At 37.7% G+C, this 477,262-nt stretch overlaps 34 protein-coding genes, 7 long non-coding RNA genes and 11 other non-coding genes across 76 annotated transcripts; 26 read left to right on the forward strand and 26 right to left on the reverse strand.

The window, feature by feature from the left end:
• Positions 1-698: 698 nt before the first annotated feature.
• Positions 699-5,114, reverse strand: LOC147759394 (uncharacterized). Its single transcript, XM_086997660.1, has 2 exons — positions 4,465-5,114; positions 699-4,135 (listed from the first exon to the last, which is right to left on the reverse strand). The coding sequence occupies exons 1-2, from the start codon at positions 4,595-4,597 to the stop codon at positions 1,326-1,328; spliced, it is 2,943 nt and encodes a 980-aa protein (XP_086853786.1). The 5' UTR covers positions 4,598-5,114; the 3' UTR covers positions 699-1,325.
• Positions 5,115-5,775: 661 nt separating this feature from the next.
• On the forward strand, positions 5,776-13,889 carry LOC106158120 (S-formylglutathione hydrolase-like). The gene is made up of 10 exons (XM_086997661.1): positions 5,776-5,911; positions 6,671-6,747; positions 6,897-6,985; positions 7,646-7,744; positions 8,282-8,406; positions 9,212-9,273; positions 9,787-9,940; positions 10,391-10,459; positions 10,902-11,003; positions 13,033-13,889. Exons 2-10 carry the CDS (start codon positions 6,680-6,682, stop codon positions 13,111-13,113), a joined length of 849 nt encoding a protein of 282 aa, XP_086853787.1. The 5' UTR covers positions 5,776-5,911; positions 6,671-6,679; the 3' UTR covers positions 13,114-13,889.
• Positions 13,890-16,554: 2,665 nt separating this feature from the next.
• On the forward strand, positions 16,555-20,935 carry LOC147759395 (uncharacterized). The gene has a single exon (XM_086997436.1). It carries the CDS (start codon positions 16,955-16,957, stop codon positions 20,933-20,935), a length of 3,981 nt encoding a protein of 1,326 aa, XP_086853562.1. The 5' UTR covers positions 16,555-16,954.
• Positions 20,936-21,125: 190 nt separating this feature from the next.
• LOC147759396 (uncharacterized) lies at positions 21,126-22,103 on the forward strand. Its single transcript, XM_086997437.1, has one exon. The coding sequence runs from the start codon at positions 21,126-21,128 to the stop codon at positions 22,101-22,103; it is 978 nt and encodes a 325-aa protein (XP_086853563.1).
• A 609-nt stretch (positions 22,104-22,712) lies between these two features.
• Positions 22,713-29,079, reverse strand: LOC106170062 (protein FAM43A). Of its 6 annotated transcripts, none has more exons than XM_013549788.2 (3): positions 28,989-29,079; positions 25,266-25,337; positions 22,713-24,832 (listed from the first exon to the last, which is right to left on the reverse strand). In XM_013549788.2, exon 3 carries the CDS (start codon positions 24,799-24,801, stop codon positions 24,082-24,084), a length of 720 nt encoding a protein of 239 aa, XP_013405242.1. In that variant the 5' UTR covers positions 24,802-24,832; positions 25,266-25,337; positions 28,989-29,079; the 3' UTR covers positions 22,713-24,081. The 6 variants fall into 6 exon arrangements, with proteins under 6 accessions (XP_013405242.1, XP_013405239.1, XP_086853473.1 ...); XM_013549785.2 differs by having other exon boundaries at positions 22,713-24,835; XM_086997347.1 differs by lacking the exon at positions 28,989-29,079 and adding an exon at positions 26,827-27,491.
• Positions 29,080-29,536: 457 nt separating this feature from the next.
• Positions 29,537-59,549, forward strand: LOC106170074 (F-box-like/WD repeat-containing protein TBL1XR1). Its single transcript, XM_086997209.1, has 15 exons — positions 29,537-29,799; positions 38,658-38,776; positions 41,879-42,024; positions 48,279-48,429; positions 50,820-50,952; positions 51,574-51,712; positions 52,254-52,317; positions 53,464-53,561; positions 53,840-53,900; positions 54,523-54,644; positions 55,048-55,122; positions 55,541-55,668; positions 55,963-56,128; positions 56,616-56,717; positions 56,956-59,549. Exons 2-15 carry the CDS (start codon positions 38,719-38,721, stop codon positions 56,980-56,982), a joined length of 1,470 nt encoding a protein of 489 aa, XP_086853335.1. The 5' UTR covers positions 29,537-29,799; positions 38,658-38,718; the 3' UTR covers positions 56,983-59,549.
• A 1,211-nt stretch (positions 59,550-60,760) lies between these two features.
• LOC106170137 (uncharacterized) lies at positions 60,761-63,253 on the forward strand. Its single transcript, XM_013549879.2, has 2 exons — positions 60,761-62,074; positions 62,659-63,253. The coding sequence occupies exons 1-2, from the start codon at positions 61,234-61,236 to the stop codon at positions 62,859-62,861; spliced, it is 1,044 nt and encodes a 347-aa protein (XP_013405333.2). The 5' UTR covers positions 60,761-61,233; the 3' UTR covers positions 62,862-63,253.
• A 1,577-nt stretch (positions 63,254-64,830) lies between these two features.
• On the forward strand, positions 64,831-121,019 carry LOC106170066 (uncharacterized). Of its 7 annotated transcripts, none has more exons than XM_086997160.1 (18): positions 64,831-64,988; positions 93,498-93,550; positions 110,751-110,810; positions 111,515-111,643; positions 112,160-112,213; positions 112,526-112,597; positions 112,812-112,925; positions 113,167-113,262; positions 113,710-113,838; positions 114,098-114,244; positions 114,526-114,588; positions 114,817-114,908; positions 115,126-115,231; positions 116,184-116,210; positions 117,682-117,859; positions 118,097-118,164; positions 118,559-118,680; positions 119,082-121,019. In XM_086997160.1, exons 3-18 carry the CDS (start codon positions 110,757-110,759, stop codon positions 120,061-120,063), a joined length of 2,433 nt encoding a protein of 810 aa, XP_086853286.1. In that variant the 5' UTR covers positions 64,831-64,988; positions 93,498-93,550; positions 110,751-110,756; the 3' UTR covers positions 120,064-121,019. The 7 variants fall into 7 exon arrangements, with proteins under 7 accessions (XP_086853286.1, XP_013405245.2, XP_086853287.1 ...); XM_013549791.2 differs by lacking the exon at positions 64,831-64,988 and adding an exon at positions 80,805-81,510; XM_086997161.1 differs by lacking the exons at positions 64,831-64,988; positions 93,498-93,550 and adding an exon at positions 98,218-98,403.
• Positions 67,922-68,009, reverse strand: Trnay-gua (transfer RNA tyrosine (anticodon GUA)). Its single transcript is given in 2 exon segments — positions 67,922-67,957; positions 67,973-68,009. It is a non-coding gene; the product is annotated as a tRNA-Tyr (tRNA).
• Positions 69,044-69,131, reverse strand: Trnay-gua (transfer RNA tyrosine (anticodon GUA)). The gene is given in 2 exon segments: positions 69,044-69,079; positions 69,095-69,131. It is a non-coding gene; the product is annotated as a tRNA-Tyr (tRNA).
• Trnay-gua (transfer RNA tyrosine (anticodon GUA)) lies at positions 69,947-70,034 on the reverse strand. The gene is given in 2 exon segments: positions 69,947-69,982; positions 69,998-70,034. It is a non-coding gene; the product is annotated as a tRNA-Tyr (tRNA).
• Trnay-gua (transfer RNA tyrosine (anticodon GUA)) lies at positions 70,914-71,001 on the forward strand. Its single transcript is given in 2 exon segments — positions 70,914-70,950; positions 70,966-71,001. It is a non-coding gene; the product is annotated as a tRNA-Tyr (tRNA).
• Trnay-gua (transfer RNA tyrosine (anticodon GUA)) lies at positions 71,870-71,957 on the forward strand. The gene is given in 2 exon segments: positions 71,870-71,906; positions 71,922-71,957. It is a non-coding gene; the product is annotated as a tRNA-Tyr (tRNA).
• On the forward strand, positions 72,800-72,887 carry Trnay-gua (transfer RNA tyrosine (anticodon GUA)). The gene is given in 2 exon segments: positions 72,800-72,836; positions 72,852-72,887. It is a non-coding gene; the product is annotated as a tRNA-Tyr (tRNA).
• On the forward strand, positions 73,381-73,468 carry Trnay-gua (transfer RNA tyrosine (anticodon GUA)). Its single transcript is given in 2 exon segments — positions 73,381-73,417; positions 73,433-73,468. It is a non-coding gene; the product is annotated as a tRNA-Tyr (tRNA).
• On the reverse strand, positions 74,205-74,292 carry Trnay-gua (transfer RNA tyrosine (anticodon GUA)). Its single transcript is given in 2 exon segments — positions 74,205-74,240; positions 74,256-74,292. It is a non-coding gene; the product is annotated as a tRNA-Tyr (tRNA).
• LOC147759397 (uncharacterized) lies at positions 85,006-101,559 on the reverse strand. The gene is made up of 2 exons (XR_015331347.1): positions 100,429-101,559; positions 85,006-85,891 (listed from the first exon to the last, which is right to left on the reverse strand). It is a non-coding gene; the product is annotated as an uncharacterized LOC147759397 (long non-coding RNA).
• A 23,553-nt stretch (positions 121,020-144,572) lies between the features above and the next one.
• LOC106170116 (low-density lipoprotein receptor-related protein 2-like) lies at positions 144,573-178,360 on the forward strand. The gene is made up of 26 exons (XM_013549860.2): positions 144,573-144,856; positions 158,012-158,305; positions 158,654-158,855; positions 159,258-159,510; positions 160,018-160,171; positions 160,797-160,904; positions 161,574-161,864; positions 162,239-162,389; positions 162,640-162,780; positions 163,047-163,164; positions 163,575-163,743; positions 164,135-164,254; positions 164,569-164,689; positions 164,934-165,046; positions 165,402-165,570; positions 166,162-166,289; positions 166,724-166,880; positions 167,489-167,607; positions 167,843-167,965; positions 168,435-168,623; positions 170,456-170,635; positions 172,812-173,051; positions 173,492-173,713; positions 174,409-174,489; positions 174,729-174,825; positions 175,791-178,360. Exons 1-26 carry the CDS (start codon positions 144,763-144,765, stop codon positions 176,080-176,082), a joined length of 4,326 nt encoding a protein of 1,441 aa, XP_013405314.2. The 5' UTR covers positions 144,573-144,762; the 3' UTR covers positions 176,083-178,360.
• On the forward strand, positions 170,642-172,805 carry LOC147759398 (sushi, von Willebrand factor type A, EGF and pentraxin domain-containing protein 1-like). The gene is made up of 3 exons (XM_086997211.1): positions 170,642-171,594; positions 172,070-172,249; positions 172,518-172,805. Exons 1-3 carry the CDS (start codon positions 171,420-171,422, stop codon positions 172,586-172,588), a joined length of 426 nt encoding a protein of 141 aa, XP_086853337.1. The 5' UTR covers positions 170,642-171,419; the 3' UTR covers positions 172,589-172,805.
• Positions 178,361-179,393: 1,033 nt separating the features above from the next.
• LOC106170118 (low-density lipoprotein receptor-related protein 6-like) lies at positions 179,394-195,431 on the forward strand. 3 transcript variants are annotated; one of them, XM_086997426.1, is made up of 23 exons: positions 179,471-180,355; positions 183,005-183,446; positions 184,017-184,269; positions 185,136-185,280; positions 185,440-185,553; positions 185,836-186,111; positions 186,378-186,531; positions 187,010-187,144; positions 187,638-187,755; positions 188,084-188,237; positions 188,583-188,702; positions 188,868-188,969; positions 189,160-189,294; positions 189,790-189,958; positions 190,306-190,436; positions 190,824-190,980; positions 191,224-191,336; positions 191,735-191,860; positions 192,302-193,207; positions 193,602-193,679; positions 193,900-193,996; positions 194,214-194,359; positions 194,811-195,431. In XM_086997426.1, exons 1-23 carry the CDS (start codon positions 180,283-180,285, stop codon positions 194,963-194,965), a joined length of 4,299 nt encoding a protein of 1,432 aa, XP_086853552.1. In that variant the 5' UTR covers positions 179,471-180,282; the 3' UTR covers positions 194,966-195,431. The 3 variants fall into 3 exon arrangements, with proteins under 3 accessions (XP_086853553.1, XP_086853552.1, XP_086853554.1); XM_086997428.1 differs by having other exon boundaries at positions 179,609-180,355; positions 193,016-193,207; XM_086997427.1 differs by lacking the exon at positions 194,214-194,359 and having other exon boundaries at positions 179,394-180,355; positions 194,811-194,936.
• A 195-nt stretch (positions 195,432-195,626) lies between these two features.
• LOC106164793 (sucrase-isomaltase, intestinal) lies at positions 195,627-208,583 on the reverse strand. The gene is made up of 25 exons (XM_086997429.1): positions 208,316-208,583; positions 207,587-207,860; positions 207,186-207,285; positions 206,257-206,388; positions 205,574-205,737; positions 205,026-205,197; positions 204,513-204,609; positions 204,010-204,128; positions 203,608-203,733; positions 202,850-202,981; positions 202,342-202,476; positions 202,032-202,151; positions 201,716-201,803; positions 201,167-201,305; positions 200,472-200,608; positions 199,953-199,987; positions 199,436-199,570; positions 199,119-199,267; positions 198,546-198,630; positions 198,326-198,382; positions 197,973-198,097; positions 197,554-197,642; positions 197,114-197,160; positions 196,474-196,632; positions 195,627-196,080 (listed from the first exon to the last, which is right to left on the reverse strand). Exons 2-25 carry the CDS (start codon positions 207,775-207,777, stop codon positions 196,018-196,020), a joined length of 2,796 nt encoding a protein of 931 aa, XP_086853555.1. The 5' UTR covers positions 207,778-207,860; positions 208,316-208,583; the 3' UTR covers positions 195,627-196,017.
• LOC147759399 (uncharacterized) lies at positions 196,443-201,290 on the forward strand. Its single transcript, XR_015331371.1, has 3 exons — positions 196,443-196,672; positions 197,536-197,685; positions 201,157-201,290. It is a non-coding gene; the product is annotated as an uncharacterized LOC147759399 (long non-coding RNA).
• A 702-nt stretch (positions 208,584-209,285) lies between the features above and the next one.
• On the reverse strand, positions 209,286-213,882 carry LOC106170122 (uncharacterized). Its single transcript, XM_086998133.1, has 6 exons — positions 213,738-213,882; positions 213,153-213,242; positions 212,566-212,782; positions 211,955-212,105; positions 211,260-211,660; positions 209,286-210,964 (listed from the first exon to the last, which is right to left on the reverse strand). The coding sequence occupies exons 1-6, from the start codon at positions 213,831-213,833 to the stop codon at positions 210,840-210,842; spliced, it is 1,080 nt and encodes a 359-aa protein (XP_086854259.1). The 5' UTR covers positions 213,834-213,882; the 3' UTR covers positions 209,286-210,839.
• Positions 213,883-214,777: 895 nt separating this feature from the next.
• Positions 214,778-217,697, reverse strand: LOC147759400 (uncharacterized). The gene is made up of 5 exons (XM_086997438.1): positions 217,596-217,697; positions 216,552-216,650; positions 215,986-216,084; positions 215,396-215,494; positions 214,778-214,906 (listed from the first exon to the last, which is right to left on the reverse strand). Exons 1-5 carry the CDS (start codon positions 217,695-217,697, stop codon positions 214,793-214,795), a joined length of 513 nt encoding a protein of 170 aa, XP_086853564.1. The 3' UTR covers positions 214,778-214,792.
• A 2,164-nt stretch (positions 217,698-219,861) lies between these two features.
• LOC106150615 (uncharacterized) lies at positions 219,862-241,987 on the reverse strand. Its single transcript, XR_015331369.1, has 3 exons — positions 241,923-241,987; positions 241,193-241,508; positions 219,862-220,151 (listed from the first exon to the last, which is right to left on the reverse strand). It is a non-coding gene; the product is annotated as an uncharacterized LOC106150615 (long non-coding RNA).
• LOC106166991 (uncharacterized) lies at positions 223,843-232,771 on the reverse strand. Its single transcript, XM_086997776.1, has 10 exons — positions 232,228-232,771; positions 231,661-231,759; positions 231,072-231,170; positions 230,484-230,582; positions 228,847-228,948; positions 228,261-228,350; positions 227,675-227,891; positions 227,064-227,214; positions 226,365-226,765; positions 223,843-226,061 (listed from the first exon to the last, which is right to left on the reverse strand). Exons 1-10 carry the CDS (start codon positions 232,318-232,320, stop codon positions 225,937-225,939), a joined length of 1,476 nt encoding a protein of 491 aa, XP_086853902.1. The 5' UTR covers positions 232,321-232,771; the 3' UTR covers positions 223,843-225,936.
• Positions 233,333-237,103, reverse strand: LOC112042700 (26S proteasome non-ATPase regulatory subunit 10-like). Its single transcript, XM_086997777.1, has 4 exons — positions 237,074-237,103; positions 234,699-234,878; positions 234,284-234,382; positions 233,333-233,480 (listed from the first exon to the last, which is right to left on the reverse strand). The coding sequence occupies exons 2-4, from the start codon at positions 234,798-234,800 to the stop codon at positions 233,367-233,369; spliced, it is 315 nt and encodes a 104-aa protein (XP_086853903.1). The 5' UTR covers positions 234,801-234,878; positions 237,074-237,103; the 3' UTR covers positions 233,333-233,366.
• Positions 239,434-241,070, reverse strand: LOC147759401 (uncharacterized). The gene is made up of 2 exons (XR_015331370.1): positions 240,203-241,070; positions 239,434-239,700 (listed from the first exon to the last, which is right to left on the reverse strand). It is a non-coding gene; the product is annotated as an uncharacterized LOC147759401 (long non-coding RNA).
• A 5,853-nt stretch (positions 241,988-247,840) lies between the features above and the next one.
• On the forward strand, positions 247,841-258,737 carry LOC106150599 (uncharacterized). Of its 3 annotated transcripts, none has more exons than XM_013523496.3 (3): positions 247,841-248,130; positions 255,652-255,958; positions 256,312-258,737. In XM_013523496.3, exons 2-3 carry the CDS (start codon positions 255,661-255,663, stop codon positions 257,178-257,180), a joined length of 1,167 nt encoding a protein of 388 aa, XP_013378950.1. In that variant the 5' UTR covers positions 247,841-248,130; positions 255,652-255,660; the 3' UTR covers positions 257,181-258,737. The 3 variants fall into 3 exon arrangements, with proteins under 3 accessions (XP_013378950.1, XP_086853849.1, XP_013378951.1); XM_086997723.1 differs by having other exon boundaries at positions 247,841-248,002; XM_013523497.3 differs by lacking the exon at positions 247,841-248,130 and adding an exon at positions 255,514-255,537.
• A 673-nt stretch (positions 258,738-259,410) lies between these two features.
• Positions 259,411-259,483, reverse strand: Trnat-ugu (transfer RNA threonine (anticodon UGU)). The gene has a single exon. It is a non-coding gene; the product is annotated as a tRNA-Thr (tRNA).
• Positions 259,484-261,511: 2,028 nt separating this feature from the next.
• On the reverse strand, positions 261,512-261,583 carry Trnad-guc (transfer RNA aspartic acid (anticodon GUC)). The gene has a single exon. It is a non-coding gene; the product is annotated as a tRNA-Asp (tRNA).
• Positions 261,584-263,296: 1,713 nt separating this feature from the next.
• LOC106170933 (dehydrogenase/reductase SDR family member 11-like) lies at positions 263,297-310,183 on the reverse strand. Its single transcript, XM_086997473.1, has 8 exons — positions 310,123-310,183; positions 309,674-309,807; positions 291,610-291,813; positions 266,584-266,678; positions 265,944-266,073; positions 265,566-265,640; positions 264,857-264,922; positions 263,297-264,595 (listed from the first exon to the last, which is right to left on the reverse strand). Exons 2-8 carry the CDS (start codon positions 309,803-309,805, stop codon positions 264,554-264,556), a joined length of 744 nt encoding a protein of 247 aa, XP_086853599.1. The 5' UTR covers positions 309,806-309,807; positions 310,123-310,183; the 3' UTR covers positions 263,297-264,553.
• Positions 277,241-281,774, reverse strand: LOC147759402 (dehydrogenase/reductase SDR family member 11-like). Its single transcript, XM_086997474.1, has 8 exons — positions 281,669-281,774; positions 280,574-280,707; positions 279,875-280,078; positions 279,324-279,418; positions 278,888-279,017; positions 278,506-278,580; positions 278,029-278,094; positions 277,241-277,709 (listed from the first exon to the last, which is right to left on the reverse strand). Exons 2-8 carry the CDS (start codon positions 280,703-280,705, stop codon positions 277,668-277,670), a joined length of 744 nt encoding a protein of 247 aa, XP_086853600.1. The 5' UTR covers positions 280,706-280,707; positions 281,669-281,774; the 3' UTR covers positions 277,241-277,667.
• Positions 288,521-291,756, reverse strand: LOC106170936 (dehydrogenase/reductase SDR family member 11). Its single transcript, XM_086997475.1, has 6 exons — positions 291,617-291,756; positions 290,594-290,688; positions 290,079-290,208; positions 289,693-289,767; positions 289,122-289,187; positions 288,521-288,819 (listed from the first exon to the last, which is right to left on the reverse strand). The coding sequence occupies exons 2-6, from the start codon at positions 290,599-290,601 to the stop codon at positions 288,778-288,780; spliced, it is 321 nt and encodes a 106-aa protein (XP_086853601.1). The 5' UTR covers positions 290,602-290,688; positions 291,617-291,756; the 3' UTR covers positions 288,521-288,777.
• On the forward strand, positions 298,147-308,886 carry LOC147759403 (uncharacterized). Its single transcript, XM_086998131.1, has 2 exons — positions 298,147-298,278; positions 304,707-308,886. Exon 2 carries the CDS (start codon positions 304,720-304,722, stop codon positions 308,854-308,856), a length of 4,137 nt encoding a protein of 1,378 aa, XP_086854257.1. The 5' UTR covers positions 298,147-298,278; positions 304,707-304,719; the 3' UTR covers positions 308,857-308,886.
• Positions 310,184-311,185: 1,002 nt separating the features above from the next.
• On the forward strand, positions 311,186-318,027 carry LOC106170941 (steroid 17-alpha-hydroxylase/17,20 lyase). Of its 5 annotated transcripts, none has more exons than XM_086997471.1 (12): positions 311,190-311,566; positions 311,827-311,993; positions 312,184-312,264; positions 312,546-312,650; positions 312,911-313,004; positions 314,007-314,162; positions 315,095-315,306; positions 315,436-315,564; positions 315,846-315,947; positions 316,481-316,615; positions 316,950-317,173; positions 317,473-318,027. In XM_086997471.1, exons 2-12 carry the CDS (start codon positions 311,843-311,845, stop codon positions 317,596-317,598), a joined length of 1,515 nt encoding a protein of 504 aa, XP_086853597.1. In that variant the 5' UTR covers positions 311,190-311,566; positions 311,827-311,842; the 3' UTR covers positions 317,599-318,027. The 5 variants fall into 5 exon arrangements, with proteins under 5 accessions (XP_086853598.1, XP_086853597.1, XP_086853594.1 ...); XM_086997468.1 differs by having other exon boundaries at positions 311,191-311,589; positions 311,838-311,993; XM_086997469.1 differs by having other exon boundaries at positions 311,192-311,579; positions 311,838-311,993.
• A 6,400-nt stretch (positions 318,028-324,427) lies between these two features.
• Positions 324,428-336,135, reverse strand: LOC106170938 (leukocyte elastase inhibitor-like). Its single transcript, XM_013551004.2, has 2 exons — positions 335,947-336,135; positions 324,428-327,127 (listed from the first exon to the last, which is right to left on the reverse strand). Exons 1-2 carry the CDS (start codon positions 335,966-335,968, stop codon positions 325,860-325,862), a joined length of 1,290 nt encoding a protein of 429 aa, XP_013406458.2. The 5' UTR covers positions 335,969-336,135; the 3' UTR covers positions 324,428-325,859.
• A 3,386-nt stretch (positions 336,136-339,521) lies between these two features.
• Positions 339,522-342,579, forward strand: LOC147759404 (uncharacterized). The gene is made up of 5 exons (XM_086997439.1): positions 339,522-340,461; positions 340,586-340,740; positions 341,317-341,430; positions 341,644-341,834; positions 342,030-342,579. The coding sequence occupies exons 1-5, from the start codon at positions 339,522-339,524 to the stop codon at positions 342,577-342,579; spliced, it is 1,950 nt and encodes a 649-aa protein (XP_086853565.1).
• A 1,001-nt stretch (positions 342,580-343,580) lies between these two features.
• On the forward strand, positions 343,581-345,197 carry LOC147759405 (uncharacterized). The gene is made up of 3 exons (XR_015331523.1): positions 343,581-343,885; positions 344,222-344,307; positions 344,540-345,197. It is a non-coding gene; the product is annotated as an uncharacterized LOC147759405 (long non-coding RNA).
• On the reverse strand, positions 344,542-346,132 carry LOC147759406 (uncharacterized). The gene is made up of 3 exons (XR_015331524.1): positions 345,942-346,132; positions 345,332-345,432; positions 344,542-345,071 (listed from the first exon to the last, which is right to left on the reverse strand). It is a non-coding gene; the product is annotated as an uncharacterized LOC147759406 (long non-coding RNA).
• A 2,143-nt stretch (positions 346,133-348,275) lies between these two features.
• Positions 348,276-348,348, reverse strand: Trnat-cgu (transfer RNA threonine (anticodon CGU)). Its single transcript has one exon. It is a non-coding gene; the product is annotated as a tRNA-Thr (tRNA).
• A 418-nt stretch (positions 348,349-348,766) lies between these two features.
• On the forward strand, positions 348,767-362,056 carry LOC106153454 (NADPH oxidase 5). Its single transcript, XM_086997814.1, has 13 exons — positions 348,767-349,686; positions 353,084-353,234; positions 353,577-353,799; positions 354,385-354,635; positions 355,099-355,287; positions 355,725-355,897; positions 357,202-357,393; positions 357,622-357,754; positions 358,039-359,312; positions 359,720-359,929; positions 360,261-360,375; positions 360,895-361,043; positions 361,462-362,056. The coding sequence occupies exons 1-13, from the start codon at positions 349,582-349,584 to the stop codon at positions 361,591-361,593; spliced, it is 3,297 nt and encodes a 1,098-aa protein (XP_086853940.1). The 5' UTR covers positions 348,767-349,581; the 3' UTR covers positions 361,594-362,056.
• A 1,129-nt stretch (positions 362,057-363,185) lies between these two features.
• Positions 363,186-371,401, reverse strand: LOC106170952 (NADPH oxidase 5). 4 transcript variants are annotated; one of them, XM_086998090.1, is made up of 12 exons: positions 371,345-371,401; positions 369,779-370,097; positions 368,625-368,816; positions 367,878-368,056; positions 367,265-367,456; positions 366,554-366,686; positions 365,006-365,892; positions 364,516-364,640; positions 364,206-364,293; positions 363,922-364,042; positions 363,550-363,704; positions 363,186-363,355 (listed from the first exon to the last, which is right to left on the reverse strand). In XM_086998090.1, exons 1-12 carry the CDS (start codon positions 371,384-371,386, stop codon positions 363,221-363,223), a joined length of 2,568 nt encoding a protein of 855 aa, XP_086854216.1. In that variant the 5' UTR covers positions 371,387-371,401; the 3' UTR covers positions 363,186-363,220. The 4 variants fall into 4 exon arrangements, with proteins under 4 accessions (XP_086854216.1, XP_086854218.1, XP_086854219.1 ...); XM_086998092.1 differs by lacking the exon at positions 371,345-371,401 and adding an exon at positions 370,638-370,811; XM_086998093.1 differs by lacking the exon at positions 371,345-371,401 and adding an exon at positions 370,638-370,801 and having other exon boundaries at positions 369,779-370,094.
• A 7,326-nt stretch (positions 371,402-378,727) lies between these two features.
• On the reverse strand, positions 378,728-393,376 carry LOC106153493 (uncharacterized). Its single transcript, XM_013527456.2, has 4 exons — positions 393,212-393,376; positions 382,643-385,778; positions 380,997-381,164; positions 378,728-380,465 (listed from the first exon to the last, which is right to left on the reverse strand). The coding sequence occupies exons 2-4, from the start codon at positions 385,725-385,727 to the stop codon at positions 380,293-380,295; spliced, it is 3,426 nt and encodes a 1,141-aa protein (XP_013382910.2). The 5' UTR covers positions 385,728-385,778; positions 393,212-393,376; the 3' UTR covers positions 378,728-380,292.
• A 2,529-nt stretch (positions 393,377-395,905) lies between these two features.
• On the forward strand, positions 395,906-404,900 carry LOC106153456 (uncharacterized). 2 transcript variants are annotated; one of them, XM_086998060.1, is made up of 8 exons: positions 395,906-396,093; positions 398,863-398,961; positions 399,360-399,458; positions 399,877-399,975; positions 400,381-400,479; positions 401,902-401,991; positions 403,753-403,966; positions 404,847-404,900. In XM_086998060.1, exons 1-8 carry the CDS (start codon positions 395,974-395,976, stop codon positions 404,882-404,884), a joined length of 858 nt encoding a protein of 285 aa, XP_086854186.1. In that variant the 5' UTR covers positions 395,906-395,973; the 3' UTR covers positions 404,885-404,900. The 2 variants fall into 2 exon arrangements, with proteins under 2 accessions (XP_086854186.1, XP_086854187.1); XM_086998061.1 differs by lacking the exon at positions 399,360-399,458.
• Positions 404,901-413,992: 9,092 nt separating this feature from the next.
• LOC106153458 (uncharacterized) lies at positions 413,993-427,958 on the forward strand. Its single transcript, XM_086997629.1, has 8 exons — positions 413,993-415,867; positions 417,031-417,135; positions 417,470-417,568; positions 418,269-418,367; positions 419,554-419,652; positions 420,234-420,332; positions 420,859-420,957; positions 427,568-427,958. Exons 1-8 carry the CDS (start codon positions 415,718-415,720, stop codon positions 427,664-427,666), a joined length of 849 nt encoding a protein of 282 aa, XP_086853755.1. The 5' UTR covers positions 413,993-415,717; the 3' UTR covers positions 427,667-427,958.
• A 3,093-nt stretch (positions 427,959-431,051) lies between these two features.
• On the forward strand, positions 431,052-437,119 carry LOC106150873 (uncharacterized). Its single transcript, XM_086997719.1, has 5 exons — positions 431,052-431,379; positions 431,920-432,133; positions 432,494-432,647; positions 432,875-433,278; positions 436,120-437,119. Exons 2-5 carry the CDS (start codon positions 431,926-431,928, stop codon positions 436,290-436,292), a joined length of 939 nt encoding a protein of 312 aa, XP_086853845.1. The 5' UTR covers positions 431,052-431,379; positions 431,920-431,925; the 3' UTR covers positions 436,293-437,119.
• On the forward strand, positions 433,460-435,216 carry LOC147759407 (uncharacterized). The gene is made up of 2 exons (XR_015331519.1): positions 433,460-433,723; positions 434,362-435,216. It is a non-coding gene; the product is annotated as an uncharacterized LOC147759407 (long non-coding RNA).
• A 3,336-nt stretch (positions 437,120-440,455) lies between the features above and the next one.
• Positions 440,456-442,560, forward strand: LOC106153475 (uncharacterized). Its single transcript, XM_013527415.2, has 3 exons — positions 440,456-440,820; positions 441,817-441,927; positions 442,190-442,560. Exons 1-3 carry the CDS (start codon positions 440,691-440,693, stop codon positions 442,414-442,416), a joined length of 468 nt encoding a protein of 155 aa, XP_013382869.1. The 5' UTR covers positions 440,456-440,690; the 3' UTR covers positions 442,417-442,560.
• Positions 442,561-445,719: 3,159 nt separating this feature from the next.
• LOC106153474 (uncharacterized) lies at positions 445,720-447,926 on the forward strand. The gene is made up of 4 exons (XM_013527414.2): positions 445,720-445,875; positions 446,215-446,256; positions 447,056-447,166; positions 447,519-447,926. Exons 1-4 carry the CDS (start codon positions 445,782-445,784, stop codon positions 447,731-447,733), a joined length of 462 nt encoding a protein of 153 aa, XP_013382868.2. The 5' UTR covers positions 445,720-445,781; the 3' UTR covers positions 447,734-447,926.
• A 4,185-nt stretch (positions 447,927-452,111) lies between these two features.
• On the reverse strand, positions 452,112-460,397 carry LOC106153459 (beta-1,4-galactosyltransferase 4-like). Its single transcript, XM_013527398.2, has 8 exons — positions 459,925-460,397; positions 457,795-458,222; positions 456,521-456,629; positions 455,047-455,170; positions 454,534-454,721; positions 453,472-453,594; positions 452,954-453,049; positions 452,112-452,491 (listed from the first exon to the last, which is right to left on the reverse strand). Exons 5-8 carry the CDS (start codon positions 454,686-454,688, stop codon positions 452,371-452,373), a joined length of 495 nt encoding a protein of 164 aa, XP_013382852.2. The 5' UTR covers positions 454,689-454,721; positions 455,047-455,170; positions 456,521-456,629; positions 457,795-458,222; positions 459,925-460,397; the 3' UTR covers positions 452,112-452,370.
• Positions 460,398-465,161: 4,764 nt separating this feature from the next.
• On the reverse strand, positions 465,162-472,725 carry LOC106153460 (beta-1,4-galactosyltransferase 4-like). Of its 2 annotated transcripts, none has more exons than XM_013527399.2 (8): positions 471,841-472,725; positions 470,588-471,016; positions 469,411-469,519; positions 468,157-468,280; positions 467,273-467,460; positions 466,577-466,699; positions 466,134-466,229; positions 465,162-465,679 (listed from the first exon to the last, which is right to left on the reverse strand). In XM_013527399.2, exons 2-8 carry the CDS (start codon positions 470,862-470,864, stop codon positions 465,559-465,561), a joined length of 1,038 nt encoding a protein of 345 aa, XP_013382853.1. In that variant the 5' UTR covers positions 470,865-471,016; positions 471,841-472,725; the 3' UTR covers positions 465,162-465,558. The 2 variants fall into 2 exon arrangements, with proteins under 2 accessions (XP_013382853.1, XP_086854401.1); XM_086998275.1 differs by lacking the exon at positions 471,841-472,725 and adding an exon at positions 471,603-471,812.
• Between the last annotated feature and the right edge of the window lie 4,537 nt (positions 472,726-477,262).

Raw genomic sequence — 477,262 nt, forward strand, 5'->3', positions numbered from 1 at the left:
AGCGCGTATTTTTTCAATAATATCTATGTATTTAAAAAAAAGCTTGGCTAGATTTAATCTAATCTTTAGGTTGTGCAGAAGCAAAAAATGGATTTGATTAAACTTAAATGTATTAAATTTTACTATAAATTTTAAATGGCTGAAACTATACGTAGCACGCTGTTCAACGACAAAGTTACACGACAGTATGACAGCCTTGTAAGGCGAATTATCCGAGACAGTATATACGTTTTCATCTATTTTTCATCAAATCCTCAATAACAGAACACATTTCCATTGATTATTGATGGTTCAATGAACACGTTGAATCGATTTCCAAATTGTGAACGTTTCCCCACTTTCAGGTCAGTCTCATAGCAGCCAGACGTACTGGTCGTATCAGGGGTACCAAGCAAATTACCGGCAAGGAAAACAAGAAAGAATAATTGCTTAAAATGCAACATCAGAAACTGTGAAATTAATGCGTACATTATTACAGTGACAGAAGAGAATTTTGTCATATTAAAAAAGAAAAAAGAAAAATTAAATGGTTAATACAGGAGTCGATTGTTGTTGTTATTTGTGTGCCAGTCAGTTTAATTTAGGAAGTTAGAATACTGTTATACATACTTGGCATATATGGGAATCTGTTAATTTGGGAGGCTCTTGAAATAAGGAAAAGTGCACTCAATATTTTGTTTACTTGTGGTTGTCTTAAGTATTTTAAAGTTGCACAAAATTATAATCACAATTATGAGTTTTAACCACTCCACCGTTGTAAACCCGATATTTGAATTGCCCTCCATTATATACATGTGCCGTCATCCAAGCGTCCAGAAATTGACGGCTACTTCATCCTGCCCATCTCCCTAACCATCAGAAGTCACTAGAGACTAGCCCCAACATGATAATATGTGCAGGTCGCTGGAGTTTCCAAGAACGAGACATGCTGGTGATAAAGATAAGTTCTCAGAAATTTCATGCGCATATTTCACCCTTACACGCAAAAAATATAATATGATAAGTAACACAACATATGGGAAACCAACGTTTTGTGTTTTGGGCAATAGCCAAATGGGATGTTTTTCATCTACGTCATTGAAGCAGAAAGGGCAGAGTCCACTTCCGTGATCCTTTTTGGGTACAATCATTATGCTTGTGAATATTGTATTTACTTCTTTTAGAGAATTCCGTGGCATACCAAACGTGAACTGGAAATTATCTCTCTTATTCAAGCTATATGCCAGCATCATCAATATCTTTATTCTTGCATAATCCCATGCAGATTTTATATTACATGCCGTTATTTTGCCGTTGTCTTCTATAATGCAAGCATAACAGACAGATTAAACAAAATCCCCACAGAAAATGCAGAAATAGTTCAGAAGGTAACGGCAGAGCGTTCCAGGCTTTGTAGCGTCCCCATACGCTTTCGACAATCTGTTATATAGATGTACAGCAAATGACTCTTCGTTTACTGTGCCTTTATGAAGGAAACATTCTCGTGTAACGTTAGGCCACTCAAAAGGATAAAACGATTGCTGATACAAACGTCTGACTATGCACGACTCGTCTTTGGATACATCTTCATATCTGCTGACGTCACACAGCCACGTGCGATGTTTTCTCGCCACGCGGGTGAGAAGACTCGGTCCATTTGCCGCCCAATCGCTCTGATTATAGTGAACAAGGTAATTTTTAATACACTCACGGAGAAATGGATTGTGCTTATCGAATTTCAGAACAGCCCCATTTAAGAGGGAGTTTTCATTGTTTTCCCATGCAGTAACATTATTCAGAACTTTTAAACTCTTTACTAAAATGACGTCAGTGTCCATGTAAACGCCACCGTACTGATATAACAAGAGCAATCGTATCAAGTCAGTTTGGTGGCTATACCAATATGGTCCTTCTGAAATAACGGGCAATCTCTTCAAGAACGCTCTCGAGCAACCTCTAAAGGTGTGTGGTTCCAGATTTTCAATGCGCTTTAATAAGTTTTCAAGAGTATAGTTTTCGACTTCTACTTGAAAACCTGCTTCATTGAACTCAGAAAACGCGTTTTGTGTCAAAGCATTGCTCAGAATGCGCACTTTCGCATTTGGATGGTGGTAAAATATACTCTCCAGTGAACGGCGGTTCCGCTTTGTCTGATTCTTTGTTGCGTACACTTGAAAGAACACTGAATCAGTTGTTTCATTTTGATTAAATTGCCCGAATGTTTTAAAGGGTACGACCCCAAATGTAATCGCTGTTTCTCGTAATGCGCGGGATTTTCGTATCTCGTACCACAAAGTGGCTCGAAACCGCATGTATATTTCACGATTTGGATTCATTTCCGGTTTGTCCCAATTAAAGTTGTCCAGGCCTCTGTAGGTTTTCATCGTACGGTCCACAGTCACTGTGTGAAAAAGTTCTGTTAAGCCCTCAGTTCGACGCCCTCCACCTCCAGGTAAGACATCAGTTACCATAAAAACTACTGGAATTCCCATGGCAACGCATGGTAGCGCGCAATGGATACGCGAGGTTATAACTAATTTTGCGCGTGAGTATCTCTCCATCAAGCTTTGTGCTTCTTCGTAGCGTGTTAATCTATCAAATGTCATCCAACTGGGCAGATCGTGTTTGACGTATATTGCCGATTTTCGTATGTGATACGGAACAATTAATTCTAAAGCGCGTTTGTTTACATTAACGACAAATATGCCCTCTCTTTTAATGGTGGGATTGGGATTACGCATCAAAAGTGTCAAGCAGCCCGATTTATATACTGAAAAGTTTTGGGATTTTAGGAAATTAAAAGTGCCTTCATCACGAGCACCCACAGGGCCATGATGTCGAAGGTAATTTCTGCCCGGCTCAGTTAGTAGCTTCTTCCAAAATTTGGACCCAAAGTGCATCGATAAAATCAAAGGGTTTAGATTAACTTTTGGTGGCCATATCATGTTGCGGTCGTTATACCAACCATTAAGAAATATTGTGATTTCTTTTTTGAGATTATTGGTTTCGTTGGAAACAATGAATCCTTTTCTATGCTGATTTTTTGTATCGCTTGTTTTTGACATGTCATCACCGGCTGCATTTGGGTTTATGTACAAAGACCAATTTTTTGCCTTTCCATGACTTTCTCTTTTACTGTTTTCTTCCCAAAAATTTTCAGTATTCTCCGACTGGACAAATGTATTTACTACACTGGTGACGTTCCAAGTATCTCTGTCCACAAATAGGTCTACAAAGGGAAGAAATTGTAGCCCTGCCAGCGTTTGAATCTCATCCCCAACGTTGCCGACTCTCACCACATTCACCCGATGGTCAAAACTAAGAATCCCAAAGAGTTCATCTGACGAAATAGGTATTACAGAATCTCTACCGCTCTTTTCAATCTGTCTCTTATCTACCTGGTTTAGAACTTTTGATTTTAGTAAGATTGAAGCAGTGTCCCAATTTTGGATTTGACTGCGACTGCTGTAGGCCGACTGAATCTCGATCATAGCATTTTGGACGAACAACGATTGTCGTTCAAACCTGGATACGAAAAAGATGCCTTTGGTAGACATCCATTCCCCAGTGAAATATTCATCTGGTAAATTTGACGGCACTATTCTTCTTACATCTATGTAAAGTCCACCAAATGTCCACAGTGCAAGTAAAACACTTACTTCATGTACGACTGCCATAAATTTACGACCCATGAGCAATTTCAGAATGGCGGATTTAGAGACAAAATCGTCCAGTGGTGTGCCTTGAGTCAACTCAGATAACAGTAAACGAAGTACTGTTACGTGTTTCCATGACTTGGCGTCTATTTGATCTATACATCCACTGCTTCCACACAGAAATACAACGCGTTTCCCTGGATTTAACCGGACGACGGTCTCTATTTTATCCATAAGCGTTTGTGGAATTGCGGCATAATGCGACCAGACCATGACAAAGTGTTGTGGTGCTGCAGTTAACGCGTCCTCTTTATAAGATGTGGGTACAGGAGATTTGGAGCCACCGGTCATACCAGAAGTAGATGGCATGGCAGTCGCCAAAAACTGCTTTAACTGGGTATGAAGGCCTTTCCTGTTCTCCCGGTAGATGGTTTCTCCGGACTGCATCTTAGCCACCAAATTGCCACTTGTGGTAACTTTCGTCACTGCTGACGGCAGGGCTGAGTTGGAATAAAAAGATGTAATAATATAATAGTAATAAAATATAGGCCTATATGTAAAATGAGCACGTCAATACATGAACAATATTGGAACCTGAAATGTACTTTTTATATATAAAAGCATTTTCAAGTATGCCCATACCATAAACTGGCTGCAATATTGCAGGCGAATCTACCAGAAACGTTATTAAAACTACAAATTAAATTCTGATTAAGAAGCCGTAACTATCTCAATGGTCTTGCAATTGCGTATGCTGAACTTCCTGAATCTGATAGGCTTTCCTGTTCTAATAAATATAATGGCGAATAATGGAAGCCCTTTAGCTTACCTTCAAACCGGTTCATGAAGGTGTAAATCAATGTTCCAGTCACTAACAGCAGAAAAGGCAGAAGGGATGTCCGCCTGCAACGAAAACATCTACGAAGACTCATCACCCTAGGTCTCATCTTACCATACGCCATGGAGGCAGACGAAGTGATAAATCCGAGGGAAAAGATCCTCAAAATAAATGACGTATCACGTGCACGGAGCTGCTGGTGTTATGTGAATAATGCATAACGAGTGTTGAAAATCATTTATGATTCAACATAAGAAACACTTTGACACGGAGAATCATCGTAGTTCTTCTTCTAGCGCTAATCCTACCGTCATTAATGCCTTCGTCGCCTGCGCACTTGTTACTTACCTTACTTGGAGAGCAATATTTGGAAGCAATGTGGTGTAGCTGCGCAAAACAAGAAGACATACACAAACTACAAAAGCATGGCGGAAGAATCATTCTCGATATCCCAGGAAAGGAAGCCAAGAACCATCCATCAATCGAGCTAATTATAAAAGTGGACTGTCAAATAATTTATGAACGAATAAAATTTAAGAAAGCGACACTTGTTTTCACATCAGTAAATGACTTTCGAAAAAACGTATTAGGGACTTTCTCGATCGGTACTACAATAATTGACATTACGGGAAGAATCACCAGATCAAGTAATATAGTTAATTTTTATTTGCCGATTGGCATGAACATAAAGACATACTAAAGATGCAATATGGGTGGAAATATGGAACTGTATTAACTCTGAAATTAGGCCTAATAACTTCGGAGACTTGTACGTACATTTAAAAAATGTACGTAGACCCCGTATTTAAAAAATCAAAAATACTTTTTATGTTATGTAGCTTTTACGTTTTTTGACTAAATGTTTTTTATTTATAATTTAATTTTTTTTAATCATAGGCCTGAGTATATATAAGCCCGTGCCACCAAATTAGCCATAGGCCTACTATGATAGTATTAGCAATGGACCATATTGAAGCTCGATCTTTCCTTTTTTAAGAACCCTTTTTGTCCTTTACAAAACATTTCCTAATTAAAAATGTAACTATTATAACTGGAAATGAATTATGTAAATATGCAACAGCATGTGGATAACCATGATAATTAAAAAAGGAGAGTTTTAATTATTATTGTAAATATTTTGGGCACCAAAGGGTGCGTTTGGTCTTGTGTAAAGTGGTAAATTAACGTAGCCGTAACTTGGCAAAAATTACACAATTGCACAACCATAATAACTGACTAGTGTATTTCAGAAAGAAATATCAGCATCTGACACTTATATTTGAGGGTGTTCATCATTTAAAAACCTGTTGAGAGGGGATCTCGGAAAGATGAAGAGCTCTTGTCTTGGGTGAGTCACTTTTGTTCCTCCTATTACTGAAGAAACTCACGCTGCCGCAAATAGACTTCGAACTTTTGATAAATTCTGGCGAGTTTTAGGGTAAGCACTTAATGTTATACTGTATTTATTTGGCAGAACACTTAGAACAATGAACTCACTGTAGTGCATGATTATCAATTTTGCACACCGAAAATTAAGATAAATCTTGGTCCGGCTTTCCCTCTTGAATCGTTACGCCGCCAGCACATCTTCTCTGATATATACACATACTGTTGTGCTAACGCACAAAAGGCAAAGACTCAGCTTTGGAATGCCGACTAGCTTCTGCATCCAGCATGATGCTGGGGGCTCTCAAAGTTCCTCAATTCGCACATTTCTGTAAACCCAACCAGTTTCCCTACGGGTACACGCCACTCACCGACGAGTAAACAGCTACTCACTGTAACTGTAGTGTTAGCTTGAATGATAAACTAAAAATCAAGGTGTAATGGAGAGCATATGAACTCCAAACGACGCTTAAATTTCTAGCTTCGAGAGTTTGTAACACAGGGTATTATGATCGAGGCCTCATACCAGCTGTAAGACAGAAAAAAAACATGCCAATGATTTGTGGCTTATATTAATTCTATCATATATGCAGACGTTGATGCATAATGCAACACATTGCTCTTTAATGGGTCAGGGCAAATACCTGCATTTAAAGAAGCTGATAGTGAAAATAGTGATTTATAATGAAGTTAATAATAATAATAATAATAATAATAATAATAATAATAATAATAATAATAATAAATTTTGACTGTCAATATGGAATTATATCCTTCAGTATGTTAATTTTGTCATCTCTCTTTATATAAGGCACTCACCATGGCTCTGACAGAAGTTTCAAAGAACAAGAGTTTTGGAGGATGGCAGAAAGTCTTCAGTCATGATAGGCAAGATTGTATTCTGTTGTGTTTTATTGTATTGTAAAGTACACATTTATAAATTTCACAGTTTTGACTTAAAATAAAGAAATAACAAGTAATAGGATGCATGTTTAGTAGGTGATGATTTTTTTTCTAAACAGAATCTTTAATTTCAGCCAAGAACTGAAATGCAAGATGAATTTTGGAGTTTACCTTCCCCCACAAGCTGAGACTGGAAAAGTGTCTGTCCTTTACTGGCTGTCAGGTATCTCTCTCTCTCTCTCTCTCTCTCTCTCTCTCTCTCTCTCTCTCTCTCTCTTGCCCTTCCTCCCTCTCTCTCTCCCTCCATCCCTACCTCTCTCTCTTTCTCTCTCTCTCTCTCTCTTTTATTTTTTTATTTCTACCACTTTTGAGTGTTTGTTGCAATTATTTTTTCTTTGCAAATCAAAGAAAAAAACATATATGCATTAGTAAAAAAGACCATAAATTTTACAATCTACTGCCTGAGGCCATTTTCTCTGCAAAGAACTCAAAAATATACCTTGATACCCAAACTGAGAACAATCAGATCTTCAGAGAAGTCCATACCATGGGCATTGAATACTTTTAAAAAACTGACATAAGTTTTAGTGTGTTTTTAATTAATCTTAATCTCATTATTTTTTTCAATATCCGAAAGGTACCAAAGGTTTTATATGTTCTTAATAGTTTTAATTTTAACAATTTTATTAAACTCATTGATATTCTCATAAAGTGAATCAATCATTTTATGTTATTGTGCAATGATTATTCAACTATCTAAGTTGCAAATAAACACCATAATAATAATGATGATGATGATTATGTTGATTATTATTATTATTATTATTATTATATAAAGTAGTTATCTAATCATCTTTATTAACATCTTGATCTCTATGTCTAGGCCTCACTTGCACAGAGCAGAACTTTGTCACCAAGGCTGGGGCACAGAAGTATGCTGCAGAGCATGGGATTATGATTGTTGCACCAGACACCAGTCCTAGTAAGTTCACAGGGAGCAGGGTGAGGGGGGGGGGGGGGCGATAAGGGGCCTATTGTCTCTCCCACCTCAATGTAGATAATTGATTTTCTTCTGAATGGCTACCCCCTTCTTTCCCAATTGCATACACACACACACACACACATGCACTCACGTAACCCACGCACACACACACACTTCCTACATACCTGCATTAACTATTAAGAAGACTAACAATGATGGATGGGAGGATAACTATGACTGTGTCTCATTATTCAATAATATGGCTAATCCCATGCTGAGAACTCAGTCTACAGATTCCTTAAATCTTTGTTGACATATGTTGTACATTGTAAGCCCCTCTCTAAAATTTTCTTTCCACACAGATGTTTTTTACAATTCAGGGGGCTGTAACATTGAGGGAGAAGATGACAGCTATGACTTTGGTTGTAGCTGAGAACTCGGATAACAGATTTCTTTAGCTTTGTTGATATATATTTAACGTTGTTAGCCTCTCTTAGATTTGCTTTCCACACACACAGATGTTTTTTTCCAATTCAGGGGGCTGTAACATTGAGGGGGAAGATGACAGCTATGACTTTGGTTCCGGAGCAGGATTTTATTTGGATGCCTCTGAAGAGAAGTGGAAAACCAACTACAGGATGCATTCCTATATTACCAAAGAGGTAAAGTCCCTTTTATACTGGACGGCCCCTTTCTGTGTCCCGTAGTACAGCCCCCATTTGAGAGTAAAAAAAAAAAAAACTTTACATGCTGACAACTGGCCGATCATTGAGCATTCATTCTGCAACCAAAGCGATGCTTGAACAAAGGACGCAGGTTGAACAAAGGATGCAGAAAGGATGTCATCCAGTTTAAAGGGGGTTTAATTAAAATTTCATGCCGCTATCTTGAAAAACCATTAAGCTGTCAATTTAATATTTAGAAGTACCAAATCTGATGGTTTATTAAACTCCAGCTTTCATATTGTGGGAGATATTGGTTTTTATATTCTCCTTTTCATTAATAATGCATTGGTGAAGTTATGACCACTGAAGCAGATACGTTGAAAAGGAATTTAAAAATGAATAAAAATACCATGATGTACTTGACTTTATGATACTCAGATGTTCCAGTTTATGTTTCTAAGATTCACCAATTCTGATCAAACAATACGAAAGTTTTTATAAAAATAATTTTTATTCTTCTTGTATTCAGATTGAAATTCGCTTAATTGTAGTGTTGCTGTTTGTTTTCTTGAGGTATCAAGAAATATAGTGAATTCAGATCTACAGACTAACAGATCCCCAATTCAAATATGTCTGAAGCATTTGAATGCTTATTGCGTAATCCCCGCGGGAAATCTGTACAATGTCTAATCGGGAATTAAGCGACAAGCTTTTTAGTGGGTCGCCATATTTGATCCTCGGATCTGTTAGTCCGCTGTTCTGAATGCACTAATAGTCTATGAATATACAATTTGTATTCCAGCTGCAACAGTTAGTGAATGCCTCCTTCCCTGTCTCTGGGAAACAGTCAGTATTTGGACACAGGTGAGGGAAGGTGGGGTGGGGTTAGGATAGGGGTAGGGGTGGGGTTGGGTTGGGATAGGGGTGGGGTGAGTTTGGGGTGGGGGTGGGGGTTGGGTTGGGATGGGGGTAAGGGGCAGGGTGAAAGTTGGGTAGGGATGGGGATGGAGGTAAGCGCTTGTTGGGGTGGTTTGGGGGGGGGGAGAGGAACCAACAAAGAATGCTTACAGTGCAAATGCATTAAGAAATTTGTAAAAGCAGAAATTAGTTCTTTTTTTCTGGCATCTTGATCTGTTTTTTTTTCTGTTAAGTTGTTCTTAGTTACATTAGGTCATGAATTTAATTAATAGTGTTAGGTCAAGAGAATGACTTACTTTTAAATGACTGAAGTGAAACATAACAATTGATTTATTTTTGCTTATCAATATGCCATGATATGCATCACGTATGATTATTGTTTTTATTTTAATAGTTTTATTCCATGGAAATGAAGTTTATGAGATATCAGTATAAAAAAGATTCAATATCGCATTCCAGCATGGGAGGCCATGGTGCCCTGATATGCGCCCTGAAGAACCCTGGGATGTTCAGCTCTGTGTCAGCATTTTCTCCTATCTGTAACCCGTGTGAGTGTGCCTGGGGACAGAAGGCATTCACAGGGTACCTGGGCTCTGACAAGGAGGCCTGGAAGGTCTGCCATTGAAGCTCTCTCCCCTCCTTCTCTCTCTCTCTCTTTCTTTCTCTCTCTCTGGAAGGTCTGTCATTGAATCTCTCCCCTCCCCCTTCTCTCTCTCTCTCATATTATAGTTAAAACTGCTGTTTGCATGCAAAGGTGTGGAGTCTTAACACTAAGTCTCGAGTGGCTCCAAAATTCTACAGTATATCCATTAATGATACCTATATTATTCTGTTCCTTTTTCCTGTAAGCAAAATATAGAGGATACGTAGTCAATATTTTTAGTTGCAGTTGAAATTGATTAAAGAGTTGTAGAATTGTAAGTGCCATTTCCTTTATCAGTGGGAGAAAGGGAGTTCCATAACAACTACATGTGTGTTAAAATCATGAGAAAGGTATTTAGTAAATTTTGAAAGGTATACATGTACAATGAATTTTCTGTTAGTTTGATTTTCTAATCTACAGGCTCATGATGCTAGCTGCCTGGTGAAGAGCTACTCTGGACCCCCTCTTGGAGATATCCTCATCGACCAGGTGGGTTTAAAAATACATTATGCAAGGAAAGTGTTGAAGTATTTTGGAAAAATATTTCAAAAGTTTTCTTTATACATACATACATTCATACATACATGTCTAGCAGTGTCCTTTGGGTTAGGAACCAATTAGAGGGAAAAAAAGCACAACCAAAGAAAAAAAATATATATATATTGAAAATTTAGATCCACACAATTAATATGCAGAATCCTATTGACAGTTTTCGTTCAACAGGATATTGCTAATTTGCAGTGTTGTTGGAAGTCACTTTATTTCTTAGGAATTACAAGTATTAATAATAATATATATATATATATATATATATATATATATATATATATATATATAATAATATAATATAATAATAATATAATATATATGTATTTGAGAAAGTTGAAAATTAGTTTCTCACTTTTCCCTGACATATTGCCCAAAATTTCAGGGCAAAGATGACAACTTCCTGGGTCAAGGTCAACTGCTGCCAGACAATTTTGTCGCTGCCTGTGCTGAGGCTAAGGTTCCTGTGGTCCTCAGGATGCAAGAGGTATAGTTCTTTTTTATTTTTCAGAAATAAAAGTTGGATCAAAACTTCACTATAACTCAATGTTAATTTTACAGATATATTTTTATAAACCAGTTTCTAGGTTTCATTAGTACCACCAGCGTATACGCTGGCGGTACTCATGGTTTTAGTCCCGGCCCGTCTCGTACAGCTCCGCCGGCTCCTGCGGCTCCGCCGGCTCCTGCGGCTCCGCCGGCTCCGCCGGCTCCGCAGTCGGGCGCCGGAAACAAGTCATCGTTACCGCTTCTCCTCCTAGACCGCCAGGACCTGTGTCCCCATCTCTTGGATTTAGGTCACATATAATCTCAACTTGAACACCCTGGTTTTTTTGTCTCTGTCGGTGTATTGGCCTGGGCGTGACACTTGTTGAAATGCACCCTTGTCAAAATTTTTGAAAATTCAAGGCTAAATATCTCCCAAACCAAAGGAATTATGGGAAAAATTACTACAGAAGTCTGACCGAAAGTCATATGTGGAGATTCCAAATATGCCCTTGAATTTGACTTTTGACCTTTTTTTCAAGGTCAATCAAGCCAAAATTTTCTAAAAATGGGAATTTTCTTCAAAAAAATATTTGTTTGTGCTATTTATTGGAAACTACACAGATCTAAGCTCTCCTGTTATAGTGAGGGGTTACAATTGGGGACTCCTTTAATCTTTGGGAGTTTGGGGTCAATCGGTGCATTTTCACGGGAGAAGCAGCCATTAGATACCGAAACTGAAAACTTGCTTTTATTCTGGAATGGTAAATGCCAGAGACCTTTTGTTCATAGCATTTTGTAGAACTTGTCAAGTGCATTACTGGACGTGGTGTCCATTTTTTTGTTTTCGATATAGTTTAGGCATTGCGCTGTATCAAATATTACTACATTGCAATATTCAGTTGGGGAAATGTTAAATATTCCAAATTAGCAGAAATATGCCCAAAGTTACTATTGAACTTGAATAGGAATTCATATACTGGTAATCTAACTGTGACCTTGAAATTGACCTTTGACCTACTTTTCATGATGAACTGCACTTTGAAGTTTTCTGATCTTTATATCTCCAAAATTGGCAAAGATACGCCCAAAGTTACTGTTGAACTTTTATAGGAAGTTACATACTGGTAATCTAACTGTGACCTTTAAATTGACCTTTGACCTACTTTTCACCATGAACTGAACTTTGCAAATTTTCCAGCCCTTATATCTCCAAAACTGGCAGAGATACACCCATAGTTACTATTGAACTATAATAGGAAGTCATATACAAGCATTCTTATTGTGACCTTTAAATTGACCTTTGGCCTACTTTTCACCAGGAACTGAACTTTGCAAATTTTCTATCCTTTATATTTTGATAACTGGCAGAGATAGGTCCAAAGTTACTATTCAACTTGAATAGGAAGTCATATACTGGCAATCTTACTGTGACCTTGAAATTGACCTTTGATATTTTCTTGCCCTTCATATCTTCAAAACTAGCAGAAATCTGCCCAGTGTTGTCCCTAGGTTTTCTCTTTTGTCAGCACCGGTATATGCAATACTGATAATGCATTTCGAGGAAAACCCATAGGCCTATTGTCTAGAAAATCACAGGAGTGATCAGTGTTATGAAAATACAGGTCAATTTGAACATCTCTTTGATTGGACCATTTTAACTGTTTTTTTTTTTTTTTTTTTTTTGCATATTTTGAGAATTCTTGTTAATTGCATTTTATAGAGCTTGTCAAGCACAAGACTGGTGGTGGTGTCCATACGAATGCGCTTACTCCAGCTGGTGGTACAATATCCAGAGGCGGTATCGCCTCTCTGATCCTCTAGTTTGTTTTTGTATATAAGATTGCTTTTGCAATTGATGAAATAAATTTATTATTGCCAAACTGAATCAGTTTACATTCATTACAGTTTTTAAGTGGAAGTTGCCAGTTGAAAACTATTGTTTTTATCCATTCAAATTTTGTAAGTTGTGATAGTGTGTGAGACATACATTACGATAGTTTTAATATAAATTTTTATTTCAATTTTAGGGCTATGACCACAGCTATTTCTTCATCTCAACATTTATTGAGGATCACATAAAACACCATGCTAAATACTTGAATGCCTAAGTCAGGCATACAGCCACAGCCAAAAGTGACAGAGATCATAATTGGTGGGCAGAGATCACTCATTCTATCCAATCAAGCGCCTTGTTACAAGTGACCAAAAATGTGAAATTTAACATAATTCTCTTTACGATGCTAAGGTTGATCATGCACAAAGAGTTTATGAAATATGCATCGTGAACTCAAATTCTGCAAAGATACTATCGAATGTATTAAAATGTAAACATGCATAAAATAAGAGATCAAACATATCAATATCTGATTAGGAAGGTTAATTTGAATTATGTCAACTACCTTTACTTTTTTTTTTTAGAGAATTTGAGATTTATGCCAATATGCCAAATAACTAAATCACTGTCAGATGCATGAGTAGAGAACTCCTTGATGCTGACAGAAAAAATATATGAATTACATGTAGATATTTTTCATCAATCGGGTTACGTGAAAGAAACAACCAATCAGTTTTTGGGTAATATGCGATTGTTTATAAAAGTAACTGGCCAACTGATCTGTTGCATAAATATGATGTCTGGTTTCCAATGACTTGCTTCGAGACTGATGGAAGAAGAACCATCTTAGCTTACAGATTTGGAGAAAATTTGAGCTCTTGAGACATTTTCTCCAGGAGTCCCTTTTTTCTTTTACATGTACTGTATTTGTACTCAAGAACAGCATTTTGTTGTGATTTCTTTAATTAAATGATTTGATTATCAGCTGGAAATTAAGAGATAATTGTTCAGTTTAAGGGGCAGAACATTAAATTTTGATAGCATAAATAACTGAAAGTTTTATGTTTTGAATTCTATTCTGTAACTCAATAACCATATATTTATGAGTGCCTTTTGTTGAAAGCTGATGAAGAAAGAGTAATGATTCTGCATAAAAGGAAAATTGATTCAATTTATAAATTATATAATGGGAAACCGGAGATAGGAGGCTGTCTTCTATACACTTTGCTGCCTTACAAGACTAAACTTTCATTATTTTTGTAGCCACCCTTCTCCAAAACCCACAGAATATTGCTTGATTTTACACTTAATCATGACACATTAGGTTAACTCGATTAATCCCCATTGGGAGCATTCAGAACAAATCGCTCCATGGAGTAACATCCACGTGTTAAATATGGCCAACCCACTTAAAAACTTGCTGCATAATCCCCTAATAGACACTAAAATAAATTCCCTGCGGGTATTACACAGTAAGCTTTGAAGTGGGTTGGCCATATTTGATCCACGGACCTGTTAGTCTACACATCAACTTTCGTTGTGAATGTGGCCATTTTATTTAAATACTCCTATCCCTGTTTGCACTAGAAGTCCTGGCAATGGTAGGAGACTTCACCAATTTGAAATTATTGAAGAAAATGTAGTAGTGAAAAAATGATTAAGAGATAAACGACAAAGTGAACATCAACCATTTTATTCAATTTTATAGCAAAATACACAGCACAGCTGCCTATAAGTATATATTATTTATCTCTACATACATATGGCAACCTTTTAAGGAAACACCTGTTTCTAATCCTTAACAATAATAATGCTTCTATTTCTAACAATCACTACTCCTTACCCTCTACTGGGGCCACAATTATGAATATTTGGACATTCTAGCCGAGGTGAAGAGAATAACTGTTAATTTAACCACAGATATATTATCTGTGAATATCTCTTGAAAAATCAATCTGTGGCCCTGGTAGAGGGTAACGACTTCTTAGTTGTGGTAACCATAACCAACCATATGCTACATAATATCAAATGCAGATCTCTCACTTCAGTGCAATATGTAAAAAACGGCAAATCTAGCCTCAGAAAATACCTCAACATAACTAACACAATATCAAACAATTAGTAGCAAACAAAGACCATGGCTTAACTACATTGTGATGCAGCCCAGACAAAATAAAATTAACACAAATGGTTGAGAAAAGAAAAAATTGCCATACTATGTCTAAATGTTACTTTAAACAAATGTCTTTATATTAACTTGGAATGTGACTTTGTTACTATGGTGATCTCACCAAAGCTTTGACCATGTTACTTATAAATGCTTTAGTTCACAGGAAAACTGATGGGTAACTGACACACCAAAATACAAGTTACATTAAATCTTCTTTAAAACAGAAATGAGATTATACTACACCTAAATTAGATTATCCCCCCCCCCCCAAAAAAAAATTATAATAAATGAAAAAGACACCTTAGTGCTGTGATCCCCAGGCAATTGCATCTACAGAGATAAAATGGTCTTCCCATTTTGTCAATAATATATAACAAAATATATTGTAAACTCTATTCTGTAGCTACAACAGACTCTTTGTGAACACCTGCAGAACTGTTTTATGACATGGTATGTAGTATTGTGTTGCCTTCAAGGTGGAAAATGGCAATATCACTGCTAAATATCTTAAAACTGTGGCTAGTTTCATTACATAACTTCAGCCTGGTAATTGTTCTTCACTTTTAGAACAAAAATTTGATCCAGACTTCAATTCAAGTTTTACTGGTTCATTAATAATATATAAATTGCTGCTACAGCATTGCTTCTCTCAAAATATATTACAAAACATATTTGGTATGTTTGAAAAATAACAGTAACAAATGGATAATAAAATTCATATGTTTGCGCATCTAGAATGATTTTTGTGCTAAAATTGACTTTCTTGGAATTGTGCAGAAAAAAAAATACCACAGCTGTATAAAACTTTATACAGTGTTAATTTGTGCTTGGTAACTGCAAAAAAAAAAAAAATAAAAAAAAAAAATAAAAAAAAAAAACCTGGCATCTGTCCAGGATCAATCCTTGTAAAATGCTGCTAATCGGATTATCAACGGAAACGTGGATTAATTAAAAAGTGACAACACTTTGGATGTGAAAATTAAGGCTCGAATTCTGATAATGACACACAAATTATCACATCAAAATAACATAGTTACTGTGTAAAAATAAACATTTGTGCTTTGGTTTTAATTAACCCCACTCTTGATAATTTGGGGAGAATATAATTGTGCTTCACATTTATATAAGAATAGATGCTTATAAATAATGTAATATGTGAACCAAAAATTACCTTGTAAATTCATTTAGACATTAACACACCACACTTAAGTTTTAGAATACCTGTGGTAAAATATTCACAACATTGTATCCTCCATACTTTTTCTATCATTATTTTTGTAGGATCATACCAATTGTTCAGAAAAGAGGTTCTGATAAACAATTTTTTGCTTGTTTTCTCTTTTAGATTTTTACATAGTTTCACATGCTATGTGTACCTTACTAAAAGAGTATTTCACACGTTTATATTTTGCACTCAGTTCACTGATATATATGTAATACGTATAAATATAGAATTGCGACACTGACCTTAAGCTTTACAAGGACACCAATTGCGTAAATAATGACTCAGTCTAACATAAATGTCAAATACTAAAAATACATGTTACGGTTTGGCCCGTCTTAGCTGTTATGCACATCGGTGGAGATAGCGTTTTACTTTTTTGACTAGAGCACGCGCTTATCATAGTTATGTTCTGATCATTAAAAGTCACTAATTCCCGCAATGAGGTAAGACTTTATGAATCATTTAGTAATTTAAACAGTTAATAAGAACTTTATAAGTTGTAATTGTAACATAATTTAAGGATAATTTCTTAATTTGATGTATTTTGTTCATTTCAGTTTCTACGTGACAATTTCAATGACAAGCAAATAAAATAGATGTAAAAAAGACTAAAGAAGTTTGCTTATTCGTAACAGTAGAAACTCAGCGACGATTTAGTGAAAGATAGTAGAAACTGAGCGACGATTTAGTGAAAGACGATCAGCATAGTATTTAGAAAAGATGGCAACACAAGCAGAAATGATACTGCTGCAAGCAGAACTGAAAAGGGTAGAGTCGCATATAGATCAAACCATGTGTGAGTTGGAAAAGCATTTTAATTTCACAAAGTCAAATATAAAAAAGACATCTACGCCCAAAAATGCACTAACATCTTGTGCCCCACTCACTTTGTGTGAGCAAACTACGATAGCAAAGGAACTCAGTAAACCAAGAATTCAGATTCAAGTATTTGAAGGTGACCCGATCAAATATGTGCTGTTTAAGAGACAGTTCAAAAGTAGAATCATAGAAACATGCGACTCTGACGATGAAAAACTGAACTATCTACTGCAATACACCAGAGGTGAGCCTCATGAAATTACGCTAGGTTTCGCTCACTTAGATGCAACCATTGGTTTCAAGGCCGCATGGAAGGAATTTGAGAGAAGGTATGGGGACCAAGAACAGATTGCGACATCGTATATAAACCGTGCCTTACAGTGGCCAGTGATAAAGCATGATGATTATGTCGCATTAGACAAATACGGCATATTTTTAAGGGAATGTGAATATGCAGTAAAAGAAATAGATGCCATTCCAGTCCTCGAGTATCCCGATAACCTTAAGAGGCTAATGACGAAGCTGCCGCTCAAATTGCATGATAAATGGAGAAGCATAGTATATGAAAGGAAGGAAAGGGGACAGAAGATAACCTTTCAGGTTTTCGTCGATTTTGTGCAGAAAGAAGCACGAAAATTGGCTGACCCCATTTTTGGAAAGGTTCCACCGCCACCAGAGAGACCTATACCAGCACCAAGGAGAAGAGTTCCAACACAAACAGTACTGTCTAGTACCTCTGCATCCAGCAACGAAAGACACGTTCACAAGTGTATATTATGCAAGGAACAACATAAACTTCACCAATGCCCAGAAATGCAAGAAAAGACAATGGATGAAAGACTCAGCATTATAAAGAATAATGGTTTATGTTTTGGGTGCCTTGCATATGGTCACAGAAAACATGAATGCAGAAGTAAAATGAAATGCCAAAAATGTAACTCTTATCATCCAACAATTCTACACGATGACAATTACACTAGTAAAGTAGTGGGAGCAGCTGTATGCCATACCACCCACAGTTCTGAGAATGTGCATTCCATGATAGTGCCAGTTGTAGTGCACCACGAGGATAATCCAGACATTTATTCAGTGGTATATGCAGTACTAGACGAGCAGTCAGATGCCTGCTTTGTAAAGTCCTCGACCCTCAGTGAACTCGAATGTAAAGGGAAGCATGTAGACATCAGACTTTCAACCATACTTGGAGAAAAAACCGTCCCGAGCAGGAAAGTTAGAGGACTTGTTGTGAGAGGTCTGAACCAAGAGACATTGATTGAGCTCCCAGATACATACTCCAGAGACTCCATTCCAGTTAAGCGATCACAGATACCCAGACCAGAAACTGCTAAGAAATGGCCACACTTGCACTCAATTGCTGATAAGATTACTCCTTATCGCCCAGACATAGAGGTAGGACTGCTGTTGGGAGTAAACTGTATGAAAGCCATTAGAGGTCTGGAGTACATACATGGTAGAGGAGAGGAGCCATATGCATACAGATGTAACCTAGGTTGGGGTATAGTAGGGCCAGTGGACAAATCAAGACCCATAGATGAGAACAAGAGCTTTGGAACACATGCCTTTGCCTTTAGAACACAAGTGACAGAGATCAGCCCCGCTGAGGTTTGCAGTCTCTTTGACCAAGGTTTCGACCAACAGAAAGATGAGAAGTTAAGCCTTCAAGACCAGAAGTTCATGAAGATTATGGAGGAGGGCATACATTTCAACGAGGGTTTTTACGAGATGCCACTACCATTTAAAGATGGACATCCAGCATTGCCAAACAACAAACCAGCAGCTGAGATCAGGCTAGAGCAGCTAAGGAAAAGGCTAATCCACAACCCGAAGTATTATGAGCACTATAACAGTTTTATGCAGGACCTCATAGATAAATGCTATGCAGAAGAATCACCTCATGAAGATGGAGGTTGGTACTTACCACATCATGGTGTATATCACCCCAAGAAACGTGAGAAATTACGAGTGGTGTTTGATGCCAGTGCAAAACATGAAAATGTTGCGCTAAACGACTGCCTGTTGAAAAGACCTGATCAGAATAACTCGCTCATAGGTGTTTTATTGAGGTTTAGAGAGCAGCCAGTAGCAATCATGGGTGACATGGAGAACATGTTTCACAGGTTTAAAGTGAAAGAAGAGGATAGAAAGTTTTTACAGTTCCTATGGTGGAAAGACGGTGACCTCAGTAGTAATCCCATCACATACAGAATGACGTCTCATATATTTGGAGCGATAAGTTCACCAGCATGCGCATTGTATGGACTGAGGAAACTAGCAGAGGACTACCAAGATGAGTATTCACCAGACGTCATTGCCTTTCTTAAGAATGACTTTTATGTAGACGATGGACTCAAGAGCATTGAGTCAAGTGAAGAAGCTATACGTCTTGTTAGAGAAACAAGAGAGCTGCTGAACAAAGGTAACCTAAGACTTCACAAGCTAGTATCAAACAACCGTGAAGTGATGAATACAATCCCAATGTCAGAGAGAGCCAAAGAAATGAGAAACATTGACCTTAACAGAGACACATTGCCAATATGCCCAGCTTTAGGAGTACAGTGGTGTGTAGAAGCGGACAGTTTTCAGTTTAAGGTCCAGATCAATGATAAGCCATTAACAAGAAGGGGAATTCTCTCCACTGTAAGTTCCATATTTGACCCTTTAGGCCTTGTCTCACCATTCATCCTTGCCGGTAAGAAAATTCTCCAAGAGCTATGCAGAGACGGTGCAGAGTGGGATGATCAAGTGCCAGAGAGTATTAGATGCAGATGGGAAAGATGGCGCTCAGATTTGCTGAACTTAACCAAGTTGAATATACCACGGTGCTATAAGCCAAATGATTTTGGTGAAGTGACTACTGCAGAACTTCATCACTTCTCAGATGCCAGTGTAGAAGGCCTAGGTCAGTGTAGTTACTTGAGACTTAAAAGCAACACAGGAAGAATAGCAACCACATTAGTTATGGGCAAGTCCAAGGTAGCTCCCTCTAAACCAGTGACAGTCCCACGCCTAGAGTTGTCAGCAGCAGTGATGTCTATAAAGGTGGGGACCTTTCTTGCCAAGGAGTTAGAGTATGAGGACATCACCCATGTGTATTGGACTGACAGCAAAGTTGTTCTAGGGTATGTCAATAATGATGCTAAGAGATTTCATGTCTTTGTAGCAAATAGAATACAACAAATTAGAGAAGTCAGTCAGCCATCCCAATGGAGGCATGTTAAGTCCAGTGACAACCCAGCTGATATAGTCTCCAGGGGAACAGGTGTGACAGAGCTACTACAGAATGAACAGTGGTGGAGTGGGCCAGACTTTCTGCGCATTGATGAACCACTATCTACCACTGATACCCAATTCAGACTAGCACCAGATGACCCAGAAGTACGCAAATCTGAAGTCAATGTATTTGCTACTAAAGTAGAAACCAACCACGATCACTTGTCTGATGTATTGAAAAGGTTTTCTTCCTGGAACAGAGCAACACGAGTTGTTACGTGGTGTTTACGATTCATACAGAAGCTGAAACAAGCTAAGAACAGGAAATCTACACAGCAGAACACAGTTGAGACCAGCAATGAACCGTTGAATGTTCAAGAAATACAAGTGGCAGAAAAGATCATTCTCAAGTCAACACAGATTGCTACATTTGAGAAGGAAATTGCAATACTGAAAGCAATTAACAGAGAAGATAACAGTGAACACACAGAGAGAAAACAGGCAAGATATCGCAACGAACAAATCAAGAAAACCAGTTCACTATACCGCCTAGACCCATTTTTATGTGAAGATGGACTACTCAGAGTAGGTGGTCGTATAAAGAGGGCAAATCTACCCAGAGAGCTTACACACCCAGTGTATTCTGCCTAAGCATCATCACGTTACAAATCTCATAATTGACCACTATCATACACGATGCGGACATTCAGGAAGTGGCATTACTCTTAATGAAGTCCGAGCTAGTGGTTATTGGATAATTTCTGGCCGTGCCAAGATTGGATCATATATATGGAAATGTGTGACCTGTCGTAAGCTACGAGCAAACTCACAGAGTCAGAAAATGTCAGATCTTCCAGCTGACAGACTGGAACCAGCACCTCCATTCACCTACAGTGCAGTAGATTTCTTTGGACCATTCTATGTGAAGGAGGGAAGAAAGCAGATGAAGAGATATGGTGCTATGTTTACATGTTTAGCATCACGTGCTATTCATATAGAAGTTGCATATTCACTCAGCACAGATTCTTTCATTAACTGCTACAGACGCTTTGTATGCAGGCGTGGACCAGTACGTCTACTCAGAGCAGACCGTGGAACCAATTTCATTGGAGTTAAGGGAGAGCAAGAAACTGCCTTTATGGATATGGATCAGGACAAGATCAGGAGAGAACTTCTGAAAGACCACTGTGACTGGATTCAGTTTGAAATGAATGTTCCTCATGCTTCACATATGGGAGGCGTGTGGGAAAGGATGATCAGATCAGCCAGAAATGCTTTATCGGGACTTCTCACAGCTCACAGTGACCGTTTAGATGATGATTCCTTGTCCACATTGTTAACTGAGGCAGAAGCCATAGTTAACAGTAGACCTTTGACTTACATTGATACACAGTCACCAGATTCTCCAATGCCTTTGTCTCCAAATCAGCTCCTGACCCTGAAAACTAAGGTCGTGATGCCACCACCTGGGAATTTCATAAGGAAAGACACATACCTTCATCGAAGATGGCGACATGTTCAATATCTAGCCAATGAATTTTGGAACAGGTGGAGAAAGGAATTTCTTCCTACATTACAAGAGAGAAAAAAGTGGATCAAACAATGTAGAGATGTACAAGTTGGAGATATTGTTCTCATGATAGATGACAGTGCACCAAGAAATCAGTGGCCACTTGGTCGCATAACAGAAACCTTTCAAAGTGCAGATGGATATGTGCGTAAGGTCAAGTTGAAAGTTAGGGACTCTACATATGAGAGACCAGTGCACAAGTTAATTCTTTTATTGACCGGAGAAGACCCCGTCGAGGAGCCAAAATAACTGTTAACTGTGACAATAGTGTTAGTTTGTTATGATTCTATGCTACAGTTTGTGTAGATTTAATGAACACTTTTGTTTTCTAAAGACAGTTAAATGTTGGGCTATTTGTGTTTATGGGATTGCAAGGTATTTTATGTTTAAATACAGTAATTAACAGTAAGTTTTGATGTTCCTTAAAGGTGTTTAAGGTACGGTAATTCTTAATAATTTCCGAGCAAATATTTTTTATACGTAATGATAAGGTAAACAGTGTATATTGTATAAATTGCTTTCACAATTTAGGGGAGCCATGTTACGGTTTGGCCCGTCTTAGCTGTTATGCACATCGGTGGAGATAGCGTTTTACTTTTTTGACTAGAGCACGCGCTTATCATAGTTATGTTCTGATCATTAAAAGTCACTAATTCCCGCAATGAGGTAAGACTTTATGAATCATTTAGTAATTTAAACAGTTAATAAGAACTTTATAAGTTGTAATTGTAACATAATTTAAGGATAATTTTTTAATTTGATGTATTTTGTTCATTTCAGTTTCTACGTGACAATTTCAATGACAAGCAAATAAAATAGATGTAAAAAAGACTAAAGAAGTTTGCTTATTCGTAACAATACATTACACATGTAGATGAAATAAAACAGAATTAAAATATATAAATTTAACAATGACAAGAGAGGCTTTTGACTGGAGAAAGAGTAATAACAGAAATAATAAAATAAATTCACAACTATTCATATTAAGTCGAGTTATTATCATTGTCAGATCTCAACCAATATCACCTTAATGCACCAAATTTCAGATCCATTGTATAACTGCAGGCTTGATCTTTTAACATCTCCTTTTCCATACAGGCAAGCTTATTACCCAACAAGTGAAAGTGAAGAATCTGCATTGCCAATGTAGGATCTAAAACTGGGGCAAATTTAAGTGCTCACATAATTTTAGAAAACACATAAAACTGATGGGTAACTCATTTACAAAACTGAAGATTAATCACAGGAATAAGACTGCCATTTAGTGAAAAATCAAAAAAATATAGCTTTGGGTTCAGGGGGCTGCCTAGGCCAATATTTTTGGCTCATAAAACGTAGCAAATCTGTCAATAGTTGGAAAAATCTCACCCCTATAATTAGACACCCTGTTAAGACACGGTGATAGCAAGTGCATTTATATCCGGGGTTTAATGAAAGAAGTTTATGTATGCCATCAGTGCTATGCAACTACAGTCACCTCACACCTGTTAATTAGACTGTCTGATGCCTCAAGTGATAAACACTTGTTTGTAGGTGACAAAAACAATAAAAGAAGTTTCTTCATATCCAAAAAACAACAGCATCTTGTACTTAAAAAAAAAAAAAAGATATACCAAGTAGCCATCTTGGTACCTGTTCACACACGTTACCAACTTAAACTGGAATGTGACAAAGCCATGTCACTTTATATACTAGCTACAGTACCAGAAAACCTGTCGATGTCATGGCTGAAACTTTAAAATGGCACATAAGTTATCTTAACTTGATCTTGTCAACAGGCTAGTCAGAGGCTAGTTAATGGATTTTCAAAAATTTTTTTATTATCAGCATACTGAGGACAGAGGACAGTTAGAAAAAAAAAAAAAAAACTCAAAAAGTCAGGGTGTAACAGAGGTGTTAGCTTCCAGATCAAAACTCTCTGAAACTCACAGAGAAACAGCTGTAAGCTTCCAGAAACTCTCTGGTGTTCTCCGATTCCATTCCAAGATATTTTGTATCCTAGCTCTACCCAATTAAACATTTTGCCAAATGTTCGACTTAATTAAATTGTCTAAAGAAAAATATATATATTTACAAGCATACATGTAACTAATACAGCAATGTTTCTATTCAAAAAAAAAAAAAAAAAAAAATACAGCTATTTTAAAAAGAAGGTTCTATATCAAATGGGAGCATTTTTCTTAATTTGAAAATTATCATAAATGCTCTGGCACTATCAAATGGATCTCTATATGTTTCCATTGCCACTACCATCTCCATTCATTAGTGCTTGAACTGCTGGGTTACCTTCGGCGCGGGCTCTGAAAGAGGCGTCAAGTAACTCATTGCCATCATTAAACAAGGGATTCTGGGTAACAGGGAGACTAATGGTGGAAACGCCATTATTCGTGGCCATGTCCCCATCATAACTAACCCCAGAATCCACGCTGATTCTCGACTCGGCTCTTTTCTCCCCTTTTGAGATGGACTTCTTGGTTTTTGCCTCATCTTGGGAGAGAGAGCGTTGCCGTTGCACTTTGGCTGAGTTTGTCTTCCATTCCTTAAAAGCTACCTGAAATGCTCGCGATAAAACTAACGCCACAGCCTGCGCCTTTTCCTTGCTGCTGCATATCGCTGCGTGACAATACAACTTCTGCTTTTCTGGCAATTTATACACCCAGCAGACGATTCTATCATTGATGGCCCTGTCTGGTGCGCAGTAGGATAACTGTTCAATTCCAAACATAAACTCCTGTTTGGTCTCTGGATTGACCATGAGCATGCCCGTTTTGTTTATTCTCAGAGCAACGCGGCTCATGTTGCGCTCTTCTGTTGAGGAGTCCCATATCTTCTGCAACGGTGCATCCGTGCAGCCTTTCCCACTTGGCACGAAGGTTTCCGTGTTGCCAATGTAGCGCACAAAGAAAACAGGATCTTCCTCAGTGATGGGGACTTTTTTCTTGAACATTCCTCTTCAGTGGCACAAAAGACTTAAATGCCTGCTGAAAATGAAAAATGAAAAAAAAAAAAAATTATGTAATATGACAAAGTTTAATTTTTTAAAACCAAAACAGTAACATGTAGGCAATACATCAGGCATATTTACAAAACCTTTTTTGAAAACTATACATGTACATGTATAAAAAGCATTATCCATTTATATAATACAAAGTTGTTTATTGTAATCCATTTCTATTTTAGTATAATAATTTAGGTAGAAGTTAAACATTAATTAGGAGGTTTAGCAGGGGGCTGCCTAAGCCAGTGATATTCTTGGCTCCCTGAACAGTAGGAAATCTGCCGATAGTGGGAAAACCACGTCCCTGAACTAGTTGTGGCAGTGACAGGTGCCATTCTAAGTAAAATGGAGACATCTAACTCATTTCACAGTTATAAACTTACAAATGCAATTATGATACAGGTTTGACCTACCGTGCTCAAGTAATTCTTTATATTTTATATGCAGGCAAGTTACCATACATGCACCTTCAACTCCATTTGGCCCTGAAAGATAGAATATAAATTAATAAACAGCCAGAGACCTCATGTGATTGTGACGATATATCCTTTTTTCCCCCATTCTAATGGTGTTTTGAGGTGAAATGCAAGTACTTTCTATCAGAACAAATAAATAATACAATGCAATTAACCCACTTCAGGGGCTGATTGAGGCCATCATCTGGGTCCTCCTGACGACAGTCAGATTTTCAAGTTAACATTGATGGGTATCTATTTTTTTCTGTCAGAAGACGATCAAAAATGGAGGATGCATCAACAAAGATAATTTGGAAGACTGTCAGAAAATAACTCTGGATCCACCCCTGCTCTTGGAATATATTCCGTGAACATACACCTCTTGCTGGCGCTTAAGGTGTTCCTGCATATATATCACCTGGGGATTGCCTATTATCTTACACATATACCAAACAAGTTAACAATATAAATTCATATCACTCTAACTGTTGCCTGCAGCTCTATCAGCAGCATCATTCTGTACAAACCACACTACTGGCTGCATAAATATTCTATAAAGCATGGGGCAATGCTGGTGTGTCATACATTGCCAATAGCTATAAAAACAATACACTTTAATGACATATACATGTAGATTTCACATTTCAGTTCTTTAGGAGTTTGTCCTCAATTTTAAAACATGATCGATGCAGTTGCCACTAAAATTATGAATCCAAAGATAAAACCTTCTAGCATTCAAGGTAGAAATAGAGAAAAATAATTTATTTCACAGTTACGAACTCATGGCTGAAATTAATAAACCATTGTTTGTGAATGTGGCCTGATAAACCTACTGTATCATGCTGAAAAGAAATTAGTCTATAAAAACGGTTTTAAAACATGATAATTTTTGTTCTGTTATAAAGGAGACAAACTGACCAGTAACACTTGAAAAAAAATTAAAGACGCCGTTAAAAGAATAATAAAATTGTTAAAATAAATAAATTCCTATGTAAAGTTAAACCTGTCCATATATATTATAACCTAAAACAATCCTTCAATAAATAAATAAATAAAAACAGTAAAATTATAATGTTACTTTAAATAAAGTCTCATGCCAGTTTATGAAGATAATCATCTTCTCAAATTCACTAAGTTAACAATATTTGACCAATTTACTGAACATAAATAGCCACTCCATTGTGTGTCCATAAAGTACTTCTACCTGCTGATTAAATGGCCACACTGTTGGGCTGGTCCATAGAAACAGTTCTTACATCAGTAGCCAGTGAATACTAGTAAATCTTACCTTAATAGCTACAATCAATGAGCATAAAATTAGTCATAAAATCAGCAGTAACCTGTTTATAATTACCTCCCAGACTGACCAATCACTCGTACTACTGAAACTACCACTTCGCATGGATAGACATAATGTCATGTACTAGTACTGTACGTGTCAGCATTTTACCCATCAGCCTCAGCCTTAGGCGTAACATAACAGGAGTGGCCAAACCAGAAAAACGGTGTATACTAGTACCTTAACAAACCACCTTCACGGCCATTATACCCATGACGTTGATGAATTGAGAACTGTCTTTGATGTATCGCCAGCTTTTGTTAATCTGATACTAACAATGGATACAGAGACGTGATGAATCACTTTGGCTTGAAATAAGACCTCTTGTGTCAATATCACCTTGTATGTTTATGTATTATACAGTATATCATATTAATGCTACTGGTATATAGTAACGGATGGATCACTGCTTCTCTTTTTATATTTCTGGTTTGAATTTTTTCTCTGGTAAACTGCAGGTGATATTGCAAATCTACATTTGTCACTTCATATTTAAATCATATAATTTTTTGAAGCAGCAGATAAATATGAAATCACTGTCACCTGAATAACATATGCCTCTAAGATGACAGTGAAAACCTCCTCATTTCTCAAAATAAATAATAAAATATTATAAATAAACATACGATGAAATCTCTTTTCACCTGAATTGACTTTAGAACCACGTTTCCACTTTCAATTATCTCACCACAACCTATCTCTTTGTTATACTGGTTGTATTATATAATGAACAAAATTAAACATAGATGACCTGTGAGGTTTCTATTTCTACAAGGGAAAGTACATGAACATGTTTGACGTGTACATGTTGGAGTGATAACAAATACTAACAGCAGCCTCCTCATATAAATTTGCCTGTTATCATGAACTTTTTTTTTTTTTTTTAGGTCAGTCTACTGAACACCTATGATGGATTTTAGTCTTTCTATTATTCTATAATAATAATAATAATAATAATAATAATAATAATAATAATAAGACCCATTGTTTCAGAGAGATTCCTCTTCTTAATTGCTGAATATACAGGCCTGTTAATAAGGAAAATACCAGTAATAATTAATTATTGGTATAAGCATTATTATCATTATTATAATAACAGTCTTTACTTCATAATTCTTTTTATGTCACCATTTTTAATTTAAGTCTAAATGTATAATAACAGAATTATTTTATAAATCAATTAAAGTCTAAAATTTATAATTACAGAATTTGTGTAATTATATATTAGACTTAAATTATATGGATGCAATTTTTTCAATTATGAAGTCAACTCTGTCAGGAAAGAGGAACAGAAATATTATATAGTGAAAAAAGTTTGTCTTTCATAAATACACAGTCAATCACATCAATCAATAGGAAGATGAAGATATAAATTTTGTGCAAAAAAATTTTTTGTGGCCCCAACAAATGTTAATTTTTGAAAAAAAAATTTTTTTTACTGAGCTGCTGCTTCAGCAAGTCCCAGAAAATAGTATTTTGATACAAATTTTGTACTGTAATATATTCTATTTCGCCATTTGCCGAGTGAATGATCATGTAAAGCTGGTACGTACTTGCATTTTCACTTTGCATAATATGTATTATCTGCTTAAAAAATGAAGATCTGGTAAAATCATATCCACACTGCACATTCTGTTTCATTCAGTGTGTGTGTGTGTGTGTGTGTGTGTGTATGTGTATGTGTGCAAGTGTTTATACCCCCCAGTATGTGATCCTAGACCTGCCTGTAAACAGTTTACTTTCTTTCAAATAAGTTTTCAATTATTATTTCAAATTTATGCTTCCCTGAATTGAAATGGAAAGCAATGCATACATGTATATCCTTATCAAAGTCACTATTCAATTAATTTGTTAATAATTGCCAATTGAACTTAAATGTTTAATATTTCTTTATGTAGGAACTAATCTTCATAAGTATACCATTAAGTCAAACAAATAAGATTTCTAAAAATTTAGATTTTCCTTAATTAGAAATTAAACAACTAACTTTTTAAAGGTAGAAATGCCTCTCTTCAAAAGCTTTTCTAAATCTTATAAAAATAAAATAATATTCCCCTAACACAAACTGAAAAAAAAATATATAAAAATGACATCTTGAGCCCATCCTTTGTCCCCGTTGTAAAGGGGCAAATTTCCAAATACATTTTTTATTAATATTATTATTATAACTATTCGTATATCATATACTGAGTATGGGTTCAACTTCAAGCTGAAACCAAACTGCAAGTCAAAGTCACAGCGTGACCACAATTATCTAACTACACTTTAACTCAGGTCACATGTTGGACCGAGTGTGTTAGCGTAACCCCAACCCCGGTTATCTATGGAATAAAACACGTCACCTTTATAGCTGCCTTATCTATTCGGGGCAACTGCCATCGCAAAACAAATAAATCCAGGTGCAACATGTAATTCACCAGCTGCCGAAAGGTGGTGCTGATTCAAGACGAGATTGAAATGATGTGCTCTTCGAAAAAATATGATAGAAAACAGAAAAAAAAACAAAACATTATAAAAGACATTAACAGTGGAAAGATTGCATTTTAAAATATTTTTAAGGAGAGAATTGTTTGTTCCCCAAGTGTTTATTCTGGGTGATCGAAACACCTTTGAAAAGAGTGCAGGTGCCCGAAAATTAGGTCATGAGCTCATCAACCCAAAACGAGACTATGGCCAGCTTGGATTTTATTCCTACGCGACATTTTCACATTTTCAGTGCTTTCCCCCCATTCATAACTATTTTCTTTGTCTTTTATCATATGAAGACATTTACTATAACTTCATTCCAATTATTGATCTGAAAAATGATATGTTTAAGAAGGGGTCGCTATTAAATCAGCATATTAATAAAAGTCAAACTGATTTTGTAGAATCTGTTTTATCAGCGCAAGATATTAACTGTACCTCGGCTCTATCCGCCATAGTTGAGTTGAAAATCTGCAAAAATACAAAGGCCGTAGGAATAATTCTCTTAATTTGTCACCTTCACCTGCGCGTATTAAGCGGTATACACGTCTACAGGAGCGCAAGGGATTCTAGTTTATTCTGAAGAATTTTCAGCGAGATCGGGGTCGGATATTCCCTGTACCAGAGTTTATAATTGGAACGGCGAACAAAGTGAGCTTCCACATCGGCTCGGAAAATCAGCTTGGGGTGAGTGATTATAAAGCGTAATTTCACCGTTAACTTCAGATGCGCTGACGTTTGTCTGAATATATGAGCCAATAAGGATATTCGCCATGCTACAGACGTGCATTTACTATCACTCAGTCGATAGTATCACAGATATAGCGTGGCCTTTATTTGGCGTCATAAATTCCGGTTCGTCGATTCGCGGCTGGCGTACACGAGGTTGCAGCGCTGCCAAGGACTTAAACGCATCTCTCTTACTTGTAATAAACACCGAAGCTATATATCACATTCAGCATTGATTCTAGCTTAAATTATCCCTTCAAAATATATTTAAAGTACAGATTATCGGGCAGCAGGTGTTAATGACCTGTTTGAAATAATTACGAGAGGTTACATAATGTTATGCCAGTGTTCTTCATTTAGATCTTGTTGATAGCTTCTTGATACGGTTATGTTTTCTACAGCATCATAACGGTGTTTACTGCATGTAAGTTGTCATTTGTGTCTGATGAAGGTTCTTAGTAAGAGAGGAAATTGAAGTTGTGATTTTTAGATTGTAAAAAATCGCACACGAAGCAGGCGAAAAAAGAGGTAGACCACTGTGAGCAAGTGACCTTGAAGAAATATTGGGAATCGTACTCATTCAACTATGGAAGCAGTTACATCTGTGACACAAATACAGTCGCATAGTATTCTGCAGCCAATAAATGGAAAACAATCTGGTACAATGATGAAATGGTTAGAGACCTGCATTGCTATTATGATTGAGAGTCTGCCTTTGACAACCCAATAAACTATTTCAAAAATGTACTAGTGTTTGACAGACTTTCAAATCTGCCCCCCCCCCCCTCCCCAGCTATCATATCATGGCTTATGCACTGTTAATGTTGTGCTGTTTTTCTGTCATGTTTCATAACATTAAAATTTTTCCAAACAGGCTTACTTATGAACATTGAGGAAAAGAGAGGATTGTTTATGTAATGGGAATTTTATTGAGTGTCATTATATTTTGAGCACTTATCCCCCCCCCCCCTTTTCTATTTTTACCATTGGCTGTATACAGTTGTATCCCACAGGGTCTTTCCATGTATAATATATTAACAGCATCAGTTACAGCTACCATCTCGTAGTACTGCAGTCAAATGGAGACAATATATTCCCAAGTATAGTTCGATGAAATACAACAATGGTATTAAAAAGAAATGGATTGGTCTAATTACGTTGATGGAAAGAGTGAGAATTGATGGCTCTGTTTCCATTTTAACCTGGCATGTTTTACAGATCCATGACAGTGTTGTTGTGTAGAATTGTTTTATGGACCACATGGGAAAATCGATGACTGCAATGCTAATAGAATAGGTTGGCAAGAAGCCATAGTAGGCATTATCTTAGCTTAGCAGTATGTCTGTGAAAACAGGCTTGCTTTCTGTGCTTTTTATTTGAACTCAGTATAATGCTTTATCATTCTACTTTTTTTGCTGCAAATTTTCAAAGCTCATATTATGAAATTGTAGCTGTTTTTTTTATAAGCGCTTTTAACACGGTAGTACTTTGAAGAGGCTTTGTCTGTGAAGAGTTGTCTATTGCAGTTGTAGCTGAAATTTCTCTTTGAAAACACACAGTTACAGTACTAGGAGTTGTTCACAGATTTCCGATTATTGTATGTTTTTTAAAGATTTATCAGATTTATTATGCCCATGCATTTTCTCATTAGTGAAAAATTGAACCCTTGTTCCTGAATGCTTAAATAGCTTTTATTTATATGATAATTGCTTTAAAATTTCACCATTTTATAATATATTGGACATTTTTAGGATTTATCTTTTTCAGACACTCTATGTACTTTGTAACATGAACTTCATTGAAGCCAACAATAATTAAATTAACGTATAATAATTTTGCAAGTTCATTGAAAAAGCAAATATTATATGATATTGATAATTTGTTTTTTTTTTTGGGGGGGGGGATTACTTATCACAGTTGTTCAAATTAATTGAGTAATTACTATAGCATACTGTTATGGGAAAATAAAGATTATTTTGAGGTTTTATGAAAAATAACTACATAGCGAAATGCGGAGTGTGATTTATGCATGTATGATGCTGAAACATGTACTATTTTGACTCGGGCAGTCACCAATTACTTTTGCTGGTCATAAATTCTATTTAATTCTATTTACATGATGTAAAAGTTCATTTACAACCCCATAGCACACCACTGCCTTGCTATAAAAGAGTGTAATGACATTCAGAGCTACTAGTTTTCTCCAAGTTTTAGGCAATCTATTTTCCTTTATGAAAGGTAGGACATGTCTGATGGAAAGGTATGTATGTGGTAAATGAGGTCGGTTGAAAAAAAGAACGAGAAAAGTGGAACAGATTTTTATCTTGCAGCTAGAGTTTCGTTACTATGTGTTATATGTGTTATAGGAGGACAGGCTGTTCTTTTTTTAACTGGATTATGTATTTTGAATTGGTCTGATTTGTTATGTACGGTAGGGCAAATTGCATACTCCAGTGAAAATCATCAGATGAGAAATTTTGTTCATTGCATAAAAGAAGCATAGCACATTAGTTCTGAAAATTCTACTCAGGTTATTGCCCTTTATTTGCACTGCATTCCGACGCAAAAAGAACATTATTCAATCAACATAATATAGATAATGTATAAAACATGTTACAAATGAGAAATATATATAGAGTGAGAATTGCCAAAGAGGAAATGGGTAGAAATGAGGTCATTTCAAAGTTATCATTTCATCTTTGTTAGGCCAGCATAAACCTCAAGAGAAAATAGTTTTTTTTTTTTTTACTGAAGTGACTATGTGTTTCCTGGTATTTTGGTTAACATATGATGGTTTGTTATGAAGAATATATGCCACACTGTAATGGTACTGCAGTCATGTTAAATTACATTTGCAAGTGGGTGGATTGGAGCGATAATCGGATTACCTTTGATTGGCTGCAGGTGTCAACAAAATAATTATTTAAAGATTGTTGTTTACCAGAGGAAGGAGTAACATTTAACATGATTGTTGCAATGTTATGTATTGTCTGCCACATGTTGGTATCAGATTCTGTGTGATCACAGTTATAATAACTGCAACTAGACCCTTGTCCCCCCCCCCCCCCACCACAAAAAAAAAAAAAAAAAAAAAAAAAAAAAAATGATGGAAATTAGTGGCAATATGATGGTGTAATACACAGATATGTGGACCTGTGTTGATTATTGTTCCAATTTACAGCTGGGAAATATGTTGTAACAGTATTAAATGTAAGGATAAGTATGGAATGTTTTGGAGTCATGTTATTTTTTGGAAAAATTGACCTGGTTTAAGAAATGTGCTTTAGTATGTAATAGGGCGTGAAAGTACTATTCCCCAGGGAATATAAAGTTGGCCTTGGGGAAAACAGACAGTATGTCAGTAAGGATAACCTTCATTTTAAATTCTTGAAATTTTGAGGGAAATTGGCCTTTGTGGAAAAATGGAATTTTCCCAATATTATGATCCCATTTTTAGTGAGAGATGAGAGGGTAAATCTTGAAGACCAGTTATAAATAAGATACAAGTGTGAATTCTTCTTGTCTCTGTTTGAAGAGGGTAGAGCTGGAATGACTTTGGCTGTATATATTTATTTTTTCCATTAATTCTACAAGAGGGTAGAACTGGAATGACTATGACTGTATATGTGCTAATTATTTATAAAGCTGCCCTTTGGTAAGTTATATATGCAGCAGAGAGCTGGTTACAATATCATATTGTTAATAGTAATCATGAATACATTAATTTCATGTCAATCTTGAGATCATACAATTGAATAGAACAGTTATAATTATGACTGTGAATTTATCTTAACTGTCTGCTTGGGGACTAAAAAGAGAAAAGCTGGCAGTATGATATTGATAACCATATTTATATAGAGCTCGGCTTTCTGTTTGGAGACTTATAGAGCTGCAAGTCGTGCTGATATTTTTGCAGTAGCCTTATAAATGACTTGGGATCAATATATGGGATGATGGGGAAAATGTTTACGTGGGTGAAAGCAGTTTTTTTTACCATGGGTCAATATGAACTCTGTGTACCGCATTAAACAGATGACGAGCAGTAAATATTGGTGTTTAGATATTAATTGACTCAAAAATGTGGTTGATGAGAAAAAAAGAGGACTGAAATTACAGTCTGGCTGCATTTTTTTTCCTTTTGATTGAAAAGAAATGCAATCAGATTGGAGTTAATAAAAGGCAAGAAAAAGTGTTTAATTTTTATGTACAGACACAGATGTGTCTGTACATATTGCCATCACCTGCGTCTGTCGTCGCCGTCGTCGCCGATGCCGATGCCGATGCCGATGGCGTCGCCGTGCACTTTCACTGTAAACACGATAAGTGGAACACAGTTTTATTTTTTGGTTTTATATTTACAGAGCTGATGAATATTCATAAAACGCAGGTCAAGTTCGAAAATCAGCATGATCGGGCCATTATTGTAGAAGTTATGCTGTTTTTTCACTTTTCAGCATATATGCAACCCTGTAAACACATTTTAAGGAAAACCGTTAGGCCTGTTGTCATGAAACTCAGAGAAGTAATCAATCTTTTTAAAACGCAGGTCAAGTCCGAAAATGGGCATGATCGGGCCACTATTTTAGTAGTTATGCTGTTTTTTCCTTTTTTCAGCATATGTGCAACACTGTAAACACAATTTAAGAAAAACAGATGGGCCAATTGTCATTAAACTCACAGGAGTGGTCAATCTTACTAAAACGCAGGTTGAGTTCGAAAATCAGCATAATCGGGCCATTATTTTAGAAGTTATGCTGTTTTTTCACATTTCCTCAGATTCAATTCTTAGGCATGTTAACAGTCTTATTATTTTACTAATAAGATACATTAAAGTGTTTGTTTGACATTTCCTGCATCTTTACAACATTGTTAGTAGATTATGTAAAAATGATGGTAAACTTGTTATCGTGTATTGTGTAATAAAGTGTCAAAAATGGAAATAAACTCATATCATTGCAGTTTGTCAGATTCAAGAAAAACAGATGGGCCAATTGTCATTAAACTCACAGGAGTGGTCAATCTTACTAAAACGCAGGTTGAGTTCGAAAATCAGCATAATCGGGCCATTATTTTAGAAGTTATGCTGTTTTTTCACATTTCCTCAGATTCAATTCTTAGGCATGTTAACAGTCTTATTATTTAACTAATAAGACATGTAAAAGTGTTTGGTTGACATTTCCTGCATCTTTACAACATTATTAGTTGATTATGTAAAAATGATGGTAAACTTGTTATCTTGTATTGTGTAATAAAGTTTCAAAAATGGAAACAAACTCATATCATTGCAGTTTGTCAGATTTAATCATTCACTATGTTCAGAATCTCAGAATGGAGGAAATTGGACATTTAACACTGTTGTATTGATATTTTTCCCATCTCATCAATTTTCTTAGTTGATCGTATAAAAATGGCAGTAACCTGTTAATTTTGTTTTATGTTTAAAAAATTGTTAAAAATGGAAAAAAAAAAAAAACATTTCAGAACAGTGCTGTCTTGTTTACATTTTGGCATTTTCAAGTTGTGACTTTGAAGTTCCATGGGCCTGAAGACCTTTGCTAGTCACATTTTCTGAATATCCATGATACTAATATTTTATTATTAGAAATTGATGGTCATTATGCTGTTAAACATTATGTAATATTGCATCAAAATTTGAAAAAAATCTATTTTGGGCACTGCTCCCATGATGAGCATTTAAGAAAAACCATGTCACTTACTGTTCTCAAACAGTACAGTAAATATGTACAGATGTGTCTGTACATATTGCCATCACCTGCGTCTGTCGTCGCCGTCGTCACTCTCGCTGGTGCCGTGCACTTTCATTGTAAACACGATAAGTGGAAGGCAATTTTACTTTTTGACTGTATATTTACAGAGCTGATGAATATTCATAAAATGCAGATCAAGTTCGAAAATCAGCATGATCGGGCCACTATTTTAGTAGTTATGCTGTTTTTTCATTTTTCAGCATATATGCAACACTGTAAACACAATATAAGAAAAACAGGCCAATTGTCATTAAACTCACAGGAGTGGTCATTCCTGCTAAAACGCAGGTTGAGTTAAAAAAAACAGCATAATCGGGCCATTATTTTAAAAAAATGCCGTTTTTTCACATTTCCTCAGATTCAGTTCTTAGGCATGTTAACAGTTTCATTATTTAATTAATAAGATACGTAAAAGTGTTTGTTTGGCATTTCCTGCATCTTTACAACATTATTAGTTGATTATGTAAAAATGATGGTAAACTTGTTATCATGTATTGTGTAATAAAGTTTCAAAAATGGAAATAAACTCATATCATTGCAGTTTGTCAGATTCAATCATTCACTATGTTCAGAATCTCAGAATGGAAGAAATTGGACATTTAACACTGCTCTATTGATATTTTCCCCATCTCATCAATTTTCTTAGTTGATCATATAAAAACGGCAGTAAACTGTTAATTTTGTGTTATGTTAAAAATTATAAAAAATAAAAAAAAAACATTTCAGAACAGTGCTGTCTTGTTTACATTTTGGCATTTTCAAGTTGTGACTTGAAGTTCCATGGGCCTGAAGACCTTTGCTAGTCACATTTTCTGATTATCCATAATACTAATATTTTATTATTAAAATTGATGGTCATTATGCTGTTAAACATTATGTAATATTGCATCAAAATTTGAAAAAAAGTATTTTGGGCACTGCTGCCATGAGGACCATTATGGGAAAATCATGTTACTTATGATTGCCTTACTTTCAATAAAAGAAATACAGGACTTAAATGCAGCCTGAGTTGGAAAAGCAGTCTAATTGGCTTCTTTTTCTGGAAGTTATACATATACAAAGTGTGAACTTGTTACACATTTTACTTACATTGGTATTACCTGTTGAGCATAATTAAAATTTGATGTTGAATTTGCAGTTTAACATAATGTACTTTTGCATCAGAATTGACAGTAGCCTATTTTGTGCATAGTTATTTCCTGTTTTTTGTCTGTACATTTGACAGCTTTGCTGCCTTGTTGGTTTTACCATTTATGAAATTAAGTGTACTCTGACTCAAGATACATCAGTAAATGATGCGATTTTAAAGTGGAATACTGTGTCCGTTGTAAGAACAAGAAACACATAGTGTTAGAGAGATGAGACCAAAAAACTTTTTATTTTGGACCAGTTGTGAAAAAATAAGCCAATTTTGTGACAGAAGTGCATTTTGTGAAACCAGGCCCAGAATGTATGTCATCTAGCATTGATTTTGTATTTTCATATTGTGATAGTCATCATAGCTAAGCTCTGGTATGCCTTTCTCTGACTGTTGTTGTCTGACTTATTACTGTCTTGGAATATCGATTTTTTTCCTAATTACCCGAGGATTTCATTAGATATATAGAAGGAAGTAAGAGAAGGGAAGCTAGGGAGGAGGGGTGATATAAACAAATAATGAGATATTACATCAGTATTGATTGAGATGAGGCTAATTTCAGTCGTGGAATATTGATCTGTGAAATGCCATCAAGATTATAAATAAATTAATACCATTTGGTCCCTCACTAAGGATTTTAAGGAAAGATTGTCCTAAATTTATTTGAAAAGGAAGAAAAGGTCATGATGGCTTTGGGGGGGGGGGGGGGGGGTGAAATGCACTCATCAGATGTGGAATGCTTCAGCTAATTGCCGAGTGCTTGTTTCTGTATTCTGTATTATTCAGGAACCATATTACTCTGACTTAAATCAGTTTTGATATTTTTGCAGTATATTTTTATCAGGCAAATTTGTTGTCCTTGGTTTTAAGAATTTAAGTCATTGTTGTGCCACAGGATTGACCTTTGATTTATTACCTATTGTATTTTTAGACCCTCTCTCTCTCTCTCTCTCTCTCTCTCTCACACACACACACACACACTTATTTTCAGTGATATATTATTTCGTATTTATAAGCAAATATTAATTACTCTATTAGGCTGGTAAACTGTAGTACAAAATACTTTTCCTTCAAAACTCTGCCTCAGGAGCTGGCATCATGCCCAGTAAGGGGAGCTCAGGTGAACATATTGCATAATCTGACCTAGACAAACAGAAATCCTACACCAGGGACCAAAGGAGCTTTTTTTCTGGTTACAGTGGTCATTGGTCAGTGTTGGCCATTGGAATTTATTTGTAATATGGGCAGGTCTCCGTTGGTGTGGTTTAATAATAATAATAAAAATAATAATAAGTTATTGAACACAGAAATGTTTTTACATTAATCTATCTATCTATCTATCTATCTATCTATCTATCTATATATATATATATATATATATATATATATATATATATATATATATATATATATATATATATATATATATATATATGGAAAAATAGTAAATAAAATAAATTATATATAAGCAGATGCGGGTTAAGTACTGTTGAAGCCTATAAAATGTGTCAGGGCCTTAAGAGATTTTGACCTTGTTTTACTCAGCCATCTGTTGAATTTAAATTATTGAGATGAGTGTATAATATTACAAATGATGCAGATGTTGATGACATGTTTTGTGGTTGGTTTGTACTGCCCATCTGCTCAGTCTGGGGTAGGAGTTTCTTTTAGCTAAAAAGCTGGATGATTTGAGCCAAACAAAATAAATTGAACATATTCAGTGATACATTTGGCAAAATGAAAATAAAAGAAAAAAAAACTAAGATTTTTAAAAGCTTGATTAGAATATATATATCTAAATATACATTTCTGTTATGGATTGTTACTGTAATCTTTGTATGTTGGTACCACTGTGGCTTTTGCCATATTGTGACTGTTGTTGTAATAAGTGACTATTGTTGTTGTTGCAGGTTTCACTCATTCCGCCATCAGATGATTGTTGACGCCGTAAGCTGACATTGTCTGGTCACGATGAGCTTCAGCAGCGATGAAGTGAATTTTCTAGTGTACAGATATCTACAAGAATCAGGTAAGTTCACCTCTGGACTAACTTCAGCAGCGATGAAGTGAATTTTCTAGTGTACAGATATCTACAAGAATCAGGTAAATTGGCGTCTGGACTTGTGTTGTATTTTCGACCAAAGTTGATCCGCAGTCTAACAGATCCATTTTAATGCCTACTGCAAAATCCCCATTGGAAATCTTTTCAAGGTTTCAAGTGGGTCAGCCATTTTTGGTGCGTGAATCTGTTAGTTCATGGATCTACTTGTTTTGAATGTTTTCAAGGGCCTTGAAAATGATTTGGATTGACCTAGCTAGTGGATTCTTACACCCCATTCTCATAGATTAGATCGACCTACATTGGATCGACCTAACTCTCTGGGGGTTCACGCTAAATAGCTGTCAGCCGGGCGGACACGAAAGTTAATTACCCCTTAAAGCTTGTAGTAGGCGGGGACGGACACTTAAGGGGGATTATCTGACAGTAATCTAGTGAGACTCCCCGCGGTGATAGATCGATCTAAAAGTTGTGAGAACAGAGCCTTAGACCCCATTCCCAGAGATTAGATCGATCCAACTAGATCAACGTAACTCTCTGGGGTTTCACACTAAATGGCTGTCAGCCGAGCGGGCACGGAAGTTAATTACCCCCCAACAGCTTGTAGTAGGTGGTACGGACATTTAAGCCAGATTATCTGACAGTAATCTAGTGAGACTCCCCATGGGATAGATCGATCTAAAATCTATGGGAATGCACCCTTATTCTGTTGAGACTCTTGTTGAATGCAGTCAAATTAACAGACACACACCTCTGGCTGGCCCTGAGTAAAACCCAGAGAAGATATCAATCTGATGAATCTGATGGAAACAAAAAGGAGGCACCTGTTAATCTGATTGCATTCAGCCACTAGACACAATCTCAACAGCCCCTTAAACAAGTATCAGGTCTAGATCTAATCTCCCCCCCCCCCCCCCCCCCCCCAAATTGTTCATTTGCAAGAAGTCTGATTGAAAAGAAGAACTTTAAATCTAAAGACATGCTTGGCTTTGCTGCATGTTAAAAAAACGTCGTTTCATTTGTAAGTTTCCAAGAAGTAGGGTGATATGAATCTTATCGTAAATAATAGTAATTGTAAGTGATTTATGATGGCAAGATTGGTTTATCTATGTAGAAAGTGGCTGAATAGGTGAATAATCCATTTTGTTTGACTTTTGTGTTTTTTAGAAAAGTGATATGATGTTCCTAGCACACCCATTCTCCTCTAAAGGTTAAGATACCACTTTGTTACAATCCTTGCCATAAAAGAGATAAGATAACATCTTTTGTCCTTTTATTTTCAGTCTTCTGCCAGAATTTCAGATAAGAGTTGTTGTTTTTTTCTTCAGAACCTAGTTTGACGTTTTTTGGTTATCTTTTTGGCATTTGTTACTTCAGGGGAATGACCCAGTTACTAGTATCACCGCAGGAAAAAAAAAACAAGTAACTGAAAATAAATGGTTCTCATATTATCTTTAACTCGTCACCCTGACTAAGTTAAAGTATCAAGTATTTATTTATTTACTTTTGTTTTTGCTCAAAACTATTTTGATGTAAGAACAATAAAATAAGTGTAAGTGACAGCAGGTGGGATAGTATAAAAGGTAAGGGATGCAAATAATTTTGTCAAAATTGTCTAACGAAAAGAAAAAGTTTTCAATGACCTATTCAGTATTTTTCTTCATGCAATGCCAGCTTATGTATGTGTTCTCCTTAATGGTTGCTTCTTTTACCCTATCAAGGAGAAAGGGGGGGACAAAGGACCGTTGAAAAGAGATGGCAAAATTTAAGACGAAAAAATGGAGCCTTGCATGGGCATGATTGGCCATGGTGCTTGTTGGTGCCATATTGATTCTAGCTCAGAATAGATGTAAATAGTAAGAAGTTGCAGGATATTATGAAATTTGAAATAATTGTAGTGTTTCCGAGTTTCCTGGAAAAAAGGAGGAAACCACAAACTTTAGTTAAATTACAAAGTAAATTGGCTTGTCAAAATAATGCATTATATAAATTAAAAAGTCAGTAAAAGAAGACAAATTATAATTGTTCTTATAATAATTGTTTTAATGAAGATAAATAAGATAGGTAATTTAAAAGACAAATAAGGATTTATTACAAAACAAAGATGAAGCAAAGAAAAGAAAGAAGTCAAGTCACGGAGATGTTTTCAGTCTACTGCACGTTGAGTAAAGGGCACGCTTTCTTTTATTTCCTGACAAGCAACGCTTGACATTTAGGGAAAAATGTCTTTAAGTTTGTTTTTTTAAGTCTTTTAGGCATTTGAGTCAACCAATTTTGGATTGCAAGGATCTTAAATAAACCAAAATGGATTAGTGGAAAGATAAAATGAACATATTTACATCCTCTTTTGTAATAACCAGCTGTTATTGAAAAACAACTCCAGCAAAAAAGTTTTAACATTTGCTTTCTTCTGTTTTCTACATATTGTCTTTTGCTCTGAATCATATCCCTTTTCCCTTCTTTCTGTGAAGGCGTGTGCGTTGCATACCCGACGTGATCTTAGTATGAATTGATCTTAGAGATGACAGCAGTACCAGTTATAATTCAGTTGGTATCTATCCCCAATAATAACAATATAACAAGAATAATATGAAGAACAGATTGTGGCTGTAATAACGTGGGGAGTGTCAGTGTCTGTAAGCGCATTCAGAACAGCGCACTAAGGGCACATTCCTATAGATTTTAGATCGATCTATCCTTGTGGGGAGTCTCACTAGATTACTGTCAGATAATCCGGCTTAAATGTCCGTCCCACCTATTGTAAGCTGTAAGGGGGTAATTAACTTTCGTGCCCACTCGGCTGACAGCTATTTAGTGTGAACCCCCAGGGAGTTATGTCGATCTTGTTGGATGGATCTAATCTCTGGGAATGGGGTCTAACAGTTCCCAGGATCAAATATGGTCGACTCACTTGAGTGCTTATTGCATAATCTCCACAGGGCATCTATTCAGTGTCTAATCGTGGGTTTAGCAGCAAGCTATTAAGTGGGTCGCCATATTTGATCTGTGGATCTGTCAATCCACTGTTCTGAATGTGCTTTAATAGCCTTCTCCGTTCTTTTTCTCCTCCAGGATTTGCTCATTCAGCCTACACATTTGGAATCGAGAGCCATATCAGTCAGTCCAATATCAATGGTGCTTTAGTTCCCCCGGCCGCTCTTCTCAGTGTCATCCAGAAGGGACTCCAGTACACAGAGGCAGAGATTAGTATTGGAGAGGTAAGTGTGTTTTTATGGGTGTGTGTGCATGTGTGTATGTGTACGTACATTTGAAGTGCTCCAGTACACAGAGGCAGAGATTAGTATTGGAGAGGTAAGTATGTGCGTGCATGCATGCGTGTACGTGTACGTGTATGTACATTTGAAGGACTCCAGTACACAGAGGCAGTGTGTTTGTGTGTCTGCTCACATGTGTGCAAATGAAAGAGTGCATTCTAATAAATCTGCTGACTAGATATGGTCGATCCCACAAAAAAGGAAGTCCTGTTAATTCCTTGGTCTGTGTGTGTGTGTGTGTGTGTGTGTGTCAGTCATTCCATCCACCTTTTCTCCTAGTTGTTTTATTTATCACATTTTGGAACAGGCTTTTTGGTAGCAAAGTGCTCCCATCCAGCTGAATTGGGTTAAAGTGATAAAAATACAGCCCTTTAGGCCACACTTTTTTAATTTTATGGATGACATCCTGCGCGCGCACCGATTTTCGTCCGTTCTCCCAAAAAAAAAAAAAAAAAAAAAATCCCCGCTCCCCCCCCCCCCCCCCCCCCCCCCCCCCCCCCCGAGGAAGTTGGTTGTCGCAAACATCGTTATTGAATTTGCAGGAAAATGCAATCGGCAATTCTCGGCTAATTCCGCAAGCTCTTAAGAGATTTTAACAAAAAACCAAACTTTTTAGAAAAAAAACAGGGACTAACTTTGAATGTAAAAATGGATTCATAATCATTGGTAAGTATGGGAAAATTGTTGTTTACTCCAGGAAAATTCATTTTTTGGCCGAAACGAAGAGTTATTATTGCTTTAATTTCAAAATACACGACAATTAAAGTCATAAAGAGAACGGGGGCCGTCTTTTTGGATTGGTTTGCCATTGATATTGGACATGGAGATATCACCCTTTTACAATTATACGAAAGGCTGGCCGCGGCCAGCAATCATCGCCCGGAAAATTTCAGTGACATTCTGTCCAGAGCAGCACATACCAGTTTCTTTTTGGAGCAAAAAAAGGGTCGACAAGAGCGTCGTGGTATTTGGTGGACTGAAGGTCGGACAGGCCACCCGATAGTTGGCTGCTAGCGTTTGAGTCGAAGTAGACAAAATGGCATCGACCGAAATTACCTTAGTAGTAGGAAGCATAGGCCTATCTTTGCTTCATTTTTTTAACAATTCTGTGAAGTGTTTACAATGCTTTAATTTTCTGAGAGTACAAATTAAGACACGCTGTTTATTAGTACCACCAGCGTCTACGCTGGCGGTACTCATGGTTTTAGTCCCGACCCGTCTCGTACGGCTCCGCCGGCTCCGCCGGCTCCGCCGGCTCCGTTGGCTCCGCAGGGTGTCGTGGGATACAAGTCACTGTTACCGCTTCTCCTCCTAGTCTGCATGGGCCTGTGTGCCCATCTCTTGGATTTAAGTCACGTATAATCTCACCTTGAACCCCTGGGTATTTTTGTCTCAGTCGGTGCATTGCCCTTGGCATGACACTCGTCGAAAGGCACCCTTGTCAAAATTTTTGGAAATTCAATGCTAAATATCTCCCATACCGAAGGAATTATGGGAAAAATTTCTACAGATGGCTGACCGAAAGTCATATGTGGAGATTTCAAATTTGCCCTTGGATTTGACCTTTGACCTTTATTTCAAGGTCAAACAGGCCAAAATTTTCTAAAAATGGGAATTTTTTGCAAAAAATTTAATATTTTATGCCGATTTTCAGAAATTTTACAGATCTAACTTATGATATTATGGACAGGTGTTACCCTGAGGGTCTTCTTTCATCTTTGTGAGTTTGGGGTCAATTGGTGCATTTTCACGGGAGTAGCAGCCATTAGATGCCGACACTGAAAACTCTCTCCAATTCTGGAACTGTTAATGATAGAGACCTCTTGTTTTTTGCATTTTGTAGAGCTTGTCAAGCGCAACACTAGAGGTGGTGTCCGTGTTTTGTTTTCGATACAGCTTAGGCATTGCACTATATATAAAAGTTCAACATCCAATATTTAGTGGTGAAAATAAAATGTGAAATACTACAAATTTAGCAGAGATACGCCCATAGTTACTATTGAACTTGAATGGGAAGACATATACTTGTAATTTAACTGTGACCTTGAAATTGGCCTCTGACCTACTTTTCACCATGAACTAAAATTTCCAGCCCTTATATCTCTTAAACTGGCAAAGATACGCCATTAGTTACTATTGAACTTCAATAGGAAGTCATATACTGGCTATCTAACTGTGATCCTGAAATTGGCCTTTGACCTACTTTTTATGATGAACTGTACTTTGCATATTTTCTGGCCTATATATCTCCAAACTTGGCAAAGAAATGCCCATAGTTACTTTTGAACTTGAATAGGCAGTCATAAACTGTGACCTTGAAATTGACCTTTGACCTACTGTTCACCATGAACTGAACTTTGAATATTTTCTTGCCCCTCATATCTTCAAAACTAGCAGAGATATGCCCAGTGTTGCCCATAGGTTTCCTCTTTTGTCAGCATATATGCAACACTGATAACACATTTCAAGGAAAACCAATAGGCCTATTCTCTAGAAAATCACTACCCATCCGAATGTGCTTACTCCAGCTGGTGGTACAATATCCGGAGGCGGTATCGCCTCTCTGATCCTCTAGTTTGATATTTGTTTTATTGGATGCTATACCAACAGAATGCATGAAATAACCTTAAATAGATTTGGTATTATGCAGCATATATATTCATGACTTTTTACCTTTCTACGAAATAGGCCCTATTCACAAAGCTTTAATATTTTGAGAGCATGGATAAAGACATGTTGTTAGTTTGATACGTGTTTCTGTGGTAAATTAGTGTTTCCAGCTGTGTACTGAAAACATAACTTTTCTTAAGCAGTTTTTTTTTTTTGGACTGTTTTTTTTTTTTCGCCCGCTCGCACCGACTTTGGGGTCCCCAGAGGATGTCATCCATAAAAATAAAAAAGTGTGGCCTTAGTGCTGGTTTTGCTATCATTTCACCCACAGAGTAGGGGTGAGACTGGAGCAAAAATGAAACCCCTGCTGTTTTGTGTCTGGTTAAGTAATTTGTACCATGTGCACAGTCACTATTTATTCCCATAAAGTAGGGCCCTTTTTGGGCTTTCTTGTATGGATTTGGATGTGTGTAGAGTTCAGTGCTTTCTGGGCTATTAGATTCAGCTTAGTGGTGGCTAAAACTATTTTAAACTTATTAGAAAGACACAACTGGTAAAATCCTCTCAGTCTTGTATCCTTTCTTATTCCATGCAGTTGATGAAAAGTTTTATGTTTGGGTAAGGGATATTGGGGAAAGAAAATGGATAAATCATAATAAGATAAATAAAAATGTTAAATTATTCCTAAAATATTGTAGAAGAAATCAAGGATACCAAGAGAGTGGCTAGTTATCTGAAGGCAAGAGGACATTTTAACAAATGATCTTTTCCGCTAAATGGAGGCCAGAATTTGAACTGCTTAAATTTTAATGATACGGGAAGCAGGAAAGAGTCCCCTGGTGCAGCCTGTTCAGCCACAGACGCAGGCCTTGTCCGAGTACTTAGGTCATATTGACACACTGCCATATTCTCTGGTTGCAAGTGCTAATGGCAGTATTGGCTTAGAAAGAGAGTAGACCAAGGATGGCATAAAGGGGCCATGTTCTAAACCGCTGTATTTCAGGTATTTTAATCATTAGTTTTCATGGGAAGGAAGTTTCGGTCCATGTAAGATCCTGTCTGAACTGCCCCCTCCCCCCCTCAACACACACACACACACACACACACACACACACACACACACACACACACCAGTGCACATTCTTAACTGCATCAGGCCCTGTCTGCTCACATTTCAATAGAAATTTTTCCTGAAAAGAAGCACTCTGAGATGACTTGCCCACATTTTTAAAAGGAAAAAAAAAACGAACAAAATGCGTGCAGTGTTCCTGTATGAACCTAAACGCGTGGTTGTGGTTTCCGTCCCTGAGAGACTGCCACATTAGCTGTTAGATAAACCTCTAAACCTCGCTCAGTGTGCACCGACTGCTATATCAAATGCCGTACACCAGAACTAAATAACAAATGCCAGGCACATGGTATGTGAAATATCCCCTTGCCCTTTGCATTGGTTATCATCATATTGCCAAGATTTGGCTCTGAATGGGAACAGTTAATGACCTGCCGTCTTTTATCTAGGTCGCCTGTGTGACCTATAATTGAATTTAGGTCATCTTTGGTTCAGATTTCAATTTGGGCCATCTTGTGACCTAGTTTGAATGTAGCCCAACTGTGGTCAGGTTGATAGTTGTTTAAAAGACAATGACGGTCAGAACAAGTCTGGGGGAATAGTTTGATAATAGTCATAAATGTGTGTAACGGTATGTCATGGAAATGAACACAGTTACAAAATGATCTACCTTCAGAAATAGGTCACACGAGAAGATAGGGTATTTGAATAACAGGTCATAAAAAGCTGGTATACAATACCATCATATATGTTATTGGATTGTTAATAGTAATATGGCAGCTTCTTGTCCCATTTGGCAAATACCTGAAGGAGATTAAACTGGAGGGGAAATTGACTGTAAAGTAAGTTAGAATTAGTAAAAAATAAGTTTTGCCTCCTATTCCATTATAAAAATAGGCATTGGGTAGATTTAAGATAAAACCCAATAAAAAAACATTATGGTAATAACTTCAGTTTTCCAAACAACTAGCTTATTTAAATAGCTTTCACTAGCTTATTCAAGATAATAGTTTTTTAACATGCACAACATTGAACTTACTGACATAGAATGTTTCATAATTTCTGACCCAGCATTTTAAGATTTCATTTGCATTTTGGGGGGGGGGGGGGGGGGGGGTGTATTAATTCATGGCAAATTCAATGCAAGATAGCCCTGCACTCAAAACACTAAATCCTCAACCTTGTGCGTATTTCACCCTGGCACAGTGTTAAGTTAGCCAGAGAAACCTGACCTTGACCTAGTTTGTGGTCATTGACTGATGACCCAGATTTCTGCCTCCCAGCTGTCACTTAATAGCTCCTCCATGGATAGGTGAGTTGGCAGTAAGCACACAGACTGCTGGTCAAGTAGCCCTGAAGTAGTCATTTGCCTGCATGTACATGTATGTATGTATTTTAACAGCCTAATATTTGACTTGATTTTTGTCATTATCAGAATGCAGGTGAAGTTGGCCCACTTACCAATAAATACTGCCTCCATCTGCAGAATAAAGAGAGGAATGTCTGCTGGTTTTCTTCCTTAGGGTATCCAGATATTTTTTCTGGTGTATTTATGTCTGCTATGGGCCTTTGGTGCTTCATTTTCTGATAGGTAGTAAACTTTTACCTGGGTCATAGATGAAAGAGAGGGAAAAAAGTATATAGTTAACTAATATTGCATGAGTATGCAAAATAAAACTTAAAAAGTTTCCTAGAGTATAAAATATATTGACAATGCCCCAGTAGATTTCAAGATCCAGGCAGAATCTGCCACGAATTGACTATAAATTGGTCATCATCCCGTCTTCCTTTATCGACAAAAAACGACCCAGAATGCTAATGAGGTCATCGTGCTCTCATTCATCTTCTTAAATCAATAAAAACGGGATGTGCATGGAAATTAAGCCAGTCTGTGTAAGCATGCTATCTGCTCATTAGACTCCTCACTGGAATTTTGAATGTTTTGGGTGTTTACTAAAGTACAAGTCTGTGCTGTGTGTCGTCTGGGAGGTTAGTCAGAGCAATTAGTCCAAACTGTGGTATTCGGTGCAACCAGACAACCTGATGTTACTATGGTACGATAAGGGAGGCATAGAATCTTATAACCTTGCCATGTTTTGCTGATGTTTTGCTCATTTCTGTTCAAGCTAGGTCTGATGTGAATGCATTCTTTTTGTGCACCCTTGGGCCAACATGGATGGCATCAGCAAACCAATAGCTTCATTGTTCATGTAATGAAATAAACCCAGAAGTAGGCCAAACAGTCAACTAGGTTCAGGTTTTTGGTCCTCCTTATCATACTATCAATCTCTGTACTCTGTCCTAGGTTTGTATGTTCTGTCTCAATCCACTAGGTTCAGGTTTCAGTCCTGTAAGTTCTGGCTGTGAAATATTACAGTGTGCTTATGTGTGTAAGAATGTGCAGCTCTGTGAGCACGAGTGTGGCATGTTCAAATAACTCATGCCATAATGATTGACTGTAATTATTTTTCTGATTAATTTATTTCAAATTTAAAATTTCTGCCCTACTTCTTTCTAGGATGGCTCAGAACGGGTGATAGAATCGTTATCCCTGATAGACGCAGTGATGCCAGACGTCGTCGAGTCACGCAAACAGGCAGCAGCCAAAAGTCACCAAATTAAAAACGAAACAAGCAATACAAACGGGGACGACACTGCACATTCAATATGTGAGTACAATTTTCTCCTATTCACTGCATGTTCAGCATGTGAGTACTGTAACAGTCCATTTACAGGAGTATGTGTGACCATGGGACCCCTACAGCTTAGATTTTGTAGTATACTATCTGTAAAGCTAAACTAACAAAACAGTTGTACTCAAACTACTTCACAGATATGAGAGAGGAGGTTGTTTCATTTCCCTTGTTATTAGAAAGGCTGGGTACATATATTTTTCCCTTGAGAGAATTGTATAAAGCGAAGTCAAAGATAACATCCTCAATTTTGATTACATTTTTTTGCCAGAAGATTCACTGCTGATATTAATATATGATAATGTGAACAAATGGAATTCGCAGTAAAAGGAAATTTAAAGAAGGAAGTATATTTAATTTTAAAAAGAATAAAGTCCCCTGTAGCTTAGTTACTTGGTAAAAACATACCAGTACAGATGTATGACTGAGATGTTTAAAGACGGGTTCCCATACCTAGATTGATCTAACAAGATCAATCTATCTCCAAGGGGTTCCTCGCTAAATTGCTTTCAGCTTAAGCAGCTAAACAATAATTAATTACCCCATAGCAGCTTCAGTAGGCCTGACAGACATCTAATCTGCTTAAGTTGATTGCAATTTAGCGGGAATCCCCATGGAGATAGATTGATTCATAGTTAGTACGATAGGGTCTGGGAATGGTCCCTTAAGCTCAATGTGAAAAGGCCAGAAGTATCGTCTTCACTGTCATGGTGAAATCTGTGAGTGACATTTAATGATGAAACTGAAGACAGCCAGGAAAGTGTCAGTAAAATTCCTGGAAAATAATGAAAGCAGTAATCTGAGCAGAGACATGGTTTAAATGCAGGGTTTGGGTTAAATTCTCGGAAAATGATGAAAGCTTTGATCGTGACATGCGTCATGAAAATGTCATAAAAGAACAGGGATTGTTTTACATACATATCGATATATAGGGGCTCTTGTGTCTGACCTCGAATACAGAGCACATTTTTGAACCTGGTACAATAATGTCAAGTCTGTTTTTTTTTTTTTTTTTTTTTTTTTTTTTTTTTTCTCTCTCGTTATTTTACCTTTTTCTTACCCACTGCTCTCCACCCACACCTATCATATCACACACCTTTAAGGTAGACCCCCCCCCAGCCATAAAACCACTGGAAACAGAAAGGTTCCGTGCTCAGGTGTTTGTGGCTTCCTACCTGACATTAAAGAGATATGTATTCTTTTAACAACTTGCCCTCGCCCCCCTGTTCTTCCTTACAAAAGGTATGTATTGACTGAAATGCCCAGGGGCTCTGAAAAACAGTTTGTAGTTACTGAACGTAAGATGACTCCTGGCACTGTTGTGGTAAATTGGGAAGACCTGATTCCTAGAATTACTCCCGTGTATCTAGGCCAGCGCTCAGGATCACAATTCCTGGAAAACCCCATTTGCTACGTGCACTTTTGCACTTTATGGCGTGATTTTGTTGGAAGAATGTTGGATAACTTGATGTGGTTTTAAAAATAGAAACTTGTATTGTGTCTGGTGTGTGTTTTTACTTGAATTTCCTCTGACTATTGGTTTCTATTGTACTGCCAGGTTATGAGACACACTGAGAAAGGGTATTGGAAATAAAAAATTTCATTGAAAAGAAAGATGCCCCAGATGAGCTAAAACTGATTTCTCTCCCCCCCCCTCTCCCTTAACCAGTTCTGTAAAAAGGCATCTTATCCAGATTTACCCACCAAATTGAAAGAAAAATGAGCAGTTTTCTTCTTATTCAGCAATTGTTGCTCAACTTGTCCCTTCACTTATGTTTCATACAACTTCAAATTAAATAATTTATTTCTAAATGACTGCCCCATCTCACTGAGACCTCCATGTCTTCTAATCACCAAGACTTAAAAAAAGTTAAGCTGCATCAGGTGCTTTTATTTGAGGGGTTTTATTACTTTTACAATCTTGATTTGGAAAGATAACTAGCTTTGCAGAATATGTGGACATGGATTTGGCTTTAAGACAGTTTCAAAGTTGGATTGTATACCTTAAATTGATTGATTTTGTTCACTAGCCTTATTCATTTGTAACATTGATTTTCTTTATCATAGGCCGCATTCAGAACAGTGTACTAACTAGGCCGAGGGTCAAATATGGCAACAAACTAAAAAAAAAATGCCGTCTTACCGGCTAATAGACACTGAATAGATTCCCCGTGGGGAAGTACAAGTGTGTCGGCCATATTTGATCCTCAGACTAGTAAGTCCACTGTTCTGAATGTTGCCATTAATTCAAATGAAAAGCTCTTTACCTCCAAATGCAAGAAAAAAAGAGCAATAGGAAGAAGTCAATTAAATTTGGTTATTAACTAATTGTACCAGTTTTAACGATTGTCTCCTTCTTGTTCTAGCCAATCACAATGATGCAATGGAGATTGACGGTACGCTGGAAATCCCAGCCAGTAAAGCCACGGTATTACGGGGGCATGAGTCGGAGGTTTTCATCTGTGCATGGAATCCCTGCAATGATCTTTTAGCATCTGGGTAAGCTGAGATTCTTGTTGTGATTACAAAACTACCACAGAAAGGAGAGAATTGTCAATTTAAAATATAAAGAATGATGTTGTTGAACCACGTGTGTGAGAGTGGGGTGATGAAATATTATGAAAGATTTTTCAACATGTTTATGACAAGATTTCTTTTCTGCTTCAAGTGAACAACTCATTGCAAATATTAATAAGAAAATGTGATAAGTATGAAGAAAAAAAAATTTAATGGATTACTTTTAGACGTCATATGCTTTTATTGTCATGGAAACTTTTCCAATGCCTTTTAACTTGGTCCACAAAATGCAGGTGCTAGAATTGATATATATTCATACATTTGTTCCAAAATAAGAGTGGATTTTTAAATGAAGTCAGTAATAAAAACTTTTAATGTTGTAGTCACATTTAGGGCAAGTAAAAGAGCTAAAAGTCTAAATAACCTTTCTAGCTGTACTGTGCAATAACGAGCAAGGTTCTGTCTGTTGTTCATGCATTGAAGTAAATGCTTTATATCAATCTTCGATGAATTATTCTCAACTTCTGCAGAGGGGAAAGAAAAAGAAGGAATAGAAAGGGAGTCTGGAAGAGGGCAAATGAATTGTGTGATTTTGTTTTTCAGGTCCGGTGACTCAACAGCCAGGATATGGAACATGAATGACAGTAGTAACAGTGCCAACCAGTTAGTATTGAGACACTGTATACAGAAAGGTGGAACTGAAGTTCCCAGTAATAAGGATGTTACTTCTTTAGATTGGAATGTAAGTGGTCTGATCTTCCTTGCTCCCTCTCTTCTCCTTTTCTATCACTCCCATTGGATTTAGTTTCTGTTCATCTCTCTCTCTCTCTCTCTCTCTCTCTCTCTCTCTCTCTCTCTCTCTCTCTCTCTCTCTCTCTCTCAGTTTTCTGTTTATTCTCAATCTCGCCTTTTTTTTTTTTTTACAAGGAAAAAAGTTGATGTTAATTGTACTCCATGGCCCCTGTTCTTTAAAATCCTTTGAATTGTTGTTCAGAGGTCATGTTATGCATTATATATAAAATGGATATGAGGATATCAAGAAGACACTTATTGAGCTTCCATTTGTGGTTGCAGCTTTGTGTGGTGTACCTTTAATTCCACAGCATCGCACACTCCTAAAAGTCTGTCAGTTGAATTTGTAGACAGACTAGTTCTGTTCCTAATTAAAAAGTTATGTGAAATTAATCTTATTAGTGTAGTTAAGAAGGATGTGTGTGGGCCAAGTCATGTGGATGTAGACTGTGGTAAACGTGACTGTGAATTTTTTTCTGGTTTCGTTCCAGTGTGATGGGAAATTCTTAGCCACAGGTTCTTACGATGGCTTTGCCAGGATATGGAGCACAGACGGTAAGTCTGCTAACCAGTTCTAAGCCTGCTAATACATTAAAACTGTTATAGACGGTTAGACTGCTAACCAGTGCTAAGACTGTTAATACAATTATACTGTCGCAGATGGCAAGACTGCTAACCAGTGCTAATACAATATTGCCACAGTTACCAAATGTTTATATTCTAAGAAATCCGCAATTTTAACTAGTATTGGGAAAATATGAAAATAAAAGTTTATTGACTCACCCAGTTTGTTTTAAACTAAGTTGAAAATAGAATTATGGTCGAATCCCTACTGCTGGTGATGCATCTTCAGTTCTTGCCAAATGAGGCCTTGTGAGGAGTTAGGGTTGAAACTTAGCGACCACTATTTTAAATATAAGCCTCAGTATTTGATTAAATTTCCTTAAAGAGGGCATTTGGAACAGTGGACTAACAGAGCTGCAGATCAAATATGGCCAACCCACTTTAATGCTTGTTGCGTAATCCCCGCAGGGAATGTATTCGGTCTCTAATCAGAAATTAAGCCGCAAGCTTTTTAGTGGGTCGCCATATTTGATCTGCAGATCTGTTAGACCCTATTCCCAGAGACTAGATCGATCCAAACTAGATCGACTTAACTCCCTGGGGGTTCACGCTAAATAGCTGTCAGCCGAGCGGGCACGAAAGTTAATTACCCCCTTACAGCTTGTAGTAGGCTGGACGGACATTTAAGCCGGATTACCTGACAGTAATCTAGTGAGACTCCCCACGGGGATAGATCGATCTAAATGTCTGGGAATACGCCCTTAGTCTGCTGTTCTGAATGTGTTCTAAGACACCAAGGGTCCGCGTTGGGCAATCCCACTCTGCTGGGAGTGAGTGCAACAAGATGAATGGAATGACGCAACTCTTGTATTTCCAACCTACACGCATTATCACCAGCTTCTCTGTTGTCTATTTAAGGCTAGGAGGAGGCGTGTTAACCTGCTTATCTGATTGCACTGGGCAAGAAACCCTACAGAGTTGGGTTAGTCCATGTAAACCCATTATGGGAGTGTACCCTTGCATATTTGAATAAGATACATTTGATGTAGGTTTAATGATGCATCTTTACCCTTACATGTTCATATATTTAAGACATATTTGATGTAGGTTTAATGATGTGCACTTGTCTTCTTACAGGTCGACTAGTTAGCACACTAGGGCAACATAAAGGACCTATATTTGCATTAAAATGGAATAAAAAAGGAAACTATATCCTAAGTGCGGGTGTAGATAAAGTAAGTATATATTGCTGTTTATCTTAATTATAGATGGCCCCTATTTCTTATCACTGATGTCATTTTTTCAGTTAAATAATAAATGTTGCCACCAACTCGTATGGTTGGATCAATACAAAATACTAGTACTCAAGCTGAGAATAATTTGGAGTTTGCTTGAAAATGTACTGTAATATTTCTTTACTCTTCTTTCTATATCTTTAAGAAATGACAAATATTGACATTAAATTTAAGGTGCAAGTAAGTATTATTATTATTATTTTACTTATTTTTTTCAGACGACAATAATATGGGATGCTAGTTCAGGTCATTGTACGCAACAATTTGCTTTTCATTCTGGTAAGTTGAGGGAATTGCTCAAAATGTCAACCTTAGTTTGGTATCTGTTTCTCCGGTGAAGATTCACTGTAATAGTTTTAAAATAACATTATTATTATTATTATTATTATTATTATTATTATTATTATTATTATAAACGTGTAACACATTCCTAGAACTGTTCTTTCAGTGTTGTCTGATGCACACTGAGCTCAACACAATGAACTGTCACAACTAACACAATGAACTGTCACAACTAACACATTTCAAACAACCTCATTGTCACAAGAGCTCTCAATCTTTATGCCACATTGGCCAAATAAGGGTCTTGTTTCACAAGAAAAGTAAGGCCTGAAAATTTTTAGTCCAATTTGACCCAAGTAGTCCATTTAAATGAAACAGTGAGCCTGTTTTACAATAAGGGTTGGGACTGCTACACACATACACGCATGCACACACGCACACACACACACAAACTTTTGGTCTCAAAAGTTTAGACTATTTCTTTGTGCTCTAGTTATTTTGTGAACCATGCCCCAGGGACTGCAAATTCATTTTTCAGTGTTTCTTTACTTCCTGGATGAAATAAGTGTTGTCTGGGTTGATTTATATTTTAAAAAGAGATCATTGTTTTCCATTTCAGCCCCTGCGCTGGACGTAGACTGGCAGACCAACAATAGCTTTGCCTCCTGTTCAACAGACCAGTGTATTCATGTGTGTAAACTAGGGGTAGACAAGCCAATTAAAACATTCCAAGGCCACACAGTAAGTAGGCGAAATAATGATAATAATAAATAAATAAATCTAATAAAATAGATCATTGGAATGTAAATGAAAAGTTCGTGTTACAACTATAAAAATGATAAATAAATTCTTCACTGGAATGTTAGTTTTATGCCAGAACTTCCTGTTAGAAGTTCATTTGTGGCTGATGTCATATGGAGTTTTAAATACAGCACATAAAATTCAAAATTTTAATCTTAAATGTGAAAATGAAGACTATTTTTTTATTAAAGTTGCATTGCAGTAACTAACGTATATTTAAATGTTTATTTCTATTTTTGTATTATCGTTATGTGTGTTAACAAATACTAAACTCCAAAAGCATCACCAGAGCAGTTAAACTTTCATGAACATGGCTAAAATATGGTGTTTTCCCCCTTTCCAGAATGAAGTGAATGCCATCAAATGGGATCCACAGGGCAACTACCTGGCCTCCTGCTCTGATGATATGACCTTAAAAGTAAGTAGGGTGTTTGGGTTAATTTGGTGTTTGGTGACGTCTGTTGGTGTGACTGACAGTGTTGACATCTGGCAAAAAATAACTTTTTATATTTAATGACAGCTGTAGAATACTCAAAATTAGGTTTTATTGGAGCACCTGTTGAGTGAAATAGTTTGGGCAGTTTTGGCACTTTTTGTGCCTTCACTATCCAAACTGCTCTTGATAAAAGGAACAACAAAAAATGAAAAAATTAATGAAATATTACTCTCAAAAGGCCCTATTGGAAATTGCAGAAAATCATGATGTTGATGAAGAAATGAACAAATCTGTTCTAACATAATTTGTTAAGTAGGACCAGGAGTGAAAATGGAGGATGGTTCATTTTGCACAATTTAAAAAAAAACTGATTAGAATGTTTGCATTGTTTCTTTCTCAGATCTGGAATATGAAGCAGGATTCATGTGTTCATGATCTACAAGCACACAACAAAGAGATCTACACTATAAAATGGAGCCCCACAGGGCCAGGAACAAATAATCCGAATGCACAGTTAATATTAGCCAGGTGAGAGGTGTGACAATGTTTGTGGAAAAAGGAGAGAGAGAGAGAGAGATGGAGAGAGACAAAATAGAGGGAGAAAGGGCGATAGAGAGAGAGAGAGATGAGGAAGATATGGGATAGATGGAGAGAAATGGAAATATATATATAGAGAGAGAGAGAGAGAGAGAGAGAGAGAGAGAAGGGGAGTGGTGGATTGATCACATGCCTCACATGGTATGAACAAGTTTGATTTCTTCAAAAACAATTCACTTTTTTCACCTTCTTTACCTTAAAGACAATGAATTTCTGTTATTTCAGTGCATCATTTGATTCCACAGTGCGGTTATGGGATGTAGACCGAGGAATTTGTATACACACCCTGACGAAGCATCAAGAGCCAGTGTACAGCGTGGCTTTTAGTCCAGACGGGAAGTTTTTAGCGAGTGGGTCCTTTGATAAATGTGTCCATATATGGAATGTGCAGGTAAGGGGTGGATTTTGACACAGTTGTTTTGTAAATTTGAGCAGAATTGATGTAGTGTGTCAATCATATATGAATAATTTAGAATCTGATTTTATTTCTCATAAAATATTTGGGTATAAATGTGCAGAATTTGTGTGAAATTAAATACCATAAATACTCTATAACTTCAAACAGCTATGATAGATTGTATTTTTCTCAATGGTAAACCTTGAAAACTGTGCATGGGCTGCAATTTGTCTTCCATTTCAACAAAAACAGTGATAAGCCATACAGATCAATAACTTCTCTCCAGAGCAAAAGACTGCACCTGTATTAGAAATCCTTAGGTCTTGTATTTAAATTGTAATGCAGTTTGAAGTTTTTACTGCCCAGTTTATAGAAAAAAGCTGCAGTGCTGACATATTTGAAGATAACAATAAAAAAAGGATGTTTTATCAGTTCTTTAATAGCAATAAAGATAAAGGGACTTTGTATTAATTTTCTCCAGTCTGGAGCACTAATCAATAGTTACAGAGGCAGCGGAGGGATATTTGAAGTTTGTTGGAATCACAGAGGGGATAAAGTTGGTGCCAGCGCCTCAGACGGAACCGTATGTAGACAATAGTTAGATTTTATATCTAGTGGTTCTCACAGATTTCGGCATTTTAATGGAAGTGAGCCATATCTCTCCATTAAGCAGCTTCAGATAAAGAAGAAATGGCGTCTATAAAATGGCACTGTTTAGTTTAAACAATTATGTTTAAAGAAATAGTAAATCAGAGCAAAGGTGTAACTGCAGAGCACAGGGTTTTTGTTGCAAAATACTGATTGATTCTATTCAATTGCAGGTTGTAGTTTTAGATCTTCGGAAGTAGAGTGGCTGTTGGAGCAGCGTTGGCGTTGTTTTAGGGCGACTACCTCAGTTCTCGTGCCAGCAACTATCTCAGGGCACATCTCCATGTAGGCAGACAGGAATTTGAGGCACATCTCCATGTAAGCAGACGGGACACATCTCCCAAGACAAGCTGTTTGCAGGGGGGGGAGAAAAAAGCAAAGGGATTCCTTTGCTTTGTTTTTCATGTATTAAACATGGAAACTTGCCTTCTGGTGACAAGTTAAATCAGTTCGTCCAAACCAGATGGAAATCTCGCCTGCAGAGTGGTATCATCTTGGCTACTGCACTGCCATCTACTGGTGCCTCAGAGAGTGTGGATGCATGGTGTAAAGTGCTGCATGGTAATGTTATTGAAGGCATCGAGAAGTTGTTTGCCAATAGAAGTATACATTTATTCCTCCTGCCCTGGGAGGGAGGGACATGTATAGAAGGATGGAAGGTTAGAAGGAACTATTCCTCAGACAGGCAAGCCTCGTGTGGAAAAGAAATACATGGTTAGGGCCCCTTTGTGGAGGACTGCAGGTAGAATCAGGGATTTTTATAACAAACAAAGGATTCATACTTCGCAATAAGCACTACTGGCTGCCTACACAGAAAGGAACACATAAACACTACTTCAGTTTGAATCAGGTGGTAACATAGGAAAAGAAAAAGAGAGAGAAAGGACTGCCAACGGCAAAGGGTTGAAGTTCCTGTATGTAGGGCAACTTAAGTTGCTACATGTGGGTTGACTTTATAATCAGTTGATTTTGTCCATGTAAATTCACAATCTGGTAGGTCACTTAGGGGAAAAAATCCAGCTGTGTGTTTATGCTAATGACCAGAGCTTCACTTTTTAAAAATAAAGAAAAAGGTGAGAAAAGCCACGGGTCGTTAGAACCAGACACCTTGGACATTGATCTCAGCTTAAAGTGACCACGGGTCAATAAAAAATGGCCGACTACTGTTCTGACCATGTAGGGTCGTTTAGAAATTATATATAATGAAATAAAAAAGTGTGTTTATAATGTAGAGGCATAGAGAAGGCATGGAACCTGATAGCAGGCACACATGCCGAGCTAAGTTGATGTGTACAATGTTATTTTAAATGCTAGAGAACCACTTCCAAGGAAAGTGTGTATGGTTGATCTGCTCTTTTTTATATTGAATCATGAGTATTGAATTTATTCTGTGGGTCTGAGGGGGTGACCCAGTTGAAGGGGGAGGGGGCGGGGGATATTTGTTGGTTACAGGGTGTGTACAAAGTTCGTGCTCATTCAGTGGTGTGAATTTTGTTCTTTAAATCCAAGATGGCTAAAACGGAGTTTTCATGTACGTGAAGAGAGTTTTTGGTGACAGCAGGGCTGTGTTATAGGTTAGATTTTTAATTTTTTGGCAGTTAAAAATGTTTTGAATTCACTTTAAAAGGAGAACAAGGTGAAGGTGAAAAAATTGAGGATGAATATTTTTCTTATATTTGCCTGCACCACTGATGTTCATGCTCTTTGTGTTCACCCTGTATTTGGTTTGCGTTGAGATTGAAGTTTGCTTGTAAAATGTTAAAGTGTTACATATTATTGATATTTTTTTGTACAGTTTCGTGTACATAGTGAAACCTTGTGTAGTAGCACAGTGCAAAATGCCGAGTCATGCCCTATGCCGCCGCCATAGTGTGTGGCACGGTGCTGACATCTGGTGGTTTTGGCACTGGTCTAGTTCCCCTCCATCATTTTGTGTTGTATATAGATTATTACTCTCTGTCAAACTCCGTTTGTCAAAGTAGTGAGCTGTTTATATCAGTTAAAATGTGTCCACCTCCGTTGTTCGCCTATCACTCCCTCCAAGTTCACATGATTTGTAAGTGTAATACGTTTTATCATTGGACACTTAATAATTTGACTCTAGGTTGCAGTTAGGATTAATATGTATCAGCACGGTCGACCTTCACCTTGCAACAGGTGACCTTGGCACTTTTGACCTTGACCTTCATTCGGAAAAGATGTCGTTATAAGAAAGTGATTGGGATCCCGCCCCATAGATGTTTTGAATTTATGTTAGTTACGAAGTTAAGGTTTGATTCTGGATTTTAGAATGTAACCAAAAGTTTCAGCATTTTCCTTACCTTTTGATAGGCAAGTGTACACATTGAAATGTTTTTCTTGGATATTTGATGGTGTCAAAAAGATAATAGTAAACCAAAGATAATCTTCACACACTGTTGTTGCACATGCCTCCGTTGACTAACAAACACCGGTGTAGATGGCGCTAGTCATCAATATAACCTTTTTTTTTTCATTTTTATTATTTATATATAATTAATTTCTTTGCACAGTCTTTTGGAAATGTTAAAAAGGATAACAACCCATCCAACTTTTGTCATAATGACACCGTTATTGATTTTTTTTCTCTTTCACAAAATGTGTCTGGTGGTAAATTTTGCTCCTTAACCAGTTGTGTTGGCCGCACCTCCCCCCGTAGTGTCCGTGTACTATAGCCACACATATTAACGATGAATCAGTTATATTTGACATACTGGAAATAAATTGCTATATTTTGATATGACCTTAAGACGGCTTGATGTGTTGTTCTTTGCTCTTCTGGGAATGTTTAAACATGCAACCACTGGCAACGCGCGATTGAACTTCAAAGTGAAAAAATAATAATACATGTAAAAGTACATATAGCAAAAAGTAAAAATAATTTAAATGTAGTAATTAAGAAATATCCTGCAAATTGAAAAAAATATGTTCTTTCCCCTGAAATACATAAAATCACAATCTGAAAACTCATCAGAGGGCGCATTCAGAACACGTTGGTTTGCGGACTAACAGGTCCGCGGATCAAATATGGCGCCACCCGCGATTTAATTGCCTGCCCCCGCTGGGACGGCGCACGTGGGAGGCAGGAATCCATCGTCAGATTTCACATTTGGTCCGCGAACTAGTTACTCCACGAGTCAACTTTGTTGTGAATGCTCTGTATTAAAATCTACATAACCGCTAAAAAAAGAAGGAAACATGTTCAGACTGGCCAGAAATAAATAAATAACAAAATCAAATCAAAAAAAAAAAAAAAAACAGAATGTAAGTTCAGGGGTGGATCAAGTAATGATGCGTGAATAGGAGAACAACTGCTTTTTGCCAAAGAAAAAAACATTTTAGCGGGTAAATGCCGTATAGGGCGCCTTTCCATTTTGAGAATGTGTACGCTATTTTCTACATCATTCACAGCACTCGAATAAAGACCCACCTGAGTGCGTGAACTTCTTCCACCATAAACACAAATTTGTCATTAAACCTTAAATTATATAAAATCAGCCCTTTTGCGAAATTAGCAGTTTTTAAGTACGACCCAAGTCGAATTATAGTTGTCTAAAACAAACGAAATTGCCTGCGGTTAGATCATGCTGTTCTTTGCAACTTTTGAATTTAATTATAAAGGCATCTGTTGCCGCAAACAGCCTGTGTACTGACGTAACGAGACAGAGGCGTCCACATCAGTTTGACTTGTTAAACATGGATGTATGAAGACGAACTGACCACAGACTTGATGTAAACCTGCGCTGGCCACTTTTAGCGATATCTTGTATCGGTATAGCTGTATTTATATTTAAAAATTAAACTATATACACAAAGTGAGGTTCCTAACTCCCCCCACCCCACCCCCACCTTAAAAATCAACATAAATACACAAGTGCAGGATTTCTTACAAAATTAAATCGTTTGAATCATCGAGGAGCTGATAATGAGCAAACTATTTCAAGCATGATTCTGACAATTGGTCAGCGCTTCTGTCTATTTTGAATGACATCCCCCCTCCCTTTTCTTTGAAACATTCATAAAAAATCATTGGTGTGGCGCTCCGTTCCACAATTGCACCTGAAAAACTCTTAAACCATAATAGTGGCAATCAAATGATATTAAAAAAACTTCTTACGAGACGTCAGGTGAACTGGCCATTTTACTTCACAATTAATGCAAATTTCTAAAAAAAATTATCTTAAACGCATATGCCGCAGACTGCAGGCTGCTAACGGCTGTCAACTGTGGCGAAGATTCACCTTTATCACCCTGTGGATCGGCGTTCCAACAGATTAATACCTGCGTAAAACCAATGTATCATTTATAGATAAAAGTCCCTGCTGAAATTCGGGGTGTCTATTCGGGCAAGTGCGCATGCAGATGTAGGAGGAATAAAAAAACTACCAGGCACAACTGTTGTTCGATTATAACGTCACCGCCATCTGTGACCAATGTCACACGCATATGGCAACTCCCTGAGAAAGACGCCATATAAACGGCGCGTATTTTCTCAGTCACTTCTCAGCGACAAACACACGGGTAAGGAACATCTCTGTCTCTACTACTACTGTCTCTACTATTACTACAGAATGGTTTTCTCTACAGACTATATACCACTGCGTTGTAGGGTGGTTGTAATACTGCTGCTAGCCCTTGCCTCGCAGACCTTGTCACAGTATAGTTCGGGATACCAAGTCCAGACTGTTTCAGCTGGCCGAGATAACGGTTACAACCACAACCGCGGATATCCCGATCCGCAATATTTCGGGCCACACGAGGAAAGAGGGAGTTACGGCGGCGGCAGAAGTCAGTATATACCTTACGAGAGCTACAGCGCGCCAACCCAACGTTATGGAAGCCGCTACGAATACCAGTCACCATATTCCAGTCTGTATCACAAACTGTTCCAAGACTACGCCCACGTCAAGGTACCCACAGTGGCGCCACATAGCGGAGAGCACTCTCAAGATGGTACCCACGATCGCGCTGGGCAGTCGCAGTACAGTGGTGGCAGCGGTGGGGTAGGGCAGTACCACGAGGTCGGCTATGGTAGTAGCTATGGTGACAATAGTGGTAGCTATGGGGATACCAGTGGTAGCTATGGTGACACCAGCAGTAGCTATGGTGATACCAGTGGTAGCTATGGTGACAACAGTGGTAGCTATGGTGACAAAGGAAGATATCACGCCGACCAACACAGAGGAGAGAGACCCACCACTCACTGTCACCTGTACAGAGATGACAAGGAGCAATATGAGAAATGCCTGGGATGTACTGGTTCCGACAGGTTCTGTAAGTAAAGAATCATTCATTCTTCGACATTATCATCATCATCATCTTCTTCAGAATGTTTTCTGCTCTACAGAAGAAAACCTTCATGTGATGAATATTACGCTTTTTAGATTCTTAGGGTATGTAAAAACAAAACAGACAACAGCATAGCAATGTTTACCTTTGGTTTTGTCACATGTTGTAATACTATAAAAATCGTACAATGAAAAACAGATAAAGAAATGTAATACACGATAAATTACACCCATATGAACACACAAGATAAACGAACGCCTACTTTTTACCAAAGAAAGATTCAATTTTTCATGTGTGTTCAACTTCCATTTGGATCTCATGTATAGTATTTACCCAAACTTGACAACCAATCAACATAAAGATTAAAATTTTGGTCAATTTTTCATTCGATCAAGCCTCTTTGACGAAGATCCGAAGCGTCATGTTTCGACTCTTCATCAAAAGCCATTGGTAAAGACACGTTTAATCTCTTACTTATAAGAAACTATATACAATTTTTATCATCATTACACAATAGGCAATGAAAAACTAATGTCACCGAATCTATATGCATATCATCTTCTTTACAGTTGTATGTCCCGTAGCGGGAGTCTACAAGCCGGAGAGGGCATATGGCCCGAAAGAAGAGGTACACGAAGCCCCACGCCGCCATTTTGCCCATACAGACCCTCAGTGTTACTGGCAGTGTGATGAGTTCGGGCGCGCGTTTGGCCAGCCCTGCCCAAAAGGACTAACATTCAACACACATGCGCAAGTCTGCATCCGGCTTTAAACTGAGTTTGAACTACACGTGCACGGGTTTCCGAAGGTTGGCACCCAGAAGCCTCAAAGACTGGCGTTGTTTAAGACTGATGAAGATTTTATATAAAATGTGTTACTTTTGTGTTTTGGATCTAATGTGAAATCAAAGACATTACGTTATTGTAATTAGGTTGTTAACAAACAAATATCAGTTTTACGTGATAGGCCCATGAGCCTTTAGAAACGTATAAAAGAAAAAAAAAAGGAGTAAAAGGTTGTCACTTAGAACATTAAACTGACCACGACAACACCTTAATATATCTGTATATTTCCCTTTCGTTTTAATTCAGATTATGGTGTAGATAATTAATGATTTTGGTTGGCTTTGTAAAGCTGTAGAGTAATAAATAATCCTGACCAGAATCTCTCTCGTTCGCTTCTTATTAGTTAATTAATCACTACAAATATGCAGGAATGTTCTGAGTTATCATGAGGCCTTCAAGGCATGACTAGGCCGTTGTAGAAAGTGTTTTGACACACGGAACTGTCCATTCCTATTCATGAATACCAATTTAGCAAACAGAACTCACTGCAGCTAAGAAAACATTTTGAATATCTAGATACGCAAAACGTGGGGGGGGGGGGGGGGGGGGGGGAGGGAGGGGGGTTAAAACATTTTGGCCTTACATCGATCGCTGGACAAAAACAAACAAACAAACAAAGGACGAGAACCATATTAATTGGGTATATAGTGCACAGGAATGAGCTTTTGCTTTTGTCTAATTTTGCTCGTGCGAGCGCACGTGTGTGTTTCGCTTACCGAATAACCATATGACTTATTTTTATATGATACCATTGCACATTAAGACACAAATCAGTGTACTATCATGACAAACCCTCTCGTTTTTGTACGGTTTCATAGGACTATTTCTTTTTTTTAATTTCCAAGGTTAAAAGTACTCTAGCTTTGGTTTCGAGGGAAAGAACGACTTACAGGTACACGTAGGCCTAATTACAGAAAATCTATGTACAACACCGCGGCAGCAGATCAGTCTAAACTAATGGCTAATTAATAACCAATCCTAAACGCCCTCATTAATTTCTCCTTGCCACTCTCGCCCTCACCGGTTCTACCCCCGTGTACCTGAGCGGGTTTGTTTTTGGCACGCGACTGTGGTATAGACCTTGTTGTTGGCCGTAACAGATACCCCGTTGTACAGGGTAGACAGAATACTCAGAGGGGACCTTTTCTGGAAAAAAAGGGGGGGGGGGATCTTTCGAACCCCCCTGGCTACGGGACTGGGGTTAATGTTACACAGAAAAGACAGTAAAGATACAGGTAGGAAGTCAATAGATCTGGCACTGAGAGACTCCTCAAAACAAGTTCTCTGTAACATTAACAATATAATTTATGTTCAAGACCCCATTCCCAGAGATTAGATCGATCCAAACTAGATCGATCCAAACTAGATCGACCTAACTCCCTGGGGGTTCACGCTAAATAGCTGTCAGCCGAGCGGGCACGAAAGTTAATTACCCCCTTACAGCTTGTAGTAGGCGGGACGGACATTTAAGCCGGATTATCTGACAGTAATCTAGTGAGACCCCCCACGGGGATAGATCGATCTAAATGTCTGGGAATACGCCCTAAGACAAGTGGCGTAGAAAATTGGTCAGATTTGGCAATGGAAATTTCTTAAATTAATTTCTTATGAAATATGAAAATAACTATTTTACACGTATCAATATAGAACTTTAACTTTTCTGATCTTTTTGATGGCTAATTGTTAGAGTGACTGGAAAACTGCTTCACTATAAATGACCAATTCAACTATTTACCTAAAAACTAAATTAATAAATATCTGACGAAATAAATAAATAAACAGATAAATATGAATATACATAACAATAAAAAATAATGCTGGACAGAAACATTTCAATCTGAAACAGAAATCAATAAAAATATCAATCCTGTACATCGATTGTATAGCGCATTATCCACATCAAAGATTGAACGTTTGTGCAAGACAGTACCTACCCGAAGCAGAGGGCTCTTCCACAACATCTCAGAGCGCGCGATATCCACGGAACCAACAGGTGAACGTTGGCCGGTCGATCAAAGTACTCCTGGTTGTATAAACTGATCTGTCACCACAAGGTAAGATCCAGTTGTAGTTGTAATTTACACGTGCGTTTGTTTGGTATAACCCAATTAACGTTATACTTTTATTCAAAGGAGAAAGAATCTTCATCAATGAATCTGCTGTTCGAGAGTTTTACGTTACCTAAAACGGTAGTCTTTTTTTTTTCGGGGAGCAACGGCGTATAACGAACGGTTTTATATTTGTAACTTGTTGGTTTTGTGTTGGATATTAATTTTATTTAGGAACTTTGTTTGCTGTAAATTGGTAACTTATTTGTTATATACATTAGTGTCTTGTTAGTTAGCAATATGTTTTAAATATGCTGTTAGGTTTAAGTAGGTAAGAAGAGTTGTTGGGTAAATGTTTTTATATTGCTGGTGCGTTGATATCGTGTTTCTTATGTGTTGATGGCTTGTTGGAAAATCCCCTCAAAGGAATCTAAGAAGAAAGATACAACAGTTAGTGCTACATGTGCGTGTGCAAGCAGCACGAAATAGAGGGGTAATAATTGCCGTATCGCGCATGATGAGTAATGCATTGGCTTACAGGCATCGTGCATAGTTTTACAGATGCTAACCACAGTAGACTAGTGAATACTATAAAGGAATCTACACAGTCTCTTATTTGTGACCTCTGTTGTAATCATATTCTTTTCTGTTCTTGGTTTATTTTTATCTATATCTTGTGACTTAAAAAAGATGTTCAAAGTCAGAAGGCTGGGGACTTGTTTTTATATACGGACTTCCGCAATCCAAGTCAGAAAGCGGATAACTTGATTTTACGTGCAGACATCCATAATTATTACTTCAATTTTCATAAGACCTGTTTCTGCTTCCGATTTTTCGAACCGACTTTGAATAGATTAACAAGTGCACAAATTTCGATGTACAGGGGATTTGCTGGACAAAATATTTCATATACTTCTGAGATAATATATACTAAAGCTACGAGTCATACAGGTGCAAAACCCTTATTTCACACCTGTCCTGAATCTGAGCTCGGCGAAACCTTCCACTGTTTGCTTTGCTGAGATAATGGCGCTGGCTTAATGAAAATGGACGCGTAAAGCAGGTGCCAGCGCCGCGAAAAAAACTATTTTGGTTCATTAGATTATTTGTTTCACGCATCGTCCTGTTATTGTACTTCAAGTGTTGAAGATGTATGGTGCTGAGTTCTTAAGGTGATTGTTTCACATTCACATGTTTGCTTACACAGCTTGGGTCGTTTTTTAGGGACTATTCTTGTTTTGCAGGCCTTTTTTTTCGTAGGTGCTTCGTCAGTTATGATTTGGTTAATTCGCCTATCTCTCCTTTTCTCCGAAGGCTTTCCAAGTCACAAAAGAGATTAAACACCGCACTTGCCAGAACTTACCTTTCTGTTACATCAGACAGCCGGATAGAACGTCTCTCCTTTGCGTAATATGATTACGTTTCTAGCAAAACACGTTAATTCGGGGCAGAAATTGCAGATTTATCCGTGGGCGTGACGCCGATGGTTTTTTCCTTCCCCGTTGCCAAAACGCTCTCTTTTAAAGTAATGCTGACTTCTGTTTGCTATGAATGCTTTTGATTCTTCCACCTTTTTTGATTTTTTTTAAATCCACAGTGCGATATTTTTAAATAAAGGGAGCACAGACTTACTAACACCAACTTGATGTGCACGTCACTAGTTCATTTGTTGAACGCATAAGGCCAATCTATACCCAAACGTGTAGGGGAAAGATTTTTTTAATGCATTGAACCTTAATATCCCCTTATTCATCTTTTTTTAATAGTGTAAAGTACTTGAAAAATGTATTATTCAATTTTAGTCACTAATTTTCCATCACCGTTTTTCACATTTTTCGCTTTGTATTTCGTTTGGTTATGTCCTACATGTAGAAGATGATGATACAGACAAAACGGTGGCATTCTTGTGCCACTCTGCGTTATTGAAAGAAGCTGCAATATCGTGCAATCCATTAACGGTTATTTCTTTAAGCGCAACTCTTTAACGGAATGCACTTGATTCTGATTAGGCCCAACTTAACCTGGGAGCGTATTCTACGGAGAACACCTTGTTTTGGGGATGCATACCTTCAACCAATAATTCCAGAAGCTAACAAGTGTGATTTTTTCGTGATTTACCAAAAATCGTATCTTGATAGTGAGATGCAATTGATGTCCATTACCATACGTTATGATTGATACGCGTGTCATATTGTGACCAATTGAACATTTAATAGAGAGAGAAGTGTTCAACTCAGCAGTGCCTCTTCACCCCCGCCCAATACCAGCACCCTCTCCCAAACTTTCGAACAACTGTTCTATCAATAATCATGTATCTGTTAATCTATGCTTAAAAATGGTTACAAATAAGCAAAAACGGTCGTCTGATGATGTGTTTAAGAACGGAACCGGTTTAGGTTTATGTATGCACATTACATATATGCGCCCGAGAGAGAGAGAGAGAGAGAGAGAGAGAGAGAGAGATGAGCGAATACCGTTGTGAACCCTTATGCACTCAATCTCAGCTGAGTCTAATTTGGCGATATTTTCCCGAGGCATATTTTTCCACCTGCCGCCAAGAACAACTTGTGCTGCAACTGGCAATAGGAAGGTATTTAACGCTTTTGGTAGGAGTCTAGGAAGGTAGAAGCTGAACGACGCGCCCTCTCATGGTAAACTATGTATAGCCCTTTAGTAGGGGCAAGTCTCTCTCGTCCTTTCCCTCTCCCTTTGTCAATCTCTCTCTCTCTCTTCTGAATACCGTAGCCAAAATGAAGTTTTCACAATGGTTAGAACAAAGTTCGTTTGAGATGAAGTAAACATAAGAACTAATGTTTTACATATTGAAAAAGAAAACTTAAGCTGTTGACGGTTTAATCTTTTCCCTGCTCTCCTACTTGTATGAGGACAACAGTTAAAGGAACTAGTGAAATTAGAGAACAAATTGAAAAGAAAATAATTCTCGCGAGCCGGATTTGAACCAGCGACCTAAGGATGTCTTTTGTCGTCCACTACAGTCCTCCGCTCTACCAACTGAGCTATCGCGAGCTACGATTATCTCACCTGTCTGCACAGGTACGCTTTCTGAAGACCGTCTACAAATTATTTTTCCATATTCATGAAGTGTTATTGCGGTCTTGCATGCACTGTTATCATTGATTGTTGTCACTCTAGTTGTCGCTGTTAAACATGTCCTACAAGACCAGTGTACAAGGTGGAAGACAGACTTATGTCCTCCCTGAACATCATGTCTTATATTTTTGTAGCTCATGTCTTATGTTTTTTGTTGCAGCGTAAGCTTACCCTCTACCAGGGCCACAGGTTGATATTCTCAGATTCTTTGGTTAATTCATGGCACGTTTTTCCACGAGTTGGAGAAAAGTGCACATAATTTATTTGTGGCCCTGGTTGAGGGTAGCTTGTACACAAGTCTAGGAAATTGCTTTTATGAACAGGGAAAACTGAAATGAACGGCTTTTATCAAAGTGCTTTCACCTCCTCGCTTTTGCTCAGACAAAAACCCGAGGGCAAATAATATAAAACAATACCAAACGCATTTCTTCTCTATTTTATTGTGACTTTGTATTGCTTAAAAAGTACTTCACAAAGTTAAAGCATACAATGTTTGTGCATGCTTTTCATTACGTTTATCAGTCTCAGAGTCTATCAAACATATTATAGTATTACATCTATATACGATTCCCATAATGGGATAAAATATAAAGTGTACCGATGTATGTTATTCAACTGTACATTAGCCAGAGAAGACAGAAGTAAGGGGCATGCAGATTTTCTAACTCAACCTGTCTTCTTACCTATCAAAATCAATCAGTTAAGTTAAACGCAAGACAAATATTACCCTCTATCACGGCTGCAAATTAATCATGAATTAATCAGAGATATATCTGCGAAAAATTAATCTATGGCCCTGGTAGAGGGTAGGCAAAACTAAGGGCTGGGGTGAAAATATGTCTCTGAGGGCGACGGTACAGCGACTGCAACTGGGATGACAGCGCAGGAGGTCAGTACATTTGCAGACTTTCTGCAGTATATTCGGGGTCTTTTCATTAAGAAAAAATGTTTCTCGCGAGCCGGATTTGAACCAGCGACCTAAGGATATCTCTTATCGTCCACTACAGTCCTCCGCTCTACCAACTGAGCTATCGCGAGCTACGAATGTGTCAAAAATGTGCACAAGTCAGATTTCTGAAGACACGCCGTCCCTAATTTATAATTCCTTATTCATGAAGTGTTATTGGGGTCTTACACGCATGGTTATCATTGCTGTCACTCCAGGTGTCGATGTTTTAATATTCTACACGATCAGAGATTAAGCTTGAAGGCCGATTAATGTTCTCCCTGAAGCTTTGTCATTCATTTCCACTTTTTTTTTACCAACGATTGAACCTTTTACTAAAACAAAAAGGTGGGGAACTTTATGTAAAACAATACTAAATAATATTGTTTTATATTGGAGACCAGAGACTAAGTTAGAAGGCCGATTAATGTTCTACCTGAACCTCCCGTCATTTATTTCTAGTTTTTTTATTACCAAAGATTTTACAAAGACAAAAAGCTGGGACATTTAATGTAAAACAATACTATATCATTTTTTTATATATTGGATGGCATTGTATAAGAAATAATTTCAAAGTTGTGACATGAAATTTTGAAACAAGATTTAATAACGTCGTTTATTCAGTCTCGTGGGAATTTATTTGGTTCATAGAAATATTTCCAGAGATACTTTATATAATTGCTTTTCTGTCCACGTCAGGCGACAACTGAAGCGAAAACATTGATTTCTCTCTTTAAATCTATCTTCTCGCTTATCAGTATCTGCTAGAAAAGCTGAAAACAAGGCAAAACTAAGTTCTGGGGTGAACTAACGTTTGGGACGGCTACAGGACAGCGACAGCGACAACACGGCGCTGCTGGTCAGTATACTTGTAGATCCTTGCATCTTTTTATTAAAGGAAAAAAGTTCTCGCGAGCCGGATTTGAACCAGCGACCTAAGGATATCTTATACTACCCACTACAGTCCTCCGCTCTACCAACTGAGCTATCGCGAGATATGAGTCTATTAAATCTGAGCAAGAGAGATGTTTCTGAAGCTGCGCCGTCCATTATTTATTTATTTTTCCATATTCATGAAGTGTTATTGCGGTCTTGCATGCACTGTTATCATTGTCGTCACTCTAGCTGTCGCTGTTAGGCATGTCCTACAAGACCAGTGTACGAGGTGGACAGTCTTATGCTCCCCCCCCCAAAAAAAAAAAAAAAAAAAAACAAAAAAACAAATGATGCCATATTTGTTATGTCACACGTTGAGCATTTTTAACAGACATGTTAAAACAAAAACTTGAAGGCAATTTATGTGAAATGGTATCATCTTATTTTATTCCATATTGGAGTACATGCAGTGTATGAGTAATTACTTCAAAGTTGTCCCATGAAAAGTTCAGACATTTTTTCAAAGATGTTAATTCAGCTAATTATATATACATTTTATGTCATTATATATACAAGATATATAAGATGCATATTATTAAAATTCATTGCGCTCATAGGATAAAAACTGGAAACGTTTTATTTCTGTCAACGCCAGACAAGACAATTTTACCTACCTACTTATCAAAATCTCCTAGCACAGTTAGAGTAAAACAAACGGCTGAAGATTTACAACTTAAATGAGAATAGCAAATAATGACACGGAAAATTGCTATTCAGAAAAAAATAGTGAGGTATTTGCCCCCCCCCCCCCCTCCCCCCAAGCATCACTCACTTATGACTGACGAGACTGAAAAGTAGCCACTAAATGGCTTTCAAATTGTCTGTAATGAGAGATAAGCCTTTACGACCTCATTGACAAAACATGAATATGTTTAACTGATGAAGGAGATAAAATGACTTAGGGACAGTTAACGGGCATAAATATTGCATAGTCGTATCTCGCGATAGCTCAGTTGGTAGAGCGGAGGACTGTAGTGGACAGTACGGGATATCCTTAGGTCGCTGGTTCAAATCCGGCTCGCGAGAAACTATTTTTGGTCCTCTCTGCTGTATTTGTCCATTCCCAATCACCCTGAGTTTCACAGAATATTGGAATGAAAATTTATTTTATCAGCGCAACTCTGCCGCAAGCTGCTGATAGATATAAATTTACACTGACCCTAGAAAGACAGGCTGCTGCACAACTGACTTTTATATGGTTGATGTAATTATTCCAGCTCAAAATATGTTGTAGATTTGAAAAAAGAAAGAATTTTTGATAATAAACTTTTCAATACAAATCCAGATTCTGTTCACTGCCCATAGTTCTTGCGTATTTGATTGAATGCGCGCTGGACTTCTATAGCAACAGAATAGCAGCAGTTCTGGGAACTTTTTTCTTTGAAGTCAAGTTATACCGGTTCACTCTCCAAATGCGTTTAGAGCAGAACTATCTATAAATCCATTTTTGAGCTCTTTATTTCTAATTTCCAATTTCATGAATAAAATTCATGGTAATTTGACCTTGGCTACATTATGAGAGTGACTCAAACATTAAACATTTAGAACTCAAATTCTGTTTATACAATGTACAATGTAGATTGTAATTAGAAAGTTTTAGGACGTGGCATACCTTGAGAGAATATATATATATATATATATATATATATATATATATATATATATATATATATATATATATATATATATATATATATATATATATATATTTAATAGCCTGTCTATCATCGTATACCCTGTTCTCGTATAGCGTGCTTAACAGCGACGGTTTAAAGTGACAACAATGATGACCGTGCATGCAAGACCGCAGTAGCACTATGAATATGTAAAAATAAATTGTGGACTGCGCGTCATCAGAAACCATTCTTTTGCACATATAGAAAGACACTTATACCTCGCGATAGCTCAGTTGGTAGAGCGGAGGACTGTAGTGGATTGTATGAGATATCCTTAGGTCGCTGGTTCAAATCCGGCTCGCGAGAAATGTTTTTGGTCCTCTCTGCTGTATTATTCGCATTTGTCCGTTCTCCACCACCCTGAGTTTCAGAGAAGGTAACTTTTATTATCAACGTGGCTCTGCCGCATGCTGTTGATAGAGATGGAGATGATGCTGCACTGAGCCATGATATACAGGGTACCTGTGAAATGATTTTATATCGTTGATGTAATTCATTATTCAGACCCAAAATTTTTCTGGTGCATTTGAAGAAAAGGGATAAGTTGGTATTATGTTTCCATGCACTACCCATAGCCCCTGCGTCTACGTAAATTATGCGTATTTGAATGAATGCGCGCTGGACTTAATGGCAAAGAATAGCAGCAATAATTTCCCCGGGAAGCTTTCTTTATTGCAAGATATACCGATACGCTTTCCAAATACGTTGAAGACAGTTATATCTATAAACCCGTTTTTTGAGCTCTTTTATTTCTGATTTCTGTGATGACGAATGAAATTCAAGGTAATTTGTCCCCGTCACCATTACGAGAATGCCTCAAAGATTAAACAAATAGAACTTATAAACCTGTTTATAGATTGAAATTAGAAATCTTTAGGACGTGGAATACCTTGAGAGAAAATCTATCTATCTATCTATCTATCTATCTATATGGCAAAGAATATTCTCGCGAGCCGGATTTGAGATATATAATAGCCTGTCTATCACCTTGTACCTTGTTATAACGTGCTAAACAGCTGCAGTTTAAGTGACAGCAATGAAAACAGTGCATGCAAGACCGCAATAACACAACATGAATATGGAAAAATAAATTGTAGACGGTGCATCTTCATAAACCATTCTTTTGCACATAAAAACTGTACTTATACCTCGCGATAGCTCAGTTGGTAGAGCGGAGGACTGTAGTGGACAGTATGAGATATCCTTAGGTCGCTGGTTCAAATCCGGCTCGCGAGAAGACTTTTGTTTACTTTCCAGTGGTCTTTGAAACTCGGAGTGTTTCGCCTCAGACATGGATAAAAATATCTTTGGTGCTTGGCCTTCCTGTTCGAAAACATGTCGTATCTTTTGTAGACAACTATTTTTTGGAAAAAGATAAGCTGTCACCGAAATAATAGTATCTTTTTATGTATTTTCAGTCGATTGCCTCTGATCTGTTTGTCAAAATGAAGTTTTTTTTACATTTAAGGCAGACAATTCGTATTATTTTTTACACGGCAGAATAATGAAATTTCTTGGAAATTTCAGCAGATCACACTTTTTCACCATATCCGAAAACGTTGGGATTTATAATCCCGTTTTTGACCTCTACTAAACAGCGACAGCTAGAGTGACGGCAGTGATGGCCGTTCGTGCAAGACCGCAATAACACTTTATGAATATGGAAAAAAAATTATGAAAGGTGCATCTTCAGAAAGCGTACCTGTGCAGAAAATATATACATTCGTAGCTCGCGATAGCTCAGTTGGTAGAGCGGAGGACTGTAGTGGACGGAATGAGATATCCTTAGGTCGCTGGTTCAAATCCGGCTCGCGAGAAAACCTTTTTTTAAATTTGTTATTTGAACCTGATTTCATCTTATAAGCAGACACTAGTAAGTGTCTAGTGGAATAGTGATCCCGTCGCCGTAGTTATCGTCCAACAAACCTGTTAAATCTGTAACTGCTAGGGCATTTTTTGTTTTGATTTCAATTTCCTAGGTTTTTTTTATAAAACCAACAGAACAGTTTGAGTTTGAAGCCAACAGTTTGAGTTAAAAAAAATCAGCATTTCCTCCACCTCTTGCCCCACTGACTTGGACAGACATGCAGTATGCTTCGGCGTTATATTCTATGTGCAAATTAATTCTCGTTACGCATAAACATGGTAATTATAAACATGTCTTAACTTTTCATGTCACAGCTTCGAGGAGTTTACTGCCACTCAAAACAGAATGAAAATTTTGGTATTAATTTCCATTAGGTGAGACTTTTAAAATCATTTTAACAGACTTGATGCATGCAAGTGTCATGCGTCTGCTGTTCTTGACGTTGTTGTAGTCGTTTTAGCAGTACACCCTATGCGTCAACTTTGGGGCTGGGGTGCATTTGAGCTGGAACAAAGAATTACATCGATGACATTAACCCAGTCGGGAGGCACCGTGTATTTCTCGGCTCAGTGCGAAATCATCTCTACCAACAGGACATGCTGATAATATAGGATTCATTCCCTGAAGCTCAGGGTGGTGGAGAACGGACTAATTTGAAGAATACAGCAGAGAGGACCAAAAAGGTTTCTCGCGAGCCGGATTTGAACCAGCGACCTAAGGATGTCTCTCATCGTCCACTACAGTCCTCCGCTCTACCAACTGAGCTATCGCGAGCTACGGCGGCCTATTATTCATGCTCGGTCACTGTGCCTCAGTCGTATAATCTCCTTCATCAGTTTAATATATTCATGTATAGCCAACGAGGTCGTAAACGGTTGCCTATCATTAAAGACCATTTGAAAATAATTCAGTCTTGATAAAGATCACTTTTTGCTTTGTAGATCATGAAAGACATCAGGTAGATTGTAAGGGGAGCAATTTTTCATGTATTGGTGGTGGTGTGTATGTGTGTGTGTGTGTGTGGGGGGGGGGGCATAGATAAAAAATCGAAAAGCCGATTATAGGTAATAATCTATAATACGGGGTCCTTATAACTTATGCCACCAGAGAAGGTTATGCTTAATTTGACTGTTTGTGGACAAGATATCTCATAAAAGTACATGTACTTTGCAAATTTATATGAAATTTTCTGGATGGAGTGCGGGGAAAAAGTAATCGCAGTTTCAACTGAATCAACCGGAACTTTTAAAGAACCAGCCCTTTGAAATTGCTGCCTTCACTTAGCCCAGACGTTGATGGTTTCCAGACTTGTTTCTATTCCTTGCGGTTCACTGAATGGTTCACTATTCTAAAAACATCATCCTGGAACAAAGTTACTGAATGATATATTTGTCATGTGTACTTTTAGCACCTTGTGAACGGTAATTAATATCACACATGAATGCGAGATATGCACCTTGCAATCACCTGTAGCTGAGTTAACATCCGTCATTCAGACTAGAAATAGATGTATTTAGTGTCATCAGGCGATTACATTACATAGGGACCTTATTGCCTGTAGTGGGTTTGAAGCAGAGTTACTGTCTAACACATGTATGCTTTCAACAAAGCCAATTTTAGACCTATAAGTCTGCCACGTGAACCTTATCAGATGAAAGGATCCACGTTCTGTCTATCACTCATCATGCTTTCATTTAGAAAGTGCGACTGCTTGATTGCCATCAGCGTGTCTATGGCAATATCCTCTGCGTCACTGCGCTGGGTCAGTCTTATCTTTCGACAATAGATAAGATATCACAATTTGCTGTAATTATTGTAATTGTAGAGACACAATATACAGTGGATGTCATGTTGACCACAGGTAGAACAAAATTGTTACCCTTATCACTTTAGATTGTGTTGCGATAGAAATGACTTCTCTATCGCAATGTGAGGAAGCAATCATATTATATTCACCTTTTTTAGACAAAAGAACGTCCTACAAGGCTCAATAAGTACAAAAAAACGTGGATAGGAGAGCTAACAAGACTAAAAAGACAGGAAACTCGCTCTAGATTGATGTCATTTGACAATGGCACATAAAATCTAATGGTATGCACAAATAACTCGTGTTTTTATTAATGAGACCAAGGCTTCAAGTGCCTCGGGCTGGTTATCAACGTACCGGGCAATCCATCAGTAGCCGGAGAATCTACTCTGATGGCTGTAGTTCGCTGTGGATACAGTATTTTGCTATAGGCGGTAACACAAGAATAGAAATATTCTATTAAAAACAGGAAACGAAGACTATATCCTTCTTATACATGTACATGTATATATACATACACTGGGATAGAAAGAGGCTCAGCTTTGTCTCGTTCTGCTTATAAATATCGTTAGTTTCTCTCCGTGCATTTCTCTAACTCGAATCTTTCACAGAACACCTCATTTAATTGTTTCAAACGTATATTCTCTTACATATATAAATTAATCAAAATGTCGCATCAATTTCTCTTAAGATGTTTTCATTTCTTTCATTTCCGTCTTATTTTCTTAGATTTTTATTTCTTTTTTCAAATCCCATCTATTATCCCAAGCTGTCTAATTTAGTTTGAGTGATGGGTCGCCTTTAACAGTTGGTGTGACGACTTTCATCATGTCCCGCACTTGCGACTCCACACGCCGGCAATATATAAAAAACTCTGTCCATTTACCTGTTGCTGTGATCTCCAAAGATGTTCATCTAGATTCTAATCTTCTGTTCGTGTTCCTTCGTCCAAACAAAACTTTGTGTGTTTGGAATTTCTCTGAAGCTGACGCTGAAGTAAAGAATGAGAGGTCGAAATCTGGAATAGTCAGATTGTGGATCGGTATAAAAATCTTAAAAATGGATGTCCTCTTGGAGGAAAAATAAAAAAAAATCACCTCCCTAACCTGAGAGTAAGTTTAGGCCACAACATTCTAAGGGTTTTAAACCCAGGTGTTACTACTGAAATAAAATATCGCCGTGAACAAGATTATAATAATAACAAGATATAATGTCTAATATGTTTTTCTTAGAATTACCTTTTTTAGTATTATGCATGTACCATCTAACTTATGGTTGCAAATAAATATTACTATTACATATTTGGCTTGGATTCCACTGAGGATGACATGTCACCGTCAAAGGGTGGCAGTATCTCTGACAGTTGTCATAACTCAACTCAGGACCTGGCCTGTCTTGTCCTTAAATGGCGATATGTTTTCCACATTTTTGCACTCTGTCGGTTACTGAAGGTGCCCCATTAGACGCAAAATTTGAAGGTGACATGTTAACTGGATGACTGTTAAGATGTGAGAGCACGGCATTCAGATGACGTCGAATAAAGTTTTTTTTCATATTTTCATGTTGAAAGCCTCAACTCTATATTTTTATTATTTTTATGCTACCCTTTTGTCGCATAGTTGCCTGCGTGAATTCAGAAAACATTTGTGGAATTTCAAATAACAGACTTTTCTGGAATTCATTTAATTCTTTGTTGCTCACTCCACTACGTGACGGCAGGAATGCGACTTGGTCGACATCGCGCGATCAGAGTTACTGCAGTGCTTGTACTTATTATCTGAAATGAGCAAACAATTCAGTAATTATTTATGTAAAACAGATAGAAAGACAGACATACAAACACAAAGACGAGCAGACAAACAGACAGACAGTCAGACAGACAGACAAACAGACAGACAGACGGATAAAGTCTCCCACCAAAGAGCATGAGAGGCGGGAATTGAGAAATTTGCTATGACAACAACGCAACAAAATTTTTCTCTTCCCCTACGGTTGCAGATTTTCAATTGAATATCGTGTGAAAATCACCCCATGACCCCCGTAAGAACCGCCATCAAGAAAAAAAGTAGTCGTAAAACCTGCGTGTTTACAAATTATTGTTTAAAACGGTGTAAGTCGTTAGGTGATATTTTTTGTGTGCGAAGGCGTGACGTTTTGTTATAGCGGTGACAGGTATTTATTTCAGTTAGACAGCTGATATCCAACAGCTGGCTCACAGAAGATCTGTCAGACCCTGACTCTAAGGGACCATTCCCAGACCCTATCGTACTAACAATGGATCGATCTAACTCCCAATGGATTCTTGTTAAATTGCAATCAACTTAAGCGGCTTAGATGTCTGTCACGCCTACTGAAGCTGCTAGGGGGTAATTTTAAAATTATCGTTTAGCAGCTTCAGTAGGCGTGCCAGACATCTAAGCCGCTTAAGCTGAAAGCAATTTAGCGAGAAACCTCTCGGAGATGGATCGATCCTGTTAGGTCGATCTAGGTATGGGAACCCAGTCTAAAGTGTTCCTCCCGGTCACAGTGGTTCACCCTGAGGATGGGCGATAAGTACCCTGCGTTACAGAGGTCACTGAGAACTCGCCTCTGTCACCAGCATGCCTCTGACATTTCTAGTATCAGCACTGGTGACTTTAGTTCGAATCTGGATACTGGTTATAATAGAAATATATAGATGATGGAAGCGAGTTTATATTGACCCCTGACTCTCAGGGTAGGGTTAAAATATTTGATTGCCTGTTTAGCAACTCGACGCCGTGCCTGAGTTTTTTCTACTTTCTGTGCTGTCATAATTTGACAGATGAAGTGATGCGATATATTAATTAGATCCATCCTCTTACGTGTAAAAACACGAATTATGTTACCCCTGCTATAATCAATAACAGCCAGTCAATGATTCTTGTTCGCGAGTTCAAGTTACCACAGTTTGAATCGACAAGTATCAATGTTCTGTAGATATCTGATCGGTTCTTTTATTGATACTTTTTTAAAAAGATAAAAAGATGCTTCTTATTTATCGTTCACCCCTGGGGCTGTTTTTTATTGTTATTAGAACTGTTTTTGTTGTCACAGCAAGGAAAAAACCACAAGATGTCTTAATTATGAATCTAGTAGCTATAGTGTTGTTTGATCTGACAGGTTTTTGGGTTTGGGCGAAACAGGATACGTCGCACTCTTTTTTTCATGATCATAGAGCTGCATCGTTATAAAAATAGAGGCTGTTCTTTCACTGTCTTGTTTCCAGTAATCAACATTCATAATCTATGGAATGTTTTTGCGAACCAGGCACTGTCTTGTGTCTTGTGATAGAAGGTATTCACTAGACCGGTCCAATTCATCAGCATTCGTGTTGCACTAAATGGTTAATAATTGGACTATGCAACATGCGATGGATGCACCACCGGCTGAGTTATGATTTTGCTGTGTGTGTGTGTGTGTGTGTGTGTGTGTCGTGTGTGCATTTCTCTCTCTCTCTCTCTCTCTGTGTGTGTGTGTGTGTGTGTGTGTGTGTGGAGAGAGAGAGAGAGAGAGAGAGAGAGAGAGAGAGAGAGGTAAAATCCTCTGTTCCCTCCCCGTGAAGTTATGACTGTATGGGAGTAGAGTTTGACACACAACCCAGACTGATATATCGAACGGTTTTTTACAGCGTCTCTTACGTCTTTTTTTCTTGCAGATCTGAAACTATACATTAATTGAATATATATTCCATGTTTTTGGTAAATGGATATTATGATGTCTACCATTATGCGACCTCCGCTGTGTCTTGAAAACTTGAGATCATCGCTGTTATTGATCCGAGAATTCACTTAGAGCACGATGACAGAGAAAAAAGCGCAGGAAGATGGAGCAAAATGGAAAGCTTTTGAAAAAATAAATGCAAAAAATGGATTTCATGGACTGGTTGTGGAAGTGGGTTTAAATATGCAAAGATATTGCGGGCACATGCCCAAAAATGGTAAGCCAAAATAAATGAACCTACCTTTGTATGCATTTACACTTAGATGATAGCAAGCAGACGAAAGCAAAAGACAGTCAGCTAGTGACGGTGTACAGAACCGGTCTAGTCTTGCTGACGTCATTATAAAACCAATGATTGAAAATAGTGTGTGTGTGTGTGTGTGTGTGTGTGTGTGTGTATGTTGGGAGGGGGGTGGCGTGCGCGCGCGCGCGCGCGCGTGTGTGTGTGTGGGAGGAGGGAGGGGGTGGGGGGGGGGTGAGCCTCCCCTAGACCTTCAGCTCCTACGCCTGTTACACCATGCAGGATTTCATTTACAATTTGGAAGAAAGGTTCGGTTTTAGTTTGCCCAGATATGAACGATCCCCATCACCGCCCATATCAAGTATCAATTACACAGTGTTATGTTTGGTTGACGGGACATATGCGGAGGGACTGTCACCGACACCCCTTTCTTTGTGGCGTCTGTGGCAGGTATTATTATGGGGGATGTTGTGAAGTCAAAGAAATAGGTAGTAAGGGCTAAGGAGATATCTTTAAAGAATGAGCACGATGAAAAACTACGATGACTTGCACATGAAAAGATTCACGTTCAAGTGAGGGATATGCAATACTTTAATGCCAACGTAAATCTATATAATTCTTTCTCGTTATTCTTCCTTTTAGATATATTTATCAAGTTTGTGCGAGAAATCTGTGTATGCAGTTGCAATAGGCCTGTCTCAATGAAGCTATAAGTTATGATAAGGTCAAATTGGTCTAAAGTGATAGATCAATTATTTCAGACTAATTAGTTAGTCCCAATTAAATCAGTAGTAGTCTAATGTAAATAGATACTGCGGCTGTTTCATATCTAGAAAAACACGTTTAATATTTCAGACCAACATATATTTTCAATGAAATTCTATAGCCTTAAATGAAGTAGCGCGTATTTTTTCTGAAAGTTTATACCGGTGTACAAAGCTGTTCTCTCGACGCATATCCGTTACGCTAAGAACGTTTTAAAAGCAAATATTTGTGAAACGCCACCGAAACCTTGTCTTCTATGATAAGCAGCAGGTGCTCGAATATTATTGATTTCAAATAAAAGACGGAGAGGGAAGTACAGAGAAAAGAGGGGCGGAGTGAGATGTGTATAGAAATTCTCTCTCTATCAACAAATCACCTGATCTCGGAAATGGATACTACATTAATTGGGAAAAGGTTTATAAAAGAGGCAAATGGAAATGAAGAAGGAACACGACAAAGTCGGTTATACGATAGCCTTGGCTCTTCTCAAAATAGCTATGCTGTTACTGCCTGGTCTATTTGCAGAAACGTCTTAGAGTTATCGTCTACAGTCTAAGAAAAAGCTATAAAAGCGGGAGCAAGGTAGAGCGAGATTTAAACAATACGCAGCTCTCGACAAACAAGAGAGAGAGAGGTAGAGAGCACAAACGCTGCTGTCGCAGTAGCCGATGACGTGTCGGTGAGAGGCTCGCAGGTGACAAGAATGTCACTCGCCCGACTGTGACAAGGGCAGGACCTTACGTGCCGTAGTCGCTTTGAGTCGTAATCCACGTCACCAGTCAACCCGAACCCGTGTACTCTGAGGACGACGTACACTTGCCGCATGCAAATTAGGATAAAAAACATTCTATTTAAACTCGCTCGGTCAATTTTGATGCTGTTTATCATTGTATACAGCCTTGCAGCAGGTTTGGGAGCTCTAGTTTGTCCTGTGTCCACAGTTTTCGTGTACTTTAAAGGCGTTGTATTATACCTCCATGCAAATTGAGAAAAAGGATATTTTTTACTAGTTTTAGAGACTTCAGAAAGGGCTTTTTAGTGTGAGTTACATGGTATTTTGACATCAGGGAAAGCATTTTTGATTTCAGAGTTCACATTTTTGTCATCCGTTGGCAAACAAGAGGGAAGTATTTGTACAAATAACTGTAATAACAGTGTCAAGAACTTTGCGGATTAAAAATTCGGTAGCTGGAATAACATTTGTTTTGGGAGCTCATATTTTTACCAGCTGGGCTAGAGCGTGTAGCAGGCTTTACTAACATTCTGAAGCCAAGGAGGCAACAAAATCAGGGATTTTCGACATTCTTGGACGTCGAATAACTGTTGGGATTTTTGCGTGGCCTGGGAAACATTGTTTGAAGCAAGATGATCAAAGTGAAAGATTTGAAGCAAGTGAGGGATAAGACAGTGCAGATTGAATTCACCGTGGACAAATGTAGTAGGTGTTGAAATCTTCTTCTCTCTCTCTCTCTCTCTCTCTCTCTCTCCTTGGACATAATAAGAGATCCCTTTTATGTCCAAGCTCTCTCTTTCTCTCTCACACACACACTAACACCCCATTTCCATAGATTTTTAGATCGATCTATCCCTGTGGGGAGTCTCACTAGATTACTGTCAGCTTGGCCGGCTTAAGCGTCTGTCCCGCCTACTAAAAGCTGTAAGGAGGTAATTAACTATGGTGCCCGCTCGGCTGACTGCAATTTAGCGTGAACCCCCAGGGAGTTAGGTCGATCTAAAACTTAATCTTTAGATCGATCTAAATCTCTGGGAAAGCACTCTAAGTTACTCTCTCATTTCTCTCTCCCTCCCTCTTTCTTTTTTTGCCTCTTCTTTCTCTTTCTCTCGCGGACGCTGTATTAGCTACTTTACTATCATCGTCCTCAATTCGATTATACCTGCGGAATACAATAGACACTAATGTCCTGAAACTGATGTATTTCGCCTGCATTTCTTAATATATCGGTCTGATCAGGCAAGCGAATTCCACAGAGATCGTCTGCTTTTGTTTTCCTTAAACAGGAAATCGAAAAGGAGCATAATCGCTCACTATGTGTCAGACGGATGAGGACTGTCATGTAGGGCCCTCTTTCTCAATATTCTTATAATTGCGTTTTTGATATTTCCGTAGGATTTTGTTTGAGGGAGAGATATGCACGATTTAACTTGCAGAATATACAGTAGGAAGAACTGTAGGAAGAACATGGTAGCAAGAAGGCGATATTAGATTGACCTGTCTACTCGTAATCCGTTATGTCAATCAGGCAGTATTTCCATGCCTTTTTTGCTGCTAAAAGAGGTGGGGTTGGGGGTGGGGTATAATAGCATGCGTATATATATATAGATGAAGTACAAAAGATCAAACAGGAACCAGGGGTAGGAGGGGGGGGGGTAGGGGTGGGAGGAGGGGTAGGGGTAAAGGGGGTACCGTAACATAATTGCATTATATCAAGTCCGCTTTTCGTCGCACCCGGGGGGGGGGGGGGGGGGGGGGGGGGGGGGGGGGCTAAATAAGAGGACTGACAGACAGGCAGACAGACAGACAGATCTGTTAGTTGCAGAGTATGTAAAATCGGTATTTTGCACTATAATGAGGACATTTCTCTTTAAAAGCTTCAGTGTGTGGCGTCAAATGAGACCAACGCAGTACATTTTTTTACATTTCCCGAAAGCTCTGAATTCGTAATTTGTAGGTATCTTTTCCACGTATCAGATATACTTTTAGATATACTTTTACCTGGACAACTAAAAAGGGTCGGATTTTTCTTTGCTTTCGAGGCCAAAATAGAGAGAATTCGTTTTGATGTGTCCGTACGCATTTCGTGCCAGTCATCGCTCTGAAGTTTTACCAGCTCAGACAATGTACCGCGCATATTTTCGTGACACCGTCAAAGACAAGACGGCTCCCATCACAGCGACAGGACTGCAGCTATGGTAATCCTTGAGGAGGAATAAATTTCGTTGAAAAAAAAAAAAGAAAAAAAAAGAGAGGAAATGTCGCATGTGATCATTTTGATCTGTTTTTGTCCTGCCAGCAGCCTACCCAGTACGGTAGCCATTGGTGAGGACCTTAAAAGTAATCATGGCCTGACATCATCAGGGAAAAACGTCAAATGACCCCTTCTTCTCAACGCCATCTAAGGCTTGTTTTTTCTCAAAAAGGAGAGACAAAGAGAGGTGAAAATAGAAACAAAATTCAGGCATTAATTCCTTCGCTGACATCATGGCGAAACTATTTCCAATTACGACCCGGCTAACAGGGGCTCATTTCACACTAGAACTTAAATCCGAAAGTTGCGCTAAACTTTGAGACTAAATTTCCAGTCTAATTTGACCCAGGGGACATCAGGAGCAAACCACTCAACTAAGATTATTGCTGTCTGTTTTAAAACAAGACCAATAGATACTTTAGATCAGTAGACTACTACCAATTTATCATGAATTAAATTAGACCAAGATTTTGGTTTAAATTTGACGCACAACTTTCGGTCTTAATTTGTTTCTTGTAAAACGGCCGCTGGGCTGTTCAGGTCACGTCGATTCTAGTCATACGTCACCCAAGTTTACGTCTAAATATAAGGTCATCTACCTGGGCGTCGCCTGTACAGAACGTCACGTCGTAATGGTCAAAGCAAGACATGTTCACAAAAGAAGTAAATTAGGACCGGGAACAGACTAATTGACGTCATCCGAGGTAGAAAATTACGTAGGAACACCTATTGCGCCTTCTTTAATCCAATTCTAAGCACACTGGTTTTCTGATGAGGTTACTTAGTCAATTTCAGATCTAAATAAGGTTTGTTATGATTTGTTTTTAGTTGAAGGTGACACACACACGCACGCACACACACACACACACACACACACACACACACACACGGGTTAGGAATAGCAGTTTGAGATGCTGTCTTGTAACGAAATAACCAACATACACGTCTTATTTGCATCAATCTTGAGTTCAAGTAACAATAAATCCCGAGGATATCGATAATGCTCTTGAATTTGAACAAGTTACGGTCTGTCGAGGTAACGTTTAGTTAGATCTAGTTACACTTAAAATCAGACGACCTTCCCACGTAATAATCTGATATGTTGTGAAACGCAAAGGGCTTCTTTTATTTTCTTTTTTTTATTATTTCAATGCTTCATCAAGTGAGGGGCGTGTGACATCTTTCCCACGGTTATATCAGACTGGGATGTTTGTTTGATGACACAAATGCGGTCAATGACAATAGAATTGCTCGGGCAAAAATCTCAAGGACGACGGCTTGAGGTGCAGATTTGGAACACTGTACAAGTGGAAGGTGTAATGGAGACGAATTCGATTTCGCAGCAGGTGGAATAGGGATTCATGACGGGGAGAAGGACGGGAGGGGGAGGGGGCGTCTCCACCTCCAAAAAACTATGGAGATACGCTTTTTATCAATGAAGACGCACCAAACGAGATGTTTTGTTGTTTTTGTTTTTGTTTACAGTTAGCACCCTTTCTTCCTTTTCCTGTTTGGTATTTAAACTCTTGGTCAAGCAAGAAGGACATATAGGTCTTCATATTTTGTTTTGAGCAAACTTCAGCCAGAGAAAAACAATGGGGGAAGGGGTGAGTTTTCTTTATGCACCCTGAATTGAAAACGTGATTGCAAACACATTTTCATCATCAACATGCGTACAGAGTTGAATTTCCAGTGACCTCCGAGCTTCAGGGTGTGTGTGTGTGTGTGAGAGAGAGAGAGAGAGAGAGAGAGAGAGAGGGCGTCAAATATTCAGTGTTGACAGGTTTTTGCGGTATTCGTTAAACTTGATATCGCCACTGGGTGTAAAATAACATATCGGTTTCTTGACAACTGATCTGTCGCCGCGGGGTGGCACCCTCATGAGGGATGAAGATGGTAATTCAAGACAAGCTTAGGGCGGAGAATTAAAACATACTTCAAACGCCTTCAGAGTTTATTTTCTTTTATTCATACTTGCTTTAGTAGCGATATCTGTACTTTAAAGTAAAAATAACTACATGTAGTAAACCTCATTAAAACTGTTTAACTATCAAAATACTGTTCATTTCTTGTGGCCAAAATAATATGTCTTCTTCAAAACAGACTTATTTCTGCGACAGCCTCAGGCACGTTAGGGGTTTAAAATGTTCGTGTGAAGTGTTGACATCTCTTGAAAAACATGGATGCTCTTTTTTGTCACAAATAGTCGCCTTTTTGTTGGACAACAGAGATCAGATTGCTCAATTTTCAACTTCTGTCACTCTCAATTTTGGAAACTTGATAGCAAAATTATCCCCCTCAACCTATAAGGCGTGTTAACGATCTCTTCTAAGCTGGAAAGAGCGGGGGAGACATTTGCCGGGTTTACCCAAATTAATCAGACTGTTCACGGAACATAGTAATTCGAACCAAAATGGTACATAAATTGTGTATACGTTAATAAGCTATGCATTTGGAATGACGAGTAACTTTTAAAAAGTTTATTAAGAAGCCATTTGTCTCGCTATTTAAATTTTGTACATTTTCATCTTAACACGACGATATTAAAGTCACGAACCAAATCCAAGAAGATAAAGTACTTTGATTTTCTGCAATCCTGGTATGTAATCAGCGTGTCACTTCCGTGAGTGTAAACCTGCCTATGCATCCATCCCAATGTTTTTAATCAACATAAAAAATACAGGAACAGGAATTTTTGCCATTGCGATTCGTCTCGCCTGCCCTACCGTTGTGACTGCAGGTGACGAGGTCATGACCTCAGGTAAAATATGTCATCCAGAAGTTGTCACCTGTCCTACAAGTATGTCACCTCAGATTACGTCGGCACTTGTTCTGAAAATAAGAAGAGAGAAATTCCACAGAATATCGATTCGGTTGATTCCAATTAGCCCAAACTGAAAGCAATCACATTATTCAACCAACTCTTTCATCATATACATATGCCAGGAGCTGCTATTACCCTTCAAAATTGCTGGGGGTTATTCAGATTTAGGATACGCTTTATTTAAACATGCTAACCAAAATTTAAATTGTTAAAAAGATTGATCAGAATTTCAAATTAAGATTTTAGGTATATTGTGTTTAATTCTATATGCGGTCCGGACAGCCTAGATAATGTGAATGATGAAATTCCTCTTTCGTGTCTATTTTATGTTGGCACGCAAACGTTGAAAACTAGTACGAAATAAGTACGTGCTTCTTAATATCATAAAGGTATTATCAAATAGGAAATTCTGGGAAACGTTTGTTGTGCATGATGTATATGTATGCAGGTAGACTCGTTAGCTCATAAAGTGAACAATTTTATATGAAAGCAACATGTCCCAAGGGCATGCCACATTGCAAATAGAGCTTAGTGGCATTGTTACTGTCATTATAGTGACATTACAATTATGTTGCATTCAGCAGAATACTTGTTTTGTATCGATTACCAATTACCATCTTGTTTTTATTAGAAAAAAAAACCATGTGGCTGGACCGTTGCATTGTCGCTATAATAAACGTCAGTATAAAATCTCAACAAGATTTGGGAGGAAAAAATAATAGGCACGTGTGTGTGTTGGAATCAAACTGCTCGCCAATGCTGGAATTTTGAACTGGTACATTTTTGTGGATTAACAATTTTCAACTTGGAGTCGCCCCTAAATATGATGATTGATAATTCATTATATTCATTCATATCATTATCTCTGTATCACTACTTCTCTACAACTCTCTCTCTCTCTCTCTCTCTCTCTCTCTCTCTCTGCTTTGACACTGTACTACGAAGGGTAGCACAATATCATGTCGCTTAGTCCACAACGATCTATCTTCTTAACGGAAGACATCCCGACGTCTTCAAGATACACCCTTCGGCTAGACGATAAATGACAAAACTCTGAAGATGAATCGATGCAAACAAGGACACGAAGATGAATAGTTTCATGTTTCTTATTCTCACTCAACGTAAACTGTGTGAAGATAGATAAATTATAAAAAACGCGGCCTCTGTACGGACAAATATCATGCATACACAAAGCCTCTGCAAAAATATCCACAATAATGACAGCGTCCCTGGTAGAGGGTACTGATTTGTTCAGGTACATGTAAGCCCCGTCCTAGATTTTGACCCACTTACGTCACTTTAACCCAACCTGCAAGAATCTAATGACGGGCGGATTCGCTGTTACACAGGGTAGGTTCTCTGTTTTTTTGTTATTTTTCTACCGATTCCTACTGGAATATTGTTTGTTTATTCCTGTCGTTGGATCTGTGAACGAGAGCTACCCTCGGAGCTTGTGTGACATTACCTTTGTGGCATATATATGTAATCTGACGACACGAAGAGCAATTCTTTAAATATCATGTTGCAATACAAAACGATAAATCTTCTTCATTTTTCCCTTTTGGAATCTGTTTAAGTGTAAATAATATCGGAGGTAAGCTGATCACCCGCTATTTTTTATGGGGGGGGGGGGGGGGGGCGGAGTTTTTTAAGTGTAAATGATATAGGTTGTAGGCTGCTTCCCGCCTCGCCTCCCAAGGAAAAAAGTTTAACGAGGTGCATCATTAGTCACGCACAAAAATAGGCTAGAATAGACATTTATGGAAGGTGGATCTCCTGTCGGTCTCCCGCCATCGGTCGTCGAGGTATGTGCGAGCCTAGGCAAAAATCATTGGCTCCTGAACACGAGCGGGTCGGAAGTAAATCGGTCCAAAATTTGAGTTGTCTAAACGGGCCTCTGCCTTTCTGTGTAAATTTTCTTTTAAGGTTAAGAGAAGTCACTTCCGTAAGGAGGTTGCGTATTATGAAATGACAACACACTCAATATTGAAAAAGAATCGAGCTTTTGTTGATCAACTGTGTGTATTGCTTTCATTTTCCTTCCTCTTTTATGTCCAGCGAACACGGCGCGCTGTAAGCTGAGCTATCGGCATTGTGAGGTCACAATTAGCAGCACAACTCGTTTATCTCATTTGTGACGAAACAAAGTTAATTTTCATTGTACTGTTCTCATAACTGCACTTGCTCAGTCATTGTAAAACTCCCGGTTGAGGACTTCAGCTGGAGAAATATTATTTTTTGACATAGTTTTGATAAAAAAAATAAATCGCCAATAAGTCCTCCCCCATATTTCTAATTATGGGAAAATGTACAGCTTATAGCTCGATTTCAGCAAAAATCGGCTGATGTGTTTACTCTTTACCCATTGTGTCTAGCTTTAGATTGAGCTTTACACTAGAAATGTTTTTGTTTGCTAGTTTGTGTTTGTACATGTCCATTTTTCGGGTGCTGAGGTACTGGTATAAATTTTGTACCATGTGTGCCTAGCTTTAGGGGTGAATCCAGGCCCTCCCGAAATGTCCCCAAGACTACGAACTAGAGACCATAGTATGTTTTATGTAAAGAACAACAATCAGAGCGGGACCACATAAAAATGATGAAGATGTCAAAGTGGTGCATGCCTCAAATGTTTTATGAGGAGTAAAAAGGGAGACTTTGTGTGCGGTTCAGATCCAATTGCAGATATCATTTTATTACAGTGAGTTTTGAAAAATTATTTTTTGGTGAAAACATGATGGATGTGCGTTGAGGTAAAAGAGTTGGCTGTTTTCGACGTCGTCAAAAAGCACTTCTCTTGCCGGAGAAGATATTTTTGTATGCCATTAAAACTGTTGGTGTTATGGTTTATTTGGAAATGAATGAATGCCCTGTTTAAATTAAATGTTAGGAATTTGTGACATATTTCTTAGATCGGATGATAAATGAAATAAAAAATGAAATTTAAAGGTAGAAATTAAAGATTAGATGTAATTTAGTTTTGGCTAGTTTTAGGAGATTAAAATGGACATAAAGGGATCAACATTAGCCAGTCGTGGGAAATAGAGAAATTTTTTTTTTTTTTTTTTTTTTTTTTTTTTTTTTTTTTTTATTGAAAAATTTCAGTATAAGAAAGTACATATACCCAAGTATGGTAAATGCACACTGCACACTCACTCACTCTCTTACCCACACTCTCTCTCACACACACACGAATATAAGTTTATAATCTCATGAACAATAGGTGTAATAATAATAATAATAATAATAATAATAATAATAATAATAAAGATCGATACCACAATGTATTCATCCATAACTACAACATATTATTAAGCAAAAAGTGCAAAATATTATTTTGCTGAAGCTAATTAAATTCAAACATGTCTGACCAATTTTCCCATTTTTTTTCAAAGTTTGTTAAATTTAGCTTTTTTAATGCATTGAATTTTTCTATTATAAATTGATCCTTTATGTAATTTATGAGTGAAGAAAGACGCATACTTTCTTTCTTTTTGAAACTTTTGTAAATATAAAATTTCGTACAAAGAATAACAAAATTAATTGGGCTGTTTGGGTTTGTTGGATAGCCGAAAAGGATGCATTTTTCATTAAAGGTAATGTTTTTATTCGTTCTGTTAAAGATGTAAGCTTTCAGTTCTTCCCAAATTTTTTTACTATACGCGCATTGGAAGAAAGTATGCGAAATGTCTTCCCCTGCAACACCACAAAGAGAACAGACGTCATCGTTTTCAATCCCTATAGTTTTTAAATATGATTTAACAGGCAGGAGCCTATGTATTATGCGGTATTGGAACCACTGCAGTTTGGTGTTCTTTGTTGTTTCGAAACAGTTCTTATAGACATCTTTCCAATGTACATCAAAATTTGACTTTGCGTTCCATTTTTTTTCATTTGTCATTCGTGTAGCTGGCTTGTAGAGAGTTTGATAAAAGTCTCTACAGCCTTTACTATGTTTGATAAGAAGCTCTATTGCTTGAGGCAAAAAAGGGTGAGAGGTGATCTCAAGAACATCGTTATGCGTTTTATTCATAAGCCTGTGCTTAATAGAATTTCGTATACCATAAAATGTAAGCGCACAACAAAGGCTAGATTGTAGGCTAAATTTTTGTTCAAATTCTTCCTTTGTTAAAATTCTGTTACTTTCAAGAAAATCGCTAACAATTTTGACGCCTTTGTTAAACCATTTTCTTATAAACACAGGCTTGCCCCCAATCTTAAAATTATCATTATACCAAATCGGCTCCACAGATATTATACTTTTTCTTTCTAGTAAGCGTGTTAACACTAATTTCCAGGAAACCAGAACATCTTTCCAAAAACAGTTACTACAATCCTTAATAAGCTTGTCTAGATACGCATTCCCAAAAGTAAATATATAACTTATTACATCTCGATCAAAAATAGCTTGGAGAAGTGGAGCATATATGTTGTCTGTTTGATAAATTCTTCTAATCCAAGTACATTTAAGAGAAGCAATAAAGTCAAATAAATCTAGCATCTTAAGACCACCTTGTTCATAATTACCAGTTATTACACTCCTTTTCACTTTTTCCGTCTTTTTGCCCCATATAAATTGAAAGAACATTGTGTTTAGTAATTTCATGTATGTTTCATCTGGATTGGGAAGGGAAATGAATAGGTGGTTTAGCATGGGTACAACCAGGGTTTTCAGTACAGTGATTTTGCCAATGGGCGTCAAAGGTCTCCTTTCCCATTGTTGCAACATTCTTTTAATTTTTACGATGTATTGTTCAAAATTAGTTTTTATCATATCCTGCAAATTCAATGTAAATTCAATACCTAACAAATTAAAACTGTCATAAACCCAATTCATCTTCCATCTTACATGGTGAAACACCTCCTTGCTAAACTTTTTTGCGCCAATCCAAATTAGTTTGGTCTTACTCTTATTTATCGCCAAACCTGATATTTTTGAAAAGAAATCAAGTGTATTAAATGCTGCAAGAAATGAGAGTCTGCTGCCGTTGAGAATGAGGGTAGTGTCGTCAGCATATTGTGATATTCTAAATTCTGTATTCTCTATCTTTATACCAGTAATATCACTATTATTCTTGATCAGTAACGAAAGTATTTCAGCACATAAAATAAAAATGTACGGGGAGAGGGGGTCACCCTGACGGCATCCTCTCGAGATTCTGAAGTACTCGGATAAATGACCGCACTGACTAATGGAGGCGCTGCAGTCGAAATTTAATATCCCAAACCATTTTTTAATAGCGTCACCAAAATTAAAGAAGTCTAGTACATTAATTATAAAATCCCAGTCAACCGAATCGAAAGCCTTTTCAAAATCAATCAAAACAAGCAAGCCTGGAATATTTCGTTTTTCTGTGATGTGCATTAGGTCATAGAAATAGAGAAAAATTTGACCGGGAGGGTTCATTTCGATATTACTACTTCAGTACAGTTATGACCCACCATCAACCATACGTGTCATATCCTACACGCTTCACAATTCATATACAGATCATAAAACCAACCAGTACAATGAGAGGTCCAGGGAAGGGGGGGGGGGGTTGGACTCTGGGGGGCATTTGTCCGCCCTCTTCTCCGAACCTTCTCCCTCCCAGCAAAAGGTATTGGAAATGAATAGCGACGAAAGCAAGCATTTCTTTCCATCCATGTTTCCATCCTTTGTTGTTACAATTTAATAGTCCTCGTCTACTGTTTTGTATTTGATGAGGAAAAAAATAAAATAAAATAAAATAAAATAAAATAAGAAAAATAAAAAGATAAATAAATAAAATGAAATATCCTTTAGCTTCCCCTCCACACACACACACACACACACACACACACACACACACACACACAACAAAATCATAACTCAGCCGGTGGTGCATCCATCGTATGTTGCATAGTCTAATTATTAACCATTAAGTGCAACATTAGTTCCTGTAGGCTGTGAATTCTCATGACAGGAAATAATATCATATTGTTGTAATTATTCGAATACATACCTAACTGGTCACCCGTCTTTGATGCCACCATATTAAATATGAACTGGAAAGGCAGATAAACGACAAACCTTCTCAATTAATTACTTATCAAACACGATTCCCGCTGGGAGAATACATTTTAACAATTGTGAAACGCGTCCGGTTGCCTTCGGGTCATGCCATTGACGAGCAAAAGTGGCGTTTTGCCTGATGGTCGATGCAGGGTCACGATGACACTAGAAATGGTTTTGTTTGTTAGTTTGTGTTTGCACATGTACATTTTTCGGATGCTGAGGTACTGGTATAAGTTTTTACACCCAGTTACAATATTTTCTTGTGAGCACTTAGAACAAGTATTGTTCTTTTTACATTTTAAAAGATAAAATGTTATGATAATAATTTGTAAACTTAGGCATGCAGAAACAGAATCAGTGGAATTTTCTACTTATGCCATCGTCACCCCTTCTCTTTTTCTTTCTGCATAGATGGGTTCTTATTATATTGATAGGCTCAATTCTGTAACCAGTTCTGTAGCATAAATGTCATAGCTATAAATTATTTCAAATATATTCTACAACCAACCTATAGTTGAAAACGTGTATTCACTGCGTCACAATCAGACGCTCAGATATGCTTTTGTCGGACATTTTGGAAATGGGTCACGTGTGTGTGTGTGTGTCACTAGGTGCTGGTTCCATTTCTAAAAATGCTAGTACATTTATCTGTGTTTGAGCTTTATTTTTTACTATTACATCTTTACTACGCATGCAACATGGTTATTTTACACAGTGACACGTACGTGAGTACACAATGCCACTTTAGTTTGCACTTTTTGTCCTAGTATACATTTATTTCTTCATTTCTCGCGCTGTAAGTCTCTAATGTAAAAAAAGAAACATTAAGTGGCGCCCTTTTCTAAATCACCCGTTACCTTATTGAATAGAACACAGACAATGTGTTTTTAATGTTTTACAATGAGTTGACCACCAGTGATACTGTTGACACTGTGTCCAACGTTTCCTTCACTTCTGTGCGCCTTCTGATCTAGAGCGATCCGAACAGTACCTTGACACTCAGGGTACAGGACACTTTAACACAACCTGTATGGATATATATGTCTATTTAGTAGCAGGTACCCCAACTCTTTCTTTCTTCGGTTGTGTGCGCCTTCTGAACTACAGCACCCTGATACTCGGAGTTAGCTATCTATATTTAGTAGTACATTGTAGGTATCCTTGTAACCTCTCTAGCTTAACAGTCATTAACCCCTCAATGCCTGATATTGCTCATTTCTAATCATCTAAAAATATATTACATTCAATCAATGAAAGAATAAATGTATGATGTGCATAAAAAGTAAACGCACACGCACACAAACACACACGAAAAAGCTATGAAATCAGGGTGCTATCAAGGCCCTAATTTTTCCATTACAAGTAGCGTAGTACATTATCAAATAACATCAGTGAAGGTTCAATGAATGCAGTCAGGCCGGTTTTAGTCGCCGTATCCCCGCCTGGGGGCGCCTCAGACCGGTCTTGAATACGGAATTAACAGCCCGAAGTGGCTGAAGCCCTCCCTCTCGCCGCCTCTGTCTCTCTCAGTTTAACCGCACCTGGTTTTGTTAACAAATTTATTTTTTGTTGATTTGTAGAATCCGGCACCAGTCAGTCGTTCATACCGAGGACCCACTGTTCCACAAGAAGGGTAAGTACTGAAATTATTTTCTGTTCACAATTTCTGCAATATTGTCGCTTATTAAGTTTAGATTTCATAAAAGGTGTTGAGCTGTCAGACGTAAGATGAAGCGGATTGCACGTTTTATTATACCCACTCACGACAATATGTTCGCGGTAGGCTTTCTACAACCAACATAACCCTGTTTATAGAGTTTATGAAAAGGGAAGATATACATGTGCAATATTGAGTAACACGGTGCACTGAAGTCTCTAAGCGTGTTTGTGAATCATGTGTCGTGTTACTCGTTTAAAGCGAGGGGATCCCATTAAACTGACCCTGAAATTGCCACCAGTCGTCATTATAGAAATTCACAAATGCTAATAGGATATTTATCTAAGAGTCGAAATGATTCGGAATTGGTGTGTTTAGATGTTACTTTCAGTGAACATATGGACAGCAGTTCTTAATTCATTTTGTCCCAGGCAAGCATCTATCGGTCATGGCACATACGGCTATTTCTGCACCTCATCTTCCAATTATTTTAAAGGCCATTCACATATATCTATGACCGGTCATCAAAACGTTAATGTCCAGTCCTTCTTAATGTCTCTACCCTTTAGAGGGTTTAATGTCCTCTTCACCCGTCTGTGGCTTCGCACCTGTGCATTATTTTAAACTTTAATTAGTTTCCTATGAACCTTTTCAATTAGATGCCTCTATTTTCAAAATTATTCGAAAACAAAGATGTAAATTTAATAATATATAGTAGAAATATAGAAGTGGCGAGATTTTTTGCAGTGAATTTCGTATACTAACCCCCCCCCCCAAAAAAAAAAAAAAAAAAGCTGCCCATACTGAGACTGTCTGCCCCCGGGGAGACTTTTCAACAAAACCAGCTAGTTCAGTTTTTCTGTCTTACGGGTGTCATAAACTGTTGTTATCGTTTGTCTTTTTAAATGTAAGAATACAAAAATCTCCATTATCGATGTAAACTCCAGTTTAACGCCCCCGAGGTGAGGGCTGTTATGTCGGCACCTTTGATGTGTAAGGTGATTCATACATGGTGCAAGTTTTTACTTGTAAAAAAGATAACAGCGAACCTTGTTTCCATGAACTTTTACTCCTTCTGGGAAACGTGGGGATTTATGATTATTTTGTATCTATATACATTGCATTAAAAGCAGGTAAATCTATAGTAAATATAAGGTAATCTCCCAGAACCATTCCCTATTGAAGATTTCGGTTACTAAAGTCCGTCTCCGAAGCATCTTTATAGTGCACCACTACACGTACGTGTGTATGTAGATGTACTTATTATTACATGCAATTGGGACATGTGGCTGTGCACGAAAAATCTTGTTGCTTTATTAGGCCCTATACATAGTATTTGAGAAACAAAATCATATCGCGTGCAGTGACCTGACTTTTAAAGACAAGTCTTCATACATGTAGATTCCACTTTTGACTCCGAGTCTTGTGGAGGAGGAGTGAAGAGATGGATAGCGTGACAGGAGTGCAACTTGGGATGAATATATAATTATACAACCATGCTATATTACTACAGTTCCAAAATTGTTTTCAAGCTCTAGTTAACACGATCGGCTATCAGACCATAAATAACATAGCTTATCTAGGGTTGTGTGATATTGTACCCTGTTCGCTAACAATTAGGGACGTAGGCACAGAAATGAGATGTCTATTTATGTTATTATCGACACTTTGCTGAGAGAGAGAGAGAGAGGGAGAGAGAGAGAGAGAGAGAATGAGAGAGAGAGAGCGCAAACAGATGACAACATAGAATCAAAAATTCCCCAAATATAACTCTTTTCCTTACTCCACAATCTAGTGCAAATCAGGCCAAAGTAAGATTGAATACAATGTTACAGCACATTCCTTCCAGTCTCGCGCCTAGCCTTAGCAACAGCCCGTCACCTAGTAACCTTACAGGTGTAACGCGCGCATGCCAGAACTCATTGCATTTTCACCTCGGTCGACCTTACACGCGCTATAGAGTGGCACTGACCTTACTGGGTCTGACTGGAATTTCCTTGGTTAATTTCATTTCGTCACGGTACATGTGCATATGCAATTTATATATAAAACGCCTGGAAAAAGTGAACGAGAGAAAATTTGTCTGTTATTAAATTATTTGTACAAGGTATATATAATTGACTTTAATGGAATATTCGAATATCTTGGGCATTGAACTTTATATTAATAAAATCCTAGAAATTTTTAAAAAAGTAGAAAGGCATATTTTTGGTCAAATAAGCATATGCGAGCTCTGTAAGTTAACAGTATAGTTGTATGGCTCAGATACAGCCAATGGTGTGACTTAGATATTTCATGTTTTACAATTAAAACATTTTTAAGTTATATATATATATATATATATATATATATATATATATATATATATATATATATATATATATATATATATATATATATATAAACATCAAAGCAAACTTGCAGGCGGATGGCGGCGACTGAGCATGGACAATTTTTCGAAAACGCGTTTGTGAGCAGTTTTGGAAGAATGGAAAACGATTTTAAAAGCGGTCGTTGTTAATGAAGAGAAATATCTCGATAACGATGTCATGGTGCGTTTTTTATGCAATACTGCACACCTTTAGTTCTACATTCTTTAAGGTGATAAAATATCAATACTTTTAAGCAACAAAAGCCTACTGAAATACTTCAAATTAAAAACTTGTTAATATTTTGCTTGGAAGTCGTTGTACTGTGTAATGAAATTTTGTCTTTTAAGTGCAGTGATGGGACGTTAAGGAGGAGCCTAATATAGAAACGTCAGGTATAATATATTTGACTTAACACATAACATTTTGCAAAATAATGAGTCGTAATTTACCAAATATGATTCAGGCAGTATACGCACACAGTTAATAAAATACTTGGTAAATCGCCAGAATGCTTGCACCATATAATCAAAAGCAGCGATGTTTAATTCCCACTAAAGACCACCGGCATCTAATCCAGTTTCAACTTAATACATGAGATCTCTTTCACAAGATCATCTCGAGCGATAATTCAGTGTCACAAGTACCAGTATGGAACGTTCAAGTGGTATCGGTGCACCACTTACTCTCCATTGTCCTCAATCTTAAGAAGGATAATACTTAGGAGCTATGTCAAGGGGTAATGCAATACACCGACTGCTAGTCCCATCATTGTGATCCTTATCGTGAAAATTACTCTTCAGCTCTTTCTTTCATTTGGATCCTACGAGCGCACAAATTTGGCATCGGGGTCAGATGCAGTGTAACCACGTGCTCATTTGATCTGATTGATCACGTGTTTATGATATCAGATGTCACGTGATCAGTGTGACAAACTGCGCTGATCTTCTAATACATCAATAATTTAAGTTTTGTGAGATGAACTAGTAGTTCTATCTACTCTATAACTGTACTTTGATGCCGTTGAATGGTGTAAAAGATACAAGCATGTATTGTAAAGTAAAATGAAAATTCCAATCAGTACTGAATCGAAGAGTGAGGTTACAGGTGCAAATACAGCGGCACACTCGGATGGTAACAATACTCTCACCAAACGCATTTCCAAAACACAATAAACATAAGAACCTGCATGACAGTATGTTTGTGATGGAGTTGAAATAACAGCGGTGGCGGGGATATCTTTCACTAGCAAATCATCCTAAAAATTTCCATGATTTTCCATATACAAATGGCATACATGGCGTACGGCATGCTTGGTAGTAAAATCACTGGCCATGGATGATTTTTGCATGGACGATAGTAAGGAAGGCTCACTGAATATTTTCGTTTGAATTCATGCTCCATTAATCGAAAGTTAAACAGATTTGACTTGCATTTTAAAACTTTTTATGGAAAAGTTTATTTTAAAATGCATTTCAGGCGTTTTGGAGGGTGGGGTGGGGTGGGGGGGGGGAGGCAATTTTAATTATTACCATAGATGTCGTTTTTCGTAGATACCCCCTGCGTGTACAGTGTACGTGGAGCTAAGCAAGTATTTAAGACATAACAGCCACGGTCGAGGGAAGGGGGCGGGGGGGGGGGGGAGAGAGACTGCTGTAGGTCTTGGTGTTAACAGTAGACCATTGAGGAGGTCATTAGTTCGACGACAAGAGGTTGCTTAAAAGAGGAATTGCACTCCGCGTTTCTGCATTACATAGAAATACAGCGAAAAACAAATACATGCCGTTTTAAAATACTTAAAAGATTGCCGTGCAAAGTGTTTAGAGGACCCTTGGTTTGTTTGAATACTCTTCTGCAAAGGTTACTCGACGGTTCGACATTCATAGGCGTCCCAGCGAACACTGACAAACAAACAGCTTCGATCTTTTGCCTCCTTTTCTTCTACATTTCTACCCTTTCTTTCTTGAAGATAATTGATTATTTGGCAGCGAGGTCACACTTAGATCCATTGCGTGCTCTTTCCCAGGCGAAATAATATAGAAGGTGACAAATTCACACGATTTCACCCCTACACCCAACACGCCCAATAGTTCCCAAACACAATACCACGCCTTTATAAACCTACTAAAAGCTTTTACAACTCCAAAACCACGAGCAGGTAAATGACACAGACTTTGTTTAGAATATATCAAATAGTCTTTTGACCCGTTAAAGGGAAGGGGGGCAACGGTAAACGGTGGATTGGTGCTCATTGCGTAAGAGGATATGGAAAAAAGGGAAATCAACCGAGGCGGGGACGGGATAACGAGTGGACTGTGATTTGGTGACAGAGTGGAAGACATCGTGGTGTCAGCTGGCGTATATGGGGACAAATTAGCTGTCGCCTGTTCCCAATTATTTCAGGGGTTTGGTAATACGGTCTTCGCGTGAAAATCGATACTTTAAGAGGGGATATTAAAGGTGAGTTGTACGTGTGATTGATGAAAGTCTCGGTTAAGAATTTTCGATATGAGGGGAGGTATAACGAATATATACTTATTTACATATAATTTTTTTTTCTTTGGGGGGGGGGGGTGACTCAATGTTTCTATATTGTATAATTGCGGTTAACACGTTTTATTTTTCTGAAATATAAGTTAGAAGAGAACGATCTTTGTCCATGCATGTCTCAATTCATAGTTCAGAAGCCGAAATTAAGCACAGCATAAGCAAAGAAAGATCTCATGGGTACAGTAATAAAATCTTTCGTGTATACTTTGCAACAGAGACAACAGAGCAAGCAAAATTAAGTCGCTACAACAGTAGGGAAATACACTCCTAGATATTTCTAAAACTAAGCCTTGAATAGATTTTAATATCAAGAACACGAGCGATTCACATTGGAAATTCCAATTGGAAATGAAAACACCCCAGAAATCAAAACTCATTCCATTTCTGTTTGACCAGCCGTACTGTCTTAGCTCTATCCACACTAAATACTTAAGTCGTAATTTTTTGTCGATGTCTTCACATTTTTTTTACAAATATTAGGGCGGCTCGATCGAATAAAATGGATCAACTCCAGAAAGCCGTGCCTTTCACTTTGCTTTCTTAGCTGCAATGTTATCGTGACCTGACGTATTGACTGAATAAACCAAGTCTGACGAAGTCTTTACGCCACGCATGTTATAGAAATAAACCCGAAAACAATTGTACATATTACAGCGCAGTCTTCTTGTAGAAGGGAATGTTTTACGCTACAGTGAACTCGGATCGATAGTTTCGAAAATGAAGCTTGATCAACATGAATTGCCGGCGGAAATTTGGGTATGGTTTAAAGAATTAATTTTCAGCTCCACATTGTAGAGCGTATTAGGATAAGCTATTTGCTAGACGCACCTAAACAGTACAACAATGCCAGTTGATAGAGTTTTACAAAAATTACAAAAAAGACGGAGGCAGACTCGTTCATTGTGGAGATGTTTAATTTACTTATAAAAGGCATTCGGGTCATTATAAAAATATGCGTCTAAGGTGAGGGTTGGATTATCGGTTGAGGGGTGTGTACGTGTGTGTGTGTGTGTGTGTGTGCGTGTGTGCGTGTGTTTGTGGGAGGGAGGGGGAGGGGGCTGTGTGTGTGTGAGGGAGAGGGTGTGGCTGGGTGTAGAGGAGCAGGGGTAGATTACAGGAAATGTGTGACTCACAACAGGGGTATGGAGTCTCGTTGTGGGGGGGGGGGGCGAGGAGGGGGGGGGGGAGGATTTTTTTAAGTGCGACAGTGGAAACAAATTAGCCATCCCGTGACATGTAAAAAATTAAGGATTGTCACATACGCCCTTGTAAAATTACATTTTTTTCTTAACGCAACAAGCAGTTTTGTCCAGGGTGAAAATAAATGGTTTGTCAGATGACCACTGAATGTCCACCGGACCAACCCCCAAAATAATCGCGTGACAGAAAAGTAGTGTCCGAAATGGGGTCAACTCTCCACTGTAATTGGTAAACAGGAGTGGTGACCGGTCTTTTTTAACGATACGTATCATATATCACCCATTTAATGGCTCGATGAACATAAAAATTGAAGGAACATCAATAATGGCGGACTGGATGAACAGGGATAAGATATCAGCAACCTCCGCTCTCAAACTGTCAAATGGACGCTCACTCACTCACGCGATAATCATGCTCACACGTGTTTGAAACAAAACAAAAACGCACCCACTTAAGGGCAGCAGAGATAGACTGAAACACACGCAAGGTTGCTTGTTAAACAGCTACATAGACGAGTGAAATAAATAAATAAATAAATAAATAAATAAATAAATAAATAAATGGTAAGACAAATAAAGCAGTAAGGATAAAAAAAATGAATAAATAATTCGATAAATTTGACCATACACCTGATTTTTTGTATTGACACAACAAACTTGCATACTATCATGTACTTAATTTGACCTTACAGGGAAAAGTTAAAAAAGAAACGATTGTATCCTATGCGTGACTTACAATGCATGATGTACACTGTAGAGCGCATTGATGTTCCGAAGATTGATGTCTTCAGTTCGGGTCACTCCCGCGGTACAAGATGACACGTCTCCAGTAATGGAATTGACGTGTTTCACTACTTTCCTCGTGCCCCAGGCCCCCACCGCCTTGGTAATAATAAATTACTGTATTGATTCGCTTGAGAAAATGTAACAGATGCATCTTAGCTAGTGTATGAAGTTATGCTGGATTTGTATATTGAGCATACTACAAATTCTAGTCTTAGTAGATCGCTGAGAAATGAGTACTATGGGCTCATTCCCACAGACATCATCGGCGTACACAGATCGATCCAACTCCGCGGGGGCTGTCGCTGAATGCAATCAGTATAACAGATTTACAGTCTCCTCCTTGCGTTTAGTGGAATACAGAAAGCTGGTGATTTTAAGAGTACTTTGAAAATAAGAGGAGGCGTGTCATTCAGTTAAGCTGATTGCACTCGGCGAGAGTCTCCGCAGAGTTGGATCGAACTACGTAGATCGATGGTGGCTATGGGAATGGGGTCTAATATGCTGGTTGAGAACAGCCAATATTCTGCACGTAGATTCCTCACAAAGATACGACCTAATTTCCGTGTGAACTATCAAGGGTAGTATGCAAACTGAAGAGCAGAGGTCGGCCCGTGTGGGGTATGCAAGCAGTTGGCATACAGCTTTTTTTATGCATTCTGAGGCCACTCACAGCTGCCGTGTTTAGTTTTTTTATCATCCTCTCCGCTTCGTTTACACGTGCACGACCTCGGTCACTGTGTGGCGTTGTTTCCCGGAGAGTAGCGAATAGTGAACTCGAGATGACATCATTCTGTTAACGTATGGAGGTTAGTGGACGCTCAACACGTTTTTGTCACGGTTTGTAGGCATCTTGTGCTCGGGGTTGCACAGTGTAAGCTCGGGGACGTCCAGCTGTGTCGCGAAGACCGAGACGTAACTCCAACCCACAGTGAATAGAACAAATCTTTGGGCAGTGTCGTCAACGCTGATTGCGACACCAACAGGGGCGACGCCGTACATATTGTTAATGCCCGGAACTCGATTCAATTGAAATGCGACGTCAAGGATATAAACACAAAGAAAACTGCATTGCGTGATCAAACTTATGTCTCGTTGGATAAGTTTCTTAGCCAGAGTCTCTTAAAGTGACAGCGACTTCTAGGTAAGAGGGAGCGGTTTCACAATCAGGTAGTTATATACTGAGGTATCTCCATTAAGGGGTTAAAAGAGACCGGACGTGACTTCCGGGCTGTTGGGTAAAGCACTCAATGCCCCTTACTGTGCTCTTGATACAAAATCACAGACTTTGTAATTGAAATAGCTGAGGCACCAGAGTGTCTGCAACAATACACGTACCCTGTTGCTGTTAGGCTTGGCAGTTCTGAGAAAACATTGCCGAGGATAAAGCAATCGGTATAAACTTACTTCCGGGTTTCCGTGTTGCAAGACTTCCAGGTCGTCTACTTGCGCAACTCGGGTAGCTTATAAAGCTAGACGAGACAGTCAGCAGTTCAGGATATTAAAATAGAAACACTACGGTTCAAATTGTCATCTGGACGATTAAGTGTGACCAGTGTGAGATTAAGTTGTCAGGGAAATAATTGCGAAAGAATTCGAGATTTTTTGTCAGATTTTTCTATCCCGAATATCGTTACGACGCATTTGCCTGTTAGAAAAACAAATTGGTGCAAATTAAACGGCTTATAAGGACAGACACTACTCTGAACGTGACACTGCATTTGTGGAAAAGCAGACTCCACGGATTTACACATTATCTGAAGAAAAACAAAAAAAGCAACTTGATCGAGTAACAACATTCTGACAAAAGGAGACAAAAAAAACTCAGAAAAGACCATGGCTGAAGACATGATAGACCCTGGTGTGATACACGTTAACAACCTCGGTTCAGCACCGCCACGTGCCGTCGACCCTGACGTGTCAGATATTCCTCTTGTCAGCAGTTTAAACAGGTCTGTTGATCCCGGGGTGATCGTCATCTCAGAAGAGCTAGATCTCCCCCTCAAGGCAACACCGGATCAGGGGATTGATCCTGGTGTTATTGTGCCAACTGCGCATGCTCCACTCAGTGTAGATCCGGGTGTTATTATACCAACTACGCATGCTCCACTCAGTGTCGATCCGGGTGTTATTATACCAACTACGCATGCTCCAGTCAGTGTCGATCCGGGGGTTATTATACCAACTACGCATGCTCCACTCGGTATAGATCCGGGGGTTATTATACCAACTGCGCATGCCCCACTCAACATAGATCCTGGAGTTATTATTCCGATTGCTACAGCAACCTCGTATTCTGCCCCACCGGATTTGGACAGAACAGATTCTGACACTATTATACCAAAGACGAGCGGCTCTGCACTAACAGCATATCCCGAACCGGCAATTGATCCGGGCGTCATAATTCCAAATATGAATCCGCCGAATGTAGAAGCAAAATCGGATCCGAACAAGGAAGACGTAATCATACCAAAACTGCGTACTGCTCCTTTGCGAGCCTCGCCGGATTCAGAGAATATAGACCCCGGTGTTATTAATCCGAATATGTGAGAGACAACTGTGTAAAAGCGACACCGGATGATATCGGACTGATCCGGAGGGAAAAAACTATCGAGACCGTATGAGATTATGAAAAAAGGATAACGCCGGATCAGGGCATGGGCCTGGTGGTGGTGGCTGTGTTTAAGTTCCATTCGATTGAACGCACATTCGCCGTGCTGGAAGTTAAAACGTTGAAGCGGTGTTCCATGAAAAATGACATCACATCAGTATTAAAAGACTAGTACATGTACATGTATTTAGATTTTGTTCTCAGTACTTAGGACACATTTGATCTCGAAGAAGAGCACAAGTTACGTGATTATATACTCATCGACAGAGTCGAGAAGGGCGATTTAATCTGTGGTCATGATACTGGAACTAACCTATAATGATATTGAATAAAATCAGTGTGATCGAGCTTTACACAGGCGGTAAAATCTACAAGTAAGGACAATAGTGTCTAAACAGCGTGTTACCGAGGACTGGGACAGAAATGAAGAAATGAAATTAAGTCGACATTCCTGCGAACTTCGTCAAGAATCAGCATTAATATAAAGAATGTTTTGGTCAGGTATATGACATGAATGTAATCGTTACGAAATGACTCGAAACACTCTACGGAGCATTGTTGTACTCAATTATATATGTTACGTTTTTTCTTAAACGGTATATAATAAGAAAAGAGATCATTTTAAAACAATTTAGATATAGATTTGTAAATATAATACAATGTTAGATTGCAACACTTCCAACTCTAGTCATTTACGATCAAGTATTTATTTCATTTCTCGTGCAGCTTTAGTAGGCCTATTTATTACAGTATAATATATGTACACGAAAACGTTTTAGTTTTCAACTTTGATATAAAAAATATATTAGCTTTCCTACAGTAACACAAGTAGCAGCCTTTTCTAGGTTTATGTCCCTTTTGTGCTGTACTAAAAAAATGTGCGCGTTATGTATTTTGTTAACGTCAAATATCTGTTGCTCTTCAAAAAAATTGTAAATAGAACAAACTTTAACTTAAAAGCGGTGACGTTCATTTTACCAGAGTTTAATGTAAATAAACGTGAAATAAAACAACAATATAGTTAATGCAGTTTTGCACCGGTCACTGAACAGATTGTTGCAAAGGTACAGTCCTCATTAACTTCCTCTCTCTCTCTCTCTCTCTCTCTCTCTCTCAGTCCTGAACTTACAAGAATGACCCGAGGTTGTAGTGCCCGACTACCTTTTAACCGAACACGTGTGCGTTAATGAGGCCCGGATTTAAAAAAGCTGTTAAAACAAATGCCGGCATTGGTGAAAAAGTGACCTCGGCACCAATATTACCAGACTGTAACACTTCAATGCAAAATAATTACTTTAAGCTTAGTTATTTGAGGTCATACTCTAAGGAATAAAACAATTTGGTCCATGTATGGAAGGCAGGGGAGAGAGTACTTGACTGTATCCAAATTTCGTAGTTTCGTAAAAGGGCAAGAGACGTACAGTAGTTACTATTTTTTATGCTTTGCGAGGTAGACAGAAGTCGAACACCGGTGAAGATCAGCGGAAGGTGTAAGGAAATTTGACAGTGGAGCACGTGTCTCGATTCTGTAAATAACATGGTAGGATACTCGCCCCCAAATTGCTTCTGGGTGTGACTACGTTGTGTGCACTAACACATTCGCCCTATCAGTGCCTGGATTAAGATGGTTTGGGGGGGGGGGGGGTGTAAGAAGGGGAGGGGGAGAGGGTGTTAAAGGGGGATGGGATGTTGGACGGATTGGAGGTGGGGTGTGTTGGAGTTGCTGATGAAGGGTTTGGACTTGTACGTAAAATTGAGGATAACAACAAGATGGATGAGCTCTGCGGTTATCGTAATATATATGATATTCTGTCAGTTTTCTTTAATTCTTTTGAGTACAACAGTTGACCAAAGATATTTTGTTTTGGCTAAACTTGAAATTGAAGGCCTTTGCACTGAGATGTGCCACGTAAAATGAACACTTGTTGCTCTGGCTTATCAAAAGATTAAATTCTGATTTTAAAAAAGTTTAAGTTTAACTCTCTCTAACATTTCTTTATATCTTAAGACCTGGCATGGGGACCGCTTGGGGGGGGGGGGGGTAAGAAGTCGTCAGTAATACAGCGTAGCGTTTGTTTATCAACGAGATAGATCGGGTTACTTCAAACGCTCCACGTCCTATCACAATATCAAGTGTCCTGCTACCTCCCCTTATCATATGGTTATGCAGCGGCGACACAGAAACGTTGAATAACGAGAGATATATATTCATGATGATACTGATACACACACATGTACATAGCGGGCATTCTGTCTTAGAAGAGATGCCCCCCTGTTCATGAACACGTTGTCCTCGCGTTGATGCCATACGTGACACTTAAATTTTGACTTTGACTCCATTTAGACTCGCTCTGATGACTAGGATTTACGTGCAAAAATGTAGAAATCTTACAGGAGTACATCTACGACGACTGAGAGCTCGGGAATTAGGAGAGACAGCTGTTAGGATGGACGTTTTGGGAAAGTTTCGTGAACATGTAGGCGATGTTTCATCTTGAAAAGCGGACCTGTAATCTGCAAGTTACAGCGTTGTCATGACGACGGCTGGATGAAAACACAACGATGAGCATTCTCGGCTGATATTAATAATTCAGTTTTTAATTTCGCTGTTTAAATCTTTTTCGTCTGACACCAGCATTATGTTGCTTGCTATGGTGTACCTGTACATTTTCCTCAGGGATGTCTGGATAAGACTTTACGTAACCAGAGAAGACAAAAAGAGACTGTCACAGAAATTTCCCGAGAAGATACAAGGGCAATCCAACTCGGTAATCCGCTTGAGTCAGATTTACATAATCTGTTTAACGTTAAAATTTAGGTAGCGGTTGCAAGAGGTATGCAATAATTCAATAGTCGTGTAGGGAAGCAGACACCGTAGTATATTAACACCACGGGTTCACGCCATTTGGACTTTTAATAGATCTGGGACCTCCTGGTTCATATCAGTAGTGTGTGTGTGTGTGTGTGTGTGTGTGTGTGTGTGTGTGTGTGTGCGCGCGCACGCGCTCACATGGGACACGTATGTCGTAGCAAGATCAGCTTCTTTATCAGCGGATAGTGAAAAGGGGTGTATATATATTAAAGATGAAGTTTGATGTCGTACCACTCAACCAAAGATAACCTACCGCGCTTTTTTTATGCTGCATTATTTTCAACTCAGCATGAATACGGTATTTAAACATTTTTCTATGTGTTTTAATTCTGTAGCTTAATTTAATTTAAGATGAGCCTGCCTCCTAATTGATACAAGACTGCAATACCTCTTTACATATTCACCTTAGGTTAACCCAATATCTAATACATCACACAGTGTGGCACCTAGATGTTCAAGACCCTCTTGATTATGCAAATAATATACAGTAGAATTGATGCATTGTGGACGTGTACCATAACACACCTAGGGGGGGGGGGCATAGCGGGCACGTACACCCCCACCCCCGCCCGTAGTTTTTCAGGTGTTCTCCTCCTTTCTCTCTCTCTCTCTCTCTCTCTCTCTCTCTCTCTCTCCAAACAACAGTGTAACCAACTGAAAGAGATAAAAGCCAAGCAATCTCTCATCCGCGTGTCCTACATATTCTATTGAAATCGTCCTCGTCTATTATTGTGCCAGGCAGTTATTGTAATAGCTGTGGCCCCTCCCTCCTTCGCTTCGAAGCTAAATCTCGGCACCGTCAGTTAATTATACCCGTTATGGGACTTCTTAGAAATTTTGTACGATATGACTTGTGTGCTGATAAGTTTTTTGACATGTATATATAAGTGTGGGGACGGGAAACATTTAATGAAAGAGTTAGGTAAATGTGAAACGCTCATTTCATCAAAGTTTCAGGATTGGGACTGAACCCCGTTATTGAGCCTAAGTATTGATAACGATAAGTAATTATTTAATAACGATTTCGCAAAGATACCCTTTTTCATGCTTTCTGTGTATAGCTTTTGGGTAATCATTAACGGAAATGTGCTCAGAACCATTGTAGATAATATGATGTAGTTTCATTTTGTCTGTGCACCAAAGTGTGACTGAATAATATTAGGATATTGTTATCATATGCTACGTACACTGTATATTGGCGAGGGCCCCGTTAGGGGGATAGGGGGTGATCACAGTTCACGGGAAATCAAATCATCAATTCACAAATCTTAAAACTTTATTCAAACTAGGATCCAAAATAAAGGATCTTTATTTTGGATCCTAGATTCAAATACCACTGGTCACTTTCGAAAATCCTGAAAATGACGATTCCCCGGGCATAATGACTTCGTTTCACGAAGGCTAAAGAGAATAGTAGTCTTCACGGGTCAAGGTGTGCTCCACGGAAAAAAACGAACATATCACGCATTTGGATTATAAAGAAAGGCCTTCCCGGGTAATGAAAATACCCAAATGTGCCTCTCATAATTTCAAAACCTAGAAACTGCATTTTTCATGTGTGAGCAACATTCCGCTTTCTCGCAACTCATTTAAATGCATATCAGACACTAATTTTGGATTTCTTTTGTTTTGAAAGATTTTTCTATTTCAGTGTTTTCTGTCTGTTGTTATCCATGAATCAGACAAACGACCTGTCTGTCCTAATACTATAATATCCTGTTTATTATCATTTCATCATTGGACGGAATGCAATCGCGTGTGATTGATCAGAATTGTATAATTCCCACAGGGCTTTATGCTAAATGTTTTCTTTCTTACTGCTAGTCTCTAATTCCCGCTCACACAGGTTAAAATATAGCTTCGAGAGAGAGAGAGAGAGAGAGAGAGAGAGAGAGAGAGAGAGAGAGAGAGAGAGAGAGAGAGACCCGTCTAACGGTTTTAAGACGAAAGCAGTGATGAAATGGACACCACCTCAGCGGAAATTCACCTTAATGAATGAAGTGTGAACTGGGAAGGTGACCTGCTGCTGGACTGACGACTGTCTAGTTACTGCATGTACAGTCGATCGCTGGCGTCAATAGGAACGCGCCAGGACCAGTTTTGTTGATGCATGTGTGAACCGGTTCCGAGGAAAGGAAATTCCTAGAAATTATCCAGTCAACCCAACTGTCGATTACCGCTATTAGTCAGACGCTCATTAATGTCGCTCCTCACACGTCAGAGGAAATGAAAGATCCCTAGAGACGCGCTCTCAGTGCATCTTAGTGGGCTACTTGTGTCAGTCTCTCTCTCTCTCTCTCCCTCTCTCCAAAAATAAATAAATAAATAAATAAATAAATAAATAAATAAATAAATAAATAAATAAATAAATAAATAAATAAATAAAATGAATCTTTGACTGTCGTCTGGTAAATGTATCTCAAAACATGGCAATCTACTGCTCTTAAAAGTGACAACCTTCTAGGTAAAGTATTCGCCCATATGAAATTAGCTACATTAATAAGACCTGAGCTGAGACCAGGACAAACGAGAAAAAATTATTTTACTTTAGTCAAAAGGTTTTTCGAAGAAAAATAATGGTGGAATTATGTGTTCTTATGAATATACGCTGGCGGAACGAACCAGGACTTAACTTAAGATTTGGGGAGCTTAGGTGAAAATGGGTTTATAAAACAGTAGACGAGGAAAATTTTACCGCTATAATATGTGATGGACAGGGATGGAACAATTGCTTGGGCTTATGGCGTTTCGTTTGTTATCAAGTTTTTAGGGTTACAGGGGGAAGGAATAATGAAAAGACCTGCTATGCCCCCCCCCCCCCCCCCCCGATACACTAATACTGATCAGACAATTGTTTTTACATCAGTCGTATAAGGAATTTATGTAGGACACTCTCTGAAAGATTCACCCTCACATCTGAGAATTCCGGCAAAACAAACCACTTGCGGTGCAGCCTTTTAATCAAGGACTAAATAAAGTCCCAAATGTGAATAGTAGCCACAGGAAATTCCTCCGCGGTTAACCGCATCACCTCCCCACGCCCTCCTTTTTCGTGTCGGAGTGAAAAAAACATCATTTGTATTCAGTTGTCTGTTTTTGCTCTTCATTAGCTTCCAGCAGTTTGCACTGCGAGTATGAATGTAATCAAAGACCCAGTTTTATATACTGGGGTGGTTAATTCATCGTAAACTGTATGCCTCTTTGTGCAGGATGCAGGCCTACTAGTAGAAGGAATCGTTAACACGTAGATATATTCGAGAGTAGACAAGGTGTAAAAAAGAGGATATAGCCAGGAAAAATTGTGGTTGAATATTGATTAAGTTATTCACTGTTCAGGAGATAAGGTAAGGTTATCGCAACTTTTTTTCAATTAATATACCCATCACATTCATCATGATTCGTCAATTAATGCGTTCTCTGGTTTTCAATCTCTTCATGTTCGTAGTCGGTGAATTACACCTTAATGCTGTTTCTTTTGGATGAACCAAATGTCTAGAAATTTTCCACAGGCTTGTTGAATGCTTTCAAAGGAAAGACAGGTCTAAATTAATATTTTTCTTGGCATACTAGTGGATCTCTTAGAGTGAATGTGTTGTGATTTGCAGAAATAAACGTTATTTGCCAAAACTGCTGAATCTAATAGAAAAGTGATGTTTCTGATATTTTATGAAGATTAAATATCATACTACAATTAGTTAGCATGGAAATGACATACGAAATAGAATGTATGTTTAGTATCGTGGTAGCGGCAAATGAATAATACATAATATAAAAAGGGACGGAGGTCGGACTTAGTAAACTCATTAGTTGTCGGAAACGTTTATGACAGACATGATGATACATTGTAAACTTATTATTTGAAGATCAAATCTTTCTCCCTCCCCTTTTCATATTTCATTTCATTTCTCTTGCGTCTTTTCCCATCTCTCTCTCTCTCTCTCTCTCTCTCTCTCAGACACACACACACACACACACGGACGCAAATACGCACGCACACAAAGAGAGAGAGAGCGAGAGAGCATATACCAGCTTTGCATAAGTAATAAGGCACGTGTATAAATATAATTCAGTAGTTTCAAACCCGAACCATGTACGGTAAGGTTGTGCTTCTCTCAGATCAGCTCCCTGGACTTCAAAACACACTCAACATACAGTGTACATGATTCATTCCATGATAGTAAGTGAACGCAATCCTGTATAGTCAGTTGAAATGTCCCTGAGGCAGTCACGCTGTTGCACTTTTATTGACTCTCTCTACGTTTACAGACAGAATACTATTGAACATAAAGTAAAATAAACTTGGAATATAACTTAGTGTTTCTTTGAGGTTAAGGTTTGGGGGCAACCGTTCAAGCATGACGTTACTAGTAAGTTTTTGTAGGCATATATTGAGCTGTTAGTTATTTTTCATTAAATTTTGATCACAGCCCTATTAAAGACTTTGTCACAGTAAAGGTAACTTGTTTCAAAAGGGTTGCCTTATGTCATTGTTTGAACTTTTTTACTGTCATCTCGTCTAGAGAATTTCCTTTGACATCCAAACAAATCAAACTTGACACTAATGAAAAGACTTAGTAGATCTGTTCATGGGGATGTAGAACTTCAGAACTTGATCTTATTTGTATTGCGTTATGATGACAGATGTTGCATCAAGGTGAAAGAGGATCGGAGAAGCTATAATACACCGGGGTCGTTTCCATTGTGGAAATAAACAAACTGGTTACCATGTGACACCTGTGAAAAAGACGGCACCTTTGCTCGCGAACGTAATTCTTTATTTCTGTATTTTCAGTCTAGAATGCCGAGTCAACGCGGCGTCGACGGGTGTCTTCAATGGATTAAGGATGAGCGGGTGAGTAATTTCAATTACTTTTTATGCATAGTGGTACATGTGGGGGGGGGGGGGGGGAGGGGGGGTGGGAGGCCTTATGCTGAAGGAAAAGTTAGGGGCACGTGTCCTCTGTCACCTCCCTGGGGATCTGATCCACCATTAAGTTAACTTACACAGCATAATCAGCTAGCTTGTGGTCAGCGGGTGGTCAAAAGCAACTGTCAGACATTAAAAAAATCTCCTAGATACGCTACTTCCATCTAAACAAGAAAGTTATTAAATAAATCAACACTCTGGAGTCGAGTAAAGTGACATAACCACATCCTGTATTGATGCGGTGACTTGACACTGACAGATCTTTCATAAAAGAGCTCTGCCTTAAATAGCATATCATTAGAACGCGCGCCTTTAAAGGCACTGCTTAATTCGTGCTTGAGGTGAACACTGAGGACGCGCGATAAGAAAAAAGCTTACAAAGATAGAATGAAACCACAGGTAAATACAGTACACACAGCGAGGAGAAAAAAAAACTGTTGTCGTTAAGTACGTTTATCGAGACGGTCGTTATTTCTGAATACGTCTTTTACGCTGGAGGGACACATTTGTGAAGACTGCAGTGTTAAATCACAGACAATTATAAGGGCGATTTTTTTGTTTGTGAATATTACAGGTCTCCAGGTAAAATACAATAGTATAGTATTAAGTAATTGTGTATATTGTTTTAGGAGGTCCTGAGCGATGCTGATATGGGCAGTAATATGACCACTGTCCAACTGGCCATAGAGGACCAAGCCAAGAGAAATACGGCCATCAGACAATACAGGGAGCAGATCGGCAATGCTGTGGCGGAGAACGTGAGTTCTTCTTCTTCTTCTTCTTCTTCTTCTTCTTCTTCTCTCTCTCTCTCTCTCTCTCTCTCTCTCTCTCTCCCTTTCTCTCTCAAATATCACCTTTTTAGTCCTTAGTCTGGTTGAAACCAGTTTGATTAAAGGCTATCTCACGCTGAGACCACCCAAAAACTCGTTAAGGGTGAGCCAATAGAAACAGTGAAATCATTAAGTCAAGCCGCTAGTGCTTCTATCGCTTTCCATCCTCACAACTTTTTTCTCTCATCCCCTTATTGAATGCACAGTGGCGTATTTATGTCATGATGAAACCACCTAAGAAGGCGGTTTATTATGAGGGATTGTCCCAAAAATCGATGCGTTTTAATAGAGCAACTTATAGCTTTTTTTAAAATCTCGTTTTAATGCCCTGTGCGACTATTTAGAACGTCCTGTGACTATTCCGATCGTCTTGGGTGTTGTGAAGAAAAATAACATCTATCTATAAACTGCTTGATTGATTGCATCATTGTGTTGTTTTTCAAGGATGCCACTGAATCTGAATATGCAAAGCTTCATGCACAGTACGTTGCACTGACGGTAAGTAGCATTGTGGTAGTTGAGATTTGACGCAATTCGATGCTCATCTGTCTCACATGACACAATCCGTTTTGCTTCTAAATACTGTATAATTATTGCGACCATAATTTAATAAATGCACCTGAATGAACTTCCTCTCTGGGAGTAACCTTTGACATCATTACATCATGTAGAAATACTTTTTAACATAATCTGGCAACATATTTTTATATAAATTTGCAGTAAGTCTATAAATAATATTATGCGATACACACGTTAGAGTAGTACTCCTATTGTAAAATTTACCATATACATTTACGTATATATTTTTAGGCTACCGCAGACAAGAGAACCCACTGTCTAGAAACACTGTCAAAAGTTTCAAGTTTAGAAGAGTATTGTTCGGTAAGTTTATAAATTCACAGAAAATAAAAGTACCCAGAAAATTTTTGTTATGAATCTTATACAGCATATTTTGGAATAATTTTTTGATACTTGAATAAACGACGTTGGCTTTCTTATTGAATATGTAAATAAAAGGACATTAATTTCGCTCTCTCTGAACGTGATTCCCATTTAGTACAAACATTTCTCTCATCAAAAATGTTATCTTTTGCAGAATCTCAGTGCAGAATTTGACAGGACTGCCACTCAGCTAGCAAACACAGAAAAACCTAAGCATCTCAATGGGGCACCAGTGGGGGATTCCCTGTCCACGACATATGCGGCTCAGGTAAGGACAAATAAAGGAGAATTCCCCTTCCACCTCTCCAAAAAAAAAATAAATAATAATAATAAAAAAAAATAAAAAAAAGCACTCAGAGCACTCAAATTTCGAACTGAACGAGAAAGAACAGTTTTGCTATCATCCCGGGCAGGCCCCGAGTTTCAAAGGACACTGGAAACTCGTCTTAACTGTCAGCATGCTTCTGGCGTCACTGAAAACTTTTGCTTATATTTTTTTATTACTCCAGGATTGCATATTCGCGGTGCGGAACAACTGGGCGTGGATCCAGACTGTGGCGAAATGCATGGACACCCACCTGTCAAACGCCGCCGCCTACCACCAGGTGAGGCACATATGCCCAAGAAAACCCCCCACTGAAATAATGCATATTCAACTCAGGATGTTATTTATTATCACTATGATTGTTATTATTACCAAATATTGGTGTCGACACATCGGCATCAAATGCAGCTATAGTTGATGGATTGGGGCGTTGTTTCATTTACTGATATAATAATGAATCACAAATCCTAGAAATGTCATGCTTACGTAGGTGAACATGAGATTCTGCAAAACAATCCATTTTACCACGGAGTAGAAATATACAATCCATTGATAATAATGATAATAATAATAATAATAATAATAATAATAATAAAATGATGATGAAAATGATGATGATGATTATGGTGGTGATAAAAAGAAAGCAAGTTTTGAGAAACAAATTATTATCACAATTACTGTACTAGCATCATTTCTATTATAATATTCTACCCGGTTTGTATTCTAGTTTTACCATGAAGTAGAGGAGTGCGATTACTGGATGAACCTTTGCCTGGCCACGCTTTATAAGAAGTTTGCAGACAGAGATATGGAGGGAGACAGGCAAAGTGCAATGCGCATGCTCAAGGAATTAGGGGTAAGTCTTCCGGTCAAATTGGCCAATCCTTTTTTTTTCTACGATAAAGTCTATTTAAATTGAATTTTTGATATCGTGTTTCTTTAAGCACACATTGCGCGATGCGCATGCTCAAGGAGCACGGAAAAAATTCCTTTGAATTGGTCAATACTTTTGTGAAATTTCTTGGATGCATTGTAAAGTGCAGGTCAGTGAAAGAACAATAAACAATGAAAAAAATACTGCTAAATATTCTATTAAATCATTTCCTCTTTTACAGGAGACGCTCCAAGCCTATTTACAGTGGCAGGCCCGTGTGGATAATTTATACGACAAAAGTAAAGACATTGTCCCTGTTAAAATGAGGACGCAAGCTTTAAAAGATCCTAAACCAGTTAGAGCGCTCTGTGCATACAAGGCAAATGGCGTAAGTACCAATTATGAGAAAAAAAGTTGAACCTGCTCACACAACGCGAAGAACCAAGCAAAAGATAAAAATAAGAAGCGGGGATGAACCACAAATCAAAAATTATTTCAAATAGCATGCAATTAGTTTTTCGAGTTTCACGGCTTTTTATGGTCGCTCCATTACAATATTTGTTTACCAAAAAGTGTATCGCTGATGATTTGGAAAAGATAAATAATACCCAAAAGTTCCATCTACACATTGAAAGTGCTACATGTACAATACATCATTGTTCATTTCAGGTCCAGATACAGGACGGAGAAGATCTGACACTTTTAGACAACACAGATCCAACAAAGTGGAAGGTAAAATAGCGATTGAAAACAAAATCCAAAACATAATTGTAACTCTTTTTCAGCTTTCCTTAGACAAAGTTAAACAGCTTACTATGTGCATTGGGCCTGTAAAAAACACCAAAGAAATTCTGCATTGCACCCCATATCTCCAAGGTAAACCATATTATATTATATTATATTATATTATATTATATTATATTATATTATATTATATTATATTATATTATATTTTGACAGGTAAAAACTAAGAAGGGTCCAGAGCTGTTTATACCTGCAGTGTGTGTTCTGATACCACCAATGGACGTAGACGCAGTAGAGGCAGCAACAAGGTAACTGTGTGATAAAATACACATGGTAAGCCAGAGACAATTAAAACCGTCGAACTCAGCGTCTTCATTTCCTTAGACGTCTTTATTTCTTTCACCTGCTATGATGAACCATCAATACAAAGGACTAGAAACAGTGTACCGGTTGATATAACTGTTGATTAATTGTTATATATTGTACAAAAAAGGTTTATTGAAGATGAAAATACTTTGATTTCAGATTACGGTTACAGTTGCTGGCCATTTGGACACAGTGTGTGAAGAGACTGGGAAAACAGATGATCACTCTCATGCAACTAGTTTTTAGAGATTGGAGTACTGAGGAGGTGAGTGACCTTGACCCAGCACCTGACCTTGACCTTATGACCCATAATGTGCTGCAATATATGCTCTAAACCTGTCGTCAAGATTAAGGCTGGTTGTTTAGATCTTACTGGTATGTATGTCGAAGTGAAACGATGCTGTTTTCCCATTGGATGCCTTGATCTCACAAAATCTCGAGAGACGAGGGTCTTTTAATGACAACATGGCATTTTGAATTTTTCATTACCATTTTTTTCATTTAGTCTAATACTTTTAAAGCATGAAGTGCGTTGTAAACTTTTGAAAAGTGCAAATATGAAGGAATATTGCTTGGAAATGATTATTTGTGTGAGTTTGGTCTTGTTAGAAGGGGAGAGGGATTTTGGAAATGGATAAATGGGTGGGATGTTATGTGAAAGGCATTGGCTGTCATTGTTTTGGTTGGAAGAACATTGCGCTGCAACGGCACTTTTTTGGCAGCATGTTTGTGTCGAAGTAAGATGCTATATGAGTTTATATGAGTACACACCCTTATTGTGCTTCATAATTGAAGACATTTTGTTAAGCGTGAATGAATACTGGTACTAAGTACATGCTGACATATTTTTTAATCCTCTTTTCGGTGCTTTATTATTTATATGAAAATGTAGCTACTTTGTTGACATAACAGGATACATTGCATTGCAACTAGAATGTTGGATTATATTTATTGGCCGATTATCCGTTTGATCAATATTAGCATCGTACAGCATAAATAAGCACCTGTATATTTTGAAGGCAGCATGGTCGTGTCAAAGCTCCTCTGTTCTGTATAGTGTATAGGGTATACTTCAGTATAATGTAACCTTAATAGAAATTATATTAAGAGGAAAAGAAGAGAGAAAAGGGAAATGTATACATTTGTCTGTGCACCTTTTGTTGCTTCAGTTACCCCATTTAATGTATATATCGTTTGGCCTGGCCTGTTTATTTCAGCCTTTTAGTACAGAAGAGCGGCAACAGGTAAAGTATGTTGTGACGGATCCCCGCCCCCTTCCAACCAATCCCGTGTTGTGTTACTGCTGTACCCCATTTTGTGTTCAGTGATGTCGTTTGAAATGCATGTTATGTCTATGTTTTCTCATATACAACAAAATGGACTGTATTATTGTGTGATTGCGCATATATCTTTGTATCAATCTTTGCACCGAACTGCGTCTACTTTATTCTTGAAAGATTCATAATACTAACCCGTCAAATTTACATAACTCACCATTTCTGCTCAAGGATTTACAAATTTGTGCAAGATCTCCCTAGATTTAAAATGAAATAAAATATAATATCTTTTCCACGTTCTTTACAATCTTCTGAGATATACGCTGAGGTTTTGAGTCTGTGTTAAACGAATGTACAAAAAAAAAAAAAATAAATAAATAAATAAAAAAATAAAATAAATAAATAAATAAAAAACACGGCGAGATCAAATTACTTTGAAAATCAGAATACAGCACTACTGGTCGTTTTTATTAATCTCTTTCTCATATTGTTTGTCTGTGAATGATTCAAAACCTTCTTTATATTATAACCACAAATCACATTAATCGTTTCGTATCGAGCACGTTATGTATGTTAATGTCCCCACTTTGAGATAAATGAACCGTTTCCATCCCGCTATATGTTGACGTCATAGCAACCAGAACGTCACTAATACCTCGTGTCGTGACAACATATTTTACGACATTCTGCGTGAACAAATGGACCACTGCTGTCCTGGTGACTTTCTTGTATCTATGACTCTCCTTTTAAAATGGCACATAACATGTATTCTTCACACTTTGCACGTCGGATGTCTTATAATAATCGCATGCACCGTATGACTGTGATTTCATTTACGGCGCATTACGTCATATAAATGAAGCGCATATTCAGTATTTTGTTGCAGTGTTTACTTGATCTTTGCTAACACTTTTAACTTTTCAGAGACCATCTTGAGCATGGCTCTTTCTTTCAATCGGATTGAAATTTTATCTCAGGTTTCGGCAGTTGCCTGTCTTTGTAGTGGCACTGTTGAAAATCTGTTTCTAGTTATTAATTGAAACGTGACAGAATGCTTTCATGGCTGAAACATCTTAGTATAGAAGCATATAACGTAGTGCAGCAGAGAAATACTGCGAAGAACGTAGACAAAAAACACATCTTTAAGCATTAATGATAATATAAGAGCTTATATATAGTAGTGCTTGCAGGCTTTCAGTTACACCACATAGAAAATCATTAAAAAAATAAAAGTACCTCTCGATCTAGTACATGAACTCTCACGACAGTATATTTACAATGGTTTTCTTGAGAGCATATCTTCTTTTTGCTTCTTCAACAGCCTTACCAAATGACTCTTTTATTTGAAAAACTGATGCCAGGTTAAAGGATATTCTTTTACACATGTACTCGATATGCATCTATCTTAAGTTCATTCAATGTCATAATTTATTTGTAGATCGCTCTACTTAGGTCGTTACCTAATGGCAAGAAAGACATGCTTCTGAAAATAATGGCACTTATAGAAGATACTTTGGGGAAGCACTGGAAAGATTACCCACAATTCGAGGAGCTTCTGGAACGATTTGGAAGGCTGAGGATTATTCTACGCCAGGAACCGGTGGTGGACATTGAAGGTCTCTCTCTCTCTCTCTCTTCCTCCACCTCTCTCTTTCTTTCTCTGTCAAAAAGGATTCAGCTGGATCCTATGACAATAGTCCGCTTTTTCAAGGCATATCATTTCTACATTATACCCGCATACCAGTAGGGTTCTAGAGATATGCACTTATGAACACCGTTTTGCATAATTAATGTAATGTGCTTTTATGGATTTTTAAATGAGTTTTGATGTGTTTATTTTATGTTATATTTAGACGAAGCAGTGGTTACCACTATAGTTGTACAGATCGGGACTTTGGAAGACCTAATGAGAAAATACGAGGTATGAATATTCATAAACTAGTTAGTTAGTTGCAAAGTGAAAAGAAATGATGGTAGTCCGCTAAGAATTGTAGTCCGTCCCCTCTTGGTTTGTACAGGTAGCGTTCGTCCCATACTCCGATACTTCCATTCCTAGGACTGCTTTTCCTGTCACAAGAGCTAGTTTGTGCATAAAAATAAAGTAAATAATAATAATAACCGATAAATAGGTGCATATTTAATATTGATATTTTTGATTTTTTAACATTCCAACAACCTGACTATAGGTTAGGAAAAATTAGAATAACATTGCCTGCATTGGAATCGAGGAATCTGTTGATCTGTCACGTGAACAACACATTTTTCGTCATATTTGTCCAGACAAGTAATGCATAATTTTTCTGTTATCATATCAGGACTTCTGGATCTACTGGCAGACGTACAAAGTGATACTGGAGACTCTTCGCCAGCCTCATTTCATGTTGATCGTAGACAAGTGGGAACAGCTTAGATTTATCTCTACGGCACATTTCGTCAAGTGAGTATATACAGAGTAGTGGGGGGGGGGGGGGGGGGGGGGCACCAAAGGCAGAAGGTTATTATAACGTTACCATAACGTTTGTTTAACCAAAAAACGTTAAGAAAACGTTATGGTTAAGTTATAAAACGTTCAGTGTTTGCTGGGTGAGGCGAGGTGTGTAGATATTGATTCTAAATCATTATCATTGAACCGCGAATTTTTGAAAATTTTGATTTTTAATTTTCAAAGTTTTCCTTTCGCAATAAGTGATGCTAGTTTAGGATTATTTTTCGCCGTGAGCCAGTACTAGAAAAGCATAAACCATGTGAATTCTGTCAACATTTTTGTAGAGAAGTACAGGTGCAGTTTTATAACATTTTCCTGTTCCTGTTATATCCTATTACCGTTTCCTTAACTAGATTCTGGCAGACTGAAATTACCGTTGACGACATCGAGAAGAGCGAGGAAATATCCGTGATCCACGAGACCCCCAAGCAGTCCCTCAAACCCGTGGACGTCCTGGACGCCGATCTCAGCCTTAGCACCGAAGAGAGAAAAGCCGAGACTCAACAGTATGTAGAATCGGAGCAGGAGGAGCAGCGGAAGTTCATCATCAAGGGGGTCACGGACCCAGTTTCCGGTAACGTGATCAGTATGCAGCAGGCGATTGGCATGGGCGTCATCAACCAGGAGACCGGATGTTACGTCAATAAAGTTACAGGCGATTCCATGCCCATCCCTCAAGCCATGAACGAAGGGTTGATTCAGGTGGAGTTTGCTACAGCGAAGAGGAGTAAAGAGAAGAAGAAATCCATAGGAGTTATCACCATAAAAACCGAGAGACAAAACAAACCTTACTCCATCGTCGGTGCGGTCAATCCTAAAACGGGAGCCGAAATTAGCGTTGCTGTCGCCTTGGAACAGGGGTTACTCAACGAGTCACGGGGAGTGTACGTCCACCCGGTGACCAAGCAAGAAATGACCTTATCAGACGCTATAGACGCTGGGCTACTCTTGGTGAAGTTTGACGAAAACGTCGAAGCTGATGTGACCACAAAAACCTATGCTATCCACGCTGTCGTGGACCAGCGGCGGAAGGCACGTGTCTCATTCCAAGAGGCAGTTGACCATGGTCTCCTGGACAGGGACACGGGGTCCTACGTTAACAATGTCACTGGAGAGAAGATCTACGTGGCTGATGCCATTATGAGGGGGTTCGTTAAAGCCCACGAGGTGGACGACCCCAGTAAACTGGACATAGACGCCGAGAATAAGATCGTCGTGGAAAAAATGGAAAATATGAAGAAGAAGTTGTTAAAGCCAATGAAGGCTCTCAACGCGTTCAGATCTGCGGTTAAGGCTAGTAAGGTCCCCAATGGAAGTGTAAGCGCCAAAAAGTAAACATTGGGGATTAATTCTTACTGTTAAAGATGCCAACAGACCGGGATTAATAGTAAAAGGCGACTACGAATGCGACAATATTCGGTGACAGGAAATGATGCAGCGTTCCTTTTCGCAGTGTGCCATACGAGACATTACTAAAAACATCGGCGGAATCCTTGAAATATATTTAATGCCAAATGAAAGTAATAAAAACACTGTTTGAAGAGAATTCCGTCGACGACTAACATAGAAACTAACATAATACTGTTATTGCCATCCAGGGCTTAACAAAAAAATAAAAAAATGAAATATTATTTTAAAATATTAGCCATCAGATTTTTATAAATCTTTTTTTGCAATTTATATGAATATGTGTATACGTGTATTTTAACGGGATAAATTATTTGATTAACGCGGCATAAAAATAGGTAACGTGTGCTTTAAAGTTCATGATGCTGCTTTACGATACAAAGATAAGATATTGAAGAATTTTCATTGACTGTTCCATGTGTAACAACATACGGTTTGTATATAGAGCGTGAACTTTCTGTGTCTGTATATTTGCATTTCTATATATGGTTTATTAAAAATGTTTTGGAAAATGATTAACGCTTCTTCGGACCAATAGAACAGTAAGTGAATCTTGAAGTACCTGTTCAAATATTAGATACAAGAATGTTAACAGTTAAGTTATAGGGACACGTCATGTTTTATTTATTGAAGGAAATTGCTTTGTAAAGGCCTTTATAATGTTGTTCGAACCAGCTTTACCTCTTAAAAATGTTGTTTTTATTAGTAGAAACAATTTGTAACATGTTTTTATAGTTACACTGGAAGCAAGTGCTCTCACTTTATTTCGTTATTCGTCGTTGCACTTTGTGTATTTTAATATATTTGCACTTTGTGAAAATCATTTTTGATTTGTTACTCATCTAAAAACTGTTCCTTATCGGCCAATAAATGGTTTTGGGATACATGTCTTTTACCGTTGTTGCACTCGATGTTGCTGAGGAGGATCCACACTATGCATTACCATACATACATGTACCATAATATACAATAAAATACATTGCCATGTACCTCAGTGGCGGATACGTGATAGTATACTTGCAATGTCTTTATACATGTATCCATACCATCTTGCTCTTTATTGTCAAAGGGGAAATTGCCAAAATTTCGAAGACTATAATTATTATTATTATTTTTTTAATGGTGTAACGCGCATGGTGTAACTTTAACAAAATCGACGTTCTACTGGTATACTGATACATAAATATAGGATAAAAGATTTTGAAGCATATGTCAGCATTTGCATGATAAAACGACCCAGCAATCACAGAACGATATTAATATGTTAAGATGACGTTCAGGTAACGTTATGACGTTCTGGTAACGTTTTGGTAACGCCTTAATAATATTCTGGGTTTGCTGGGGAAGGTCTGTAAATCTCAACGTTTTATAAAACAAACTATCAAGACAAGCAGAGAATGGTGTTACTGCTACGCCGTATGGCATCTATCATTGTATAAACACAGGGCGTTCTATATCTTATTGAAAGTTGTATATTTTATTGAAAGCAGCTAGCTAGTGCCCGTATGACATGAGGAAACTCTGTGAGTGACAACTAGTCCAAATGTTCCCTTGGTGTTGTGAAGACTGCTGCATGAAAGTTACATGCATCTTGCAAATGTCGGAAATATAGAATATATAGAAAGCGTCATGGGGATAAGACTTCACTGGGAACTGACGTCTATTATTCCAGTGCCAGATTTATTGGTCCTTGGAGGGGGGGGGGGGTCGGGGGGTACAGTCGAGACACCCTGACTGAGTTTTCAAGATAAACTGTGCGTTTTTATAATTCGAGCTTCCTCCCCTAGGTGAAAGTCGGGTCTCTTATTTTCTTAAATTTTTCTTATGGTTTGTTACTACTCCACGCGATAGAAAATGTCTACTTTCAGTATGCCATCTCTCTCTCTTTGTGTGTGTCTCCCTTCTACCATCGCTCAACAATCACATTTGCGAACCTGATTTCATCAAAGAAGGAACAGGGATAGCTTTGGATGGAGGGTGGCGGGGGGGGGGGGGGGGGGGGGGGGGGGGGGTAAGCATGCCCTGCTGCGTGTCTCTCTTTATATGCCATTGGGTCACTGAAATTTCCTACATTCGTGTGCGGCTGAAATAGGTATATAACTCAGCGTAGTTGTGTGGTCTGGTCTTTAGATATCATGCATTTAGCACAGAAGATTGTCTACAGATTCAAGTATCTGTCCACTCCCCCAGTTATTTCAATCATAAAATGTCCCTTTTTCTTCAAATTATTTCACACTAGCGAATCCAGAATCTTTGGTATCAAAAAACTCTCTCATAAATAATGCTATAACATATTTAAACACAGTGTGTAACTCTATACTGTGTTTTGTGATTTCACTTGAATAACGTTCCAGTGCGTGGTTTTCTCCTTTATTTCATTAATATATCAAAAATTATATCAGTACTTTAAGATGTATAAGATTAAAGTCAATGCACTTTGTGAAAAGGAGTATTGAAGACTATTACCTTCACATTTCACGCCCCCAACCAATGCAGTGTATTATCAGTCATACAGTGCCGCCGGAATCTCCCCTTACTTACCCTCCGGGTCGCTGCGGGTTGTACGGACGGCCTGGCTCGGTTACTATGGAAATAACATTGTCATCCATACGCTGTTTGGTTTCTGTTAACAATAGTTTCATACCCTGCCAGTCGGGCAATTATCGTGACAAACTTTCTGCTAACAAAAGAGCCTAACCCTAGCTCGCTGAGATAAAGATCGAAGGTGAGCGTGGTCGCAATTAAGTGTTCGTCCAAGCGTTAATTGACCTTTAATGCGCGGTGGCTTCACTCTACTTTGATCACTCTACTCTGATACGGAGATTTTAAGTATAAGAACTTGCCAACAAGTCGCTTTACCAAAAAGATTCGGTGATGACAGCAATTTTCGTGTACATTGTAGCTATGAATTGATTGAATTTACATAGAGTTTAATAAATGAATTTATGAATTTATTAAAGATCAAATAAAACACTACTTGTACATGTTATATTTATTAGGCTTCAAACTGTCTTTACTATATACATATTATTAACAAGATTGAAATTTATTTTTGTCCTTATATTTCTATTAGTTTTGTTCATAGACGAAATGCATTTTTTCTAAAAAGACTTGTCAGTTGTTTCAGTGATAAACATTTTGTTAGCCATATCTTTAATATAGTTCAGTCTATATTTGCATATAGGATCTCTCCCATCTACACCCGTAACATTTCTGTCCTTTCGTATTCGTTCATCAATCGTAAACAACCTTCCCATCAACTGAACGCAAAAGTTGCTGGGGAACTGGCCCGTTGTCGAATTTCGAATATTTCTTTATTTGACAAGGCGACGGGTGGCCGGCCGAAAGACTGATTCCTTGATTCTGTAGGACACAAAGTAGGAACTGTTTCTCTATCATTGTTTGATATGTAATTCAAAACGATAGGAATAGTTCATCTTTACGATCTAAAGCCCAAACTTAACCAAAAGCATTCTTCATACTTAAACGCATCAAAAGAAATTAATTAAAAAACTGGATTACATTCTCTCGGGCTAACTTCACTGGTTGGCACGTGTCATCTCACATTAATAAACAATCAGTTCAGGTTAGCTTTATTCATGCTGGGTAAACACAGTGATTAAGCCCTGACTATTACATAATCACTACTGTGTGACACGCGTCGTCTAAAATTAATGTAAACATTGCGATGACGCCCTTCAATCCAAACTAATCAATTGCACATAATTCTAAATCAACTGACACGTGTCAACAGGATTGTTTGTGTATCTGGACTTCCTAAATGGCCAATAAGTATTTTGTTTAATATGACATGTTTATGTCACTGATTTCCATGCCATCGTGTCACCTGCCAAGTGAACGGTATAAATCGACACTCAAATTTTCCAAATCATCACAATTCCAAGATGCCTCTTAGCGATTACGTGCGTCTGCGTATCATCGCCCTACGAGAACAAGGGGTGCGAATTAAAAACATAACCGCACAAATGGAAAATGAAGGGCATAAAGTGTCGCGACAAGCCATTTTCTATGCGTTAAAGAAATGCAACGAAGGGCTTGGTATTGCAGATAAGCCACGAAGTGGACGTCCCTCAAAGGTTGACCTGCGCCACATGAACGTTATAGACGAGGAGATGACCATATTAACGCAGAAAAGTGTATTATACAGTAATAAATATATTAATCACCTAAAGAAGGTGATTCCAGCGGTACTTGAGAGAGAAGGTCGTGCATCAGGCTACTTAACTAGCAACACGTGTAATAAAGGTAATGAGACATTGATATTTATTTGATGTATTAGCTATTTAAAATGTTCCATTTTAACTACGCTTTTGTTGATCGTGACTTATTATCATCAAATAAAATTGTTATACGTGTTTTAAAACTAAGCCTGATTTGTTCTTCAGAGTTTTGTTCTAATATTTGACTTGCCTTTACTCGAGTCTTCTGTTGCAGTTGATACATAACCCGGTATTGTTTGCTCGTGTCGATAGCAATCTCTTTGCATCAGCTATAATAGAAACCTTAAGTGAGGCAATTAAAAAGGGGCAGACCGTGTTCGTTGAACCGACTAATTTGGGTGTCCGAAAAGGATTGCTTGGGGATTCCCCTACCCTGTAATTATCATACGGCCTCTATTGTTCGACCATATGGGGCAGGGTTGGGAAACCATACGGCCATTTGGTAAGGGGACATTCCGGCGGCACTGTATGTCGTTTTTTTGCAGTGCATATAATGAGATATTTCAATGTGAATAGGCCTATGTCGTATATAAAACACCTCTAAAACAATAGGATAATGTCACCTTTTAAAAATAGCAGACTGTATGAGTAGATTTTTAAGACATGAAATAAAATAATAATTAATAGAAATGTACTGACTTTTAAAACAAGTATGAAAAAATTGGGAGCCTCAACAGTAAATTTTCAATATGCATCCGTACGTCATTCGGAAACAGGATCTGTTATTCTTTCCAGTCACGTTTTAAACCAGATGGAATCTGGCTTTCAGTCAATTTATCCTTTCTGGACAGCGCATGCTTAGTTTGTGATTTTAATTTCGACACTAAATTCGTCGTTTGTTCAAGGTAATGGCGTCTGCCACGGGATCATAGAATAACACACGCTTTATTTTTGCCCTTTGCAAATGGGTTTTCTTTTTGGTCGGCAAACCCTGTGATCAGAATGTCGCGTGTTTGGTGCTGGAGACAATGCGCCTTCAATTCCTCAATACATCTAGAAACTGGCAGCCTCCCTAGACTCGCCTCCAGGCGGAGCTGCTGTACAATGGCCTGCTGCTGCTCCAGCTTTTCTTGCGAGCGCGACATCTGGTAGTGGGGATCCTGGAGACATACAAGGGATAAATCAAACGATGGCGGTTATATAAAATTCATAAGCACAATGCGTTTTCTTTGTAGGGATTTCTGGAAGGTTCTATTTTCATACATAATGAAAGAAATTGTTCCGTTTTAGCGCACTGGCAGTATCAGGTAACTGTGCAGAACCGCTGAATATTCAATTCAGCATACATAACATAAAACGTGATTTCCATAGGCCTTTCAGATTATATTTATAATCTGCTGTATGTCTGTAAAGACAAAGGATTTTACACATAGGGCTTAGAAAACCAGAACGTTTCAGCGAAGAAATCAATAGTAGACGCTTGTAGCGGGACATAAACATGGCTCATGACGATAATTTCTATAATCAATTCATAAACTGCGCTTTGACAGATCAGACAGTGTATGAAAGCGTCTGTTCATTAAAAAGGTCTACACTGATTTATAGTCATATAAAGACAACCAAGTTACATGAATAGTCACCATGTTTCAGATATGATAGTGACTATTAATGCACTTGGGATGTTATTAGGGAGTGGACCTTAACTTTTCGCAACTCCTCCCTAATGACGTTTTTCTACCCCCCCCCCCACCACTCCGAATGAAAATTTTTAGTCAATATTGCTGCATATTAAATTAAATAAAGGCCTCAGAACATTTTACTGATACGGAAATGTTTTTGAAGGGGGTATGGGGTATGGGGGGTGGGGGTCGAGTGGGGTTTGTGGTGTAGTACAGGGGGTTTGTGGACCCTTCCCCCCTCCATTCGACAAGCATCACTACATTTAAATCATGTCCCAATTTTTTCTTGTATGTAGAGAATCATCTTCCAGAAGGCTCCACTTTTTCTTTTCATCTGGAAGAAGCCCATGTCGCGGAGGGTGTGGGTTGGGGTGGGGTGCAGGGGCGGATCCAGGATTATTGGAAGAGGTGGGTCCAGTATTTTTCTTAAGAATACCGGGCCTCGGATGCATTGCCAACCCTTGGTGTGTGGTTCGGTGTTTTGGAGAACAAACTGTGCCATTTGGTGCAGTTTAGAACTACATGATTCAGCTCTTCAAAATTCTAATATCAAAAGGGGAATACTGGTGTGATTATTCTTCCGGACACCGAATGGGGGGTGGGGGGTCAGGACCCCCCTGACAGCCCCTTAAATCCGGCCCTGGGGTGGGGGAGAGGGGGGGAGCACTCACCGCTGCCAAGTGTTGCCCTCGTCGGCTCATAACCCCAGTCTATCTTCTATCCCTTGTGCACGCCTTGGCCTCCTGTTACCCTAGACTAATTGATGCTTGTCTGAAATGATATAATGGAATGAAAATAAATGGGGTACATTTAAAGCACTTGTTTGCACGGAATACATGGTGTTTTAACGTTAGGTGATACATCACTGACACAGCTTATAGTGCATTCCGTTTAAGTTGTTACTGCTCTCTCTCTCTCTCTCTCTCTCTCACACACACACACACACACACACACACACACACAGACTCACACACACACACGTGTACAAGTTGCAATATACTTATACCTTATGCGTCAATAGCCAAAACGCACACATACCAGTACATACAGTATGTTCACCTCCTTTGCTTTTAGTCCTCTCAACGAATCTCCAACCCATTCGCATCTCCCGCACCTTTTTTTTTATCCCTGATGTATAATTGATCACAGAACCGCCATTATTTTTATACAGCTCAGCTGTATGCTTATGGCAACAATTGCATGTTTTCTCTAGCCTATTAACAGATCACTAAAAACACTCGGGTTTGTTGTGACATTTCGCCTTATATATTTTTGAAATGTTATTCCATAAAGGTCACGTAACCGCTTGGAAATAATAGCAATATAATGTCGTACAATACTGTATGTTGTCAGTTTGAGTGCATTCAGAAAAGATGATTCACTAACAGATCCGCCTCTAAAAAGCAAGCCGTCCTAATCCCCTGTTGGTCTTTTGGTAGCCGAACCTAAGAACTAGTTCCATGTATACGTAGGCATATAATAAGCATGGCATCGGTGTCACGATCTCAGATGGCAGTCGTGTTCATGTCGTCATTAGCAAATTAGACTGTGGTTTAAAGTTAATCTTATGGTTTGTTTTCGACACGTCATGAGTTTGAGTGTAAAATGTGGTGATTATAAATCAATTCAAAATAATATTGATTAAGGTAAATATCGACTTAAGTTTTGGGTAGAAAAAGTATTTTTCTGGCCCAATCGTCCAGCAACCGTTTCATTTGTTCCCTCCCTTAAAGGCATGCGTCTTCTACGTTTAAGTCCTTGTCGTGTCAAGTAAAAGAAAAAGGACAACGCAATTTAATTATGAAATGTACTTTTCTTCCCTCAAAGCAGTGCTTATTTTATAGGCCTTCAGTAAACACTCGGAAAAAAGTGGCCGCGGAGTACTCGGGTCGCACCACATGCAGTTAATAGCTCCATTTTAGAATGTCATCAGTAAAGAACTGAGAAAGGTACATTAAATTTTATTATCTACCAATTATTCTAAAACACTAAATAGCCAAATAAATTGCGTTGAATTTACAGAACCATTTAGACATAGAACAATAGTCATATTTCAAGTAGAGTTACAAATGTACGTTATACATGTTTTATTTGATGACCCGAGTTTGTCATTGTAGAGCGATACAAGAAAAAGGCTTTATAGGCCTTCAGTAAACGGCGCACAGTTTTATATTGCATTTTTTCATTTTCCTGAAAATGTCAACGCTTTTTTCTTTCCATATCCTTTTCATAATTTTATATTCTCCTTATGGAGATACAGACATGTGAATATCACTCTTGACTGTAAAATTGAATATTCTGTAGTCAACACAGGATTACTGGATACGATATACCTTTGTGAAAATGATAAATTAAATATCACGTGCACTGTATCTCCTTTACTAACTAGCTAACTAACTAACTGACTAACTAACCAACTAACTAACTAACCAACTAACTAACCAACTAACTAACCAACTAACTAACTAACCAACTAACTAACCAACTAACTAACCAACTAACTAACTAACCAACTAACCAACTAACTAACCAACTAACTAAAAGAGGCTTCGAAGGATTCATCAATCGGTTTTCATCCGTTACAATTATAATTGAAATAGTTTAGATAATTATTTACATTAGATTTAACGAATAAAATTCATTAAATAAAATTAAGACCGTGATATGGGGTGCTTCGTGTCCCTCTGCCGGCCAGCCGTTGACAGTTTTGACGAAGAAGATACTTTCACGTGCCGTTGATGTCTACGAAGGACAATAGTGTTGAACGTGAAAGGTCTAAAATCCGAAATAACCACAACAAATATACATGTAGCAGCTGGCAAGACACATGTTTGACGTCCATGTTATTCTTAGCACAGTGACGCATCCAAAAGTTCAGCAAAAATGTTTCACGTGGCTGTATGCATTTACCCTGGGTTCTAGATTTCGGTATTGCCAGCTCGATCTTCATTTTATATATAACCCACATCAGGCCTACTGTAAAGGTTACACATGGAAAGGTATAGTGAGCAAGCTAACTTCATAGTGCCCTGACACTCAGGGTACATGCGTTAAGCAGATGAATAAAAGTCAAGCCAAGGGACAAGAGGCCCTGCCCCAGTACGTCTGCTTAAATACATGTATTAAGTAAACGTTCAGACAGCATAGGAAGAAATCATGTTGAGTTTGTCTTATTTGTTTCTAAGACAAGATAATACTAGAAGATGCATTTTAACGTTTTCAATTTTACACAAGTAGACCCGACAGAAGAAATAGGTTTGCGCATAGTTTTGCATGAAATTTGAAAGTATAAAACAGCAGACATATGTCTATGTAAAGCCTCTCTCGCTCAAATATGAAAAGGACATTTTTATATTCGGTTTTTATATAGTCAAACGCCTTTGCCTTTGCACGCGTGCGTTTGTCAGAATATTGCATGCAGGTGCACGTGTGCGTTTGTCAGCATATATTGCATGCAGGTGCACGTGTGCGTATGTCAAAACGTTGCATGCAGGTGCACGTGCGCGTTTGTCAGCATATTGCATACAGACTTATTACGCAGGCAAGCTGCTGTCATTAATCATTCTTTTTCAGAGTAGTGCAGATGAAATGTTACCCGCATCCTATAAAATTTTGAATCCTTAACGCAGGCCATCATCAGGGAATGATACATTGAAGTCGCACTCATGTCAGGAATAAATAAAGGCTGAATTCAGGCTTTGCCTAATGAAAGGTACGAGAGAGAGAGAGAGAGAAAGAGAGAGAGTTGATGTCAATGGCAATCAGATTTGTTTGACTTTATAGGAGTATCTACTTAGGATTAAAAGTGATCTTTTATGTGGAGTGGATAAACATTCAGTGGTTCTTTTAGTCCTGTTGGACCTATCGGCAGCTTTTGACACTGTTAATCATGGACTACTTTTATCTTTTCTTGAAGATTTTATTGGTATTAAGGACTCTGCTCTTAGTCTTTTACGTTCTTATTTTACAGGCCGGTCACAGCAGGTTATGATAAAAGGCATATTATCAAATGTTTCAGAAATAGCTTTTGGTGTGCCACAAGGCAGTGTTCTAGGACCTCTTGTTTTTTGCATGTATACCTTACCAATTGGGGCCATACTAAGACATCATAACATTGGCTATCATATTTATGCTGATGACACACAGATTTTTACTTGTTGCAATCTAGAAAATCCAAAAGAATCTATTGATATATTGTCTAAATGTATTGACGATCTTCGCAGGTGGCTGATTAGTAATAAGTTGAAAATTAACGATGGAATGTCTGAACTTTTGGTAATAAGTCAGCCACATAATCGTATGATAGCACAACAAATTCAGCTCAAAATTGGATCAAGCATTATTAAGCCAACAACCTATGCAAAAAATCTTGGTGTATTTTAGATGGATCGCTTTGTATGAACAAACATATTGCCAGTGTATGCAGGTCAGCGGTTTTTAACATTAGGAACATAAGTGCAATTCGCAATCAGTTGTCTGACTCTGCTGCAGCCACAGTCATAAATTGTTTAGTTACATCTCGATTAGATTACTGCAACTCCATTTTATACGGTTGTCCAAAGAAACAAATTGCCAGACTGCAGCGCATTCAAAATATTTCGGCCAGATTATTAACTCGGACATCCACAAGCATACACATCTCCCCAGTTTTAAAAAGTTTACACTGGCTACCTCTACAAGCCAGAATTTTATTCAAATTTTTAGTTTTTACTCACGATGCTTTTTATGGATTGGCACCAATCTACATCAATGAATTAGTTAGTCACTATGTTCCAATGCGAAATCTGCGGTCTGTAGACCAATTGCTACTCAACCCAGTAAAAATGCGATTAAAAACCTACGGTGATATATCTTTTAAAGCTGCAGGTTCAAAGGAATGGAATCTATTTCCGCTGGAAATCCGAGCAATTCAGTCTACCAAACATTTTAAAAAAGAACTCAAAACATACCTTTTTAGGAAATATTTTGATTAACTCTTAATTGGTTTTATAAATCTTGTATTAATTGCATTTAATTGTATGGAATAATGGCTGTTTTACCTAGATTTTATTTTTGATATTTTATGTAGTATTATTTATGATATTTTATGTAAAGTCTACTGAACATTTTAAATGGATTTTAGACTTAAAATAAATTTATTATTATTATTATTATTAAAATAAATTTATTATTATTATCTATTCTGAAAGGCACTTTGCATACTTAGTTCATAAACGTTGATGGTTTTTTGATTTGTGAACCTATTCTTGTTTTCCTATTCTACAAGTAATTTATTGCTGGTTTTCCAGTCTGTGAATGTGTCATTACGCCACTTCGTCTCTGCTTTTGACGGCTACATAATGCATAAAGGATTGGCCAGAGGAACTTTCGGTGCACTTGTGCGGTAACCGCCACCATCGTCCCATCGATCGCACTCAAATATGAAGCTCTCAAAATGGGCCTGCGTACAATCATTGTCAAATGAGAAAATAAAGGAAAGGATAAAAATGATATTGACAGAATTTGAAAAGTTAAACAAAAGCAGTTAAGGGAATGAGAAAGAGGTGACTGTAAAGGTCCCTGCGTTAAGACGGTAACTGCGCATGCGTGGCCGGAATGTTACCCAGGTGGTCGTTGTGCATTTTGTATAACAGCGCACTTGTTGAAGGCCTTCTTCATTCTGTGCTTAGAAACTCCCTGTCATCATTACTTAATTCTGCTTTGAGATGGAGACACGGCTTTCTCCTGCAAATGGGGGGGGGGGGGGGGGGTTCTAAATCTTCATACAAATTGTATTTAGGCTACTTGTTTATTATTGTCATTTTTCCTTGATGACGAATGACTTCCAATTCTCCGATACATGTATAAAAGTTTCTGGTACAGACCCCGTTTTCATTTCCGTCTTACAAATAGGAATTTTCCCCTCCTTTCAACTTTGAAAGAAACTGCTTTAGTCCATGCAGTGTACAAAATATTTTGTTTTACAGTTTGGACTAAGCTATTGTCAAATCCGCATTTATAATAGAAGTTGTCAGTTCCACTGGTATTGCAATTAAGTCGTAGCCGCTTTGTAGTCCTTCGCAGTTAATTACCTCGCGTATATATAATTTATCTTTAAATCAAATTACAAATACATATCTATGTGCCATTAGCCAATTTTGGTAGAAGGATAAAAGCAGCCAACGCGGTTCTGATGACCTTGACCTGGGAGCTAGATCGAGGTTATGAATTTCAGTACTTCGTCTGCAGTATGTAACATTACAGACACAACAAGATATAGACATAGTACAAAGATACATCAATATTGCAAAAACGGTGTATGTTTATACTTGCAACAGTACACACACTGAAGTTTAAGGCGTAGTTTTAGCATCCCCCAGCTAACTGAGAGCAGTGCAAAAATGTTTCCAGATATCTTCCAACATGTACGAATCTATGGAATAAAAACAAGATTTATTAATATCCATGTGTGGACCAAGGGCGCATAAGTACATGAAGTACTTATCAATTTGAGTGTGGCGTACAAGGTTTGTGCCAAGCAAAAATGCCAAGCGAAACGACAAGAAACATTTTCAACAGCATTGACCCCCCTCACAGCCCCCTTCTAGACCCCCTCCCACACGTTCTATGTCCCCCGTCGTCTCTCACAAAAATCATTTTTGTCCCGCCAGCGGTATCAGTCGGTGTATCCAATCCTACATCGTGATCACCATCGAATATCTCCAGCTATCTACTGAAATGCCAAACCGATGCCATGAATATCGTTTGTTTTCAGAACGTCGGGCGCTATTTCTCCTACGACACTTAAAAAGCTGCGGAAGAGCCTCTATGCAGACACTCCGCTTGTACACGTGCACTCTCACCCAATCTGGGACTGTTTCTCTGACCTAACAACGTTTATCTATATCGAAAAACTTACCTGTCTACAATATTAGCGTCTCTCTCAGTGAATTCTGCAGATTAAACATATACAGCCAATGCTACCAGCATGTGACGGCGCGTAGCCACATACAGTATAGTGGTTCAATTCACTTGATATGGGCCTCCGTTCAACCAACGCCAAGCTAAGGGCGCTCTGGTGGTGATGATACTTTTAAAGTGTCATCTGTGACTGCATAACTTAATTGCATTATGTGCTGTCAAACCCTCATGTAAACAAGAATATCAATTTTACTGGGAATGTTAACATTTTTCCTTAATTCAAAAAGGTTTAACCTCTCCGAAACTGTTGGAAAAATGATAATGTATACACCGTCAGCTTGTTTTCGAGCTTTAATTTATTATTTTCACCGTTTTAATCTCCATAATGAGGGAGGCATCAGAATAATAACTTAGATCTCAGAATCTGGATTGTAGATAGTAATTCTGTTAATGGCTTTGGGTATGGTGTATAATGATGATAAAAGAAGTGTCGAAACTTTATTTGAAGTTTTGATATCATAATATTATGGTCTATTGCATATAATGTGCCTTAAAGACTGCTTATTCAAGTCCCGCTTAATTGTTTGCGGCAAGGAATAATTTATAAGTCAAGAGTAACGTTCTTTGTTTTGCTCATCTGAACTAGAAAACGTTGCTGCCATTTAAATATTTACATTCTGATCGCAGTTAAAGCTTCAAGCACGTCGTTTATTATTTCAAGCACTGGCTCTAATTAACCATTGATTTTGATGATAATTTTCTCAAAATACTTATGATAATTTACTTGGAAAATGGCAACCTATACTGTATATAGGTTGATGGTTAACATGATTGTGAAAGAAATGTACTGCGGGTACATGTATTAACGTAAGGAACACAATAGATGGGCATGTTAATCATTCGTGCGGTATCTTAAGAACAAATAAGTCTTTATAGTTATTGTATAATTTAATTAACAACCAAATGAAAAGAGAAATAACTGAATAAATAAATAAAATGAATGAATGAATAAATAAAATGAATGATATTTTCTACATTTTATTAAGAAAATACATATATGTACACAGAATATTAGCGAACCGGAAGCGTTTTTTCTTCCAACATTGAGCGTGCGTGCTCTTTTACAATTCTAGCTAATTGGAAACCGCCAGTAAGAGATTTAAATTCTTCAAGTTGAGGAAAATCATGTAAGGCACAGATGATTTGAGACGAATTTTGCGAAGATCTGCAAAGTTGGTGGCTTTTGTTTTATATACCGGGCATAATAGTAATACTCGAGTTGCCCTTGGCAGTCATCCGGGCGGTTACATCAGAAATGGGAGGTGAAAAGGTACAACCTACAAATATGTGAGCTGAATGTTTAATTACACTCAGTAAAATTGTTCCACAAATATTTACACTCGTTAAGAATTTAAGAGTCACATTACCTGCACAATACCTTCCTACAAAATAAATAAATAAATAAATAAATAAATAAATAAATAAATAAATAAATAAATAAATAAATAAAGTGTAAATAAGCATAAATAAAGAGTGTGTAAGGTTTTTACTATCACGACGACGCAGATGAGTATAAACCTCATTCGCCATAATTGAGTGAAATGAAAATGCACCAAAATATTGAATGTCGACCATTTTCTATTCAACAATTCACAACCTTACTTTTTGGTGTTTGCAATATTAAAATGAGAGGAAACTGAAATTGAGATACCACTTTTTGTCGTAAAAATGTGTTAGGTGTGATTAAAAAGAAGCGCACTGGCTCAACTGTCGCAATCCTAGAGAATAGTTTCTTGGTGGAGCAATATTGCCTTTTACGAAGTAATAATGCTTACCATCCTTGAAATCTTGAAACGAGGCTGGCGAAAGTGAGTAACGTCATACAATGTGCGAGACAAGAAAAAAATTCGCGAATTTGCATGAAGAGGTGTTAACTTTTTAGCGATAATTTTTAAGTGCGGTCATTCAAGAGACTTCAAACTTTCCAGGGCGGTTCGCGCTGATACGGACCAAACCTGCAGAAATAAATCTTATACTTTTCTAATCCCCGGTGAATGTTCACTAAAATTATCAGAATAAATAAGAGTTAGAGTATCATTTTTTATTTATTTTAAGGCACATTACGTTATCTGAATCCCTTCTTTGGTTCCGATGTCAGCCGTCTCATTGTTGAATATAATATATCGAAAACAGCATCTCTTCATGTATTCTGATCTCGGCGACGGCAGTTCGAAAGGAAACCTATTATACGTATACTCACGTCTTTATTACATTTGCGGGACCTAGGTACAAATAAAAAGTATTCATGTGAGATATTTACCCACCAGATAGACCAATATTTACACCCACCAGGTACGTGATTCTTTAAAGGATTTTTTTCCTAATCCATACATTCTTCAAGGTGATAGTCTTATTTAATAGTCATGTCATGCGATGTTTTCTAAGCCGCGCGTAAGTGTAAACAGAAAACATTCAATATTTTTTCTACCCTGGTATAAGGACTTGAACAATCATGTAACCAAAGTACACCACAATAGGAGTTCTTAAAAATCTATTTCCTTACGTACGTAATTAAATAAGGACTCTTATTAATATTCAAACAGCAGTTGCTATACACGATTTACAGATACTCTTAATCAATAAAATGACAGAGTTGCACGTGTCTTGATGACCTGGACCATATTAAAAATAATCTTTTTGTTCATTTAAAGATATGAATCTTGCCCTCTTTTGTGTTATTGCTTACTTTACGTGACGTCAACGGACCGATCACTCATCATTCATTCTGCTACCAAAGCGACGCATGTGCCCCCTTTTTTTACGACAACATGGTCTTTGTACGACCAGAAAGGACGCCGTCCAGTGTAAAGGGGGCTTTACGTACAGAAGTCGTGAACAAGACCTTGCATCCAGAAATAGTCGCGATGCCTATATATCACGCCCATCTATCAACAACCTGTACTGCATTACTAACTTTAAAAAACATGGACTAGATTTGCTTAAATCGATATAAGCCTAGTCGTGATAAATGTCCAATATTACTAATAACATCAACAGTCCACAATGCCCACAAACTTGTGGCACGATATGAATCATGTGGCACATCTGGTCATATATAACAAGTAATGCATCATTGCCTTATGAGGTGTTTTTGTTTTCGTGTCAAATAATTTTCTCTCTCAGTGAAACACTCTGCCTGCAGGTACTGTGCTCCAATTAGCTAAATCACTGATGCAGTCCCAGTGGGGGACATAGAAAAAGAAAACATCTTTTTAGAAACCTGATAATGATGAGGTATTTTGGCATTATGAGATTTTATGAATATGCAAAACAAAAACAAAAAGCAACACTCTCTGGCCACTATTTTGTGTTTTGTGGACGTACATGTAGGATAGAGGGAAGGGGGGAGCTGATCGGACCTGTGAGACGGAGACTCTTATAACACATAACACATGAAGCCTTACTTTCTGCTGAAGGTGCCCTGTTATTAAGATATACTGAAATATTGCAGTAGTAATAACTCTTCTTTTCCGCTGTTCTTTGAGAAAGTAATTGTTGTAATCAATAGCACTACAGTGGAGTTAAGAGCTTGTCCACGAGAGAACCAGCCCAGGGTGGCAAGGTGGGGGTCAGCGGATTTCAACCAAATTTGTTGTATGGAGGCATATTAGGAAGTTATTCATGAGTTAGGAAGGAATCCCAAAAATATCCTTTCTTCAGAGAATTATAGCCTATTATAAGTCATGGCTTATGTAGCCTCTTTGAGACTCCATTTTTACCTTGGAAAAATAATGATATATTTTGTGTAAATTAAACAAAAATGGAGAAAACTAAAAAATATTAGACCTTACAATCATTGAAAACAATCATTTGGCTTGCCACAGATATATGTAGAATTCAGATAAGACCCTGCTTGGGCGAGCCACACCCATTTATAACACCCCTCCCCCAAAAGTCCAATTTTGATACTACCATCTTTAATTGCATATATCTCCATCTTCACAGGGTTTACAGCTATAAAACTGCATGAATATTTTAGGCAGATATGGGTCATTCCAAATCAAGTTTCAAAAGTTACTGCTGTATTAAAACAGGTACTGAAAAATACCTCCAAAGTTGGCCATTTTTAAGGCAAAAAATCATGGTGGATTCATTCAAGTCTATGTAGACGATAGGTTTGATTAATTTATTAAACCATTTTGCTCTACAATGATGTTACTAAATTAATAGGGCTGGTGAACATGGAAAGTGGGTGTGTACTAATGAATATCAGGTCAGTAGGTCAAGGTCACTGGGCTTCATATTTGTAAATTGCCATATATGGACTTCTTAATTTATATGGACAAAAAATTTAGAGGAAATAAATTATAGATTCTGTTACTTTGGATAGGCACTGGCAATTAACTTGAGAGTTTACAAGATAATTTTAATATATATATATATATTTTTAATATCATCAATTTGGTGAATACAAATTAAAATCTTAGTTTAGTAGCGATTTCTTTTTGGTGCAATATTTATCATATAGAGATCAGGATATGCCATAGTATTTATGATAGCAAAGCCAGAACAAATCTTTTTCAATTATCAAGAGTTTTTTCTTAATCATCCACACCACTTTTTGGTGACTATTTATGAGCATACAGTAACTAAAAAATTATTCAATTTAGTTTATTGTTGTCTCAGATGAATAATTACAAATAATAAAAAAATCACAACATTATAATATAGCAATACATGCAAAGCAGTGCAACATTAGTTGTGATCATTACAAACTATATCATAATGTAGCAAAACAAGATAATTTTCTATTCAAAAAGCAAAACTAACACAACCGCAAAATATATCCTGGTGTTATGAAACATCTTTGCAGTTTTGTATCAAACATTACAGCTCATAACATCAAAGTTTTTAATACATTCAAAAATAACTGCCGATTTTTTCTTCCTGAATAGTCTGTAACCCTCCTTACTGACATTTCAATCTCATCTTCATGCTCACAAATGCTAGGTTCTGCTGGCCTGTTTCTTGTGCCCTTCTAAACTCCTTCAGTAAAAACTCCTTTACTTTATTTAAATATAGTTTCAAAGGTTTAGATGACTTTAAAGCTCATCCATTGTGTAACTCAGTGAGATATTCAAGAGGGTGGAGTTCTCTCACAGCTGATGTGCTTTAAGTTTTTCTTTAGTCAGATTGTTGGCCCACTAGACTTTAATTTGATCAAAAGCTGTTTTTTTTGGCACATTTCATAACTGTGGTCTAAAAAAGGACCTTACAAATACTCTTCAGTCTTAGTAGCAAAAGATTTCAGAGAAAACTTCTCTGGACAAGAAAAAATGTCCCTGTTTGTGATCTTGCTTGGTATAGTCCCAGTTGGCATATTTGCCTCAGAAAAACCCAAATTAACTTTAACATCAGTATCACTCATGTTAAAACTGCTCAAGGAAGGAAGACACCTTTTCTCATGTTGTAGGAATCAAGAAAGCTAAATTGTTGTAATTGGACACTCCAGTCCACGCAGGTTTGGAAGATGTCTGTCTAGCTGGATGTAGAAAATGGCTCCAACTGCAGAAACTAGGGCCTCATGCATCTCCTCAGCATTTGTTATATTGTGGCTTTCATTTACATACATGCCTTTTTACAACAGCCATCATTTCCACACTAGTTTCAGTTTCTGCAAGACTTTGGACTCTTTTGCTGACCATAAGATCACTGTGTGTCAAATAACACTTCTCAAATATGCCTGAAATATAAATATAGCTTACTATAGACACATGAAAACACTTATCTGAAAGTTAATTGATACATTGATGAAAAATAAATTATTATCCCATTTGTCCATGTTTTATAAGTAAGGCATGGTTTCGAATATTAATTATGATGAGCCTAGCAATTTTGCCAAGACCAGCCCTAGCTTCAATCTAATTCCAATTGTTACCCTTAAATTTATTTTACCCAAGTACCATTAAACCTACATAAATACCCACACAAATATAGCTTAAAAGATAAAATTATCACAGGTCCTTAGGCTGCAATTTCATTATTTGAAAGGGGGCATTTTTCTTTTTAAAAAAATGGAGCGTTTACCATTAAAAAATTACACCTAGATCATTTTTCTGAGTGAATTTTTTTTCTGGATTTTAGCCTGTATTAAAATACAAACAAACCCGTTTCTTACCTGAACCAAGTGGCATCAGTATATTCAAATGGCTTTTTGTCTACACTGACATCTGCAAGTTAATCCCATGACATATTTCGTTATAGGCTCGTTTTCCCGTGTGGATGGTTTCCAGCACAAACCAAGCCCATATCCCAGTGCTGGTCACATGGTGTAACCCATTTATTCTCCCAAAGATACTTGAAAAAGTCCAATTGCTGTCATCGGATACAAAAGAATTCACACCTGACAAGAATCAGTGTGCTTTCGTAACTCACGCTGTTTTGCTTCACGTAAACGCGACGAAGATGACTGTTAATATCTCTGTTGCAATTTTTCAATACACTACATGTTTTTTTATATCTGTAGACAGAGTATAAACCACATGATATACGACTTCGTTGAGGAAGATTTGTAAACAAACAGTCTGCGATTTCCGCCATGTTGGATAATGACGTTGTGTTGTTCTGACGTTAGTACATTAGTTTCACATGGTTTTAAAATGTGTTAGATGCTTGTTTTAACCAGAAAAAAATTAGAATAGGTAAAATGAAAATAAAAAGTTCAACTAACAGTGTTTTAAACCATTCGTTGACTTGAAAGAGATGGCTGAAGTTCAGTGCACCGATATACGTGTTCGGATATATTTACGAAAAATGAAGAAATTAGGTCATGTTCTATCTGTTACAACGGACAAGTTGTAGAACAGCAGTAAGTTTTGATTTCATGTATAAATAGATTAATGAGTTATCTGTTAGTCCTGAACACGCTTTACCCCAAAGACCTGTGAAGATGAAGATATTGTCAAAAATAGAAGGGGGGTGTTCAAAGCATGTGGTTTGTAGGCCTGAGAAAAACGCTTGGTTTGTTACCATGGAAACAAAGAGAGTGGAAAAAGTGTATATCATTTTAATCCTCTATCTTTAGGTTATAATATATCACCAAACTAAATCATTTGGTGACACCTGTATAAACTTTAAGGCCAATCAATATAACCTTGTTTTTCAGAAGAATTTTTGGTTGATAAACCCCCCAAATTGTCACTGGCCATATCTCTGTAAGTAGGGATTTTTTTCAGGAAATATTGCAGCCTCAGATATTGTTCATATAAAGGTTCAAACACACCAAATATGATGTAAATCCGTTCACCCCCACCTTGCCGCATTTTCTACATTTGGTTTGGTTTTCTCGTGGACACACACTTAAGAAATCGAACCCCCCAACCCCCCCACCCCGCCCCCAACCTTCAGCCTCGCTCCCAATCCCCATCCCGCCCCTATCGTGTATGAAATCTTGCATCCGCACCCTGCACCTGCCTCTGACCAGCAATATCCTATATTGCTTTCTTCCATGAATTGCTAACATTTTCGAGTGTTTTTCCTTTATTACTCATAGCATTTAGTACATGTATAGTTTAATCAGTTGTAGGAGTTTTTATTATGCAAAACTACGTGTGTGGTCTCTCAAAGATGGTAATACTTGCCTGTGTGTAGATGTAGGCAAGCACTGGTGCATTCCCGTTTTTAGCCTTCAGTGACATATTCATTTTTTTGTGAGAAACAAATCTTCTGTAAAAGAACACCCTCAGGACAACGCAATTTTAAATGGTTTAAGTACATTTCCAACATCTATCATATGCTAGTACCACAACTGAACTTCAGAAAAGAATAAAGCCAAATGCAGGTCTAGACAGTTTGACCAATTATCTAATTATATAAACCACTTTGACCCACGATGAAAAAGTAATAATTGTAGTCCAATCAAATGAAATGTATTGGAATAGAGCGCCTGCGTTATATCAACACTGAAGTGTGTGATCTTTTAATTGAAGTGTGTTATCTTTTTAGCGAAAAGTCTTACCTTCTATCTTCAATTTTAGTCAACTATTCCACATTTACCCCGTATTAAAGAACACCAAAATTTTGTCTTTGCTACTTAGTCGACTATTCCACATTAGTCCAGTATTAAAGAATACCAAAACTTCGTTTAAAATCTATACCTATTCTCGGTCTACATTAAGTTATTTTGTGGAACGGGTTATAATTATTGTGCAGATGCATACTACGCCAAACGTTCTCACTTGGGTAACTGCGTTAACCATTTTATGTATTGTGTACCCTGTTGCTTCTAATGACTCAATCCTACCCTCTACCAGGCCGCAGTTATTATTGTGGACATTTTTCGCTGAGGCGACATCAGACCAAAATGACTGTCTATTTATCTAGAGACATCTGTGAATATCTGTGGAAAATCAATCTGTCGCTCTGGTAGAGGGTAACACCCTCCCCCTCGGGGCCAATCGCGCAGAGTGGCATTAGGCAAGTATACAATGGTAGACCCAGGGGGGGGGGGGGGGGCATCGCCTTAGCCCTTGAGAAACATGTACCCACTTCTCTAATTCTTCTCTTTCAAAAATAAAAAACACTATAATTAGCGAAATTAGAAGTAGCGGTAAAACTGTCCCCACCCAATATTTTATATTGCCTGAGGCCAAGCGATGCAAACATTTTTATTATTCTTGTACAATTATATCCACTGCACATGTGCTAGTGATGCTTAAGTAAGAGAATGCAAAATGTTGAATAGAGGTGTAGTCATGAGTTGCGATTAAAAAAATCGAAAAAGATTACCACTATCAAGCGCTAACGGTAGGAGAATAATTGATCTAAGACGACAATTATACAAACAGTATTTTATTATTAAAATGGGAAATAGTAAGTAAACGCTGGACTTTAAAGGAAATACAGGTATATACTGTATTAGAAGTACAGTTAAAATGCCATTAAAAGCACTGTATTACAGTAGTCTACACGGCACGTCGGGTAGATCTTATGACTGACCGAGGTTAAGTATTGAACACAAATAATGTGTTTACTTTGCCTATTGTCCTCTACGCTGTCCTGTCCTCTCGTGAATGTGTCACCAAATAAAGCGACAGGACATTAAGTGTTCACCACGGTAGTTTTCTCGACTACTGATGCCGGACCAGAGAAAGTGAGGGTCACCTTGCCACGAGGAATAAGACATAGGTGTTTTCGCGTCCTGCGATCGAGGCAGGTGACTGTCACCACATTTCACCGACGAGGATTGTCTAAACGTCCAGACCAAAATCTCGTACATCTTTGATGCAAGATATATCAGTACTAGTCCACTAGAAAGCAGTGTGTTAATAATATCTGGCTATTAGGCATGAGTATGCAATAATTTCCAAGCCACGGGAGTGGAGGAAATTCCTCGAGTACTGCACAGTGGGTAGTTATAGGCAGGCCCGTAGCCAGCAATTTCAAAAGGGGGGTTCTTTTTCTGAAAAAGTGGACCTTTTCCCATAAAAACGTCATGTATCTAGATCACATTTTACCCAGAGTTGACATTTTCCCAGCAAAAGGGGCGGTTCTTTCGAACCCCCCGAAACCCCCTGGCTACGGACCTGATAGGTGTAAACCAGTACCCTTTCAGTTTGGGCCCTTTCTAAACATAAAGAAGTGTAACATTATGTCTCTGTTGCTGACGTGGGGAGTTGAAAACAAAGTTTTGTCCAGCAAAAGTAGCGCAATGTCTTGTTGTCTATCCTAAAGAAGAACTCATTCGGGGATCAGGCCCGTAGCCAGGGGGGGGGGGGGGGTTCGGGGGGTTCGAAATAACCACCCCTTTTGCTGGGAAAAGGTCCACTCTGGGTAAAATTGTATCTACCTGTATGTACATGAAGTTTTTTATGGGAAAAGGTCCACTTTTTCAGAAAAAGAACCCCCCTTTTTAAATTGCTGGCTACGGGCCTGGGGATGCATTTTTTCTTTTAGCCTGACCTTACTGCAATCACAGCATTCCTCTAGTGAAGTAAGTCAACAGAGAGACCCCGTTGGACCTCAGGCGTGTGAATATGTGTTATATTTTCGGGATCGTCTTCATAGCGGATTTTAAGCCTGTATCAATTTAGCTTTTTAAAGTGAAGTACACTTTTAACTCAGAACTGAGGAAACCAGTTTTCAATCGGGTCATTGAATTGACCAATTTCATGGCAAATAACGCAGGTAAGGCGACGTGCTTGCCTCAAGGAAAAGTCCCGGGATGCTAATAGACCCCTCAAATAGATGGCAAGTAACCTGTGCTACTTGAACTAAGTGGTATGATAGAAGAAATGCTTCTATAATCTATATGCTCAGAATACGATATAGCATAAATAAACAAAAAATAAAATAAATAAATAATCAATTAAATAAATAAATAAATAAATAAATAAAAAATACATATATGAAAAAATAAAATGTTAAGTATGAATATTGACAAAAAATAAATAATGACTAAAAATGGAAAAGAATAGATATTTAAAGAAATCTGAGGAACGCGCCTGTTTAAACAAACGTCTCAAATCCTTGTGATAAAAGACCCTAAAAGGGTTTTAGGAAAATTTACTTATACAGACAACATATTGATGAGGCCCCAAATAGCAGATCATATCCCTCTTCAGGTACAAATAACATAGGTGATTCAATACTGTAGAGGGGGTCCTATTCTTAATACCCATGACCCGCCAATACACGTATACTGTGTACTTTGTATATATGTATAAGACATGGAGGTGACCTTTTTGCTTGACAAGGCTTTGGATGCAACCAAATATACTTGTGACACCAGGCGGAACGAAAAAAATTATTTAAAGGTATATCTTGCGCTTTTGAAAAGGTCTCGGAAGATTATTTCTATTAAAAGACTTAAAAGACTTCAGACCGAAAAAAAAAAATTAAAAAATCAAAATAACGAAACCGATAAAAATCCTTAAATAAAACTATCTGCTGTCGATCATTAAAGCATGAGAACAAGACGTTTTGGATTCACTTCTTTTTACTTAGATATGATCTAAAATATCAACTCCATATACTGGGAAAGGTCGAGCATAGATTCGTGAGAAAGAGATAGTTGCTACTTTTTTCGAGTAAATAAGATTTTGGCCTGTAAATCCCGTATACAATACCTCTAAGTTTGAAGTACAGGTAGCTCACAGTAAATCGAAACGACCTGTGCTTTGATGATTAGGTAAAGTCTGGTGTATTCTTCGGTACGTACTTTTTTGTTCTGTATTTTGACAACCAGGTTGATTCCGGGACAGCTAAACATGTTATTATTTTTATTACTATTATAGAGAGTCCACACGGTTACAATCGACATGTGACTTGTTCTTCGGTTTCCTAATACTCGCCGAACAATACAAACTACAAGCATCCCCCCCACACATTTTGAGACTTTAAATAAAGGTGTTAAATATTTGGAAAAGTGTCACCTGAAACAAAGCATCAAGGGCCATCAGTGTTGCTTGTTGCTGCGTTTGTTTGGGGGGGGGGGGGGGGGGGGGGGCACAGTATAAGGCTACCAGCTAAAGTGCCATGAAAAGGTCCGCATACTTCATCTCAATTACGCCATCCGATTTTCTTTCTTCCCCTCAAAACACCTTTTGTTGACGTTAAGTCGACATCGATTGTTAAATAGAACGCGCGGATCACGTGATCTCAGGTAAAGCTTACAATGTACAGTGAGAGAGTGTGAGACATTTAACGATTGCGAACCATTGCACTGCGCACCGAGGTCGAAAGCAGCCATTTTGTCCTCGGTCAACGCTCGTAGCTAGAAGCGTCGCATTCAACGAGATTTTTTTAGCACCTCACTGCACGCGTCGCATTATATGGAGATAAGATTGTCGTGAGAGGGAAAATACAAAATGGCTTCGAAACGAACCCAGCTGATAACTGCCGTGGCTTTCCTTATCTTGTGTCAAGTGTGGACTGGTGGCCTGTCTCAGACCCAGAACCCGGGTAAGTGACACCTTTAAGGTATTTACACCTTAGCGGCCAGGTGTGGTCTCCAACGGGAGAGGGGTGTGTTAACCCTCACTTACTATCTACAGGTAGATCTTACTCAGACAGCTTGCTTCAAACTACAGCGCTAGATCTAGATCCTGGTCTCATTTAATATGAACTCGATACAGGTGTATCTGTCATGAGAAACGTCGAACTGGTCCATGTAATCGCCTTGCACAGATCTTGTTGAAGTGACACTCGAGTATTTTGGGTTGAATACTGGTTAATCAAGAACTAAAAGCGATCCAATGTATACGTGAGTAAAGGGTTAGTTGTGCCCAACAATAGAAAGCGATCCCAGACCTGTTTTTGACACCTGTAAATGCAATTTAAATGACCGCCGAGGCATTGCTACCCGTAAGACGTCCAAAAAATACAAATATACACGTATGTCATCTCGTGAGAGAAGGGTTATATGTACATGACAATAACTTGTTTTTGACACCTTTTATGTGATTTAAATGACCGCCGAGGTGTAAGTACTCCTACCCGTAAGGCGTTCACAAAATACACTTATGTAAATATACAAATATACATGTATGTCTTTAGTTGCATAACTTGGACTTAAGTAGGTTTTACTCTCGATAGGCCAATTTGGAATAACTCCTGGGTAAAAACTGACCTGTTCTATATTTAAAGTGTCTCACAGGGCTTAAGGTGTGGCCGGGTCACCTATGTGCTCCGCATTCATTCGTGTTTGCAATTCTATACGTTAACAAAACACTGGAATTGTATCTGTCCTAAAGAATATTGCACATGGCACAGAAGCCTGTTGATCTCCGCGGGGTTGCGGGGGATTTTCCAAATTATCTGTTTTCTCAACTCTTGTTATGAAATACCTGAACATTTCGAGGTGCAGGCAGAGGTACATGGCAAGGGGGAGAAATGCATTTAGAGCGGTATATGTACAGTATATGCATATTTGTTTGTATATGTATATGTATATGTATACAAGGACATTTACATACATGTAGGTGTGGGGGGAGGGGGAGAGAAACATGTATTAAAGACAACGTTTGAAAGACAAAATTTGGGGATGCTTTTTTTTTTGAAGATATCACAAAATTTTTGGGGCGGTTCTAAATGTTTTTCATCTTAATGGGCTACTAGTGAAATTTACGTAGAGAATTTGACTATGCCTAAAATCTAATTTATCTGTCTTTATCACATTGAATGCTGGCTATATTCACACAGCAAAGGAAATCAGTAAGGAAATATATTTCATGTACATGTTCAACATGTATAGATCTGATTATTATTCAAGATGACTGCCCATGAAATTCGCACGCTATGAGGAAATTTTCGTGCGTTAATTTACAGGTATAAATGCTGCGGGTGTGCTTGCTTAATTTTGATAATTTTCTTCCTGCGTCTTACATGCATCACCGCATGTTCTTATTTTCCCTATTTCTTTATATTGGTGACTTAAAAATGAAAGATATTAACGACCCCCCCCCCCCCCTCCAAGACAAACCCCCACCCCCTTCCCAGAAAATTACCCATTTTATTGACATCCGCATTTTTACATGTGTGTGTGCTCACTTGAATTGTATGTTTAGTTTCTATAACCGCTTCCAGTATCGTATAAAATGTAATGTGTATAATTTCGGCCATGACTGCATTTTGTTGATGTCACCCCCTTCCCCATATATTGTCGTTTGACAAGTGACATGTTTGCCAGAGGAGAGAAATGCCTTACCTTGACCAAGGTGTCTTTGTAATATTGAATTATACGTACGGAATAGATAAATAAATGGACAATGATATGCAGATAAATTAAAATTCAAGTAAAGAAATAAATGCAAAGATAATATTAAGCAAACTAATGGATAAATAAAAATCTGAATGGATAAAAAATATAAATAAATAAAAAAACCAAAAATTAAATAAATGAATAAATAAAAATGCGTCAATATACATCATTTACGACATAGACGTTGCACATGTGCTTCCAGTACCACTTTTTTTGTGCATAGAGTAGTTAATACATACAGGGCACATGTTCTTCAAGCCGGTATAGGTATATATATATACAAGTACATGTAAAACGCCATGTGATGTCTTCCTCGGGGGGCATACACAGGTATCTCCGTGCATCTCCTGTCTCGTACTTAACGTGACAATATGACAACTTTCTGGTCATACCTACATGTACCCTCGAATATAAACCCCGACTCTGTTTTAACATGTGAACTCACCGCGTCGCCTTTGTATTGGATAGAATAGCGGTGCCGGGTTAGTCTTATTATAAACGCCAGTTTAAGTAATAATACCCTGTGTCGGTTTCGCCAGCAGCACACTATTTGGCATGAGCATGTCATTTTATTTAAGTCTTACACAAAGTGGCTTAAAGTGGCTTAAAACGCGCCCCTCGTGGTAAAATCTAGGCACCTCTGTACGTTTCACACTATTTCGCGTTTGTTATTTATTTTTATACACGCTAAATCTCTCATACAGGGCCCTAGTCAGCAATTTCAAAGGGGCGATTCTTTTTCTTTTTTGGAAAAGAGGATTTATCCACCTCCTCAGTTGACCCAACAAAATGTCATAGAGCTTTGATTAAATTTCTTTCAGAGTGAACCTTTTCCGACCAAAAGGACGGTTCTTTTTGCACCCCTTACCCCCCGCCAAAGGGTCTGTAATTCACTATGCGACAACATGGCTGCTAGATATATTGTTAGTAAGAACAGCTGTGTACGAGGGAGACTGACGTGTACATGGGTGTAGCCTCTGGAGTGAAGAGCAATATATCCAATTATTTCAACCACGGAAGTACAGATGCCTTCTCTGTTTCCTTGTATATATATATATATAACTTCAAACCTTTTTACTGTAGTGACACCTGGGCCCCCGTTAACCAGGACCTGAAATGATAATAATAAAAAGAACGAGGTTGGGTTTTGCCTCCATTTTATTACATTTTGGGTGAAGTATTAACCTATGATTAGCCATCTTCCTATTTCATGCATAATTAATAAGTGATTAAAAAAGGCAAAGAGGTTTTCCAATAGAGCACTCCCCTTAAAAAAAAAGAGCATTGATTTTAATGATGAAGCTATTAATGCTAGGATACAGTGGCGCTCTTAATGGGAAGTATGAAATTATATAGTATATGTTTATCATTGGAAAAATAATGGAATTAAAAATGCAGCATTTTTAGTTTGATTTTATATAATAAAATCCTATAAAGCAAAAATTCTCAAGCAGTGTATTACAAAATCCAGATATGCATCGTAGAAAAACAATAATCAAAATCTTCCTTGTGTCTACCCCTTTCCCAACTAAGATTGGAAACCCCGCACCCATTTCTCTCTCCAAAATCAGTAGAAAAAAAAACAAAAACAAAAAATATTACAGTAAAATTGTCCTCGTTCATTAATTGCTATTTATCTCGCGAAACGATGCAAAATCTATCTTCGTGTGCCCTCTCTCTCCCCCCCCATGGGAGATCCCCTGAAAAGAACAGGGCATTCATAATTATTGATTAGTAGAAGCCAAAACCTAAAACAGATTTGTATTTCAATTTGATCTGTGCGATATTAATTTTTTTTGGTAGCAAAATACCTGAAGAGTACTGATATAATCATGTTGAATTGCCTGCACTTACATGTAGCAGAATCATATTACTCACTGCGGCACATCATCTATTTTGGTATGTGCTGAGTTTTATCAGAGCAAAGTAATCAGCGACGATGATTTCCTCATTTATTGAACCATACACAGCCAATACGAAACCGGATAAAGGCAAGGTATGACTTACTGACAATACAACAATAACAGAACGATGCTCCCAGAAAAATAATATATTGGCTAATTGAATTCCACGGCAACGAACCACGCCGCGTTTCAACTAATTGGTTGTTGCGTGAGAGTAGTGCGGATGTTCGTCCCCATTTTTTCAATTTGGTCACTGAAACGTACCATGATGAAGGTTATGACATGAGATGAAATTATTCAATGCCGCGTGCTTTATTATGTAGCAGAATCCAATTCACGCATGGAATGGTTTCTAAAAGAGTCTGAAGAGAGAGAGAGAGAGAGAGAGAGAGAGAGAGAGAGAGAGAGCTCTGCCATTGACTCAGCTTCAGGATAACTTAAAAATGTGACCTTAAAGATCAATACGAGAAGATACGTCACATTTTTCTTCTATATTCTACAGGAGGAGAATACAAATAACATCGCAATGCTTTATGTGTTTGTGTATGTGCACTATCTATTTAATAAGATATTTCTGAAAAATTGCCAAGGTGTAACGTTTCAGACGCAACAGGAATCCATTATTTGTGAGCAAAATTACGCGAATCCCATAGCACGTCTGGGGAAGTTTATAGCCTACCACTGGCATTATAATAGTTTCATAGTGTAAACTTAACTTAACCGGTGACTCTCTCACATTTCAGTTTTGTCAGTACGTGTAAAATCCCCGTCAAATTCACGCAAAGGGAATGTCGCATACTGTAAGGGGGCCAGCGTGCTTAGTCTGGGTATAAAGTCCGTGTTTTCCCAATGATCGCGTCTTTTCATTAAATTTGCTGTGTCATCTCTTTCTTTGTACTGTTATAAATCATGAGTAAACCATCTTCTCTGTCTGAGGTCAGCAGGATGGTGACGTCATTCAGCCCTATGGAACCCCTAAAAATCATGTTCGATACTGTGGAATTAAAAAACTTCGTGTTTCGTTTGGATTCATCGTTTACTTTGGTACAGGGCAACAAGAGATACATCTAAATCCAATCCATTGTTAGTGGAAGTATGATTTTTCTTTTCTTTACTATTGCTTTCTTTCTTTTTTTTGGGCGGGGGGGGGGGGGGTGTGGGGATAAACCACCTCCTTTTTAATTGTCAATCCTGCCATGACTGTCAATTCTGCTTTAACTCATCATCATCTTCATCATCATCATAATCATCATCTACGCCGAAGCAACACATACATGAATATACATGTACATATACAAGCTAGGCCACCTCCCTTCAGTTAACACAGAAGATATATGGCAAATGTCTAATATGAAACTGATACCTATATTAGTTCGTCGTAGTTGACATGACCGGCTATTGAGACTAAGACAAGCAGAATGGCTGTACAAGACAACGGTCCAGCGGGTTAATCGTCTAGCTCCCTTTAAAAATCACGGGTGGGCATAAATGATAGTGAGAGATACTGCCCTCCAAAAACCCAACTCCGTAGCCTCCCCCCTCCTTTCAAAAGTTTCCCGGATCTAATAGAATACTTTCTATGTTTTCTCCCTAATTTGAGAAGATGATAACTTAATGTGAATCAAGCGTATAGTCACCATGCGTAGATACCTGTAGTTTCACAATAGAAGTTAAGTGTTTGACCTAACTTAAAGACCACACGTCGTGGTCAATCTGATTCCAGGCTAAGATTTTAGCTGACCATTGAAATACAGATACTTCAGGTCAAAATATGCACTTCACTGAATTTTTTACTTTTTATAAAACAGACTCATCAAGTTATCTTTAAGATTTAGTTTTTAAGATGAAAAATATAATCAAATAATTGAAAAACCAAATTAAACAAACAAACAAACAAACAAACAACCAACTAACCAAACAAATAAATATAGGCTCTTCGGTGGAACCGGTCACGATTTTATTGTAAAATCTGAACAGACAAGACGGTAATCCGAGCCACTGACAAACCAATAGGTATAAACTGTCCCTGGACGAGACTGACTAAGATCTTAGGTATGATACAACACGACTTCGGGCCGTAGGAGTAAGACCACACTTGCCTCAGGTGACACCTGACTGTCAGCTGTCACCGAGTGTCACAAATTATACAATTCAACAACATATTTGTGACCATTTGCAGGACCTATTTATGTGTGTGTATGAATGAAAAGTGACATGGGTTAGGGATAATAATAATAATAATAACTAGTCTGTACCTACGGTAAAAAAAAATAATGAACTCGAGCAGCACTTGCCGTAGGAATCAGGTTTTGTAACATGTCAGATACCATCAAGTATTTTCCCACCTATTATACACTCCCATTGCAAGGAAAATGCCTCCTCAAGCAAACAAATAAGACTTGAGGATCAAGTTCACCCCGTAGACAAGGTCAGTTTCGTTACAATAAGTTTTTCTCATATGAAAAGCAAAGAGCATCAAAATCGGGTCAAATCCGACTCTAGATGGAAATGCAGACCGAGGGCAGCATGTCTTGGTCGTGCACAGTGCATGACGGCCATAGGGAATGCAGGGAAGGGGCGTATTCTATAGACTTTAGTGCGAGTAGGTCTGCTCTATCCAGTGCATAATATAAAGTATAATAAAAGGTGTTCCAAGTCAAATTTACGCTAAATTGTTGACACGGGGTGACTTGTCCACGTGGGAACGGGAATGCAGATGCTTTGCTATTGGAAGGGAATGTTCTAGTCCCTGGGAACCTTTTCGCGTTTGAAATCAATAAAGAGCAACCACCGTGTGTTATGCCAATATTTGACTATTTGGATTTGAGGTCAAAACCCCTGTCGGGCGAGAATCTCGGACTTAAAGCGAGAGTTGGGATTATATATATGGCACTTGCGTTATTACACAACCTGGGTTTCAGTGTATACAAATCGAATATACTAGTACGTCTAAGGTATATTCAGTATAAGAAGTTTGAAATGGGCTAGTAAGAGGGAACTGTCATTTCATTGACCAATAGCACTAAGCTTTAACATTTTGAAATGAGGTCATACAATGTATTTTGTCCCCTTCTTGGAAATTTGAACCAGAGAACCATAGAGAGAGAGAAAGAAGGGGGAAGGCGTGGATTGAAGATCTTCAAGGTATCTTCTCTCCTCACCCACCCTATTAATTATCCAGCTTTTCAGGGAAAGGGCCTGGAGATATCTGTATTTTTGTATTTCATAAACCTTGTCCCCACTCCACCCTATTAATTATCCAGCTTTTCAGAGAAAGGACCTGGAGATATTAGTATGTTAGTATTTCATAAATCTTGACATATGATGTGAAAAAACATTTTAAACATGCAATAAAAGCTAATTTTTTCAGATGTTCTGGCATGGCATTTAAGGAAGGTAATAGGAACGTTTGCACGCACAATTGTACATAAAAATTAAATATTTTTTTTTCCTTTTTTACTACGCCCCAATGGCATTTTAATAATAATAGAAAAGAAAAGGAAAATTTGCTAATACATAAATCATGATAGCAAAATGTTATAATTCCACGGATAAGTCAATGGCAGATCTTATGGTAGTGGGCGGGGCAATGTCGGCCACGTGTCAAAGCCAAGCAAACCTTTCATAACTGTGCCTTACGGCAAAGTTTTAATCATCCAGTCTCGTAGTATATATATATATATATCTATATCCCCATCTCCCCTTAACAAAACCACGCCACAGACTGACTCCACACAGCACAAATTACATCAATTATACCATTTTGTCCAAGACTCAGAAAAACTCAGCAAAAGCACCACTTGTAACAAGGAGAAAGATACAGTTCTTATTTTATTTGACGCGAATGTTTGGACATCATCAGATACTCGTGGTCGAAGTGAATTTCTAGAGTCGTTTTCTATAAAATGTTTTTTCTTAACACAGAAAACAACGATAAGTCACTCGTATTCTTATTTGTCCATGCACAATGGCTGTACCAGGGGAGGCCTTACACTTTCTGTTCCTTATTGAAAGCAAAATACAAAAGAGCGTCCTCAGACACAAAACCTGAAAAACATAATGGACCCTACATCAACAAATTACTCATAGGTGTAAGGACGGTGACACACAGTGCTAACTATGGGAGTTCCATGTAATATGGTGTACAGTTACGTCAAATGGCCTTTTTTAACTCCCGGACAGGGCTTGTCCGCAGAGACAAGACAAAAATAAGTCACAGAAAAAGGAATCAACGCAGTTTAATAGAGGTAAAACAGGAGCTGGCCCTTACCAATTTTCTACCGAAAGGTACTCCATCGGTTTTAGTTGCTACAAAATCAGCTGAATGGCCTTCAGTCGATTTTGTAACAGTAAGAGGCGGCTCTGGAAGAGAGGACCCGTCCCCCCGGTCACAGCTATCTGCACAGATAACACCAATGTATGGCAAAGAATAGCACCATTATTTGTCACATGATACCCTGAGTCGTGACTTCCCAATGCCCCCTTTTTCTTCTGTTTTTCTACACCTTGCTATCAAATATCTCTGTACAAATAAGACAGATGACGAACCTTTTATTTTTTTTTACATTTCTTCGTGAGTTTTGTTATACAGTTAAAACTGCATGTCATCGTGTTCGGTAAGTCACTTGCCTGCTTTTGTTACCTATGGGGACGATTGAAGTTTAGATTCACTGTGTTTTTCACCCGTATAAAGTAAAGTTTGATAAACAAATAAAGGATAAAAATAAACACCTTTCATAACACGGGCACCCTGGGTTTCAGAGGACACTTGACAGGCACACATCTGCACTGTACAAAACGACAAAAGAAATGTAGAAAGAGTTCACGATGATACTCAGGGTAAACATGTACCCCCCCCATCCCCCCCCAACCCCCCCCCGGCCACCCCCGATGTTGGTTTTTCACTAAACATTCACAGATATGTCTCTAGATAAATAAATGTGTCGCGTCTGAGAAAAGTGCACAGAATACTATCTGCAACCATGGTAGAGGGTAGAGGGTAGTGGACCTCTAGCGTTAGTGGTAATGGTGTTAGTATTTCAGTTATTGCTGCCTTCAGTTACTTGAATCATGGACAAAATTGCTATGTCCAAGGTTTGATTAAGGAGGTGGCTTACACATGTATTGGGTGGATAGAAAAACCGGCAATTATCTCCGCTGCTGTTGTTAAAATTTCTGGAAGCGACTTGTCACCACAAATCGGTGAAATTTATATAAACACCGCCCCGTATGCCAGTGCTTCTGGCATGTAAAAATTGGAGTTAAATCCTGACAACAGGGACAAAATGAATAGCCCAAATGTTTCAAAATTAACTGTCTGTCAGAAAAGCTGACTATTCAGTCATTCTTGGTACTCCTGCGTACTGCTTTGTCTCTTTTTTTAGTGATTTGAAACATATTTCGATCTCTTATTCTCTATCACAAAATAATGTGGTTGTTAAAGGTCACACAATGAGTGTAAGAAACTTAATTTTTCATATAGCGAAAAGCTGACTTCCCCGGGATATGTCCACCCTTGTCTATAAATAACCAAGGTTCACCATTTTTAAAAATAACTTTTTAATACTCAAGCTAATATTCGTCTCGAAAATGGGGTGGAGGACTGGGGAATTTCACTCTCAACATCAAACATTGCACATTAAAACATCGAAACGGGTTTTAGATATGATTTTCTCAACGATTTTGGATGGGCTATGGTATATGCTCTACCAAAAGGCGGCTGGTTGATGGCAAAAATCCTTGCTAGGTCAACTTCCAAAAAGATTATGAATCATTAAATCGGACATTGCGATGTTGGTTTATGTTTTTTGTAGTTATATTCCTGATGTGATATAAAAGTATATGAGCTATCGAGAAAGGACCTAAGCCCTGAATGAAATGGGACCCAGGTAATTAATAATTAACTTAATGTCACTAGGCCACAAAAGACGTTTACTGAGAAAAAGGTATCTAAATGTAAATCTAAGGTTCATTGTATCCGCTCATTTGGTCGAGCTTTCTCAGTTTCTAGGTAGCAAGTCATCCGTATGGGCGATTAACTGGTGCTAAAACCCACCCTTCATCGCCTTCAATTGTGAACCTATGTCGCTGTTTGTAAAGACAGAAAACTTCAATGACAGTCAAAGACGTCAGATGTAGATGATGTACACAAACAGCACAGCACACGTTGGGCAATAGACAGACACATACTCAAGTAAACATTTTGAAAAAAAAAATAGACTGCCCAACAGTAAAAATCAAATATCAACAAAACAGTTATGTAAAAAATCCAATTAGGAGGTGGGATTATCTGTCATTATCTTCGTGTTTCCTTATTGTACCTGGTTGCGGTTTGTGCCATTGTTGTTATGTCACAATGTCACCAGTTATTACTTTCATAAGGTCTGACTGTCTATAACAAAGTATCCAGCAATCATTATATAATTACACGGTGGTAGATGGGCTATATACACCACTTGTACAGAAGTGAATAGAAGCTGTAACGAGGAATAATTTTAAAATTATTTTCATGTTTCTGTCCTTATCTATACGCATTGCCAGGTTTGTGTGTGTGAATGTGTGTGTGTGTGTGTGTGTGTGCATGTGGTGTGTGTGTGTTTGTGTGTGTGTGGGGGGGGGGGTGGTGGCGACAGGGACCCCTTTACCAAAATAGAGTAGCAGATTCTGTTCAAAATAAGAAATAAATAAATAAATAAATAAATAAATAAATAAATAAATACATAAATAAATAAATATATTCAAAACATAGAAATGTTGACAGGCTAACTTTGCAGAAGGTATTGGGTTCATTTTAGATGTTTATAATCCGCCTGTTGTGTGGTAGTCATATATCGCTGCAAAGAACTTATCTTTATATTATTTGTCACAAATATTTTAGCAAAACTTACTCCCATTTCTAGGCCGATGTCATCGTAACATTATCAAATACATATGCAACTCTTCTATGCTTGCAAAAAAGGGAAACAATGCTCTTTCACAGGTGCGTCTATGGGTCAAAGTCAAAGCAGTTAAGAAAAGTTATTCAAAGTATGCAAACTTTTTTTTGTCAAATAACCTCAACTCTCTGTAGAGCATGGCCCACAGAGGCAAATGATGTGACACTACTTGCGAGAAATTGTCACATTAAGGTGTCATCCATAGTTGACTGCACACAATCAATGCGTGAACAAGAGACACTATAGCCCTCGACAACATACGCTCCCAGAGTGTGTCCAATAGCCGATAGTATTCATATGTAATGATATGCAAAATGAGCGTTATAGTGACAGTTGCATGCAACTCGATATAAAAGAATAGATAAGAATTTAAAAAAAAAAGCAAGTTTAAATTGGTTACTTTTAGGGGCCCTTGGTTTGAATTGGCTTTCTTTCCAGGGGGTAGTAAACCGTGTGAAATGAGAATATGTGCCTCGGGTAAGACAGAAAATGGGTTCGACCGTGCAGTATTTCACAACGATATATTTCAGGATATGTAGTTATCTAATTTGCCCTGTTGTGCTCATTATAAACACGTTTATTGTACAGGGCATGTTAGATTACTCTCTGACCAGTGGGCTCCCTAGTAGTCTGTTACAATATAATTGTAGCGCCAATACTTCCATATTGGATACTATTTTACTAGTCCCTGGTCTCAGAGGGCAAAATTAGATATGGACGTGGAGATGCAGCGGGCCTGGGGGTTGTGGGGGGGGGGCGGTGACGCTTCGTTACAACATTATAAGCAATATACAGTAGGTAGCAATATTTTAACGAAATGGTCACATCCTTTAAACATGCTACAATAAAATTTTAAAAGTACCTCAGAATCTGATAGGCGAGTAAACAAGTGAAACTAATTGTGGCAAACGCGCATAACAGCAACAATTTATCTTACACCTTTTTAGACATATGACTTTTGGCTGAAATACTACTGTAGATCCTTTAGGCCTAAATGGTGTAAATGACAGGTTACGAAAGCGTCTCTTGTTACCGAAGAACTGCCCAGTCCATGCGCTACCAATCAGATAACGAAGATCGAAATTAGGATCGGTTTTTTCGTTTGTCAGATGGCTACAAATAGTTAGATAGACAAAACAAAACCGTTTTGGTTGGAATAAGCTTAGGCGGATAAAACGAATCGTCCAAGGGATAGATTATGGCTGCATTTTAAACCGCTGTGACGGTTAAATCAGTAAAGACGTTCAGGTACTTGACCCCACGCTTCGAGATGGTCCTTATTTACCACATGCAGCCAAGTGTTTTTATATAGCACGTTGTCATCAGGCACGAATTCAGGGTACCTTTGTATCCAAAAGTAAATACTGTTATTGACAACGAAACGCTGACTGGGACCCATGAGCTGAAAAGACGGAGCGGGTCATGTCTGAAAATAACTTATTGTATAAGAATGTTTTTGTTGTGTGAAATAAAAAGCTCAGTACTATAGTCTGTTTTTGAAGAAAAGTGTACTGGTATGTCGCACCTGGAATTTGGTCGCCGAAGTTTACAATGTTTTGAGGTTTCGTAATTGAAACAGTTCTCTTTAACAAACATGTTTGTCTGGGTTTAGAGATGTCCTTAAACTGTTATAAAAAGTAAACAACGTCATCACTATTTTGTATTTTTTAACCTTTAATCATGTTAGACACAGTATCTGTAATAAAAAGCACTATTTCTAACAATTTACAGCTGTGAGGTGATCATTTGTAAATAAAAGTACATGGAAATGGGGATGGGACAACCTTTTTGACCAATGTTGTATAAACAGTGGCTCAAAAGCTTGGAAGGTGCTTTCCTTGTGATGGGCTGATAAAAAAAAAAAAACGTTAAATTGCTGCTGGTATCCGCTTTCAGGGCTTTTTATATAGTTCTTGTTTGTAATAAGCTTCCCTTTATAAGTTCTGATAGTTCACGTTTGTTCAAAAATGGATTTGAATCCTGATGATTGCATGGGGATTGGTTTCGTTCATAGTGAAACATGTGAATGTCCGATAGATGGCACGACAGTGCACAACAGATGGCACGTCTGATTGGTTAAATCCATGGGTATGCCTGAACCTCGTCTGAAGTACAATTCCTTTTGCTTTTCTATTGGTTTAAGCTTAATATCCTGTAAGATAATAGTATATCTGATTATCCAACCTATTTATATTATATAAATATCACGCTCTGTTACCAGAGGGGAAATGTATCCGTATATTTTTACGTTTCAGAGACCAAAAGTATTTCATCACATAAAAAAATCGCACTTTCCTCAATTCATTTAACGAGTATTTCATTAAAAATAAATAAAAATAGATAAATAAAACAGCATACAGTAGAAATATAAGTAACGATAGATATGAATAAGAGAAATGTAAATGGATAAATTATGATTATAATACATGGTTATAATAATGAAGGAAATAAGACTACATAAACAAGTAGAATATTCGCCGACTCAACTTAAACTATATATGAACACTTCTCGTTGCAGCTTCACTGACCCTCCTGACATGGTCAGTTAAGAACGCCTCCGTCCATCGGCTGGCCACAGCGATCGGTGACCCCTCCGTGTGGAGCGCAGGCGGGTCGACCCCGCTCATTATGACGATCAACCTTCCGGAGAACGGTTTTGTTACTCATTTCAGCTTCGACTACGTGGACGACAAGGGATTCTACGTGGACATCGGTGGATACGACATCGGCAGACATGTCGGCCATATTCCGATCACTCAGGCGAACCTCATGAACCCAGATTTATTAAGTGCCCCTCTTGTGGACTATATAGGTAAATCTATCTATCTATCTATCTATCTATCTATCTATCTGTTGCTTAGATACAATAGCCAAAGCAAATCAATGATGATATTAATAATATCACTCGTACAAATCAAAGTCACAATTTAAAATAGCTGAGATAGTAAGTAAATTACATGTCGAGTCCGATTCGCTGTAAACTAAATTCACGTTAGTCTATCTGGCCCTACATGTACATGACGTTAAACATGGCAGCTTCATACATATTTTGATGTTGCAAGAATTAAGATCTTTGGACGATACCTTTACCAAGCAGATATCAATATATATATATATATATATATATGGACTTAAAGCGTGTATTTCATCTCATGGTAAGGTATGTCCGAAGACGTGGGCGGTTTAGCTGTGGACTGGGTGGCCAACAACGTCTACTGGACCGACTCTGTCTATAACTGGATAGCAATGGCTCCTATGGCCAAACCGTCCGAAGAAGTCCACGGAAGTAACAAAACGGCTGTGGTGATTTCAAATAATTCGCCACGGGAATTCGGAGGAATTGCGGTCTACCCTCAGAAAGGGTGAGTGCGTCCAGTGGTATCTTATATATTAGAAGTTGAAGTTGAAGTTGAAGATAGAAGTTGGTTTGACCTTGAGTGACCATCGGAGTACAATGGCGTATTAATATAGTGTACGGCAGTTGGGGCAAGTGCCCTTGGCGTCATGAGCATTTAAAAGGGGAGCAGCCGAAAAAGTTTTATAAAGCATTGATTATAAAAAAAAGAGAAATTCAGGGTCAAGCAGAAAGACGTATAAACCAGAATTTGTAATGAATTTAGCTCGGCCGACCTACACAAAAAATTATCATAAAATTCCGATTGGATACATTGCTATGAATGAATTCGCCTTGACCTATGAAAGAAAAGGCAATTGCAATTGGTGCAGAAAACACGTGTCCGCATGTTGACTTCTTTTATTCCCAGGTACATGTACTGGGCCTCATACAACTCCAGCGGGACGATAGAGCGAGCTACGTTGTCTGGGGCGGAGCGTATCACGCTGGCCAAATTTAACATCACGAAGCCTCGAGGGCTAACGTTGGATTACGCCACGGAGCAGCTGTACTGGGTTGACGCCGCCCGGGGGACGGTGGAAGCCATGAAGATCGACGGAAGCGCAAGACGCACCGTGTATAGTGAGCCTGGCTCGAAGCTGTATGACATCGCCGCTTACAAGGTGAGCCTGTATCTAAATTATATGACGTCATCGACGTCATGTGATGTCATATATTGCGAGCCTGTGTCTAATCAACGCATTATTATATCGCCGCTTAAAAGGGGACTGAAACGTTAAGTTACCTGTATATGTAAGGTTTGTAAGGTATATGCTCATGTATTAACTCATGACGATAGCAAGATGGGTTTGGCAAAATTTCTGGCATATCTTAAATGGTGTAGTTTTATGTTTACTACGGAAAAGAACATATGGCGTTTTCTTTTGGTGTTATAAATTTAACTGGCTCAGCAAGGGTATGTTAGGAATTGCACTGTCTAGCTGACGCCAAGTCTAAGGACTCTGTACTTCTTAACATGTATAACGCAGGCAATATCTGTTGGTAGGCCATTATCAACACCATCTACTGTTGACTATAATATTTAACCTTAATAATGTATTTAACATTAATAAAAATCTCAGTTGCAATGCTCAGCTGCACAACATCATAACCTCTTTTGCTTGCTCCAGCAATTTCTCTATGTCACGGACCAGAACTCCAACGTCACCATAGTTCTGAGAAACGATTCAGTTAACCCAAGTGCTTACGTCATGAAGTTGAACACCTCCGTCACGCCCTACGCCATTGGAGTGTACGCCCCGGATGTCCAACAGGCAGGAACTTGTAAGTAACAAGAAAATTGAGTCGAGTTTCCAGTTAAGTTGAATCGGAATAGCTCTGTGCCATCTGTCTCAGTTGTTTCATTAGGATCAGTTCAGTGTGGGAAGCCAGTTGAACCCTTTAGCATATTTGTAAACTTACGGCAACAGGAACATTAGTGCCATAACTAATATGCCAATTTATTGGCTTTATAATATACGGAATAGTTTATATTTGGTGGATGATTACATAGACACATGCCACGTGTATTATTCACAATTACACCAAATTAACTACATTTAACCATAAATCACTACCAATAAAAACAATAGAGGTCACCGTGTAACCAGGACAAGACAGGACTTTTCCCATTTCAGAGATTAGTGACGTATGCCCTACGTAACTTAATGACAATGAGGTAACAAACGGTTTACTTTATCTAAATTGTCTGTATTGTCATTGTAATCAGGCTCCAAGTTCCGCAAAAGAATATAAACCTGAAAATACTCAAATGAAGTTATAAAGCCGAAAAAGCAATAAATAACATTTCTAATTTCTAATGTTTACATTATATATATATATATATATATATATATATATATATATATATATATATATATATATATATAAATCAAGATTTCTATTCCAGCGAGCTGCCCCCAAAGAGGTTGTGACCACATGTGTGTCTCCCAGCCCATGGGCGCCACCAGGTGTCTCTGTGCAGTCGGCTGGACGCAAAATGGCACCAGCTGTACCGGTCAGTTTTCAGCCATTTTTGAATAATTAAAATTGTTCATTATTGATTGTGATGTCAGTGTTCTCGGTCGTCTTGCAGCATACATGTACTATAAGTGAGAGTTTTTCATTGTGAGAATTATTCTTTAGACATGCTTAGAGACTAAATATGGTGCACGGAAAGGCTGTGGTTGGCTGATATCCTGTTATTATAATTCTCCAATTGAAGAATAATTCTACTCAATCTTGCAGTTGTAGTACACATAGACCCCATTTTCAGAGATTAGATCGATCTACTTTAGATCGACCTAACTCCCTGGGGGTTCACGCTAAATAGCTGTCAGCCGAGCGGACACAAAAGTTAATTACCGCCTTACAGCTTGTAGTAGTTGGGACGGACATTAAGGCCGGATTATCTGACAGTTATTTAGTGAGACTCCCTGCGGGGATAGATCGATCTAAAAGCTCTGGGAATACAGCCATAAATAAAGGATACAAGTGGATGTAATAGAATGGACGGAATAATATCCGATCCACTGCTTTATATATATATAGAGAGAGAGAGATAGAGAGAGAAGGAGAGAGTGCGTGCGTGCATGTCGTTAAATATGCATTTTAACAGCGCATTTTTACACATTCTAAGTGCTTCTTTTTCACCAGACGTTTTACTCTTATTTCTGTTCACTTTCAGCAAACTCGACCATAATTAAACCCAATTTCTTCTACTCTGGAGGGAGCTACATACAGACGTATCCATTCAATTTTGCGGACCGTTTACCGGCCGATATCTCCTACCACAGCCAGAATGACATCATACAGGGAAGCATATTCTCTTACCATAACTTCCAAGCTCTCGGATTAGATGTAAAGGGAAGCAAGCTTTTCCTTGGCGACACGTCGTACCGGTCCATTTACACCCTCAATCTGATCAGACCCGAGTCTGACCTCATCCAAATAATCGCTGGAGTGAATGGGGTCGGAGGTGAGAAAATCTCTCTCTTTCTCTCACTTTTATCACTGCTTGCCCGTCTCTCTCTCTTTCTCTCTCTCACTCTCCCTCTGTTTCCATTTTTTATTTCGTTTTGCATTCAGATTGCGTGTCATTTATTTGTGACTTGCACCCATTGCTGAACTGATTTTGAAACAGGGGTGTTCAGACATTTTGCCTCTTGATTTTTGACAAATGCTTATCAGAGGAAAATAAAATAATAATAATAATGATAAAACATTTATTAGCTACATATAGATCTTTGTGTACTTAGTTGACCCATTTTATTGGAAGGGTCCAAATATGGGATGCTCTATATAAGACGTTTGTTTGGAAACCAACAACAAACCTTGCAACTTTTTTTTCAGGTCTGGCAATTGACTGGCTCAACTCTCACATCTACTGGACGGAGAAAGTTTACAAAACTCTACAGGTTGCCAAACTTGACGGTGGGCGGCAGACGATATTAAAGACTAATCTCTCTTCTCCTGGTTCCGTTGTTGTTGATCCCTTGAGAGGGTGAGTACTTGGGATGTGGACGTGGCTGTTAAGTATTGCACATATTTTGTTCTCGGAAAAGGACTCGGACACAATATTTTCAAAACAAGGTGTGTTGAATACAGTGTATAAATTCTGGCAGTCATATATCTGAAATATATGATACACCTGTAGTTTTCAAATATGCGGTAAAGCACGCTAATGTTGACTCTATACAGGGTTTCGACACACAACAATACCATTGATTTCTTATATATATTTTTTCCTACAGTCTAATGTACTGGGTAGAGACCTACGATCTAACGTACAGCACCATCTGGAAGGCAAACATGGACGGTAGCGGCCAAAGTATCTTTTATAATACTTCACTGGGCAGGGTGAATGATATCCATTTCGATTTCTCGGATCAAAGGTGAGATTTCCTTTATTCTTAGACTAAAGCAACACATTACCATCAAGGGTATTGTTTTACACGCAAAGATTAAGGGTGACCGAAGCTGAAAATGTCGCTTACAGCATCTTATGTTTAGGGTGAGCTTCAGTTATAATTGTTAATTGCTTTAATTATGATATTGAAAGTAATTATATTGACTGGAAATATTAGCAAGTTTTGTTGTAAAACAAAAGAAATGGGAAAAGGAAAAAATCAGTAACTGAATAAATAAATACGTTTTTCAGAATGTATTGGACAGATGGTACTACAGATACGATCATGTCGGCGGATGTGAACGGAAACAATGTAGCACTTATCTATAACACCACAAGGAAGGAATTATTCGGGGTGACCACATTTAAGGCAAGTACTGCCCCCGGTTTTCACACACACACAAACACACACACACACACACACAAAAAAAAAACCTTATGTCAGGTTTCCTGGCTAAGAACTTCATTACCAAGGTTACATGGTCACATGGACACATCCTACCCTATCAGGAGAAGTGTAACAGCAATCTCATGGAAATCCTAGTCAACTAAGCCAGGGAACTGACTTAAGCTTTTTTTTGTGAAACTAGGGCCTGGAGCATGTATCTGAAAAGAACTTAAACTTAAAAACCGAAATTGTAGCCTACCTTTTAGGGGAACATTCAGATCGCACACATCGCACTAGCTGGGTCGGTCCACGAAATTTATAATCCCCCCCCCCCCCCCCCCCCCCGTTGAAATAGTCGAGTCATTACCGTATTACTGTTTTTTTTTCAACAGAACTACGTGATCTTTAATGACAGATACAGTGGTGCAATGGGCATCCACGCCGTGACCAAGACTGGACAAACTTTGGTGAAGGGAATTGTGAGAAGCGGATCTTATCATGACGCTCTTGACGTCATCACCTATGACGACAGCGTGCAGCCACCTAGCGGCAATGTTAGATGTAAATACCGTCCATGTGCAAGTCAAAATAGTAATAATTATAATAATCATCCATGTAGCAGGTGTAATATCTATTTTTTGTACGTGTTTTAAAAGTGTTAAAATAACAGTCTCTTGAGAGATGGGACAACCTAGAAATAAGTACGCGTTTTTACTATCATCTGGACCAGATGCGTATTTTGAGTTCTGGTTCAGTCTGATTGGTAATTGCATCCCTTCTATCTGCATTTTAAAGACATCCTTTTCAATGGAATATATAACGAAATCTATGGTAACTGGGCTTCATCTTAAAAAATCACTCTCAATTTCTTTTATACAACAACATTGATCATTCTTTCGTACTGGACATATCTGGAATTGCTGTTAATCGTGTAATATTATTATGGTTCCAGTACCATGTAGCTTGGCTAATGGCGGCTGTGACCATCTGTGCTTGCCGACACCTATCCTCGGTTTCAAGTGCGCATGCTCTGTGGGTTTTAGCCTTACCGGATCAACATCTTGTACAACAAGTGGGTAGTTATGCTTACAAAAGATTGATTACTATTTAGTTTGCTATTTTTCGATTTATATATGTTATTTTAAGAGCTCGGACAGAATTAAAATTTATGAAAGTATTTTACACAAATATATTGGCTGAGTAAAAATTATTATTATTATTATTATTATTATTATTATTATTATTATTATTATGCATTTGATGTCACAACAACTCGAGAACGCGAACATTTGCATTCTGTTTGGTTCTACAAAGGTGTTTTATTTGTGAGGACATGCAAATACTGGGGGTGCAAGTATGACAGTGTATTGGTTGGTGTAATTTCAGCCTTGTTACAAGACAATTTTGTCTTGCTGACCGACCCAGGAAGAAAGGAAATTTTTCAGATCGCATTGGATGGGTCTTCTTACAACGCAGTCAAACTGGGATCAGATCACGACTACCCGAGGTAAGGCTGAGTCTCTTTCTCTCTCTCTCTCTCTCTCTCTCTCTCTCTCTCTCGAAATATTATAAAAATTAGATTACGTATCAAGAACAACAGTAAATCACAGACGAACGAATCAGTAAACAAACGGGTAATACAGTAATAAATCGGAAGAGAGACATGCGCTGCACTAAAATAAGGTTACATCCAATAACCACCTGGATTTGCCAGTAACCTGCGCGCGCATAATTGTTTACATGTGTTTCAGGGCTGTGATATTTGATTCCGCCGAAAGCAAGATCCTTTGGATGGATACAGACGTCATAAAGAGTGTGGGGCTAGACGGATCAGCTGAAGAAACTCTGTACGAATTCCCGCAAGGTACACGTTTTTTTTGGCGTTTTCTTTAATGGGAGCAAATACTTGAAATGTAGTTGAGACACTAATGACACCCGGCATTTGGAAGAAAATCTACATGTAGCAATGTCCCCATACCACCACTACCAGGTGGTCTACCTAAAAGCAAAATTTGCTCTGCATGCCCCCCCCCCCCTCCCCGCCTCCAAAGCGACCCTACTTCACATGCACTGCTTATATTCGCACCGCCGCCACCAACGTTTTCTCGCCAATAAATAGATTAATAAATAAAGACATAACTAACTTACCTAATAAAGATAGCAAAAATGATGCCAATGAACATTATAATTTATTGCGCAACTTTCCATTTTTTGTTCAGCGGCCATTTTACAGCGTATGGCCCTCGATGTATCCAACAGACTGTTGTTCGTCACTGACGATGGAAGGACACTGATAGGAGTTCTGGACCTGGTTGGGAAAAACTTCAAGACCGTCATAGACTCTCGACTTTACCGACCGCGTGACATAGAGATTGATCCTTGGGAGAAGTGAGTAAAATACTGCTGTGTTCTAAAAAGCTGTGATGAATGTTTTAAGGGACCGTCACAATGAAATAAGTCGACCTAGCTAACGCGGGTCAAATCCACGGGGACTCTTGCTGAAAGCAACCAGAAATTTAAAAGGCTAAGACGCCTCTTCTTGTTTCCAACTTACTGGTATACGCACCAGCTTTTCTGTATTTTACTTAGCACCAGAAGGAGATGTGATAATCAGTTTATCCGGTTGCATTTAGGGAGAGATAGGCCTACTCGTAAAGTTAGAACCCATTAGTTCGAAAGATTTCATTTTGAACGATGATTTTTTTTGTTTGTGCATGAAACGATAGGTCTGTGTAACCGCCTTGACATGGTGTACCTGTTCGAATTTCCCGTGCTGCAAACCAAAGATTTTTGGAAAAAAAACTATAAAGTGTTATAAAGTGCTATAAAGTCTTTAAACATACATTTATCTGCATATTAGGAGCATCTTCGAAAGTGCAACGAAAACCTGTTAGCTTTCTTCGAATCTTTCAGCAGCGAATACTTGAGACTCGGTTATTTTATACTTTCACTTTCATATTCTTTTTTTTCTTTATGTAGTCGTATCTACTGGGCCGACTGGGGCGCAACTGAAAGCATAAATAGGGCATACTACGACGGTAGCGAAAGAGAGGAAATAGTGACGTCATACCTGTATTTCCCGTTCGGTTTAGCCATTGATGTTCCGGGTAAGTTTTATATCAGAAATTAGGGTGAATAAGATTGTATTTCCAGAGATTTAGATCGATCCAGGGATTAAAATTTAGATCGACCTAACTCCCTGGGGGTTCACGCTAAATTGCAGTCAGACGAGCGCGCACCATAGTTAATTACCCCCTTACAGCTTTTAGTAGGCGGGACAGACGCTTAAGCCGGCCAAGCTGACAGTAATCTAGTGAGACTCCCCATAGGGATAGATCGATCTAAAAATCTATGGAAATGGGGTGTTAGGTGCTTAGTGTGGTTGAATTGAGACGGTAAGATATGTGTGTGGAGTTAATGAGAATGCGGGTGTTTAGGGTGGGTGGTTGGGGCAATACGAGAGATACTCACTTGTATATAATGATTCATATGTGCTGTCACCTTCTTGTTTCATTATTTTCTCTTTTTTATGTAATTTCAGGTCGCAAAATTATGTGGGCAGAAGGGTGGTATGAAGAAATTGAGGCATCGAACCTGGATGGATCAAACAGAGATACTATATACATTAAACGGAGTTCCTTTTTCCACGGCTTAGCTATATCCGATAGTAACCTTTACTTCACTGATACATGGACAAGGTAAGTGTAGCAGTGGAATCGTTTAGAATCAGATACGTCTCAGTAGCTGCTGTGGAAGTCTGTTAGTTTGTTTATATGATTGTATTCAGCGAGAGTGTCCGTGGAATAAGTGCGCAGTAGCTATTGCGATCGAACGCAGTCCGAACGGTCCCCATGAGAATTGTTGCATTTGGGTCCATTTTGCAAGCGACCATTGAGGAAAATCGCCCTTGTACATCATAATAGTGACTATCAGATTTCAGTTAAAAGTTTTGAGTGAAACGTTGCTTGTTGTAGCATAAATGTTGCAACTGAATGCTTATTTTTTCTGACTACGTAACATGAATTCATTTAAAGGCTGATTCAAGACATTTAGCAAGATCAGTCATCTTCTTTTTGAAAACGTTTTCTCTCATTATCACCTCTAAAACATTTTTTATCTTTTGGAGGCAATGCCCATGTTAATCGATACACGAAGTGTTTGTTTCATATGCTCGATATTAATAATTTTAACTTAAAGAAAGTGTTTTGAAATTATATTCACGTTGATTTATTACTGTCTTCGAGGGTTTTAATCGCGTTTCACAATGTCACAATGGGTTAACCATTTGTTGTTCTTTACATCACAGGTCCCTACACAAAATACCGATAGCTGGCGCTGCAGACAGAGCCGATGAAGAGCTCATTCCCGGAGTTTTGGGTTCTGCTATTGACCTGCATGTGGTCCAACGTGCCAAAGAATATAAACGTAAGAGGGTTTTATAGCATTTGTCCCCAGTTTAAAAAAACTTAAGTCGGATTACCTGTTTAAGAATTGACTACAAACGCTACATGATCACATGCGCACATCTTACCCTATCAGGAACAGACAGCACAGCAGAAAACATGGATGTTAAGCAAGAATGTCGCGTTTCTCTTGTAAAATCTTTTCTTGTAAATGTCAAATACTAGACACTGATTATAATTTGATTTCTGTGATTCAGCCAAGGCAGTGTGTGGTAACCATCCGTGCAGTCATATTTGTCTAATCAACAAGGACAATGGTACACAGTGCGCATGTCCAGACGGCGCAACGCTCAAAGATGATGGGATAAATTGTGATAACGGTAAGTGTTAGGCGCTTATATTTTACTGCAAATGTAAATTACGTAAATCAGCTTTGGTATTGATATATTTTACTGCTTAACAAGACAATCATTAAGAAAACAATGACAGTTGTATTTTCCTTTCACTGCCAGAACTTACGTTGACGGGCATGTATTTTCTGTCAGAAAACGGTCAAAAGTGGTTGATGGATCATCAAAGATTATTAGGAAGACTGTCAGATAATATCTGTAGATCTGCCTAATTGAGATAAGGCTTACATGTTGTAGGAGAACGATATTGGTAAATAATAGAGTTTGTGAAACTGTCACCTGGGTTTGTACTCGAATGTCCTAGAACAGATCAAGAACATTTTTCATTAAAAGAGAAAAACATTGTCCCTAGGACAGTAGAACCGTAGGTGATCGTTCAATGAGACAAATTTTCGCAGGTGATGCACTGTGTTCATTCCCGTTTTTTTTGGTATTGCAGTTGCGTCGTGCCCCAAAAGCCCTATCAAAAACGGTCTGTGGAGTCCCGCCTGTGTGTACCGCGCCGGGTTGGTGTGTGACTTTCTATGTGACACCGGCTACCGGAAGCGGAACTCCACACAGCTGCTCACGTGCGGCAGCAACGAGCAGTGGGACGCTGATGATTTCAACACCTTGTGTGAAGAAATACGTGAGTAACAACTCTGTTGTCAATAAAATTATAGTTAATTTATTTGTTGTTGTTATCATTGGTATATCTTTTTTTTATAATATTCTGGTCACAGCAGTGAAGTAATAATAATAATAATAATTATTATTATTTAATTATTATTTTACTCTGAGTATGTCAGCTAAAGTAGTGCTTTAATATTATGTTGTATTTATTCACTTGGATGTGATCCGACTGGCGTATTTGATTAATATCTCTCCTACAGAAAATAATATGAGATAATGACAATGGAGGCAAAAGAATGAGGTGAAACACGTGTTGTTGAATAATCAATCTGTTAATGATATGCATTTGTCAGCAAATCAGTTTAGATGAGCAAATTTTCTGCCCAAATGTATAGTGCACAACAGTATCGCAAAGAATGGAAGATAGTATGTCTTCAGAAAACAGAGAACTAAATTCATTCTCTCCTTTTTACAATTCTGTTTCAGCAAAAGGTAAAAGCATTTGTGACAAAACTGGTTCCCCAGATTTATATCCTGGTTCCTTTTTAAGTTTGGGTTCATGAATTAATTAGTTTTGATCCCGCATGCAATGATGGGCTGTTTGATTGGACAAAACTTGTTATACCTTGCACGCCTACACACAGTACCATCACGAATATTAACTTAGAATCCTGTTTTATTGCTGTTGTGTATTTTCGTTGTCCACACATATACCTTAACCACCCTATATGCACGAGGCAGTGGTATAAATTATGTTCAAACATGTGATATGCAGATTTTAAAGCGAGTGCACGGGTATGTGTGTAAGGGGTAATTAAGATTAAAGAAAAACTTCTTTTAGTTTGACTTAAGTTTCTAGTGACTTCAGAATGTGATTATCTTTTTTTTCAAAGAAGAGAGCAGCAGATCTTAGCTACAGTCCCTACCCTGCTTCCCGCGCTTATGACGTATAGCACATATGTTTTGTCGCAATATTAGCATGTCCAATATAGCTGTAGCGAGGGTTGTAGACTGGTTGCGTTGACGACTAGACTGATTTGGCAGCAAGTTTTTTTTCTTGCGCATAGTTTGACATAGCGTTATTGTTGAGGTATATCATTTGTATATAAACAATATTTATATGCATATACATGTTTTAACAAATGATTTTAAAGAATTTAAAAAATATTTTAACGTTTTAAAAAACGTTGTAGCAAGGCTATGACCAAATCAATACATGTACTAGTCGTCACACAAAGCCGGTCTATATAGTGAGGATAGTATTTATACCGTCCCGTTTTATGTGTACTGTCCATTATAATTGTATTTGTACACACTACATGTAATGTTGAATTGTTTGGGGACGGCATGTCGGTTTGATTTCTGTTCTTTATCTAGTGGAGAATATATATACACTGAATGTTGCATGTGCCTTAACATGTACAATTTTAAGCAGGTGCCATTTTTAGTTTAGTTGTTTGGAAAAACATTTGTGTTTTTTTTTTTTTTTGTTACTGGGTGTATTTTAACATTGCAAGTACTGTGAAGCATTTCTATTTACCTTAGTAAGTACAAATGGTAGTTTCCATTCACAAGATGAGCGGTTACGTAATCTTCAACTCTTTTTTTGTTTGCCGAGTAACAAAGAACAAACAATCAAGTGAAAAGTTTAAAGTTTTAAAATAAAATAAGGATACGGAGGCAATAATTGAATGATAATATCTTACTGTCTTCAGAATAAAAGCCTTTTATTTTGTTTGCAATAATTTATTTAATAGATCAATCAACCGAATTATGAATCTATTATCATCATCATCATTATTATTATTATTATTATTATTATTATTATTATTATTATTATGTCAATAGCCCTAGAATGCCCGATTCCCGTGGTGAGAAACGGCAAATTACAAGATGGCTGCGGGATAACGAAGGGTGCTTCCTGCCTCGTCGTGTGTGACACCGGATACGGAACTCACCCAGCGTCCCTGTACACCACGTGTACGGCTGACCTCGTCTGGAGTAGAGATCTTAGCTCCGTCTGCGTGGGTAAGTGTCATTCTTGGTCTTCATTTTTCACGCGTATTCAGTATATACTTTGTTGTAATTCTTTGTGAAGACCAAGGTATTTAAGATTTGTTTGTGATATTTATAATGATGAAGACATATAGGCCAATTATATGGGACGTTGTGTTGTATGTTAAAGACAAAGCGTGCGTTTGGTTATACAGCGATATCAGGGAGTTTTTAAACAATCTTTTATAATGTAATTATGTGTCTATTTTTTGTTGTTTCTACGACGTCTTTAATTTAAATTTTTTTCATTCTGAAAATTGAAAAAAAAAACATAAAAAAGCATAAGCCACCACATAATGGTTAACATGCAATACCGTGTTATTATTTAAACGTATGCCATTTTTGTCATGGTTCTAAATACTCTTTCTGTTTACAACATCCTACTGATCCTTTCTGACTGAGCCAATGGGTTATCAACTCACTGGCTGGCTCTACTCAGAGCTGAGTGTTTTTTGCTCTATATCGTATGTTGCACATGGTTTCTCTTCATTTCAATTATGGCTTTGAAGTAGACGATCCTTCTATCCTACTTCAGCCTACCCTTTGCCTCTACAAGACATCTGTATGATCTATGCGTTACTGTCGAGTACTATTGCGATTCTTCTTCTACTGATTATAGTTTTGGCAATAGTTTCCTCTTGCTGCGTGATGCCTTCTTAGAGTGTTCAAACAATTTATAATCTTATCACTCGAAGACACCGAGCCACCCAACGTCACCTGTCCACGTGACGTCACCATTTCCGCAGATGCCGGGAGAATGTTTGGAGCGGTCACATGGCCAGCGCCCGTTGTAAAAGATGCCAGTGACGTCACATTAAGCAGCAATTTCCGGTCAGGGGGACAGTTTGGAATCGGCACCACCAATGTTGTGTTTTCAGCCCGGGATGCCTACGGCAACTTCGGCAGCTGTAGTTTCAATGTGCTTGTAACAGGTACACGGGGCGAAGATGAGAACTGTCACTCAGAATTAGCTAAAATAAATTTGTTGTTATTTTTTGTGTCTGTGTGTTTATTTGTTCTGTTTGTTTGTGCGTGAAGATGTGAATGTATTTTTGTCTAAGTATCCTGAATATTCAGACTTGTGAGCGCTCTCAATTGTGTTAAGCAAGTACGGTTGTACTTAGTACATGTGTAATAATATTTAGTCGTATAAAAATATGTACAGATGTGCCTTGTGTGCCTGTTATGGTTATGCGTTTAGTTTTTTTTTTTACGTACAAGTATACAGTGTGCACATTTAAATATCGCGGTAAAGCTGAACAAAATTAGAAAATGGTTAAATATTGTTCTTATCTGAAAAAATAATGTAAGTAGACTTCTGAGAAATCCTATCCAGACTTAAATAAATGGGTAGCACAGCTAAGCAATATAACTCCGCTTTATTGACAACACATCGCATCCTTTTAGCAACAACTGTACACTGTCCTTCGCCGACAATCCCTCATGGAGAGATAGGGCCCGGATGTAACATGGAGGCCGGAAGTTCCTGTCGGGTCACGTGTGAGAGAGGCTACTCTACTGATCACGTGAACATCACGTGTCTATGGAGCAAAGAGTGGTCTTCTGTTTCGAGAAGCATTTGTCGAGGTGATTTGTTAAAAGAAAACGATGGCGACGATTTGATATTTCTGACACTTATCTGTATTATTCTCTTTATTTTTTGGCTGTAGGCCCTGAGTGTCATTTCTTTTGCGAAATTTTTTTTTGGATGTGGCAAATTTTCACTTTTGGTTACTTGCAGAGCAGATCTACCAGTGTGTATTGAACGTCCTTGTCTTAGATAACTGATTTTCTGTTTGTTGCCAGGGTTTCGAATGACTGTTTTCTTTTTGTTGTGAACGTTCTCTGTCTTCAGCATGTCTGTCACCACTGACGGGGATCTTCACATCTCTTAACGAATCGCGGCCAATAAGTAGAATTGAATAACTCGTTTGAGAGTATTGAAGGATTCACAGATTGCAGAAAGGACTGAGTGAGTGAGTCCTACTGAGTTAGTATGTCACATGTTCATGTGAAGTGCAATTGTCGCCTGGTCTAGGACCCATGAAACCATTACGTTATTTTGGGGGATCCTATAACTGGTAATTTACTTAAAAGAACAAATGAGGCTTTTGTTTTTGGGACTATGTGTGCATTTTCTTCATTCCAGATACAAGTCCTCCAACAGTCAGCAACTGTCCGGCCAATATCACCGAGGCGGCCCCTACCGGGAGCCGACAGAAAAGGATCACATGGATTGAACCGACATTCAATGACAGTCCACCGATAAAAATTGTAAAATCTTTTATGCCTGGGACTATTTTCGGTGAAGGGAAAACTGACGTCATTTACGTTGCCACGGATTCGGCAGGGAATGTGGCAAGGTGCACATTTTCTGTAACGATAACAGGTAAACAAGCACAGGAAGAAAACATGTACGTATGCGTGACCACGCAACTTAGATGGCTACATGTATGGGATGCTTACAATTTCGTATTCCTCTTAGATAATTTGAAACGTATATAAACTGAAATTGTTTCTTTCTTTATTGTTGGGTGGAGGGGTACTTTTTGTCTAGACAATTTTAATTGCATTCTCTGCAATTAACGCTTTTACGGTTTTGATTTGGATTTAATTAATCATGTCCAGTGAGGAACGTTTTATTAGTGATGGGAGGGGGGGGGGGGGCAATTCGTGATGACTCCATTTTGTCCAGCAAAACACCAGCATGTAACATCAGATAAAAGTATTTCCTTTTATGTTCATGTGATTAAAATAATTCTTTCCCATTTTTAAATTTCGTGAGGTTTGTGTAATTGGCATCATTATTTCCCTTTTCTTCATCATTAGTTGAAAAGTGCAACCCGTATATAGGGACGTCTACGGTCCAGACGTTACGTGATCAAACGTGCCCAAGCACTAACAACCACCTGGGCGCGAGCTGCTACTTCACGTGCATGGAAGGATACGCAACAAAGGACGGCCAGGTCCAGGGATACTTTGAGTGCGCCAAGACCATGTCTGTGTCCACTAAAATGGCTCAGTGGAGAAACAGCATCGGGGCATGTGAACGTAAGTTGATGAATTTCAAATAGTTGTTTAGTATATATGTTTCACTATAAGATAACAGAGTCAGGACTTTCCTGGGGGTGGTGGCACGAGGGGAACCAGGGGCGGATCCAGGATCTTTTGAAGGGGGGTCCGTTGAAGCGAAGCTGACCTTCCCTCTCCGCCCCCCCCTCCCCCTTTGATTAATTGTTTTTCCTTTTTTGTGATGGAGTTGGGGTACCAGCGAAGTATAGTGGGGTGTGGTGTGTGCGATATCTTCTCCTTAGGCTTGTAAAAAGGAACCGAAGACATATCTTTTATGGGCTCTAGCATATTTCAATGTGACTTTGTTGATGAACTATTATAATTAATGACTTAACTGACTTTTTATGTTACATACATAATTCAAGTTTTTAATTAGTATTTACCGTTTCTTTAACTTGTATTTTATATACATTGTAAAGTCAATTAAACAAATGTGCATGTTAGACTCTGAATAAATCATAACATCAATAATAATAAAAATAGCTTACCTATCCACAGAGATGTATCATTAAACTTTTTCACTGACGAAAGTTTGATTCTAAATTTTATATAAGCTAAAGAACCATTGAAACCATGCAACCTTTGTTCAGTTTGACTTAAACGAAGGTCATGCCACGTTAAGCTATAGCACATCCTTTTATTAAATTAATATTTAATTGATTTAATTTTTGTAGTTATCCCGACAAAAAGTCCTGTGATATCCAGTGGCACCGATAAACAAACAGGCGGCAACAATGCCGGAGGTAATGGAGCGGGTAAGTCGGCGGTAGAGTCTTATTCAGTTCGTTTTTACCAACATTTCACATTGCATATGTTGGGTTAAGCAATAGAGTGGGATGAGAATTTTTTTAATGTAAAACAAAAGATAAATCGTTTTTCAGTTCTTAAGACAGCGTTTAGAATTACATACTATATGTATTATTCAGATGCGCACATGTGCACCGTGTGTATGTGATTTACATATTACGGTGAAACCCGTTTGAATTTATTTCAGCTTCAGGTGCAACCCCGGCTATAGTAGGTATCGTAGTGGCCGCGCTGCTCATCCTTATTGTCATCGGAGTTGTGGCGTTCTTCCTATGGAGGAGGATGTAAGTAGTTTTTTACGCTAATTTTACGTTCTTTCGTACGTTGAATCGTAATCAGTTCGTGAAGTTCTTAACATATTCGTATATATTCGTTGTCAGTTCTTGCAATTCTTGATCAATCACGAACTGATTACAATTCAACCACGAACCCTGAAATTTGTAAATTCCTGGCGATTCGTAGGATTCGTGGTTTGTGTGAAATAGGGGCATTACCCGTCAAGTGAAAAGAGTCAGTCGTTTACAAACCGGCGTGACGAAACTGATGGTCCTTGTGACAGAGTCCACCCTCCATTACACTTTAATTACACAGGTTAGGGTAATTAAGCCTGACGTAAGTGGATCAAAATCTGGGACGAGGCTTACCTGTGCAAAAAAATGGGAAGCGGACTCTCTATCGCGAGTGGACTCTCTGTCACGTTACCCCGGACTCATGAGATAGATGTGCTGAAACCCTGAGGCGCCCGTGTGAAATAGCACTGTCTTGTTACCTTGTTACTGTCTCTCTACAAATAATGGTGCCATTACCTCTCATTACCTGCTTTCTGCTTTACTGCACTGACAATTTGGTTAACAGATGACGAGTTTTGGTCAAAATGTCGGTCTAAAATATCCTTTGTCAAATGGGTATCATTTACCAGGTGTATTGAGATAATGGTTTAAGTGATATAAACGACCAATTATTCCAGCAAGCCCTGTTGATACATGTTAAACGTTTCCTTCACATTTCATGTCCTTAAAATCTTCGACAGCATTATATTTGTGATCACCGATTTTCTGACTAGAAGGTATATTTACGCTTCAAAGTCGTTGACGAAGGGTTGAACCACAGATAAAGGACGTTTCTCTGATATCATTGTGACGTCGAGTCTTTCTTGTGACGTCAAATGTGTATGACGTCAAATGGCGTCAATATGATGTTCTACAGTTCCAACCGTCCATGTGTTAATGTGTATTCTATTTTTTTCTAGGAGCCGCGGAGATTTGAGCAAACCGTCCCAGTTCAGGTACGTCAATCACTCCAATGAAATCAGCGAAATCCCTGGGGATCCTAACTACGCCACCATTGGCGCCCCCTACAGGGTAAATCAGCCGGAGAATGACTATGAAGGTCTGAATACTGCCCAAGCTAACGGGGACGGCGGCATAGCAAACCCGATGTACGACCAAATGAATCCACCCCCGACTAAGAAACCGGGCGAATTTGATGACCTGAGCCAACAAGCCGTCCTGAAGGTGCAAAGTGACACCACAAAGGCGTAGGACACCGAAGGACATACATTTTTTATGGGTTATCAGTTCTGTGATACAAAAACCTGTTTACCTGTAGCGCGCGTTGACTTCATAGCGACGGGCGTGCTGAATGCAATGTTATAATGTTCTTTGTGATTTTTGTTTGCATAGGCACTCCGGTGGTGAGTCTACAACATTTGTTAGAAAAAAAAAATACTGGTTTAAATATCTGTTAACTCCAATCTTAACCGTTCGTTTTATGCCAAACAATATGACATTATGTACATACAGCAAAGAGAAATATTTCGTAGCAAAATTTACCATAAATATTGTAATGTTTATTATGCCCCATTGTGACGAAAGTTATTTTTCACCTCAAAAAGTCAGTTTGGCCAGAAAACAGAAAATTTCAAATGACAGGCTAAAATATTCCACAATGTAAACTGCGGGTCCAGATATTTCATAGATGAATATTTTGAGTAGGTTCAAGATTTTTTATCAATATGTTGTTGAGATTTAAATATAACGGCTTATTTGAAGCATCAAAGAAAATAAACATTCTGCAAACATTTCGATGGGACAGAAAAATAATGCGGACTCATAATTCTATTTTATTTTACTAAACATACGTTTGGCTTTGAAAGCACGTCTAATGTATAGAAAGCACATATTTCTACATACTTCGTAACATTCCACTTACATCTTATGTGAATTTTTGAGTGTTTGAGAAGGAAAAATGACGGTTACGTTATATACATCCTTGTGTACATACGGTCTAATTATAAAGGGTCGACAGCGTGGTTTTAATAGTAAATTAGTTTATTATCATATTAGTTAATCGGTAACTGATATATTTTTGTACACTGTTCATGAAGTCGGTATATTCTCTATGCTTTATGTGCCTTACAAATGTATACTAATCTCGCTGTTAAGGATTGCACGGCAGCCATCTGGATTTTAGTTCAGTTTCATTTGATCCTTGTGTGCAATGTTCTTTCGTATTGTTGCATTGTTGCTTCCTAACGCGCTATAGGTTTGTATTGTGTACGGGCGTAATATACTGTACCCCAAACACATGCTTAAGCGTACAAACACACACTTACACACACACACGCGTACCCATGCGCTAAAACTTCCTACTTCTGTGATATCAATGAAATGCACGGGTTTTGTTCGCTAAAACCAAAGACGCTGCCATAATATTTCAAAGACTATTTCACAGATGAAGGTCAACAGAAATCATGCGTCTTTGATTGTTTTTTCGTGCGTTGTCTTATGGCCACCAGAATAACTGTAGTATTTTTGGCTGTGTTAAGTCCTTTTAATTTTGCTGTTGAACACAACCTTCAAAACTGGAGATGTTAGGTTAAATAGTTGCGGTAGCTATCATACTACCCAAAGGTACAACAAATCTTGGAAGTTGCATTGGAAGAATTTTAAATTTTACACACACTCAATTCAACTCGCTTGTTCCTTTCGTTTCTGTACATACACGTGTAGCTTAGGCAAACGGGTTCTTTCGTCTCAGATTTAACCTTATTCCAACATTTCGAAAACCGAGATCGTCTTCGCTGAAGGCTCTGTTACATGTATAGGCCCGGACCTTAAGGCTGTATTAGGCAATTGTCAATCCATATAACCCAGGGATCATCCGACTGTTTCGGTAGGTAATATTTTACAAGACAGAGAAGCTACTTTATAAAGCGCATCTGTATTTGAAATAGTGTAGCGCTCAGATTACAGATTTTACTAAGAAGTACCTAAAGCGTCCCGGTAATTCAAATGATAATAGAAAACATATTTTTTGCTTATAAATTGATATAAAAATTTAATGTTCGTTCGGAAGATTTTGTCCAAGCACAATTTTAAACAATTATTAATGACGGGTTTATAAAATTTAATATTTGGGAAACCTCTCATTCAGCACTAACCCCAATATTAACCGACCTTTGGAAAACGCAAAGGTCGTTTGTGTAGAATATCTGTGTATGTCTTTTATTATATCTGAAAATAATTGCTTAGTTTTATCCTTTTAATATGTATCTGCACTCGTTTTAAACGCATTTAACATTTATGTATAGCTGTTATTTCAAAACGTTTGTATATATTGCAGAGATTATAAATGACAACAGTCTATCAGTTCGTTTTATACAGAACATACTTGAAACTTACAACCATGTTTCAACATGTGTGTATAATTTTGATACACATTCAAAACTATTGTCAATAAACATGTATATCGGGTCTCAGAATTAATTTGTGTGCAAGATTATCCAAGAAATAAAGGCCAAGTCCACATTTGAGAAAATCAGTATTATGTTGTCACTTTCGTCTTTGCTACGTCACTTATAATACTTACAGTACAGGACGGTCAGGGAAGGGGGGGGGGGGCAGGGGTAGGGGGAGGTCACAGCCAAACTCTAGGACAGTGTAATAGTGAGTAGTCTTCACTACACTGGTGACTATGAGCAGTCTCCTGACGTCAGTGTGACTAAAGTCCCGAAGTCAAAAGCTTTCACAGGTATGCTTTCTAAATTTTTTGTGGAAGTGGAAAGTTTAAAAAAATCTTCTCAACAATACAAGTTTAGTTCGAGCAAAATATACAGCAACAGTTGATACCAGCGTACACATGTTATAATAATATTAATAATGGATTATTTAGCCAACTGAATATTGAGTGAAAGTTTTAGACATGCCACTTTTAAAGGGGGGGGGAGGCTGGTAGTGATTGGAAACGCAATGAAATCATTAAAATTTAAAAGAAACGCCTAAACTCATGAATACGCAATATATTTATTACATCAAAGGGAATTTAACGTGACAGCATGAAAAATATTTGGTGAGAACACTTGTAGGCAATTTATTCAACAATCACGCGAGAACGTGGCGTTTATGGAAACTGTCACGTGGTCAGGACGCGTCACGCGATGCCGGAAAACCAGTGAACAAGAAGCAAGGCGTTTTGATAAACGTTGTTTACATATGTGATCACCATGCTGGTTTATAACGCCTGTAGGCGTTAGTGTTTGATATAAATCAAACTGCTCTAAGCAACTTTTCCTCAAACTGATGTCATATTTTATAGCATTCAACGAATGTAGCGCTCGAATGTTTTTGAATCTGGGAACTGATATGCGGACATAGAATCTCATTTTGTTTAAGTCCCACGTGTTATCGTAAAAATTAGTTTTACAAATAGTAAAATATTTATTTGTTATCATAGGTAAATGCAATTCAAGATTTAAAAAGCACAAGTGTCATTCTTCACGATTCACTGAGAAATAATGTCTATTCACAGATGAATTACAGGATGAGGAAAGCAAATTCAGACGCACCAAAAAGATTCGAACTTGTTGAACATAGGCTGCGTGAAGCCGGGCATATTAGTTGGGTGTTTATATTCATTTGGTTGGTTAGAAGCATTTCTGGCGAATCCCTAATATGCAAAAACAACTAGCAGGGTTTACAACGCCCCGAGACACAATTTAATTGCTGCGACCTGGAGGCGGCTTAGAGGCTTGAAAGCGGGGAGACCTGAGACTGATCATCTCTCTCTCTCATTCTCTCTCTCTTTCACACACACACACACACACACACACACACACATATACACCACCACCACCAACAGTGATTTAAGTTGTATAATGCTATTATTATTCAACCACTTAATTTTTTCTTGGTTAAGATTTAAGTAACAGTCTTAACAAAGGGCAGTTTTCACCCTCGTGTTCCCCCTTTCTCTCCCTCTCTCCCTGTCTATATGTATTTTAACTACGGTAATGATGCAGGTTTTAAACACTTTAACACTCTAAATCTTTATATTTTTATTGCTGTGTACTCATGAGAAAACCCTTTCCCACAAACGCAGCCAACTAACTTTCTAAAAAACTCTTTAAACAACATTTTAAAAGACCACTAACAATATCCCACAGCGGAAATGCATCAATTCTTTTCGGTCGCATTCACTGAACATTTACCGTCCTCACCAATCGCTGCCGTCACCGCTCATATCACAACGTGGCCATGCTTCCGCTCACGAGCTGACGCATCCGAAGTCTCTCCATCGGTATTTCCCTTACGCTTTTCTTACGGTTTCTGAGCTTATAATGAGAAGAACTTATCAAGATTTAACTGCCTTAATATGACACCCAGACGCAGGCCAAGCTGTTATTTTCTTACGCGGCTTAATGAGTGTACAGACCGGGAATTGACTGTTGTGACGAGCTTGCTATGTGTTCAGGAGTATGTCACGGGCTGAGACTTGCTGTTATATCTCTTTTTTGCGTCTCAAGCGTCACCTCAAGTAAGTGCGTGTTTGTTTTATACCTCGTTCGGTTGAACACAAGGGATGCTATAGGGATAGTCATTTTAAGAACGTAGATTTAATGGGGTGGGTGGGAAGGTGTGTCCCTTGGTTCAACAGTGCATTTTTTTCAATAGAGAAATGCATGAATTAGGTAATCTAACTCGTATTACTTGTTGAATTATTTATGCATTCATTTCCTGTGCCAGGACAATAGCAATGTAGGTTGTTTCTCTCTGTTGTTCATAAAAGTCGTTTTAAGTTTATTCCCTCGTTCCTATTGACGCTTTCACATATAAGATGATAAGACACAGGCAGGTAGGAACCAAATTTTAAGTAACTTCAGTTTACGGGAAGGTTTTCTTTCAAGCCGCTACCTAAACAACTTTAAGACACAGGCCCCGTAGAAAACTTTTAAGTTACTTGAATTCACCGGAAAGCTATTCTTTTAAGCCGCCTTCTCCCGCTTCCCGCAATTGCTACTGATATGGTTGAAAAATTATATATAAATAATGGAGGGGGGGCAGGGGGGGGGGGGGAGAGGGGGGGGGGGGCAAACTATCTGTCCTTGTGAGACAACCAGATATTTTGATATCGGGGAAATTCATTAACTGGTGGTCATTTTTCCAACACAAACATTTTACCCATATTCACATCACCACGATGAGACATCTCCTATTGTCGTTTAATGGGCCATTTTCAGAGATAAAAAAGTCCACGACAATAAAAGCTATGTATTCTGTTGATGGCTGGGGGCGAGAACTGAGATACGTGAACAGTATTTCACACTGTGGCCATGGCCTACTCAGTTGTTTACGCATTTATTCTTTCATATACACCTGTATATTTTAGCTGGGTGTCTTAATCTGTTGCTTGTTTTTTTTTTGTGAACATTTGTGTTTTTACATGTATGTATGGCTTTTAACTGTAAAATTATAAAATTAACCTTAAAATTATAAAATTAACTGTAAAATTATAAAATTAACTGTACAATTATATTCAACACGCTGTATCCCCGGTTTGGCAGAAATTGTACTACGCTATTGCCATGCTTTTTGAAATGCCCTCATCCGGTATTAATTAATTAGAATAATTTTAACCAATGGGACTTTATAATTGAGGAGAAAAATACCCCCTTAAATTCATCTGAATACAGTTTTTATTCTAATAATTTTGTTATCAAATAAAGAATATGAAGCCATCTATGTTGTAAATGTTTTTGGGGTTTTATAAATACAGTTTCTGGCTTTATGTAAATGTTAGCATTTTACAATAAATGTCCGTTCGGAAATGATTCTTTGCATGACGCACCAGTATGTACTAAACTCTATGATTGGGATTAATGAATATAGACAGAAAAACTACATACAATGTACAAGCGGAAAAACAAAATATATCTTTTCTTCTAGAAAAATTCATAGTGGTATTGTTTTCAGAAGTAATAGTAAATCTGGTGTTTGAATGTACGAGAACACTAATTTTTTTCAACTTTATTCACTCAGCGAAAAAAGAAAATATATACATATAAAATGAAATAGTTAAATAAATAATAAAAAATTAAATGCATATAATTATAAAAAAATTAGACCATGAAATATGTCTTCACGTACATTAAGGAGAATAATCGGAAATATATAGGAATGAATAATGTTGCTCACGTACTTGGGTGCATTTTTGACCGGTGCCAGGAACCTGGGAGGAGCTTTTCAGACAATTTCTGGTTCCTTTTGGTTTGTCCAAAAATTCAACCCACTATCATCGTGCTTCACGCTTACCCGGACCTGCATGGCTCTGGAATGAACGTCTAACCTGAATCAGGCAGATTTGAGGTACAAATAAAATTGAACGATTCGTTCTTCTGTCTTGTTGCTTTAGGGTGACAGTCAGGCCTATTTTCGATCTAATGAGGCATTGTCCGAACTCAGAGTTTGAAGTGAACAGGAAGTGGCAGCTTATATACCAGTAGGAGGAGACCGTTGTTAAGTTGGCCCTACTGTTTATGTTGTTTTAGTTAATGAGATCACCCCACGTTTTTCACTACACATTACGTGTATTCGAGACGTCTTCTTACAAATGCGATGAGTGGTAGACGTCCGCATCTTGTGTGGGTTCCTGGCAAATACTGAGGACAAAGAAACTTGTATGATAACTTTTAACCCAGCATTACCAATGCCAATTTTTATAAAATATATTAAAATGTATATCGACAAATAAGCAGACTTTTAATTAAGTAAATAGGACATGAGAAAGCGAATGTACATGTGAATGATTTACTAAAAGGTCATATTGCTGTAAAAGCCAATGCTTTACAATCATATACCTAAACTGAAATTTTTAAATGTAAATGTGAATTAGGTAAGAAGTGCAAGAAATATAATTTCAATATTCCCAAAATAAACAGAAGTAAATATATAGATGATAAAAAATAATGCATGGATGAATGGTTGCTCAGTCATACATGTATTTTCATAGTAGTAAATAAATAATCATAAAATAGACATTGACTGGATAAAAAATATTTCTTCCAAAAGAGTTTATAGTACGAATAAAAAATAGATACAATTATCCTGAAAAGAAAGAAAAAAGCAAAATAATCGATTCCATCATTTTGAAACCAAATATATCGAAAATGGTTATTATGTTTTCCAGTCACACACGGTCAGAATCTGATCTGGGCTCAGCGCAGTCCGTCAGGTGTCGCTCGTATCGTCGGTATCCCTGGTGACCCGGCAGACTGGGTGGAAAGCAAGAAAGCCTCAACTCGCTACATCACCGCCCCGAACAAAGACTGGCACTTCGTCGCCCTGGCTCACGACTATCGACAGAAAATCCTCTACTGGAGCGATCGGGGGAACAAGAAGCTTCAAGGATTACGGCTTAACGGGTCGACGCACGCTTTCACGATTTTTGGCGGGATTTCCAGTCGCGTGGAGGGTCTTGCCGTGGACTGGGTGGCGGGGAATATCTACTGGGTGGACGCCGTGTATAATTGGTTAGTTGTGGCACCGGCCACGGAGCAGACTGGAGCGTACAGGGTGCTCTTTGATGACCTGGATACCCCCATGGGGGTCGCTGTTCACCCACACGAGGGGTAAGAGTATCTTTTGTGTTTGTTTGTCTGTGAGCGCATACAGAACAGCGGACTAACTGATCCGAGGATCAAATATGGCAACCCTCTAAAAGCTTCCCGGTTAATTCCAGATTAGACACTGAATAGATTCTTTGTGGGGATCACGCAACGGACATTCAAGTGGGACGGCCATGTTTAATCCGCGGATCTGTTAGTCCGCTGTTCTAAATGCGCTCTGCGTGTCTGTCCCTATACTCAGTTGGCTGTTTATAATCACTTTGGTTGGTTATATCCATTTGCAGCGAATCCAAAATATGCAAGAACCAACATCGCGAGGTTTGAATCGCCTCGAGAAACAGTTTAATTGTTACGGCCCAGAGGCTTGGCAAAGAGGAAAACATGGACGGATTGTTTTATAAACTGTCTCTTCTCCAGTTTGTCCTCCTTCTTTTCCCAGTCTTTGGCCACTTTTTCTTAGAGCGCAAACTAAAATTTTTAATATTTTAAAGATAATTACCCTTAAAATTTATCGTTTATATAAGTTTTGTTCTCATATCAATTACTGGTAATTATGAATTATTTTAACAACAGGCATTTGTTCTGGAGCGACAGAGGAGCAGCTCCCAGAATCGAGAAATCCACGCTTTCGGGAGAAAATCGCGAGATTCTCGTCAATTCGGGACTTGTATCTCCGGGCGCCATGGTGATAGACATGTCACGTGATCTCTTGTACTGGGCGGATAACGCAAAAGATACATTAGAGTCTGTGGATTTACTTGGACGGCATAGGAAGGTGATACAGACGGCCCCGGGGACCGATTTTTACGGCCTGGCGCTATACAAGGTAGCCTCACCGCTTGTTTTCTTTTCTTATGTCTATTTGTCAACTGTGAACTTAAATAAGTTATTTGTATTGAAGACATCCTCCTCTCTCTGTCTCTCTCACTCTCTCTCTCTCTCTCTCTCTCACACACACACACACACACACACACACACACTCGCGCGTGTTAATTGTGAGTTGTTTCTTGGCGATTTTCATTTAGCTTTGTGAAAGTTAAATGATACTGTTTTACTATTAGAAAAGCGGAAATACTGGGGTTACCAGAGTCCCAAAGCGTTATGTTTATAGAAGGACCACGAGTAACTCTTTGCCAACATTATTCATACGAGAATTTAGTGGGGCTCTTTGTATTTTGTAGAGTGAAGCATTCTACCGGAAAAGACAATTCAACACAAAAAGAAACTCTAAGATATTGTGATGGCAAAATAAGACCTGGGTGTAGTCAACTCAATATCACAATTCAAAAGCTAGCGCCCAACAAACCACCAATTTCAAAAATTTAATTATATTAAGTTTGTCAGGCAAACTAAACTCTCACAGGCGTTGGGCGCACATCCAAGGGCGTTCAACTTTATACTACAAACTATGGAAGCGGTTATATGGAAGGCGAAAAACTTAAACTTAATGTTCAAATATAACTGAAAAGCCTTATCTTTAAAATTACTTTGTTTCCAAAGTGTTTTTATTTAACAAACATAGTTTTTCTGAGTGGTTTATACAGCTTTATCTGATTGTGCTTTTTTCTCTTACCTGTATTTCGTAGATAAAAACAATAACAACAAAAAATGAAAATATTAATAATGATGATAATGATGACATTCTTCAGCAGTTCTGTTCCAGTATTTTTGACTACTTTTTTTGTAAAACAGGATCTCATCTTTGTGACGGAACAAAGCATAAAACAGCTTAGGATATATGGTGAAAAGGAACAGAAAAATATACTTAACTTCAACCTTCCCGCGGTACCCTATGGAATTATCATGTACGACGACAGCGTGCAACCAAATGGTTCTGGTAAGCACCATGTATTTTTATTTTATACTATTGTTCACTATGTACCTATATACGTAGAACTTTCAGAATGTTCTAACAGTCATAGACCTTTATATTAAAAGGACAAAAACAAAGAAGAAATGTTGGAAGAAATGAATTGTCTTGACATTTATTTTCCAGTTCCCTGTGATGTCATGGACTGCCAGGATCTATGTGTGAGCACTGGGCGGGGAGGGGCAAAGTGCATGTGTACCAATGGCTTTGTCCTTGACACAGATGGAAGGTCATGCAAAGGCAAGGCTTGTGATTTTGATAAGTAGAAAGTAGTGATAATTCTTCGTAAAGATGTATTGTAAATATATGAATACAGCAGTACAGATCTATCAATAAAGAATATTTTGAACAGTTGCATTGGTTGCATTGTGTGAATGTTTTAATCATTTGAATGAGCTATGTTCAAAATATTAACACAAATAATAACGAGGAATTAGCCCACAAAGATGCCCAATTTTAAAACATCCAAACGTTTTGACTACAAATCCAGTCATGTTCTTTGCCGTCGTGTTCCATTTCCAGCAGACGACGGTAAATTTGGCGCCCCACAGCTCATCTACTCCATAGGTGGCGCTATCTGCCGGTTCCAAGCCAATCTCCCCGACATGAGCATGACCAACATTAGTCTAGATGACCAGTGCTTTCTGAAGAATCGAAAGAACGTTGTATCTCTATCATGTAACGTGTACGAGGAGGCGATTTATTTCGCTGAGAACGTGACAAGGACCATTTCCAAGGTGCGATTGTCGCATGGAGAAGCGCCACAGGTGATAGCTGGAGGACTGGGGCACGTGGAAGGTGAGGAGCAATTACACAGGAAGCCTCGTTTCAGTTATATTTCTTTAATAGCAAAAGTTGCGAGTTCAAGGCATATAGCAACGTAAATTTCAAGAAAAACTAATTTTACACATGTATTTCATCTGTGTATTTGTAGATTGTAGGCCTACGCAACAAGCTGGGAAAATGTATTGAAAGCAAAGCAATTTATCATATCATAAACTGTTTTTTTTAAACAAAGTTTGAAAAAAAAGTTATTTATTTATTTATTTATTCAATAAAAATAGGGCTAGCCGTAGATTGGCTGGGCAACAACATCTACTGGACGGACTCTGAGATGCGCCATATTGCAGTGTCCACCCTAGCTGGCCGGTATCAGCACATTCTAATACAAGATGACCTGGAACACCCCAGGGCAATAGCCGTGGACGCCGTTAGAAGGTGAAGGTCATTATTTGATATACAGGAAATGGACATATTGTAGGCTATACCCACTACCAGGGCCGTAGATTAGTTTTCTGCACTTTTCTTTACTAAGAGAGTCGTGTCTTGAATTAGCCAGATACCTATCTGTGAAAATCTATCTGTGACCATGGTACTCGTAGAAGGTAGACATATTGCTGGTTTAGACTGCCAGTGGGGTCTATATAGAAATTTTATGAACGCAGTACTTGCAAACAGTACTGTGTATGTTTCTTTATTTAGATGTGCAGATTATTAAGAGACAGGTACCCAACTTTGAGCAAAAGCTGATTTACGGATGTCTGCCTGTTCTATGGACTAAAATGTGTGTTTTTTCTAAAGTTAAAATAGACCGACGCCGATGCCATTTTTAAAACATTGAACGTTGTTGCATGTACTAATCACTGTTAGCGTGGCAGTTGTCATTAACACACGGTGACCTACCGGTACATTCCAGGAAACTTTACTGGAGTGACATAGGCTCCAAGCCCAGTATCCAGGTCGCTAATATGGACGGAGGAGGCCGAGCCACGCTGATAGAGACCTCCCTAGGGTCCCCCAATGATATCACAGTGGACATGGTGTCCAAAAGGTGAACAGGGCATGGTTTGCTATTTATTGATTTGCGTGTATGCATGTGCCATATGCATTTGTGTGTACCAATATGCGTACATGTGTGTGTGTGTGTGTGTGTGCACATCAGCGTATGTGTGTGATATATGTGTATGTGTGTATGCGCATATGTGTACCATATATGTATGTGCGTGTATATGTGTTTATTTCTTCAATCTAATGAAACAATCAAGGTACCTGGTGAAATGTAATGGAATTACCACTGGTGTGACGCAGTGGCTGTCGTATATTTTTTCTTTTCAATAATCTAAGTCCTTTGCAGAGGTTCCAAAGCCTACTCCATGTAGTAATTTTACCGGGTATCATTTGTTAAAATACACGGTGGTTTTAAATTCTACCGTCGCTTTATTACTACATCTGCGTTACTAGAACACAGCAGTGAATTATTATTATTATTATTATTATTATTATTTATTCATTTATTTGTTTAATTATGATATGTTCTTCATCAGACTGTACTGGACAGACAGCGTGCTCCGGAGAATAGAGTCCGTGGATCTCCGAGGCAGAGACAGGAAGACGCTGGTGGTCACCGGGGATTCTGAGTTCAGGGGACTGGTCACCTTTAAGGTGAGGGACAATTGTGGATATTTTATTTCTCTTATATTTAATTAAAACTGTAATTTTATTTCCGACAGCCTTTCTTTTTTTCTAACAAATACAAAATGTAGACACGATCAGTTATGCATGCATTTTCTTTAAAAGATAACTACATGTAGATTTCAGGACCGCTGTGTCGGAAATTAGATAATGAAATTCAATTAACAAAATTTAGAATGAATGAACAGGCGTTTGAAAAATGAAAACATGAAAAAAGCTTACTTGTCAAAATTAGTAAAAAACTTTATTATATTTCTCAATAAATAAATACCATCCTAATCATTCTGCGATATTCCAGGACTACTTGCTGTGGACCGACCAGGGTACCCGGAATGGGCTTCATATCGCTATGAAGGATACAGGTCAGAAGGTCCGCGGCGTCGTCCATCCTAATACCGGCACGGCGTATGACATACTGGCTTATGATTACCAGCACCAGCCAACAGTGGAAGGTGATAATACAGGGTTGCTCAAAATGGTTGTCACACCCACGAATATCTGGTTTTTAAAAAAATTGTAGATTTTTAAGCTCTACGTGCGTTGATATTTGGTGTGGCAACCATTAAATGAGCAACAGCAAGTTTCTGATTGATGATATAATATTGCATTGCGAATAAACAGGGGTCAGGTATTTATCTTTGTTTGTTTTTCTTACGATATTTAAAAAAAAAAAATCTTTACGTTCTTTTTGTCTGGCTGTATGGTTAGGGTCGATGGGCATTCCTTTTCTTGAACCTCCAGCAAACAATGCATATTTGAGAACATACACACTACTATTCCAGTATCTAATTTTTCAGGTGCGTGCGATGATGAAAATGGCGGCTGCGATCACTTATGTCTTCTTAACCAGGAAGGACGGTCTTGCGCGTGCGCAATAGGTTATTCGCTTGCCTCTGATGGCAAGAGGTGTCTGTCAGGTAAAAGAGACAAACGCATTCTTTTAAATGTGAAAATATTTGTATATGTTTTCAGAAAGGTTAGGCGTGTTTTTTAAAAATAATTTTAAATGCTTTTATGTGCCATCAGCACTTAATAAGTGATACACACAATTCATATTCTGTTTTCTCTTTTCGTTTTTCTAGAAACGGTCAAAGACGACTTCCTCATATTCACAGATACTTATCAAAAGCAGATTTTCCAAATGTCTCTTAAAGACAGCGAAATCAGGGCGGTCCCACTGAAAGGTAAAAAATAAGTCCTTGCATGAGTGTATCGAATCTTAACTAATGCGGGTGCAGAGTTTTGCTTAAGGGGGTAGGTGCACAGTAATATTTTATTTATTTACCGATCAATCAGTTCGTTTCACTGATAACTGATTTATTTAATTCAAATACATCTATGCACATCGTCATATTTAAACTATTTTCCCAACAGGACACGAGAACCCGATAGCGGTGGACTACGACCCCAAGGAGGGGCGTGTCTACTGGTCGGACGTGTTAATGCAGGTGATTAAGAGGGCCTACATTAACGGCACGGGGCAGGAGATCATCAAAGTACTGCCAGACGGTGAGCAGAGGATATGTTGTGATTGTGCATTTCAGTGGTAGATTTCAGTATAAATTTCAGAGATTATTTATGATGGGTATTGCTCAGGGGAATATGCTTGTTAAGTCCACAGACATTTGGCAAACTATATAGATATAAGTGTAAGAGAATCACCAATTATTAGGATTCCCATACATGATTATGACAAAAATGTTCTTAACATTCCATTTAAGCAAATTATATTAAATGAATAAATACACTCGAATGCTTTGTTGCAATGCTCGTTATATTTTCCAATTGCAAGACAGCTTCATAATAATTTGGATGAAAATTTCCCAGTATAAGTTTCAATTGACGGAACTGCCCAGAATATATTTGTATCTTGCACACCTGCATAACATTAAATATTCATACTCTCTACTGTACCTGTAAGTCCTTAGAGCTCTTTTAGTAGTTACAAAATCTTCTGAAGTACAATAGTAAAGAGTATAGTTTGAAAATGTTTTTCCGTTTCAGCGTCTGTTGTTGACGGCGTGGCCGTGGATCCCTTGTCACGTCTGCTGTATTACACCGACACGGGTCGTAATGTGATAGGAGTCATGTCCATGGACGGCAGATATAGTAAGATATTGATCAATGAGAGCTTGGATGAACCGCGTTCTATTGCTCTGGATCCAATGCACGGGTGAGTTCCATCCCCCCCTCCCTCTTCAAAACTCGTTTCATAATGGGACATGTTTGTTTACTGTTTTGTCTGTGTATTTATTTCCGCTTTTTATATAAAATATGATACATGTAACACATTATATCAATAGCCTATGATAAATTACCTGGCAAATGAAATTTTCTTATTTAAGAAAATCACTGAGCACTCTGGGGTCCAAAAGAAGCCGGTTGGTTTTTTATTCTAGAATACAACGTGTAGGCTACTTTCAATGTATGTCTTTCTGAGAAGGATTTCTAAGATGAATGTTGAAGAAATTCAATGAAAATGAACATCGCAAACATTTACGTGTTATTTTTTCTCGATAGACACATGTATTGGACGGACTGGGGAGAGAGACCAAAGTTGGAGCGGGCAAACATGGACGGGTCCAGTCGACTGAGTATCATTAATTTTGATATCGGGGCGTGGCCGAATGGTCTAGCAGTGGACACAGGCGGTAAGAGGGGTGATGGCTTAAATAAGTTGACCTTTGTTTACTATAAGTAGGAGAATGTGCACCACTTTAGTGTTTAAATTTCTAAAATTATCCCGACATCATGTTTTCCGTTACAATGTTTTCACTAAAACGATGCTACTGTAGTACATGTGTGTGTCAGATATGGTGAGTAAGGATATGTTATTTGTGCCTAATACTTTTTTACGAATATTTATGGTATTTCATATCACTTTATTGACCGCGTTAAATTACTGTGAATGTACTTCCAATTGGATAACAATATGTTTAGTCATTTTCCCGACTACCAAACTCTGCCTATCTGCACTTCTATGTTCACAATCGCGCTTTTCCTTTCTTTTTGTATAGATTTTTAAAATCTTATTCCAGCGGGACAAATATACTGGGCAGACGCCCGCTTTGACAAGGTGATGACATCAAATTTATTTGGGCAGGAACCGCGATCTTTGTTCGAAGACAGCAACGCGCATTATTTCGGTATCGCCATTGCTGGCGATTACATTTACTATTCCGATTGGAGAAAAAAGTGAGTATATATGCAAAGTTGAAATAGGAAATTGGTCAAACGTCGTTAATTGGTGAAATCGTTACCGGGACAGTATGTGGACAGTATATTGTGCATTCTTATTTTTATAGGGCAGCCAGTCTTAAGCATACTCATTTAGTTCATCCCAAACTGGAGACTTTTCATTTTTCTGTTTCGTCACAGTGTATCCACCATACTGTTAATTCAAATAATAATTTGAATACTTATTAATTTCCTAAACAGATCTGTGATGAGGATATCCAAGTATGGCAGCAGGTCGCCGACACCTGTAGGTCCAGCACTATTTAACAGGCTCAACGACATCCACGCCTACAGGAAGTCCGAGGCCATCGCAGGTGAGGTGATTTTCCTAAAATAGTACCTTGTTATTAGTGGAAATGTAAATGGTGATTGAACTGCTAAGTCTTTGGTTTGCTAATTTTTCTGGTTGGTTTGAAGCATAATTGGGTAGTACATTAACCCAACAAACACAGAACGTTTTATAACGTTACCGTTACGTTTTTTGATTATGTATACGTTATGGTTATGTAATTACATGTATAAGTGTTGGTGTGGTGTCGGGTTTTTCTACATTTATGTAATTGTTGCGTAAGCGACATAGAAAAATGCGAAAAGTGTTTACAGGATACATATCGGTCGTTTTGTACTAAGACTCCTTCAGTAGATACATGTAGCAATTTTATATTCGTAAATGTAAAAGGCGATTGTCTACTCATACTGTCAAATCTTACAGGCCGCAACGCTTGTTCAGAATATAACGGTTTCTGCAGCCATCTCTGTTTGCCCGTGCTGGGAGGGAAGCAGTGCGCATGTCCAACCGGAATGTCTTTAAAGATAGATGGTTTCCATTGCCAAAACGGTAGGCCTAAGCTGTACAAGCTTTTTAGAAACAATCATGCCCCATTGTCGATTTAATTGGAAAAATTGTGTCTCAAATAATGTCTAGTTTTTATTTACATTTTCAAAGGAGTGATAGTAAGAATTTCGTTACAGTCTGTCATTTGAAGATATTTTAGTTTTGACAGATTCTTAAAAATTTATTAATACAGACACAGTAAATATACACATTTTGCATGTATTTCCGGTAGAATATGCTGCTATTGTTTTCGCCTGCAAAAGATCATAATCCCAATACTAAGTGCATGTAACAACACATTTTTCTTCAATTGTACATATACAGGTAGTAGATGTGAATTAGGTATTATATTGCAAGTGGCTTTACGCCTATCTTTTAGAGCACACATAAAGAAGATATTATTCTATTAGATCTGTAGTATTGCATGTGCTTTGCTCTTCCTAGGCCACTCTATCTTTACTTACTATACTCAACATACTACGAGATCAACTACACCGTTTACCACTCCGCGCACCACGACGCCCTTCGAGGTGATCAAGGGGTCAGTAGGACGCTGGACAACCGCTGGGGGCGTTGGCGATAACAGGTCACAAGTAGGGGGCGCTGTCGATCGATTTAAGTTAGAAAAGCGCGGGAAGACGACTGCCAGCGTGGAGAGTTCCAGTGGGGGAGGCAACGAGGAGTTGAGCATTAACGGGAGGACACCCGGGACGCGGGCGTCTACGACGAGGTCCTCAACTACGACAGTGTCACCATCCCCTACACCGCCTGCGACATCTTTGACCACTCCTTTCCTGTCAAAATCAACGACTAGCTACAGAAACAATAAGGATTCTGCAGCAACCGAAAGTACGACATTTAAGCCTGCTACGACGTCGTCGACACTGATACCGACTGACTCCACTGAGTGGACGGATATAAAGACCGATAGACAAACTGACAGACTAACAGACAGACAAACAGACAGACCACCACCTTGGCCGTCAGAGTCCACTGTCAGGACAGAATATACCACTGCATTTAGCATGCGTAGCACAAGTACTGCTAGCAGTAGCACTGTGCCTGCATATGTACAAAGTAGCAGTATTATCACACAGAGCATAGTTAGTACAACTAATCCTTACACAGTAACTACAACTGCTACCAGTGTCGCTACAGGATCCTCAGTTAGTCACGTGGTTCAGCCAGTGACCCGGATGTCGTCAACTACCTCCCCTCCCAGCACGCGTCAGACGCCGAGATCTACCGCGTCCCAGTCCCGTCCAGTGCTTAACATCAGTGAAACCGCAACCTTGACTGCTCCCCCTGGCGGTCAGTTTGTTACTACAGAACTTACCAACTACTCTACAGGTATGGGCTATTATGAAATATTACTTTTGGTTGAGGATAAAATTTGATCCCTTTAAGATCATCATGGAAAGTCTGTACAGCGTATTTTCATTAAGTATGACCAAGTTTGTTCTAATTTTCACATTCAGGATTGATAAAATGTGTTTCTGCATGTCCTATGTTCGTCTTCAGATTATTTGATTTAAATTATAAAATATAATTCTATCGAATACATTTGTTAACAAGAAAACCAGTCGTTCGGCAGAGAGGTAATGTTAACTGTGCAAAACATGCAATGCATCTGTATTGTATCTATTCAGTATACAGAGTAATTGCTAGTCCTGTCCACTCATTCCAGCGAAGGGCGGCATCATTGGTCGTTTTATTTAATGTATTTTTTATTTTTCATGTTAAGTGCCAAAGCCTTCTTTTACCACAGAGCAAAATACCAAGAACAGTTCAGTGACAGTGAGTTCTTCCAAAGAGCGCACAGGTAGGTCGGTCATTTGTCTCAAGTTGAACTTGTCGAATCTCAGTGTCAGTGTATAAACAGCTTACAAAAACACATTTTCATCTTCGTCATATTATGTGATTGACATGATATTGACAAATCTTGTTTATGTTCATGTAAGAGCAAGGTCGCCCAAACACCCAGTGTGAAATAACCAGTAAAGTATGTTGCTACAGTAAAATCCTTCATTATGTTTTTGTAGATCTCGCAACAATAGGCATCATTATTGGGGCGGCGGCAGGTGGCGCCTGTGTCGTCATTATGGCGATCGTCTGCGTAGTTGTTGTTTGCAAACAAAGGTAAGATGGCATTCTAACTTGTTTTGCGATTTTTTGCAGGTGCGTGCACGTAATTGTTTCTTGTCATGTGCTACACATTATAAACAAAGCACACGCGCATGATGCAAAAAGAAAAAAATGGATCTAAGCTTGTTTCGGCGCTGTATTCTTTCCCCTACATGTGCTAGTACTCAATCTCTCTCTTTCTCTGCATTTATCCTTTATCGTTTGTCCCCAGGTCTTCCAGAAAACCGCGGACACAACGAAGCGGGCACGGATTGTATATTGATCAGACCAATTTTAACACGATGGAAACCTCTTTCTCAAATGGCACACGGCCGCCGTCTTCGTACGATCCCATAGACCCTAGGCTATTTTCAACAGGTCTGTCAGTTTGTCTGTCTATATGTGCATGAATAATACTTTCTCTACTTGGGCATTTTAATTAAACATCTAAGTATATGCTTTATTTTCCGCTTCACATACATTCGAGTGTCTACCTGTACAGTGTGTATGTATGCTATCGTTGCTCGAATTGTCTTGTCCGCATATTTTATTGCAGTCGTTATGGAAATGCTTACGTCGACGTACATGTACATATATTTTTAGCTCAATATTTGCATTTTGTTTATTTTTGTTTGGTAGGTGGCGTATTAGAAACGTGTACTGTGAATAACGCGACATTCTTGTATTCAAATGCTACTGAAATCGTCACTTGGACGTTAAAGAACAGATAATACATGTATTACAAGTATTTGTATTCACTTAAGATATAAATACGAAGTACAATCTTGGAATATGTATCATGTAACTGTGACTTATTTTCCTTGTGTAGGCTTTGACAACCAAACCTTCAGCCGCCCGTCAAGCATATCCACCTCCGAGTTCACAACGTATACAGACCCGGCCCCTCCCGAGGATAGACATCATCATTCCCATCATCCCCATCACCACCACCAACAGGGCGGGTTCTCCACTTTTAAGGTGTAAATTCGGAACTCGGGAGACTCACAGGGAGGCAAAGTTTTCGTATTGAAATGTTTCATTTTTCAATTTAGCCAATTGTGCAAATAAGTATAAAAGGTATAGTTTTTTAAATGTTTTATAGCAAAATAATTGTGTATAAACCTCCAAGTTTAAACACGAAATTAGCACTGTTGTGAAAAATGCACAGAAACTTCAGATCAGATTGCTCATAACCTTTGTTTATAAAGATCGACAAGTTTTTCATGCAGAAAGATGAAAAAATTTGGAAAACGCGTTTATAATAAATGACTAAATTAATCATTTAATCATCTGAATAAGCAGCACTTATTTGGGTGATAAAGACTAAAGGATGACTTGATTAGAATCCATTATATTGAATGTTTCTTGTCCCTAAGTGACTAGCAGCCTTTAAGTATGACTTTCGAAAGTGCACTTTTTGTTTTAATAAAATTGAATAAAAAGTATACGTTACTTGACTTATCAATCATATATAGTGATAATTTGGAGAAGTTGAACAATAAATGATATTTTCCACATATTTTTTAATTAGTCAATTTCGTCTGAATGATGGAAAGTGCGTTTTTACGACAGACTGCAAATACATGTAGCTCTGTCACAATAATTATCCACGTAAAATTAAATTTTATAAAAATGATTAAACAACAGTAATAGAAATATTGTGTGGATTTTATTTCATTTTGTCACTTCTGAAGTATCAGATTTGGAATTAATAAGCGTTGTGTATACAAGCGTATAGAAATCTGTCTGTGTTCACTACGTCCTTAAGAGCTAAGCCATAAGATAGATATAATATAAAATTAAAGAATATTGCAGTTTCAAGAGAGTTAAGACATCCAAGGAACGAGGTACGTCGAGTACGTTGCTAATTCTGGTATTTTGTCTCTTTTCAACACAATACACTTGAAATGATTTATGAGTAAATGCATATCTTTGGTTTAGAGGTTGATTGGTGCCATTACGGAATGTTTTGTGTCACGTGCTCGTGGTGAAATGCATATTGTCCAGGAGCGCCACCTATCGTCCGACTCCAAAACCTAGCTCCATGTTATGGTGTGGTTTGTGTCAATCGGCAAATGGAGATTCTCCAGGAGCGCCACCTAGAAAGCAAATTGAGAACAGTTACAATAAAACGCATATATTCTCTGACCACAGTAGTCGTCTGTTTCTAGTAGTCTGTTACAAAATTATTGTATGGCTTATACACTGTACTTACCGGTGAATTTTGTCTACTTAGTTTAGATAGGTCTATTAACGTTACACAAATTGCAGAGGTTGACGTCGGGGTCACTGCACGTTTTATACTGAACAGCACCAATAGGAACAAAGAAAACTTGCTGTACCTTATTCACCAATAGGGTGGAAGCTAATATTAAATCGCATTATTTTGTCGAAGGGTAATTATCATAGGGCTATAGCGCGGTGTAAATTCGGCTGAAATGTGTTCCCCTGTACAAATTTCTGCCACCGGCATGTTGGCATTTCTCTCCTACCTTATTTTTATTGTTCCATTTGAGTCCCCGAGTCTTCCGCGTGTTGTCCACGGTGAATAGCGGTATATTACTCAGCCCATATATCTCTATAGTGTTCAACTCCAAACCTTTACTAGAGGTCGTGTTACTGTGTACAACGGTCAGCGACAGTGAAGAATCCTGTCATAAAAAAGTGAATGCTGATGATAAATGCGTTAAGGTATTTAAAATTGTAAGTCTCATTTCTTAAGGAGTAAAAAATACAGTATGGCCATCGACTGAAATGCATTCGAGATTCACTACATACTGTGGCTTGATTCAATTTGCAGAAAGCAGATGGCCGATTACAAACCACCCTAAAATGCAAAATGGTGATAATTTGTTTATCATTGCGTGTGTGTAATCTCATCTAACACAACCGTTTTCTTTCCGGCCCGACGTGTATAGAATGAAAAACCTACCTCATTACTGTCGTGTATGTGATACCTGTACCTGTTTTTAAATTAGTCAAACTAATTAACTAATTGTATTACGAATAATACTGGTACTGTATGTCCCCAAAAGTACGGCTTTGTAAATACAATTCCTCATGTGCCAAGTGAGACTGAACTCGTATCCAATTTTATTTGCTGGAGGATTTTTTTGTAAAATAAAGACTTACCACTACAGAGAAATGGACAAGTAAATAGGCCCCAGTCTTGAACGTTTCTAAAATAAAGCGGTTCAATGAAAATGGTGTATGTTATTTTCACGTCACTGCCAAATATCATTAATAATCGAACAAAATAATAGTTTGCATAATGTAAGACATATAGTAAAACAAAGTTTATGAGTCTTAAAAAAAACGTACTAATTAACAGAATTCTATATGGCATAAAAGTCAGTGAAAGTCTAGAAAATGAATAAAGTCCGTTACAAACGTGCTTATAGAACTGTTTTCATGAAACTTTATAGCTGGGAGAATTTCAAACCAAAAGGTCCCCCTTCTACACTATGCTACATGTACATGTAGAAGTTACACGTAAACTTTTGAATCCACATGCTCATAAATTGATTCTATAGTTTGACCCACTGACTGCGCAGCAGCGAGGCGAAACTCACCGAACGACTCTCCATCATCCCAGAAAAGCGAACCACGGGCCTGTCCGTCGTCATCCAGTGCAACTATAAGACCCATTGAATTTTGACGACTGGAAGATATAAGAGGGTTTCAAGACGTCAACTGTAGAATAGGTATTTACATTCTTCAGTTAGAATTGTCAGTAGGCCAGAAGTATATAATTAAATAATTTTAAAAAACCTTGAGGAGAATATCACGGAAAAAGGGTAGAGATATTTGAAAATTGATTGAAGTAATCTCTGTAATTTATTCAACCTAAAACAATTTTTGGACACAAGTACGTAAAACAAGTAGATGGCTTTTCCATCTTTGTGTGTACGTGGCCTCATCTAACACAATCGTTTTCTTTCGGCCCAGTATCTGTCACATGGCTCCGACGTGTAAAGAATGAAAAACGTACCTTATTACAGTCGTGTTCGCTTCTCTTTGCCATGGGATCACGTGACCCCCTCGGACATGAAGGTTGATTTTATCTATAGGAGTTGGAAGCGTTATATTCCTACCTGTGGAAGTAAGTTCTGCACCCTTTAAAAGATAAAGTACAAGGTATAGGCTACCCTTCGATTACTTTATCTATGGAGAGTGTTGAAATGAAAATCATTGACCTCCTTTCTACTAGTACCGTGTAAATGAGTGAAAATGGAGTTTATCAACACGTTTTTTGTGGCAAGTTTGAGATCGTTTGCGGAATGGGTTACAAGTGCATAAGAATAATAATAAAAAACATGTTATTCATAACAAACAAAGACTTACATTGTAGTAATCGTACCAGCGCGCTTTCGGGAAATACGCTTCGACCTCTACCTGACCCTGGTAATAAATGGAATAGGATAAGTGAGCGGGAGAAAAAAAAAAGGGGGGGGGGTAAGAAGAAAACAAACAAGCGACACCAGTTACATGTAAGACAAATATCTACGTCATCAGCTGATTTTCCAATTGAGACAGCCTTTATATTTTACAGAATGTATCTTACCTGCCGAAGCGCTGGTGATATCAAAAAACCAGCACCCCACATGAACTGCTCGTCAATGTCAAACGTGGCCGAGTCGGACGTGAACCTGTGAGTAGTAGTTAAACAGACGCCTTTAGAGCCGATTTCTGTTTTAACATAAGAACTGCTAACTCGTGTGAGTAGACTACTTGTACACAAGATACTAGTCTTATATCATGCACTATCTCGTTATAGTAGTCCACCACTATAAAACTCGTACGCATGGATATATATCATTTATCCAGTGTATATTATTTAAAAAAAAAAACGCCTTAGGAGCGTAAGTGACAATCTTAATAACTGGACAAGAAATCTTTACTGTAGTTAACCAAGTTTTACTTTCCCTTTGGTGTGTGCATTTTGTACGGTACCAGTTGCGCCAGAAATCAAAAACGTGGATGTTTAATAATGTCTCAGATACATTAACTACTATAACTAATACCTGCCTTGGGCGTGTATCAAAACATCAGTACCAATATATAGATAACACAGTATGCCATGGTTGTCATCCACTGATTACAAAATCATAATTTACAGCTTGGTCGAAGTACTCACTCATGTAGTAGTGGCCGTACCACAGTGGACCCCGTGGTGTGAGCGTAGTGGAACAGCGTGTACAGATATGGTAACAGCCTGTACCTCGTGTTTAACACGTCTCGTGCCCGCGTGACGAACGGCTCGCCGAAAACTGCTGGGTCTTGTTCCTGGCAACGAGAATTAACATGTATCAATCAATTACATGTATCAATCAGCCATAAATCAAAAGAAAGATAAATAAAAAGATAAAGAGAAAATATAAGCACGATTTTGATGCCACTATAGCAAAAACAAAAATTAGAAGAAAAGACTAAACTGTCAATGACACGGCTTACAATGAATCCGTCCACCCTGGGGTAGTTCTGGGCGTTGTGGTTCCTGGAGAAAGGATAGAAGGCTCCAACCTGCGTCCACCGCGTGCACAGTTCCTCTGTGGTGTCACCCCAGAACCCACAGATGTCTGCTCCCACCTGGAAAATCACGGTTGGTATGGGTCGTGGTTGATATGGGTCATGGTTGATATGGGTCAAAGTTGATGTGAGTCATAGTTGATGTGGGTCACGCTTGATACAGTTGGGTTGCGGTTGATACCGTCATGTCACGGTTGACGTTGATATGGGTCACGGTTTGTATAGGTCAAGGTTGATATGGGTCATGCATGTACTTACATGTATGCGAATAACAATTTGTTGGCAATTTAGTCGGAATCATTACTATTATTATTATTGTTATTGTTGTTGTTGTTTTTATTTACATTTTATTGTTTCACGTGTAACCACATTGCTGCAAGAAATAAACGTGTAGCTGATCTCTCGATATAATTGCAGATTAATTAAGTAAAACTCTACTTACGTATGGTATTCCAAAAATGTTAAATTCGAGCATTCCTGAAATATAAAAACACTGTGGGAGTCTTACGTGTTTTATAACCAATTTATGCTTGCTATTTTGTCATTTCCCAGCTTTTCCAGAGTAGCTTTAATCTGCTAAAAATATGCCACTATAAGTAATTCAAGGTAAACTTTTCGCATTTGAAAAAGCATCAGTCATAATATCTGTGTCTATGATCCCATACAGAATAGGGGACTTACTAGTCCGAGGGTCAAATACGGCCGACCCACTTGAATACTTCACCACGGGATATCTGTTCAGTGTCTATTAGCAGAGTAGATGTCAAGCTTTGTAGTAGGTAAACACATTTGACCCTTGGATTAGTAAGTCCCCTATTCTGAATGGGGCCTATATATCCTGCAAAGCTACTTATCTATTCCACATCAGACCTTTTGGAAAACGAAAATAGTACTCAATAAAGAACCTACATTGTAAATAGGATATTCTCTGCTGAAAGGTTCAGGAAAATAGCGGTCTTACCTATGATAGACCAGGCGAGCTGGGGCCATTCACTTGTGTTATCACCTAACCAATGAACAGCATACTTCCCCGTACCACTGAACGTTGACCTTGTCAACACCAGAGGTCGTTTGGACGGCTGGAGCTTGCGTAATACACTGTAATGACGTATGGCTTTAACAGTGGGTAATTGTATACATGTTTCTAACACAATGTAACTAGCTGTTGTATCCTATGGTGGTGGCAAAATGAGAGGGATTGATTTTATATTTCACCTATCATAATGTCCAGTCGGTTCGGTCACATCTAAAGCATCGACTTGCCCGTTGGCCAAATTAAAATTTAATTTCATTATTCAATATAATCTATTCAAGGGCATTATTTTTATCTTGGCAAAGTAAAAGGTCGCAATGTAGTTCAAATCATTTCTCATTCTTCGGTCAAAATGTATGCCTCTGATAGTCAGGACGGCTGTTGACCGTCGAGATCAAATCATTAAGCCTTTTTGCCTATTCACATGTATGCGACCTCTCTTCTCCATTCATTCTACCCCTTTTAGAAAGAGAAAAAACATACTGTATAATAATAATAATAATAATAATAATAATAATAATAAAATAGGGCATTACATCTTGTTTCTTGGGTGATGAGTCTTACGTGAAAAGTGTTGTTAACCAATTATGCTTATTATTTTTTGTCATCTCAGTTCATCATACCCGTAAGACGCCATGGCCATGGTGTGCCCATACAGAGAGTGGACGTTGTAGTGGATAGTCTTCTGACCCCAGTTATCCTGGACAGCGTCCATACATATCGTCCCTTCATAAAGATGACCCTTGTCATAGTCTTCGATTTCTGGGGAAAGGAATGCAGTGTTATGAAAAAAACGACATTAGATTAGGTAAGCTTAGAGTAAAGAATCATACATTCGTCGTGATGAATTTCTAGTAGTCGCAATTATGTAGTCGTATTATGTAGTAATAGGAGAGATATGCGTTTGTCGTAATTTTCCCCCAATTATCTTACATAGGATAAGTGTCCGATAAAGATGTACCATATTGTATTTATCTGGAATATTCATATCTTCTCAATTTTCTTATCCTATTTCTGTCTTTGCAATTTTGTCACCTTTGACTCGAACAATTTACAATCAATGTCCTTGAATAAATTTGAAACGTATCGTTTACTTAACTTCTTTAAACATCACATACATCAGTAAAAAAACTTTATTAAAAACTTAAATAAAAAAGAAATAGGATACAAACTTGGCAAATACGGCGGGTTATTCCACTGGTTTTTATCACATGATCCCGTCAACGACCCAGACTTGAAACTCTTCGGCTCGTTCATGTCCTGCAAAAATAAATAAATAAATAAAATAGAATAAAATGAAAACATATGTAAAAGAGTAATATAATGCGGTGGGTGACATTCTGCTAGTTAATGGTGGATGGAGGGGACACAGTGTGGATCCACCTTGTTCTGCGTAACTCTTTCATGTAAGTTCGCAAGACGACATCCAGTCGGAGATACGTCAGAGATATAAGCTTGAAAGACACGCGGTCGTATGTTATCACTCACCAACCAAAGGGCATCATACTGGACTTTCTGGTTCACATAGAAGTCCTCAATACACCTGGTCCACCATTCCGTCGTCTCCGGCTTGGTGTAATCCGGGAAATACACTTTTCCAGGCCACACCTAGTAATAGAAAAGAATTCATGACACGTCCATCGGTTCCGATCAACAGGACATCGATTTTAGTGGCATAAAATTACTCTTTTTTATGGGTAAAAGACAAATTTTTGTTTCAAAAGTTCGAGACAGATTTTTCGTTCTTAGTTTTAAATTTATTTATTTATTTTTGCAGACTAATACATAATAAAAGTACCTCAGCTGTGAGGTACCCTGTCTTGTTTGGATTCTTAATGAACACGTCCTGTCTTACACCGTCGTTCAGAGCCGGGTAGGAATTGTTGGGTGGTGCTCTACTTGTTACATTTTCATCAGTTCCAATACCTGGGTCCTGGGATAGAGGAAAGTGCTTTGTACATATCAGACAAACTATGTGTTGCGCACTACTCATTAATTATCAATTATTAATTGTTTGAAAGTTGAAAATATAATAACGTGCAGAATTGGATTTTCATCAATGAAATGCCGTGATTATTCATTTCTATCATTTACTATCGCTGCCACTATTTATAATCACTATTTTAAAATAGCTAATAATAATAATAATAATAATAATAATAATAATTATTATTATTATTATTATTATTATTATTATTACCTTGAGCATTTACATTCTATATCATAGACCCTATGTAAGATTAGAAAGAAATCAGATGTGCCTCAGAGTATCTGAGACGTACCACTTGCTCCAAACGAATACTCACCAAAATAAGAATCAGTTTCTGCCCCATATCGTGGAGCTCCTGAACAAGTTTTGGGAGATCTCGAAACCCGTCCCTGTTGTATGTGAACGTCAGTTTCTCGTACGTGTAGTCTATGTCCACGTATTGCACATCCTGGAATTATTATCAGGGTCATTGATGCTGCATGAACATGACACAGTGTGTTGGGGGCGACAATATGCTACTGTTAGGTTCGACAATGTGCAGAAATAAATGTGAGAATTTCAATTTGTTCTCTGTGGGAATTTCAGTGCGTTAATTTTAAAGATTCCTACGAGCTACCATGCAATAACTGTGGAAATTCCTGTGCTAACAGTGCAAACACTGACAAATCATTATGTTTGGTAAGAAAATGTTGATATGTTATGACTAGAAGCGAAAAACGTTTTTTTCTTGTGCTAGGGGTGACAATATAAATGCGTTATCTTGTCAATGTATTGGCCGGCGCGGCAAGTGTGTAAATATCAACACTGTAAGTGTAAACATACGATAGTGGCGACAACATTGATAGGTTAGTTGTGACAACATCAATGCTTTAGATTTAGCAATAATAATGTGCTTATAGTGACAGCATCAACTAAAGACACCTAGCGGTAGACCCCTATAAAATACTGCATGCAGTCCTAGTACATGTAGTTACTTTGTACATGTCTATTATTAGCGATTTCTTCTATGCTCATAAACTGTCAAAATATATAACGCTGAGGGAAAAGATGCCATGATGTCTAAATTTTACCTACTTGGGGTATATTGGCTTCTCTCTGACGTCGTAGAACGTCTCTGACATGCGCAGTGTCGTTGTAGCCCCATTTGCATAATTGAAACCCTAAACTCCAATATGGCGGCATCACGGGATATCCGACAGCCTTCAAAGTGATAATATAGATATTTACTCAACTATCAAGGTTGCTCCGTGAGATGTGAGATATATATCGATATTAAGATATGCATATGACAATTAAAGGCATGAACAAACTGGCTAGTAGATCATAACCATTGCGAATAACTTTCTTTGAAAAATATTGGCAAATATCCATTTTTATTCATTTCTTCATGTTTTACATAAATTATAAATTGAAAACAGTTGGCATTCTATAATTGCAATACATCACTGACTTAGTTTATGTAGCAAACCAGCTTACCATATTATATTGTTCCACTACATTTTCTGGGGAAGGACCGAGAAAAATATAAAAATCCAACACTCCGCCAATCACCTGATAGGATATGGCCGGGTATGGGTCTGGTTGCAGCACTATGTCTACAAATACAGCATATAAACTATAGAGAAGGCGAGAAACAGATGTAATTCAGACAGGGTGCAAGGGGTGAAGAAATTGTATTGTGCCTGCATACCTGGTAGGAAAGTACCCGGAACTTATAAACAACACAATGAGAGTCGATCAGCAAACTTGAGAAATGTCTGTAGCATAAAACATGGTGTTCAAACATTGTTATTTATATATGATATAAGAAAATTTAAGAAGGGCAAAATACAAGTTTTCTTTTTTACTGAATGTGACAGTATACATTATAGTTTGATACTCTGTACATTTTACGTATCAAATAAGCCATTGTATTTATCCTGGGGCAACTTCAGTGTTATGTCTTTTTACTCTTTTTTGAAGTGGCGCACAGCACTTACCCATTGCGTTAGAATTCTTCAAGAGTACACCGTTCGCTCTCCCCGATTTTTCAATATTCATGTAAAACGGTTGGTGTCCGTAAAGGTTCAAAGGTTCCTACGGGGAAAATTGATTAAATTTATTGAGCAAGTACAAGTTATTCATACAGCTCCATATACCAATCAAGATGTACGTGGTTACGTATAACAACCGCATGAATTATATTTAAAAAGGAAAATGCGCAATTATCCTAAGATGAACATGTATAAACCCTCCAAATAAGGCCATATGCGTATGAGTGTAAACATTAAACTTGCGAAATAAAATAAAATACCACCGTTTCTTACACAAATCCTAAGTCTCAAAATTAATGTAAAAAATGGAAAGACGGGAATACTATATATTGCGCTATTGCGCTATCTATTAAAATTTTTGCAAAGTTTAACAAGGAAAAAACTTTCTACACAATCGTTTCTATCAAAAACATTTAATTAAGTCGCGCTCTGTACATTAATTTAAAATATATAACTCACAGCCTTAGGTCCTGTCCCGCGGGAAAATATCGGCCATCTTCTCCAGTTCATATCGTGTTTATATCTTCCATGATTGTGTTCACCAAAGCCGTACACGTGACTGGAATTGAGCCTCGTGGTGAGCTGGAGATACTGGTCTGTAAACGTGAAACCAGGCAGAGCTGTATCGAAACTGAAAGTGAAACCAAATGGGATGTTGATTAAATGGCTTGTGCCATGGGGGACTTCATACTGGCATTATTAGTGAATTTATCCGTTATGCATGAAATGGGTATAGCATTGGCTGCTGTTTTGGCGTCAATGGCAATTATGCTATTTCTTCCTTGCCTAAAAATGTTACCAACTGAATTCTGGGTTATACAATATACACTGTATTCAATTTCAGTAGAATCGATTTCTAGGTTTAGAATTTACGAACTTGATAATTTTTAAAGGGGCTATAAACCTTTTATTAAAATAGTCCAGACCTTTGATTTTGACAAACAGTTTCCAAATTTCCGTATAGCTCGTTCAGCGTCATTCTCGACTCTCAAAAGAAAAAAACTTACATTGTGGCGTTTGTGTCTTTCCTTATGACCTTCACTCCAAACTGAGGCTGAGTTATATAAATGACTTCATACAGCATGTCGTCTGCCGCAGGCGGGGTGCTCGGAGCCTGGATGTCCAAGGCATGCTGGGATACTTCATATCGAGCTTGTTTGGAATCCGTGAACTGAATTAAAATAAAATTTGAAAGCAATTAGGTGGGTGCTCATTTTTCCTTCTGAAACACATGTGTGGTGATGGAACATCAAATCCACGGCATTGTGATCTAAATTACTTTCAAGAGTGGGCATGGTAATTTAGCACCACAGACAAATTGCATAGTTTCACTCTTAGATAAATGCAACCTGAGTTTTTTTTCTAGGTGCAAAGGATATGTGTGTTCTTTTTAGACTACATTTTTTTACAAAGTTTGAATAGTGTTGCAAATCAGTAAGTGATTACCAGGTCATTTATACAATTTAGTTGTGTTTTCAGTCGATCTAATACATGCATCGGTCAATTATATTCGAGAGATTCTTGAAGCATGGCAATCATTTTGTTTTTGATTGAATAAAACGTGATTTGAATTCATTTCTTGTTTCACGGAAATAGTCTAGTAACTTAACAACTTCAACATTTAGGTACCCCATGTACAGAACCTTGATGATGACGTCATGACATCCACTGTTGACATCACAAGGCTCACCTTCAACCTCAGCCTGTTGACGTCATGATATTCGACCTCCAGGCGTACTTCCTCTACAGGCGTTGACTCTGGGTACGCCAGCGGCGTGGTTGGAATTCGAGACAGTACCATGGTCTTTCCAATCGGAGTCGGCTTATGAAAAACACATTTTAATAGATTAACCTAGTTTAAGCTTTACATTTTCAGCCAAGAATTATTCCGTTTACTCTGGTCTTGGTGATAAAAGTCCTGAATCAGACTTAGCGATAGGTTTACAATAGCTTGTGAAACAGCACTTGGAAATTGTATATAGTCTTCTCTTTAGCAAGCTAATTCCCTCGTTACTTAGTCCCTGAATTAATTTTAAACTCTTCTAAGTCGTCAGTTGGAGACAGAAAAACATGAAGGGTTTTGCATCATGTGCTTCCCGTCGAAGGCACAGGGTCTTAGGCTGAGGCAAATGTTTGGGGAGTGCTGAGTACCTACAATAACGGACCGTGCAGACAGGCATTATGTACTAACTGGGGTACTCAAACAGTGTCTGATAGCAAGAAGAGAAATAACCTTTGATGGAGTGTGAGAAAGGAAAAAGGTAACACCTTATAGAGATCACTTTAATTTATTAAAAAAAAAACAACAAAAAACAAACAAACAAAAAAAAAAAAAAAAAAAAAAAAAAAAAAAAAAAAAAGCCTTAGCAGCCTTCTTGCCCAGCATACGGTCCTATTGTAATTTTACTGTACAGTGCACTCTCAACTTCCAACATAAGGAGTCATATCATCCACACTATTTACTTCGAATACCAGTAAACACAGTAGCGAGATAAATACTTTAACCCCCCTGTATATAAAGTAGACACCCCTCCGATAATTTGATACAGTATGTATTGAACCCGGATTATGATAACAAAGGTATGCAATAATCATTGAACGCAGCGGTGCTAAATGTACCTGGATGTCCCCTTTTATCTCGTATCCATACCCATTTTGAGGAGAGGCCTCGGGAGACCAACAGTTGGGGGAGTCATCAGATATATGCCTCCAAATGCAGCTGGAAAAAATATTGGTTCAGATTTCTGTTGGATTGTGCTATAATAAATATAATATCTTATACTCTACTCAGAACGTTGCATTAACGACGTGGGAGATTTTTAGGTACTATAGATATGAAATTACATCACTGTGCAGGTTATGCCTGTTTTTACATGCATGCTTATTACCTTACTTCTAGTCGTTCTCATATATGCACTTAAAGAGAGAGACTCGTACTATAAAAGTAACCGCACACACAACCACGCTGTGCCGTCTCACGACTATTAAGAGAGAGAGAGAGAGAGGGACCTCAAACTTACCCCAACTCTTCACACCGTTTCTCTGTACCACCGCGCGGCACACACGCCACCAGAGCGGACGACTGCGACCAGGTGGGTCCCAGTGGCTTGTCAAGGCTAAAGTTCACGATGAGAGCCACCACCACACACAGCAGTAATGCCAGAACCACTCCACCAGTACAGTACAGTTTACTCCTGGTCTCCTTCAGCATGCTTTGGCACGGGTGTACTAGTACAACAAATAGTAGTGGTGTACTACCAGAACTCTGAGAGTAAAACTTGTTTGACTTTAGACCTGGGTAAATAGATAAATATTTCAGTTATGCTGGATTGTGAGCTAAAGCACAAAAATAAAGGAAAACATTCGATTTTTTTTTACTTTTCCACAATAACAGTAAGTCAAGCTGTCAAAATTGTACTGGAGAGATAAACATTTTTACATTAATCGCTACCATGTTTACTGTGGACAGGTTTAGAACTCAATCGATGGTAAGCAAAAAGTGAATCCCACACCGGACACTCACATACAGTACCAGATGGTTTGAGCCTAGCTGACAGTTTTACTATTTCCCACTGACTCCATCAGAGATTTAAACTATTGGTAATTGGCACTTTGGGCCAGCCATGGGGCCTCATACCATATCTACCGTATGTAAGTGATCAGTAGGGAAATTTCATTTTCATTCTGTATATTAATTATAACAACTGAGCTGTGACACTTTATGAACTACATGTAAACATCATTAATACTTTTTTCTGCAAAACTTCAAGTTCCTTGTGCACAATAGTCGGCCTCTATACGTGTAAGTGATCCCCCATTAAAGTAATCTGTCGCAGAAATTTAGTTCTGACTTAGCATCGAAGCATACAGGGTCCAAGCCAATACCCCAGAGGTCCTAGTATAGGCACGCTGTCCTCTACTTATAACATGTCGACTTATCCTCTGTATCAATGCAGGCGTTTATCCCAGCACCCCCCACTAATATACATGTATTTACTGATCTCATATAATCTCTTACAGTTATTGGTTCAGATGGTTGTATTTCAGATTATCCTATAGTACTGGATACACTGGTTAAAGTCAGATAAGGAACAACCGCAAGGTGGCAGCTACTGCCCATATCACACGACCGGCTCACACGAAGGCTCGTATGCTGAGCTACGTACCGGCTGCCTACAGCAAGATGGATTTTCACCTTCAGGTGACGTTTCCTTAGGAAGTAAATCCAAAGCCCACGTATTCTAGATTAGCGTATATATCTGGTGTTTGAAATGAATTATTTAAATGCTTTGGTGAAAGATAAACGGTCACTTTACACGATAATAACTTTAATATACATATTTTTTTCGTTTGCACTGCCGTCCGTTTATACGTCTGTCCATGAAGTGATCTTTGATTGTGAATCAGTAATATTCCAAAGATGTTTACTGCCAGAAGATATTATTATTATTCCCCACAGGTATAAAATGAAGTCAAAGATAGACGACATTTATTCGCGTAACTTTCATCTCTGTAATTAGCGCTTGTTTTCACGATGTATGCAAGCATTTCATAACCTGTATCAGTCGTTTTCTCATAAAATATATCTGATCTCAAGTTCCAATAGTTTACCCTTATTAGATATTATGTATACTTAAAAAGCAGTGTGATTTGACTGTGTCTGACGGTTATCAAACCACATTTAAGCTTAACTTCCATTAAAAATTCAAACATTGTAAGCATTTTTCTGATTCGTTTTATTTCAGCACTTAGAAGCAAAAGCAACAACAATATACATAACGCAACCAACTTAATTACTAACTTGGACTACATAAAGCACATAATAGACCATGGTTTCAAGTTGTAATTTAGGACATACCATTGTGGAATTTGAGATACGAGGTGATAACATACATGTACGTATATTACCAGTACACTAGTAGAACTCACACTTTTCACAAACACACTAAAAAGGATTTTAAGTTATGGTTTGGAACCATGATATATTAAGTGATATGACATACTATATAGTAAAGATGGTAACTCTATAGCTTATAAAGATATTTATCTCATAAAGATAAAAAAGAACTTACGCGATTAAACACATTTATGGTTTGGAACCATGATGTATAAAGAGTCATAACGTACTATATTGCAAATCTATAGCATTTCACATTAAGATAAATAACACATATACGATTAAAAAAAGGAATGGTTTATAGCATATGAATCGTATCCTTAAAAAGCAGGACATATGCATTATATATAAGAAAGATATATAAAAATACATTGCTTTTTCTACTAGTCAGTAAGTGCACAACTTTTGAAACCATAAACCTTTTTGGAAAACGATTACATAATATGAATTTTTGTCACCGACAACAAAACTGAACAGAAACAAACGAGAAAACAGATATTTGCTTTCTGCATTCAATACCAAGTTCACAGTGGTATGAAAACGTACGGCAAATAATAAATAAATAATAAATAAATAAATTAAAGTTCACTTTATGAAATTACAGCTATGATACCCAGCAGAATCAGTGGAAGTTCTACTCCTACACTAAGCATGATATCACAAACAAAACCTTTGTTGATATTTAAGCATTAAGCGTAGAATTTACAGCATAATAAATGTGTAGTCTAATAGTTCAGGTTGAATTGACAAAACCTGTGGTGAACCTGTCAAAATGGCAACTTATTTATTACACTGAAGCTTCTCAGAAAACACAGAACGTTTTATTACGTTTTTATAAAACAAATTATAAAAAAGAGAAAAAAATCATGGTAACGTCCTGGGAATGATATTAAACGTTTTGTATTTGCTCGAGATACTAAAATCCCAAGGAATCCCAAATGGGAAAAATGATATATCCAAAATGGCCGCCAATTTTCGTAGACACATGTATATATATTAGTACACAGTTTTCTATTAAAAAAGTCATCAGTAACCATATCATTGATTGAGTGGCTAAAATGAAATTTAGGAATAAGAATGAAGAATACGGTGTGACACGTGTTAAGAGGAGTACTGAATATGAAGTAGTTATAAGGAGATCTCCCCCGTACATATAAACACAATCAGTGGGCCTGGCATTGGAATGAATACAAAATGTACAAGAAGACCGGGACATCACTCGAGCAGTTTCACAAAATAATTGTACAAAGAGTTCAAGGAATGAAACAACCATTTATTTAATCAAATATACTCTGGTGTAATTTTAAGATCATTTGAGACATCAAGCCTTATATATGCCAGTTACATAAAACCACGTTACGTCGACTGACATCCATTTATTGGCTCTGAAGACGAAGTTTATCTGTCAATTTCCGGACTTCGTCTCGTAAAACCTCGTTCTCGTCTCGCAAAATCCCGTTCTCTTGTCGAAGTTGGCCATACGTGGGGATTACTTTTGGCCCTGTTTTAATGGAAGATAAGCATATAGTATATATGCATGTGTAAATGTAAAACAATATCACAAATATTCTCTGTTGTCAATAAGTGTCGATCAATATAGAAACATGATATTCCATCTAAATGGCTGGTTTAAAATACGTAGAATAAATTTAGCATTTATAAATTATCTATCTTATATACGAAGAAATGGCTTAACATATATATATCCATCTATGTTAAAATCTATAATACTGGGTATAAGGCCCTTACAACAAAAGATACAGCAAAATTAAAAAAAAAAAAAAAAACTTCAATACCTTTTATAACTGCCAAAATCTTTGAAACGAGCTCTTGATCATCGAAAAAGAAATGTTTCCAGTTGCGTAATCCATCAGGAATTTCCTCTGGCGTTATGTTCATAACAACAGGGATGACGCCATGCTCTTTCTCTGTGGCATTCCGTATGATATTCTCCATCTCGAATTTGCACCGACCACTCTGGATAAAACTCTTGGACAGGAACAAGATGGAAAACATAGATGCACTAATCGCCTCAACAGTTTCATAAATCACATATGTTCCAGGAATGAGGTCTTCTTTGTCGTACCAACACTGGATCCCGCTTTCTTTTAGCTGGAGCAGGACTGGTTCTATAGTGGACTCATCCTCTTCACTGTGCGCAATGAACGCGTCCTGGCGGTATTGATCCAATGGTAAACTGTGAACATGAAGGATACATGTGTATTATGACAGAAAATGCATACATGCTTGCAGATAAACACACGTGCGTACAAGTACATGCACATGTATGTAAACAACCGGAGGGCGCACAAGCAATTGAGAAAAGTACCCTGTATTCTAAAATGTGTGTGGGTGTGTGTGTGCGTGATATACCTGTATATTCATTAATGCCTAGCTTAACGCAACGATTTCCCATATATACCAGAAAAAAATAATCGAAGAAAAAACGTTGATATTCCAACACCTCACGCCATGGCGAAACTTCACTCACCTTGTACCTTTAAGACCACGGGTCGTTGAACTTGGTGTGTGCTGGTGCATGTACTTTGCAGTGGTCAGGGTTCTACAGAGTGTTTCAAATTCATCGGGGGACATGTTTGAGATATTCGTTACCACCTGAGTATAATACTCTACTGCCGCACCTGTTACAAATAAAAATTAATAGATCTTAAATATAGTGAGATGCAGACACTGGGTCTGATGTGTTTTTCATACTCAGTCAGTTAATTAAAAAATGTGAAGCAGGCAATTGGTCGTTTTAGTGTACATGTTAACAGCGCATATAAATACATATTTACATTAGTTTACTGCCATCTTTGTAGACATATCTTGGCCAAATAAATATTACAATTCACTGGGCAAAAAAAAAAATAAATAAAATAATAAATAAATAGATTAATAAATAAGTACGGCAAAAAGAGAAATTCCTTGATACAGCCACACATCCATGTATATAGAGGTATACATTTTATCTATATTTTACCCTTATCTTTTCTATTTATCCCCAATCTTACAGTTCGATTTCTGTTGCATCGAGATCATGCAATAAGATGATTTTTATAACATCGAAATAATAGCGGTTTACTTTAGTGGATTACTTACGGGACAGACGCGGAAGGTTTGCAGCCAGTAGCCCATCCCTTATATCTTTAATAGTGGTGTGATTGTTCATGGCAAGCCAATCTTTCACTCCTAGAATTTTTCTGATTTGAAGCAGATCAGGAAAGTTCGGGTCTAAGTTGGTCAGGTTAAATATGCCATATTCTTCAGGGCCTAATATTTCAGCAAGGTGCTCTAAAGTTCTGGTATGAATGTACAGCTGTAAGGAATTAACAAGGCTATTTTGTAGGTACCAGTATAAGGTGAATACAGATACATGTATACTACATATATCAAGACACCCGTATGCAGTTATGCCAATAAATATAGCCCCCAACGCGCTGTACTCTGGGGCTCTGCCTAAATTTCAATATATTCCTTGTATATTAATTCACGAATCAAATATTTCCATGAGATATCTTTAAAGGAATGTAACACAAGATGTTCAAAAACACCAAAAAAATTACGTACACAACAGTCCTACAAAATTAGCAACTACAAACGATTCTCCAATATGAAAAAAATTACTATTAAAGCTCAATGCATCATAATCCAATGTGCGTTTAACAATTTCTCACTGGTACATATACCTGTATGTCATGTATTTCAAAACGCCTCAGCAGTTCAACTACGGCAGTGCACTCTCTTTCTTCTGTCAACATTCTTGGTGTCTTTTTCGCCTACGATATATATAAAGAAATTATTATGAACTATAGGGGACAAAATTGAAACCGCTTTATACAGACCGGTGAAAAGTGTTTTCCAGCACTCCCCTAATTTTAAAGATACACCATCCTTGTACATACCTAGAGATGTTACGGTATGTGACCATGGCAATATACTGCTTATTTGCCCTAAAGTGTGTTTCAGAGTGAAATGCCAGGTCTTTCTCTCAATGTCACATAATGTGCTGCGACTTTAATGAGGTGTTCTGGCATATATCGCTAGGATGACAGTGTGTTATCTCAAATACATACTATTCAATTAAATACATATGCATGACTTACAGTGTGTTGCTAAAATACTTTAACATGAAATGCTTTTTCATGTACATCAATACAAGTAATGAACTACAAACTAAAGAATAATGCGATAAAGAAATAATTGTTTTATGTGACTCGAGAAAATAAAGCGGAGCCACGTTATAATATATATTTCGACAATTCTACACTCACTTCATCCTGTATACTGGTATCCGCCCCGTGTTGGAGGAGAAGCTGGACACATTGTGTACAGCCGCTATATGCAGCCAAGTGAAGTGGCGTACTCATGAAAAACTGTGGATATGTACAAAGTATATGATAAAACGTATATTTCAAATGCAGTAAAAAAGTTTCGGGTTTGATAATAAGACTTAACTGAAAAAAAAATAAAATAACCAATCAAATCGGGCTATGTGACTGACATGTTCCATCTTTTTCGACTGCGAAAACAATCTCTACACTTGTTGACTGTGAAAGAAATTTAACTTGCACACAATAATTCCCTTTCCTTTTACTCATACTTGATTATTCTTCAATTATAACTTGCAATTAGTGAAAGTGTATTTCATTTACTTTACAACATAACAACCAAACAAATTTTTCCCAAGAGGAAAAATATTCCCAAGAACAAATGTTATAAAAAGTTAAGGAACACGAAGAGGATAAAATGTTCACACACATTTATTTTGGATATTTTATTTTTTAATTTTTTAAAATAATATAAAATATTTCTCAGAAACACTAAATATTCCCTTTTTATACTTTCATTAATTTCATTAGTTTCTCAAATTGGGCGTGTTATGTGTTATATACTTGAAAGTGTGGTGATATTTACATTAGTTATATAATTTAAAAAAACTGATCGGTGCCGAGTTAATATTAGGTTTGGCTTCTTTACAGGGGCTGTATTAACAGCTCGCCCAGTGTTACAGATGAAAAATAAAATCATCATTTGTCAATTTGTCATTTCTATGTAAAATAATTGTTGAACAAAATAATAGATATTTAATCAAATAACTTTGTTTGTACTTTTATATTAAAAACCACGATTCAAACGAAATTATACTTAACTAATTGCACTACCGAAAACATTATGCCGTGTTCTATTTCAAGATGTGCTTTATGTTAAATTATTCATAAATGAGAAAAGACTTGGTCAATAGAATATAAACCACAATAATGTTTCTTCTCACAACTTAAGGAAAAATGACAATGTGCATAAATGTAGCCATACTGCTGTGTTCTGACTAATCTACACTCACCCAATCCTGTATACTGGTATTCGCCCCGTGTTGGAGGAGAAGCTGGACACATTGTTTGTGGCCGTGATATGCAGCCCAGTGAAGTGGTGTCCTCCCCAACTGTGGATATGTACAAACAATGTGATTAAACACATATATTTCAAATGCAGGAGAAAAATGTATTGGGTTTGAAGACAAGGCTTAACTGAAAAAAAAAATGATAGGTGCTGTGTAAATATTAAATTTGGCCTCTGTATTGGGCCTGTATTGACAGATCAGTGGTGCAGTGGATTAATAAAATCGTCACTTCAATGTGTCAATTCTACGTAAAATATTGAAAGAAATAATGGATATTTAATAAAATAACTTTGTTTGTACTTCTATATTTAACATCACACTTCAAACATAATTATACTTAACTAATTGCACTCCTGAAAACATTATGGCGTGCTCTATTTTACAATGTGCTTTATGTTGATTAATTCATAAATGAGAAAAGACTTGGTCAAGAGAATGTAAACCACAATAATGTTTCTGTCACAACTTAAGGAAAAATGAACTGTACGTAAATGCTGCCATACTGCTGTGTTCTGACTATTCTACACTCACCAAATCCTGTATACTGGTATCCGCCCCGTGTTGGAGGAGAAGCTGGACACATTGTGTGTGGCCTTGATATGCAGCCCAGTGAAGTGGTGTCATCTCAAACTGTGGATATGTACAAACAATCTGATTAAACACATATATTTCAAGTGCAGTAGAAAAGAGTATTGGGTTTGATGACAAAGCTTAACTGAACAAAATGATCGGTGCTGTGTTAATATTAAATTTGGCCTCTGTATCGGGTCTGTATTAATAGCTCAGTGATGCAGTGGATTAATAAAATCATCATTTCAAGTTGTCAATTCTATGTAAAATATTGAAAGAAATAATGGATATTAAATGAAATAACTTTATTTGTACTTCTATATTTAACATCACACTTCACATGTAATAATACTTAACTAGTTGAACTACTGAAAACATTATGCCGTGTTCTAATTTACAATGTGCTTTATGTTGATTTATTCATAAATGAGAAAAAGACTTGGTCAATAGAATATAAACCACATTAATGTTTCTTCTCACAACTTAAGGAAAAATGACAATGTGCATAAATGTATAGCCGTACTGCTGTGTTCTGACTATTCTACACTCACCTTATCCTGATTACTGGTATCCGCCCCGTGTTGGAGGAGAAGCTGGACACATTGCGTGTGGCCGTGAACTGCAGCCAAGTGAAGTGGTGTCTTCCTTAGCTGTGGATAAGTAGAAACAATCTGATTAAACACATATATTTCAAGTGCAGTAGAAAAGAGTATTGGGTTTGATGACAAAGCTTAACTGAACAAAATGATCGGTGCTGTGTTAATATTAAATTTGGCCTCTGTATTGGGTCTGTATTAATAGCTCAGTGATGCAGTGGATTAATAAAATCATCATTTCAAGTTGTCAATTCTATGTAAAATATTGAAAGAAATAATGGATATTAAATGAAATAACTTTATTTGTACTTCTATATTTAACATCACACTTCACATGTAATTATACTTAACTAGTTGAACTACTGAAAACATTATGCCGTGTTCTATTTTACAATGTGCTTTATGTTGATTTATTCATATAGAATATAAACCACAATAATGTTTCTTCTCACAAGTTAAGGGAAAATGACAATGTGCATAAATGTGGCCATACTGCTGTGTTCTGACTATTCTACACTCACCCAATCCTGTATACTGGTATCCGCCCCGTGTTGGAGGAGAAGCTGGGCACATTGTGTGTGGCCGTGAACTGCAGCCAAGTGAAGTGGTATCTTCCCACCCTGTGGATAAGTAGAAACAATCTGATTAAACACATATATTTCAAGTGCAGTAGAAATATATATATATATATATATATATATATATATATATATATATATATATATATATATATATAGCGATTGATGGGTGCCGTGTTAACTATAAGTTTGGTTCTGTATAGGGGCTGCATTAACAGCCCTTTGTTGATACGGGTATGTACAACGCTGTGATTGTTATAACACTGTACCATAGTGGTTTGTATGGAAACAACATATAATAGGAAGATGCCAACGCAAAAGCAGATCGTTTATTTCATATGTGCACGTGGTAAATGTATAAAACATGTTACATGTATGGGATTCTTGTTGAACTTATTATATTGTTTACATTGGTATATGCCTAGCCTATCACATAGAAAACCTTGTGTAGAGGAAAGAGGGAAGGAAAAGTGAAATGATGCAGTGGATGATTCAGTCTATGGCATGGGTCATCTGCATTAAATAAATCGTTATTTCTTACCTGCAGTGTTAAATTCTATTAAAATTTAACTGTATGTAAATGTGGGCATAATGCTGTGTTCTGACTGTGTACAACGCTGTGATTGTTATAACACTGTACCATAGTGGTTTGTATGGAAACAAAATATCACAGGAACATGCAAACGCAAAAGCAGATCGTTTATTTTATATGTTCACGTGGTAAATGTATAAAAACATGTTACATGTATGGGATTCGTGTTTAACTTATTATATCGTTTACATTGGTATAATATATGCCAGCCTATCACATAGAAAACCTCGTGTAGAGGAAAGAGGGAAGGGAAAGTGAAATGATGCAGTGGATGATTCAGTCTATGGCATGGGTTGTCTGAATTAAATAAATCGTTATTTCTTATGTGCAGCGTTAAATTCTATTAAAATTATCAACATCGGCGTAACTAAAGAGAGAGAAATCAAAGTTGTTACCCAGTCCAGGTCATTGATGTGGCACTGCCCGGCAGTCAGCAGATGCTGTAACCTCTCTATATCTCCAGCCCGTGCAGCCGTACGAAGCTCTGTGTCCTTCATACTGGCTGGTGGCTATACTGTAGACATTCCAACGAAGAGTGCGACGTATGTCTGAATTTCACTCGTCTGAATTAAGATGGATAAGCATCAAGTTTAGATATATAAAAAGATGAAATGTACAATGGCTTAATATGTACAGACCCATGTATGATAAAAGATGCAGCTTGGCACGGAGAAGTCACCATGACATAAAATATACAAAAATATACAATTGCTTTTACATTATCACATCCATCTGTGGTCTCAATCCCGCTCCTATCTGTCGTGACCCCCCCCCCCCCCCACACACACACACACACGCACATACCCAGAAGAAATGTTCTGTGCAGCTTAAATGTCGCTACATGTATTAAGGGTCCTATTGGTGTTATCGTTAAATCATTCTTGTCAAATGAACTCTTAGACTTGGGGATTTTGGAAATCGTCACGTAAAACGCAAAAGAAAGTAATATCAAAATTACCCACGAATATCCTTACTGACAAACAATTTCATCAATTTTGTCATGACGGAGGAAGGAACATTGTACCGAAATATTAACATCAATTAGTCACCCCAGTGGCAACGAGGTATATGTCACTTGTTTATATCTATTTGGTAGATAAATCACATTTTAATAAAATATCAGGTTAACTTACTAGTTGGAAACAGACTGTACAAATGGCGGCTTTCTATAATTAGAGGTGACGAAAGGGGATTATTTCAAGGGAATTTCCCTTTTAAATTGCTGTTGATGTGTTTGTCTCAACAAGTGCAGTAAATTTTTGGTCAATCAAACAAGATCATGTATATAAAAGAGATAAATATGATTGAGTCAGGTGCAAATTGTTCATATACTCAGTTCATGATAACGATACAATGGCGTACGTAGTTGGGGGGGGGGGGGGGGGGGTGGGCACAACGGGTTCCGTGTGACCTACCTGTACATACTGGGGTACAACTTGTATAAAAACCCTTTCCCGTTTCTACTTCCCTACGATTATTTTTTAACAAGCGGTAAAAACAGAGAATAACAAATGAAACTCTATGTCTATGTCCTATATATAATAATAAAAGTTGCTTCGTCTGCTTTGTTTGCCAAGCGAATCAAAGTAAAACATTCTCTTTCTTGAAGAAAGCAAAACATTTTGAAGAATAGCCCGATCAAGCTGACTTTGTGTAAATATACAAAACATCCCTTTGTCTTTTCAATTCGTCAATTGTGTAATCCGCTCCATGTTTGAATCAATCACTAGTGACCCTGTAGCTATACACCTTAGCGCTAGCGTTTACATGACTTCACAATGAGAAGTGGGAGGAGAGACACTACACAAACGCACACACACACACCTACACAAACGCACACACATACACACACACACACACACACACACATATCATTCCTATCAGTGCAAATAACCATTCAAATCATTTTAAACTGGATTATTATTTTTTTAGCGGGACAACACATTCAGGTACAAACCGAAACCGAAACGTCAAATTTCCCAGCTCGCTCTTTACGCGTAAACACTGCCATTTACATGTTGTAATTCGCAGTTTTTTACCGAAATGTCAACAACCCTATTACATCTTAGTTACGACTAGTTGTATGTCACCCGTTGACACTGATGTGGTTGACATCACACCTCAAAATTTGATAAAATATCACGTTAACTTACCAGCTGGAAACGACCTGCACAATGGCGACTCGGCTACAGGTATTATTAATAGAGGTGACAAGGGGGATTTTAAGGGAATTCCCCTTTTATTGCTATTGATGTACGACGCAACTGTCTCAAACTGTCTCAACAAACGCAATGTGTGGCTGTTAGCGGTTTACTGTAGAAAATATCATATTATCTGCCAAAGAAATAGGGTTGTATTTTATTTCTATGTATTCTTATACGTAAATAATCTAGACTTACACCATATCTAACATATCGTTTAGACGATACCTTGGCGGAATAAGGGGGAACAATGCGTCCCCCCCCCCCCCCCCACACACACACACACACGCTCCCTTAACAAAATACTGGATCTGTCAGTGCGTTAGGATCTGTGCTTAAATGTCAGCCACAGTTTTAATACCTGTCACTTGTTTTAATTCCTTAAATAGTTCTTCTCTAAGTGCATGAATCGGGTTAATAATGGTCACAGTGAAGGTTTTGATTCAGACGTACTGCAATGGGCATAGTGAACGTTTTTATTCAGTTTTCAGTACTCAATAGTCAAGTCTGCAGTCAAAGATGTATGATTTTTAGACAAATATTATCGATTATTGAGAATGATCAATAATTGAGAGCTGGCAAATATTTACAAAAAAAAAAAAAAAAAAAAAATGCGTGAATATTGTAGTTGTAATTAGTAATGGAGGAGTGCTACTACATGTCGGTTATCAGATATTTATTTGTTTAAATTCCCAAAGGCAGTTCACTTATGGACATTGGCGTGAATATGCCGACATATCTGCAACACACCTTATTGTATAGGGCCTATGTATCACACTCAGTCAACAAACAGTTATCTGACAATACTAACAACATATTTATACACAGCGTCGCCAAAGACGGCTCTTTTACGAAGCACTTTGGCAGCCTTCTCAAAGTCGAATATGGTGACGCTTTTCATTCCTTTCAGTGTCCCTTCTTCGATCACGTGTTTGATCACGAATAGAATGTCTCTCTTCCGCACCCCGACGCTGTTACGTCGGCCAAAGTACCCAGAGAATTCCACAGTGACTTTCCTATGGGGTGTCTTCACCAAGACTTTCTCGGCATGTTTGACCTTGCTGAGGGGAAGGGAGCTGAAAGCACAATAGTTAGATTTTTGGTTTGTCTGCTGATCACTTTAATAAGTTTTAGCGTATCGAATAAAGCGTTTTTAACTGACACAATTTCCAGTGCAGTATTTTGCCGTTTATTCGCTTGCTTGATTATTTCTTCTCTTTCTCGGTTTCAAAGCTTTTTTTTAATTTTTGTTTGCTTATGGCATCCCGAACCTTCCAAAGAAAATATACTTCTTTCAATCCCTTTATATCTTCACGAAAATGTCAAAAAATACATTTAATCAGTATGAACTGTTCGATTGACTTTTCAGATTAAAAAAAAGTAAAACAGTAAGATGAGATGGCTTAAATACTTAAACAAAAAGAAAAGCCTAAATAAGATGAGCAGCATGTAGTTAATTAGATAGTAAAGTTTCATTAAAATCACGATACCTGGGGAGATGCAGTGCACGTTTGTTTTCATCAACATTAAGCTCCGCATCTGTAAGTTAAATTTCGTCCATGATTACCAGAACCAATAAATAAAAACGACATATTCAAGTTTAATTTTAAAGTCAATTTTGCTGATTTTGCTCTGGTGTAATAGATAGTCTAATTGTACTTGGAAAAAATAATTAAGATGCACTTGATTCTTATTTCACCTCACTAATTTTATTTCAGTAAAGAACAAACATTGAAAAATGATGCCAGCCACATCTCATTTACGTTAGGCACACCTGACCGCGTCTTGGTGTCGATTTGCGGATCTGAGTACTGGCATATCAAACAATTTAATGGGAAGTTTATCATAAGTCTCTTCTAAGTAAAAATCACAGGTGTACACATTGGTAGTAATGAAATGTAGGCCTATATGAGTCTGTATACATTTTGTGCTAAATCATTCAGGTAAAAATTGCACGTATCCTACCCTATGGGAATACTATTTATAAAAGACATCAGAACATGCTCAGTACAGTGTAATATGAAATCAAATAAATTAAAAGAAAGAATCATATCAGGTATTACGGTTACCTTGTACCTCCTGGTGTCCCACTGTTAGCCCACAGATTACCAGGAAAGTGAGAAATCTGTAATAAAAGCCGGGAAGGATTTATTTCTGTGTAGACCACATGTAGTACATGTAGTACATTGCAACTTCGAAAATTTCGGAAAACAGATCAGTAAAGTATTAGAGCGGAAATATTCGATTAAATACTTCATGATTTAACCATAAAGTAATATAAAGCACTTTTATCTCAATAGTCGCTCTGTGGTTAAATAAACCAAGCAGTATTTACATTTTGTCTCTTTTTTAGATTTATATGAATGCCGTAAATTAACCTTATCCAATACAAGAAATGCAGGGTTTCGTTCTTTCTTTTTTCTTTTTTTCTTGTTTTGTATATCACAAACCTAAAAACTTTAACTCAAAACGTATTGTAATTATGCGCACCTGAACATCTCCCTTGTTGACATGTTTTTCTTCCTTTAGAGACGACTTCTCTCACTGCCTGTATGAGCAATATGTCTGCTACGATAACAGGTATAGACTGGAAACTGGCTGAGGGGCTTATATACCCCCTCCCTCACGTGATCTGGGGTCGTTTCATGAAAGAAATTTAGTCAAAAAGTTTGTTTTAACTTTAATACACAAATTTGGAACTCTTCTTTTAAGAAATATCAATTATAAGTTAACCGGCTTGGAGAAAGCAAGTTTATTTGTAGATCTATAGGTCTGAAACAATGACCGTGTATTTTTTATGTTTTATTTTATGAACTACTACCGACTTCTAGACCTATCGGTCTGAAAGTGGAGGTTAAGGCGGTTTCTTTTTTTTTCTTTTGAAACGCCCCCTGTCACCTACACACAGTCAGCATATCTAATGACATATGTGAGTTTTTTCTAATCACAATTCTAAGAAATCACTGCGTATACACGGTGACTTTCTCCATTCTAAATCTAATATATGCTTCATGTATATATACATGTACTATATGAACAGGTCCATGCTCCAAATTGGGAAAATATTAGCCTATTATCATAAGAAATAAAAATTGGATAACGTTTATAGACTATATGTAAGCAGTCAACATCTTACTCAGCGCTGCGTATTTAATTCTTATATAAGCGTTTTTTTTTCAGTTAGTGGCTTATAACGAGACAATAAGGAACGAGATTTAAATCGTGTTCGTAAGTAATTTGACCTTTTTGTTTACACGAAATTCGATCTATCAAGGAAGTCAGAGCGAAGATATGCATACAGTACTTTGATAGTGTAAGGTGGACTGTCACCGACGTCAAATAGTTCACCTAGATTAAAATGCCATATATATCGACATTTATACTGGACAGCGTGTATTCATATGATATTTTAATATAAAAGGTTCGAGAAAGACCCTATCTAGCTTGAGAATATTTAAAAGGCGTAAGGTTGTCTCTAATTTTTTAGCTTTATTTTACATTTCCAAGACATTTTTACTGAAGTTGTCGACTACAGAGCTGAGTCGTCTTGTAGACTCAATAAGCCGATATAGACACCCCAAAACAAACTAGTGACGAGAGAAAACGAGATTCCGTACACAAAACTAGGCCTGACTAAGCATCGAAGCATACAGGGTCCAAGCCAATACCCAGAGGTTCTTGTATGGGTACGCCGTCCTCTACTTATAACGTGTCGACCTATCCACTGCATCAATGCAGGCGTTTGTCCCCGCACCCCTACTTATTATATTTACTGATCTTATATTATCTCTTACAGCTATTGGTTCATATGGTTGTATGTTCAGATCCCCCTATATTACTAGATACTCTGGTTAAGGTCAGATAAGGAACCACCGCAAGGAGGCAGTTTCTGCCTATATCACATGACCGGCTCACACGAAGGCTCGTATGCTGAGCTACGTACCGGCAGCCTACAGCAAGATGGATTTTAAGTTTCAGGTGACTTTTGTTTAGAAAGTAGGTTACCGTTCATGCCTGACATATGTGTAACGTCAGATGACTCTTATTTTGTTGTTGTTGAGCTCAATGGGCACGGTGTGCGCAGGACGTAATGTGACCGATTTTGAAGCGAATAGTTTTGAAGATTTCTATTAATTTATCTTTCACTCGTACAATTAAGCTACACACTATCTCCATTGTTCGCGCAAGCTTTGGGCATATTTAGAGTAGATATTCAGAGTATGCAACAGGTATTTGAAATGAAAAAAAAAAAATTTATGATTTGGCGAAAGATAAACGGTCACTTTGCACGATAATAACTTTAATATACATCTTTTTTTTTTTTTTTCGTTTGCACTGTCGTCCGTTTATACGTCTGTTCTTGTAGTGATCTTTGATTGTGAATCAGTAATATTCCAAAGATGTTTACTGCCAGAAGATATTATTATTATTCCCGACAGGTATAAAATAAACTTAACGATAGACGACATTTTTTCCCTAACTTTCGTTTATCAAACCACCAAGTAAAAAAGCAGTGTGGTTTGACTGTGTCTACCGGTTATCAAACCACATTAAACCTTAACTTCCATTAAAAATTCGAACCATTTTAAACATTTTTCTGATTCGTTTTATTTCAGCACTAAGAAACAAAAGCGACAGCAATGTATATAACTCAACAAACTTAATTACAAACTTAGACTACGCAAAGCACATGACAGACCATGGGTTTAAGCTGTAATTTAGGAGACCATTCCCACATAGTTTTGGATCGATCTGTCTCCCTGGGGAGTCTCACTAAATTGTCACGCCTAGCAAAGCTGTTAGGGGGTAATTATCTTTACCCTAGCTGATTCTGTAGGCATGACAGACATTTAAGCCTCTTGAGGTGATAGCAATTTAACGCAAACCACCAGGAAGTTAGGTCGATCCAGATGGATCTATCTAAGTATAGGAACCCAATATAGGACATACCATTGTGGAATTTGAGATACGAGGTGATAATATACATGAACGTATATTGCATGTACCAGTACATTAGTAGAAATCGCACTTTTCACAAACACACTAAAAATGATTTAAGTTATGGTTTGGAACCATGATATAGTAGGTGATGACATACTATAAACTTGGTAACTCTATAACTTGTCTCATATAGATAAAAAAAAAGAACTTCAGGCCCGTAGCCAGGAGGGTTCGGGGGTTCGAAAGAATCGCCCCTTTTGCTGGGAAAAGTCCACTTTGGTTAAAAATTGATCTAGGTATATTACATTTTTATGGGAAAAGGTCCACTTTTTCAGAAAAAGAAACCCCCTTTTGAAATTGCTGGCTACGGGCCTGAACTTGCACGCTTGAACAAATTTATGGTTTGGAACCATGATGTATAAAGAGTGGTAACATACTATGTTGTAAATCTATAGCATTTCTCATTAAGATCAAAAACATACAAGATTAAAAAAGGAATACTTTATACATGTAGCATAGAAATCTTATCCTTAAAAATCAGGTCATATGCATTATATATAAGAAAGATATGTAAAAATACACTGCTTTTTCTACTAGTCAGTAAGTGCACAGCTTTTGAAACCATAAACCTTTTTCGAAAACGATTACATAACATGAATTTTTGTCACCGACAACAAAACTGAACAGAAACAAACGAGAAAACAATTTGCTTTCTACATTCAATACCCAGTATACAGTGGTATGGAAACGTACGGCAAATAATAAATAAATGAATAAATAAATAAAAATAAATTAATTAAAGTTCACTTTATGAAATTACAGCTATGATACCCAACAGAATCAGTGGAAGTTCTACTCCTACACTAAGCATGATATCACAAACAAAACCTTTGTTGATATTTAAGCATTAAGCGTAGAATTTACAGCATAATAAATGTGTAGTCTAATAGTTCAGGTTGAATTGACAAAACCTGTGGTGAACCTGGTCAAAATGGCAACATATTTATTACACTGAAGCTTCTCAGAAAACACAGAACGTTTTATTACGTTTTTATAAAACAAATTATAAAAAAGAGAAAAAAAATCATGGTAACGTCCTGGGAATGATATTAAACGTTTTGTATTTGCTCGAGATACTAAAATCCCAAGGAATCCCAAATGGGAAAAATGATATATCCAAAATGGCCGCCAATTTTCGTAGACACATATATATATACTAGTACACAGTTTTCTATTAAAAAAAGTCATCAGTAACCATATCATTGATTGAGTGGCTAAAATGAAATTTAGGAATAAGAATGAAGAATACGGTGTGACACGTGTTACGAGGAGTACTGAGTATGAAGTAGTTATAAGGAGATCTCCCCCGTACATATAAACACAATCAGTGGGCCTGGCATTGGAATGAATATAAAATGTACAAGAAGACCACATCACTCGAGCAGTTTCACAAAATAATTGTACAAAGAGTTCAAGGAATGAAACAACCATTTATTTAATCAAATATACTCTGGTGTAATTTTAAGATCATTTGAGACATCAAGCCTTATATATGCCAGTTACATAAAACCACGTTACGTCGACTGACATCCATTTATTGGCTCTGAAGACGAAGTTTATCTGTCAATTTCCGGACTTCGTCTCGTAAAACCTCGTTCTCGTCTCGCAAAATCCCGTTCTCTTGTCGAAGTTGGCCATACGTGGGGATTACTTTTGGCCCTGTTTTAATGGAAGATAAGCATATAGTATATATGCATGTGTAAATGTAAAACAATATCACAAATATTCTCTGTTGTCAATAAGTGTCGATCAATATAGAAACATGATATTCCATCTAAATGGCTGGTTTAAAATACGTAGAATAAATTTAGCACTTATAAATTATCTATCTTATATACGAAGAAATGGCTTAACATATATATATCCATCTATGTTAATATCTATAATACTGGGTATGAGGCCCTTACAACAAAAGATACAGCAAAATTTAAAAAAAAAAAAAAAAAAAAAAAACTTCAATACCTTTTATAACTGCCAAAATCTTTGAAACGAGCTCTTGATCATCGAAAAAGAAATGTTTCCAGTTGCGTAATCCATCAGGAAATTCCTCTGGCGTTATGTTCATAACAACAGGGATGACGCCATGCTCTTTCTCTGTGGCATTCCGTATGATATTCTCCATCTCGAATTTGCACCGACCACTCTGGATAAAACTCTTGGACAGGAACAAGATGGAAAACATAGATGCACTAATCGCCTCAACAGTTTCATAAATCACATATGTTCCAGGAATGAGGTCTTCTTTGTCGTACCAACACTGGATCCCGCTTTCTTTTAGCTGGAGCAGGACTGGTTCTATAGTGGACTCATCCTCTTCACTGTGCGCAATGAACGCGTCCTGGCGGTATTGATCCAATGGTAAACTGTGAACATGAAGGATACATGTGTATTATGACAGAAAATGCATACATGCTTGCAGATAAACACACGTGCGTACAAGTACATGCATGCACACGTATGCAAACAAACGGAGGGCGCACAAGCAATTGAGAAAAGTACCCTGTATTCTAAAATGTGTGTGGGTGTGTGTGTGCGTGATATACCTGTATATTCATTAATGCCTAGCTTAACGCAACGATTTCCCATATATACCAGAAAAAAATAATCGAAGAAAAAACGTTGATATTCCAACACCTCACGCCATGGCGAAACTTCACTCACCTTGCACTTTTAAGACCACGGGTCGTTGAACTTGGTGTGTGCTGGTGCATGTACTTTGCAGTGGTCAGGGTTCTACAGAGTGTTTCAAATTCATCGGGGGGCATGTTTGAGATATTTATTACCACCTGAGTATAATACTCTACTGCCGCACCTGTTACAAATAAAAATTAATAGATCTTAAATATAGTGAGATGCAGACACTGGGTCTGATGTGTTTTTCATACTCAGTCAGTTAATTAAAAAATGTGAAGCAGGCAATTGGTCGTTTTAGTGTACATGTTAACAGCGCACATAAATACATATTTACATTAGTTTACTGCCATCTTTGTAGACATATCTTGGCCAAATAAATATTACAATTCACTGGGCAAAAAAATAAATAAATAAAATAATAAATAAATAGATTAATAAATAAGTACGGCAAAAAGAGAAATTCCTTGATACAGCCACACATCCATGTATATAAAGGTATACATTTTATCTATATTTTACCCTTATCTTTTCTATTTATCCCCAATCTTACAGTTCGATTTCTGTTGCATCGAGATCATGCAATAAGATGATTTTTATAACATCGAAATAATAGCGGTTAACTTTAGTGGATTACTTACGGGACAGTCGCGGAAGGTTTGCAGCCAGTAGCCCATCCCTTATATCTTTAATAGTGGTGTGATTGTTCATGGCAAGCCAATCTTTCACTCCTAGAATTTTTCTGATTTGAAGCAGATAAGGAAAGTTCGGGTCTAAGTTGGTCAGGTTAAATATGCCATATTCTTCAGGGCCTAATATTTCAGCAAGGTGCTCTAAAGTTCTGGTATGAATGTACAGCTGTAAGGAATTAACAAGGCTATTTTGTAGGTACCGGTATAAGGTGAATACAGATACATGTATACTACATATATCAAGACACCCGTATGCAGTTATGCCAATAAATATAGCCCCCAACGCGCTGTACTCTGGGGCTCTGCCTAAATTTCAATATATTCCTTGTATATTAATTCACGAATCAAATATTTCCATGAGATATCTTTAAAGGAATGTAACACAAGATGTTCAAAAACACCAAAAAAATTACGTACACAACAGTCCTACAAAATTAGCAACTACAAACGATTCTCCAATATAAAAAAATTACTATTAAAGCTCAATGCATCATAATCCAATATGCGTTTAACACTTTCTCACTGGTAAATATACCTGTATGTCATGTATTTCAAAACGCCTCAGCAGTTCAACTACGGCAGTGTGCTCTTTTTCTTCTGCCAACATTCTTGGTGTCTTTTTCGCCTACGATATATATAAAGAAATTATTATGAACTATAGGGGACAAAATTGAAACCGCTTTATACAGACCGGTGAAAAGTGTTTTCCAGCCCTCCCCTAATTTTAAAGATACACTATTCTTGTACATACCTAGAGATGATACGGTATGTGACCATGGCAATATACTGCTTATTGGCCCTAATGTATGTTTCAGAGTGAAATGCCAGGTCTTTCTCTCAATGTCACATAATGTGCTGCGACTTTAATGAGGTGTTCTGGCATATATCGCTAGGATGACAGTGTGTTATCTCACATACATACCATTCAGATTAAATACATATGCATGACTTACAGTATGTTGCCCAAATACTTTAACATGAAATGCTTTTTCATGTACATCAATACAAGTAATGAACTACAGACTTAAGAATAATGCGATAAAGAAATAATTGTTTTATGTGACTCGAGAAAATAAAGCGGAGCCACGTTATAATATATATTTCGACAATTCTACACTCACTTCATCCTGTATACTGGTATCCGCCCCGTGTTGGAGGAGAAGCTGGACACATTGTGTGTGGCCGCCACTGGCAGCACAGTGAAGTGGCGTCCTCTTGTAAAACTGTGGATATGTACAAAGTATATGACAAAACATATATTTCAAATGCAGTAAAAAAAAGTTTCGGGTTTGATAATAAGGCTTAACTGAAAAAATAAATAAATAAAATAACCAATCAAATCGGGCTATGTGACTGACATGTTCCATCTTTTTCTACTGCGAAAACAATTCTACACTTGTTGACTGTTAAAGAAATTATTATTCCCTTTCCTTTTACTCATTTGATTATTCTTCAATTATAACTGGCAATTAGTGAAAGTGTATTTCATTTACTTTACAACGTAACAACTAAACAAAAGTTTTCCCAAGAGGAAAAATATTCCCAAGAACAAATGTTATAAAAAGTTAAGGAACACGAAGCGGATAAAAGGATCATACACATGTATTTTGGATATTTTAATTTTTAATGCTTTAAAATAATATAAAATATTTATCAGAAACATTAAATATTCATTTTTTATGCTTTCAATAATTCCATTAGTTTCTTAAACTGGGCGTGTTACGTGTTATATTCTTGAAAGTATTTACATTAGTTACATTAGTTAAATATAATTTTTAAAAAACTGATCGGTGCCGAGTTAACATTAGGTTTGGCTTCTTTACAGAGGCTGTATTAACAGCTAGCCCAGTGTTACAGTAGATAAATAAAATAATAATTTCAATTTGTCAATTCTATGTAAAATATTGAAAGAAATCATGGATATTTAATCTTATTTAAACTTTGTACTTCTATATTCAAAAGCACGCTTCACACGTAATAATACTTAACTAGTTGAACTACTGAAAACATTATGCCCTGTTCTATTTCAAGATGTGCTTTATGTTGAATTATTCATAAATGAGAAAAGACTTGGTCAATAGAATATAATCCACAATAATGTTTCTTCTCACAACTTAACGAAAAATGACAATGTGCATAAATGTATAGCCATACTGCTGTGTTCTGACTATTCTACACTCACCTTATCCTGTATACTGGTATCCGCCCCGTGTTGGAGGAGAAGCTGGGCACATTGTGTGTGGCCGCCACTGGCAGTCGAGTGAAGTGGTGTCATCTCAAACTGTGGATAAGTAGAAACAATGTGATTAAACACATATATTTCAAGTGCAGTAGAAAAAAGTATTGGGTTTGATGACAAAGCTTAACTGAACAAAATGATCGGTGCTGTATTAATATTAAATTTGGCATCTGTATTGAGCCTGTATTAACATCTCAGTGAGGCAGTGGATTAATAAAATCATCATTTCAAGTTGTAAAATATTGAACGAAATAATGGATATTAAATGAAATAACTTTATTTGTACTTCTACATTTAATATCACACTTCACACGTAATTATACTTAACTAGTTGAACTACTGAAAACATTATGCCGTGTTCTATTTTACAATGTGCTTTATGTTGATTTATTCATAAATTAGAAGAGACTTGGTCAAGAGAATGTAAACCACAATAATGTTTCTTGTCACAGCTTAAGGAAAAAGGAAGATGTACGTAAATGTTGCCATACTGCTGTGTTCTGACTATTCTACACTCACCTTATCCTGTATACTGGTATCCGCCCCGTGTTGGAGGAGAAGCTGGACACATTGTGTGTGGCCGCCACTGGCAGCCAAGTGAAGTGGTGTCTTCCGCCACTGTGGATATGTACAAACAATGTGATTAAACATATATATTTCAAGTGCCGTAGAAAAAATGTATTGGGTTTGATGACAAAGCTTAACTGAACAAAATGATCGGTGCTGTGTTAATATTAAATTTGGCATCTGTACTGGGTCTGTATTAACAGCTCAGTGATGCAGTGGATTAATAAAATCATCATTTCAAGTTGTCAATTCTATGTAAAATATTGAAAGAAGTAATGGATATTAAATGAAATAACTTTGTTTGTACTTCTATATTTAACATCACACTTCACACGTAATTATACTTAACTAGTTGAACTACTGAAAACATTATGCCGTGTTCTATTTTACAATGTGCTTTATGTTGATTTATTCATAAATTAGAAGAGACTTGGTCAAGAGAATGTAAACCACAATAATGTTTCTTGTCACAGCTTAAGGAAAAAGGAAGATGTACGTAAATGTTGCCATACTGCTGTGTTCTGACCATTCTACACTCACACAAGCAGTTATACTGGTATCCGCCCCGTGTTGGAGGAGAAGCTGGGCACATTGTGTGTGGCCGTGATCTGCAGCCCAGTGAAGTGGTGTCCTCCCTTCCTGTGGATAAGTAGAAACAATCTGATTAAACACATATATTTCAAGTGCAGTAGAAAAGAGTATTGGGTTTGATGACAAAGCTTAACTGAACAAAATGATCGGTGCTGTGTTAATATTAAATTTGGCCTCTGTATTGGGTCTGTATTAATAGCTCAGTGATGCAGTGGATTAATAAAATCATCATTTCAAGTTGTCAATTCTATGTAAAATATTGAAAGAAATAATGGGTATTAAATGAAATAACTTTATTTGTACTTCTATATTTAACATCACACTTCACATGTAATAATACTTAACTAGTTGAACTACTGAAAACATTATGCCGTGTTCTATTTTACAATGTGCTTTATGTTGATTTATTCATAAATTAGAAGAGACTTGGTCAAGAGAATGTAAACCACAATAATGTTTCTTCTCACAACTTAAGGAAAAATGACAATGTGCATAAATGTATAGCCATACTGCTGTGTTCTGACTATTCTACACTCACCTTATCCTGTATACTGGTATCCGCCCCGTGTTGGAGGAGAAGCTGGACACATTGTGTGTGGCCGCAGAGAGCAGCATGGTGAAGTGGTGTCATCTCAAACTGTGGATAAGTAGAAACAATCTGATTAAAAACATATATTTCAAGTGCAGTAGAAAAGAGTATTGGGTTTGATGACAAAGCTTAACTGAACAAAATGATTGGTGCTGTGTTAATATTAAATTTGGCATCTGTATTGAGCCTGTATTTACAGCTCAGTGAGGCAGTGGATTGATAAATCATCACTTTAGTTTGTCTATTCTGTGTAAAATATTGAAAGAAATAATGGATATTAAATGAAATAACTTTATTTGTACTTCTATATTTAACATCACACTTCACATGTAATAATACTTAACTAGTTGAACTACTGAAAACATTATGCCGTGTTCTATTTTACAATGTGCTTTATGTTGATTTATTCATATAGAATATAAACCACAATAATGTTTCTTCTCACAACTTAAGGAAAAATGACAATGTGCATAAATGTATAGCCGTACTGCTGTGTTCTGACTATTCTACACTCACCTTATCCTGTATACTGGTATCCGCCCCGTGTTGGAGGAGAAGCTGGACACATTGTGTGTGGCCGCAGAGTGCAGCACGGTGAAGTGGTGTCATCTCAAACTGTGGATAAGTAGAAACAATCTGATTAAAAACATATATTTCAAGTGCAGTAGAAAAGAGTATTGGGTTTGATGACAAAGCTTAACTGAACAAAATGATTGGTGCTGTGTTAATATTAAATTTGGCATCTGTATTGAGCCTGTATTTACAGCTCAGTGAGGCAGTGGATTGATAAATCATCACTTTAGTTTGTCTATTCTGTGTAAAATATTGAAAGAAATAATGGATTTTTAATGAAATAACTTTGTTTGTACTTCTATATTTAACATCACACTTCAAACATAATTATACTTAACTAATTGCACTACTGAAAATATTATGCCGTGTTCTATTTTACAATGTGCTTTATGTTGATTTATTCATAAATGAGAAAAAGACTTGGTCAATAGAATATAAGCCACATTAATGTTTCTTCTCACAACTTAAGGAAAATGACGATGTACGTAAATGTAGCCATACTGCTGTGTTCTGACTAATCTACACTCACCGTATCCTGTATACTGGTATCCGCCCCGTGTTGGAGGAGAAGCTGGACACATTGTGTGTGGCCGCAGAGTGCAGCACGGTGAAGTGGTGTCATCTCAAACTGTGGATAAGTAGAAACAATCTGATTAAACACACATATTTCAAGTGCAGTAGAAAAGAGTATTGGGTTTGATGACAAAGCTTAACTGAACAAAATGATCGGTGCTGTGTTAATATTAAATTTGGCCTCTGTATTGGGTCTGTATTAATAGCTCAGTGATGCAGTGGATTAATAAAATCATCATTTCAAGTTGTCAATTCTATGTAAAATATTGAAAGAAATAATGGATATTAAATGAAATAACTTTATTTGTACTTCTATATTTAACATCACACTTCACATGTAATAATACTTAACTAGTTGAACTACTGAAAACATTATGCCGTGTTCTATTTTACAATGTGCTTTATGTTGATTTATTCATATAAAATATAAACCACAATAATGTTTCTTCTCACAACTTAAGGAAAAATGACAATGTGCATAAATGTATAGCCGTACTGCCGTGTTCTGACTATTCTACACTCACCACATCCTGTATACTGGTATCCGCCCCGTGTTGGAGGAGAAGCTGGACACATTGTGTGTGGCCGCGGTGTGCAGCCCAGTGAAGTGGTATCCTCTCACACTGTGGATAAGTAGAAACAATCTGATTAAAAACATATATTTCAAGTGCAGTAGAAATATATATATATATATATATATATATATATATATATATATATATATATATATATATATATATATATATATTGATGGGTGCCGTGTTAACTATAAGTTTGGTTCTGTATAGGGGCTGCATTAACAGCTAGCCCTTTGTTGATACGGGTATGTACAACGCTGTGATTGTTATAACACTGTACCATAGTGGTTTGTATGGAAACAACATATTATAGGAAGATGCCAACGCAAAAGCAGATCGTTTATTTCATATGTGCACGTGGTAAATGTATAAAAAATCTGTTACATGTATTGAATACTTGTTGAACTTATTATATCGTTTACATTGGTATATGTCTAGCTTATCACATAGAAACCCTCGAGTAGCGGAAAGAGGGAAGGAAAAGTGAAATGATACAGTGGATGATTCAGTCTATGGCATGGGTCGTCTGCATTAAATAAATCGTTATTTCTTACGTGCAGCGTTAAGTTCTATTAAAAATATAAACATCAGCGTAGCTAAAGAGAGAGAAATCAAAGTTGTTACCCTGTGCTGGCCATTGATATCGCACTTCCCGGCAGTCAGCAGACGCTGTAAATCCTCTATATCTCCATATACTGCGGCCATGCAAAGCAGTGTGTTCTTCATACTGGCTGGCGGCTATACTGTAGACATTAAACCATAATAATGCTTCTTCTGACGACTTTAAGAAAAAAGTTACTGTACGTAAATGTGGCCATGCTGCTGTGTTCTGACTATTCTACACTCACCTCATCCTGTATACTGGTATCCGCCCCGTGTTGGAGGAGAAGCTGGACACATTGTGTGTGGCCGCCACTGGCAGCAAAGAAAAGTGGTGTCATCCCAGCCTGTGGATATGTACAAGCAATGTGATTAAGCACATATAGTTCAAGTGTCATAGACAAAAGTATCGGGTTTTGATGATCTGGCTTAACTGAAAAAAAATATATATATATTTTGATGGGTGCCGTGTTAACTATAAGTTTGGCTTCTGTATAGGGGCTGCATTATAACACTGCACCATAGTGGTTTGTATGGAAAAAAAAATATCATAGGAACATGCAAACGCAAAAGCAGACCGTTTATTTTTTACGTGTAGTGTTAAAATCTATTAAAAAATATCGACAAGGGCGTAACTAAAGAGAGAGAAATCAAAGTTGTTACCCTGTTCTGGTCATTGATTTTGCACTGCCCAGTAGTCAGCAGATCCTGTAACTTCTCTATATCTCCATTTTCTGCAGCACTGTGAAGCGGGGTGTTACCCATACTGGCTGGCGGCTATACTGTAGACATTCCAACGAAGAGTGCAACTTAATACATGTAGTATGTCTAAATTTCACTCGTCTGAAATAAGATGGATATACAATACAAATTGAAATATATAAAAAAGACTAAATGTGCAATATGTACTTAATATGTACAGACCCACGTATAATAAAAGATGCAGCTTGGCACACAGACGCCACCGTAACATAAAATATGCAAAAATGTATAAAAAATAAATTGCTATTACATTATCACATCCATCCGTGGTCTCAATCCCTCCCCCATCTGTCGTGACCCCCCCACCCACCCACCCACACCATGCCCAGAAGAAATGTTCTGTGCAGCTTAAATGTCGCTATTAAGGATCCTATTAGTGTTATCATTAAAACATTCTGGTCAAATGATCCCTTAGACTTGGGGATTTCGGAAATCGTCAAGTTAAATGCATTCAAGTCTAAAGAGAAAGTAATATCAAAATTATACCCACGGAGATCCTTACTGACAAACAATTTCATCAATTTTGTCATGACGGAGGAAGGAACATTATACCAAAATATTAACATCAATTCGTCAACCCAGTGACAACGAGGTTATATGTCACTCGTTTTTATCTATTTAGTAGATATAACACATTTTAATAAAGTACCTGGTGAACCTGGTGAACAGTGGGAAACGGCCCGTACAAATGGCGACTTTCTATAATTAGAGGTGACGAGGGGGGATTTTAAAGGGAATTCCCCTTAATTGCTACTGATGTGTTTGTCTCAACAAGTGCAGTAAGTTATTGGTCAATCAAACAAGATCATGTATGTGACAGAGATAAATCTGATTGAGTCAGGTGCAAATTGTTATACGCAGTCTGGGTATATACTGTACTTAAATCAGGATAACGATACAATGGCGTATGTAGTTAGCGGGGGGGGGGGGGGGGGGGGGGGGGGGGAGAGAGAAGGGGGTGCACAACGGCCGGGTTACGTGTGACCTACATACCTACATGTACATGAAGGACCTACAGGGATACAACTTGTATGAAACCCCCTTTGCCTCTCTTACCGAGGAACATTTATTTTAACAAGCGTTATAAACAGCGCATGACAAATGAAACTATTTTTCTTTTTCTTTGACCCATATTATAATAAAAGTTACCTTGTCTACTACATGTATATGCTGTTTTTGCCAAGCGCAGCGCAATGAAACATATTCTTCCTCCTTGAAAAAAAACAATATATTTTGAAGATAAGCCCGATCAAGCTGGCTTTTTGAAAGTATAGAAAACATCCCTTTGCCTTTTTATTTTTGTTAATTGTGTAATCCTTTCCCTCTCCAAGTTTGAGTCAATCGTTTGCGATCCTTGTAAAAACCAGCCGGTTCGGTTATTCAGGTTCGTAGATTTTCTTTTCACCAATAAGACAACTGAGACAGGCAGGTTTAGTTTTCTGCGACATGATTTAATCAACCGACTGTTAAATTCAGGTCTCTATGTATGTCCCTCTGTGTATGTCTCTCAACCTCTCAGTCTACACTGTAAAAACAGTATAAGTCTCTCTACCTTTCAGTCTATATTTCTGTCTATATCTCACTATATTTCATCATATCTCTCCCTGTCCTGTGGCTCGCTCGCTGCTTTTATACTCGATCTTAATTTAGATTTTAAATGAACGTCCATAACTGACATGCATTATGCCATGCCTTAATACCTGAAAACTTAACTGTAGATACAATTTTCATTAATAAATATCCAAATTACATATATGGAAATCGAGCTATCAGTAGGCCTACCATTAATAGTTCACCACATGCGAACTGTTATTCTTAGATACATCGGAATAAATAAATTAAATTTTTAAAAAATATATCATTCATATGTATGCAAATGTAAACTATCAGTACTATTAACGGTTCACTACACCCTATAGTTACCTTAGCACTAGCGTTTATAGAACTTCACAATGGGAAGAGGGAGGGACACACACACACACACACACACACACACGTATCAGTCCTATATATCGGTTTGAATAATCATTTAAATTCCTTAAAACTGAAATAGTATTTTTTAGCTGAACAACACACTCAAGTACCAACCGAAAACGAAACGTCAAAATTTCCAGCTCGCTCTTTACGCGTAAAATTTGTTTGTTGTCATGCGCATGATTTTACCCAAATATCACCATTCCTTCGACATCTCAGTTACGACTAGTTGTATGTCACCCGTTGACAATGATGTGGTTGACATCACACCTCAAAATTGATAAAATATCACGTTAACTCACCAGCTGGAAACGACCTACACAATGGCGACTGCAGGTATTATTAATAGAGGTGACGAGGGGAATTTTAGGGAATTCCCCTTTTATTGCTGTTGATGTACGACGCAATTGTCTCAACAAACACAATATGTGGTTGGAAGATGTTTACTGGAGAATGGATCGTATATCTGCCAAAGACACAGGGTTGTTTATATTCATATCTATTCCTGTTTGTAGTGGCGGATTTAGAGGAGGGCGGGGGGGGGGGGGTTGAAGGCGGTATTGACCCCCCTTCTATTTCTGGTCCCCTCTTGAAATACTGTATGTGGTTAAAAGATGTTAAGTGGTGAATGGATCATATATCTGCCAAAGAAGTAGGATTGTTTTTTATTCCTGTTTTGTTATACTCATTTCAGTTATCTAGACTTACACCATATTTAACATATTGTTATGTATAATGGTGGAGTTCGGGGGAACAATGCGTCACCCACCCCCTCCAATGCACACACACGACCACTAAATAAAATAACGGATCAGTCAGACAGTCTGTACGTAAATATCTGTCATAGTTTTATCATCTGAACAGCACACTCAGGTACAAACCGAAAATGAAACGTTAAATTTTCCAGCTCGCTCTTTACGCCTAGACACTGCAATTTGTATACTGTATTGCGCAAGTATTTTACCCAAATGTCACGTACCCACCCTACTACATCTTAGTTACGACTAGATGTATGTCACCCGTTGATACTGATGTGGTTGACATCACACCTCAAAATTTGATAAAATATCACCAGCTGGAAACGACCTGTACAATGGCGACTCAGCTGCAGGTATTATTAATAGAGGTGACAAGGGGGATTTTTAAGGAATTCCCCTTCATTGCTGTGAACTCACGACGTCATTGTGAGGGTCAATGAGGGACACACACACACACACACACACACACACACACGTGAATCAATCCTTTCCGTTCAAATGATCACTCAAATTTCTTTAAACAGGATAATTATTTTTTTTCAGCGGGACAACACACTCGGGTACAAACCGAAACTAAAACGTCGAATTTTCCAGCTCGCTCTTTACGCGTAAACACTGCAATTTACATGTTGTCATGCGCAGTTTTTTTTTACCCAAATGTCACCAACCCTGCTACATGTCAGCTACGACTTGTTGTATGTCACCCGTTGACACTGATGTGCCTGACATCACACCTCAAAATTTGACGTGAAAATTTGACGTAAAATATCACGTTAACTTACCAGCTGGAAACGACCTGGCAACTCAGCTGCAGGTATTATAATACAGGGAGATTTTTGGGGAATTCCCCTTTTATTGCTGTTGATGTACGGCGCAATTGTCTCAACAAACGCAATATGTGGCTGAAAGAGGTTTATTGGAGAATGAATAATAAAATGTATCTGTCAAAGAAATTGGGCTATTTTTTATCCCTATGTATTGTTATCAGAAGTCAATTATCTAAACTTACACCATAGTTAACATGTTTTTTGACGATTCCTTTGCGGGATTAGGGGGAACAATGCGTCCCCCCCAACACACACACACACACACACACACACACACACACACACCAAACAAAATACTGGGTTCGTCAGTGCGATATAGTCTGTACTCAAATGTCTGTTTTAACACCTGTCATTTGTTTTAAAAACAATAGTCCTTCTCTAAGTGCATGAATCGGGTTAATATTGGTCATGGTGAACGTTTTTTCAGTTTTTTTCAATACTCAAAAGTCAAGTCTGCAGTCAAAGATGTATGAATTTTTAGACAAAAACATTATTTGGATGCCAACAACAGGAGGTCGATTTAGGAAGATGAAGAATTGAGTGCTGATTAAAAAAAATGTGTGGATGTTGTAGTTCTGTCATTCTTTGCTAGTGGTTACAAAATGTTGAATTTGACCGAAAATTTCAAACTTTCTCCGGGAAGCTGTAATTTTGCGATGTGATAGCTACACCATCACAGTTTATCATTTCATAAAAAGGGAAACAGCAGCTGCCCTTTTTAGGGCACACAGGAGAGTTGAACAGCTATACCCACCAAATCCAAGACGCGTTACCCTGGGTAATATATTTTGCACAAACTAATGAAAGTCTAATGGAATGTTTTCAGTTTTAGTTTAAATCATAAGGGGGTGTTGTCTCAATGCTTCAAAACTGGTTTTGAAGAATTTAATCCACATTTCATAATTAATAAAAATGGTGAATATGTGGGTCACGGTAACGTTATTGACGCGGGTACAAAAACTTTTTGTAATCATGTAAATAATAACAATATTTTTGCTATTATCCATACACACTTCATTCATGAGGGGCACACCACTTTCACATGCTTTTAAAATGGAATTGACAAACACAGAGGAATAATGCACATATTTTATTTACTGTAACTCTGTCATATGGGACACACACTGAACAAAGTTGATCTAAAGAATGTTCCAGATTGTAGTTTTTTATCAGAACTATTATTTTTTATTATTATTTTAACACAATAAAGTTCAGTTAAATACAAAATTTAACAAAATGAAGTTCAGTGTAACACAAAGTTCATAATTATAACATTCTTCCTGACATATGAAGACCAATGGTGATATCTGTTCTGTGCATACTAAGGCATCCACCCTTGGGATTCTGAAAAAAAAATCACACAAAGAATCTGTTAACGCTGATAACGAACAATGGATAACCTAAGATCACAAATAGTTTATTGCTTATTCAAGCAAAGTACATGTACAGTGCATTATGAGTGGCAAACACGCATTACTGAGACACATTTTCTTCACCCATTTTCGGTGCTTCATTGCGTAACGTAAGTGTTGCTAGTAATCCATTATTGCTGTTTTTACAGACGGTTAAATTTTAAACGCACGGAATACAGTGTAGCAGCTTAATTTAAGACAAAACTAAAAAAAAGTAATTCAATTTCGATGATTGAGTTTTCGAGAACAAGAGAACATGAATACGGTATCACCGCGTCACCATGTTCAATATGACCTTTAGTCCCCCATGTGAAACAGACGCAAAACGAAAGTTCAGACGAAGTCACCCTACTTATAGAATGGTAAAAATCAATCGGTACACAAATATGTTGAAACAATTGAAGAAAAATGAAACGAAACTCATTATTTCTCACCTTCATACAAAGAAGATCCCAATAAACAATCCTGTGACGGTTAAATCGAGGGAATTACACCTGTGCCCTGCATCCTATCTCGACAGCGTCATTGCGTGATATGTTATCAGAATGGGCCACCCGCCAGTTTGAGCTGTTTTTTTTTAGTGTGTAAAAGAAGCCATTCGTGTGTAGACGTCATCAGTTAGTGAGTATGGAAGAAGATCGCTATCGATGTATAATTTTCACGCGGCATTTTAAAGTCGTCTGATAAGAATCGATCTCTGAAGTTTCAGCGTTGCGAACGTAATATTGGGACGCGGTGAAGAAATATCGACCTTGCTGAGCAATAAATGTGAAATTCTTAAGAAAACTGATATTATCATGGATTTCGTGACACAAACTAACCGAAATACTACTTTGGACGATTGAACAGTTTTAATACGGAAAGATAGGATTAGATGAAATTTTCATCGGGGTGGGACACCGCATGTATCGTAAGTTTAGCTAATTTTGTGATCATTTTTCAGTGACTTCAAATAAATTTTTATTTAAATAACCATTTGCACATTCTGTTTATTATATCTTCTTGCAGTAGGTGTATTCCCTGCTTCAATAATTCATTCAAACCCTAAACAAACTGTTCCTAAATAGAGGTAGGGTCGAAATTCCACAAAAAAAGACGCCATTTTGAGGGTAATTTCGATATATTTTCTGCTTTTTCTCTTCTTTTGCTTTTATAACAATATCCTCCTTGCTCATGCAGCTTCTTTGATTTGTTATTGAAACATTCACAACGATGTCATGAGAATTTGGTCGGCTATCTAAATTTAAATAACATTCTTGTTATGGTCCCCCCGCAGTGCACCACTAGCAAAGAATGACTGAGTTGTAATTAATAATGGAGGAGCGAAACTACATGTCACTTATCAGATATTTATTTGTAAAAAATTCTCAAGGCAGTTCACGCATGGATATTGTCGTGAATATGCCGCCATATCTGCAACGCACCTTATTGAATATGTATCACACGCAGTCAATAAACTATCTGACAATGCTAACAACAAATTTATACACAGCGTCGCCAAAGACGACTCTTTTACTAAGTGCTTTGGCAGCCTTCTCAAAGTCGAATATGGTGACGCTTTTCATTCCTTTCAGTGTCCTTTCTTCGATCACTCGTTTGATCACGAATAGAATGTCTCTCTTCCGCACCCCGACGCTGTTACGTCGGCCAAAGTACCCAGAGAATTCCACAGTGACTTTTCGATGGGGTGTCTTCACCAAGACTTTCTCGGCATGTTTGACCTTGCTGAGGGGAAGGGAGCTGAAAGCACAATAGTTAGATTTTTGGTTTGTCTGCTGATCACTTTAATAAGTTTTAGCGTATCGAATAAAGCGTTTTTAACTGACACAATTTCCAGTGCAGTATTTTGCCGTTTATTCGCTTGCTTGATTATTTCTTCTCTTTCTCGGTTTCAAAGCTTTTTTTAAATTTTTGTTTGCTTATGGCATCCCGAACCTTCCAAAGAAAATATACTTCTTTCAATCCCTTTATATCTTCACGAAAATGTCAAAAAATACATTTAATCAGTATGAACTGTTCGATTGACTTTTCAGATTAAAAAAAAGTAAAACAGTAAGATGAGATGGCTTAAATACTTAAACAAAAAGAAAAGCCTAAATAAGATGAGCAGCATGTAGTTAATTAGATAGTAAAGTTTCATTAAAATCACGATACCTGGGGAGATGCAGTGCACGTTTGTTTTCATCAACATTAAGCTCCGCATCTGTAAGTTAAATTTCGTCCATGATTACCAGAACCAATAAATAAAAACGACATATTCAAGTTTAATTTTAAAGTCAATTTTGCTGATTTTGCTCTGGTGTAATAGATAGTCTAATTGTACTTGGAAAAAATAATTAAGATGCACTTGATTCTTATTTCACCTCACTAATTTTATTTCAGTAAAGAACAAACATTGAAAAATGATGCCAGCCACATCTCATTTACGTTAGGCACACCTGACCGCGTCTTGGTGTCGATTTGCGGATCTGAGTACTGGCATATCAAACAATTTAATGGGAAGTTTATCATAAGTCTCTTCTAAGTAAAAATTACAGGTGTACACATTGATAATTATGAAATGTATGCCTATATGAGTCTGTATACATTTTGTGCTAAATCATTCAGGTAAAAATTGCACGTATCCTACCCTATGGGAATACTATTTATAAAAGACATCAGAACATGCTCAGTACATTGTAATATGAAATTAAATGAATTAAAAGAAATAATCATATCAGGTAGTACGGTTACCTTGTGCCTCCTGGTGCCCCGCTGTTAGCCCACAGATTACCAGGAAAGTGAGAAATCTGTAATAAAAGCCGGAGAGGATTTATTTCTGTGTAGACCATATGTAGTACATGTAGTATATTGCAACTTCGAAAATTTCGGAAAGCAGATCAGTAAAATATTAGAGCTGAAATATTCGATTAAATACTTTATGATTTAACCATAAAGTAATACAAAGCACTCAACACAACAGTCGCTATGTAGTTAAATAAACCAAGCAGTATTTACATTTTGTCTCTTTTTTAGATTTATACGACTGCCGTGAAATAACCTTATCCAATACAAAAAATGCAGGATTTCGTTCTTTCTTTTTTCTTTTTTTTTTCTTGTTTTTCTTGTTTTGTATATCACAAACCTAAAAACTTTAACTCAAAACGTATTGTAATTATGCCCACCTGAACATGTTAAAATATTACAGATGAAATATTCGATTAAATACTTAATGATTTAACCATTTATTAATATAAAGCACTTAAAACACAATAGTCGCTCTATAGTTAAAAAAACAGATGTATATGAATGCCGTGAAATAACCTTATCCAATACAAGAAATGCAAGATTTTGTTCTTTTTTTTTTTTGCATATCATAAACTTAAAAACTTAAACTCAAAACTTATTGTAATTATGCGCACCTGAACAACTCCCTTGTTGACATGTTTTTCTTCCTTTAAAGACGACTTCTCTCACTGCATGTATGAGCAATATGTCTACTACGATAACAGGTATAGACTGGAAACTGGTTGAGGGGCTTATATACCCTCTTCCTCACGTGATCTTGGGTCGTTTCACGAAATAAATTTGGTTAAAAAGTTTGTTTTAACTTTAATACACAAATTTGGAACTCTCCCTTTAAGAAACATCAATCATAATCGGCTTGGAGAAAGTAAGTTTATTTGTAGATCTATAGGTCTGAAACGATGACCGTGTATTTTTTATGCTTTATTTCATGAACTACTATCGACTTCTAGAACTATCGGTCTGAAAGTGGAGGTTAAGGAGGCTTCTTTTTTCTTATGAATCGGACCCCTGTCACCTACACACTGTCAGCATATCTAATGACATGTGAGTTTCTTCTAATCACAATTCTAGGAAAATACTGCGTAGGGCCTATATACGGTGACTTTCTCAATTCTCAATCTAATATATGCTACATGTATACAGTATATACTATATAAACATGTACTGCAAATAGTCTTTCCTCTAAATTGGAAAAAATATTATTATACAATTATTATATTATTATTTATAGATTATATATAAGCAGTCAATATCGTATTCAGCGCTGCGTATTTAATATTTAAAGAATGCAAACAGCGTATCTCGTATAATTACTTTTCCTGCCTCGACCCACAATTAAATTTAAAGGCAAGAGTGTCCCAGGTGAGACTTTTTTTTTTTTTTTTTTTTTTTTACAGGTAGTAGTTTATAAACAGACAAAAAGCAACGAGATTTATTCGTGTTTGTAAGTAATTTGACCTTTATGTTTACACGAAATTCAATCTATCAAGGCAGTCAGAGGGAAGATTTGCATATAGTATTTTGATAGTGTAAGGTGGACTGTCTCCGACGTCAAATATTTCACCTACATTAAAATGCCATATATATATCGGCATTTATACTGGACAGCGTGTATTCATATGATATTTTAAAATAAAAGGTTCAAGAAAGACCCTATCTAGCTTGCGAATATTTAAAAGGCGTAAGGTTGTCTCTAATTTTTTAGCTTTATTTTATATTTCCAAGAAATTTAACTGAAGTTGTCGACTACAGAGTTGAGTCGTCTTGTAGTCTCAATAAGCCGATATAGACACCATTAAAGAAACAAGTGACGAGAGAAAACGAGATCCCGTACAACTGTCGTCTGCTGATGTGTCATGTATGCTGAATTACGCCTACAAATGTCGTCTACGCGATGAGAGCGTATTTTACATTCATAACACGCTTTGTGGTGACGCAGTTTTCAGAGGTCAAAGCTAGTGTACCGGGCAGGCTTTAAGGGATAATAACTCTTTGCTTAATCCAAAAAAAAAAATAAAATAAATTTTGCTGGAATAAACAACAATTTTCCCATACTTACCAATGGTTAATGAATCCATTTTTACATTCAAAGGTCCCTGTTTTTTTTTTTTTTTTTTCTAAAAAGTTTTGTTTTTTGTTAAAATATCTTAAGAGATTATAACAGAGTACAGCCAAATATCTTAAGAAATTATAACAGAGTACAGCCATCAATGGAAGTCACGTGATCTGAAGACAAGCTTAGATATCAGAATAATAGCTATAACTGCTGTTTTTGTGGTAAAACAGAATATATCATATTTCTATGAGTTGTTCACAATGCTTTTATTGTGAAATAAAGATATCATACGAAGAGTTATTATCCCTTTAAGTAGTGGTTTGAGTTAACAGTTTCTTTAAGCCGCAAACGAGCACTTGTCCACACTGTCCGTGACTGGGGAAACTGCCTCCACGACCACTAGCTTATTTTTAATTTTTAGTTTTAAATAAACCTCATATTGCCTGCTTCCTCTACCGTATATGCCCAATATGATGCCAGTCGCAGTTACATGCAGTAGCACAATGCGTGAAAGCAAGTGGAATCAGCAAAAACACTGCCTAGAATACCCGCGAAATGAAGAGAAATACATTGAAATAGTGAGAGCTTGCAACAAAATGGCTTGCATTGTGAGTCCGCATAAGCCACAAAAGCAATAATAAGCGGGTGGAGAGAAAACTCTGAAAATGGGACTTATTCAAATTTACTTATTTATTTATTGACAAATTTTTTTATTTTTTAGTTATTCATCTATATAATTATTTACGTTGTATTTATTAACAATTTTATAATTGTTTAATATTTTGTTCATAATTCATTTGTTTATTTATTTAGTTTATTATTTATTAATTTTATAGTCATTATTTTTTTCAATTTTCGCTGTACGTCATGCATTGTGCATGGGCACTATACATATACATTTAACATATTCGAGTGATGTTTAAAAGTGAGTATTCTATCATCTCATTTACTTTTTTTTTTATTTCTTCGGTTATCCTCCAGACTCGGTACAAGTAATAGCAAAGGTCAAGATCGAATGGGGAAGACATTGGTGGCTAATTTTTAATCTTTTACGTTTGTGCGGTTTTGGGTTTAATCATTATGTTTCGCCTGCGAGGTTGCTGTTTTTTATGCTGGCTATTTTTGGCAAAAAAAGAACTAATTAACTCAATCGTCCTACAGCCATTAGCGGGCTTTTGACGTGTCTTTAAGGCAATAACGTATACGGGACAGAACCGGTTTTAGATAGGGTTATACTGACAGTGATTATTTCTTTTCCTCGAGTTTTTGAGATCAGATTTCTTGAAAACATACAAGTAGGAACTAGGGGCTAGCGGTTTTAGATAGGGTTATACTGACAGTGATTATTTCTTTTCCTCGAGTTTTTGAGATCAGATTTCTTGAAAACATACAAGTAGGAACTAGGGGCTGTGGAACTAGGGGCTAGGTACATGTGGATTTGGCAAAAGGAGCAGATTGTGTTATAAATTATACTTTACAATAAAAGAAAGAAGGAAAAGTAACAACATTTTCCAGCAAAACAATTTGAACATGCGTATCGGCATACAGGTATGTTTGCGCCTTGTCTTTTCCTCGAAACGTGCGTCTCTCTCTCTCTCTCTCTCTCTTTAGAACTGTTTAGTACTAAGAAATTAAATGTCTGTATTTAATTTTTAAATTTTAAATTATTAAGATAATCGAATACGACCTCATATCACACAATTTATGTCAATATCAGTTGTTATCCGGTGCGCGGAAGGATCGGTGAACATTTCCCCAGTGTAAACCTTCCTTCAATATAATATCAACAAGGTCAACAAGGTCAATGCCGCCAGCACGATAATACACATATAATGTTTGAGGCCTGTCCCAGTAAATATGCAAGCTGCCACGAGGTCGTATTCTAACCGAGTACTTTGCATTTAAAAGACCGCTCTGCTTGCATGAATATCCGTGATACTACAGCAGACTACTACGTTTGTCATTCAGGCAAACTTTAGATTTCGTTGCTGTATAAAGGGAACGACTGAGTTACCCACTGAACAAACTCGTGCCAGCACGCGCACACACGCATACCGGTATATAATAATGATAATAATAATAATAATAATAATAATAATTTATTTGCTAAAATCGCAACCTAAAGGTTGAAGTTTTAGTTTATCGTGAATAATAATAATAATAATAATAATAATAATAATAATAATAATAATAATAATTTATTTGCTAGAATCGCAACCTAAAGGTTGAAGTTTTAGTTTATCGTGAATAAATAAATAAATATATATTTATTTGTCCTGTTGATACTGATCACGACATTCATGTTAAAATTTAAAAAAAAATAGGCAGTTAAACAATGTGTTTACATCCATATGAAACGTCAAGGTAAATATTCTAATGAAATATATAAGATATAAAACTTTATATATTTTACTTTATAAAACTTTATAAAACTTTATATATTTTAACTCATTCAAGAAGGAGCTTAAAATATGCGGATGTCGAATTAATCTAATTAGTAAACTTGCGGATTTAAAGGTTCCTGACCCCCCCCCCTTCGGTTTCTGAAAAATATATCACACCAATATTCCTCTCTTGAAATTAGAATTTTGAGTAGCTGAATCATAGTTCTAAACCGTACCAAAGGGCACCGTTCCCCCCCCCCCCCCCCAGAGCACCGAAAAAAAAATTAGGGGCCCTGGAGTAGGTCCCGAACCCCACGCCAAGGAGCGATGATCGGTTTCGTATCGGAGGCCTGTCGTTCCCCCCCCCCCCCCCCCCCCCATTCAAACAAACCTGGGTCCGCCCCTGAGTAAAGCGTGTGAAAAACATACTTATAATTAACAGCGCCACAGAAAATCAATAAGCAGTTTAAAAAGAGACGTTTACATGGATAAAATATAAATGAAATTAACAGAAAACAAAATTTTTCTGGTGGTGCAAATCCGGCTTTTCTTTCTCTACAGACAAAACTAAAGCGATGTTCGCATTCATGTACCTTTAGTTGTGTTTCATTTATATTAGTACGGGCGTGCATGTATATATGTAAATAATGTCAAATCGTTCCACATTTTGTCTTTCTCCAAGTCAGGCAACTTTGACCGATCCAGGCTCGTATAAATATCACTCTATTGATCCAAGTGTAAATGAGACTTTTTTAAAAATAAAATAATACACAGATTATTTGATCTCCACATGGGGGCTTGCTCACCTGGGCTACCTGTGGCTCACCCTGGCGGTCACCTTCGAAAGCATTTACCTGAGGAACACGGATAACCGCAGAGAGCAAATAAGAAGCCGGTTTTTTTATAAGTGTTAGTGATGAGTAATAGACATAACTTTTTTGTGCGCACACCGGTATAGCAGCCGAAGAGAAACTAGGGCATCGTTAAGTTGGCTGCTTTAAAACAAGGTACACACAAATATAGTGGCGGTCTCATTGCATGCCAGCGCTTGTTCTTAGATCTCGGAATTTACAACTCACAAAGGCTGTAGAGGGAACATTTATATATAGAGAGCGAGGGGTACCTGTACATTAAGGTCAGTACCTTTCATGTTGTTTATAACCAGATAGTTCTTTCGCTTGACCGAATCAAAATGGCGTGGTATAGTGGGAAGCTATCTCACTGTATTAACATGTGGGTTTGTATGAATCCGGGTCTGTGTTGAAATTGGATTATATACATTTACACATTGCCCTGGTAGAGCTATAGTTATTCAGATATGGTTAATATGACATACATGTACGTGTATTATTTTCCAAATAGTCAGCTGATCTGATTTCATGTGTCACAAAGTTAAGGGTTATAGTGTAGGAAGTCGCTGCAGGGAAGGCGTATAAATAGTGCATGCGACGTGTAATATTTCAATCTGCTGTTGTATTAAAATCCTGAAGCTACAGTATTTTGGTGCCTAGTTGTGCATGTGTGTGTGCGCACCTGTGTGTACCTGAGTACTCATGCAGTGTGTGTGCAAGCGCACGTAGTGACCAGTGTGTGTGTGTGTGTGTGTGTGTGTGTGTGTGTGTGTGTGTGTGTGAACGAGAGAGAGAGAGAATGAGAGAGAGAGAGAGAGAGAGACCAACGTGTATTTGTTTGTTTGTTTGTTTGTTTGTTTGAGTGTACGTGCGCTAGTTTTAAGTGGGTATCTTGGGTGGGGCATTATAACTGATCGGCACGCGCGCCGAGAGAGAGAGAGAGAGAGAGAGAGGAGGAAGAGAGAGAGAGAGAGAGAGAGAGAGAGAGAGAGAGAATATGGACGGAGAGAGAGAGAGAGGGAAGAGAGAGAATATGGACGGAGAGAGAGAGAGAGAGAATAGTGCGAGAAGTGACCACAGTAGACAACAGAAGGGGTGGATGCAGAAAACCGGACAGGTCATCACGGCATACATTCATCTTTCCTCTCGACGCTGGACAGTTAAACCAATTTGAGAACCCAGGTCTTTGTGTTGAATGATGAAAAATCTCGGCAATCACGAATCAGCGCGTAATAACGAACCACCCGTCGCCCACCGAAAATGATATTCCCAGAGATGGCCTTAAGATTACAGTATTTTACAGTCATTTTAAACCAAGACATGAAAAGAATTTAAGACAAAATCGGTATTATTTATTATCTTTTGTATTAGTAGTAACAAAGTTAAGAGTAATAAAACAACCGCATTACAGAGCATAGGAATGGGTATATTGCTCAAGTATTATGTACTAGTAAGGTAGCTAGAGTTTCTTACCGTCAGTGCTTTGAAACTTAGTGTGACAAAAATGCGTGCTGGAAGGGGGGGTTAACACCAGTACTCTGAAGCTCAAGGTGATAGAGAACGCACGCTGGTAAGGGGGAGGGGGGGGGGGGGTTAATGCCAGCACTCTGAAATTCAAAGTGATAGAGAACGCACGCTGGTAAGAGGGGGGGATTTAAGTCAGTACTCTGAAACTCAGGGTTGAGACAAAAGTCAGCAAGTAAACTCCCTTTGCCAACGCACCTGACAAATATTACACGCTTGGAAGTACGTGGAAATATGCACATATTTTACTCGCAGCCGTGGCGCAAGGGTAGAAAATCCTACCACACCATAGCAACAGTAATTCATTCTCAGGGTGAGTGTGGGAGCAAGGGAAGTTTTACCTAGAAACCCTGCACCTGTCGATATACAACATCATTTTCTACTCCGCAGCAGGACCCGGGGCAAATTTGTTGCTGCTAATTAACTTGGGCAAACCAAGTTAATGTGCGTATGTGTATATGGACAGCTACATTAACTACATGTAGATCGGTAAGCCTGCTCCGTATGCGTTTGTTACTTATGTGTGAGTGAAATTCTTCGTGGCTTTTTTGACCTGCAAACTCAGCGGTTGATATTTCCTTTGCTATTTTTTTACTGTATGAAACTTTTGGGAAACACAATGAAGACGGTTTGTAAACAATGTTTATATGCATGTAGATAAGTTATAAAAAGAAGGAGTGACTGCACTTTCGTTCCAGCATTTATCTGGAAAGATGTATTACTGTTTTAAGTGGATGGGTAGGGGAAACGAAGGTTGTGTCTGTTGCCTGGTGATATTATTTTGGGATAATTGTTCACGGGATGGGTGCAAGTTATGTTTTCTTTGTGTGTGTGTGTGTGTGTGTGTGTGTGTGTGTGTATGTGTGTGTGTGTGTGTGTATGTGTGTGTGTGTGTGTGTGTGTGTGTGTGTATGTATGTGCGTGTGTGTGTGTATGTATTTGAGAGAGAGAGAGAGGGAGGTGCGTGTGTGTGGGTTTGTTTGAGGGAGAGAGAGAGAGAGAGGAAGTGTGTGTGTGTGTGTGTGAGAGAGAGAGAGAGAGAGAGAGTCAGAGAGAGAGAGAGAGTCGGTCGTCTGTTGGTGACTACAATTATATATTTCTTTTACTGAAAATTCAGTGGACTGCATCGACTGCTTTTAATTCTACTCCGTGTTGTCTTGCATCTTGACAAATTTCAAAATCCTCCAATAAGATAAGTTCTAGAGTTTCCTATAAACAAAATTGGGAAAAAGATCCGGTTGGGTTGAATAGCTCCAATGTAAGTCTCTAAAATATGCAACACACTTGTTGCTCAATTACTAGTAGTTAATGTGTCTGTGCAACCAGCAACTGTATAACTCATAAAAAAGAGAAATTTACGCCAGAAATGCATGGGGCACGCGCCAAAGATAGCAACCGCAGAAACAAACGACCCGGCCCGAATGTTTCACACACCTGCAGAAACGTGCTAGTATGTAAGAGTCTCTCTGACAATATACCAGTATTCTTTTGCTACGTATAATGAAAATAATATCAAAATATTTATGAGACACTATATCTTCATGACAAACGGAGACACAGTGGCCTCTACCGGTATAACACAGTACTAAGAGCACTAGCTGGTCTTGACAATCACTGTTCGTGAGTTCGATAGCGGCTTAGAACTACCCTCTACCAGGGTGGAAGATTATATAGGAAAAAAACGGAAAAATCCAGACCAAAATGACTGTCTGTTTATGTGGAGACATATCTGTGAATATCTGTGAAAAATCAAGTTGTCGCCCTGGTCTTGAGCGTATAATTTTTAATTCTCTGGAGTGATTGCATGTCCTCCTGCAGTACTATCTTTTCAATGTTTATCACTACCTCTGCTAAAGAGGTTATCTCGTTGTTTCCGTTGGCACGTTAGATAACCGTCTTACGTAACGTATTTCCCTCTCTCAATAATGCAAAAAGGAAAAAAACTTCAAGGGAATAATGGATACTTTCTGCACCTATTCTCTGCAAACGCTTTCCTATACGTACCGGTACATGTTTGACCTTCATTTCCAAAAGGAAACAAGAATAGCCTTTTTCTGTCCAGGTGGCGTTTTTTTTAATACAAACAGTAGTTTCACGTGACAACATACACGAATCTACAGCAGGTGTGGAACATTATAGCTGTCACCAAAAAACTGTGCAAGAATGTCGATGACGTCATCGTTTACACAAAAGTAACCGGCGACGTTCTTTCTTTATTGCCCCCGCAAACGGAGGAACGGGGTTTCGGTTTTCATTGGCGTTGATTTGTTAAAAATATATTATCACTTTAAAAAAGTCCTTGATAAATTGTTAACTTGGATTATTCTGGGATCGGGGATTGGAGGGTTGGGGGGGGGGGATTGATTATTATTTCAACTGAAGCTGTGTCATCTTATATTCTTTAGAAAGGAGGTATGCGAGCTAGACGTGCTATTCGGCTGTCACTGCCACTAAGGCTGCACAGTAAGAATGAATAGATGTGTATTAAGGCATGAAAGTTTTATCTCTAATATATATATATATGTATATATATATATATATATATATATATATTTTTTTTTTTTTTAATTAAAAATACATATTTAAACTGTATCGAGATAAAGAGTTAAATGCATTTATTTCTGTGACTAGTACCGAATCTTTATAAATAAAATACATTATACATAACAGGCCCGTAGCCAGCAATTTCAAAAGGGGGGTTCGTTTTCTGAAAAAGTGGACCTTTTCCCATGAAAACTTTATGTACCTAGATCAAATTTTACCCAGAGTGGTCCTTTTCCCAGCAAAAGGGGTGGTTCTTTCGAACCCCCCCCCCCCCCCCCCCCCCCCCCCCCCCCCCCCCCCCCCCCCCCCCCCCCGGCTACAGGCCTGAATTATAAATAAATATGAAGATATAAGTAACTAGCCAGCCGTATGGGTTCCCAAGGTCACCAGCCATAGGATATAATAATGAATCTGACATTTAATCACGTTTGCGGTCTATTTACATGTACCAGACCTCGTACACCACATGAGGTGTCATACGGGACACGAGATGTTCGGGTGACACTTGCGGTAGCAAATTAAAGGTCGAAAGGTCAACTCCTTCCATTCCTCGCCTCAAAATCTAACAAAAGTTAAACCGGTGTGACGGGAATACAAAACGTTAAAAACAAATTTCGGACGAAAGTTCCTTTGTGAAGACAGGCATTATCATAGGAATGGAAGTCCGGGCTCCCATATGATTAGTACAGGTTAGGGTTAGTTGAAGTATTGGGGTTAGTATATGGGACGAATATCACCTGTACAACGTAATGGGGAAGAGGACTACGGTTTCTAGCGGATAATCATTCCTGTCCCATCGGCAAATTAAACCTGTTTAGGATGACTGCAGTGACATCTAACGGACAGTGTTGTGACCAAGGTCCAGCAAATAGACCGACAGCTTGAGTAACTTCCGGAAAAAAACATACAGTGAAAATAAGTTTTCACTTTTATGGATGTTCACGTGTCCTGTATTTGATTTGCATAATACATCGTGCATGTATGATGAGTGACGTTTGACATGTTATATTAACCTAAATTTCTAATTTATGGTACTAAGTAGGCTTCTGTTTCTCCACATAAAAAGTGGAAAACAGTAACAATTTGCATATGAAGATAATGTCTTCCACAGTCAAGTTAAGACAGATAATACCGGCACACAGCTCACAAAGTCAGGTTAACCGCTTGTAAATCACACAAAATGCGGTTTAATATGTAAAAATGTTGTCTAGTGAACGTTTTATATGAAGCCTGAGGAAATCTGATAACGTTGACTGGGAGGTGCAGGTAAATGTCGCCATCCAGGATGATTTTGAATAAATTCTACATTTGTGTCTTTTAGGAACCAGAGACGACCTGCACATGGTTATCTTGTTCGCAAGTGTAGGGGCCTATTAAAAATAAGTATAAAAATAACCAATTAGTCTAAAATATATCGAACTTTTTGATCAACATAACAATATTAATCTACAGCATGGACCAGAGATAAATCATTGAATGAAATGGAAAATTGCACCTGTTATACAGTATATACTGGTAAATAACAAGAAGGATATTGGTAATGTTTCAGACATATATATTTTATATCCCCCCTCTCCCCCCTTTTTTCCTTCGCCTGACCACATAGCTCATGACCCCCGAACTGTTAATGGGTCGTTATTTGTACTGTTCCCAAAGCAGCAAGCAGTCAGAGGGAGGTTGGTGCTATAACCCGTGGATATATCTACCAGGAATGCAGTAAATTACTCATAAAATAAGAAACGGCGTGTAATAAATCAACCGTTATGGCGGTCTGTGTGTGCGAATTGCAGTCTCTTAACGGGCTTCACAAATAAAGTCATTGATTTATAGCTAATACTATTTATTTGTTAATTTACTTATTTATTCCTTTTTAAAATATTTTAGCTATATTTTATTATTTTTTTCGCGGCGTTAAATCCGTTTGGCCAGTTTCTCGTAAACACAGTGTATCCCACATCCTGTCGAAGACGTATTCTGAGTGGGGCCTATATTGTTTATTGTCCATAGAAATGATTTATGACATTTGCGGTAATTCCATCATGCATAAACCTACATATACCTGGGTGTATATAATCTGCACACCCCTATCTCCGGTGTCATTGTTGAAATGTCACAGAGTTTGTCTGAGGTCAAAAATTGTAAGGCGCATTTTCATTGCGGCTGGGAGGGTCAAAAGTAGAAAATACAATTTCTTTCAAAAGATGAAGACTGTTATTTCTAAACACGGGAGACAAATATTAATCTAGCGAGCTTTCGACAGAGTTTCTGTCCTCTCTGTAGCCCTTTAAAGTTTTGACATTTTTAATAATCAACAAATCAAATCCATGCATAAGTCAATAACTATAAATATTGCATCTTTTTTTTTCGTGAGAGTTATCCAATATTATACCCCAAGCTGTCCCAATCACGGTCTAAATAGCATTTGCTCATTTTAATGTGTTGGCGCTGAAATTATTTTCTCAGCTTCGATGGACATGATGGGTCTGTGCGGCGAGTATTATTTCACACGCTAATGTTGATGTTGTACTATGTGTCTAAGAATTATTTTGGTGCCAAAAAATGTTGGCCTTATGGATAACTCATAAATACTTTGAAACCGTCTTATCAATTTTTAGCCAGGTTTCCAACTAAAAAAAGAATATAAAGGCCATTAAATTCCCCATATCCTGTTTTCAAAGGTGACACGTACATGTTTGTTATTACAATTTCAAAGACTCATCTCAGTACAAAATCTACTTTCGTTTCACTGAAACATACATCCTGTAAGGACGGATTTTTCCAACGGAAAATATGAATCACCTGCACGTGGAATTGTTCGTCACATGTCGCATCACTTGGCTGAGTGCATGGCATCGTGTCACAGAGTTTATTTGTCATCCTAATATCTGGGTGACTCGGTATGTTTAATAACCATTTAACCCGTTCTCCCCTACGTGGAACATATTATGGGACAATTCCTATAGCCCTATTTTACTAGCAGGATCGATCTATCTCAGAGGGTATTCTGGATGAATTGCATTCAGTTTAATCGTGCACGAAAGTTAATTACCCCACTAGCAGGTTCAGTGGGTGAGACAGCCATTTAAGACACTTAAACTGAATTCAGTTTAACGAGAATCCCCTCAGAGTTAGATCGGTCCTGCTACTGCAGTGGGTTTATGGGAACTCAATCTTAGAAATAGCGGAAACTGCACTTGATATACAGTGCATCTGTGAGATATATTGCCATTCCTATGTAGCTTTTTTACAAGTAATTGTGGTAATTATACATGTAGACTCCTTGCTCAGATATCCATTACTTACAATTTTTTTATATAAAAATTCCTCGCGTACGTGCCGGTCTTGGCGTACAGTGAGGGTTCAACCTTTATATGGCAATTTTTCCTGGAAAGCTAAAACCATTTCCCTTTAAAAAACAAGGTATATCATATACAAAATATCCTACGGTGTTCTTGTTCAACCGGTTTTGTGACATTGTTAAATCCTGTTGATAATCAGCGTGATAATTTGTGGATTCATGTGCCGCTCCTTAAAATATTCCACATGCATTTCCTTATTTTGCTTAATCTGAATTTCGTGGATTGTTCTTATGTCAGAAGCACAAGGCACTTGTTCTTTTAATGGTAGGCTGTATTATTTTTTATTCTACTGTTTCCTTTTTCTCCGTTATACATAATTCCAATTTGCTTTATGTATTTGTTTTTTACAAATTATCTAATTTATTGATTTATTTTCAGTAACGCACTATGGCCACAAAATCAGGAAACCACGTAAAAGGGCACCACCATCACCACAGAAATCAAGATGGCGCCACAGATGAAGAAATCCCACCCAATATCCGTACTCACTCTCTGCCTTCTTCTGGAGACGGCGACGGTGAGATTTTCAACACGCCGTTTGAGGGCAGCACTACCATCACGACGACCACAATCCGAAGCAGCTACAGTTCCTCTGGCGATGGCGCCCCTATCATAAAAACGACAGAAGAGAGGTCGGTGACCAAAGGCGGACATCCGCCGACGAGTCGCAAAAGCGTGAAAAAAAGTAAGTTTCTGGAGAAAAATATTTTTCTAGACTGGAGCTTTTCGAAAGGAGCGTTGAAATATGAGGGTTTTGCAGGAGAAAAATATGGGCATGTTACTTGTCTTTAATCGCAAGGGCCAAAACATTTCTGAAACAGGGAATAGACGAAACCCTGAATATATTTTTTTCGATAACTGAGCATTTAGTTTTGGCTGATGTTTGAAAGCGCTTCATGCATACCGGTATGTTTGTTATTATATATTATTATATATATTTTTTGTTTAAATCTAACGCTACAGGTTCTACTATGTTGCGATCGGTAACTTGCTGAATAGAGAATTTTAAATGCATTTAAATTCTCCTTTTTTTTTCAGTCCCGTCCTCATCGCCACCATGCAACAAGCCTGACCTTGACCTTGGAGAACCCGAAATCGTCCCGCTAGAAGAAGGCATAACAGAGTACCCAATGGAGAAAATCTTCCCGAGAGAGGAAGTAGTGAAAATGGAGAGGGAGGTCGCAAGGACCAACTTCCTGGCCGAATCCGTCATCGCCACGGACGAACGCCTCCGTGTAAGCCCATGCACCTCCCAGCCGTACCAATGGATCTGCCATCTCAAAATGCGCGCCGCCAGCGGGCAGTACTATATCGGCACTGGCGCTTTCAGCACGATGCTAGGTCCTGGCCAGCCCGCCATTATTCTAACCTGTGCCCATAATCTCTACATGAAAGAAGAGGGCGGATACGTCACGAGCGTCACCGTCTACCCGATGCGGGACTCCTACAAGGCCCCTTCGGGTCAATTCACGGTCGGGCGAGAAAATTTCCGATGTCGAGAGGCTTTCGTACGGTACAACGACTCCATGGAAGACTTCGCTGTCATCTTCGTCCCCGACTCGCAGCGCTATTTCAATTCCGACTTCGGCTTCGGTTACGACATTCTCTCCGATTTCGATCTCCAGAACCGCGTGGTGACCATTGCCGGCTACCCAGGCGACAAACCGTCGGGCACCATGTGGATAGCAGGCGGTAAAATCAGAAATAGCCAGAAGAGGATGATCCAATATGACAATGACACGAAAGGAGGCCAAAGCGGAAGTCCGGTGTGGACCTGGAGCCGATATAATTGGATGATGATCGGTATCCATGGTTACGGCGTGGGCTCCTACAACGCGGCGCGTAGAATTAACTATGAATTCGTTGAGCAGGTTTTGGACTGGGCTAAGGAGTACAAAAGATGGTAAATAGATAACTTTTAGGCAACGCTTTGGCCTCTTACTCTACATGTTCAAGACCCCCGACATCACACAGAAGGATCTGGAGTAATTTAATTAGACTTAATTGATTAAACGTTTAATTGATGAATCGATTAAACGTGGACAGGGCTACAGATTAGAAAAGGGACAGATAGTTTGCATTTTTAGCGGTTAGATCTACGCTTCCACAAAGGCTGCACGCAGAATAAACACGTCGACTGTTGGACTCAGATAGCAATGCACACACAATGAATGGTTTAAAAACTTACTGAACACATACATATTGTTACTGGTATCCTCTCGTATATATATATACGCAACAGCATGAACCTAACGCAGGGCGCATAGCGATGAGTGTAGAGGGACGTCAGTCCAAATACGTTACAGAGACACATAGACAAAAACCACGGACTTTAAAAAATGATGTGATACGTGAATATTACTTGTTGAATATCTAGTTTGAATATGTGGTTGTGATATTGTGTGACATGGACGTAAGGAAAGGTAATGGAAAGAACCACCACGTTTTGAAGGGTATCTGAATGCTAGGATTAATGTAAGGTAGCTGCACAGAACGAAAGTCCCCCTTTCACTATAAAACAAGAAGAGGACCATAGGGAATAAGCCCCTCATAACTGATTAATATATTTTAGTTGAAGTTATCATTTGTTCGTGGCTTAGATATACTGCTTATTAATTGTGATGCAAAAGGCAAGAACTGTTTTTTGATTGATCGGTCAATTTATTTATTGATTTTAATTTTGTTTCAGTTATTATTATTTATTTTATTTTATTTTATTTTATTTTATTTTATTTTATTTTTGACTGAATGGTTTTAGACTGAAACCTGCGACCCAAGCCCCGTAACTCGAAACATCGCGTATTGCGAATAGCAATATTACCTGGAGGCTACAATGTATTATATGGGGCGAGTATGAGTTACGGGGCCCTGGTTATAAAGGGGAACTGAAAACCGAAAACCAAGCCTGTTCTCTGCCTGTTTCTTTTATGTTGTGCACATTACGAATTTTTGGGTGATTTTGGTGCAAAAGTGCAAAATATTTATATCATACCAACGCTGCTTGTTGGTAGCTATAGTTGAGTTAATTGTGTTTAAGAATAGATTAGTAGGCTGTGTAGGACTCTTGGGTCTAGATGAGGAAGTTACATTGTAGTTCGATCAATGTTCAGGGCTGGATACACCACTCACAATAATAGAACTTTAAAAACGAACGATGCTTACATGGAACTCCAATGTCCGTAGACAATTTTAACTACTTTAAAAACTTTACATTTGCTATGGCCATCTGCTAACGTCACTTGGACCCAAACCAGTTAAGATCTTCATCTGTGTGAACGCACGCTGCTTCTTTGCATACTTTATTACTGTTAATATTATCTTTATGGTTCATATTATATACATATGTTCTTGTTCATTGTTAATCTCTGCCAATGAGCCACAAGTAAAAAATTCTTTAACGGATGTCTTTGCATGACACCAAACCGAAGACCGTGTTATTCGTTTTTAAAAGCGACTGAAATCTGTTCTCTTCTCATACATTATCTTTTATTTTCACTGCCATGTATTGCCTGTGTGAAATAGAAGGAAACTGTGTGTGTATATGCGCGCGCGCGCGTGTGTGTGTGTGTGCGAGAGAGAGAGAGAGAGAGAGAGGAAATGTGCGAAAGAGAGATAGAGAGAGAGCGAGAGAGAAGGAGAAAGAGTGAGTGTGAGGGAGAGAGAAAGAGAGATCTAGAGAAGTTTGTGTATATGTGAGAGACAGAGAGTGAATCGATGTGTGTTGTTTGTGAGTGAGAGAGAGTGTGCGTGTGCGTGCGCGTGAGAAAGAGAGAGAGGGTGTGTGTGGGTGGGTGAGAGATGAAGAGAAAAGTGTTTTGTGTCTGTGAGAGAGACAGAGAGAGATATTGTATATGTGATAGAGAGAGTGTGTGAGAGAAAAGATATGTGTGCAAGTGTGTGAGGAACAGAGAGAGGGGTTGAGGTATATCTGCCACATGAACGGTGTAGTATCTAGGGAAATGACTGATTTGTACATGAAACAATTGATAATACAAGATTTTCTCACCAAGCCTTGAAAGGTTTTGAATTGAGGGAATGCCGTGGTGCAAGGCTGTTCAAATACATTTTTCCAAAAGTGGTATTTGCGTACTGGAGACCATCCATAATAGTCTGAGAGATCCTTAAAAAGTTAACGATAGCCCCTAGTGAGGATCGAACTCAGGACCCCTGATTTACAAGACCAGTGCTCTAACCACTGAGCTATAGAGGCTCAGGCGAGATGTAAAATATTCAAACAAAAATAATCCGTTAATATTTAGATTTTTCATTTCAATATATGTAGGAAAAGAATATACTGCCAGGCGGCCTTTTCACAAACTAATATATTTATATATATACGCAGGTGTGCAAAACATTCGAGTTGGAAGCTTTTTCTGCGGTTGTTATCTTTGGCGTTTGCCCTGTGCATTGCTGGCATGAATTTCACTTTTTTTGTGTGTGTTATTCAGTTGCTTCATGAACACACTTAAAAAATAGAGAATCTGAATAGAGATTATTTGAAGCCCTTAATCATGGAAGTATATCTATGCCCGTCTATCTACGATATAATTCCCTGACAGGGACGGATCCAGAGAAATTTTCTGACAGTCTTCCAAATTATCTTTGTTGATCCATCTTCCATTTTTGACCGTCTTCCGACAGAAAACATTAAATGGCTGACAATGTAAAGTTGAATATCTGACCGTCTTCCAGAAGACCCAGAAGACGGTCTAAATCCTCCCCTGCCTGATCTAATTCACGGTGCCATACATAAATTCTAGCCGGACAGTAAAGTGCATAGAACTAGCTAGTTAGCATATTTGTGAATGTCTGGTGAGACCCTCCAAGCCACGCCCCATGCATTTGGCTGCAGTGACATAAAAGTAAAAATAAATTCATAAAACTATAGCCGAAAGTAAACCAAGCGACCAACAAGTCATATCTGACGATTCAAAATATTCCATTGTTATTTTGTACTTGAAATACTGAAAAACTACCTGTATATTTAAAGGTCGAGTGCTTCTAGTCAAACATTAGAAGGTATACGGAAGAAGATGTATAGGAGAGTGATAAACAGACATGCACCCAAAGGTTTTTTTCCACTTATTTTACAACTTTCTGTCATGTACGTGTCCTTCAAGCTTTATCTGTTTGACTAACCACGAAAGGATACTTTTTTCTTTCAGTAGAGATATCTGCAAATGTTTACAATGACAAGCGCAGTGAACTACACTTAAACGCCGCTGTAGTTCAATCAAGAAGTTTTCAATAATGAACGACCTGTCTTGCGTCGGTTCTGGAGCTCAGAAGTGACTATATTATTTAACATAGCAGCTGATAGTTTTTTTTTTTTCAGCCACTTTCATGTTTGCTAACGGTAACATTCACAGAAACGCTGGCTCGTCTTAATTAAAGACATCAGTGAAATCATCATTCATTAAAACCAAGTTTGTTTAATAGCAATTAAATTATTGGGGCACGGGTTTATCTTTCACAATTACAGTCTGTGGATACACGGAGCATTTCTCATTCAAGGTTGTTTGTCAGAGTTTCCTGTTGAAAAATACACGTGCGCACTTCTCATGTGGTTATGTGTTCAATCACTGCGCGTGCGTACCATGTCAACACTGCAGCAATGACCTTAGTGATAGAAATAAATAAAGTCAAGAAAACTTGCGGGTTCATCACATGAAATTGTTCCAACCGATTGACTTCGCCTGGGACCGTGAAATGTACTTATATATACACCGCCAAATACACTTTGCATTTCAGTTGTGCTGCGGGGGAAATAAATAAAAAAGTATAGTAACGTAATAAAGAGAAAACAACCGAGAAAATCTGGTTAACCTTAGAACGTAGCCATTTATTGTGCTTGGTGAATCAGGGCTCCGTATCTCGAAAGGTTCGCTATGTTGCGCACGTGCGCAAGTGTCTCGATTCCATGGCCCCGTATCTCGAAATAGAATCGGTTATGGAATCGAGACACTAACGCACGTGCGCAACATAGCGAACCTTTCGAGATACGGAGCCCAGGCCTCTGTTTGAGAAGCGTTTTGGAGAGTGCGGTGGCTGAGACGAGATGATTGCGTTAAGTGAGACAGTTCAGTGGGAAACTGCAAGTTACAGCTGATGTATGTAGCAAAGGACAGACATACATTGTAACAGAGATGTACACGTTAAACTAATAAATATATCAATAAATATATTATAAATGAATAATCATTTGAATGTATGAAGTAAAAAACAACAAAACTGTATCCTCCCCGACGGGGAATTGAACCCCGGTCTCCCGCGTGACAGGCGGGGATACTCGCCACTATACTATCGAGGACTGAATATTGTCTGAATTCATTCTATATACTATCTGGCATCTTTATAAATACATTTTTTGTTTTTATTTCTATCATTTCTATTTATACACTCACGGCCATCAAATAAAGTTAATGAAATGGTGTTGTAATCTTGAAAATCAGGTCCTTCGAAATACATGTACTTATAAATAGATATATACTAATACAATTATTGACTTTGCGTGAGGTCATTTCTACAAATTATTGATCCGAAGCGTATAATGACGTTTTTACAATAATTTAATTTTGCCTAAATGGTATTTCAAGCGTTAAAGGACTCTGTCATCCATGTATTTGGAAGAGGCGATTTTCCCTCACTTATAATCCTTTCCCCACTAGTGACCGGTTAAAATATTTGATTTACCGCAGAGCATAATTGAGAAAATAAAATAAATAACAAATAATCTTGGAAAGTTTTTAGGGACTCGATTGGCTGATATTAGGGAGACTGATGCGTCCGGAGAGGCGCCATCGCGGCTGTTGGAAGCTCTCCTGTCGGCACACCTGAGCCGGTGGGCAGGTAAACTTACCTGCGTCGCATGCGCAGTACTACAGTTATCACGATCAGTCTTGGTTTACAGCAACAATTACTTATCGAGTCACCTCAATTGGAAATATATTTGAAGCATCTATCTTAGAAACAAAAAGGGTTAAGGTGACCGTGTTATACATAACATTGGATAAAAAAGTGTGTCACCCATTTTGTATTGAAAACCTCGGTGTTTACAAGAATACAGAGATATTTGGTTAAAAGGAAGAAATCTAGTTTATTCCAAAACGATTGGAAGAAATAACCTGATACAATGGCACTTTTTCTCGTAATTTTCATTCCGTATTCTTTTTGCTTATTTCCAACACAAAGCGCTCTTTTTTGTGACAAATCTTTTTCTTGCTACAAGACTACTGTATACTGGTGTAATGGATACTCGTGCCTTGGGCATAATGCCAGTTTAATTATCAGTCTATTTGTGAGATATGTGAGCCTTGATCTGAAATTACGATGTTCCGTCAAACAAAGGCATTGTCTCGCCTATATACAGATAAAATAGAAGGCCTGAGCCGAAAAGATTCCCCTTCACTTATTGTAGGACTTAATGCTGTGATTATTTAGGCGTTACGACGGTGTTGATAGGTGTACAGGTGAGAGAGATCCATTAGAAATTTTAATCAAAACACAATTTTCAACACAAATATGCTATCGAAAACTATGTATCATATAACCAATTTAGTCAAATTGTTTGAAAACATCTACCCTACCCCCCCTTGTTTCTTATGTATTGTAACGTAATGCACACAGTAAAATAGATGTTGGATGCCCAGATGGTGTGAGCATCTAAAAATTATTAAAACATAGGTAACGTAAATGAAAATTTACGTTACCTATATTATCTTTCTTATTATTCATTGAACTACTGTCCAGTTGCTACCCGCGAAGCTCTCTTCGCGGGTGTTCACACGAACACGTTTTAAACAAGTATTTATCCAGAGTTTATACATACTTTCTATCTCTGTGCGTCATATTTTGACAATTATGTAACACTATAATGTATAGTATTAGGCCTACATACATGTGCATGTATCAGTTCAGGGATGAAAATTTAGCACTATTTTAGATACATTTGTTTTTAATATATTTGCATCATAAAAAGTAAACAACCGTAATACTGTTATAGTGAAAAATAACGACAACGATCTGGAGCTTTCGAACGTTTATTCACCGACTCGCTTTTCATACAACTTCACAAATCTTTATACTCTATTTCTGCCCACTGATCATGCATTTGCTTGTTTTCTTTCCACTGTCTTTGCGTGGTTACAAGGAATTTTCCATTCGCATGTTAGAAGTCACTATGCAACATTTCCTTATTAGGTAATCCCTAAGAGACTTGTTTTCTATTAAAGATATCTAAAATATTATTTGGATTACTCATGCTTGGACTTTATCCGAAACTCAGTTATCATGTGATAAACAGTTGATCAAAATTAAAATATGTTATGAAATTAACCAATCACATAAACTGTTTCTGACTTTGACCCTTTCCATCTTTTTCTGACATTAAAAACATGTTCTACACTTGTTGACTCTTGATGAAACTTAACTTACACTCAATAACTCCCTATCCTTTTACTCGTTTGATTCAGTTTTAATTATTATCTGTAATTATTGAAAGTATAAGCCATTCGCTTTACAACAATACTGTCTATTATAAGCATTCAAATGCTACTATGATTAGATGACAGTTGTATGTTACTGTGGGTCACAAGAATGACAAATATCTTAAGCCTAGATTACATTTACACGGGCGCCGTGCGATGAAATTGTCAGTTACGTTTTTTTTATCTTTTTGAAATCGTAAGAAGCTACGGGCTGCACCGAGTATGTCTACATTACATGGCCTTAAATCCGTACGATTCCGTGCGATTTCACTCGGCCACCGTCTATCTCCGCTCAGATGCCGTACGGAAAGGGAATTTCGGGCAGTATACGTGCACCGCACGGGCATCACATTTCAAATGTAATCTAAGCTTAAATGACCTATACTTATTTAAAGTTGGTAATATGTGAAGGAAGCGATGACGTTTAAAACGAGCTGATTGCGTCCACCGTGTACGTGGCAGCTTTGAAATACAAGAACCCTGAATACACCAATGAACATTAAATGTTAATATCCTAAATATTTGCCTTGCGTTATAACTTTTTTTCATTGAAAAATAACAAATATCAGCTTCAAAATTGGTAGCACTAATATCCATCAGCTTCGGGTTCGGAAACGCACGTTATGCTTCTCTAACTACACAACAGCTTAAAAGCTTTATTGTTCTGGAGAATAACAACTTAACTACACAACAGCTTAAAAGCTTTATTGTTCTGGAGAATAACACTTTAAGAAACGGATTTTTTTTAAAGGCGTGAACTTGGCAGACATGCAAAGACGGCAGTTGTCCCGGACTTACATTGTGTCGTGTATGGCGTTGAGGCAAATATGGCGGACCTGAGAAATAAAGATAAAATAGACGAGTAAATGCAGAAGGGCGGAAAAGACGCTCCCACATCCGACCTTTATGAAGGAAAATTTTGACCCGAACACTTTTTAAGATAAAGATTCCAACATGCCCTTGGAGGCCATTTTGTGCTGTCTCTTGTCTGTCCCTAATTCTAATCAGCAGTGGTCTCAGTTTTGCTGCCTCCGCTTGTGATAAACGTTTTATTTAAGTTTTAAATACGTGCAAAAGTTAGTGATACTTTTTCTTACGTTAACACATGGCGGGGCACTGAGGGCAAAGGTCACGGCGGCAGCGACATCGTCCGGTTGAAGACTCTAGCATGAAATAATATTACATTGAAAATAGGGCGCATTTAGATTCATACATCGTACAAGCTGGTTCGGTCCAACTCTGTAGGGGGTTCTCGCTAAAGTGCAATCAGTGTAATCAGCTTTATCAGCACACCATAGTTTAGGCCCCTATTACTCCCTAGCTGCTCCAGGAGGCGTGTCAGACAATTAAGCCGACAACATCCCCAGCAGAATTGTACCATTCCAGCTAGTTCCATGTGTGAATCTGAATGCAGTCGTAGATCACTTATTAATAATTGATCATGTTAACTGATGTGGACATGCGTATTCGTTTGTTAGAACCATGTAAGTAAATTAATGAAACAAATTCTCTGGAAATATTATTTCATCTAATAAAAAAATGTAGTAAAATTTCATTTCAAGTTATATGAATCTACTTTTAAAATAGCAGTGTGCCCTTTATTTTGGTTTAAAAATCAATCCTCCAATCCTAAAATAATCTGAAAGTAATCTGTAATAAACCTTAAAAGCTGAGTGGATTAAATCAAGCGTTTCGTTTATATGAGAGTTACATGTAACATATCACAGACCTAGCATAAACCGGGCACAGTCTACAACGGGTCCAAAACGGTTGAAGATTAAGCCGCAACAATTTATTGTAGCTTACATTTTCCTGGCAAAAGAAGCTGTCATCAAAATATACTCTAGCGAGCGGAGTGTCGACCAATGCAGGGCTCAGGACCTAGTGATAGAGTATGATATTTTAATAACAAGATGTGAATATTGGTCTACATTGAGAAAATCTTTAATACTACACAGTTCAATCATATTACATAACCGCCAATCTATGAACGGGTAATATATATACGATCCTTTTATTCCAATTCCAAATGCCGTAAAATTTCTTTTACTCTGGTTTTTGCTTGACTATTTTCAATCTACTATTGAATTTATGAATTACCGTCTGAACTGTTACAGCTGCTAAATATTTTGAGCCCAAATATTAATCTCTCTCTCTCTCTCTCTCTCTCTCTCTCTCTAATACCGTTGTCCGTATTTTCGTTTTCTGCTGTCTCAGCTCCAGGCGCAGGCCCTCTGTGAAAGCATTCAGGGCATACTTTGTTGGAGCATACATGTGGAATATGGTACCTTCGTGGACAGTATTTCCACATACACTGCAATAGAATGAAATATATCATACAATATATACATGTACTCGTCAGCAAGGATAACCGCGTATTATTCACATCATAAAAGTATACAATGGCGACTACACAGTAAACAGAGAACGTTATTATAACGTTACCATAATGTTTATACAACAAAAGAAAAAAAAACGTTATAAAGTGTTTACCTTCTTCGACATAATATTTTGTAATTATAAAGCCCCTGTGCGTTACACCCGTTTTGCTACCTCTTGGAGCTGTTTTTGCCCATTCTCTCCATTTGTCATCAATGAGCCAGAATTCGTTCTTGATCAGCCTTGGTGTTTTAGGTAGGGGGTTTGATGGTTTCATCTTGTTTGGGGTGCAGGGTTAAAGTTTTCACTAATTAATTAATGGCCTGATCATTCCAACTATTAGTAAATCGTGTTATACAGGTGTATATATATATATATATATATATATATATATATATATATATATATATATATATTCTGTTTATACAACTGGCGTATGCCTTACCTGCTAATGTTGATAATATGCCCGTCATCCATGTTCCTTTCTTGTATGGACTGAATGGTCAGCTGGGATACGGTGATGGCAGCGAACACATTCAACTGAAAAAAAAATGAGGCGCTAACAATTTGCTAGGACTGGAGATCCATCCCGCCATTACATGAGTTTATATTTTGTCTATACTATAATACCCTCACTGAGGGCAAACATTAATCTCATTCAAAATTACTAATATCTTAGTCAGACTGACGACGCACACCAGTTGCACCCGGGTGACAAACACTTTTTTACCAAAATATCTTATTAAGTCATCTACTGCAATCAATCAACAGAGCAAAATAAGCACAAACCCAAGTAGATAATTGCATTTCTACAGACAGACATAAGCAGAATTAAGCTCAGTTTTTTTGGAACTACATGCTTTATTTTCACCTGGATACTGGATCTAATAGAAATACGACTAACAGTATTCTAAAAACATATCAGTTGAGTTCTCTTACGTCAAACATTGTCTTGGTATCAGATAAAGACCCTGTCTTGCAATCCTGGTAGAAGGTGACACCAGCGTTGTTAACACAAACGTCGACACCGCCCAACTGTTCCTTGATTTTTTGAAACATGGACTCGGTCTCTTCCGTTTTGGTAAGGTCGCATTTCATTGGAATCAAACGACCCTTTTCGCCCTCAAGTCCCGCGGCTGCTTTCTGGAATATAGATACATGTATTCAATCATCTTTTCATCCAAAGACAAAAGTTAATTTAACAGTTTTGTGATTATTAAACATCTTATTTAACTAAACGACTATTTGTTGGAGGTAAATGTTGGGGGGATGTCGGTAGTTTATATTTGCGTTTATCTATCCTACATCGCCGAACGTATCTGAGTTGTTGAATAAAGTGCATCTATCAAATAATGCCAATGGAGAAAGAAAATACAAATAAAAATAATAGATGAGGACTAGCCACGAATTGTTTGGGTATGGCACAATTGCCTGATCATTCTATGCACGGTTCTAAATTCGTATGTTTATAGATATATAGGACATGTACATGGAAACAGTTCTTTTAAAGAATCTGTCCTTGGTATTAATTTTAAATTTTCCACGAACACAATTAAACAGCAGTTATAGTGTTTTTCACCGCGACATCCGATCTTTATTTTCTTTTCTATATTATTATTATTATTATTATAATTATTATTATTATTGAAAAAACATATAATATTATTATTGAAAAAAATAACATACTTGCATATCTTCCACGTGTCTGGCGCATCCAACCACCACCATACCATTCTTAACCAGAGCACGAGCAATGGCTTCTCCTATCCCTTTCGATGCTCCTGTTACCAACGCAACACGTCCTGCCCAGCGATCCATTTCTGAAACAACTTCATATTAAAAACCAATTTTCATTGTAAAAAACTCATAGACTCTTTGAGGCGAGACAAGGTGGCAGGACGGAGGGGTGGGGGGAGGGGGCGCAAAGCTTAACTTATTTTAATGCACTCTACAAGACGTGTTTGCACATAATACTTTTGATAATTGTGTGTGGAGCCAACGTTAGATCTGCGATCATACACATATGATAACCTCGTATCCCCTGTTCTGGAAACCATATGTGTTTTAATTAAAATCACATTGTTCATTACGTTACGTGCACGTATATGTCGGATGTACGGTATGTTGAATCAGAGATGTACATGTAGCCTATACAAATACACGAAGCATGTGTGGTTGTCAGCAAGTGTTTCCTCAAGAACCCTATATATTAACCAAATGCGAGTACCTACGGAAAATTCTAGTTAAAAAACTAAAATTGTCATGCTGTCAAAGATACATTTTTTTACCCCAAAATATGCAGGGCTAGATACTTCCTCACTGTCACAATTATAAGTGCCTAAAACGAAGACGCCGGTCAATATTAAGCGTAAACCTGTCTACAATCTCCTTACCTCTTGCCGTTTTCAGTAAACGTAAACAACAGAGTTATGCTGATATAACAGAGAGGTGGATTTCCTCAAACCTTAAATTTGTCCCCGGTCGATATCAACTACAACTTGACGCGAAACAAACCTTATACACATGTACCAGTCAACCAACATATAGCTACGGGTGAGCTGACCTCATTTTTCAGGCTAAGCATTACATAACTGGGACAAAATGTAGACGCTTTTTTGGACCGGGTTCTTTGCAGAAGTTCATACAGCTTTAATCATATGACATCCGCATTGTCTAGACCGGTGATATTTGTAAACACAAGTTAGAAATATTATAGATGTGCGTGCCTGGGTGGGGTGTGCTTGGTGCTATGTGATGGGCAATGGCAGACTTAGGGATGCCTGGGGGGGGGGGGTCCTAACCCCATTCGATTTCTAAAAAAAATCACACTAATGGCCCCCTCTTGGAATTTTCCCACGCCAATCGAGGGGGGCGGTAGGGGTCTTGTATAAATTATTTGTGCCTGTACTTTGATTCTATAATATTTTAGATGTCCTAGTTATCAGAGGGTAGCCTATATGGTATATGGTATGAGTCATATCCAACAAACGGCGTATCCAAGAGGACATACGTGCGGGAGATCTGGGGCCACGTGGGGGGGGGGGGCAAATAGTGTTTTACAGTCATAAGATTATGTATGTGTGCATTTATTCCATCTAACGTAAGAAGATTAGATATAATTATAACGTCAGAAAATACTATAGAGGGAGTGTGATAATGATAGAGTCGCTAAACGAATTTGACGGAATATAGTGACTAGCCTAATCCTCTTGTCGCCTGGTTAGGCACGCCCCCTTAGAGTACTTATGTAAACAAAAGGTCTTCCATAGAAATCTATCCTTTTGTTCAACAGCTTCGCGCGTGCAGCAGATTATGTATATAGTGACGCTATACAGCTAAATGCAGTTAAATCTGTGAAAGCTGTTATTTAATTTATTCTGCTGTGTCGGACGTTGTGGGCCAGCCCAATGGTTCATTCATTCATTCTTTTCTGAAGATTGGTGATGCATATTTTGAATGCTTAATTATTTGCCCTCCTTCTTACAAGAGAAAGGAAAAGGGGGGAGAAACAGAGACAGTGTCAAATAAAAAGGGTAAAGAGTAATATAATACATTAATTAAAGGGACTCGCGGTGGGAGAAACGATATACTGTTTTGCATCAAGGTATGCAATTATAATCCCACATGGCCATCGCATATACGGCCGAAGTTTAAATACATTACTCATAGTTGTATTAAATTACATTATTTTGCTGAATAGACATACATTTTAAAGTTGGTCTTTCAGGAAATCGTTTTGTTTGAAATAACACAAACGACAGAGGTAAAATTACATATAAATTTATTTTGAAATAAAATGTTTCGCTAGATCTTGTTAACACTCAGCGAAATTCACCTAGTGATTGTATTCAATGTGCCATCATTTAATTGCTTTCTCGGTTTCATTAATTGACGATAATAATTGCAGTAAGCAAGAAGGAGGAAATGCTGAAGACAAAACAACGCCGTGGGTAGGTGTGCCTTTCTCCCTTAACATTTTCTATGATGCTGTCAAAGATAAAGGAACCGAGATAGCGATCATTTAAACCGCTGCTGTTTACAGGTGGACTTCTTCGTTTATCATTTAAATGCCCCCCTCCCCCAGCAGAACCAACTTGAGGAATGCCATTGTAGCTACAGTACACTGTATATCAAACTTCGGTCCAAGTTATGAAATGTTTAAGCAGAAAACGATAATTTGAGGGTATTTTTTCATTCAAGACAAAATTCAATAACTATGATGTGTGCCAAAAGAGACTTTACAAAGCTTTACGTGTACGTAGAAATATTCCAGTAACCTATATAGCGACGTAATTGTAACCTCAACAGGCAGTGTCCCCGATGAAAGCAAGCACCACAATAAACACTGAAAGGCGGGGTACAAAAATTAACTTTTTTAAATATCGATTACAACATGCTGTACAATGACTGAGTCGTGAAAGGGGTATTGGACTTCTTTGCGTTAAAAACAAATTCATTTCGAAATCAAAAGAGCATTTTTTTTTTTTGGGGGGGGGGGCGCGTAGGGGGGGGAGGAGGTAAATAGTAACTCATTCCGTAATCCTTCCTGCACATTATTTAATCGTATCAAAACGTTTGATACACAATGTTCACTAGTGTCATAATTTTGGCGATTTATTAAAACCATATTTGTACAAAGTAGGTTAGCATAAGTTAGGCAACAACCAGTGTGAAGAACAACTCCCTTTTTAAGTGAGGCAAGACAACCTATTCAAACTGATTATAACCTTGATAAAGACACATGGTAAAGGAGTTATGTAAACTAGCGTGTGAAAACACATTCTTTGTCACTGTTACAAGACAATGGAGGCGACCAAGTGGAGTAATTACAATATACCCCTGTACAGTCAAAGAGAAATTAGTTATGAAAGCTTACTTCGGGTCAGCCCTTTATTTGCTTGTCCGAAAGAAAGAGGTAGATGTCGCAACGCGAATCCTTTTATTAACCCTTCACGAGTTTGTGTAAAAGTGTGAAAGACAGGCAACGATCTCGAGTCGCTGTTGATATTGTTCGCAATTAATATTGGAGTATACCGCCTACATGTAAACATCAGACAAGGCGTTGAGATCGATAAAAGTGGAGGTTTATCTGAAAAATTAGATGCCACTTTTGTGAAATGACTTATTAAGTGATGTGCATGTACCGAACTTGTTTAAATTCTTGATTTTTTTATTTGAAACATCTTCATACACGGCTTCATATTTACATTTCTCTCAGGCCATACTCATTTTATTGTATAACATGGGACTCTAAAGCACAGGGCATTGTGAAAGTTAATTGGCTACAGAGACTTGTTATCCTTCATGCAGTTTTATAGCGTGGATGAACTAGAAACAGGCTTTACTTAGCTTTACTTAATTTACGAAAATTTAAACAAAATCAATCTGCAAGGCTTGCTTTGACTTGATGTTAACCTAACACTGGTTTTAAAAGAAGAAATATAAATATGTTGGATGGATTAAATCACCGACACCGTTCTATTTTAACTTAACGTGGTCATATACACAGTAACACAGATAATATTTATAAGTTGTCTGCCGTTCAGCACGCATTATAGGCGAGTAGCCAAACAGTAACGATGATCAATCCAAGTAAAATCTAGGCAAGTATTGTTTACAAAATAGATCATGATGAATAAACCTACGCTTTAATAAATAATCACCACACGGTTCTGTTTTTGTCACTTAAAAGCTTTCGTTTAAAGACGCTCAACGATATCAAAAATGATTCGACGCTTTAAAAATGGACCGGTTAAAGGGGAATTTTTTGTTTCAGCTAGGGGGACTTCAGGTAGAGGATTCAGTGTAGGTGTTTCCTCGGATGATAACAGCATCACACCCTAGGTCTAAGCGAGTTGACAAGAAGCTTTTTGTCCAAGCATCCTATTCCTACTACTAAACTAATAACTCTAAACCACAAAGGTTTATGCGGTAAAAATATTTAAACTAAATGAGGTGCATTGACAGAGGCACAAGTACAATCCAACGCCAACGTGCAACAGGGGAAAGTCTGACAGTGTATTACATAATATATGAAAGTGCGGTCAATATTAACAGTGTAAGACATCAGTTAAATAGGAGGGGGTCTTACTATCTTTTGTTAAACGAGACTGTTATTATCTCTCGAACAAGCTTAAACCATGCCTTATACAATTACTGTGTCTCCGGCTGTCGTGCAGAAACGGCTACAGTTACAAACAGGGAAAACTAGCGACTAATTGTTCTAGATCGCTCTAGTAAGAAAGCATAAGTGCGGCGCCCGGGCACAAACAATCAACTATCCGGTATAACATTCATATCTTAGCGTTTACACGCGCAAAGAGCTAAGTGCATATGACGCGCAAAGAGCTAAGCAATTAGCCTTGACAAAGTGGTCCGTTTTTAAACAACAACAAGAAAAAAGAACGCCTTGTCATAGTTATGAGACAAATCACTTGCAACATGCAACAAGGGGATGGCTGACAGTGTGGTCACACTACATGTTTATGAAAGTACGTTGAATTAACAGTCTTCGACATCGCCCAAAGAGGAGGGACTTACTGTAGCCCTCAATCTATTGTTAAACGCAATCATTATCTTTTCTCATACAACCTTAAACAAAACCTAAACAATAAGATTGTTAAATCAGATAAGTGATGTAAAATCATATTGGAAATTTACGTTGACTAACGGAGACTTTCATTCGCAAAGTTAATGAAACAAGACTGGTCCAAGTTAACTGCCCATATTGAATAAATCTTAGACTGTTAAACCTAAAGCCCTGCTTTACTTTGGTAATAGTTATTTAGTAAGCTAGGTTTATTCACATATATCATTAAGCATAAGGGCCTTGTGCTGCAAACAACCCATTTTGAACGCAATCGTCATCGCTCCCGAACAACCTGAAATCATGCCTATACAATATTAGGAGATGCACGTCGAGTAAAAGATTCAACACCTGGGTGCCGAGCACTATTATGAAAAGGAAAAATGACTTGACGCTTCATGCACAATCATCATCGAAAGCCTAATATCATTATGCTTCGTGCGCAGTCGATTTTTATCAAAATAAAAAGTGTGTTTTATACAAGCAAAATCTAACTTTCCTTTATAACTGTTACTGAACAGCGAAGAGTTACATACACCCGGTTATAAAATTACAAATGTAATTATGAGGCTAATTTATCTAATGTGGAATGAAATATTTTGTTGGCTTTCAAATGATAGGACACTCACTTTAATCTTAAAAGAAGTTAGTTTATATGCTCGTTCCCCTAACGCGCGTGCAAAAAAGTCCCATCAAATAAACAGATACATATCTGTCTATACTGGCAAATAGTGAAAGTCTATCTGTGGCCCTGATAATGTGTATACACTCACCGCGTTAGCGGCAACAATGATTATTTCTTCACAGCGATTTATTCATTTAATAATTAAATCATAATTTATTTATGAAATTATTTGAAATAATTTATCTTTTATTTAATGATTTATACCATGTAAATTTTATCTATTTTTATTTGATTCTTAATGTCATCTAATTATTTGCTTTATTCTTTAAATAATTTATTTATTTATTTATTCATCAAGCCCGTAGCCAGCAATTTCAAAGGGGGGGGGGTCTTTTTCTGAAAAAGTGGACCTTTTACCGAAAAATCCCCATGTACTTATGTCAAATTTTACCCAGAGTGGACCTTTTTTTCAGCAAAAGGGGGGTCTTTCGAACCTCCCGAACTCCCCCTGGCTGCGGGCCTGTTTATTTATTTATTTATTTATTTATTTATTAAGACTTTCTATCATTATCCTTTAACGGCTTCGCTCTATTATTTTATAGAAAATGTAACTTAATGTAGTAATTGAGGCAACACGTCAGCTTGTAATGTGAATAAATTGTTTTAAAAATGTTGCTTTCTTTGTTATTTCTAAACAGTAATCTATTTTTACACATTTAGCGATGATGGAAATTTGTGAACGGAGCATCTTTAAACTTTTTGAGACGGGGTGATTTGTTGATCATGCTGATGTACGATGCTGATGCATGTCTATCAAATTCAATTTTTGACCACAGAACACTTCATATTGAATTAAATAACTGATACTAAATTAAACTAGCAGTTTTCTTGCAACACTTAAAACATGATCAGCTGCGCGTGCCAAGCTAGTGGACAAAAGGATAGGTGGCCACGGGAGTGGCACGCGTTAGCATGGGTTCTAGCATCTTAAAGCTATAATCATATCGCCGCAACAAACAATGGGCACCTTCTGGCTGTTGTATCCTGCTGTTAATTACATCTAGTCACAGCGGATTGTCGCGCTCGCGCTGGACCACAGAAACAGGCGTCATGGGGTTCACTCGCCTAAGGTATTGTGCGTTATTACGCCTAAACTATTGTGTTTTTGCGTTCGAATTTTGAAGGGATTAGACAGCTTTCCATTGTTTGTCCGCCCCCTTCTATTCACAGGATAGGGATTAAAACATTTCTGACGTTTTTCAAACGTCGTACAACGGAAACATAATTATTATTACTACTGTATAGTGTTTTACATTCAAGATGTATTACCTGTCCCGAAGTTATATTTTTTCCTGCAAATCTGCTTTTCTTTCACAGTGTCCGCGGACCCCTCATTCAAATAAATCTGGATCCGTCCCTGGATGTGCATTTTATATCAGAGAGATCCTCAATAGACCCTCATTACAGGCAGATTGACGCGCCATCAAATTTAAATGTTTGTTTCCGTTTAAATCAGAAAGGAACTGCTGATAAGCGCGCAAATGGAATTTTTTTTTTTATCTCACGAGAGAGAGAATACACAGGTGTCTGTTAAGCTTGTTCTTTTATTCTTACTAATAATGTGTTTACATTTCTTGAATTACAGGTATCACTAACGTCTTCTGAACATTGAACATGGATATTATGGATTTTAAATGGCTTTTGGGGTTTAAATAAATGAATATTATCATTATCATAAATCGTAGTAACTAGTATTTTTTTTAGATAGGTCCTCTAGGTGTTTGTCTTTATGGTGTAGTTTTAAAGCCTTATTCATTACTTACTTGTGGCTGACGCTGCTCTTGAATGTATACAGTGTATGTCACTAAGGTGCAGGTTTACTACTCCACCGGTAGCTTGTACCTTCCAGGTGGAAGTCTTACCTTTTACCAATCACTGATAAATTGTAGTTTAATGGCCTAGAGTTATTCATAAAATCCCGACTCCAGTATAGTTTTATAGTCCTTTACAATACAGTAAATTCTGAAGAGACATTGCAGCAATATATAACCAGGTATGTGTTGTTCAGTGGCGCCATCTATTCTGATGTATAAGTTTTATTAAAGTAAAACTGCAAGATCATCAGCTCTCACATTTTAAAACACACGTATAAAAGCATTTTGTGTTGTATGCAAGGGTATAACAAATTAAGAACAAGGCATTATCCATCCAAAAATGCGTGCATTTGGAAGACGTAACAAAGGGCAAAGGTCACGGCGGCAGCGACATCGCCTGGTTGAAGGCACTATTGTGAAATAATATTACAAAAGATGGATGATACTGAAGGGCGTATTCTGATATATATTAGATATTAGATAATTGACGAAAGGCAAAGGGGAGGAAGGATAGAAGAAGTTTGCCAAAAAATCCAGAGATAATAAACCCACAGCATTTGACTGTAGCTTACAGTTTCCGGACAGAAGAAGCTGTCATCGAAGCGTTCTCTAGGTAGCGGAGTGTCCACCAATGAAGGACTAATAACCTAATAGTAAACATAATATTTCAGCAGCACGATATCAATTTTGGGTTACATTAATATTAAGAGAATGCTTCTAAATTCTTCTAAAATAACCGCCCATACGTATATTCGTGCATTGCGAGAGGCGATATATTCATATGCGATTCCAATACCGTAAAAATTGCATAATTCTCTCGGTTTATCTGACTTGTGTTTGTGTTCATTGCTTAGTTATCTACCAGTCAAAATAGGGAGATATAGACTGGGCTGTAATTTCTTAATATATTGAATGCTTCTCTCTCTCACACACACACTCTCTCTCTCTCTCTCTCTCTTATACCGTTGTCCGTATTTTCGTTTTCTCTTGTCTCAGCTCGTATCTCAGGCCATCTGTGAAAGCCTTCAGGGCACACTTTGTTGGGGTATACATGTGACATGGTAAGTCCGCGTGGACCGTGCTTTCACATACACTGTATTTAAATACAATACGCTTCCCTAACGAAAAAGTCCTATAGGATCCTATAAGATCCTATAGGATTCTATAGGAAATTGGCCCAATTTCCTATAGGATTCTTTAGGACTTTTTCGTATGGGTTGTCAGAAAGGATAAAATAATAATTTCCAAGACCCATTTCAACAGTATAAAATGCCGGCTAGCTACTTTTGCCTGCAACCACACGTTATAGAAGTTTTAACCGTTTGGAGAAGGAATTTGTGCCCATTCTCGACACTTTATGAGTAAGCCAAATGAGTTTGCGATGTAATTTGTTTAATTTTTCAACCGCTTATACTCGATTTACTTGGGAAACATGATAAAGATACAAGAATATTTTGTTTGAGACCAACGTGTCATTCTACTTAGTAGATCGACTCACTAAGCGTCAAAAATCATGATGCATAACTTTGCACCAGAATTCGGGTCAAACAGATTCCATTACGTTCTTTAATTGCACATGTCTAGACAATTGTCTTGTCTGAAATTTCCCAAGGTTAATTTTTTTTTATTCTACTTAGTAGACCCTCTATGCGTCAAAAACCATCAAACATGACCACCAACTTTGGTGAATTATTTCCTTGAAGCAAAGTAACGAATTGTAGGATCGTTGCCTTTGTGGGAAATGTCAAATATGGCTAATGGTGGCTACATTTCAATAGAGCTTCCACAATCATGTGAGACCAACATGAACCTGATCATGTGCATTGGAATAATCCTTTAATGTTTTTTTCCATCGTTTCATTGTTGTCATCCAAAGAAAAAGTCATATATATATATATATATATATATATATATATATATATATATATATATATATATATATATATTTCAAATTTTAAGCATGTATACACTTTCCCATTTTATCTTCTTTACGAATTCTTGGAAGTTTACAAACGTATTTGTTTTGTGTATTTATTTCAAATAAGGAATATCACATATAATATGTGACTATTCCATTTAAACTGTTTTGATATCACACCCATATTAACTTTAAGGTACATGTGTTATCGCACTCCAAGTTGCTTCTGTGCTCTTGGAATACAACCTTCTATTGACTTATTTAGTCTATCCAAAGCAGGGTATTTAAATCACAAAAAAAGTGTAATTACCGAAGTAAATTAATTGCAAAAAGAAAAAAATAGATACCAACGAAATACCCTTTTTACGCCTCGTACAAGGTCTTTTCTCGCACTACACATAATATATCAAAATCGTTTGGTGTTGAATGCAAAAGAATAACAAATGAAGAACAAGGCATTTTCCCCATCCAAATATTTGTGCTTTTCAAAGACGTGACAAGCTGGCAGCGGCAGTTGCCCTATGAGTTAATACGGGTCGTGTATGGCGTGTAGGCAAATATGGCGGACCTGGAAAAGAAAGTTGTTACAATGTAATAAATGGTTGCTTCATTGAAGCTTCTGACAGATGGGAGCAAACAACAACAGATTCCATCTTTGAGAGAGCAAATAGTTATTTCAGCATTCAATAATAAAGAATTTTATGTCCCCTGGGACTTGTGTTCAGAATACCTAACACGCAAATGAGAAGATTCAAGAAAATCAAAAACCCTATTACGTGTACTATTCATTCAAAGAAATGGGTATCTTTTCTGACTTTAATTGTAACCAGAAAAAATGAATTGACTTAAAAGTACTGAATGCAAAAGTTAGTAGAAATTATTCTTACGTTAACACATGGCGGGGCTCTGAGGGCAAAGGTCACTGCGGCAGCGACATCGTCCGGTTGAAGACACTAGTGTGCAATGACATTACATTGAAAAAATTATTATGGGGAAAAAATAGGCTGAATGACGATTTCAAACGTATACCAAAATAGTTACTTTAAGACAGTGGCATATTAACAACATTTAAAGTGTCTTTTATTAAGGTGAAACTGCTAGGTGATTTAATGAATGTGTTAAATAAGCCTTTTTTAAATAAATATTTAAAAATTACAAATGAAACAACCCCTCTGTATCCTCAATAAAATTGCAATGTCTTATCCATTAAGACCAAAACGTTACTGAAAACTTTGTCAGAATCCGAGAATCCTTATTCCATTCATAATTTCTGTTATTTGCAAAGAGCAAGCGGAAGGAATGATAGAAGAAGTTTGCCACAAAACCGAGAGATTATAAGCCTGCAACATTTGACTGTAGCTTACAGTTTCCGGACAGAAGAAGCTGTCATCCATGTCGTCTCTAGATTGCGGAGTGTCCACCAATGCAGGACTAATAACCTAAAAGTAGAGCATTATATTTCAGCAGCAAGATATCAATTTTGGGTTACATTAATAAAATGCTGTATAAATTCTTCTAAAATGAAATATTTGACCACCTATATGTATACTAGTGCATGTCTAGAGGCGGAATATTCATAAGCGATTCCAATACCGTAAAAATTGTATTATTCTTTCGGTTCATCTGACTTATGTTTGCCTTAATTAAATTGCGAAAGTTTTCTACTAGTGAAACAAGACTGGGCTGTAATTTCTATATACATGTATATTATATGCATCTCTCTCTGTCTCTCTCTCTCTCTCATACCGTTGTTCGTATTTTCGTTTTCTCTTTTCTCAGCTCGTGTCTCAGGCCCTCTGTGAAAGCCTTCAGGGCAAACTTTGTTGGGGTATACACGTGGCATGGTAAGTCCACGTGGACCGTGCTTTCACATACACTATAATTAAATAGAGTATACTTGTCAGAAAGAGCCAAAATTCGTTCTTTGTCAAGCTCGGGTGTTATAGCTAAGGACTTTGATGGTTTCATCGCGTTTGGGATGTGATTTTTTAAAGTTTATATCAACTTATTGTTGACCTGATCATTTATCTATTAGTAAGTCATGACAATAAAGATTTATACCACGACTGGCGCTTCAAACAATAGGATAATTGCACTCTTGTTTGCTGCATTCATTGGACGACGAGCAGTTATACAGGTAACTAGTACGTATTCTGTTTAAACCTGGCTGTACGTGTATTACCTGCCAATGTTAATAATGTGCCCGTCATCCATGTTCCTTTCTTGTATGGACTGAATGGTAAGCTGGGATACGGTGATGACAGCGAATACATTCAACTGAAAAAACGCTTTAGCTTTATTCGATAGGTTGTCCCGGGTTGAAAGTATGTCAGTAAGTGAAACGACAAGTCGTGATCATTTTTTTTTTTTTTAGAGTCGCTGGCCATTTTTCGAACCTGCTGTCCGTTGCTTTATTGCATTATTTTAAGTATCATCTAAACAGCTAAGAAAAGCTTTGTTCATGCTGCGCTCAATTAGATATTTGGCAAACATTTCCTCACTGAGCATATACACATAAGCTATAACATGTACCCGAACTTAACGCTAAACACAAACTCAGCACAATCTCAAGTAGGCAATTGGAACTCAACAAACAGATATAAAGTTGTATTTTGATGCGCAAAATACTTCTTCGGAACTACAAGCTTTGTTTGATCTAGATGCTGAATCTAACAGTAATACGACTAACAATATTCTGAAAAATACATGTATATATCAGCGGAGTTGTCTTACATCATACATTGCCATGGTATCAGATAAAGACCCTGTCTTGCAATCCTGAAAGAGGCTGAGACCAGCGTTGTTAACACAAACGTCGACACCGCCCAACTGTTCCTTGATTTTTTGAAACATGGACTCGATCTCTTCCGTTTTGGTAAGGTCGCATTTCATTGGAATCAAACGACCCTTTTCGCCCTCAAGTCCCGTTGCTGCTTTCTGGAATGTATACATGTATTCAACCTTCTTTTCATCTAAGGTAAAAAATTTATCAGTTTTGTGATTATCGTATTTAACATCTAACTCAACTAAACGGTTATTTGTTAGAAGAAAATATTTGGGGGATGTCGATATTCTACTGTATATACGAACATTATCTATGCTACAACGACTGAACGTACCTGAGTTACTGAATAAAGTATATCAATCAATATTACCATCAGAGACAGAAAAAATAATAACAGAGAAAGATTAGGCACGAATTGTCTGACCAGGGCGCAGGTGTCATTCGCAACTAGCTATATATGGTTTTATAAATCTGCATTTTTATAGATACAGAGGACATAAACATGAAAACAATTCTTTAAAACAATTGTCCACGGTATTCTCTTTTTTTTTGTCAGTGACATGTAGCAGTTCTAGTTTTTCACCGCGACATCCAGTCTTTATTTGCTTATCTATATTATTATTATTATTATTATTGAAAAAACATACTTGCATATCTTCCACGTGTCTGGCACATCCAACCACCACCATACCATTCTTAACCAGGGCACGAGCAATGGCTTCTCCTATCCCTTTCGATGCTCCTGTTACCAAGGCAACACGTCCTGCCCAGCGATCCATTTCTGAAACAGCTTCATGTTAAAAGCATATTTCATTGAAAAAAACTCGTAGACTCATTGGGTCCGGACAAGGTAGCACGTCGGAGAGGAGGGGCACAAATCTTCACTTATTTTAACGCATTTTACATGACGCGTTTGCATATAAATCTGTAGATTATTGTGTACCGAGCCATCGTTTTATCTCTGATCATAAACATATATTATCCTCTTTTGCCCTGATATGTAAAACGTACAATTTAATGGTAATCCGACTGTACGTCACGTTACGTACACGTACGTATATAGCGGATGCAAGGTATGTTGTATTAGAAGTAAGGTGTGTTGAATCAGAGAGGTACATGTACGTACACAAATAAAAAGCACGTGTGGTTGTCAGCAAGTGAATATAAGAACCCAATACGAGTACCTACGGACATTAGTTATAAAAAGTCATAGAATATAAGAACCCAATACGAGTACCTACGGACATTAGTTATAAAAAGTCCTGAAATCGTTACGCTTTTAAAGAAAAGATCTGCAGGAAATAATTTATATAACTTCGGGACAGGTAAAACATCTTCAATGTAAACCACACGTTGCCCCCCCCCCCCCCCCCCCCCAACTCCCACGTGGCCTGAGGTCGCCTGCACGACAATCCGCTTAGATGCAACGTTGGTTGGATATGACTCATATACCATATACCCTATGATAGAAGGGGCATCTAAAATAGTATATAAAACCAAAGTATAGGCAGAATTAATTTTAACACATAACTATCGGACCCTGTTTTCTGACAGTACTCACGCCACATACCTGGCCACGTATGTCTCACAACAGGTGAGTCTTTTTCTTATTCTCGACACACGCAACCCGCATCAAGCGCCATCTTTGTTTTACCCCTTCACTTACTCACTGTCAGTGTTATAAGTGCCTAAAACAAATGCGCCGATCAATATTATGCGGAAAAAATAGAGTGGAAACTCACCTCTCTATCCCCTTGCCTCTTGCCGTTTTCAGTAAACGTAAATGGCAGAGTTACGCTGATATAACAGAGAGGTGGATTTCCAGTGTCCTCAAAATGTCCTCAAAATGTCCTCAAAATCCATTAAGTTTGACCCGGTCGATATCAACTACAACGTGACCTGAAACCACCTTTATGCACATGTACCAGTTAACCTATTTATAGTTAAGAGTGAAATAAATCCATGCTACAGGTCAAGCATTACAACTGGGACACAATGTAGTCCCCAAAACCTTAAAGGGATAATAACTCTTCATTTTGGCCAAAAAATGAATTTTCCTGGCGTAAACAACAATTTCCCCATACTTACCAATGGTTAATGAATCCATTTTACATTCAAAGTTAGTCTCTGGTTTTTTTCTAAAAAGTTTGTTTTTTTTTGTTAAAATCTCTTAAGAGATTATAACTGAGTACAGCCATCAATGGAGGTCACGTGATCTGAAGACAAGCTCAGATATTAGAATAATAGCTATAACTGCCGTTTTTGTGGTAAAACAGAATATATTATATTTCTATGAGTTGTTCACAATGTTTTTTATTGTAAAATATAGATCACATACGAAGAGTTATTATAAATATATATCCCTTTAAGTTTGACCCAGTAGATATCAAACTACAACTTGACCTGAAGCCACCTTCATCCTGCCTTTATACACATGTAATTTAGCCTTTTTCATCTTTTCCGGAAATGGAAATTGCATTGTGGGTAGGGGAGCCCTGCTACGTCGAAACACTTACAGCGGTGCTAAAAACCATGGCTGGGTTTACGTGCTTTTTGTCCCGCTACTACAATAACAGTAAGCGAGATCGACACATGAGGTTTAATAAGTTCCCAACAAACCCGTTAGAATGAAAAATATGGTAGAAAGAAAGGAAAATATAGCAAGTTTGGATCAAAAGCAGGGCACCGCGTTTGCGCTGAACATTTCGAAGGCGGGAAGAAAAACTATAATATTAGGAGATCAACGGTGCTTTAATAAAAAACAGAAATGCTTAGTTAAACAACGTATATAACGAACTATCGGCAAATAGAACTCGGGGGTAAAAAATGCGAGAAAAAAAAACATTATAAAGATTTGAAGAAAAAATTGAAGAATAGGCCGGGGCCTAAAAATTAAGAAAAGACTTCAAGCATGAGATTATGGAAAAAGAAAGTAAAAGCTTTGAAGTTTTACACGGGGATTCTACTTACAAAACATTCAAGAACGTTATCGGCGAAATAAAAAGTTATTTATTTCTGAACTCAATGACAAGAGAATTGGAAAATTCAATGGGCATATTTTTACAAAAAATGCAGAAAAGCCTTTCTGTAAGCTACACGTACATAATACATGTATGGTAAAGACAAAATGGATAATAAACATAATCCAACAACGTATTTGTAAAGTAATATAAATATGCTTAGTATTAAAGTAGGCCTACGTATATTTAACTGTCTTAGATAGTTGAAAAGTATGAAATGTGTGGGAAACACTTTATTTGAATGTTTTAATTGTCTGTGATTGAAAACAATGAAAATACGCATAAAAACGTTTAAAAATCAAATAATTTGGGCTCTTGCTATAATTTTGTTTTTGTTTCAGATTGACAAAATTTTCATACTTGTCAGACCAAAAGGCTGACATTTTTTACCTGTCGTAAATTTTGTACATATACTCTAGAGTAAGACACGGTAAACTTTAATTATCGTCTGGGAAAGAGTCGAGAATTCCTGTCTCACCTATTTAACACTTAAAAGGTTTTAATTACAGAGGAAAGGTCGTAGTTGTGGCCGCCCGCCTTACCAAACAATTGAACAAGTAACACCTGATGCCTTTTCAGGTACCAAACGATTTAACAGTTCACCGACGAACGATCTGCGTGTCAGTTTTACCTGAATACACAGTAGTTACGAGTCAAACAATGCAGGAAATCTTTTCATTTTATCACTTTAAAAATCTCTTAAGATATCCTTCAAACAAGACATAAAAATCGTAATGAATTGGCACTGCCGGTACATGAGGTGATATCGCCACAGCTTGCATACAACATGTACAAAATTGTGAAGACGTAGGCCTGCGCACCTGTCCACACTCTTGAAAGCTGTGTACGAGTCTACTGGCTATTTTGATTTTATATATAAAAAAATAACGAGTCTCTTTCGCATATTTTTATTATCGGAAGCATTTAAAAGAACTCCGTAGCTTTAGTTCGATCGTCATCACTATTGAAAGTGCAGCCAAGGCTCGGACGCTTAGGTGAAGTCTAGTTGTAAAGCGCATCTTATTTAAACTGAGAAAGAAAATGTTTAATTGCTTGATTCTCCGTCCAAATAGCTGTTTCTTGCCTACAGTTTACGCATTTCTGTGCTTCAGCCACCTTTTTAGTTTGACAGAAAGTAGTGCACGCTTCGAACGACCTTTTTATATGCACACCTTGTACATCATCTACACCTAGCATTGCCATGCTGGAAACAGCAGAGGACCACCATGACCCCTGTGGCGCGCGGTTCCTGCCATGCGCACTTCGTATTTCCGCAAAAGATGAAAAAGGTTAAACGAATGAAATGACCTCAGCCTTGAGGTCATTGTTTGAAACATCAGTGGAACTGTGCGGTTATATATATTTCATAAACATTTTAAAGTTGGGTATTTCTATTTATAAAACACAGCAAAAATGCATTTTATTCAACTGTTTAATTAAAATATTACAAAAAAAAAATTAAATTCAAAAATCATAACGAAGTTACGAAAACTCTTCATATTGGCGGAAAAAAGTGCCATAAAACGGATATTCATGGGGTAGCCCACAATTTTATCATACTTTCCAACGATTACTGAAGACGTTATGACATTAATAGCAATACAAAAATTTCTCTATAGCAATTTAAATATTAAAAGCAATTTACCAAAACCCACGCTTAAGCGATGGTTTTTCAAGTATGGATGCCATTTCATGCTTGAACACTCTAGACTTTTGGATATCGCGAGACTCTCGTGCTGTGACCTAGTTTAAACCAGTTCATGTTGGCAGGAAAAGGCAATATGGAAAAAGGGTCTCAGGTTGGTCCTTCAAAGACGAGGAGGAAGATAAGAAAAACTTCTTTTTTGCAAACTATTTATAGTGAATATAACTCGATTACCTGCAAAAGTTTTGTAAACATTTTCTCTGCCTCTTCAAGCCCTCGTTTTCCAATTCTACCATGAGTATCAGGATACTATAAAGGTACTTGTAGCTTACTCACTAGGCCTATATCTTTTCATGTGTTAGCTTTACGGTGTCACTGAAGAATAGCAGCAATTTTGAATATCTGCCATTCTAAGGAACTGCTCCGCAGTGAATCTGCATTTGAATGTCATTAGTCCACAATGAAACGTAAACAGATTTAATTTTGCTACTTAATCTACTTAATCTTTACTTTATTTAAGATATTAATTGAAATATAAATAAAATATTTTAAGGGAAAAGATATTCTAAATGATTTGTATTTAATAACTTATCGAAAAATTTTTTGCTCCTGAAGATATAAACACAATACATGGGCCAGGTTTGACAGCTATGGCCGATACCATTGTGCGTGGTGCGCAATGGCTACACTAAAAATCAGTTTGCCTCATTCTCAACGGGCATTATTTAGAATAACTTGCAGTCTCGCTAATCAATTCACAAAATGTCATGCAAGATTTCGTGGAATTTAGAGGAGATTAAGGTCATAAGTAATGGCAAACTAGCGAGTGTTTTACAACAACGAATAAAAGTTGCCTTAAAGATACTGGTTATTTTCTCAAGTTGTGCGTGTCAATTTCTTGGGTATTATTTAATAAAGAGATATTTCCGGCTTATAGTTTCACCCTTAATTTATCGCTTATAAGTTAACCCAGATTCACAGGGATTCTCGCTCTTTCTCGTATAGTTTCTCGTATGAAGTAACGTACGTACTGCAGTAAGCCACTTTTAAGGTTATCTAGTATGGCCCTTTCGTTGTGTACCACTTATAGCTGTCCTGAAACGTATACAACACTTGCACGTGTTTTCTAATAATTACTGTGGAGCTCATGTTTTGTCACTGCTGCATGAGTGTGGTATTATTCCAGTGGTTTTCATCCCCATAACTATCGCCCTAACGAAAGCAATGATGGCTTCGCCTTTTTTATTCATCATTGTCAATTCTTGACCTATGCAGTGAATTGTATTGGCTCTACTGAGACATTCACCCAGCACTTGCTCCTGTATACGAAGAGCACTCTGGTATGTACCGAGGGCAGCTGGATGATCTCCCTGTGTAGATATGGCACGAGCTAATTCATGTATTGTGGCTGCTGTCTGTTCGTGATATTCTCCCAGTATTTTCTCCTTCATAGCCAGAGCTCTCCTGAGAACGTCCACAGCACCATCTGCATTGACCAGCGCTATCATTTCCTGACCCATGCAATGCAGTGTAGTGGCTGTACTTTGACTTTCACCCAGCACTTGCTCCCTTATACGGAGAGCTCTCTGGTATGTACTAAGAGCCTCTGCGTGGTTTCGCTGTGCAGATATCGCTATCATTTCATGACCCACACTGTGCAGTGCAAAAGATGTAAGGATACTTTCACCCAGCACTTGTTCCTGTATACGAAGAGCTCTCTGGTATGTACTAAAAGCCTCTGCGTGGTTTCCCTGTGCAAATATGGTCGAGCTAATTTATGTATTGTGGCTGCTGTTTGTTCGCGGTATTCTCCCAGTATTTTCTCCTTAATAGCCAGAGCTCTCCTGAGAACGTCCACAGCACCGTCTGCATTGCCAAACGCTATCATTTCCTGACCCATGCAATTCAGTGTAGTGGCTGTACTTTGACTTTCACCTAGCATTTGCTCCCTTATACGAAGAGCTCTCTGGTGCATGCATGTACTAAGAGCCTCTTCGTGATTTCCCTGTGCAGATATGGCACGAGCTAATGTTTGTATTGTGATTGCTGTCTGTTCGTGGTATTCTCCCAGTGTCTTTTCGCTCACAGACAATGCTCTTCTAAGAGCATCTATGGCCCAATCTATATGTCCAGCACCATTCATGACAGAACCCATGTACGTCAGGGCACTAGCAGAGTCAGGATGTTCATCCATAGCAGTCGTCTGCTAGAGCAACTGCCCGTTTATGTAATGACAAAGATTCCTCTTTATTTCCAATGACATTCAAAGGTACGGCTGCCCCGTTCAAAGCAACTATACCCACTCCGCCTTCCTTACCATCTATTGAGGGTTTTGTATTAAGTATGTCATGCAAGGTGGACATAACGGCTTCCTAAATTCTCTCCTTGTCTGGCTTTGGTTCCTGAAATTCCGGCCTGTGCAAGATATTTCATGCTTAAATCGTGATGAGAAACGGCCTTGTCAAAAGAGTTGTTCAGGATATCGAGGCAGCGGGCATAATTTTCTTTTGATTCCTGCAACACTAATACCAAATAATAACAGCATTTACAATAATTTTTATAGTTACAGCGCTCATCTTGTTTCTCATACATGTCTTTTGCTTTAGACAGACACTCAACGGAAGCGGGTAAATCTGCAAGTTCGGCCTGCGGATAACCTATATTATAATACAAGAATACCAGGTCAAAATCACTTTGTTTTCCGTGCTCTATAGTGGCGTCTAGTGCTAGTTTGAAACATCTGAGAGAATCAACCAACCTGCCTATCATACTTAGACCGAAAGCCAATTTTTTTGCAATGCTGCATGTGACTTCCTTTGACTTAAAAATATCAATACAGGTCAGATAAATATATTTGTCTTTTTCAAACAGTTTTGTTGCTTCGCGGACATTTTCTGTTGCAGCTAAGGCGTACATCCTATTTATTCTATGCTTCATAGAAGTCATGAATATCTGTTTGAAATGATCCATGTTTTCTTCGGAAGCCTGTTGATTTGCAAATGCCTGAATAACACTGTGCATAGTATACGTCTCACTGGCTGCATCATACCCCAGAAACGAAGCATCACAAAGGGTTTGTAGACAAGTTCTGCAATCATACATAGTAAGACTCATTTGATGCTTGGTCAAGAGTTTGAATGCGTCATCTGCCTTAAAGCTTGTTGGAAAAAGAGACAGTATTTGAACTGATTCTTGCATCTCCAGGCCCAAATCTTTATAAGAGAGGTTAACACAAGCTGCAGCGTTTAGGTGCTCGGGTGTTAAGGGCGAAAGTTTTAGGCCAAATACCGTTTTCAAGGTTAGTTCCTCGATTATATCTATTGTTTTGTGACCTTGGCGAAGTGAGTAGCCAAGGATATGAAGCAACAGTACAACAAAGCTACATTTTTCACCCAAGCGTTTGCCGTCTTCACGACACAAATTCTGGGAATACGACTGCAACACGTCACACGATTCATCCACTGTCAGAGAACCAAGATTGTGAGTAGGTACGTCTTCATTTGGTAAGTGAATTGTAAGGCGAGTTGTACATAAAATGTAGGCGTTGTTACAGTTAGTAACCAACCGCTGTAGCATGGTATAGAAATGGTTTTGTGTGATTTCCTCAAAAGCACTCTCACAATTGTCAAGTATGATGAGCATCTTTTTGCCGTACGACGTTATTTCTTGACAGGCCTTGGTTATGAGACGATCAGCGTTGGTGGCGCCACTGCTTACGTAACCCTGCTGATAATTTTAAAGCAAGAAGAATGGACAAAGGAATATCATCTGCAAATGAAACATTCTTCATGTCAGCCATGATCATTTTGGAATTGGCTATGGAGGAAGCCATTGTTGACCCGAATCTTGATTCGGCTTTGGCGCCATTTCATACAGTATTTTTCATTCAAATTGCAAGATGGGACCGTTTTTACATAAGTGCTCATAACTCAACCAAAAATGACAGGATTTTAATGAAAAGTTACAAACAATAAGATTAAATACAGGTAAAATGCATTTTAAATCCAATTATATCTGCCTTTAAGGGAACACTCACAATCAACATTTCTTGGACTACACACACTTTTTAAATATTTTCGCTTTTTGGTGTTGTATGAAGAAGAATTACAAATTAAATACAAGACATTTCCCCATCCAATAAGGCATGCATTTTAAAAGCATGAAAAGATCTGCAGTTTGACATAGTTTAAAACGAGTCGTGTATGGCGTGGAGGCAAAGATGGCGGACCTGGAAAAGTAAATTGAAACAATGTTCTAATTGGTGGCTCCACTGACGTACTTGAGGCGTGGGAGCAAATTTTATACCGGATTCGATCTCTGAGAGAGCAAATGGTAATTTCAGCATTTAATAATTAAGAAGTTTAAGTCCCCTTGGACTTGAGTTCAGAATACCTAACAAGTAAATGACAAGATTCAAGACAACTTGAAACCCTCTCATATGTTCATGCAAAGCCTCTTTTCCGACTCTTATTGTAACCAGATAAAATGTTTAAATAAAAAGTACTGAATGCAAAAGTAATTTTTTCTTACGTTAACACAAGACGGGGCACTGAGGGCAAAGGTCACGGCGGCAGCGACATCGTCTGGTTGAAGACACTAGCGTGAAATGATATTATAAAAGATGCATGATATTTAAGGGTGTATTCTGATTAATATAAGGTATTACATAATTGGAGATAAAAAAAATTATTATGGAGAAAAATTAAGGTGAATGACAAAAAATGTAAACCAAAATATTTACTATAAGCCAGTGACAATTTAACAGCATTTAAAGTGCTTTATATTAAGCCCAAATGGATGGGTGATGTATATATAGAAAGTAACACACAGGACACTAGTTAAATGGAATAATTAAGACAAAAGAATTGCTCATTAAAAGACTGAAGCATATCCTCAGCAACTTCGCTTACATTTCAATTTGTCTGATTCACTTTAAATCCATTAAAACCCAAAACGTTACCAAAACCTTTGTTCGAATCCTTATTAGATTTATTTAGTATCATAACGTCTGTTATTTGCGAAAGGCAAAGGGTATTGGAGTGATTGAAGAAGTTTGCCACAAAACTCAGGGATTAAGCCACACCATTTTATTGAAGCTTACAGTTTCCGGACAGAAGAGGTTGTCGTCTATGTCTGCTCTTGCTTGCGGAGTGTCGACCAATCCAGGACTAATCACCTAACAGTAGAGCATAATATTTCAATATTGGGTTACATTAACAAAGTGTTATATAAATACCACTGAATTCATACTATTCTAGCCGCCCATCTACGGATACTCCATCGTGGGTTGTGAGAGATGGGAAATATATTCCAATACTGTAAAATTGCATCTCATTTGTATCTCAATTGATCTCACTTTCACTTTTGTTAATTTTCTCCGCTAAGTTATCTACTAGTGTAAGTAAGGAGTTATCGACTGGACTGTAATATTTCTCCTTAATATACATTTAATCTAAATTTCTTTAGGTCTCTCTCTCACACTCATACCGTTGTCCGTATTTTCGTTTTCTCTTGTCTCAGCTCGTGCCTCAGGCCCTCTGTGAAAGCCTTCAGGGCACACTTTGTTGGGGTATGCATGTGACATGAAGAGTCCTCGTGGACCGTGCTGTCACATACACTGTAATTAAATAGAGTATGCTTGTCAGAAACGATAACATAATTAGTTTCCCAGAACCAGTATGAAATGGCAAATAGCTAATTTCGCCTGCAACGTCACAATTCTATGGGAGTTTTAATCGTTTGCATTTTTGTATTTCTGTGACCATTTTATATTTGCTTGTACACTATCGATGATCTGTACCTTGTATGTTAAGGTTCTTTATGATCAATAAACATTCCATTCCTACGTTTGCAGAATAAAATGCCCATTCGCAGAAGGTACCAGTGTGCCAAATGCGTTTTCCAAGCCCGGAGTCACATTTTTGGAATGTAATTTGTTTAATTTTTCAATTACTTAGAAGCACGATAAAGATATATGTATATTCTGTTTGAGGCCGTATTACCTGCTCATATTAATAATGTGCCCGTCATTCAAGTTCCTTTCTTGTATGGACCGAATGGTCAGCTGGGACACTGTGATGACAGCGAATACATTCAACTGAAAAAACGCCTTAGCTTAATTGGAGAGGTCGTTCCTGGCTGAAAGTATATCAGTGTAAATGAAACGACAAGTCGTGATCATTTTTTCTAGATCACTTTATCGATCACATTTTCGCACTTGCTGTCCGTTGCATAATTGTATTACTTTAAAGGGATAATAACTCTTCGTATGAGAGCTATCTTTCACAATAAAACATTGTAAACAACTCATAGGAATATAATATATTCTGTTTTACCACAAAACCGGCAGTTATAGCTATTATTCTGATATCTGAGCTTGTCATCGGATCACTTGACCTCCATAGATGGCTATACTCTGTTATAATCTCTTGAGAGATTATAACAAAAAACAAACTTTTTAGAAAAAAAAAAAACAGGGACTAACTTTGAATGTAGAAATGGATTCATTAACCATTGGTAAGTATGGGAAAACTGTTGTTTACTACAGGGAAATTCATTTGTTGGCCAAATCGAGCAGTTATTATCCCTTTAAGTATCAGCTAAACAGCTAAGAAAAGCTTTGTTCATGCACAGCATGGCTTGGCGCTCAATTAGATGTTTGGCAAACATTTTCTCACTGAGCATATACGCATAAGCTATAACATGTACCCGAATTTAACGCTCTGGTAATACACAGCCTGCGAAGAAATACAAAGTTGAGGTGGAAGCAGTTATGGTAATTGATTAAAAACAAAAATATTTTTAAACAAGAAATTTTGAATACTCAACAGAACTTAATCCCACATTCCTAGATAAAAAGTAGCAATTCAAAATTAAGGAACAAACCTAAGCCGAAACATATTTTCCTTGGGATATAGATTCAGAATATATATCATATAAAGTTAAAAAGTCTGAGTCTAAAAGATAAATGCTAAGATAAATGATAAATGCTACTGAAAAAAAATATGAGTTTTCTCACTTCATACATTGTCTTGGTGTCAGATAAAGACCCTGTCTTGCAATTCAGAAAGAGGTCAACACCAGCGTTGTTAACACAAACATCGACTCCACCCAACTGTTCCTTGATTTTTTGAAACATGGACTCGATCTCTTCCGTTTTGGTAAGGTCGCACTTCATTGGAATCAAACTGCCCTTTTCATCTTGAAGATCTGTGGCTGTTTTCTGGAATACATATATTCAAAGAACACTTCAACAAATGATTTGAAATGGATCATTCAATAATTCGTGATGCATTGTCTTATACACGTAACATGATATTGAACGGGACAAAATGTTTAGGGGATTTCGAAGCTTAAACCTATACCAATATTCATGTCTATTCTGCATGGTCGTCATGATAGACCGAATGTACTTGGAGATGACCAATTTTTTTATGCCAGTGGAATATATTGAAAAAGAAAAAAGGCAAAAAGAAAAGACGAATATTTGGATGTAAACCTTTATAGACGGAGGATATCATAGTAGTATGACGGGTATCACTGGTCATTTTTATGGACACAGAACGTTTACTTAACCTTCTAGAAAACGTATTTCCTTGCCCTTAATATTATATTTTTAGAATTTCACGGTGATACAAACTTTCACTTTAGTAGTATAAGTAAGTCGTTTTCGACCTGCATTTTGGAACGGGGCTATATACTTTCAATGTAATTTTTTTTAGTGAACCTTGAACCTTTTGCGGGGCAGTATAATTTTAATGCAATTTCTTAGTGACCCCTGAAGCAGAATGGAGGCTTTGCAAGCGAATTTTAATGACAATCATTTTAGTGTAAACGAGGGACGAGCAAATTTCAAAGACGATTCAATAAAATCTAGAAGGTTTTTTTGTTAAAGAATAAATATAATTGTGTAGCGAGCAAAGAAGCGTGAAGGAGGACGCTTCGACCCCCTTTTCTAGAAATACGCAGAGGAATGCGTTTGGTGCGCCGGCACCCGTCTCGTGTTTGTGAGTCTACGGAATGCGTTAAGGCTCGCATGAGCTAGAAACCTTTTGAAATACATTGCAGCCAACCGGTCTGCGCTAACCATGCAGTAAATCGATCTTTTCATTACTGATGTCTCTTAGCTGGCCCGTATTATGCTCTTAGGAAAGAGTGAAGGTGTCAATCAAACGTTATATAGTTTACTGTAAAGACCCACTCTACACTATTTAAATAACGTTTTAAGTGTAAACAACACGGGTCGAGTTATGCCTGGAATGTGTTTTACTCTCGCTCTTATTAATTCTCACAAATCTTGAATTAAAATTTTGAATTTCAAATCTTATGAATAATGAAAACAGGAATGTTCATTTTTTATGAAAACAAAAACTAAAATACGAATTATTGCAAAGGCTGGATTTGGTATTTTGCGTTTTACAAAACGCGAATTTTGAAATGCTCGTACTATTTCTACGACAGCTGAGAAACCACAACAACACAACGATTGATATGCTAAGACTTTATTTACAAAACAAACTATTCTAAAATAATTAATTATACGCTTCACTGTGAGTACAATACAGTTTATAAGTCAGTCTCCACTGCTCCGGTGTTGTGTAGTATGCTTGAAACATCCTCTAAGTCCGCTAATGTAGGTAATTCTAAATTAGATAGGTTGCGAGATCTATGAAATCTATTGGTTACTACTTCTTTTAGCTTGTATACTGCTACAACTAGTCCTAGGGTGATCAGAGATCCTACAGCGCTAGCTAAACCGTCTGAAACCAAAGCAAAATAAAATTAAACAGTGTCATTTAGAGCTCAGCGACAGAATCATATATGGTTTCATTCATTTCAAACACTCTAGGCTCTAGATAAGTATTTGTACTGCTTGCACTATGTATCTGACTACTGTGATCTACTCTTCAATTAAATTTAATCGATCTTATTAAGAATAATAGCAAAAAAATTAAAATTGCTGTTGACATCGCTATCAACACTACGACAATAATATCTATAGTTCTCCAATCATTAGTCATTATGTCACCACACGTACACAGAATATCGTCGTTAGAGACGTTGGTGGCTACTGAGGCGTTGGTGGAAGTTTTTTTCACATTGTTTATTGTCGTTTTACCGGTCGGCGTAGAACAGGTACTTGTTAGGGGCTCGACTGTGCACTGGAGGATTCCGGCCTGTATTTTATGGCATGCGGGCATCGCTTGAAATACAAATATCAATTCCGCCTCCGGGAAAATATTTTGAAGATTGCCCGAGTCATTTGCACCTGTCATAAACACCACTTTGGGCTCTGAAAGTATGCGCATAGCTTTAAAAAAATATAAATACGGCGCTATCAGATAATTGATACTCGTTAGAAAAAATGGAGACGATAAAAACTATATTTACTTACCGCTAAAAATTGTGTCGTCATTTTGAACGTCGTCGCAAGAATAAAAATTGTCTGCTATTTCTGTGCATCTACCTTTGGTATCCCCAACGCACAATAAAATAAGTAAAATAACTGTTTTGTAAAGCATCTTCTTAATACGGCTGGCACTGCAACTGCGGCTGAAATGGATGCCGGAATACCACACTTTTCTGAGCTAAGGGTTTATTTTATAAAACGACATGGGAGATTGCCGAGCAACAAGGTTTGGAATGTTAACGAGAAAGATTAAAGGAAAACGGGATTCGGGATGAATGTAAAATTGATACACTTGTCACATGTACACTTTATGAAAATCAAATCTATCGCGCTGCAAGAAAGAAAAACGTGAACGATTTGCAAGGCGGCGTATTTTTCTTGTATAATACTTGAGCTTTGGTCGTCTATAAAAGACCCAAGGACTTACAAAACTGTTATTGTATAACCTCCTCGGTCGTTGCGTACAACTAATCAGACACGTTTCGTAAATATTATCATCTTTTTTCTTTTGGAACATGTTTCGAGATTTGAAATGAATGTAAAATTGATACACTTGTCACATGTACAATTTATGAAAAACGTGAACGATTTGCAAGGCGGTATATGGGCCTTGATCTTCTACAAAGAGACAAGGACTTACAAAAACTGTTATTGTCACACCTCCTCGTCCGTATCGTATAACTAAGCAGACACGTTTCGAAAATACTATTATCTTTTTTCTTCTGGAACACTTCACGAAGATGGATAAAAATGCAGAGTGATTGCAATGTCGACTTACATAACTGTTGTTGGATAACCTCGGGAATAGAGAACAAAACGCTCAGTCGTTGCATACAGATAACCAGACAAGTGTCAAAAATACTATTATAATTTTTTTCTCGTGGAACATTCCGCAAAGACGGATAGAAATGCAGAGTGATTGTTGTATTGTGTCAGCAAGTAAAAGTAAGTTAGGTAAGTCTTCCTGTTTATTAGTAGCAGGAAAAATTCAAAGAACAACGCATGGGTGCTTTTCGAAATGCGTGTTTCGTGTCAGTCCACGTGTACAGAATGTGTATAAAAACCCGTCCGTCGATCGGTGTTTAATCAAAAATGGGGCGCCTGTACGTGTTGTGTTGTGAAGACTGTTTGAAGATGATTCTTAAAATCGTCCTTGACGACGGGACGATTTTGGCTTTCAGGCTAGAGGTGAGTAACATTTTTTTTTTATACTTAAGAAAATTGTGAAATAACAGGTAGGGTTACACCAAACGTTTATTAATCATTGTATGTAAGTTTAGATTGTTTAGTGTGTAGTAACGAAGATCAGTTGTCTCTTTACATTGAATTTTTTACATACATTTTCAGGAAGAAAGGGCCACCGAGGATTTTGGGGTCCTCGAATACGAAGAATACCAAATTGTTGAGGTAAGCAGAATTATTTGTCCACTAGTTAAAAGGAAAACGTAGGGTAAAACGAGGTGGTAAAGACTATCGTCTAATATTGATGATTTAAAAGCTTCGATAGGCCAATAACGAGTATGTTTTTATATAACAGGTCGCGCTGTTACAAGAGGAGGTTCAAGTGGTGGAGTTGTAAAAAAGGAAGAAGGTGAGTTTTAGAATTTTATTTATTGAGTCGAAGTTTATCAATGTCACATAATGGATTCTAGTTTAAACGACATAGATGTGTTAATGGTCACTAGACGCACCAGAGTTTTGCTTGTCTCGTAGTAATAACGACACACTGGAAAGAGACTGTAAGCGACGGTGAAAAACCCGTAGTTACGTGTATTGATGTATACATTTATTTAAGATGTTATATGTAAACCGGTTTGTAACTTTTTTTTCCTTTTTTTTCAGAACCTTCGATTCTCGGCCGCGTATTTATTTACAATAAAAGCGGCCGTCATCGGTCGAATTTTAAACATCATACTTGTGTTTGTCGCTTTAATGCTTTTTCTATTCTTCTGACACCATATTGAACTTGTTTTGATGAAGGAGAACAAGAAAATGGACGTCTTTTAGTTATTTCCTCTCGTTAAGAAAAAAATAATAAAAGAATTTAATACCATCGAAAGAATATTTCAACGTATAGTCTCTCTCTCTCTCTCTCTCTCTCTCTCTCTCTGTTGTACTTTCAATAGGGAAGAAATTTTTTTTTTAACGCGGCAACCGGTGTGCGGAGTATTTACTTAACGAGAAGACTTGAAGATAAAGTTGATATTTAAACGAGTTTGTTGCCTGAATAAATAACAGAGGAGATCAAACACGTAGTTAAACGCAATCACACTGGATTTTTATGAAAGCCGTTGACTAAACACGATGTCGAACGCAATCTCACACTGCGACTGGTGAGAAGCAAAAAAGACACCAAACACAGTGGACATGTTTGACGCATGGAGTTTATTAAACAAAGAAATGAAATGGATAGATACATTTAGCTAATTAAGCAAACGCTTTAATTATTGTCGTGTACATCGTGTGTTATAATCCGCATAAATATGTTAAATAGTATTGGTTCAAACAGCAGTTTACACCATTTCTAAATATTTAAAATAGCATATGGAACATTAATCACGTAAAGTCTGAAGAATTTCATAATTAAATGTAGGTAATTTACAGTTCATAGACGTGATCGAAGCATGATTTCAATGCATCTTCAGGTTGCTGGAAACCGTCGGCGGCAATCACTTCGTGGATCATTTTTTCTCTGTTTTGAGCGATGCGTTCAATCACGGCGAAAATGTATGGGTCATCCATCAGATGTTTAACAGAGCAATAAAACTCGTATGCTCGCAGCATGACGCCACTGCTAACATGCTGAAATGCTTCTTCTATATACTGGTACACTGAAACCGACCATACAGGCTCAATGCAGGTGTGTTGGAGCTGGCTAGGGTGGTCTATCTGACAACCATTACAATTTTCAGCCCGCAGGCGCACGATTTTTCTAGTTAGAAAATAGGTGTAGATGAGGTTTATGATGGCTGTACTAGTCAGTCTATCTTGCCTCTTGCCTAGAGCTTCGTCGATCTTCGGGAACAGCCGCAAGAACGCCAACCAATCAACAGCGGCCATCTCGATGACCGTGGGGACGGAATCACCCTGTGTGTAGCTTATCTTAACAGGGGATTTTATGCCGTCTACCGACAACGTGTAGCAATCGCAGAACGGGACTGCTAAAGTTTGTTCCTTTAACAAGGCCTCTTCAATTTCCTCCACGTGTCTCTTAAATTGGGCCCACACGATCGCATTGAAACGGATTTTGCGCCTTGCCTTGTCCGTTAATACCATCAAAATTTCGTTTTGTCTGTTATAACAGACAGTCGCACAAAATGATGTACCAAAGGGTAAAAACGTCGCCATCGCTCTCGGTTGAGTTTATGCACGTCTGTGGGATTTCTCCGTACTTATATACAGTTGGAAAAGACGCTGAGTCACGAATCTGGAATATTCCTATTATTTTCCGAAATTCAATAGAACATAATACTAAGAAAAGAGTTCTGAGACATCTCTATTATCTTTTTAGCCGGTTTTAACTGGTTTTTGGATATTGTATAACCGCTCCTTAATCGGAATTTCGATAGACACGTTTTATTACACAATTAAAAACATTCCATAACATAATACTAAGAAAAAGAGATCTGGAATATTCCTTTTATCTTCCGAATTTCAATAGAAAATTCCGTAACACAATACTAAGAAAAGAGATCTGGAATATTTCTATTATCTTCCGAATTTCAATAGAAAATTCCATAACATAATACTAAGAAAAGAGTTCTGGAATATTTCTATTATCCTCCGAATTTCAATAGAAAATTCCATAACATAATACTAAGAAAAGAGTTGAGACACAGATCTGAGACATCTCTATTATCTTTTTAGCCGGTTTTAACTGGTTTTTGGATATTGTATAACCGCTCCTTAATCAGAATTTCGATAGACACGTTTTATTACACAATTTAAAACATTCCATAACATAATACTAAGAAAAAGATATCTGAAATATTCCTTTTATCTTCCGAATTTCAATAGAAAATTCCATAACACAATACTAAGAAAAGAGATCTGGATACTAAGAAAAGAGATCTGGAATATTCCTATTATCTTCCGAATTTCAATAGAAAATTCCATAAAAAAATGCTGACTCATTGTATTACGCTGCTTATAAATATCCCGTGATTCAAAGGACACGGCAGGCAACGCGGATCACTCAGAATTACGGTGGAGCTGTCTTTCCGATAGTGTCGCACACTTAGAAAAGGTCGAAACCGAGAGCGACCACTTACAAAGCAGGTAAGTAGTTGTTTGAAAAAAAATCACGTGATAAAAAAATGTGGGGTATATTAAGTTTCACTCTTGTAGAGACATTCAGTTGAGAAACATGGATTTGAGCGTGAAACTTCCATTAAGTATGGTCATCAACGGACCAAGCGGAGCCGGCAAGACTACTTTTCTTCAAAATTTCTTAAGATACTCAGATTTAATGACAGACCATGCTTTTGATAATATTATTTTCGCTTACGCTGTGTGGCAAGAGGCTTACGATCAAATTGAAAAAGAGGTCCCAAAACATGTAACTTTTATAGAGGGAATACCTAGTGACGAACAATTAGAAGAAATATATGACGCGAAAAAGTATTCGCTTCTTATTTTAGACGACTTATTTAGCGAAAGTTTCGAGAACCCTAAGATTAAACACATTTTCATACGAAATTCTCATCATAACAACGTGTCGATAATTCTTATTACCCATTCGTTATTTCCCAAAGAAAAGCATGCCAGGACAATATCGCTTAACATGCAATATTTAGTCCTTATGAAATCTCCTCGCGACCAATCGCAGATCAGGGCGTTGTCTCATCAGGTCTCTTTACAAAATTCAAAAAAGTTCATAGATATTTACAAAGACGCCACGTCCAAGCCCTACAGCTACCTTTTTATAGATTTCCGTCAAACAACCCCCGAAGAAGTGCGACTAAGAACAAATATTTTTCCCGGAGAAACGCATTACGTCTACCTGCCCGTATAAAAAGAAGGTGATTTCGTGTCGCTGCGTCACTTTACAATGAAGTCCGAATCCACAAACACGTTCATGCCACATCTTAAATTTCTATCCATAGCCGACAGAAGATTGACAAAAAGCGTGATCGAGAATTCGCCAAATACCCTCATTCGAAACCTGTGCAATTTAGCTAGTAATCTTTTGCGCAACACTGAGTACAGATTGACTGCACAAGAGAGAAATAAGTTAAGTCATCTCAAAAGTCTCGTGCTTAAACTAGTGGAGAAACAGAGATCGCTGAAAATCAAGAAGAAAATATTAGCGAAAAACCCTTCATTAGTCAAGGCAATTGTGCAGCCAGTGTTGAGACATGTCAGCGTTTAAAAAGATGGTTATCATAGACGAAACAGAGTTAAATGCTTTGCGAAGGAAATCAAACGCGGATTATTCACCATTACAGGATGAAGTTTTACGAAAGCAGAATGAACTGAGTTCTGTAATGCAAAGAGAAGACTTACCGTTTGATAAACGCATGAAAATATACAACGAACTACAAAATGAATATATGCAGATTGCCCGAAAAAAACAACCTATCCCTGTAACTATAGAAAATACGCCTACGTCTGCGAATGAGAACGCGGAACCATCAAAGCGTTTTATCGATACGCAAATATTAGAATCGATTCCCGCGCGGATGCGTAACAAAGCGAATAACATGTTGAGACTCATCGCCAAACACCCCACCCTTTTATCTTACGACGATCGAGGGTCGCTGATATACGACGGAGAGACTATACAAAACACTAACATAATTGATTTAATAAGTGAATTGTACGTTTCGAGAAAACGAAAGTTTACTCCCGCCGGATGGTCGATTTTTTTAAAGGGACTTAAACGTATAAATCTTCCTTCGACTCTTATATCCAATACTTTGCGGCGAGAGGAGTTTTTATCTCTACCATCACACACCAGTAAAAATAAAAAGAAACCCCAAACGGGTATGGGGAATAAATTTACGTCGTTTAATATATATTGAAACAAAGACAGCCGTGTACTTGAAAATTTATTTAATAAATGTGTTGTTACATTGTTTTTATTTGAGTTGTGATTTACAATATCTAGGTGACACAATAAAATTTCTATTTACAAAATCGTAAACTAAATAATCGTTAAAATTGGTATCGTTTGAAAAGTTCGCATTCATCTCCCGCATGGTCTTCCCTCGAAAGCGTTGCGACAGAAAGTAAATTGTGTAGTAACCACAAACAACACTCAAACGATCTTGTAACACTTTACTATTATAAGACCACCCTCTTGTCGAATTGTTGTTCAGGAATCTAGTAAAATTATTGTCGTAGTAGCTGGGGTGACGTCCATAGGAATCAAAAAATTCTGCCGATCCGTCATTTGAAACATAAATGCTGACCCAATGTTCTCCTATTTCGTGATATTTAGCGGTGTTGACTATCAGTCCTGCGGGATATGTACTGATATATTGTGGTAGAGTATCCGATGAGAACACGCCTATGAAATGTTTACACGAAATAGGATCCGATTTCATAATACAGTCAAGTTGACGGTTATTCATGTTCACGGCTCCACATAAACGGAACGTCTATTGTCAATTTTGATCACAGAGTCAAACTCGGCAAACACAACGAGTACGCTGTTATTGATAGGTTTTGTAAACTCCAGAGATACCCCTAGCGACCCCTGACGCATAGGAGACGAGTAAGGCTGATGCGACTGATCGGGGCTTAAATCGAACCCGAAAATCGTGTTTCCCGCGTTAAAGGCTTCCCTCGATAACGATACATCTCTATCGGCGTCTTCGGGTTCAATTGTCGAAACGAGGTCGTTAAAAGGTCTTATATAATTTAATCCCTCATTCGTATCAAAATCTAAATTGTAGGGTTTGAGCGGAATTTGTTCTCCGGCCACGGTTAAACGCAAAGACCGAAGATTCTGATGTTTAAAGTTGAAGGGATTTAAATCGTACTGTCCCGAAAGGCTAGCGTCCGTCACCATGCCCATAAAAATTCTACGCGGTATTTTAGACATGTATATGTTATCCAGAAAAGCACTTCGAACATTATTGGGTATATTGATTATTTTGACTTCTCTTCTCATGATGGGGTAACAAGCCACGTTATTCATCAACATAGTTTCGTGGGCAGCCTTGAGGCGGGACGAAACTTTAACCCTCCTCGCAAAAAGAGAAATGCTCTTTATCAGCATTTTTTCGTCTTTGGAAGTAGTTCCGGACATTAAGCAAAAACTATGTTCGCTTCTTCGTAGTTTTATCCTGATGTCTACATTGTTTAATAAAAGTTTCGGTTGTTGAAAAAAATCACATTTTATCTTCCCCATCATTTCACACTTTCGGGAACGTTGAAACAGCGAATATCTTCGTTTTAAGCCTTCATTAGCGGGATCTCCACTGACATCTGTCAAATCGAACAATCCGGGTGTATCCGTATACCAAGCTTCGTTGGTCAACCATGACTTTTTCGCAGAACTCCCGTGAAATAATAAGTTTTCCAAGTACGCACGGTACGCGTAGGTGTTGTTAGATTCCGTTATGACCGTCCCGTTCAATTCAACCTCCACATTCGAAAATAGCGAATGTAACGTGTTGTTGACAGGAGCTGTATCCTGTCCGATATCTAAGTCACTGAAATCATTTTTTACTACTTGCGTTTCCAAATAAAGAACGATATTATTTGGGTCGATATATTCATCCGCGTTTCCTACGATAAGAAATTCTATTACGGGGGAAGTGTCTGTAACGCTGTTCACCGGTCTCAATTCTTCCACCGATGAATGTTCTATTTGAACTTGAAAAGCATCGCGAATGTTGCTAAACAAATCCAGTTCCGTTCGAACGACGCTTTCCATTGTTACTAAAAATTAGTTTTCGCGGAGATGTGTTTGGTTGTGCGTTTTTTAACGCGTCTGCCCTTTTTTGCTTTTACATCCCTTTTTATACTCATGCCGTTCATTGTTTTTGTAATAACATCACTGCTTACATAAAGTTTTCTTTTTCGAGTTTTTTCTTTTGCGTGACGCGCAGGTTTTTCCCCCATGCGAAGTACTACTGCGTGTCTAGCACCGCCGCCTTTTTGTCTTCCGTGGAATTTATTAATTATACCTTCGCCTGCTTGGTTCTGATAGTACTTTAAGAGCGCTGTATAGACGGGATCCATCGTTACAGTAAATTTTTGCGTCTAAAATGAAGTGTTACGACGGTCTTTCTTCCTTGGAACTGAACAAATTCCCCCGTGTCGTCGGTTATATGGATTTTTATTGTCGACAGTTCGTTAGAGATTAGAGGTACGTAAATAGGCGAATCAAAACTATGCGTGATTGTTTCACCGAATTCCCCCTTGATCGGAACTATGCGCAGTAAATTTGCCGATGTGTCACCTACTAGTTGTGGTTTTATAATGTCTGTGTAAACATAGAGAGAATCGAAGTCGTCCGTCGTGTTCGCCGGTTTAGTAGCTGTAGTATCCTTGGATATATTAACATTGTCGAAACCCAGCATATTTCCAATACTCCCGCTGAAGTGAACGCTTGCTCCCGCTTTCAAATGAACCGTCACCTTTTTCGTAATAATGTTGAATGCAAACCGAATGTTGATTTGGCCTTGAGCAGACATCCCGTTATGAATGGCTGTCAATAGGTCATTTACGTGGGGGTAATACCCATTAGACAACCAAAGCGTTTGAGGTTTTTGACCGTCGAAATAATTCAGAGAACTATTTTCCACATTATTCCACGTTTTACAATAAAGTATTTCCGTCAAAGCTACTTCATATTGTCCGTGCAAATATAACGAAGAGGACAGCTTAGTTCTAAACGCTTCGGGTCTGTTGCCTGGGAAAAAGTTGAAACTGCTGTTGGAAGGGAGTGTGATGTGAAAGGACGAGGCCATCGTTCCGACTAATCTTCGGAGGCCGCCGCAAATCCTTTTTTATACTGCTTTGACGCGGGATGCGGGGACCCAACTGTTGAATTTTGAAGGCCAACCCTCCCATTTCACGAAATGCACTTTCGATTTACCCTTCCCTCTCGATTTTAAAATTTTTTCAACCCTATACACGTCATCTTTTTTTACGACGCGAATCATTTCTGGTCCATACATGACACCCTCAATCTCCTCTCCGTCGTAGTCTGCCACCTTGTAGACCGGCGGTGACCTGTTTAAACGTTGCGTTATCGTAAACAACTCCTGCGTCCAACCCTGCTCGTAGCCTTTCGCAAAGGGGGACCTATGTTTGCTCAGTCGAACGGTGTCTCCGACGTTAAATTTGAACTTTGGTTTTTCTAGTTTTTTCCCTCCGTAAAGTTTATTCCATACCGCATCCGAATTTTTTTCTTTTGAGGCCTCCGTCGGCGACATGCCTATACTCCGGTGTTTAGCCGCGTTGTACCCCGTCAGCAGTTGGTCGAGTGCGTGTATGTACGTTAGCGTACTGTTGGCGGTGAAATATTTAAAAAATTTAGATTTCAAAGTCCTGTTCAGCCTTTCCACGACAGAGCTTTTTCGTTCCGACTTTGTTGTAAAAAACGATATTCCCTGTTCCTTGAGGTATGCTTGAAATTTCCTATTAGTAAATTCTGTTCCGGCATCTGACTGAAGGATAGCCGGTTTTCGACCTTCGGCTAAAATTTTTTTAAACGCTTCTAAAACACTGTCAGCGGTTTTTGTTTTGATAGCAACAACCCATGCAAATTTTGAAAATATATCAATCACGGTTAAAAGGTACTTATAACCCTTGTTGTACTTAGATATTTTACCGAGGTCGGCTAAATCTGCCTGCCATTGCTGATCTGTACGACCAACAAGGACGCGATTGGTGCGAAATCTTTTTCTGACGTTGGCGTGTAGCGTATACGTATCTTGCTTGGCCAAAAACTCTTTAATCTGCTTTAGGCCGATTTTCTTTTTATCTCTTCGCGTCGCTTCATATAATTTCAATGCGCTTCCAAAGCTAGCGGGGTTGGAAGGATCGTAATATATTTTCTTCAAGTAATCGTCTGTCTGTCCCTTACTTTTACCCGCTTGTCGTCTCTTCATCTTTTCAACTTTAAAAGAGTCTGTATGTCCTTTGCATGGGGTTTTTGTCCACTTCGTCAAAGCCTATGTTTAACAGTGTTTTCACTGTACTGGGCGTGTAGTTAGGTTTTCTTTCGTTGGCGACAAATAGCTGCACTAATTCGCGTCGCTTTTCGGGCGTCAGCGGAACATTTAGTGGATTCGCAAGTCTCTTCTCGACCGTGTTCATAGTACAGTGCGGACTGTGGCGTTCGTGTTCGACGTCCACTGCATCTCTCAACGGGTCCCAGTCTCTAAGACTTACGCGGCAGTTAAAACAAAGCACCGCGTCGTCTGTATTTGATGCGTCTTGGTCCCTGTAAAACCCGCTGATGGCTAAAGGTATAGGGTTGATGAGAAGTTTACCAGGCCAATTGAGAAAACTAAGAATCCTATCTTCTTCTTTACAATAGGGTGTTCGAAAAAACAAGGGCTTGTCTTCTAGTACACAGTCGGTGAATACTTTACTGTCATCCATTCTTTAACTGTCTGATAAAGTTGTAACTTTTATTTTAATACTCTTTTCGTTAGCCAATAAAAACAGTGCTGACCAACCAACCAATCAGATACAAAACACCCAGTGTCGTTATTATAGTCTGCATTTAATTTTCATTTCAGATCTACAGCGACCATGGCACAGTACAAATGCGAAGTGTGCGGCGCATCCTTCAATCGCACCAGTCACCTTAAACGACACCGGCTCACGCACACGAAGGACAAAAATGTAGCTTGCCCCGAATGCGGGAAAACCTTTGCTCGTCGAGATACCATGAATAGGCATCTACGCCTCCACCCGGGGACCTCGACGAGTTCGAGCGAGGAACCAGAGACCTCTTCGACGGTTAAAAAACCCAGGATTCAAAGGGGGTCGGGAGCCGCCGGCCGCGTCGTCATGCCCGACAATCTTCTACCCCCGGACGTCGACCCGTCGGTTGCCGAAGCGTACGGAACTCATTGGAACAGCATACGGACCAGATCCTCAAGGGGTAACAAACTCCAAGACTGGTACAATATTAGACTGACCACCCTTCAACCCGATGCCCTTCGAGACGACCTGGAGCGGATCTTGGAAGATCAACGCACGGCGTTCAAGATCAACGTGTCGTACGGTTTTTTCTTAAGAAACAACGAGACCGGGCAGTTGAGGTACTACCACCCCAGCAGCAACAACCATTGCTTCTTAGAAGCGCCCGCTGTGATCCGCCACCGCCAGGATCTCGACGGTTTCTTCCACAACATTACCGCCAGAGATGTCTTAGAATGTGCTCGACAGGAGCGGCCAAATTCGAAGTGGGTGGTAGACACGGTCACCAACGCCACGTTTTACGTGACGAAGTTAAAGGGTCACCCCATCGGGTGCGGGATCGACCTACCTTCCTTCGTGCTAAACAACAGGGGTCTGGTTGCCCTGCAAAAAAACAACCGAGGAAAAACGTACCACGACAATCTCTGCCTCTTTCGGTGCCTCGCCTTGCACAAAGGTTCATCCGTCAGAGGACTGGAAACAACAACGAAGAAACTCTTTGATAAGTACAGGGAAAGCAAAAGAAAATGCAAACGCAAAGGTTTCCAAGGCGTGGCGCTCCATCGACTCCACAAGGTGGAAGCCCTCTTCGAGGTAAACATCGTCGTGTACGAACTGCAGCAAAACGAAGACGGGGACGTGTTTGCAGAACTCGTTCGTCGTTCGACTGGCAAGTACAACGACACCATGTCGCTGAACGTGCACGAAAATCATTTTTCGTACATACGCGACGTGGGCAAATACTGCCACTCGTTTTGCTGTTCGAGGTGCAGCAAAATGTTCAAAAGCAAACACATGCTCAGTCGTCACGAACGGACCTGCGACGTCCTCGTAGAGCACCGTTTTCCCGGCAAGGCGTACGCTCCCCAGCCCACCGTATTCGACCTCCTCGAAGACGAGGGCATTTTCGTCCCCGAGGAAGACAGGTACTATCGATATCGGGCGACTTTCGATATCGAGTGTCTGCTACCCCGTACGGAGGACCCGCAGCACAGCGAAAAGCTGAGCTTAGAACACGAACATCGTTTCCTCAGCGTCAGCGTGTGCAGCAACGTGCCTGGTCACACGAAGCCGGAATGCATCGTATCCGAGGACGATCCTGCCCTAGCCGTGCAGCAGTTCCTAGAAATATTGCAGAATATAAGCCGCGCGGCTGAAAAACTTCTAACCAACAAGTTTGCCTGGATCTTCGAAAAACTTAACGAAAAAATAGAACAAAACATTCAAAAAACGATACAGGAAAGTGAAGTCGTGGAAGAAGATGAAGAAACCTTAACAAACAAACATTACTTATCAAAACTAAGCCGTAGATTTAGTCAATATTTAATGGAATTACCCGTATTAGGTTTCAACAGCGGGCGTTACGACCTTAACGCCATGAAAACGCTGTTTTTTCCGTTGTTGTTGGACACCTTAAAATTTGTCGTAAAACGCAACAACAATTTCATGGTGTTGAAATCGGAACGCCTAAAAATCTTAGACATCTGCAACTATTTGGCTCCCGGATGCAGCTATAGTCAGTTCTTAAAAGCTTTCGAGTGTGCCGAGTCCAAGGGGTTCTTCCCTTACGAGTGGATGGACTCTTTGGACAAACTCGAATGTCCTAACCTCCCTCCCCGCGAAGCGTTTTACTCGAAATTAAAACAAAGTAATATCACAGAGGACGATTACGCGGAGTGTCAACGCGTTTGGCATGAAAACCACATGCAAACAATGCGCGATTTCCTCGAGTGGTATAACAACAAAGACGTTGAACCGATGCTGGAGGCGGTAGAAAAAATGTTCGCCTTTTACCTTGAGAGGGGTATTGATATGTTTAAAGATGGTATTAGTGTACCAGGTTTGACATTGAAATACCTGTTTCAAAATGTAGGAGACGCATTTTTCACTCTCTTCGACGATAAGAACAGCGATCTTTACTACCTTCTAAAAAACGCTATCGTAGGAGGTCCCAGCATCATCTTTCATCGTTACCACGAGAGAAATAAGACCTTTCTTCGAAAGGTGACATCCGAAGCTCCCAAGCTGTGCAAAAAGATCGTCGGGTACGACGCTAATGCCCTGTACCTGTGGTGTTTGATGCAACCCATGCCCACGGGCACGTTTATACGCAGACGCGAAGAGTCCGAGTATACGCGTGAATATTCTCACCCGCGAGGCCGTGAGGCCACGATGTGGTTAGACTGGGTCGCTCATTCGAGCAATATTCGCATTCGACATCAGTTCAACGGTACGGAAAAGCGCGTCGGGTACCGTCAGCTACCGGTGGATGGGTTTTGTCGAGAGACACAGGCCGTGTATCAGTACCACGGGTGTTATTTTCACGGTCATCGGTGCCATTTAAACCGAAACAAAGATGGCACCTACAAAGAAATAAATGACACGAAAAAGGTCACTATGGAATCTTTACGTATAGAAACTGAAATTAATAGCGAGTACATTCGGGAATGCGGCTACGATCTCGTCGAAATGTGGGAGTGTGAGTGGAAAAAACTTCAACGCGAAAGCGAAGAAGTGAAGCATTTCGTGACACAGTACACACTTCCCACAGAGCACAAATATCGGCTCACGTTCGGCGAGATCCTAGACGCGATTCGCAATGATAATCTGTTTGGCTTCGTCGAGTGCGACGTAGAAGTCCCGCCGGAACTTAGACCAAAATTTTCAGAAATGCCACCCATTTTTAAAAACACAACCGTTTCCCGCGACGACATCGGTCCTTTCATGAAACGTTTCGCTGAAGAAAACCGCATCATGAGTGTCCCGAGACGTTCGTTGATCGGGAGTTTTTTCGGTGAAAAAATTGTTTTGGCGACCCCGCTTTTGAAATGGTACCTAAACCACGGTCTTCGCGTGACACGCATCCACCAGGTAGTCGAATACACCCCGAAAGCCTGTTTCGAGCATTTCGGAAACTCCGTGAGTGACGCTCGCAGGGAGGGAGACAGGGACAAGACCAAAGCCATCGTCGCCGACACCATGAAGCTGATCGGCAACTCGGGCTACGGGAAAACGGTGACCAACAAAGAAAAGCACCGAGATGTGCAATATTGCGGCGAGGCAAAAGCCTCACAAAAAGTCAACAGTCACCGTTTTCGGCGTTTAGATAAAATTTGCGAAAACGCGTACGAGGTCGAGCTTAACAAAAAAATCATCAAATTCGACCTTCCTCTTCAGATAGGCGTGATGGTGTATCAGTACGCCAAGCTACGCATGTTAGAGTTTTACTACGACTTCATGCTGAAATTCGTGGATCCGTCCGATTTCCAATATTGCGAAATGGACACGGATTCCGCGTACATCGCCTTCTCAGCGGAAAGCTTAGAAGAAGTAGTTAAACCTCACATGAGAGCGCAGTACGAAGCCGAGAAACATCTGTGGTTTCCGCGTACTGATACCCCAGAACACGAAGCCTACGACAAACGCACGCCCGGGTTGTTTAAAGCTGAGTGGGTCGGTGACGGTATCGTTGGTCTCTGTAGTAAGACGTACTACTGTTTCGGGGAAAACACCGACCCGAAATTTAGCTGCAAAGGGGTCAATAGAAATAGTAATAACACAGATAAAAGTAAGTATTTAGATGTACTTTTAAATAAACAAAGCGGTAGTGGCGTCAATAGGGGGATACGTTTATTTAACAATACTATGTATTCGTATCTTCAACATAGAGACGCCTTTAGTTATTTCTATTCTAAACGAAAAGTGCTAGAAGATGGGGTATCTACTGAACCCTTAGATATCTAGTGTCTTTTAAATAAAATATGCATACAAGGAGCAGCGGTGTTTATTTTTTTCTTTTCAATGACCTTTAACGCGCTTTACACGCATGGGCACCAAACGCGTTCTTCTGTGAAAAATAGTGTAGAGTGGGTCTTTACAGTAAACGATATAACGTTTGATTGACACCTTCACTCTTTCCTAAGAGCATAATACGGGCCAGCTAAGAGACATCAGTAATGAAAATATCAATTTACTGCATGGTTAGTGCAGACCGGTTGGGCGCAATGTATTTCAAAAGGTTTCTAGCTCATGCGAGCCTTAACGCATTCCGTAGACTCACAAACACGAGACGGGTGCCGGCGCACCAAACGTATTCGTCTGCGTATTTCTAGAAAAGGGGGTCGAAGCGTCCTCCTTCACGCTTCTTTGCTCGCTACACAATTATATTTATTCTTTAACAAAAAACCTTCTAGATTTTATTGAATCGTCTTTGAAATTTGCTCGTCCCTCGTTTACACTAAAATGATTGTCATTAAAATTCGCTTGCAAAGCCTCCATTCTGCTTCAGGGGTCACTAAGAAATTGCATTAAAATTATACTGCCCCGCAAAAGGTTCAAGGTTCACTAAAAAAAATTACATTGAAAGTATATAGCCCCGTTCCAAAATGCAGGTCGAAAACGACTTACTTATACTACTCACTTTACCTCTAACAGTCAACTTTTACTTGCAATTACTTTTACTTTATTATTATTATTATTATTATTATTATTATTATTATTATTATTATTAAACACACATATAAAACACAAATACCAGGGAAAATATTAAACTCAACCATACTTGCATATCTTCAACGTGTCTGGCACATCCAACCACCACCATACCACTCTTAACCAGAGCACGTGCAATGGCTGCTCCTATCCCTTTCGATGCTCCAGTTACCAAGGCAACGCGTCCTGTCCAACGATCCATACCTTAAACATACATCATACTGCAATCATTTAATCCAAATACCCATCAACCCACGAAAAGAGGGGGGGAGACACGGAGTATGAGGGATGCCACAATACTTATGACATAGAGAGAGAGAGAGAGAGAGAGAGAGAGAGAGGGAGAGAGAGAGAGGGGGGGAGAGAGAGAGAGAGAGGGGGAGAGAACCACATCTGATTCATATCCACACACTAGTGAACTTACTGGTTCAACATTTCTTTTTTTCGTATCCTCAATAAACAGGGAGTGTTATTACTGAAATAGAATCATATCGCTATGACCATGGGCCACCAAAATACCTTTAAACTGTGTAGAAGGTGACTTCCGCTGCACTGGAGTCTTTGCCTCAGCGTGTTTACCTTTACTCCTATGATATCTGGGTCAACACCTGTAGCATTTCCCATTGGGTAAAAAGCATAACGGCTTCTACAGAATGGTGATATTTAAAAATAGACCAGAGATTACAATTGCGGTATGTGTCCCTGATGTGGATGTGCTTGCTGTGACAACATTTTTAAGAAGACCTTAATACAGTATCCTACATATATTCCGCCAGAGTACCGTTTTAATAAAAGTATGCATATCAAAATATGCTAATTGTTTGTCTAAAAGTGAACTGAACTTTTAGATTCAATATTTATCCCTTTTGTCTGCCATTTAGCATGCGATATGTGCCCTTAGATATACAGATGCTGCCATCAGGATGACAGACAGAGGGGAGAGAGAGAGAGGTAAGAGATATGTGAAAAAAAACGTGCACGATTATTTCATCATTGCCATACGTTGTGTATGTAATAAAAGTTCGAAACTTATTTTTGTTCTTCATTTTTAGTGTACCCTGTTCTTTACTCCCGTTTTTTTTTTCTGTTCTATATTTAAAGTCAGTTTTGTTCTTTTGTCATATCTTTTTTTTCAGCCTTATTTTCTTTATTTATGCGTTATTGTTTTCTATTGGCAAATAGTCTCGGCCCTAACCTGCTCACTTTTCTTCATTAATTCAGCACGTCATTCACATTTCCAGGTAAATTATTTCTTTTTATCTTTTCACTGCGTTTGTATGTTATGTTATTTAACTTTATTCAGTTAATTGTTAAAACACAGAGAAAAACTTCATCAGCTGTGTTATGTTATAAGAATAAAGTAATTTTTCCTCAATCAACAGCTAAATATTGAAAAGGTTCTTAATGATAAGTTAGTATTAAATTATCATTTATTTACAAGCATACTGCAATTCACTACTCTATATACATGTATATACGTATTAAACACTGTACCATGAAAGTGCCATCTGTATACGTGGCCACATGTTTCCAGCCAACAAGAGCTCGCCTACCCGAAGGCCATATCTTGGATGAGTAAGCAGCCCATATAATGACACGAAAGTGTTGCAAACAAACTTTGTATTGATAAACTTGTAGCTTATCTGACTATCTTGAAACCGAGGATCCTGACTTGGCAATCTGAAAACCCCATCGTTGGACGTGGCTGCATTGGCCCATATTTTGATCCAACTAGTGCATGCATGCTCAAAGGCAATGTCTTGGATAAGTTCAGTGTAATCACCCCATTTAACGACACTTAAATGTTACAAACGAACTTGGTGTGTATTGACGTGTAGGTTATCTAAATGACTGGAGGCCAAGGACCCCACACCTGGGTTGAATGATACTGGAGTGCAGTTAGGGGGACGCTGCAAACAGGTGGTTGGAAGCTGTAAAGGAGAGACGTATACTGGAAGGAACGGTGAGCAAGGAAGGTAAAGTAGGGTTTGTATAAATGAATAAAATATCTCAAACTTTCCAATGATGTATTTAAATGTTGAAGAAGATATATTTCCAATCACGTGTGAACAAGTGAACCTCAACAGAGACCAAGGTACTAACATAAGCTGAGACTAACATAAGGTATTTAAAATAATATAAAATATGAAGTGATTTTTTTTTCATTATGAGCATTATATTATTTATCATTATAATATTTTAAATCATCCAATGATTCAAAAGAAATATTTCAGGAAAGATGTACGTATTGACTTTGTTGAGTTTACTTACTGTGAAGACCGCCTTGGTCGGGATCGCGGTATTCCTGTTGGTGATTTCATATCTACAGAGGAAGAAGTACAAACTGCCGCCAGGACCGCCACAGCTGCCGATACTGGGGAGTTACTTGGGTGAGAGCTTCCTTGAAATCCTTTTGGCACCCACCCTAAGTTAATGATTTTCTAAAAATTGAATTTGCTACATTTTCAACTGTTTTTTTAGAAAACAGGCAATCTATTTTGTTATAACTTATAACTTTGGTTAAATACCACATCTAAATATGATTTTATTTAATATTTAATTATTAATTAATTATTGCAGAATTTAGGAAAGATAGCCGACTGTACTCCGTATTTACAGAGCTCGGGAAGTCATTCAGTGACTTGTTCACCGTTGATTTAGGTAAAATCTTGTAACTCTTTTTTCCGCAGTAGTATCATCAAAAATTAAGCAGTTAGGCAAAGTTCAATGCTTAATCTTTGATCGGCTCAGGTGAGTTTTTCCGGCAGTTTTTTTTTCTTTTTTTTTTTTTTTTTTTTTTTTTTTACATAAAACTTAAATAAAATTATGGGGATGGTACATGTATGCCTTATTAGTTCGTTCATAAAAAACCCCGCTCTATTGCTCTATTGTACATCAACACGATAAACAATGTGTAGTATACATATGCTTGACAATTACAGGCTTTTGGCACAATGTCGTGGTCCTGAAATCTGCGGATATTGTACACGAGGCTTTCGTTGAAAAGAAGGAGATATTTGCAGGAAGGGAAAATCTAACTTGGAAATGTAGGTATCAGTTATATTAGGGCAAGCTGAAATATCATGTTCATGGGGGCAAAGTCTATACAAACTTGGCCATTCAGAAGCATCTGCATACTGGGCTTTAAAAAAATGAACTGTACGCGCATTCAAAAAGCTCCTAACTGTCCATACAATAGTACAACCTGTACATGTGGGGAGTTTGCAGTATTGTGAGGAGGTGGGAGATAATGTTTTCAATGCACATTTTTTAATTTAATCAAATTGCTATCATACTTTTTTGACAGTCAAAGTATTCAGCGGAGGCAACAGAGATATACTTTTCAGTGACTACGGTCCAGTGTGGAGACTACAGCGACAGATGGTTTTGAAGGCTTTCAGGTAATTTGATCGAATTATTAGTTACTCATATAACTCAGTTGAATAATATATTTAACAGACTTTAACTCACTTAAATTAAATATTTCCAGTTGGAAATAAACGAGCCATGGGCCGTAGGGTTTTCTTTGATATAGTTTTATCACTCAGGACCTACTCTGAAGGCATCCAGGTACAATAATTCAATTGATACCTGTATATATATTGTTCAGTTGAATAGGGTTCCAAATAAGGCTCCCTTTGTATGCACATCACAGATACCCTTGTTTGAACCAACATGTTTTATTTCTAGTCTTAAATGAATGCATCGGTATAATAAGAGAAGTCCATAGAAGCAGAAATATACTGGAATCAATATCTGCTTTACTAATTGCTCTACTTTGTAACTCCTAGCACACTTTTTAAATCTTTTGTATCCCCAAAATATATGATAGTAAACGAAATTCGTTGTGTGCTTTATTTTAACAATAAACTTGCAAACATGTAACGATGCATCATTTAGGTAAAATATTTCCATGGCTTACTTCATGTCCATTCTAAGCTTTAACTCAAAAGTCATTATATGTACAAGTGTTTTTCTCCTCAATTAAAATATTTATCTTTCCACTTTCCATTAGTAAAAATGGAAAAGTGCTGAAAAAATGTCATTCCTGGAAAGATATTGTTGATGTTATTTTTTTCATTATCTTTTTTTAAATTTATTTCATTTTCAATATACTTTTTGCGCTGCCAACCTTATATATATATATATATATATATATATATATATATATATATATATATATATATATATATATATATATAGAGAGAGAGAGAGAGAGAGAGAGAGAGAGAGAGAGAGAGAGAGAGATTCATTTCCATAATGGTAATGCAGATACCAATTACCTTATATACCAAATGAATTTTATTATATTGCATAAGGTCATTATAATCTATATATCATGGCAAATATAGAAATAATACAATGGGATGAAACCGAGTTGGTATATTTTTTTTATCTTACAGGGCCTACGTAGCGAGTGATAAATTGGAAACATTCGTGAGGTCCTCTTTTGATGAAGTGGCCACCTTGATTGAAAAGGAGACTGAGCCTTTTGACATAGATCCTCACTTTCAGTTACTTATCTTCAATATCGTTTGCAGAATGGCTTACGGAAAGAGGTAGGTGCCATAACATTTGGGAATAATCTTCTGCAGAACAGACCGGTGGTTTCTTGTTTTAACAATGAATATATGAAAATGAACGAAACTTTACTCCCCAATCGAAGGGATATGGAATAACCATTGCTACAGCCAAAAACATGACTTCATCTTACATGCAGAGTCCTTTTTTATTCATTATATTCATCCAATATCATCATGTAAACATTAATTGATTTTCGACCTTTCAATCATAGGAATCAATCAGTTTTTAATCCAATGAAGATTTAAAATATTTGTTGTAGATGAATGTGTAAATTAAGATAAAATTTTATTTCGTTTTGATAACATATAAGAAGCACACCTGATAAATGATTAGTAGATAATTTTTAATCTTAACAGATATAACAAATAAAATTACAAACCTTAATTACTAAAATAACTTGGCAAAAACCCAGTTGTTTTATGGCACTTTCAACATTTTCTACATCTTTTTCTTTTTTTACCATTCCGAATATGACCTTTCGTTTATCAGTAGTTGTTGGGGATCATGTGACAAACATAATTATAAAACTCTTATATTTTTTATTATTTTAAAAGATACAAAGCCTTATTTCAACATTTTGTTGAAAACATAATAATTAAATAAATAAAAATAGAATAAATGAATGGGTTAATACAGCAACAAAACGTAAATAAGTTGATTTATATTAAAAAAAAAAAACGAAACCACTTTCAAACCTTTCCATCGCTACACCTTGATTAAACATGGTCTGACTAGGGCATCAAAACCAATGAGGGCATATTTGCCCGAAGACTATTACGATCAATATACATATAATGCATACATGTACATGATATCGTGTTTGTTTATAACTGGAAATAGAAGGATATATGTACAAATATTTTATTACTTATTTTTACCTGGTTTCTGTTTGATCTAATCCTTTTAGTTACAAAATTGACGAACCGGAGTTCGTATGGTTGAAGGGCACCGTGGACAAAACCATGGCAACGGTATTTGGAAGTATCATTCCCTCTGACGTTATTCCCGTCTTGAAGCATGTTCCTATCCCGTCATCCCTCTCGGTGAAACGACTCATAAAGAAACTGACCGACTTCCAAAATGTCAAACTGGCAGAGCATAAGACAACATTGAACTCGGGTTCGTACATGTACCGGTAGTTTATTTACATTTCACACCATAAACATTTCATTTGTAAATATACAAGAAGCATATCAATGATTCGTTTAGTAGTGCTTTGTGCTTAGATTACGACATTTTATTTCAAAGGTAACCTCAGAGATATTATGGATCAAATTTTGATACTGAAGGAAGAACTGGGAGCCGAGAGTGATGACAACGCAAAAGAGTCTCTTACTGACACTCGCATACGCCACACCCTATTGGATATATTCTTTGGTATAGTGACTTGATCATTCCAGTTACTCATTTGATACATGTGCGATGTATTATTCGTCTAAGATTTTATTTGTTACTGTATAAAGTATGTACGCTCTATATAGAAACAATAATTCATCTATCTATCTACTTATCTATCTATCTATCTATCTGCAGATATATATACTGTATATACTGTATAATTAGAATAAATAAATAAATAAATAGATAAATAAATAAACAAGAGACATTTAATAACCCCGACTCTGAGTTTCACGGGCACACCCATATATATATATTAGGTGGAACGCAGACCACGGTTGACACGTTGAAGTGGATGATTATGTATGTAGCCGATAATCCGGAGGTTCAGACAAAACTACACAAGGAGTTAGACGCCCTAGGTATAAACAGTTCAATTTTTACTCTTTTGTAGATTTATATCAATATATGAATGCAAATAATTGGCAATTACATGTAGGCCTATCCCGCAAGAAAACGCAGTAGATACTCCAGCGCAGTAGACTACTGCAATCATACTGCAAACCGCAGTAGACTACTGCAATCATACTTCAACCATGCTTCAAATCTGCTTCGATTTGGGAGCTAATTAGCATATTTGAAACATGCTTCTATCATGCTGCTAATCTACGGTATTAATGCTCCTCTCTGTACAAACCTATGTACTTTTTGGAGTAGAATTGCAGTAGGCTACACTGAATTTCTACTGCAAATATGCACCACACCACTACTGCGTTAATGCTTTTTTGCTACTTCGATACTACTGCATTTTCGTGCGGGATAATTTCAGAAATCTAGAAAATGTTGTCTATTTTATGGACTCTTAAATATTGCCGTGAATATATTTGATTCAATTATTGCATCATGTAAAAATGATAATAATCATGTAAAGATGCTTTCACTTATCCCTTTTCAGGGGACGACATCAGTGGACTTCGTCACTGCAGACATAAATTGCCTTACAGCGAGGCTGTTCAGCGAGAGATTTTGCGCATGCGTCCTGTTGCTCCAGTAGGTGTAGGTCATCAAGCACTCAGTGACACCAAACTAGGTCAGACATAATCCCTCTATGATCTCAAATTAAATGCAAAAAAAAATGTTAATAAACATGCTGCTTAAACACTGTACGTTATGGTCGAACCAAACAAAAGCACGAAAGCAGCTTCGTTTTCAGCTGAATTACTATTCCTGTTACTTACATCCTTTAATTGAATCTTGCTCGATCGCGACACCTTTTGTATTAAATATAAAGTACGTGTACTATTAGCATGTGTTTAACTGTTATATGAGGAGAACGTCCAACCATTCACATGTGCATGTAGCTTATATCCCTGGGATCCAATTTTTGATATTGTCTATAAATGTCAATTCCCATCTACATGTAGGTGCGTACGATATCCCCAAAGGCACTGTGCTGTATGCAAACATTATGGCAATCCATCATGACCCGAAAAACTGGGAGTCGCCGGAAATTTTCAAGCCAGAGAGGTTTATTAACAGTGACGGAAGCTTGAAAGAGGTTGACAACAAAATATGGATTCCGTTCAGCAGTGGCAAGAGGAAATGTGTGGGAGAATCAGTTGCCAGGGCAAACCTTATGATGATTTCGGTGGGTGGAAAAGAAGACAATAGTATTATGTATATATTGTGTTTATGATGGCGCAGAAAAAATATATATAACATTGAAATTAAAATTATTATTCATAAGGTTTTATAATCATAGCGGTGACGTTTTGAAATACTATTTATATTAGTGGATTTAATTTACCCATAGGTTCATGAATGTTTGAACATATACCTATATTTCATTTTGCAGGCACTAACTACATTCTAAGTTATACATTGCAGTAATGTTTGTATATTAATTTTATTTTTTATTTTTCAATTCTTAAGTACATTTCTTTACAGGCATTGTTTTTCAGTCGGTTTGAGGTGAGCTTCCCACACGGACAAAAACCAGACTTCGAGCCTGCAATGTCAGAATTTACCTGTATACCTAAACCTCAGAAGATCATCGTGAAGAAAAGAAAGTAATTTTTGGTGTCAGAAATGTTTTAAAACTGACCCGGAGGAAGTTTTCAGTGTTTGAACTTATTAACTGTAATTAAAACGTAACATTCTACTGGTAAGGACAAGCAGATCTAGATGGCTAATATAATTGACATAAATGTATCTGGAATTAGATGAACAGGGTGATGTATTGCAAGATTAATGGAATCAAAAAATATGTAACAAGACACATTTAAGTACTGGGCAGCATTGAATTTCGTATACTGGTAACGTGGATATCTAACTTCAGGTTATCTTTTAAAGGGGGGGGGTATGATAGTTATGAACCAAATAAATCGTTAATTGAGTGATTTGTACGCCAATTTTAATACAGTAAAGGCTATAATAAACAAAATGTGGGGTCATGAATATTCAGTTTTGCTTGAAAGAATAAAACGAAGATTATCTTGGCTGTGCCCTGTGTAAACTTTTTTCAAATGTTACCGTTTAGATAACAAATGGAATGATGTTGGTAGAATTAACTATCATGTTTAAAGCCGTGTAAAACGCTGCCCCCACCCTCATTGCTGTTTTGTAGCTTCATTATTCCATGACACTACGTGCACTGTGCGTTTTTTGCTCTGCCAAACTATCAGACATAACCCCGTTTTAAACTATATCAACACGTTATCAAATTTACATAATTAAATACAAAATATATACCATAATTAAAAACAGTATCGGTGCTTGAGGCAAAATAAATGCAGTATTTCTGGTTTTGAAGAGTTTGAATAGTGCGCTAAAAGCTTTAACCTCACCGGTGAAATCAATATCGTCACCTCAAATGCATTTCACAAAGAACACTTTTTCCACCTTGTTGGCTACCGTAAGAGCGCCATCGCAAAGGTTGAACCTGTACATAACATTGACATTTATTCTTTGGAACATCCGTGTAATGAATATTGACCATTCAGATTTCTTTACGTTTTTCATAATACAAATCCAAAAAATGTACATCCAAAAAATGGCTTAACTTTTGTCTGTTTGTACATCCAAAAAATGGCTTAACTTTTGTCTGTTTGTATATAAACACGCACACCCGCAAGCCTCGTTTCAATCACTGCAAATGTGTCGCTCAATATATAGAAGAACGGTGGCAAGGTGGCGTACTCATGCACAGTACTGTAGATCACCTCATCCAGAGTTTCGGCTCGACATTGAACGCGTACAGTGAACGTAGTAAATTGTGGCCTACTACATCACGATGTGTGGCCTACGGCCTCACGCATGGTCTATTCTGCTCTTTTAGTGTAAAACGTTTCCTTTATATCTTATTTAATATTCGTGGCATGATGAACCATTCAAGATTACAACGCCTCCTCCTGGCGTTAAGTAGAGGTGTTTTTATTTTTAAATCTTATTGCACTCAGCGAGAGTCCCTAAGTTGGAATGAACTACCGGTACGTACATGTAGCAGGCGCATGCAGATCCACACCGCCTTCGAGCGGGTTCTAGAAGCTGGACGGTAATTTTCAAGACTATGATGCCAGCCCTACATTTTGAGTTATCCAAATTGGCGATCTTAGTACAGTATCTCCTGTCAGTCACGTACACCCAGTATGAGTTTGAGGTTGATGTCTCAATCCACAGCTGTCACTAAAGCTTATTAGATTGCGTACCTGGCCCCGGTTTCACACACACACACACACACACACACACACACACACACACACACACACACAAAAAAAAAAAAAAAAAAAAAAAAAAAAAAAAAAAAAAAAAAACTTAAGTCAGGCCCTAGTTTCACAAAAAAAAAAAAAAAAAAAAAAATTAAGTCAGGTTCCCTGGCTAAGAACTTAATTACCAAGGTTACAAGGTCACATGGGCACATCTCACCCTGTCAGGAGCAGTGTTACATCACTCTCATGGAAATACTAGTCAACTAAACCAGGGAACTGACTTAAGTTTTTTTGTGAAACTGGGGCCAGGTTCCCTGGCTAAGAACTTAACTACCAAGATTACATGGTCACATGGGCATATCTTACCCTTTCAGGAACAATGTAACAGCACTCTCTTGGAAATCCTAGTCAACTAAGACCGCACTCACAACGATTTGAGCCAGGCTTTACAAATCCTGGGGACTAAATATGGCGGACGTACATGAAAGGAAAAACGCCTAATCTTTTAATAGTCTCTCCGCCTCTCACACGCCTCCCCACACGTCGTCCCTGTGGGGTACAGTCATTAAATCTCGGCTCCGTTCGCCATGTGGAAGCTACCTGAGAAAAAGAAATAAATTGGCCCGTAGAGCAGCTATGAATCGGGATCAAAATCGTGAAAACACCCCCCCCCCCTTCCAGTTCGATCAGGCGTAGGGAACAAGGCAAACATCAGCATCAGAACGAACTGCGCCCTCTGACGAGACTGCATACGCAAAAATTCTGCCCTCCTCCTTCTTCGTCTACTGGGGCTGGGTATCTCTGGTGACATCATCTCCGTAGAAAGCCGATTCATTGCTGCTCTACGGGCCAACTCATTTCTTTTTCGTCTCTGTTTTGAGAGATAATAGAACAGAAGAGCTTTTTTTTTCTTTTTTCCTTCGATCGCCCCCAGCCGCCATGCTTTCTTCACCTCGAGTTTAATTGATGAGCATGCGCACTTAATATTTCTCAGGTAGCTTCCGCATGGCGAACGGAGCCGAGATTTTATGACTGTATCCCGCAGGGACGACGTGTGGGGAGGCGTGTGAGAGGCGGAGAGACTATTAAAAGATTAGGCGGTTTTCCTTTCATGTACGTCCGACATATTTAGTCCCCAGGATTTGTAAAGCCTGGCTCAAATCGTTGTGAATGCGGTCTAAGTTATAGATAAAGTACGAGGCGCTGAGCTTTACGAGAAATAGAGCAGATAATTGGCGAGGCGAAGCACACTCTATTGTAAGTCGAAGTTGCCCAAAAATACAAAAGAAATGCTGTCTTCATTGTTGACAAACTCTGTTGTAAGTCGAAGTTGCCCCCAAAAAACAAAAGAAATGCTGTTTTCATTGTTGACACACTCTATTGTAAGTCGAAGTTGCCCCCCAAAAAACAAAAGAAATGCTGTTTTCATTGTTGACACACTCTATTGTAAGTCGAAGTTGCCCCAAAAAAGCAAAAGAAATGCTGTTTTCGTTGTTGACACACTCTATTGTAAGCTATAAGGTACTCAAAAATCCAAAAATCGAGTAAGCCAAAGTTGCCCACCTCTACTCATAAAGGTGAACATATTGGGAGGGGTGCAGAAAAAACTGTTCGTAGATTTAACAATTATTATAAAGAGTCCTAGCTTTCATTTAATGTTCAGTTGTTGTTCAGGTTTTGTCCTGATTGATACGTGGTCAGTGTTCCTCTCTTAAGAGATTATATCATAAAACCAAACTTTTTAGAAAAAAAAACAGGGACTAACTTTGAATGTAGATATGGATTCGTTAACCATTGGTAAGTATGGGAAAATTGTTGTTTACTCAAGCAAAATTTATTTTTTGGCCAAAACGAACAGTTATTAACCCCTTTGAACTTAAGACGCAGGCCACTTATTGTGCTTGGTGAAACAGGCCCCTGCTTGAGAAGCGTTTCGAAAGTGCGGTGGTTGGGACGAGACAATTGTGTTAGGTGAGACAGTTCAGTGGAAAACTGCACGTCACAGCTGATATGCAGCAAAGGACATGTATACATTGTAAGAAAGATGTACACGTAAATTAATAAATATATTAATAAATTAATAATTTTTTTAATGTATGAAATAAATAATAAAAAAACAAAAGATACATGCATCCGCCCAGAAGGGGAATTGAACCCCGGTCTCTCGCGTGATAGGCGGGGATAAATACCACTATACTAGTACTATCGAGTCAGGGGTCATTCTAAACACTATGTGGCATCTTTATAAATACATTTATTGTTTTTATTTGTGTCACTTATACAATCATGGTCTTCGATGAATAAAAATTATCTTGAAAATCGTTATCTTGAAAATCAGGTCAATCGAAACACGTGTACCGATAAATAATATATATAGGGGAGACCGGGGCTAGTTGGGTAAGTGGGCCCCCCATCAATTTATGACAAAGTAATTATGGGGTAAAATAATTGATCACATCACGTTGTAAAGTGACCGTATCCAATAGTGCTAAGAAAGCGTCAGCAGTGAGTCCAAATGAAATAATTTAGCATCTTAAAGTAATTTAATTAAAGAGACTTGATGGGGGGCCAACTTACCCCGGGGTCCAACTAGCACCGGTCTCCCCTACGAGTACAATAATTGACTATGGGAGACGTCATTTCTACAAATTATTGATCCGAAGCATATAATGACTTTTTTTATGAAACTTTTGTTTAAATGGTATTTTAAGCGTTAAAGCTCTTTGACATACAAGTACATGTATTTGGCAGAAACGATTAGTGGCCGGTTAAAATCTTTGATTTACCGCAGAACATTATTGAGAAAATAAAATAAATAAAAAATGATAAAAACACTTACTGTTTACATTCATGTTTCAGCTCTTGATGTTCGTCATCAGTAAGCATGCGTCCCATGTGCTTTTACTAATAACTAAACATATACTAATAAAAGCATCATCGCCAATATCTAATTACTGTTAGGGAAGCACATTTCTAACCTGACCTTAACTTCTACTCAAAATCCAAACACAACTTTTTGATTTTGGTTGGTAACAAACACGCTATCAGAGTAACAGACCTTTTGGCGAAATGAAAACGAAATAAATTTGAATAATAATAGATGCCAGGTATTTACCGTTATGATATACCTGTAGATATAAGCTGTGAGCGGAGATAACTACATGTTAATCAAAACACCGAACTGAATTTATTATGTCTATCACGAGTCATATTTTTAAAAAAAGGTCAATTAAAACAAATTGAAAAAACCGTCCACGTAAATGAAATCAGTGTTAAATAAACTTACTATTTCAAATTTTAACTGAACGACTATTCGCCAAAGTTCATCATCATGACTATCATCACTACTGCATTGTCCATCATCCGAGACGTCCTTCACTTTCCTCTTATTAACTTTATGAAATAGCTTGCCATGTTCAATCTGAAATAATCATTACAATATTATATATATTCATAAATTTAAATTAATGACAGACCTTTTCTTCTGTAAGTGAAGTTTGACGGAGAAAAGCAATAATAAGTATTTGTCCTCGGACCAAAAATGCTAGAGATATTAGTCCCCCCGACATAAAATCTCAGAAATTGTAGTCCCCAGGACGTAAAATCTCAGAACTTGTAATCCTCCGGACCTAAGATACCAGGGGCCGGTTTCACAAAGCAGTAGTTAGTTAGAAAAACTAACTACTGAACTACCTCGCTAACGAGCAAACTTAGCGATTTTCGAGGGGTGTTTCACGAAGCAGTCCTTAACTCATCGCTAAGTTCAGTCGTAAAGTTCGGTCGTTAGTTCTCTCGTTACTCACCGTACTCTCGAAACCGTCTGCCGGAAGTGGAATTCTTGCGTAAAAGTGTCACGAAAGCACTAACTCTCCAATTTTTGGTGGCTGGAAATGCATAAGAACGTCTGCTTTGAGGTCGTCGTAAAGGATCTCCACTACCTTTTTGCCGCTCTTTTTGTCACAGCTAGGCGCAACCTCTCGTAAATTGATCATCGTGTGTATATTCTAATAGATTCTGCCTTTCATGAAAACGTCGTAGTCTACGTTGCCGTCTGGCGGTACGGATAGCAAGAAAGGTAGCCGCCATATTGGATACAAAGACAAACGACAGACAATGGTAACTAAGCAACCTTTTTATTTCACTCATTACGCATGCGTACGATGAAACTCGAGTTAGTGACTGGTCTGACCAGTCGTTAAATATCCAAGGCAACAACGAGACAATAACGAGCGAGAGAACTAGCGATTGCTTCGTGAAACGGCACTCTAACTAGCGATAGGCTAACTACCGATCGCTAACTATCTACTGCTTTGTGAAACCAGCCCCAGAAATCTTAGTCCTCCGGACACTTATTCCAGGAGCATAGGTCTGACGGACTTACAGTCTTGGAAATGTATATCTGTGTGTAAGCTAATATGGCCTCTGTAATCGAAAAGTGCGTGTATTTTGAACATTATGAAAAGTAACTGTAAATGAAAGCTTATTTATAATTCGACTTGCCAGTTCTTCGAATTACTCTGGGTCGGTGCTGTATTTATAGTAGTGCAAGACAGCGCGTGACATCTGTAACCAATCAAAATTATCCGACGTGGCAAAGTAAAATGACCAGCAAACATGACAAAGACATAAAAATCACACAAAAGTTAAAAACGCAATTTCAGTTTTATAGGGATTCGAACTACCATCATATTAATTTAAGATACTGTTCTGGATTCATATTGTTACACTGCCTAACCACTACGCCAGAGAGACGAACCGGCAATTTGGCGCTTTTACGGAGTAATTATATATGCTCACTAAAGCATACTATTAATGTCACTGGCCTTTACCTAGTAGTAACATAAAGGGACGGACATAAAAATAGGGCGGACCTCCATTTCGCTGTAAACGGAATGCAGGTCCGCCAGGAATAGAAGTCCTATCCCTATTTATAACAGGAATGCAGGTCCCATTAGGACTACTAATACTAAGGAAGGGTGGTCCGTAGGACCTCGGTTCCAGGCGGACCTGCATTCCGTTCACACCGGTAGTTACACTGATGCTCATAAGTTAAGCAACACCCCGTTTTTTTTTCAAAAGTTTCTTTTATCATGATCATCATTTCATTTGTTGGTGGGATTATGCATATTTTTCTCATATTTTATAAATAACTTATTCAAGTTGAATATTTCGGTTAAAGAAATACACCACATAGCTTATTGTAATAATCAAAATAACTTTATTAACCAAACGTTACTAAAATATGCCAAACAATGTGTCAAAAAAGTATGCTCACACAGTAAAAAAAGTACGTGCTGATTAAAACAGCTTATTATGAAAAAATAAAGTTCAATCATCTAAGAATTAGTTTTAATAAAAGAAGACTGTAGATAATAGAAGATTAATCGTCTATTATGCAATAAATATCGGGTGTGCCTTCCCTGGTTTTGAACAACAGCTTTTCATTGTCTCCTGCAACTTGCCACCACCAAATTCTGCAAATCTTGCTTTGGGAGCCGATTCCATTCTTCATTTACTGCCTGCTGGACCTCTTTAATGTTTCTAACTGGAGGTTGTCCCTCATTTACTGCCCTGTCAATCATATCCTAAGTATGTTCGATTACATTGAGAATTGGTAAATATGCAGGCCAATCCAAATGTGGGATACCGTGCTGTTGCAGCTCGTCTTGCACGGACTGTGCTTTCTGGATGGGCGCATTGTCCTGCACCAAAATTATTTTTCTTTCTGAATGTGATTGAATGTGTAATTGTATGCGCCCCAATGGTATTTCGTCTCTGTATTGTTGACCAGGGTACCTTCCTTGAATGACGTACAGTGGCAAGTTTTCATCGTATGAGAAACCGCACCATACTATGACGGATATTCCACCACCCTGAACACGCAGAAGAACACAATCATCCTGTGTTCGGTGAGACAAGTGTGATGTGTTAGGTGAGACACGAGTGATTGTCCACGTGCCTACGTACTCCACTTTTCTCTCGAGAAATCTGAATAAGTCTGAATAAATATGAATCCGTATTTTACAGTGTATATGAATTAAGTCTAAAAATCTGAATACACTAGGCAAAAATGATTTGTCTCTAAAACTGATTTTTTTCATTAAGTCAACCTACATCTACTAGTATATATATCATTTTTCAGAAAAAGAGTGATTCAATTCAGTATGCAGTGAACCAGCACATAACAATACAATACCAGAGTACAGTAATAAAGTCCTGAAATAACCGTATTATCTGGCCCAAGGTAAACAGAAAATAATAAAGCAAACATCACTTGTTTACAGTCATCGGCAAAAATTAGATCTTTAATCTATAAAATTAATTACTGCCCAGTAGTATGCTATCTGGTACACAAGTATGTACTGTAGAATAAAGCTATCCTACCACTGATAATTATGTATTTTTTAATATAATCTTTCACAACATTAAATCACTGGTATAATTAATTGTAACAAGAGCAATGAAATTAACAATCATGATGCAAATGAAAGAATGAATCCATCCAGCAGTTATCTATCAAAATTTTACAATCAGCAAAAAATGTAAGTCCACTGTTTTGAATCTCATTTTGTCATCAGAGTTACAGGTACATGCAAAACCAAAGTTCAACAGCAATAAGTGACCTTGCTACAGTTCATCCTTCACAGAGGGACCAGCAGGCATCTGTAACCTGCCCATAAACAACACAGCGCCCGATATATTATCACGGATGAAAAACAAAAATGGGTGATCAGCAACAAAGGTTATGTCCCTTGGCATTGCACAATCAGTTGTTACTGTTGTTGCCGCCGCCGCCTCTGTTCCTTCCTCGTTGACATCAATGAAAGCCTTATGATGCACCTGGGATAAAAACAACAATCTGGTACCATCCATTCCAGATAAATCAGCCACGCCTTCTGTGAACAAATCTGGCATTCCCATCTGGCCCAGCTTTTCATGGAGGCAATACTCTTCTGTGAGCTTAAACTTGGGTAATTTTACCATTACTGTTTCTGAGAAAAGATCTCTGGCTGTGGTCTCTAGGAGGCTCAAAGTCATCTTGGATTCCAAGTCTTTCAGACCATCGATTTTGTCTGGAAGATAGATCAGCATGCTCAAGTTCTTTCCGACATATGGAATCTCCAGGATATGGCACTCAAGCTCCGTGCTATATCCAAGTGGAAATTTACTTTTTTGGTACATCATGTCGACTTGTATCTTATTTGTTGAGGTCAGCTGGAATGGTGCTTTCTGAGTTTGCTTTGGATCAAATTGACTGGCCCAGTTTCCCTTGAAATAAACTGCATTGACCAGCACCATGGCAACCAAAGAATTAATAGAGCCCTCTGGTAGCAGGCTTTTTATTTTCTGAGCTGTCTGCTCTTCCACCCATTGGTTGATTTCAAGACGGGCCTCTTCTGGTTTGGCAGCAAAATCCTTCTCCTCAAGTTCAGCCCCATAGAAAGATCTCGTCAGTGCCAAATAGTCCTGCAGGAAATTATATCCTTTCTGGGCAAATAGCTTGTTGGCACACTCTAAGGTGTAATTATCTTTCTTTCCAAACAATGCTGAATTTAGAGTCTGAAAGGAGCTGTGAAGATCCTCCCCACTGTATTTGCCAAATCGTAAGACTCTGTCCATTTGGAATTTGGTCTCGTTACGACTGCCAGCATAAGTCATCGCCATGGCGCTAAGGATGCTGAAAGGTGATATGAAGATATTTGCATTGCTGGGAGCATCCTTAGAAAGCAACTGATAAATGTCTGTTGCAAACTCATTGTTTATTCCAGCTAGAACAGAGAAGTCCGTGGACAGATCTTGTCGTTGCTGTTGTTGTTGTGTTGCCATAGTTTTGTCTTGTCCTGTGTCTTCGGCTGCCCCCTGTTGGAGAATTCCCAGCTGGAATGTCAAGATAACTGAAATGAAAGAAAATATGTAAACAATTATGTCGAATTTGTAGGTTTTAAGATAAGTGAAAAATTATTCAATTATGTGCAGAGCGTTTCAAACAAAAGATAAATTGATAGCCCTTAATTAACATTAAACTTATAGTACTAGTAATTTTTCTATGCACATGTACAACTGCAATACTGAGGAACCTGACTACACTGACAACTGCCAGACAGAAGATTCCCTCACACGTCCTACTGTAGGTCCTCCACAATATATATATATATGTGTGTGTGTGTGTGTGTGTGTGTGTGTGTACATGTACTTGTTGCCACCTGGTCTCAGCTTTCAGCATTACAAGTTTTGGGATTCATGCTACATACATACACAAGTTTATATGTTGGAAACAAGAAAGAAGTCGGGAACAGTTTGCCTCAGTTTTCGGGCTTACATGCTTACGCTAAGGGTAAGTGTACTGTCAGGGATGAAACCAGTCCTCACTGAAAAAGTAAGAATAATTGGCCGGGGATCCAGGGTACACAATTCACAAGATTGACCCGAATGACCCTGAAAAAGTTGGAATTCCGACAAAAGTCGGAAAAGTCTCGTCAGTGAATAAGAGCAATGTATATGAGGCAAAGGTGCAGAGTACTATACGGCAGCAATACAAAATTATATATAAAAAATTCATGAGATTTCTTGCACTTTTTAACCACGGTACATGTAACTACTAGTTTGGCCTATGAAACTACCCTGCTTACATGCACAGGTTCGTGCACATGTACCGGTGAAAGACATACATTGCACCAGTAGTTTGATTGTTGATGATTGTGTTAGTTGAGACCGTGACCTCTGACATTGTGGTCCGTTCCCATGATGCATTAGTAGTAATGGTTAGGTGTTGAATAAAGTTTAGTGTTTATTGAACATGTGAATATTGCGTTGTTCCACATACACACAGTCTTGTCCATACAAAACTGGGACCGAGATCAACATGGTGGCAGCGGTGGAGAATAGAGCAATCTTCATTGACTGAGTGAGTGATAGATATTGATAATATTCTCTTAAACATAAGAATATTAACTTTGCCGTTCCACGTGGTCTGTCTACTGAGAAAATGGCGACTGGAAGCAACGAGGCCGATCCGGCAGCTCCATTTCTCCACGTTAATACCAATTTGCGTCTCCCGCCAGAGCTTAACTTGCAAACCGGTAACGTACCCGAAAACTTTAAAGCTTGGAAGAGACAGATTGAAATATACTTACTAGCTAGTGGTATAAAGAAAATGGAGAAAGAAATTCAAGTAGCAACCATTATTAACTGTGGCGGTGAATCACTACTCAAAGCATATGATCACTTTGAATGGGGTTGATAGCGACCCAAATGACCCAGACGAAGTTCTGAGAAAGATTGAAGAGTACTGCAACCCCCTCATAAATGAAGTGGTAGAATCACACAGATTCTGGACTACTCCGTATGTGGAACCAATTGATCAGTATGTAACTGAGCTGAAAAGCAGAGCAGCTTCATGTTATTTTGGCCAAATGGAGGACCGAATGATAAGGGACAAAATAGTATCAGTACCAGTGGCAAGCTGCAACAACTGTTATTGAGAGAGGGTGACCTTGATCTCAGGAAATGCATTAAAATCTGCCACTCCTACCAGAAAGCTAATAATCAAGCAAAGCAAATGTCCCAGGCACAGACAAGTGTTAACAAGCTCCAGCAAACTAAACCTCCACAGAAGCGAAGGCAAGATAAACCTCTGCAGGCCAAGAACAGTAAGCCACATCAGGTTAAACTCTGTAAATATTGCAACACCAAGCACAATATGAGAAAGGAAGATTGTCCAGCTTGGGGGAAAACCTGCAATGGCTGCAAAGGTAGGAACCATTTCAAAGTAGTGTGTAAAAAGGTGCGTATCGTCACAGGGGAAGAAACTTGTGCAGAAGAAAATAGTTGGCTCAATTCTGTGAACTCTGTAAATAAGCACAGAAAAACTGATATTTTGACAGCTCAAATGACTGTAAATGACTGTGATGTACATTTCCAATTGGACAGTGGAGCAGATGTGAACATTATCAATCAGAGATATGTCAAAAGATCACAGGCTCATGCATCCTCTATGACTTTACACATGTTTAATGAGTCTACACTCAAACCCCTTGGAGAAGCTGACTTACTAGTACACAACCCAAGGACTGGTGACAGTGAAATGGTGCACTTTGTAGTTGTCTCCAATAAATTACAGCCTATCCTAGGACTGAGCGCTATTCAGAAACTTGGTCTTGTTGCTGTGAATAAAAACAAGTTTATTGCCAAAGTAGTGGGATCTAAGCAGAATGCACCGGGTGACCTTGGTGATGCAACCCTCACACTTGACCCTGATGTGAAACCCAGAGCATTGCCATGTCGCAAGATTCCAATTGCCCTGAAGGACCGTGTCAAAGCAGAGTTGGATTCCCTAGTAGAGCGACAAATACTGATACCAGTGACTGAGCCTACACCATGGGTTAGTCAGATGGCTATTGTGCAGAAGCCTAATGGAAAAATTAGAGTGTGCATTGATCCACAACCTCTTAATACAGCGCTGATGAGAGAGCACTATAGACTGCCAGTATTAGATGACATACTGCCAGAATTGAACAATGCTAAAATATTTTCACAACTGGATGTTAAAGAGGCGTTTTATCATGTCCGCCTGGACGAGGAGTCAAGCAAATACACGACAATGATAACACCGTATGGTCGCTTTAGGTGGTCCAGACTGCCGTTTGGTCTAAAAGTCTCGAGTGAAATATTTCAAAGGAAATTAGATGAAGCCCTGAGTGACATAGATGGAATATTCTGTGTTGTAGATGATATCATTATCGCGGGACAGGGTGATACAGAAGCAGAAGCTAAAGCAGACAATGAAAAGAAGCTGAGCATACTGAAACAGAGGTGTGCTGAAAGAAACATAGTTCTCAATGAAGAGAAACAGAAAACGGGCCTAACGGAGATCACTTTCCATGGACATAAAATCTCTAAAGATGGAGTAAAGGTTGACGCAGTCAAAGTGAAAGCCATAATTGATATGCCATCACCCACTGATGTGAGCAGTGTCAAGCGTTTGTGCACATGGTGCAATACCTATCGCGCTTCTTACCAGACCTCTCAGGCATGATGGAGCCGATCAGAGAGCTTACTAGAAAAGACGTACCATTTCAGTGGACTAAGCAATGTGAAATGGCACTCAACACAGTGAAAGAAAGCCTAACTAAAGCACCATTGCTGGCATATTTCAATCCTGAGAAGGAAGTTCGACTCCAAGTGGATAGCAGCCAACATGGATTGGGTGCTGTGCTGTTACAAGAAGGCAAGCCAGTGGAGTATGCCTCGAGATCACTTACAGTATCAGAAAGGAAGTGGGCCCAGATTGAGAAGGAAGCACTCGCTATCTTGTATGGTTTAGAGCGTTTTGATCAATATACCTATGGACGGAAGGTGATAATTGAAAACGACCACAAACCATTGGACTCTATCCTACGTAAACCCCTCAGCAGTGCTCCCAAGCGTCTACAAGACATCATGATGAGACTATATCGATATGACTTCAAATTTCACTTTGTAAAGGGAACCTCACTCATCATTGCAGACTGTCTAAGTAGAGCACATTTGATGGATGACCTAGAGCACCGACCTAGAATCATGGACATCAGAGTGAATGAAGACATCTCCGATGCAAGATTGATTGAAATTCGTGATGCAACCTTAGCTGATGAGGACATGCAAGTTCTTAGTGAACTTATTGAAAATGGTTGGCCAGAGTCAAAAGTGAGTACACCAGATGTGTGTAAGCCATATTATGATATAAGAGACACACTTAGCTTGTATGAAGGCATAATTGTTAAAGGGGAAGCTGCAGTCATTCCTAAATCAATGCGTGCAGATATTAAGAAAAGATTGCACAAATCACACTGTGGCTATGACTCAATGACAAGAAGAGCCAGAGGAACAGTATATTGGCCGAGCATGAATGCTGAGATTAAACAGTTGGCTGATAACTGTGAGGCATGTCAAGAAATGAAGCCAAGAACCAGTAAAAACCTTCTTAATCAGCATGACCGAGGAACAAGTGCATGGCAGAAAGTTGGTTTAGATTTGTTTGAAAGCAAAGGTAGAAATTACCTTGTGACAGTTGATTATTACAGCAACTTTATAGAAGTAGACTATCTGAACACTACTACTTCCAATGTGGTTATCGCGATTCTGAAGAAGCATTTTGCGAGATATGGTGTCCCGATCACCTTGGTATCCGATGGTGGGCCGCAGTTTGCGTCAAGTGTGTTTGACCAATTCACGAAGAAATGGGGTATAAGACACATAAAATCAAGCCCACACTACCCAAGAGCAAACGGAAAGGCTGAATCGGCAGTAAAAACTGTAAAACACCTTATGTAGAAATGCGTTAAAAACAATGAGGATCAGTTTGAAGCTCTATTAGAACTAAGAAATGTACCAAGACAAGAAACTGGGCTGAGCCCATACCAAATGGTGTTTGGAAAGCCAGGACGTACATTCTTACCGTCAGTTGCTAAGAAAAGCAAGGATCCTCAGGTGTTAGAAAAGATCAACAAAAGAAACAAATCTGTGAAGAAATACCATGATAAGAGTGCGCGTGACCTGCCCAAGCTCAAAATAGGTCAAAATGTATACTTTGAACAAAAACAAAATCAACAATGGATTTTAGGAAAAGTATTGGACACATGTGATGAACATAGTTACCAGGTCAAAGCCCAGGATGGAGCTACCTATAGAAGGAATAGAATACACATTCGTCCAACGAAAATTGAACCCTACATTCGTGATAAATCTCCATCACGTATAATGAACAGTGAATTTCCAACTAGTGGAAAACTACAGGACTGTCAGAATCCTATGTATACTCCAAGTGACAATGTTGCAAAACAGTGTGAGAATTATCACAGTACTGCGAATGCTAATGAACTGACTGAAACAAAAACTGTGGAATCTGCAGATTCTATTAAGACTGGAAATGAAATTCCACAAACCATAAGACCAAAACGTGAGTGCAGAAAGCCCAATTATCTTAAGGACTATGTAGTTTACAAGTGAAATTGCTGTAAACATGATAAGACATTTTCTAAGGACTGTTTACATGGACTGTAATTTGTTTCAGGAATCACTGGATTTCCTTGTTCTTGTATGCAAATTTGTGCATTGTTTTCATTGACATTATCAGAACAGTTGTGATTTTCTTGTTCACTTACATTCAAATGTTTGATATTTGAATCTTTAAAGGACAATGTTACTTAAAGTTTAATGTATGTTTACGTGTTCAACGACTGAAAAGGAACACTGGCAGATTGTTTGCAAAAAACTATTATATTCATAGACTTTTCTATTGTGGAATGGAGAACTGTTTATTCTGGAGTTGTATTAAGGAAATGCATTGCCATAAATGACCGTCAAACACTGGTTACACTTGCATTGACTTTGATCAGTATGGATCTAGATCTGAGCACCAGACAGATCATATTTTGATTGGGCAACAGTATTTGTATTGTGAACTTGTTATATCTCCTCTTAGCTCACTTTGTCCTTTGTAGAGCATATTTTCTTTTATAAAGAAGGGGGGATGTTGATGATTGTGTTAGTTGAGACCGTGACCTCTGACATTGTGGTCCGTTCCCATGATGCATTAGTAGTAATGGTTAGGTGTTGAATAAAGTTCAGTGTTTATTGAACATGTGAACGTTGCGTTGTTCCACATACACACAGTCTGGTCCATACTAAACTGGGACCGAGATCAACATGAGATTAACGTTTACACTGTACATGTATAAATGCACGATGAGTGACAGATAGAACATTCGGTTGTTTAATTCGCATTCCAAGTGATTTTGCCATTGTTGCATATTGTAAAGGTAGTTAACAAAATTAACATATCTCCCACAATGTATTGTCCCTTCTCTACCAGATAGCCAACATGTCCACATGTGGCTGGATATTATGTAATAAATAAATTAGACTTCTATATAAAATAGTGAACATAACAAACAGAAAACTACGACATGGTGTAAGAATCGGGATCTACATTGGATCCATTGACTTACCGCGTACGTTCAAACTTTTCAAGGGAAAGTGTGAATTGATATTTGAAGGACCTTTAGATGCTGTGTCAGAAGAAGACAAGTGAAATTTCTTCTCCTTTAGATTGGAGATAAAGGCCGCGAAATTGTGAAAACTCTTAACATTGATGATCCAGACGTATTGACCTCGTGTTGGCAAAAGTTGGAAGAATACACGAGGCCCAAGAGTAACTTTCGAATTCAGAGATTTAAACTTAGAGCATGCAGACAAGAAGCAGGTGAGAGCATTGATTCCTTTGTCAGACGAATCAGACTCGTGGCAAATGGATGCAAATATACCGATGTTGAACAACACATAATTGACACTCCTATTTTTGGCACTAACTCAGAGCGAATTCAGGCGAAATTATTACAAAGAGAGGAAAATTTGACACTAGATCAGTCTCTTGTCATTGCACGAACAGAGGAAGCAACTAAGAAACAGATTGAGGATCTTCACAGTACATCAGCAAAGGAAATTCATGCACTACGACCAAGTGGCAACAGTCAAAGAGGGAGACCGCGTTACAGACAGCCACAACATTGCACTCCTCGCCAGCAAACTCAGTCAAAGTCAAAAAGCAAACAACGCTCACGACCACCACTGCAAGAATGTGGTAAGTGTGGAAATCAACATGGTTTTCAACAGTGCCCAGCTAAAGACACAATTTGTCTCAAATGTGGCAAGCCAGATCACTGGAAAAAGGTATGTAGAACAAAAACAATAAATGCACCGACCCATAGTAAAACTGTGCATTCAGTAGCAAATGAAAGTGACAGTAGCAGTGTATACTTTGACTCTATATATGTAGTCCCCAGTCAAGCCATTTACTGACATTGAAGTTAAAGTTGGGAACTCTACTTCAACATTACGTTGCAAAATAGACACTGGTGCTGAGGGAAATGTAACACATTGCACTGTCTTCTTTCAAAAAACGTGCAATTAAGCAACCACCAAAGCCTACAAATGACACGATTACTGCATATGGTGGCAGTAAGTTACCAGTATGTGGAATAGCAACATTGACATTCACAAATGACAAGGTCATGGTGACCTCAGACAGTTATATTGTGGACTGTGAAGGACCAGTTATACTAGGAATGGAAACCAGTCAGAAACTGGGACTTGTTACTCTGAACATAAATACAGTGACAAGACAGTCCATACTACCGGTATCAGAGTATAAGGATGTCTTTGAAGGTATCGGGAAATCAGGTGGGGAATATCACATAAATATTGACCCCACTGTTTCTCCTGTTGTCACCCACCACGGCGTGTACCTATTGCATTGCAGCCAGCACTCAAGGAGGAGTTGGACTCTCTCGTTGAGCAAGGGATCCTGTCACCTGTCACACAACCAAGGAAATGGGTAAACTCGTGTGTATATGTAACCAAACCCAATCGAAAAATACGTCTCTGCCTAGATCCAAAAGACTAAATACGGCAATTAAACGTCCACACCACTACACATCAACACTTGATGACGTCCTACCTCAACTGAGTGGCGCGCATTATCTCAGTATACTTGACCTTCGGAGTGGATATTGGAAAGATTGAAGGCCAAGATTGAAGAAGTCTTCAAAGAGATTCCAGGGTGTACCGGAATCGCCGACGATCTTATCATAGCAGGTTGACAGGAAGACGGGTCTGACCACGACGCAACTCTGCGCGTAGTATTAGATACAGCCAGAAGAAAGGGGATACGCTTTAATGAAGACAAGATGATTCTTAGAAAGGAAGAAATTCCATTCTTCGGTCATATTATAGGAAAAGACGGGCTAAAACCAGACCCAGCAAAGGTAGAAGCCATTAATGTAATGAATGAACCGAGAAATGTATCCGAGCTACAAACATTCCTTGGAATGGTAAATTATCTAAGCAGATACACTACCCATATGTCTCAACTTACAACCAGTCTCAGAGACCTGTGTCTCGATTCCATAACCGATTCTATTTCGAAATACGGGGCCATGGAATCGAGACACTTGCGCACGTGCAAGTGCGTCTCGATTTCATGGCCCCGTATCTCGCAATAGAATCGGTTATGGAATCGAGACAACGCTCGTGCGCAACATAGCGAACCTTTTGAGATACGGAGCCCTGTACAGCAAATATCTTTTAGTGCGAAAACTCACAAGTACATCACCAGGCAGTGCAATTGCACACTTAAAGAGCATATTCGAGGAGCATGGCATCCCTGAGATTCTTAAAACTGACAATGGAGCTCAGTTTTCGTCTGAAGAATTCAAAAACTTCACAAACACTTGGGGATTTACGCACATTACGTCTTCACCTATGTATCCGCAGTCAAATGGATTCATAGAACGAATTATGTAATAATATTTATTTATGTAATAAATAAGATAAAGTTCTATATAAAATAGTGAACATAGGGACGCCACACGTCTTAGCAACCGGCATTTGGGCTAACGCTACCCGTGCAAACAGGTGTGCAACGGCTAATTACAAAGGCCTGTAAAGGAAACCCAGGTAAATAACTCATCCTCACTGACACAAGTGGCCAAGCACTGTGAAGTATGATATCTTCGCACAAAGTCTGCCAACTTTTACATAGAAGTCAATGCGATCCGCTATGTTTGCATGGGTAGCGTTACCCCAAATGCCGGTTGCTAAGGTAAAGTGCCCGGATGACCGACTGTCCGAACAGAAAACAACGACAGCCATACCACATGCTAAAATGTATTCTTACCCACTAACTTGACGACAATCATAGTTGCTTTCTATGTGTGAAGAACTTGACCGCTGTTGCACTACTTTCTGATTGGAAAATAACACTGATAGAAGTGTCCCTTCGCCTTTGGCTTTTTCTTGAACCCGGAACAACTAATAGAGTTTATCGATGGCAAGTTATTACTCATTACTAACAACGAAAGAAAATGCAGTTGGATTCTCAAATATCATTGGACGACCGCATGAAGTGATGACGTCATAACACAATTACACTAAAACACCGGCACATCTAAAGCAATGCTGAAGTGAAGACGAGAAAGTTACCATCTCAATCGGCTTTTTCCGTAATTGTTATCCCAAGTGAAATACATATTTCAATTAAATAGATAAATATTTAATAGATGTTTACAACTAATACAAGGCTGCCAGCAATTTTCCTGCCAAGGAAAAAGCGACCCAATATTTTTTCTACCGATATTAAATCAACTTATAAAGTTCTCTCCTACTCACATTTATTATCATTAAAGTTTTGAATTTTTTGAAAGTTATTTTTTCCCAAATTTTAAGTAAATCTTCTGCCTACAGGATGATCTTGAAGAGATATCTGAACAGTGAGCTGTAACTCGCCTTACAGTGCACCACGCAACCAGTAGCACCACCCTGGTCTGTTGGAAAAAATAAAAATAATAATCTGATTTTTTTTTTTTTTGTTTTTTTTTTGTTTTTTTTTTTTTTTTGTTTGAAAAAATATTATATTCAAACAATGTATAGTTACATGGAAATCGATAGAATACATTCCTTTTCATTAGATATTGTGTATTTGATCATATTTGATTTCTCCAAAAAAAGGACACAAAACTACACCCTTGCTAGTAGATAATCAAAGGATTGAGAGAGTGGGGTCTGTTGTCTTCTCAGGGGTTAGGATCAGTAGTGATTTGAGCTGGGAAGGTCACATCTGTGATATTTGTAAAAAAGCAAGCAAAAGGCTACACAATCTTAAGCTTCTGAAAAGAGCGGGTATTCCAACCAATGAACTTGTAAGCTTTTATACATCAGTAATCAGACCTACATTAGAATATGCATGTCAGGTGTGGCACCCAGGTCTTACACAACAACAAATTGATAAAATTGAATCCATCCAGATTAGAGCATGTAAGATTATATTCCCAGTGCTGTCCTACGATGGGGCACTTGAAACATGTAAACTTATCACTCTTGCTTGTAGAAGAGATGAACAATCTAAAACATTATTGCATAACATGTACTCTGAAGGACACAAAATCCATCATTTGCTACCAGAGATAAATGAAGTTCCTACACTTTGCGCCGGGTTTATAAGTACACTGTGCCAAAATTGAGGACTGTACGATCATCAAAAACTTTTATCCCATGGGCTTTATCAAATTTTAAGAACTAAGTTTTTTATGAATTTTTAATGTGTATCGAATCATTTTAACACTTACAAGTATATTTTAAGATTGTGCATCTCACGACTATTTGTTTTTATTTAAAAATCCAACTTTTTTAAGTTGCAAATAAATATATATTATTATTTTTATTATTTACATTATAATGAAACATGATACAAATACAAAAATAATTTGTTGACAGTGCTTTGTAAATTTTGCTACTTCAGGTGACTCAAACCTCACATTTAGAGGAGCAATCCCTGGAAAAGCTGCATCCAGCATTTCATTGACATACAGTAGTATAAAATTGCAAAAGGGCACTTCAAAAGGTACATTGTTATAGAATATATATATATTTCAGTATTTCAAGGCTTTTATCAAATTACAAAGTACCAATTATGTATCAGTTATAGTAGCAATAACAGCTGTTACTGCATACATAATAACATTAACAGCAAATTAATTTTACTCGTGACCTACATATAAAATATTTTATCTTTCTATGGAATGTTTTCGTGTCTACTTTGATCAATAATCAGTATATGATAAGAACAGTGAAATTTAGAGAAATCAGATACAAATACATAAAGCATCTTCAGCTGAAACATTTAGAAAATACAATGATTTCAGTTTAGAGGTATTTTGCAATTGTTTAATACATTTTTAAACATTGTAGTCTTACAGGCTAATGTTCAAGGAATCCAAAAATAAATTATTTCCTGCGCCTTAATTATACCACACACTTCCAAAACTATATAAAAATGTTTTTGTTGTCCATGTAATACATCATGCCTCATCTAACTTCAAGAGCATTTTATAGTTTGCTATATTCTCCTCAGTTTATTCCAATTTTTTTTTATCTTATTATTATTTTTTAAATTTATTTATTTTATTTATTATTATTTTTTTATCTTGTACTCTTAGCTGCATACCATGGGTTATCTGATGCGATCACCCAAGATAGCTAATTCAGAAGTGCTTCATTTTACACCTTAAAGTCATAATAACTCTTTGTTTTGGCCAAAAGTTGGATTTTCCTGGAGTAAACGGCAATTTTTTCTCGTACTTACCAATGGTCAGTGACCCCATTCCTGCATTCAAAGTTAGTCCAGGTTTTTTTTTTTTTTTTTTTTTTTTTTTTTTTTTTTTTTTTTTTGAGCCCTCTCTGACAGTGACATTGCATAGTCACGCGATATCAAGCGATAGTTTCTGGTGGCCTACTTAAAACCGCGGGAAAAGCAGACAGCAACAACACCATAACAATAATATAAGACTCATAAGATATATTCGTCTTATTGCTCAAAATGCATATATATCTACAATGTGTGCTATCTGTGCTATTCTGGGCTTTCCTTTATCCGACGCACTGTACAAAAACTCGCAACTTACGTCTGCTATTGCATCAGGCTTTTGGCGCCAGAAGTGATTTTGGTCTCGAATGAACGCGAGAATTCGCGTGGCGCCCTAACGTCATTGGCAACGGATGCCTTAACGACCGGGAAGAAAGGCATCAAAGCCCTATTGACAAGCACAGATTTTAGTTTTACTACAATAACGGCCGTTTTAGTGGTAAAATGCAATAGAATATATTTCCATGCGTTGTTTACAATGTATTCCTTGCGGAATATTGAATCTCAAAGGAAGAGTTATTATTGCTTTAAATTTTCCTTCAAAATAATATCAGCACCGGTTCACACAGTTCGAAGCCCCATAAATCTGACCCATAGAATACTATTGGTGCAGTCATTTTATTAAAAGGGGGTGAAAATTATCACAATAGCAGTGATCATTTTACCTCTGCGTCCCGCGTCCCTGACGCACAATTTTTACTGTAGACGCAGAGTTTTATAGCATATGCGTCCACATGGACGCAAAGATTTTAAATTGTGTGAGATTCGTAAATAACCTGTCCATATGCATCGCTGATTCGCATAAAATACTAGTCACTAAAGTAGGTTTATCATGTTCGTTTTCCCGTTGTTGTATTGAATGTTACAATAGCTTCCGGTTAGACTGTAAGTGTGAAATGCCAGCTGATTGGCTGTTTACGCATCAAATAGCCAATAATATCAATCGTTAGTAATGGCAAAACTGTTCGTCTGCTTTGCACACTCCACTTGACCTATTTTCGACTAAAATAGATTTTGCGCATCGTGTTCGTCTGCTCAGCGACCATCCGACTATGCCGCCGAAAAAGCAAGTATTAATAGACAGTGGCCAACAGACAATATTGAATTTATTTAAGGTGAGACAGAGTCAAGCCGAGTTAGAGAAAACTTCTGAGACAGTAATTGCTGTGACTGCCGTTGAGGCTGAGAGTGAGAGTGACGCGGATGAATGTTTGACGGAGGCAAAAACGGAGTCAAAAAGGAAAATGCGTTCCTTCAAACAACACTGGACAAAGCTCTATGCTTGGTTAAAGTATCACAAAAATGAGGATGGGACTGATTTCATGTATTGTGATGCATGTACATCGGCAAATAAACGTAATGGGATGGTGAAAAATGCTCAGAACAGAAATTATCAAAACTCTACCCTTGTGAGACACGCAGCCTTGTCAGATCACAAATTAGCAATAGAAACACCAGTGCTGCAACAGAACTTTCAATCTTGTGAGAAAAAAGTTATAAAATCCAAAAGTAAAGCCGTTCTTGCACTATTAAAATGTGTTAATTGGATGGCTCGTGAAGACATTCCGTTCACAAAATATAAATCAATGCTAAACTTGCTCCACGATGTGGGTGTGCCAGATATTACTGTGCTACAGAAAGGCAAAATTAATTACGACTCATATTATACTGCAACAGAACTGCTGGAATGCCTTGCAAATAGTGTTGAAAGAGATATACTGGACAAGTTGCAAAAATCTCCAGTTGTCACCCTATTGGCTGATGAAAGTACTGATTTATCAAACAAGAAAAGGCTTGTGATATACACTCAAATAATTTCTGATGAGATGATGCCATCAACACATTACTTGTGTAATGTTGAATGCACTGACACTACTGGGAAGGGAATTGCAGGCATAGTACTGGAAGAAGCTTCCAAAAGAGGAATACTACCACAGAAGATAATGAGCTTTGGATCTGATGGAGCATCTGTCATGACAGGCAAAGTGAATGGTAAGTAATTATAAATAATTTTGAGTCAAAATGAATAGCTTTGTTAAATTAATAAGATGTTACATGTTTTGGAAATTTTTTCATTTTTCCTTAATAAATTATTCCTAATTTGTATTTAATTTAGGCACAGCTGCAATACTAAGAAGGCAAAATCCACACATGACAAACATTCATTGTATTGCCCATAGACTGGCCCTATGTTCATCCCAGGCTTCTGAAAATATTCCTCACCTGAAAGAACACCAACAAGTCTTGACCGATTTATTCTATTACTTTAAGGTAATTATCAACCAAGTATAAAATTAATAAAATTAACCAGGTAACTTTTCTTTTCCAATATTCATACAATTTGTGCAAAATCAAGTGAACTGAGAAAGAATACATATCGCATAAAACATTTATTTTCGTGTTTATTTTTTAAGTGGGGAACTATTTCTATCATTTACTTTAAAGGGAAGCAGCAAACGCGAGGCAAGATTGAGGGATATACAAGCTATTCTTGATGACCCACTGCTGTCCATTAAGGAAATCCACTCAGTCAGGTGGCTGTCGTATTTCAATGCACTTACAGCAGTGTATCGGACTCTGGATAGTTTGCTGACATTTTTTACAGAAACTTGTAGTGATTGCAAAGATGCAAAAGCTGTTGGCTTACTCAAAAAGGTAATTTTACATGTTTTAATAAATTGAATAAGTTCAACCTAAAACTTTCAGGTCACTCCCCTTACATTTTATCAATGAAAAGCAAAACTGAAAACAATGAGAAATCTTTTCCAAGGGAAAAATAGTCCTAAAAAGTCAAAAGTTTGTATTAAATAATCAAAATTTTGTAAAGAAATAATACTTTTTTTTCAGATTGGTACAAGCAAGTTCTTGTCTGTGACACACATGATGTTAGATGCCATGCTGCCTGTTACCCAGTTATCACAGTTCTTCCAAACAGAAAATGTTGATGTTGCTCTTGTGAAGGTAAATACAATGCAGTTTGTTTATATTTCTATTTACTTTGATTTAAATCAATAATTTTTACACAGATTTTGATGTAATCCTTAAATTGATAGACATGGTTCATTGGGTGTATATAGAATATAAATACAGTAAATACCTTAAATAATTTGTCTAATCTGTTTTGCAAGATGGAAACAAGTTAAAATATTTTGTATTTTTTTATCATTACTATAGGTCAAGTTGGACCTGTGTTTGAGTGATCTCCAGAAAGTGAAGAAGCTTGATACACCATATCTAAATCAGCTTAGGGAGGATCTCACAGGGACAAGCTACAAGGGTCATCACATCACAGTCACTAGCAATTTCAACCTTCAGAAACTAACTGACACATTTGTGGATGCACTTGCAGAAAACATAAAGAAGAGGTTATTGCGGTTACTATTACGAGTTCACAATCTTCCTGTACTTAAAATGATAAAAAATGAAAACATAAAATAAGTAGTTTTTTTTTTGTCCATCATATAAAGAGAAACATTATATAAGGTTCTGTCAAATTTTATTCTTAATCTATCAATCCAATTCTATTGGACAATTGTCTGAGTCAATAATCATTGTTTTAGGTTCCCTGAGGATGGGATGTTGTTTGCGTTCTCTGTGCTTGGAATGAGACCCATAAGTGTTCTGTCCAAGGAAGAGAGAGACAGTTATGGAAACGAGGAAATCTCTAAGCTAGTAGCCTACTATGGAAGCAGCCAGACAGTGACATGGAAGGACAGTGACAAAAACACCTGTGAAAATACATCTCCTCCATTAATTGATTCACAGAAGTGTTTGTCAGAATGGTCATTTGTGAAAGAAATGGTTATTGCTGAAAAGTACCCAAGGGATTCAATAGTTAATCTATGGCAGTTGATTTCCACTTATCATAAAGCTGATCTTCCCAATCTTCTTCTTCTAGCACAGCTAGGGTTGACCTCTGCAGTTCACACAGCAGGATGCGAGAGGGGTTTTTCATGTCAAAATAGTATATTGACAAAGGACAGATGTCGTCTTAATGTTGAAACCCAGCACAAATTGATGCTGGTTAAAATGGCTAAGTCTGTTGACTATCAGTTGGCTATTGATTTGTGGCAAAAGGACAAGGAAAGGCGTATATATGAACTGAAGTAAACTTGTCACTGTCATGTTGCTTAAATAAAGAAACTTGAAAAAATAAAAGTAACAAATTGTTAGTTTTGTGGTAACCTTTATTGTTCAAAATGACAGGGACCCATCACAATCGGCAGGGACCCATTGTTCAATATCATGTGCATCCTCTTGGACTCATAATATTTAAAGGTAAAATGATCACTGCAATAGTATTTCAACTTGTTTATAATAATGGTAACTTTTCCTTGTCTACATACTCGATTTATTTACATCTCTTGCTCATGTTATGCTATGGGTTATTCTATAATACACATTTAAAAACCAATGTTTCACATAGTCATAGTTAAAAATAAAGATGTAGTATTGAAACTGATTTCTCATACAGAATTAGTTGTACTCTGCCATTATAGTACTTTAAAAATGTGCATGACTAACACAGAGTTCTAATTTAGTTTCAGATATCTGCAAACTTTTGGCACAATGCATAACTCCCTGTTTGGTAAAGAAGTCCAAGGTCTCCAGGCTGAACATAGTGGCATCCCAGTCAGCTTTCTTCACTGCTACATGTACAACCAGAATGACAGACATTATAGCAGTCACAGAAGATCACCAACTCAGTCTGGTTGACACTTGAGATCTTCAGTAAAGTCCTGGATGCACATTTCATCAGCCCTAATAGTGCACGGTGGTTTTTGTAGTCAGCAAACTGAAACATATATGTAGAGGAAGTGATAAACATGAAGAAATGAGTCAACGCAGAGATAACAGTACACAGCCAGAAGCAGACACAACAGGCTGCTAAGTCACAAGGCAGATTTTCACCTATCACTACAAATGCAAAGTCTATGTTAGTGGAAATGGAACAATATTAGGGACACCTTTCCAATATAGGAAAGTTTGGCGTAGTCAAACGAAATTTTATGGCGACAACAATCTCCAGAGCTTATTTACGCACATGCGCATTCTGCACATGCTCAATTCTACCTAGAGGGGTAGTCCCAATGGGGCTATCAGTTTTTTTCACCACTGGGTGGCGCGCGTGTTTTAGTTGGGTTACTTTTGCGCATGCGCGTACTTTCTCGTGTGTTTGCAGTTTCATTTTTAATCTGACGCTGTAAATATCGGTCTAAATAATGCCAGGATACTGTTGTGTTCCGGAATGTACATCGTCAACAGCAGGTCATTCTTTTCCGAAAGACACAAAGCTGAGTTACCAGTGGAGAGTTGCCATCAGGAGGGTTGATTCTTCATCAAAAACACTATGGAAACCAAAGGCACATGACAAAGTCTGTTTCCTCCACTTTCGTGAGGAAGATTACACTTCTACGTAAGTTGTACTTGCTGTTGTTGCTTTTTGTATTAATAATGAGTTTGTCAACTTATTCATTAGGTCTTTGTTATCGATGTTTAAGTAATTGTGTCGTTTAACGTGCTTAGAATGTTGATTTTTAAGACATTCTTCACCTAACATATATGTAGCGATTTGAGGGAGAAAACACTCTACCAACTAAGCTACCGAGCCCGGGTCAACCCCGACCAGCCACTACAATTATTTCTTCGTTTTTATGTGATAATACATAACGTTTTTTAAAGGCCACGTTTTCAAATTAGGACAACTTGATTTTTATTGTATCAATAATCGTAATGTGCACTCCTTTTGCAGATGAGAGAAAAAGACTGAAGCCAGGAACGATACCATCCATATTTCCATTTAATAATTCGCAAAGTATCAGATCCGATGAAGTGGAGGTAAATATAACGCATGATATAATAACAGATTTTTAAATAAAATGTTTCTTTTTATTTGTATAATTATCTGTCTTAATACTAGAAATACTAGAGACGGACTAAAGGGGACAAGAGGCAGTCAGATCTGCGTCATTTCTATCATCTACACAGATTTAATGTTTTAATTAACAACGAAGTATTTTTCTTTGTGTAATTTATTAACTTATGTATTTATTTTTTGTATCCTATATAGGATGAGTCTCAAGCAGATGAAGCAGTGGCAGACAAACATGAAGACTGCGCTGGTGAGAGCCAAAAAGAAAGTACAGCTTCCCAGTGTGATATCACTACACCATCAGACACAAGAGAAAGCATCATGCTGTACCAGAAAAATGCAAAGGCTGTCTAGTATCAAACTGGATTTATAGTCATATTGAACATTTCATGTTGTTTTTCAATGGCCTTTGGCCAGCAGCTCACCACTTGAATTTCAAATGTTTGTCACCAGGGCCAATGTTTTTTGATCATTATGAAACTGAGACAAGCCTTTGACGATTATTTAGCTCTCCGTTTCAAGCTATCGGTAACAACGGTGTCAGAAATAATAAGCACATCGATCAACTTTGTTTTTCCAGCTCAGTGAAATGAACATTTGGCCAGAACGTGACATTGTTGACGACTATATGTCTGTAAATTTTAAGAAATATGGAGTATTGATTTCATGGGTAAACTGGCATAATTTGTCCTTGTCTTGTCTTTCGGTTGCGTTCAAAATATCACCAAACCTAAAAATGATAAAATTAAATTAGTGAGATCGGTTTTTTTTACTGTTCTTTTCAATTTGTATTCCAAATGCAAAATGAAATTGTACATTCATAGCATTAAATGTTGACCTTCAAACCATGATATATCATCTCACAACTTGTATTTCTGTATTATAATGCAACTACAGGTATATATAGTAGCTCAAGCTAGGACACGATATTGATACAAGACATCTGAAGAAGTAAAAAACAAGCAAACTTATTTTCGTTTGCACACCTACCTCGATGCTGTTATTCTCCATGATCTTTCTTCATGCCACACTCGACTTTTACTTTGGCCTCTAGTTCTGTTTTCAAGTTCTGACACTTCCTTCTCTGTGACCTACCAACATCAATGCAATTATGAGGGAGTGAAAAAAACAATAATGCTAACAAAACGATGCTAACATTCTTGGCAAACACTGTTTTGATTGTCTACCTCATCTATACTTAGTTATGTCAATTGTCATTGACATAAAACACGCATCAACCCTTGTTTCTCCTTTACAAATTTGTGTTGACACAAGTCGTGTGTTAAATGTCGGACCTGGTACACGAAATTTGATTACCGAAACGAACGGTCCTTTATCGACTAGGAGTGCCTACAAAAAACATATTTTAAACATAAATACCTTCATTATATTCTCGGAATATGGAAATACGCAATGACAATATCATTATCTTGAAATATAGTAATAAATTAGGCATATTAGTAGTGCGGAACTAGCCGCCGCTTACACCTGGCTTTTGACAGGGAGCTCACACAGAAACCCATATTTTACGGGAAGATTCGAGCGCGAAACCTTCAATATTAATGATACAATTGACACATTTATAAGTAAACACACTAACCTTTCTACCAAATCCTGTTTCTTTCCTCTAGTGGAGGCTCCTCTTTCAACTAGTCGAAGTTTTTACTTCGCCACCGTTTGCTTCCCATACTCTAAAGCCATTTCTACACGGACGCGAAAACGAGGCTATCTTCAATAACCACTATTACCCCAGCGCCCTCTTTAGGACAAACGGCTCCGCGTATAGCCCCATTGAGGCACATGTTGCTACTTATACCATGGGACGTCACTGCCTGACCCATTTTGCGCTCATTCTGTTGTCGCGCACGATACATTGAAGCTACAAGTTATCTCCAACTTTCAACTTAAACCTTCAGTTCAGAAAATTTCATCGGCTTTTCCTTCGATGAGACCTTTCCAGCAGTTCACTCGATATTTCGAACCGTTACGGCACGTTTACAGCTTATTATGTCAGCGAAAGATTCAGTACAAGTTCAAGCAGGGAGTAGCTGTACATCTGCCGACTATTAGGCTACATAAATGCGGTAAGTTAATTTCTTTACTGCTTTAGCAGATGCCGTTGACATAATCCATTTGTCCATGAGTTTCTGGTTTGCTCTAATAATGGTCACGGCGACTGCACTATAAGGCTCCTTGCGTATCACCTATTCAATTTTTTAGTTAGCACTGAAGTTACCGTTTATACCTACTATTTATTTAATTATCTTTGAGTTTCACATTTATGACTCCGTTTATAAGTCTTCTGAACAAAATTGTCTTATCAACCCCCACCCTTCACACATCTTGAATATTGGGGTTCATTTATGCTTAGGGCACTACAACTGATAAGTAAATATAGTTATTAGCTTTTTCCTTCTACTAAACAAGATCATGTTACATGGATATTGCAAGAATAGTACAGTCACGGAAGATTTAGTGAAACAAAAATACTTATTGAAGCATATCGCGGGTCTTCCTTGCCCAGTGCGCTTGGGCACCAGTCAAGGTTATGGCCTCTTTGCAACCCCACAAACAAAATTTGTGCAAAAATCGTTTAAAAATAATAACTTTTGCTGAATCGTCACATCATTATTTTTAGGATGATGAGTCTTATTTAATATTTCATATTTAATTTTTATCCCTAAGGCCATAACATTTAATGCAGGCAACAATTTGCCACATTGTTATTATTGTTAAAATTATTAGGATAGTGAGTTTATATAATAAAAGCGGCCTTGTTTGGCCAAATCACGAACACCCGATAGTCTTTGTTGCCTTCTATTTTGTTATGAACGGGACTTTGCAAGTTTGTGGTGCACTGGGATGGAGAAGACATAAAGATACATTTTTTCCAATGCATGTTGCTCAAATTCTGTTATTCCAGATTGCCATTTTAGTTCTACTTACTAAATGTACAAATTCAGCAGTTTTTGTACACATTTCTTTAATCCTTAATTTCTATTTTAAAGTAAGGATAGTCTCAGTGTGTATGTAACTGCAATCAGTTTCACTTTCACCATACATGTGTGCACTGAAACCGAGACATAAGTCCTCATTTGGTGAGCAAACAGCAAACAGGGGAGACCGGGGCTAGTTGGGTAAGTGGGCCCCCCATCAATTTCTGACAAAGTAATTATGGGGTAGAATAATTGATCACATCATTTTGTAAAGTGACCGTATCCAATGGTGTTAGCAGTGAGTCCAAATGAAATAATTTAGCATCTTAAAGTAACTTTATTAAAGAGACTTGATGGGGGGCCAACTTACCCCGGGGTCCAACTAGCACCGGTCTCCCCTACTAGTACAATAATTGACTTTGGGAGACGTCATTTCTACAAATTATTGATCCGAAGCATATAATGACTTTTTTTATTAAACTTTTGTTTAAATGGTATTTTAAGCGTTAAAGCTCTTTGACATACATGTACATGTATTTGGCAGAAACGATTTTCCCTCACTTATAATCTCTTCCCGATTAGTGGCCGGTTAAAATCTTTGATTTACCGCAGAACATTATTGAGAAAATAAAATAAATAAAAAATGATAAAAACACTTATTGTTTACACTCACGTTTCAGCTCTAAACTTTCAAGTAATATATTTTTGATGTTCGTCATCAGTAAGCATGCGTCCTATGTGCTTTTACTAATAACTAAACATAGACTAATAAAAGGTTCATCGCCAACATCTAATTACTGTTAGGGAAGCACATTTCTTACCTGACCTGAACTTCTACTCAAAATCCATCCACAACTTTTTGATTTTGGGTGGTAACAAACACGCTATCAGAATAACAGACCAATGGAGTTGAAAACATAACCGAAAACATGAAGTATTTGGTGGAGGTAAAGATTCAAAATTACCGCCAGGAGGAGTTAAGAATGTACGTCATCAGAAGCCCCTGGTGAGGTTCGAACTCACGACCCCTGGTTTACGAGACCAGTGCTCTAACCACTGAGCTACAGAGGCGGGTATTTACACATTCTGATTTTTTCTTACGCACTGTGAGGTGATTTTTGTTAATTTTTTTTTTTTTTTACTAAATTAAAACGTTTCAGAAAAGCCGCACTGTTTTCGTGTTTTTGACACGTACCGGTGCACGGCGTCTTGATCATACTACCGTGCTCTACCGTTTTTGGTTGCTGATCAGTGTCCGGGTAATCCTTTAGTAAAATAAATGGGCATAATTTATATTCATATCAAGCACATACGTCGAATGGTAAGCATTGTTTTTCCTTCATTCCTCACTATTCGTAAATTGAACCGAACATCCCCTTCAGCATTTGTGTCATCAAGAAATATCTCAAAATTCAAAATAAACTGTCAAAAATATCTTTAAAATATAGACCAAGGTATTACTAATAACCCGAATCATTGTTTTTTCAATTCCATTAATTAATTAATTAGATAGAATTTCGGTTCATTTTTCCTGAAAATGCCTGAAATCTGATCTTTCAAATTTTATCAAATCTCTTTAATAAAATAGAAGTTATCAGAAATAACCATAAACCGTTTATCACACTCTCTTTAAAAGGTAACTCTAAATAATCCAAAATTTACTAGCGAAAATGGCCGATAATTTTTATAGGGAGGAGAGGGTATCTCTGGAGGTAAGGAGGGTTGACTGTGCACCTATGACCTGTGCTCCACCTTTGCAATATGAACATGTCTTGAAGAAGCGAACAGAAAAAAAATCGGGCTTTTATTTGAAATTCACGTCTTGACGCCACCGACTTGGTCAATTTCCCGGCTAATTTGCAGCGCTCGGTGTGTCAAAGCGAGAAGTTTTCATCGGGTAATTAGGATACGGGACCCAAGCACCACAACCCCAATATTTGCGGTTAGCACACCCGTTAAACTTTAATCGGATCGGATTTACCCTTTTAAAGAGCTGCCCTCGCATTTTAAGTCAACACTTCAGCGACAATGCGCGTAGAAGGTTGCAAAGTGGTAGGATGTTTTTTTAAACTGCAAGTCACTTTGCACGTTAGATGAACTTTAAATGGAAACTAACTTTGCGATCACGGCGAAATCGAATTCCACCTTACCGTGTAATTTCGTGTATTTCCGGAGATTCTCGGTCTAGAAACTTTTATCGCATTTCTGTAAGCACTCAAATAATTTTCCGTGAATGTCGCCGATATAGTGTCGCAAGTTGAACACTGCGAATTAACATCTTACGAGCGAGGACACCTGTAAAACATGGAAGACATTTTAGTCGAGGCAAGAAAGCAACATGCTACTCACGCAGGGGAATACGGTGAAGTGGACCTAGAGACGTTTCGAACGTGTGTAGCATTTTGTGAGGTGAGTTCCTATATCTATCTTTAAACCTAAACATGTGTTTGCCATATTTTACTTATTTTCAAATGTGTTTACCTATTTCTATTTAAATAAATCTATAGACACTATCAATTAACTAATTAATTTATGTATTTATTTATTTTTATTTCACTTTCCTACTAATTGGACTGTCTTGTAGTCTTAACCTTTTTTGTCGTCTATCGGCGAAGAGATACAATTTTCACACGGAGAAAGGAAAATAGCCATATTTGTAAGCAAAACAGGGCGAGTTATTAACTCTCATGCACTGCCTATCAGTGTTACACCCGCAAAAAGTCAAATGTAAGATACGTTGACGTGTTTTTTTTTTTTTAATATTTTATTGCGACATGGATAAAGTCGTTAATAGACTGTAAATTTCTTTTCACTGTTTAACGTTTTTTTCTTTCTCTCTGTCTTTATCCTCTCACACGTACATATGTGTTAATGACTACTTTTTTCTCTTTTCTTTCTTTCCCTTCTCTTTTCGTCCTCCTTTCTCTTCTACCCTCCACATTCCACATGGCTCTGTATCTATTCTTTCTTCTCCCCATCACTCCCCTCCATCTCTCTCTCTCTCTCTCTTTCTCTCTCTATCTCTCTCTCTCTCTCTCACACACACACACACACACACACACTTTTTTCTTCCCCCGTCTCTTTTCTAACTTATTTCTCTCTTCTTCCTCCCTTCCTCCCTTTCATTTTCTCCTGTGACGGCGCGAACACTTGTAATTAAATTACCCATAACATGTAGATGTGTAGCGGGAATGCGAAGAACAAGATAAGTATGTGCTAGTACAAACGGCATAATAACCCTTTGAGGGAAATATCAACAAAAATGCTTATAAAATGTACTGACGGTAAGTATGTACTTCTAGTCAATTGGGACATCATGTTTTCTGTAAAATCTTTCTTTTTTTCGCAGCCGGTGGGAGATCCAAAATTATATTAATTCTTTTAATGTTATTTTTTTAGCTGGTCACTAGTTCATGAGTTCATCCTGTCCTTATACGCTTACTAATATTATAGCGATGAGTCAATTTCTGTCTTGACAACTGTCACGACGCTCTTAAAGCACAAAGCAGATTTGCTGTCGACTGCTTCAAATTCAAACATGCTTTACTGTTTGCTTCCATTTTTAACGTGTTTGTTAGGCGAATTTGAGAGGACTGTAAACTCAATTGAACAATAAACGCAAACTTTAATTTGATAAAGTATAAGTCGGCCACAATGGACTTAAATGAAATTATGCCTGATCTATTGAACCCGAAGACAATATTAATACAATTCAGAATGAAAATGTCAATCATGTCCTCGAGGATTGTTTGACCAAAATTATTGAAATGTTGTGTATGGGCAGTGCTTGAACGTGTCTTCCCGTCATCGATTTCAAAACAATAATTATTGTGATTTTTTTTCTATTGACAAATAAAGGATAAAAATAGTGACTATTTTGAGCCACAATAGAGCGCCCTGCGGTGGCCTAGTGTTTGGACAAAATGGCCAGACTCAAGTTAAGTATTATCATAATGATAATGAAAAGTAAAGTGTTAATTTTGCTGATGATGCCATATTGATTTACTTCTTTATTCATTTATCGGGCGAGAGGGATTGTTGTGGTTCCCAATAGTGAATATAATAATAATTAATTAATTAAAAACCCTGCAATATGAGGTTATTAGATGTTTCTGATGTGAGGCTTATTCTCTGGTTATTGAAAACTGCCCAGGTGAGTTAATCCACTTTGTCGCTTCTAGTAATAATTTTCCTTCTTTTTCAACTTATGAAAAGAGAAAGCTGGATAATTACCTTTCCTGTAGATTAAATTAAAAGAAAACGAGAGATAAATAAACTACGACCGTTCGAATCCCTGCTGCGTCGTTGTCAGGTTCTAATGCTATATAAAAATATTTTGCAAAGGACATTATGAGTTTTTCACGTCGTATACAGTGGGGACAGAAGTCTCAAGAGAATAATGCACGTATAATGTCAAAATTTCAGTTCAATTTGAGTTGGCTAATCTACGAAGTTAAAAAGTCTAGTGACGTTTTCGTAAATAAGTGAGCGCAATTCGATATTTACCGCAGTTGTATTTGAGATGTAAACATGTAGCACGGTATAAGGTTGCATATGTGAGTCAGTTTAAAATTACACTTGCTATTATGGTTACAACCCGCAACAAAGTGAAAAACAGCGTCGAGAGCAGTCGCTAATGTTTGCTCATTTCTAAAATTCAAAACACAAAAAGCTACCTTTCACGTTTCCCTTCAGGCGACGCTAAATCTTCCTACAAATGTGTTTGAACTACCAACCCTGAAGTAGTTTGTGGTGCAATATGAGCGAAAAGAAACCAAGCAGTAAAACATTAAATCTGCCCTTTTGGCAAGATTTTTTGACGGTTTATGGGGGTGACACAAGACAAAAAAGGGATAATATTCAAGGACAGTTTTTTCTATAATATGTAAGGCTTAGGGGTGGAAAATTGTGATTTTTGCGTTGTTTTGCCTGTAACCTTTTTTTTTTTTTGCACGGTGGGGGGGGGAGGTAGAGGCCAACTGTGAATGGCTTTGCAGGCGTGTTGCGACAAAACAAGGTGCATCGCATTTTGCTGCCTCCCCTTCCCCCCTCACCTACTCACTGCTTTAGCCTGCTTATGCCTAAACTCCATTTACATGACGTCCTTTCTGCGTCCTTTGTGCGACCATGAAACTGGAATTGCTGTGGTCATAGAAAGGAGCCACAAGCATCGCTTTGGCTGCAGATTGAATGCTCAATGATTGGCCAGTTGTCAGCATGTAAAATATTATTATTTTACTCTCAAACTGGGCCGTACTACGGGACGCAGAAAGGACGCCGTCCAGTGTAAAATGAGCTTTACTGAGGACACTTAACTTTCTATTTGCTATAGTCTTTGCTGTGACCAGGTCTAGGGCAAATATATAATAACACGAGGTCGTGACCCAGCCTAGATGCGAGATCGTTTGTCATCCGCTTGCAATTGGTCTTTGCATAACATATTTAAAAGACGATATATAACTGCTTGTTATGATCATGAGTTAATACTTTTCAATTTCTACAAAAAAAAAAATGGTCCCACCGTGGCCTTACTCAGTGTGTGTGTACGTGTGTATGTGGATGTGTGCCTTTGTGTGTATGTATACGTGTGTGTGCTTGCGTGTGTGTACGTGTGTGTGTGTTTGTCTTTCTCTCTCTCTGTGTGAGTGTATGTGTGTGTGTGTTCGTCTGTCTGTGTGTGTGTGTCTGTTTATTTGTGAGGTTTAGCTTCAATTTTATGTTGAAATATTCGTTATCAGTAGACTAAACAGCTGAATTTCCACCAGGATATGACTGCTGAAAAAATATGCATATTTTACTATTTTAGCCTATGTACGCTGATCGCCTCTTTAAAATCTTAGACCAGGATGGTTCCGCCGGATTAAGTCTTCAGGAATGGGAAGAAGGAGTGCGAAGGGTTTATTCGGAGAAAGAATTCGAACGACTTCAAATACTTTTTGACGTGTTTGATACAGAAGGTAAAAGAAGCCGGGTGTTAAAAAGAGGAATCTGATACAGTAACGAATATCTCATTTCTTCAAATATCTATATTGAATTATTTTTATTCTTTAAATATAACAAATAAACCTTATGGTTGTTACTTTTAATGAACTATTATAATCAGTTTTAAAATATGTCAATAAATAAACAGATGGATTTATTTGTTAGTTGCTAAATGATACAAAAATAATTAACTTAGGACAATGAACTTGTTTCTATTGAAGACCCTCTATCTTGTCTTGTTCACTAAATTACACTTCTTCTAATTGGGCAAAAATAATAATTTTCACGCACTTATAAACATGTTTGGCCTCGAGCAGGCGAAGGCGCCATAGATACCAGTGCAGTTAAAGCAATCCTGATCGAGGCTCTAGGCGGGGAGGACCACACCTTCAGCGAGGAGTACGTAGACAGCTTGGTCCAGTTACTTATTGAGGAGGCCGCCAAGGACCTTGAGGATGAGGAGGACTGCAGACTGGATTTTGAGGAGTTTGAGGAGCTGATGAACAAGTTCCCTGCCTTGTCGACGCATCTGGTCAAAAGGTGAGATAGTATGATATTAATATTGTTTGAGCGAAAATATCAGGCCTTATGAAAACCCCCAAATGGGATGTCCTATAGGACTTTACGAACTCTACCGGTATATTCATCCTAGAGGACCAGATAGGGCTCTGTAGGAATTCTGACGTCCTATAGGATGCCTATACATGGACCCTATACATGTATGATTTTGTGCAAAGTTCCAATAGAGCATTTTATAGGGCCCTACAGGAAATTTCCACAAGGGAGATTCCCGTTGTGAATCAGTATGCAGTGATAAGATGAGAAGGGACGTCTTTAATGACAAAAGTAAGGCGGCAAAAAAGAAAAAAGAAAGGCACACAGCTTGCGGAAAATGGTAACTTTTGTGAAATAAAAATGCCCATAGAATATGTTATAATTTGAGGGGTGGACCCTTGAAGTATTAAGTTTAAAAGGCATTTTCCTTATCAAGATTATTTCAAGGTTGTGACCATTCTGTATTATTCATTTATTTAACTTGTAAAGTGTAAAGCTTAACATCGTCTTTCTGAAAGTTTGAGAACGTACTACCTTTTAATTTTACTGCCGATGTTTCAAAATTTACAGTACAACGGGATGGTTTCGTAACATCATAAAAGCCGGGTCAAAGACAACACTACCACGCCCAAAGAAGTCATCAAGGTCAAGGTCATGCTGCCCAAACTGCCAGACGACAGAACTGCTGAACCGATCGCCAAGCGGTGTCGCCATCTTTCTTTATTTTTCTGTATCAGCTGGCCTGATAGCAGAGAGAGTGCTGCGGTTCTTAGCCAACAATTCCGAAATCACTGGGTTCGATATTTTGGCGCGCGTTTGTGGTAAGTACATGTCAGAAACGTTATCAAACCTGGTGTCTTAGTCCCTTCAAATAATTATTTTGTTAGTGGCGCAAAACTAATTTTTTTCTGAGAAATATATTGAAACTATTGTTTAAAATTGAAATCAGAGTTAATTTTTAGAGAATCAAAAACAACACATGCGCTAATTGATAAAATACCCTATAAATAATTGTGATTCCCAAAGATAAAGGATAAAGGATCATGTTATCTTAACCATATTAACAAGCAGAAGGGGATCATGACGGAGTTTGTAACAGGAAATATATTGTAACCATTATGAAGATTCTCTTTCACCCTAGAACGCATCACTGTTTATTACCTAATGTGCTACTAGACCAAAGGTGGGGATCATCAAAATGGAAAATCACAATAAATTTAACTATGCGCATTCGTTTGAACAGAAAATGATTCAAGCACATTTTATTCATTTTTCTTATAACAGGCCAACTACTCAACTTTAACTGCATGCTGGTCGTGGTCCTCATGCTGAGAGTTACCTTGACCTTGATAAGGTCATCCAAGGTCGCATTCTGGCTGCCTATAGATCAACATATAGACTTTCACAAGGCAGTGGGGGTTGTCATATTGATTCTTAGCATACTGCATACTGGTGGACATATCGGGAATTTTAGTACGTATCAGTTATTGAAAATATGCTCATTTCATATATACAGTACATGTACTGACACATGCATATGTTTTTCACATTTTACACAGTATATTACAAAAGTAAATTCGTGTTCTTTGTCAAATTTTCTAGCTAAAATACCGGCACTTATCTGCAGGATTTGGTACTGGTAGATATTTTAGTAATATGTATTTATTGATTGGTTTGTTTGAATATTTTTTGTATTATTTCGGTTGTGAATCTACAGTACATAAAATACAAATTACACTAAAGACGTACCTGTATATTCACATGCTACACGTATCTTTTCTACATCAAGATGGTTATGAAAATTCAGTACACGTTTAAGATAATATTAGATCTGTTGTTTTGCATATTGTTTTGAATATTATAAAATAAATAAATAAATAAATAAATAAATTGATTATCTGGCGTTCCAGTCATCGTAGCACCGAGTATGAACATCACCGTTGCTGAGGCTTTGTTTACAACCAAATCTCAGGTGGGCTGGGTCGCCGGCACGGCGTGTCCCACGGGATGGGCGTTGTTGGTGCTCATCATCATTATGTTCATCGGGGCGCAGTCATTCGTGAGGAGACGGGGCCATTTTGAGGTAATTAGGCCACGATTAAATGGTTTTGATTCATGCAATGTGTGATGTTGTGAACAGTGGTGTATTTAGGATACGGGAGGTGGGTGGCGTTACCAGAAGAGGGAGCCACTGAGAGAATTGGTATGGATTTTTAACAGTTGTAATTTTTTATGGAGTGTTGTACGTGTTTTGTTTAACTTTTTCTCTTCGAAATATACTCGTATTTCGGAGTTGACGTCATGGAAAGTTATCTAACAGTATACTAGTAAATGTCAGAGGTTTCCCTACAGAGTTAGGAGCTATACCCCATTTATACTAGCACTATATGCACCCCGTTCACTGTACTTCTGTGACGAAATCATTTGAAACTTTCGTCTAAAAATTCACATATAGGGAAATTTAACTACATCAAAAAAGCAAATATTCACAAGTGCCAAAACGGTCTAAAGAGCACGCATAATGCACCTTTTAAAAATGCTATAAAGGCAGCTACTGTAACAAAACATTTTTATAGTAACACAATTCCGTAAAATGCCAAGAACAACCAAAATGGCTAATAATAACGATGTCAAAATACCTATTACAACACACCCACCGACCGTGAACGCAGTTAACGACAATGTTTGACACTGATTCGACGCTATGGAGAGATAACACTGAACAAATCTGATATTTGTTAACGGTCGCCAATCTGACATGTTTAATGGTGTAGTTAGTGTCTTTGTGGTTTAAATGATGACCTTGGTTTCATGTAAACCACATATGCGTGACATGTAGTTTTTTATCTTTGGATAAGATAGGCATTAATGATGCTTTAGTCGTAGATTTTAAAATAGTTGACATCCCTTAATTATTATCATCAAGGCCAGCCTCCTAAAAATACTTTAAACCATTTTTAATATTTATACAAAGAGAGATAATATCCCAAAAGCTGAAATTGAGTGATACATGTATATTTAAGTATGTTCGACAAAAGAATTAAATCTCTTTGGGTAAACGTTCTTGTCCCCAAATGTCCCAATAATTCTTAATCTAATGTAACATTGAATGTATTCATCTATCATTTTATCCTGTTAAGCTTAAAATGATAGCAAGATTTAAAAACCATCGCTTAAGAGTGGGTTGAGGACTTTTTGATTCTCCTAGGTTGTTACAGAATAATGGCGAATGTAAGCAACGGGGGATCAAAAGTCGGTAAGGTGGAAATGGTATCGTTTACCCGAGCAAAACCCATCAAGTATGAATTTTTCGTGGGGAAATCTTACTTGTACAATGAGAATCTTTAATGTATCCATTTATTTCAATAAATCATGTATTTCTTCCAGCTGTTTTACTTCAGTCATATTCTCTACGCTCCCACTCTGATCCTGCTGGTCATCCACGGCCCCAGCTTCTGGAAATGGTTTGTGGCCCCGGGCGCCATCTTTGTCGTGGAGAAGTTGTACCGCTTCAAGTGGATCAGGCGTCTGGCCTACGGAAGGACGTTCGTACAGGAGGGGATACTGTTACCGTCGAAAGTGAGTAAAGAGAAAAGTTAAGAAAAGACCTTTTCATGTTTACCAAAGCCTATAGTGAGTTCTTTTTGTCGTATTTTCCTAATACTAGATAAATGTTCTGGTAGTTTTTGTAGTTATAGTAATTTTTCCCGTATTTTCTATACCTTCATAACATTGCAACACACTAAAATAAAGTTAAATTGAATCTGATACTGGAACTTACTTGATTGCAACACATTATCATTTTAGGTAACACATTTAGTGCTTGACCGGCCCGAGAGTTTTTCCTTCAATCCGGGAGACTACGTCTTCATCAATATCCCTAAGATCGCAAAATTTGAGTGGCACCCATTCACCATTAGTAGCGCCCCAGAGTACAGAGGTAAGTGACACCATCTACAGTCAAAACTTTTGCCCGTGAGCAACAAACTTGAGCAGAGGAGTATATGAACATGTGCGCCGCTTACAATTAAAACTTGAGAGTTTTATGTGCAACAGACACGACCAGGGGGGTAAATACCAACATCTGTTGTCAAAATTTTAGATTCATGATCACCCATTGATTTAGCACCATCTTGTGTGGCCTACGCGGACAGGACGCTGTCTACTTGTCATAAATAAATAAATAAATAAATAAATGGAGAATTTATATGTTGCTTTCTTAAGGTCATATCTGGCTGCATATCAGGGCCGTTGGCACGTGGACGACGAAAGTTAATGAGTATTTTGACGAGAAGCGGAAGCGCTGGGAAGCCACCATGCCCACGTTAAAGAGCCGTCGCCTGGCAGTGAGCAATTTCCAGTTCTCACCCGCAGAACTGATGATCCAAGAGCGACGGATGAGTCAGCAGGTTGACGCCTTTCGGAGCAGTGTTCGCAGTAGAGCCAGCGCAAGCGGAAGTAGTTTGCGGAGCATGCGCAGCAGGGCAAACACCGGAGGAAGTAGCATGCGTAGCATCTCCAGGCGTCTTCAAGGTCAGGACGCGGGGGCTGAGGAAAATGCCCTTAGTAACCATTTGCTGGAAAGAGAAAGACGGATGAACCACTTCAACCATGTATCCAATGGCGGACCAAATTCAACTTCCGGACATGCGCACGAAGGGCACATCAACATTGCGTTCCAAATCGAGAACGACGCCGCAGAGAATGAAAAAGAATCTCTTCCGATGGCTGAACGGAAACTTCAGCAAGGTTGTAATCTCCTCGACGTGTCTAGAATCGATGACATTTTAGAAGAGGATGAAGACAGTAAATCGCTGGTAATGGGCCAAAGTGACTCTCAGGATATTTCCACAGTCGAGCCTAATCTAAATTCTGAAGAGCCAGAGCTTAGTGATAACCTCCTTAAGTTGAATACCGAGAAAAAACAGCACATAGCCGATTCAGATCACCGTGATGTACCCCCAGAACACAAATTCGATATAGAAAATAACAAAAATGGCGACAATACGGAAGAAACCGCAAAGGTTACCACAGCTAACAATGGTAAAAAAGACAGTGAATGCAAAAATTCAGAAAACTCTCACATGGACCATGGTAATGAAGATGTTGCAACAAGTGACGAAAGCTACGAGAGAGAAAACTCAGACTCCGGCAATGTGTCTGATGACAAAGAAAGCAGGACATCTATGGACAAATATAAGCCCTCAGATGGCTCGACTAAAGAGGACAGATCCGAAAAGAGTGAAAAATCGGACAAATCAGAAGATGAAGAAGATGACATCTTACCCCCGGATTTTAAACCCCCGCCACTGCGGAGACTTGGCACGTCCAACTCCATGACGGGTCACAACCGAAATCGACGTATGACGCTATGTCAGCGTCGCCTATCGACGTGGGAAGCAGTGTCGTCGGGTCAAAACTTCGCTATGACCAAGCAGAAGCCTTTCATCTATAATATCGACCCCGCGGCTGATACAACTTTGAATGAATTACTGGAGGTATTAACCAGACAAAATGAATACATTTCAACATGTTAAAGATTAAGACATTGTTTGATAATAGACTGTTGTAAGAAATTAACTCTTATGCGAGTTCCATGCAACAAACGATTTATTTTTTTCCCAAGAATATTTACTGATGAAATTGCTGTTATTTTGATTTGTGTTAATGATTTCCATTATTACGTAATAGATAACTGTATGTACATATTTACTGTTTACACTCTGTTGTCTTCGAAGATAAGGGGTCACACACACACACACACACACACACACACACACACACTTTCTCCAAATATATTTCTCTATCAAAGGTATTCAGTGATACTTTCTGTAAAATAATAATAATAATAATTACTATTATTATTTTTTTATTATCATTATTATTATTGTTGTTGTTGTTGTAGGTGTTTATTGACGGTCCATACGGCAGTCCGTCGTCCCACATATTCCAGGCAGAGCACGCCGTGTTGGTGGCGGGCGGTATAGGTGTCACCCCATTCGCCAGCATCCTCCAGAGCATCCTGCTGAGATATCAGCGAGAGAAGAACGTGTGTCCTAAATGTAACCACGCCTGGCTGGACGAGTTACCTTGCACCCTATATAACTTGAAAAAGGTACAGGGAGAGAGGTGTACTGTGTGTGTGCGTGCGTGCGCTGGCGGGCGCGCGCGTGTGTGTGTGTGTGTATGTGTGTGTGTGAGAGAGAGATAGAGAAAATATTTATGTACAGTCATATGCATTTCTTGTTTTCACTCTCAACATTCATTTAATACAGAGCTATCATTGGTTAAATGTTCGCAGTGATACGTGACGCACAACGCTTTCTCATTTTTTGTGACAGCCTCATGAAAATGTAAATATCTGTCAATGCGGAAATTTAAGACTCCGATATCTATATGTCATTTGCCCACATTTCGGTCTGTAGACAATATCTTTTTGTCTTTAGGTGGACTTTTTCTGGCTATGCCGGGATCAGTCGTCCTTTGAGTGGTTCGTCAGTCTTCTGGCTCAGTTAGAAATGGAACAGGAGGATCTGGACAACCTGGACGACAGTATCATCGGTAGGTGGCAGCACGTACTGTATATTAGCTGACATATTTCAACATGGACGAATAATGCATTTCATTGGTTCAGGGTTTCAGGACATATTAACGAATTCGAGCGCATACAATATGCAGTAAATATTCCTTGGTTTATTTTTTGACAATGTTCCAGTCATCACTGAAGTATTGACAAAATTTCGATCTACTGTACATGTATTCACCAGCGGTGAAATCTGGGAAATGTTAGAATCACCAGTAAATTTAAACTTTTTTCATATACCAGTAAAGGTCAACCTTTCATTTCACGCATGCCTTCAAGCCCAAAACTTGAATTTGTTTTGGAATTTGTTTTGGACTTTGAAACTGCCGAATGACAATAAGGAGTTACATGTACCGGGTAACGGGTACGTCCCGCTGACAAGTGTGTGTGTGTGTGTGTGTGTGTGTGTGTGTGTGTGCGTGTGTGTGTGTGTTTAAATTCCGGTACATATATCTTATTTAGACCAATACATTCACCACACCTCCCGTTTATTTCAGATTTCCACATTTATATGACGGCAGCAAAAACAGACATGAGGTCAGTCCTGCAGCAAATAACCTTTGACCTTAATCACCAAGTCGAGGCTCGTGACGCAATAACTGGTCTGAGAACCAAGACACAGCCCGGAAGACCAAACTGGGACGAGGTTAGAATCATTAGAGCTTCTGTGTATATATATATACAAGGGGCGGTAGATTTTATGCAGCCAAGAAGTTGTACAGCTTCTTGATGCAGTGAATAATAAAAACATTGGAATTCCATCGCCTTCTCTTAATTCCCTAGGAACCCGTTCACTGCCCATATCTGAATTATGATGATGATAACAGTTAGATACCAGTTATTAATAGAATTTAGTTTTTAAAGGAACTAACTGTATTTTTGTCAGCAATACATGCTGTTTCGACCATTCATCAATGACTGACTCGGCGATGTGAGAACTGAAATTTAATAACACGTTGCATTTTACCGTCATAAAAACTGTGAAAACACATTTGAGTGGGTCATATCATTATCAAATATTTATTTATTTATTTATTTATTTATTTATTTATTTATTTATGCAGGAGTTCCAAAAGCTAAAGAACCTGAAGAAAGGCCGAGTGACCATCTTTTACTGTGGCCCGCCTGGGCTGGCTGTTGTTCTGGGGAAAAAGGCGGCTGAATACGGGTTTGGATTCCGCAAAGAGAGTTTCTGAACACGCGCTCAAGGGCTGTGCTCTGTATATTAACAAAGACCGCTTAATGACTTAGAAATTCTGAACACAAATGCATAATTATCTTAGGAGGTCCTTAGTCGCAGCACTGGTATACCTTGGTATGGCAAAAAATTAAAAACCTTTAGATTTAGCACATGCACCTTGTAATATTCTGATTATATATAAGAAACATGGGTGTGTTGAAAGTCCAACTTTATTTTTAAAATGTATTCACTGATTCATATATACACATGTACACTGATTGCAAAACCACCTTTCACCAACATTACCAAGTTAAACATGATATGCCATGGCAAAAGTAAATAATGATTGTCCTTTTGTAGAACTTGATATTTTGCGATGTTCAGTTCGAGAAGCTGAAAATTAGTTACAAAACGGAAACATTCGGCTGTATATTCACTGATATTGAGGCCTAGATCACTAAAAATGATTGTTTCCTTAATAGTTAGAGTTGTGCATTCGTTTTACATCTCACTTAGGAATTAAACTGTAAAAAATGGTTGCTTTCCGTAACCAAATTGCCATCGCTTTAATTTCAAACACACGGAGCCTTGAGTTTGAACAAGCTTCTATTTTGTACCAGTACAAATCTATTCTATATTCTCTATAAGTGAGAAATAATTTTGAATTCATATATATATATACTGTGTATATGTAATAGGAAAGATGAACAGTTCGATTCTTTTTCGCAATACAGAGAGCCAGGGTGAAAGTCACCAAGTGACAGCATAAGTGAACCAATTGAGAGGCGTACACGTGTACTGTTTACTTCACAGATAGTATGATATATAAAATGATTATAAATTAATGAGGACCAGCCACTGTACAAAAGTTGACAAAGGATGTTAAAACTAAACTGAAAAGTCCCTTAAACGTAGTGTAACTTATTTTCTGAGAATAAACTATAATAGACATTGTATTGAAAATTTCATAAATATCAAACGTTATTACTGTGCTACTTGTGCATCTTTAAAGATTGTGAAAAAGACATGTTTGACAAAAAGATGTTGATTCTACTATTGTAGGTAAAATGCCTAGTACAGGATTGACTGCTAAAATTAATACTGAAATATACATAATAAAATTATTCATGAAAAGTACCATTTTTATTGACATATGTAGACGTATGTTGCTTTAGTTTTGGCGAGAATAAAATTGACATGTTCACCATCACTGGAAATATTTTGATAAGGCAACATGTCATCTTATATAAGACACATTAAAATAAAGCATAAACCTTTAAAATAACCATCACAGTTTTAAATCCATAGATAATCGATTAAATGCCATTAATTGGAATGTTTTAAGAGATCCAAGTTACATCAAAAGTATAGTCTCATAGATAAAAAAATGAATATAAACTAAACATGTTAACTTAAGCTTTACGTCTGTTATAAAATTAAAGCATAAGGTGTACAATGTACGTATGCTTATAACAGTTAAAACCGAAGTGAATGCCATTAATAAAATATTCATTAAGTTTTCTAGGATAAAAACCATATGATGCCTTGTAATATACCATCTTTGAGACACCTTATGTACCATCTAAAACAGACAGCAGACACTATTAATTACATCGAATTACAACATTTCAATCGTGAGAAATCTATCCGAAGTTTTCCTTGGTGAACCTGAAGCCGTATTCTATACATTTTCCTTTAACAATAGAAGCTACCGATCGTGGTCCGCAGAAATACACCGTCACACGCCCCCTGCGGTTATTGTTTATTTCTTTGAAGACCTGAAATTAAAACCAACACACATATAAGTAAAGTGTATACATACTACGGCTGTGCGTCATACAGTGCTGTGAGTACTGTACATGTAGTTATACTTTTTTAAAGAACGCATCCGAGTATCAGAGAATGAGAGAGAGAGAGAGAGATAAAGAGAGAGAGAAATCTTGAGTTTAAAAAAGCTCGTCAGCTAGCTTACAGCATTCCAATTCGGTCTTCCCCTCTGCGCCTGCGTCAAAAGTCCGGGTATGACTTCGGTCAGGTTATTCTGCTTCACCAGGTCCAGCCCGGGTGCAAGCAAAGCATCTCGAATACCAAAATTGTTCTCAGTCTCTGTGTTATATATGTGGAGATCTGAAAGTGTTAAGGCATACATGTTTTTGGATAAACGCGAATCTAACCCTGATCCCGACAATTTTGTCTATACTATGTCATTTTTGCCATGTATATATCCTCGAGCCCCCCCCCCCTCTCCGGCCCCCACCAATAAATAAAGAAAGAAAGAAAATCTTGGATACAAACATGTTCTATTGTTATTATTATTATTATTATTATTATTATTATTATTTACCTAAGAATGTATCCATGGACGCGCCAGGCACCAGTTCTAGTTGTTCCAACTCCAGCTGCGTCAACAGATCACTGAACCATTCAAACGACCGAATTCCTCGAGAAATCCAGAAAAAGTCCACCTTCACAAAGTAATATATGCTAAAAGTTAATTTTCAGTGTCAAGTTTATTCAGCGGGAGATGCAGCATGGTGACAAGTGACAGTTCGGGTGACTAATTTTTACCGTACAACGGACATAAAATTGTAAAAATAAATACATGTAAATGCACAATGGTGAACTTACTTTTTTCAACGACCCCAACGTGTCTGAAAGATCTTCGTCAATCCAGGAATGTGTACACTTTGGGCATTCGTGCTTAGCCGTGTTATATCTGAATGAAGAAATGAAATTAATTTTTCGTAACTCAACATCATAAAAAGCAGAAATGTTACAGTAGATATGTTACAGGTAGATTTCACTCGTGAGGGTAAAACTGATATCTGTGACTCGAATTTCCTGAAGGAAAATTTTGCTATAATATGTCCAGGATTTTCCTTTTGCTATAAGAATGGCTAATGACTAGCATCGCATGCCTTAAGGGGCTAAGTATTACCGTCTCATAATGCTCTGTAGTATACTGGCGAATGGAGTGACTCCAATGCCCAGCGCTATCATCACAGCGTGCTCGGCTTGGAAGAAATTACTGGCGGGGGCACCGTAAGCACCGTCGATATACACCTGAAAACAGTGGAACGAAATCACCTTAAAGGTTCAACGTTTCTTTTAAAATAAATGTATGTATTCAGATGTTAATATTTTATACCTAATAACAATAACTTTCATTCATACTTTGGCAAACGGCAAAGCTGTATTAACGGGAAAACATTTACAGCAGTTAATAATAAATTAACTATAAATATTAAAACAGGCAGACCCTGTACCACAGATGCTTCCGTTTAACATGAAGAAATGTTTTCGTCTTCCCGACCCTCTTTAAAGAGACACGTCGCTCGTTAACCGACTTAAGAGTTTTGTCTGGCCTAATCGCAGTTAAGTACTGTCGAACTGCACGAGTCGAAGAACTTTTATGGAAAACATCTTACCTCCAGTGCTTCGTCAATCGACGGTTTATGTTCATCAGCATTCATTTTGTATATGAAAGGCATTTGTGAAAGATGGCCAAAGTTTTGCCCATGGGACATGCCCTGCCACGTCGATAGACGGCGCTGCAGATGTTTCACAACTTCTGTTTCCGGGAGTTTCAATGCGCACGCGGATTTCCTTCTGTTCCGGTCAAATCCGGGAGGAATCTGGACAAACGGGTCGAGTTCTGTCTTCATGATATGTGCATTATCAATAGATTTCGATCTTTGCACCTTTTTCTGCACACCACCGCTTAAATTCTGTCGGAAATTTTCAGGTATTCCGAGTCTGTCCGAAAAATTCCGAAATGATGTTAGCCTTCTGCTTTGTTTTATGTTGAATGACTCGTCGTCTTCGTCTGAGTAGGTTTGAAGACTGTAGTTGCTGGACGTGTAGCTTCCATTACCCATTCCAGTATCACTTTTAAGTGTTACAACTTCGATATTTGTGTCGTCTTCGAACCCGATGTCATTCTCAGTTTCACTTTCACTTTCTGAAATGTTATCCGATCCGCTACCATTCCCCTTGTCCGGCAAATCAAATTTGATAATCGGGATTACCCCGTGGGTAATATTCCGACGCGATTTTTCTTCGTTCTTGGCGTTGTTCTTTGTTTCACGCGATTCATCAATCGCCTCAAAAGCCACGTTATCGATTCCATGGCCATCACTGGAGGATTCCAAGGAAGACAAACTCGAGGCATCTTCCTCTATCCCGTCCACGTCCCCGTAGATGTTCCTTATGTGGGGCAGGTTCATCCTTTTGGCTATCTCGCGTTTCTCTTCAAAGTATTCGTATAGTTTATTGGTCCATCTTCCCACAGCGCGTATGTGAAGCCACAGATGATCTGAAATATAGGTATATGCATACGATTTAGCATAGATAAAAATCCCCAAAAAATGAAATAAACGACAAGATTAAATAAATTACCTATTGTAGACTTTGTCGTCTAACAGATTTGCCATGCCCTTTCCACCCACCCACACTCCATTCCTCGATCTCACCCAGAATCCTCACTTCTGGAACGCACATTGATGCGGCTGCCAATGAAGTTAAAGCTATTGAGGGAAGCTGAAAGGGCATGCTTCATAGTAACAAAACACTATTTTACTTTTTAGAACCTATCTACATTTTCACCATTAGCCTCATTCCCCTAGTTTAGCGTGGACTGGCAAATGCTTTCGAAAAGCCGTTTTATTCCAGTAAACCACAACGGACATTCGTGTATGCGTAGTGACGGTCTCATGGTCGTGCAAAATTTGGATTGTAATTTTAAGAAATCTAATTTATGACTTATTTTTAAGTTTGATCTCTTTATCATAGGATATGGCTACATTTTTTTTTCATTTTTTTCTGTCAAAGCTATGGCAATTTCAATCCTTTCCGTATGCCTAAGAATACAGCCCGACTTTCACATACTGATACCTTGCAGAATTGAAGGAGACAAAAAGTCGTAGGTTTAAGACAATTTTTCAGCCTTAAAAAACTACAGATGGCGTCACACTTACCCGGGTCCTCGGGGGAGCTGCTGATCGTAAACGGATGCCATTCGAACGTAGCTATTTTGGGGATGTTTAGAAAGATGTAGTCGCCAGCGGTGAAGTTGAAGTTCTCCGGGCGTTTTATAACGAGATGTGTCACCTGTAATATAAAATAAAATAAGATAAAATATAGTACTGTAAATGCCAGGCGTGTGCTACGTACGTGTACGTGTACGACCATGAGGAAATGAGAAGATTGTTTCGGTAAAGTTACGATGGCAGCTAGGGCTACCTTAGTTGTTACATGTGCAGTAAAGTAGATGGTCACGAATCCATTTCGATTTCGAAATTACGTCTCAACGACATCACTTGGTTGTTTGCGTACTTACGACAAAAATACAGGTCTTGTTTTATGTTATCATCATTATTGGGTTATTGTTTTTTTTTTTTTTTTTTTTTTTGTTTATAAATTTATCTTCATCTAATTTTATCTGTTTTTTTTTTCTAATATATATTTGAAGAGAAAGGTAAAATTTTGCATAATTGTTACAATGTATACATAAATTTAAAAAAATATGAGTATGCATGGAAATAAAAAACCTGTGGAGTGTTACATGTATGTGCATATACGTATAAAAATACGTGTTGCATAATCTGTTTGTGAGTGTGCACCCTTTTATATGGTATGTGTGTGTGTGTTTGTTACTCATATTTCCCTCAGAATCATTGCGCTATTACCTTGGAAGGCAAGAGCACGCCTTCTTGGATAAAGATCTTCCCATATTCCAGGCGCTTCACAGCCTTGGTCCGATAGACCTTTTCTATCACCAATAAGGAGGAAGGCACTATAATCCATTTCCAGCAACTCGGCGCGTGGATGAACATGACGATCATGAAGGGTAGATATAACAGGTGCGTAAAGTAAAATGCCTGAAAAAGATTATAGAAATTTAACTGTAAAGTGTTTCGTTGATAAAAACAGGAAGGTGTATTTTTTGCTCCCCGACTTGTGTCAATATGTAATATGGAAAGACAAGTCAAATAAAAAATCAAAAAGGTTTATTGAAATGATGATAAAAACGAATCAAGATAAACTGGCACAGAAAAAAAACTTAGGGCACATTCCTTTCTTGCAACTCAAAAAAAAAATAATAATAATAAAAATAATAATAATAAATAGAAAAAATATATTTATATATACATGCATTATTAATGAAAAAGATCAAGAAAAAAGAGACAGTTGAATAAATGAATAAAATTGTATTCTTTGCCTATTGTTCTTGCATACAAGAAGCCTCATTCGCGCCACATCACGTTAGTTCTCGCGAGATCTCACAACAAAAACACCAACCTGAAAATTCTTCGCTCGAACCCATGGCATACCGGACAGACTAAGGGCCAGGAGTATGGCTAGGAGGGCCCAGCCGGAGATGTAGGCCGTCCCGCCCATCCAGCTGGCTTGGTGATGGTGTGGATGTACCGTAAACAGGTACTCGACCAGTGTGTGGTTATGCTCCGTCACTGCCCAGGCTGAAACAAAATGCGTGACGATTTTGTTTTGCTGTTGATGAACCAGTGAGACGCTTTATACCCGTAGCTGATATTATTGTAATAAAGAACATATGGTTAAGAACATTATGAAAATACTTTTTTGGGTTTCGTATTATTGTTTCTGACATTATTTAAATTGCACAAAATGACGTCCTCAAAACACGTGAGTTAAGGAAGGGGTAACTGCAAAAATGAATAGATTGTCCCGAAGTAACCGTAGTCTGCTTCCTTTGAGTTTATACAGGTGACATTTGACCCATATACCGACCCGTGTATGGTAACCCTAAGCTAAACTTACTTTCTACCAAGGCCACAAATTGGCCCTTCACCCAATTTTCACATTAAAGATATCTCTGGCTAATGCCTGCTATTAAAAAAATTGGAAGAGATTAAATAACATCACACAGTTGGTATCTTGAACAGTTTAACCTAGCTGTGCTTAATTATCATATGGGACCCGGGCTTTCCACCCCTAGGACAACTAATCTCAGTAGTGTCATTCCTGCCAATCCGGTTCCTGATGACTAGAAGTATTTAGGATAATTACCTGCGTTGCCAATATGTCCAACAGTATGCAGTTGACTGCAGACTAACAGCACCATGCCCGCCACCTTGTGGTACTTGATGTGTTTGTCCAGAGGGATCCAGAATGGTATTCGTATCCTTGAACTTATTAATGTCATGGTCACACGCAACATCATCAGCAGAACCAGCAAGGCGTGGAAGTTGATCAAGCGTGCTATGTATAAATAAAGAAACGTACATGCACATGCATTTAAATGTGTCGACAAGACAGTGCGCACTATGCTTGATGCTACATTGTAGTTCTGCAAACGTTTGTGCTGTAGATGTACACTAATAGTGATACAGTGTAGAATTCTTCTCAAGTGTTTGCGTTAGTTATGTCAGTGAATTGCTTGTTTTTATTTCAATTTTCTTGTATTTATTTCATGTTTTATTCATTATTTTTAAACATCTGAAATTGTGAGAGGAAAAAAAAGAGGCATTACAACCAGGCGACCCAGAACTAGAAGATGAAACTACATCAGAGTTGTGAACTTGGATTACATTATCAAATTAATAATGTGCCGTCACGATGGTGGCAGCGAACAGCAGAAGGATTACATCGGACATGTTATAAATTCGTCATCACAAGGTCGGTTAGATAAGGCTGTCATAACCTGAATATTAGCGCGCTTCCAAATAAGCAGACTCACACGAAGACATAACATGTGAAATATTGATCATGTTTGTAGCATTTCGTGTTTAAATATTGTTAAGTTTTGCAGATGAATGAGCGGTGATTCTGATAAACTGTGCTGTATCACCACAAGCGCAGTATAGATTACTGATATACAAGAAAATAACTTACGGGGAAAATTTCGAAATATAAAGGAGAAATGCAAAATATTTAAACTGGCATTGCGGAAATACACTAATAAAAAATCTGGAGAGTTTCTTTTCTTTTAATTATTTTATTTTATTTTATTTTATTTTATTTTATTTTATTTTATTTTATTTTATTTTATTTTGGTGCAGTAAACCTATATTTTTCATTGGTATATAGTTTCGATAAGAACGGACGTATCGAAAGAAAACAAAACAGAAAAACGTATACGTGAAAAAAGACAAAAAGACAGGTAAACAATGAATTTCAGCAGAAAAATACTGGATAAAAATTCACGAGCTTAATTTTTTCACCTGACATCCTTGCCAAAACCTCCCATCCGGTAAACTCCTCATCGACATGATCCGCAGCGAAGGCGAACCATTTCTCGGTCAGCAAGGACCCCACAAGAAGCACATAGACGCACACCGAAAACACAGAAGGCAGATGGGTCTGGATGTCGAACCGTCTTCTTGGCTCCGGCGTCGCGAGAACGACTCTCATCCCATTATTCCGATTTCTCTGCTCCAGCCCTGGATGGTACGTTCCAGCAGGCAGGTGACCGGTGTCTATTCGGCCCTTGGATCGGGCCGAGGCCATGTTGTTTCTGGGCGGTAGATTTGCCTGTGTCTGCTAGAGAAATGAAATTCAAGTTAACTCTTAACTCTTCGTATTTCGTGTGCAATATTTATGCATAAAGTGCAGCAACTGTGGTAGCAAACTGAATGTCGTAATACCATGCCGGTGTGACAAGAGTGGTAGTCCGCTAGGAACCGTAGTCCGTTACTTAGCAATGTGACAATCAATCGTCCCACATACCATATAGCAACCCCAATACTGCGGCTAACCCTATCCTGTATAATAATTATGGGACCCCTGACATCCTTTCCTAGGACTTTCTTTTCTGTCACACCAGTAGTGCAAACAATACAATTAACCCAACACTGTTCTCACATGCAGGACTTACTCGAACCAGCATGCATCTGCTGTGATGAAAAGTTGGATATTGGCATGGTCGCCAAACACTCAACTGATGACTTCTTAAAGTGATTCATTTGGAAACCTTAAATTCTTCGATTCTTAAAAGCATCTTATATGCATGCCCCGGTCAAACCTGAGTCATTTCTGTAAATTTATAATAATCCATCACGCTGTAAGACCAGTAAGTGTTACCTTTACAAATGTACAAACTCTTAATGTTTGGTTTATCTAAGGCACAGCGCAGAGATACATGCACCTATAACAGTAAATTACAGAACGAATTACGATAAGACACAAAAATGTAGATAGAATACACGAAAATCAATTATCATGCAATGATTTCCTGCCCGCCCCTTCTCGACAAGGAGTAGCTGCTTTTGTGCGTTACTGCATGTACTTCACATTTGAAGTCTTAGACCCCATTCACAAAGACACCACCAGTCAACGTAAATCGATCCATATCTGCAGGGACTTTCCCTGAGTGCAATCAGCTAAACTGAATGGCACACCTCCATTTAGTTTTCAGCGTACTCGTATAATCACCGGCGTTTCTGCATTCTACTCAACGCAAGGAGGAGACGTGTTAGTGTGCAAAACTGATTGTATTCAGCGACAGTCCCCTCGGTGTTGGATCGATCCACGTAGACCGATGGTTATATTGGGAATGGGGCCTAACCGCTCTGATAAGTACTACGCGATCACTGCCGCACACTACACCGGTAACTACATGTCGTTGAGATCACACTTCCGTAATTACCAGTGTGTTCGCCAAATATATCCCCTTGATATAGAGATATGCCCAGTCTTTCTTCCGCAATACTTCACTAACGGTATAATTATTACACACATCAGGGGCCAAATTGTCCGTTAAGGGCACCACGCACTGGTGGAGTTCTTACCTCAAATATCCCATTTTTCTTCAGGTGAGCTAAGGTGAGCATAACGACATATAGCAACAAACGCTCTCTATGTGTCACGAGGAGCTGCGGCTTCACATAATCACTTTACAACGGAAAGTGCATGGGCCTCATATTAAGACCGAAAAGTATACTTGAAATCGGAGAAAATATCAGCAATCAACTGAAAAATGGTTTACACTGTTTTTCTAAAACAATGTCATTTATACTTTATTACATAACATGAACAATGTTTATTTACTTTGAAAACTGCGGTAATTTGTCCTGGGTCTAAGAAAACTCAAGTTTGCATGTAAAAGTTAAAATATCGGAGCAAAGTGATGTTCATAAAATCTGATTTGTATATCCCGGACACATGCATGCTGACCCAATAGTACTGGTACATGTATTTTAAACTAAATGTTCTATATCATATAATTATACCGTAATCTGCCGTACTGCACGTAAGGATAATCATGTAATCAAGCAATACAAAATGTCAGATACATCTTAAGAGGGAGCATTGTTTTGCATGGACCGACGTTCTACTAGTACCACGGGAATTCATTCACTGATCATAAACCGTTACATTCGTATAAATCAAATCGGTGAAATAAAATAAGTAAATAAATTAAAAATATTAGAAATAAATAAATAAGTTAATTAATTAATTCGTTGATTTGAATTATTAAATCAAATAATTAATTGAATCATTTTAATCAAATAATCAAATAATTTAATTAAACCAGAAGCAAGAGGTATTGTGAATATATCCATGTACCTGAGAAATAACGCATGTGGCCCTGTTCAGTAAACTGTCCACTAAACTGTGGTTCACACGAATATTCAAGGTTCGCTTCATGAAGAATTCACGCTGTGCACATGAACCGTTTGGTTATTGTGTGAGTTCATGAGCGAGTACCGGCATATGAAGAGAGAGAGAGAGAGAGAGAGAGAGAGAGAGAGAAAAGACGGAAGGAGATGTATTGTCGGTGCAGAAAACAAACCGCATGATCGCAAAATCTGAGTGAAAATTATCAACATATTGAACCATAGGACTTGTACCGCACACTCAAGCCTCCTAGTGTCGTCACTCATCGTGTGTGTTCTTTTGTGAATATTCATGATATTAAGGAAGTTGTAAAATCAATTTAAGTCCCCTTTAATCTTGAAGGCGACATTTGTGCGTCCCCTTTACGATCAAAATGTGGCCTGGACGCTGAATGATCGCCATAGCTCTGTCTCACAGCATTCTCTTTGGCTTCTCTGTAGCAGCACCGGCGACCAGTGGCGAGCAGTGGCGACAATTCTTTCGCCTTCCGCGAGACAGATCGTTGTTTGGGCTGCTTGGAGAGCTTAAGTGCTTGGATATAATGAGACCTTTATTTATATTCTTTTGCCAGTTCTAACCCGGCCTTTACTGTCGGTCAATTATCCCAGCTTCGGGTCAGTCGATCGTCGGTACGACCGCACCCAAGTCAATAATTATATATTATTATTATTATTATTATTTACATTGCCAAATGCTCATTAATAATAAAATAATTAAATATTTATTTAAAGTGTAACATCTAACGAAATTTGTTCTGTGGACTTTGCAAATAAAATACAAAATTCAAAAGATTATTTTTAAATAAAAAGTAATGGTATTTGAAGTAAAAAGAAACGTGTCTAATTATATTGTTCTGTGAAGTATAAAATGCTCAATCATTATTTTAAAAAATTGTATTCAGTATTTTTTAATCATCAGCTGAGCTTATATCCCTTACTTCTGACGGCAACTGCTTCAATTCATACGGGGCCGTGTATTCAAAATTTTCCCCAAATGTTTTAGCCTTGCGCATAGAGGTTTTAATGATAACTGGTCTTTAGATCTGTACGTACTACTTGGTATGTAATGAGATACAAGTTCACAGAGATAACATGGTTCAAGTCGTACCGGTACACAACAAGGTAGTAATGCCATTGTAAAATTGGTATCGCTATATTGCATGTAATACGAAATGTGGGTACATGTACACATGTACGTGTAGCTATGTTGCTATGGCAAAAAAACACTAGATCCAACGTCACCTGGGGTATGTCGGACGTCAATAACAGCTTACAACAGGTGCCTTATCTGACTGTTTCTTCAGAAGGGTAGCTACGCAAGCACGGTCTCATTTATATACAGTAGCTTGATCATTTATAGGTCTCAAAACACGAATAAAACACAAATACATCAGAAAGAAAATTCATCAATATAAGATACAATCATAACCCTTTAATGCTTACGTTTGAAAAATGAGGCCGTTCCGAAAATACATCTATGAAGTGACGTCACTGATGACGCAGAGACGGGGAGCTTTTTTGGATTTGGCATGCCCAAAACACGGACCGTTTTCTGAGTCAAAATGACTGGTACATGTTTTCACAATGTATATACGTGAAATGCATAGGCGAAACTTTGGAGTCATCAAAATCATTGAATTTGGACGTGTTAAGTTCTAAAAAAGGCTTGCCGTATACAAGAGGTGGTCTGTAGAAAAGTCCCTATATCTGCGCCAGCAGTGACGTCATCAGTGACGTCATCCATGGATGTACATTCGGACCCAACATCTTGCACAGATTTCCCGCACTGGTGGACAACAAAAATTTTCTTCTTACATGGTCTAGTTCACATGACGTGCACGTGTTTGTAGACACTTATTACCTGTTCAATACCAACATAATGGGCAACGAGTTGTTGCGGACGTTGCCCGCCGACGATATATATATGATGCAATAGAGTGCCTACGAGCGTGACGGACAATGAGGCGAAGCGGCGGGTGGGGGCGGTGGGGGTCACGGATTCTCGTCTGGCTGTCTGTTTCATGGACAAAATCTGTTTAATTGACTATCATCAACAATAAATTAATTCTGGATTTCTATAATTTACAGGTACTACTAATTGTTATAATAGTGGTTTGCCAAGGTAATACTCCTGTGGTCCATTCCCAATGAATCTTTCGTTTTAAGTAGATATATCCAACCCCCCCCCCCTCCTCCCGACGATGAGTAGAATGTAGAGAAGCTAATGATTATACAAATACGTTGGAAACAAGAGGAGACGTGTTAATCTGTCAAACTGATTTTATTCTGCGAGAGTTCACGTCGAGTTAGATCGATCTACGTAAAATAGTTTCATCGATCTACGTAAAATAGTTTCATCAGTGACATTTCTTTTTAAAAAGTAAAATTTGATGACTGATAGAATATCACACATTTAAAATGATAAATAATTTTTACAAAAAGTATAATATTACAAATGCCATTCCCAGTACGTATCTTAAAAAAATCATTTGGTTTCGAAATACGAAGTATTTATACTGGGGATATATACTATTCAAATTCCGATATAAATTAAGTTGTTGCACACAAATAAATAAATAAATAAATAAATAAATAAATAAATAAATAAATAAATAAATAAATAAAATTAAGAATTATTAAATTAATATTATTAAAGTAAGAAATTAACCAGAGCCTACAAGTGATTCTACTGTAATCCACCACAGTTGTACTACTGATACATAGACCTAAAAGCTTAAAGGGATAATAACTCTTCGTATGGGATCTATATTTCACAATAAAAACATTGTGAATAACTCATAGAAATGTAATATATTCTGTTTTACCACAAAAACGGCAGTTATAGCTATTTTTCTGATATCTGAGCTTGTCTTTAGACCACGTGACCTCCATTGATGGCTATACTCTGTTAAAATCTCTTAAGAGATTTTAACAAAAAACCAAACTTTTTAGAAAAAAACCAGGGACTAACTTTGAATGTAAAAATGGATTCATTTACCATTGGTAAGTATGGGAAAATTGTTGTTTACTCCAGGAAAATTCATTTTTTGGCCGAAACGAAGAGTTATTATACCTTTAAACTTATCGAAATTGACTTCTTTTCTTAATACCTGACGTGACAACTTTAACCATGTAATGATATTGACAAAACCAAACCCGCCTTTTATTTCCTTCTTGAAGAAAAACGCCAGTAAAGCAAAACCTTATTACCTCCTTTACGGCAGCCTACGGTAATCATGCAATCTATTTCCGCGTTATTTATTATCAGGCAGAGAATCTCACTCGTTATAATTGAAATGCTGACATAGCAATTGTAACTTACCCTAGTACTAAAGTTACAAACAGACTTCTCCGGCTGATCAAATTCATGTCGAGCCATTTCAGCGACAGTTGGTACCAGTGGTATCTAGGCGGTATTGGACACTTACATATGTACTCTAGGGGGCTCAACACGATCACTTCCGCCTGTCGTATTTTTCAGCATTTCACACAACGCTATGACAACGCATGTAAAAACAGGTGTGTTTACAAAAACATTTACTCGTATGAGACCGCTTTTTATCTTGTACCCCGGGCTTGCTTGACCCTCACGCTTTTTAAACAGAGCGCAATTTGAATCCAGAATCAGAATGCCCTTGACCAAAGTCTGACACTAATACAGCTTTAGAAGATTCCCAGACCTTAAATTTCTGCGTATGCTGTTCGGAATTAGTTTGAATAATAAGAGACGGTCTGCAGTCTGCGGCACAATGGCAAATGGTGTAATACACGTGCCGTTGTCAAAACTTAGGAAGTTAGCTGGTCTAGTTAGTTGTCCGTGTCAGCGAGGGATTTTGGATTTAGCTTAATGAATGGTTGATTGAATGAATATATACGTGCATTATCTATTTAAATGCAAATGAATAATAAAAGTAATGAAAAATGTTGTTAACCCATCACTGAAGTGTCTGTAGTTAATTAGTATTAAATGAATGAAAATCGGTATCTTTATTCATCTATATATCTATCGGTTAATTTATCAATTCTGTGAAAATCACATTTATTATTAGTATTACGCATTGTATAGAAAATAAACGTTGAAAATTGACGAGTCACTGAATGTGGATTCTGATCCATGTTTTTACTTTAGTTTTTTTTATACCATTAAAATTCGTTTGTTGCAGATTAATAAAAAGATGCTTTCATGTTAAAATAGCACATTTTTGTTGCAATCATTAATGGGTCATTTGATTCCACAAAAATGACAATAAATGACAATGTTCGTCTTTTTTTTTTTTTTTTTTTTTTTAATTACACACACCAGAGAATCTTTTAAAGTTAGGAAGAACGATTTTTACTGGGATTATTTTTCTGTGAAGTAATTGCAGACTAAGTAAGCTATATTTTTTATGACTACTACTATGAAATAAATGTCACCTTGATACGCGACAACGAGAACGAATTCGCATGTGATATGTCGACAAAGAGCGTGTAGGAGTTCAGACGCGTACTTTCTTGTTACACAACGTGATCGCGGGACTACACCCTATCGCACGATTATCACAAACATTACATAAGGCGGTGAATTAAATCAAAAGTGCTGAAAATTGAAGGTTTAGTGATGCACAGATAACCAGTAGCCTATAGGTACACATGTCCGCAAGAATGATTTGCAGACATTGATGAAATCATTGCGGATTCTTAGATACAAAATAACACAAGAAAAAAAGGTGTTTCAAGACATTTTGATGGTTGCTGACTAGATGACTAGATGGGCTTTTAACTCGTGAAAGCCGGAGGGGCAAAACATCCTTGCATTCTCTCCACCTTTGAACTAGCGCAATTTATTTTATTCATATTTTCATTGTCTGTGCAAATCCGCCATTGAGATCGTGAATTAAAGCAAATACACTGGGAAAATGATGGTTGTTTATTCACTTTTTATTGTCTTTTTTGACAGAGAAAGTAGTTGTAGATAATAATAATAACAATAAATGCAATTTTCAATACATTTCCCATGTGTTAAGGAAGGTATTTTTCTTTGGTCTAAGTAGTACCGCTGCACTTTGAGTAGCTCGATTGCTTTGACGTAAGTCGCCGGTATCACAATCCTTGGAGCAACCACAGCTTAGCAGCAATGTTGCAAAGGAGAGGAGGGAAAAAACAAATTTAGGAAAAAAGTCAAATCACAACCTCAGCGCTTTGAAGGGGGTTACCAGGCAACATGGGGACCGTGCAATTAAAAAATAAAATAATACAAATTAAAACTACACTGGCTTAAACTGATTTTCGTTTAAATATAACCAATTGATTTTGTGAAGTAAAACAGACCCCCCCCCCCCCCCCGAACACCAATATGATAGCGATTAACTGGAATCAAATATTACATTAGAATTGTATAAATATATGAACAAAAAAGAGAGGAAATATGGAGATTACGAGTTAACTTACAGTACCTATTTTAACATTCACATTTTTTTTCTTTCTTCAAACATAAGAAAACGAACGTTCTTGTTATGAAAAACAATCAATAAGTGAACGACCCTGGCGACAATACAGTTAGAAATGACAAGGAAAGGGCAACTCGCACTCAAACATTAACACAAATAAATAAATAAATAAATAAATAAATAAATAAATAAATAAATAAATAAATAAATAAGGTTATGCTTACAATTTAAACATATTTTCTTTAGCCAACGAAGTCATCGGAGGAAATGGTTTGTCAAAAATAATTCAGAAGAGAAAGAAGTGCGTGACTGCGAAATTTCAACTGTATCAGGGTCTTCTATATTTCTATTTATTTATTTATCCTAATTTTTGCATAGTTTGTTGCTATTAGAACATGTTTTTTACTACGGTGGCGCACGGTTTTAAAAAATCCTCCCGAAATTTTCGGTTGATCAAAGGCTTCAGATTCGTTTATTTGGCCTGTACAAAGCCATCTGACCAGTGGTGATCTGCCCAGTGGGGCAGTGACCCTAGCATCATCGATGCCATCTTTTCTATATCATCAGCAGAGCGATTCAAGGGACGTTTGATCTGTGTGTTGTAACCATATCCAGCTTTTGATCCCATCGTCTTGACTAGAGTCATTGCATCGGAAACCTGTTATGTGTCCGTTGACAAAACATCGGAGAAAAGGTTCACATACAATTTAACACGTTTTTGATTGCGATATTGCGATTGCTTGGTGAGATGGAACTGAGCAAATGAGGGTGACCTATGCGCCCTGAAGGTCACGCTATGGTCTTAAAGCCACGTGCTATGCCGCCCCTTATTGAGAAACTTTATTTCCTCGGGTGTATTGACGATTTAATCAAAAGCGCACATTGTTATTGAGTTCACAGGACGTGTTTGAATTTTGACGTTAGTCTAAGGTTGAATAGATTAATGGATTTGAGACATCTGTTATTTAGTGCCCCCCCCCCCCACTCTCTCTCTCTCTCTCTCTCTCTCTCTCTCTCTCTCTCTCTCTGACTGCTCTGACAAATACAACGATACAGCTTATCATAGAAAATTTATTAACTAACAGCACCAACATATTCAGCATCACATTAACAAGAGATATGCAAATTTCAGCGGCATTTTATGACATAACATTTTAATCACAACAGCCTAGAAATACATACTTTCTGTAAATTGTAACTTAGATAAAATTAAAGCATTATTATATATAAGAGACTTCTACTTCAGGACAAGATGATATTTCTATTGACAAGAAATAAATAAAGAATGACAAAAGCTGTAAACAATTTGCAGCAGAAACTGTTAATCTAATATTTAATAGTAAATGCCTAAATCCTAGATTTACTGACGGCGGACCTTGTTTAAATAATTCCACAGCTAATGTTTCAAAATGCCACAGTCACAAGGTTTTTGATCCCGATTTTTAAACAAATATACTCGTAGCTGGAACAAAAGTCTGAAAATTCTAGAAAAGTTTTATTTCCACCATGCACGAGTTCAAATGTGGTGCCAGGAGGTATCATCCTCCGCCAAGAACGCCCGATTAAACGTTAAACGCTTGGGGGCGCTCCTCTCTCAAATTTCAAAGACATGGAATCCCCGCCCGAGTTAACATCATCGGTGGAACGCCCAAGACATTCAAGCTCGTGCAATAAGCCTGCCCTTAGACCCGTGCTACTTTCCTACTTAAACGAGGCGGGGTAAATTCCGTAACCTTATTATGGCTTCCCCTAAACTGATTTTACTCGAGCGTAATGAGTCCTAACCTTCTTTGTTAATTTCATTACCTTTTTAATTTTTTGTATGGTGTTGTTGTCACGAAACTTCGACTGGTTTTTAAGTCGATATTTTCTATTAAACTGATCACACGTGGATAAATTGCATGCTTGGATATTTGGAACGAGTCAGATTGGATTCTTTTGAGGGCATGTCTCATTTCTTATAACATCATTCACGCAGAGTTTGCGTGTTCAAAGTATTTTCTATCATCGAAGGTTGAAAAACAACATCTCAGTTTTCTTTTCTCTTTTTTCGCTCAGGACATAATCTTCTAGACCCATATATAACCCGTTTTAAATCGGTCAAGCATTTCATTCCATTTAACAAAGACAGCTGACGTAACTAAAACCCTCAACACGTGGGTGATGCATGGACGTAATGTGACGGTTGCTATCAATGAGATTCCAAAATGTATTGATGTAAATCACTGTTACCCTGACAGTATTGATAATACTTAAAAACACTTCCCCTATGTTTCACGTTTAAACTTGCCTGAAGCAGGAATTGAAAAAAAATAATAATATCTATAGATATTTCTAGAAGCTTAAGGAAATATCAAGTTAACATGTGTCGTTATAAAAAATGAAATTAATTCACTATAAGAGTGATTCCGACACACGTGGTCCCGAAATCTACTTATTGCACTAGGATAATAACGGTGGGAAATTGTCCAATGCCCGGTGTCGTAAAAACCTCCCTATTCCCTGTGGCTGTTACTTTTTTCCTGTGATGTGACGTAATGAGTGTCTCTTTCCTGCGCCATATTTCAGGGTTGTTTGTTATTTATTTTCTTCGCTACGGGACGCACTGACAGTTTGGCCTCATCTTAGACTGAAGGTGTTGCCCAGGACAGAGGAAACAACAACCAATCTTATACCTCCATTTTGTCAACTTCACACTATGGCCGTCGGGCGAAACTTCTTTATTAGATCCTCCGTGGGTCGGGGAGAGGGTGTGGCGGAGTTTGGCCGCGGGGTGGGTTCGCTGTCGCTAGAGGCCGCTGCTGCTGCTGCGGCCGCGGCCTGTCTTGACCGTATTTCTTCCATCATCTTCATCAGCTCTTCGGCTGGAGAGAGAGAGAGAGAAAAAAACGCATGAAAATTGAGATTATGTATTTCATGTCTCTTGATGTGTTGATCAAAACTGAAAGATATTTTTATGCCACCTACAGCCCTACGTTGTGCTTTGAATAAATAGAAACTAATAAACTACCTGTTGACTGAATTGGAATACTCGAATTTTCCAAAAATTAACCGCGACTACTTTTCAATTGTACGCCTATGAGATGTTCACCTAAGCCTTGGCTACGGCCAATGAGCAAAATACACGTATAAAAATATACAATATTACCGTGCTTATAAAAATTAATAAACAAGTCGCTCTTTTCTCTATTAGTGAATCAGTATTTAATTTAATGAACGTGAGCAAACGATAAAAAAGAGTGATCTATTCACATCTGAAAAAAAAAAACTAATAGCAGACGACAACTTCGCTGAACTAACAGTGAGCCTCATTATTTCAGTCTGTGATTATCTCAACAGTCGCAATGAAGGAACAGCACCGCAGAAGCAATGCTAGCAATCCAGGTTGTACTCACCAGATTTCCTCTCCTTAGGCTGCACCAGGAAGTCGGTGTGAACGCTTTGGTTGCAGTCCGGACAGACTTTGTGTTCACTGCTCTGGAACTCCTTAGGCGTCAGCCACTCGCCCATGAACGCCATCTGGCGGCAGGCCGGACACTGCGTGTATCGCTCTACACGTGTACCTGGATTAATAAGACAAATATAGACATAAGATGGATAAATAGATAAAGATGAAACGACCAGGAAATATATAAAATGGGATGGAGGAAGGGAAAATTAAGGTGGTATGATATTGTACAAGTAAGTGGATTTAGGGCTGTTTAACCTTGTTAAATAATCCCTACTCCTAAAATATAAATTTGCAGGGTGCCTTGTTCACCTTAGACACATTGGTATTACGAGGGGTCTGAAAGCCAAGGAATCCAAATTAGAATGTAATATTTCTATAAAAATAAAGTAATCCTCAAAATCTGCGACTAGTGGAATATTGTCTAGACCCTCTCACCTGGCTTCCAAATGAAGAACGCGATAAAAGAAAAATTGCTTCCCTGCTTTTGTCACAAAATAAATCCGTGCTACCAATTTTCTTCGAAGAAATTTGAAATGTCGACCAAATATGTATGTATACACATTTGAATTAGATTTCAGACGAATCAATCGACAAAATATAAATCAAGTACAATATCAATTATGCCAGACGCCCCTTAGGAAATATTGTTGACATTTTCAAAGTAAATCACTCGGTCACTAAGCGACCTCTAAAGACCTTAAAATAAAACGCCAAACCCATAATAAATCTAGCGTCTCTGACATGACATTTTACTTAAAAGAACATGTCTTTGCTTTTTCTCTTTACATTGTAGCCAGACGTTAATTAAAAATCGATCAGCGCGCCTAGATACGATTCTTATCGACTTCTACTTATTACTTTGCGATCAACAGTTTACATGATTTGTGATTAAGGCCACCAAACTGCACTTAAGACGTTGCTTAGATCCAGGTGTTCATTTAAAACCATATTCGTTACAATAAATGCAGACATATTTCAAGAACGATTCAGGAATGTGCTCTACTCGATTATTCTTAATTTAATAATGTTATCAATATCTAAGTAAGCGTTTTGATATCCAGACACTGGCATACAGTTTGTCTACAATCATTTAAGAGGTCGGGGAAGAGGGTTACGAATTACAAATCTTTATTAAGTTCACCAAATTTCAATTTCCCAATAATTTGACAATATCATGATGCAACGTTACGAAAAAAAAAACCAATACAGTGTAAATCACTCCTATTTTCTTTTCGAGCGACTCGTGCATACTTGCATAATTGAACGACGATTATTAACAACCCTATCTTTTTATAGTTATTTTTTTCTTTGATTTTGTATGAATTTTTGGGTTAGAAATCGATCAGGGTTATCAAAAAAAAAAAAAAAAGCCTACCCTGTAGATATACATTCAAAATGTCTACTTTACTGCAGGCACTTCGGCACCGGTTCTTACTTAAAATAAAACCATGCCTTCACAATTATAAATTAAATTCATATGATTTAATTCATATAAAGATAATAGATGAAATTCATGGGATAAGCTTGTGTTAGCTCGAGAGAGAGAGAGAGAGAGAGCCTTTGTGGGTGGAATAAGTGACCGCTACTCACCATGCAGTGACTGCAGCATTTTCTCGACACTTTGGATCATGGTGAACAGAACTGTCCACAGCTTGGACACCTTGTACCTCTCCATTGGCTCCTCAAACCTCACTTCCAGCCTCAACTCCGCCCCGCGGTGAGGGCAAGCATAGTCCCACGCCGACACGTGAGAAGGCGTTTTCCCGCCATCGTCGATCCCCTCGTCCTCGTCATCGTCGTCTGCTTCGCCTTTTCCTCGATGTCCGACCATGGCCAGAGATACGTGAAAACGCACGGGTTTGTCCAAGTGCCTCCCGTACAGACCCGTGCCCCAGTGACGTAAGAACTGTAGTCCCAGTTTAGGATCGCGCATGCGCACGCACAGTTTTTCGAAGAAACCAGGCGGGATGTACTTTGGGAAGCGGTACATGACAGCAGCGCGGTGAAAGTCCTTCAACACGTCGAACTCTTCCGTGAAAACGTCCGATTGCGGCGTTCGACGATAGTACGGAACCAAGAACCTATTGTGAGAGCGGAGTTTGGACTTCTTGGCTTCCTCCGTGACGCTCTTGTCGCTCTTCGCATCGCTCTTCGCCTCGCTTTTCTCGCTCCTCGCCGTGAGCGCTTCAGATACGGGGTCAGGGTTGAGCCACGTCCCTTCTTTACCCGTCTTACGAATAGGGTACAGTAAATTGAAGTGTTCGGACAGAATTAAAAGCACCTCGTTCAATTTCTGACCCCCTTCTATGGGAACAACGTCTCCCAACAGTAGCTTAACGAAGTCCCTCTCAAGAATCCCTTCGTTGAGAAGCTCCCTCTTCAAGCGGTCGAACTTAAATTGCGGTATCCCCAGCAGCCGTATATAGTCGTTGCTTTCGTATTGCACAAAGTCTTTGAAGTCATGTCGGAAAAGCTCACGGAGAACATCCATGAGCCATGAAGGGCGAAGGAAGACGTATTTTTTCAAGAGGGGGTCTTCGTGCCACCACAGAATCTTCCCAATTTGGTGCAGGTACACGCCTATACTTGGCATGAGGTGTTTCATTCCGAATTTGTCTCCGAGCTCCTCCTCGAACGCCTCCCAGGCCATGAAAGGGAGAAGCATGTCCTTCCCTTTCTCCTCTACGTAATTCTCAACGTCCAACCACAGGGTCGGAACGACACGGAGAATGTACGGGAAGAGATCCTTGTTGGTGCCCAGCTTCTCGATGGCCGCCTGAACTTCCTCCAGGCCGTCCATGGTCGCCGAGCTGGCGGGAATCACCTCGCTGTGGATGTTGACCTTCAGGCGAAGCCACTCGCGGCATTTCTTCAAGTACTCGGAAAGCGACGGTGATATTACTGGCATGTCGGTGATGCGCTTGATCTCCTGCGCTATTGCGTCGGTGTGATCCGTGACCAGTCTGTCTAATTTCCGTTGGACGTCGGCGCATATCTGCTCGGCCTTCTTCGACTTTACTTGGTCGAGGTGGGTTCCGACGACGAGCAGGTTGATCTGATTGGACCGGGAGATCATCCAGTCCACCCAGGAGCCAATCAGAGCGTAAAATTTATCCGCGGTGTACTCGGCCAAGTTAAAAGCCAAGATGGCGAGGTAGGGTTGATCCAGGAGAACGTAGTGAGGAAACATGTACGACTGCGCGCCGCACGTGTCCCAGAACGTCACGTTGATCGGACGGGACGCCGTTTGCACCTCTCCGTTTTCGTCTTGCTCCTCCTCCTGGACCTCCATCGGCATGTCGAAGATCTCCAGCCCTATCGTCTTCTCGTGCTCGTCGGTGAGGCGGGGAAGCTGGTCGACTAGAGATTGCACGAGGCTCGTCTTCCCTGACGACTGGTGCCCGACGACCAGCGCGCGAAAACCCTGGTACATTGTGGTCCGCGCCGTCTCCTCGCGGAAGAACTGAATTATTGACCTAAGTCCTCCATCGGCCACGTCTGCGGGCGGTGCCTGAAGAGGATTGTCAGACACATCCAACCACTGTTCGCCTTCAAAATCCAACTTCTTAATAACGCTGCCCTGCAGCGTCTTAATCTTATTAGAGCTCAGATCAAGGCGATCCACCATCCATAATAAGTGTTCCGGGAATTTTGATATTAGATTGAACGACAGATCTATGGAGTATACCCTGTGTTTGGGACGCCCTCTGATATTTAACGATGGGATCCGCTGAATCTGGTTCCCACTGGCGTTAAGAGCTTCTAAGTTTGCCAGGAGAAATATTTCAGGTGGCAGCGACGTGATTTTATTGTCAGAAATATCCAGCTCGCGGAGATTTTTCATGTGCCGAATATCTCTGGGAATTTCGGTGACGCAGTTGCCGTTGCACTGCAAGACCTCGAGTCTCTTTAACGGTAGCACCTCCTTGATCACACTGGGGAAACGGTTGTAGCTTAGCACCAAGCAGATCATCCGCCTTAATTTCTCGATCCCCGTAATTTCTTCCATTTCATTACAACCTACGTTTAGACGGGTCAAGTGTCTAAGTTTCCGCAACAAAGTGGGCATGCGCTTCAGTTTGTTATTGTTGAGCCGTAGTTCTAATAGTTTCTCCAGTTCTTGTAGAGAGTCGGGAAAGCTCGACTCGTCTTCCAGCATGTTGAAACCGACGTCTAACTTCTCAAGTTTCGTTAAACCTTCTAGAAGTTCATTTGGAATGTAGTTTAAGCGTATACTGTTTAAGTCGAGGCGCTTCAAGTGCTCGCGCAACCTCTGCACGTTCATAATAGTGTCCTCTTCTACGTCTAAAATGCGCAATGTCACTGCCTTTTCCCGGCGGCATTTCGCCGACGGCAGACGCTCGGGATGCGGATGTCTCGCGCCACAAAATCCTATATTAGCAATGGGCGGTCCCGACCTCGGCGGTGAACCAGACAATCCGGAAATAGCCGATGATGCACGAACCCTGGTTCCAGCCGATGATGTACGGTCTGAATATCCGGACGAAATGCCTGAATCAGCAACGCTGATGTCATCTCTGTCTTGACGGCCTTGTCGCCCGAAAAATGCTCTCGAGGTGCCTAACCGCCTTGCGCCGTCGTTGTCGGTGGACTGATGTCTTCCAGCTTTTCGGAGTAATTCCACGTTTTTCCTGGCTGTTGCTATGGTAGCCATGTTAGTGTTTATTTTTCTTTTTAAATCTCGTCATTTTCAAATCTGTAATTCCTGAAATAATAATGAAAGTTGTTTAAATTATACGTCCAGATACTGCAAGAAGTCAATTGACGAGTCTAGAATCGCCAAAAAAAAAAAAAAAAAAAAAAAAATATATATATATATATATATATATATATATATATCTTAACACGATAAGGTATTTTTTCCACTCCCCGGTAGGCCTACATGTTAATTACCCTCTACCAGGGCAACAGATTGATTTTCCTCAGATATTCACAGATATGTCTATAGATAAATAGACAGTCATTTTGGCTCTCAGTCAGCAAAAATTTCCACAATAATAACTGCGGCCCTGGTAGAGGGTACATGCTAATATGCGTGTATGTTCAATTCACCCGAATAGAAAATTAATAAACTAATTTGCAAAAAAATATAAATATATGTATAATACAAAATAGGACTCTATAGGCCTAATGCATAGGTCCTACATGATCATTAGGACCAATAAGTCCCACCTATTTCAAATATAGAGTAGGCCCAAGTAATAACACAGGAAAAAAAATAAAATGTACCATTCCCTAAATAATAAACACCTATCCGTATTCAACAACCGATCAAAACTTTTTACTTACAATTTACAACACAGCAAAAATCTAGAACTCTTTACATATACAAGCCAAGAGTCTAAGCCCCATTCAAACACGTACCTTCCTGACCGCTTTTCGCGTTTTTACCGTTGAAAACCACTATGGAGAACGAATGTGACGTAATAAATACGCCAACCTTTTATTATGACGTTTTGGTCGACGTAACGTTTGAAATATTTGTATTCAGTGCGTTACGCTACAGAGACGTGACGTGTTTTACAGTAGAGCCTATATCCAGAGACTAAGATGAGGTTATTTATTTATTTATTCATTTATTTATTTATATATTTACTTATTTATTTATGAACTTGTTTGACTTGTTTTAAAAATGCAAAAAAGTCGGTATCATTTTCATTTTTCTTATAATATCATTTAAAAATTCAACAAAAACTGAAGCCTCCGTTTAATCTTGGTATAGTTTATCCCATTATTATTATATATATATATTTTTTTTTTTTTTTTGTCTTCCTGTCTCACTGCTCCTAATATTCACCATCTATAATTTCTTTATCTATCAACAGAGACGTGTAACTATCCAAGGCAGTGCCTAGGATTCATAATCTTACAAAAAGGAAAATTATTCTTCTTGTTTCTCCATATTTCAAGCCTCACGCCGAATCACCATCATCGTCGTTTAAACACTAAAGTGCTCCATTGTAGGTCAAAGGCCCTAGCAAGCTTCTTCCAGTGTATTTTGCCTTGGGCTTCACACTTCCAATTTTTTTTTCGTACTGGTCTAATTCATCCCTCTATCTCATACAAGGCTCCCCTTGTTTCCTATGTATATATACGTTACGTAAACTTGGGCTACCAACACTTAGCTATAGGAGGGTGAGAGGGGACATGATTGAGATGTATAAACTAGTCACTGGGAGATACGACGAATCAACTAGAGATTTTATCAAATTATGGTCCAGTCATTCACATAGGTCTGGTAATAGAGGAAATTGTTTCAAGCTATTCCCTCAAAGAGCCAAATTAGACTTGAGAAAATACAGCTTCACTGTGCGTACAACACAAATATGGAATAGCCTGCCCGATCAAGTTGTCAGGACAAAAAGCCTCAACTCTTTTAAGAACAGATTAGACAAGTGGTGGGATGACCAGGAACTCAAATATGACAATTATAGGTCCGAAATCAACATCATCGGAAGTCACAAGTTAGTTTTGGAGGAAGAGTCCATTAAAGAGGATCCAGTAGGAACCTGAATTGGAAATCAACGCTTATCTAATCTGATCTAATATACATATCTTGCTGTCCATCTGTCATATTTGATTCTACTGATATATCCTGTCCTGTACATTTCATTTCTTAAATTGTAAGTGGCACATCCTTCACTTTGGTCTTTTCTCTTATCCAGTTAATGGCCATCCTATCTCTTATTCTGATGTTTAACATACTTTTTTTCCATGTCACACCGAACCATACTATACAGCATATAAATATAGGCCCTACGATATAACACTGGTTATCAAACTGGCTCTGTATACATTTTCCTTTTAATATGAAAAAGTCCCGATGGTTTTGCCATCCTCTCAATTATCACACTACTCAAAACTTCATTTCTACTCTTATCCAAATGTGTATTTTAAAAGATAAAGTGCTTTACCCAACACGGTGATTGAAAAACTAAAACTATGCAGACTAGTTGTTCTGAAAATAAGATCTTATTGTTTTGCCACCACCTTAATTTTGTCTTCTAGTTACAACTTTATTTCTCTTATTCAAACATATTTTAAAAATAAGTAAACTCCACTATCCAACATATAAATGGATAATAACTAGAGACTGACAATTCTGAATATAAAATAATCGGAAACTCAACCGACGAGGCGGTTAATTGCTTCGGGGAAAATTAAACATTCTCCGTGCCTATTCAAAGAGAACACATTGGACAAATATTGATTAGTAAATCTCAGCCAGTAAGTCTCCTTTGCCCCTAAAAAGAAATCGTATTCAAAATGTCAATGTGTAAATATTGAACACGTATCGATCGAGAAAACTGTGCAACGCTTTTAAATTAACGACCATTCCAAGTCAACCGGAGGCTGTTTGATGTTCAAATATAGTCCCAAAAAAACACTGGCTGTTAAGTTGTGGACAGAATTTAAAACAAGTTGTCTGCATTATTTCTGTCTTTGGCATGTACATATGTAATGTGTTGATTATTGTAGAAATGTTTGCCGAATTCGCGCTAACTCCAAGGTTGAAGTTATTTATGAAAGAGCTTAGACTCCGGGTGCTTATAAAATAAAGGCGTTTGAATTTGTTTTACCAACACAGGGAATTATTTAGTTGTTCATTATGTGTAAGCACCAAAAACAGTGCGTTGTGAGCTGTAAAAGCCTGCCAAAGTTTTGCCTGCGTTGAATTTTAAATGCTCAGGTATCTTAATTACACACATATTACTTCCATGACGAATTAGGTTGATTTTTTGTAATAGTCCTTTCATTTCGACAAGGCCTTGCTGGAAATACATGAAATCCTTCCTGCGAGATTTAAGTCATGCTCATTAAGTCGACGTAATGCACAGCCGAATTGCTTAGGAATTTATCAATAAGCGGCGTAAAGATTTGGAAGTATACCAAAAATAAGCTATATAAAAATATGAACGAAGTAGTGTCTAGAAAAAAATTAGCGTACTAGTATATTCAAGCACTCTAGCTTCATTTATTTATTTATTTATTTATCTTTTTTTTTTCTTTATAAACTCAGAGGTGCAAATTGATCTCCCGTGACGTAACAAACAGGTCTAGATCGATAGTTCACCACCTGTTATAAAATATCGAATAAAATTAAATAATTCTCTTTTATGTAATCATTGCAGAGTTCATGTCGTATTGCTATTTGAAACATGCTATATTCAATTAGGTCAGATGAGCGTGTTTTCTGACACAATGAAAGGGGAAGACTTTGATGTCATGGGTACGGTTTAACATCACATTAATAAAAATAGATAGACTAGCAAAAGGAAGTACAGTTGTACACGACTGCTTGGAACTATCAGCGGTCAATACCGGTGGACCTAGGGGGGGGGGGGGGGGATAAGGTCCTCGAGTTTCTCGTTCTTAAGTCTTGAAATTGTTACTCTTGACCGTAAAAATGAAAAGTGAAAGGTAAATGGTGGCAACGGTTAAAGGTACATACGAACCGAGCATCGGTGGAGTGTGGATTCCCAGTAACACATGTAAACCACTTCTACTAGATTCTTATAAGGCTCAAATAAATTCGACATGCCAAGGGATAAACTGAATAGATCACTCGATCAGCCATAAAAGACCTTTAGACTGCTCCTTTCTTTAAATTTATGGTTGTAAATTTAACCTACTTCAGGGACCTACTTTCCTACCCCATTGACATACAGCTTAGAATGCCAGCAGAAAAATCTGTTCAAACATCATTTTCGAGTAAAATTAAACAATGCCTTTTGGTAATTCTCTTAGTTATACTACTTGAAACTATATGCTGGCATTTGGTTGGTTTTTGTGACAAAAAATTGACTTTGTATGCATCTTTAAGTCACAAAGATAGTGTTAGACCTTAAAAAGAAAACAATCCTGTAAATTTAAGTAATTATCGTTTATCAGTACGGCACACCAGTAAAGAAAAAAAACGCTGAGAAAATTACAATCTACAAAACCCTTTGCGGGAGCTAAATCTTTAAAGCGTCTACGGCTTGAGATAAACCTTACACCGGTTTTAGTTAAAGCTGTGTTTAAACCCCCATAGACACACCAAAACAACTGACAAATAACCTGGGCATATACAAAGTAAGGATCGGGTGAACATTTCAATTTGAAAGCCGACACGAAATACGTTTTTCAATGCTGTTGAAATTGAATCTCTTTCTTTTTCTGTTACATAGTTAAAACTGATTGAATTGGATTAGACATTTTCTTAAGCTTGACTGTCTTTTTCTTTTAACTTTATTTTAACACTCGACACGGATCTTCGGTTTTCTTTTTAAGCCGTTGTTACACCAAACTCATCGAAAGGGTATTTTCTCCTCCAACTCCTTATTCTTCTCAAACGTAGTCGTGTTAATGCCCTCTGATATCAAATATTTTGAACGCTTATTGATATTTGTGCTTGTTAAACTCCGTGTTAAATTTTCTTACACGGTCGAACAGTACAATGAATAATAGGTTAAGTTGCTCTCACAATGACAGGTGTTCGTCTTTGATTTCAACCTTTTGAAGCGAACTCTCCGTTGATATGTTGTTTGTTGTTTTTGCCAACGAGCTTTAAAATGTTCAAATATTAAGAAATAATTGTGCAAGTTCTGAGATCACGGTTAAGTTCAGGGACTTCTTAATATTGTATGTAGCAGTTTTAACGGCCAATAAAGCTGTGTTTAGTATTGTTTATTTTTGGTTGTTACGACATCGACGGCGTTTATTCTTCGCAATTGTGTTCAATCTCTTATTGTTTGTTTTCATTTTTGTAGTTTTGTTTCTTTTTCCCGACAAGTCATCCTCTCCAACCGGTAATGTCATTAAAGAAGGTCGAGAACAAATAATTACTTAAGAAACGTTTTTTTTTTATAATAAAAACAATATTATTACACTTATTCTATAAACGAGAACCTAAGACGAGTCTTTTGACTATATTTTCAATGGCCAAACAATAACAGAAATAATATTATATTTAACCCTCTAACAACTCTATTGTGTGGGAAGGAAAAAAGGAGAAACTAAAGTAAAATATTTAACCATTGAAGAAAAGCAACAACAAATTTTCTCTCTGGGAGGTTTTAATTTTTTTACTTCGACTTTTTGATAATTCTGTGAATATTTTTGGCGCTTGCAATCGGGAGAGCATAATCCTTTTTTAGTGTTCGTTATAGATGTTTAGTGGTTCACTAACCTACGATTGAAATTTATTTATTTATTTATTTATTTATTTATTTATTTATTTAAATGTACTAACAGTGAACTATCATGGGTCAAAATAGCCCATTCTTAAATTATAATATAACACCATAAGCTTTAGACTGAGGTGAAACCTGATGTGAAAGACGTGCTCTTTATGGGCACCCAGCTCCATATTATTAACGACAGCAGTGGGGCATATAGTGGAACACATCCCCCTCTTTAACTTCAGAGGCATCCTTATCCATCCTTTCCATCCTACACATTTCAAAAAAGTTTAACAGGTGAAAAAAAACCAACCGCTTTCCCTTCCTTTGCCCTACATACATGTATTATAGTAAATTTATCCTCGTTTACCATTTCATATTACCGAACGTAGCGACATGTTATTTCTTTACCTTTACTTCCTTCATTTCTGCATTTGAAAGACCGAGCTTTCAACTGTCACTACAGCCTTATCATAGTGATATCAGGCTAAGGTAGATGACGATGAATTGCGTGTATATGGAGAAATTACAGGTATACATTAACGCAGAGCATTTTTACCTGTATATAATCCACATGGCTTTTCCTTAGTCTACGATTGGACCGAGGCATCATTTTTTATCATTGCTCTAGGCTCACCAATGTACTGTTTTAGACACATCTATATTATCTGTGTCATCTTGAACATTGGACCGACCTCACCGCTATGACTGATGCCCGTCTCCTCTGTACAAACTCTGATCGATCGCTAAATCAACATTGCAGTAATCTTCATATTATGGTTTTGATTTAAGATTATCCTAAGCCTGTGTGAACGACCATCCTGGTTGATAAAACTGTGTCGTTTTATCCTTGCTCGATAATCCCTAACAACCGACAACTCCGTACGGTAAATACTCGCTAAATTCGGTCAGAATATTGATTTATAAAATTTCCCTAATTTAATCTGAAGGAAGTGATTTAAAAGTTTTGAAAAGACAGCTGAGTAACTTGAATTGATGAATATTTGAAAAATTGCTAACTGACACATCGACAGATCCAGCATTTTGCTAATGGGGAAACACAAGGAAAAAACAATGATTAAAACTGTAAACGATAACAGGTTATTTTTAATACGGAGGGAACAGAGATAAATCCTTCATTTTTCTTCGCTCTGTTTGTTATCTTTTTTTTCTTTGAGAGAGTGAGAAGGGGGAGAAAGGGGGAGAAGGGGCGCCTCAAAAATTTAGGGAGTAACATGTGTCCACCTTTCCTCTGTCTGAGCGTGATGGAGGTTCCTTAAAGTTTGGCGTATTTTCTCTAAGTTCAAATCCAGGAGGTTTATTTCATTCCCACTCCTTTGTCACGGCTTTTCATTAAGAGCCACTCTCCACTCTTACCCCTCTCTCCCTCTCTCTCCCCCCACCCCCTACAGCATCAGATAAGGAGGACATCGTTCCACATCTACTGCTCCTATTCCAATCGACCAAGGATTACATAATGACAAATAAAACGAGTCAGTGTGACAACCGACCCTGGTTTTACTACCATTATAACTGAACTGACTGAAGTATGGCATTCCAAGTGGACTGTTAATGACATTTGAAAAACACGGGCTATACATTTGTATGTAAGCTGTTTATGTAGGTCTACCCTGTGTAGTTGTAAATGCAGCTGTAGGCCCAGTAAACATGAATAGGCCCACATTTAAGTTAACTTCGTCCTGGCCAAAGAAAAGAACATTTTAGTTGAACAAAATACAGCCACGTCTATGTATCTCTCCTTCGAGGAACTATGAAGTACCCATCGCGTGCATGTGAAGGCGTCAGATTAGCCTAATATCCCTTTTGAAAAATCCGTTATCCCCCTACATTCAAACCCTATGGAACAAATAGCTACATGTATGACTACACGGCCGCATACACTGCTGTGTAATACACGCTGTTCGTGGTTTAAACCCGTGGTCCTAACACCAGCCGTCCACTGTCCAGTACTCACCTGTTAGTTGACCAAGTCTCCATAGCTCTTAGTGCCCTTCTCTGTACAGCGGTTGACTCATTATCGCCAAAGTTTGCCAACACTGCTTAATAACAATGCGACCTCGAGGCCGCCATGCGAGCCTCCAGTTTACCCTAGCAACGCTTAGCAACAACCTCGGGTCGCTCCGATAATCCGCGAGCACGGTCGAAGAGATGAAGGGTTTTCGAGCGAGTGGGTTTATCAGTTTTATCTGTTTTGATATATTGGCTGATGTTGTTTAATTATAGTAAATGTGGTTTATTCAGCTCTTTCAATGTCCTTTCTCTAGTAATTTTTCCGCCAGGCAAACGTGTAGCCCAATCACAACGCCCTCTGGAAAATAGTAAAATACACAAACCCAAATAAAGCCTTCTTTGTGCTAGTTTGGCCGTATAAAAGGCGATTTAACCAGCGCTGTGCGTTTGAACTTAATAAAAGGGGCGCTGTGTGCATTTCACTGTTATAAATACTGCTAAGGAAAATGTCTCGTTTTTCTATGGCCTGTGTTTGTTATCGCAACGCACGTGTAATATGGGGGGGGGGGGGGTCATGTGCATGTAACCACTACATTTTCTTCCGTGTTTTAAAGTCAATGTGTATATGCTTATTTGTATGACATGTAGACTTAATCTGAGTTTCATGAATCTTTGTACGCCTGTTTGATAAACGTATGCAGTGCGGTATTCACGATATCCACTTTTCTTCATTCAACTAATTCTGATTTGTTTTTAAATTAATAATGCTGATGCTTTGCTTTTAATTAATTATATACCCGCTAAGATCATCATTTGAATATCATATAATATTGAGTATTTCTTTGCAGTTCACTGCACAGAGGATAAGTTCATTTTTGGTTTGAATCTTTCCATTCCAGACAGCTTTGTGCTAATGTTAGAGATAACTTTTCAAATTAAAAAAAATCGCTCAAAAGTAGTATTTCTTCGTGAAGCTGCATGTGACCGTTCACTCCGAACAAAAACATATACGGCGAATTGCTAGAACGAAAAAAAACAGATGCTATTCCAGCATGTAACGACCAGCATAAATCTCATCGATTTCAATTTGTGTAACCCGGTCTAAGAAAACTGGAAAATTCTTATTTAATTACTTCAATAACTTTACGAAAATAGGGCCCCACGTGAGTGTTCATAGCTCTTTTATGTTATTTAATTCTACTTTGTCTTTTTTATCTTTTTTTTTTCAATTTTTCACTAGTGATCCATATTGTGCATTATTTTATTTCATTTATTTAACATGGTATATTACAAATAAGTCACATCAGTATATCAGTAATAGAGCAAATTTCTTAATGTTAGAAAACTCGACATAGGTGTCCTACAGCTGCACAAAGAAGCAGCGGTGATAACATAAAAAAACGTTGACTATGTGACGCCATTTCGGACCTGAAAACCACCCATATTAAAAGAGCGAATCAATCATGCAGTCTTTTGACTTTATTTAACATTTACATAAAAATCCCGATAAAAATACACACCGGATAAGGAAACGACTTTTTTAATATTCGGAAAAAGTTTGGTTCGAGGGGGCTTCCCCTGTGACGTCATTCAGATCGATACGGGACCAAGAAGGTGAGTGGAGCCTAAAAACTTTTCTTATATTTTACATAATTGTACGACATCAATCTGACCATAATGTTGGTTAAATTAATAACTGTATTTGGTAGATATGAGGATCGGACTCGCAATGTTAATTGCAACACTATTCACTAACTATCAAGCCGTTATGAAATACAGGTATATAAAGTTCGATCTTAGACAAAATGGCGACACACCGCGGTAAAGGATAAACACGCCAGTGAAAAACTCGAAATGAAAACGATAACAAGCTTATCTACTGTATCAACCAAACCATAAATGGCTGTCTACATATGTACACATAATGTAATATAGATAAGGCGCGTTAATTAAGCTCTACTGTTGTGTCTTTAAAATACTAGTGAATATACAAATAATTTGGGATTGAAAGGTTGGTCTTGTCTTCAGCCTCACAACATTAATAATGATGCAAGTAATAATTCATACCCGATAAAGATAAATTGTCCTTAATCGGAGCCTTTTATCAAACCCCAAATCAAGCCTTTTTTCAATCTAATTGGAAACCTGGAAATTTCCATTTCGATGGGGATTCCCCTTGACGTCATCTATATCGATAGTGAAACAGAAAGGTAGGTAGGGCCTCAAGACAATGGTACTCCCAGTGTTTTAAATAATTATAAGATATCACTTTGAATTAAATAGCATATATAAATGTATAAAACGCAGCATTTCATAGATAGGATATAACACACAGTGTAAACTGTTACATGTTTCACGAACTTAGAAGGCGTAAAGACATCCGATCATCTACAATATGGCGATCTACATTATTGAGGCCAACGACGTAAAACGACCTAGTTTACCTAGTCAGGCCATTGCACACGGAGCTATTTAAAATCGTTTAACTATATTGGCGGGAGCTAGAGTAGCGTACAAGATCACCTGCTACAGTGTAGCATTACCGGTAACTACCGGTACATGTTAAAAACAGGGTGATACTAGTAAGTACACTGAGATGCATATTTTAAGAGATGCATATTTGGAATCTTTTAAAGAAAACTATATAAACATTATCATATACCCAGTTCATATTGTGTGAACTTGTAACTCCAGGTCAGCTGAACAAACCGTATCTCAGGTGAATAGTCCTGCCCAGTGGCTGCATCTCGTTAAGGCACACTCACGATGTCGTCCCCTCTCCACGACGCTGCAGAGGTAGGAGATATCGACAAAGAGCGTCGCCTGCTAGAAAGTCAAATATACTATGTAAACGAGAGGACAGACATGGGTGGATGGGGTGGACTTGTAAGTATTGCCAAAAATGAGCATGCAAAGCATATTGAGAATTTGCTACTGATATGAATAAAAAGGCAGTAATTGGAAATTGATAATAGTTGATAATAGTTACACAGTAACATGCCTCGCAAACATTGTACAGAGCGCGTGGAGCACTGCACTGAAGGTACATGTATATGCATGGTGCTTGAAATGTACACGTTTTAGTTTGGTTGCGTTACACAAGTAGTTTTTAATTGTTTAAAATGCATTTTCGTCCGTTAACATTACACGTGGGTTTTTATACTCTTTTTGAAATGTGTGTTAACCGATTGTGACTTGTAATTAATACTTCATACTTAATAATAATCTCAAATTAAGGAATCAAAAGAATCTTAATTCAAATTCTAGTCCTTAAATCCGTGTATAACACCATTTGTGAATTTTCAAAAAAACTTATAAGTTCGATTTGACACTTGAAAATAAAACCTCTTAAGTCTCTCTTTGTTACATACGTAGTTATCAAATATACAGGGTTACTACTTAATTTGGAATTTTTTTATCATTGTTATTTTTGAGTGCTTATTAAAATTTATTTGGCTTGACCCATCAAAAAAGTATGTCATTGAGTGATAAAAATATCCAGTCTTCAATTGTGAGATATTTTGGTCAATAATATCAAATCTGACATAAGATGGCATTCAAAAGAAAAGAACACCCCCAGAAAACCATATCAACAGTTTGATGTCAATATTAATTTTAAGCTCAAATATTAAAGAAAATGATAGCCTCCGGACAGTGATATGTTACCCAGTCAAAGAACTCATTACAGTAAATCATGAAAAGGCATCAATAGCGGGTATGACTTCCAGCAGCCGCTTGCAGCGCCCTCATCCTACATGGCATACCCTGTGACAGGTTTTTTACAGTTTGGATGGGGATATCATTCCACGCAGTGATATTTGCCTGTCGCAGTTCATCACTCTTTATCGGCCGATGACCATAGCTATTAATTCTGTGAGTTACTTCCGCACACATATTTTCAATTGGGTTAATATCTGGAGAGTTTGCAGGCCAGGGCAGTTGTTGAACCTATCGGTTTTGAAGAAAAACAGTGATTCTGCGAGCTCGATGTGGGGTTGCGCAGTCGTCTTGGTACACAAAGTTGTTCCTGAAATGACTCGTACAAATCGAAGCATTGTTTGCTGTAGAATGTCTCTGTAGGAACCCTGGTTGAGATTGCCTCCCAGAAAAACCAACTGGTTCTGGGCAACGGCATGAAATGCTCCCAAAACAGAAATGTTACCATCCCCTTCTTGCACCCTAGGTAGCACATAATCATCGTTTTTGCCTCTTGTACACGTCGGCGGACACGGATTTGACAGTCAACCCTATAAACTCCATATCCGGCCTCATCGCCGCAAACCGACGTGATTCCAGTGTTTTGGCTGCAAACGCACGTAATCCCCAGCCCTTTGCCAACGTCGCTGTATATGACCTGCTGTTAACAGTGGTTTCTCTACTGGTCTTCGTGCAAAATAACCGGCTTGCAGTAATCTCTTGTTCACGAGGGACCTTGAAACGGGCGTTTGAATGACATTCTGCCACTCTTTTCTGAGGACACTGCTTGTCTTTGTACGACCAGCACGGTTAACTCTAAGTAGAAAGCGATCCTGTCTTTTTGTTATGATACGCAGACACCCTGGCCGAGGTGTTGGAGCAGGTGCTTTTGTTGTAGCATTACTTTGGAGGACTTTACTAACGGTTCCTGATAAATGTTTCATTGCCTGGCAACGGCTGTCCGTTTCTGGCCATTTTGTCTAAGAGCAATAATCCTATTGTAAGCTGCGTTGCTCAGCTGTTGAACCATATCTTCTCCAAGGTACCTGTCAAGTTTCAGAGCGATTGCTTCTGTAATTACACGCCAAAGATTGGCCAAACCCATGCGTTTTTATACAAGAGCAGAAATTGCCGAAAAGACCACCCTTCACATTTCTGACCACAGAACATGCAACTGCATGCATCAATTGTTTCGAGAGTTGTGTGGCAATTAGGTAACACACCTAGCTACATATGGAGTGACACCTCAATTTTGGATTTAATGAAGTTAGAGAGAAAATAAATATTTTGTAGACAATTTACTGGCCAAAAAATAATATTCCACATTAAGTAGTAACCCTGTATTTAATGTATTTTTGCATTAACATATTATGTTTTTTAAAAATTATTATTGATACGTGAATAAACCTATTGCGGCATGTAATTAATCTTTAATACTCTTAAATAATCTCATATTGAAAAATCTAAGAATCTTAATTCGAGGTCCAGTCCTTATATCCGTATATCGAATCATTTGTGAATATTCAAATCAAAGAACTCTACAGTTGGATTTTACACTTTAAATTATCTTCCTTAAAATGTAAACCGAAACCAAAGAAGCCGTAGGCCCTACAAAGGAGGAATTTTGCAATGTATTCGAGTTTTAAGAAAGACACCTCAGATATCTTTGAAATAACAAAAAACCTAATATATACCAACATTACGCACGGCCTTACAGGATACACGTTAGCAGTCTTCCCTTCAATAACACATTAGTATAAATATCAACATGTACATCATCTCCCTTACCTGCTGTGATGTACTAGAATATCATCTCTTTGATGCTCTGCTGTTTGAAGATCAAAATAATTTTGATTTATTCAATTAACATTTATCCCATTTTATAAAAATCCACTTACATGACATAAAATATCTGTCTGTCTGGTATGTCGCTTCATTGAAAACATTGTGTATCTTCAGGATGGCTGGACACCTCTTCATTACGCTGCTTTGTGTGGTCACTGTAATGCCGCAGCTCTCCTCATCCAGCACGGAACTGATCCCTCCAGTACTGACAAGGTATGTATAAGTGTGTTATACTTGAAATATACCACCCCTTCTTTAGTTTTTCTGTGTTATATACGAAGTAATTGAATATCTTTAAAATACCGATAACTAAAAACTGCTAATATTTCATCAACATTACACACGTTAATACACATATTAATAAAGCATTAACGGATAAACGTCAGTAGTCTTTCCTTCAACAACACATAAGTAAAGATACCAACATTTACATAATCTTCCTTACGTTCTGTTGTGCATATGTCATCTCTCTGAAGCACTGTTTTTTAAAGATGAAAATAGTTTTGATACATTTAATTAACAGTGCACCCCGTTTTATAATGATCCATTTACATTTCATAAAACTTGTCTGTCTGGTATGTCACTTCATTGAGAGCATTGTGTATCTTCAGGATGGCAGGACGCCTCTTCATTGCGCTGTTATATGTGGTCACTACGATGTAGCAGCTCTCCTCATCCAGCACGGAGCTGATCTTTCCAGTACAGACGAAGTATGTATATGTGTGTTATACTTGAAATATACCACCCCTTCATTAGTTTGTCTGTGTTTTATACGAAGTAATTGAATATCTTTAAAATACCGATAACTAAAAACTGCTAATATTTACTGCTAACATTACACACGGTCTTAATATTAATAAAGTATTTTAATGCTTATCCCTTAAAAGGGATAAACGCTAGCAGCCTTTCCTTTGACAACACATTAGTATAGATACCAACATCTACATAATCTTCCTTACGTGTTTGCGTATATGTCATCTTCCTTAAGCACTGTTTTTTAAAGATGAAAATAGTTTTGATACATTTAATTAAAAGTGACCCCCCCTGTTTTATAATGATCCATTTACATTTCATACAATATGTGTCTGTCTGGTATGTCACTTCATTAAAAATATTGTGTATCTCCAGTATGGCTGGACGCCTCTTCATTACGCTGCTGAGGGTGGTCACTGCGATGTAGTAACTCTCCTCATCCAGCACGGAGCTGATCCCTCCAGTACTAACAAGGTATGTATATGTGTGTTATACTTGAAATATACCACCCCTTCTTTAGTTTGTCTGTGTTTTATACGAAGTAATTGAATATCTTTAAAATACTGATAACTAAAAACTGCTAATATTTCATCAACATTACACACGGTCTTAATATTAATAAAGCATTAAGGGATAAACGCTAGCAGCCTTTCCTTTAACAACACATTAGTATAGATACCAACATCTACATAATCTTCCTTACGTGCTTGCGTATATGTCATCTTCCTTAAGCACTGTTTTTTAAAGATGAAAATAGTTTTGATACATTTAATTAAAAGTGCCCCCCCCCCCTCCCCGTTTTATAATGATCCATTTACATTTCATACAATATGTGTCTGTCTGGTATGTCACTTCATTGAAAACATTGTGTATCTTCAGCTTGGCAGGACGCCTCTTCATTGCGCTGCTAGAGTTGGTCACTGCAATGCAGTAACTCTCCTCATCCAGCACGGAGCTGATCCCCGCCGTGAAGACATTGTAGGTATATGTGCGGTGCTTGAAAAAACAACCCAATCATCAGTGTCTATTTTTTATATACGCAGAAATTAAATATATTTAATTTATATTTTTCATTAACATATTGTGTATTTTAAATATTATTATCATTGATACATTTATAAAGTAATTGCGGTATTTAATTAATCTTTGATACTCTAAAATAATCTCAAATTGAGAAATCGAAAGAATCTCTACTCGAGGCCCAGTCCTTAAACCCAAATATCGAATCCTTTATGAAGTTTCAAAATAAAGAACAATACAGTTGGATTTACGCTTTAAATTGCTGAAAATATTCCTTAAAAAATGCTATATCACATAAGTTTAAATATCTACAGGTACATCATCTCCCTTACCTGCTGTGATATACTAGTATGTTATCTCTTTGAGGCACTGCTGTTTGAAGGTCAAATAATTTTGATTGATTCAATCAACAGTGCATCCCATTTTATTAAAAATCCACTTACATTTCATACAATATGTGTGTGTCTGGTATGTCACTTCATTAAAAGCATTGTGTATATCTCCAGGATGGCGGGACGCCTCTTCATTACGCTGCTCATTTTGGTGACTACGATTTCAAATTGAGAAATCAAAAGAATCTCAGTTCGAGGCCCAGTCCTTAAACCCGAATATCTAATCCGTTGTGAATTTTGAAAATAATTTTGCTGAAAATATTCTTTAAAAATGTAACCCGAAAACCAAAGATCCCGTACAAAGAAGAAAATGTGAAACGTATGCAAGTTTTAAGAAAGACTCCTCAGGCTGTTGATCATGTCGAAAAGTTACAACGTGCTGTTTGCGTCCTCCAAAAGCCGCACTGTATTCCATGAAATTATTTTGTTTAATGAAATTAATATTATCTATCCTTTATTTGTATCATCACACTAAGAAATATTCAGAAAATGGATGAAAAGCTTGTAACTTTGTACTCTTTACTTTATATTTGTATATAAATATATATATTCTTCGGGGGGAATCGTCCGGGGGGAATTGTCCTTGGGGGGAATTGTCCGGGGGGGAATTGTCCTGATACCAAATATTCCATATTAAATGTCAAGTCTGTATCTACATCATTTCTTAGCAGCAGTTATGTACTAGTGTTACACGTATTTTAGACAGTCTTGTTTGTAAAGGAAAATGGGAATGGTATAATTCCTTTCCCTCCCACATTGGTAACAGTCATTCAATCAAAATATCTAATCAATATGTTTGAAAATACTTAATTTATGGCTGTTTTAGGAGGTGTCAAGGCCAGGATGAACAGCAAAATAGGTCAATCTACACATAATTATTAAAAATATAAAATAACGCTATTATCTGACTAGTTTTAATGTTCTGTTATTCTCAACAGAGCGGGAATTGTATGACACATGTTGAATAAATCAGTTTATTTGATTTCAGTTCGGTATAAAGCCCAGTTATTGTGCACGGTGTCATGGTAATGGTGATATAGACACGCTGCTGAGGAGGTTTGAAAGTGATCATATCCAGGTAAGTTTATGCACAGCATACAAATACCTAGCACATGAGTTAAATATCATAACAGTTGTGTAGCATACAAGAAACGCCAGTCAAATCTACACTAAGCATGATCATGATTTAATTTTTTACATTTTTCTTACTTACCATCTGAACTGATAGGTTTGATTGTAAACCTGATGCTGTATGTGTGACCATGGTAGCTACAGTACTCATCCGACGACTTTAAAACCTCCCTGCCTTAGAACATTTCTGTAATATGGACGATATTGCAGGACTTTATTTCCAATACCAGTCAATGTTTTTTTTACTTATCATCCAGTGAGGGCACGCCCAATTAATCACATTTAAATTTCGCTATAATAATTGTTTCATTTAGATTGACCCGGTTCCTGTTAATGGTGATATATCTATAATAATATGTAGTAATTTCAAGTCTGACGTATTATCTTTTGCTGAAGTTTTTTTTTTTTTTTTTCTGTATATAAGAAAAGGTACCATCTCAAAAGGTGACCAAAGCTTTTTAATGCTAGAACATTCGGTACAATATAATATTCTTTTTGCTGTATATAAGAAAAGTAACCATCTCAAAAGGTGACCAAAGCTTTTCAATGCTAAAACATTCAGTACATCCGTATTACATTATCGGGATGGTATTCCTTAACGATATCTGTATTAAAGTTGAACGTTTATCAAAGAAAAGAAAGGCGGAACCGGGGAGTATCACAATAGGACACGTGCTTCCATTTCTCGTCCTTTATCTACTGTGTACATAAGAAAGCACGCATTGTAAAAACCAGCCATTGGTCTTTAAGGTTTTTTGTTGTTAATTTTTTAACCAAAAGTCAACTGAGAATGCCAGATACAGTTTTCCGCTACATAGTTTATTTAAGGCTAAAAGTCAAGTCTAAATAACTGTAAAGCTCTCTCTATCTGTCCGTCCCTCGAGTCTCAGTCCCTCCCTCCATCTCGATATCCCTTTATTCAACTGCATTTTAAATAGACCTTATCTAATATGCAACCAGCAACATATTCTATGTTACTGGCCTGAATATATTAAAGCTGAATCGTTGGTGCATTTCGCATAACATGTAACTTGTCTGAACAAATATAAAAATCACATTCAAACTATCAATACTAATTTTTCATGCAGCTTGCCACATACACAGCTTGCCACATCACAATTTACCTGTCTGAACAGATATGCAAATCACTTTCAAACTGTAACTGCCACCATTTGTTCACTACAACTTCTTCTTATAACTGTCCAGAACCAGTCTCCCTCCCACGTTGTGTCCTCATGGTACATTGTACAGACGGATAGATCTAAAATCCCCGGCGTTGTTAAATTTGTTCGTTGCTTCCTTTGCCTCTGCTAGCCACTTTCATGGATATGCCACTTGTGTTAAAGCTTTTAATAAGCTCTTAAGACAATCTCAGGACGCAGACGATAGTATACGAGGAGCAATTTTTTTCAGTCACGGCTGCATCTCGCATATAAATGATTCCACGGCACTTTTGATCTGTGAGCACAAGTATATCTTCGCTCATTTTACTTACGAGTCAATTATCAAGAAATATCACCAACCCAGCTGCCATTTCTCCACGAAATGTTACAATTTGATTTTGAATAAGACATTATCCACGGCCCGACGTTGGGTATTCCGAGGCATTTTGCAAGACATGCTGTATATGCAAATGTTTGATGTTTATTAGAAAAAATATACAACATTTTATTTATTTATTTTTATTTATTATTTTTTTTTTTTTTAGGAATTCATGATAACGAGAACGTTGGAGCATGTCTCTGCCGAGATGAGCCTTGATGACTTTTTCCTTCCCACCGATGGGATCAATAATAATTTTCCTGGTGAGGTTGAAAAGCAAAAGGTCCAGCGGTTGAAGCAATGGGCAAATTCAAATAATTTCAAAACTATCCAAGGATTAAAAGCTGGCCTTACAGCTCAAGGACGCGAGGAGCTTTGCGGTGAGTTTACTCAGAATAAAAAAAAACGTGAATAATTTTGCAACTTTCTCTACTTTTTAAACAAAATCCATGTCAATGTTTTGAACGCCATTTCATTCATTATTTATTTAAACACTGACTGTGCTAGATTGGATACTCCGTTACTCTGTAAATAAATTAGTTTTGAAGTATTAATAACTGGTTCACTTTATTCACAAAGTCAGGAAATTGGGTATGATATATACCAAACTGTATTATTCTTTTCACTTATAGCAGGGAAATATATAATTCACTTTCATGGTAATTAAGCGAATTGCAATTTATAAGAATATATATATATATACATATATATAACCAATACCTATTATACCATTATCCTCAAATATATATATATATATATATATATATATATATATATATATATATATATATATACAACTGTATATATATATAAATATATAAAGTGCCAATACCTGTATACCATCGCCTTAAAACAATATCTTTGTTTGAGTGCCTTTATGTCAAAAATAATGTTTTAATGCATACAAATGGTAATACACATGTACATTCAAGAGACGGGTAATACATTTGCACTTCTTCATTGATGCTGATTAGCAAATACTCTACCAAAAGCTTCAGATCCCATGCGACTTGTCAGCCACGTGCATTTCATTTTCAAGCTTCTACATATTCATCCAGATTATGTGTTACATGTACCCCAAGGCACAGTTGATGTAGACGAGACACGTTTGTGATAAGCGCGGTAATTAAACCTTAATATTGCCCGCTGATGTTCTAATTCGACAAGTGGCCATGTGTATTGTATGAAAATGCCAAATAAAGCAATGACACTCTGAAACTTGCCTACAAATTTTCTAATTTACACTTTTCAATTTCCTAGCATGGAAGTTGAATCCTGCCATTACGATGCATACCTGATCCACGGCAGTACTGAAGGCAGTTGAGTCACACAAAATACGCTGCTGCTATGCACCTCGTGATTTCAAGTCTACAGAATCAACCGAGGCAAACATCAATGAAGCGGTGGCATTGTCCAGATGCGCTGTGGATTTCCTGTCTCGGAACTCCATAAGAGAGAACTGGTGTAAACACGCAAGAGAATTGGCCGTGGTCAAGTCAATTGAGGTCGAAGACTTTGTGGTGATCCCAGCGATTTTGGACGTGAAATGGTCGGATTTGCCTTACGGTTACAAAGCCAGAAAAACCATCCAAATGGATAGCCAAGATTTTATCCCCACTCTTGTCAAAGCTATTAAAGGTATTTTTTCTTTTAGCTCATGTACTGTGTTAACAGTAATTTTATATTTACAGCATTTTATATTAAACTTTTTGTTACCCACGCCTATGTTTTAAAGGCAGACGGAGTGTTTCAGACAGAATTAATCATTCTCAGAGTGAAAGTGTTGATCCATACAGTTGTATTATTTTAAAATAATAAAAATGATTCTAATACTGGATTCTAATACGTTAAGACGGAATCACGCCGTTTATCATAACACTTAACAAAATGAAAAGTTTGCTGCAAAATCTGCTGCAAACTTAACAGTTCGCATGAAACCGTTTACAGGTTGTTGCAAGAAAATAACTGTTGCTACTAAGTTGCAAAGGCATCTTGAATTTACGGCAATTTTGCAACGCGTATTTATATCCACTCAAATGTAATACTGCGTCAGTTTCATGGTAAAAATTCATTTTTGCAAATTTGCAGCACATTTGCGGGAACAGTTTGCAAGAAGCCTAAAACTTTGCTTAGGGGATGTCTTCGGCATGTGAATTGGGTTGTCACTGGTGATAACGTTCCAATGTATTAGAATCATTTTCATTATTTTAGCATGAGGAATTATTTATACATATGAGGTGATTTGTTTTGCGCCATATAGCGGTCTGCTACCTCAACTGGAAAAGACCATCTCTTGAGAGGACTGCTTGCAACGTAACAAATAAATAATGAAAACTGTGATTAATAATTTAAAATCCCATACTGTGTACGTGCATAGAGCTAATTATAGGAGCTCTGTCTGAATAAGCCGATGCCATACTTTCTGTAGCACTGATTTTTTTCCGTATGAGATTTGATTATCATTTATATTAATTTTATTTGAATCCCTTTTATTTTTCAATCTTTATTATTGAAGCGACTGGCTGAATCAATATATTGGTACACTTTACACACGCAGAATAAGCTTCAATATCTGTGTTCGCGATAATATTTTTCTCTGTGAATATCCTATATCCATATGATAAAATTAACAAAGATAAATTATGCAATTTTCATTTCTTGAAAATTTAACATATACAGTATTAGATACAATTGAAGTGTTTAAATTGACCACCACTTTGATTAAATATCAATTCAGATATTTTTCATTGAAGGTCCGACAGCTGATCCATGCTATGGCGAGCTCCGCAGCGAGAACGAAAACGTAAAACAAGAGAATAATCTACTCCGCAGTGAGAATGAAAACTTGAAAGCAGAGCTACAAGAAATGAGACAACAACTAGAAGATTCGAATGCGTTGATCAGGCAACAGAAGGCAGATATGCAGAAAGAAGTGACCTTTAACTAACTGTAATGTAGATGATGCATCTTGTTAAAGGAAGGAACTTTTTTGTATTTATGTGACTTAATTCTGCGGGGTTGGACGGAATGAGCTTTGCCTGTAGTTTAAGTCACTATTATCTATATAGCATGGCCCAAGGCTGGACCTTTTGACATCGCTCCTTGCTGAAAATTGCGGGAGGAAGAAAGCTAGTGTTTTCAATGCTGCGTTGTATGCATCTCCCTATTATGACTCTAATATTAGACGGGGGTAGGGGGGCATTGTCTGGGTAATACGTAATACGTATCTACCCTCTACCAGGGCGACTGATAGATTTTTTCACAGATTTTCACAGATATGTCTCTAGATAGATGGATGGTCATTTTGGTTCAAACTCACTTTGTTCAGAAATTCCATGTGGAAACAAAATTATCTCTGCGCGCGCGCCTAAGGCTTTGTACTTGCTCTGCATGAGCTGAGCTTCACAACGATGTGATATCTGCTCGTTACGCAACCAGTCTAAGGCTTTTTTATCTGTCACAGAAGAGCAAGTGATTAAAGTCAGAGCAATAAACTGTCTTCATTGCTGTCACGCAGTCTTAGACTGGACCTGCTAAGTGACAGTGCCTGAGCAGTTATGCAAACAATTACCAGCCATGTAATCAGCCTCGAGATTTCTCAACAGGGTGAGTTTGAACCAAAATGACCATCTATCTATCTATCTAGAGACATATCTGTGAATATCTGTGAAAAATCTATGTCGCCCTGGTAGAGCGTAATACGTATCTGTCTGTATACATACAGGTAATGTACATGTAATAAACATGTATATACGGTATTTACACCGTTGGTCCAAAACGTTAGGCATATTTTCCAGAAAATTAAACCCATAAAGTTATTTTACGAGCCAGGATTCATGGTTTATGTTTATTTTGATAACTTATGTGCTTATTGAAGGAATTCGGTGGGATTTGACAGTTTACTTAATACTATGAGATATTTATGTATGACACAAGTGCTGAAGGGGGTCTTTGATCAATTTATAAATAATGGTGTAAGAGATAAAAAAATCTCACTATTTAATAGGTTTGCTAGATATCAATACAGTTTAGTTTATAGTTTATTTCACTGTAACATATGCATCCACTTGTGTGGATGAAAATGGCAATATGAATACAATTTTTGTGAACATGCTATTAAACAATCACAATGAGTAATTTACTTATTTACTAAAAAAACAGTACCTGTAGGTTATGAAAATGTCGTAAACATTGATAGCATGGTTTGCCCTTGGATATGAACCAGTTATAACAGGAGAAGCTGATGTATTTTCCCCTCGAAGCATGATAAAAGGCGCCACTGTTTCATACCTTGACAAAGGGTCAGGGTTCCGTAACTCGAAAGCATTGCGAATTGCGACACCATGTAATGTGATATCGCTATCGCAATATGCGATGCTTTCGAGTTACGGAGCCTATGCAGGGCCCCATAACTCGAAAGCATTGCGCATTGCGACTGAGCGCAAGCGTCTCGATTTCATAACCCGCCCATACTCGCCCCGTTAATACATTGTAGCCTCTATGTGATAATGTTATTTGCAATACGCGATGCTTTCGAGTTACGGGGTCTAGGTCTGCAGACTTATTACCTCGGATTTCTCACAATACACTCATTTTTTATGAAAGAAGAACTGCACTGGTCGCATTTTTATTCTTGAGTAATTGGAAATGATTTCGAGAAAGTTATCCGTTTTCTCTGGCATCTTTAGCAAATGGCAATTACGTTCAATCTCCTAAAACAGATTTTTTTGAAAACAGATGTCCGTCCGTAAGAAGCAGATCTACAGTACTTTGACAAGGTCCGTGAAGGAGTTCTTTTGGCAAACGTCACCCCTTATTTTAAGACCCAAGTAGGGACATACATTTAGAATAACTGTTTGTGGTGATGGATATTGCAATGAATTTTAAAACAGCATAGTATATTCTAGTATATGCTCTTCAAAAGAGCTGAAAGTACACACACACACACACAAATAATTTTCATAATAATGATAACGCCCCCCCCCCCCCAACTTCATCGTAATTGCCTGTTTTAACACCGTAAACAGGTACCGGTAGGTTAAAAAATGTCGTAAACATTGATAACATTGAAGCCGCTATATACTTTCACCTGGAAACATGACAAAGGACGCCACTGGTTCTTTAAATAGATTATAATTGGACAAAGGGTCAGATCTGAAGACTTGATTCGTCTCCGTCCGTCTGTTGTGATGATGTAGACATGTGTACCGGTAGTGATGATTTGAATCACACCAATAAATGATTAAAGGAATGGAATTGGCAAAGAATAAAGGGGCCATTCAGAATGAGCAAATCCGAGTGCTAACTGGGGCACGACCTACATATGGCGGACCTACATGAAAGGAAGACCTCTACATCTTGTAATGGTCTCCCCGCCTCTCACACACCTCTCCAAACACTGTGCCCCTGCAGGGATCTTTAAAGGAATGTCAATATAATAGTATTCATGTATATGCTGAAAAGTAACATTTCACGCCTTTGACATTTTCATATAACAGCAAGTATTAATCTCTCAGTATTCAATTTTCTAACCCAATCTAAGAAAACGGGCAAATTGTTATTTTACCACTTAAATAATTTTACGAAAATGTATTACCGTGTTTATCCGTAATATATTCCAAGGTGAATGCTTATAGCTTTCCATTTAATTCAATTTTATTTTTGCTTATTTTTCTTCTATTTATTTTATTCAATTTCATTTCTCTTAATTGTTTCAAATTTTATTATTCTATTTTATTTTATTTAACATGGCATATTATAAATATCTCATATATCAATAATCGATCACAATACGTTATCTAAGAAAACTATACATTGGTGTCCTACGGCTGCACAAAGAAGCAGCGGTGATAACATTAAATAAAACGTAATGTGACACCACAGCATTACTTCAGAGCAGAAAACCATCCATATTGAAATATAGCGAATCAATCAGTCTTTTGACATAATCTAAAACTTACTTGAAAATCCCGATAAAAAACCCCACCGTTCTCAAAACAAGGAAACGACGAAAAAAATCAAGTCTATTTTAACATCAGGAAAATGTTTGGTTCAATGGGTTTTCCCCTGTTACGTCATTCTTAACGAACCAGGAAGGTGAGTGGCACCTCAAAATTTTTCTTATATTTCAGATAATTATATGATATGGCTCTGACCATAATGGTGGTTAAATTAATAACTTTATTTAATAGATATAAGGACAGGACTCGCAATGTTAATTGCAACACTATTTACTAACTATATAAAGCTGTGATGAAATATATTAAGTTCGATCTTAGGCAAAACGGCGGCATACCGCGGTAGTGGATAAACACGCCAGTGAAAACTGGAAATGAAAACGATAACAAGCTTATCTATCAATCAAACCATAAAGAGTTCTCTTTCAATGACTGTCTACATATGAACACATAAAGGCCGGGTCACACTGCGCTTGCGACCTTTTTGCAACCTTTTTGCAACCACAAAATCTGGCGGTCGCTTGCGATCACTTTGCAAGCTAATTAAGGAGCTGTGGCCAATTTTGATCAGCAAGCAGTCGCAAACCGGTTGCAACAAGCTAATTAAGGTTGCAGTATGGTATCTGCAGCCTCTTAAACCCCCTTTACACTGGACGGCGTCCTTTCTGCGTCCTTTGTGCGACCATGAATCTGGCCAGGACGCCGTCGGACGCTCAAAGAACGCACAGTGATCGCCAAGGTCGCACAAAGAACGTTCAAGCATCGCCGAGGACGCCATGGACGCCGCGAAGTTTTGAGCATGTTCAAAACAATCGCAGAGAGAACGCGATGGAGGATGGTCGCTCAATGGACGCAGAAAGGACGCACAAGCATCGCCGTGGTCGCAGAGAGAACGCACAAGCACCGCCGAGGTCGCAGAGAGGACGCACAAGCATCGCCGCGGTCGTAGAAAGGAGGCACAAGCATCGCTTTGGTTGCAGAATGAAAACTCAAAGATCGTCCAGTGTTCGACACGTAGAACGTTATTTTTTTTCACTCTCAAACGGGGCCGTGCTGAGGTATTTTTCACCAGACAGGAATTCTAATGGCAACAGTGGTCTCATATCAGTCTCCGATTGTTTTTTCCCCTAAAATTCATGAAACGATCCTTTTTTTTTTTTTGAGGTTATTATAAAACGAATATTTTGCCTTTTTTACAAGATGCATTAATTGTCAGAACTTTTTGCTGAATGCTTCATTTGAAAACGGATTCAAGCATTCTATGTCGTGTCAGTCATACTTTCTCGTTTTCGGCGCCTGTCCATCCTTCTTATAAGGAAAACAATGAGCATCTGGCTGATTATCAGTCCATGCAGACCTTGCATCACTATAGTTTAAAGCGTTTATTCCCATTTATTTGTTTTGTGTGCTGGAAATGTTCTTTATTGGATGACCTGGTTAGAACCGATGAAAAAATATGAGTTAGAATATAGAGAAGGACGCCCAAACAACGCTCATCGGTCAAGCAGGATGCAGAATGATCGTAGAATGGACGCCACTGATCGCCGATGAAGGTACAGAGAACGCAGCAAGAATGCTCAATGGTCGCTCAAACATCGCAATGGATGCCTTGGGTTGCACAGGGGACGTACAGTGGAGGCAGGCAGGTTGCTCGCAGTTTTACAGGTAAAATCAAGATTCGGTCGTTCAAAGGACGCACAAGGGACGCAGACGCCTTTACACTGAGACACGATTTAATAGATTTGGCGACCGTTGAGCGTCCTGACCACATTTTTGAACGCAGAAGGGACGCAGAAAGGACGTCGTCCAGTGTAAAGGGGCCCTTATAGACCATCTTCAAGTTATAGGTTACCAGTCGCACACTGTTTGCCGAGCGATACACAACCTGTCTGCAACCACTTGGTGACCGAAAACCGGTTGCAGGACTGTAGCAATCGCTTGTCAACTGGCAGCAGCAAGGTCGCACAGAATATATATGTTGCCAACTTGTGACAGTAGCTGCTTTCCCATAAATTCCCCTCTCAAAAGACAAAAAATGTTCTAGTAAAACGACTCCTTTTCAAAAAGACGGGACTGCTATAATCATTGACTTTGTTTACCTAAGAAGTTAAACGAGTTAAAAAAACTCGAAAATACTGGGTGAACCCGTGGATTGCAAGACGTCCCTTGTAAGGCGATTACAAAGATTTGATGAAAGAACTTCCGACTTGAAAATTAGGAAGTTTTCATTTCCTTCCTAAAAATTGAACCAACAATGTTTTGTGAACTTTTGAAAAGGCTACACCCTCACCTAACGAAACCAGTGCTGTAATAAAAAACATAAACTTGCATACGTTTTAATCCTATTAATCTCATAATGCTCTTTAATATTTTCTTGTTCAAATACTTGGTCTTTGAGGTCGCAAGGCCTGTGCAGTAACGGTCACACTGGACAAAAAACCTCTTTGCGACTTGCAACTGTCACCGGTTGCAAAAAGGTCGGCGACCGGTTGCAACAACTCGCAAAGTGGTTTCCAAATGAACGCTGGGTTAATATCCAGTTGCGCCGGTTTTCGGTGCAGCACCGATAACCTCCTGGCGACCGAAAAACCTTCTTGTGGTATCCAACCGGTTACTAACAGGTCGCCGACTGCTTTGCAACTGATTTGCAACCGAATGTGTGGTTTTGCCTTTGTCTTTTTAACCCTAGGCGTTTGGCACTTACAATACAACGTAATTAAATCGTGACAAGTCATGCGCATCGTGTACTTTTTACACTCCCATCCTTGTAGTGAGGATACCAAGCACTGGGAAGATGTTAAATTGTTTGTGTTGAAACTATTTTTATTTAAGTCTATTGGACACATTTTACGATTTGTTCAATTATTTGTGGATAATTTTGATTGTTGAAATTATGATATTAAGTAGCAGTTATACCTTGCTGATTAAATTGCTTTTATTTTTCGTTTTCTCTGCATTCGTGTATTTGTTTCATTGTTTACTCTGATAATATGGCTTTGCAAATTTTAATTAACATACAGCGATATATTATTAAGGTTTTCGGCATTTTACCTATGATTTTCGCAAAATGATAAAATAAATAAACGTAGCGTCAAAAAATCGTACATTGCTTTTTTTTTTTTTTTTTTTTTTTTTTTTTTTTTTTTTTTTTTTTTTTTTTTGGTTTCGTAAGTGTGAAATACCTGCTATATGAAAGCCTTGGCAATTGGTATAAAATATTGCCAACAAATGCAATTTATGTTTTCTTTTTCTAAAACATTATAATTTACTACCTTGATATTTAGAAGGCTTACATAACAAATTATGAAAAAGTATTTGCCCAAATAGACCACCATTCTACGCCTATTTTATTGCAGTCGCTTGCAACCTTCCTGCGACATATTTTCGAACGCCTGCGATCGGTAAAAAACCTGTTAGCGACCAAGATACTAAAGACCGTCAATCGACCATGCAGTTACAACTGCAACCTTCTGGCGACCTGCTGCCGACTACTTGCTACTGGTAAAAAACTTGTAAGCGACCAGTCGAATAAATACGGTCAATCGACCGTGCAGTTGCAAATGGTATGCTACTGGTTATAGCAACCTACTGACAACCAAGAAGAGACCGATAGGCAACCTTTAGGATACCGATAATTTTCATCTTTAGTCGCACTGGTTGTCGGTGCACAAAAAATGGCCTTCATGTGTCAACGATCGCAGGCGACCTGTTAACAACCTTATGCGACCACTTTAAAACCTATGGCAACCTCCTTGCGACTGAGGTTGCAAAGAGGTTGCCAAAAGGTTGCAAGCGCAGTGTGACTCAGGCTTAAAGTCATAATAACTCTTCGTTTTGGCCAAAAATTGGATTTTCCTGGAAAAAACGGCAATTTTCCCGTACTTACCAATGGCCAACGACCCCATTCCTGCATTCAAAGTTAATCCAGGTTTTTTTTCCTAAACGTACGGTTTTTTGTTAAAATCTCTTAAGAGATTTTAACTGACGGAGCTCTCTCTGACATTGCAAAGTCACTGGTGACCTACTTAAAACCGCGGGAAAAGCAGACAACAACAACACTATATAAGATTCATGAGATATATTCGTCTTTTTGTTAAAAATGCATTTATATCCGCAATGTGTGCCATTCTGGGCTTTTCGTTATCCGACGCACTGTACAAAAACTCGCAACTTACGTCTGCGTCTGCACTAATGCGTTTGGCGCCATGTTATTTTGGTCTCGAATGAACGCGAGAATCCGCGTGACACCATTACGTCATTAGCAACGAATGCACTTGTCGACCGGAAAAAAGGCATCGTAAGCCCTATTGACAAGCACAGATTTTAGTTTTCCTACAATAACGGCCGTTTTAGTGGTAAAATACAATAGAATATATTTCCATGCGTTTTTTACAATGTATTTCATGCGGATTTTTTAATCTCAAAGGAAGAGTTATTATTGCTTTAAGGTAATGTAGGTAAGGTGCCTTAATTGAGCTCTGGTGTTGTCTTTAAAAGACTAGTGAATATACAAATCATTTAGGATGCAAAGATTGGACTTCCCCATTTTCAGCCTGAGGCAAACATTCTCACGTTGTCATCACAACATTAATAATGATGTAAGTAATAATTCATACGCGATTAAGATAAATGGACCTTAATCGGAGCCTTTTATCAACCCCAAATCAAGCCGTTTTTAAATCTAATTTTAAACCAGGAAATTTCCAGTTTGATGGGGATTGCCCTTGCCGTGCATCTATATCGATACTGAAAGAGGAAGGTAGGTAGGGACTCAAGACAATTGTTCTCCCAGTGTTTTAAATAATTATATGATATCACGTTTAATTAAATAATACTGTAAATAAATAAAACGCAGTATTCCATAGATTGAAAGGACGTAACACATAGCTAGGCATATTGCACACTATTACATGCTTCGCTAACATAGAAGCCGTAAAGACATCTATTTAGTCCGAGCATCTACAAAATGGCGATGTAGATTATTGAGGCCCATGACCTTAAACGACCTACTGGACAGTAGTTTACCTAGTCAGGCCATTGCACACGGAGCTATTTCAAAGCGTTTTACTATATTGGCGGGATCTAGAGTAGCGTACAAGATCACCTGCTACAGTGTAGCATTACCGGTAGCTACCAGTACATGTTAAAAACAGGATGATACTAGTAAGTACACTGAGATGCATATTTTAATATTTTGGAATTTTTTAAAGAAAATCGTATAAACAAATACCCAGTAAAATGAAGAAGAAGTGTGTCGGAATTCCCCACTTTCAGTTCAGAGTCGATTCCCGAGAGCGATGCATTACAGTCACGACAGTTTACGGAAATTCAGTACAAGGATACGAGGGGAGAAAGACTAATATACAAACCACAGACTGTACGTACTATATCACGCCTTTGTAAAGTTATCAGATGATATTTGGGTGGGTGTATTGTGTTAACAATTGAACTTATACGGACTGTATTCAAATCCAGCAATCACAAATATCACCTTCGAATTCGAATTAACGACGAGAAGCACTATCTTTTATTCAGACGAAAAAAGGAAGAAAAATAGTATTAACTTTTTTTTCGAACTTATCCAACATCAGCAAAATTCCCAGTTGTTTGGTATTCCCCTTTACAACAAGAAAAAACGAGGTGAGTTGAGTCAATCAATTACCCTGTTTTACCTTATTCTAAAATGTATATCCAGTTATTTTGTAGTAGGAATTTAGAGCGTGCATAATGAATTCGTTGATATTTACTAGAAGACGTTTACTCTTGAATTTCCTAATTTTGACCACCCTAAGAGGATGTTGACTTAAATTATTGTCTATCCTGTAATATTTGCCAGGGCATACCACGTACATGTACCAGAGGCAGTGCGTATGCTGTCAAAGGTCCATTCTAAAATGAAACTGTTTCTACACAAATGATGTTTAGTATACAAAACCACTTATTTACTATTTTACTTGCAATAGGATGTGATAAGCGACGCCAAAAATGTATAATAAAACATAACAGTGTGTTTCAGTGGTGATTATATTAAATCATTTTCATATTTGTAGAATTTTGCAACACAAAATTCTTGCTATGCGAAAAAAAATCATTATAAATGTAAACTGAAGGTGTACAAACGTATAACTCCAGGTCTGCTGAACAAATTTCATTTCCGGTGAATAGTCCTTCCCAATGGCTGCATATCGTTCATTCAATGCCACGTTCAAGAACAGTCTCCAAAAAGCTGCAGAGATCGGAGATATCGAAACAGTGCGTCAACTGCTAGAAAGTAAAATATGCGATGCCAACGAGAGGACAGACACAGTTGGATTGGGCTTACTTGTAAGCATTGCCAAAAATGAACATGCAAAGCATATTTAGAATTTGCTACTCATATGAATAAAAAGGAATTTGAGAATAGTTGATAGTAGTTACACAGTAACATGACTCGCAAACAGTGTACAGAATAGGTACAGCACGGAACTGATCCCTACAGTGAGAACGAAGTAAGTATATTTTCTTGTAAATATAAATGTGTGGTGCTTGAAATATACATGTACCTGCTCTTCCTTAGTTTGCTTGCGCTACACAAGCAGTTTTTAATTGTTTAAAATGCATTTTCGTTCTTGAACAAGTGGGTTTTTAATATTATCATTGATACTTGTGTAAACCGATTCTGGCATGTAATTAATACTTCATACTTAAAAATAATCTCAAGTTGAGAAATCAAAATAATCTTAATTGAAAGTCCGGTCCTTAAATCCGTGTATCAAATCATTCGTGAATTATCAAAATAAACCACTTAAAAGTTCGTTTTGATACATTAATTGCTGAAAATATTTTTAAAAATAAAACCCGAAGACCAAAGAACTCATACAGAGGTGGAAATTTAAACGTGTTTTCTTAACAGACGTCTCAGATGTGGCTTGGGCTTAATTGGAATAAAAGTAGTGTTCCCTCATTGAGGCACTGTTGTTTAAAGATGGAAATAGTTTTGATACATTCGATTTACAGTGCACCCCGTTTTGTAATGATCCATTAACATGTGATAAAATACCTTTGGTCGGGGATGTCATTTCATCGAAAAATTTATGTATCTTCAGGATTGCCAGACTCCTCTTCATTACGCTGCTAGTGGTGGCCACAGCGATGTAGATCAAAGTTGTATTTTTAGGACATAAAGCACACTTATCTTTAAAAAATCTAAAAAGTTTTAGTATTATATCTACCTTACACACGGTCTTCATGGAATATTAACAGATAAACGTTAGCAGTCTTCCCTTCAACAACGCATTGTATTACATCTACATGTAAATTATCTCCCGTACCTGCTGTTGCGGCAGTGTTTTTTTTTTTTTTTTTTTTTTTTTTTTTTTTTTTTTTTTTTTGATGACGAAAAAAGTTTTGATTCATTCAGTTTACAGTGCACCCTTATTTGTATTGTCCACTTACACGGTATACAATATGTCTGTCTGGTGCGTCACCTCTATGATAACATTTTGTAGGTACCGGTTGACAGGACGCCTCTTCATTACGCTGCTACGGGTGGTCACTGCGATATAGCGGCTCTCCTCATCCAGCACGGAGCTGATCCCTGCAGAGTGACCTGGGTAGGTATTTGTGTGGTCATTGGTCTCTCTTCGTTACATACGTAGAAATCAAATATGTTTTATGTATTTTTGCATTAACATATAATGTGCTTTTAAATATTATTATTGATACGTGAATAAACCAATTGGGGTATGTAATTAATCTTTAATATTCTAAAATTATCTCAAATGTAGAAATCAAAAGAAACTTAATTTGAGGTCCGGTCCTTAAATCCGTATATCGAATCATTTGTGAATTTTCAAATTGAAGAACTGTACAGTTGGATGTAACACTTAAATTGCTGAAAATAAATTGCTGGTATGTCACTTCACTGAAAGCAGTGTGTTTTCTTAGGATGGCCAGACACCTCTTCATTTCGCTGCTACTGCTGGCCACTGCGATATAGCAGCATTCCTCATCCAGCACGGAGCTGATCCCTGCAGAGTGACCTGGGTAGGTATATGTGTGGTACTTGGAATATACCACCCCTTCATTGGTCTCTCTTCGTTACATACGTAGTAATCAAATGTATTTTATGTATTTTTGCATTAACATATTATGTGCTTTTAAATATTATTATTAATACGTGAATAAACCAATTGGGGTATGTAATTAATCTTTAATATTCTAAAATAATCTCAAATTGAGAAATCAAAAGAAACTTAATTTGAGGTCCGGTCCTTAAATCCGTATATCGAATCATTTGTGAATTTTCAAATTGAAAAACTGTACAGTTAGATTTATCACTTAAATTGCTGAAAATATTCCTTAAAAGATGTAACCCGAAAACCAAAGAAGCCGTACAAAGGAGGAAATTTGAAATGCATATGAGTTTTAAGAAAGACACTTCAGATGTCTTTGAAATAACTAAAAACCTAATATTTTCCCAACATTAGACACGGCGTTACTGGATTATTAACGGATAAACGTTAGCAGACTTTCCTTCAATAGCACAATATTATAAATATCAACATGTAAATAAATCCCCTTTACCTAGTTTTTCATCTCTTTGAGGCAATATTGTTTAAATATGAAAATAGTTTTGATTCGTTCAATTTACAGTGCACCAATTTATTATAATGCTCCATTTACATGTCATTAAATACCTGTCTGTCTGGTATGTCACTTCATTGAAAGCAGTGTGTTTTCTTAGGATGGCCAGACACCTCTTCATTTCGCTGCTACTGCTGGCCACTGCGACATAGCGGCTCTCCTCATCCAGCACGGAGCTGATCCCTCCGGTGCAAACAAGGTATGTACATGTGTGGTACTTGAAATATATGCCGCCTCTTCATTAGTCTGTCTTTGTTATATACATATTAATTGAATATCTTTATTGCATTTTTGTTTACGAAAATGCAGTAGTATCGAAGCAGTATCGAAGCATCAACGCAGTAGTGGTGTGGAGCATATTTTCAGTAGAAATAGCCTACTACAATTCTACTCCAAAAAGAACATATGTCTACTCCAAAAAGAACATATACAGAGACGAGCATTAATGCAGTAGATTAGCAGCATGATAGAAGCATGTTTCAAATATGCTAATTAGATACCATATCGAAGCAGATTTGAAGCATGTTTGCAGTATGATTGCAGTAGTCTACTGCGCTGGAGTATCTACTGCGTTTTCGTGCTCATGAGCTGTAATATTTTTATGTATTATTATTGATACGTGTGTAAACCGATTGTGTCATGTAATTAATCTTTAATATTTATAATAATATCAAATTAAGAACAGAAAAAATCTAGTCCGGTCCTTTCATCCGTTTGTCAAAACATTTCTGAATTTCTATGAAATGCTCAAAATCTTCCTTGAAAATGTTAACCGAAAACTATAGAACAAAGTTGGAAATCTGAAATACATGTATGCTTTATGACAGACACCTCAGGTGTTTTTGAAATAATGATAACTAAAAACTGTTAATATTTTTCCAACATTACACACGGTCTTAATATTAATGGAATATTTTAACGGATAAACATAAGCAGTCTTCCCTTTAACAACACATTAGTGTTGTTGGTGTAGGCTTCATGAAAATCATCTCCCTTACCTGCTGCTGTGTACTAATATGTCATCTTTTTGAGGCACTGTTGTTTAAAGATGATAATAGTTTTGATTCTTTCAATTTTGAGTGCACCCCGTTTTATAATAAGCCATTTACATTGCGTGAAATATCGTAATATATTATAATGGATGGGTGTATAAACCAAATGTGACACATATGTTATCAATATTAATACGATATAACCTCAAATAAAAAAAAGAAATCAAAAGAATCTTAATTCAAAGTCCAGACCATAAGTTTGTTTATCAAAAAAATTGTGAATTTTAAAAATTGAGGTACTGTTGTTTGAAGTGGAAAATAATTTTGATTCATTCAGTTTACAGTGCACCCCGTTTTATAGTGATTTATTTGCATGATATTGTATATCTTCAGGGGGGTCAGACGCCCCTTCATAGCGCTGCTTTTGGTGGTCACAGTGATGTAGCAGCTCTTCTCATTCAGCACGGAGCTGATCCCAGCAGGTACAGTGTGGTAGGTATACCGTACTTGTAGTACTTGAAGTAAACCATCCCTTCACTGTTCTCTCTTTGTTATATACGTAGTGATTGAATATATTTAATGTATTTTCGGTATGTAATTAATCTTTAATACTTTATAATAATCTCAGTTTGAGGAAGTGAAATAATCTTATCTCAAGGTTCAGTCCTTAAATTCGATTATCAAATTAATTGTGAATTTTCAAAATAAAGAACTATACAGTTTAATTCAAGGCTTTTAATTGCTGAAAATCGTCCTTGAAGATATAACCAGAAAACAAAAGAAGTCGTGCAAAGGTGTAAACCAAAAATGCATTACACACGCTCTTAATATTTATAAAACATTAACGGATAAACATAAGCAGTCTTCCCTGAAGAAACACATTAGTATTGTTCATGTAGCTTCATGTACTTCATCCCCTTACCTGCTGCTCTGTACTAATATGTCATCTCTTTGAGGGACTGTTGTTTAGAGATGACAATAGTTTTGATTCGTTCAATTTAGAGTGCACCCCGTTTTATAATAATTCATTCTGATACTTACGTCATTTCATTGAAAAAATTGTTCATTTTCAGGATGCTCGGAGTCCTCTTTTTGACGCTGCTATGGGTGGTCACTGCGATGTAGTAACTCTCCTCATCCAGCACGGAGCTGATCCCTGCAGTATGAACTGGGTAGGTACGTGTGGTAATTGGTGAAATCGTCTCTTAAATGACTACGTCTTGGGTTGGCTCCATTCAAGTAGCTGTGACCTGGTGCATGGATACGAGCTGTCTTTGTTATATACGCAGTAATTGGATATCTTTATTGTATTTTCGTACATGAGTATACGTTTTTATGATTATTATTAGTGATACGTGTATAAACCGCTTTTGCCATGTAATTATTTTTAAACATTTATAATAATCTCAAATTTAGAAATTAAAATAATCTAGTGCGGTCCTTTGTTCCACTTATCAAAACAATTGAGAATTTTTAAAATCAAGAACTATAAGTTCGTTGTTATACTATTAACTGCTGAAAATCTTCCTTGAAAATGTTACTGAAAGCCAAAGGACTCGTACAAACATATGCATGTGTGTTTTATGACAGACACCTCAGATGCCTTTGATTATAATAATAATTCATTTACATGGCATGATATATTAATTTTTTGTTTGTCTGGTATGTCAGTTCATTGACAACATTGTGCATCTTCAGATGAGAGTGACGCCTCTTCATGACGCCGCTATGGGAGGTCACCGCGATGTAGCAGCTCTTCTCATTCAGCACGGAGCTGATCCTTGCAGTGAGGACTGGGTAGGTATATGTATGGTACTAGAAATAAATAATTTGTATTATTATCGATTTATGTATAAACCGGATGTGGCGTGTAATTTTTACTTAATATGCCACAATGACCTCAAATTGAGAAATCAAAAGAATCTTAATTCAAAGGGGTAATAACTCTTCGTGTGACGAAGCTGTTGGCTTGTCTTCTTCATGTTACGCGAGGTAGCAAATACAACTCAGATATTATCTTTTTTATTATTTATTGAACTACTGTCCAGTTATTACCCGCGCCGCTTCCTTCATTTCTATTCCTACCTCATACAATCTCTAGCGGCCTTCTCTCTGTTTACACTAAGCGTAGTTGTATAAATACCATAAGAGCATGTCAATCAACCTAAGTTACTCTACTAAACACTCCCCGCTCTTATTCACTGCATGCTGTCACTTACTAACGTTCCATTCGTATAATTGAGATCTATATTTCACAATAAAAACATTGTGAACAACTCATAGAAATACAAAATGTTCTGTTGTACTGCAAAAAGGACAGTTATGGGGAAAGGAGACAAGATGGCGTAGAGGATGACACGAACTCTAGGACACGGGACATAAATTGGTCTTTCTTGACATAGACAAGTGAACACAACGTCTGATGTGGTACATTCTGAACAAGTGTACATCCGTGAACGAGCTGATCGGGTGGAGAAAGCACAAATAAGGTGAATAACTGATATTTTTTAACCTCATCACATAGACATAGTCTGCGCGAACGTCGCATAGTGGATGATACACACTGACTACATTAAATTTCACGCAGTGCTGTCAACCTTTCAGCATGTCATCCAAACACACAAAAAACACTAAAAAGGGTGAGCCTACACCCAAACGTACGCACAGCGAAGTCTCCAATACAAGTGCTGAAGAAAATAGCAGCATTATCTTAGCGGAACTAGAAGAAATAAAATCTTATATGAAAGACATGATAAACAAAGACGAACTGAAAGAACTAGTAACCACCTTAGTTACAGAAATGTTAAAAGAAATGAAAAAAGAAATGGGTTCACAAATCAACAATATGCGAGAGAAATTAGACTTCCTGGAATTTGAAAATAAAAACCTTACAGAAAACATTGCAAGGAAAGACAAAGATTTACTTAAATTGAAAGAGGAGATAAAAGATTGAGGCGGACAAACGATCAAACTACAACGAACAGTATTCACGTAAGAACAATATTAAAATCTACGGGATAAAGGAAGAGACAAAGGAGAACACCAAGTCCGTCGTACGCGACACATTGAAGGAAGTAGCACAGATAACACTCCGGGATGATGACATTCTAGCAGTACATCGTATACCTGGGGCAAAAACACAACAACCGAGACCTATAATTTTACGAGTGAATAACACGGAGACAAAAGCTAAATTCATGAGGTGCAGAAGGGCAATGAAAACCTCGAGGCAAAACTTGAGACTGGCAGATGACGTCACAAAAAAGAACGCGCAACTTATCCAGCGCCTCGTTAACCACCCTGAAATTGATCAAGCATGGTACTTTAATGGGTCAGTTTATGGTCGGCCGAAAGACAGCACAAAAAGGGTGAAATTTGACCTGCACGATGATATTAATTTAAAGATAAGAAACGCTTGAGCATGAACTTTATTCCTCCTTTTTCCATTTTCCTCTTGCTTTAATTTTGCACATAAAACCAATTGTCGCACAAAACTGAACGCTCTCCCATGTACGTTTTCTTATATGTAGTATATTGTGTGAGTGTATGTTTGTGTTTAAATGAGGTGAGTAAGTGGATAATGGCCGTGCGTAAGACTGAGATTGTGTGCGAAAGTAAAAGTGTGCACGTGATACATGTCTGTTTGTCAAGCGATGAAAAGAATGGTGAGGCTCATTGTCGTACATACATGTATATCAACGAAAACGTTATGTCTGTCAATACATTAAAATGCTATTATGAGTTTTGATTTTAGTATATTATCCTTAAATGTCCGGGGGCTAAATAATTTTAAGAAAAGAAAGGGAGTATTTAGGTGGTTACATAAAAGGCCTGAAAATGTTTTCCTCCTACAAGAAACCTACAGCTCGCAGAAAGTCGAAAAATTATGGCGCGCTCAGTGGGGTGGAAAGGTTTGGTATAATCATGGTACTGGGCATAGCAAAGGGGTGATGATTTTATTTAAAAATAACATAGAATATGACATTATAGACACAGTTACAGACCCGGATGGTCGTCTTTTAGGCGTGAAAATTAAAATTGGTACGAGCACTTTTCTTATGTGAAATATATATGCCCCAAATCAAATAAATGAACAAGTTGAATTTTATAGATTTCTCTATAAAGCACTAGCTAAATATGAATCTGATTATGTAATTATAGGGGGTGACTTCAACTGCACATTGTCCAAGCTAGATAAACATGGTGGACTGTCCACACACATTAAAGATAAAGTTATACATGAAATACAAACTATTATGGAAAAATATCATTTAAATGACACATGGAGAAAGTTCCATGGTGCAGAAAGAAGATACACATGGAAAAACTCCGAATCAAACATCTCCTGCAGACTAGACTACTGGATAACATCTAACGAACTTATAGAAAATTGTTTTATAGAAAAGGCGGAGATATTGTACGCACCTTACACTGATCATGATGCAATATCTTTGTTTTTAAAGACAAAAGATGTGACAGTTAGAGGGCGAGGGTTTTGGAAACACAATAATACTCTACTAGGAGACGAAAGATATATTAACGAAATGAAAACTGTAATTAATGAAGCAAAAAACAGATACAATTACTTAGAGGACCGTGGTTTAGCATTTGATATGATAACAATGGAAATACGGCAGTTTTCAATAAAATTTTCAAAGCAAAAATCTAAACAACATAGAGAAAATGAAAGAGACATTTGGAAAAAAATCAACGTGCTACAAGCCGAGATAGACAATCAATTTAATAAAGAAAAAGCTAAAGAATTAGAAAAACTTAAGACTGAACATGATTTAATCTTAGAAGCTAAAACTGAAGGTGCAATAATGCGTAGTAAAGTGAGATGGTACGAAAAGGGCGAACGCAATACAAATTACTTTATCAACTTGGAAAAACGGAATCGAGTCAGAAATACAATAACAAAACTAGAAATTAATGATACACTAACAGTAACTAACGATAAAGATATTCTACAAGAACAGGGAAAGTTTTACGAAAATTTGTACACCTCACAGAACACTACCATTAACGAGAGAATCTCAAACAAATTTTTCAATGTACAAAATATACCCCAAATTCCAAACGACCTAAAAATCGCATGTGAAGGAAAGCTAACCATCAACGAGTGCAAAAACGCACTCAAAGAACTTACAAAAAAGAAGAAGAAAACCCCGGGTGTTGATGGGCTCTCCGCAGAATTTTACATGAAATTCTGGGAAGAATTAGGAGAGGAAATTGCAGACTGTTTAAATTTTGCTTTTGAAACTGGTCAGTTAAATATTAGCCAACGACAGGGCATAATAACACTAATTCCCAAAAAAGACAAGGATAGACACCGTTTGGAAAACTGGCGACCTATTTCTTTGCTAAGCGTAAGCTACAAAATAGCCGCAAAGGCACTTGCAAAACGAATGGAAACGACTTTACCAACCATTATCAACAAAAACCAAACCGGGTACGTTAAAAAAAGATATATCGGTGAAAATATAAGACTCATCTGGGATCTTATGTACTCAACAAAAAGGCAAAATAAAGAAGGGATGGCGATTTTCTTAGATTTTAAAAAAGCGTTCGATTGCATTGAATGGGAATTTATAAAAAAATGCCTGAAAATATTTAACTTTGGCCCTGACTTCATTCAGTGGTTTGACATTATGTACGCCAATGCTTTCAGTTGTATTACAAACAACGGATATTCCTCGCGATTCTTTTCAATTACAAGAGGTGTAAGACAAGGGTGCCCACTGTCCGGCCCTCTATTCGTGCTGGCCGTAGAAATACTAGCCTGCGCAATACGCGCAGATCCATCCATACGGGGAATCACTATTGATCGTCATGAACACAAATTATGCCAATATGCCGACGATACAACGCTATTTCTAAATGATGTTAGGTCCGCTAAAAACGCATTGAAATTAATATCTGAATTCAAACAAAGTTCTGGTTTAGAACTAAACTTGAGCAAGTCCGAAGCCCTGTGGCTTGGAAGTAATAGATTCAACAACGAAAAGCCCCTCGGGTTGCTATGGCCAGATAGACCAATAAAAGCTCTCGGAATTCATTTCTCTTATGATTACGAAAGCTGTAGGTTTCTAGACTTCGATGGTAAAGTTGATCAAATTGAAAGCTGCTTAACCTTTGGTCCAGCAGAGACCTCACATGGATTGGAAAGATACAAATACTAAAAACATTGGGTCTGGCTAAACTGGTTTATGCTAATACAGTTCTTGAGACCCCAAATGATATTATTTTGAGGATAGATGCTTTATTCAAAAAATTTCTATGGAATGATAAAAAACCAAATTTAAAGCAGAATACATTAATAGCCCCAAAGAGTAAAGGTGGTTTAAATTTGACGCATGTGCCATCGCACGTGCGGTCTCTGAAGGCCTCAATGGTTAAGCGCATAATGTTAGCTGACAACGATGATCCGTGGGTAATAAACATACTGAAATATTTAAGAAGTGTGGGAGGAAAACTCATTTTCAGTTGTAATTATGAACTTAAGAATATTAACATTTCGGACATGCCACCTTTTACGTAGCCATGCTAGATGCATGGAGTGATTTAATACAAACAGACCCTAATAATGCCTCCGATATAAAGAAACAGATAATATGGAATAATAGATTCATACTTGTAAACAAAAAGTCAATATATCTAAGGCATTGGTCAAAAGCCGGAGTTAATTATATTCAAGATATCATAAATATTAATGGTGAATTTATATCATTAGAAGAAATAATAAATCAACACAACTTCGATATTAAGCTACCGAATTTTCTAGAATACGAAAAAGTAAAAAAATCAATTCCGATATTATGGTTACGTAAACTTCGGGAAAATGCAGAATCAGTTGACAACACAGACTCAGATGAGATAGTATGGACTCTTGCCTCTACAAAAAACATTTACGATAAGCTAATAGAAAGAAATGTAATAAATTTACCCACAGCAAGTTTGCATCTTATCAAATCAGGCATAAGTGAAAATGATTGGCAGAGAGTTTTCTTGATACCATTTGAGTCTGTCAAAGAAACTCAACTACAAGTAATGCAATACAGAATAATTCACAATGTGCTGTACACAAATTCTACACTGTTCAAAATGAAAATAGTTACTAGCCCAGGATGTACTAACTGCCATATGAAAGAAACAATAATACATCGTTTTGTGGAATGTGTACGTGCAAGAAATTTTTGGATTGTATTTGAAAACTGTTGGAACATTCCGAATAATACCATACACTTCAGAAAAAATGAAAAAACTATAATGTACGGGTGTCTGTCAAGCGACCAGCGCGTAAAAGCTTTAAATTTCTGTATTATTGTGGCTAAACAATTCATAAACAAAAATTCAGAAAATCCATCAGTCTATGATTTTGAACTGTTTCTGCATTTTCTTAGCCAGAAGAAGAAAATAGAAAAATACATTGCTATAAAGACAGGAAAAGAAGATAGGTTTAATACAAAATGGAAACGCATTCCTACCATAACGTGTTAAAATTTTCACCTCTAGTACGCTATAGTTGCCGTTATGTAGTTCACAACAAGCATGTATACGTGTAGTATGTATGGATGGATGAGTGAGTGAAAGTATGTCTATATATTTATGTTCTTTTTTATTTTTCAGTATTTAATTACCGTAATTGCCATCAGTATTATATGCATTTAATCTTTGATTATCTGTCTAAACATTTCATTAAATATGTTATAGTTGCCGATATGTAGCTCACGCGTAGTATGCATGGATGGATGAGTGAGTGAGAGTATTTCTATATATTTACGCTCTTTTTATTTATCTATTAGTATTTAATTACCGTAATTATCATCAGCTTTGTTTTACATGCATTCAATCTTTGATTATCTGTTTAAATATTTCATTATATATGTATATTTTCTTTTTTTTTTTTCTTTGAGTGAATAAACGCATTAAAAAAAATAAATAAAAAAAATAAAAAAAGGACAGTTATAGCTGTTATTCTGATATCTGAGCTTGTCTTTAAACCAAGTGACCTCCATTGATAGCTATACTTAAGAGATTATAACAAAAAGACTTTTTAGAAAAATAAAAACATGGGCTAACTTTGAATGTAAAAATGGATTCATTAACCATTGGTAATTATGGGGAAATCGTTGTTTACTCCAGTATTTTTTTTCCAAAACGAAGAGTTATTATCCCTTTAATTAAAATATTAAATCAATATGTTTGAAAAAGATAAGTTGTGGTTCTTTTAGGAGGTGTCAATAAAGTTCGGATGAATAACTAAAATAGTCCCATTTACACCCAATTATGAAAAGGATAAATAATGGTATTATCATACTAATGTTGATGCTCTGTTGTACTGTTATTCTTAACGCAATGGCCATTGAATAAAACGTGTTGAATAAATCAGTTTCTTTGGTTTTAGTTCGGCTTGAAGCCCAGTGATCTTGCACAGGAAGCTGGTTATGATGTTCTATGCTTGCTGTTAAGGAAATTTGAAAGTGATCAAATCCGGGTAGGCTAACGCACAGCATACAATTAAGTATATAACATTAAATATAATAATGGTTATGTAACATCATTAAATCGACACATATCGTAAATTAATATTTGTATTTGTCTTGCTAACCATTTGAATTGGTAGGTTCGTTTGGGCGTTTAATACTGCATGTGTAACCATACGACCTACATGTAACCGCCTTGACTGCCATCCAACGGGTCTAAAACCTCACTGGCTTAGAACATTTCTGTAATATGGATGATATTACAAGGCTTTATTTCTAATATCAATCCAATTTTTTGTCTTATCATCTAGTGAGGGCACACCTAGTCAATCCCATTTATATCCCGCTAAAATAATTATGCTTCCTTCAGATTGATCCGGTTCCTTTTAATTGTGATATATGTATTAAGAAATAAAGTCATTATCCACGGTCCGAGGTTGTGTATTCTGGGAAGAATTAGGAGAGGAAATTGCAGACTGTTTAAATTTTGCTTTTGAAACTGGTCAGTTAAATATTAGCCAACGACAGGGCATAATAACACTAATTCCCAAAAAAGACAAGGATAGACACCGTTTGGAAAACTGGCGACCTATTTCTTTGCTAAGCGTAAGCTACAAAATAGCCGCAAAGGCACTTGCAAAACGAATGGAAACGACTTTACCAACCATTATCAACAAAAACCAAACCGGGTACGTTAAAAAAAGATATATCGGTGAAAATATAAGACTCATCTGGGATCTTATGTACTCAACAAAAAGGCAAAATAAAGAAGGGATGGCGATTTTCTTAGATTTTAAAAAAGCGTTCGATTGCATTGAATGGGAATTTATAAAAAAATGCCTGAAAATATTTAACTTTGGCCCTGACTTCATTCAGTGGTTTGACATTATGTACGCCAATGCTTTCAGTTGTATTACAAACAACGGATATTCCTCGCGATTCTTTTCAATTACAAGAGGTGTAAGACAAGGGTGCCCACTGTCCGGCCCTCTATTCGTGCTGGCCGTAGAAATACTAGCCTGCGCAATACGCGCAGATCCATCCATACGGGGAATCACTATTGATCGTCATGAACACAAATTATGCCAATATGCCGACGATACAACGCTATTTCTAAATGATGTTAGGTCCGCTAAAAACGCATTGAAATTAATATCTGAATTCAAACAAAGTTCTGGTTTAGAACTAAACTTGAGCAAGTCCGAAGCCCTGTGGCTTGGAAGTAATAGATTCAACAACGAAAAGCCCCTCGGGTTGCTATGGCCAGATAGACCAATAAAAGCTCTCGGAATTCATTTCTCTTATGATTACGAAAGCTGTAGGTTTCTAGACTTCGATGGTAAAGTTGATCAAATTGAAAGCTGCTTAACCTTTGGTCCAGCAGAGACCTCACATGGATTGGAAAGATACAAATACTAAAAACATTGGGTCTGGCTAAACTGGTTTATGCTAATACAGTTCTTGAGACCCCAAATGATATTATTTTGAGGATAGATGCTTTATTCAAAAAATTTCTATGGAATGATAAAAAACCAAATTTAAAGCAGAATACATTAATAGCCCCAAAGAGTAAAGGTGGTTTAAATTTGACGCATGTGCCATCGCACGTGCGGTCTCTGAAGGCCTCAATGGTTAAGCGCATAATGTTAGCTGACAACGATGATCCGTGGGTAATAAACATACTGAAATATTTAAGAAGTGTGGGAGGAAAACTCATTTTCAGTTGTAATTATGAACTTAAGAATATTAACATTTCGGACATGCCACCTTTTACGTAGCCATGCTAGATGCATGGAGTGATTTAATACAAACAGACCCTAATAATGCCTCCGATATAAAGAAACAGATAATATGGAATAATAGATTCATACTTGTAAACAAAAAGTCAATATATCTAAGGCATTGGTCAAAAGCCGGAGTTAATTATATTCAAGATATCATAAATATTAATGGTGAATTTATATCATTAGAAGAAATAATAAATCAACACAACTTCGATATTAAGCTACCGAATTTTCTAGAATACGAAAAAGTAAAAAAATCAATTCCGATATTATGGTTACGTAAACTTCGGGAAAATGCAGAATCAGTTGACAACACAGACTCAGATGAGATAGTATGGACTCTTGCCTCTACAAAAAACATTTACGATAAGCTAATAGAAAGAAATGTAATAAATTTACCCACAGCAAGTTTGCATCTTATCAAATCAGGCATAAGTGAAAATGATTGGCAGAGAGTTTTCTTGATACCATTTGAGTCTGTCAAAGAAACTCAACTACAAGTAATGCAATACAGAATAATTCACAATGTGCTGTACACAAATTCTACACTGTTCAAAATGAAAATAGTTACTAGCCCAGGATGTACTAACTGCCATATGAAAGAAACAATAATACATCGTTTTGTGGAATGTGTACGTGCAAGAAATTTTTGGATTGTATTTGAAAACTGTTGGAACATTCCGAATAATACCATACACTTCAGAAAAAATGAAAAAACTATAATGTACGGGTGTCTGTCAAGCGACCAGCGCGTAAAAGCTTTAAATTTCTGTATTATTGTGGCTAAACAATTCATAAACAAAAATTCAGAAAATCCATCAGTCTATGATTTTGAACTGTTTCTGCATTTTCTTAGCCAGAAGAAGAAAATAGAAAAATACATTGCTATAAAGACAGGAAAAGAAGATAGGTTTAATACAAAATGGAAACGCATTCCTACCATAACGTGTTAAAATTTTCACCTCTAGTACGCTATAGTTGCCGTTATGTAGTTCACAACAAGCATGTATACGTGTAGTATGTATGGATGGATGAGTGAGTGAAAGTATGTCTATATATTTATGTTCTTTTTTATTTTTCAGTATTTAATTACCGTAATTGCCATCAGTATTATATGCATTTAATCTTTGATTATCTGTCTAAACATTTCATTAAATATGTTATAGTTGCCGATATGTAGCTCACGCGTAGTATGCATGGATGGATGAGTGAGTGAGAGTATTTCTATATATTTACGCTCTTTTTATTTATCTATTAGTATTTAATTACCGTAATTATCATCAGCTTTGTTTTACATGCATTCAATCTTTGATTATCTGTTTAAATATTTCATTATATATGTATATTTTCTTTTTTTTTTTCTTTGAGTGAATAAACGCATTAAAAAAAATAAATAAAAAAAATAAAAAAAGGACAGTTATAGCTGTTATTCTGATATCTGAGCTTGTCTTTAAACCAAGTGACCTCCATTGATAGCTATACTTAAGAGATTATAACAAAAAGACTTTTTAGAAAAATAAAAACATGGGCTAACTTTGAATGTAAAAATGGATTCATTAACCATTGGTAATTATGGGGAAATCGTTGTTTACTCCAGTATTTTTTTTCCAAAACGAAGAGTTATTATCCCTTTAATTAAAATATTAAATCAATATGTTTGAAAAAGATAAGTTGTGGTTCTTTTAGGAGGTGTCAATAAAGTTCGGATGAATAACTAAAATAGTCCCATTTACACCCAATTATGAAAAGGATAAATAATGGTATTATCATACTAATGTTGATGCTCTGTTGTACTGTTATTCTTAACGCAATGGCCATTGAATAAAACGTGTTGAATAAATCAGTTTCTTTGGTTTTAGTTCGGCTTGAAGCCCAGTGATCTTGCACAGGAAGCTGGTTATGATGTTCTATGCTTGCTGTTAAGGAAATTTGAAAGTGATCAAATCCGGGTAGGCTAACGCACAGCATACAATTAAGTATATAACATTAAATATAATAATGGTTATGTAACATCATTAAATCGACACATATCGTAAATTAATATTTGTATTTGTCTTGCTAACCATTTGAATTGGTAGGTTCGTTTGGGCGTTTAATACTGCATGTGTAACCATACGACCTACATGTAACCGCCTTGACTGCCATCCAACGGGTCTAAAACCTCACTGGCTTAGAACATTTCTGTAATATGGATGATATTACAAGGCTTTATTTCTAATATCAATCCAATTTTTTGTCTTATCATCTAGTGAGGGCACACCTAGTCAATCCCATTTATATCCCGCTAAAATAATTATGCTTCCTTCAGATTGATCCGGTTCCTTTTAATTGTGATATATGTATTAAGAAATAAAGTCATTATCCACGGTCCGAGGTTGTGTATTCCGAGGCATTTTTCAAGACATTAATAAAAAAACAATTCAAAGAAATAAATAAGCAAATGTTTGACGTTTATAAGACAAAAATTATGCAACATTTTGTTTTTTCAGAAATTCATGATAACTAGGACGTTGGAGCATGTCTCTGCCGAGATGAGCCTTGATGACTTTTTTCTGCCCACCGATAGGATTATTAATATTTTTCCTGTTGAAGTTCAAAAGCAAAAAATGCAGCGGTTGAAAAAATGGGCACATTCAAAAAAATTCAAAACTATTCAAGGAATAAAAGCTGGACTTACAGCTCAAGGACGAGAGAAGCTTTGTGGTGAGTTTACTCTGAATAAATACAAATTATGTATGAATAACTTTGCGACTTTGTCTTCTTTTTTGTTTGTTCTGTGAATCTTATTTCAATGTTTTGAACGGTATTTCAGCAATTATTTATATATTCAAACACCGACTGTGCTTATTTCGATACTCCGTTACGCTGGCATGTTTATGGTCATCAGAGTAATATTGTACCTAAAGAAAAGTTTAGTTTATATATAACTAGTTCTTTTTCTTCCGCCAACTACATATTTATCTTGTTAATTTTTGACAGTAAAAGCGCTGTTGGTGGACGTGGGGTTCTTCATTATAATGACTCGACATGTAAACGCAATAAAAACTTCCAATTATATTTCAGTTATTGCTGCAGAACGTTATGCTAACGTTGCCAAGGTGATCACAGATATGTCTTGGAAACGATACGAAAGTCTCCGTGAAGATCTTTCAACAGCCCAGTTTATGTTCCAAGAGCTTCCAATACCTGCGTTAGAAGCACAGAGCCAGGAAATCAGGTATGCTATAAACCATACTTAGCATTTAATATGTTCCACATTTCTACAGCAGAGAAGAATTTTGGCGTATGTGATATACATCTCTCACATCTGAGAGTAAGTAAGTCTTCATGAAATATTTATAGCGGGTAAGTTCATATCTTACAAGCGAATACTGAAGTAAAAAAAACTGGCCAACCTCAGCTGTGACACTTATTATTTCATTAAAACTTATTTTATTACCCTAGCATGGAGCATGAATCCTTCCAATATGATGCGTTCCTGATTCACAGCGGTGAGGATAAACCTAAAGTCGAAGAAGTTTTGGAGCTGCTCGAGTCACGTGATATCCGTTGTTGTTATGCACCACGTGATTTCCTACCCGGAAGAAGCATATTATCTTGCATAGAAGACGCCGTGGAATTGTCCAGGTGTACTGTAGTCATGGTGTCTGAGAACTTTATGAAAAGCACGTGGTGCCAGCATGAACGAGATGTGGCCGAGGTCAAGGCAAAAGACACGGAAGGTTATTCGGTGATCCCTGTTCTTTTGGGCTTCAAACCGTCAGATCTGCCAAGTGCTTACAAAGTCAAAAAGTTTATCCTTGCTGATAGCCAAGATTTTATTCCCACATTGGTCAAAGCTATTGAAGGTATTTTTCTCTCTAGAAGTCTTTATCTCATGGGTTTTATTTCCCTACATTATTAATTGAAACAGCAACTAAACAAATCAAACTTTGTTAACGCTAAAATGCTGCAATGCTTCTATTGAGGGGCCTCTTGTACTAGAAATGCACCATGTTCCATAATTTACCACCTGACTATCATTCTAATAACGATGCGCGCGTTATACGTCACAGGTCTTGCATAACTACCCACGTGCTACGATTTTTCCCTTGGGGGGGCAACAAGCGGCCATTTTGTACAGGAGCAATGCATAGATGGGTGAAAACGATACGTTGTTTTTAACCGAAAACGATGTCCCCGGGATGAAACTGCCAACACCAAAAGTAAAGGAGAATACCAACGTTGTTTTGAAACGATGTGGTTAGCCTGTCAGTGGCGAGTTGGGGAGAAAAGAGCAGCACTGATTGCAAGGTACTGTTTACACGTGAACCGGCAAAGTTAATGATAATTTCATGTTGCAAAAGCAAAATTAAATCAGTTAGTTATTTTCCAAACGATATTATTTGAATAGCAGATACATAGATCAAACTAACAACAATAAAATTTTTGATGACATTGATTGAAACCTGCGGTGCACGATAGGTTGAGGAGGACACTGCCACAGCAAGTAATGCATGAATTTTGTTACATAACACCGTATGCTTGTGTCATTGTTAACTCTGCGGTATTATTACTCAATTTACTGCTTAAATTAATACCTGATACTATTTCTCAGGCTACCAAGTACAAATCACCTTATTTTGTGGCAGTTGACCTCCATGTTCCATCTTGTGTGCAGGTTGTTTATTATTATTTTCATTATTATTATTATTATTTGTTCAAGCCCATTTTGATAAAGTGGCTATGCTTTAACAAGAGAAATTTATGCTAAGTTTAAAAGATTAAATCATCAGTAGTATATACAATTAAAGCTATTTGATTATGCATTATTTGATTTTCAATTATCTTGATTATGATATGAGGTTTCTGCCTTTTTCTCTTGCCCTCAAATCAATATCTAACAAGTAAATTGATAGTGCTTTATTACAATTTTTGCTTTATACTTTCAGATGTAAAAACTGTGTAGCAGTTGGTAAAGCTGTAGAGATTGATGTGAGCATAGATCAGGGGAAATGGTATTAGAGAAACCAGGAGGACAAGACATAGATAATGTACTAGTAGATCCATCATCACAGCAAGGATAGATGGTGTGATCTTGTCCCTGAAGCTGTGCCTCAAGTTTTCAACAGGTTGAGTCCTTACTAAGACAAGCTGCTGCGGTGTGAATTGCAATATGTACATTCAGGTTATACGTGGCAGATTTATGACAAAAGAGACCTTCACAATATACTTCAAAGGAGTTATTCTTGCATCTATGCCTCATCAAAAGTACACAGTTACAGTGACTAGAACATTGTTTGCAAATAGTGAAGCAGTGGAGGCTGCAAAGTGCCATTGTTTTTCAGTATTAAGAATGACAGTATCTGTTTTTTTATTTATTTTTATTTTTCATTTTTAATGGGAAGGAGACTCATTTTGTTCTTTCTATGCCCATTCAGTTAAGGGTTGGTGGCAATATATGGTAAATCTGTCATGCCTGTATGTAGAATTTCTCTGGCTCAAATTTCCACATTTATTGGGTGCATTATGAGGTTGCCTGACTGATTAATGAGGTTACTTGTAGAAATATCTTGCTTACACATTTCTTGTGATTTTTTTACTGCTATATACAGATGATTATTCACATCTAAACAGTGGTGTGTGAAAGGAACATGTACTTGGTATTTGCATTTTAGAACTGTAGAATGTGTACCAGCAGGGTTATATTTCATAGTATATCTGCGAATGTTTCTAAAAATAAGCTTCATGTTTGATAATTAATTGGTTTGAAATAAATAACCCAAATAAAATCAATTCATTTTATATTTCACATAATCTGTTTTTATTATTCTCCTAAGCATTTAATCATAACATCTCCCATCATTATACTGTTATTGTGCAATAACATTGAAAGTTTCCAAGTTTTTATTAACAGGTTGATGCTAACGTATCAACCTGTTATGTATTATAAGTGAATTTAAGCATATTTCCTTACTCAAATGTATCAAACATACCACTGTCATAATACCGGTAAAGATACAGGTAAAGATGACACCATTAATAACTGGGTTTACAGCGCTGTTAGTGCAGAATGGTTAGTGTCAGATTGTTATCTGATAAAGTTTGCTACTTGTACCTGGGAGCAAAAGGTCTGGCACTTGACAATCAAGTTGATAAAATCACAAAACGCCTGTAGAAAATAGAGCATACCTGCCCAACATTGATTTGTTCAGATTCTTGACTAAGGGGTGCGTTACTGGTGTCAAGGGCCAAGACTGGAACTTAGGGGTTTGGCATGTCACTGGACATTCCCCTCGATTTCTGCCCAAATCTAATAAAGCCTCAGTTGCTTAGCTTTAACCAAATTTCCAATACCTACAGGTTGTGTTGTTTAATGCTTGGGGTCTCTTCTCTGGCGGCGGTTAATTGGGGACACCTGTGTGGCCTGTCAACGCACCTACATTGTAGATTCACTTTTGCCGGTGCCACATTTTCCATTGCCGTAAATATCAAATTCGTGAATAGAATGAGGAAAAAATGACAATTATGAAAAAATGTTTTTTGGAAGTACCTGTCACCTTCGCCACAGTAACCATATGGGCTGTGTTGCCCCCCCCGCCACAGGCGACACCTTGCGGAGCAAGCGTGCGTAATCCAGGGTGCAACTGAAAATAACCTTGTCGCGCGACCTTATTAGGTTATAGCGTATACATATTTTATATTTCTAGGCTCAACAGCCGACCCGCCCTATGGCAAACTTCGCACTGGGTATGAAAGTATGAAGCAAGAGGTAGAAAGACATAAGATGGAGCTCCAAAAAAAAAGTCAGCGACTTGAAGATTCAAGTGCATTAATCAGGCAACTGCGGGCAAAATTGGAGGCCACATCACTTTCTGATTAACTCTAACATAGAATATGTATCTTGCTATTGCTTGCTGGAAGAAATTTGAATTTTGAAGAATATTGTAATTCTGATGAGGCGTGTTTTAAATTTGTGTTTCTAATGAACAATGTACACTGTAAGCACCACGCCCATTTTGGGATAATATTTTTGTCATTATGGCTCTTTCACATTTGGCGTAAAGCCCTACCTATGAGTATCGTATGGGACATAGATTATACGCACATCTTGGAACGTCTGTTTCCGCTGTATTAATATGACGATACAGGCTGCATGATGAAATTGCATGTTATTGAACATGCACAAAACAGTTTGTTTTTCTACGGGTATGTGAATGTACGCCAACGATTGCCGGCATATGCGACCTAAGTGTTACGAACCTATTGCGCTTGTCTGAGTATGCGTATTTTTCTTCTCCGTTAGTGCTATGCACTATGTGTGACAGTGCCTGTACTTTTTATTCTAAGTAAGCAAGGTGGTTGTCTCTCCGATTTTTTTAATCTAGACTGTTGTTATAGTGTTATAGGATGTCACAAGTGTGTTTTGATTCATTACACTCATAAAAATTGTTAGATGTGGAAGACAAATACATATTTAGGAAGATGTTGACGATTGACAAGAAAATCCAAAAGAGATTTCAAAGAATGAAACTGCACCAACTGGACTAACATATCCTCAGATATACGGCGAAGAAAGAGACAATCATATTACCTATATATATGCAGATGAAGATTGAATGGTAATTTTAAAAAAAATATTATACTGTATCAGTTTAAGAATCAGTCTATCTGTACGGTGGATGTAGCACAAATTTGTTTTTTTTTTTTTTTTTTCAAATGCTGTGTCCTTTTAGGACATTTAAAGGCATTTCATTATATAGATAAGTTTCATATAATACGTTTTTTTCTGTTTTAGTTGAAACCTACTTACACATGTTTTAATTGAAACCTACTTACACATGTACCTATACGCAATTCACTTTATTTATTTGAACATATTTATTTAATGTCTGCAGATGTGCCATATCTTCGATGTCTTCGATATGACATCAATAATATTCCTATGTTTTATATTATATCGGATGTCTCTTGTTCTGATTAATCATAAAAACGAACCTACATGTAGCAAGAAGGTACTCACAGTTGATAGTTTGGTGGAAAACGTATATAATTCAATCCTTGATATGTTTCACGATCTCACGCCCTCCAGCTCGGCCTTCCCCCCCCCCCCCCCCCCTTTTGCACACGTAATGTTATCTTTTTCTAAGCGTCGTGAATGGGTACATGAAAGGCAGCAATATTAGTAAACCTTGACGACCTTTGACCAGATCTGGACATGGAAATACTGCTACGTTTCGCTCTTGACGGATGGCGAAAGACGAAACAAGTCAGTTTGTTTATTTTTTAAATCTTGTTTCTCCCCTTTTTTGTTTCTCCAATTTTTGATTGTACATTTGGAAAAATAAAATTGCGTTGCAAATGTTGTGGCTTTTGGTGTTTATTGGGATTTTTACTATCTTTAGTCCAAAATCTCTACAGTGTACAAATATCGTACAGGTACCGTCAGAACCTAGTTCCGCCTGGGCGCTGTAACAGTAAAAAAAGTTCGGTGTATACGCAATTGGCTCTAGACCAATATTGTGGCTATTGGTATTTATACGCGCTGGTAACCACCAAAATTCCAGAACCTCTACGGTCTATAAATATCGAATACGTCCCAGATACCGCCAGTGCCGAGTAGAGCCGGGAGACTGTTACAGTAACGTTAGGTGTACTGGGTATACACAATTGTCTCTGGACCAAAGAAAAAGCGGCCAAGCCAAATAGTCGCTGTGCGCAGGAATAGTTCCCAAATAGAGACGCGATGTAATTTTGCAGAATACCGTTGACATGAATTCTCTTGACAGGAATTGTTTTCAGCTATAAACGTCATTTTATTTACCTTAGTGCCATTTACTTGGCCGTTTTTCATAAAACAGTAGAACTGACCACCCTTATAAAAATTACCCTTGTGATCTTCCCGTAGGATAACCATGTATCCGTCAGTGTTCAATGCACGAATTGGTGATTTGTAGTTATTTGTCGCTTGTTTGTATCTTTTATTAAGCAACATGTTTTTAAAGCAAAGAGAAACTGTACTAGTCGCACGTTATTCATGAGAAAGGAAAATGATTTCGAGAAAATTATCAGTTTTCTTTTACATCATAAAAATTACCCTTGTGATCTTCCCGTAGGATAACCATGTATCCGTCAGTGTTCAATGCACGAATTGGTGATTTGTAGTTATTTGTCGCTTGTTTGTATCTTTTATTAAGCAACATGTTTTTTAAAGCAAAGAGAAACTGTACTAGTCGCACGTTATTCATGAGAAAGGAAAATGATTTCGAGAAAATTATCAGTTTTCTTTTACATCATTAGCAAATGACCGGCGTTTTCATTGATCTGATAAATCAGTTTTTTTAAACAGGTATTCGTTCATAAGTAGCATATAGATCTACTTTGACAATATCCGTGAAGGATTTCTTCTTCTTCCTATTTTGACGAACGACACATCTTATTTTAGACCCAAATCTTAGACAAATAATTTTTTAATGAATAGCTGTTTGTAGCGATTGATATTGCGATGATTTCTTAAACTATGCAATATATCAATGTCTGTTTCTTCAAAAGGAATGAAAGTATATACACACACACACAAATTAATTTAAAAAAATAAATAAAAACACCATACCCCCCTCTGCACCTCCCGAGGCTAAATACCTGTCTAAACACCGTAAACGAGTACCGGCAGGTTATAAAAATATCGTAAACAGTGATAACATCGTCTGCCTTTGGGTATGAACAAGTTGTAACAAGAGAAGCCTTGTACTTTCGCCTGGAAACATGACAGAAGACGCCACTGGTCCTTTTAATGGGTTATAGTTTGACAAAGGGTCAGATCTGTTGACATGCCTCTACTTTCTCACAATACACTCAGTTTTTTTTTTTTTTTTTTTTTTTTTTTTTTTTTTTTTTTTATGAAAGCTAGAACAGCGCAAATTTATTCATACGTAAGGGGAAATGATTTCAAGCAAGTTATCCGTTTTCTTTGGCATCTTTAGCAAATGATCATTACGTTTATCAATCTGCTAATAAAGAACTTAAAAAAGATTCCCCTCCATGAGAAGCAGAACTACTTTGACAAGGTCCGTGAAAGAGTTCATTTTTCTTCCTTTGGCGAACGACGCCCCTCATTTTCAGACCCAAGTAAAGAAATTAGGAATAACTGATTGAAACGACCGATATTGCGATTATATTTTAAAAATTAGAGTATAGTATATGTTTTTTTCTAAAAAAAAAACGCAAGTAAATCTTTTTAATCAAACGCCCCCCACCCCCACCCCACCCCCCAACTGTGTTATGCACAGCCAGGTTATTAATATGTCGTAAACAGTGATAACATCGTCCGCCCTAGGGTATGAACAAGTTATAACAGGAGAATCCGCTGTGTTTTCACCTTGAAGTATAACAAAAGACGCCACTGGTTCTTTTAATAGATTATAGTTTAACAAAGGGTCAGATCTGTAGACTTGTCTCGTCTCCCTCAGTCTGTTGTGATGATGTAGACATGTGAAGTGTTTTACCTGAAGCACACCAATAAATAACTGAAGGAATGGAATTGGCAAAAGAATAAATACGGCGGCTTAGCATAAGCAAAATAAACTACGACGTAAATCGATGAAAGTTTAAAAAGAAATAGCCAGCGTACATGTATACAGAGTGAAATAGAGAGACATTGAATTCAAGAGGGTAGACATCCGAAAGAGAGAGTGAATATTTTTGAAGATCAGAAGGCACTGACTAAGTTGGAACTATAAGCACATATTTCCTTCTCAAATAATATATTTCTTTATCAACATTTCGGAGGAACTTTTATTACGACTTGTCGGGGACCATTAAAGCAGAAAAACCAACACCGACAAAACATGACCACCTGCATTGGCGTAGGACAGCATATAAATGTACATGATCTCCATACGTATACACGCACCTGCAATGAAAACTAACAAGTATTTTCGAGTAATTTTGTCTTCAATGCAGCCCATGGTATAGGCTTAACTTTTTATGCTGTTACGAACATGTACTCTTGAACTGTTGGGAATTTTACTTGGACTCATGGTCATATGCCAATTTCTAATTAGTCTTTCATTTCTATTCATAGTGCAGTTCAATTTCTCATTTTAACCATGTTGCGAACATTGCTTAAGGCAATCTTAATTTGTACCCAAGACAATTAACATTCTGATAACGCTGTGCTCGGCCAGTTTCAGACCGTGGACAGAATAGCAAAGTGGACGCAACGACTGGTATAAATTCCCGGCAATAAAATCTACCCCCATTCACGGTCAGTTCATCAACCATGATGCTACGTGTTCTCATCGGCGTGTGCCTTGTTGCTCTGGCAGTATGTTTGGTACCAGATGTGTATAGAAGAAAACCGGCTCTCACATGTTATTCCTGTAACTACAAGAATACTGCATATGGCAACGGTAAGTGTTTAATCAGCCACTTTTGTACTCCGATTCTTTTTGCAGTTTGTTAATCACTGGTAGGTACTTGTATGCAGATGATTAGATAGATCGTGTCGGTAATTAAGTGTCAATGGCGTTTTCATGAAGACCTAAATCGTTTATAAATGCATGGCGGTTTCGTTATTATTATTATTATTATTATTATTATTATTATTATTATTATTATTACATGTTTCAATTCTTAAAGTATATAACCGTGCGTTGATGCGTTTTCTTTCTCTCATTTAATCGAAATATTTCTAAAATAATGCACAATTCCAAGATAAAATCGCAGGTGCGATTCCGTTCACTTTCGTAACTTGAAAATTGTTAACTTGTCAATATTGCAAGCCAGCAAAATTAAAGTTTTTTCCCCTTTTTTTTCACAGTGAACTTTAAAACAATAATTTTATCTCTAATTTCCGAAACATTTCATCATTTTAAGCAAGAGTGTCTAAATTCCGTGCACCATGCTTCCGGTTCGCTGTCAGACACCTGGGTTGCAAAGAAAGTCGCCTTTATATATGATTTTTTTGTTAATTCGATTGTACATGACAAGTCACAAGTCACCATAAGAAATTTTATCTTTCATGGCTGATTATAACTATTCTTTCTCCGACTTAATCAAATCGTTTGCCTTCATCTTCAAGAAAATCATGTCTAATTTTGTGTAATTTTAGTGGCATGAACCTTATAGAATAATTATGTTGATGTGGAATTTTTCTTCTTAAAGAGATACATACGTGTGTGTCTTGTTTATGAGCCGGAGAAAACAGTAACACGGTCAGAGAAACGGCAGTTTAAATTTCCACTCCACACTGGATCGGCTTGTCTTTGATATGGTTACATTCGGGGTGTGTGTGTGTGTGTGTGTGTGTGTGTGTGTGTGTGTGCACGCTCGCGCGCGCCCACATAAGTGTTTTTGTTAAGCTTCATGAAATTATTTTCAATTTATCTCTGAAATTGTATACACAGGTAAATATAGCACCACCTTCAGGGCGTGTGAGGATCCGGCTAGATTTGGTTATCTGCTGGCAAAGGTGGAGTGCCACACGGCCTGCTTTGCAAGACACGACAAAAACGGATGTGAGTATTCAAACTTTATCTTAGAATACAATTATAATAATTATTATAATAATTATAATAATAATAATAAAGAATACCGACCCAACAGCCCAATTTTTGAAGGTGGTTAAAGTGGACAAAAGTCAATCCCCCGACGGTCGTAAGGCCGATGTAGCTTGAATAGCTGCAAAATTAGAACGAATCGTTTGGAATCTACATATTCTATTTAGTAGAAATCATATAAGGTCTACTTGAAGTCACTCTCTCTCTCTCTCTATTCTAGTCATCTACCGAGGCTGTTTTGGCGGGAATCACGGAGTTGATGCCAGCCTTGATGGCTGCGGTAACCAGGCCGGTGCTAACTGGTGTTTTTGCCGCAGTCGTTTGTGCAACGACGAGATCCCACACCCTACCTGTCCCTTGGCGGGAATAGGTAGACGTCATAAGCGTTGTATGACGAAGCCACCTGTTTGCAGTGGTGTTCTATGTTTGCTTGCCCTTGCAAAGTGATTGCCCTCACCCTGCGTCGCGACTTTTCTCGTTCTTCGGCTTGCAGAATGTTCCACGTAAATTTGGTTTTAATCCCAATTGTCGATGACTGAATTTTGATTGTTACGATTTGAATTTTGGTGCAAACAAAAGTAAAGAAACAAAATGCAAGATTCTGTGTTGCCTTTTTTATCTGTGAACTCTTCTTCAGTAAATATTTGGGGTGTTTATTTCATCAAAGACATGTACTAACATTGCAAATACAGAGGAAATATTATATATATATATATATATATATATATATATCATTGAAAATCGGCCTTGATCAAATTGTCTCCGTGTTATCTCGATCACACTCAAAGTTGCGATATTGTCAAGATGGTAGAATCACTATCTAACACCAATTTTTAAAGCAATGAAATTAACAGTTAACGCTTGGCCATCCTTTTCGCATAAACAAGCAGGTTTATAAATTAAACGACTAATGTGTTTATTTATTTATTTGTTTTTTTTTTTACCAATATTAAAATTAGCCTTTCACAAAAAAGAAACGGGAACAAGATTTTCTGCAACATGTTCGTAGGCCTTTCTAACGTATCAAACCCCCTTATACTTCTTAACTTAAAAATTAAAAACTTTAAAATTTATTGAATGGATCACCAGATTGAACATTGTCTAGCAATAGCACCCGCTTAAGGTTAGAAAGCACAGTGTTTTGATGAATTATATATATATTCCTTCAAAGATTTTGCATTTTCTTCAGTGCAATGTAAATTTTTACCATGCAAAATTATTCTTATAGTTGTAGACTCGATCACTTGAGTGTGGCCTGTCTCGGTGTTACCTGAGCACCTTTGGGGAAATTCCTCAGTAAGAACGTTGATCGACTCAATCCATCAAATAATCAAGAATTCATCTTAATGATCAATTAAAAAATTAAGATAATGACCTGCTGATCTGTTATTGACAAATTGATTGTAGCAATGCCTCTTTACAATCCTTTTTATCCGCCTTATTACGATGATTTGGAAAATAAATCATTTAAAATGTTGTTATTTTTTCAATCAAAACAATACTAAATCAAAATTGTTTGACGATATATCTTTCCTTGGAAAAACAAAGCATACAAATACAATAAATTATTCTTTTAATCTAAAAAAAAGGACTTACATTATTCGCATTAGCCATGTTGGGATACCTTATCGGAAACAAGTGCCGTCGCGCTATATTACACTAGGTCAAATGAAGAATGCAGCTGGAACTTATCTCAACCTTCTTGCACTGATCGTCTGCGCTGACGATTTTCTAATCACCCTGTCCCCTGTACTGGCGCTTTAAAGAGTAACCTCCCCCACCACCCACCCCACCACCATCCTCCCCCCCCCCCCCCCTTTATCCTCTCATGTAGCCGCACCTTCACATCCTTTCTAAGACATTCAGTTTCTAGGATAATGCCCCCCCCCTCTCCCAAAAAAAAAAGTGACGGTCACTCAATGCAGATGTATCTCTATAGTTAACTGCTCGATATAAAAAATAATCTTAGTAAGGCTACTCCGTGTGATCCTCGGTGGAGCATCTGAAATCATCGCAGTGGGATGGCAAAGTCGTCAGCTTCCCTGAAAAGTTCAGTAGAAGGTCCATTCTTTATTTTAACCACGACTCGGTAGGTTATGTAGACAATATGATATGAATACAATGATGCCTTTTTGTTTTATTTCTTTTTTAATCTGATATACTGATATACATATACATTAGTTTGGTGAGTAATGAATTTTACGTTTTTCGTGAAGGTTATCGCTTATCTGTTTCCTTGTTATGACACTAGATTTTGATTTATTTTTGTGTTCTGGCATTTGTGAGGACATTTCTTAATCTTCGTCTGGTGATCTTCAATGACGCCATTATTCTACTTGGCGACCGTTTCCGTTAAATCTTTTATAACATGCCACTTTTTATGGAGGATTGTATGACAGTGTGTCTTTTCTTGGAAAGGGAAAACGCATTAATATAATAAATAGTTTTTCAGCTATACGTAGCTATTTTACATTGAAACCTGAAAGACATAATTCTGATAAATGATTTTTACGTATTTCATTTATCTTTTACCTCCTCATGACATTAAGAATTGATTATTATGGCAGTCTGGCGTTTGTGGCGACGTTTATTAATTTTTTTTTTTTTTTTTTTTTTTTTATGATCTTCAATGTCACTATTACTCTACTTCTTTGACCGCGCCAGATTTATCGTCTTTAGAAACCCCACTATTTGCAAGTTCCGTTTGACAAATAAGAAATTACGGAGTATATGTCACTGAAGCTGGCATTGAGCATTTGTCGCACGCGCATTTTATTTCTGGTGACTGAAAATGTAACATTTCCGATGACTTCCACCTGTAAATCACTTGCTACGGAAGAATTACGGATGGTTATGATCCTACTGTAAAGACGAGGAGATGGAGATGGAGAACAGATAAAGAGTCATTTGGAGATGTGGTTTTTAATTAATTATCTTTTTAATAATTTTACTGCCACGCGTAAAAAATAACTAGTTCCTATGTCTTTTTTCGAGAGTGACGCAGAGATTACAGTGTAGTTACTTAGATCTCAAAAACACAAAACAAACGCAAACGCTCACTCAGCCATTTTATTTATTTATTTATTTATTTATTTATTTATTTATTTATTTATTTATTTATTATCAAAATGTTTATTTATTTAATCTTATAAAATGATTTATTTATTCATTTATTTAAAAGGTTGAGTTATGCACCCCACCTTGTATTAGCCTTTATAAAGTAAAAACAAAATATCCTACGTCGGAAAACTTGAGACACCTTTTTCTATAAATGGTGTACGCCTTACGTTTGTCTTTTAGCTTACCAAATATTTCAAGGACCCTGCTGAAGTGCTGTACAAATGAGACACGAAAAATAAATTTCCCCTTGCCACCACCGCTAATCCTTCTAAACCTACATGTATATTAATAAATCTGTCCGTCCTGGAAAAGATTGACTTGAGGTAAGGTAAAAAAAAAAGAAGGAGAAAAAACAAAAAACACAGTAATGAGTACAGTTATTTCCGCTTCCATTTTTGAAAAATGGCCTCGTCGAGAAGCGTAGACGATATTTTAGGACTCGAAATTTCTGTCTGTCCCTTTCCCTCTCAAAATTCTCTCGTAGAATACCATTCAGGTCAACTTTTCACTCCCTGGCAGCCCTGACATGGGGTCACCAAACAAAATGAACAGGGAAATATAAAAATCTAACAACAAGCCCATTTTCTCCTCTCCAATTTATTCAAAACGCACGTGTTGGAATTTGCCGACGACAAGTAGGCCCACATGTATAAAACGCACGCGGAGAAGGTTGCAAATCATACGCCTTCAAAATGGTGATGCCAAGCGTTATCGTCTGCTTTCTCCTTTTGGGCGCTGCTGCTGCTGCTAATTTTCGGGAAGTCGACTTACTTCCTAGAGAAGAAGGTAGGATCATTTTGGAGTCTAGTGCAATTTAAAGAACAAAGGGGTGAATTTAAGGCGCAAAATCATAATCATCATAATTTGTGTTGGTTGCAATTTCGATATTTTTTTCGTAGTACAAGACTTTAAATTCACTTTTCTCATTTACGACAGAGAATGTACCTTAACTTGTACTTTTAATGTATATACATATATATATTTTTTTAATATGCTTAAACTGTAATGCACAATAATATTGGTATTGTGAAATTGTGTTTCTATAAAGTGAGAGCGAGATTTTTAAGGTTGCTAATGTTTATTATTAATTCGACGGACTTTTAATTTAAGTTTTCTTTATCGTAGGGTTTCTTTGCTATTCCTGCAACTATGCTGCCTACGGCATAAGTAAGTACATGAATACACACGTTTCGTTTGGTTTATTATTCTTTTCTCATCTTGAAAAAGACAGATAAACCTCAGAATGTACAATAAATAAATAAATAAGAACTAAAAAGTCATTTCTGATTTTAGTTGGATATTGCATGATGTAAATTTCATTTTTTCTTTATTATATTATTTATTTACCAATTTATTTATTTTATTGTATCGTATTTTCATTTTATTATATACTGTATGTATAGTTTTGATATGCTTTGCCAGTTTAATATGGACGCTCCCTCAAGTAGATCTTGACTTTTTTACTATGTATGGTGACATTGAAGAATCTCAACAACAACATGTATTAAAATCGGAACACAGAATATGTATTAAAATCGGAACATATGGCATAATGCTTTGGTAAAGCAGGATATTTGGTAATTTTTGAAATTGTAGAAAGTAATATAGAATTAAAATTAGCTGGAAACCGATAAGTGCTGAAGTTGTGTGCAGTTTAAAGGTGGCAAGAGGTTAAGATAACATTTTCTGTCAGTATTCGGAATCGTTTTACTAGGGTAAAACGTTTTACTAAGGTTTTACGTTTACTAAATCCACTTGTTATAATCAAAATAACTCTAAAACGACTGACTCTGTTTTTGATTCTAAGTTTCACGGACTTCAAAAAAGTAACTAAGGAACAAGGAGTATACAGAACTCTCGTTCAACCACGCGAGACGTCATTCAGGAATTCACATCTCGCGTGAGACGACGAAAACTCCACACGACTTCAGGTGTCAATCCTTTACACGTTCATCTTCTTTTCCAGCAACTTATTTCAACACTTTCAAGGAGTGTTCCGACCCATACAGAAACAGTCACGTGGTGTCAACAGTAAGATGTTCCACTGCTTGCTTCTCACGCCATGACAAGAACGGATGTAAGCAATACATTTTTATCTTTTCTTCAATATAATTTCAATTATGAATATATGTACATTTTCAATGCAGAAAAATTGCTAATCGAAATCACAGTTTATTAAAACAGAGGAAGGGTTTTGTGGAGGGGATAGGCACAAGGTACATTTAAAGGAATTTTATTTACAGTGACAGTATAAATTTTCACGAGCGCTTTGGTGAATAAAAAGTTAAATTCGTCCGCGATTGGCATAAAAATGAGAACGCCAATTTTCTTCCAAAGGTCTATTTGTACACAAGGAACAGAACGTTTTTGAATAATTCAAGTCTTGCTCAGCCAGTTTCCTCATACTATCTTCACCGAAACTATTTCAGTTATCTACCGAGGCTGTTTCGCTGGTAACCTGAACGTCGACGCCAGTCAAGATGGCTGCGGAAGCCAAGAAGGAGCCAACTGGTGCTTCTGTCGTGGCAACCTCTGCAATGACGTCATCCCCCATGCCACCTGTCCTTTCAAGGGGATTGGTCACCGCCACAAGCGCTGTGTTTGTGAACCCCCCAGAATTGCTGGGGCAGCACCGGCGTGTTAGATTCAAGCATTGAAATTTGAGTTACATTCCCTCCGACATGGTTTTACCTTTTGTGCCGCGCGTAACGCCTGAGTGTCACTTAGTGTAAAAGAGTTGGAAGAGTTGGAAATTGGAATATAGATAAATAGAAAAAACCAATGTAGGCAAAATAATGGAGAGAAATGAATAAACTCTTAATCAAAGTATTTGCTTATTTCTTTGTTTGTCTTAGTACTTGGTATAGTAAGTACATTTTTCTATCGTATCAAAATCCCTCGCCAATTTTTAAGGAAACATTATGTAAGACAATGACCTCAATAACCTTTCTCAGAGAGAGAGAGAGAGAGAGCTTGAGAGAGAGAGAGAGAGCTTGAGAGAGAGAGAGAGAGAGAGCTTGAGAGAGAGAGAGAGAGAGAGAGAGAGAACTTGAGAGAGAGAGAGAGAGAGAGAGAGAGAGAGAGAGAGAGAGAGAGAGAGAGACCTTTCATCAAAAGACAAAAAAATCTGCTGATCCAATACATTAAGCCAGACTGTAATCAACGGACAATCAACTTTTAAGGATAAAACCAACATACAGATATTATATTTATTGGAATTTTGTTAATTATCTTTTAATGAATGTAGATGAATGTAGTCCATGGATTTTCCGTAGGTTAGTTTAAACTGTGTTTTCCTTCTCCGTTTTTTTTTTATTAACAATGGAACTATACACACCCTTTTATTCTTCCTTAGAATGTAACTCACAGGAAGTACAGACTTGACATTTAATATGGAATATTTCAGTTTTAAAGGTATACCTAGGTAAAAATGCCTTCTTTTTTCAAAAAACTCAGATCTCACATAAGATATCTGACTGGAGAAGTATGAAGTCAGGTGTGTCGCTACCAATTAACTGACTACCAAGTCTGTTGCACTGCTGCATTGTGTAATATGCAGTGATTTAATTGTCTGGTGCTCCTTTGGGCTGGTCAAAGCTTGGCTTTGATGAAGCATGGTTCTGTCAAAAAAGTATCCATATGTCGGCAACTACTGTATCGAAGAATTTGAAATTTTGCATGCAAACGGTCTGTTTTGCAGTGCGTAAAATGAATTAAGCAGTGTTTTTTAAAATTGTTAAGCTGTGCCAGAATGGCGCGAAAAAGACAGACATTGCCAGACAGATTATTGTGTCAAACGGAATGGTCTGCACAATCTTATAGGGTTATGCCCAGACTGATGCACCTACACAGAGACCACGCCCAATGTATCGACATCTTACCACCAGGTTACAGGACTCACTGTCCTTCAGGATATGCTGCTGCAATTAAACAGAAACCATCCACTCCGTTTTGAATGAGGGGCAAATTGTCACCAAAACGCGTTTTTTCAAGGCTCTTAGCGAACACCAAAATGGTTTCAGCAGGTTAGGATATCAGGCGACCTCTGAGGAAGCCACTGTAAACAGCTAAACAGCGTAGTCTGTTTCTCTAATGAATTGGGGACCCTGACCATTTTTGGGTAGAACACTGAAATCGCGTGCCTTTCTTTATTGAAGTCAGATTTCACCCGTACCGCTAAAATGGTCAAAACAGAGTTTACAGACATCCTGAAGAGGCCTACGACAAGACGTGTGCCACTTTTTAAGTGACTAGGGTCATTGGAAGCATCACTATTTGGAGTGGATACCACATTGGTGCCAAAACACTAATGGAAGTCATCGATGAAAACCTGAACCAGATCAAATAGAGGAATTCTCTGGGAACCACTTGACCATCATTTGATAGGGGGCACCTTAGGAACAATTTTAGGTTGCACGATGAGATTGCCGGTTCACACAGAGCACTTTTAATAGCAGATAACTTACAGAACCAAGGGAATGAGCAGCTACCTTGGTCATCAAAATCGCCGTATTTGAACCACAGAGACAATATGTGGCTAGGTCATTACTCGCTGTATCAACGGCCTGTATGTCCTACAACAAAACTGAACCAAACTGGCCAAGTCTTAACCGTTGCCTGAAATTTTATTCCAGATTAAACTCTAAAACCCATTCTAAGGAATGCCTTGTCGCTTGAAAGCTCTGGTAGCGGCAAGATGAGGTCCGACGTAACAGCGACCACTGCTGTGACTAGACACCCACACGAGGGGCCTTTGTGGGGCGTGTAACTCTTTTAAAGACGATAATTAGGAAAATATGGAGATCGAAAATATCGCTTTCAATGGTTGTCGTATGACTTAAAATAGGCAATGTATTTTTGTTTGCTTCACTGGCGAATTCAATTAATGGACTCATGTCACAATAACATCGAACAGATTATCAAAAGTTTTTAAAACACGATTTTAATCCTTATTTTCATTTATCAGTCAGCAAAATAGGAAAAAAACTGATTAATTATGATTTGGAAAAAATATTCCATATTAAATGTCAAGTCTGTAAATTGAAATTGTTACATGTTCTGTCATCAGAAATGAAATGCGCGTGCGACAAACGCTTAATGCTAATTTGAGTGACATATACTTCGTAACTTCAAATTTATCAAACGGAGCTTGTAAACAATGGAGTTTTATAAAAGATGAATCGGGAATATTCAACTAGTAGACTAAATTGTCAGAGATGATCACCTGAAAGAAGTTTAAGTAACGTCCTCACGAACGCCAAAACGCCAAATTCAATCAAAATTTAATGCTATAACAAGGAAGAGATGAGAGATAACCTTCACCAAAAAGCGTAAAAACCAACATGCATAACCCTTCATTTATTGATGTCATTCAAAATTAAATAGTAAAAAAAATGAAAGGCATCATTGAAATAATATCGCACCTTGTAAATAAGTCATCTATTTTCAACAGGAAAAATTATTTTTAAACCAGTGGTCATACATTATTTGAGTACACGACGCTGCGCCTTTTTCGCGCCGTCTTTGTGGGTCCACTGAGAATTTTACGGCATAATTTGAGGAGATAAAACAATCCCTGAAGAGCCGCGTGTACCAAAACACAAAGCCACACAAGCTATGTCGGTGTTATGATTCTGCTGTGTTCAGACAGTCCCATTCCATTGATGCTGCCTTCTCTATGTGAGACCCCATCATCATGGACATTGTAAAAGATTGGTTTAGGGTAGTGAAAAAAGCCATGAGAGTAGAACAGCCGAACATTAACAAACGGTGGAGGGGGGTGGGCGGGGAAGGGGGGTCCAAATATCCGTGCCAGGTCATGGGACAGGGTGATCAAAGCTGTTCAGCGCAGATTATTTAACGAGACTGAGAATAGTTCTAAATGCATTCTTTATTTGATCCAGTGTAATAGCGGGACGGCTATTTCGAATAATGTAAGTCCAAGTCCCGGTGTAACAGGAATGGAAGTCCCACTAGGAACCGTAGTCCGTAGTCCGTAGTTACTTTGCACAGGTGACATTCGTACTATATACTAACCCCAATACTCCAACTAACCCTAACCCAGTGGCGGATTTAGAGGGGGGGGGGGGGGTCAAGGGGGTCCTGCCCCCCCCTTCCCGCCTTTCGGTTTCTGAAAAATATATCATACCAATATTTCTCTCTTGAAATTAGAATTTTGACTAGCTAAATCATAGTTCTAAACCGCACCAAAGGGCACTGTTTGCTCTCCAAAACACAGAGCGATGTTGTATTGATCACACATTTTTTTTACTTTGATACCATTCTTTCTAAATATTATGTAGGCTTTAAAAGACAGAGGTTCGTTGAAAGATTACATGATTACATGGCCATTTTAACACTTTTTCCCGAAAATGATATATTGGAAAATGGTCTTTGCCTACTGTTTTTTTTCTGTTTTTTAAGAACGAAAGCCTGCAATCAGTGGCAGATTTAGTGGGGGTTCTGAAAAAAAATCACATCAATGGTCCCCTCTTGAAATTTGAATTTTGACTAGCTGAATCATAGTTCTCAACCGTACCAAATAGCACCGTTCGCCCTTTACTAAATTTTGGGGGGCACTTCAGCGGGCCCCGAACCCCACGCCAAGGGGGGGGGGGGGCTTCGCATCCGCGGACCCCCCTTCTGATAATCCTGGATCCGCCCCTGCTAACCTGTACTTATCATATGGGAGCCCCGACTTCCATTCCCAGGACTTCTATTCCTGTTACACCGGCTTAGATTTAAAGAATAATTCATTGTCTTTACATGCTTTGTTTTTCTCCAAGGCAAGATATATCGTGGAGCAATCATGTGTAAAGGGAACTTTTGCGACTTAGCTAAAACTGTTTCTGAACTTGGACATCCGACTTCCGTCTACATAAAGTCGACTAAGCTATGCTACTAACAATTGACGCACAGTGAATAAAACAGACATTTCTTAGTGGGCTATTGTCGTTCCTTGGAGTACAAAAATAGTTAGGACAATCACAATCGGGTAAAGTAAAAAGACCAATGACAAAAACGATTAAAGAAGTATTTATTCTTGATGAAATGCAACTTAGTCGGCTAAGATCCCAAGCTTTCTTGGCTAAGACCGATTCCCACACTTTCCCGCGCTTTAAACGTATAAGCAGACTCCAAGGCTAAGTCCAAGTCCCAACTACTGCTAACAATAACACTCAAAAGTCTAACACGTCCTTTTACGTTGACCCTTAACGGCGAAGACGATGACGACAATGATGATAACCATGAAATTAATGATCAAATTCTCTAAACAATTCTTTATATAGATATCAAAATATGTGTGTAGAGTTTTTCGTCCGTCACTGCTTCCACGTGATATGGTATGGTGGACACGCCGTCGGAACTTTTTTTGCGTTTTGCGCTTTTCAACAGTGCCATTCTTGAAGTGAAAACGAAAAAAAAAAAAACATGGATTATCTCAATAAGTATATCTATAATTGATTATTTACTTAAAATGTTCAGTGTACACTCTGCTTATACAGCGGCAGATGTAATTTTTTCCACTTCCATATACAGATAGATAATTAAGGATAGAGGAATATATTATTTGATATTGCGCTGACCCATATATATACTCCACCCTGAGAACCAGAGGCAGATCAATGACTTGTCAAAGCAAAGTACAATAGTCTGTTATGGCTGATATGCAGGGTGCTATACCACCCATTGAAAACAAGCCTGCCAAGATTACTTCCCTTTACTCAATATAAGAAAATTACAAGAAAAACAACGAAGAAATAATTATCTGTCACTCATTTAATTGACTGATCTACTCATACAGAAATTAATCAATTGACTACAGTTAAGAAGCAGACAGTTAAGTCATAGTCTTGGGTCTCACCTGCGAGGATTTTTATCCCTGTTTGCGTGGGTTAAAGATGTATATCGTCCCAGCGCGGGATCCACGCGCTCAAATCCCAACACGGATGCTTTTAGCCTGGAATGAGAATTTCGCCTTTAAGGAACTTGACAAATGTGAATATTATAGTTTTTACAACTGCATTTAAAGTATGTACAACAAAGAGTAGGACTGAAATTTTCAATTTTTATGCTAAAGAATTTTTTCACTTCAGTGATCAGATATTTTGGTTGTACTATAATTTCTTCACAACAAAAGCAAAAATAAGTTTTTAGCTTTCTTATTTAATTTACATATCTATTTAATTATCTGTCTCTTTTTCACTTTAATATTGAGCCTAATCCCTGGCACCGAAATATTTGCGAGAAAAGACTTGAAGAAGTTTCTGGTGACGTAAGCTGACAAAAAATACATATATATTTCAAATATTAAAAAAATTAATTTACAAATAAAAAACTTAAAAAATTAGTAATAATAATAAAAAGTTGGGTTCAACTGACCTCAGGGCCATGTCGTCGTCCTCTCCGCCCCACCCCCAGTACTCGTTGGAGTAACCGTTGACCTTCAGAAAATGTTCACGGGGAAATTTTAGCACACCACCAACAAGTGACTTGTACAGGGTTCTGGGATATGGAAAGAAAAGAAATAAGCTAGTCAACGTATGATATACAAGTGTAATGGAATTATCTTTAACGTGAGATGAAACCTTTTAAAATTGAAAATGTAAAGCGAGATATAGCAATACGAATAAAACTGCATTACTGCATTTACTATAGGTATACAACAAACGTACTTGTAAATGTATTAGCCACATAATGGTTGAGAGGGGAATGGGATGTGAGAAAGATATGGAACGAGAGACAGAGACAGAAAGAGAGAGAGTGAGAGTGAGAGTGTGAAAGAGAGAATGGGAGAGAGTGGTTCTTATTCTGTATCATTCATAGATGATAAATTCATCAAAATAGAGAACAGATATAAAATATTAGATATATTAAAATAACACATGCGAAATATGTATTTAATCCAAAGGTACTTCACAGTCATCAACATATTTCGTTTAAATATCTACAATGAATAAGTTTTTCCTCAGTCATATCACAGTCTTCAAAACAGAAAGAAAGATGAAATAAGAAGAAAACAACAGCCATCGAATTTTTAATTTCCGTTTTAAAGGAATTAGAAAAATATATCAAAATATTTTTTTTACTTTAAGATGACCGGATTACTCCACTCTCACTCTCAAAGGCCGAGAAGTAACTCTCTTTAATACCAGTATACTTTCGTACTCTGTGGGCACGTTCACAATGGCATTATCGTTCTATGTAGATCGATCCAACTCTGCCGGGACTCTCGCCGAATGCAATCAGCTTTAGGATGTGAATGTCTTACGCCTGCTTCTCCAGAAGGCGTGTCATTCGGTTATGATTACATTCAGCGAGAGTCCCTGCAAAGTAGAACGAAGAACGATAGTTTCACTGTGAGCGTGCCCTGAGATATTGGGTACCTGAACGATAGGCTGAAAGAAACCAAACTGAAACAAACAAAAAAACAACTATACACACTTGTACTTATCTTGACTCGGAGCAGACGACATATGAAGAGGAGTGTCATGACAGCCGTAACTGTTCCGATCGTCTTCCGGCACTAGATCCACGTCATGGAAGATGACGCACTGGAAGTCGAACAATTTGGCGGCTTCGAGATATCCAGCGTTCATGACGCGACCCTTGTTCCAAGTGCCTACACCTGCCTGATACATGTAAATATATAATTTGATTTAGTTATTTTTATAATGGTAATCATAATATAATATTTTCCTGAAAATGTCAGCACTTTTTCCCCAAATCACCTACGCATACCATATCCAAAAGTGATCACAGGCGTACAATACATATACACGCTTTCCCATATTGAAGTTTGTAGGTTTTTTGTCTCTTTTTGAATGAAAGGAGAGAATGATGATTTCACTCGAATAGGCAAAAAAATTCATAACTTGAAATAGATGCAAACACAATCAAGAATAACAAACTGTGTTTACACAGGATAAACCTGACTTGAATAGAAAACTCGTTTACCTGTTCCACTAAAAAGATTCAGTAGTGTAACTGTTGTCGCTGCAAGAAAGGGTGAAGATAGCGTAACAACACGGAAAGGTGATGTCTGCGGTTACGATACGGGATGATGATGGCAACTCGGTGGCTGAAAAAGAAAATGAACATATTTTTTTCAATCAAAAGCGAAACTATAACAGATAAACAGCGCAATAGCACGGGTGGATGTCACATAGGCTACACCTTGGTAACGAGCGGTGTACATGACATTTAGGCCTACCAAGAGGGCTCTCGTGAAAAATATACACACCCTACTCTCTGATATCACAGTGGTCTCCAGTGCATCTCTGAAGAAGAGATTTGACAGTTCTATATGAGGCTACTAGCGACACCTGTGGTCAAACAGTAGACTGACCGCGTCTATATGCGTGACAGCTGTAAACAGCTTCTGCATGGGCCTGGGTGTTTTCTTTGCTTTTTTCTATTCTTCGTTGTAACGAAGATAGATAAAGATAGAACTAATTAAAGGCACACTAATGAGTTTGAAAATCCCCAAAATGCTTATTTTTGCCACCCAGAAGTTCTTATAAAACCTTATATACACGTTGAAAAGTTATGAAGAGACATGAAATTTCATTTCGGTTTGCTTTAACGAATTGCTTTAGATTTCCCTGTGAACTCTGTAAACAAAAATAAATAAATAAATAAAAAGATGGCGCCGTACGTAAATCAGTTTAAACGAAGACTACCAAAGAATAAGTCGACAAAGTTGGATTTCGAAAAGACCACATAGCAAATTGTGCTTACCCTAGACCAAGTGGTAAAAATATACCTCGACATTTATACTGGACAATCGTTCTAAATGCTGATATTCTAAAGTTGACATTATTAGCCAGTACAAGGTAATCTCAGTAGGAAAAGCCAAGCTAAAATATCAAAGTATGTCTCTGCTTCGAAATAGACTACGATGGGCACTGGTCCATATCAAACTTAAGATAATTTAATCGTTAAACTGGCCCCCAGTACTAGACTGAAGACATACTGTACTGTGAGCGAAAGACCCGTATGTGGCAACTGCCTTGAAATTTCAACTTTCCCCTTTATCGCCAAGGCCCACCATGTTTACCAGTTATACAATAATAATAATAATAATAATAATAATAATAATAATAATAATAATAATAATAAATAAACAAACAAATAAATAAATAAATAAATAATAGGCTGAGACCATTACTATCCAAAACCCCGTTTTCGGGTTCTAAAAGAATTATATTTTTACTATCACTAGTGAAATCTACCAATTTTCATAAACTAAAGGATAATGACTCAAAAACTCGAATCAAAAAACTAAAAAAACGAACTTCGATTTCTCAAATCTGTGCAAGATTTGGTACCATAATACCTTGGTGATTGGCGGCAAAATGTAGAGATTTCTAAAAGAAAAAAATTGAATAAAAATTAAAGTCTAACGCCCTCTGCAGGCCTATAAGTGTACCTTGATTTGCAGTCTGTCGGTTGCCATTTTCCCCAAGTCATGGCAGGCATAGCGTGTTTTATGTCCTCTAGAGTACTTGTAACGTTAAAGTCTATGGTAATGCGACCAACTGAAATAAATAAAACATGGGAATAATTAAAGACATACACTTTGTGCAGGAGCTTGATAAAACAAAATAGATTCCCCTTGAACATAAAGGGGCGTCATTTCCAGAACCGCTGAGACATACTCGTTTATAAACTAGATAGCGTGTTCCCTATTCCTAATTTTACAATGAAATTCACCATTCTCTTTATTGCGGGAGTGTCTAAATGAGCTTGGAGTCTGTGAACAGATTTGTACATTGTTTTCCGTGACATTCACATTTTTCTTAAAAATAAAAAAAATCTGTTATAAAAATATCAAACCTGGTGTGTCTTTAAACAAGGGGAAACGAGTTAATGTGGGAAAATGATTACATTTAGCGACAGCCCTCGCTGCATTGGAGCGATCTACGTAGACCGATAGTATTAATGGGAATGAGCCCTTAGTAAAACTGTTAGGGGGTAATTATCTTTACCCCCTAAATTCCATTTAAGCCGGTTAGTTGATAGCAATTTAGTGAGACTCCCCAGGGAGTTAGACCGATCCAGATGGATAGATCTAGGCATGGAAACCCAGTCTTGGAACTTTTCAACACTGTCGTCCGTCACAAATGTTTTCATGTTGACTTGGCCGTACAAATTAAGGTAGGATTACAAGGAGTGATTGTGTACACTACAACTAATCGAAACTTGTAAACTGATATTCTAATTGGGACTTAAAACACATAAAAATATGATTAAAACAACACCATCATCAGCTTTAAAAAAGCGGAATTTCAGTAATATACCCGGGAGCTGAAAACGATGGCGATATACGTCATGGGTGCCATTCATTACGGCCATGTTAAATACAATGTTTTTTCTATGAATGAATACAGCGGAGCGTCCATTGTGCATTGATCTTTTTTCAAAAATTATTCGGGTCAAAAGTTCACCGTCTAAAACTATAAGGAAGTTAAAGTACACAGTTAAAACTTGTTATCAATGAACGTTGGTGGAATCTGGGGAACATTATTGCTTAAAATCAGATCTCCAATTTCAGAGAGCACCTTTTCACTCATTCACAAATTCCATGTTTTCCTCACTCCCCTCTCTCTCTCCAACTTTTTTTTAGTTCACACCATTTTTCTACCTCTTTTTTATCTTTCAGATATTAAAGTTAACCACTCACAATTAAGCAACATAACTCACCGAGCGTGTGCGGATAAGCAAGACAGGGTTCTTGAGATTCCTCCAATTCTTCAAGATTACCAGTCCTCTTTCCTCTCCTAGCGTTGTATACCGGCGCAGACTTTACTTTCCCATCTTCACACTCACGAGATGGCCTCGATAATTTTGCCAAATAAAACACATTAAGTACTACCTGGAAAACGACCAACCCGACCAGAACATGGACCACATTCACATGCATATTTCCTCGCTCTTTATGAATTGTAACAGGCCAGAGATTTTTACTAATTCTGCGCATTGTTGGTGCCGCCCCAGTATGAATTAACGGGGAGGAGAATATACGGGATCCGTCTTCGAGCTTCAGTGTCCGTAATACCAGTGCAGTCTCACGTCCGTTATTCTAGCTGCTGTTCAATAAATGGCGGCACTTCTTAATAACGCAAACGATCCTGAAAATGAGGTTTATTGATTGAATAAAAAAACTCAATTCAGTTTACAAAGTGGCGGGTAAGACTTTCCTGTGTCATTTTTGGGGTCATCTAAATGCTTAACAAGACGTTTAGAGATGGCAAAATGTATAGAGTAACCCGGAGTCGTTTAACTCTCTGCCCTTCCTATGGCAGTCTCGTCCTAACAAGACATTTAGCGAGTACGAAATGAATGGAGTAACCCGTTTCATCTGACGTGTTTGGATGTTTAGGGAATTCTCTAGACGAGATGGCAAAAAAAAAGAAAAAACAATAACATAAGCCATCCATTTTAAAACAAGTTACCTTAACAGAGACAAACTATTCAATGGGACTGTAATCAGAATTTTCCAAATTTGCTTTGAATTAAATGAAAAGTAACTTACAGCTCAGTATTGGCCTATAACAACTTACTACCCAGTAGTAACGTCACGCACGAAAAATATTTATATTTTCCGTTCGTCATTCCCATGCTAAATAATTGTTGTAAGATACGTTATTCACTAATACATGTAAAAATAAGCTCAATATTGGTCTATAACAACTTACTAGTAAAACCATGCACGAACGCTTGCCCCGAACCTTTGCCTCAAAGTATGTTATTCCATGTGGATTTTCCTTTTTGTTGAAATATAGGCCTATTTTGTCTGTACAGAGCATGGAGTAATATATCGTTCACGATATATTTTCATGGTACAGAGAGTTAATAAAAGTCCCACTGCGTGACTGCCTCTGGGACATTTTCACAGACTATATAGAATTACGTTAACTTACGTGGAATGAATCACTGTTTGTGTTTTGAAGTCCAGACAGCTGATCTGAGAGAAGATCTGAGAGAAGAGATCCTGATCTCAGAGAAAATCTGAGAGAAGAGAGCGCTGATCTGAGAGAAAATCTGAGAGAAGAGAGCGCTGATCTCAGAGAAGCACGGCCTTGCGACTTCCTTAATTTTACATATACACACGCCTTACCATTACTCATGCAGAATTTGAATATGCGTGTGTGTGTGTGTGTGTGTGTGTGTGTGTGTGTGTGTGTGTCTGAGAGAGAGAGAGAGAGAGAGAAAGAAAGAGGGAGGGAGAGAGACACGGATAAAGGTAACGGGCCAAAAGAAAAGCAGAGGGGGGTATGGGAATGAGGAGAGAGGGGGAGAGGAAGGGGGATAAGTATACATTTGATCTTTATAGTATAACAGCTACAATGACAGGCATTTCCGACAACTGATGAATTTACTACATATGTAAGAACAAGGTATCTGGGTGCTTAAAATATATGACACGTGTTCACCTCGATGTCAAATCTGCATACTTTCCGTTTGTCATTTCCATGCCAAATGATCGTTGTAAGATATGTAATTCACTGATAAAAATAAAGCGGATCAATTCTTTAACAGAATGAGCAATGCTGGTAGATAGCATTTATTTCTGCAAACTACAACACATTCTCTTAAAGAGATCCACAAGTACGCCAACAAAAGAGATTAATTCAGTCCCGTCTTCCTTTCGAAAGCATCCCACAAGCCTCGTGGAAAATTTCTGGTCATTTGGTACACCCAAAAGAAAATGCACAAAAGCCTTATTCACAAACGACGAAAATGAAGAGATTGAAAAGCGGAAAAGTCTTTAAGTGATGACTCGATCCATGATGAATATATTAATTGAAAAAAAAGGCATGATAACCTTACCTTATTTCTTTAACAGCGAATAACTTTATCAAATTTCAACCACAATTCTTTCTGGCTATATCTCCTATCTAAATGCCTGGTCTACTCTCGAATTCGAATATATCTATGTGTAACTAGTACCGCACAAAGCGCCATAGGTCTACAGTTTACGATGAAGTGCTTCGTGTAAAACTGGGTCTTCGATTATTTTCACCCTCACAGATGCAATTGCTGGAGGCTAATGAAGAGCAAAAAGAGACAACTGAATACATATGTTGTTTATCACTCTGACACGAAAAAAGGAGGGCGAGGGGGGGTGATGCGGTTAACAGCGGAGGAATTTCCTGTGGCAACTAACATTTGGGACTTCATTTAGTCCCTGATTAAAAGGTTGCACCGCAAGTGGTTTGTTTTGCCAGAATTCTCAGATAAGAGAGTCAATCTTTCAAAGATTGACCTGTATGAATTCCGTAGCCGATCGCTGTAAAACAATGGTGTGGTCACGAGGAGTGTGTGGGGGGTGAGGGGTGGGGGTTGGGTGGGGTGGGGACTGCATAGTACCCTTTACTAGGGCCACAGTTTGATTTTTCACAAGATATTCACAGATAACTCTGGTTAAATTCACAGTTATTCTCTGCACCTCAACTAAGACCCCATTTCCAGAGATTAGATCGATCTACTTTAGATCGACCTAACTCCCTGGGGGTTCACGCTAAATAGCTGTCAGCCGGGCGGACACGAAAGTTAATTACCCCCTTACAGCTTGTAGTAGGCGGGACGGACATTTAAGCCGGATTATCTGACAGTAATCTAGTGAGACTCCCCGAGGGGATAGATCGATCTAAAAGCTCTGGGAATACAGCCTAAAATGTCCAAATGATAAAAACTGTGGCCCCGGTAGAGGGTAGGTGTATAGCAGGTCCTTATCTTCAGAGATACGCACACCCCTCCGTCCTCCTATAATCTTAAAAAGTGAATAACGGCACAAATTCAAACAATTTTCCATTCCTTTGAATCACATATTAGAACAGTTTAATTCTCCTCGTGTACATCTTTATGAACCCATTTAACATATATGGTCCCCTAGCCTGAAGCCAACTTCTGGATCCGTCAATGTATATTCCTAAGGACACCTAATTTCACCATTATATTTCTTTAAAAACCTTTTGACGAAAGTTAAAAAAAAAGTTTTTTCCTAGTTTCAGCACATGTTTCATCAATGAAACTAAGTTCATATGGGCAAATACTTAACCTGGAAGGTTGTCACTGATGAGTCGTCACTTTTTAAGAAGGACCAAGCCATCTGCTCGAATATTTACTGTCCTGTTCAGTTTCTCCAGTTTTCAATATCAATTAAAAGTCAAATTCTAGGTCATAGTAACAATGCCAATATATGACTTCTTATTAAAGTTCAAAAGTAAATATGGGTGTCAGTTTTGGTGATATAAAGGTCAGAACATTTGCAAAGTGCAGTTCACGATAAAATGTAGGTCAAGGTCAAATTCAAGGTCACCGGAAGATTGCTGATATATGATTGCCATTCAAGTTCAACAGTTCAACAAGTTCACCAGAAAATTTTAAGAGACGTCCTCATAAACGCCATAACACCATATTTAATCAAAGCGTACTGTCATAATAAAGGAAAAAATAAGAGATAACCTTCATCCAAAAACGTAAAAAAGCATCATTCATAATCCATCATTTATTAATGTCCTTCAAATTTAATGGTGAAAAAATGAAAGCTAGCATTGTATTAATACTACATTCTGCATATAATTCATCCGTTTTTAAACAAGAAAAAATAATTTTTAACCAACTGGTCTTTCATTATTTCACTTCACGACGCTGCGTTTCTTTCGCAGATACTTGGACATTCTACTAAGAATTTCGGGGCATTAGTTGGGGAGAAACATGTAGTGCAATCCCTGAAGAGCTGTGTGTACCAAATCACAACGCCAAACTATGGTTAGTGTTATGTTCACCCATTCCAGTACCAGTGGTCTTTCGCTCTCTATATGAGAAAATTATTAAGTTATGCAGTTCATGGGGGGTCAATAAATACATAATAACGTCTACAGTTGGCAAAAAAAAAAGACTTTTTGTGTCTTTTATGTGAAAATTACCAGCGTGTGAAGTGAAATCAAGTGCCAGCTTTTGGTATTTATTTATTTATTTATTTTGTTTATGAGATATGGACCCCTATTTACGATGTGCTGTTAAGCAAAGGCATAATCCCGACTCTTTACTGATAAAACCACGCTTTTCAGTACTTATTGTTATGATTAAATTGACGTTAAAACCGTGATGATAAATGTTGAGATGAGAGAGATCTGTTTGAAATCGCGATAATAGGGCCTACGTGACGGAAAATCACGGAGCAATTCTGTTGATATATAACTTTTGCAACTAGCTTAAACTGTTACTGAACATGGACATTCGACTTCTGTCTACGTAAAGTCGACTGCGCTATATAGGTGACGTTTGACTTACGGTTGACGCCCAGTTAATGGAGCTGACCTTTTCTAGTGGGCTATTGTCGTTCCTGAGAGTAAAAAAAAAGTAGTTACTACAATCATTTATATGGGGCAAAGTAACAAGACCAATAAAAGAAACGATTAAAACAATATTTATTCTCTGTGAAGCGCAACTTATTCTGCTAAGATTTATATCTTTCTTGGCTAAGACCGTTCCCCTCACTTTCTTGCACTTTAAACGTTATAAAGCAGATTCCAAGGCTAATTCTAAGACTGGATTCCATGCCTAGATCTATCCATGCCTACATCGAATCAGCTAGAAGGTAAAGATAATTACTCCCTAACAGCTTTGCTAGGCGTCACAGACATTTAAGCCGGTGTGAACGGAATGCAGGTCCGCCCGGAACCGAGGTCTTACGGACCACCGTTCCTGAGGAATAGTAGTCCTAATGGGACCTGCATTCCTGATATAATAAAGGGTAGGACTTCTATTCCTGGCGGACCTGCATTACTTTTACATTAGTCAACGGAATGGAGGTCCGCCCTATAACTACATGTATGTCCGACCATTTAAAATAGCAACTAGTGGATAATGACTATTGGCAGTAATATTATTTATGTAGCCAAATGTTCACAAGCACAACGAAGCTCTGTTTTTGCTCCAAATTAAGTAAGATAAGTCCATATGACTGTAATTGTCATTTATTAATGACGAAAACTAATAAGATACAAAGTTACAAAACTGGGGAGATAATCAAACATCCCCCAAACTATATAAGTGCCATGCTTTAGTGAGCACATATAAGTACTCCGTAAAATCGACGGTTTGCTAGTTCGTCTCCCTGGTGTAGTGGTAAGGCTGTGCAGCATAATGGATGCTATACAGACTAGTTGTGTTTTTGGATGGAGGTTCGAATTTCGTTTACAGAAATAAAATTATGTTTACTTTTCGTGTGAGTTTTTTTTTTCTTTTGTTTTATCCTGGTCGTCATTTTTGCCACGTAGCAATTTTTTTGATTGGTTACAGACATAACCAGATGTCACACGCTACCTTGTTCTACTATAAATACCGCTCATATATGAATACCACACCCTCACTAGACGTTTGATATGGAAGGGACAAGCAGCACCCGGACCAGGCCCGAAGTTGAAGTTATTTTCCAATATCTTCAGGAGGGCACGTATCCTATCGAGACAACACCAACACAGAAAAGAGTTATTCGGAAAACAAGCAAGTCTAATTATAAAGTAAACTTTCAATTATAATGATGTTAAATATGCAATATTAAATACGCAGATATACAATTTCAGGGATGTGTGTCCAATGGACCTATGTACCTTGAATAAATGACCTGCATGGAGTTACTATTTCATGGGTATTTATGCCGGGGGGACTACCATTTCTGGGATTTTATGCCCGGGGGACTACCATTTCTGGGATTTTAGGTCCGGGGGACTACCATTTCTGGGATTTTAGGTCCTGGGACAGCTGCTTACGATTCCTTTTCTCAGTTTTAAACTCGAACAAATTAACAGTAGTCTAGGTCAATAATTCCTTTAACATCATGAGTACACATATATGCATATTGTAATGCTTATTTCAGATTGAACAAGACAAGCTCTATTACAGAGTTAGCAGGAGGAAAGTGAGGGACGTAGCAGATGAAGGGCATAATGAAAATATTGATAATGATGTTGGTGGAGTATGGCGAAAAGTTGTAAGAAACAGGGAAGAAGTGAAAAAAGATTTGGATACACTGCATACATCACCGCTTGGTAAGTATGTATTGAAATAATTCCGTATTCACAATACCGCTTATACGTTGCTTTATTTAATTGTGTGACGTAATTCCAGACATAGAAAAACGTGAAGTGTCTATAAAATGCGATTGTATTAATTTCCTTGTTTTTAAATTTAAGGTGGTCACCTAGGACGAGATAAGACACTGGCCAAGGTTGAACAGATATAGTATTGGCCAAACATGGTAGACGACATTAGAAAATTCATTTTTAAATGTGACAAATGTCAGAGCAACAACGGCTCTCCACCGCTTTAACCCTATTCCCGTGAACAAGTCTGAGGCGTGGAGGATGGTAATCAAGACAAGTTATGGTATCTAAATTAATTTTACAGGTACTTACCGTGGGAACAAAAGTGATGAAAAGAAATGTACGAAGGAGTGACAGAAAGGGGGGCAAACAAGAAAACTCCTGGCTGGGGCTCTACGTTGTGAAGGGGATATCCAAATCTGGAGCTTACATCCTCCAGATTGAAGGCGGGTGCACACAGAAAGGCGCCGTAAACAGGGCAAATTTGAAAGTTTATGTTGCAGATGAATAAATAAAAGAACTGAAATAAATATATGAAAATGTAACAAGTGTTATTCTTCATATACCTTTTTTATTCCATTGTATTTGTTTAGGTGAAATATTTTAAAAGTAATGGTAATATTATATTATTTATCTATCTATCTATCTATCACTCACTTAAGGTGCGAGAGAAAAATAAGAGCGGACATATATTCCTAGTGTAAATCAGGATAACAGGTCCCATCCGGACTTAGGCTCTGTTCTCACAACTTTTAGATCGATCTATCACCGCGGGGAGTCTCACTAGATTACTGTCAGATAATCCGCCTTAAGTGTCCGTCCCCGCCTACTACAAGCTATAAGGGGTAATTAACTTTCGGGTCCGCCCGGCTGACAGCTATTTAGCGTGAACCCCCAGGGAGTTAGGTCGATCCAATGTAGGTCGATCTAATCTATGAGAATGGGGTGTTAGATTCCTGGCGGTGGGACATGCATTCCTTGGTAACTGTTGTCCTACGGACGTTAAATCCTAGTAACGTATGTCCTAGGACCTCCATTCCTAGCAACGTTTGACCTAGGACTTACGTTCCCAGGACTTAGTGTCCGGTCGGACTTGCGTTCCTAGGTTACTTGCATTCCGTTCACACCGGTCAAGTTGACAGCAATTTAGTGAGATTCCCTAGGGAGATAGATCGATCCAAATATCTGTGGGAATGGTCCCTAAGTCCCAACTACTGCGAACATTAACACTCAAATGTCTTTTACGTCCTTTAACGACTCTTAACGGTGAAGACGGTGACGATGATGATAATGGTGATGACGACGATGATGATGACCATAAAATTAGTGATTAAATTCTCTACAGAATGTTTTAAATAGATATCAAAATATGTGTGTAGAGTTTTTCGTCCGTCACTGCTTCCACGTGGTATGGTATGGCGGACACGCCGTCGGAATTTTTCTTGCTTTTTGCGTTCTTCAACAGTGCCATCCTTAAAATGAAAACAAAAACGACATGAGTGTTTCCATTGTATATAGAGCGATCATGCAATCATGCCTCAATATAAGAACATTTATAATTGATTATTCTACAAATTGCCCAGTGTATGACCTGCTTAAAGAGCCACATTTATAATGTTTTTTTTTATTTTAATTCATAAAAACTTAGTTTACTTTGATTTTCCCACCCTGAGAATGGAGACAGATCATTGACCTGCCGAAGCATAAAACAGCAGTCACTTTTGGCAGTCTGTAATTCAGAGACGACCACCCTTGGAAAATACGCCCGTCAAGATTACTTTCCTTTATATATATAAAAAAATTACAAGCACAATAATGAAAAATCATTATCTGTCAGTCCTATTATTAACTGACCTATGCAAATAGAAATCAATCAACTAAATGCAGTTTAGAAGTAAAAATTTTAATTATATTCACGGGACTTACCTGCGAGGATTTGTATCTCTGTTTTCGTGGGTTAAAGATGTATATCGTCCTAGCGCGAGATCGACTCGCTCAAATCCAAACACGGATGCTTTTAGCCTGGAATTAGAGATTCAACTAACGGCCATTATCTTTTTTTGCCACGAAAACGCAAAATATCAGTTTTTATTTTGTTACCTTTTATTGATCTTTTCATCATTATTTTTTTCACCGCATTGTTTGCACCTTTTTACAACTGTATTTCAATGTCTGTATAACAAATACTAAGATCATAGTTTTTAATTTTTATATATCTATATCTAAATCTCTCTCTCTTTATATATATATATATATATATATATATATATATATATATATATAGAGAGAGAGAGAGAGAGAGAGAGAGAGAGAGAGAGAGAGAGAGATGGTTTAACAAAAAAAATTAATAAAAAATTGGGTTAAACTGACTGAGCGCCATGTCGTCGTCTTCTCCGCCCCACCCCCAGTACTCGTTGGAGTAACCGTTGACCTTCAGAAAATGTTCACGGGGAAATTTTAGCACACCGCCAACAAGGGACTTGTACAAGGTTCTGGGATATGGAAAGGAAAGAAATACAGCCGTATATATGCGAGGCGACGTATAACATACAAGTGCAGGCCTACCCAACTACCAGACTCGGCACCTACGGATCTAGAATAAACCGGTAGATCAGACCACACTACCCGTTTTCAAGGTCCAGCTAGGTGTGGCTCAGCTGAGACGCGCACGGTCAGTGTCGACGATTGATTTAATACTTTTCACGCCAGTTGAACGTCCATGACAAGTATTTACCAAAAATTGACCAAATTGGTCAGACATTACGTAAGAATCTGGTGGGAGGTGACCAGCGCACGTGGACGAGTTTATTTCATATAACATCTCTAGAGCGTGATATAGGGTCACTTTATTCGGGGTGTTTTAGGATGAAATGACTGTATTTTTTCTCGGTACGTATGTCAAACAATACACTGTCACCCTCTCGCGATATATGCCATGAACACCTCTCGCTGACGCTCGAGGTGTTATGGCATATATCGCTCGGGTGACAGTGTATTATCTCACACTTAACACCAGTCACATCACACCAAAACAAACAAACAAAGAAACAAACAACTATACTCACTTGTACTTATCTTGACTCGGAGCAGACGACATATGAAGGGGAGTGTCGTGACAGCCGTAACTGTTCCGATCGTCTTCCGGCACTAGATCCACGTCATGGAAAATGACGCACTGGAAGTCGAACAATTTCGCGGCTTCGAGATATCCAGCGTTCATGACGCGACCCTTGTTCCAAGTGCCTACTCCTGCCTGATACATGTAAATATATAATTTGATTTAGTTATTTTTATAATAGTAATTATATTTTCCTGAACATTCCTACACGCCCCCCCCCAATAAAAAATAACGACACCACGAAAATAAAACAACTGATAAAAGAATTAAAAAAAAATAAATAAAGAAGTTAAATAATACATCGTTCATACTCAGATATTAGTGAGTAGATTGACAGGGTACTCTGCACGTTTATACATACATACATGTATTTCCTGAGAAGCGTACATTAACAAATTTTTTACTTTTTACTTTTCACTTAATTATATTGGACCGAACTGTCTACAATACAAACGCATGCACATTGGTAATGGAGTGGTGGACGGAATACGAAACATGAAATTTTAATATGTGATGAAATTAGCGGAAACACACACACACACACACACACACACACACACACACACACAATCTTTTTGTTCAACTTTTTGCTCTGTGGATAGTACCTTACTTTGCCACCGAGGCGCAACAGTCGTCACGTTTGTTCTCTGTGTGAAGGCAATAATAGTGTTTGACAGATTTGTTTGTCATTATTAGTATCGTTTTACAAGGAATGCCCATTCAGGAGAGATGCAAACGCAATCAGGAATAACAAAATGTGTTTACACATGATAGATGGGCTTGAATAGACAACTCCTGAATCAAGTTCTTAGAAAAATAAACGCCATTTACCTGTTCCGCTAAAAAAATTCTGTAGTGTAATTGTTGTCGCTGCAAGAAAGGGTGAAGATAGCGTAACAACAAACAAAGGTGATGTCTGCGGTTACGATACGGGATGATGATGGCAACTCGGTGGCTGAAAAAGAAAATGAGCATTTTTTCAATCAAAAGCGAAACTATAACAGATAAGCAGCGCAATAGCACGGGTGGATGTCACATAGGCTACACCTTGGTAACGAGCGGTGCACATGACTTATAGGCCTACCAAGAGGGCTCTTGTGAACAATATACACACCATACCCTCTGATACCACAAGGGTCTCCAGTACAGTGTATCTCTGAACAGTGGCGGATTTGTGGGGGGGGGGGGGGGGGGGGGGGGGGGAGTCCTGACCCCACCTTCGATTTCTGAAAAAAAAATCAAACCAATGGTCCCCTCTTGAAATTATAATTTTGACTAGTTGAATCGTAGTTCCAAACCGTACCAAATGGCACCATACGCCCTCTGAAATACCCAAAAATTTCGGGGCCCGCTGAAGGGCCCCGAACCCCCGCCAAGTAGGGGGGTGAGGATCGGCTTTGCATACATGCCCCCCACCCCCACCCCCTTCAAATAATCCTGGATCCGCCTCTGTCTGAAGAAAAGATTTGACTACCCTCTACCAGAGTGGCAGATATTATAGGCAAATTGTCAAAATTCCAGAGAATTAAACGACTGCTTATTTATGTAAAGACATATCTATAAGTATCTTGTGAAAAATCAATCTGTCGCCCTGGTAGAGGATAAGATTTAACAGTTCCGTAAGAGGTTACTAGCTACCCCTTTAGTCAAAGAGTAGTCTAAACTGCTTGCGTCCGTATGTTAGATACACAGCTTCTACGCCTGGGTATTCTCTTTTCTTCTGTTCTATTCTCCGGACTCAAGGACTACATGATAGATAGATCTAATTAAAGGTGCACTCCATAGGTTTGAAAATCCCCCAAATGCTCATTTTTGCCACCCACAGTTTCTTGTAAAACCTTAAATACACCTTTAAAATGATTTAACCCCTTAAATATTTTTTCTAGGGAGTACCTGATGCTGATATTTTCATTGTCGTTGTAATAATGACTGGCCAGTCATTTTAAACTACAACCAACTTTTATAAATTTATCAAAGGTTGAATCCTGTACCTTGGTGATTGACGGAAAAATGCAGAAACTTCCAGAAGAAAAAATTTTCAATCGAAAGTAAAGTCTAAAGCCCTCTGCAGACCTATAAGTGTACCTTGATTTGCAGTCTGTCGGTTGCCATTTTCCCCAAGTCATGGCAGGCATAGCGTGTTTTATGTCCTCTAGAGTACTTGTAACGTTAACGTCTATGGTAATGCGACCAACTGAAACCAATAAAACGTAGGAATAATTAAAGGCATATAAATTGTGCAGGGCCTTGATATTACAGAATAGATTCCCCTTGAACATGAAGGAGCGTCATTTCCAGAACCGTTGAAAACTACGCATTTATAAATTAGTTGGCGTGTTCCCTATTTCCATTTTTTACTGTGTTGAGTGAAATTCACCATTCCCCTTATTGCTGGGGTGCCTTAATGAGCTTTAAGTCTGTGAATAGATATGTATATTGTAATCCGTGACATTGGTATTTTCTTAAAAAATCAATAAAATGTCTGTTATATTAATATCTAACATGGTGAGTCTTTAAACAAGAGGAAACGAGTTAATGTGTAAAATGATTGCATTAAGCGACAGCCCTCGCAGCATTGGAGCGATCTACGTAGACTGGTACTTTTTCAAAATGGGAATGAGCCCTTAGACCTAGAACCTATTTTAACACTGTCGTCCGTCAAAAATGTTTTCAAGGTGACTTGGCCGCACATATTAAGGAAAGACAACAAGGGCTGATTGTTTACACCACAATTAATCGAAACTTGTAAACTGATATTTTAAATATGACTTAAAACAACATTAGGTGTAATCAGCTGTAAAAAAGCGGAAATTCGATAATACACCGGGAAGCTGAAGCGATTAAATGGGAAGAGGTCATGGGTACCTTCGGCGCCATTCAGTATGGCGACTTTCAATGAATGAATACAGCGCAGCTTCCAATGTGCATTGATCTCTTTTCAAAATTATTCGGGTCAAAAGTTCACCGTCTAAGACTATAAGGAAGTAAAAGGAGAGAGTTAAAACTTGTTGTCCATGAACGTTGGTGGAATCTTGTTAACATTATTGCTTGCAACCAGATTTCAGAGAGTACCTTTACATTCAATCACGAATCTCATATTTTTCTTATCATTTCCCTTCCGTTTCTTTCTTTCTCTCATTCTATATTCCCCCTCTTTTTCCAACTTTTTTCTTTTAAGCTCACCCCATTTTTTCTACCTCTCTTTTATCTTTCAAATATTCGAATTATCCACTTTCACTTTCACCAGTGTAACATAACTCACCGAGTGTGTGCGGATAAGCAAGACAGAGTTCTTGCGATTTCTCCAATTCTTCAAGATTTCCCGTCCTCTTTCCTCTCCTAGCGTTGTATGCCGACGCAGATTTTACTATCCCATCTTCGCACTCACGAGATGGCCTCGCTAAACTTGCCAAATAAAACACATTAAGTACTACCTGGAAAATGACCAACCCGACCAGAACATGGACCACATTCACATGCATATTTCCTCGCTCTTTATGAATTGTAACAGGCCAGAGATTTTTGCTAATTCTGCGCATTGTTGGTACCGCCCTTCTATTAATTATACGGGGAGGGGAATAAACGGGGTCCGTCCTCGTGCCTCGGTGTCCGCAATATCAATGCAGTCTCACATCCGTTATTCTAGCTGCTGTTCAATAAATGGCGGCACTTCCTAATACCGCAGACGATCCTGAAAATGAGGTTTATTGATTGAATAAAGAAATTTCAATTCAGGTTACAAAGTGGCGGGTAAGACTTTCCTGTGTCAATTCTTGCACATTTTTTGGGTCAAAATGCTATCTCTAAATGCTTAACAAGACGTTTAGAGCTGGCAAAATGTATAGAGTAACCTGGAGTCGTTTTACTCTCTGCCCTTTGTCCGCCTTCCTATGGCAGTCACGCCCACCATTGAAATGATACATAACCACGCATTTTACAGATAATTATGAGATAGTTTTACATAAAGGACACATTCAAATTATTTATTACTGGATTCCTGGTTACCCTTAAGAAGAAGACCATAAATATAATTTCTTTATATATATATATATAAATATCAAATAAGGGCATTGGACTATTGAAATATGTAGGGAAAAGGGATGGCAAAATGGTTTAGTTTCGCTTTGCTTATTGATAATTTTTGTGGGGGAGGGGGGAGGAGATGGAGAGAGGGATACCCAAAAAATGTCATGGAGAGACAGATACCCGCTATGCCCAGCCCTGAATCTACAATTGATACACTTGAATCTAGAGTTTCAACGTGTGAGTTAACTTACGTAGCACGTATCCAGTGTCTTCCCTCCTTAACTAAGAAAACCACTAGTTTCATCTACATGTGCAGTTCATGCATTGGCCAAATATTGGTTGGCAGGGCAAAGGCCCTGTTTGACAAAAGAACCGAAAGGACTCGGCTGCCTTTAATTTACTCTGATAACCCTGTACTGGTTCACTGATTTTATTAACTGTAACTTTTTTCCACCCGCATAACTGCGCCCTGTTCCCCGGGTGACTTACCTGTTTAGGTCACCTGATCCGTTGCCTTAAATCAGGTGTTCGAATCTGCAATTGTTAACAAATCCAATTCTGACGTAATCCAGCACTGCGCGTAACCTTCTGTTGCCTGTCCTTCTTCAGTATCTAACGGTCATAAATTTTCAGTAACGTGAAGTTCTTAATTCGTGGTGTACGTCCTTACAGGGAATCACAACCGTAGAAGTCAAAATTCTAGGTAAACAAAAACCAAAGAGGGCTTTTCAACTTGTCGAGCTGTTGATTTTTTTTTCATATCAGCGACATTCTGATTTTCATTGAACGTGATTCTTTGCCAACAAAACGCCGTGTTGTCACGAGATGAAGTGTTTGCTAAAGCAACTCATACCTCACTTGTGGATTCAAGGTTGTAGTTAAGGCGGGGGAGCATAAAGGTGAAACAAAAAAAAAATAAACATTACGCTTGGACAATTTTCCTATAGTAAGGCGCAGGAATGGAAAAATCGATCGGTTTTGTCTCGGTTTGTTCGTTATACTGTTTTATTTTATGGGGGAGGAGGGACAGGGGTTCCTCAGGTACTGTTGGATGGGCACGTCCCTTCTGCCTCTCCCCTTCCACCCCCCCTCCCCTGCGTCCACCGCTGTCACCTTCAAGCAATCTAACTTTCTATTTGTTCTTTGTACCAAACAAAAGTTCTCTCTCTCTCTCTCTCTCTCTCTCTCTCTCTCTCTCTGTGTTTGTGTGTGTGTGTGTGAGAGAGAGAGAGTTTAAATCCGTAAAAATGGAACTGCATATCAACTGTTTGACAAAGACAATTAAGCAAACCGCTCCTCAAACCGTCTGTTCCATGGGGCAAAGCTAGGTATGTTGATTCCTCCTCATTGCACACAACCATTATACCAATATAAAAGAAAAAAAGAATGACACATTATGAAATTGCACTGGCACAAGCATTTGTTTGCACAAGTACTACTGCGCCCCTATCAGATAACCCGAGTCAATGGTGAATGGCCCAATTTTAAGGGCAAAATAACAAAAACAAGAATGTTTGTCTGAGAAAAACTTCATTCAAAATAGCTTGAATTAGAATGAAAACACGCCATCTAATGTCAATCTTTACCTCACAAACCTTATTATGGCTACGCCGTGATCGTGGTCTACCCGCGCAGCTGTGGTAAATACGACTGTACAGTTAGATTGCTTGAAGGCGACAGCGGTGGACGCAGAGGAGATGGGGTGGGGGGGGGGGGGGGGGGTAGAAGGGGAGAGGCAGAAGAGACATGACTCGTTCTTGACTGAAAAAAGACCTCGCGCTCCGCATTGGCGCTTTGGCCTGCAGAAAATAAGATCTTGGGCCGTTTGTAAAGCCGTTGCTTTCTTTTAACTATTTGATGAAAATTTAACAGGTCACCATATTTATAAAAAGGAGTTTGAAACTAAAATGTTACTAGCAGTAAAACTGTTTTATATAAATAAAAACGGACAAAATTTATTGTAGATCACCTTCCAAAATCATAAATAAATAAATAAATAAATAAATAAATAACATTGAAGGATACATGTACAGCATAATAATAATAATAATAATAATAATAATAATAATAATAATAATAGTAATAATAATAATAATAATAATAATAATAATAATAATAATAATAATAATTATTATAAGTGTTTATGACCTGGCAGAGACTCGTATGACCTGCACAAATATATAGAAGAATGGCTTTTTTCATGTGCAAGTATGTTTAAATTTTTACCAAGCAAAAAGAGAATTTCCATTTTTCAAGGCAGTTAAAAGTTTTTAAAGAGCTTTTCTCTTTATTTTTCGTTTTAACTCTACTTCTTTTTAAAATATAGGCCTACATTTATATAAATCAGTCATTTTATTTTCATATCTTAAATCTTACTAATTTCAAACCAGTTTTTGATGTACTGTATATTTTAGTTGAAAACGTTATTCCTCTTCTTCTTACAGTAATTATAAATGATAAATATATAATTTAAGTGGATAAGTATCATCATATAGGCTACAGATATTTATTGCTTTTCCTCGTGTTGCTTTTTATTCTAAATTTCAAAAAGAATAAACGTTACATTTTACCGTGATGCACTATTTATGACCCCTCAAACCTGTGCTGTAAAATGCTTTTCTTTTACTTTCTTTTTTTCATAACAATTAAAACGTTCAGTTTTCCTATCTTGGATAATATTTACAGTACAAAAACATGATATTTCAAAAACGTTATCTTACAAAACGCAGGGCCAACAATAGGCACTTTTTTCACCATTATCCCATGAAGTCGCAGTCAATATCTTATGTGGGAATGAAGTCGCATTTTATCCATTGAAGTCGATTTGTCAATAAAATCAGGACATTTATCCCATGGAGTGGTAATATACCATAAAGTAGTCTATCTCAACAGCCGTCTATCTGATTTTCAGTAATGTGGTAGTTGAGATGGTGCAACACAATGAAATGATATGATTGCGTTAGTTGTGATGTCATATAATGTTAACCCACTGTGCGCGACTAAAATCAAGCGAGATTTCACAGGATTTGGAGGAGAGTACCCTCTTCCAGGGCGGCAGATATTATAGGCACATTTTCCACCAGCCACCGTGTAACTTTTGGCCAGATGGAAGCAATTAAATCTGCAAGCGCACTGCTTACAATATTTATACAGGGGTATTTTTTATCGTTTTCTCTTTTGTTCTGTCGAATTAGTCTATTGGACAATGAACGAATTTATTGCTATTCATAAAACAGATATCATTGGACCTATGATGTCCGTTCATATTTAACAACAAAAGTCATTACGAAAAGCTGAAAATGCCAAAAATTGAGCATGCTTTTAAAGCCAAGCTAAGAGTTACATTATGCACTCAAAATCATTGGTGCTGACTTAGGAGAAAGTGGGGACATAGGGGGAAAGTAGGGGGAAGTCGGGGCATAACCTACTGCCAGTGTATTTCGGGGTGCGGGTAGGGTGGGTGGGGCAGACTAAACGTTTGAGTTCAGTCACTCCCGTCATCCAAGTTAAACCTGAGATTGTCTTGTTCACCTTGAAGTGTGCCTACAGCAGTATTTTTAATCTAGAACACAGAACTACCATACGTGCATTTAACAAACAAGTCACTCAGTAATTTTATATTTCAGAATTTACTCATTTATTCATTGCTAATATTACTTGGGGCCAAATGTAACAGTGTGTGATACACTGTGATGCAGAACAACAGTCCATGTGAATAACAATAAATGGGCATAGTAAAGCCATGCAATGATAAAGGGGAAAATAATAATAATAATAACTAGAGGATCAGAGAGGCGATACCGCCTCCGAATATTGTACCACCAGCTGGAGCAAGCCCATTCGTATAGACCCCCACATACACAAAATAAGGGACACAGCCACCAGTCTTGTGCTTGACAAGCTGTAAAAATGCAATCAACAAGAATTTTCAAAATATGCAAAAAATATATATAACTTAAAATGGTACAATCAAAGTTAAGTTCATCATAAGGTAGGTCAAATGTCAATTTCAAGGTCACAGTAAATTGCCAGTATATGACTTCCTATTCAACTTTAATGGTAACTATGGACCTATCTCTGCCAGGTTTGGAGTTAAAAGAGAAAGAAATTTGCAAAGTTCAGTTCATAGTGAAAAGTAGGTCAAAGGTCAATTTCAAGGTCACATTTAGATTGCCAGTATATGACTTTCCAAGCAAGTTCAATAGAAACTATGGACATATCTCTGCCAGTTTTGGAGATAAAAGGGAAGCAAAATTTGCAAAGTTCAGTTCATGGTGAAAAGTAGGTCAAAGGTCAATTTCAAGGTCACAGTAAGATTGTCAGTATATGACTTCCTATTCAAGTTCAATAGTAATTATGGACCTATCTCTGCCAGTTTTGGAGATAAAAGGGAACCAAAATTTGCAAAGTTCAATTCATGATGAAAAGTAGGTCAAAGGTCAATTTCAAGGTCACATTTAGATTGCCAGTATATGACTTCCTATTCAACTTCAATTAACTATGGACCTATCTCTGCCAGTTTTGGAGATAAAAGGGAAGCAAAATTTGCAAAGTTTAATTCATGGTGAAAAGTAGGTCAAAGGTCAATTTCAAGGTCACATTTTGATTGCCAGTATATGACTTCCTATTCAAGTTCAATAGTAATTATGGACCTATCTCTGCCAGGTTTGGAGTTAAAAGAGAAAGAAATTAGCAGAGTTCAGTTCATGGTGAAAAGTAGGTCAAAGGTCAATTTCAAGGTCACTTTTAGATTGCCAGTATATGACTTCCTATTCAAGTTCAATAGTAACTATGGACCTATCTCTGCCAGTTTTGGAGATAAAAGGGAAGCAAAATTTGCAAAGTTCAGTTCATGGTGAAAAGTAGGTCAAAGGTCAATTTCAAGGTCACATTTAGATTGCCAGTATATGACTTCATATTCAAGTTCAATAGAAACTATGGACCTATCTCTGCCAGTTTTGGAGATAAAAGGGAAGCAAAATTTGCAAAGTTCAATTCATGGTGAAAAGTAGGTCAAAGGTCAATTTCAAGGTCACATTTAGATTGCCAGTGTATGACTTCCTATTCAAGTTCAATAGTAACTATGGACCTATCTCTGCCAGTTTTGGAGATATAAGGTACTAAATGTTATAATTTTGGAGTTACCTTAATGTGCCATAAATTTCCTACAGAAAAAATTAATTAAAATAAAGAAAAGGTCATTTTGGTCGAAATTCTTGAAATGGGAGGTGCTCTGAAGTTCCAGAAGTTCAAATTTGATGAAATAATGTCATTTTTGACCACAAGTTGTCTGCTTTGCCAAGCCTTATGTTTTATTTTTCCAGAGTTCAAAATTTATCATCCATTACCATACTGCACATTTTGCTTTCACCACCAATATGTACTTTTTGAAGTTCAATAGAAACTATGGACCTATCTCTGCCAGTTTTGGAGATAAAAGGGAAGCAAAATTTGCAAAGTTCAATTCATGGTGAAAAGTAGGTCAAAGGTCAATTTCAAGGTCACATTTAGATTGCCAGTATATGACTTCCTATTCAAGTTCAATAGTAACTATGGACCTATCTCTGCCAGTTTTGGAGATATAAGGTACTAAATGTTATAATTTTGGAGTTACCTTAATGTGCCATAAATTTCCTACAGAAAAAAATTAATTAAAATAAAGAAAAGGTCATTTTGGTCGAAATTCTTGAAATGGGAGGTGCTCTGAAGTTCCAGAAGTTCAAATTTGATGAAATAATGTCATTTTTGACCACAAGTTGTCTGCTTTGCCAAGCCTTATGTTTTATTTTTCCAGAGTTCAAAATTTATTATCCATTACCGTACTGCACATTTTGCTTTCACCACCAATATGTACTTTTTGATACAGCGTAGCTCGAAAACCGTATGAAATACAAAAAAACGGAGACCACCT

The sequence above is a fragment of the Lingula anatina genome, chromosome 10, assembly GCF_051362555.1.
Source record: "Lingula anatina isolate TDL-2025a chromosome 10, LinAna3.0, whole genome shotgun sequence".
In the NCBI taxonomy this organism is placed as follows: Eukaryota; Metazoa; Brachiopoda; class Lingulata; order Lingulida; family Lingulidae; genus Lingula; species Lingula anatina.

Excerpts from the sequence above, each read along its gene's own strand:
- LOC147759402 (XM_086997474.1), bottom strand. The coding sequence starts at position 280,705 with ATGGATCGCTGGGCAGGACGTGTTGCCTTGGTAACAGGAGCATCGAAA. Across the intron at positions 279,018-279,323 it reads CACATTATTAACATTGGCAG|TGTATGTGAAAGCACGGTCC; the intron begins GTAATACACGTA and ends ATTTAATTATAG. Across the intron at positions 277,710-278,028 it reads GAGCCCCGCCATGTGTTAAC|GTCCGCCATATTTGCCTACA; the intron begins GTAAGAATAATT and ends TTTCTTTTCCAG.
- LOC106150599 (XM_013523496.3), top strand. The coding sequence starts at position 255,661 with ATGGCCACAAAATCAGGAAACCACGTAAAAGGGCACCACCATCACCAC. Across the intron at positions 255,959-256,311 it reads TCGCAAAAGCGTGAAAAAAA|TCCCGTCCTCATCGCCACCA; the intron begins GTAAGTTTCTGG and ends TTTTTTTTTCAG.
- LOC147759396 (XM_086997437.1), top strand. The coding sequence starts at position 21,126 with ATGTCAGATCTTCCAGCTGACAGACTGGAACCAGCACCTCCATTCACC.
- LOC106158120 (XM_086997661.1), top strand. The coding sequence starts at position 6,680 with ATGGCTCTGACAGAAGTTTCAAAGAACAAGAGTTTTGGAGGATGGCAG. Across the intron at positions 7,745-8,281 it reads TGCACCAGACACCAGTCCTA|GGGGCTGTAACATTGAGGGG; the intron begins GTAAGTTCACAG and ends TTTCCAATTCAG. Across the intron at positions 9,941-10,390 it reads CTGACAAGGAGGCCTGGAAG|GCTCATGATGCTAGCTGCCT; the intron begins GTCTGCCATTGA and ends TCTAATCTACAG.
- LOC106170116 (XM_013549860.2), top strand. The coding sequence starts at position 144,763 with ATGGCTTCGAAACGAACCCAGCTGATAACTGCCGTGGCTTTCCTTATC. Across the intron at positions 165,047-165,401 it reads TCTGTACGAATTCCCGCAAG|CGGCCATTTTACAGCGTATG; the intron begins GTACACGTTTTT and ends TTTTTTGTTCAG. Across the intron at positions 173,052-173,491 it reads ATTTTCTGTAACGATAACAG|TTGAAAAGTGCAACCCGTAT; the intron begins GTAAACAAGCAC and ends CTTCATCATTAG.
- LOC106170938 (XM_013551004.2), bottom strand. The coding sequence starts at position 335,968 with ATGATTGTCGTCAAGTTAGTGG. Across the intron at positions 327,128-335,946 it reads GATTGTCGTCAAGTTAGTGG|TTATCTTGACATTCCAGCTG; the intron begins GTAAGAATACAT and ends CTTTCATTTCAG.
- LOC106170118 (XM_086997426.1), top strand. The coding sequence starts at position 180,283 with ATGTGTTCAGGAGTATGTCACGGGCTGAGACTTGCTGTTATATCTCTT. Across the intron at positions 190,981-191,223 it reads TATTCCGATTGGAGAAAAAA|ATCTGTGATGAGGATATCCA; the intron begins GTGAGTATATAT and ends TTTCCTAAACAG. Across the intron at positions 191,861-192,301 it reads TGGTTTCCATTGCCAAAACG|GCCACTCTATCTTTACTTAC; the intron begins GTAGGCCTAAGC and ends TGCTCTTCCTAG.
- LOC106170062 (XM_013549788.2), bottom strand. The coding sequence starts at position 24,801 with ATGTTCAAGAAAAAAGTCCCCATCACTGAGGAAGATCCTGTTTTCTTT.
- LOC106170936 (XM_086997475.1), bottom strand. Across the intron at positions 289,768-290,078 it reads AAACGAAAATACGGACAACG|GTGATTAGTCCTGGATTGGT; the intron begins GTATGAGTGTGA and ends CTCTACTGTTAG. Across the intron at positions 288,820-289,121 it reads GTGCCCCGTCTTGTGTTAAC|GTCCGCCATCTTTGCCTCCA; the intron begins GTAAGAAAAAAT and ends TTACTTTTCCAG.
- LOC106153475 (XM_013527415.2), top strand. The coding sequence starts at position 440,691 with ATGATGCTACGTGTTCTCATCGGCGTGTGCCTTGTTGCTCTGGCAGTA. Across the intron at positions 440,821-441,816 it reads GAATACTGCATATGGCAACG|GTAAATATAGCACCACCTTC; the intron begins GTAAGTGTTTAA and ends TTGTATACACAG. Across the intron at positions 441,928-442,189 it reads AAGACACGACAAAAACGGAT|TCATCTACCGAGGCTGTTTT; the intron begins GTGAGTATTCAA and ends TCTCTATTCTAG.
- LOC147759403 (XM_086998131.1), top strand. The coding sequence starts at position 304,720 with ATGGCACAGTACAAATGCGAAGTGTGCGGCGCATCCTTCAATCGCACC.
- LOC106166991 (XM_086997776.1), bottom strand. The coding sequence starts at position 232,320 with ATGACACCACTTCACCGTGCTGCACTCTGCGGCCACACACAATGTGTC. Across the intron at positions 230,583-231,071 it reads ATACCAGTATAACTGCTTGT|TGGCGGAAGACACCACTTCA; the intron begins GTGAGTGTAGAA and ends ACATATCCACAG. Across the intron at positions 228,351-228,846 it reads ATACCAGTATACAGGATGAA|GCGAAAAAGACACCAAGAAT; the intron begins GTGAGTGTAGAA and ends TATATATCGTAG.
- LOC106153460 (XM_013527399.2), bottom strand. The coding sequence starts at position 470,864 with ATGCGCAGAATTAGCAAAAATCTCTGGCCTGTTACAATTCATAAAGAG. Across the intron at positions 466,230-466,576 it reads GACGACGACATGGCGCTCAG|GCTAAAAGCATCCGTGTTTG; the intron begins TCAGTTTAACCC and ends CTCTAATTCCAG. Across the intron at positions 465,680-466,133 it reads AGAGATACAAATCCTCGCAG|GATGGCACTGTTGAAGAACG; the intron begins GTAAGTCCCGTG and ends TTTCATTTTAAG.
- LOC106153493 (XM_013527456.2), bottom strand. The coding sequence starts at position 385,727 with ATGGCTACCATAGCAACAGCCAGGAAAAACGTGGAATTACTCCGAAAA. Across the intron at positions 381,165-382,642 it reads AATGCTGCAGTCACTGCATG|GTACACGTGTAGAGCGATAC; the intron begins GTGAGTAGCGGT and ends TTATTAATCCAG. Across the intron at positions 380,466-380,996 it reads GCCTAAGGAGAGGAAATCTG|CCGAAGAGCTGATGAAGATG; the intron begins GTGAGTACAACC and ends CTCTCTCTCCAG.
- LOC147759398 (XM_086997211.1), top strand. The coding sequence starts at position 171,420 with ATGTTTGGAGCGGTCACATGGCCAGCGCCCGTTGTAAAAGATGCCAGT. Across the intron at positions 171,595-172,069 it reads TTTCAATGTGCTTGTAACAG|CAACAACTGTACACTGTCCT; the intron begins GTACACGGGGCG and ends GCATCCTTTTAG. Across the intron at positions 172,250-172,517 it reads TTCGAGAAGCATTTGTCGAG|CATGTCTGTCACCACTGACG; the intron begins GTGATTTGTTAA and ends CTCTGTCTTCAG.
- LOC106170952 (XM_086998090.1), bottom strand. The coding sequence starts at position 371,386 with ATGCTCACCTTAGCTCACCTGAAGAAAAATGGGATATTTGAG. Across the intron at positions 364,043-364,205 it reads CGTTGGGGTCGTTGAAAAAA|GTGGACTTTTTCTGGATTTC; the intron begins GTAAGTTCACCA and ends TACTTTGTGAAG. Across the intron at positions 363,356-363,549 it reads GAAGACCGAATTGGAATGCT|GTCTTCAAAGAAATAAACAA; the intron begins GTAAGCTAGCTG and ends TTTTAATTTCAG.
- LOC106153474 (XM_013527414.2), top strand. The coding sequence starts at position 445,782 with ATGGTGATGCCAAGCGTTATCGTCTGCTTTCTCCTTTTGGGCGCTGCT. Across the intron at positions 445,876-446,214 it reads CTTACTTCCTAGAGAAGAAG|GGTTTCTTTGCTATTCCTGC; the intron begins GTAGGATCATTT and ends TCTTTATCGTAG. Across the intron at positions 446,257-447,055 it reads CTATGCTGCCTACGGCATAA|CAACTTATTTCAACACTTTC; the intron begins GTAAGTACATGA and ends CTTCTTTTCCAG.
- LOC147759404 (XM_086997439.1), top strand. The coding sequence starts at position 339,522 with ATGCCGCCGAAAAAGCAAGTATTAATAGACAGTGGCCAACAGACAATA. Across the intron at positions 340,462-340,585 it reads CATGACAGGCAAAGTGAATG|GCACAGCTGCAATACTAAGA; the intron begins GTAAGTAATTAT and ends TATTTAATTTAG. Across the intron at positions 341,431-341,643 it reads TTGATGTTGCTCTTGTGAAG|GTCAAGTTGGACCTGTGTTT; the intron begins GTAAATACAATG and ends TCATTACTATAG.
- LOC106170933 (XM_086997473.1), bottom strand. The coding sequence starts at position 309,805 with ATGGATCGTTGGACAGGACGCGTTGCCTTGGTAACTGGAGCATCGAAA. Across the intron at positions 266,074-266,583 it reads CATATTATCAACATTAGCAG|TGTATGTGGAAATACTGTCC; the intron begins GTAAGGCATACG and ends ATTCTATTGCAG. Across the intron at positions 264,923-265,565 it reads GCTTCTTTTGCCAGGAAAAT|AGTCTTCAACCGGACGATGT; the intron begins GTAAGCTACAAT and ends ATTTCATGCTAG.
- LOC147759400 (XM_086997438.1), bottom strand. The coding sequence starts at position 217,697 with ATGAAGGACACAGAGCTTCGTACGGCTGCACGGGCTGGAGATATAGAG. Across the intron at positions 215,495-215,985 it reads ATACCAGTAATCAGGATAAG|TTTGAGATGACACCACTTCA; the intron begins GTGAGTGTAGAA and ends ACATATCCACAG. Across the intron at positions 214,907-215,395 it reads ATACCAGTATACAGGATTTG|TTGGGGAGGACACCACTTCA; the intron begins GTGAGTGTAGAA and ends ACATATCCACAG.
- LOC106153456 (XM_086998060.1), top strand. The coding sequence starts at position 395,974 with ATGTCGTCCCCTCTCCACGACGCTGCAGAGGTAGGAGATATCGACAAA. Across the intron at positions 396,094-398,862 it reads TGGGTGGATGGGGTGGACTT|GATGGCTGGACACCTCTTCA; the intron begins GTAAGTATTGCC and ends GTGTATCTTCAG. Across the intron at positions 398,962-399,359 it reads ATCCCTCCAGTACTGACAAG|GATGGCAGGACGCCTCTTCA; the intron begins GTATGTATAAGT and ends GTGTATCTTCAG.
- LOC106164793 (XM_086997429.1), bottom strand. The coding sequence starts at position 207,777 with ATGCTGAAGGAGACCAGGAGTAAACTGTACTGTACTGGTGGAGTGGTT. Across the intron at positions 204,129-204,512 it reads GAAGAATTCTAACGCAATGG|ACATAGTGCTGCAACCAGAC; the intron begins GTAAGTGCTGTG and ends CTGTATTTGTAG. Across the intron at positions 196,633-197,113 it reads TTGTCCATTTCTCTGTAGTG|GATTCTTCACTGTCGCTGAC; the intron begins GTAAGTCTTTAT and ends TTTTTATGACAG.
- LOC106153454 (XM_086997814.1), top strand. The coding sequence starts at position 349,582 with ATGGAAGACATTTTAGTCGAGGCAAGAAAGCAACATGCTACTCACGCA. Across the intron at positions 355,288-355,724 it reads TGGACATATCGGGAATTTTA|TCATCGTAGCACCGAGTATG; the intron begins GTACGTATCAGT and ends CTGGCGTTCCAG. Across the intron at positions 355,898-357,201 it reads GGAGACGGGGCCATTTTGAG|CTGTTTTACTTCAGTCATAT; the intron begins GTAATTAGGCCA and ends TATTTCTTCCAG.
- LOC112042700 (XM_086997777.1), bottom strand. The coding sequence starts at position 234,800 with ATGGGTAACACCCCGCTTCACAGTGCTGCAGAAAATGGAGATATAGAG. Across the intron at positions 234,383-234,698 it reads AAATCAATGACCAGAACAGG|GCTGGGATGACACCACTTTT; the intron begins GTAACAACTTTG and ends ACATATCCACAG. Across the intron at positions 233,481-234,283 it reads ATACCAGTATACAGGATGAG|TGTGAGAGGATACCACTTCA; the intron begins GTGAGTGTAGAA and ends ACTTATCCACAG.
- LOC106170137 (XM_013549879.2), top strand. The coding sequence starts at position 61,234 with ATGTCACACGCATATGGCAACTCCCTGAGAAAGACGCCATATAAACGG. Across the intron at positions 62,075-62,658 it reads TACTGGTTCCGACAGGTTCT|TTGTATGTCCCGTAGCGGGA; the intron begins GTAAGTAAAGAA and ends TCTTCTTTACAG.
- LOC106153459 (XM_013527398.2), bottom strand. The coding sequence starts at position 454,688 with ATGAACGCTGGATATCTCGAAGCCGCCAAATTGTTCGACTTCCAGTGC. Across the intron at positions 453,050-453,471 it reads GACGACGACATGGCCCTGAG|GCTAAAAGCATCCGTGTTGG; the intron begins GTCAGTTGAACC and ends TTCTCATTCCAG. Across the intron at positions 452,492-452,953 it reads AGGGATAAAAATCCTCGCAG|AATGGCACTGTTGAAAAGCG; the intron begins GTGAGACCCAAG and ends TTTCACTTCAAG.
- LOC106150873 (XM_086997719.1), top strand. The coding sequence starts at position 431,926 with ATGATAACTAGGACGTTGGAGCATGTCTCTGCCGAGATGAGCCTTGAT. Across the intron at positions 432,648-432,874 it reads GCACAGAGCCAGGAAATCAG|CATGGAGCATGAATCCTTCC; the intron begins GTATGCTATAAA and ends TTATTACCCTAG. Across the intron at positions 433,279-436,119 it reads ATTGGTCAAAGCTATTGAAG|GCTCAACAGCCGACCCGCCC; the intron begins GTATTTTTCTCT and ends TTATATTTCTAG.
- LOC147759395 (XM_086997436.1), top strand. The coding sequence starts at position 16,955 with ATGGCAACACAAGCAGAAATGATACTGCTGCAAGCAGAACTGAAAAGG.
- LOC106170941 (XM_086997471.1), top strand. The coding sequence starts at position 311,843 with ATGTACGTATTGACTTTGTTGAGTTTACTTACTGTGAAGACCGCCTTG. Across the intron at positions 311,994-312,183 it reads GATACTGGGGAGTTACTTGG|AATTTAGGAAAGATAGCCGA; the intron begins GTGAGAGCTTCC and ends TAATTATTGCAG. Across the intron at positions 312,651-312,910 it reads GGAAAATCTAACTTGGAAAT|TCAAAGTATTCAGCGGAGGC; the intron begins GTAGGTATCAGT and ends CTTTTTTGACAG.
- LOC106153458 (XM_086997629.1), top strand. The coding sequence starts at position 415,718 with ATGGCTGCATATCGTTCATTCAATGCCACGTTCAAGAACAGTCTCCAA. Across the intron at positions 415,868-417,030 it reads CAGTTGGATTGGGCTTACTT|GTACCGGTTGACAGGACGCC; the intron begins GTAAGCATTGCC and ends AACATTTTGTAG. Across the intron at positions 418,368-419,553 it reads ATCCCTCCGGTGCAAACAAG|GGGGGTCAGACGCCCCTTCA; the intron begins GTATGTACATGT and ends GTATATCTTCAG.
- LOC147759394 (XM_086997660.1), bottom strand. The coding sequence starts at position 4,597 with ATGGCGTATGGTAAGATGAGACCTAGGGTGATGAGTCTTCGTAGATGT. Across the intron at positions 4,136-4,464 it reads CTTCATGAACCGGTTTGAAG|CCCTGCCGTCAGCAGTGACG; the intron begins GTAAGCTAAAGG and ends ATTCCAACTCAG.
- LOC106170074 (XM_086997209.1), top strand. The coding sequence starts at position 38,719 with ATGAGCTTCAGCAGCGATGAAGTGAATTTTCTAGTGTACAGATATCTA. Across the intron at positions 48,430-50,819 it reads CGACACTGCACATTCAATAT|CCAATCACAATGATGCAATG; the intron begins GTGAGTACAATT and ends TTCTTGTTCTAG. Across the intron at positions 51,713-52,253 it reads TTACTTCTTTAGATTGGAAT|TGTGATGGGAAATTCTTAGC; the intron begins GTAAGTGGTCTG and ends GTTTCGTTCCAG.
- LOC106170066 (XM_086997158.1), top strand. The coding sequence starts at position 105,726 with ATGTTGCTTGCTATGGTGTACCTGTACATTTTCCTCAGGGATGTCTGG. Across the intron at positions 110,811-111,514 it reads AATGGATTAAGGATGAGCGG|GAGGTCCTGAGCGATGCTGA; the intron begins GTGAGTAATTTC and ends ATATTGTTTTAG. Across the intron at positions 116,211-117,681 it reads GTACAGAAGAGCGGCAACAG|ATCGCTCTACTTAGGTCGTT; the intron begins GTAAAGTATGTT and ends ATTTATTTGTAG.
- LOC106170122 (XM_086998133.1), bottom strand. The coding sequence starts at position 213,833 with ATGAGTACGCCACTTCACTTGGCTGCATATAGCGGCTGTACACAATGT. Across the intron at positions 212,783-213,152 it reads TTGAAATACATGACATACAG|CTGTACATTCATACCAGAAC; the intron begins GTATATGTACCA and ends AATTCCTTACAG. Across the intron at positions 212,106-212,565 it reads AAACCTTCCGCGTCTGTCCC|GTGCGGCAGTAGAGTATTAT; the intron begins GTAAGTAATCCA and ends TATTTGTAACAG.